Source organism: Pinus tabuliformis, chromosome 9 (genome assembly GCF_031772625.1).
Source record: "Pinus tabuliformis cultivar Carrire ecotype Pingquan chromosome 9, CPIR1, whole genome shotgun sequence".
In the NCBI taxonomy this organism is placed as follows: domain Eukaryota; kingdom Viridiplantae; phylum Streptophyta; class Pinopsida; order Pinales; family Pinaceae; genus Pinus; species Pinus tabuliformis.
Window position 1 is genome coordinate 1,623,939,588 of NC_142307.1, and position 576,716 is coordinate 1,624,516,303.

General features: G+C 38.7%; 5 protein-coding genes and 1 pseudogene across 6 annotated transcripts; 2 read left to right on the forward strand and 4 right to left on the reverse strand.

Annotated features, from left to right (window-relative positions):
- Nucleotides 1–46,984: 46,984 nt before the first annotated feature.
- Nucleotides 46,985–47,597, reverse strand: LOC149155029 (calmodulin-2/4-like). The gene is made up of 2 exons (XM_089439291.1): nt 47,500–47,597; nt 46,985–47,246 (listed from the first exon to the last, which is right to left on the reverse strand). The coding sequence occupies exons 1-2, from the start codon at nt 47,574–47,576 to the stop codon at nt 46,985–46,987; spliced, it is 339 nt and encodes a 112-aa protein (XP_089295417.1). The 5' UTR covers nt 47,577–47,597.
- A 31,202-nt stretch (nt 47,598–78,799) lies between these two features.
- Nucleotides 78,800–442,195, forward strand: LOC149155030 (short integuments 2, mitochondrial-like). Of its 2 annotated transcripts, none has more exons than XM_089443158.1 (8): nt 78,800–79,203; nt 79,458–79,586; nt 191,409–191,486; nt 276,306–276,447; nt 276,587–276,657; nt 276,966–277,062; nt 387,931–388,157; nt 441,523–442,195. In XM_089443158.1, the coding sequence occupies exons 1-8, from the start codon at nt 79,033–79,035 to the stop codon at nt 441,769–441,771; spliced, it is 1,164 nt and encodes a 387-aa protein (XP_089299284.1). In that variant the 5' UTR covers nt 78,800–79,032; the 3' UTR covers nt 441,772–442,195. The 2 variants fall into 2 exon arrangements, with proteins under 2 accessions (XP_089299284.1, XP_089299285.1); XM_089443159.1 differs by having other exon boundaries at nt 79,458–79,562.
- LOC149155031 (uncharacterized) lies at nt 79,719–109,112 on the forward strand. Its single transcript, XM_089439406.1, has 4 exons — nt 79,719–79,790; nt 100,631–100,734; nt 108,391–108,578; nt 108,700–109,112. Exons 1-4 carry the CDS (start codon nt 79,719–79,721, stop codon nt 109,110–109,112), a joined length of 777 nt encoding a protein of 258 aa, XP_089295532.1.
- On the reverse strand, nt 247,839–250,013 carry LOC149155032 (uncharacterized). The gene is made up of 3 exons (XM_089439409.1): nt 249,901–250,013; nt 248,874–249,774; nt 247,839–248,693 (listed from the first exon to the last, which is right to left on the reverse strand). Exons 1-3 carry the CDS (start codon nt 250,011–250,013, stop codon nt 247,839–247,841), a joined length of 1,869 nt encoding a protein of 622 aa, XP_089295535.1.
- A 50,980-nt stretch (nt 442,196–493,175) lies between the features above and the next one.
- On the reverse strand, nt 493,176–514,663 carry LOC149155033 (uncharacterized). Its single transcript, XM_089443199.1, has 15 exons — nt 514,084–514,663; nt 509,837–509,920; nt 509,554–509,625; nt 509,293–509,364; nt 508,885–509,181; nt 506,254–506,364; nt 505,986–506,099; nt 505,727–505,855; nt 505,526–505,594; nt 500,997–501,103; nt 495,137–495,220; nt 494,934–495,030; nt 494,366–494,485; nt 494,076–494,260; nt 493,176–493,990 (listed from the first exon to the last, which is right to left on the reverse strand). The coding sequence occupies exons 1-15, from the start codon at nt 514,210–514,212 to the stop codon at nt 493,612–493,614; spliced, it is 2,049 nt and encodes a 682-aa protein (XP_089299325.1). The 5' UTR covers nt 514,213–514,663; the 3' UTR covers nt 493,176–493,611.
- Nucleotides 514,664–547,451: 32,788 nt separating this feature from the next.
- On the reverse strand, nt 547,452–551,111 carry LOC149155034 (dynamin-related protein 5A pseudogene; annotated as a pseudogene).
- Between the last annotated feature and the right edge of the window lie 25,605 nt (nt 551,112–576,716).

Consider the following 576,716-nt stretch of genomic DNA (forward strand, 5'->3'; position numbering starts at 1 on the left):
TAGGGAGTACATATCTATTCCAATAAAGGAATGTACTCATTCCTATGGAAGGAATGTACCTAAGCTCCCTCTTGGCTTAGGAATTTACAATTTTCTTCCAATTAAGAAACTTGTTTCTGGGCTCCCTTTTAATTAGGGACCTACAACAGCTCCTCAAGTGGAGATGATGGAACAACCAATTGCTTGAAGAAATCCTCTTCTCAATGTCATGAATTTCTTTTCATTATCTAGGAATCTTCATGTTTTGGAATTCTACATAGGTCACCAACCATCCATCACTTTCATCCATGTCATCATCAGAAAGTGATCTATCTACCCATATATGACCTTCCTTCATGCCATGTTTACTTAAGGATCTTTTATCTTACTACATGTGCATTGGTGGTGGAAGAAATCCATAGATCTTCCCTAGGCATCCTTGCATAAACCCATCCATATATTTGTAAAAATAAAGGAATGAACATTAGAATCAAAATTACCTTTGTGATGGTCTTTCATCATTACATATTCTAGTTTGCATCAACATCCTGCATACATATCGACAAGTCTCCCAAAGATATATATATTTTCAAGTGTCTCTTTCTTTTCCAGACTTCATCAGTCTTCATATCTTCCATGGAGATATCCTAGTCAAATATTCCAATCAAATTTCCTCAATTGTAATCAACTAGCTCATACTTCATATAAGGACATATTATGTTGATTTCATCTAGTGAACGTGTGACACATGCATTCCTTCATCCATTTGAGGGAGGAGATACTTTCTTTTGATCATGCTCTTAAGATAGAGCATTGGTCCATGCTACCTGCAACCATATGAAATGAATCTTCAATATATGTTGTAAGCATACATACCTCATTTTCCTTTGGGTCATCCAGGCTTCCTGCAACAACTTCCTTGATTGAAAGATCTTTAATCCCTTGATTTTATTCACTTTTATGTCATCATACCATCATCCCATGAATTTCACAAGTTTGAAATTCTTGATGAAACACTTGTTTCCACTCATGATTGGTGAACCTTTCAATGAAGATTCCATAAGATAATCTTGGGAGTTTAAATTATCCCCATCAAGAGATGTTTCCATTTGACAAATGTATGATGAACCTTGTACTAGATGACCTTGCCACTTGTGTTTTCAATGAGATCCCAAGGGTTATATCCTTGAATTCCATAGATGTTGGGTTGTGTTATATTCTTTCCACGACTAGCCCACGTAGTTAACCGGGGGGTTAGAAGGGGGGCAAAGCCCCCCTTCATTGTGCCGATTGCATAACGGGGGGAGTCACAGGGGGTTTGAGGGGTGCAGGTAACCCCACTCTATGGGATCCAGGGCAACGCCTTGGAAAATTTTGTTTTTGGACTCTATATTAGGTTGGGCGGACCTACCTATGGTTTTGTGCATGATTTTTCGCCCATGGGTTTGGACATGATGGTTTTCGGTCCATGGTTTTGGATGTGATGGTTTTCGGTCCATGGCATTGGATGCTTCGACATGTATAAATATGTATTGTAACATTGAAAGGAACATAATGAAAAATCAAGCTGGTAGTCCCTGTTTAGGGATCCAGGGGAAAATCTCTCTGTATATGTGTTCTATGTGTTATGCTATTTCATTGTTTATTTTCTGTGTTCTAGAATCGTATGCAGGTAATTTCTGTACAACGTTAAAACCTACATTTGGTATCAGAGTTGTTTTGGCTTTAAGGGGAGACCTTTATTGCCGAGGGATTTTACTCGGGCCTGTGGTAGACCCCGTTCAGTGGGAGATCTGCAGGATAGATTCTAGTGGTGAAAGAAGATGGCGAGCAGTGGAAATATAGAGATCGATAAATTTAATGTTCTGAGTTGTGGAAACTCAAGATGGAAGATTTGTTAGTGGATAAAGATCAGCGGATCGTGATAGATCCAGGTACTAAACCAATGGGAGTGTCTGATGAAGAATGGAAGAAGTTAGATCGGAAGGAAAAGAGCACAATACGATTGTGTGTCTCAAATTCAATATTGCTGAATGTATTAGGGGAAGCTACGACGAAGGCTTTGTGGGACAAGTTAGGGACTTTGTACCAATCTAAGTCTCTGGTGAATAAACTATTCCGATGGAAAAAGCTGTATAATCTGAGGATGAAAGATGGAGACTCGGTGACAGAGCATCTGAATGCATTTAATACTGTGGTAGGTCAGTTATCTCTGTTGATATCAAAATTTCAAATGAATATAAGTGCATTAGTTTGTTGTGTTCTCTACCAGATTCGTGGGATATTCTAGTCATTGCAATAGGTAGCAATGCAACTGCCTTGCAGTTTGATGAAATAGTCTCATCCTTGCTGATGGAGGAGATGAGACGGAAAAATATAGAGAGCCAGAATGGTGATGCCTTGTCTGTACAAGGATGGTCCCAGAATAGAAACAAAAATAAGTCATCGAGTGGGAGATCTAAATCTAGAGGGAGATCGAAATCTCCAGGAAAACCTGTAAAGGTGGTGTGCTGGAAATGCGGAAAGGAAGGGCACTACAAAAGGGACTGTAAATCTAAAGCTCCTAATAAAGGAAAGGGATCTGATGATGCTCCTTCTGTAGAGGCAAAAACCACCTCAGATGAAGGTGGGGATGTGTACTTGGCTTCTTCAAGTACACAGGTAGATCATGAGGCATAGTTGATTGACTCAGGTGCATACTTTCACTTCACTCCCCATAGAGAGTGGTTCTGTGAGTATGAGAAATATGATGGTGGTGATGTCTTATTGGGGGATGATAGGAAGGCTAGAATCGTTGGCCGCGGAAAAGTAAAGTTGAAGTTGCAAGGTGGAAGGGTTAGAACACTTCCGGGTGTTCTGCATATTCCTGCATTGGCCAGAAATTTGATTTCTATAAGCAAGTTGGATGATGTAGGTGTAAAAATAGTGTTCAAGAAGGATACCTGCAAGATGGTTCAGGGAGCACTGGTATTGATGCAGGGAGTTCGGATTGGAACTCTGTACAAGCTGCAAGGTAGCACTGTCGTTGATGGGTGCAATAGTTTTGTGGTTCCTGAAAGTGGAGTAGAAACTCTAGTGGTCTCTGGAGAGAAGACCATGTTGTGGCATCAAAGGCTTGGACATACTAGAGAGAAGGGCCTTCGAATACTTCATGGTAAAGGTATGGTAGAAGGTATGAGTAATAGCTCTCTGGATTTTGATTTCTCTAAAAATTGTGTATATGGAAAGCAAAATCGGGTGAGTTTCCCCTGTAGTGGTAAGAGGGCGAAACAAATATTAGAGCTTGTGCACAGTGATGTGTTTGGACCTGTGAAGGTTCCATCACTGGGTAATTCTGTGTACTATGTATCATTTATAGATGACTTCTCAAGGAATGCATGGATATATTTCCTTAATAAGAAATCTGAAGTCTTTGACAGGTTTAAAGAATTTAAGGCTCTGGTGGAAAACCAGACAGAGAAGAAGATAAAGGTGTTGAGGACAGATAACGGTGGAGAGTTTTGCAGTAAGGAATTTGAAGAATTCTATAAGAAGTGTGGTATAGCACGATAGAGGACTACTCCATACACACCTGAGCAAAATGGAGTTACAAAAAGAATGAAGAAGACGTTGATGGAAAGGGCAAGAAGCATGCTCAGTGGTGTCAGGTTAGGACAGGAATTCTGGGTAGAGGCAGTGGAGACAACATGTTACCTAGTCAATAGATCACCTTCATCAGCGTTGGAGGATAAGACTCCATGAGAGGTATGGACTGGTAAGAAACCCTCTCTTTCACATCTGAGGGTATTTGGATGTGATGCATATGTACACGTTCCAAAGGAGAAATGAACCGAGTTGGATAGTAAATCTGAAAAGCGCATCTTTATTGGGTATAAGGATGGTTTAAAGGGTTATAAGCTTTGGAACCTAGTAATAAGGAAGGTTGTGTACAACCAATATATGGTGTTCAGAGAGGTGAAAAATGTTTTTAAACATGAAGTCCAAACAAAGGAACCTGAGAAGATAGAGTTTGAGCTTAAGGAAGAAGAATCAGACTCTACAACAGAGGAGTAATCAGAAGATGAAGTGCCACAAACTCCGGGTGTGAGAAGATCATTTCGAGAAAGAAGGCAGCTAGAAAGGTATAGTCCATTTGCTTTCTGTTCAAATTTTGCTTTATCTATTACTGACGATGATCCTAGAATTGTGAAGGAAGCAGTAGATTCAAAGGATGACAAACTCTGGAAAGAGGCCATGGTTGACGAAATGGCATCTTTGCACAAAAATGAGGCTTGGGATTTGGTGGAGTTGTCGGATGGAAGGAAACCCATTGGAAGCAAATGGGTGTTCAAGAAGAAGACAAATGCAGAAGGAAAGGTGGAGAAATACAAAGCTCGGTTGGTAGGAAAAGGTTATTCCCAAGTGTTGGGAATTGATTTTGGTGATACTTTTTCTCCTGTTGCCAAGGTAACTTCTATTAGATTACTTTTATCTGTTGCTGCTGCTTTTGATTTTGAGGTAGAACAGATGGATGTGAAGAAAACATTTCTTCACGGGGATCTAGAAGAGGAAATCTACATGAAGCAACCCGAAGGCTTTGTGGTGAAGGGTAAGAAAGAACTGGTATGCAAGTTAAAGAAGTCTCTGTATGGGTTAAAATAGTCACCAAGGATGTGCTATCAGAAATTTGATACATTTACATGGGGACTTGGCTTCACCATAAGCAAAGAAGATCACTGTGTGTATTTTAAATTAATTGGTGACTGTGTTATTTATCTGATCTCGTATGTGGATGATATGTTGTTGGTTGGAAATAACAAAGAAATTATCTAGGATTTGAAGACACATTTGTCCTCCAAATTCGACATGAAAGATCTTGGTGCTGCAAACTATATTTTGGGCATGGAAATTAAAAGAGATCGAACAAAGAGGAAGCTCTAGTTAAACCAAAGGAAGTATGTCGAGACAATATTAGAGAGGTTTAATATGCAGGATAGTAAAACAGTGAAGGTTCCTATTCCTGTAGGTGTAAAGTTATCTGTTGAACAATGTCCCAAGACACAAGAAGAGGAAGAGGACATGTCACGTGTTCCATATGCAAGTGCAGTCAGTAGCCTGATGTATGCGATGGTCTGTACTAGACCATACATTGCACATGCAGTGTGAGTATTGAGCAGGTTTATGTCAAAACCAGGGAAGGAGCACTGGACAACAGTGAAGTAGGTTTTCAGGTATTTGTGTAGCAGTAGTGATTACGGTTTGTGCTACCAAGGAAGACCAGGATTGGATAGAGTGTTGGATATTCGTGGCTTTGTTGATGCAGATTGGGCTGGAGATCTGGATCAAAGAAGATCTACAAGTGGGTACGTGTTTAACCTATTTGGTGGTGCAGTCAGTTAGATGAGTAAGAAACAATTTGTAGTGGAACTATCAACTTTAGAGGTGAAATACATGGCAGCCACTCATGCAAGCAACGAAGCAATTTGGTTGCAGAGATTGTGTTCAAATATGGGGTTAGTACAAGGAGCTATAAGGATAGACTGTGACAGCCAAAGTGCAATTTTCTTGGCAAAGAACCCTGCATATCATTCAAAGACAAAGCACATTGATGTTTAGTATCACTTTGTGAGGGATATGATAGAAGACAAAAAGGTATTGCTGGTAAAGGTGGAAACTTTGAAGAATACTTCAGATGCATTGACAAAATCTGTGAGCTCTAAGAAGTTCTCTTGGTGTAGAGAAATAATGGGCGTTGCAGGGCTAGATAAATGACTAATCTCTCTTGTGATCCCCTGTGGAAATAAAACAACAAGTGGGAGAATGTTGGGTTGTGTCATATTCTTTCCACGACTAGCCCATGTAGTTAACCGGGGGGTTAGAAAAGAGGTAGAGCCCCCCCTCGTTGCATCGATTGCATAGCGGGGGGAGTCACAAGGGGTTTGAGGGGTGCAGGTAACCCCACTCTATGGGGTCTGGGGCATCGCCCCGATTTTTTTTTTTTGGATCCTATATTAGGTTGGGCGGACCTACCTATGGTTTTGTGCATGATTTTTCGCACATGGGTTTGGACACGATGGTTTTCGGTCCATGGTTTTGGACGTGATGGTTTTCGGTCCATGGTATTGGATGCTTCAACATGTATAAATATGTATTGTAACATTGAAGGGAACATAATGAAAAATCAAGCTGGCATTCCCAGTTTTGGGATCCAGGGGGAAATCTCTGTGTATATGTGTTTTATGTGTTATGTTCTCGCATTGTTTATCTTCTGTGTTCTAGAATCATATGCAGGTAATTTCTGTACAGGGTTAAAACCTACATTTGGTATCAGAGTTGTTTTGGCTTCAAGGGGATGCCTTTGTTGCTGAGGGGTTTCACTCGGGCCTGTGGTAGACCCTGTTCAGTGGGAGATCTACAGGATCGATTCTATACGGGGTTAAAACCTATAATAGATTCTAACTGTATTTCATGCTTCTCTATGATGATATCCCAAGCTATTTCTTTCAATGCATATATGATTCCTTGATGTATCCCACTATTTTACTTAGTGAATCATGATAGCCATATCTTATAATAGAATACTTAGGAACTTGAAAAGAACTTAGGTGAGAAATACTATCGCAGTCATAGTAGAGATCTCTTACTTCCTTTATCTTGGACTTCTTCTTTTTAGCTTCCTCCACTTCTTCGATGATATGAGATTCTTCTCTCCCATTTCTAATTGGTTATTGGTTGTCTTCCTTGACCCTTTTCGCACTTCTTAAAACTGCATATGATCATTGAATTACTTGCTCTGAAATGAGGACATACTGCCTTATATATAGTTGTTGTAGCCTCATAATAAGCTGACTTGACATGATTGTGAGCCGACATGTCCATTTTAGAGATTATATTATCCTTTTGAAGTCAACATGTCTATTTGAGAGATTATATTATCCTTTTGAAGACGACTTGAAGGAGATGACTTTGTCTTGGTCTTGGAGGGATTTCTAACATATTTAGGGACTTATATAAATATATAACATGCCCAAGAAGGGTTCTTCATACATTATATAGACTCAAATTGACTTTAATGACTAGATGAAAATTCCTAAAGGCTTGCAATGGGAGCCATCACTAAAATAAAAATAAAAAAATTGCTCATGAAGCCCATGAGACAAGCATTACAATAATAATTTTATTTTTCTTATTTTCATCAATTACATAAAATCATATTTCCACATGTCATTATGAAGACCAAACGTAGTTACATTTTTAAACACTCCCTCTTAACTAAGAAGGTATTCATAATGGTAATTGGTCATTCTCAAACTAAAGAATTTCTAATAAGAAGAGTCGGATTGGTAAACCATTTGTTTATCATCATATCAACCAACATTGTCACATAGAAATGCCTTGAATAACAACTCTATCTCTCCATGAGATTTGAGCACAATGCTAGTGAGACCAATGATGTATAGAAACCCTCATCGTTATCTCTCTCAGAACATACCCCACCTAGGTTCTTAGGGTGTGTTCCACCAGGACTATTCTTATCTTGGATTCTCGATCCTCAAAGAATATCGGTCCTCAATGACTACTCTTGTTTCCGATTCCCTAACACATCCTCAAATAACATCAGATGCCAGATGCTTACCCAATCCTCCATTCTGTCTTCCCAATTGAATACAAGAATGATGTGTTTATTTCTCCCTCTTAATCATGGAGGACATATCTATTCCAATAAAGAAATGTACTCATTCCTACGGAAGGAATGTACCTAAGCCCCCTCTTGGCTTAGGAATTTCCAAGTTTCTTCCAATTAAGGAACTTGTTTGGGCTCTTAATTAGGGATATACAACAGCTCCTCAGGTGGAGATGATGGGACAACCAACTTCTTGAAGAACTCCTCTTCCCAATGTCATGAATTTATTTTCGTTATCTAGGATTCTTCATGTTTTAGACTTCTACATAGGGCATCGACTATCCATTACTTTCATCCATGAGGCATCCATGTCATCATCAAAAAGTGATCCATCAGTCCATATATGGCCTTCCTTCATGCCATGTTGCTTTCTTCATGCCATGTTTACTTAAGGATATTTCATCCTACTACATGTGCATTGGTGGTGGAACACATCCATAGATCTTCCCTTGGCACCCCTGCACAAACCCATCTAGATATTTGTAAAAATAAAGGAATCACCATTAAAATCAAAATTACCTTTGTGATGGTCTTTCATTATGACATATTCTAGTTTGCATTAGCATCCTGAATACATATCGACGCATCTCCCAAAGATATATATATTGTCAAGGGTATCTTTCTTTTTTTGGACTTCATCAGAGTCTTCATATCTTCAATGGAGATATCCTAGTCAAATCTTCTTGGTCTTTCGATTATTGATTGCCTTTACCATGGTTACATATTCCATGATAGCTTCCTTCCTTTCTTCACACATTTCATTCCCATGAGCTTCCAACCATAGTTCCTCAATTGTAGTCAACCACCTCATACTTCATATGAGGACATATTATGTTGATTTCATCTAGTGAATGTGTGACCCATGCATTCTTGCATCCATTTGAGGGAGGATATCTTTTTTTATTTATCATGATATCAAGATAGAGCATTGGTACATGTTACCTACAACCATATCACATGACCCTTCAATATAGATTGTAATCATACATACCTCATTTTCCTTTGGGTCATCCAGACTTCCTGCAACAACTTCCTTGATTAAAAGAGCTTCAATCCCTTAATCTACTTCACTTATATGTCATCATACCATCATCCCATGAATTCCACAAGTTTGAAATTCTTGATGAAACACATGCTTCCACTCATGATCGACGAACATTTCCATGAAGATTCCATCAGAGAATATTGAGAGTCTAAAGTATCCCCATCAATAGATGTTTCCATTTGACAAATGTACGATGAACCTTGTCCTAGATGACCTTTCCACTTGTGTTTTCAATGATATCCCAAGAACTATATCCTTGACTTCCATAGATGGTAATTATATTTCATGCTTCTCTATGATGATGTCCCAAGCTCTTTCTTTCAATTCTTCTATGATGCCTTGATGTATCCCGTTATTTTACTTAGTGAATCATGATAGCCATATCTTACAATAGAATACTTAGGAACTTGAAAAGAACTTAGATGAGAAATACATCCAAGTCATAGTAGAGATCTCTTACTTCCTCTATCTTTGACTTCTTCTTTTGAGCTTCCTCCACTTCTTTGATGATATATGCTTCCTCTCTTCCTCTTTTGTTATTGTCTTTCTTGATATTAGGACAATATTTTTTATTGTGTCCATATTCTTGACACCCATAGCATTGGATCTTAACCATGTTCCTTTTTCTTTTTTCCCGAGAATTAGACTTCCCAAGTTTTCCTTTTCTTCTTGTCATTGTAGCATAAGCTTGATTTTGCTCACCTATTCCCACATCATATTTGGCCTTTAGTCTAGATTATTCAATCTTGCACAAAGACAATAGATCTTGGAATGGAGTAACTTATTTCTTCCCATAAATACTTGAATTAAAGTTACCCCACTCCTCTAGTAGTGAATTTAATACAACTGTAGTCATTTCTCTGTCAGACATGACTTCTCCTAGATCTTATAGTTGATCTCGGATCTCACATATCCTCATAAAGTATGAGGTTATTCCTTCTTCCGTTAACATCTTCAGCTTGTAGATTTCTTGTCTTAAAGAGATGACTTCTCCAACAGTGCTTACAAAATACAACTCTACCGGTTTGTCATAGATTTATTTTGAAGTTTCGAGATTAGATACATATGGGATGAGGGGATCCTTGATGGATTCTATGAGAATCCTTTGATCCCTAACTTCCCCTTTCATATACTTGAGAATAATTTGAGCCTCTTCATTTCTTGGTTTAGTGACAAAACCTTTGACATGTTCCATAACCTCATTTTCAATGAGATTCAGATTTTTGCTCTTCTTCCATGCAATATAGTTTGAAGCCCCAACCAATTTGTTTCTTTCCTCGCAAAAAGACATTTTGATGGATATAGGTGTGGACATAAATATACTTAATTGATAGGATGATCCTTCTACTTGTTGCTTCCTTGATGTTGATGATGATATAAAGGATAGAAAACTTATCCTCGATGAAGGTAGTTTTCTTCAAGAATGATCCTTGATCCCACAAAGATTGAGATGACACCACCTTTTGATCTATCTTCCACTGGATGAATAGTCTTCAAAACACTTTAAACTGAATATATGTATGGTTTTGGCCTTCTCCCTCGTGATGGTGATCCCAATACTTCTTTGATCTAGGGTTATGATGCTTCCTTTAACTTCAAGACGATCTTCACTTTTATACCTTCCTTGATATTTGATCCTTGAGTGTCCCTTGATAAGATGCCCTTCCTTGACTTAGTCACCTTAGCTCTGATACCATGTTGAGAAATCTAGAGCATAGAGATTATGTAATTTTTCTTCTATTAGTAACTGCTTGTGAGTGATTTTTACTTCTTCAAATTAAGATCTTATTTTACTTAGGTTATTAGTGTTCTTCTTCATCAAACAACTACTAATGCATAAACCCTAAAGAGATAAGAGACATTGAATATAGGCTATCATTCGGGACTAAAAAATATCACTCTTTGAGAGGAAAACCTAAACAAATTCTTCTTCTTATATGTTGTGCCCCTCTCTAGTTGAGTGACAGTGATGCGAAATTAACATTTATTTAGCCCTAATGCCCACACATTATTCTTTGAGGACCTCAGGTTGAGGATCCGGACACATGACTCTATTATTAGTGGTTGTGATGTTTATGTATGTTCTCCATTGATATTATGATGAAGATAACATTAATGGTTATGTATGTTATCTATTGGTATTATGATGATTGTAGCATTAATGGTTATGCATGTTCTCCATTGATATTATGATGATTGTATCATAAATGGTTATGTTTGGTTTCTATTGATTTTATGATGATGATGACAGTAAAGGATATGTATGCTCTCTATTGATATCATGATGATGATAGATTTGATGGATAGGTATGTTTTCTATTGATGTTACGATGTTGATAGCTTTGATGGATATGTATGTTTCCATTGATGTTATGATGATGATAGCCATGATGGATGTGTCCCGTATGTTACCTATTTGCATTAGTTCTGGTTCACAATGAACAATGATTCGAATGACTAGGTGATGTTGATGATGTTATTATGACAATGGCTAACATCGAGAAACCTTGTTACTGATTTTTATTGAGTATGGCAGGAAATCACCAGAGGCACTCGCATATGACGAGTTGAAGACACCTGGTTTGATGAAAAAATTTTATTTTGTCTTTGAAATTCTAAGTCAATTTCGAAACCTGCTATATATGTTTATCTATATTCTGATGATGTGTTAGTGGTTGCAAGCACATATTAGTTTCTGAATGACTCACATATGGGTGATGGGGTTGTACAATTGGATGGAACTGCATGGGAGGGGTGGGACAGTGTCCCCGATCTCACCCACTAGCACTCCCGCTGTGACTTGGGCTGGAAAGGTTGAAACACCTTCGCCTTGAAGATCACGATGTCATGGGGGAAGGTCCCAAGGTTGGGTCGCTCATGAGGATTTTACTCGGGGGTGTGCAGCAAGGTGGATTCCTTGATCCCTGACACCATTAGTCTCACTATAGCAGGAAACATAAGAGATGATAATGGTCTCTATCGTTGCACCTATACTTCCCCTCATAGCCATTAAATGCTTGAAGGGCAAGTGGCGTGGCACCCTTGGAACTTCAAAGGAATTTCTTGAAGTGCACGACCAACTTGGAACTTTTGGCATCACAAATAAACTGTTAGGTGTGACACCCTTGGAACTTCAAGGGAAGTTCTTGAAGGGCATGACCAAACTTGGCACCCTTGGAATCATTAAAAATAAATAAATTAATAAATATAATCAAGATATGAAAACCAAGTAAATTCACATCAAGGGTAAATAATGTTAGAAACCGAGGTAATTAAATCAAGAATAAAATTTGGGTTAAGAGGATCATTGGAAGAAATAAAATATTTTACCTTAAAACTCTACCCTTCCCTTGTTGGAAAATACTAGGTAGATAATGTAATTTAACTAGGTAAAAAGGGGAAAGAGGGATATAAATGTAATGATAAATATTAATCCTAAAATAGTTAAACCTAATTAAGAGAAGAGGATGGTGAATTAAAATAACATTAATAAATTAAATTTTAGAGAAATTTAGAGAACCTCCATGTGGCAACAACAAACATAATAATATCCATCTAAGAGATAATTTGAGTTAAATCAGGGAGTAGATAGGGGATCAAATCTTGACTTATCAATTCACTTTAGTAATGAACACAAATTAAGGGAGTAAAAAGGGGGATCAAGAGACAACTAGGAGAATAAATAAGAATCTTGTTGAGGTGAGGAAAAATATTTTTTTAAAATTAAAATTTAAGTAAATAATTTTGGAGATCCTTGATGAGAGAATGACACGTGGGTGGGTGAATAATCAAACTATTGGATTATCAAAAATAATTAATTATGCATGAAATGCCAAGTGTCACCTATGAGGACTCCTATAAAATAAGGGGCAGGTCATGGGAGAAAGCACTTTTTCTTCACCCTATTGTTGGATGGATGAGACTATGTCAGAGTAGTGACTACAAGCTATAGTGAGTTTGGTGAGGTAGAGGACTTTAGAGAGGGGACTCTTGAGCCAAAGAGTGCTCTCCTCTACCAGCTAATACATTCCTCCATTGTACAACCCCATTGCAGCTCAGGAGTCCGTGGGGAAGGAGAGTACCCAAGGAGTAGGTTGGGAGGTCAACCGGTGGGTCATTGCATTCGAATTAAGCACGTCGACATTCACACTTGGAGGCGACCGACAAAAAAGGAGAGAAAATAGCGGCAAGTCAAGTTTGAATCTCATCTCCTGGTGAACGGTACCTATGTTGTTATAATATTCTTTTGTATGAATTCATTATGGTTTTAGTTAATAACATGTAAATTAGATGATATGTTCAATAAAGTGAAATTCATGAAAGTTTTATATAATGCTTAATATTTTTTGAGTTACCAATGCTATTTTCTTATGGTTGTCTTTTTGGTATTTAATATATATATATATATATATATATATATATATATATGTGTGTGTGTGTATATGTATATATATATAGATATATAGGGTTGGTCCCTACATTATAGAGATTCCAATTGACGAATACCAAGACCAAGACCAAGACCCTTGACCTATTTGCCTCTCCAAGACACAAGTTCCCTTCCACTACTCTTTGTGCCCAAGTCAATACTAGTCAATCTTTTGCTTCTTCCTTCTTTTCAACTACCCTTTAATATTGGCTTCCTTCTGCTTCAGATATGCACTCTATTTTGGCCCTAATTGTAGCAAGTGAGATGTATAATAACTAACTCCTACATCTTGTTACTTCTTCACTTAGAGGTGAGACTCTCTCACATATTTCATCTTAATGACTTTAGTTTCTATAAGTTACTTTTCCAACCTTGGATCCTCTAACAATACTCTCGGTTACCTCTGCAATAGATGATGCTTCCTTACTACACATGTGTGACAAAACATATCCCAAAACAATCTTGAAATAATTCGATCTTCTTCTCCCTTTACTCGTTGGTTATAGGTTGCCTTCCTTGACCATTTTTGCACTTCTTCAAACTGCACATGATCACCAAATTACTTACTTTGAAATGAGTATGTACTACCCTATATATTGTTGTTGTAGCCTCATAATAAGCCAACATGACATGATTGTGAGCCAACATGTCTATTTGAGAGATTATATTATCCTTTTGAAGCCAACTTGAAGGAGGTGACTTTGTCTTGGCCTTGGAGGATTTATAACTTATTTAAGGGCTTATATAAATATGTAACATGCCCAAGAAGGGTTCTTCATACATTACATAGACTCAAATTGACTTTTGTGACTAGATGAAAAATCCTGAAGGCTCATAATGGGAGCCATCACTAAAATAAAATTCCTTGCGCATGAAACCCATGAGACAAGCATTACAATAATAATTTTATTTTTCTTCTTTTCATCAATTACATAAAATCATATTTCCACATGTCATTACGAAGACCAAATCTAGTTACATTTTTAAACACTCCCTCTTAACTAGGGAAGTATTCATAATGGTACTTGGTCATTCTCAATCTGAAAAATTTCTCATAAGAATAGTCAGTTTGGTAACCCATCTATTTAGCATCATATCAACCATCATTGTCACATATCAAGGCCTTGACTAACAACTCTATATCTCTACTAGATCTGAGCACAATGTTGGCGAGACTAGTGATGTAAGACACCTTCATCATTCTCTCTCTTGGAACATACCCCACTCGGGTTCTCAGGGTTTGATCGACCAGGACTATTCTTATCTTGGATTTCCAGTCCTCAAAGAATATCAGTCCTCTACGACTACTCGTATTTGGGATTCCCCAACACATCCTCAAAGAGCATCAGATGCTAGATGATTATCCAATCCTCCATTTTGTCTTTCTAATTGAAGACAAGAATGGTGTTTCTATCTCTCCCTCTTAATTAGGGAGGGAATATCTATTCTAATAAAGGAATGTGCTCATTCACATGTGTTACAGGGAAAAGTGTCTATTTAGAACTGCTCTATCCCACTAAGGTGTGACAGCTGCCTTAGAAACAAACAGAGAAAAACTACTTTTGTATTTCCTTTATGAATTATAGACAGAGAGGAATAGAAAGAACCAACCTGTGTCTTGTGCTAATCCTTTGATCCAATTCCTCTCTTCTTTGATAGTCCCCAGCTACCTGCTCCCTTGCTTGCCCAGCTTCACAAAGTACCTGTAAGATCACAAAAGAAGAGCACTATACAAAGACAAGGATCTATATTCATAACCAACTTAGGATCAGATTTAAGTTAACCACACAAAATGTAACAAGCATCAATGATACAAAAGCATGGAGGAAAACTCAAATAGTTTTTATTGATAAGCAAGAAAAGATCCAGGAGGAGTTACAACCAGTGGTTCCGACCCAACATCAACCTCCCAGCAAATAAGTCCCTCTTCACCTCAAACAAAGCATAAATCACCCAACAATCTGATGTATGTCTCTCTAGAAACCAACAACAATTCCTTACAATATGCAAAATTCCAGCCTCTGGATTTCTGGGATGAGGGATCCATATATAGATATGTGTAAGGAGGATGAGTCAGCTTGTGATTTGATTAGTGTCCTCTCTCTGACAGTTCTTGCTTCCACTTGGAGACTGAGGGCCTCTTACTCATCTTTGGTCGAATTCAGTGAGGCAAGTGTCACAGGAGAAGATTCTGGAAGCTTCCATTGCCTCTCCACCTCGTGGAATGACACTGCCATTTGTCATTTCTCGCCCATCGCACCCTACAGAAGGGAGTTTTGAAATGCAACGCACCCTCACAGTGTATTTAGGTGCAATGCAACGCACTTAACCAGTGGAGCAGCTGAAATGATCCTGTTTTGACCAATTCTGAGCAGTTTCTGGTGGAGAACTTCTGGGAGAAGCTGTAATCTGTTGACCTTGTTCCTTTAGGGGTTAGAACAAAAATTTTAGGGACTTAGGAGCCCTTGGTTTATGGACATTTCATGCTTGGAGTTGTAAGGCACAAAAATGTCTATAACAGGTTCCCCCTAAAGTATGAGGTCGTTAACCTTTTGGTGTCGGGTGAAATGCTTTATTATGAGGATCCAAAGTTCTTTCAATGCTGGGAAGAGACCTATAATAAGATACAATACAATACATTATCTTCATACTATTTTCATGATCTAGCTGAGGCGGGCATTCCCATGCTCAACTTTATAAATTCATTTTCATGTACATAAGATAGACAATCGTCTGAATGTAGACTGATGATTCTGATAGAGCCATCATCCTTTTGGTAGGATGATTATTTGTGCTGCAATGATGTACATTTAATGTCTTTATTTCCCTGAATATATATCGCAGCCCGGATGGATGAAACTAGATCCGAGGTCTTCAATCTCGTCCGATCTTCACTCGAAGTACAAGTCGATCCATGTGAGAAATGTTTTGAAGTCGAACATGGAAAGACACCGCTTGATTACCAGTCAATGATGTAAACTGTTAACAAGCGCGAGAGGAATCACCAATAATGATAATGATCCTCAAGGTACTGCAGTACAATTCACGTGGTGTGAATAAAGGACTTGGCGTCGAACACCACGCAAAATCTTTCAGTCGAAGGCCATTGATGTAAACCTATCGCCGGAAGTGAGAAACTTGCCATTGAGGCATGCAAGCTTCAAAGTACTGAATGGGGTGTTCCTAGATCAACTTCTTGGATAATGAGCTGATGTCGACAAGAAGTGATCCATCACAGGAGGGCCTTAATGAATCCCACATCAATGACACGGAACGGAGCAAATGATTTTGATGGAGGTGAAAACGATATGATGATATAATGTTCAGGGTGGCAGTCATGAAAGAATGGAGTATAATGTATGGTAGTGGGTGAGACACAGGTGAATTCTCTGGATGACTTCTCTTGAACATATCGGCGACACTGATGTGATGGATTGGTAGCATTAACCCCAAATGTGGATGGTATGGCGTGACCATGGTGATGTGACCGGTGAATGAAACAACCCAACCCGACTCGGACACAGAGTGGAAGTGTCATGTTCAAGAGCGACTTGCTACCAACAAAGTTTCTTTGAGTTTTCTTCCCAATTTTTCCCCAGTCATTGCTGGCCAATACCTCTTTATTTTTGTCAAGCTTGAGGAGGATAACATATGCTTGTTCTATAATTTTCCCTTCGGGCAAACCCATCGCTATGTTTTAACGAGCCTAGCGATAGTGAAACTCGTTCTTGTCTAAAGACAAGTTTGTCGCTATTAATCTTTTTAACGAGTTTAACGACAAAGATAACTCGGTCCTTTTCAATTTTAGAGAGTCTGAAAAGGAACGTAAAGGTAACTCCAAAATTCCTTTTTCGTCATCTAATACCTTAAGTCCGAAAAAGTATAAAATAATACAGAAGGGATGAATTTTTGATAGTTTTAACGAGCCGAACAAAACAAGCGCTCGATCTTTTTGTGTAATAATCCCTCAAGTCCAAAAAGATTAAAATCTAGAGGAGGGATAACACTTCCTGTCCCTTTAACGAGCTGGAGAGGCCAATGGCTTGGCAATCTTTTCATATTTTACGAGTCAGTTGAAAAGAGCTTAAATGAGACTCGTCTTTTGAGGAACGAGTGATAAAACAGGTAGCAGCTGATTCCAGGTAAGGTTTGGAATTTTCCAATCACGGCAGTGTCACAAGGATGGCTAGTGAGATCACTCTTCGCAGTTGTTCCTCAAAATGGGTAAACAATCAAATGGAGGTGAATGATTGGCCAATGAAAAGTGGAGGTGACGGTGCAAACACGACCAAGGCTTTAACGGTTGAAGTACTACATTCACGATGATTATTTACCGGGGGATAGTTCATTTTTTAATGAGCTTAAACACGGGTGGAAACATTTGCTCATGTCTTATGTTTATTTTTTAACGAGCTTGAACTATGTGCTAAAACTGCTCGATTAGATGGTCTCATTTTGATTTTACCATAAATAGCTTTGTCCTTTCAAGGATTGTACTGTATTTTCAACTGCTTCATCAAACTAGTCAGAAATGAACAATATATGTTTGAAAATGAGTTAGAACACCAATATTTTACTTTGAACTGCGTAAAAGTAATGAAAAAGTGTTTTTTACCTCTCATTTTACCATTTCATTTGAACTTGGTTTGTTGGAGCTTTGGAGGTGCTTTTCCCCCTCGATTTTCATCAGCTGATTTCGGGAGATTCTGTGGACGATTCTCGGCGCCGTCTGGACCAGGTAGGAGCTAAACTTGAGCTCTTTCATTTCATGGTTTCCATTTTGCATTTTGAGGTTGATTCCTAGCTTTTCTAAGTCCCTAGGGTTTAAAGAACTCGTTCTGCCATCAACGCACCCTCAGTGTATCGAAACCTGCGTTGAATGTTGGCCTGTCTAAAGGCTATCTGACATTCAACGCACCTAGAACACTGCTGCAGGTGCGTTGGGCGCAAAAAGGGAATTTGATGCACAATTTTTTATGGAATTTTTGCCTGTTTCTCATCAAAATCAAGACCTAACTCCTCTCTTGTTTGTTTTTCAGAGATATTTGGAGTAAGATGACCATTACATGGCGAGAACGTGAGCATGAAGAAGAGGACATGCTTGCCCTACATGATCCAGTTACAGTGAACGCGTTGTGGAATTGTGGCTTGCTGAAGTTCTTCTGCATTTCTAGCATGAGACAGCAGATCAACTTACTGCAGTCTTTGCTCGATGCTTGGGATCCTACCAATCAAGTTTTCCAGATCAGGGGAAAATCCATCCCCTTGACTGTAGTAGACATCTATTTCTTGACTGGCTTGTCGAGGCGGGGTGCCCCCATTTCTTTGTCAGGTTCGGCCCGAGGAGGCGACTCTGTGAGAGATTATGTTCACCGGTACTGCAGAGAAGGATCTCAGTCGAGTAAAGACGGCAAGATCATCATTCGTGATGTCACTGACAGGTCCCACAAGACTATTCTGTTTACTTTTGGTAGGATGGCCGGTGGTGCGGCTCTTCATGTAGCCAACCGATCTTATATGCAGCATGCCTTGGAATGCCTCCAACCGAAGGTGTTCAACTGGTGCGACGCAGTACTTCTTGTGATGAAAGAACAGTTGACCAAGATAAAGAGCGGGAGGTTGAAGAACTTTGGGTATGGTTCTATTTTTACCGCCTTTGCCTCGGAGAAGATACCACTGATGCAGCCGCAGTACATTGCACTTGATTTACCTTCTCCTACTGAACCACGTATGCAGAGATGGGTTGACCATATGTCTAGGCATGCTGGCCAGTCTCAGATTTCATTTTCTGATACCTTCTTCAGGTGGTTTGATCGTCAGGAGATGGTTTATTCTGAGTATCCATACGCTGGCATGGACTTCCGGGGTGATCCAGATTTAGTACTGCCGGATGGCGAGCAGTGGGGTGCCATTGGTAAAATCTTTGACCATATTCCTGTTTATCGTTTTTTGTTTATAATTTCCTTGTGCTTTATTCTATCAAGACTTTAATCAAACTCATGTGTACATGCAGATGTTGGTCCTGTTCATCCAATAGTTCGCCTAAGAGTACCAGCTGCTGCCCCAGCAGGAGAGGCCGTCGGAAGGGCTATTCTTTGTGACCTTGATATGGCCGAGACTCTCACAGCATTACAGGAGCAGGTTGAGGGCCTCACTCTCGGTATTCCAGATGTGAGGATCGACGAACTACCTTTGCGGTTACAACGGCATACTACTGGTGTGCCCAGACGATGGACTCGTCTCTTACGCATGATCGTACAGGCTGTGACTTGCTATCACGAGCATCATTAGACTTGGGTGCCCCCTAGCATTTTGAGTTTTTGGGTCATTTGACCGATTTTGTCTTGGTTACAGAACATTATGCGTAAACCATAAACAGTTATATATATTTTTTATTTTCGGAGTTTTACTTTAGTTAAGTTACATGATCCAAATGCAAACATTGATGGTATATTTCTTTTTATAAATGTTGCAAATGTCTATCTAACACATAATTTGCTAATGAATCAGTTAATGTGTTTAAGTTTCTGGAAATATGTTGATATTGAATAAAATCAAATTGTCTTTCCAAAATCTTAACCCTTAGGAACATGCGATAAATATCTGGGTTTCGGACGGAATATATACCATTGAGTTGTAGTATTACGAGTTGTGAGTCTAGCCTGACAATTAGTCGGCGTATACCATGTGTGATGGCATCAAAGAGAAGTTCTATCAACGCGCTATATTCAGCGATGTTATTCGTTGATCGACCAATACATACACCTCTGAAACTTACTAACTCACAGCTTGGATCAAAAATGGCCCAGGCTGAGGAGGATAGGTTCCGCGAACTACGACTTGCTTCGTCGGCATATCCAACACATGACTCCAAGAGGTTTGACATCTGCAACAAATGTAAAAAGTGGATTACTTGACCAAAATAAACACTTTAGCAAAAACAAAAATATAATAAAAGCACACAGGTTACCATTACGCATAGTAACGCTTGAGGTACAACCCATTGCGAGGTTGCGCCAGCGGAATTCCGTCATAATCCATTAACTCGTAGGCTCCTTTTGCTAACACTCGTTTAACAATATAGGGACCCATCCATAAAGACTGAAATTTACCTGCTCCCAATTTATCGAATTCTTGGTCGTAAAGCAAGACCAAGTCACCTTCTGAGAAGACACGGGGTTTGACATTTTTGTCGAACTGTGCTTTGACTCGTTTCTTATGCGCTTCATTAGCCAAAGCGGCATCACGACGGGTTTCATCCAATTGGATTAATTCCAAGAAACGAGCTTCTTCTTCTGAAGTTCCGGGGAGGAGATTAATTGCGAGTTTGAGAGACGAGATTTCACACTAGATTGGTAAGACTGCTTCCAGGCCATATACCAGTTGGAAAGGTGTGAACCCGGTTGCATTCCTTACCGATGTTCGGTAAGCCCACAAAGCTGAGTACAGGATTAGGTGCCATTTTCTTTTGTGAACTCCAATCATCCTTTGCAGCATGCGTTTGAGGACCTTGTTGATTGCTTCAACTTGTCCGTTGGCTTGCAGATAATATGGAGTAGAGCTGTCGTGAGACAACCCTAGTTTGGCAGCTAATTCAACCATCATGTGATTGTGAAAATGCGATCCATGATCTGTGACTATAGCCTGTGGTACGCCGAATCTGGCGACTACATGATTGAAAAAGAAGAGGGCAACTGTTTCACCAGTATTATCTAATGTAGGAATCGCCACGGCCCATTTGGTAAAATAGTCAACTGCGACTATGATATACCCATGCCCCCGGTCGAGGTGGGGTTACATGTCATGAAATCGATGCCCCATTTGGCGAATGGCCCAACAACAACTATCGGTTGCAGAGGTGCGGGTGGTCTTCTGGTTTTGCTATCGAAAATTTGACAAGCATGGCAACTTCTGACTGCGGTTATGCAATCTTTGAACATTGTTGGCCAGAAGTATCCTGCTCGTAAGATTTTTTGCGCTGTAGCATATCCTGATTGATGCCCCCCACACGCGCCTGAATGACAATCATTCAGGAATTTTTCGGCCTCCTCATGCGCGAGGCACCTTCTCAGAATTGTATCGATACCGTGACGGTAAAGTGTATCACCGACGATCATGTAGTCTTTTTCTTGGTATCGAATACGTTTTTGTTCAGAGTGGGAGGTGTTTGGCCTGTATTTTTGAGTTTGGAGATAAATTATTATATCTCCATACCACTCATTGCTTGCAGATATCAGAAACAAACTTTCATCCACGATTGTTTCTTCTGATGTTTCATCGTTGGACAACGATGGGAAATCGTACAATAATTATGCGAAAACTAGAGCTTTCTTTGACTTGGATTTTACAAATTCCAGATCAAACTCTTGTAGGATTGCTATCCATTTTGAATATTTTCCCCCCAGCAACTGTCGCGACAGTATATAAGTCATGGGGTTACAATCTGACAGAATGGTAGTTTTCCGAAAGAGGATATAGTGTCGAAATCTCTGTATCGCTTGAACAGCTGCGAGTGCTAGCTTTTCAACGTAAGAATATTTGCTTTCTGTATCATTTAAGTTTTTGCTTAAATAATATATAGGATGTTCAATTCCATCGACTTCTTGAACTAAATCCATTGCGATGGTTGTATCTGCTGCAGCCAGATACAGGTTAAAATCTTTTTGATAATCAGGGGCGTACATTAATGATGCTTTCATTAGGGAATCTTTTAAAGCATCAAAAGAAGCTTGCGCAACCTGATCCCAGACAAAGGGCACCTCCTTTTTCAAAAGATGTGTATAACCTTTAGCAAGTTCGCTTTCCCTTGGAGTTTCTGAATCTGAAGCAAATTCGAAGGTGGAGGCAAATTTATGATTTCCTGGACCTTACATGGGTCGAGACGAATCTCGTCCTTCGAGACTACAAAGCCAAGTAAACGACCAGAACTGACGCAAAATACACATTTGTGTGGATTGAGTCGTATCTTGTAGTGTCGGCAACATAGAAATATCGCTCTTAAATGCTGTGGGTGATCAGTCCGCTTTCGCGAATGAGCTAGAAGGTCGTCGAGGTATGGTTGAATGATGTTTTTGATGTCATGGAAGGCATAATTCATTGCCCTCTGAAATGTCGCCCCCGCGTTCTTTAAACCAAAGGGTAATTTTCGATATGCGAATGTGTCCCACGGACAAATAAATGCAGTCTTTGACTGGTCTTGTGGGCGGATATTTATTTGATTATACCCGGAGAATCCATCCATGAATGAAAAAATTTCGCATCTGACGCATTCATCAATTATCTGGTCAATGAAGGGTGTAGGGTAGTTGTCCTTTGGACAAGCTTGATTTACATCCCTATAATCGACGCACACTCTAATTGTTCCTTGTTTTTTCATAACAGGGACAATATTCGATACCTAATCGGTTAGAGGAACCGGGTAGATGAAACCAGCATGGAGAAGTTTTTCAACTTCTGCCTTAATGGCAGCGACTTTCTTGGGGTGCACCTGCCGTAGTCGTTGTCGTACTAGTTTGACATTTGGATACATCTTAATTTCGTGTTCAGATACTCGAGTCAATGCCTGGCACTTCATCATATGACCAAGCAAAGACATCTCTGAATTCGCGAAAAAGGGCGTTATATATCTCTAGTTCTGAAGGAGAACAACATTTGCCGACATAAATATTCTCTACAACATCTGTTTTGGTCGAGATATTTATGGCGATAGTCTCTTCAATATTGGACAAGTTTCGCTCGGAATCCACCGTGTTTACAGTATTTGATAGGAATTAAAAAACTAAAGGATGATACAGGTCACCTTGATTATCTTCCCCACAGTCCGGAAGAAGGGAACGATGGTGGGAATCATTCCATGGTGTCCCTTCAATTACCATAGATTGGACAATTCCTTCGTCGGTGACATGCACTCGCGACCAAGGATCTGAAGGGGTACCATATTCTCTAGAACTATCTATCCAAACGCTTGATGAGCGTTGATTTGGGTTTGCCTCCCATGCTAGGAACATTGATTGCTACAATATTTCCGTTGGGCTTGGGGGCAAAACCACTGCATGATCCATGTCGATATCATTTTCTGAGATCTTTTTAGAAGATATCATGTTGCAGGTTCCTATCGACGCTACTTCCGCTAGATTGATTGGAGGTGGAAGAGCGAAAGTTCCCATTAGTATAGGATCTTTTAGTAGGCCTACTCTGATATTCTGAAGCGAATGGGGGTTTCCATGGATCATGGGAATGCTTCCAGTAACTTGAGAACCATTGGGGAGGAAGTTTTGTTGATCGACGATTGTAATCCCTCCTTGAAAGGGAAATGCAATCTTTCTAAAATAGGTCGACACAACAACTGCCATTGCATATATCCATGGTCTTCCTAGTAGGATGTTGTAATCAAGATTCCCATCAATGACTTCAACATCTATTTCTACCGTTTTCCCTCCTAGTTCAACTTTCAAGTTACTTAGGATACCATATGGGGTATATGTCCTTTTGTCGAATGCTTTCACTGTCGTCGAAGATCGCGACAAGGTTGAAGATCCTAAAGTTTTCCAGCAACTCATCGACATAATGCATGTAGATGCCCCCTCATCAATAATCGTTCGATGAACAGTTTTGTTGAGGACTTTCACTTGAACAAGGAAAGCTAGTTGAGTTGGTAATTGAGGATCGTATCCTTTATGATCGAAGGATACAAGATTGGAATCCTTTGGGTCAATCCCACCAATGGCCGATAATAAAGCCTGCCTTTGGGACGGGCAATTTTGTAGTACTTCAAGAGTCGACATAGCGGATGGCGATTGGGCCAAATCTTCCACTATGTTATAATGTTGTGCCGCTCTAGCGCGGGGATTAAATGTCGACTTGTGTACTACTCCCTTTGGCGGTTTTATCGTCAATTCAGGAATGGTGGGTGGCACAACTTCTGTCGAAGTCGTTGTCGAACTACTTGGTTGATCTTTATCCTTGTTGTTCGACAGCTGTGGATTCCCATAATCCTTGTTCCTTGTCGATATCAAAGCATCATTTTGATGTTTTGAAACCAACAAAATTAGCACTTGAGACGGGGAAGCATTTCCTCTTTCAACCAGATTTGTTCCTGGATTTGGAAACGGATCAGTTAACACTGCTGAGGTTTTCGAATTCTTAAAGAATTTTTTAACCTCAACTCTGTGTGGACAATTTGCGGTCCAATGATCTTCATCGCATATCAAGCATGGATTTTTTGGTTTCCTATCTCCAGGAGGGTTTGAAGGAGATTTTTCAGGTGATGATTCCTCATGTTTCTTCTTCTTCCCTTTGCCTTTCTTCTTGCTCCCTGGTTGTTTGGTTTCTTTGCCTTTATCTGTTGATACGGCATTTACTTCCGAAGCAAGAAGTTCATCTTTTGCATTTTGACCTGAAATCTTCCGGGCCTTTTTGGATGTAGCCTTTGTCGATTTCGTGTCTGTCGTGCCAATCACGCCATCGCTGGCATGAGAGTCATTGTTTGATTTAGGAGGAGGAGGAATTGAGAATTCCGGTCTAGGGGCGTCAGGTATTTTATCGTAGAGCGTGCCAGACTGAGTGTAAATCAAGTCCAGATATTGCGCACGAGCGATAACTTGCTCTTCTGTTACGACTCCCCCCTTTGCCACATCTTCCGTGATGGAAGGCAGTAATGACTTGATAAACCATTCAGCTAACAGTTGATCGGGGACATACGTTTTTACCATTCTACGACGACGTCGCCACTCATGTATATGATCAGATATGTGAGTGGCCGTTGTCTGTTTGAAATTGGTAAGAAGTTCTGTTCCCGTTTCATACCTTATCGGTAATTGAAAATGGGTTAAAAAGGTTGTGGCTAAGGCACTGAAGTTGTCGAACGAAGCTCTAGGCAATTTGATGTACCATTTTGCCGCCGGACCCGTTAACGTCCTCTGAAAGAGGCGAAGTCTTATCGAATCATAATTTAGGGTGTTCGAAGAACACCATAGATGAAAGGTCATCACGTGATTCGATGGATCTTCACCCGGATTTCCATTAAATTTAGGAATATATGATGGAATTTTATGCGGAATCGCTGGCCACCAAGGGGCGTAAGCAATTGGATCGTTTGTTAACCGATTTAAATCAGGTAACTCTAAAGTTGCCACAAAGGGTAACTGTTGGTTCAGGTTAGGTGAAGCATACCCAGGGTAAGATGGGATTGCCTGAGCAGTTGGTCTTTGCATACCGGCATAATGCATTTGCTGCTGGTATGTTTGGTAAGGTTGATGGACATGACCATTGTAAAATGGTTGATTTTGACTGTTTTGAATGTACGACTGTCCATCGTTAACAAAGATTTGCTGCTCAGAACCTTGGTATACTTGTTGGAATTGCGGTTGTTGGTATTGCACCAGCCATGGTTGTGAAGCCATGTGTTGTTGCCCGATACTAACAGTTTGACCAAGATGAGGGGTAATTATACCTATCTGAACCTGTGTCGCTCCACTAGTCGGCGATTGTTGTTGAGTCGCAGGGTCAAGGGGCTGTTGCATTACAACCTGAGAAACCTGAGGTTGGCATACAACAGGCAGCGCTTGAACTTGCGACACCATCACAATAGCTGGCTTAGTCGGGATATTCGACATAGGAACGCATTGTTGCATTGAGTACACAACTCTTGGTTGTTGAGGTAGTATAGGTACCCAACCACTTGAGGTAATTCCAATATAACCTGAATGTTGTTGTGAACTCCCGTATGGATATCCTCCCGGAGGGGATAATGAAAGGGTATACTGCCCCCCATACGACGGTAATCTAGAACTCAAGGGAATTGTTTGCCCTTGGGGACCGGACTGCCCAAATTGACCTCCAAATGGATCAATTTGTTGAGACTCAACATAAGAGTTTTCGGATATTATTCTGGATGAACAAACAGGAACGGACCATACCGTCAAAATAGCCCCTGAGTGGGCTCCTTCTAGCGGCTGAGAGCTAATCGGGACAGATGGTATACCGGCGAACATTGTCGGAGTGATAGCAGGGAGTTTTGTCGTCACTGTGTCAGACGACACAGTCCTAGATGTTGATGGTTGTTCAAACATTTGTAGTCTATCCAAAAGATTACCTAGTGATTCTACAGGAGCTTTCGCTGGTGGTAGACTAACTTCTGACGAAGAAGGATATAGAGTGATCCCTACTCCAAAGTGCGTTGGAGTACTTGTTTGAGGATCTTCTACAATTTCTTCTATTGCAATCAAACTAGGTGGAAGGGGAAGACCGTCAGGTCCGTAAAATATTTCTGGTGCCGAAGAAGGTGTGAAATTGGCAGCGACAGATGTTTGAAGAGTAAGACTCTCCGAACCGGTTGTAGATGGAACTGGTTCGGTAACACAAGTGTTTACTCTCAGACTAGGATCAGTATCACTATCCTTATGTGGCTGTTGAACTTCTTCTGTAGAGGCAGGGATTCCAGAAATGTTTGGAGTAACTGGAGTCTCTGATGTCTTTGGAACACATGTTCTAACTTCAATAGGAGATTTGGAACCGGTTAAACGAGTTTGCTTTGTCCGTACTGGTTTCGATTCCGGAGACAAAGATGGTTGACTCGTAAACCTCCGCGAACGACGGGGTTTCAATGGACTTTCTTCCACGATTGCGGATTACTCGATCAACTAAAATAAAGGGGAAGTATGTTTCCGAATTACATGAATTTTAGACGCTTTGACACAACTAGTTTTTTCAGTTTTTAAGAGTCGATAAAAACAAAAGATGACTCTAGTCACCTTCGATTTTTAATGAGCCTGAAGTGACAAGTGCTCAGACGGACCTTTTCCGTTAAGGAGTCTGAAAAGGAACGAAAGGGACTACTCTGGATATCTAGGTAGAGGGAGTATCAAACCAATCGCAAAACTGCAAAATACTTTTTACGGTACGACAGTCAATCTTCCCGAATGCTGTGTTCAGTGCATTGCAATCGATAGGGCGGCAGACACGGCTTCCTAAGGATAAAGGATTTAAGCCTATAGGGGTCTCCCAAAATATACTCGACGGTACGTGGGAGCACAAGTCCGTACTGGCACTTATCGTCTCAAAGTGGAGGAATCACCCAACCATCAGTGAGGACAACAGTTACCAGGCTTTACGACGCCGGAATACGTCTCTATCCTAGACCTCTAAATGTTGTGCGTTAAGTTCCAAAGCGTTGTTAGATTCATTGAATTTATTTTAAGTTGATCTTGTTTATGAAATTTGCCTTTCGGGTTCACCACGAGATGTAGATGTAATTCCTAAAATGCAATCTAAAGATGATAAACAAACTTTTATCTCTTTTGTGCAATGAAAATCCTAGCTACTAGGGGAAAAGAAAGACACAATCTTTTCTCAAAGAGAAAAGAGCACAACGTAAATGCACTTTCCTAAATCAAGCCAAACAGACTGTCTATATGCAAATGCACATGCATGTATTTGTTTTTCGACTTTCTTAGTATTGATGCTAAAAAGAAAGTTGATGTACAAATCTGAATTTCTTTTCAAGCGACAAATATAAACAAGCTCTTTTTCGAAATCGAAAAACAGAGATGATTACGACACCTTACGATTTTGAAATGAACACTTGTTCTTGACACTAGAAAATCACAAATTCAGACCAAAAGAAATAGTAACAGTATAATCGACCATCAACAGCAAATAAACTTTCTCCTATGATCGAAATCGACACTTACGACAGATTCAAATCAAAGGACGACAGTACGACTATTCTACTTTTGTAATGGAAAACTGTAAACGACTCAACAAACACATAAAAACATCTACAGTTCTTTTGTACAAAGGAGGCGGAATAACAGCAAGGAAAAGAGGCTTCAAACAGACATATACTGATCACAGGCAGCAAAATTCAGGGATAGAACTGGAAAAAATGAAGCACAGGAACCATAGCTGCACAGAGCTAGTCTGATCAGCGCACCTGTAACACAGAGAATCTGAAATGCAGCGCAGTTTGCCCCTTTGGGAAGTGCACTGAAATTCAGGATCTCTGAACAGTACCTACGTTGGGCCAGAAACGAGACTCTATCCGGGTTCTGGGTCACAGTTTGCAGTTCAGTCCTTGGTTTTTGGCCGAGTAAAAAGCAATCAGTAATGCAACAATCAGGGGTAGATCTAAGGAGGATCTAAGAGCTATCACAAGGGAAATCAGATAATCTGTGAATCAGCTGTTTAAATCATAAACAGATCCAGTGAATGGATTGAAGCAGCAGTTATCTACTTTGCATTTTTTATGGCAAATGCAATTCGAGAGCTACTTATAAGTTTATGAAACAAACAACAAAGAATGATACACAAACAAACTAATTAGACATTCCCCAGTGGAGTCGCCATTTTGTTACAGGGAAAAGTGTCCATTTAGAACTACTCTATCCCACTAAGGTGTGGCAGCTGCCTTAGAAACAAACAGAGAAAAACTACTTTTGTATTTCCTTTATGAATTATAGATAGAGAGGAATAGAAAGAACCAACGTGTGTCTTGCGCTAATCCTTTGATCCAATTCCTCTCTTCTTTGATAGTCCCCAGCTACCTGCTCCCTTGCTTGCCTAGCTTCACAAAGTACCAGTAAGATCACAGAAGAAGAGCACTATACAAAGACAAGGATCTATATTCATAAACAACTTAGGATCAGATTTAAGTTAACCACACAAAATGTAACAAGCATCAATGATACAAAAGCATGGAGGAAAACTCAAATAGTTTTTATTGATAAGCAAGAAAAGATCCAGGGGGAGTTACAACCAGTGGTTTTGACCCAGCATCAACCTCCCAGCAAAGAATCCCCTCTTCACCTCAAACAAAGCATAAATCACCCAACAATCTGATGTATGTCTCTAGAAACCAACAACAATTCCTTACAATATGCAAAATTCCAGCCTCTGGATCTCTGGGATGAGGGATCCATATATAGATATGTGTAAGGAGGATGAGTCAGCTTGTGATTTGATTAGTGTCCTCTCTCTGTCAGTTCTTGCTTCCACTTGGAGACTGAGGGCCTCTTACTCATCTTTGGTCGAATTCAGTGAGGCAAGTGTCACAGGAGAAGATTCTGGAAGCTTCCATTGCCTCTCCACCTCGTGGAATGACACTTCCATTTGTCATTTCTCGCCCATCGCACCCTACAGAAGGGAGTTTTGAAATGCAACGCACCCTCACAGTGTATTTAGGTGCAATGCAACGCACTTAGCCAGTGGAGCAGCTGAAATGATCCTGTTTTGACCAATTTTGAGCAGTTTCTGGTGGAGAACTTCTGGGAGAAGCTGTAATCTGTTGACCTTGTTCCTTTAGGGGTTAGAACAACACTTTTAGGGACTTAGGAGCCCTTGGTTTATGGACATTTCATGCTTGGAGTTGTAAGGCACAAAAATGTGTATAACAATATGAAAGGAATTTACCTAATCTCCCTCTTCGCTTAGGAATTTCCAAGTTTCTTCCAAGTAAGAAACTTGTTTCCAGGCTCCCTCTTAATTAGGGACCTAGAACAACTCCTCAGGTGGAGATGATGGGACAACCAATTGCTTCAAGAAATCCTCTTCCCAATGTCATGAATTTCTTTTTGTTGTCTATGAGTCTTCATGTTTGGGACTTTTACATAGGGCATCGGACATCCATCACTTTCATCCATGAGTTAGCCATGTCATCATCGAAAATTCATCAATCAATCCATATATGATCTTCCTTCTTGCCATGTTTACTTAAGGATCTTTCATTCTACTACATGTGCATTGGTGGTGGAAGACATCCATAGATCTTCCCTTGGCAGTTTGCATAAACCCATCTATATATTTGTAAAAATAAAGGAATGAACATTAAAATCAACATTATCTTTGCGATGGTCTTTCATCATGACATCTTCTAGTTTGCATCAACATCCTGCATACATATCAACACATCTCCCAAAGATATATATATTGTCAAGGGTCTCTTTCCTTTTCAGTCTTCATTAGAGACTTCATATCTTCCATGGTGATATTCTAGTCAAATCTTCTTGGTCTTTCAAATGTTAATTTCCTTTACCATAGTGCATATTCCATGATACCTTCCTCCCTTTCTTCACACATTTCATTCACAGGAGGTTCCAATCAAAGTTCCTGAATTGTAGTCAACCACCTCTTACTTCATACGAGGACATATTATGTTAATTTGATCCAGTGAATGTGTGACCCATGCATTCCTGCATCCCTTTGAGGGAGGAGATCCTTTCTTTTGATGATACTCTTAAGATAGAGTATTGGTCCATGTTACCTGCAACTATATGACATGACTCTTCAATATAGACTGTAAGCATACATACCTCATTTTCCTTTGGGTCATATAGGCTTCCTGGAACAACTTTCTTCATTGAAAGAGCTTCAATCCCTTGATCTACTTCACTTTTATGTCATCATACCATCATCCCATGAATTCCACAAGTTTGAAATTATTGATGAAACACTTGCTTCCACTCATGATCAATGAACCTTTCAATGAAGATTCCATCAGAGAAACTTGAGAGTCTAAAGTATCCCCATTAGCACATTTTTCCATTTAAAAGATGTATGATGAACCTTGTACTAGATGACCTTGCCACTTTTTTTCAATGAGATCCCAAGAGCTATATCCTTCACTTCCATAGATTCTAATTGTCTTTCATGCTTTCCTATGATGATGTCTCGAGCTCTTGGTTTCAAGGCTTCTATGATGCCTTGATGCATCCCATTATTTTACTCAGTGAATCATGATAGCCATATCTTGCAACAGAAGACTTAGGAACTTGAAAATAACTTAGATGAGGAAGACTATCTCAATCATAGTGGAGATATTTTACTTCCTCTATCTTGAAGTTATTATTGTAAGCTTCCTCCACTTCTTCGGTGATATGAGCTTCTTCTTTTCCCCTTTTGTTATTGTATTTCTTGATCTTAGGATAATCTCTTTTATAGTGTCCATATTCTTGACACCCATAGCATTGGATCTTAGCCATGTTCCTTTTCTTTTTCCGAGAATCAAACTTCCCAAATTTCTTCTTGTCATTATAGCATAAGCTTGATTTTGCTCACATGTTCCCACATCAGATTTGGCTTTTAGTCTAGATTCTTCAATCTTGCACAGTGACCATAGATCTTGGAATGGAGTGACTTTTTTCTTCCCATAAATACTTGAAGTAAAGTTGCCCCACTCCTCCAGTAGTGCATTTAATACAACTGTAGTAATTTCTCTATCAAACATGACCTCTCCCAGATCTTGTAGTTTATCCCATATCTCATATATCCTCATAAAGTATGAGGTTATTCCATCTTCCCTTGACATCTTCATCTTGTAGAGTTCTTTCCTTAATGAGATGACCTCTCCAGTAGTTCTTATGGAATACAACTCTACCAGTTTGTCATAGATTTATTTTGAAGTTTTGAGTTTAGATACATATGGGATGAGGGGATCCTTGATGGATTCTATGAGAATCCATTGAGACCTAACTTCCCCTTTCATAAAATTGGCAAGAGCTTGAACATCTTCCTTTCTTCGTTTAGTTATAAAACCTTTGACATGTTCCATAACCTCATTTTCAATGAGATTTAGATTTTTCCTTTTCTTCCATGCAATATAGTTTGAAGCACCAACCAATTTTTTGTTTTCCCTGCAAAAAGACATTTTGATGAATATAGATGTTGACATAAATATACTTACTTGATAGGATGCTCCTCCTTGCTACTTACTTGATCTAGCTTCCTTTGGATGAATAATCTTCAAAACACTTTAACTTGAGTAGATGTATGGTTTTGGCCTTCGCCCTCTTGATGATGATCCCAATACTTCTTTGATCTAGGGTTATGATGCTTCCTTTGAATTGAAGATTATATTCGCTTTGATTCCTTCCTTAAGATTTGATCCTTGAGTGTCTCTTGATAAGATGCCCTTCCTTGACTTAGTCACCTTAGATCTGATACCATGTTGAGAAATCTAGGGCATAGAGATTAAGTGATTTCTCTTCTATTAGTAACTACTTGTGAGTGAATTTTACTTCTTTATATTAGGATCTTATTTTACTTAGGTTATTAGTGTTCTTCTTCATCAAACAACTACCAATGCATAAACCATAAAGAGACAAGAGACATAGAATATAGGCTATCATCTAAGGCCAAAACCTCTCACTCTTTGAGAGGAAAACTTGAACAAATTCTTCTTCTTATAGAGATTCCAATTGACGAATACCGAGACCAATACCCTTGACCTGTTTTCTTCTCCAAGACCAAGACAAGAGTTCCCTTACATTGCTTTTCGTGCACAAGTCAATACTAGTCAAATTTCTTCTTCTTCCTTCTTTTCAGCTACCCTTCAATCTCAGCTTCCTTCTGCTTCATATCTACATTGTATTTCAGCCCTAATTGTAGCATGTGAGAAGTATAATAACTAACTTCTACACATTGTTACTTCCTCGCTTAGAGGGGAGACTCTCTCACATATTTCAGCTTGATGACTTCAACTTATATAAGTGGCTTTTCCAACCTTCGATCCTCCTGCAATACTCTCAATTACCTCTGCAATAGATGTTGCTTCCTTACTATGCATGTGTGACAAAACAGAGCCCAAAACAGTCCTGAAATAATTTGATTTTCTTCTCCCTTTACTCATTGGTTATAAGCTGCCTTCCTTGACCCTTTTTGCACTTCTTCAAACTGCAAATGATCACCAAACTACTTGCTCTGAAATGAGGATGTACTGCCCTTTATATAGTTGTTGTATCCTCATAATAAGCCGACATGAAATGATTGTGAGCGACATGACATGATTGTGAGACGACATGTCTATCTAAGAGATTATATTATCCTTTTGAAGCCGACTTGAAGGAGGTGACTTTGTCTTGGTCTTGGAGGGATTTCTAACTTATTTCAAGACTTATATAAATATGTAACATGCCCAAGAAGGGTCCTTCAAACATGACATAAACTCAAATTGATTTTTATGACTAGATGACTAATCCTAAAGGCTCATAATGGGAGCCATCACTAAAATAAAATTCCTTGCTCATGAAATCCATGAGACAAGCATTACAATAATAATTTTATTTTTCTTCTTTTCATCAATTACATAAAATCATATTTCCACATGTCATTATGAAGACCGAACCTTGTTACATTTTTCAAAAAGAAGCTTGCAACCATGTCTATTGGCTTAGGCACCTTCCAGTAGGTGTAGTGTGAGGTCACATGGGATAACGTTCATGCTTTAAACATTGTACAATAAATTTTAAACCCTTGACTTCCATGAAATATAGCTATTGTTGAGATCTTTAGGGTCTTTGAGATGGCTGAGGGTGGAGGCTTTTGGCTGCCTTAGATTAACTTTCATCTATACTCTGGATTCCCTGCCTATGGTGGAGTTTTCGTAACCAACAATATCGAGGTGGAGGAAAATCTTTGGAATCCCTAAGATAAGAAAGGGTGGAGATTTTCATCTCTAGAGTCCCTCATTGATTGTTTGATGGAGTGGAATTACCTCTGAAACCCCTATATAGGCCTACAACTAAGCATCAATGAGTAGAGTGGAGGTGAGACAAACCTTTCCTTGTTGTGTGCTCAGAATTAGTACAATCTCAATTCCCAGCATTGGGTGGAGTTTCTTAGCAACTTCAGGGTGGAGGCAAATCTCTGGAATCCCTGGGATAAGTGAGGGTGTATATTTTGATCTCTGGAGTCCCTCATTGACTATTGGGTGGAGGGGAATTACCTTTGGAACCCCTATACAAGCCTACAGTTGAACATTTATACGCAGGTTGGAGGTGAGATAAACCTCTAGAATCCATGGTCGGGTCATTGGGATGGGCTTCACAAGTTAGGGTTGGCAATTGCATTATTTGTACTCTGTCAATGATTGGGAGGAACATTATTAACCTTTTCTAAATGTCCATTATGAAGTATCCTATTCACTGAAATTTCTTGGATAATCACCATTTACCAGTATTAAAAGTTTGCAACAGTTCCTAGAAGGCATTATAGGAGGTGATCAACACCTTTAGGCACTATTACTGGCCTATATGCCAAAAGCACATCCATAAGCTAGACAGATTGCTCAACCCTAGGGTGATATTATCCTTATTGTTCTCATAGAAAGATTGTTAATGCAAAGTCTTAGGTCTTCCTAAGACTGGGCCACCAAGTACCATGAATGTCAGGAATGAACTAACCATGTTTTTTCCATGATTCCTAGCCATATACTAATGACTGTAGTTCACCATAATACTTTCCTTGGTATTATCTTATATGAGTTATGTGGACATTAGCTATGATTGTGTTCGATTATACATTTATCTTGGTGCTTCTCTATATCATTTCTTTTGTGAATATAGATGTTCCTTGTGCATATTCTATGTCGCCTTTAAGGTTTGCACAATGGTTAATCCACTTTGATGGTTCTAGCATTTATTTTGTCCTATTTATACATGCCTTCCCCAAGGAATGTGTAGTAATGTCTATTTTATTAATGTACGTCGTCATTAAGTATTGTGCAATTGATAAGTTTACTCATACCCTCTTTAAGGACGATACAATTTTTAGTATATGACATAGTCAAGGATCTCAATTAGTGGTTGTCACTACACTTTGGTTTCTTACACAGACAATAAGAGAAATCCTAGACCGTGTACATTTTTTGTAGCTTCAGATTGCATTATCATCCTTGAATAGTCATAACATTGTGCCATAACCTATGTACGCTTACTCAAGTATGATATTTTGGTTAATTGTTATGTGTTGTTTTGAAGTATTATTGTAGACTATTGATATTTAATAAATTTTTGTCTCATTTTAACATGGTGCTTGTCGTGTGTAGTTATTTGTGTTGTCATTAGAGCATGATGTCATATTAACACCCTATTACAAAGGGGTTGTCATTAAAAGGGGATATTATTAATTATTTATGGCTAAACTTGGTGTCATGCTTCATCACAAAGCATGAAGTAACATTAATTCATTACCAAGCAGAATGGATTTCTACAATAAAGTATGGTTGTGTGTTCTATTGGTTACAAGACGTTGTTTGCATTAGATTACTCATTTTGCATCTTTGTTTCTTTTGTGAATTTTTGTAGAGACATTGAAGATTCCTCAAATATGTACGAATGTATAGTAGTGAAGAAATGTTAACCCTTATCATAGTTTTGTTGTATTATGTACATTAACCTACCGTAAGACATGTTATTGGTTAAGTTACAACTTGTCTTATATATGACTTAACACATTCAATAATAATTGGTGGAAATCCTTTTTCTTGCCATAAAAACTACAAATGGATCTCTCTTTGCAATGGCATTATGCATGTTTTTCATAAGAGATGTGACTCCTTAAAGATGTTCTTTTAACATCTCCATCAGAAATCATATCTTTAAGGTATCATATGTAAAGTTTGTGGGCATACAGGTTTCAGTGAGAGTAGATGAACGGATACTTAGCCACATCCACGGTAATTATGCTAGCAACCCAATGTTGCAACGAACTAACCTTACCACTATTAAATAGTGGACATGGCTACACCATATGCAAATAAAGTCATTTTAACAATTTTGAGTGGTTATGGTATGAGAATAAACCTCATTTGGACTAGTATGATGGGTCATAATTCATATAAAAGATGGACCACCAGACCTATATAGTTACTAGTAAATGCACTTGAAGTCTGAATAGAAACCCATAGTATTATAGAAGAAGGTTGCCACATAGCCCTATCAGATCCAGAAAAGGGTTTCAAGGGCTAGGCCTAAGAGAATTAGTACACCTGCACAAAATTTATACACACTATGCCCAAAATATAATCCCTATAGGTTACAAAGCATACCATATATGGACTTGTGGCATAGGTCAATCTCCTTGTTTTGAGAACCTCTATGTTTAACATACGTAAGCAGGTGGAGAGTCATCATTACCTTTATGTTTAATATCTGTAGGTAGAAGAAAAGTCGTTAGTATGTAAAGAACACTCCACATAGTAAACATGGTCATCACCTTTTGTTATTCAATAACATTACCTATGGGGCAGGAAGGCACCCATGGTGCTTCACAACTAAGTATTTCCAGACTTAGAACCTTAACCATATAAGTTCCTTCAAAGAATGGTGTTACAGCGTGAGCACCCCAAGTACAGAGGGCTATGCCACTTATTATATTAAAAGAAAAGGAGAAAAATTTAGTAGTGAGATATGTTACAGTCATCTACCTGTATACACTGCTAATTGTATGCACCTCTCCATCTGGGTGGTGTACATCACCCTTCATTAAATACATTGGCTCTCATATTAATGTTGGGGCTCACATCACACATTAAAGCACCCTCCTTGAGGAAGCATCCAAATTTGTTGTTGTGCATGCAATACATAGTTTGTTTTTTGGTGGCACTTTCTTAATAAACTATAAATTTCATAAACCACGTGTAATTGTTCGTCAAAAACACCTTGCGTTACATTTATCTTTAGATATCCCCTTATTGTATAAGAAAAATATCATTGACTAATAATTGTATTTTTGGATTTTCAATAGAAGAAATGTAAATATATTTCTTCATTCGACTCATGTTTTATAAAGTGATTGGTTACATGTTTATTATTATGGAAAAAATTTCCATACTTCTAATAAATGTTTAGTATAATATTTGAACATATTAAATACCTTGTGTTACTAATATCATCGATGTAATGTTTAATATTTTTATAATTAAGATTCTAATGATGGGTGATTTGTCTACCATCTACTATTTCCCCCGACTATAATGTCAAATTAAAAAAATACTATTAAACAAGCACAACTCACAACTCAAAGAAAAGCATACTAAGCGTTGTAGCTAATTTTTTCAAGCTGGAAAAGAAAAAGCTCTTGAAACATCAACCGGAGAATGATTGACAAGAAAGTGTCACCTTTTTAATTGTGATGCCTTGAAGGAAGAATAATATTTCCATGGGAATTTGGGAGCGTATAAATGATGGAAAGACTTTGCAGTCGGAAAAATTAAAATTGTCCTCCATTTTATCGATTTATCCTCCTCCTACAACTGTCTTTATCGCATGTGATAAATGAACGTTGTTTTCTGTCATCCTGTCGGCACTAGTTAAAAGGTCTCGAGAGATTGAAACTCTCAGCTAGGGCAGCTTCGACAAGACAAATGTTGCAGTATATTCAAGGACAACGTTCGCATTGAATGAAGATATGAATTTGGAATTTGTGAGAAAGACATAAAGGGAAATTAGTAAATCTTCAAAACTTAAAATTATTGATCGAAATATGGCGTTAGAGCAGCATGAAGTCTCCTTGAATTGTTTAGTTGGTTGAACGTAACTCTAGCTACCATGTGCACATGGACCCACGATTTTTCCAAAAAGGTTGAAATTTCAAGGACGGTGACATGACTCTCCACTACATTTGCATCCATCTCGTTACGTTACATGATCTATAAGAGCAGGCAAGGGTCAAAATAATCACACGACACATAGACACAACGACAAATGGAGAGTGCAACTTATATATTTAGCCCAAAATTTGGTGATGGGCACAATGCTCTTTGTCCATGGAAGGTTAATGAATGTGAGTAAGTTTAGCGTATTTTCCGCCAACGCATTCCCATGCTCTTGTCGAAAGTCATAGGGATCATAGTGATGCTTTTCTTCAACCACCAACTCTCGGAGTTATCTTAAGCTCTGCCACTGAGAAAATGAAGACATCGCAGGCTCCTTAGATACATCGGCTTTTCGCTTAACCTTCTCCATTGCTTATTGGTGCTAATTTATATTATTAGGGCTAAAGGTTGATTAGCTTGAGTGCAATTCTTACATTTACATGCATATTGGGCTCGGCTTGAGTATCAACTTGGAGAGGCACTACAGCTAAAATGAAATCAACGACTCTTATTGTTCCCCATGGGAATCGACAGAAACTCGACAACATGAATTGAACGAAGTTTATGTCCAGCCAAGCCCCCACGTAAAGTGGTTTAGTCAAACTGCTCATTTATAGATCAACGGTCCAGAATTATTACGACAACACCACTTCTCTATTCCATAAACCATCAAGGGTGGTCCTAGGGTGGTTTATGGTTTCCAACAACCACACGTGATTTTGTCAACTCATGAATAAATACAATAAAGGCCTCGTGCATCATCAACTGCCACAGTGCCAAACTCATCTCCATCTCGGCTTTATGTAACATTTGGCAAAGTTGGGTTTATGACTGGAATTCTTATTAAATTTTGTCAACATTTTGTCGAAATTTGGGTTTATGATTGGAATTCTTATTAAATTTTGTCAACATTTTGTCGAAATCCAAAATGTATGGAGTAGTCTAACAAGGCAAAGGAATTGTCGATTTTCGTTCTCGCCTGGATAAGTGTCCAGCTCCGGCAATTAAGCGTCCACATAAGCGTCCAGCTCCGGCAATCAGTGATTCTGCCACCCTTCGACATTAATTGTGGTGGGATATCGTTGGACAGATCCAGATCTGGAAGTCCCGACGAACCTTGGTCACATCTTGCCATGGTGCGATGGGTTGTCTCGAGTTGGTGGCCGGTATTCAAATTCTTGCAAAACCGCACATGAGAACTACTTCCCCATTTGCCATCAAGCTCGGACATAGCTCAAACCGGGGGATTAAAACTCTTGCAATTAGAACTCTCAAACCAGGCGGACAACAAGTTATTCTAGGCGAGTAAAACCTAACTTTACATCCTCAGTTTCATGGATCAGTTTTCTGTAGCATAGAATTGTTAGATAGAGCAAGGAAACAAGCATAATCACCAAACAACTAATCAACCATCTCTGCAACAAACAATCAACTGACAACTAATCAACCATCTCTGCAACAAAGAATTTTCAGTTATTACAGCTAGCAGCACATACCTGAGTGTCATATCCTTCGAGGAGCTTTGTGATAAAAGAGTGTGCATTTGCAACTTTGGTTGCTTCCTCCATTTCCACCTGGGTTGCATCCTCTCTTCCCAATATCATGTTTTCCTTAATGCTTGTTGCAAACAATGCCGGTTCTTGACTCATAAGCCTTATCTGTTGCCTAAGCCATTTCAACTACAGAGTTTTGATGTTAAACCCATCAAGTAGCACTTGACCTTCATTCACAGAAATTAAAAACACAATACTTTTCAGAAGCAATTCATTAAACTAAATGCCTGAGCTTAGGGTATGAAAATGCCATGTAAAATCATGTATTGGATACCTTTAATGGGGTCATAGAAGCACTCGATCAGAGCAACTATAGTACTCTTTCCCGACCCACTTCGACCAACCATAGCTACAGTTTTTCCTACGGGAATGTTTAATGAGAAATGGCTGAGAACGGGCATCTCTGGTCTAGAAGGATATGCAAAACTCACATTTCACAGTTGGACATGGCCTGTGACTGTGGGCAGAGTAATTCCATCTAGGTAGTTTCGATCAATCTTGGGCCTGTGATCAATAGTTCGAAATATATTCATAGCAACAAATTTTTCCTTTGCAAATGTTGTCATGCCGGGAGTTGCTTGCCCCAATGCTTTGCAACAACATATTCAAATTATAAAATCACTTCCTACAAATCAAATTGTGGAGAAACAGGAGAAAACAGGGAATTGGGTATGCTACATACAATCCACCACTAAGGAGCTTGTAAAATAAAAAATTCAATTTTGTGTTCTATGCAACAGTTTTGATTGTTCACAGCGCAGATTTTGATTTTGAAAAAAATTGCAGAGTATGTTTCATGTTCTGGGAAATCTTGTAAGGTAGGGTCTTCCAGTGTAGGAGCTCCTTAGATGGTAAATTTGTACATTGAAAAACCAAAATAGGCTAAATCAAACAAACCATAAATTAAGAATAGGCAATGTTAATCTTCAGAGAATATAAAACTAAAAAAATTTACATATCATGCCTTTATGGCAAATTGACAACCTTTATATGATGAATAATGTTAAACACACATGGACAACAAGAATAATCTGAAAGATAAAACATGAGAGTGCAGTTTTTATTAACAAGAGATATACATTTATAGTACACTATGTCACTATTGGGTTCCACATCCCAAAGTCTCTTAGACTACTTTGTCTCTTCAGCTTCCACACTAACCCATTGAGGATTAGGTGTCCAACATTCCCCCCCTTAATCTGAAGGGTTATGTATGAGTCCAAGAAGATAGTTGTAATACAAAATGTGCAAAAATGCATGGCAGCACTAGGCTGAATGTGCTCTCTGAAATGTTGGTATAAAGGACGGTGGTTTAAGGATGACCACCAACACTGGAACGCTTAGTGCAGTTCCCGGAACTCTTCCAAAACTGACAAGAAACTGAAGTCTTCTGCTAGAGTAAGTGCTCCTACTGTTTTGAAGAGGGAAACCTTCAACCATGAAAGGGAGGTCTCACCCCGCATAAAAGGGAGAACTTCAACCTGAAAAGGGAAGTCTCAACCTACGATGGTTTAAGGATGACCAACAACTCTGGAATGCTTAATGCAATTCTTGGAACTCTTGCAAAACTAGCAAGAAGCTGGAGTCTTCTGCTAGAGGAAGTGTTCTCAATTTTGTTCCTAGAATTCTTCCGAAACTGGCAAGAAGCTGAAGTCTTCTGCTAGAGGAAGTGTCCTAGATTGCCAACTGAAGGCATGTTTTAAGGGTCTTGATATCAATAAAGAATCATTTCATCTTATTTCTGGGTTTATTTGCATTGCTTTATATTCTCATATAAGATCTATAATATTTCTGGTTTAGATCTACAACAATTGGTATCAGAGCACTTTCTTGGGCACAAAAGTGGAGATTATTTTTTATTTTTTGCAGGGTTTCGAGGGCGGCGACTTTGCAGGTCAGATATGTACATTTTGGTGCAAGATCTGTAAAATATAATTACATATCTGGGTTCTTTGTGCAAAAATAGTCGAATTCAAAAAATAAAATCAGTTGAATCGGAGTCCGGATGAAGGAGATATCACTGATCTAAAAATCAGTGGGGTTGCAGACAATTTTCAGGGCAACGATTTTACGGCGCAGATCTAGACGTCCTAGTACAAGATCTGCAAAATCTAATTGCATATCTGGATTCTTTTGGAAAAATTACTCAATTTCAAAAAAAAAATCAATCGAATCGGAGTCCGGATGAGGGAGATATCGCTGATTTAAAATCAGCTCTTTTTGCAGAAATTTTGGTGACGGTGGGAGAGTAGCAGCGCAGATCTGAAATTTCAAGTGCCTGGATCAAGATTTATACCACATGGGCAGATGCAGAATGATTGTTCCATTTCTAAGAATAGGTTATAATAGAGATTCTGAGCAATATTGACGAAACTGTGACAATTTCAAATTTTCGCCAAGTAAGTGAAATTTTTTCAAACCCTCTTCATGGAATATTTTACTGGAAAAGATGATAGCCCTACTATTGAAGAATTCATACAAAACCTAAAGAAAATATTTGAGGAGAGATGGAAGTTTATGGTACCACTTGGTTTGAAAGAAGAGGCCACCATATGGTGGAACTCACTGGGCATTATAGGCTTGTCCAAATTCTCGAACGAAGAAATGGAAAAACTCTTTATGGACAAATGGTCTCAGACTAAAAAACAAGATAAAGGGAAACATGTGGGGTTATTTCCTACTGGTATATCTTTATTGCAGGTTCATGGATTGATTCAGAAAGATAAGATCATTGTTTCTATAAATCCTAGTTGCAAGCATAATTTCATCCATGTTAATTTGGCAAAAAAATTGCAAGTTCCTGCCAAAAACATTAAAAACACACAGGTGGAGGATGAGGATGTTCAAGTGTATAAGGATTTGAAGATTTCTATGGATAAGTATGTGTTGCATGGTGATTTTTATACTTCAGAGATGGATAATATGGATGTTGTTTTGGGATATCCTTGGATGGAATCTGTGGGTACTATCAATATTAATGTGCAAAAGAAATTCCTGAAGCTCTGGTATAAAAAGAAGAAAATTACATTACAGGATATTTCCATCAATAAACAGGTAGAGTCCACGGAGGTTGACTCAGAAGATGTTCTAGGGACTGACATATCAAATGATGAGCAGTTAATGGTCGACAATCAAACACAAACAGAGGCTGAAGCCGAAAAGGTAACAGGTGCTGACACATATGATGAGGGTTCAGTGGTTGAAGTAATATTGGAAGATAAGGCACCACATCAGGCACCACAACATGCACCAGATAACAGTCAGGCTCCAGTAAGGGGTGAATTAAAGAAAAAGACATCATGGGTTAAAACTTCAACATATCATCACCCACATCACCCCGCAAGACAACCATCAAGATGGAAACCAAGTAGTCACATGACGGATAGGGAGGAGAGAAGATCCACCCACTACACATCAACACAGAAGAGCTGCCACAGTCAACTTCCATCTCAAGCGAGCGAGGCACCAGCGAGATCGAGGGTTCACCTTTATCTTGGATGACTAGATGCACGTGCATGGTATCAGTGGACTACTCTTTTGAGTAGATCTTATTATTTGTGTTCTTCTCATGTTTCGGGGACGAAACATGCTTAGGGGGGTGGAATGTTATATACCTAGGGGGGATAATATGGGGTACCAAGGGAGATACCCAAGGTAATAATGTAATAATGGGATGGGCCATAGTAATAAATAAGGTGGTTAACCCATATCATGTAAGGGACCACAAGTAGTTAATAATAATGTAATGGGCCCATGGTATTAGTTGATAGTATGAGGGAACCATGGTAATGATCCATGGTATTGTATGTATGAGGCCTATATAGAGGCTAGAGACTCCACATGGAGACAGAGAAGGATTATTGTATGAACAGGCATATGGCTTGTGGAGTGTTCTCATTCCTTAAGGAGTGAATGTATGGTGTCGCCCTACCTTAAGGGTTTGATCAATAAAGAAGCATTTCTATCTTATTATTCTTGGGTTATTTTCTATTATCATATATTTTGGATCAGATCTATAACAACATCTTTGTTTCTGGCTACAACTCTGAAACTGGTGTGGCAGGTTGTGGCTCAGGTTTGCTTGATGTGGCTTTGAAGCTTGTAGATGACCATCATTTCCCCCCCTGTCAGATACAAGGTGAGATGATGGAGAAAACTCAACTGCAAGACTGTTCAATACTCTAGAACAAGTTCTGACATGTGTTTGGAATATCTTCTTCGTTGTTGATGCCCATTGCCAAGAAGCGATCCATCCAAGATGAATCTTTGTTTTTGTAGGACGTTTGTTTCTGAAGCATCTGTGTGAAGAATGGCTAGTTTTATGACAATGCTTACATGGATGAAGATCAAAACAATGATCTTTCAGATGGCCAACTCAGTCACAGTGTTGGCATTTTATAATCTGTTGTTGTTGTTGTTGTGGAAGAGGAGCAAACTCTAGAACAGCTGGATGTGAGGTGTCATGAATGAATCCAGCACTCTGAAACTGAATGGGCTTTGAGTAGTCCGGAATATGAATGGACAAGTCCTTTTCATATCCAAGACCGGTTTTGTGCTTGTTGTGGACAAGCTGTTCCCAAGGTCTAATGATGGGATTGGGAAGTGCAGACTGAGTTTCTGTATCTGCATGTACAACTGCTACTTTATGGGAGTCTATTTCAATATTCTGAATAGAAATAGGTTCAGAATGATGACTCCTCTGTTTTAATTCTTCTTGCTGTAGCTGAGTTTCGAGCTGCAAAAATTCTATCTTCTCTTGTGCATTTTGCAGACAAATTCTAATGTCAGCCAGAGAGGATTTGTTGATTTTTACTGTGTCATTAGTAGTATACTTTATCAGAATTTTCAAAAACTCTAATACTTCATAAGCTTTCCCCATTTTCTCCAGTTCAAGAGTGCCAAGAAAAGTGCAGAATAATGACAACAATTTTAAGCACTTGAATTCTCTAGAAAGAAATATGTAGACACTTGCAGCAGGGTCAATATAAAACAATCTTGTGCCCTTTGAAATAATTCCCTTCCTCCTTAATTTAATGGCTTCATATTTCAAGTATTTGAAGGAAATGAACTGCTTGAAGGAGACATCATACGAAGACTGAAGTGAACTGCTAATACATTGGATGCATGCTGTAACAAAAACTTTTGCTGCAAAATTTTACTCCCAATGGGAGAAAATATAATTCTGATATGATTGGTCAGTAAATTCAACTGGACAGCAAATGTCAATACCCGAGACTACAAAATTGTACAACGTACTGAACTGAGGTATATATAGCGCTTAACATTTGCTAATATATAAATAAGCAATTACAACTGTACAAGAATTAACATGCTTATGTTTTCATCCAAACATAAAATGTTATCTAGCAACTCCCTTTGACTGCATTCAACATTTTCAACGCCAATTCAACGTAATACTCAAAAACTGATCAGTGTAAATGTATGTATGGAGCAGCATTAAAGATAATCAGCGTTAAAGATAATCAATCAAGAGCAATGCGGGTGTATATCAACAGTGTGCAAATGCGAGATGCATCTTTACATTTCATTAGGCGATATCATAATTCAATTGCAATCACTGGAATCAGGCGTATACTCTCCTCCTTCAGGTTTCGAACCCTCAACCTTTTATTGTCTGATACCAAAACCAGTGGTACAATTACAATGTCAGTTTGTACTGTAGTGGTCGGCCATTTTCTGGGTGTCCAGCTGATGACGGCTCAACGAAATCTAGAACAGGGGCAGCCTCACTGTCAAATGGAAGTCTTGATAGTATGGACACAGGAGCATATCCACCAAACAAAATTATATATATACCACCACCTTTTTATAATAAGATTTGACATTTAATGAAGGATGTAAACAATTGTACGTGTCATTCTTCAAAATATGTGCCACAACAACATGGAATTCTCACCACTAAACCATGAATTATTTCAGCCGCCTAAAAATTCGAGAGTTGATAAGTAAGATACCAAATAGTAATTGGGATTACCATTTACGACCCTTTAACTATCCCGCGCACGGGGATCCTGTAAGCGCATTGGTCATAGCACATGATATAATATTTGTTGTTTTTGTTGAAGGCAACGAATCGTATATTATTCCATTCGGCCGAAAGTTTCAAAGCATAGTTTATGGTCTTCAAAACACATTCAACACATCTCTCGCTTGATGGAGCCTTCATAAAGATAAATCTCGACCTTCAGCACTTCACCCACGTCCGCCATTTTTTTTTGAAGAATCACCACAAGAAACGAATGTCGGTAGCTTTTCTCAATGTCAATGCCAAACCATTGCCTTGGAGGATTTCAGATCAGAATCCCGGGAGCAGACTATCGATACGCAAGTCTGGAAATGGCGAATGGAAAATACCCAAATATGGTAACGACGACAGCATTCATTCTCTTGGTTGTTTCAGGAACTGCCAGTTCAAAAGAATGTTGTATTCATCTTCAATTACGTCGTCTGGTGGGCCCGAAAAGAAGGGAAGATCAAGCTATAGAGTTGTTGTTCATGCAAGTTCATTGAAGGAGGATATGTATGGAGTAGATGAATTAGAAGCAGGGCGTCGCAATCCAGAGCTTTCAGGAAACTATCGCCCAGTAACTAAGTTTAAGCCAAATCCCACAGTGCTGGAAGCCGAGGCTCGAATCTGTACCGGGCCTACTCAGACGAGACCCCTCAATGAACAACAAGCATTTAAGGTTCTTGACACCATCCTGCAATCAGCAAGAGGAGAGCTTAGAAATGAGGAAGCAGTTTCAGCGACACAACTTGGGGCATTCTTTGTTGGAATGACAATACGAGCTAATGCTTTCCCTGGAGCTACACAATGGAGTGAGGGAGAAACACGAGCAATGGGACTGTGACAGTGGATTGTGAGGGCCGAGGGAGCATTATTACCAACGTTCATACAATCCAGGCCAAGATAAACTCATAACTACGTCCGTTCGATTCTTCTGCTACAGCTTTGAAGTGCGCTCAATGCAAAAATGGGTATTGATTTGACATAGAGAGAATCAGGCAGAGCTGTCAGATACGTTAGGGTGGCAAGGAGAATTTTGGTGTGTCTGAGCAACAGAAGTCAGATAGATGTTGAGTAGAGTAGCTGGCAAAGGAACGCTAATGGAACACTGACAACACTGTAGGAGCAGGTATTCGATGGGAATACCAAGCGTTACTCATTATCACGCAGAGAGCAGATTATTATGACTGAACAGATTCAGAATGGCAGAGAGACGCCAAAAATGGCGCTGGAGAAATGACAGGCTGCAGCTAAAATTTAGCTGAGAAAATATTCATGAAATGATCTGCATATAAGGCCATAAAACAAATGGCTCAAATTAATTATGCAGGGCAAGAATACGCCTGCTTTGATACCATGTTAAACACACATGGACAACAAGAATAATCTGAAAGATAAATCATGAGAGTGCAATTTTTATTAACAAGAGATATATATTTATAGTACATTATGTGACCGTTGGGTTCAACATCCCAAGGTCTCTTGGGCTACTTTGTCTATTCAGCTTCCACACTAACCCATTGAGGATTAGGTGTCCAACAAATAAAATCATAGATGACCTTTGAACGCTAAGCTTTCAATTGATACCCAACTCATGAAAAAGGAACTGGAACTCCCTCCTTGAAGAACTCCAGGACCACATTTGAAGCTTTTGTAATATTCCTCATCTGAAAATATATTGTTTTTGTTTCCTTTTTGGAAAATGCATCAGATGTTTCATTCTTAAACAATGAAAGTACAAGAATTAACATTACTAAAATGATCATCACACAGGTAAATAATACACTACATTCCATACACCGATTATCATTCTTCCCCATGAAGATCATTTGAAATTTAGTGTTTATGTCCCTCGCAGTGCTAACCAATTGTGTTAAAGGAAAAAATAGAAAACGTTGTTGACCTTAAAAATGGAAATCACTAGGCCATCATTACTTTCAAAAATTCCTCATAGTTAATTTTTCCATCACCATCCACATCGGCCTCCTGAATCATCTCATCAACTTCTTCATTAGTGTGTTTTTCCCTTAAATTTGTCATGACATGGCGTAGCTCAGAGGAAGATATGAAACCATTTTGGTCCTTATCGAAAGCCCGGAATTTTGCCTTCAACTCTTCTTCAGAATCATTGTTCTTCACTTTCCGTGCCATGAGGTTTAGGAACTCGACAAAGTCAATGGTAACATTACCATTTTGAGAAATGGGAGGGGCTAGTTCCCAGAAGAAGAGATATTGGCCCTCCTTTTAGTACATATATATACATATCAGTCACATAGCTGACATTCGTCACATCCAATCCGTCACATCAACAGGAATACAATCGCAATGGTACAATATGGCTGCAGCGCAGCAACACAATGGAGGATCGAACGCGGGCGGGGTGCGAGTAAGCCGACTGCTCCGACCATTGAACGGTGCACTCATGTGCAATGGTACCATTACCATCTGCATCAACCTCATTTAACATATCTTGCAGCTCTGCTTCAGTTGGATTTTGACCCAAAGAATGCATCACTGTCCCAAGCTCCTTTGTTGTGATACATCGTATATTCACAGATCATTTAAATATCAAATCAGGCATTACCTACAAATCAATAAAAACCATATCCTTCAAGATTTCCAGTAACCGGCCATCAATGAGGCCTAAAGTTCCCCATGCTAGATAATTTGAAAACATCCTTCAACTAATGAGAACAACTTGGTATATTTCTTCCCAACCCAGGGATTTTTTCTTTACATATCCCATATATAGAGAAATTAAAGTAAAACAAGACAGAAATTTCCAAATCACCAAAACCAACCTTTCACAAATTCTGTGAAGGGATTAACAAGACACAAAGAACCAATATCATTAAAAATAAAGAAAACTATGAGAATTGCTTATACTGGCATAGGGGTAAACTCTCCTGACTCTTACCTCAAAAATGAATAAACTCTCAATGAAGATCTAGGTATCATAAAATGATGTAAACTTATAGCTTAAAAACAAGAATGCTCAATGAGACATTTAAAAGCTTCAGCAAACAACATTAGAAGTAACAACTTATATACTGACCATACAAACATCTACATAAATCTGTAGGGATATTCGTAAGCTTTGCTAGCTCTTCATTTTCCAGTAGGACACTTCACCACAAGCATGAGAAGCTTTAATGAAGGCACAAAATGCACGACCTTTTAAAATTCAAAACATGATAGATCTCTTAGGTAATTACACAACATGCTTTAGTTTAATATGAATATACACTTGAGGAAATCTTCAATTCCAAGACAAATAGCTGAAAGTTGTGGTTAAGTTGCGGGGAAAAATCATTAACATTCTAAATTCTCAAAACAAAGTACATACCAGATTGAACATTAATTTCAATTTTAGTTAGAATGTTGCAAAGAAAGAATTCTAAATCAGAGAAACTACTCAAATAATCAAAAGGTGTTGTGATGCTATCTTAAATTTCACTATATACCCCATAACGTCATCAGACAACATATATCGCACTAATTTATCTTTCTCAGCACGCATGAAATTTTTAAGACTGGCGCACTTAAGAAATCTTACTGTTTTGAAAATTATTCTTGCAAGCTCTTAAATGGAATTTCTAGCTCCACCTTATAACTACTAGTAGGAAATATGACATTGTAACAGTCATAGGGATACTTATATCTAACAATATCAAAAGCATTCAATTTGGTTCTGATACTCCAACAAAATTTGTCAGTCAGTCTTACATTGAATTTGTGAAAAAAATTATCTGCTTTTTTGAATTATATATGACTAAAAAACATGTTGAGTATTAAGAAATAGATAATTGTCTACTTGTTTAACATGAATTTATTGTTATCTTATTTTCCAGGTTTTTGAAGTGTAAAAAATGGTGCAAAAGTGGCGTTTATGCATTGAAGTGTCATGCTTTCCAAATCCAGGTCGAGCAGTTGTTAAATTTGTCCTTTACAATATGGAAACAAATCATTTATTTCATGGAAAGAGAGAAGTGCCTGGAATGACGACAAACAATGAGGCATATTACATTGCCCTTGTTGAAGGGCTAAAAGAGGCAAAACAACATGATGTCAATGATATTGAAGTCTTCACCAACTCGGAGTTGATATGTAATCAAATGAAAGGCATCTATCGGGTTCAAAAGGACAATTTAAAACTCCTTTATAAGGAAGCAATAAATTGGAGTTGTCAATTTCAATATTTTACCATCAATCGCTCTGCAAACATTGAAAAGATGTCCAGTGATATAATGTCCAGAGCATTTTTAAGCACATATGTAGATGTCAAATATGACATAGGATCACCATCCACTGCAACAGAAATCATTAATCACCATCAATATAGATCCCTAGTATGTGAATGGGTTGTTGTTATCATTTTTCTTGGGTCTATCATAACATGATTCTTTCACTAAAAAAGAACCTGTTAATGTTTTATTTTTCCCAACATGCAACGATTACGGTTTTTTGTATGGGAGACAAATTTATGGACAAATGTAATATATTTCATGTATATGGACAAATGTATTTTGAGAAGAGTAATTGGTTCATGATTTGTTCATGATTTTGTGATTATGATTCAAACATTATAGTGTTGTCTAATTGACTTCTATCTCTTTCCTTTTTTTCTTTTTCTTTTTTGAAAATGCCTCAAATAGGCGTACATGATCATGCACAATTATCAATTTACATTCATAAGTTGCACAAATTACAAATCTACTGCACTCCCAATTGGTACATATAGAAACTAAAAGCATTTATGATCTTCTACATATCACTAAACCTATAATCATGCCGTAGAATCTCACTAAGCTACATATTTTTGAATTTGTTTCACATCACACATCACATATTATATTTATTGGTGTTGTCACAAGTTATTTTGTTTTCATAGAAAATATTAAATACTATGGAGTGAGATAATGATTGGATCATTACTTTTATATTTTGTATTAAATAAGAATAAAGAGATTCAATAAACATGATGGAAAAGCAATAAGTTAATGATTGGCTTACTGCATGGTGCTTAATATTTACGGTATTAGAACAAATTGCAAGCCAACTTACTAAATACTATCAATTTGATTCGAGCTACTAACTTACTTTTGAAAAAAGCTCAGAGCAATTTTTTGCCTGTAGAGTTACTCTTTGTAGCTATGATGTAACTTACAATTATGTGCATATTTTTTTCGAATAAAAATTTACATTCTATGCATACAAAGTGAGCCCCTATGTTTGATGGCAAATCTTTCAAATCCAAATTCTAAGAAGGCTAGTGCATGTTACGTTTACACCATGCTCTTGCTTGAAAAACTATTATGCATGGGTAGTTGTGTTATATTATTTGCTGGAGCTTTTATGGCATAAATGTTGGCAGAGTTTTCGGAATGGGCAACACATATTTGTGATTTTTATCAGTATTCTTGGTTAAACATTCAATAAAAAGAGTATTGGAGTGTGACTCACTATTGTGTTTATTGTGAAGTATTGTATTAGCTCAAAGAGTTGTGATTTTTATTAGAACAAGCTGAAAGCCAACTTACTAAATACTATCAATTCGATTTAGGGTTAAATCCAATTAGGCCTTTCTTGCTATAGTTCTGAACAAACTGTAAAAACATTGTTGATTATTCATCATTGTGATGGAAAGGTCCATTATATATCTTTAGTGGGAGGCATCGAACTTATAGAAGTCATATTAGACCGTGTTGGCATTTTGCAATTCTATTATTGCATTGATTTTTTGGAAATGTCGACATCAGGGAACTTAGTAGCCTGCTACTTACGTTATGAAAACAACAGTTTTATCGGTATCCTAGACTATGGTTCAAGATATTGTTATAATTCATAGAATGTCTTGAGCCATGGTGTTTTTAACATAGCTCTTGAGAGCCTACTTGATAATTTGTCTACCATAAGTAATATCTAGATCTAGATATGCTTTCGAAACAACTAGAAACTCCTTAACTCGAAATATTTATGTTAGGGTCCAGTGCTTGAAATATATGTTTACTGATGACTGCAGAAAATGTCTATTATTCACAATCAAAATATGGTCAATAACTATGTTGGGTGTCAAGGAGTCAAGGATTTCATTGCCATTTGCAAAGTTCATTACGATATGTACGATATTTCTTATGGCCCAAGATTTCCATGCTACAGATTGAGGTATTGTTACCCAAGATCTCATTAGGTAATTTAAAGGCTAATCTAATGATGTTTTGAAGCCATCATATGCTTGTGTAAAATTTCAGTATCAGGGATCCAGTGTTGAAACATAGTTTGTAACTTTGTTAGGCCTATCATGGGTAAAATGGAAATTCATATCTGAGAGGTTGTTTGTATAAATGCAATGTTTCACTGAAAATTTTGGCACACCAATATGGCCTTTCATTTGAAATTTGGATGTGGCCTTGAAGCATACTAAAATCTTGGACTTTTATTATTCAGGATTTATGGATTCCAGTTTGTATATGCACGTTGGAATGATCTTTCGAAAAAGGAACAACCAGGCATTTGCAAGACAGACCTTAATGATTGAGGAAAGAATTCATCTGAAATTTATATATGAGAAAATGACAGAAATATTGCAACTTGGTCAGACAACACCTACACAATTAGAATGTACCCATAATATTGCTAGTAGAATGAAACTACAAAGTTCATATAAGTTGAGAAGGTGCTTCTCTGCTAAGGTGCACATACTCATTACCCAACGAAGTTTTGAATGGTAGTTTATGGGTTAAGGTTCGAAATCTTTCCATCAGAATGTCATCTCCAGTGAGTAATAATATAACACAACAACTACTTAGGTGAGGCTTCCAACAAAGTTCCCGTAATTTTGGATGGTGTGGGTGTCTTTCCTCCCATGTTCATTGTATGCCTGTTCTCATGTTGGAGAAACTCTACCACATTTCAGAAATCATACGAAGGCCATGAGAAAGTTGATAAGAATGCATTCCTGAGTGATCATCATGTAATTTATGAGATGGGAATTATGGGGTCGACATGGAATCCTTACAAGTGTTGAAATAATCGATGATCCATGTTGTTTGACAGCTAGATCAATGAAGTGTTGATGGTTTGAAGTGCACGAAAGATATGTTGAGGGGAACCGGTGGGAAGTGGTTTTGCCAAATCATCCATCTCTAGATCGACGACTACAATTTATCATGTTGGTACCCCTCTTCATTTCCAGAAACCACCAAAGGAAGTGCTGGAGGTGGTTCACAGTTTTCCAAAATCACAAGTGGTTTGCTGATGTACATAATGATGAAGTTGTTTTTAGTGCGATTTTTTAGAATTTCTGTTGTCGGAATCTGGTGAGGTGAAAACTTGATTTGTGTTATTTAAACTAGTTTTTTTTGCTGTATATATGAATTCAACACTGTTGGGAGATTTAAAGGGTGTATTCATTCTCCTACATCTATATGTCAATCTGGGCTCATAAACACGAGTTGTATTGCTCTTTCTAAATTCAGTTCTTGGTCAGAGTTCTAATGGTTTCCTTTATAAAATGATTTAGCTTAATCTAGTGCACAATTCATCAAATTCTAGTACGAAAAATCAATAATCAAATTTTAACTTTGAAACTCTTAATGAATTTGTACTTTAAAACTATTATGCTTAAATGAAATCCCAAGATTATTTACAAATCACGAGATATATTCTAAGCAAGAACTTCTAATTAAAACACTTTATCAAATAACTCAAATCCCATAAAAACCCTAAGAAACCCTAATTCTGTTACCTATGCTACTTTTGAATGAAAGGTTGCAAATTCTAATTTACTTCAAGCATGTTCTAAAGGCAAGTAGACTTGAAACTAAACTTTTCAAAGATAACTTTAAATATTTAGGACTCTATGATAAGCTTCACTCTTGGGCGCAACTCAGAAGAATTTCCAACTAAAAACCTATTTCAATCATCTTGCTTGTTTGACTAAGTACCATACAAATCTAAATCCTATGCCTGAAATTAAAAGGATACAATAACTTTCAATCTGCTATCAAACCCTAGCTTAACAAAATACAACCTATAAACTTGCATTCAACCATCATGAAAGGAAAACCTAACTAAATGAGATGCCAACTCTTCTTATCAAACCAATGAAAGCTTGTCTTCAAACTTGTGAACCTATGTCACTCCAAACCTATACTCTGTTTCAAAACAATAGAAATTTGAGCTAAAAGTAATCTTCTGCCTGATCTAATCAATCAAAGAGAGAAACAATCCTCCAGTAACTAACTATTCTTCAACTCTGTTCTGGAAATCAATTTTTAATGCTTAACACATGCTCTGCTTGTTTGCAAGTTATGAATGGAAAATAGAGAGTGGAATTAACTATCTCAGCAACTCAATTATCCCAAGGATTATTAGATTATCATTATAAAACCAAGTTCAATTGACAGTTCTGAGATTTTTATGTTAAGTTTCAATGATCTTATGAGATCGATCAGTCGATACTCCACACTGTGAATTCTAATTCTCTTGCTGCATAAACCTTACACACAACAGTCATTCAGTGTTCTTCGAGCTCAGATAGGTATTTGTAGTTGGGCTTTTATGGAGGAATTTATATGATCATTGTGTAATTCACTCAGAAAGGCATGCGTACATGCTTGTGATTTGGGTTATACCCACGATTGGGCAATGTTGTTGTGTAACAGAACTTCCGTGGAGATGTCAACCACTCACGGACTCGGCCCACTCACAACGGTGGATTATGCCAACAGAGCTGCGACAGGGTAATAAAACAAGGGATGGAACAATCACGCAGAGGTTATGAAATGCATTTTAGATCAGAAGCAAAGAACCGAGGCTATCAACATGATGGATCGAAGACAAAGTGAACAGAGGTCATTACATTCACCATTAATTCGTTTTGAAAACAGAGAGTGCCTATTTCTTGGTAAGTGAAAAGGGAAATCAAAGGAATGTATTTTTACTGAGATCAACCTGTAGTGAATGCTCAATCCAATCAACTGTAAATTCTAATTAATCTACCCATTTTCCATATAACCAAATCCAACCTTATGAAAACTAGCTCATTCAGAGACCAAAGCAAGATATGCCAAAATGCCAGAATGTTGTTACTCTAGAAACAAAATGGATTGAGATGCTCTGGAAATAAATTAACACAATTAGTCAAATGCTGGAAACTAGATTTAAATTCTTTTCAAAACAATTTAGAGAAATGAATTAAAACTTAAAGCAACAAATCAACTACTAGCTACAGGATTAAATTGCCCAGTGGTGGTGGGCCCTTGCCACTACTGGGTATGAAACTTACAGTAAGATGAAGAGGATCAGATAACTATATCAACCATTTACAAGCTCTTGCAATCACAACTTCTTCTTCAACGCAGAACCAAGGCAAAGATCATTTCCATTGATAAATCTCAGTAGAACAATAGTAAAACAAAAGAGTTTAGATTCCTGAGTATGTATGCATGTATCTCTCCTTTCCACATTGTTTTCTACAGGATTTATAATCCAGTTTACATATTACAATTAGTAAAAATCAAATCATGGAGATGCCAATCTGATTTCCATTCTAATCAAGGCTTAGCAACCAACAGTTTGCTATACAAGATCTAAATGATAAGACATAATTCTGTTTTGGAAGCTAAAAGTTGGTTATGCATAAGAAGCATCGATCTTCCTCGTTTAATTCGATGAGGTCACGTTGACCATCTTGCTCATCCTTAAGTGCAAATCTTCAAGTGTAATTTCCTAGAGTGCAATTCTAGATTGTTGCCTTAAGTACAGTTCCTTCTTTGAGTGCAAAATTCTCTTTTGATGCAGAAGTCCTGGGTCCCTATGAGAGAAATCTTCACATCTATCACCCATAATGATTAGTAAACAAACAAGCACACATTCAACTACCTAATATTGATCATCAAAATAGCTAAAACAACACCATTTGTAATGCTTTTACCTTGGATAGGAATTTGGTATAGTCCAGGGACAAAGAGGTCAAAATGACATGAAAAGAGTTCAACTGCAGATTAAAACAAGGTAAAAAGTAGTATGAAAATTGTATGAGTAGAGACAAAAATGGAGTCCAGCAAGCACCCTGAAAACCCTAGGGCACTTCGATTGTACAGAGATTACCCAACAAGCTTGTTATTTCAACTCGCATAATAACAACCAGTACACAAGTTTGAACTTACAATATTGCATCATTGTTTTATTAATTAAAAAATAGGAAATACAATGCAATTAGTTCAACACAGAAAATTCAACCTAATAGCTAGGAAACAGATTTACTAGACTTCCATCAAAACTGCAGATTCTAAGTGCATTAAACTACAAAGACATGCCTATGGAAAAAGTATGAACAAAAAGTACACACAGATATAAACTCTCAATTTTAAAAATAGGAAATACAATGTGATTAGCTCAACTCCTAATCACATTCAATCACTAAATGATTAACCATCTCCACCCTTTCTTTCTTCATGGAAGACGAATGGCTAGGCTTTACAAAAATAAAGACATCCCATGCACAAAGACTAACTTAGGGTACATAACCCCAACACTAAATCTGCTTAGGATAAAGTGCCTAACTTGCATGGGAGAGGTTGCCTAGAATAAAGCACCTTCTACCTAGGATAGTGCACTGTGATCTAAATCTGGAACCTATCTGTACTATGCGCTTTTCCTATAAATATAGATCTATGCCTAAAACAGAACTGATAAAAGCACTTCTAATTTTATAAAAGCTACCATATAAGTTTCTTTCTAAGTCTGGAAAATGCTATTAATTTAAAACAAGCATGAATACATACAACGACCATAAGATGCCTATTAACTGATCTGCCTCTTTAAATGTTGCTGCACCTTCACACAAACTGCAATCTGTTTATGGACCCAAACATTGTATGGATATGTTGAAGGTGCAGGCTATATGGATCTGTTGAACTGAAGTATTGTGCATTGTTGTTTTATTTATTGAACAAAAAAAGAAATACAATGCAACTAAACTTCTAAATGTGCTCACTGAATGATTAACCACCAACACCCCGCCTTTATTTTATAGAAGAAAATAGGCTAGGGTTTACAAAATAAAGACATTCCATATACAATGCTTAACTTAAAGTAACCCTAACAATAAATCTGCCTAGGATTTAAAGGGGACATTTTGTCAATAATATTACCAGTAATTACATAATTATATTGTGGCAAAGGATCAGGTTTCAATCTCTGGACCCATTGGTTATGGGCCACATTCTATGTTAAAGATTTACCAGATTGGTTCAAAAGCGGAAATATCGTGAAGGGAGCAGATTTCAAAGAATGAATAAATGTTTTCATCGGCATGTCTGAGGAACATAGATGGAATAGAGTGAACACTTGGAAGGATCTTCCGTATTAGCTTAAATTGGTTAATTAATAATTTAAAGTGGCTACCATTGGAATGATAAGTACAATGATTGCAACGGATCTGCTTTACTAACATAAAAAGGAAGATATCAAAATGGAGTGGAGTTGAACATCAAAAGTTTGGAAATATAACAGATTGCTAGAAGAGGGATGTATCAGAGTTTATGGCGAGGTGTTTCGACTGTCAACGAATGAAAGCAAAATGTAAAAATCCAGGTGGATTTTTATAGGCGATTACGATTCCATAATGGAAATGGGAGGTTATTTCCATGGATTTCATCACATGGTTGTCGAAGACAGTGAAGCAATATGATTCCATCATGGTCATTATGGACATGTTAACAAAGGTTGCACACTTCATTTCAGTGAAGTCTACATTCTCGACTAGCGACGTGGCACAAGTATTCATCAGATATGTGGTTAGACCTCATGGTGTTCCAAAGAAGATTGTGTCAAATAGGGATGCGAAGTTCACTTCCAAGTTTTGGAAGGATTTTTTTGTAGGTTTCGGCATAGAATTGGCCTTTAGTACAGCTTATCATTCGTAAATAGATGACCAGATAGAGAGGGTCAACATGATATTGGATGACATGTTGAAGATGTATGTGATGTATCAGCAGAGGAAGTGGGAAGAGTATCTACCTTTGGTAGAGTTCGCATACAACAACGGTTATTAGGAGTCACTTAGGATGAGTCCTTTTGAGGCATTGTATGGGCAGAATTGTAACACTCCTATCAATTAGAGTGATTCAGTTAGCAGGCTATTGATTGGACCAGATATGTTGGTGGACATGGAACATAAAATGCAGATGATCAAGAAGAATCTAAAGGTAGTGTGGGATAGGAAGAAGAGTTATGCAGATAGGAACATGTTGTTCAAGGAGTTCCAAGTTGGGGAACAGGTGTAGTTGCACATCAAACTGAAGAAAATCTCCTTGTGGATTGGATCATGTGCCAAGCTGGCACCACAGTTTTGTGGACCTTTCAGTATCATTGAGAGGATTGGGCTAGCAGCCTATCAACTTGCACTGCCTCTTACAGTGAAAGTCAGTGGTGTTTTCCATGTATCTTTGCTTAAGAAGTATCTTAAGGATGTTGTTCATGTGATTGACTGGTCTGTATTTCAGGTGGAACTAGATGGAGAATTTCAACCGGAGCCTCAATGTATATTGCAGAAAAAGGTGCCGATGTTCCAGAACCGAGCAAGTTAAAGTGAAATGGAAGCAATTTGGGCCCGATGAAGCTACATGGGATATGGAAGATCAAATGCAGGTTATGTATCCTTCCTTGTTTTCCGATTGAGGCAAAGCAAATTCGATATGGTGGTTTGGTATATGATTTGATATGGTGGTTTGGTATATGCTTTGATATGATGTTTTGATATGGTGTTTTGGTATATGCTTTGATATGGTGTTTTGGTATATGCTTAGATATGGTGTTTGGTATATGTTTTGATATATATATGATGTGGTATATGTTTTTTGTTATGTTCCGATATGTACATATGTATATGGAAGTAAATACCGCCATGAGCTATGTTATAAAGCTCCACTATGCAGTATGGGTGTTATGTCATTATGAGTATGTTTTCATGTTATTAGCTATCATGTGATTATGTTATCATGATGTTTGTTGGGTCTAAAATGCGGATGCAAATTAGAGTTTCATTTATTATCAATCCGGGTAAGTAAACTTCGAGGATCATCCAATATATATATGGACGTAGTGACAAACTAAACTAAGCTAGGTGAAGAAATGCCAAAACTCCCTAACAGGAGGTCTTTCATTGGGATCTCCAAGACCTATTTAGTCATTTAACAAAATGAAATCTAAAGACATTGTGACAAGTGTAGAAATATTAAAGCTCCCTTACACGACACTGTTCATTAATATCTCAATCATAAAAATCAGAAAGTTAAACTAATGAAATCAAACATTAAATAACAAATCAGATTCATTGAAAGAAACATTAATACTTTCTTATGAAAGGTCATTCGTTAATATTTCAAACATATGAACCTAATGAAATTTACAAACAAACATAAAATGAAAGCTTACCAAAACAAAAGTGTACTTGCTAGACAATGGGGGCCCTTCCAAGGATTCACAAGCACATCAAAAGAGAAGTCAAATGTAGAAGATCAAAGAAGCTCCATTTTATTTATCTTCAATTGCAAATTGCAATTACAAGTTCTACATTCCAAGAGGTTCTAAAATCTCCATTACAATGATTCCAAATTCTAACTTCTCATTACAAACTTATAAGATCCTAAGGTTCTAAATTCTAACTTCTCAATTCTAAATTCTAAATTCCAAAATTACAAATGAAGGAGATAACACTCCTATTTATACAAAAGTTATGATAACAAACTCATAAATGTGGATCCACTATTCCCTCTTCAGATCCACATATCTCTCAACCAATGGTGACACATAACCCTATCCTCCATGATCTTCTCCATGAGGTCCATAGTCTTATCCATGAGGTCCACGATCTCCTCAAATTCGAATTTGAACATAGAGTGCCACATAAGGGTGCCTTAGAAGCTTCCTTTGTACCTACACATGTCAGCAAACTCATTCTAATTTTTAGGTATAAGTATATGGATATTATTTTCTAAAGTTTAACCACAAATTCACTTAAAAATACTAAGAATTAATAATGTTTTGAAAAACACAATGGCAACCCATTTAATGATGAAAGTGAAGCTGATGTGGTGACATGGTCGTGGAATAGAGGTGAGAAAATGTGTGAATGGAGTGAAAGTGGATGTATTTTAAGGACAATTCTTAGGCCTAACAATGTTATGATGTCATGTGGGTTGACACTCAACAGGATGATCATTGTAAATGCCATAAGCAGTTGCGTTATAAAGCTCCACTATGTGGTATGTTATCATGTTGTAATGATGTTTTGCTTTTGAGCACGTCTTTCATTATAAATACTGCAATGAGTTGTGTTATAAAGCTCCATGAGCAGTATGTCTTCTTCCAATAGGTTGCTTAGGTATATGTGTGAATGAACACCGAGGACAATGTCCCCCAAGGGGGAGACAACCCCAGTGAAAATTCCATGTAATAAAAGTTAAAAACAATAACCACAGTTGATTGGGCACTTATTCCAAGCTGAATGTTGGGCAAGACATGCTAGGGTGTTCATTTGGTTGTTTATGGCTAAGGAAATTGGAAAAGGTGATGGCTAAAGATCTTGAAAGGAAAAATGGCATTTTTGGCACATTTATTTATGAAAATAATGGAAATTAGGAGAGAAGGGAGGTGAAAGGTCATAGGTTGCATTTGAGGAGGAAAATGAAGGAAAATAATGGAAAATGAAGAAAATAGAGGCCTCATTCATAAAAAGGCTTATGAGGATCAGTTGGTAACCTTTTTTTTCAGTTGAGTTTTGGATCTCTCTCATTATTCTCTCTCACTCTCATACTCTTGGACACTTAGAGTTTTCTTGGAGCATTTTGGCATTGGATCAAGAAAGGCAAAGAAGGCAAGAGGAAGCAAAGATCAAGCAGGGAAAGGCAGGATCAAGCAGATACAGTAGACTTCAATCCAGGTATCAACTTGCATGTGTATTTTCCTTTCTAGATTTGGCATGCATGGTATTGCATGTGGTTCTTTTCTATCATGGCACGGGTTTTGCCAGGTGTGACAATGTTTCATCCTATCCTTGCCATTTCCAGATAGCCATGGTGTGATGGGCTTCTCATTTTTTGGTTGGGCTGGATTATCGGATGGATTCGAAGCTGAGTGAGGTGGATCTCCGAAATAATAGAACACATGGCCTAGTAACCCTAGATCCAAACCATGGGTTGTTGTAAAGCTGGATTTTGTGTCGCCTCGGATGGCCTAAGAATCCTTGTCGGTGAATGATAGGATATACAATAAAGCCAAGAGGTGGTTTGCTCTCCCTTGAGCCTATTAATCCCGAGTTTGGGATATCCAGTAAAGCCTAGAGAGTGGGTCTCGGTTCAGGGCCTAGTGATTCAGGTTTGAATTGCGGTAAAGCATAAGAGACTAGGAGGCAAAAGAATTCATCATGATGTAGGTGGAAGAATCTGGTGGCATCCATGTTTGTTTGGCCTAGTGATCTGGTGGAGATCACAGTAAAGCCTGTTATGATGTGTTCATTGTGTTGGACTAGTGATCCGAGATGGATTATGGTAAATCCTAATTTTTATTGATGGGGGTGAGGTGGTTTAGCCTCGATATGCTCTGGTTGGTTCTTTCGGTTTGAGACCCACATCCATGCTTGGAATGTGAATGACTGAAGGGAGATTTGGCTCAACCATTCTATGGTTGGGTGGAATGTGGTAGTCCCATCTCTGGTTGGTTTATTGCATTCATTAATGAGAAATTCATTCCCTTGATTTCTATGTGTAAATGTATTGATGTATATGTGGATTTTGGCGGTTGATATGTTTATGGTAATTATGTTCCTATTATGTTGGTTATATGTATATTTTATGACAACTGCTATGTATGGCTCTCAACATGTTTTTACCTGTAAATGAATGGATAGTGCATCTATGGCCTAATAGATGATAATGCAAAAAATTACATGACGGAACAATGGTTCATAATGATTCTTAGAGATGTATGAGATCCCTACACTTAATTATGTTGTTTACACCTGTAGGTTACGTGTTGATGATATGTTTGACAAAATGCCTAGCATGTCTAGTAGGGGCCTGGTTATGGTCTTGTTCAACTTATTTCTTTTGCATCATTGTTTCCCTATATTTTTAATGATTTCAAGCTATCACTCCATTATGGGTAGTGGCCTGGGCTCTGCTCCTAAAAAAGTGGCTTAAATCTCGGGGTCGCTGGCACAAAACTGGCAATTTTGGTCCCTGGTCGCTAGAAGGCAAGCCTGTGAGAGCGACTTTAGGTTGTTGGTTGCTCCCTTGCCCATAGCATGAGAGCGACTATGGCCTAAGAGATCCAAAACAATAGTGGGACCCAGGGACAGCATGTCCAAGTGGTTGACTTGAAGGTTCTGTTGATGATGTTGGATGACTGTGTGTGATGTTCTATCAATTCTGCTTTCTTAAGGTCACATAGGAGGTCAAATATGATCATAGTAGCCTATCGTCTCATGTTTACCCCGATTGGCATGGTTACTTGGGTGGATGTGGGAAGAGGGTGTTGCAATTTTAGACAACCTCCCACCATGGGAGTTGAGGCAGATGTCGATGTCGAAGAGGAATATCCAAGCCCAAAGTAAGAAGCGGGAGACAATCCTCCAGGAAAAGAGAGCTTCGCCATTAGCAAGGGTTGATATTAGGGGGCTGATCCAGGTGGATATTAGTGGCCACCCACCTATTACTCTTGGACCCCCACTACTGTTTCTTTCACTTTTCCAATTTCCTTAATTATAACACAATTTACTATTTTTGGCGGTTTTTCACGTCTTGAACTTTTAGAGCTGTTCTTTTGGAAAATGGGCAAACATAGTTGTCCAATTGATGTTTGCAATTGAAAGTTGTAGCCCTCAGACAGATCTTTCTAATGAGGTATTGTGCGCATCAAACATAGATCGTATGCAAAAGTTATGACCCCAGGAAATTAATGTACCAATTTACCCAAACGGGACCAACAATTTTGGCGCTTCATCTCCTATGGTTAGGTTTTTTTATGTTTAGGGTTTTCCATTATTTCTCAATAATAAATAGGCCTTTGAGCCTCAATGTAACACAATTCAGAGGCATGTAGCCACCACATATTTTCTCAGAGATAAGCTACCATCACCCGATTTAGTTTATTTCTATTTTGTTTGTAAACATATTTCAGTTCTTTGATATTAATGAAATGAAGTGCTATTTCTGTTGCATCTCTATTTGTGGTTATACATGTATTTTGTTTAAGTTCAGATGAATGGTATTAGAGTGGTCTTCTCTTTCTTTTCTTTTCTTTGCATGTCCCCAATGAGGTCAGGGTATAAGGAGTTAGGGCTCGAACTGGTTGAACCCTTGCAAGACTAGCCTCGAAAATCCTAACGACCTCCCATGGCGGAAGAAAAGAAAGATGAGGGAGCAGGAGATCCTTTCAAAATATTGCTCGAAGAAGCCCTCGAGCGACAGAGGAATGTGATGATGGACAACTTTTCCTAGATCCTTCGGTGGCTACCCACAACTGACGTATCTTCTTCTGGTAACCACTCTGGGAACGCCACTCCCTTTAAGGTAGAAGTTAACTTTGACATCCCCATATTTGAAGGTCATATAGACGCAGATGCCATAGACAAATGGTTAAATATGATAGAAGGATATTTCTCGGTTCATGACTTTTCCAACCAGGGAAATATTATTTTTTCACTCCTCAGAGTCACCCCCCATGTCAAGGACTGGTGGAAAACCTACTACGAGAAGAGGGATGAGAGTGAACCCTCACTATTCTCAGTCGCACCTGCTTGGAAGTCATTTAAAGATGCCATCAAGGATCATTATTACCCTGTCAGGCGCTATGAAGATAAATACATAAAGTGGACAATGCTACGGCAGGGAAGGGACCAAGATGCGCTAGAGTTCAAAAATATTTTTCATACCCTTCGCACGAAGTTTGGTATCAAGGATTCTAAGCAGCATTTGGTACTCAAGTTCCATGGCTGTCTACACAAGTACATCCAGGACGAGATGGAATTTCTGGACATCTCCTAGCCCAATGCTGCCTATCGATACACTGTCAAGATCGAGCATAAATTTAAACAAAAGAAGTGAGACTTTGGATCTATGAATGTGAAGCAAGGTAAAGGTGCCACCAAGCCGCAAAATAAAGGAAAAATTCAAGGTGGGGTGACCCAGGACAACCCGTCAATGGCGCAAGAAAAGAAAAACACCATGAAGACAAAGAAGGACACAGGGAAATAGTGTGAGTTCCATAAGAGCCCCACTCACACACAAGTGAGTGTTGGGCCATGTAGTCACTGGTGGCCAAGATGAAGGCTTCCGAATCAGATGCTTGTTCTAAATCTAAGTTAGTACCCGACAAGGGGAATGACAATGGGAAGCAGATTATTAACGTTGATCCCAATGCCATCATTGCCACCACCAAGATCCAAAAGAATGAGCCTGAAGATCAAGAGGAGGGGGAGCACCTCTTCCACTCCCAGATGTGGGCGAAGGGTTATCCGTTGTAGTTCATTGTCGACAATAGGAGGCAAAAGAACCTTATTTAAGTAGAAGTTGTGAAGCGGCTGGCCCTATTGACCACAACACACCTATAGTTTTACACCATCGGGTGGCTTCACCAAGGGCGAGATCTTCACGTCAACCAACAGTGTCATTTTCCCTATAACATCAAGCCCTTCGTAGATGAGGTACTGTGTGATGTTGCTCCTATTGAAGTTTTTGATGTATTATTAGGACAACCATACTTGTGGAAGCAACATGTTGTGTATGAGTCTAGACCCCACATTGTTATTATTACTTTGGGAAATAAGTTGTACAGGATATCAGAGGTAGCATCGCCTATCACCATCTATTTGATCATTGCGAAGCAATGCAATAAGATAATTTCTCAGATTAGGAAATTTATTTTCCTTATGATTGCCCCTCAAGGCAAGAAGAATATTGTTGCCATGACCTCCAAACAGGGCTCCTCCGCACGATAGTAGCAGATGGACAAGGTCGTGGAGGAGTACAAAGATGTCTTCATGTCACCCATAGGGGTACCTCTACACTATTAGGTCAAGCAATCCATTGATCTGACCCCATGTGTGTTGCTACCCAATGGACCGATCTATTGATGCTCTATTATGAAGAACAATGAAATCAAAAGGTAGATTCAGGAGTTGTTGCAGAAAGGGAACATTAGGCCAAGTTCATCACCTTGTGGGAGCTCGATTGTGTTGATACAAAAGAAGGATGGGACTTGGAGACTCTATATTCAATATCGGGTGCTGAACAAGATCACTATCCAGAATAGGTAACCAATCACACAGATTGATGACCTTCTGGACCAACTCAAAGGGGGAAAATATTTTAGCAAGATTGGATTGAAATCTGGGTACCACCAGGTACCAATTGAAACCTCCGATGTATGGAAGACTACCTTAAAATCCATGGAGGGCCTTTTCAAATGGTTGGTCATGCCTTTTGGTTTGACGAATACCCCTGCAACCTTCATGAGGCTGATGGACAACATCTTACGACCCTTCACCAACTCCTTCGTGGTGGTGTATTTGGACAACATCGTGATCTTCAACCAGAGTTTGGAAGAGCACCTCCGCCATATTCGACAAGTCCTCCAAACTCTACGACAACATTAGTTGTGTGCCAATTTGGAGAAATGCAGTTTTGGTATGACCCAGGTTCAATATATATGGTACATCATTAATGAGCAGGGTGTGCATGTGGACCCAACCAAGAGGCAAGTCATTCGGGATTGGCCAGCCCCAACCACTCTAATGGAGCTCTGCAACTTTCTGGGTCTGGCCAATTTCTACCGCAGGTTGGTGTTGGGGTTCTTTCATATCACTTGGCCTTTGAGTCAAATCACCAAGGGTGGAGAAAAAGCAAAATTCTTTTGGTATGAATCCAAACACAAGGGGTTTTTTGAGTTGAAGCACTGCCTATGCTTTGCACCAGTGCTCACATTACCAAACCCGCAACAGCCATTTGTTGTTGAGACATATGCCTACAACCATTTGTGGTTGAGACATATGCCTCTGACTATGTTATTGGTGCAATTCTTACTCAACAGGGGCATCTAGTGGCATATCATAGTGAGACACTTTTAGACACAGTCTAAAAGTATCCCACCTATGACAAAGAGATGTATTCCATTGTGCAGGCCTGCCGATAATGGAAGCATTACATTATGGGTAAGGAAACAGTCATCCACACAGACCACTGACCCCTGTAGCTCATACAAACACAAGGGAAGTTGCACAACGATCACCATCAGAAATGGTCCACATACCTGCAACAGTTCCATTTGAACATGAAGTACAAGAAGGGTAGCACCAATAATGTTGCAGACTGGCTCAACCGACTGCCGGTCATGGAGTTGACCACTGTGCTTGACTCTTGTGGGCACGAAAATTCAAGGTGACCACATTTGTACAAAAGCGATCCAAAAGTTTGACAACACATATCAGACGCTCTTAGAAGGCAAGCAAGTTCCAAAATTTCACCTCAAGGATACATTGTTATGTCACTTGGGACACCTTTGTGTTCCTTCAAGCGAGCATACTAAGATTATTTGGGAGGCGCACTAAAGTCGGTTCGTTGGACACTTTGGAGTAGAGAAAACAATGGTAGTGTTGCAGAATTATTTTTATTGGCTCAAACTTCAACATGATGTTGGGAAGTACATCGGATTTTGCACTGCTTGCGCCATTGCCAAACCAGCCATCAAGAAGCAAGGCCTATATACTCCTCTGCTTACTCTTAGTCGACCTTGGGAACCCATCTCCATGGATTACATGTCGGACCTCAATTCTACTAAGCATGGCAATGACTAAGTTTTTGTGGTTGTTGATCGATTCTCTAAGACGACCATTCTAGCAGCCTGCAAGAAGAGTATCACCGCATAAGCCACTGCTAAGATCTTCTTTGAACGAGTATGGGTACACTTTGGGATCCCACAGTCCATTATCTCAGATCAGGACAACATGTTCCTAAGTACATTTTGGTTAAGTCTCTAGTCGACGATGGATACCATGCTCACTAAGTCCACGACTTTCCACCCCCAAACTAATGGCCAAACAGAGGTCATCAACAAGATGATCGTACACATTCTACGCATGTACAACTCGAAGCATCCACACACATGGGATGAAATCCTCCCCTATGTCCAGCACAACTACAATAGAGCTCTCTATGGCTCAACTGGCCCCTGCCCCTTTCAGGTGGGGTTGAGATTCCAGCTACTGTGTCCCAGTCCAAAGTTGACAAGGCTAACAACTTCATTAAGCGCATCCAACACATCCGCCAACAGGTCCATGATATATTAGGCAAAGCCAATACTAAATACAACCAACGTCAACATCAACATCGGGTGCCACACAAATTCCAGGTGGGCAACAAAGTTTAGCTACATTTGTAGAACGAATGCCTCACTGGGCCCCACCACAAGCTTCGCCCACTCCGATATGGGCCTTACACCATCTATAAGGTTGTAGGGGATAATGATTTCGAGCTCAACATTCCACCATTCCTTGTCTTGCACTCAGTGTTCAATGTGGACCACCTTCGACCATACTTTCCACCATTACTGGACACATCAGACATTGCAAAACAACTCACACCAACGGAGTTAAACCCAAACTGAATGGAACATGGACACATAGATCAAGAACACTCACTAGTAGAAGATCCAACTATATTAGATTGTCAAAGCTGGCCAACTCTTGCACCAAGGAAAGTCACTCACCAGGGACCAAGTTCAACAGAGGTTTCCCGATCTCATGGAGGAACTCAACAAATTGGGACAGAAAGGGGGAGGATTGATCTAGGTGGATATTAGTGGCTACCCGCCTGTTCCAGTTGGACCACCACCATTGTTTCTTTTAGTTTTTCAGTTTCCTTAATTATAACACAATTTACTATTTTTGGCATTTTTTCAAGTCCTGAACTTCTGAAGTCATTTTAAGGCCCTAATGACGTTTTTTGGGAAAACGGGCAAACATATGACTTTGATTAATGTTTATAGTCGAAAATTGTAGTCCTCAGATAGATATTTCTAATAAGGTATTATGCGGGTCAAATGGAGTTCGTATGCTAAAGTTATGACCCTGGGAAGTTGATGTACCAATTTACCCAAACGGGGCCCATAGTTTTGGCGCTTCATCTCCTAGGGTTAGGTTTTTGGATGTTTAGGGTTTTCCATTGTTTCTCAATAATAAATAGGCCTTTGAACCTCATTGTAACACAACTTAGAGGCATGTAGCCACCACATCTCTTCTTAGAGATAAGCTACCATCACCCGAGCTAGTTTATTTCCATTCTGTTTGTAAGCATATTTCAGTTCTTTGATATTAATGAAATGGAGTGTTATTTCTGATGCATCTCTATTTTTGGTTATATTTGTATTTTGTTGCATTCTTGTTTAAGTTGAGATCAGGGGAAGAGAGACCAGAGTAGATGGTTAGGGCCGAACCCTAACCACCGCAGGGGAGAGGCCGTAAAACTATGTTCGAGAAAAAAAATTCTAATCCACCCTCACCAGGTTTTTTTTTTTGTCAAGTGGTCTAATTTCTTGAGGCTTGACCTGTGGCTTGAAATACTGTAACCCATGGGCATCTAAGCTGTCAAAATTACTCCGGGATCACACCCGGTCTAGGCCACACCAACCCTTAACATGGCTGGATTTTTGCCCACAGAGTTTCAAACCGATGACCTTCACATTATGGAGTGACTTAACAATACCACCCATCACCGTCTATTCTACGCCCCATGAGTACCCTCATCAATTCTTTTTACTCGAATGTCAATTTCCTTTTTCCTTTTAACTCCTCACATCACAAATTATTTTTAAAATATGATGTAATAATATTTTTATTTTGCAAAATAATATATTATTATTAGTCCTTGCCGAAAACAAAGACTATAGAAATAGTTTCATCATTAGCTTTAGATTAATTATGCTTTGACTATAAATACTTACCTATTTGCTAATGTAAAGCACTAAATCTGTTTATATATATTTTGTGATATATTAAATTTTATTTTTGTATTATTGATGAAAATAATTTCATGCACTACTGTTCCTTGAATCCACAGGAATTTTCCCGCTGCGCTCCAAGATGGCTAGAGGAAAGGGAAGGGGGCTGAGCTTCAATGAGTTAAAGCGGCAAATTAGCCAATGGGATTTTCCATTAGGTTTTATGAAAGAGTGAAAATCTCCCTAAGCAATTAAAGGAACAACAAAAGTGGGGAGGGTGAGCCACGTAGGGACAACTGGCGTTGGAAGATGGTCAGAATGAACTAAGCCCAATTGACGTTTTAGACAAGAGAAAACCCAATAACAGACCCAACCCAACAAAATTGCAACAAAAGGACAAGAGAAAGAGCAAATTTGAAAAGAGCTTCGAAGTCGAGGGATAGGTACTTTTGAAAACTCAAAGAATTTGAATTGGCATGAACTCTTTCAAACATCAATTTCCTTCCAGCATTAGCACCTCCGTCCAAAGAGAGACAGGTTGGGAACACACATAGAGACAAAGGGGCCCCAATTTTAGCAGGAAGAACAAAAAAACCGACGTGAAGATCACTAGAATTTTCTACCAGGGCAACCACTTGTGAGTGTAAGGAGTATAATTCCCAACTCCCTTTCAAACCATACGTAAGTTTGAAAAGCTATCGAGCTCCTAATCTGTAACTGCCCGACCAAACTCTTTGCATAACATAGAACACCTAACACCTAGCAGTCTAAAGAGTGCACCAATTACACATACAAACTCGAAAAGCCGAGATCCTGCATACTGAGCACCTTTTCAACCTCCATGGATATAATCTCAAGGTTGAAGAAGTCAAATGCCATAGAAATTGTAGCAACCATGAATTCTATTAACTCGCACCCCTTGAAAATTTAATGGAGCTTGGTATGAGGATTGATAAATAAATGAGAAGCTCTCTTGTAGAGGCGATCGCCACATGCAAGGAGTAGAGGGGTGAGTGGCCTGCACGCACAATGTTAGCCACCTCATCCAAGGTGATAGGCCCACACCAAAAACCCAATGATTTGAATTCACCATATTGAGGGGGGGAAGGGGGACATATAAACGAAATATATATAGTCCTTCGAGAAATGGAGTTTTAAGTGCTCATACCCATACATTTTGTTGATGAAGCATAGAAAAGAGATTTGAATAGGACTTTTCATGGAATGGTTTTCCATAAAGGCTCTTCGTTGATGACTATCTTTCTAACTTCTAAGATGCATGCCTTATTCGCTTGCTCGTCAACATACTTGTTTTGAGATCTCAGTGTATGATAGAACACCTTGTTAGGGAAGGAATCAAGAATAGTGAGAAATATGTATTTAAGAAGACTCATATGATTGTTCGTAGTGAGAGAGCGAGTTTGAAGATATTGAATGGTGATGAAAAAATTTCCAAGGATTATTATGCTAGAAATTTCTCGATTTTTGGTCAATTAAGACCAAGGAGGAGCCTATACATTTCAACCATATTGTTCGTCCTTTTTCCAAGCCCCTAATAATACTTTACTTCTTGATGTTCTTCAGGATTTGAGAGAGTCTCTCCCCTCATGCCACCCCATTTATATATATTTATTATTAACATCATATATGATGCATAGTTATTTATCTTTTACCAATAATATAATTTTAGAGAAGCCATTGAGATTGAGAAACACCCTCGCAATTTGAACATAAATAATGGTTGGAAGATTACCATAAATAGGATTCCTACCCTTTCTTCTAATTTTGCTTCTTTCTTAATCCTTTCTCTTTCCCTTCCTCTTCTGCTTTTGGATTTTTTTTTTTTTTTTGGTTATTATCTTTCTACTTTACTCTTGTGGTATTATTAATATATTACTTATACATTTATATTCTCACACACAAAACGAGTATTTAGATTTTGTATTAAATGGCTATAGAATCTCGGCCAACACTATTTATAGTCAAAGTTTCCACACATCTTTCTCAAAAACCATACTAGTATTTCTTTGAGATCCTATTGTTGTGGGCATGCCTATTTATCCTATTCTATTGAGATTGAGTATAGATTCTATAAATACTTCCCTCGAGAAATATATATTTACAACACATCATGAAAATATTTTTTAATTTGCCCCAAAGGGGCTAGGATGCAAACCCGGATTTTCTTTCAGAGGTACCTAATAGTCTGCCTTGTCGACGAACTCACCTTCCTTCTTACTAAGCTCTACCTGCAATTTTAAGCTCGTCTCCTAAGCGATATGCTCCAACTCCTCCTCGGTGTCCCACTTAGCTAATTTCCCCAGTGTTCATCATTAGTGCCTCAGACTCTAAGCGAAGTAAACGACGCTCTGTTCTAGCACTCAACCACTCCACCTTGTGCTTTGTTGTCGTTGCATTGTCATTCTTCTCATCAACTTGTTTTCCATCATCTCTTACATTCCCAACAATTTTTTGAAGATTTTTTTCGATGCTTTCCTCCAACACTGGAGCTCATATGGTACCTCATTGCCCGCCATTTCTACCAATGCCCACCTCAGAACAAGAGTCTCCAACTTTTGAATAATTCCCTCAAGTCTATAACTACTCAACGAACTGATTTTATATCCTTCATTTGCTCTCTCGGGTAAATTCCTCGCTCTATCAACATAAATTCTTGGGGAGGGAGAGCTTACCATTTTTGTTTTCCCCGACTTCGAACTTTGTTTCGCATCAATGTACAATGATTATCAGGTCCTCTGCTCCCTCAAACGACACACTTGCAAGAGTCGTCGAGCTTTTATTCCCTACCAACTTTCTATGTCGTCACTCTAGATGTATGCTCGTCCTTGCATGTAATGCCCCAACTGGAGAACAACATTGAGTTTGCAGTGTCCTCTTGGGATTTCTTCCCGTTGACCCTTGTTATTTTTTCCCTTTAATTCTCTTATCGGCAAATCCGCCTTGATCGAGTTCTCGAGATTTTCCATTAAATGATTTGGATTATGGAATAGGTGCCCAACTCCTTTCTCTTCTCCGTTCTGCAATAATAACTCCCCTTGCTCCAGGCGCGTGCCATGGTTTGCCAGGTTGTCTGCCACTGCGTTGTGTTGTATCCATACATGGACTAGTTGGATATCCTCAAAGTGGTCCACTAGCTTGGTTATTCTCTGAACGATGGGAGGACAGCCATGTTGTGGTCGTGGGATGGCCTTCGAAACTTGTTGAATAACCAACAACGAATCTCCCACTATCATCAAACTTTTGAAGCCTCGCTCCTTTGCTAGCTCCAAGGCTTTCCATAATTCCCATAACTCCGTCTGGTTATTGATGGCTTGTCCGAGACCCTACGCGAAGGTAAATTCCAGGTGTTCGTCAGAGCTTAAGAATGCCCCTCCCGCTCCTGCTATATATATATATTCATAATTCCTTAACTATTCAGTAAAAATATTTTTATGTTTTATTGTCACTATTATTTATCATAACGAAATAATTTATTCCATATATATCTCAATATATATATTATTTTGGATACATTGATTTTATTTATTTATATATAAAAAATAATACTTCATATTCTACTTTGTTTTATGACTTATTACTTCTTCCCTTTTTTCACCCTTTTTTATATTTTTCTTAATTTAAGTTTATTTAATCAAAAAATTATTTTATTTTTTATATATTTTTATTATTTAATAATTTATTATTTTATTTTTATTAATTATAGGTGAACTGTTGGATTTTTTTACTTCTCTCATAAAATTAATGTTTAGAATTTTGGTTATCTTTGTTTGATAATTTTTTCATATTTGATCTCCTAACATTTATCTAACTTAATAGATATGGCAAGAGGGGGAAGGATTTTAATAAATCCCGATGGAATAACCGAAGTAAAGTTTCCATGGGGCCTATAAAGAAGACCTAACAATCAAGTTGAGATGTATGAGCTTCTTCAATGTTTACTCATTGCCAAAGACAACGGTATAGAAGAATTAATCATCTTAGGTACCTCTTTAATTACGATTCAATATTTTAATAGTGAAATAATCCAAAAGATATCTCTCTTGCTAGGATCCTCTAGAGAATCAAAAGTTTAATGGCATATCTCCACACTTGGAACTCTTATCATATTCTCAGAATCAATAATATGGAAGCTGATATGAAAGCGAACCAGGCTTGCTCTTTGGATGAATCTGAGCTCGAGATCAATGAGAAAAGGATCAAATGTTCGATTCCCTAATTGCACAAATGTCACTAAAAGAGTGGATCCTCCTTAGGCATTGTTGCTATTGGAAATTGGATATTGCAACAATTAATTTTAATTATTTGCCCCTTCCCATATATTCCCTTTCTTGATTATCCCCTGCTCCATGTAATTTTGGCTCACAATCCATTCAAACATTTGTGTGGATTAATGGTCTTGTGTTTTCTCTTCTAAAAGTGTCATGTTATATCAATTGCCATCATACAAGTGCATTTACTCCTCCTCGCATGCTCGAGACATCAGAGCTCACCTGCTTAAGCATTGGAATTACCCTTCATTCAATGTAACAATGCACCTTTTGGGACAATGCACAAAGAAAATTAATGTTATGAAGATGGAATTCATGTGGAATAATAAGGTTTGTAGATTTAAACTGGCAAGGTGCCTCTCTTTAGGGTCATTCCATTATGTGCTCCTCCCCCTAAGTGTATTGTCTCCCTAGACGGTTGCGAATTTGATTCTGGTTCGACTCCTAGTTTCAATTGTGGCATTAAGGCAGGTTCCCTTCTGGCATCTCTACGAAGAGCTCCAATTTAGGCTCTAATTGTTCATCTAGTTAATGTTGGGGTGGGTCAGGTATTCTTGCTCATGGGAATTCTGGCACTCTAGGCTTGCTGGTTCAGAGGCCAACCTAAAAAATCCAGGAAAAACATGCCCTGCGAGTCTCAATTTGATGTGAACCTCTTTTAAGAAAGGTATTTTTGATTTTCCAGTTTTCAACTCTGTTTTCCGCAATAAATTTGGGTTAAGACGATAATTCATCTAACCTAACATCTCTTTCCCCGCGTCTCTCACCTATTTATCTCTCAGCACTTGATCAAATTACATATCTCTGTCTCGAAGATGAACCACACTTGATGACTCGAAACGTCACCACAAAAACTTCAACATGAGTAATCCTGAAATAACAATACATAATTGTATAATATTAATAATTAAAAATGCATGAATATATTATGTTATAGTGATGGTCATACTTGATTTACAATTGATAATTACTTATACAAACAATAAAAAATAAAAAATAAAATAAATTGAATCTCATTTTACGTTTTTAATTTTAGAATGGTTAAATTTTCCTTTACAAATTTTATGAGTAAAAAATGTTTTTCTTATATATCTAACTATTCAAACCTCTTGAAGTGAGAGTAGCAGATGTCAAAACGAAGGTGAAAAAGACCACTAAAAACTTAAGAACATTGGGGCTCTGCAGGGGTTATATAACTCCAGTTGGTGGATTGGCGTTTTGGCTTCATTATATTTTCACCAGGCGAAAGAGTGTTCATTCACCGGGCAGAAGGTGACTTTGAAGGTTGTTATTTCCTTCCACAAAAAACTTTTCCTTTGTGGAAGCAGCTCCATACGCAGGTAATTTGAGAGAGCGCAGTTATACGCAGGTAATTTGAGAGAATGAGCATATTATTTGAGTCTTCGCACAACGTAGCACAAATCTCAATTCATAGCACAACACAACACAACAAAGGACTCTTCACTCCTGTTTCAGATCTTTAGGTTTGGAGAGTGGCCATGGAATTAAGGTTTAGGGTTTTACAAGTGGCCTCATCCCAAAATCGAAAACAATGGCAAGGAAATCTAAAATTTTGTGGAAAAAAATCACCGAGGCCAAGTCAAAATTGCTCTAGTAAATAAAACAGGGAAGTGGATTTGGGTAAATGCAAAACAATATCAGGGCATTTTAAAGCACAAACTTGCTCGCTTTAAATGGGAACAAAAAGGAAGAAAATAATCCCAAAAAAATAAAACAAGTAAGAGCAGCAAAAATAAAGAAGAGTCAACCATTCACAATCCCACATCTACACCTCTTACTTGGTCATTAGATCTCTATGTCCAGAAACTGATGAAGGCTAGGGAAAAGCTGGAAATTTTGGAAGCCAAAGAACATAAAAGGGGCCACAAAATTTCAAATATTGCAGTTGCAAATCGATGTTTAATGGAAGGTAATATGATTCTAAAAGAGAAAGTAACAATGTTGCAAGAGGCTTTAGAGATAGGAAAACAAGAATGGGAAAACATGAAGACAACATGGCAAACAATGAAAGAATCAATGGCAACAAACAAGGAAGTGATAGTTTCTGAAGCAACTCAGGTGGATACACAAATATCTCGGCAGGTAGTCATTTCTGAAAGAGAAGGCAAAAGAGAACAAGAAGACAAACATTCCAAAGGAAATCAAAATCAAAGCTAAGGACACTAATCATTACATAAGGATGGAGGAAAAAGAAGATGTAAGTCCTTATAGAGCATAGGAAAGAGAATACAAATACAAAAAAGATATGGAAACAAACTTTATTATCAAAGGAATAAGTGACTATGGAAAGAATGAAAGCACTCTCAATATGACAAGAGACTTTTTGAAAGATAAATTACAATGGTGAGGGAAAATTTGCCAAGCAAGGAGGGTTGGAAAGATATTTGAAGAGAAGCCTCAACCCATGAAAGTCATCATGGCAAGTGTGCCAGACAAACACTATCTCTTAAGCAAAAAGAAACTCTTGAAAGACTCACACTTCTTCTTAAATGAAGATCTAACTAGTAAACGACAAGAAGAGAGAAGGGAAGAAATGGAGAAAATTAGAGCAACAAGAAACGAAGGGAAAAGAGCATGGTTGTACAATGGTAAAGCAATTATTGCAATGTTTGGACCTCATGACAAAGCAGGGCAGCAAGTTGGTAGTAAAGAAAAAACAATTAATTTTATAATAGGGAGGAAAACAACTGGATCAACATGGATGAAAAGGGGTGAAGACTCAAATTTGAGTCTTGTGTGCCAAGCCGTGTAGCGATCAAATCCTACCCAGGTCTACCTAAGTCTAGTTTGTTGGAATTGTAGATGTTAGCCTTGCAGGAGGGGACCTGGGATGGGGCCTATTGTAGAAGGTAGAGACATAATTTGTCTCACAGACACTCATGAACATGATGGTTGTAAAACTCCTATTTTTGATGGTTATTTGAAATTAGTAGTTTGGAACGAGGCAACAGAAAATGTCAAAGGGTATCAAGGAATACTGGTTTTAATGAAAGAAAAAGAAGGTCGTTGCTTTCAATTAGTGAAAGAAGATACAAATAAACAATATTTATGGTTCAAAATAACAGAGAATGAGAACCACATAGAATTGCATCATGCTATTTTGCACCTCAAGTCTCAAAAACTTACAAAAATAAGGGGCTAGATAGTAAAGACCCATATTCAACTTTAAAGTAAGATATTATTGTATATTCTCACTAGGGAGAAGTTCTTTTAGTGCAATATTTCAATGCTAGAACAACAAATCAACAAGCTAGTATTTTTTGTTGCAAAAAGGATCACAGTCCTATCTAGCTCATTGAAGAGGAGAATCCCCAATGGTTGAAATGTTCAGAAGATGACAAAGTTAGCAACCATTTTAGAGAGGAGTTGCTCAAGTTGTGTGGTGCTTTCAACTTAATTATCTCCATTGGTCTAGATAGATGGAAAAGGTTTGGGAAGTTCACTTGCAACACATACAATGGGGCAAGTGTTGTTGACTACATTATTTGTTCACAAAGTTTAAGAGATGAAGTTAAGATTGGAGAGCATACGTGGGACTTAAAATCAAACCATAAACCAATTTATATAAAGCTATCTTGGTTAGAAGAAAGACAACATGGGCGGAAAACCCAATGTTCTCGACAATCAATATCAAGGGGCAAAATCCTTATAACACAAGAAAATTGCACTATCTTCAAAACAATGTTGGAGAGATCAATTCTAAAGGGGGATAGTGGTTCCCAAAGCTTTAATAGTCATGAATTAACAAATATAATTCAAAGTGCACTTGAGAAGTGCAAAAGAGAAAGAAAAAAAACAGGAAATTTGAATCAAATTGTTTTCCTATAAATGCTTGGTTTGAAGAGGAATCCAAAATGGCAAGGAAAACCTTGAAAAAGGCAAGTGAGGAGAAGATGAATGTAAAGTTATATAAACTTATTTTTAAAAGGAAAAAAGACGAGTTCAAGCAAATAAGGCGAGAAGAGTTAATATATCTAAGCAAGAGTAACCCAAAGCTTTTTTGGTAGGAACTTCAACCAAGGAAGAAGCAAATTGAAAATAATATTATAGCCAATCAATGGTTTGACTATGCAAGACAACTCTATGAGAAAGAATAAGAGGACGAGCTTCCTCCCAAGACCAACACAACTACAAAGCTTTTCACATTATAGGAAGCAGAGACAAAAACTAAGGAGTTGATAACAGGGGAGGCAAAGAACTTGGTTGAACTTCAAGCATAATATCTAAAGTGGGGAATGAACATTTTTGCACCGCACATGATGGAAATATTCAACAACGTCATTGAGTAAGGATTCCCAAGAGATTGGACAACTAGTCTAGGAATACCCCTTTTTAAAAGTGGAGACATTAATAATCCTTACAACTATAGAACCATTACGATCAATCATTTGTTTGCAAAGCTCTTCAGTGGCATGGTAGAAAATATAATCAGTGAGTGGGCGGAAGTAAAAGAAAAGAGGGCAAAAGGGCAAGCAGGTTTTAGGCTGAAACATTCTACAGTAGATCACAGTATCACGTTGAGACACATTATTGAAAAGGTTTTTTTTGGGGGGGGCGGGGGGAGGAGAAGAAGTATTTTGCTACTTTGTTGACTTCAAAAAGGCATTTGACACAGTCCCTAGAGGCAAGTTATGGAGTAAAATGGAAGAACTTGAAATTCCTTTGCATTATAGAGCTGTTGTCCATATGCTTTATGAAGAGGTGAAAGTTAAAGTTAGAACTTCAATAGACATTTCAGAAAGCTTTAGAAGTGACATCAGAGTCGAGCAAGGCTGCCCTTTATCCCCTACTCTTTTTGGTTTATATATTGATAAATTAGAAGAGTGGCTAAATTTGCAAGGTGGGGATGGTGTTCGGTTGGGGAAGTTTGTGATAAAGCTTCTTTTATATGTCGATGGCCTTGTATTGATTGCTAAATCGGCCTAGGGATTGTAGATGCATGTATATGCCCTTGAGCATTTTTGTAAAGCAGTGGGGATGCAAGTCAATACCAACAAGACAAAAATAATGATTTTCTCAAATAAACAGAAGCATAGCCAACATACATTCTTCTTTGAAGACAACATTCTTGAAGAAGTAAATGAATACAAGTACCTCATGATTGATTTCAACAATAAGCTTAATTGGGAGGACTGCAAAAAAAAAGAATTTCAGGAGGGTGGAAAGGCTTATATGCTCTACAAAATAGATGTAGAGAGGTAGAGTTATGGGATTGGAAAATGATTAAAGTGCTTTTTGGGCTTTTAGTTTGTCTAGTGATATTATATGGGTGTGAACTGTGGGCTAGCAGCATCACTGTCTCAAAATGGAAGCAAATTGAGACAATCAAAAAATGTTTGGTCATGAACAAGTTTAAAATATAAAGTTCGATTTTTTATGAGATAATGTTGAGTGAAACATGAGCAACTCCCATCAAAGCAATTGTTATGGTTCATCTCATAAGGTACCTACAAAGAATTGAGAAAATGGGAGAAGTTAGAAGGCTTAAAGTTATCTTCAATGAAGGAATGAGTGAAAGAAATAAATCATGGACGAGACAAAACAACAAATGGATGCAAAAATGGAATATTTACCTCAATGCATGTCCCACAAATAAAAAGGAGTTAAAGAGTTTTGTTATGGAGAAGTTTCGTAAGCCTATACGGGGAAAAGAGTCGGGTAGAAAGAAGAAGTACTATGTTCAAGAATTAAACCCTAGTTGTGATCTCCAACAAAAAGAGTACGTTGGAGCTAGCATTCCATGAAGAGCAAAGATTATTATTGCTCAATTAAGAACTAACTCGCATCAACTACCGTGCGAAACGGGCCAGTGGAAAAGACCTAAAGAAGCTTGGGAAGAACGAGGGTGTACTTTTTGCACTTATGGGGCAGTGGAATCAGAAAAAAACATTTCCTTTTAGAATGTGATGCTTTCAGAGACATCAAAGATAGTTACAACAATATGTTAATATTAGTTCCTTGACATTGTCTTTTCAATGAAGGAACTCTTCAAAGGTTGAGTAAGCTCATCATTAATTTGAGTAATAAAAAGATTGAATCACAAAAAAAAAGAAGAAACTAATGATCCCATAAACTATTTCTAATCTAGTAAACATTAAAATTCCATTCATATATTTTTTCAAATTTTTTATGCTACTATCATAACACCCTTCTTTTATCTTTAAATTTTATTTACTTAAATAATTAATTTAATGCCATTTCCACTCAATAATTTACTTTAAAAATAAATTGCTACCAAATCACTGATCAACGTATGGTATCCTCTCTGATTCGATCGATTCAATCTGAGCGATCTTTAAATTTTATTTGAAGTGTTTTAACGGCACTTAACCATTTACTTAAATAATTAATGCCATCTCCACTCAATAATTTACTTTAAAAATAAATTGCTGACCAAATCATTGGGCAACGTATGGTCTCCTCTCTGATTCGATCGATTCAATCTGAGCGGGCAAAAAAGAAATTTGTTTCGCAGGTTTCCCGAGCATTTGAAGAAAGTGAGAAAGTGGATTCCTTGTGCGGATGGCGGGTGTGGCCAAACATCTAACTAAATTTAAAACCATAAATTCCATACGAACGGAAAAGCAAAATAGGCCTTAAAATTGGAAAGGTCTTGGCAGGGTTTTAGGAAAGGAGAGGAATAGAGTTAGACCGCCAATGGTGATGGCGGGACTGGCAAAGCGTCTGGGAGAAAAAGCCTTCAATGACAGAGGAGAAGCAGTATTAGGAGCTATAAATAGTTTCTCAGGTGTTCAAGCAGCCGCTTTCCAGGCCATTCGAGAGCGAATCGACTTAGTTGATATGGTCCTCGACATCCGAGATGCCCGAGTACTCTTTACTCTCCGCATTACATCAGTGATTACATTCCATTATAATCGTTTCTACTTAGATCCTTAGATTTAACTTATACGATTCGGAATATGAATTTTATTACTAGCGAGAATTATTTTGTGATTTTTTTTGGAAATGAATCCAAATTTACAGTTTATTCAGGCAGCTCAAAGCCTAAAACGAGTTGTATGAATTATTAGGGAGGTACGCTTCACCATTATGTATAACATTGTTTGCTGTCCGTGGAACAGATTCCACTGAGTTCAGCAAATGCAAACCTGCAAGACATCATATCAAGAAAGAAGCGTCTGGTTCTTCTGAATAAAATGGACCTAGCGGATCGCAGTGTAATGCGTGTAAGCTATCTCCCCACTTCCATGGTTTCTGGCAATTTCAGCCCCTGTTGTGCATCAAACGTTTAATTTTTTATTTCTAAATGCAGCTTTGGACGTTGACGAAATGATTTATATTGATCTCATGACTCTCCCCTAATTAGAAGTTGCAACTATACTATGAAGATGTTTTCTGACAGTTCAGTCAATAAGAAAGCATTGAGCCGAGGAGTTAAAAGGCCTATTCTTAGAGTAAGGATTGAGAAAGTTGCCACAACTTTGATTTTTCCACACATAATGTAGATTAATCTTATCTCAGATTCATTAAGCAACTAGAAAGATTAAAAAGGGATAGAGATCCAAATCTCTTACGTGTTTAAAAGATCCCATGTTAAGATGGATTTTAAATAGGCAATTGCATAATTAAAATAAAATAAAATTGTCTAATAATATATGTTTTTGTTATATAATTTCCTTTCACATTATATAATCTTTATTTATTTCACAGAGAAATATATTCCTCCCTTTCCTTGTTTCCTAGATGGAGCAGGATAGTAACCACCAGCGAGAATACTGGTTGGTATCTCCAACGTCCTCAATGGAAGTTATCCGAAGACCTCTGAGAGTTTTCACACAGGAGCACCCAGCGGAGCATTTAGCAATGGAGCTAATCCTTGCGCCTATAATCTCTTTATATATGTATGTATTTATTTTATATTTTTTAACTTAGGGCTGATCATAGTTTTGAAAACTGGAACTGATTTTGAACTGGTTCACCTATCAAACCGAGTTTCCGACTAGAACAAGATCAAATTAGACTCACAGGATTCAATGAACCCATCTTTAAAAAAATACTTAAAATAATTATTTTTTAATAAAAAAGATTATTTTAAGATTTCAAACCATGATTCCAAACCATTAAAGACAAATAATGCAAAGTTTGTTAATCTATATACCATGTAAGGTGTATATATCAAAGTGGTATCTAGTGCAATACATATCATCAACAAAATACGTAATCAATGAGGCAGTAAATGATTTCTAGAATTCAAAAACAATGTTACAAGCTACTGTGCCACTGGCCTGCTTCAAATCACTAATCAACATGATCACTAATCACCACTACTAGACATGGGATCATCACCAAGAGCTACATAAAGTTTAAACATCATTTGGCTCAAAGACTGACTCAGACTCCTCTGCAACCTCAGTAGCAGCAGCCACAGCAAAACTAGGCTGATCCAGGTGGATATTGGTGGCCACCTGCCAAGTCCACCTGGACCCCCACCATTGTCTTTCTCAGCATTTTCAGTTTCCTTAATTGTAGCACAACTTACTATTTTTAGCAGTTTTTTGGGTCCTGAACTTCCAGAGCCGTTTTGAGGCCCTAAACGACGTTTTTTGGGAAATCCACCGCAGCGATTTTTCTGATAAAAATCGTCTTTTCCGTTGTAGTCCTCGGAGAGATTTTTCCAACGGGCTATCATGCACGTCAAACGGAGATCATATGCCAAAATTATGACCCCGGGAAGTTGATGTACCAATTTACCCCCAAACGGGGCCCACAGTTTGGCGTTTCATCTCCTAGGGTTAGGTTTTGGAATGTTAAGGGGTTTCCATTGTTTCTCAACAATAAATAGGCCTTCGAGCCTCATTGTAACACAGTTCAGAGGCATGTAGCCACCACATCTCTTCTCAGAGATAAGCTACCATCGCCCTAGCTGGTTTATTTCCATTTCTGGTTGTAAGCATATTTCAGTATTTTCCATTAATGAAATGAAGTATTATTTCCGCTGCATCTTTGTGTATATGGTTATCTCTGTAATTTGTTGCGTTCCTGTTTAAATTCGGATCAGTGGTATCAGAGCGGTCTGCTTTTTCTCTGTTTTTCTTTGCATGTCCCCAACAAGGTCGGGATATAAGGAGTTAGGGCTTGAACTTGTTGAACCTTTGCAAGACCAGCCTCGCAAATCCCGACGACCTCCCATGGCGGACGAGAAGAAAGACGAGGGGGCAGGAGATCCCATCAAAATCTTGCTCGAAGAAGCCCTCGAGCGACAACGGAACGCGATGATGGACAGCTTTGCCCAGATCCTTCAGCGGCTACCCAGAAGCAACGCATCGGCTTCCAGCAGCTACTCTGGAAATGCCACACCCTTTAAGGTACAAGTTAATTTTGAAATCCCCATATTCGAGGGTCAGATAGACGCAGATGCCGTAGATAAATGGTTAAATCTGCTAGAGGGTTATTTTTCTGTTCATGAATTTTCGAGTCGGGAAAAGATTGTTTTTGCTCTTCTCAAAGCAGCCCCCCACGTCAAGGACTGGTGGGAAACCTACTGCGAGCAGAAGGATGAAAGTACTGGCTCACTATTTTCAGCCGCACCCACCTGGGATTCGTTCCGGGATGCCATCAAGGAGCAGTACTACCCTGTCGGAAGCTATGAGGATGAATACATAAAGTGGACCACGCTGCGGCAGGGCAGGGACCAAGACGTGCCAGAGTTCACCAATCTTTTCCATACCCTTCGCACAAAGTTGGGTATCAAGGATTCGGAGCAACATTTGATACTCAAATACCGTGGCTGCCTGCACAAGTACATCCAGGAAGAAATACAATTCCTAAACATCCCCTCGCTCGGCGCAGCATACTGATATGTCGTCAAGGTCGAGCAGAAGTTTAAACAAAAGAAGCGAGACTTTGGATCTGCGAATCCAAAGCAGGGGAAAGGTGCCCCTAAACCTCAGAACAAAGGACAAAGCCAAGGCGGGACAGCCCAAGACAACCAGCCAAAGCCGCAAGCAAAGAACAGCGCCGCGAAGGCGAGAAAGGACACTGGAAAATGGTGCGAGTTCCATAAGAGCTCCACTCACAACACAAGTGAGTGTCGGGCCAAGCAGTCACTGGTGGCTGAGCTAAAGGTTTCAGAATCAGATGCATGTTCTGACTCTGAGTCAGAACCCGATAAGGGGTATGAAAAAGGGAAGCAGATCATTGATGCAGATCCCAGCGCCACTGTTGCTACCGCAAAGATCCAGAAAAATGAACCCGAAGATCCAGAGGAGGAGGAGCGTCTCTTCCACTCCCAGATGTGGGTAAAGGGCTTCCCGATACAGTTCATTGTTGATAGCGGGAGTCAAAAGAACCTCATTTCGGCAGAGGTCGTGAAGCGGTTGGGCTTACCGACCACAGCACATCCACAACCATACACCATTGGGTGGCTTCACCAAGGACGAGATCTTCGTGTAAGCCAACAATGTCGCCTTCCATACAACATCAAGCCCTTCACGGATGAGGTATTGTGTGACATTGCTCCCCTTGAAGTTTGTGATGTATTACTAGGACAACCATACTTGTGGAAGCGACATGCTGTGTATGAATCAAGGCCCCGTGCTGTTATTATTACATTGGGAAATAAGTTGTTCAGGATACCAGAGGTAGCACCACCTACCGCCATCTCTTTGATTACTGCAAAACAATGCAGTAAGATCATTTCCAAAACCAGGAAATTTGTTTTCCTGATGATACGCCCTCAAGGAAAGAAGAAGACAGTCGCCGCGGCCTCCAAACGGGGTCCCTCTGCACGACAACTACAGATGGACAAGGTTGTGGAGGAGTACGAGGACATCTTCACCTCCCCGGCAGGGGTTCCTCTGCACTGTCAAGTCAAGCACTCCATCGATCTGACCCCAGGTGCGCCGCTACCCAATGGACCAATTTATCGGCGCTCCGTTCTGGAGAACGATGAAATCAAGAGGCAGATTCAAGAGCTCCTGCAGAAAGGTCACATCCGTCCGAGTTCATCGCCCTGTGGGAGCCCGATCGTGTTGGTACAGAAGAAGGATGGGACGTGGAGACTCTGTATTGACTATCGAGCGCTGAACAAGATCACTGTCCGTAATAGGTACTCGATCCCGCGGATTGATGACCTCCTAGACCAACTAAAGGGGGCGAAATATTTCAGCAAGATCGATCTGAAGTCAGGATATCACCAGGTACCAATCGAACCCTCCGATGTGTGGAAGACTGCCTTCAAATCCAAGGAGGGCCTCTTCGAATGGTTGGTCATGCCTTTCGGATTGACGAATGCTCCTGCAACCTTTATGAGGCTAATGGATGACATCTTGCAGCCATTCACCAACTCCTTTGTAGTAGTATACTTGGATGATATTCTGATCTTCAGCCAGAGTTGGGAAGAGCACCTCCACCACATCCGACAGGTTCTCCAAACACTGCGGCAACACAAGCTATGTGCCAATTTGGAGAAATGCACTTTTGGCATGACCCAGGTTCAGTATCTGGGATACATCATTGATGAACAGGGGGTACATGTTGATCCGGCCAAGATCCAAGTCATTCGGGATTGGCCCTCTCCAACCACCCTAACAGAGCTCCGCAGCTTTCTAGGTCTTGCCAACTTCTACCGCAGGTTTGTGTTGGGGTTTTCTCATATTTCTTGGCCCTTGAGTCAAGTCACCAAGGGCGGGGCGAAGGCTAAATTCTTTTGGTCTGAATCTCAACAGAAGGCATTCAGGGAATTGAAGGATCGCCTCTGCACAGCACCAGTGCTCGCGTTACCAGATTTACAACAACCATTTGAGGTCGAGACAGATGCCTCTGACTATGCTATTGGGGCAGTCCTTATTCAACATGGACATCCAGTGGCATATCACAGTGAAACACTTTCAGACACAGTCCGGAAGTACCCCACTTATGATAAAGAGATGTATTCCATTGTACAGGCCTGCCGACAATGGAAGCATTACATTTTGGGGAAGGAAACAGTCATCCACACAGACCACCGACCTCTGCAGTTCATACAGACCCAAGGGAAATTGCAGAATGATCGCCATCAAAAGTGGTCTACATACCTGCAACAGTTTCACTTGAATATCAAATATAAAAAGTGTAGCACCAATAATGTTGCAGATTGCCTAAGTCGGCCACCGATCATGGCACTAACCACCGTGCTCAACTCTAGTGGGCACGAGACTGCTGATTGGCCACTTCTCTACAAAAGCGACCCAGAATTCGGCCACACATACCAGACACTCTTGGAGGGTCGGCATGTTGCAGATTTTCACCTCCAGGACGCCCTATTATGCCACCTCGGGCACCTTTGTGTTCCTTCAAGCGAGCGTGCCAAGATGATTTGGGAAGCACACTACAGTCGGGCCACTGGGCATTTCGGGGTCGAGAAAACAGTGGCAGTACTGCAAAATTATTTCTATTGGCCGAATCTTCGACAGGATGTTGGGAAGTACATCCGATCATGTACTGCCTGTGCCATTGCCAAACCGACCATTAAGAAGCACGGCCTCTATACCCCATTGCCTACCCCTAGTCGACCTTGGGAATCCATCTCCATGGATTACATGTCAGGCCTTCCTTCCACTAAGCATGGAAATGACTGTGTTTTTGTGGTCGTCGACAGGTTCTCGAAGATGGCCATTATGATGGCCTGCAGGAAGAATATCACAGCAGAAGCCACTGCTAAACTCTTCTTTGAACTAGTGTGGGTACACTTTGGGATCCCACAGTCTATCATATCAGATCGGGACAGTCGGTTTCTCAGCACATTTTGGTCCAGTCTCTGGTCAATGCTGGACACCAAACTCACGAAGTCCACAGCCTTCCATCCTCAAACTGATGGCCAGACAGAGGTTGTCAACAGGATGATTGTGCACATTCTGCGCATGTATAACTCAAAGCATCCACGCACATGGGACGAGAGCCTCCCCTATGTTCAACATAGCTACAACCAAGCTCTTCACAGCTCCACTGGCCATAGCTCTTTTCAGGTGGGTTTGGGATTCCAGCCACTATGCCCCATTGATGTGGCCATGCCCCTTGCAGCTACTCACATGAATTCAGCTCATGTCCAGTCCGAAACAGATAAGGCCACCAGCTTCATTGAGCGCATCCAACATATTCGCCAGCAGGTCCATGACATTCTTGAGAAATCAAATGCCAAGTACAAGCAACGACATGATCAACACCGGGTGCCACACAAGTTTCAGGTGGGCGACAAAGTCTGGTTGCATTTGCAAAAGGAACGCCTTACTGGAGCCTATCGGAAATTGAGACCACTCCGATATGGTCCTTACACCATTACTAAGGCTATGGGAGACAATGCATTTGAGCTCAGCATTCCCCCATTCCTTGGCCTGCACCCAGTGTTCAATGTGGACCACCTTCGGCCATACTTTCCACCATTGCTAGACACATCCGACATTGCAGAACAGCTCAAACCCACAGAATTAAATCCAGATTGCATGGAACAAGCTGCAACTGATCGAATCATGGACACACAGATCAAGAACACTCGCCAACAGAATATCCAACTGTATCGAGTTGTCAAAGCAGGCCAACTCCTTCAGCAGGGAAAGTGGCTCACCAGGGAACAAGTTCAGCAGAAGTTTCCTCATCTCATGGAGGAGCTCAACGCAATGGGGACCATTGCTTCCTAAGGGGGGAGGAATGATCCAGGTGGATATTGGTGGCCACCTGCCAAGTCCACCTGGACCCCCACCATTGTCTTTCTCAGCATTTTCAGTTTCCTTAATTGTAGCACAACTTACTATTTTTAGCAGTTTTTTGGGTCCTGAACTTCCAGAGCCGTTTTGAGGCCTTAAACGACGTTTTTTGGGAAATCCACCGCCAGTGATTTTTCTAATAAAAATTGTCTTTTCCGTTGTAGTCCTCGGAGAGATCTTTCCAACGGGCTATCATGCACGTCAAACGGAGATCATATGCCAAAGTTACGACCCCAGGAAGTTGATGTACCAATTTACCCCCAAACGGGGCCCACAGTTTGGCGTTTCATCTCCTAGGGTTAGGTTTTGGAATGTTAAGGGGTTTCCATTGTTTCTCAACAATAAATAGGCCTTCGAGCCTCATTGTAACACAGTTCAGAGGCATGTAGCCACCACATCTCTTCTCAGAGATAAGCTACCATCGCCCTAGCTGGTTTATTTCCATTTCTGGTTGTAAGCATATTTCAGTATTTTCCATTAATGAAATGAAGTATTATTTCCGCTGCATCTTTGTGTATATGGTTATCTCTGTAATTTGTTGCGTTCCTGTTTAAATTCGGATCATAGGTCTAGCAGAAGCATGAATTTCCTTAGAAAACACTCAAAACCACCCCCTACTACAGCCCATGGTTTCCTTAGAAACCACTCAAAAGCACTAACAACAGGTCCCACAATGTGGCACGTGGGATGGGGTGTGATGGGGCATCTTGGAGCTGACCAGTCCAGTTTATGTCGGAACTGACCGGTTCATGCTGGTTGGTACGTGCCAGTTTGGCACCTAACTGGTACCAACCAGACCATCAACCAGGTTTTTCTACTGGTTTGAAGTGGGCAGGGAGCTGACTGGCCAGTTTTTAAAACTATTGGGTTGATGTTCAAATATTTATTTGTTTATCATTAAGTTATTATTATTTTCAAATGCCATGTGCCAACTTGATGTTAAGCATGGGCATTACACATCTCACTCATACTGGGTTATAGAGTGCATTTCTTTGTGCAATGATGCAACATCGTAGCGATAGCAATTGTCCCTAAGACTCTAGTTGGTCCACCTTTATATAGTGATTTGAAATTTTCATTTTCCTATTGTATTCAAACGCATAACTTAGTTATACAAGTGCTGATATTCTGCCGATTCTCTTCACCAACTTGGATACTCGGCAGAAAATGAAAACTTACCTCTCTTCTCTATGCAGAATGAACTTTAAGGCTTATGGTCCCCGTGTAACCTGCGTTAGTGTCAGTCTTTCCAGCCTTCCTCCAGTGATCAAATATGCTCTTACAAAGTGATTTTGAAGTGTCAAGGTCAAATTTTGTCATTTCAGTGAGTCTTCAAGCAAAATTTGGTCACTAGGCATTAGGTCTAGGGTTTGCTTTCACTTCTTTCAAAATTGCCCAAATGTCGGTCCATGTCATCATTCTGCTGAGTCTATCATCATTCATAGGGTTGTCACTATCATGTCAGTGTCTAATGAGTCATTTTACATCTTGTTCATGCTTCAGTTGCGCCTAGGTAAGGTCATTTCCCTCTCCTAGGGTTTTGAAAGGCAATTTCTCTTGGACGGTCAAATCATCGGCAAAACTTGTATCCAGATGTTCATACACCTTCCCCTATCCTTAAAGTACCTTATCAAACACTTTCCATCACTGAGATCCCCCAAATTCCTCGTTTTTGCACAAACCCTAGTTTCTAGCTACAACTTGGCAATTTTCTAGGTTAGGCCTGTGTTTTGCCCTTTTGGACCCCTTCCCCTCGCTCAATCTCTGAGATTCCACTTTCCCCTGCTTCCTAACATCCCTCCCCACTCCCAAAAATTTCCCCAAGAATTTAGAAGCCCCTTATCTACTTCATTTCACTTCATTCCGGCAAAATCCCTTATTCCACACATCGGGATAAGTTTCACTCAAAAGATGTTTTAGAGAAATCAAAGATGAATTTTGGAAAATTGAGAGAGGTTTTTGTCCAAAACATGCCAAAGAAGAAAAACCTCCTTCACTTTTTGCACAGGTGTCATGGTTTGAGAGAAATGTCAAGAATACCGTTGCCTCAAGAGAATCAAAGACACCTCTGAAGTGACCTTGGGAAAATCAAGTTTTCTCCTAGCTTGGTTGGCCAAATGATTTGCTTGATGGGTAAAATGATAACTAGACACAAAGAGCTTTCCAATGAGCTATCATGAGCTCAATTTGGGGTTGAGGAAGGCATTCAAAAGTTGACTGCAACAACACTCTTCCTTGAGGCAGCCTCATTTGGCACTTTTTGACCAGTCTTGGGAGATTTGATTTTTGACAGGGCAAATGAACTCCAAATTGAAAAATTCCAGTTGGGTTGGAAAGTAGACTCAAAGACCTTTCCAACGAGCTATCCTGCACCTGATTCCGACACTGGGAAGGCCTCCAAAAGCCTCCTGCAAAAGCGCGCGACCTGTTGGGTGCGCGCGACCTATCAGGGGGTTCATCCAGTTGAAAAAATACACTGGCGCGACCTGTTGAGCGCGCGCGACCTATCAGCACCTGCGCGCGACCTGTTGGGAATTCATCTACAAAAATCGCCAGTAAACTCCCAAACGACCCCAAAATTCTTCAAGATTGCAGGTAGGCCTCTGATCATCAAAGTATTTTACTTGATAAAGAAAAATGAGCATGGGAAAGGTGTTTTAATGCCATCAAGTTGAAATGAGAGGTTCATGTATATTTGCCTTAAAAATGTCAAAATGCAAGTAGAGACCCGTCAATTTGGTACCCGTTGAGCGAGAGGCTATGCTTCTCCGGGTCAATGCTCATTTGGAGAGGTTGCTGGCCAAGGCTAGCCAAGATAAGGACTTGCTCAGGAACATGAAAAACCACTATTGGGCCCGAATGCACGTATGCAAGGCGAAAATGAAGGTGATTCAAGGGCGGTTGACCAAGGTACTAAAACGACGAAAAAGGCCCGATCCCCTCCACATCTTGGCTGAGGCTTCTTTGAAGGAGCATGATATTAAATGACCTCACTACAACACAAATTTCAAAAAATTTTGAGCATTTTTGGTCACTTATGAATTTTTGGGCAAAAATCAGGTTTTTCTCCTTGATAGGTCGCGCGCTATTCGATGGGCAACTTCATTTTGGGAAAACTCAGCATTTCTGGATTTGTCATGCAAAGTTACACCTGCTCAGCAATTACCAAGAGATTTCATCAAGTTTTGAGCCTCTAGAAGGTCAAAAAACATGCAAAAATTGACTTTCTGCCACCTTTTTGACAAACTGGGAGCAGTCTTGGGAGATTGAAATTTTGGAGGGGCAAATGGCCACCAAATTCAGAAATTCCAGTTGGGTTGGAAAGTAGACATCTAGACCTTTCCAACAAGCCCACGTTTGCCTCATTTGGACACCTGGAAGTGCCTCAAACAGAGCTCCAAAGAAGCGCGACCTATCAGGATTAGGGCGCGACCTATCAGGCAATTTTCATAATTTTTCACCTACAGCTCAGGAATTCGCCCAGCTTTGGCCAGTTTTGACTTGTGATGAGATTTTTCACCCTCTTTGATGTAATTAATGTATTTTCATGTTGATATGACACTTATTTACCTATTCTAGAAGATTCATTCATGAAATAGCAAACATTTAATGAATGAATTGGTTTCCTAGCTTATAGAGGCAAGTTGTTTTGACTGCCTAGATTTTAGTGTTCAGTTTAGAATTGGTTGAAACAGCTCCTAGAAGGATGAGCTCGACCCCTAGAGGCAAGGAAAGGTGCTAGCTTGCCTATATTATGTATTTTCTTAGTTATTTTCAGAGGTTGGACCCTTGAGGGAGAAAGCTCTATTGTATTATTCATTGTATCTCTGCAATTTTGGCAAAGGAAGAAAGACTAGGGTTTTGCAGTCCTTTTTGGGATTCCTGTGGTTACATGTATTGATGGTGTGCTTCTCTTTGTACTTGTAAGTGTGTTATGTGAAATCATCCTCTTTCTTTTTCTTCTGAAATTAGGCAAATGAAGTGTTAAAGTAGAATTCATGATTTCCATGCTCTGCTTTTAAATTTGCTTAATATCAATGTTTTCATCTGTTTAAGGAGAACTCAAGGTGATTGCTTGCTCTCCTTAGCTCCTCACTGGTCATTCCTACCCATTCACTTAATTTAAAGGCATCAATACAGTCTCCTACCTTGCCCCAAAGAACCCCCTGCAAAAACTGTGTCCAATCCCCGCACCCAAAATTTCTTTTCCCCGATTTTCCACCAAAATGTAAAAATTTCTGTTTTCCCACCCCGGTTTTCAGTTTCTCCTTATTTCTCCCATGTAGTTAAATGCCCATTCCCATAACCATACATTTAACAGACTGAAAAAAAAAATAAATATTGCTGAAAACACAAATTCTGGAAATTTTTCAGAATGCTGGAAATTGCAGAATTAAAAATCAGCAATTAAAAACAGCCATTAAAACACATTAAAACACTGATATTTTTGGTCAACTTGACCCTGGAAAAACCCCCTACAACTCTTGGGGAAAACCAGTTTGAGAGCTCTTCTTTATTTCTGAAATTTGTCTTTTTACAGTGAGAATTATTCAGCAAAAATTAGCAAGCAAATTTACAACTTATCTCCTTTCCCGTGCCTCACAGCAATCTGGAAATTACAGCAAACAGGACAGCAATAAATGCTGTACGACCTCCGTTTTGTGTGCAGAAAAATCAGCAAACTGCTCTTCGATTTTTGTGCAAAAATCTGCCTTTCACTATGTGCTGAATTAGCTGTACAAATCTGCTCAACTGCTGCCTTGGAATGTGTGCCAAGCTGCTGTCTCCTTCTCCTTCCTGCTCAGAAATCTCTCTTGCTCTCTTGCTCTCCTTCTCCCAATCTGCTCATGAAAGAATGAATGACCTTTTCCTCCTTTTCCTCCTTTAATATAACTCCAAGTGACTTTTGGGTGATCCAAGTGACTTTTGGGTGATCTCTAAATCCAATGGCTGAAATAGATTTAGATCAATGGTTGAGATTAAATGCTCATTTAAATCTCACTTTCTATTTTTTAATTCACCCCACTTTAATAAAGACCCACTTAGTCATTTATTTCCAAAGTCACTTTTCCTTTCTAATTTTTCATTGACTTTATAAAAGTCACTTTAAAATTAGACTTAATAACTTTATCACTTAAAGTCACTTTTAAATTAGATTTAACTTTATAAAATTATAAAGTCACTTTAGGAGAAAAATTAAATTCTTTTGGACACTTTTCCCTAGGCCAAAGATCAAAGCCTAAGGGAACCACCTGTCCTCCGGTACCAAATTTCAACACTCCCTCTTACCGAGGAAGGTGTTCCTCACCACACCCATCTTGTCTCTGAAGTAGACATGCTTGCCCCGTGGTAAGGCTTTGGTAAGGATATCTGCAACCTGCTCATCAGTGGAAATATACTCAAGCTTCACAGCTCCCTTCTGAACATAGTCTCTGATGAAATGATATCTGATCCCGATATGCTTTGACCTGTCATGAAATACTGGATTCTCCGTGAGTTTAATGCAACTCTGATTATCACAGTAAATCACTGAAGGTCTCAACGGCTGACCAAATAAGCCAAACAACATCTTGCGAAGCCAGATAGCCTCACAACTAGCTAGACTGGCTGCCATATACTCTGCTTCTGCTGAACTCAGTGCTACTGACTGCTGCTTCCGGCTGAACCATGACACTACTGCTGAACCCAACCCAAAACAACACCCTGAAGTGCTCTTCCTATCAGAAGCACAACCTGCCCAATCAGAATCAGTGTATCCTGCCAATCTCACTCCATCTCCCTGCCTGTAGTCCAGACCATAATCCACTGTCCCCTGCAAGTACCGCAAAATGTGTTTTGCAGCCACCCAGTGAACCTTCCTAGGCTCACACATAAACTGACTCATCGTGTTGACTGCAAAACAGATATCTGGTCTAGTGTTGACCAAATACATCAAGGAACCAATCAGCTGCCTGTACAATGTGGGATCCACCAACTCGGAATCCGAAGCATGAAGCTTCTTCCAGTTGGTGATCATCGGTGTCGACATGGGTCTACAATCCTCCATGTGGAATCTGCTAAGGATGTCCACAATATACTTCCCCTGCCCCAGGAAGAAATGCCCCTCCTCCTGCCACACCTCCAAACCCAAAAAGTAATGCATCAAGCCGATGTCCTTCATCTCAAACTCCGCCGCAAGATCTCTCTTGCAGTGCTCTATGAGTCTCTCTGCACCTGTAATGATCAAGTCATCCACATACAGCACCAGAATGAGAGGCTCCTCACCAATCACAATAAAGTAAAGGTTCGGATCTGCCTCACTCTTTGTGAAACCCATCCCCTGCAAGTATGCATCTATCCTGGAGTACCAAGCTCTGGGAGCTTGCTTCAGGCCATAAAGGGCCTTCTTCAATCTGCACACATGGGACTCCTTCCCATGCACCTCAAAGCCCTGTGGCTGCTCAATGTACACCTCCTCCTGTATGAAGCCATTGAGAAATGCGGTCTTCACATCCATCTGGTGGATCTTCCAACCCATCTCTGCTGCTATCGATATAATGGAGCGGATCGAAGTATATCGAGCCACGGGAGCGAAGGTCTCCTCATAATCAACTCCCTCTACCTGGGAGAACCCTCTAGCCACAAACCTCGCTTTGAATTTCTCAATGCTGCCATCTGCAGCATGCTTTACCTTGTAAAGCCATCTGGAAGTAACCACGGATTTGCCCTCAGGCCTCGGCACCACCTCCCAAACATCATTCTTCATGATAGAAGAATACTCCTCCTGCATGGCCTCTCTCCAGACCTGCTGGCTAGCTGCCTCCTCATAGCTAGAAGGCTCAGAGTCAAGGATGCTGGTAACCATCGCCATATAACTACAAAACCTCTCAGGTGGTCTACTCTCTCTGACCGGCCTCTTCGGCTCAGCAACAGATGTGGCATCTCTCAAGGTGTCCTGAAGCCACTTGGGCTTCCTCTTCCCTGAGCGCACTTCTTCCACCGGAGAATGAAACTCCTCCTCCTCATCATCATCAGTAGCCTGAACTCCTGACTGTCTGTCTGCTGTCCTCCTGCCTGCACCTGAACCTGTAGAAGCTGAGGTACCGTGTGAACTGTCCATCAGTGGACTCCCTAGTGAACTGCTCTGCATGCTGCCCGGAGCACCACCCCTCTGGCTCGATGAGCCACTGCTCACTGATGGACCTGACATCCTCATAGATGTACCTCCGGATCCTCCTGATCCCTGCCCACTGGATCCTTGCGACTGACTCAACTGCTGCTGAGGGTCTGGCTGATCCAGATACTCTAACTCCCGTGACCTCCTAAAGGCCCTGTCCTCCTCGAACTTCACATCCCGTCTGACAACAACTCTCCTCTGTGCAGGAATGTAAATCCGAAAGGCCTTTGAGGTCTCACTGTAGCCCACAAAGATACCCTTCTCTGCGGTGGGCTCTAGTTTGGTCCTCTTCTCTTTGGGTATATAGGAGTATGTAATGCATCCAAAGATGTGAAGATGACCAATATCAGGCTTCTTCCCAGAGAAAGCCTCCTCCGGAGTCATGTGCCCCAAAGCACGATGCGGACTCCTGTTCTGCAAGTAAACAGTTGTGTTGCAGGCCTCTGCCCACAAGAACAATGGCAACCCCTGATCATGTATCATGGCTTTGGCAGCCTCTATGATGGATCTGTTCTTCCTCTCCGCAACCCCGTTCTGCTGGGGGTTGTAAGGAACAGTGAACTCCCTCCTAATGCCTGCCTCCGCACAATAGTCAACAAACTCTCCAAGGGTGTACTCTCCTCCATTGTCCGACCTCAAGGACTTGATCTTTCGACCTGTCTGAGTCTCCACAAGAGCTCTGAACTCCTGAAACCGCTTGAAGACCTCACTCTTGGTCTTCAAAAAATAAATCCAGGTCCTCCTGGAGTGATCATCAATGAATAAAACATAGTACTCATATCCACTCAAGGAAACATGAGACATCCGACCGCTCACATCGGAATGAATCAAATCAAGTATCCCCGTCGCTCTGCTGTCACTGCTGGGAAAAGGGGATTTGGCAAACTTGCCCATCGCACAACCTCTGCAAGTATCAAAGTGATCAGTACTGAAATCTGGCACACCTGTAGTGATCTCCCGCAATGTCCTCAAGGCTCCATGATACATATGTCCCATCCTGCGGTGCCAAATCTCACACAGCTCAGAATTGCTAGCTCTGCTGTCGGTACTACTGCTCAATGCCAAAAGGGGCTGAAATGCAAACTTGTACACCTTTGCATGGCGTACACCTATCACTCTAGCTGAATCAGCTGGAGCGCCCCTGGGATACATCAACACTTGTCCTCCCCTGAACAGTACCTCATATCCTCTGTCCTCCAAAGCTGAGACGGATATGAGGTTCTTCCTCATCCCTGGCACATAAAGAACCTCTGACACTTTCAAGGGAGGTTTGGACTCCCTCTGAAATGTCACTGTCCCCACCCCGACTGCTCTAACAACTCTGTCATCACCGAGTACTACCTCAATATCAATACCACTCTCTGAAAGCTCTGAGAAGTACTCACGGACTCCTGTCATGTGACGTGAAGCCCCACTGTCCACATACCAGATACCTGTAGATGCTCCGCTAATCGAGGGAAAAGCATGCTCCCTCTGAACCTGTTTGGCAGGTGATCCTGCACTAGAGGACTCACATGTAGTGAACGCAAACTCTCGGTCAAAACGACCAACAAAGTCCTCAATCTCTGCTGAAGCTGCCACGTCCTGGTTCTTCCCCTTCTTCTTCTTCTTCTCCGGACACACAACTGCATAGTGTCCCATCTTTTGACAATTCCAACACTTCACCTTGGAATAGTCCTTCTGTGTGTTCCCCTGTTTACCTTTACCTTTGCCTTTGCCTCCACCACCGCTTGTGGAAGCCTGCTTCTTCCCTTTGCCTTTCTTGCCTCCTGCCACCAGTGCTACGTCCTCATCCTGCTCAACTGGCTTGGCTGCCCCAAGTTTCCCTTTCCTGATCTCTGTCTGAATACAATCATCCCAAAACCTCTCCCATGTGGGAAGGGTCTCACGTGCACAAACCCCATCAGCAAAGTTCAACCATGAACGGGGGAGGCCATTCACTGCAATCCGCACCAACTCAGTGGGTGGAATGGCCTCTCCAATCGCTGCCAACTCATCTCTCACATTAGTAATCTTTGTGAGATATCCAGCTGCACTATCATTACCCATCTTAATGTTCTTTAGCTTCTCCTTCAGGACCATCTTCCGGTTCTCATTGGTACTCTGGTAGAGATTGGACAATGCTGTCCACATCTCATGGGCATTGCTCTTTCCTCTCACATGAGGAATGCAATGGTCTTTGATTCCGTCTAGAATCAGCCTCTTACCCTTATTGTTCTTCTTTTTATACTCAGCCAACTGAGTAACATCAGTGGGCACAACAACAGGGTTCTGTGCGGTATGCACCATGATATCCCAGACTTCTGCCTCCTCAAAGATACTCTGCATTCTCTCCTTCCAAACGCTGTAATTTGTATGCCCATCCAACCTATCCTCCACCCTCAATCCCAATGACATCCTGCTGTCCTAAAACTGAAAAATAGCACTGTTGTAGTAAAGATAAAACTGCTGTTTATGAAAAAATCAGCTTGCTGGAATTTTCTGAGTGAAAAATCAGCAACTGCAATTTTTCCTTTTGCTGTCCCAAACTGCCCTTCAGCACTCAAGCTCTGATACCATGTAAAAATTTCTGTTTTCCCACACCGGTTTTCAGTTTCTCCTTATTTCTCCCATGTAGTTAAATGCCCATTCCCATAACCATACATTTAACAGACTGAAAAAAATAAATATTGCTGAAAACACAAATTCTGGAAATTTTTCAGAATGCTGGAAATTGCAGAATTAAAAATCAGCAATTAAAAACAACCATTAAAACACATTAAAACACTGATATTTTTGGTCAACTTGACCCTGGAAAAACCCCCTACAACTCTTGGGGAAAACCAGTTTGAGAGCTCTTCTTTATTTCTGAAATTTGTCTTTTTACAGTGAGAATTATTCAGCAAAAATCAGCAAGCAAATTTACAACTTATCTCCTTTCCCGTGCCTCACAGCAATCTGGAAATTACAGCAAACAGGACAGCAATAAATGCTGTACGACCTCCGTTTTGTGTGCAGAAAAATCAGCAAACTGCTCTTCGATTTTTGTGCAAAAATCTTCCTTTCACTATGTGCTGAATTAGCTGTACAAATCTGCTCAACTGCTGCCTTGGAATGTGTGCCAAGCTGCTGTCTCCTTCTCCTTCCTGCTCAGAAATCTCTCTTGCTCTCTTGCTCTCCTTCTCCCAATCTGCTCATGAAAGAATGAATGACCTTTTCCTCCTTTTCCTCCTTTAATATAACTCCAAGTGACTTTTGGGTGATCCAAGTGACTTTTGGGTGATCTCTAAATCCAATGGCTGAAATAGATTTAGATCAATGGTTGAGATTAAATGCTCATTTAAATCTCACTTTCTATTTTTTAATTCACCCCACTTTAATAAAGACCCACTTAGTCATTTATTTCCAAAGTCACTTTTCCTTTCTAATTTTTCATTGACTTTATAAAAGTCACTTTAAAATTAGACTTAATAACTTTATCACTTAAAGTCACTTTTAAATTAGATTTAACTTTATAAAATTATAAAGTCACTTTAGGAGAAAAATTAAATTCTTTTGGACACTTTTCCCTAGGCCAAAGATCAAAGCCTAAGGGAACCACCTGTCCTCCGGTACCAAATTTCAACAGTGGTGAAGAGTTCGGTATCAAAGCAGCAGTGAAGACCTTATTATCAAGGCAATGACGAAGATCTCGGTGGAAGAGGAATCCAAAAGAGGGTTGTCAAGAGAATGTGTGTCTTGAGCTTGGAGTGGCTACTAGGTCAAGGGTCTTGGTCTTGGTCTTGGTATTCGTCAATTGGAATCTCTATAAGAAGAATTTGTGCAGGTGGTTTTCCTCTCAAAGAGTGAGAGGTTTTAGCCCTGGCAAAGAGCCAACATCTTGTGTTCTTGTCTCTTTTGTTTTGGTAACTATTTGATGAAGTAAGAAAGCAAACAAGAGAAGATTGTGCTAATAAGAAAAAGTAAAAAGTACCTCACAAGTAGTTATCATCATGAGAAGAATCTTATTAACCTGATTGCCCTAGATTCTTCAACACGCATAACATGAGGTCAACATCATGGGCCAAAATATTTTAGCACCACATCAAGAGTCATTCAAGACATCCTACAAAGATAATATGAGACAGGGAATTCAAATCTATCAAAACACAAGTTAAAAATTTGCATACTTCTCAACTCATTGATCCTAAAACACCAAGCTCGTGGTAAAAGTAACAACAACCCCTAAAGGGTTAGAATCCTTCTCATACACCTCAAAATCTACAGCAATCGAAGCAACAACCTCATATGTTCGTCACACTTTTTTCAAGAGAAACCTCTAGTAACTAGAGCAAGAGTCTCATCAATGATAACATCCTGATCCTTTAGGTAATCAACACTTTGTCTGGCTTGGCCTATGATTTGAAACCATCTGTTTCTGAGTTTTTTATTGCAGACCCTGCACTAGATATTGTTGATTCAGCCCTGGCTGGGGAATCTTTAGATATTTCTACAATTACAGGTTGCACAAGATTCCCTTTGTGCATTGATTTTCCCAGTTTCCTCATCATTTCCAACCTCATGTTCTTTATTGCTAACATAACAAAACCCTTGTTCCCATGCCCATGCTCATGACTAGAAACCTTAATTCCATTGGTTGCTCCATTTTAATGACTATGAGATGTGAAGACTGAATCCTTGGAGGACATCACTCCTTCATTAACTTCCACATTCCTGGATTTTGGAGAATTTTTCTCTCTACAAAGAACTATTTCTTTGGCATTTTGGGCATTTGATAAAGCCACTGTATTCAGTGGTTCTGCACCATGTGACACTTCTTCAGAAACAGATCTAGGTACAACAGAGTCAGAACCTATGAGCAAGCTTTCAGAAATAGCCAGAGTTGCATCTCGTACAGAGATTTGTGTGTTGTCAACATTTGTAATGCTAGAATTAGTGTTGGCAAGTTGTGAAGTGGAAGGCAGTGCTTTTCTATTGATCTCTTCGTTGCCTCTTCCACTTGGTGCATGTCTTTTGCAGCGGATTGGGCACTCATAGTTTCTTCAAATCCTGCCTCAAACAACTTTGTTGTCATATTCTCCGCAGATGGTCTTCCTTCTTCCTTTTCACCATCTTCAATTGTTCTCTCCACAACTGTTCACATGTCATGGGGCATGTTCCCAATTCTGCCACCTGTCCTCTGTAGTGATTGTAAAACTTCCTAAAATTCTTGATCCATGGGTGCATCAAGAGATTCTTTGCATCTGGTCTCAACTTTGCATCCTTCCGGAACCACTGATGCAGAAAATCTATAATGTCAGGTGAAAATGCTCAGCTATGGGATGATGCCCATTCTCAGGTGCCATCCAATACCTGTGCAATGTAAATAGCCACAAGAGATTCAAGGAAATCCCCAAACTTGTTTGGTTTGCCGCTTGATAATGCTAGCGAGTGAACCATTTTCTACATGCTCAAGAATGATGTACAAGTGTGTTTTGGTAAGACCCCCTATACTTGACAATATTTTTGTGCTTCAGAAGATAAATATCTTGCATGATACTGTTAAGATCTTCTTGAGGAATATTCTTCAGCAACACCTACTTGATTGCAACAAAATCTCCATCTTCCGAGTCCAAACCCTTATAGACACACCCATAAGCTCCCTTTCTCTAATTCTCTTGGCTCGGGATTAGTCCCTGATAAATCTTGAGAAACAGATCCTTCACCTGTTGACTGCTCTTCAAATCGCATAGAATGTGGAACAACAAAATGGGAATTTGCAACAATGTTATCAGAACTGGCCAGTCTGACTGGTTGGAGGACAAAACCAGTTTGAACCGACACTCTGAACCGGAATAGACCGATTCGGTACCGAACCAATCTGTTCCAGTTCGACCGGTCCACAAAGGCCGCAGCTTGAGCATAGTTTTTTTATTTTTATTTTTTTCCCCTAATTTCTAACATACTTTAGGCCCCCTCACCCCCCCCCCGTTCCCCACCCTAAAGCTATTTAAACACCCCCACCCTCTCTATTTCACTCACACTATTCATTCGAGTCTCTTGCAATACTTGAGCTAAGTTCGATGAAGAGAATTCGGAGAGTTTTTTTGCAGATTTAAAGAGTTTATTGGAGTCTTGGAGAGTTGTTGGGTTGGCAGATTTTCGAGCTACTTCAAAGATTTTTTTCCCCAAAGATCTTTGGGTTTTCTTCAGTGGTTTTTGGAGCTGGTTGAAGAGTTTTTTTTAATTTTGTTGCTACATAGTTGATTTTATCCATAAAATTTAGAGGGTAAATCAAGGAAATTTTTGCCATTTATTTTTGTTCCATTTTTCTCCAAAAATCAATTCTTTTTTCCCAAAAAATTTAAAACCCCTGTGTTTTTATGCAGATTTGTAGGGGTTGCTCCAGAGCTAATTTGGGAGGATTTTGGCACTGATTTTCTTTAGAAAGTTAAGAGAGAAATTCAAAGTATTTTTTTCAACCATTAATATTATATTTTTCTTCAAAAATCTATTCTTTTTTCCCTAAAAATTTTAAAACCCTAGTAATTTTATGCAGAATTCAGACTTGTAATTTTTATTTGGAGAAAATAAAAATAAAAATAAAAATTGTGGTCGTTATTTTCTTCTATTTTTTTCTCAACAATTGTTGAAATTTGGAAGGTTATTTTGAGGGATTTCGTTGGCAAATTTATGAGGGAGATTTTGAAGTTGATTGAAGAGTTTATTTTCAAATTGGTTGGAGCTTCTTCTCTTCTCAAAATTTACAAATCTTCTCTAGGTATTTCATTTCCTCTATTCCTCTTTTATTTCTCTAAAAAAAATGCCATAGAATTCTAAAAACCCTAGGGATTTCTATGCATATTTTTCATTTCTTCCTCATGGTCCCCAAAAACAAGAATGATCCAGCGTGGGTTCATTGCTATTTAAATGAACAAGATATAAAAGTCTGCAACTATTGTGAGAAGAAAGTTAAGGGTGGGGGAATCCATAGAATTAAAGAACACCTAACACATTGGAGAGGGCAAGTAAAACATTGTGAAAATGTAATTGATGATCATAAAAAAAAGATGCAAAGTTTAATTGAAGCCTACAACGAAGAAAAGGGGGAAAACAGAAAAATAAAAAATATATAGGCAAAAGTCAAAAAGATGATGCTATGCTTAATGACCCTGATTTTGAAGAATATATGCCCATTTTTTAAGATTCCTCTAACTTCCCTACTAGAGTTGGAGAGGGTAGTTCAAGTGCTTTTAACTTGAAGAGAACAGTAACCCGTAAAGAGATTGACTCCTTTGTACCCCACACCACCCCTAGTTCTCAACCAACCCTTGATGCTAAATGGAAGAAGATAGAGAAGGAGGTTGCATATGAATGCATTGCTAGATGGTGGTATGATGCAGACATACCTTTTAATGTTACTAATTATGCATATTATCAGCCCATGATTGATGTTATAGCTTCATGTGGAGCAGGCTTCAAAGGCCCTAGCTTTCATGATATCAAGGGGGCACTTTTACAAAATGAGGTCCAAAGAATACAAGAGTACCTTACAAAGTTCAAGCAATCATGGACCAAAACAGGATGCACAATTATGTCTGATGGATGGACTAATGGTAGATCTTGCACCATACTAAATTTCTTAATTTCTTGTCCAAAAGGTACTATGTTTCTCAAATCTATTGATGCATCTGATCAGGTGAAGGATGCACAATTGCTATTTCGACTTTTGCATGAAGTAGTTATGAAAGTAGGGGTTGAAAATGTTGTACAAGTTATCACAGATAATGCCTCTAACTATGTTGCAGTGGAAAGATGTTGGAGGAAAAACACCCCACCATTTGGTGGTCTCCATGTGCAGCCCATTGTTTGGACCCCATGCTTGAGGATATTGGCAAAATTGAGTGGGTGAAGAAGTGTGTGGAAGATGCAAAAACCATAACCAGGCGCATCTACTACCACTCATGGGCTTTGAACCTTATGAGAAAGCACACAGGGGGTAAAGAGCTTGTTCGATCAGCGATCACACAATTTACAACCAACTTCCTTTCGCTGCAATCCCTTGCTCAACAAAAATCGAACTTGAGAAAGTTGTTTTCATGTGATGAATGGAATTCATCTCAATGGAGCAAAAAGGTTAAAGGGAAACAAATGGTTGACCAAGTATTTGACAAAAGATTTTGGTCAAAGGCAAAGGAGATTGTGCTATTTAGTGAGCCTCTTGTCTTAGTTTTGCGAATGGTGGATAGTGATAAACCTACCTTGGATTTTGTTTATGAGGCCATGGATCAGGCCAAGGAATAAATAAAGGCAACATATGGGGATAAAAGACAAAAGTACATTCCTCTATGGAGGATCATTGATGAAAGATTGTTAAAATTGGCAACTAGGGCCAAACTCCACCTTGGACAACTCATATGATGGAGATGATATTTTTATTGGATTCCTCTTTCCGAGAGGTGTAGGATTGATCTAAAGATCATCTCATTCTGACAAGTACAAATGGAATTATGAATTTATTTCTTCTATGGACAAATTGTCAAGGTCGGCCAAAAGTCAAATGTAGGCTCATAAAGCCCAACCGACGTGTCTCTTCACCCTCAACATTGTGTATATATAGAGGAGTCATTTTCCTCATTTGGTCACTCACTAATCACACATCTTTCTCTCTCTTCATCTGATTAGGTCGTACGAATTTCAAACAACCTGTCCTTCTCCACACGTGCGAAGAGTTGACTGGATATTTTTGTTCTCTGTGTTGACCGAGTTGCAACCAGTGTTGACCAAGCAGTGTTTGACTTCATTTGACTACGATTTTTGTGGGAGAATTTATGTTTGGGTAGGTCGCATATTCTGGCACAGAAACTGAGATTTTCTAGGCAATTTGACCAGCATTGACTACAGCGCTTTGACCGCAGAAGTTGAATGTGCGTTAACTAGGCTTGACTAGATTTTTCAAGACTGTTTTGGGCTGATTTGGACTATCTTTGGAGGCTGAGTTAACTAGGTTTGACCGAGCTGAATTGGAGGAGAATTTCTGTTGGTTTGACCAGTGTTGACTTTCTGATTAGGGCATCTTGTTGGCTGCAGTTTGACTTGGATAGTTTTGACAGTGTTTGGGCAAGTAATTTTGTATATTGTACTCTCTCTTTGCTAAACTTTTGAAGAATAATAAGAAGATTTGATCAAAGGGTTTTCCCCACATTGGGGTTTTTCCCTGGCATCCACCAAATATTGTGTCTTCTTGTCTTGGCTTGTCTTTTGCTTATTTTTCATGTTCTATATGCATTTACTATCAATGTTAATGTGATTGCTAATCTGGAAATTGATACTGGGCTAATAAGAAAAATTGAACTAAATTGCTCTAAAGCATAGAACATACCATCTAAAATTAACATGGTATCAGAGTTGAGGTGAACACAAAGCCCAAGCAAGAGTGAGAAAAGCAATCACTAAGATTTGTTTGACAAGGACAAGATTCAATGGCCTCCTCATCTTATTTCAAATCTGATGACAAGCTCAATGATAAGTCTGATTATCATGCGTGGAAGATGTCTCTTGATTTGACTTTGGAAGAGCATGATGTTATGGACTATGTGCAGGGAAAGATTACTAAACCTCCTTCAAATGCACCAGTTGCCGCTAAGACAAAGTACAAGAAAGGTGAAATCAAATTTAAGAATATCATCAAGGATTCTATTCATAAGCATTTAGTTGCTTACATCTCCAATTTGGGCACATCTAAGGAGATGTATGACAAGTTGGTTAGCATGTTCAAAGCTAGCAATGCAAACCAAGTCCTCTTTCTCAAGAACAAGGTGAAGAACATAAAGAAGGGAAGAGGAGAAAATATTCAATCCTACTTCATGAGGATTACCGAAATCAAAAATGATCTTCTATCTATTGGAGAAGTTATAGCTGACAGGGAGCCCACTCTCATTGCCCTTGGAGGTCTCCCTCGTGAATGGGATGTGCTCAACACTACTATCCTTAACAATGACCGAATCTCAGGGTTTGACAAATTGTTGACTAGATGTACTCAAGAAGAAAAAAGGATGATAGAGAGAGACATGTCTTCAAATAGGAATGATCCTACTGCATTCTCCACTCATGCTAAAAAGAACAATGCAAGTTCAAAGAAGCAATGTCAAGGAAGACTGGGATTCAAAGATGGAAAAAAGGGTAGATGCTTCATTTGTAACAGGTTTGGCCACTATGCTAAAGAGTGTCCTAATAGAATGGATACACCTCAAGATGATGATGACAACAACCACAAGAATTTCAAGGGCAAAAACAATCAAAGGAATGGCAGGTTCAACAACAAAGGAAAAAGGAATGCTCCCGCTACTCAACATGAAAATGGTTGACCTCCCAAAAAATCAAGAAACTCCAAGTATGATGAATCTAATGTTGTAGATAACAAGCAAAAAGAATTTTATCTTATATCTACCCTCTCTACTGCCTCTCTTCCGGATACCTTGGGAAATTGGTTGATTGATAGTGGTGCCTCAAGGCACTTCACTGGGTATAAGGAAGCTCTTTCAAATATGATAGAAATGATACAAATTTGGAAATCATTCTTGGATACAATGCCACCTATCCCGTGAAAGGAGTTGGGAATGTTACTCTTCAATTGAATCAAGGTAACACCATTCATCTACAAGAAGTACTATATGTACCCAATCTAAAGAAGAACCTGGTATCTATCTCGGCGATGGAAGACAAAGGATTCAAGGTGGCATTCATTGATGGAAAGGTACATGTTGGGAAAAGAAATTTCAAAAGAAGCATTTACTCTTGGATTCAAGGTTGACACCCTATATCAAGTTGGAGGAAGTCCATTGTTAGCTATATCTTGCGACGCATCTCTTCAATCCAAATTATGGCACCAGAGGTTTGCTCATCTACATTATAAGGCTCTACCCGATGCAGGGAAGATGGTGACAGGTATGCTCGAATTTAAAGTAGAACATGAAGGTGTTTGTCAAGGATGTGCCGAAGGAAAACATACAAGGGGACCATTCCCCTCAAGTAATAGCAAGACTACCGACATTTTGCAATTGGTTCATTCTTATCTATCTGGTATGTTACCTGTGACATCTTTGGGAGGATATTTATATTATATTATTTTTGTGGATGACTTCTCTCGCAAAACTTGGATTTATTTCTTGACAAAGAAGTACAAAGTGTTTACATCGTTCCGCTCTTTCAAAGCCTTGGTCGAAAATCAAATAGGGAAGAATATCAAAATATTGAGGACCGATAATGGAACCGAATATGAATCAAATGAGTTCAATGACTATTGTAGAGAAGTTGGCATTAAGAGGGAAACTACTACTGCATATACTTCCGAGCAAAATGGAGTTGCTGAAAGAAAGAATTGTTTCATTATAGAAACCATCCGTGCCATGCTTCATGATCAAAGCCTTCTGAAGTTCATATGGGGAAAAGTTGTCAACACTGTCGTGTATGTTCAAAATAGATGCCCTCATCAAGCATTGGACTCCAAAACTCTCGAAGAAGTTTTCCCCGGTAAGAAACCTGATGTTTCTCATTTTAGAATTTTTGGTAGCCCCATATATTTTCATGTGCCGAAAGAAAAGAGAAGCAAATTGGATGCATCTAGGAAGAAAGGAACATTTGTGGGCTACAGTGAAACTTCAAAAAGCATACAGAATCTATGTGCCTGGTTAAAGAGAAGTGGAAATAAGTCATGATGTCACCTTCAATGAAGATGTTGCCTTTGGGAAAATTAGGAACCTTCCTATTCCAAGGATGGACAAAGAATCAGATACAGGAAAATAGGGAGAACCGTAGGATGAGCCAATGCCCAATGTTGAAGAACCAATGGATCCCATTGATCCACCTCCCCATGAGTCCTCCTCCTCAAAAAGGAGACCCTCATGGCTTAGGGACACGCTCAAAGATGTTGAAAAACATATTGCACCAAGGGGGACATTTCGCGAAAGTAAGAAGTCGAATAGGTACAGAGGGTACTTAACTGCCATGAGCACCATTGTTCAAACTAAGCCTTGCACATTCGAAGAAGCTGTGAAGCACCAAGTTTGGAAGAATGCCATGAACGAAGAGTATGAGTCGATTATGAAGAATGATGTCTGGGATGTGGTCCCTAGACCCAAGGACAAATCTCTTGTCACCTCAAAATGGCTCTACAAGATCAAGCATGAAGCTGATAGAAGTGTTGAAAAGTTCAAAGCTAGGTTTGTTGCTCGAGGCTTCTCTCAAAAGGAAGGTGTGGACTATGATGAGATATTTGCACCAGTTGCCCAATATACCACCATCCATTCGATCATTGCCCTTGCTGCCTCACAGGGATGGAATTTACATCAAATGGATGTTAAGACCGCTTTCTTGCATGGCTCACTTAAGGAGGAAGTCTATGTTCAACAACCCGAGGGGTTCGAAGTTCAAGATCGGGAGACACGTGTATGCAGGTTGAAGAAAGCCCTCTATGGGTTGAAGCAAGCTCCTCGGGCTTGGTATGAGAGGATCGACAGTTATCTGATGAAGTTGGGTTTTACAAGAAGTGAAGTTGATCTGAACCTTTACTTTAAGGTTGAAAATGAGAGACCTCTCATCTTCGTACTTTATGTGGACGATCTCTTTCTGACAAGTGCAGACCCTCTTATTTATCAATGAAAGAGGGAGTTGGCTTCCGAATTCGAGATGAAGGACCTAGGATTGACGCACTACTTCCTAGGCTTGGAGTCTGGCAAAAGCCAGGTGAAATTTTCCTTTCCCAAGGAAAATACATAGTGAAGCTACTTGCAAATTTGGGATGGTGGATTGTAAGTCTGTGACTACTCCGATGGAACTTAACTTCAAGAAGTTATGCGGAAGTGTTGTTGGGCCCAAGTTGAGAAATCCTTCTGAGTATCGTCAACTCATGGGGGCCCTAATGTTCTTGGTGAACTCCCTTCCAGACATATGTTTTGTAGTGAATACATTGAGTCAATTCATGGTCGAGCCTCATCACATAAATTGGATTGCTTCCAAAAATCTCTTGAGATATCTCTAGGGTACAATCACCTATGGATTGAGATACACTACCAAAGGCTCCATTGTTATTATGATGTTGACTGGGCTGGCAGTGTGGTGGATCGCAAGAGCACATCGAGATGTTGCTTCTTACTAGGTTCTGCTTCGATATCCTGAATGAGCAGGAAGCAGAAATCGATTGCTTTGAGCACCGCCGAGGCCGAATATATTGCTACTAGTATGGCCTCCTATGAAGCTGTTTGGTTGAGGAAGCTCTTTAGTGAGTTGTTTGGGCATGTGCTGGATACCACCGTGATCTACTACGACAACCAAAGTGGGATTCGTCTTTTAGAGAATCACGTGTTTCATGACCACTCCAAGCATATTGATATCAGGTACCACTTTATTCGGGATATGGTATAGCAGGTAGCAATAAGGCTCCATCACATTCAAACTGATGAATAGGTCACATATATTCTTACGAAGCCCCTAGGGAAGGTCAAATTCTTAACCTTCCATGAACGACTTGGAGTCGTGGAGAGACCCTCTTATGAGGGTCCCGTTTGAGTTGGACTGGGAGCTCCGGGGGGCTTGGGGTGCTTCTTGGAGCAATAAGCAACAATAGGGTGAGTGGTCCACCTTCCCCTGTGATACCCCGTGATGGTCGATATATGCATAGGATGAGTGGTTCACCTTCTACTGCCGATACATCCTCCCCATGAAGTCCGGGACTCATGAGAAGTACCTCTCATCTGGCCAATGAGTGGGGAAATGAGAATAGGGACCATAGTACTACCGATGGACGCATCGTGTACTATCATATCCCTATGCTAGGATGTTTGATATTGATCTAGGATCAATGGAGATTGACTTCGAGTCAATGGAGAGTGGTATGATACACTCTCGATCATTTCTTCTTTATTATTTCTTCATGGTTCAGCAAAGCAGAGCAGAGCAGGGATGACAGAGATGGTACAAATTGTCAGATGATTTGACAGGAGGAGTTCATCCTAGTTGAGATGGAGTGTTAAAATTGGTAACTAGGACCAAACTCCACCTTGGACGACCCATATGATGGAGATGATATTTGTATTGGATTCCTCTTTTAGAGAGCTGTAGGATTGATCTAAAGATCATCTCATTCTGACAAGTACAAATGGAATTATGAATTTATTTCTTCTATGGACAAATTGTCAAGGTCGGCCAGAAGTCAAATGTAGGCTCATAAAGCCCAACAGACATGTCTCTTCACCCTCAATGTTGTGTATATATAAAGGAATCATTTTCCTCATTTGGTCACTCGCTGATCACACATATTTCTCTCTCTTCATCTAATTAGGTCGTACAAATTTCAGGGAGCCTGTTCTTCTCCACACGTGCGAAGAGTTGACTGGATATTTATGTTCTTTGTGTTGACCGAGATGCAGCCATCATTGACCGGGCAATGTTTGACTTCATTTGACTGTGATTTTTGCGAGAGAATTTATGTTTGGGTAGGCCACATATTCTAGCACAGAAACCAAGATTTTATGGGCAGTTTGACCAACATTTACTACAACCCTTTGACCGCAGAAGTTGCTTGTGCATTGAACAGGTTTGACCAGATTTTTCAGGACTGTTTTGGGCTGATTTGGACTATCTTTGGAGGCCTAGTTGACTGGGTTTGACCGAGCTGAATTGTAGGAGAATTTTTGTTGGTTTGACTAACGTTAACTTTCTAGTTAGGGCATCCTGTTGACTGCGGTTTGACTGGACAGTTTTGACAGTGTTTGGGAAAGTAAATTTTGTATATTGTACTCTCTCTACTGAAGTTTTGAAGAACAATAAAAAGATTTGATCAAAGGGTTTTCCCCACATTGGGGTTTTTCCCTGGCATTTGCCAAATATTGTGTCTTCTTGTCTTCTAATTATTGTTTATGTTCTATCTACATTTACTATCAACGTTAATGTGATTGCTAATCTGGAAATGGGCTAATAAGAAAAATTGAAGTAAATTGTTCTAAAGCATAAAACATGCCATTGTTATCTAAAATTAACAAAGATGGAACAAACAACTCCATAGACCTTTACATGCAGTTGGCTACTACTTAAATCCAAGGTATGTAATTTTGGATTTCAAAGATCATTGCTTATAAGTTATAAGTTTTAACTTTTAAATTTTGTTGAATTGATGAATATGTTTTTGTTTTCTAAATTTTGAAGGTACCATGACACTACAAATTTTGACGTTGATGGGGAGTTATTAGGGGGATTGTATAAATGCATTGAACGCATGGTCCCAGATTCCAAGACTCAAGATCAGACTCATAACAAACTCTTGAATTTCAACGAGAGTATCGGTACCTTTGGAGTTTCAATGGCTGTAAGAAATAGAGCAAAGAGTCCCACAGGTAAGAACTGTCAAAATTTGCAAATTCTTATATTACTCATTTCAATTTGCAATTGTTGAGTCCAAGTTTCAACTTTCAAATTCATTTGCTAATACTTTTTCTCCTTCCACCTTTTTTGCAGCTTATTGGTGGCAACAATTTGGTGGTGAATGCCCTCAGTTGCAAAAATTTGCAATTAGAATATTGAGCCAGACATGTAGTGCTTCACGATGTGAGCAAAATTGGAGTGTGTTTGAGTGTATACACACTAAGAAGAGGAACTGTTTGGAGCAAAAGCAGTTGAATGACATGGTTTTTGTTCAGTACAACCTTAGGTTGAGGCGCAACCAATTGCTGAATAAAACCCCTGAATCAAGCAACATTGTCTTGGCTGACTTTGATCCAACATCAGAATGGGTTGTGGAGAGTCAAGCACCAACATTTGACAATGAAGACCTTTCTTGGTTGGACTTGGACCCACCTCCACAAGATGCAAAGACAGATATATCAGAAACACCAGTAGCAGCTTCAAGGCCAGGGGAATCAAAGCCATAATCCCATTGCAGACTTGGATGCTGCTCATTCTTCAAATGAGGATGAGGAGGATGATGATGATTCTGATGATCATTGATATGTTGTAGTTGTAGCTTGTAGTATTGTAAGTTGTAATATAACACTATGATCTATCATGTTATTTTGGACTATAAAGGCCTTTTAGAGCCTGCTTCTTGATGTTTGTAACATTTTTGGTTCAGCGATGTTTTGCACTAAGTGTTATTTTGGTTATATGCACTATTACTTGCTATATAAATGAAAACTTTTGCATATTTGTATATAAATGGTTTGGATTCATATGAATGCACATGAATATATATGTTTTTTCTTTAAAATATGAATATTTTATGTGTTTTTGGTAAATCGGTTTTTTCCAGTTCCAATCCAGTTCTCGATTCACAAGGTTTTTCGGTTTCAATGACCAATTCGGTTCTGATAACATTGATTTTCAACAAAGCTCTAAGACTGTTCACCAAAATCATGAGGAACTGCGGGTGATCCTCCTCCCTCTAAAAGCAGAGATAGTTCAAACTTGCTATTAAATGTGCTCAGTTGCCTCATTCCCTCAATACAAACAGAAGATTCCCTTTGGATATTACTTGACTGTGCAAGGCGAGAACTGGATGCTTCTAGATCCACGATAGTTATTTTTCCAATCTAGCCAGCGATATCAAAAAGGCTATCATCCAAGACTCTACTTGACTCTCACAGATAATGACTCCTTGTTAATTTTAGATAATAATGGTATGTTCTATGCTTTAACACAATTTACTTCAATGTTCCTTATCAGCCCAATGACAATTTCCGATTATTTCGAATAGCAATCACATTAACTTAAACACATTGATAGTAAATGCAAATAGAACATAAAAACAAGTGCAGAAGACAAACCAGTACAAGAGGACACAAGATGTGGTGGATGCCAAGGAAAAACCGCAATGTGGGGAAACCCTTTGATCAAATCTTATTATTCTTCAATAGTTCAGCAGAGAGAGAGAGTACAAATATCAAATTAACTTGCCCAAAACAGTCTTGTCAAAATCAGCAGTCAACAACAGTCAACTGCAACCCTAACCAGAAAGTCAATGTTGGTCAAAGCAGCTCCAAAATGTCCTCCGAGCAGCTTAGTCAACAATAGATCAATTCGGCCTTCCAACAGGGTCAAAGTCAACCCACAACAGTTTGGTCAACCCAGTCAAAGGAGAGAGAAAACACAGTTGTAAATTCTGCAGTCAAACTGTCCCAAACTCCTTGAAAACTGTGCCAATAAATGCAGCCTTCAAAAATCAGATTTTTGCCCACAAAAGCGAAGTCAATGCTGGTCAAAAGTGCCCTAGTCAATGTTATTCTATTTTCCTGAAATTTTCGGCCAACAAACAAGTCCAGAAATTCGTCCTCCTGTCACACGTGCGAAGTAGAGAAGGCTACCTCCAAGCTGACGAACCAATCAAGAGAGGAGAGAGAGAGAGATATGTGATGAGATGAGTGATGTCCAAATGAAAAGAGAGGTCACTCCTATTTATACACTTCGTTCAGGGTGAGGAGACACATCTATTAGGGTTTTGAGCCTACATTAGACTGAGGCCGACCTTGACAATTTGTGCATGAGAGAGAATAAATTCAAAATTCCATTTCTGCTTGTCAAAATGAGATGATCTTTATATCAAAATTGGACCTCTAGAAAAGAGGAATCCAATACAATAATCATCTCCATCATATGAGTTGTCTTAAGGTGGAATTTGGCCCTAGTTGCCAATTTTAACACTCCCTCTCAACTAGTGAGAATTCCACCTACAATCTGTCATCATGCCATCCTGTCATCTTGTACCATCCTTGTCATCACTGCCCTGCTCTACTCTACTCTGTTGAACCATGAAGTAATAATGAAGATGAAGTGATCGAGAGTGAGTCATAAGATCATACCACTCTCCACTAACAAAAGTTAGTCCTTGATCCCAGATCAAGTTGTTGAACACCATGCATCCTAGTCATAGGGAGTACAACAATACACAATGCGTCCATCGGTAGCATTGTTTTAGATCCAGCCGGCTCAAAACCGACTCGGCCGAGTTGGTCCAAGCCAGAAGAAAAAAATAAATAAATGAATAAAAATTCAACCCGGCAAAAAAAACGGTTCGGTCGGCCAAGTCATGACTGACCTGGCCGAGTTATAGCATGACTCGGCCGAGTCAGTCATAACTCGGCCAACTCGTCTAGATCCGTAACTACTCGGCTGAGTCAATAAATGCAGCCAGTAAACCATAAAAACTTTTACATTGTTGTTATCCTTAATGTCATCGAGGCATTCATCGTCCAAGCAATTACCCCTACCTTGTTCACAATCTCCAATATCAACACTATGTTTTAGATCAACCAGATCACCATTGTTAACATGCTGAGGAGTAACTGTTGTGTTTGTAACTATTTGATAAATTATACCCACTGATTCATGATTTGAAAGATCCTTGTATTTTCCATCTACTTCATTGTACATATTTCCACAAGAATGCCTCCTTTCACTTATGTTGGCAAGAAATTTCTCTTCAGATACTCTTTCCATATTAGGAGTCCAAAACAATAATTCAGCATTCTGCTTTTCTGCTACCATCGTACTTGAATGAGGTATAAGACACCCTCCCATCTTAGGAGAGTCAATGCTGATAGCAACTTGTCTTTCAAGCCCTTTTTGTTTTCCTAACTCATTGCCAACAAAAGAAGTTAACGCATCTTTAATTGTCAAATACTCCCTGCACTCTTTACAAGGCATATTCCTGTAACATGAATCTTCATGTTGTCCAACAATGTTCAAAGATTCTGTGATGCCAGCAACTTTAAGTTTAGGGCTCATTTTAGGTACCAAATGAACATTGGCGTGGTTATTGGCATACTGACCTCCAACAGATGGACCAACTGCACATAAATCTTTTCGAGCTTCTGATTTGCTTTAGCCTGTGAGAGATTGATCAAGTACACTAGTATCACTTACGAACTTTTCAACAACAAAGCGAATCCGATGCTCTTCCAGCGAGCACCAGAAGCGCTTGTATTTGCAATACCATTTGGTACAAAGTCTAATAAGTTCCCTCCTTCCCAGTGCTAATGGTGCTTCTTCATTTCTCACAAGTAAGACAAGAGCGTGAAGGACATTTTTGGGGAATGCCTTAACGCTCTCTCTTGTAAATGACCGACACAGTAAAGTTTTGCACAACTCATCAACCTGGACTTCACTATTTTCCTTCAGCTCACTGCGTCTATCAAAAACTTTCGTAAGACCTTTGCTGCCTCATCAAGACATGTTGCATGCTTTGCAACAGATTGACTGTCCTTTCTACCATTTGCCTCAAACAAACTACTTGAAATCTTCTCACCATCACGAATTTGAGGATTGGAATTATTGTTCACACTGTCTTTCTGCTTAACAATTGATCCATATACACAATGTCTGGCATAATGTCCTTTGAATGTATTTACTATTGGACAATGCACTGGGTGCCATTTTGATATAATGGATATATTCATGAGCCTACTTTGATCATATGTTGTCTTCCATCTATATTCCAATGTTGTTTGTTTGGAAACATGAATGAAAATCTTTAAAATTATGTTTTTTTATAATAATAATAAAATATTTAATGTATTTTTTACAATGACCGAGTCATTGAAATCGAACCAGCCGAGTCGATACCGAGTTGGAATCCGAGTCAGAGTTTTAAAACATTGATCAGTAGTGCTATGGTCCCTAACCATCTTTTCCCAACTCATTGGCCAGATGAGAGGTACTTCCCATGAGTCTCGGACTCTATGGGTAAGATGTGTGTTGGGGCATTGACAGGAGAAGGTGAACCACTCATTCTATGCATATGTCAATCGTAGGGGAAGGTGAACCACTCACCCTACATGCATGTGTCCGAGTAAGGGAAGGTGAACCACTCACCCTACACACATGTCAACCATCATGGGGTATCACAATGGATGGTGAACCACTATCCTTGTACATAGCACACCACTAAGGGAAGGTGAACCACTGACCCTATGGTCGCCCATAGCTCCAAGAAGTACCCCAAGCCCCTAAGAGCTCCTAGAGCTCAGTGTTCAACTCATACGGGACCCTCATAGGAGGGTCATTCCACAACTCCAAGTCTCTCTCGGAAGGTTAAGAATTTGACCTTCCCCAACGGCTTCGTGAGAATGTCTGCGACCTGCTCATTTGTTCTAATGTGTTCGAGCCTTATTGCTCCCTGTTGTACCATATCCCGAATAAAGTGGTACCTAATTGCAATGTGCTTGGAGCGGTCGTGGAACACGAGATTCTCTGATAGGCGAATCCCACTCTAGTTGTCGCAGAGGATCACGATGGTATCTAGCATGTGCTCAAATATCTCATTGAAGACCTTCCTCAACCAAACAGCTTCACAACAGGCCATACTCACAGCAATGTATTCGCCCTCGGTCATGCTTAATGCAATTGATTTCTACTTCCTGCTCATCCAAGATATTGAAGCAAACCCCAAAGAGAAGTAGCATCCAGACGTGCTCTTACGATCCACCACACTACCAACCCAGTCAGCGTCTGAATATCCATGTAGTCTCAAGTTCCCAACAGTGTATCTCAGTCCATAGTGGATTGTGCCCCAGAGATATCTCAAGAGATTCTTAGCAGCAATCCAATGAATGTGATGAGGCTTGACCATAGATTGACTCAACGTGTTCACAACGAAGCATATGTCGGGACAGGAGTTGACCAAGATCATCAAATCCCCTACAATTTGACGATACTCGGAAGGTTTTGCTAATCTGGGCCCAGCAGCACTTCCACATAGTTTCTTAAAGTTGAGTTCCATCGGAGTAGTCACAGACTTGCAATCCACCATCCCACATCTCTCAAGTAGCTTTACAATGTATTTTCCTTGAGAAAGGAAAATCTCACCTGGGTTTTGCCAGACCTCCAACCCTAGGAAGTAGTGCATCAGTCCTAAGTCCTTCATCTCGAATTCAGAATTCAACTCCCTCTTGCATTGATGAATGAGAGGGTCATCACCTGTCAGAAAGAGATCATCCACAAAAAGGACCAAAATGAGAGGCTTGTCCTTTTCAACCTTGAAGTATAGGTTCAAGTCAACATCGCTCCTTGTAAATCCCAACTTCATAAGATAGCTATCAATCCTCTCATACCAACCCCTAGGGGCTTGCTTCAATCCATAAAGGGCTTTCTTCAACCTGCATACATGTGTCTCACGATCTTGAACTTCGAACCCCTCGGGTTTTTCCACGTAGACTTCCTCTTTAAGCAAACCATGCAAGAAGGCAGTTTTGACATCCATTTGGTGAAGGCTCCATCCTTGCGAGGTAGCAAGGGCCATGATCAAACGGATGGTGGTATATCGGGCAACCGGTGCAAATATCTCATCATAGCCTACTCCTTCCTTTTGAGAGAAGCCTCGTGCAACAAATTTGGCCTTAAACTTTTCAACACTCCCATCAGCTCTATGTTTGATCTTGTAGAGCCATTTTGAAGTGACCACTGACTTGTCCTTGGGTCTAGGAACCACATCCCAGACATCATTTTTCATGATAGACTCATACTCTTCGTTCATCTTATCCTTCCAAACTTGGTGTTTCATGGCTGCTTCGATTGTACAAGGCTCAAATTGTACATTGGTACTCATGGCAGCTAAGTACCCTTGGTACCTATTCGGCTTCTTACTTTCACGAAGTGTCCCCCTTGGTGGAATATGTTTCTCAGCATCTTCAAGAGTATCTTTGAGCCACAAAAGTCTTTTTCTTGAAGTAGAGGGCTCACTAGGAGATGGATCAATGGGATCCATCAAACCTTCCACATCGGGCATCGGTCCATCAGACGGAGGCTCATCCTGCTTTTCTGCAACAGCATCGCCATTGTCCTTCCTAGGGATAGGAAGTTCACGGACCTTCTTAAGAGCAGAATATTCATCGAAAGTGACATCATGATTTAATTCCACTTCTCTTTGACAAGGTACATAGATTCTATATGCCTTCAAAGTTTCACTGTAGCCCACAAACGTTCCTTTCTTCCCAGATGCATCTAGTTTGTTTCTTTTCTCTTTCGGCACATGAAAATATACAAGACAACTAAAAATTCTAAAATGAAAAACATCAGGTTTCTTACCGAAGAATACTTCTTTGGGTGTCTTGAAGTCCAAAGTTTGATGTGGGCATCTGTTTTGGACATACACAGCAGTGTTGGCAACTTCTCCCCATAAGAACTTCGGTAGACCTTGGTCATGAAGCATGGCACGGGTGGCTTCTATGATAGTTCGATTCTTCCTTTCGGCAACACCATTTTGTTCAGGAGTATATGCAGTAGTGGTCTCCCTCTTAATGCCAGCTTCTCTACAATAGTCTTTGAATTCATTTGACTCATATTCGGTCCCATTATCGATCCTCAATATTTTGATCTTCTTCCCTGTTTGATTCTCGACCAAGGCTTTGAAAGAGTGGAACCATTTGAACACTTCATCCTTCTTCTTTAAGAAATAGATCCATGTTTTGCGAGAGAAGTCATCCACAAAAATAGCATAGTACAAATATCCACCCAAAGATGTCACAGGCAACATACTTGATAGATCATAATGGACCAATTGAAGAATATCGGTGGTTTGAGTTTCACTTGAGGGGAATGGTCCCCTTGTATGTTTTCCAACTTCACATCCCTGACAAACACCTTCATGATCTAAGTTGAATTCAAGCATACTTGTGACCATCTTCCTTACATCAGGTAAGGCTTTGAAATGAAGGTGAGCAAATCTCTGGTGCCATAATTCGGATTGAAGAGAAGTATCACAAGTAATTGCTCCCAACAGACTTCCTCCAACCTGATAAAGACCTTCAACCCTGAATCCAAGAGTGAATGCATCTCTTAGGTTCCTTTGCCAAACACGAACTTTCCCATCAATGAATGTCACCTTAAAACCTTTATCTTCTATCGCAAAAATAGAGACCAAGTTCTTTTTCAAATCAGGTACATATAGCACTTCTTGTAAATGAAGAGTTTGACCTTGATTTAAGTGAAGAGTAACAATCCCAATTCCTTTCACGAGATAAGTGGCATTATCCCCAAGTATAATCTCCATATTAGTATTCTTTTCAATCAAGTTAGAGAGAGTTTCTTTGTACCCAGTGAAGTGCTTTGAGGCATCACTATCAATCAACCAATGATCCAATGTATCCGGAGGAGAGGCAGTGGTGAGGGCAGAAATAAGATAAAATTCTTTTTCTTTACAACATTAATTTCTTCATACTTGGAGTTTCTCGACTTCTTGGGAGGACAACCATTTCCATTTCGAGCAGTGGGAGCATTCCTCTTTCCTTTGTTGTTGAACCTATAGTTCCTTTGATTGCCATTGCCTTTATGGTTGTTGTTATTGTTGTCATCATCTCTCGGAGTATCCTTCTTATGAAGACACTCTCTAGCGAAGTGGTCAAACCTGTTACAATTAAAGCATCTTACTTTCCTTCCTTCTTTGAATCCCGGCTTGAACCCTTGACCTTGTCTTCTTGGACTAGCATTATTCTTCCTCTTAGTATGAGCGAAGAAGTCAGTAGGGTTATTTCCATTTGAGGGCTTGTCTCTTTCCATCATCCTTATTTCTTCTTGAGTGCATCTAGCCAACGATTCATCAAATCGTGGAATCCTATCATTGTTGAGGATGGTGGTGTTGAACACATCCCATTCTCTTGTAAGGCCTCCAAGTGCAATAAGAGTGAGCTCCCTGTCACCAATGACTTCTCCAGTAGATAGGAGATCATTCTTGATCTTGGTAATCCTCATGAAGTAGGATTGTATGGATTCTCCTCTATCCATCGTGATGTCTTTCAACTTGTTCTTGAGAAAGAGAACTTGATTTGCATTATTTACTTTGAACATCCCAACCAGCTTGTCATACATCTCCTTGAATGTTTCCAAATCAAAAATGTAGGCAACCAAAGGCTTGTGAATAGAATCAACAATAATTTTCTTAGCTTTAACCTCACCTTTCTCGTACTTTGTTTGTGCAGTCGCAGATGCATTTAAAGGAGGCTCCACTACTCTTCCTTTGACATAGTCTATGGCATCAATTTCTTCCAATGTCAGATCTAGAGACATCTTCCATGCATGATAGTCGGATTTGTCCTTAAGCTTGTCCTCGAATTTGAAGTAAGATGTAGTCGTCATTGGGACTAGTTCCAAGTCCTTGTCCAACAACTTCCCTTAGTGATTGCTTTTCCTCACTCTTGCTTGGGCTTTGTCTTCACCTGAGCTCTGATACCATGTTAATTTTAGATAACAATGGTATGTTCTATGCTTTAGCACAATTTACTTCAATGTTCCTTATCATCCCAATGACAATTTCCAATTATTTCCAGTAGCAATCACATTAACTTAAACACATTGATAGTAAATGTAGATAGAACATAAAAACAAGTGTAGAAGACAAGCCAAAACAAGAGGACACAAGATGTGGCGAATGCCAGGGAAAAACCCCAATGTGGGGAAACCCTTTGATCAAATCTTCTTATTATTCTTCGATAGTTCAGCGGAGAAAGAGAGTACAAATATCAAATTAACTTGCACAAAACAGTCTTGTCAAAATCAGCGGTCAACTGCAACCCTAACCAAAAAGTCAACGTTGGTCAAAGCAACTCCAAAATGTCCTCCAAGCAACTCGATCAACAATAGATCAATTCGGCCTTCCAAGAGGGTTAAAGTCCGCGCAAAATTGTTCAGTCAACCCAGTCAAAGGAGAGAGAAAACACAACTGTAAATTTTGCAGTCAATGCTGATCAAATTGTCCCAAACTCCTCAAAAATTTTGCCAATAAATGTGGCCTTCATAAATCGGATTTTTGCCCACAAAAACGAAGTCAACACTGGTCAAAAGTGCCCTAGTCAAAGTTGTTTTGTTTTCCTGAAATTTTTGGCCAGCAAACAAGTCCAAAAACTTGTCCTCCTGTCACACGTGCGAAGTAGAAAAGGTTGCCTCCTAGCTATACAAACCAATCAAGAGAGGAGAGAGAGATATGTGATGAGATGAGTGATGTCCAAATGAGGAGAGAGGTCACTCCTACTTGTACACTTCGTAGAGGGTGAGGAGACACATCTATTGGGCTTTTCAGTCTACATTAGACTAAAGCTCACCTTGACAATTTGTGCATGAGAGAGAATAAATTCAAAATTCCATTTTTCTTGTCAGAATGAGATGATCTTTATATCAAAATTGGACCTCTCGAAAAGAGAAATGCAATGCAATAATCATCTCCATCATATGAGTTGTGCTAAGGTGGAATTTGGCCCTAGTTGACAATTTTAACACTCTTGTTATGTGGGCAAGGATCAAAGGCCTGACCACTTCCAGTATCCTCCCATCTTCTAGAACGCAACAAAACATAATGGGTCATGAAGAAAATTGTCAGAAAATTTCTCCATGACAGATTGGTGGATAACAGTCTTGAAGGAAGAATTTTGGTGTGACGGCTATCCCGTAATGGGACCTTAAAGTTAAACATAGCCCAAGCATTTCCATTGATTGCTGAGAATCTTGAGTACTAAGCAGAGTGCAGCACATAACAACGACAATGCGCCCAAAGGAGTCACCTGGTATGTTAATCAATTAGGTTTTAATTGAGCAACAAGGTGTTTATTGATTGGCAGATTGCAGAGCAGAGGTTGTTTTATTGTTCCATTGACAAGTTGTAATTTGTTCCCGCCACTGGCACTCGCCTTGGCTTTACAAAATCCACAAGTAAATCCATCCTTACATGTCGTTAAAGAGCAAGGAGCAGGGAGATCGCAATCAGAATTGCAATGTGCACAAAAGCCACGGAGATCAATAATGGAAATAAAGCATTTGACATCATACAAAGTTAGAGACATGATGTTGATTGACACTTTGAGAACAAAGATTCATTTACCATCGCATTTCCATCCAATTTCTTTTGTGCAGGTTGTTAGCGCTTGAAATTTCACCTCAGGCTGAGAAAGGCAAACTTCAAGGCAACATCAAACCACTTAGCCTCGTAGCTAGCCCTACGGGGCAGGAGAGGGCTCTCTCCGGTTTATCTCGGGAAAGATCTTCAACGGGCGAGATAACCAATAAGGAAACACTGATTTTAGGCTAGTAAACTGATAAAAAGAGTTTGTTTTGGGATTTTTGGATTTTGTGTTGAAATTTGGTACCGGAGGACAGGTGGTTCCCTTAGGCTTTGATCTTTGGCCTAGGGAAAAGTGTCCAAAAGAATTTAATTTTTCTCCTAAAGTGACTTTATAATTTTATAAAGTTAAATCTAATTTAAAAGTGACTTTAAGTGATAAAGTTATTAAGTCTAATTTTAAAGTGACTTTTATAAAGTCAATGAAAAATTAGAAAGGAAAAGTGACTTTGGAAATAAATGACTAAGTGGGTCTTTATTAAAGTGGGGTGAATTAAAAAATAGAAAGTGAGATTTAAATGAGCATTTAATCTCAACCATTGATCTAAATCTATTTCAGCCATTGGATTTAGAGATCACCCAAAAGTCACTTGGATCACCCAAAAGTCACTTGGAGTTATATTAAAGGAGGAAAAGGAGGAAAAGGTCATTCATTCTTTCATGAGCAGATTGGGAGAAGGAGAGCAAGAGAGCAAGAGAGATTTCTGAGCAGGAAGGAGAAGGAGACAGCAGCTTGGCACACATTCCAAGGCAGCAGTTGAGCAGATTTGTACAGCTAATTCAGCACATAGTGAAAGGAAGATTTTTGCACAAAAATCGAAGAGCAGTTTGCTGATTTTTCTGCACACAAAACGGAGGTCGTACAGCATTTATTGCTGTCCTGTTTGCTGTAATTTCCAGATTGCTGTGAGGCACGGGAAAGGAGATAAGTTGTAAATTTGCTTGCTGATTTTTGCTGAATAATTCTCACTGTAAAAAGACAAATTTCAGAAATAAAGAAGAGCTCTCAAACTGGTTTTCCCCAAGAGTTGTAGGGGGTTTTTCCAGGGTCAAGTTGACCAAAAATATCAGTGTTTTAATGTGTTTTAATGGTTGTTTTTAATTGCTGATTTTTAATTCTGCAATTTCCAGCATTCTGAAAAATTTCCAGAATTTGTGTTTTCAGCAATATTTATTTTTTTCAGTCTGTTAAATGTATGGTTATGGGAATGGGCATTTAACTACATGGGAGAAATAAGGAGAAACTGAAAACCGGTGTGGGAAAACAGAAATTTTTACAACCACTGACTTGACATCGAGATCTTGTTACTTTGTAGGAGCACCGAGACTTCATGTTTAAACTGTGACATTACTGGATCCTTCTCTCTGTGGAAGCATCAAGATTCCTTCATCTAACCAGAGGTATCCTAACTTGTTTTATGCACTTAGACCACCTGAATAGAGATGTCCGAATTGTTCACTATTTTTGTCCTCCGAAATCATTGATAGAGACCACCGAATTTATGACTATAGTTTACTTCATGACATGGAGACATGACTACTACAGGAATATCAAACTGAGATCAATCTTCTTGTCTGCTGTCACTATGATCTCCTTTTAAGAAGGATCCGAATCCAAGCTTTATTGACTGTAATATAACACTGAAAATATCCCTTAATACAGAGATCTGAACGCTGTACTCTTCACTGAATTTATCCAAACTTGATGACTGTGATGCTCACCGAAATCTCAAAGATTGCGAAGTACTGTTACTGTAATTACCCACCGAAGTTGCAGAGGTATCCGAGTTCTGAACCTGTCCTTTTGCGAAAATCTTAGCTGGGTATTTATAGTAGTTTGTCCTCCATAAATGAATCGATGTGTCCAAGTGAATAGCTGTGTCTATTTGAGGTGAGCCGACATGAATGTTCCATACAGTTTGCAGGCCGACTTCAAGAGAGGACTGTGCTTGACTTTTTGGAGGGCTTTTCTAGACACTAGGTTGACTCATATACATTTTATATATGCTCAAGAAGAGATCTTCATACATGACATTGACTCTTTGACTCAATAATAAATCCTAAGGCTCTCAATGGGAGCCACAAACAAATAAAATTGCTTGCTCATGAAACCCATGAAGCAAGGCTTACAATAATAATTTTATTTTCTTCATTACATCATTTACAATAGTCATAATTACATGTCATTATGAAGACTAAACCTAGTTACATTTTACAACAATGCATAAAGTTTGCGTATCCGTTCCAACTTGGGGAGATGGTGATCTACCTTGACTCTTAACTAGTGTGAGCGCACTCAAAGCTACTTGAAAGAAAAAATGAAGCCTGTATTAGATGGAATTGAAGGTAGCTCAACTAGACATTGAGATTGTTTCCTCAAAATCTAGCAAGTCTTTTAAGGGGTGACCTACAAGGCAAAAACTAGACCATGGGACAACAATGAGGTAGGCAAAAATTCCTTGTAAAAGTACATGACAAAGCTAGTGAGTAGGAAAAGTGTTGGAACAACTAATTTTACATGCTCCCATTGTAAAACAACCTACACTAGTTCATATACTTATTATGCAATGTGATGAAAATACAATTGTATGAGTCAAAATTTGTGATCAAGTGCTAGCAAAAGATAGGGATAGTTACAAAATAATTCCCAGTCGCAATACTATTCCCTCATAGAAATAGAGGGTTGCTTTCTAAGGCAAAAAACCCTTAATTAACATAACTTCTATCGTCGGATCTTCCACCTAATGAACGGTTTAGATTGACTACAAAATTGCATTATTTTACAAGGCAATTTTCTCTAAAATTTCCTTTCGTGCTCGCTGCCCTCGAACCCCCCCAGGAGAGGCTCAAAGGCGACCCCCCTGCAACACTAGTGGGAGGGCAAGTCCCCCAACACTGATAGGGATCCAAACGCGACCAAAACAAGACCTTTGAATCAGGAAGATAATCAGACTCCACACCCAGCATGATGAGAACCGAGATGTTGTAACTTGTGGACCTATGGTTGATAAAGATTATAAATACTAGATGATTGATCTTATATGGTTTAATCCATGCTTTTATGCTTTTTATAACTAATTCAACATTCTACATGCTTTTGTTGACATATATGCATCAAAATATATAAAAATATATATTATATAAAAAACGCTCCCAAAATCACACTCGATGCGGAAGCTTCTGAAAATTGTCGCTCCTCGCTCCTACTTCATGCTTCTAAGCAACCTTGGGGTTGAAAATTAGATTAGGAGAGAGAAAAAGAGATTTATAGTAAAATTTGAAGGTGATCAACACAGTGACAAGGCCAGTGCATATTCCTTGGGATGATGGAGTCTATGGGAGTGAAAATATGATAAGCCTTGGTAAGGAGTAAGGGAATAATAAGGCCCTAGCATTCAAAATCCAAACTATTACTTTTGTGAGGGAACAAAATCACTTGGGAGAGCTAGTTTAAAGATGCACCAAGGGGATTGCCATTCACGTTCTATTAATGAGTAATGCATACAATGCCATCATTTAGATTCCATACTTTGATTCTCAACAATAACTAGCACAATAGAAATCCTAAATAATAAATCATTCCATACATTAGACACAAGAATAAAATTTATCAAATCCAAGGCACACTTACAAGATTGAACGAATATACAATTCTTTATTGCTCCAAAGTAACATCTCCGAGACCAATGAAATAGCTACAACTAGCAGAGTACACCATAGGGTCACATCTTCACAAGAAATCAAGAACGCTGAAATTCTCCAAGAGGGCTGAAATAGTCACAAGTGATGATGATCCAATACAAATGAGTCTCTCTATTTATATGAGGAGTATGACTAATAATTAGCCTACAAAAGCCCCTAAAACAAGTTTGATGATAAAAAGTACTTGGGTTACAAGCCAACCCATTAGCTTTATGAAAATATGCCCTAATTAGCCCACACGTGTGAGTCGTAAGCTCTCTAGGGTTGACGTCATCCAATGTAAGTGCTCCAAATGCCATGTCCAAGGGTGATGAGGTGTCCAAGATGGTGTAGAAGCATGTCAAGTCCATGATTTGAGGGTTGGCCCTCAAATTCACCTCATTGCCTCCTGTGGGGTCCCAAGAGCTAGGGGCACCACAAAGTGGCCTCCATGGGTCTCCAACTGCTAAAAGTGGCCTCCTCTGCTCCAATGTTAAGGGTTTCTTAGTTGCAACAAGCCCTCCCTAGTCTCTCAATGTGAGACCATGCTCATCTGGGCTCTGAATCAATTGTTGCCCATCAAATTGTGTCCAGGCTAGCCTTGGGGCATGTCGGATCTGACTGTGTCATCCTAATGGATCATCAAATCTCGGACAAAGTCAATCAACATTCTGGGTGCTCGAGTTGCTTTGGGATGTGTCATCCAATGATGCTGCTAGGAAGTCCAAGAGTCTCAATGCTTCACATGTTTGTGCCAATATACTTCTTTGGAAGGCCTAGCTACCTGTGGAGTAGGTGCCCAGGACCTGGGCTGCTAGACCACCTGACAAGAACAACAATGGATTCTATTGAAAGCAACCAATCATTAGAGACCAAGATCAATAATGCATCTAAGTGAACCAAACTTGAATGCTAAGGGCAGTCTAATACTTCAAACAAGGATCCCCTTTCAAAATCAGGGACCTGATCTCGCAAAGATGTTTTTGTTGGCAATGTTGGCATTGATGTCAAATGATCATGTCGTTAAGGATGCTTGATTCCATTAATTTGATTGTGCTGACTGATTATTTGAAGTTAAGGCTGATTTATGTTGATTGCTAGACCGCTATTGTTGCAAGATTGCTTGAAGTGCAAAGGCTGGTCATTGTTAAATGATTACTTGAAGTTAAGGCTGATTTATGTTGATGGCTAGATTTCTATTGTTGCAAAATTGCTTGAAGTGCAAAGGCTGATCACTGTTGAATACAAGTGGTTAACTATGCTGTTGGTTATCTTGATGTATGGCTTACAATTAAAATGAAAAATGGCACATGATATTTTGAGACATAAGCTGGAAAATGTATGTTTTTATTAAACAAAATCACTTGTACAACAATATAGTATATTACAAGTCATGAAACTCATGAATCTTCATGTTGTTGATGCTAAAGAAATTATAGGGGAATCCTCAAAGGCGTTAACATGTGGCTGGTACAAATCTGAAATATAACTAAAAATGCAGCTAATACAAATCTGAAAGGTCTTCAAGATTTGTCTTTTGCAATCATTGTTGCTGACGTATTATTTCAACTCTTCTTTATATTGCAAAATTTTGAATTTTAGATTTGGAAATAAAGACGCAATTTGTGAACAACTTTAGAAAACCAAGATACAATTCCTAATTTCGTATTCCTGCATAGAATACAAATAGTCAATAAGCTATGCTTATAAAAGATGCGTTGTTGAATGAGAATTAAGTTTTGGTGAGCTACGAAACTTTTATGAGAGTGTTCATGAGCAATATCCTTGTGAGGAGAAGAAGAGAAAAGTAGCAGAAGAGGAATATAATTGAAGAAGAGAAGCAGAGAAGATGAGCAACAAACATGAGGGCAGAAATTAATATCAGGTAACTAACAAACTTGATTTTGTATTGTGATTGGGAGATTGCAGTCTCCTTTCAAGTTGTAGCTTGATAAAGAACATGTTGTAGCCTGTTGAGGTAGGAGCCTATTGTGGGTTGTAACTAGCAGAAAATTTTGTGGGAGTTGAAGTTTCCTTTGAGGTAGCAACCTCCTGTAGGTTGGGTAGGAGCTTGCTTTCACATCACTTTCAACTAAAAATTCGTGGTTTTCTCTCTTTATGGGTTTCCACTTATATCTGGTGTCTTCATGTGTTGCTTGTTGAATGTCCCACTTGTGTGAATGCTCTTGAATTTTGAATATGTATATATGCAAATGTCTCTCTCTGGTAACTGCAAAAGAAACAATTAATAATTGAACATATACATAAGCCATTAGCTGCATAAGAAGATATTTGAAAAAGGAAATTAAGTTGAGCTAACCCCCCCAAGTAATTGCCAAGCATTTATCATTTTTCTCCTTAGGTCGGGGTGGCTAGAGGTCAACCCTATTAGGTGTTGAGAAATCTATAGGACAATGATTATAGTGATTTCTCTTTACTTGATCACTGCTTTTGATATCTTTTTACTTATTAGCTTTGTTACTTGTTATTATATGTGTGTATCATCAAACAACTACCAAAAATAAGAAGAACAAGAACACAGAATATAGGCTGCAAGCCAGGGCCAAAACCTCTCCACTTGAGAGGAAAACCCGCAAATCCCTTCTCTTCCTTATATATTCTTCAATTGACAAATTCCATGACTTGAAGACTGACTTCAGAACCCTTAAAGACCAAGACCAACCTCTCCGGATGATGTGCTAACCTTGATGCAGTCAAACTCAGTCAAATCTCTTCTAGTAGCACTTCTTAAGTTCTTCAACCTCCAGCTGCAGGATTTCGGCCTGCACTGTAGATTTGAAATTTCGGCCCCTCCAACAATTGTTGCTGCCACATATGTAAGTTTCGATCATCCTTCTGAGCCTTTCTTTGACCTTCGCTCAACTTTCCCTCACTTCTGGAGCTCGAGGATAAACCTTGGTGACCTTCGCTTGACCTACTTGTCTTCTTTTCTCCAAGATTGAACTTGTAGATAGAAACCTTAGACCTGTTGTAGAAACTCTAGTTCTCCTTAGCATGTGGTAGAGAGAAATAGCCCAAACAAAGATCCTCTTCGTCCTCTTCCTTCTTCTTCCTTCTTCTTTGCTAGAATGAGAGATGAGTGAATGTGTCTCAAGGAGGACAAGTTCCCTCCTATATATAGGCTCTTCAAGGTGGATGTGGCTCTTCCTTTTAGGCCGACTTGCCCTTGGAGGGTATCTGGACACTTTTTAAGACAAAAATAATTTTCTTTACAAGTTACAATGTGCCTGATGGGGTCTTCAACTTATGACAATGACTCTTTTGACTTCTTGACCTAGGACAAACCCTAGAAGCACTCAATGGGTGCTTGACCTATAAAATAAAAGACCTTGAGCATGAAACCCATGCTCCAAAAATAATAATAATAATTTTCTTTCATTTTACACTTTACAAGAATCAAAAGTACATTTCATCTTTATGAAGACCGAACCTACTTACACATTCCTCAACGCTCCCTCTTAATTATGGAGGTATTCATATATGGTACATGGACATTCTCAATCTAAAGAGATCTCATAAGAAGAGTTGGATTGGTAACCCATCTGTAATAGCATCATACCAACCAACATTGTCACATAGCAAGGCCTTGACTAACAACTCTATCTCTCCACAAGATCAGAGCACAATGCTGGCGAGACCAATGATTTATAGACACCATCATCATTGTCTCTCAAGGTACATACTCCACTCGGGTGTTCACAGAGTATGACCTTCTTTGGACTATTCTTATCTTGGATAGTTAGTCCTCAAAGAATATCGGTTTGTGACCGCTCTCATCTTGGATGCCCTACCACATCCTCAGAGAGTACTGATGCTGGATGCTTACCCAATCCTCCATTCTGTCTTCCCAAGTGAAGACAATAATGATTTGCCTATCTCTCCCTCTCAACTAGGGAGGATATATCAACTAAATCAAGCTTGTCTCTCAAATACACAAGCTTCTTATTAGGAAGAGATTTTGTCAATATGTCAGCTACTTGCTCATCAATGGAGATATACTGTAGTTGCAATACACCATCTTATAATAGAGTTCTGTTATCTAGTGACCTGTGGGGACTTCAATTTTGAATATATACAACTGTCTTCGTGGCTTCTTCCCACAAAAATTTCGGTAGATCTTGATCATGCAACATTGCTTTTACACTTTCTTCAATGGATCGGTTCTTTCGCTCTACAACTCCATTTTGTTCCGGATTATATGGGACTATCAACTCCCTCTTAATCCCAGACTCCTTACAGAAAGCTATAATTTCCTTGGATGTATACTCTCCTCCATTATCGGATCTTAGTATCTTGATTTTCCTTTTTGTAAGGTTTTCCACTTCAGCTTTGAATTCTTGAAATTTTGTAAATACTTCGTCCTTGGATTTCATCAAGTAAACCCAAGTTTTCCTTGAATGATCATCTATAAATGTGACATAATATAGATGACCTCCAAGTGATTTAGGAGTCATAGGACCACAAACATTGGAATGAATAAGATCCAAGATTTCTTTTGACCGTGAAGCACTGCTTCCAAATGGTCTCTTGGTATTCTTACCCAATGCACATCCTTTGCATACTCCTTCGTGATCTTCTTTCAATTCAGGGATTCCTTCTACTATAGAACTTAGAGTTGGAAGGATTTTGAAATGAAGATGGCCAAATCTTCTATGCCAGAGTTCACATGGGTTGATTTCAATGTGAACCAAATCTTGTGCAAGAACCTGTAAAGCCTTCCTTCATGAATACTAGTTAATCTAACATTCTCTATGTTTGAGTTCTTACTCCATACTACAACTCTTCCATCAATGAAAGCTACTCTATCACCCTTATCTTCTAAACTTGAAATAGAAAGTAAGTTCTTATGCAAACCTGGAACAAATAGGATGTTGTTGAGATGAATGTTGCTTCCATTTTCCAGCTCTATAGAGGTAGATCCAATTCCTCTTACAAGATAGCTCTTATTATCTCCAAGTTCCACTGGGTAAGAAGATTTTCCCTTTGATAATGTCTTCAATTGTTTGTGATGACTAGTCATGTGTCTAGATGCACCACTATTGATTATCTAAATGTTCTAGTCTTGGAATGTGCCAGTGAGTGCCGAGAAGAGTCCTTCATCCTTTATCTTGGTTCCTTCCTTCTTTGTAGTGAATAGAAGATTCCATGCTTCCTTGATGCCTTTCTTGAGATGGCTTGCTACCTTTGAACACTTCTTGAAGAGCTTCCTCAATGTAGTAGAGATCTTCATAATGCCCTTAGCCAACCTTAGCTTTGAAACCATGTTGAGAAATCTATAGGGCAATGATTATAGTGATTTCTCTTTACTTGATAACTGCTTGTGATGTCTTTTTACTTATTAGCTTTGTTACTTATTATTATATGTGTGTATCATCAAACAACTACCAAAAACAAGAAGAACAAGAACACATAATATAGGTTGCAAGCCAGGGCCAAAACCTCTCCACTTGAGAGGAAAACTGCAAATCTCTTCTCTTCCTTATAGATTCTTCAATTGACGAATTCCAAGACCTTAATACTAACTTCAAAACCCTCCAAGACCAAGACCAACCTCTCCGAATGATGTGCTAACCTTGATCCAGTCAAACCTAGTCAAATCTCTTCCAGTAACACTTCTTTGACCTCTAGCTGCAGAATTTCGGCCTCCACTGCAGATCTGAAATTTTGGCCCCCCCGCAGTTGCTGTTGCCACGTGTGTGAGCTTCGATCTGCCTTCTAAGCCTTTCTTTGACCTTTGCTTGCCTTTCCATCACTTCTGGAGCTTGAGGATAACCTCTGGTGATCTTCACTTGACCTACTTGTCTTCTTTTCTCGAAGATTGAACTTTTAGATAGAAACCCTAGATCATCTGCAGAAACCCTAGTTCTCCTTAGCACGTGAGAGAGAAATAACCCAAACAAAGATCCTCTTCGTCCTCTTCCTTCTTCACTACCTTCTTCTTCCTTCTTCTTTGCTAGAACGAGAGATGAGTGAATGTGTCTCAAGCAAGACGAGTTCCCTCCTATATATAGGCTCTTCAAGGTGGACGTGGCTCTTCCTTTTAGGCTGACTTGCCAACTGCAAGGCCGACTTGGTCTTAGAGGGTATTTGGACACTTTTTAAGTCAAAAATATTTTTCTTTACAAGTTACAATGTGCTCAATGGGGTCTTCAACTTATGACAATGATTCTTTTGACTTCTTGACCTAGAACAAACCTTAGAAGCACTCAATGTGTGCTTGACCTATAAAATAAAAGACCTTGAGCATGAAACCCATGCTCCAATAATAATAATAATAATAATTTTCTTTCATTTTACACTTTACAAGAATCATATTTACATTTCATCTTTATGAAGACCGAACCTAGTTCCACATTTTTCAACATTAGGTGCTTCTAGTCCCCAAGGGGAAGTAGCATTTCCTTGGTCCACCCTTCAATTGATAGGTGTTAGTGAATAATAATGATGGTAATGGAGGGGAGAAGACTTCATGGCCAAGTGCCATGGTCAAAGGGACTAGTTGATGGGGGTGTCCACATCCTAAGTGTATAGATGTGAGGAAGGAGCATTCATGGATGCATGAGTTACCAACTTGGCCTTTGTTTTTCCACCCCTCTTGTGCGCCTTTTACTTGTTTTTTTCCTTGTATTACTGCTTATAGCTCAAAGGTTAGAGCTTGCTTTGTATGATGTAGCAGTTTTATTACCCCTTTAAGATGAGTTAGTTTTTCGCTCATCAAGGTTGGGACACACAAGGATTGCTTCTTTTAATGTAACGGAGATATATGTGCTCAGGAACCGGGTGATGCCCATATAAAAGAGGTAGATCTCATGCTAGGAATTTGCCCATGTGCTAATCTTTATGTCTCGACCATCTTTTGTATCTTGAATTTTCTTTCCTTTATTTCATTGTGGCCATGATTTGATCTTTTGGTTTCTTTTAGCTGCATCGACCTCCTAGGGTAAAGTTTCATGGCTCTTGTTGAAGATTTAACTAGGTTCGGTCTTCATAATATATATACATATATATTTATCATTGATGTATTTATTATATTTTTGTCAGGCATGTTCTTCATGCTAGAGTTAAAAGAAAATTATTTTGATTAAAAGAAATTTTATTTATGTCATGTCCCATTTAGACATTTAAAAGAAAGATAATTTGAAATTTTATTATGAGTCATAAGTCGACAAGATGACCAAGTCAACCCTCCTTGGACAAGTTGGCCTAGTCCTCCAAGTGGCACCTATTCGACCCTCGTGGACAACTATATATAAGGGACAAGTTCGACTTACTTGGAACAATTTCACACATCATCACAACAAGTATCTTTTGTACCGAACGAAGGAGAAAGAGGCTGAGTCAAAGGAGAGAGAGGCAAGTCAAAACAAGGAAGAATCTATCATCGTTGACTGAATCTTTGACTTCTACCAGCTTGCACGTGTGAAGGATGAATTTCTATGGAAAGAAGCCAAAATTTTATGAGTTTGTTGCAAGCCAAAATTTGGCCCTATTTGCATTATATTATGAGTTTGACCAGATTTGAAGAAGTTTGATCAACATTGACTTTGACTTTTGGAGGAGACTTGGAGGAGGGTTTGACTTGGCATCTTGGTGGCAGTTTGGTATTGGTCTTGGTTTGGATATCTCATTTTGATATGATTCTATAAGGAAAGGATTGTTGGGTTTTCCCCTTGTGGGTGGTTCCTTGACCACCGACCTAATTTCTGGTGTCTCTTGGCTCATTGTGATCTCTATATTTTCTTGAAAGATTGAACAATTATATAATTTCTTGATGAAGAAGACATAAGAAGTAATAAGAAGACATCTATTTTTCACAAGTAATTATCAAGAAGAGGAATTAAGTGCTAGACTTCATTGTTACACTTGGTTTCTCAACATGGTATCAGAGCTAAGGTGAAGGAAGGAGGCTTGAAGATCACAATTTGTTGACATACTTGATTGAAGACGCCTTTGTAGCAGCTCTATCTCACTCCCAAATAAGTACTCTTCTATTCTCTATGTCTAATACATCCAATCAAATGGCATCTATCTGCAAGGAAGGCAACAAGCTTGAAGGAGCATCCAATTTTGAAGCTTGGAAAAAAAGGATTGATCTATTCCTGATAGAAAATGAAGTCATGCAATTTGTTGAAGGCAATGTTCCACTACTAGATAAAAACAACGCTCAAGAAGTGGCCAAATATAATAAGGGTGAAGGAAGATCACAAAGGATTCTCTTTGAATTTATCAAAGACCATCTCATTTCTTTTGTTTTATATTTTTATACATCTAAGGAAGTCTATGACATTTGGTGAAATTATACTCCAACACAAACGATCATAAGATATCTTTGAGGAATGAACATTATGGAACAAGGGTGACAAAAGTGTTAATTTTGGCAGCTAGGGAGAAATCCCCTAGTCCTCCCTCCTCTTTGAGCAAGCAAAGAAAATGAATATATATTTATTGAAAGGAATCAATTATGATCTCACATCAAGTCGGCCACAAATTCGTGAAGGGAAAACATTAATTTGAAATTAAATTCATGTTGGCTCACCTCTATGGATGCACCCTTTCACACGTTCAAACAACTATATATATATCCAATTGAGTTGATCTCCAAAAGCCACTTCGGATTGCTTTGTGATTTTCAGAGGGGTCTTAGGTCTTTTCTCTCTCTCTCTCTCTCGCATATCTAAGGCTCTATATCAGTCTCACATGGCTACAGGACCCACATTATAGCACAAGAATCTCGTTTTCTTTGTGGCTCAGACCTACCACTATTTTAGACTACTTATTGGCTATAGGATTTCTCACTACTACAGAAGCCTTGCATTCTGTCATATGTCTATCATTTTGCTACAAATCTATGCTTCTCGTGCTTTAGTACAAGATCATTCTCTTGCACTATTGCAGGACCTCTCTCGCTCTATTACAGGACTATACCTTCACTCCTATACTCTTGCAAGACCTACCTCTCTGTCTTCAGGACTATACTATGGCTACAGGACATTGCTCTTATGTCTACTCTCTCTATATGGATATATGTGATCTCGCATGGCATGGTATTTTTGCATAGTTCGTATGGCATAGTTTTATGGTATCTTTGCACTTTGCATGGTATTTTTGTACAATTTGTATGACACAGTTGTATGGTATGTTTGCACAGTTTGTATGGTATGTTTGCACAGTTCGTATGTTATAGTTGTATGGTATGTTTGCATAGTTCGTATGGCACAGTTGTATGGTATCTTTGCACTTCGTATGGCATAGTTAGTATAATATCTCTTGCATTGTTTGTATGGCATAATTGATACATAGTTCATGGCAATATATTCTCATATATGATCTCACTCTTATGGCATATACCTATGGCATATGATCTCATTGTATTAGCATAATCCCATGAACTCACATCTTAGTGATGAAACGATCTCACATTGGTATATGGTCTCACATCTCTTGACAGGTTCCTAATTGACTCACGGTATGGGCATCAATCTATTACATTGTTTCTCTGTGTTATTTGTATGATGGAATAATGGTACAATATATGCATTGAACAAGTGTGTTTAGTTTTTGTAAGGAAGAATGGGTAGTGATCAGTGTATATGGCTATAATCAGTGATGACTGTGATTAAGAAAGTGATCTATTGGAAAAATAAATATTAACTGTAATCATGTATATGGGGGGAACCTTGCACTTACAGTGTGATGATGTATATTGACAGTTGTGACAATGACCTTGCTCCTTGTTATATGATGACAGTGCTCCTTGATGATAGTAACATTGCTTGTGTCACATGATGACAGTGACCTCACTTATAATACAGTGACGAAATTTTTTTGGCAATGACAGTTTTCTATTGGATTGCCCCTTGGTGGCCTAGTGTGATTTCAGATGTCTCATAATATTGTCCTTGGTATCTCAGCTGAACAATTGATGAAAATCTAATAGAAGAAGAAGAAGAATTGAATTCCAAGTTTTCCCCCTTGTGGGGTTTTGCCTTGGTCTCCGACCAAACCTTGGTGTCTCTATTTGTGTATGCTTTTCTTCTAATGTTCCTTTTATTGTTCTACTGCATTGTTGTTGATATTGTTCTTTCTACATAATTGCTAATGATGTAATGATGTTATGGGATGAATGTGATACAAATGATCAAAAGTTGGTTTATGCAATTATCAAAAGCAAAGAACAATATAGCCCTAAAGAAAATTAACATCAACATAATCGGTTTTAGATTTGTCTACATCCAAGGAATTATATGACACTTTGGTGAAATTATACTCCATCAACACAACCGGTCATAAGATATCTTTGAGGAATCAACTTTATGGAACAAGGCTGACAAAAGATGATAACGTGGCTTCATATTTTATGAAGATATCAAAAATAAAAGGCCAACTTCAAGGGCTTGGGGAAACTATATCCGACTTTGAATTGATCACCTCTGTAATCAATGCTTAACTTGAAACTTCAGATGGTTTTGATGGAGGCATCTATGCTAGAAAGGAAACCCCTACTTTTGAAGAATTATGGGTTGCTTGTATTCTAGAAGAATCAAGGCTGGAGGCTAAAAGCAATACTCAACCTAATAATGAAGATTCTCAAGCTTTTGCAGCTAGATCAAGAAGGAAGTTTGGAAATAAGAAATTTGGATCTCAAAACTAAAATGTTGGTAACAAATCTCAAGGAAATAAGGATATGTCCAAAGTTCAATGCTATGGATGTTATGAATATGGACATTACTGTTGAAATTTGATGACTAAATTTTTTTTTCCAACAATCCCAACCCGGTTTTAATTTCACCTTATCACTCCCATTCAGTTAAATGCCCTTTCCCATAAACATACATTCAACATATAGAATTATGGGAATGAAATTTTCAGATTAAAACACATGGGATTGTCAACACATGCTGAAAATAAATATGGACATAACCAGACCAGCAACACACATAAAAATACACACAGATTTTTGGTCAACTTAGACCCAGGCAAAACCCTTCAATCTTCTCCGGGGAAAACCTGTTAGAGAGCTCTTCAAATGTATTTATCTTTCAAGTTCAGGAAAAATACATTTGCACACAAAACAAAACAACAAAATACAACTTAACTCTTCAGCCCAAAACTCATTGAAAACCGTGCCCACTTTGCCTCGATTTTCGTGCCCACTTGAAGCTGAAAATATTTACTGTCCGGATACGACTGTATAGATTGTACGAATTTCCGTGCTGCTGTACGAGCTGTACAGATTTATTTTTTCAAAAACTTCTCTCGAATGATGTGCAACTCACAACATTCAATGCTGTTCATACTGTACCTTCTGTTGTCTTCTAAACCTTGATTTCCATGCCCAACTTTGCCCAGAAATCACTCCTTCAGCATGCTATAACAAATTTCTCCTTTAGAACTTTTCTCCAACTCTCAGTCTCCTTTCTCCAATCTGCTCATGAAGAATGAATGCAGTCTCTCTTTTCTTTTCCCCCTTTTGTTTCCCTAAATGACTTTTAGGAAACCCTATGATCTAATGGCTCAGATTCATTTAGATCAAGGGATGAGAATAAATGTGCATTTAATTCTCATTTTATATTTTTTAACTCACCCATAAAATAAAGTACCCACATTGTATTTTATGTCTAAAGTCACTTTTCACTTTATAATTTAACATTGGCTTTACCACCTATAAAGTCACTTTCACTTTATAAAGTCACACTTAGGAAAATAATTATTTTGGACACTTTTCCCTAGGTAGAGACTAACCCATGGGAAACCACTTGTCCAAGGTACATTAAAAATCAACACTCCCTCTTATCGAAGAAAGTGTTTCTCACCACACCTATTTTGTCCTTGAAATGGACATGCTTGCCTCTTGGCAAGGACTTCGTGAGAACATCGGCCACTTGCTCATCTGTTGATATATACTCCAGCTTCATTGCCCCCTTTTGAATATAGTCCTTGATGAAATGATATCTGATGTCAATGTGTTTTGACCTGTCATGAAACATTGGATTCTTTGTGAGTTTAATGCAACTCTGATTATCACAGTGAATAATCGTCGATCTCAACTCCTGATCAAATAGGCCATACAACAACTTGCGAAGCCAAATGGTCTCACAACTAGCCTGGCTAGTAGCCATATACTCAGCCTCAGAAGAGCTCAAAGCAACTGAATTTTGCTTTCGACGAAACCACGATACAATTGCTGAACCCAATCTGAAGCAACACCCTGAAGTGCTTTTCTTGTCGGAAACACAACCTGCGCAATCTGAATATGTGTAACCTTCCAACCTCACTCCATCTTCCTGCCTATAGTCTTGACCATAATCAACAGTCCCCTGCACGTAGCAAAGAATGTGCTTTGCAACTACCCTATGCACCTTCCTGGGCTCAACCATGAACTGGCTAAGTGTGTTCACTGCAAAGAATATATCTGGCCTAGTGTTGACCAGATACATCAAGGATCCAATAAGCTGCCTATATAATGTGGGATCCACCAAACTAGAATCTGAAGCATGAAGCTTCTTCCAGTTGGCGATCATAGGTGTAGACATGGGTCTACAGTTTGCCATGTGAAATCTGCTCAACACATCCATAACATACTGCCCCTGCCCTAGAAAGATATGCCCCTCCTCCTGCCACACCTCAAGCCCCAAAAAGTAATGCATCAGCCCAATGTCCTTCATCTCGAACTCTATAGCAAGATCCTCCTCGCAACCACTAATCAGTCTCTCTGCCCCAGTAATGAACAAGTCATCAACATACAACACAAAAATGAGCGGATCATCCCCTACAACAATGTAGTATAGGTTTGGATCTGCATCACTCTTCATGAAACCCATCTGTTGCAAGTAAGTATCAATCCTCGAATGCCAAGCTATCGGAGCTTGCTTAAGTCCGTAGATTGCTCGCCTCAACCGACTTACATGGGTCTCTCGCCCAAGTACCTCAAAGCCCTATGGCTGCTCAACATACACCTCCTCCTCTATAACTTTGTTCAGAAATGTGGTCTTCATATCCATCTAATGGATCTGCCAACCCATTTCTGCAACAATAGAAATAAGGGACTAGATAGAAGTGTACCGAGCTATGGGAGCAAAGGTTTCATCATAGTCAACTCCCTCTATCTGTGAGAACCCTCTAGCCACAAACCTTGCCTTGAACTTCTCAATGCTTCCATCCACAACATGCTTGATCTTGTAGAGCCACCTGGAAGTCACAACTGACTTGCCCTCAAGCATAGGCACCACTTCCCAGGCATTGTTCTTAATGATAGAGGCATACTCCATCATAGCCTCTCGCCATACCTCCTGTTTGGCAGCCTCCTCATAGCTAGTAGGTTCAGAGTCAACAATGCTGGAAGCCTTGGCTACATAACTGCAAAACCGCTCAGGTGGCATTCTCACGATTCACCCTCTTCGGAGGACCAAGGGACTCTGTTGTCTTGAAGCCACTTGGGCCTCCTCTTCCCTGAAGAAGCTTCCCCATAGGGAACCTCATCCGCTGTCCCCAGTGTGGTGAACCCGAAGGTCTGCCAATTGACCCTGGTGTGTCTGTATCAACCCCTGTCCTCGAAGAACCTATAATGGCACCTGTGCCTGTGTCAGCTGAAGTGCCATGTGAACTTTGTACTAGTGGACTCCCTAAAGAAGTGCTCGGTGAACTCGCCACTGGTGCCCCAGATGTCACTGACACTGAAGTAACTCCTGTACTAGTCGATCCAAAACCCTGAGGTCCTGCTCCTTGTACCTGACCCTCCCTATTGAGGAGAAGTCTGTGAATCTCTCTCATCGTACTCCCATGATCTCCGCTAGGCCCTCTCCTCCTCAAACTTAACATCCCTCCTAATCACCACTTTCCGTTTAGAAGGAATGAAGATCCGATAGGCCTTCGAAGTCTCGCTGTAACCCATAAAGATACCCTTCCCTGCCATGGGTTCCATATTCGTCCTTTGCTCCTTGCGAATATAAGAATATGTGAGACATCCAAAGATACGAAGATGTGCCACATGAGGCTTCTCTCCAGTGGAAGCCTGCTTCGGAGTCATATTACCCAATACTCTGCAAGGACTCCTGTTCTGAAGATAAACAACAGTGTTGCAGGCCTCAGCCCACAAAAACAAAGGCAACCCTTGATCATGAATCATTGTCTAGCAGCCCCAACAATAACTTTGTTCGTCCTTTCAAACACCCCATTCTGCTGGAGGTTGTAAGGAACAATGAAATCTCTCCTAATGCACTCCTATGCACAGAATTCAGAAAACCCAACATCCGTGTACTCACCACCATTGTCTGACTTCAAGACCTGAATCTTCCTACTTGTCTGCTTTTCCACAAGAGATTTGAACTCTTTAAAGCGACTGAAGACCTCACCCTTGTTCTTCAAGAAATATATCCAAGTCCTCCTAGAGTAGTCATCAATGAATATAACGTAATACTCATAACCACCCAAAGACACATGAGACATACGACCACTAACATCAGTATGAGTCAAGTCTAGAATACCTGTATATCTGTTGTCGCTCGCTGGGAATGGTAACTTGGTGTACTTGCCCAAAGTAGACCCTCTGCAGACCTCATCATGCTCGACATTGAAATCAGGAACTCCAGTAGTGATCTCCCTCAGTACTCTCAAAGCTCCATGATGCATATGCGCCATTCTCTGGTGCCATAAGTCGCCCAAGTGTCTAATGCTAGTGGTACTAGTGTGAGTGCTACTAGATGTGCTACTCACCAATGCCCCTGCCGACTGAAAACTGAACCTGTATAGTTTCCTAGAGTGTACTCCAATCACTTTGGCCGAAGTGATAGAAGCTCCCCTGGGATGCATCAATACCTGCCCTCCTGAGAAAGTGATGTCAAACCCCTTCTCCTCCATAGCAGACACTGAAATCAAGTTCTTCTTCATCCCGAGAACATACAAAACATCCATGACCTTCAAAGGAGGCAAAGATTCCATCTCAAAGGTCACAGCCCCACACCAACAACTCTCACAGTGCAGTCATCTCCTAGTACAATCTCAATATCAAGTGCCCTCTCTGCAAGCTCTGAAAAGAACTCCGGTGCACCTGTCATATGGCGGGAAGCCCTGCTGTCTATTTACCACACATCGGATGATGCACTCCTACTAGATGTAGAAGTAATAAATGCAAAGTCTTGGTCAAACTGCGAAGGTGAAGGCTGAAGCAAACTGCTCGACCTTTGCTGAAGCTGTAGTACCCTTCTTCCCCTTGTTTTTCCTCTCAGGACACGTAGCAGCATCGTGTCCCATCTTATGACATGACCAACATTTGACTTTGGACATATCTGTATCTTTCTTCTTCTTCTTCTCCTTTCCCTTAGTCCCATCTGATGAGGCTCCTTTCTTGGCCTTCCCTTTTTTCTTTCCCCTGGCTGTCAAGGCTACATCCTCCTCATCTGCTATCTTCACCCCACCATTGCCAGTGTTTCATATCTCATGCTGCACACAATCATCCCAGAATCTGTCCCAATTGGGAAGATTCTCCCTAGAGGTAACATCTCCAAAGACCTCCCAAGACTTAGGAAGTCCCGCTACAACGATCTTGACTAACTCTGTGGGTGCAACTGTCTCACCAATAGCAGTCAAATCATCACGTACTTGTTTGACCCTGCCAAGATAATGAACTACACTTTCAACGTTTGTCATCCTGATGTTCTTCAATTGTTCTTTGAGTACCATCTTCCTGCTCTCATTGGTACTTTGATAGAGAGTGGTTAGAGCTGTCCACATCTGATATGCATATGTGTTTCCTCTCACCTGAGGAACCACATGATCCTTCACACTGTCCATCAAAATACTTTTTGCTTTTGCATTATTTTTTGTGAATTTAGCAAGTTCATTTGCAGCAGTGGGAGGTACAACCACTTGTCGCACTATGTCCCAATCTGCTGCCTCCTCAAACATTGTTTGAATTTTGTCCTTCCAAACGGCATAGTTGATATCCCATCCAGTGTGTTCTCTATCCTTAAGAACATGGCCATGACTGCTGTCCAAAATTTATAAAACCAAGAAAATGGAGAAATGAACTTTCCAGCACACCTTGCTGTCCCAAAAGTTTAGTCTGTTTGAAATTTCACGTTGCTGTCCAAGCTGAGTTCGCTGTCCAAAAATTTAGTTTGTTGGCCAAACCGTTGTTTGTTGTCCCAAACTATTGTCTGCTGTTCAAGCTGCAATTTTCAGCCTGTAGCTTTGATACCATGTTGAAATTTGATGACTAAAAAAAGTTTCCAACAACCCCAACCCGGTTTTAATTTCACTTTATCACTCCCATTCAGTTAAATGCCCTTTTCCATAAACATACATTCAACATATAGAATTTTGGAAATGAAATTTTCAGATTAAAACACATGGGACTGTTAACACATGCTGAAAATAAATATGGACATAAACAGACCAGCAACACACATAAAAATACACACAAATTTTTGGTCAACTTATACTCAGGTCAAGTGAAACCCCTTCAATCTTCTCCGGGGAAAACCTGTTAGAGAGCTTTTCAAATTTATTTATCTTTCAATTTCAGGAAAAATACACTCGCAAACAAAACAAAACAACAAAATACAACTTATCTCTTCAGCCCAAAACTCTTTGAAAACTGTGCCCACTTTTCCTCGATTTCCATGCCCATTTGAAGCTGAAAATATGTACTGTACGGATACGACTATACAGACTGTACTGCACGAACTATATGGATTTCCATACTGATGTACAGACTATACATTTTTTTGCAAAAACTGCTCTCGAACGATGTGCAACTCACAAGATTCAATGCTTTTCATACTGTACCTTTTGCTATCTTTTAAACCTTGATTTTCGTGCCCAACTTTGCCCAGAAATCACCCCTTCAACTTACTGTAACAAATTTCTCCTTCAAAACTTTTCTCCAGCTCTCAGTTTCCTTTCTCCAATCTACTCATGAAGAACGAATGCAGTCTCTTTTTTCTTTCCCCCCTTAGGTTTCCCTAAATGAATTTTGGGCAACCCTAAGATCTAATGGCTCAGATTCATTTAGATCAAGGGATGAGAATAAATGTGCATTTAATTCTCATTTTCTATTTTTTAACTCACCCATTAAATAAAGTATCCACATTGTACTTTATGTCTAAAGTCACGTTTCACTTTATAATTTAACATTAGCTTTACCATTTATAAAGTCACTCACTTTATAAAGTCACACTTAGGAAAATAATTATTTTGGACACTTTTCCTTAGGTAGAGACTAACCCATGGGAAACCACTTGTCCAAGGTACATTAAAATCAACAATTACAAGAGAGATTGTCCCAAGAACCCTAAGAACAATAAGAGGAAGGAAAGACATGAAGCATCAACAACTGAAGATGAAGAAGCTCCAAAGAAACCTAAGGACGAAAATAACAAGGATCTTTATTATTAAATTCAATGAATAATATGGCATGTGTACATAGCTCTATAATCTACTTTTGTACGAGGTTGGCAGTAAGGTTTGATTTCTATTTCTTGTTTAGAAGATAACAGATAGAATAATATTTATTGATGGCAAGACAACTATATGACCTATGGGGGATAACAAAGAAGACTATTGGGATTCGTGAAGGAAATTTGCATAAACTTGTATTTTTTTTTTTCAAGAAGATTGAAATTAAGAGGGAGCTCATAGTCATCTACAATGAAGTAGCTGAAATAAAGAATTTATTCATTGAAGTATGTTCCAAAGTTCTTATAAAGAGAAGCCTCCTTTACCGTTGTCTACATAGAATCCTTCACTTAAATCTAGAAAAAATATTCAGTTGCATATGAGAAGACCAAATATATTTCCACATAGTGTAGAAAGACTTATGTCTCCAAAATTTCATCATGAAGATGCAGAGGAAGGCAACATTTTTCTCTAAGAAGTAAGGACTGCAAGATTGCAGTTAAGACTTTGAAAGAGCAAAACAAAGAGAGAGTTGAGAATTCTATCTGTGAAATTCAATATCTAGCTTGCAACATGTTAGAGATTCTTCCAGCCAGAAAGAGTTGACATTCACTTCAAATTCCAATGAAGTTGATTCAAACTTATACATCAAAGAATGAGCCAGTGATACTACTATAATATATAGACGACGAACAATGCAGAACATTTCAGAAAGCAAACTTTTCTCAGAAGATAGGACATGACTTTGACAAGTAGATGAAAGAATTGGAAAGACATAACAAAGCATATTCCCACTGGAGGAGTAGGTAGTTTGAAGTATGCATTAAAGAAGTCAAGGCTTAGCATTAGATGGCATCATGGAAGCAAAACTTTAGAAGGTTCTCCTAGTAAAAGGAAGAAGTTCACAATAAGATACTTTCCTCAGTTGGAAAGGTTACTCCCGATTCTTGAAAGACATGAAAAAGGAGTCTCATGATTAAAGACAACCTCTTACTTTGGGATTGATTGAATGATTTAAGGAGGACTTGTGAGTTAAAGAAAAGTATTACCTTCAAAGAGAGCTGGAAGCAGAAGGATCTTGGATTGGTACACTTTACTTGAGGTCTGGCAGAAAATTAAGAGAAGCTTGTGATCAAGATCCTCTAGAAGTTTGGATGATGGATTATAGACCAATGGCAACATTGATTAACATAAATTGGAGAGTTCTAATATTGTTGATCCATCATTGTCACGATAACTGTTTGGTTCTATGATGCACTAATTTTGATTGGGCTGGCTATTAACGTGAAAAAGGTGCTAATAGTTTCCGCTTAAGATTATCCACGATTCCTTGAGTGAGTAGGAAACATAATTGTGTTGCATTGGACATTGCAAAAGATATGACAACTATGTAGTGAGTTTGGCTCCATTTGATGGACTATTTGGTGGCATGTTGGATTTGAATATGATACTTTGTATTGATCAAAGTTGTATGAAGATTGTCAGAGAACTCAAAAGGTCGAAGCACATTATGATTTGAGATATGATGCAGATAAGAGCCAAGTAGCTACAACAAATCTCCACGGATGAACATGTAGTTGATGTAAGGGAAGCTTGAGTACTTTCGAGACAAGCTTGGACTTGTGGATAACTCCTTCCAGATTGAGGAGTGAGGGTGGACACCTTGTTTCTCCCTGTGTCATGTATTGTGACTAATTAGGATTAACACCCTAAGTCAAGTACATGGACCTGGATAGGGAGAATGGTTGATTGGATAAGCATCATGGACTGATATTCTTGAGTCATGTACTGTGATTGATTAAGACTAACCGCCTAAGTCATGTACGTTGACCCAGTTTAAGAATTGCCTGGTGGACCAACATTTCCTTGTGTCAAGTACTGTGACACTGAATTAGGAAATGGTTCCATGGAGGACATACTTTGGTGAACCTAGGTGGAGTATGTGCCTCGAAGAGACAGTTGTGTGGTGTCCTTTTGAATGCCTCCCAACATTGTGCTGTGATGTAGTGGAGAGATAGAGCTTACTTGTCAAAGCCTTGGTAATTTGACAATGCTGGTCATGATGATGTTTATAAGGATGCTTATCAATCTGGATCCTTTCTTATGAGAATATTTCGACTTGAGAATGTCCTAATAAGTCATTATGAATACCTCCCTAGTTAAGAGGGATTGTTGAAGATGTAACTAGGTTCAGTCTTCATAAAATATATATGTTTATCATTGATGTATTTATTATATTGTTGTCAAGCATGTTCTTCATGGTAGAGTCAAAATAATTTTATTTTGAGTCAAAAGAAAATTTATTTATGTCATGTGCCATTTGGACATTTAAAAGAAAGAAAATTTGAATTTTTATTATGAATCATAAGTCCACAAGATGACCAAATCGAGCCTCCTTGGACAAGTCGGCCTAGTTGCCCAAGTGGCACTTATTCAACCCACGTGGACAGTTATATATAAGAGACAAGTTCGACCTACTTGGAACACTTTCACACATCATCACAACAAGTATCTTTTGCACCTAACGAAGAAGAAAGAGGCCGAGTCAAAGGAGAGAGGGAGAGACAAGCCAAAACAAGGAAGAATCTAGCATCGTTGATTGAATCTTTTGTTGAAGAAAGTGTAACTAGGTTCGGTATTTACAAATGTAACTTTGATCTTTGTACTTGTCAAGAAAAAGAAATATTATTTTTGTAAATTATAAGAATGAGTTTCTTGCTCATTCCATAGGTCTAGGAAAGTCAAAGAGTCAAAGACATGTAAAGAGCTCTTCTTGAGCATATGTGTAAATATATATACTAGTCTAAAAGGCCCTCCAAGACAAGCACAATCCTCCAAAGACAAGCACGAAGAAGTTTGCCAGCAAAACGATGAAGAAAGGCAGTCATGTCAGCCTCAAGATAAATATAAATGACAAGTCGGCTCACAAAGGAGACACAACACTTTCGGTGGACATGTCGGCTCAAATACAGGGACAAACTACTATATAAAGGAGCTTGCACCCTCGCATTTGGACAGTGAGATCCTCGCACTCCTCTCTGAAATCTTAGTCAAGTTCAGGGTTACAGAAATCTCGGAAAAAGGTCCAGGATAGTGTTTTGGTTAGGAGAAGGATCCCTTTGGTTTTTTGGATAAGGATGACTATTGTACATGTTAGCGCTCAAATCTGCCTCACGCTGAGGAAGGCAGAATCCAAGGCAACATCAAACCACTTAGCCTCGTAGCTAGCCCTACGGGGACAGGAGAGGGCTCTCTCCGGGTCTATCTCAGCAAAAGGTCTTTAAAGGGCTGAGATGACCAATAAAGAACACTGATTTTAGGCTAGTAAACTGATAGGGAAAGTTTGATTTTAAATTTTTAGGGTTTTGTTGGAAAACTGAGCACAACAATTTTGGGTGCGGGGATAAGACACAGTTTTTGCAGAGGTCTTTTTGGGGCAAGGTAGGAGATTGTCTTGATGCCTTTGAAATAAGTGAATGGATAGATATGACCGGTGAGGAGCTAAGGAGAGCAAGAAACCCTCGAGAGTTCTCCTTAAACAGATGAAAACATAGATATTAAGCAAACTTAAAGGCAGAGCACAGAAACCATGAATTCTACCTTAACACTTCATTTACTTAATTTGCAGAAGAGAGGAGTAGGAAAATGATACACATAACAAACTTACAAGTACATGAGAGAAGCACACCATCAACACAAATCACCACAGGAATCCCAAATAGTGCTGCAAAACCCTGGTCTTTCCTTTGCCAAAATTGCAGAGATACAATGTGTAATACAGTCTAAGCTTATCCCTCAAGAGTCCAACCTCTCCAACCTCTGAAAATGACTAAGAAAATACATAATATAGGCAAGCTAACACATTTCCTTGCCTCTAGGGGTCGAGCTCATCATCCTAGGAGCTGTTTCAACCAATTCTAAACTGAGCACTACAATATAGGCAATCAAAACAACTTGCCTCTATAAGCTAGGAAACCAATTCATTCATTAATTTTTTGTCATTTTATGAATGAATCTTCTAGAATAGGTAAAAAAGTGTCATGTCAACATAAAATTACATCAATTACATCAAGGAGGATGAAAAACCCCACCAAAATGTCAAAACTGGTCAAATGCTGCGTTTTCCTGAGCTGAAGGTGCAAAACTGGCAAATTTCCCAACGCGTAGCGCGCCATTTCTCAACGCGTAGTGCGCCTTTCAACCCACTTTTGGGGCACTTCCCGGCATCCAAATGAGGCACAAGTGGGCTTGTTGGAAAGGTTTGGATGTCTACTCTCCAGCCCAAGTGGAATTTCTCAATTTGGTGGCCATTTGCCCCTCCAAAATTGCAATCTCCCAAGACTGCTTCCTGTGTGTCCAAAAAGTGGCAGAAGGTCATTTTTTGCTTGTTTTTTGACCTTTTGGGGGCTCAAATCTCCATGAAATTTCTTGGCAGTGGCTGAGAAAGTGTATTTTGTCATGACAAATCCAAAAATGCTGAGTTTTCGTGAAATGGACCTCCCCAACTGGTAGCGCGCGGCGCGCTACGCGTTGAGGGCAAAAACCTGTTTTTGACACAAAAAATTCAAAATTGACCAAAATTGCTCCAAATTTCCTGAATTTTGAGGTGGAGGTGTATCATTGAGCACCATGCTCCTTCAAGGTGGCTTCAGCCAAAATCTAAAGTGGATCGGGCCTTTTCCTTCGTTTTAGTGCCTTGGCCAAGCGTGCTTTGAGTACCTTCATTTTTGCTTTGCACACATGCATGCGGGCCCAATAATGATTCTTCATGTGGCGGAGCATGTCTTTGTCCCTGTTTGCCTTGGCTATCAACCTCTCTAAATGAGTGTTCACTCGAATGAGCATAGACCCTTGCTCAATAGGTGTCAAATCACCGGGTCTCTTGCGAGCCAAATTCCGGTCTTCTCGGATCCTCCGCAACTCATCAAGAGTGTGTTCATCCTCTAATTGCTTGTTGCGCTGCTCTAAGTATGTAATTGTCCAATTTGCCATTTCCAACTTTTGCTGCAACAAGTCATTTTCAGCCCTTAGTTGCTGAATGATCTCCTTTGGCTCTAAGCTAGGAGAACTGATATCACGGTCAACAATATCTATGTCTGGATCACCTGATGGCCCCTCATCAATCTTGGGCTTCTTGCCTCTCTCTTGTACCTGTGCTGCTATCGAAAGCGAGGCCCCTTCCACCTGATGTGGAGATAACACTCGCTGTGCTGATGAAGAAGGCGAGACCCCTTCCACCTGATGTGGAGATAATACTCGCTGTGCAGATGCAAATAAGACCCTGTGGCCTCTCTGATATGTAACATATGGAGGAGCGCTGACATGCTCTGGCTCAGGAATGTCAAACTGATGTGAAGGCCCTCCCTCATCATGAACAATCTCGGGAGGTGGCTGTGGCACCATGAAGAAGTCGCGAGAAATGAAATCCTCCCAAGCAATACCCTGCTATGCCAACTGATGCATCACTATGATCTCGATCAATGCATAATGATAGATGCTTTTATGCTGATGTGCTGGGCTCTTCCTTTGTACTAAAGGCAAAACTGAGTACAAACCATGGACATGAAGCCTATCTGTGTTTTAACTGAGTTAGAGGAGGATTTGAATGCTTGTTGGCAAGTTTCTGGGTGAAAAACCCAACGCGTAGCGCACGTGCAAAATAACACTGAGAAAGGTTCCCTGATGCGTAGCGCGCCCTCCCTGACGCGTAGCGCGACTTTCAGATGCTATTTGGAGGCCTTCCCGGTGTCCAAATTGGGTGCAGGATAGCTCGTTGGAAAGGTCTTTGAGTCTACTTTCCAACCCAACTGGAATTTTTCAATTTGGAGTTCATTTGCCTTGTCAAAAATCAAATCTCCAAAGACTGGTCAAAATGTGCCAAATAAGGCTGCCTCAAGGTAGAGTGCTGTTGCAGTCAACTTTTGAATGCCTTCCTCAACTCCAAATTGAGCTCATGATAGCTCATTGGAAAGATATTTGTGTCTAGTTATCATTTGACTCATCAAGAAAGTCATTTGGCCAACCAAGCTAGGAGAAAACTTGATTTTACCAAGGTCACTTCAGAGGTGCCTTCAATTCTCCTGAGGCAACGATATTTTTCACATTTCTCTAAAACCATGACACCTGTGTAAAAAGTGAAGGAGGTTTTTCTTCTTTGGCATGTTGTGGGCAAAAACCTCTCTCAGTTTTCCCAAATTCATTTTTGATTGCTCTGAAACATCTTTTGAGTGAAACTTATCCCGATGTGTGAAACAAGGAATTTTGTGGAAATGATGCGAAATGAAGGGGATAAGGGGCTTCTAAATTCTTGGGGAAATTTTTGAAGTAGGGAGGGATGTTAGGAAGCAGGGGAAAGTGGAATCGCGGAGATCGAGTGAGGGGAAGGGGTCCAAAAAAGCAAAACACAGGCCTAGCCTAGAAAATTGCCAAGTTGTGGCAAGAAATTAGGGTTTGTGCAAAAATGAGGAATTTGGGGGATCTCAGTGATGGAAAGTGTTTGATAAGGTACATGAAAGATAGGGGAAGGTGTATGAACATCTGGATACAAGTTTTGCTAATGATTTGACCATCCAAGAGAAATTAGCTTTCAAAACCCTAGGAGAGGGAAATGACCTTGTCTAGGCGCAACTGAAGCATGAACAAGGTGTAAAATGACTCATTAGACACTGACATGATAATGACAACCCTATGAATGATGATAAACTTAGTAGAATGATGACATGGACCGACATTTGGACAACTTTAGAAGGAGTGAAAGCAAACCCTAGACCTAATGCCTAGTGACCAAATTTTGCTTGAAAACTCTTTGAGATGACAAAATTTGACCTGGACACTCTAAGGCCACTTTGTAAGAGCATATTTGATCACTGGAGGAAGGCTGGAAAGACTGACACTAACAGTACACACTCACATAATCTCACAGTTTCGGATAAGAAACTCAGTAATTTCACAGTGATATATATTCTTGGCATACCCATGACAAGTAAGATCTCGGTAAAGATTGCAATGCAATCATGATGAACATAGTTACATTCTCGGTCAAGGCGCAGTCATGATCCTAAGCTGGTCATGATCTCGGTAAAGGCTACGATAAGACAATCATGATCTCGGTGGATCAAAACGCAGCTCTCCAATACATATATCAACATGGAAGATCTAGTTGATGAAGACTTCGGTGAAGGGACAACAAAGATGTTGCAGCAGGAATGAAGTGATGCAATAGTGATGGCCTTGATGGTGCAACAATGAAGATGATCTGAATAGTGACAAAGAAGAAGATTGGTGTCTTGGTCTTGGAGTGGTCTAGTAGGTCAAGGATCATGGTGTTGGTATTCGTCAAGTAGAATCTCTATAAGAAGAATTTTGTGCGGGTTTTCCTCTCCAAGAGGGGGAGGTTTTGGCCCTGGCAGAAAACCAACATCTTGTGTTCTTGTCTTTTGTATTTTGGTAATTGTTTGATGAAGTAAGAATTGGACACACTAATGATGTCAAGATAAGATTGTGCTAACAAGCAAAAAGTTAAAATACCTCACAAATAGTTATCATGCTAAGAAGAATTACATTAACTACATTTGCCCTAGATTCTTCAACATGGTATCAGAGCTAAGGTGCTGAAGTCAAATGAAGGGCAGCAAAAGAGACATACAAGGATCTGCCTTCAATGACATCAAAGCAGGTTGAAAGGATTAAAGGAGCAAGTATACAACAAGAAGGTCTACAACAGTCATGGAGTATCAACTTTAGTAATTACAGTCATGCACTCAACTCATGCTTAGTTTGTTAGAGTATACCAGTGATCCTCACTTCTTGATCACTGAAATTTCTCTATGCCATAAAAATAGTCTCAGGTATACATATATATTGCAGAAGTAATCCAAGGAATACCTCTCACAATCCATGATTACATCACTGTCTTAGTATAGTTATTACATCAAGGCAGTTTCAGTGATGAGACAGTCTATCTATACAGTGCCACCCACAGTTTAGTTATGTTATTCATTGACAAGTTTGGGCTCTCAATACATTGCCTCTCTACACAATGCACATAGACATCACTGTGTAGTGCCATACCAATATACTTGTCACAGTCTCGAATTCTGTCTATGATTATGATCTCAATAGCATGGTGCTCGGATCAGAACATAGTATCACTAACATGTCAACAATATGTTGAAGTCAAAAGTACCTTAAAAATGAATTGGGAAGGTCATGAAGCAGTCTCGGTGATGTCAAGACCACTGATGTCATGGTGCTAGAAGGCCTCTAAGGAAGTTGTGATGAAAGGATACTAATGATGGGCAGCTCAAGCAAAAGAAGCATCAAGGTGAAGATCTCCTCTTCACACACCAAGTAAGTATCTTTCAATTTTATAATCAGATTTGGTTAAATGATTTCATGATTGCAAGGGAATTTATAAATCGGTTAGATAATCGAAATTCCTTGCATAGGATAAGGAGGATTGTCATAATCCTTATAGAAAAGAGAAATCATTGATATCTTTAACCTATTCTTGAAGATGAACCACAGAGGTTGGTTCGAAACGTCGATTCCAACAAACATGAATGCGATGACTGCGGAAGATAACACTACACAGAACACAGATCGCAGAAGCCTCAAATCATTAATCTTTAAAAAGGTCTACGAAGGTTAAGTATTGTTTGAATCCATCAAGAGATTCATAGGATTCATATAATATCACTCAAAAGTCCTCTCATACCTAAAGAGCAAAAGAGGAGACATAAAGAGAGATATATGAAATGCTAGATATACTCTCGGAAATTAAAGTAAAGAAGGTCACTTAGACCTACACAATAGTAAAGGTATCAAAGAATGAAGGAACAACTTCATGAGGATCTAGGAAAGATGATGAGAAGGTAGTCATCACTGATAAGCAAGGTAACAAATATCAATGAACAAAGAACGTTACCTTATTCAACAATTTGTGGTCTCTATGCTAGATAGAGAAAGACAAGTTGCAGTCTATAGTATTAAAGGATAAAAGAATTCAACCATGTGCAAAAAGGAAAAGCAAGGTTGGTCCTCAAGCAAAGACAAAAATAAGTATAGTGAAGATTCAATGCTATAGAAAGATTTTGGAAGCTCATATGATTGAAAGATGGAGGAAGCTAAAGAAAAGGGCCAAGGAAAGAGGGAGTATCAAATCTCTCCTATGAGTAAGATAGTATCCCTCACAAAAGGGTCCTATCATAAGCTCCTAAATCTTGTGTTATAAGATATGACAATGATAATAAGATGCATCATGGCATCATGGAAGCATTAGAAACAAGAGATCGTGACATCACCATGGGAATCATGAAGGGCAAATTCCATGGCAGACAAACATGTAGGATATATAGCTCTTGGGAACCTTAGTGGACATTGAAGAAAAGAAAGGAGTCACCTAAGGTTCATCACACACCAAGTCAAAAAGGAAAACATCTGCCAATTGGGGATATACAAGATCCTCAAAATTCTCTGATGGAATCCTCATCGTAGGGTTCACTAATCTAGAGAGGAAGCAAGTGTTTCAACAAGAACTCCAACTTATGGAATCCATGAGATAATGGTGTGATGACATGAAGCAGATCAAGGGATTGAAGATCTTTTCAATCAAGGAAGTTGTTGAAAGAAGCCTAAATGTCCTAAAGGTAAAATGAGGTATGTATGCTTGTATTTAATATTATAATGTCATGTCATATGGTTGCAGGTAACAATGGATCATTACTTCTATCTTGAGAAGCATGATCAAGAGAAAAAGGATCTTCTCCTATGAAAGAATGCAGGAAGGCATAAGTCACACTAGATGAAATCAACATAATATGTCCTCATATGAAGTATGAGGTAGTTGACTAAGAAACTCTGATTAAAAGCTCCGGGAAATGGAATGTGTGAGGAAGGAAGAGATCGTGAGATATGCAACCATGATGAAGGCAATCAACATCCAAAAGACCAAGAAGATTTGACTAGGAAATCTCCCAGAAAGATATAAAGACTGATGAAAGTTTGAAAAAGATGAAGACCCTTGACAATGGATATCCTTGGGAGATATGTCAATAAGTGTGCAAGATGTTGATACCTGCAAGAAGATGTCATGATGAAGAGCCATCTCGTAAGGTATGATTTAATTTAATATGATGTTTTGATTTCTTGAATAATATCTAGATGAGTTCATGTAGGGCTACTAGAACAAGACTTGTAAGTACAAGTACAACCAACATTCATGCGATGGATGGAAACTCCTGAAAGAAGCATGGAGAGAAAAGAAGTAGCCATATGAAGAAAGTTCCAGATATATGCCAAGAAGGCCACTTTCCATGAAGAAAGGAATGACATGACAGAATAGGAAGGAAAGTGATCGATGACTGTTGCCTTACAAGGAAGAAGCTCCACTAAATTTCATGACATCAAGGAGAGAAGTTGATCAAGCAGCGGAAGAACCTGCGAAGAAGACGTTGCTGATGTATAAAAGAGTCCTTAGCTAAGAGGGAGCTCTGACAGGTCCTTGATCAAGATGGAGTTTGAATTAGATCACCCCTGATTATAAAGGAGTGACAATTGTGTTCTTCCACTTCATGTGTCATGCACTAGACCAGGACTAACAGTCGTAAATCTAGATGAAGGCCATGAATGAAAATGTAGCCACATGATAGACACAACATTCTTGTCTTCACTTGAGAAGAAAGAATGGGGGGATTGGGTAATCATCTAGCATCCGATACTCTTTGAGGATGTGTAGGGCATCCAAGATAAGAGTAGGCAAGAGGACCGATATTCTTTGAGGGCAGGGAACCCAAGATAAGAATAGTCCTAGAAGGTCATACTCAATGAACACCTAGGTGGGTATGTACCTTGAGAGACAATGATGAAGGTGTCTGTAAATCATTGGTCTCTCCAGCATTGTAGCTCATGGTCTCATGGAGAGATGGAGTTGTTAGTCAAGGCCTCACACTATGACAATGCTGATTGATATGATGCTATACAGATGGGATTACCAATCCAATTCTTCTTAAGAGAAATTCTTCAGATTGAGAATAACCAAGTACCATTATAAATACCTCCCTAGTTAAGAGGGAGTGTTGAAGAAAGTGTAACTAGGTTTGGTATTTACAAATGTAACTTTGATCTTTGTACTTGTCAAGAAAAAAAATTATTTTTGTAAATTATAAGAATGAGTTTCTTTCTCATTAGGTCTAGGAAAGTCAAAGAGTCAAAGACATGTAAAGAGCTCTTCTTGAGCATATGTGTAAATATATATACTAGTCTAGAAAGCCCTCCAAGACAAGCACAATCCTCCAAAGACAAGCACGAAGAAGTTTGCCAACAAAACGATCAAGAAAGACAATCATGTCTGCCTCAAGATAAATATAAATGACAAGTCGGCTCACAAAGGAGACACAACACATTCGATGAACATGTCGGCTCAAATACAAGGACAAACTACTATATAAAGGAGCCTGCACCCTCGCATTTAGATAGTGATATCCTCGCACTCCTCTCTGAAATCTCGGTCAAGTTTAGGGTTACGGAAATCTCGAAAAAAGGTGCAGGATAATGTTCCGGTTAGGAGAAGGATCCCTCTGGTTTTTCGGATAAGGATGACTTCTATAAACACTCACATACTCTCACAGTTTTGGATAAGAAACTCAGTAATACCACAATGATATATATTCTCAGCATAGCCATGACAAGTAAGATCTCGGTAAAGATTGCAATGCAATCATGATGAACATAGTTACATTCTCGGTCAAGGTGCAGTCATGATCCTAACATGGTCATGATCTCGGTAAAGGCTACAATAAGATAGTCATGATCTTGGTGGATCAAAAGGAAGCTCTCCAATACATATCTCAACATGGAAGATCTAGTTGATGAATACTTCGGTGAAGGGACAACAAAGATGTTGCAACAGTAATGAAGTGATGCAGTAGTGATGGCCTCGATGGTGCAACAATGAAGATGATCTCAATAGTGACAAAGAAGAGGATTGGTGTCTTGGTCTTGGAGTGGCCTAGTAGGTCAAGGATCATGGTCTTGGTATTCGTCAAGTAGAATCTCTATAAGAAGAATTTTGTGTAGGTTTTCCTCTCCAAGAGGGAGAGGTTTTGGCCCTGGCAGAAAGCCAACATCTTGTGTTCTTGTCTCTTGTATTTTGGTAACTGTTTGATGAAGTAAGAAATGCACAGACTAATGATATCAAGATAAGGTTGTGCTAACAAGCAAAAAGTTAAAATACCTCACAAATAGTTATCGTGCTAAGAAGAATCACATTAACTACATTTGCCCTAGATTCTTCAACATCTTTGACTTCTACCAGCTCGCACGTGTGAAGGACGAATTTTTGTGGAAAGAAGTTGAAATATTCTGAGTTTGTTGCAGGCTCAAATTTTAGTTTAGGTTCAAAATTTTGAATTTGACCAGATTTGAAGAAGTTTGACCATGTTGACTTTGACTTTTGGAGGAGACTTGGCATCTTGGTGGCAGTATGGTATTGGTCTTGGCTTGGATATCTCTCATTTTGATCTAATCCTATAAGGAAAGGATTGTTGGGTTTCGCCTTGTGGGTTTTGCCCTGGCCACTAGCCTAAGTTCTGGTGTCTCTTCCCTCATTGTGATCTCTATATTTTCTTGAAAGATTGAACAACTGTATAATTGCTTGATGAAGAAGACATAAGAAGTAATAAGAAGACATCTAATTTTCATAAGTACTTGTCAAGAAGAGGAATTAAGTGTTAGACTTCATTACACTTGGTTTCTCAACAACCCTACATATCCTAGGTATGTGGAGATATGAGTGCCAAATCCCAATGTGTTGAGAAACGAAGTTGCTAGTAGATAATGATTGATTTCTCTTACTTGATAATTATTTGGGGATGTTTGTTGGCTTCTTATTAAATTTATATTCTCTTCATCAAGCAATTACCAAAACATAACAATCACAAAAAGACAAAGAACATAAGAAATCAGGCTCCAAGCTAGGGCAAAACCCCACAAGGGGGAGAACCCAAAAATCCTCATCTTATAGAATTAGATCAAAGTGAGATATCCAAGACCGAAGATCAAGACCAAGACTGCCACAAAGACCCAAGTCAACCCTCCTCCAAGTCTCCTCCAATCAATTCAATGTCAACAAAAGTCAACGCTCGTCGAATCTTTGAAATTTGGTCAACTCCTAAAATTTCGGCCCCTAAAGTTTTGCCCTTGTAACAACATCTGAAAAGCAATAGAAACTTCTCACATGTGAGCAAAATTAGGGCAGAAACAATGTGTCTTTTGAGTTCTCTCTCTTTTGATTGTCTTCTTTCTTCTTTGACTTTCGCTAATTTTTCTTGCTTTTGCACAAAAATCGATGTGTTGTCTTGGATGAATGAATGAGCTTCCAAGTGGTCGAGTTGACTTCTATATAGCTGTCTAGGAGGGTCTTGTGATGACATTTTGACTCAAATTAAAATTCTTTTTCTTTCAAAAGTCCAAACGGGACTTGATTTAAATATATTTCTTTTGACTCATAATAAATTCTCTTTTGACTCAATTGGCCCTATAAGCATGAAGAACATGCTTTGACTAAAATAAATAAATTTAAATATAATAATAATCAATGATAAAAAATTCATTTTATTACATTATGAAGACCGACACTAGTTACATTTTTGAACACTCCCTCTTAATGAGGGAGGTATTCATAATGATTCAATAGGAAAATCTCAAGTTGAAATGTTCATATGAGAAAGGACCTAGATTGATAAGCATCAATGATGGTTTTTCATCATCATAACTAGCATTTTAAAAATAGCAAGGCCTTGAATTTCAAGCTCTATCTCTCTAATAGTTCAGAGCACGACGCTGGGAGGCATAAATTTGGACACCACCGCCTCTCAAGAACATACCCCATTCGGATGTTCACTAGGTGTGTCCTTATATTTCCTAATCCTTGTCACAATACTTTGACACTAGGAAATATCGGTCCTCAGGATTATTCTTATCTTGGATTAATGTACTTGACTTATGGCAGTTAGTTCTGGTCAAAGCACAAATCCTCAAAGAATATCGGTCCTAGATGCTTATCCAATCCACCATTCTCCACGCTAGTGTCTTTACTAGGTTTACGACTGTTAGTCTTGGCCATAGTACATGACAAATGGATTATACGGTGTCCACCCTCACTCCCTCTCAACCAGGGAGGAGATCCTCACTCCTTATCAACCAGGGAGAAACAACCACAAGTTGAAGCTTGTCTCAAAATTACTCATCAATGGATCGACTACTTGTTCTTCCAGTGGAGATCTATTGTAGCTTCTCGGCTCCTATCTGCATTATACTCTTGAATCATAAAGTGCTTCGATCTTCTTGTTTCTCTAACAATCTTCATGCTGCTTTAAATCCAACATATTATCAAGTAGTTCATCACCACATCTTCAGCCATAGAATTTTGCTTCACGTTCTTCCAAGAAATCATAACAGTTTCCTCTTTCCAGCTGAGGTAAGTGAACTTCTTCCCTTCATGCTGCCATCTAATCAACTTCTTTGATGCTTACTTTAAATTGCTTTCTCCTTCTTTAATTATGTCTATTAGGATTCAAAGAAGACTTCGTGCTTTTATGCGTTCTTCCAATTCTTCCATCTGTTAGTCAAGTTTAGATAGCTCTTGTCTTGACTTGCAAGCTGTATTAGAAGAATATGAAAGAACAAAAGGCAAAGTACAAAGACAATAGCATTAGTAGTAATCAAGGAGATTTAGAGTACTTACTTTTAAGGAAAGTCAACTCCCTCTTAATCTTGGACCTATTCACCAACCTTGTTTTCACAATAGCATGATGTCATTAACATCAAGGGTTAGATCTACCTCCTACAGTGGAAACGATCAGAGAGGCTTTTGTTCCTAGGGTTCTTCTTAGTCCAAACTATCCTAGGGTTCTTCTTAGTCCAAACTATCCTAGGGTTTACAAACCCTAGATGCCAAAGCTTCTAGACCCGCCATTCAAAACTTGCAAATTCTACAAACATACTAGAGTTAGTTGCAAAACCCTAGAGATATTATTAACAAGCCTTCTATGCATGAGATTTCACTCCTTGATCATAAAACATAGTGTACATATGTCAGGAGATATTTTAAATGCTAACATGTCAAAGATCTCTACACAGGCCCTTCTATCTTATAAGAGATCATTAGATTATTATACTATAAGTGAACAAGGTTTTTGCGTACCTTCTTTAGTCTTACCTTATCCTTGCAGAGACAGGTCGGCTTTATCCTTTAATCTTACCTTAGTAAATCGTCCTTCTTTTATGTATTGGAAGGGAATCTTTGTAACATTGTTGCTTCTCATACTTGTGCCACAAAGATGATCCTTATATATGTTCTCTTTGCAATCCCTCATTGTTCAATGTGTTAGAGACATTGCTATCAGATTTTTATTGTCTATCTTCATACTTTGATACTAATCATAGAGATGAATCCTGGAGGTATTTGGTCTTCATGAGAGAGTACTATCTGGTCACAAGATGTCATAATTCTGTTCTTTTAGATACTACGTCCACTCGGATAACCCAACGGTATGTTTGTCATAATAAGATCGGATGTTACAGGAAGATGTGTTGCTATGTTAAGTGTTGCTACAATGAATTTTGGAAGATGTAATCTTTTAGATGCCTTAGAGAAATAGATCGAATTGTTACTTGTCTTAAAGACACACATAGATGTAGTTCAAAGATTGTTGTCCACAGAATTTCAGATGTCTTCCAGAGTCCACAGAATTTCAGATGTCTTCCATAGAATGTTACATATTTTGCTGTTCATTGTTCAGAGAGTTCTATCAAACCCCTCTTCTAATCTTTGAAATTTGATACTTCATCAAACTATTTAAACTTCAGAAAATTCAGATGCCTTGGATGAATCTTAGACAAGTATTGTCAATCTAGATGTCTTGAATTTCATAGGTATGAGGTCATAGTAGGCTCAATTTGTAAGGGCTGAGTTGATGTAAAGAACCATTTCTGAAACTATAAAGCTTTACTGAACTGGAAATATTGTAAGGAGTTTTTATAGAGCTATCTATTCTAAATAGAGTATGAAACTTTAAGAAAAATTTCTGTTCTAAATTTATGCAAAACTTCATATGACTAATTGCTTGATTCGATGATAAGTACTTACTTGGTCTGCTGCGGATGTCTGTTGCGGATGAAAATGTTTCAGAACTCCTCCAGTTCGCTCCCGTTTACCAAAAGACCGAAACCACCCAGCCAAACTGAGCAGAACCTCACTACTCAGTCCAGTAAGCTTCTCAGTTGAAGCAGACTGTTCCCCCGTGCCCAGAAACCTCAGAACAACCAGCTCTCCTTCCATTGGTAACTCAAGTTTACTTCTTTAGTATCCCCTTCGTTCTTCCTTCTTCTTTCCGATCCCCCTTCCCAAACTCTTCTTTCTGGTTTATAAACTATTTCTTGGCGGTGGCCGTCCTTCCTCCAGCACCCACCGCTTCATTTCCTCGTGACACCCTTCCCATGTCGTGTCATATACATTTCTTTTTTTAAAGGGTATATTGATTTTTGATTAACTTTCCTTTTGTCTGATTTTAATATAAAGGTTAGACTTATATTAAAATACTTTATCATTAGTTTATTTTTATTATTTTATTAATTGATTAATATAATTTATTTAGAGGTCGTTACACGGTTCTTCATAGTGTGCTGGGATCTCTCATAAAAATGTGTGTGGATGTGCTCCAATTATAGTCGACTTAGAGGTGAATAGATGCTTCTCCACATAGTTCTTGCATATCATAAGAAACAAGACTGAGCATAACTTTCCTTGAGCTCAGACTCCAAACAAAGAATGATGATAACAATTCGGATCATAAATAAGTATAAGCTTCAAACCTCCTTGAACATATGCTACAGACTTCAGATCAATATACGCTCTGTCACAGAATTTCAGATGTCTTCCATAGAATGTTACATATTTTGCTCTTCATTGTTCAGAGAGTTCTATAAAACCCCTCTTCTAATCTTTGAAATTTGATACTTCATCAAACTATTTAAACTTTAGAAAATTCGGATGCCTTGGATGAATCTTGGGCAAGTATTGTCAATCTAGATGTCTTGAATTTCATAGGTATGAGGTCATAGTAGGCTCAGTTCTTCATAGTATGCTAGGATCTCTCATAAAAATGTGTGTTGATGTGCTCCAATTATAGTTGACTTAGAGGTGAATAGATGCTTCTCCACATAGTTCTTGCATGTCATAAGAAACAAGACTGAGCATACCTTTCCTTGAGCTCAGATTCCAAACAAAGAATGATGATAACAATTCGGATCATAAATAAGTATAAGCTTCAAACCTCCTTGAACATATGCTACAGACTTCAGATCAACATAGGTTCTGTCACAGAGTATCTCCCTCAAAACAATATATCTCAGAGTATGTATGTATGCAACAAAATTCGCATAGTGGTGCCAGAAAAATAGGCCTCATGTATCTTCAAAAAATAGGCATCGGACTTTCTGATTGAGCATAGATTAAATATAATTTGTTTTTCATTCTTAACCTTCTATGTCTTGGATATGAAGTGCTTCAAATAAGTAAATTGTGTTGTGAACTTGGATGCCACAAAGAAGATTCAAATGCCAGTGTTATAGAAAGTTGGGGTGCCAAGAATAGTAGATGTTGTTGATTAATATCATCCTTAGTAACAGACTGTTATACCTCATATATATATATATATATATATAACAATCTTATCTTTTTTGCTTGAGCGAGTAGTCTCAGATATATGTTATTAAACTTCAAATCAGATCTTCGATATCTTTGAGGAGTGTTCTTCTTTGCATGTATATATTTCAGAGATACAAATTTCATGATTTTGCATGAAATAGACTTTCATTTTCTTGGTCTCAGAGAGGCATATTTGTCTTTTGATAACAAAGTCTCGGATTTATGTTTTCAGTCTCGGTCTTGACCCCTCTAGGACTCGACCTAGTTGTCATGTTTACAAACTTTCTTGAAGTAACTTCGAATTCAGATCATAATGGTTTCAGACCTCTTGGACAGATGCTTTGGACCATAGTCTCAAACTTGGATTTGGAGTATAGAGTACTTTGTAAATGAGGAGAAACTGTCAAGAATATCAATTTGGCTTCCAGGAATGTCCTTGAATGATGGCTACTACAATGATGATGATCTTCAAGTCTTCTTCTTTTGCTTTTGATAGAGAGAGAGATTACTGCTACAAGAGAGTCTTCAAATAAGCCAATGATTTGTGATCTTCAAGCTGCCTTCCTTTCACCCTAGCTCTGATACCATGTTGAGAAACCAAGATGCTAGTAGATAATGATTGATTTCTCTTACTTGATCATTACTTGTGAATGCTTGTTGTCTTCTTATTAAGTTTATATTCTCTTCATCAAGCAATTACCAAAACATAAAGATCACAAAGAGACAAAGAACACAAGAAATTGGGCTCCAAGTCAGGGCAAAACCCCATAAGGGGTAAAACCCAAAAATCCCCTTCTTATAGAATCAAATCAAAGTGAGATATCCAAGACCCAAGACCAAGACCAAGACTACTAAAATGACCCAAGTCAACCCTCCTCCAAGTCTCCTTGAATCAAGATAAAGTCAACAAAAGTCAACACTGGTCAAATATCTGAAATCTGGTCAACTCTTGAAATTTCAGCCCTATAACAACCTCTGGAAAACAATAGAAACTTCGCATGTGTGAGCAGAGTTAGGGCAGAAACAACACGCGTTCTCTCTCCTTTGACCGTCTTCTTTCTTCTTTGACTTCGTTGATTTTTCTTCTTGTTTTTGCACATAAATCAATGTGTTGTGTTGGATGAATGAATGAGCTTCCAAGTGGTACCCGAAGACAAGTTGTACCCAAAGAATGGGGTTGAGATATGGGCTTGTAATGTAAGATGGAATGTCTTAATTATGACATATGGAAAGATGGAACTATGCTATGTCAATCAAGGCTTCCCAAGTAGTGCCCCTCTTATACCCAAAGGGCCTGAAGGGAGGTCTCACTGGATTAGGATCAAAGATTAACCCCCCAAGTAAGGTGAGAGAACAAGATCACGGTTAAAGTATGTCAATCTTCTAGATCGCCCCATAATCCATACTAAATGCCCAAAAACAAACAAGTGTAAGCACCCGATTGCAAAATGACCAAAGTACCTTTTGAATGGCATCCCACCTTCGTCCAAGTGCTAATGTTGGATGGGTGAGAAGCAAATGGTTGATGCAAGTGGTGAAGATATGTGGCATATCATCAGCTAATGGTGGTTGGCAAGGGCCGCTGGCTGTCCAATGCAGGAGAATTTTTTTATGCTATGGGGTTATCCATTTTGGTGGGTATCATTTGGCTCCAACTTGAGGATACGAGCTCACCGTAGAGCGCATGATCGGGGAGTTCACGAGAACTCTAACAATCCTTGGGCTCTCAGAGTTGTAACTTGCACATTCTAATCAACTTGTTTGGGAGCATGTGCACTGGGTGTAGGGTATCACTATTCTTTTATACGAAGATATAAATCCATGCAGAAAATAAAATCTATACTAAATGCGATCTAATCTATAATGAAACATAATATGAGAATGCTAGACGTTAGAATGATCATACAATATGAAATGCAACGAACTACTATGCATATGCTAGTACACAATACATGACCAAGTATAGTCGTATAAACAATGCATCCAACATATCATTAGATCAATATCGCACCCCTTACCTCTATGATTAATCATGGAATAGAACAAGCGAGCATGACAATCATGATATCATCTATATCACAATGTTCACGTATTGAATCATAGGGACAGGAGGTGGGAAAATAAAATGACCATATATCATGAAGAGGAGCCATGGATGAAGAGGTAAAAGAGGAATCAGGCTTGCACCATCAGATCCTCTCTTGCAGCCTAAAAATGGATTAGTCAATGATCAATCTTAGGCACTTTCATTCAAGCGCTATCTTAGGCATACAACTGTCATTGATGTCCCTAGGGACATGCTACACGTGGCAAGAGGAAGAGGACGGTTGGAGGAGAATATCTCGACAACTAGGCTACTTGTTGCAGCGATGAAAATCAAAAGTGCCAACAAATGTTGGTTCATCAAGTTCAAAATTTATGCGACCTAAATATGGATGAGGGATGTTGATAGGAATATCTAAGGATGGTTCAAACACATCAATGATCATAGCTTCTTGATTATATGGAGTGTAAGACAAGACAAGGTCATTATTAACATCATCATCAATATCATAAATTGAATCGTTGTCAAAATGATGGCTACTCATATCCCACTTCTCTTCTATATGCAGGAAATCACAATTGTTAACCTCCAAAGAATTAATGGGATCACCCTTTCCAAGGTCTGCATGAAGTACATCATCAAACTCAAGATCCATGAAAAGGGTGGAGCTTGCCTCAACTTCACTTGCGAAAGTGTCATCTCCATCATGATCCTCACCATGTTCCCTTTTTGGCTTCAAGATCACTTTCAATGTGTTCATCTTGATGATCTAGAAAGGACTCTCCCTTTTGCTCATGGTATTCTTCTTCATCACAACCTTGATTTTTTTCATCAATAAAATGACTAGGATTCTCTTCAATATGATCTACTTGATAATCATGGGTGTGATGTTCTCTTTGGAATGGCAATGATCTACTTCAACTCATTGTTTTAAAAAACGACCGTTTCGATACCGAAACGGCTGAGTTGATCCGAGCCGATACCCTTAGCCATGACTCGGCCTTTGAAACGGTACGTTTGGCCGAGTCAGCCATGACTCGGCCGAGTCATCAACTCGGCCGTTTCCGTTATGACTCGGCTGAGTCACAAAAAGCTGGCCCAGAACACGTTAAACAACAATTTAATATTTTTTTAATGGATTTTTAAGGTGATTTCTGATTGGTTTGGACTCCAAGGTGTTATATGAATTTTCTAAATGTCATTTGGCGTCCATTTCCCCCTCCCAAACCCTATTTAACACATTCAAGTGCTCTCATTCCCTCACAGCAAGCTTATGCATTTGAGTGAGAGTCTTCTTTGAGAGTTAGTGAGCAGTTCTTGAGCTTGTTTTTGGAGCAGCAGTGAGGAGTATTGGAGGAACATTATAGCTGGAGTGAGGAGCTTCTTGGGCAGCCATTTGGAGCAGCATTGAGGAGCTGATTCTTGGAGCAAGCTTGAGGAGGCAGTTTGTGCCTGGAGGTATTTTTTTTCACCTCTATAAATCTATTTTTGCTTAGTAAATTTTAGGTGCATATCTAGAAAGCTTAGAGAGTGTTTTTTGTCAAATAAATGAACATTGAACCAATGTTTTTTTTTTTTTTCATTTTCAGATTGTTTGCTTTCATTTCCTTGTCAAAAAATGGCACCTAGAGCAAGAGATCCTGCTTGGGCATATGTTGAAATGGTTGATAGTCAAATGTAATGCAAATTTTGCCATAGGAAAAGTAAGGAAGGTCCTGGGGGCATTAATAGGCTGAAACAACACTTGGCAGGGATTAGAGGCCAAATTACCCCATGTACCTCACCAGAAATTGGGGAGATTAGGAAACATTTGTTGGCCAGCTTTGAGAAATTTAAAGAAGATAAGGCTAGGCAAAGAGACATACAGGCTGAAATTGGGAGGAAGAGGGAGATACAAAAAATGATGGCTACCAATCCCCATTATGATTTTGAGGGTTCTTCCTCTATCCCTCAAACTGATACATTCAACCCTTTCCGATATGTTCCTCCCTCTTTGGTTCTATTCAAGATAAGGGAAAGGGTAGAATGAAAAAGGGTGATGTGACTATCAAAAGTTATTTCACTCCTTCCTCTCCATCAGATGCACATGGTCCTGAAGTTAGTAAAACTCAAATGCAGCCCACTTTAGATGACCATTGGAAGAAAGAATTGAGGGCGACTGCTTGTGAGTACATAGCTAGATGGTGGTATGATGCTGATATCCCCTTTAATGCTGCTCGTTCACCATATTATGAGCCTATGTTTGATGCCATACATGCTGCTGGAAAAGGCTTCAAAGGCCCTACTATGCATGAGCTAAGGGGGTTTCGTTTGCAGAAAGAAATTCAATCCATTAATGAGTATTTGCAAGAGTTCAAGGACTCATGGGCAAGAACAGGGTGTACCATCATGTCAGATGGATGGACTGATCAAAGAAACCGTACCATCATAAACTTTCTTGTCTTCTGCCCACAGGGAACCATGTTTTTAAAATCAGTTGATGCATCTGATAAGGTAAAAGATGGCCACTTGTTGTTTCAGCTATTGGATCAGGTTGTTGAGGAGGTGGGGGTGGCTAATGTTGTTCAAATCATCACAGGTAATGCCTCTAACTATGTTCTTGCTGGTAAACTGTTAGAGGAAAAACACACGACCATCTTTTGGACCCCATGCGCTGCACATTGCATAGACCTCATGCTTGAGGATATTGGAAAATTAGATTGGGTCAAAAACACTATAGATCATGCCAAAAGCATAACAAAATTTATCTACAATCATACATTGATTTTGAGCCTCATGAGGAAACACACTGGGGGCAAGGATATTATTAGGCCTGCCATCACTAGATTTGCTACACATTTTTTGACATTGCAATCTATGCTTTCCCAACATAGAAGCTTGCAAAAGATGTTTTCCATCGATGAATGGAATCAAAGCAGTTGGTCTAACAAACCAGAAGGCAAAGAATTGAAAAGGAAAGTCTATGAAGAAACTTTTTGGAGAAAGGCAGCAGAGATTGTGAAGCTTGCTGAGCCACTAGTTAAGGTGTTGTGGTTGGTGGATGGGGAAAGGTTGGCTATGGGCTTCATTTATGAGGCTATGGATCAAGCAAAGGAGCAAATAAAGACGGTATACAAGGATAGAGTGGCAAAGTATGGGCCCATTTGGGCAATCATTGATGAAAGATGGAACAATCAACTCCATCGCCCTATACATGCAACTGGGTATTTTTTGAACCCACAGTATCATTATAAAGCTAAGGAGTCAGGAGCTTTGAGGGGGGAGGTCAGAGATGGACTAATTGATTGCATTGATCGCATGATCCCATTGGAGTCTGATCAGCTGGAGATTCACGAACAGGTCACAACCTTCAGCGATGCATCAGGTACCTTTGGGAAGAACCTAGCAAAGATTGCAAGAGAAGCAGATGAGCCAGGTAAACAAAAATTTCAATTTTCAAATTCTTAATAGTTTTACTTTTTTTTTTTTTTAAGTTTGTTAAATTGTTTATAATTTGAAAGTTAAATATAATTTGTAATTTTTTTGAGCTAACTCATTACACTACTATGTTTTTTGCAGCACAATGGTGGGAGGCCTTTGGTGGCCATTGTCCTGAATTGCAAAGGTTTGCAATTCGTATTTTGAGTCAAACTTGCAGTGCATCTGGGTGTGAGCGCAATTGGTCTGTCTTTGAGAGGATTCACACAAAGAAGAGAAACTGTTTGGATCAAAAACAGTTAAATGATCTAGTTTATGTCCAACACAACCTTCGGCTCAGATGAAACCATTTGCTGAACAAAAGACCTGATTCAGATCCCACTGTGTTGGAAGACATTGATCCAACATCAGATTGGGTAGTGGAGAGTCGTCCAGCAGAGTTTGATCCTGATGAGGATCTTGATTTAGATTTAGATTTCGAGACATCAGTTGAACTTGAATATGCTGTTCAACTTCAGCCTGTTCAGTTGAATGTAGATCCCAATCCACCAGCCTCAGTCTCACAGCCAGCAAGGACTCCAGTTGTAGGTGCTTCCTCTGCTCAACCACGATAGAAGCGTAGCCGCATATCTACTCTATCTCAGCTTGCATCTGCTGTAGTTGCACAGCCTGCTAGTGGTACCACTTCTACAGTTGCAGTTGGAGATGATGATGATGATGATGAGGAGCCATGGGGCCCCTTGTCTGACTCTGATGATGATGACCCAAAGATTGATCGACATGATCTTGGCTCCTCTGGCAGTAGCTACTAGCCAGTAGTACTAGTACTGGAGTCTGGTCATCGTCACAGTTTACTTTTGTTGTAGAGGCCATTTCTAGCCTCCTTGGTTATGTGTTTTTTGTTTTGAGTCTTTGATCATGTATGACAGTTGACTATGTATTGCCATTGGGTACCATTTTGATATAATGGATTGGTTCATAAGCCTACTTTGATCATATGTTGTCTTCCATCTATATTATAATGCTGTGTGTTTGGAAACATGAATGAAAATCTTTAAAATTATGTTTAAAATCTTTAAAATTATGTTTTTTTATGAAAAAAATAAATATTTAATGTATTTTTTACAACGACCGAGTCATTGAAATCGAGCCGGCTGAGTCATTACCGTTTCGGAGTCTGAGTTGGAGTCGATCCTCGGCCGAGTCGGAGTCAGAGTTTTAAAACTATGCTTCAACTTCCTCAACATAATTGAGCTCTTGGAGAGACATGGTCAAGTCTTGAATGACAACTTCAAAATGACACATTGGTCCTTAATAAATTCTTCAATGAATACTTTAATGGAAGGGATGATTTTTAGGTTTACAAGAACGTTTAATCCAGTCTCTTTGATCAACCCCAAAGGAATTAATAAAAAATGAACCTGAGAGCATCCTCATGAACCATGTTGATCTCAAAGTATACTTGATAAATTTGGCAACATGATCCATAATTGAAGAAGGATCACCATCGAATTTTGGGACATTTGTCATAGAACTTGTATCCCATCGATTTGGATATCTAGGAATATCCTTGACATCCAAAGCAGGGTACATCTCATGTAGATCCCAAGGAGCCATTGCCTTGAGTCTTGCATAGCAACCAAATGGGGGTCACCAGGGTGAATTTAAAATGCCTTAAAAGATGCTTGCTTCACCCTACAAGCATTGAAACTTTGAAGCTCATAAAAGAACTAGGGCGTCGGTCTTCCAATGGAGTCACCAAATGAGCAAATTTATCCTTGTCTACGGGATAAGCTCAATCAAGGGAAATGAAGCTGAGGATTTAGATTTCAAGAAGGTTGACTCAAATCCTTTCGGCAACAACGCCAAAAATGTTGCCTCAAAATCTTGTAGGTCTTGTAAGGGGTGACCCGCAAGGCAAAAACTAGACCAAGGGACAACAATGAGGTGTGGCCCACTGTCACCACAACCATTACCTCCTGCTCTTTTGTGGACTTTCACCATTAGGGAGGATTCCCTTTAGTTAGGTCACCTAAGGATATGTCAAGTTCAAGGATCAAGGTGACAAGAGAGGCTTATAAAGGACTACTCTTTCTAAGAACAAGGCTCATCAAGTGTAATAGTGCAATTCACACCCTTTAATAAGGCCAATTTAGGGCACAAATGTTAGAGGGCCTGAGAGGTAACACGCCAAATGGATTAACCTAGAATCAAGAGGCCAAGAAAAGGATTCCAAGCAATGAATATTAGCAACCAATGGAACAAGAAGCCTTCAACAAGCCCCAAGTTGAAGCCTAGGGCAAAACTAGAACTAATATAGGGCAATATTGACCTAGGGCGAAAGGATTTTGCTTTTGAAAAGGACGAATTAACCACTAAAAGGGGTTGATTTTGAGGCAACTAGCACCCCTAATGTTGAATCCTTCCACTAGCAAACAACTTCAACCCTAGCAAATTTCGTGCCCTAGCCCTAGCTAGCGGCTTGACCTTAAAGGGCCGAAAATCAAATTAGGAGATAGAAAAAGAGATTTATAATAAAATTTGAAGGTGATCAACAATGCGAGAAGTCTAGTTCCTAGTCCTTGGGATGATAGAGTCTATGGGAGTGAAAAGTATGCTACAACTTGGTAATGAGTAAGGGAATAATGAAGCCTTAGCATTCAAAACCCTAACTATTACATTTTCAAGGGAACAAAATCACTTGGGAGAGCTACTTTAAAGATACACCAAGGGGATTGCCATTCACATTCTATTAATGTGCAATGCATATAATGCCATCATCTAGATTCCATACATTGATTTTCAACAATAATTAGCACAATAAAAACCCTCGATAATAAATCATTCCATACATTAGACACAAGAATAAAATTTATCAAATCGAAGGAACACTTACAAGATAGAATGCGTGTACACTCCGTTATTGCTCCAAAGTAACATCTCCAAGGCCAAAGAAATAGTTGCAACTATTAAAGTACACCATAGGGTCACATCTCTAGAAGAAATCAAGAAGGTTGAAATTCTCCAAGAGGGCATAAATAGTCACAAGTGATGATGATCCAATACAAATGAGTCTCTCCCCTATTTATATGAGGATTATGACTAATAATTAGCCTACAGAAGCCCCTAAAACAAGTTTGATGATAAAAGGTACTTGGTTATAAGTCAACCCATTAGCTTTATGAAAATATGTCCTAGTTAGCCCACACTTATGAGCCTTAAGCTCTGTAGGGATGATGTCATCCAATGTAAGTGTTCCAAATGCCATGTCTAAGGGTGATGTGGTGTCCAAGATGGTGTAGAAGCACGTTAAGCTATAATTTGAGGGTTGGCCCTCAAATTCACCTCATGGCCTCCTGTGGGGTCCGAAGATCTAGCTGGGGCACTGTTACCACTCAAACTAGCAGGGGTCCTGGGAGGGGATCCTATAGAGCAACTACTAGGTCAAGGGACAACAATCGAGCAATAGCCCACTGTCACCTCAGCTAAAGCTCCTTGCTCTCTACAGACTTCCACTGATGGGAGGAGTCCCGGTATGAGAGGAATCACAAGAATGGATGGATTAATGATAAGATATGACGTGATTCTTAAAGCCTATTCACAAGTGAGGCTTAGATAAATAGCTTACTTGCTTGAAAAGCAAGGTGATGGGCTTTCTAAGAAGGTTTGAGAGGACACTTGAGCCTAGGTTTGGAGGATATGCCTTGATAAGGGGCTTCCTAGGCTTACGTATCCTTGTGGAGGAGTGGATTCTATGTAATTTTTGTGCAATTTGAATTGTAAGTTATGGGACCACAAAGAACCCAAGTGGGCCTAGACTAGGTCAAGGGTATGGAGTTGATCAATAAAGGAGGGGCTCGACCTAATTAGGGAAGAGAATAGGATCAAAGGAATAATTTTCTTTTGAGATTTAAATGTAATGATCCTAGTGAGGACACTAACCCAAATCAACCTAGGGAAAGAGATGGTCTTATAGCTAGGGCTTGCTATATCTCGGGATTCTACCATTGTATTGTGCTCAAACTTGGAGGACCCCTTGAGAAGACCCTAACACAGTTGTGGGTCAATTTTCAAGGTGTTTGGATTGCTACAAAAGATTTCACTTGATGCCCTAGGTGACCCTCTAGGGTTAGGCCTAGAATTGGGAGGAGTGAATAAAAGAAAGATAATTTGACCACCAAGGGGATGCGAGGATCAATGCCTTGCTTATGGGGCTTAATGGAGTCAAGATACACCTAGATCGAGGAATTTTGTGAGCTAAGGAGCCCTAATTGACCTTCATTAGCCTATTCATGGGCAACAACTAGGTTATTAGAGATTTATACTTCAAATTTTCCAAGGAGATGAATTTTCAAGGTCTTTCAACCTAAGAGGTGCCTCTAGGAACATTCACCCAATCCCTCAAAGAGCAACACATGCATTAAATCACTTATTCAAGGTCCTAGAAGAATTTCAAATTACTTTAACTCGTACAAGAATAATGATAACAATAACATGCATTAGACAAGTAAGGTAACAAGAATAGTGTTGAAAGTTCACTTACATGAGAGAGAGAGTATATCCATTCATTAACTTTGCATTAGAAAGAAGCTCCAAAGACGATAGTGAAAATCCAAACATCATAGTGCATCAAGAATACTCCAAAAAGTTCATCCCAACAATAAGTGCGAAAACCTCTTAAGAGATACTAATCCAATCCAAGTGATGATGAGAGGAATGAATAAGCCTCTCATCAATTTGTATCCTCTCTAAAGAGTTTGATTTGCCTAATTAGGCCTAATTAAGCCCCAAATAATAAAATAATGTGCAACAATAACATTCCTTGGTGACAAGCCCACCAAGATAACTCACAATGGAAAGATAAGCCTCTCCATGCCCCCCACTAGTCCATGGCCCAAAGTGTCCATTATAAGTAAACAAATTTAATCAACTACACTAATGAAAAGCCATACCTTTGGGGTTGGGAGGCTCGCCTTCAAACATACGATCATAACAAATGGGCGAGGGACCACATGGCTAGCTTAGGTGGCAGAGATAGTGGCACATTGAGCTATCTGGTGGCTGCAAGGGGCTGCTGGCTGCCGATTGAGGACCATCTGAGAAAAAAATTCTCCTATGATACCACCCACGGATGGTGGGTAACATCTGGCTCCAACTGGGACATGAGCTCTCGGAAGAGTGCACAAATGTGCTCGGACGGGAGGTCATGAGAGGACCAACAATCTCTTGGGATCATAGACCTGATACCTGCACATATCAATGGCCAAGCACACGGGGCAACATGTTTTTGTGGTGTCTTATGATCACCCATGCTTAGTATTAGGCCATAAAATCAACAAAAAAATAAAATTTATTCTAAATGCAGTTAGTCTATCTTGATAATATCATATGATGTTAGTTCTAATGAGAAAATTAACATGTAATGCATCCTACCTTAACCTGCATATGATACAATGTCAAGTGCCCTCAGGGTAATACTCTTTAAGCACCTGCCCATTCACAGGAAGAGGCATGAACTCTCCATCAAGAGTTTCTAAATGGTAAGAATTTATGCCTGCTATCCTGAAGGGGCCTATCCACATGTTATCCTATTTCTTATGCATGCTAGGATTCTTCCTTATTTCATCCACAAAAGCACCAGGTTACTGGGTTTAAAGGCCTTATTTCAGACGTGTTTGCCCAAAGCAACCTTCATTTTATCATGACTGCGGCCAAGCTGATCAAGGGGTTTCCTTCTATTTTCATCAACCTCAACAAGCTGGTCAATATGGACTTGAATAGTGTCTTGTTGGTCAGGGAAAACTTTTAGGCATTCAAGGGTGGGTAACTGGAGTTGGATAGGTAATTTGGCTTCAACATCGTAGACTAATTGAAATGGGCTAAATCCAGTTGATGCCTTTACAGTTGTTTGGTTAACCCATAGAGCATACTTAATTTTGCTATCCTAATTCCTTTTATTTTCCCCAACTGTTCGCTTGATTATCTTTACGAGGTTCTTATTGCTTGATTCAGCTTGGCCATTTCCTTGAGGGTAATAGTTAGATGAATGTGACAATATTATACCATATTTATTACACAGGGATGTCAAAGCCAAGGAATCAAATGCCTTAGCATTGTCAGTAACAATCTTGGTGGGAACACCGAACCTGGTAATAATTTTGTCCTCAAGGAAATCCATGACTACTTGGTCAGTTACTTTCTTAGTTGGTATGGCCTCAACCCATTTTGTGAAATAATCAGTGGCTATGAGAATCCATTTGTGCCCATGGCTAGAGTTATCCTTGAATTCACCAATGAAATCAAGGCCCCATTGTTGGAAGGGTGCATCTACAACAACATTTCTTAAAGGCATGACAGTAAGTTGTTTCCCAATAAATAATCGACACGATTGGTATTGTTTTACAAAGTTTAATGTATCAGCAAAGATGGTCGGCCAATAATAACCAACTCAGGATTTTGTGAGTGGTAGTCTTAGCAGCATAATGTCCTCCACAAAATCCAACGTGGAATTCTTCCATTAGTTTCTCAGATTCTTCCTTACTGACACATCAAAGGATCACTCCATCAGGACTCATCCAACCAAGGCCATCTTGGGTCAGACAAAACTTAGATGCTTTCAATCTTAGGGCTCTTCTTTTGTGATCAGTGAGGTGAGGGGGAGATGACAAGTTACATAAATAATAGATGATGTCCTTATACCAATCATCTCCTTCCAGTTCAATAGAGGTGGCACATACCTGCTCTTCTTCTCCTTCTTGAATGGCTTCATTATTATTTTCGGTCAACATCTCAGCCACGCTTTAACACTTGAGGATTTTCTTAGGACGGATATCAAGGTCATATTCATTTATTTTGGCTACCCACTTTCCCCTAGATCCAAGGCAATCAGTTTGTGCTAACACATCTCTCACAGCGAGGTAAGGGACATATGCATGTATCGTGTTGTATCCCACATATGCTCTAAAATACTTGAGGGACTTGAAAAGGGCGTAGGCTTGCTTTTCAGTGATAGTGTACCTTGTCTCAGCATCCAGAAGCGGTTTACTGATGAAGGCTATTGGTCTTTCTCTTCCTTTGTCATTCTTTTGCATGAGTATATCGATGATAGTATCTTTATAAGCAAATGAGTAAATAATGAAATCCTTGGCATAATCAGGGTTGGCTAGGATAGGGGCAGAAGCAATTCTTTCTTTGATTTCTTCGAAAGCACTATTCTTAGTATTGTCCCATATGTAGGGAGTATCTTTCTTCAAGAGGTTGTTTATGGGTTTGACGATTTCTGCAAAATTTGGTATGAACCTTCTTACAAAATTGATTTTACCAAAGAATGATCTTAAGGCCCCTTTGTCCTTTGGGGGAGGTATGTTCTTGATCACTTGGATTCTCTCAGGGTCAATGCTAATTCTGTCTTTGGATACCACATGCCCAAACAATTTCCCCTTATCGACCCCAAAGACAAACTTCTTGGAATTGAGGGATATGTTGTATTGCCCACATTTTTTGAATACCTTTCTCAAGTGCTTGCAATGATCCTTTCTTTCTTTGGAAGCCATAGTTAAATCATCTTGGTATATTTCCATGATCTTCCCATTGAGGTCTCTAAAGGCGAAATCCATGGTTGTTTGGAAGGTGGACCCGACATTGAGCAGACCAAATGGCATCCTAAGGTATGTGTAAGTTCCCCATGGTATGGTAAAGGTAGTTTTCAAATGATCTTCCTCATTTACAATAACTTGGTTGTACTTAGAAAAACCATAAAGAAATGACATCATTTGTGACCTAGTTATTCTTTGCAGGAGGTTTTCCATGTTTGGTAATGGGTAGTTGTCCTTTAGGCACACCTGGTTAAGATCCTTAAAATTGATACACATTCTAATGTTGCCAGTCTTTTTGCGGGTGATCATGGGGTTAGAAATCCAAGTTGAATGTCGTATGAGAGCAATAATTCTAGCGTCAACTATCTTTTGAAGTTCTTCTTTAACGAGGGGAGCAAGCTTGGGATTCAATCGTCTTAATTTTTGTCATACAAATTTGGCTCCTTCTTTGAGAGGGATGGTGTGTTGTATGATCTCAGGGCTATAGGCTTTCAGGTCATTGTAAGACCAAGCGAACACATCCTTGAATTCCCTTGATAGTTTTTCAAGTTCATCCTTTTCTTCTTTGGACGACCCTTTCCCAATTTTAACCATTTGAGGGGAGGTCTCAGATCCAAGGTTGAGGTCTATCTTATCAGATGAATCATGGGTGTCAGGCTCGGTTATGTTATGATCATCCCTATTGAAATCCTGCTTACTAATTAGATCTTCTTTCCTCTTGGATGGTTCTTCATGATTTTGGAAGAAGTTGTTTATCTCCTTGCCATTTTCAAATACAGGCCAATGGTCTTTATAGTCAAGAATAGAAGGTCTGTAAATGGTGTCAACCACACATCTCCCTAGCTTTAAAGTATCATTGTCAACTATCAAGGAGGTAGATGTTGCCACAGCTAGGGCATTGGCCACACAATTAAAGGATCGGGAAAGCGCTCGGAAGGAAACTCTTCGAAGCCTTTGATCATGTGAGTGATTCTTTCCCTATATGGTTTCAATCTCTCGTGTTTGGTGTTGAAGGTTCCTCCTATTTGTGAAACAACCAAGTCAGAGTCCCCTATTGTTAGCAAATGTTGAATTTTCCTTGTTTGTTCAGCCTCAAGTCCTAATAATAAGGCTTCATATTCAACGATATTGTTAGTACATGCAAATTGGAGTCTTAGGGCAATCATCAAATATTCTTTAGATGGAGAGATGATAACAATACCAACCCCGACACCCAACTTAGAATGGGCTCCATCAAAATACATTATCCAAATTCCTTGAGGAGGTGGGGCTCTAACAAACGCATTTTTAAAGATCCTCCATTCTCCTAGCTTGACATTTTCTTCCTTAAGGTCTTCGTCAAGATTTTCTGAAGAAGCAATCATGTGGGCAGAAAGTTCATGCCTAGGAATGGATGCGTAGGAGTTCTCACTCATAGGGAGATATACACTAGATTTTTCTTCGTTTATGGACATTCTCAGATTCTCAATTAGTTTCTTGGATATGATCATTCCCCATGCTGGATTCATCTCTACTATGACTATGTTTACAGTGAACCTTTTTTCAAGATATGTATGGAAAAATATTTCCTCCCCTTCCACTGCCCCAAGTACCTTGACTTCTTTGAAATTTAGGACCAATTTATTAGTGCATTCTTTAGAAAATTTTAGTCCAAGCTTTTTCATTATACTTAAGGGCATGATGTGAATAGGGCTTCCAGAATTCAAGATGCAATTCCTCAAGGTGTGACCATTGATACCTATGGTTATGTAAAAGGGGTCGTTCATATTTAAGGCTAACCTTAGGGGAAGACTCAAGGTAGCTTGATTTGGGGGTTTTTCTTTGTACCCTTTTGTTTTTCCCTTGTTAATTTTGGTAAATGTTTTCTCTTTAGAAGGGGGTGAGTCCTCACTTCTCATGGGAATGTTAGGGTCATCAATTTGCACTGTGTTAATGGATGTTTCTTTCACGGCTTGATTAAGGTCAAAGGTAATGTTTTGGGCTTGGAAAAGGTTAGTGGGCTTCTTGTTTCTAACATCCAAGGCCAATTTCCCAGTGAAAGCATTGAAGTATGCAGCTAGGGTCCCCTCATTTGGGGGGCTCAGCTCTTGGGGAATAGAATGGATCATCATGTTGAATCTTTGGTTGAATTTTGCAATGGATTCATTATTACCCTTTTTACTAGATAGGAGGCTTTTGTACAAATCGACCACATCCCTTTCATGAAACCATCTCTTCTTAAATGCCCTAGCAAAATCACCCCAGGAAGAAATGAAGGATGTTGGTAAGGACAAATACCATACTCGGGCATCCCCTTCAAGAGTCATGGTGAAGGAGATCATGCAAGTGCGTTCAGTATAGGATGGATCACATACCCGACATTCGAAATTTGAGAGATGCTCTTGGGGATCCTCTTTTTTGGTGAATTTTGGCCTATCTGGGTCTTCGGGGAGAGGACGAAGAAGGGCCGCAGGAACATTGGAAAAGTTAAAAGGAACGAAAAATTCGTGCTTATGCTTCCTTTTATTGAGTACCTTGTCAAAGAATGGAGTATGAGGTGTTTCATTATTTCTCCGTTTGTATGTTAACATTTCGAGATTCTCCATTCTAAGAAAGGTGTGGTGGAGTCGCCAAAGGAATATCTGTACTGTTGTTAGAGAATTAATTCCTCAATGATTCACTAGGAAGGTAGAACTACTTCCTCCCTGGCAACGACGCCAAAATGTTACCGCTCAAAATAGCAGGGGTCCTAGGAGGGGATCTTATAGAGCAACTACTAGGTCAAGGGGAAAAATGGAGTGATATCCCATTGTCACCTCAGCTAAAGCTCTCTGCTCTTTACAGACTTTCACCAATGTGAGGAGTCTTGGTATGAAAGGAATCATAAGAATGGATGGATTAATGATAAGATATGAGGTGATTCCTAAAGCCTATTCACAAGAGAGGCTCAGATAGATAGCTTACTTGCTTGAAAAGCAAGGTGATGGGCTCTCAAGGAAGGGACGAGAGGATAGTTGAGCCTAGGTTTGGTGGATATGCCTTGATAAGGGGCTTCCTAGGCTTAGGGATCCTTGTGGAGGAGTAGATTCTAAGTAATGTTTGTGCAAATTGAATTGTAAGTTATGGGACCACAAAGAACCCATGTGGGTCTAGACTAGGTCAAGGTTATGGAGTTGATCAATCAAGGAGGGGCTTGACCTAATTAGGGAAGAGAATAGGATCAAAGGACTAATTTTCTTTTGAGATTTAAATGCAATGATCCTAGTGAGGACACTAACCAAATCAACCTAGGGAAAGAGATGGTCTTATAGCTAGGGCTTGCTATATCTCGGGATTCCATCATCGGATTGTGCTCAAACTTGGAGGACCCCTTGAGAAGACCCTAACACAGTTGTTGACCAATTTTCAAGGTGTTTGGATGGCTACAAAAGATTTCGCTTGATGCCTTAGGTGACCCTCTAGGGTTAGGCCTAGAATTGGGAGGAGTGAAGAAAATAAAGATAAATTTGACCACCAAGGGGATGCGAGGATCAGTGCCTTGCTTATGGGGCTTAATGGATTCAAGATACACCTAGATCGAGGAATTTCGTGAGCTAAGGAGCCCTAATTGACCTTCATTAGCCTATTCATGGGCAACAACTAGGTTATTAGAGATTTATACTTCAAATTTTCCAAGGAGATGAATTTTCAAGGTCTTTCAACCTAAGAGGTGCCTCTAGGAACATTCACCCAATCCTCAAAGAGCAACACATGCATTAAATCACTTATTCAAGGTCCCAGAAGAATTTCACATTACTTTAACCCATACAAGAATAATGATAACAATAACATGCATTAGACAAGTAAGATAACAAGAATAGCATTAAAAGTTCACTTACATGAGAGAGAGAGTATATCCATTCATCAACTTTGCATTAGAAAGAAGCTCCAAAGACAATAGCGAAAATCCAAACATCATAGTGCATCAAGAATACTCCAAAAATTTCATCCCCACAACAAGTGTGAAAATTTCTCAAGAGATACTAATCCAATCCAAGTGATGATGAGAGGAATGAATGAGCTTCTCATTAATTTATATCCTCTCTAAAGAGTTCGATATGTCTAATTAGGCCTAATTAAGCCCCAAATAATAAAATAATGTGCAACAATAACATTCCTTGGTGACAAGCCCACCAAGATAGCTCAAAATAGAAAGATAAGCCTCTCAAGAGGGAAAAATAGTAAACATGATGAGTCGTTGGGCCATTGAGAAGGCCTAGTGGAGTCCAAAGTGTGCCAATGTGTGAGAATAAGCTCCAAACATAGTGAATAAGGGGTTGGCCCCTTGATATCCAAGCATGTCACATGTGGTGTCCCCAAGTGGGTGTGGGGGCAGAATGACATCTTCATGGGTCTCCAAGTGGATTGATAATGCATGTAAACCATCTGTAAGGGCTAAGATGATCACATAAGCCCTCCCTATTGTCTCCTGCGGTGAGACACATCCTCACCTGGAACCTGGAACATTTGCCAAGTGTATGGTGCAATGTGAAGCCAGATGAACATGGCGATCCAGGTACATCATCCTCATCCAAAAAGTTGGAACACGAGCAATCAAATGGTATTGGGGATCCACGAAGTGCTTTTTGCTATGGAGGCCCATGGCTGTCTATGCTCACCCTAAAAGTGCCAATGTGACCCTCTCAAGGGGTTGGACCTAGAGATTCATGAAGTGATTTTTGCTATGGTGGAGGCCCATGGCTCTCTACGCTCACCCTATAAGTGCCAATGTAAGCCTCTGGAGGGCTTGGACCCCGTATAGGGAGACCAAACCCCAAATGGAGACCCACCTGCAATCCTATATAAGATCCACCTTGCCCTCCAGTACAACAAATCATTAGAATAATCAAGTAAAAGAGTTTACAAATCATGGAATCAAATGGGCACTTCATAATGGCATGCCCTTCCATAATGGGCTTTGGCATGTACTAGTGTCTTCAAGCTTAATAAGGGGGTTAACCAAGGACCCTATTAGGTGGTTTCAACTTTCAACCTTTAAAGGGGATGACATGTCCATGGTACTTCCATCAAGCAGTAGGTGGCATGTGATATAAAGATGGAATGGAGTGGGGTCAAGGGAAAAGCTCCAAGCCACATGCCATGGTACAATGGTAGCTATAATAGGAGAAGCCCACACTTGGGTATATGAGTGTAGGAGGGAGCAATCGTGGTACATAAGTTACCCTGAGCTTTGTTTTTCCACCCTTCTTCATATGCCTTTTGCCTTTGATTGATTTTTCTTCATAATTGCTCGGGGCTCCAGGGAATGAGAGCATGATGTGTAGGATACAATAGTAGATGCCTCCTTTAAGATGGGGCGGTTCATCACCCACCAGGTTTTGGGACAATCATGGGTTCCTTAATGTGGAGGGAGTTCATCTAGGGCCCATAGGAACCAGGTTGATGGCCATAGATAAGGGGTAGAGCTTATGCTTGGCTTTTGCCCATGTGGTAAATGTGTATGTCTCAACCATGTTTTGCATTTTATGGTACAATTTCTTATTGAGAGTGGTCAAATATGATTTTTATGCTTATTCTTTTGTTTTTAGCTGGATCAACCTTTAGGGTTCTAGGCCCGACCCAAGGTGTGGACAAGGGGAGGGGGAGGCTAATTCCTTGTGGACCCAATGGATGCATGTCTACCTGGATGGGAAACATGATGAATGGGGTTGTAATGAGCAGAGGGGAGTGATGTATATGGTGTCAGGAAGCGGGACCACGCAACCAGAATCGAGATTTCCCATGTAGTGTCAACCTTGAAGCTAATAGCCAATAAAGGAGATCCCATTGGACTAGGATACAAGGCTAACCACCAAATCGGGCGGAGGAGACAAGAATACAAACATAGACCACTCTTTCTACTGATCCCCCCCCCCACTAATCCATGCCCCAAAGTGTCCATGATAAGTAAACAAAATTACTCAACTACACCAATGAAAAGCCATAGCTTCGGGGTCAAGAGGCCCACATTCAAACATACGATCATAACAGATGGGCAAGGGACCACATGGCGGGCTCAGGTGCCGGAGATAGTGGCACATCAAGCTATCTGGTAGCTGTAAGGGGTTGTTGGCTTTCGGTTGAGGACCATCTAGGAGAAAATATTTCTCCTATGATACCACCCACGGATGGTGGGTAACATGCACCACAAAGTGGCCTTCATGGGTCTCCAATTGCTAAAAGTGGCTTCCTCTGCTTTGACGTTAGGGGGTTCTTAGGTGCAACAAGCCGTCCCTAGTTTCTTAATGTGAGATCATCGTCATCTGGGCTTTGAATCAACTGTTTCCCATCAAGTTGTGTCAAGGCCAACCTAGGGGCATGCTCGGTCCAACTATTGTAGGAATTTACACGGTAAGTTCCTCAGATAAAACACCAAAGGACACCGCTCACAAACAGATCACATATCAATACCCCAGTATTCTTGACGTGGTTAAAACCCTTAAAGAGGGAAACAGTCCACAACCTGAGCCAACGTGACCACTTCAGGAAATTTATTAATAAAAGAAAGAAAATTTACGTAAGCTTCTCTCATGAACCATCACCCTACAAATGACCCTCCATGCTCTTTAAATATAGTTCATGGACCAATCGGGTGTTAAGCCATGGATCAAGTGTCGGTAATACCGAGGAGAGAATGAACTGTTGGATCACTTCATGTCTAGAACATATCGTGACCGTCAGATTGTAAGTTACAAAAGTACATAGTAAAGAAACACACTTTACCTAACTCTACACTAGACCAAGTTATACTTAACTATTTCCTATGTGTTGGAATATCCTAACATCCCCCCTTAAGAACAACTTGGGATAGGATTGAAGGATGTACAAATATGACATAATAGGAGAAGGAAGGAGGCATTAGAGCCTATCCCCCCTTAGTGACAACTTCCTGAACTCCAACCATAAATCGAAGTTTAGTAAACTTCGCCTCTGTGAGAGCCTTTGTAAAGATGTCCGCAACTTGATCATCGGTTGAACAATATTGCACTTCAAGAACATGGTCATGAATGAGCTTTCTGATGAATTGCATATGTAGTTCAATGTGTTTGCTGCGCTGATGTTGGACTGGATCTTTGCATAGTTGAATGGCACTTTGATTATCACACCAAAGTGTAGTCGGATGCTGCTGCTGAAAGCCAAACTCTGACAGGATCTGACGAAGCCACAGGGCTTCCTTACTAGCTTCTACAACGCCACGATACTCTGCTTTTTCTGAAGAAAGAGAAATGGCACTTTGTTTCTTGCAAGCCCATGTAATAGGTCCAGAACCAAGAGTGAAGACATAACTGCAGTAGACCTCCGATCATCAGGGTCACCAGGCCAATTGGAATCAGTGAAACCAACCGATAGAGGATATGCTTCTGCACTGTCATGAATCCCAAACTGAACTGTACCTCGAACATAACGAAGTATTCTTTTAGTTGCTTTCCAATGACTTTCATGTGGGTTTTGCATAAACCGAGCAATAAGGCCAGCAGTAAAGGAAAGGTCAGGACGAGTATGGGTCCGATACAAAAGTTTTCCTACAAGTTGACGGTATAAGGTAGCATCAACTTCAGGGGAAGTACAAGTGACTGAAAGTTTGGCTCTAGACTGAAAGGGAGAAGGGGTTGGCTTATAGTCTTCCATGTGAAAGTGACGTAGAAGATCACAGGCATACTTGGACTAGGAAAGGGAAATACCTTCCTTGGATTGCAAGACTTGAAGACCAAGAAAATAATGCAAGTGCCCTAAGTTTGTCATTTCAAACTACTTTTTAAGGTTGGACTTCACATGGTTTATAAGGTTGGGATCACTACCAGTAAGGATAAGATCATCAACATAAAGAACAAGAATGATAAGAGACTTACCCACTTTTTTGGTGTAGACAGTATTGTCAGAATGACACCTAGAAAAGCCAGTATCTAAAAGAAAGCTATCCATTTTGGCATACCAAGCTCGAGGGGCTTGTTGGAGACCAAAAAGGGATTTATTAAGCCGACATACAAGGCTGGAGTCTGGTTGTATAAAGCCAGGAGGTTGTTCCATATAGATTTCTTCATGCAAGTCCCCATGCAAAAAGGCAGATTTAACATCCATCTGATGGACTTCCCATTTGAAATAGGCAACAAGGGAAAGAACAAGGCAGATAGAGTTCATTTTGGCAATAGGGGAGAAGGTTTCAGTATAGTCAATGCCTTCAACTTGTGAAAAGCCCTTAACAACAAGATGAGCTTTATGTTTATCAACTTTTCCATCTGATCCATACTTGGTTATGTAAACCCATTTGCATCTAACAAGTTTTCGTCCCTTTGGAAGAGGAACAAGATCCCATGTATCATTTTCCAATAATGAACGATATTCTTCATTCATAGTTGTGTCCCAATCTGGATGGCCTGAAGCTTCTGCAAAGGTGTCAGGATCATAATTCGCTGGAGCTTGAGCCAGTAAAGAAGAGGCTCTATCAAACTGAGAACGAGTGCGACGCTGATCTGTAGGATCACTTGCAAGAGCACCTGCTGCATCCCAAGTAGCGTGGACCCATTTCGGAAGCTAAGGAGCTGAAGGAGGATACCGAGAAGGTGGGGAAGGATTGTCATCCTTGCTGTCATCATCTGAAGAAGAAATATTTTCAGAAGTAGAAGGGATAGAGAGATGTGGCACATTCGTCGAACTAGGCTCGTAGGCCGATATATTTTCAGCAAACTTTACATCTCTTCTAATGATAACATTTTTGGACTTAAGTGGAATAAGTCTATATCCTTTGACATTTTCAGAATATCCAACAAAAATACATTTTTCACTCTTAGGTTCTAAAGCTTTATGTTTCTCATTTGGAATATGGGCCCATGCTTCACTTCCAAAAACACGAAAGTGACTTACATCTGGTTTAATTGAGCTCCATGCTTCTTCTGGAGTGATTCTTTAAAACCTTAGTAGGAGTGTGATTTACTATTTAATTTGCACAGTTAATTGCTTCTGCCCAAAAATTAAGACTAAGTCTTTTAGATTGAAGCATACAATTAGCCATTTCCTTTAAGGTGCAATTTCTCCTTTCAGCTATACCATTTTGTTGTGGAGTATATGACACAATATGTTGCATTTGAATTCCATGCTCAGTGCAAAAGTTGATGAATTTGTTGTTAACATATTCTCTGCCATTATCAGATCGTAGCTTAAGAATTTGATGTCTAGATTGTTTCTCAACAAAGGCCTTAAAGTCCAAGAACATGTTAAATACTTCACTTTTGAGTTTTAAGAAGTATACCCAAGTGCGTCTGGAGAAATCATCAATGAAAGTTAAGAAATACTTGTAGCCAGAGAATGAAACAACTGGAAGTGGACCACATAAATCGCTATGCACAAGCTGTAAAGGGATTGAGGCATGCCAAGATGCACGCTTTTCAAAACTATCCCGATGATGTTTTTTGAGTACACATCCGGAACAAACACCATCTCTGCAAGATACCATAGGAAGACATGTCACCATATTTTATTTACATAGATTTTGAAGGGAGGGATAGTGTAACTGACCAAATTGCTCATGCCAAAGTTTGCTCACTTCATCATTATGAGTAACAAATACTGAGGGAAGAGTTCATGACCCAAAGTTGTTAAGCTTATACAACCTTGTAGAATCATCAGCAATGCTAGTAGCTAAAATCTGTCTAGGATCTCTTAGGTCCTTAATTACAACATCATGAGGTGAGAATTCAACGATTTTTCCTTCACCTGAATGAGTTATCTGATATACAGATAGGAGGTTGCAGGATAAGGTTGGAACACATAATACATCATTAAATTGACCATTGTCTAGATGAATAGTTCCAGTCCCAACAACATTAAGAGATCTATCATCACCAACATATATATTTTTGGTGTTACAATCATTTAAAGAAGAAAACATGGCTTTGTTTTTGGCCATGTGATAAGAAGCTCCAGAATCAATGAGCCACTCATGAGGATGAGAAGAAGAAGATGCATTTAGTGCATAACCAGACAGAGATGCTTGACAACCACATGCAAAAAGTGCAATTCCTGAAGATGAAGTTGAAGTTGAAGAGTGCTCCAAATGGATGTTATGCTTCTTCGTTGTTGCTTCCAAGGCTTCCATCTTCTTAAAGCATTTTGATTCTAAGTGGCCATCTCGATTACAAAAGTTGCAATGTCTATCAGTCTTCTTCCCTTTGTTATTATTTGCCTTATCATTTTGTTGAATTGATTTTTCATTTTGAGACTGAAATTGCTTAGGACCCTTGTTTGGTTTAGGACCATTCTTTTTAGAATATTGCTTCTTAGGATTTTTTGAATTTGGTTGTTGCTGGGCGGCTAAGGCTTTCCTAGAAGAGTTTCCAAGATTAAGAAGACCAAGATGTAAGAGTTTTTTTTGTTCTCTTATTAAAGAATCACAAAAAACATGAAAAGAAGGGGACTTGTAGTCTTGTCCTTGAGAAATAAATGCTTCTCTAGTAGAATGGAAGGTGGAAACAAACACAAAGTAGGCTGGTCCCAACTTAGTAAGAATGGAATAAATAAGGCTACCATCTTCTTTCTTAACCTTAACACCTTCTAAGAGAAGTCTAAGGGTCTTGAACTTGGACAAAAAACATTTAATGGAAGAAAAATTATTGGGGTCCAACGTAAGCAACTCATTTTCGAGTTGATGGGCTCTAATTTCATTTTTAATTCCAAAAACTTTAGTGAGCTGTTTCATTGCTTCATTAGGGGTATCAAGTTTTGCGATATGGAATCTAAGGTCTGGAGAAATAGACATCCCTATCAACCCATGTGCTTGATCTTGCTTATTTTCCCATTTGGCTGCCTTATCTTCATCTTTAGGTTTAGTTTCTTGGCCTGAGGCTATTCTGTAAAGACTTTTACTTCTAAGTAAATCCACAATGTAGGACCACCATTGGAAGTAGTTGGTGCTGTAAAGAATAACTTGGTATGGGCTTTCCATTTTAACAGAACTGAAGCTGTAGATGCTGAAACTAAGTGTTCCAATGGAAAGATCTTGAAAAATTAGGCTTATTAAAAAACGGCTCTGAAAACGACTTTCGGATGAAGAAGTTATGGTTTTTTGAAGAAAAGTTGTTGACGATGCCGACGAAGTGCGTGAATGTGTGGAAGTGAATGATAATGTTATATTTAAAGAAAATCCCCCCCTTTCCAAACTTAATCTAATTAGCTCACTTTTTTTTTTTTTTTTTTTAATTTTTTTTTATGTGACCCACTTTTATAAATAAGTGAAAGTCACTTTTACAATGATACTTTATGAGCTGTCCACTAAATTGTAACTTAAATAAAAGATAAAGAGACTTTAGAATTATAAGTGACTCACTTTTTATAATGGGTGAGAACACTTTTACATAAAGTAACTTTAAAACATAAGTTACATGTGCTTTTTGAAAAAGTAACTCAACAAAAAGAAAGATTTGAACTCAAGACCTCTATTTTCATAAAGTAACTTTGGACCAAGTGAGCTAGTTTAAAAGGTTAGTAGTTTTTGGAACATAAAAAACGGTTTTTATTTATTTATTTATTTTTATTTTTATTATAGTCACTGAAGCTTTGGGGTGTGTGTTTATTTGAAAAGCTCTTTTTTCCTACAAAACAAAAAACCACACAACCCAAAACGGACATACAAAAAAAACCAAACCTTACAGCTTGAAGTTAGCTTTTGCCAGAAATTAAATATTTTCCTCAATGTTTTTGATTTTCCGAGATCACACTAAGGCACAGCGGGAAAAAACATACGCATGAGAAAAATCCTTGCTTTCTGTTTTTGATTTGTCCAGATTGCACAGAGTCGCAGGGCAAAGAGCATACACAAAAATGAAAGGTATAGATTTGGTAATTAAAAAAATAGAGAGCTAAATAAACCGAAATAAACAGAGAGATGAATAACTAAAACTGCAAATAAAGACTGTATACCTCCAGATCTTAAAAATGACGTAGCTAGGGCTACTAGAAACCTTTTTGCGTGAAACGAAAGGGGTTCCTCACTGGAACAGATGCTTCTAACACAATAGAGTAGTCCTCTCGGCCTGAAAGCAGTCAGAAATAGTAGATCTAGGAAACAACAGTCGCATGCACTTGTACCGGCTTCGGATTTGGATCACCAATGGATGCGACCCTCAAATAGCTCTGATACCATGTAGGAATTTACAGGGTAAGTTCCTCAGATAGAACACCAAAGGACACCGCTCACAAACAAATCACATATCAATACACCAGTATTCTTGACATGGTTAAAACCTTTAAAGAGGGAAACAGTCCACGATCTGAGCCAACACGACCACTTCAGGCAATTTATTGATAAAAGAAAGAAAATTTACATAAGCTTCTCTCATGAACCGTCACCCTACAAATGACCCTCCATGCTCTTTAAATAGATATCATGGATCAATCAGGTGTTAAGCCACAGATCAAGTGTCGGTAATACCGAGGAGAGAATGAACCGTCGGATCACTTCATGTCTAGAACATATCGTGACCATCGGATTGTAAGCTATAAAAGTACATAGTAAAGAAACACACTTTACCTAACTCTACACTAGACCAAGTTATACTAAACTATTTCCTATGTGTCGGAATATCCTAACAACTATGTATCCTAATGAATCATCAAATCTGGTACAATGTTAACCAACGTCCTCGACATTGGAGGTATTTTGGGACATGTGCCATCCAATGGTGCTGCTTGGAAGCCTAAGAGTCTCAATGCTTCACCTATTTGTGCCAATATACTTCTTTGAAATGCTAGGTACCTGTGGAGTAGGTGTCTAGGACTTCGGCTGCTGGACCACCTTACAAGAACAACATGGATTCTAGTGCAAGCAACGAATCATCAGGGAGCAAGATCTATAATGCATCTAATTGAACCAAACTTGAATGCTAAAAGTAGTCTAATACTTCAAACAAGGATCCCATTTCAAAATCAGGAACCTGATCCCACAAAGATGTTTTCTCCCTAGGTAGGGGTGGCTAAAGGTTAACCTTATTAGGTGCTTCTAACCTCGAAGGGGAAGTAACATTTCCTTGGTCCACCCTTCAATTGAGAGGTGTTAGTGAATAATAATGATGGTAATGGAGGGGAGAAGATTTCATGGCCAAGTGTCATAGTCAAAGGGACCAACTGATGGGGGTGTCCACATCCTGAGTGTATAGATGTGAGGAGGGAGCATTTGTGGATGCACGAGTTACCATCTTAGCCTTTTTTTTCCACCCCTCATGTGCCTTTTACTTGATTTTTTCATTGTATCACTGCTTATAGGTCAAAGGTTAGAGCTTGCTTTGTATGATGTAGCAATTTTATTACCCCTTTAAGATGAATCATTTTATCGCTCATCGGGGTTGGGACATGCAAGGATTCCTCTTTTTGATGTAATGGAGCCATATGTGCTCAAGAATCAGGTGATGGCCAGATGAGTGAGGTAGAGCTCATGCTAGGCTTTTGCTCACATGCTAATCTTTATGTCCCAACCATCTTTTGCTCTTGATTTTTCATTCCTTTATTTCATTGTGGCCATGATTTGCCTTTTTGTTTCTTTTAGCCGCATAAACCTCCTAGGGAAAAGTTTCAGGGCCCTACCCAGACATGTGGACATATGAGTGCCAAATCCCAAAGAACCAATGACAAGTTGTACCTGAAGAATGGAGGTGAGATATGTGCTTGTAATGTAAGACAGAAGGTGTTAATTATGACATATGGGGAGATGGAACTACACTATCTCAATCAGGGCTTCCCATGTAGTGCCCCTCCTATACCTAAAGGGCCTTAAGCGAGGTCCCACTGGACTAATATTAAAGGTTAACCCCCCAAGTAAGGTGAGAGAACAAGATCACAGTCAGAGTTTGTCAATCTTCTAGATCAACCCATAATCCATACTAAATGCCCCAAAACAAACAATTATAAGCACCCTTTTGCAAAATGACCAAAGTACCTTCTGAATGGCAACGCACCTTTGTCCAAGTGCTAATGTTGGATGGGTGAGAAGCACAAGGCTGATGCAAGTGGCGAAGATATGTGGCATATCATTAGCTAATGAAGGTTGGCAGGGGCTACTACTTGTCCAATGTAGGAGAAAATTTTCTCCTAAGGTGTTATCCATTTTGGTGGATAACATAGATTATTGTGGATCTAGAGGAAAAGCTTGATGTAAAAGGTGATCTTAGGGTTTAGAAGCTCGAGTGGTGCAATCTAGAAATCTCATAGGAAGTTCTTGGAAATATCTCTTTTGATTGTAGAGTTAATATCATCCGTGTGGAGGAGGAGGTGGGGATGAACATTAAGGGAGATTGAATTAGGAAGGAGGTTGTTAATGGAAATGCCCACCACCTTGGAAAATATAGAAAACTAATAAGTTTGATAACTCGATTGGTTTGGGATACAAGTCTCTTAAAGGAGCAAAGCAATAAAAGGGGGTATCTATTGCTCCTTGAGCAATAGTTTGCCATCTATCATGCTATTTGAAGGTAGATGGTAGGCCTAAAGGCTGTGTATAGGTGAGGGGGGTATGCACCAAACTCTCCCTGTGCAACACACTGAGGAACATTCTATTTACACCAAATAAATCATTGAAACATGATAGTCTAGGCTCTCTTGGTGTGACACCACTCTAGATGACCAACGTTTTGGCTCCAATTCATAAGTTTGTATAAAATGACAAGCTTGGCAGGTGCATTAAAGAACATCTTAGATGGTATGTCTTTTAAATGAAGCTAGAATCATTGTCTCTCAAGCATTGCCATGAAAGCATACTTGTTACATATGCATGGCCTAGATGTAGGTTTCCGACAAAAGGTGGGACTTGTGAATTACACACCTACATGAGTTGAAAAGGTGGTAATCCCCACTGGTTACCTCGAAAGGGAAAATGATGCTTAGAGATGACCCATTTGGTTGTATTAAAAATCACGTTCTTAGGTTTCCCAAGGTTGACAATTAGTAGCTGAAGATTGTAGAATTGATTTCAAGCATCAGGTTGTCTCTGTGGGAAAAGTGATTGAGAAGAAAGAAAATAAAAACTGTAGTTGCATGTATTGGACAAAGGTTTATTGTTTTTCTTGTGTGTGTGTGTTAGAAGAAGTATTAGCCATTTTCTAGAGGATGAATGTTGGGGAAGATAGTGAGTTAGGAGTTTGTCCTTTGGAAATCTTTAGGAACTTCTTTGGAGGCCAATTGCAAGATGATTGGAGCCACGAAAGGGGTTATGTATCCTACAAGATTCTATAAAGAGATTACAAGAAATAGCTTAAATCAATAGTTGTTTATGGAAGATGAAATTTGGGTTTCCTTGTCTAGATTAGGCTCTAAAAACATGTTTTAGACCAATGACAATTAGTTGTATAAGAGGAGGATGTCTCCAAATTATTACTATTGGGAAAGTTATGTAGTTTACCTTAGTGGTATTCCTATTGGGTTGTGTCCCTTATAGGAAAAACTCAAGAATTGGACTATGTCTATTTTGGAGGCTAACATGATAGTTTAATTTCTTTTTGTACACATGAGAGTAACTTTTTATTATAAGGTTTCTAGAGAAACATAAAGATGTTATATTTTGATTATGGATTTGTTGAAGCTTCTAATTTTACGTAGTTAGAAACCCTCCATGCACTTTATCTGATTTAACCTACTTATTATTTTCTTTTAACAAGTTATTTATAAAGTAAATACTGAAAATAAACACCAGTGCATGCTCAACATATTACAAATCAACAACTAAAAGAAACAAGAACAAACACACTACATGGCACCATTATTTTTGGACCAATGTCCTCGGAAAAACCCAATGCGGGAAAACCGATGCAACTATCTAAGGGTTTTCTTATTAAGCAATATCAGAGTACAATCTGGGTGCCGAAACTGGCCTACCCAACAGAGAATTTCCTTAGCAGCTATACCTCACAGTTTGAGAGAAATCTCCTGGCTGGAACCTCGGAAAATCCTTCCGGCAGCTCATCAGCACAAAACTGCTCTGCAACCCTAGCTTCTGCCCAATTTGGACTATGTCAGCCCTTATCTGTCTCACGTTGGCCCTGCGTCGGCCTTTCTTGGCTTGCGTCAGCCCAGGAGGCCTTGCCTCAACTCTGGGAGCCTCTGCATCAGCTACGCTGGCTCCTCTGTTGCTCTGTGCAACACTTGGCTGCCTCTGCGTGAGCCCTTGTTGGCTCTGCGTCACTCTCTTTGGCTTCTGCGCTGTTCTCTCGACACAATCTCTGCCTTCTCTATTTCTCTGTACTCAATGCCCCTCAGCTGCTCTCCCGATCACTGATTCTATCTCTCTTAGCAAACCCCGCTCTAGAGAATAGAATGACTGATCACTCTGGTGTGTTCTCCAAGTGACCCTCAAGCCTCCTCTTATACTTTTCTTGTTGACATATCAATGGACGAGATTAAGTCCCTAATCAACGGCTAAGTTTAGATCTGGCTTGATCCATGTCTTTTGGACCACTCTAACACAGATTCATATTAATACATATTAATATTTTATTTTCCCTAAGTTTAGACTTAGGGACTCCATTAAAAATATTAATTATTTTAATATCTCCTGATCCATTTAGAATACGCCCAAACCCCTTCTGGGTATTGGAGATCTCATGTGCCCCAACCTCTCCACTAAATTTCATGGCTAGAGCACATCTGATGCTACCCCAAATCAACAGGATTGTATTCCTTGAAAATTCTAAGTCTCTCTATGAAATAGTGGGATGTAGCTTTCCCCCACCCGCTCTCCATCTAGTGCACTGGCTTTGATTAGATTGCCTTCAATTGGAGCTTTGGGAAGATATTTTTTAAAGCTAGGTTAATTGCAGATGTTTGGGAAAATATGTCAATGCATTGATCCTAACTTGGGAAGGAAAAATGTCATTCTACACAAGAATATGCATTGATGTGGATTGTAATGTTAAGATATTGCGCTTAGATACCATTCTTATAGAAGCATGGGGCTACTTATGAGAACAGGTCCTTGATTTTGTTAATGTTGCTTTTTGGTGTTGAGTTTGTCATAAATATAATTTTTCTCATTGAAATATGCCTTGTCCCACCCTCCCATACTAAGTGAAGAATGAGGTCGTTGGTTCTATGCTAGTGTCATTACAATTATCTGTCTGAAGTCTACACCAAAAATATCAATAGCCACACTTGGCAAACCCCACGCAGGGGAGGAGCATACCTGCCAAGATTTGAATTTGTTTCATTTTGACAATAACCACTTGAAGTTGCTGCTAGACCACAACTTGGTGGACAATTGTTATAATTACATTCATATGCAAAGAGCACATTTGAAGAATAAGACAAAGGATTAAAAATGCAAAAGTTGCCATTGCACAACCAGAAGTGTGTAAAATGCAGAGAATCAAAAAAATATATTAGAACTTGAAGGGGAAGGATTAAGGGAATCAAATAATTTTTTTAAGCCTAGAATCGATAAAGAGCTTACTATGCAATACAAGGTGATATGATTTTTTTGTGCTCAGAGGCGCTCTACAGTCTAATACGAGGTAGATGTTGTCCTGTAATGTTACATTTAAAACCTATAAAATAATACTTACATTAACAAATTAAAAATAGTATTAACCAAAAAGATCTATGTCAGCCTTAAATAAAATAATTTAATTTCCACCATGATTTTGCTTCAACTTTATATAAAGAGATAAAATATGAAAGTAAAAAAAAAATCACTTTTTAGTATGAGGGAGATATGTAATTCCTTTGCTACTTAATATGGAGTTGACAAATGGCATGTAAAAATAATATTATTGATATTACATGATGTGTAATTCATTCTATGTCTGGTTGACTTGTAATATTTGAAACAAAAATATATTAATAAGAAAAAAGTATTTTAGTGTTAGCCATAAATAAAATATTTCAATGTAAATATTTTTGTGGTCATTTGTTGGACATTAATAAAATTTTATATTATCTTATAGAGAAAAATAAAACATTTTTTTTTTTTTTTTAATATTTTTTCTTGCCATTGTGAGAGAGATGTGTAATATATTCAATTCTTAATATGCAGTTGATATGTAACATTTAAAAAACATTAACAATAAAAAAAAGTTTAATATGAGTTATAAATCAAATATTTCAATAGGCATGTTGAATAAAAGATTTTAACATCAAATATCTCAAATATTACAATATGCTTGTTGAATAAAATATTTTAACATCAAATATATATAGAGATAGAAAGAGCGAGAGAGTTCTTTTAATAACTTCTTTCTAATTCAAGGTATGAGAGATATTTGTAATTCCTTCAATGTTTAATATAGACTTGACATGTAACTTTTAAAAAAATAATTCAATGTATACATACATATATACAAAGAGAAGATAGATAGACAAACATGTAATATTTAAAGAAATATCAATAACGAAAATAATTCTATATACATACAAAGAGAGAGAGAGAGAGAGAGAGAATCCTATGGATATATGTTTTCTATTTTCGGATATGAGGGGGCATGTATTGACAATTTAATGTGGAAAATGTTAATTAGAAATAAAATATTTCAATGTCAACCATGTATATATATATATATATTTAAATTTTTTCCTCTTTGAGGAAAAAATCAACTTCTCTCTCAACCCGAGGGCTAGAGTGAGGTCGCTGGTACCAAGCCAGCCCATATGTATACTCACAGAAGGGTTTACAAGGCTCGAATCCAATACAATAATATTCATAGGCACAAAGCCATTAAAACAATATTTATCAAGGCACTATAGCTCATCATCTCTCTAACGGGGGTTTGAAATTGGGTGGGGAAGATAACAACCATTATGCCCAAGCACCCGAGATAACCCTAATTGACAATGTCAACCATGTATATACTATATAAAGCAAATGAAAATATTTTTTTTTCTTATAATTGAAACATTTTATTAGTGTGTTGCTCAAAACCAACATAGATTCATCTCAACTCCAAATCTATTGAGAGTCGAGAGGAATAAAATCTTTCAATGTGCAAACCTTTCCTCAAGTTTCACACTCAAAAAAATGTTTGCATCTTAAGAGATTTGATCCCTCTTGGCGCTTGGTAGATCCAGAGCTAAGATGGATCTATGCTGGTTTTATAACAATTAGCTTTTTAAAATGGATGATGCGGCTAGAGAAATATTGCCTCTTTTGGAATGAAAATGGATAAAATGACTTAAAAGAAATCATATATCATGGTTAAGGCTAATGTAAGTAGAATGGCAACAACCGATGGTCTCTAATCAATGGGATATAAATTCGTTATTCAAGGTTGTAGAATCAACTTGATCGAAATGGAATAGTCTCCTTATAACTCTTCAAAATCTTCAAAATGAAGGTAGTTTCATAGAACATAAGAGGGTAAGGTTTAAAGTGTTCATCTTATCTGTGTCACTGTAACCCTGAAATCTTTTGTAATAGAGGGTTATGCTTCTATAACCCTACAAGCTAAATGAGAAAGTTTGGTAAGTCTATCCCAAGCCCTTTATCTTGGAGAAAATGGATACTAGGAGGAGACTGGATGCTGTACATTCTTACTTATTGTGCTATTCCAACGTTTTGAGAACAAAACCTATAATTCTATCATGTTCTAAAGCTAATCCATGCTCATAATGAGGGTGTACCATTCTTACTTATTGTGCTCTTCCAATGTTTTGACAACAAAACCTATAATTCTATCATGTTCTAAAGCTAATCCATGCTCATAATGAGGGTGTACTTGGGCAAGTATCTTTGACTGCCTATAACATAACAAACGGACAAGAATAAATTTGTCCTAAAATGATGCCTATTATATCTAAGATATTTTGGGACTGTTTGTGAACTTCTTGTTGTTAACTACGAATAATCCTAAAACAAGATCTGTGAAACATGAATAAGCTGATATAACATATTTTCTCCATGGTTGAACTGTAAAATTCAATTAAGATAATTCATAGTATCATATGGATTTACATTTATACTTGGCTTTGGTATATATTTCTTTTGAGAGATGCATATGGTACTCCCTTCTCTGTTGTAATTTTCATGGAGTTGTTCTTCTAGGTCCTATTAATTATTGTTTTTGTCCTTCAAGGACACTAATACGATTCCAATTTCAACTTCAAGCTTTTTCACATGGATTGTGCTGTGTTTATAAAAGCAAGGAAAGTTCTTTAATTATAATTTTTTGTTTTTCCATTTTCATGTATTATGATATGATCATTTATATTGATGTGAAATGATCTGGTCACCTTGACTGCAACGTAATAACCCCTAGATAAATGCGGTTGAATAACTGTGATGTATATCTTTGCCAAAGAAGATATATATCAACTTTTTTCGTGCATGTCTTTATTACACGTTCAAATTTTTTTACGACTCTACATTTTATGATGTTTGCAACCAAATTGGCCTGGCCTTTTTGTTCATTTATAAACCCTTAGATTCCACTATCTTCATTTCAAAAAGATGCTCATCGTTTTGCAAAGATATGGGGTGTCTTTTTCCAACAATTGTTTGGAAATGTGCAGAATTGGACACAGCATTTTGAACAACGTAATGAATGCTGTTATTTCGCTAACGCTCACAACAAGGATGGTATGAAGAAGGTATATATTCACTTTTTCAATTGCCATCTATTTTCTTTTGTGTATATGTCTGGATATTCTCCTGATTAGAAAAGTTGTTAAACTTGAAATTCCAGTGCTTATTCTAGATGACTTAAAATGGTCATAGATGTCTTATCTTTTACTTCTGCAATAGTTCATAAACAATTGTTCTTGAATACCCTAATCATTCTCCTTTGCTTTTCCCTGTAAAAATATCACAACTTTATTCATTAAGAAGGAAATTACATTCTGTACGTGCTTATAGCATTGAAAAAATATTCAAAAAGATTCTGTAGGTGTCTCATTGATCACATACTGTGCCTATATATTCTTCTATAAACGAAATATTCCTATTCCAAAATTGTCAAAAATATCTTCTAGAAAGTCTGGCCCCTGGGTACTTATCTGATAAAAAATACCTCTAAACTGTCCATACCCTTCAGGTATTGATGCCCCACTGGTTCACATTCTACATCATAAATAAACATCCTTTTAATGCCCGCATCTGAAACAGATCTGTAGACTTCAAGTGCAAATATGAAAAAATAAAAGAACTGCTGAAGGACATCATGAAGAACAGAGAGAACTGCCTCTCAATCAAGGACAGGAGTGGAGATCTGCTGCAATATAGTGGCATCCTTGGACTCGTTTCATGAACATAAGCCAGCAGCCAGAAGGCCTTCTTTGAGAGCTTGTCTGGTTCCAATTCCCGAATTGAGCTATCTGAAAACATGTATAAATGAGATGTGATTAATAGGTAATTCTTCACTTCCTCAAAGATAGGATTTAAAACAAATCAGACATTCTAATCTGATCTGTCATCCATTTTATGACCACTTGAAATTCCCAAAAACCTGAAAATTCTCAACACTATTTTTGGCTGCAAGTTTTAAAAGGGTCTTCAGAGCAGAGAGTTCAGTAAAGTTGTTGTATCCCCCTCCTAAAACAGCTTTGAAGCAAATGAAATGAGTCTCATTATGAGAAAAGATGCCACTGGACCCACAAAGATGAGGGGTACCTTCACCATCAAAGTATCCCCAAGCCCCAGATCTGAAATTTGACTTTGAGGGAAAGGATTTGGATCAGTGTTGAAATAACTGAAAATAGCCTTGGCTTGAGCAGTGTTACAACACAAACTAGCACCTTTAGATCAAAGATCTGTTGACCACTAAAGTGTGCCCAAATATTTTTGAAGACTCCATGCCCAATGATGTATCAAAGGCTTCATGTACCATCAGAGATCATCATATCACCAGAGTTTTTCAACTCTACTTTTTCTCTTCATCTTTTTCTGTTGTACTCAGATTCCACAAACCCTGCAGAGATGATGTAAAGTAATACTAGTATGATGAAGTTGAGTCATGTAACAAACCTAGGTTGTTGGTATTATGATGTATGTATTGTACTTGATGGCAACCCACTTGTAGCAGAACAACTCTCTTGTATATGGTAACTAGATGAATCTACAGAAGAGATATCAGATGTGACAGAATGCATGACATGAGTGTTTTCAAACGTGATGAAATGCAGGGCAGCTTCAAGGAATTAGTTCAGAAAGCAACTCACTCAGATGACAGATCACAATACTGTTGGTTAACATCACAGAGTTACAGATCAGACTACTCAGAATGAAGAAAGAGAGGTATATGCAGGTTCACCATTGACCAAGCTGTGTATACACGCGGGTTCATTGTATACAAGTTGTGTATACGTACATAGGCACTTTCGCAAAAGGAAAAGCGTGTATACCTTGGAAAACTAAATGTTTGGTCTGAAGTATTTGGTCCATGGTATTTTGATCCATGGTATTGGGTCCGAGGTATTGACCCTAGGTATTTGGTCCAAGGTATTGGTCCTAAGTGGTTTTGGTCCATGGTATTGAGAAAGGTCTAAAACTATAAAAGGAGGAGAAGATCATTAGGCCATGGTGTGCAAATATCGAATATCTGATATAATGTGAGATCTAATATGCAGGTTATTGGCTTATGGTGTCGTGTTTGATATGAACCAAGGAAGAACCTTAGCACTTGATGAAGGATAAGATCTAATGATGTTTCAGGATCTTAAGGCTTGAAGTGAATTATCTTTATGTGGTTTGATCATGTATCTGAATAACTGGCGCATGTTGTAGTCTGTAAATATGATGATCTGGGTATGATTGAAGTCTGGAACTGTTGTTATGTTTAAATCATCTTTTATAGATCTGTACGCAGGTTCACTTTAGAAAAGGAGCGTATTCACGCTGGTTCTGCATATTAAAAACAGTGTATACATCATAAATTTGATTTGCAGATCTGTACGCTAGTTTGCTTTGAGGAAAGCACGTATGCACGCAGGTTCGACACATGAAAGTAGCGTACACCTTATAAAATATGTTTTAGTTGCTTCTGTTTGCTGTTGCAGTGTTCTGGGTTATTGCTTGGGTTTTGGTTACTATATTTTGGAGACAACATTCTGAATGATCAGAGTGATTGATTGATTCAGTTGTGGTTGGTTCAAAAGGAGATTGGTTGATGCAGAAATATTTGATGATTGAATGATTTTGTTGATGGATCCAGTCTGAAAATTTATGAAACGTGGTCCTTGGAAGAAAAGAGAAGGCGGTAGCCTTCTGTAGGCCTGCACCTACGTACTAATAAACATATCAGCTAGTACAAGAGCTAGGGGGTTGTAGCTTCCTTCCAGTAGAAGCTAGAGAACGAAAGAAGGTTGTAGCCTTCTCTAGGTAGAAGCCTGCGTACTGGTATAAGACTGCACCAGTACAAAAAAAATTGTAAACAGAATTATCTTATTAAAAGAAGACAGAGACGATTGCAACATGTGGTTTTCACCGACATTGAGTTTTCACCTTATATCTTGATGTTCATGTGTATTTCTTATGTGTGATGATCTGTTCTGTTTTTACTGCACCGGGTTACTGTTTATATGGTTATGATGCACTGATTAAAGATCAATATATAATAAATTAACTCAATCATAAGTTTGCTGGATATACGCTAGTTGCTCTAAACACAGTTGTGTGTACACACGAGTTCCCTTAACTGAAGTAGCGTATATAAATCTGAATATGGAAATGAAAAATTATTAGTTTGATAACACTGATTCACCCCCCCCTCAGTATTATTTCCAACAATTAGTATCAGAGCCAGGTCCTTCAGAAGAAGCTTGATCACTTGAAGGAAGATTCATCATCATGAGTAATCAAGAAAGTGGGGGATCCATCAGACCGCCAATCTTTGATGGGAGCAACTTCGTTTACTGGAAGGTAAGAACCACAACCTATCTTCAATCTCTTGGAACAAATGTCTGGGAAATCGTGGAAGGAGGATATATATTTCCATCAGCAATTCCTACAGATGCAACAGGTAAAAAGCAATGTGAAACCAATGCCAAGGTTGTCAATACATTATTGGGAAGTCTATCACAATCAGAGTTTGTCAAAGTTATGCAACTCAAATCAGCCAAAGAAATATGGGACAAAATCGTTCTAAGCTACGAAGGAGACTCTCAAGTAAAACGTGCTAAACTGCAAACTCTCAGAATTCAATATAAAACTCTTAAGATGCACTATGATGAAAGTGTAGCTAGTTACTTATTACATATAGATGATATTGTTAATTGCATGAAGAATTTGGGTGAAGAGATAAAAGAAGTTACCTTAGTTGAAAAAGTTTTAAGATCCTTATTTGCTAAATTCGAATCAAAAGTATCTGCCATAGAAGAAAAGCAGGATCTACAGACTATTACTATGACACAACTTCACGGAATCTTAACTGCCTTTGAGATGAGAAAAGGAGGTCCCTCAGATATGACAGAAGCCGCATTTAAAGCTTCAGCAAAAGGAAAAGAAGAACTCAATGAATCAGGACATATTTAAGAAGAAGAAGAGGAAGCGAACTTTGTCAAGGATTTTCAGCGGGGATTCAGAGGTAAACTACCTTTCAAATGTTTTGCCTGTGGTAGAGTCGGTCATTATGTTGCCAAATGTTCTCATAAAGATAAATATGATAAAGGGAAGGAAATTGCAAAATGGAATAGAAAACAAAGTGTAAGTAAAAAGAGCTACTATACTCATGAAGATAGCGATGGTTTATCAAATAGTGATGAAGATGAAAATAGTAGTGACTACAGACTTCTGATGGCTTATGAAGATGATGATTTTTTGGATGCTTTAGATGAAGATGACATTTATGAAGAAATCTCTAAACTCAAAATCTGTTTAGAAGAAAAGAATATGATTATAGATACCTTGACATACCAACTTGCAAGAGAAAAACACAATGAAAAACTAGAATGTGAAATTGTGGGTCTAAGAAAGGATTTTGAGAAAACAAAAGCTCTCGATCTTAGATTTGCTAAAGGATCAGAGTCCTTAAATGAAATTATCAAAGTGTAGCGCTTTCCTCTGATAAAGACAGGCCTTGGATATACTGAAGAAACATCTCAATCACAGAAGCCATCAACCTCCACTAAAAGCTATCGTGATGCAGCAAAGAGCAGTGAACAGTTCGACATTCGTCAGCAAAGGCATAAAACAAATCACTAGGTGAATCAGGCTCAATTTACTTCAAGGATGAACAGAAGCCACAATCAACCTCAGGTAAATCGTACTCAATTTGCTTCAAAGAATATCAATCAACAGGTTAGTAGGAAGAACTTCAACTACAATCAACATGTCAGTAGATTCAATAATCGCAGGAACTTCTTTAATGGTCAATGTTTCTCATGTCATAATTTTGGACACAAAGCTACTCAATGTGTTGATTACAAAACTATCATGACTAGAGAAGCACGAAATCAAAGGAATGTGACAGGGATTAAGAAAAGTTACTATAATAACTTTTCTCTTCTTGAAAATGAAATATAATGCTCAATTTGTAACAACTTTGGCCATGAAGAATCTGAATGCAGGAGTAAATTTCAGCAAATAAAAAGAGAAAACTCTATTAAATCCTAAAATATGGAGAAAGAAATAACCGCAAACAGAAAGATGTGGTATAGCCTTGTATGCAGAAGGAGAAGAAAACCAGTGGTACATCGACAGTGGATGCTCAAAACACATGACAGGTGACAGAGAAAAACTACACTCATATAATGCCTTAGAAAAGGAAAAGAGTGTCTCATTTGGAAATGACACTCCTGCTGTCATAAAAGGTAAAGGCTTTGTTTTCTTGAAAGAAAAAGTTAAAGTTGGGAATGTTATGTATGTTGATGTTTTAAAGCATAATCTGTTGAGTGTGAGTCAAAAGGTGATCAAGGAAATGAAGTAGTGTTTCGATCAAATGGATTTGTTGTTCGTGAGCTTGATACAGGCGAAACCGTGATTAAAGGGACAAGAAATCCGAACAACCTATACATACTCAAGGAAGGACAACAACAGTGCTATCTAAGCAAAAATGATGAAAACTGGCTATGGCACAGAAGATTGGGACATCTAAGCTTTTCTCAAATAAGAAAAGCATGCAGATTCCACGCTGTTCGTGATCTTCCAAATATCAACATTCCTAAAAATACTATATGCAAATCATGTCAATTTGGTAAGCAAATCAGATCTCAATTCATCGAAAATGAAGGGTCAGCTAGTAAGCCTCTTGAACTTGTTCATACTGATTTATGTGGTCCATCAAGGAAAAAGTCACTTGGTGGAGAATAATACTTTATATTGTTCATTGATGATTTTTCCAAAATGTGTTGGATAGGTCTTATAAAGCATAAAGATGAAGCATTTGAAAAGTTCAAAGCCTTCAAAGCTTTGGTTGAAAATGAATCAGATCGCAAAATCAAATGCCTAGATCTGATTGAGGAGGGGAATTTACCTCAGACGAATTCTTTGACTTTTGTGAACAACATGGAATAAAAAGGCATTTCTCCACCGCAAGGACTCCTCAACAAAATGGAGTGGTAGAAAAGATGAACATAACTATTCAACAAATGGTTCATGCTATGCTAGATGAATCTGGAACTCCTGCAACCTTCTAGGGTGAAACTGCATTGGCTGCCGTCACTATTCTCAATCAAACAAATGTTCGGGTAAACAACACTCAAACTCCACATGAACTTTGGTATGGTAAGACTCCTACTGTAAAATATTTCAAAGTTTTTTGAAGCAAATGTTACATCAAAAGGTCTGATGAAAAACTTGGTAAGTTTGAACCCAGAGCAGATGAAGGTATTCTTCTTGGCTACTCTTCCCGAAGTAAAGGATATAAATGTTACAATAAAAGACTTGGGAAAATTATTGAAAGTATTGATGTTGTGGTTGATGAAGCATGCAAGAATCCAAAATAGATAAAAACCGAAAATTATGACAATGAAGAAGATAAGGATCATTTTCCCACATCAAATCACACTGATTCTGAAGAAGAAACCAATGAAGCACCAGAAGAAGAGATAACGATAGAAGAAAAGACTCCGTCCAGGTATGTTTAGAAAAATCATCCAGAAGCTCAAATCTTAGGAGAAAATGGGGCAGGTGTGCAAACTAGAAGAACCATGTCCGAAGCTTCAAGCTATATAGCATTACTATTTTCCACTAAACCTCAAAATGTAAATGAAGCATGCAGAGATGAATGTTGGGTCAAGGCCATGAATGAAGAACTTGAGCAAATTGAAAAGAATAATACTTGGGAATTAGTTCCTAGACCTCATGATAAGAATATCATAGGAACTAAATGGATATTCAAAAACAAGCTGAACAAAAATGGAGAAGTTATTAGAAAGAAGGCCAGACTTGTTTGTAAAGGATATGCTCAACAAAAAGGTATAGACTTTGAAGAAACTTTTGCACCTGTTGCTAGACTTGAAGCCATCAGAATGTTTCTTGCTCTTTCTAGTTTTCAGAAATTCGAAGTATACCAAATGGATGTAAAATCTGCCTTTTTTAATGGAGACTTAGAAGAAGAAGTCTATATTGAACAACCAGAAGGATTCATTCTTGGAAATGATGCAAAACTTGTATGCAAATTCAGGAAAGCTTTCTATGGTCTAAAACAGGGTCCAAGGGCATGGTATTACCGTCTTGACAAATATCTCCACCAACAGGGTTTTTCAAAGGGGTCAGGAGATAACAATCTATATACAAAGATGGACACTGATGAATTGCTAATAATTGTTGTGTATGTTGATGATATCATTTTTGGTAGCAATGAAGAATCCATGAGTAAGAATTTTGCTTCAGTAATGCAGCAAGAATTTGAAATGTCCTTGCTTGGTGAGCTTACCTACTTTCTTGGTCTACAAGCTCAACAAAATAAAGATGGTATTTTTCTCTCACAAACCAAATATCTCAAACAAATCTTGAAAAAGTACGACATGGAAGATTCTAAACCAGTATGCACTCCAATGGTAACAGGATGTAGTCTCAGCTCAAATGATGAATCTGCAGCGGTACATCAACCAACTTATAGATCCATGATTGACAGTGTGCTTTATCTAACAGGTACCTTACCAGACATCATGCATGCAGTGGGAATAGCTAGAAGATTCCAAGCAAATCCAAGGGAATCTCATCTTCAGGCAGTCAAAAGGATCTTTAAATATCTTCAAGGAACACAGAGCTTTGGTTTATGGTATCCTAGAGATACCGATCTTACACTTCATGCATATACAGATGCAGATTGGGCAGGAAGCATTGATTACAGAAAAAGCACTAGTGGTGGTGCATTCTATATGGGTTCCAGGTTAGTGTCTTGGTTCAGCAAGAAACAAAGCTCAATTGCATTATCTACAGTTGAAGCAGAATACGTGGCTGCTGCATCTTGTTGCACACAATTACTTTGGATGATGCAAACCTTGCAAGATATTCAGATCACATGTACTCCACCAATCTCCATTCTATGTGATAATACAAGTGCCATCAGTATTTCAAAGAATCCAGTAATGCACTCCAAGACCAAGCACATACCCATCAAATATCATTTCCTATGTGAACAAGTGCTGGAACAAAAAGTCAAATTGGAGTATGTTCCCTCCAAAGAACAGGTTGCTGATATATTCACTAAACCACTGCCCAGAGAGACATTTGAATATCTCAGACAAAAGCTGGGAGTAGTTTCTGCATCATCCTGTTGTTAAATCCTATTTTTTAGAGAAAGGTGGTTATACGCAAGTCTCATGATGTGTAGTCACGTACATACGCGAGTTTCTGTGGACACAATCGCGTATATGTTGGTTTGAAGAAAAACAGTGGGCTAGACTCAAGAAAAAGGGGGTTTGCTATGGTTCTGTCAATTATCTGCTCTATTTGATGATGATTTCAATCTGCTGTTATATTGGTCCTCATAATGTTGTTGATCACTTGATGTATATTTGATTGATGATGATGCTTTGATATCTCTTACTGACATATGCAATGATCAGATCTAACAGTGAACAGGTGGCACAGGTTCAGGGGGAGAACATGGTTGATGATATTTTGGGAACTAATGATGGACATATACAGGTTGTTGGTTCGGATGCTATTGACAGATGTTGTTGATGATAGTTGCTGATGACTATCATGGTCTTGTTTAAGACATTTTGTCTCTGTTATAAATGTCATGTATATCATTCAATGTAAAGGTCATATCAAGACTCATGATGTAATAATTAGTCTCTGTCTATTGTAGTCTTTTGATGAGTCCCTTTTGGTCATATGATGTAATTTGTACCCCCACTATGCATGGGAAGGATGATGTAATATTTCAGTCATGTATAAACAATTGGTATATCCCCACTTGGTTGGGTGGATGAGTCAAATTTGGTATATCCCCACTTGGTTAGGAGATGGATGCATGTATGAGTCATTGATGATAGGAAGTTCATTTGTGATGTATGTATAGAGTCATGTTCTTTTAGAACATCTTTTTGCAAACTTTGCTTATGCTCAGGGGGAGCATGAACTCGATCATGGGAGCTCAATCAGCACTACAACAACCATTGACCAAGACTCATGATGTAATAATTAGTCTCTGCCTGTTGTAGTCTTTTGATGAGTCCCTTTTGGTCATATGATGTAATTTGTACCCCCACTATGCATGGGAAGGATGATGTAATATTTCAGTCATGTATAAACAATTGGTATATCCCCACTTGGTTGGGTGGATGAGTCAAATTTGGTATATCCCCACTTGGTTAGGAGATGGATGCATGTATGAGTCATTGATGATAGGAAGGTCATTTGTGATGTATGTATAGAGTCATGTTCTTCTTTTAGAACATCTTTTTGCAGACTTTGCTTATGCTCAGGGGGAGCATGAACTCGATCATGGGAGCTCAATCAGCACTACAGCATATCAGAGAATTCAACACTTAGGGGGAGCATGACCCTTTGCCCTTGATGTCAAAGGGGGAGAGTGACTTGGTGTGGTTATTTTCATCAAGTCCAATGGGGGAGATTGTTGGCATTATGATGTATGTATTGTACTTGATGGAAACCCACTTGTAGCAGAACAACTCTCTTGTATATGGTAACTAGATGAATCTACAGAAGAGATATCAGATGTGACAGAATGCATGACATGAGTGTTTTCAAATGTGATGAAATGTAGGGCAGCTTCAAGGAATCAGTTCAGAAAGCAGCTCACTCAGATGACAGATTACATTACAGCTGGTTAACAACACAGAGTTACAGATCAAACTACTCAGAATGAAGAAAGAGAGGTATACGCATGTTCACCATTGACCAAGCCGCGTATACACGTGGGTTCATTGTATACAAGTCGCGTATACGTACGCACACACTTTCACAAAAGGAAAAGCGCGTATACCTTGGAAAACTAAATGTTTGGTCTGAAGTATTTGGTCCATGGTATTTTGATCCATGGTATTGGGTCCGAGGTATTAACCCCAGGTATTTGGTCCAAGGTATTGGTCCTAAGTGGTTTTGGTCCATGGTATTGAGAAAGGTCTAAAACTATAAAAGGAGGAAAAGATCATTAGGCCATGGTGTGAAAATATCGAATATCTGATATAGTGTGAGATCTAATATGCAGGTTATTGGCTTATGGTGTTGTGTTTGATTTGAACCAAGGAAGAACCTTAGTACTTGATGAAGGATAAGATCTAATGATGTTTCAAGATCTTAAGGCTTGAAGTGAATTATCTTTATGTGGTTTGATCATGTATCTGAATAACTGGCGCATGTTGTAGTCTGTAAATATGATGATCTGGGTATGATTGAAGTCTGGAACTGTTGTTATGTTTAAATCATCTTTTACAGATCTGTACGCAAGTTCACTTTAGAAAAGGAGCGTATACACGCTGGTTCTACATATTAAAAACAACGTATACATCATAAATTTGATTTGCAGATCTATATGCTAATTCGCTTTGAGGAAAGCGCGTATGCACGTAGGTTCGACACATGGAAGTAGCGTACACCTTATAAAATATGTTTTAGTTGCTTCTATTTGCTGTTGCAGTGTTCTGGGTTATTGCTTGGGTTCTGGTTACTATATTCTGGAGACAACATTCTGAATGATCAGAGTGATTGATTGATTCGGTTGTGGTTGGTCCAAAAGGAGATTGGTTGATGCAGAAATATTTGATGATTGAATGATGTTGTTGATGGATCTAGTTTGAAAATTTATGAAATGTGGTCCTTGGAAGAAAAGAGAAGGTGGTATCCTTTTGTAGGCCCGCACCTACGTATTAGTAAACATTTAAGCTAGCACAAGAGCTAGGGGGTTGTAGCTTCCTTCCAGTAGAAGCTGGAGAACAAGAGAAGGTTGTAGCCTTCTGCAGGTAGAACCCTGCGTACTGGTATAAGAATGCATCAGTACAAAAAAAATTGTAAACAAAATTCTCTTTTAAAAGAAGGCAGAGACGATTGCAGCATGTGGTTTTCACCCACATTGGGTTTCCACCTTATATCTTGGTGTTTATGTGTGTTTGTTACGTGTGATGATCTGTTTTGTTTTTATTGCACCTGGTGACTGTTTATATGGTTCTGATGCATTGATTAAAGATCAATATATAATGAATTAACTGAATCATAAGTTTGTTGGATATACGCTAGTTGCTCTAAACACAGTTGCGTGTACACGCGAGTTCCCTTAACTGAAGTAGCGTATATAAATCTGAATATGGAAATGAAAAATTATTACTTTGATAATATTGATTCACTCCCCTCTCTCAGTTTTTTTTCCAACATAGGTAACTTGGGACCTTGTCATCAAGTGAATTTACTCTTGGAGATTTTTTACACTTTGTTAATTATTATATCTTTACGGGGACTTAATAATTAATTGAGTTTTTTCCTCCAAGCATAACCCCAAAGCTGGAGTACGGCTTGAAGGCGAGGCCTTGGGTGAGTCCTAGTGTCTAGAGTCATTGTATATTACCATACTAGATCACTCGTAAAATTTCGTGGAATTTGATTAGGTCTAGGGGTCATTTTTTAATTTCCCGCAAGGCGGAATTTTGAATAAAATTTGAATGTATAATGTAATAAGTGATGTCTAGAGAAGTTGTATGGCGTATGTTTGCTCAAAATTATACTTCTTACTCTCAAATTTCTACTATGACACACTTTGAGGGGTAAAAAATAAGGTGTAGACCCTGAAAACCCACTTTTTCTAAGTTTAATGGAAAATGTGGCAATAAATTAAGCCAACAATTAAATAAATTGGAGAAAATAAATATCAACACATGTTAAATGATGTGGAAAATCATCAAGGCTTTGAAGCCAAGTTATAAATGATGTGGACCAAGAATCAAGGAGAAACATGTGACAAAAAAAGGGAAATCAAATTTCCTTGAGGGGACCACGAGTTTCACACAAGCAAATCACATTCTTTTAGGAGGATGAGTCGAGTTAAGAAGGTAACTCACCCATTGGTGGGCTTTGACTTGGAGTTCCACAAGAGATGAGTGGAGAGTGTCTCCTATCACTCCATCTGAGGGAAAGTAGGCTGCCTTAGCATCTGAGGCAAAGTAGGAGAAGCGGAAGAAGAAAGATCTCTCCAAGATCAAGTGCTTCCACTGTGGGTAGCTGGGTTATTATGCGACTTAGTGTCCAAGGAAGAGGAGTAAGGGAGAGTCTTCCAAGACTGAGGCAGCGACAACACGGGCAGAGAAGGAAGTTTTAACATACGATGACTGTGCCATGAGTGCACATGTGCCACTTAAGAGGAAGTTGGGAGACATCGAGGTGTAGTCAGGAGGACTACAGGGGATGAGGGGCAGGATCCTCGAGGTAACCAGCCTCTTGGATTAGACCTTGCTACGGGAGCCCCGAAGAGGAGTAGCAGGACTGGCCGACTTAGGTAGAGATGGATGCGGATGGAGCGACAAAGAGAGCTACAGTGCAGGAGTCCCGAGACAACGCAAGGCTAGCAGGCTGCAGTAGTGCGAGAGGCACAGGAGTGTTGCACCAGTGTAGGATGGCACAGAGGTGTGCAATGGTGCGAGATGCAGGGAGTTGTTGCAGCAGCGTAGAGGTCAGAGAGGGAGCACTTGTCAGCGGCAGAGGGAGCTTCAACATCAGTGGGTGTCTCTAGCCCCACAGAGAGGTCAGATGGAGGATCAGTTACTTACTTCTCAATAACTGAGTTGTAGTGCAACAGTGGGTAGCATGATGCAACATGATGAGAGGAGGTGCAGTGCGGATGCAGTGTTGGGAGAAAGGACCAACAATAGCACGGATGCAGAGGGAGTTGTCGTACAGATGCAACAGTGGCAGTGGCAGAACCATGGGCAGCAGTACAGGATACAACAGTGCAGAGGATGGTGGGCAGGAAGGCCTAGCATCAGCACAAGTACCGATGCCAGATGATCAGAGTAATACTCAGTGAAGAGTATTGCTAGAACACAGTCCTCGCTAAGAGGGAGTGTTGATTTCGTCTAGCATCAGATGTGCTCTAGCCATGAAATTTGGTGGAGAGGTTGGGGCACATGAGATCTCCAATACCCAGAAAGGGTTTGGGCAGATTCTAAACAGATCAGGAGATATTAAAATAATTAATATTTTTTGGAGTCCCTAAGTCTACACTTGGGGAAAATAAAATATTAATGTGTATTAATATAAATCTATGTTAGAATGGTCCAAAAGACATGGATCAAGCCATATCTAATCTTAGTTGTTGATAAGGGACTTAATCTCGGCCGTTGAGATGTCACCAGGAAAAGTATAAGAGGAGGCTTGACGGTCACTTGGAGAACACACCAGATGATCAGTCATTTCATTCTCTAGAGTGGGGTTTGCTAAGAGAGATAGAATCAGTGATCGGGAGAGCAACTGAGGGGCACTGAGTACAGAGAGACAGAGAGGCAGAGATAGTGTCCGGATAGCAGCAGAGCAACCAGGGAGAGAGACGCAGGAGCAGCCAGTGCTCACGCAAAGGCAGCTAAGTGCTGCACAGAGCACCAGAGGGGCCAACGTAGCTGACGCAGAGGCTCAGAGCGCTAACACAAGGCCTCTTGGGGCTGACGCAAGCCAAGATAGGTTGACGCAGGGCCAACGTTGGGCTAGGAGAGGCTGACGCAGTCCAAATATGGCATACACTGGGGTTTCAGGGGCAGATTGGTGCTGAGTAGCTACCAGAAGGATTATCTGGGGTTTCAGGAAGTAGATTTGTCTGAAACGGAGAGGTATTACTGGTAAGGAAATTCTCTGTTGGGTAGGCCAATTTTGGCACCCAGGTTGTACTCTGATATTGCTTAATAAGAAATCCTCAGATAGTTGCATCGATTTTCCTGCATTGGGTTTTTCCGGGGACATTAGTTAAAAAATAATGATGTCATATGGTGTGTTTGTTCTTGTTTCTTTATAGTTTTTGATCTGTAATATGTTGAGCATGCACTAGTGTTTATTTTCAGTATTTACGTTGTAAATAACTTATTAAGAAAAATAACAAGTAGGTAGGAATAAATGAGATAAAGTGCATGGATGGTTTCTAACTAAGTAAACTTAGTAACTTCAACATGGTATCAGAGCGTGATTGCAGATCATAGGAGGACTAAAAGATCAGCCGAGTGGAGTAGTAGCAGTAGAAAACAATTGTCCTGAGGTGATAGAAGTTGTTTCTAGCAGTGCAGGAGCCAAGGAGTGTGACGCAAAGCCAACCAAGGCCACGCAGAGGAAGTCGGAAGCTATGCAGAGCCTCAGAGGCTAGAATTGCTGACGTAGAGGGCCAGAGGGCTGATGCAGGGCATCGCAGGGCTGACGCAGACCCATCCAGGCTGACGCAGAGCCAGCGTGAGACAGAGGGTCGCTGACGCAATTCACAGAGAAGGAGTTGCTGGGATCTAGAAGATTGCAGGAATATTGCAGAGTGGAGCTGGTGACGTACTGTAGTCAGAACAGTACTTGACAGAGCAAGGACAAAGGAGTTGTTATCGAGGGTTTCAAGCCGAGGAACCCGGAGCAGCAGTGCAGTTGCACAAGACGATCAGAGTAGGGGGCATCTTGACAAGTGGCAGAAGGATTTCCAGGAGGGAAATCAGGACTCAAAGGGAGTCCAGAAGAGAACTTCCAGATGGGAAGTAGAGACTCAAAGGAGTCGAACAGAGAACTTCCAGGAGGGAAGTAGAGGAGCGTCATGGCACTCCACTGAGTAAAAGACCAGGATAGACTAGATGGAGCATCGAATTCGTGGTTTGGAAGGCCAGAATCTTATCCGTGCTTGACAGGAATCGTGTCAAGAACTTCGCCTTGAAGGTAATAACTATCCCAGTCGACCCCAGTGATAATGATAGGTACGAGGACGCGATGGCGAAGGCCAAGAGCATCATCCTTGATGGGGTCAAGGATCATGTAGTACCACACGTAGTGATTCCAGGATGATGATGATCGTGTTGATATGCCACCCCCACCCCCATCTGGTCCCTTGGTTCCTAGGTTCCATGGTTCAACACCAACAGCAGGGGTTCTTCTTCATCAGTTACGGTGCCACTGCCACAACTTCCACGGGCACCATCTTCTTCATTGCCACCACGTGGAGGCTCGCCACCACGTGGAGGCCCGCCGCCACGTTCTCTTCGTGGTGGAAGGAGGAGAAATTAGTAGATATATTCACAATTTACTACTTTTGTCATAGATTACTCATTAGACTTGTAGGCTTGTGAATTTGAATTTTGAACCTTTTTTGTCCCGGCGGTGACCAAGTGACATATTTTGTAAACATTATTATTTGAATTTTGGACATGACAAATGTTGACAGTTGCTCACTTGCTAGATAAATCATAATATGCTCTATGTTTTATAATATGCTTAAATGTTTTATGTTTTATAATATGCTTAAAAATTTGATGTATGTTTGTAATCGCTAGAATACATATGGTTGATGTACATACTAGTAACTACAATGGAATCATGGATGCCATATCTATCTTGATTTATGCAAAAATATGCATGTTTTCATGTCTTCTACAACTAATTTGGTATTTGGGATGTTTGTTTTGAGTATAAATGCAAAAAATATAAATAAATAAATAAATAAATAAATATATATATATATATATATATATATAGCAGACGCTTCGTTTCCTAGATTTTTGGAAAATGACGCTTCCACGTCCCTGCTTTCAAAAAACGTCCCCGCTTCGTCCCCGCTTCGTGCAACATTGGTCCCTCTGCCCAGGATACTCTGGACAAATACTTCCCAGTCTTCTGAGACATCATTCAGGGTTGCCCTCACCATAAGCTCCTGATCTGGTGTCGCCCCTATAGCAGTCAACTGGTCTCGGATCTCATTCAGTCCTTCGAGGAAGGTGTCAATTGATTGTCTCTTCTTCATCTGATATGACCTCATCTGATTCTCAAGTAGCATCCTTCTCTGCACAGAAGTATGCTGGTACAACTTCTTGAGAGCCTCCCACATCTCAAATGCCGTTACCTTCTCGGCTATGTGTGGTACTACATGATCTTTGACCCCGTCAAGGATGATGCTCTTGGCCCTCGCCATCGCCTCCTCGTACCTGTCATTATCACTGGGGTCGATTGGGACAACTATTACCTTCAAGGCGAATTTCTTGACACGATTCCTGTCAAGCACGAATAAGATTTTGGCCTTCCAGACCACGAAGTTCGATGCTCCGTCCAGTCTATCCTGGTCTCACTCTGTGTAGTGCCATGATGCTCCTCTATTTCCCTCCTGGAATTTCTCTGTTCAACTCCTATGAGTCTCTACTTCCCGCTTGGAAGTTCTCTTCTAGACTCTATCTGAGTCCTGATTTCCCTCCTGGAAATCCTTCTGCTACTTGTCGAGATGCTCCCTACTCTCATCGTCTTGTGCAACTGCATTGCTGATCCGGGTTCCTTGGCTAGAATTCGTCAGTAACAACTCTTTTGGGCCAGCTTTGTCAGGTACTATTCTGACTACAGTACTTCACCAGCTCCACTCTGCAATATTCCTGCAGCCTTCTAGATCCCAACAATTGCCTCTCTGTGAACTGCGTCAGCCCCCCTCTGCCTCACGCTGGCTCTGCGTCACCTTAGATGGGTCTGCGTCAGCGTTGGGATGCCCTGCATCAGCTCTCTGGTCCTTTGCGTCAACAATTCTGGCCTCTCTGAGGCTCTGCGCAGCTCCTGACTTCTTCTAGGTGGCCTTGGCTGGCTTTGCGTCACACTCCTTGGCTTTTGCGCTGCTAGAAACAACTTTTGTCACCTCGGGACAGTTGTTTTCTACTGCTATTGCTCTGCTCAACTGATGTCTTTTAGTCCTCCTGTGATCTGCAATCACGCTCTGATATCATGTTGAAGTTTCTAAGTTTAGTTAATTAGAAACCCTCCATAAACTTTATCTGATTTATTCCTACCTACTTGTTATTTTCCTTAACAAGTTATTTACAATGTAAATACTGAAAATAAACACTAGTGCATGCTCAACATATTACAGATCAGCAACTAAAAAAAACAAGAACAAACACACCATATGACACCATTATTTTTGGACTAATGTCCCCGGAAAAACCCAATGCGGGAAAATCGGTGCAACTATCTGAGGGTTTTCTTATTAAGCAATATTAGAGTACAATTTGGGTGCTGAAACTAGCCTACCCAACAGAGAATTTTCTTAGCAATAATACCTTTCCGTTTCAGATAAATCTACTGGCTGAAACCCCGGATAATCCTTCCGACAGCTACTCAGCACCAATCTGCCCCTGAAACTCCAGCGTCTGCCCAATCTGGACTGCATCAGCCTCTCCTAGCCCGGCGCTGGCCCTGCGTCAACCTATCTTGGCATGCGTCAGCCCCAGGAGGCCCTGCTTCAACTCTTTGAGCCTCTGTGTCAACTACGCTGGCTCCTCTGGTGCTTTGCACAACACTTAACTGCCTCTGCGTGGCCCTGCGTGAGCACTGGCTGCTCTGGCGTCTCTCTCTGGCTGCTCTGCTTCTATCTTGGCACTATCTCCACCTCTCTGTCTTTCTGTACTCAATGCCCCTCAGCTGCTCTCTTGATCACAAATTCTATCTCCCTTAGCAAACCCCGCTCTAGAGAATAGAATGACTGATCATCTGGTGTGTTCTCCAAGTGACCCTCAAGCCTCCTCTTATACTTTTCCTGTTGACATCTCAACGGTCGAGATTGAGTCCCTAATCGATAGCTAAGATTAGATCTGGCTTGATCCATGTCTTTTGGACCATTCTAATACAAATTCATATTAATACACATTAATATTTTATTTTCCCTAAGTTTAGACTTAGGGACTCCAAAATATATTAATTATTTTAATATCTCCTGATCTGCTTAGAATTTGCCCAAACCCTTTTTGGGTATTGGAGATCTCATGTGCCCCAACCTCTCTACCAAATTTCGTGGCTAGAGCACATCCGATGCTACCCCAAATCAACATATAATAGAGCCATTGGCTCTCACTATATATCCATTGTTATGAGTTATTGTGCTTGGGAAAACTTTGCTCTTATGTACACTTGTTCTCAATTGCAATAAAAGACTTTGGGGTTCATTCATGAGTGTTGTTCCATTGGAGTATGAATGATTGACTCACTATTGGTGTAATTTCTTTTGCTCATGCTTTTGATTTATTATTTCCATGTGCTTTTGTAGATTTATTATGTAAAACTATCTTGCATTGGCAATTGAGTTAAGAGTATGCTTTAGGTGTAGAAATCTCTAGCTATTTTCGAATAAATTTCTAGAGTTTTTTTATCATTGCATTTGCTAAATCTATATGGGACTAATGTTGGATTGAAGTTTTGTAGAGAATTTTTTTGTTGGATCAAATATCAAATGTGAGGGGAAGTTTTTGGAGAGACCAACCCACTCTTTACAGATTCTCCAAGGAGTTCTCATTGGTTTTTTGAATTCCATAGTTTATCTTATGAAGTGATTTTCTTTGGCATAACTTGTACAGAAGCAAATACTTCAAAGTTTTAATCTTTTTAAAATTTGTGCTTTCATCGATTTATTTAGCTATTTAAGAGCATTTTCCAAACTAGGCAAGTGATGGGGTTCACTCTCATCACTTGATTTGGTTTTGTATATTATTTTGTATCATACTTACATGTTCTTTTACACTAATTTTGTCTTAGTTTTGCAGCTCATAGTTGGAGTTTTGACAACAAGTGCCTTGAGGAAAGACTATTGAATTCTAACTAGTTTTCTTGTAGGACCTCTCAAGGAAATTCACAATTTATTTCAAGGAGACAGTGGACACTAGAAGGAGCTGCAAATAAGGATAGGCCATGGGCCTTTGTGGAGATTGTAATTTTCAAATTTTAGCAAGTCTTCATTGGCCTTTGAGGTTGCTATTGTTGGAGGGATATTATAGCTATTTCTTGCTCTAAATTTTGTACTATTTCCCTTCATCTTTTGGGCAGCCCTCTACGAGGTTTTAACTCAATTGTAATATCATAATAAAATATCTTTTTTTTTTTTTAAATATCTTGTTGGAGTTTGGGTTTTACCCAAGGCATCCTTTCTCCTCTTTTAGAAAGAGGATTTTGTGTGGATGGATTAATTTTGCATCTTTTCTAACTTTCTTTTTTAGCTCATTTTGCATGCTTTAAAATTAACACAACTTCACCATCACATTTCATTTTCTAAGTTAAATTTTGCTACAAGTTTCCTGGATGCTTTGCATTTCATTCTTGCTTTGAAGTACAAGTTGATATTTTACTTTAAAGCAACTCATTTTTTACATGCAAGTATTTGGAGTTATGTGGAAAGTTTAATTTAGCTGCTTAACAATTTACTTTCTTTGGGATATGATTGCCTCACTATAGGCTCATATCTTGCTCATTTATTTTCCAAGCATATTAACCAAGCAAACATTCACTTTTCTTTAGCTTCATCTCATTTCCCATTGCTATGAGTTTATGGTTTGTAACATTTACTTGAAACAATTTACAATTCCATTTGCTTACGAAGCTTATGTTTATGTGTCTTAAACAATTTTGAAGTTATATCATGGTGAGCACTTTCATTTACTTGAGACAATTCCTCTTTTTCAAAGCAACCTTACTTACATGACTTTAATTCATTTTCAAGCCAATTTCCTTTTCCAGTTGAAGTAACATTTGCAATTTACTTCGAGCACTATCTCATTTCCATTATATTGAAGCATTGCAAATATCTTTAGGGAAAACTTACTTGCATAACATTTAGGCGTTTTAGCATAGTTTGCATGTTAACTCAATTAACCTCCAAGGATAAGCTTTGTTGATAGACATCATAAGGAAAAGAATTTCTTGGAAAATTCTTCTAATTGGTACGAAGTAAGATAAAAAGTGTGTAACCTTGTAGTTATGAAGGTGGCTTGTCCCCTTGTAGGAATGAAGACATATGGTAGCTAGTAAGACTTAGGGGAAGGGTATCGTTAACGACACCATCGTGTCCTCAACCCCTCTTTCTTACAGTCACCCCAATTTTTACCCTTTGGCAAGAGTTCAAGAGGAAGATCTCTCACTTAGTGTAGGCATTTAGCTTAAAATTAACCAAGATAATAGCATCTAACCATAGTTAAGTGCTTTCATATTAATTCACTTTACTTTTCAAGCTATTTTATTTGCAATCCATTTATATAATTGTCATGATGAAGATGTTTTGAATTGATTATTTTGTAATATATCATTTGGGCAAGTACCATATCTTGCATTTTGCAAATGAAGTTTTAGCTTATTTCATTTTTGAGGTGTGTTTTATATTTCTTCTTTACATGCTTTAGAATCGTGAATGGTTATACTTTGAAAGCATTTATATAAAAGTAATTTTATATCTTGCAAGTGATATCATCTTCTTTTAACATCTATTTGATTGACAAGGTCTCTTGTTTTTCACTTTGAAACATTTCATTTCTAGAGTAAGCATTATTTATTTTGAAGCAATATTGAAGGCACTAGTTTTATATTCTCATCTTTTATCTATGTGTTGATGATTATTGAAGTATATTTCATTTCATATTGCTCATTATATTTGCTCATAATCGCAAGTAATCCAAATTGACCTTTAACTTCTCCTAGAAATCTCACATCACTTTTTAACTTAGCTTTTCATTTAGGGACCACCCTCTTTAGCTTACCTAGGAGAGAGCTTAAACAAAGAGAGTTGGGAAAGGTGACAACGCCATTTATTAATTTTGCCAACAACCACAACTTGTGGGGTTAAGGGCTTTTCTCACTAACTTAGGTGTGTGTGTGAGGCGGCAACAAGTCCAAAGATAGGGCACTAGCCTTCTGGAACTAGTAGGTTGGCCATTGTCGCCTCAATAGCTCTCCTTTGCACTTTAGGGTAGGGCAAATTGAATCCTGACCAATGGGGGCTTGCCTATGCGTTACCAAGTTTAATGTGTATGTAGTGGAGGTTTGAAGAAGCTTAGCAACATGAACCAAAAAAGGTAAAATTGGGATTAAGTTTTGTGGTTGGGGAATGATGGATGAAAAATAGACTAGTGCCTTGTTTGGGCAATGGAGTTATGTGAGAAATTTTAGAGGGCAGTTCTAAAGGAAAATTAAGTGATAGCAAGCAATCAAGTGGTATGGAGTCTGGACAACTACTTGGTGACTCACCCAACTTTGTAGCTTAATTTACAAGTTTGATGGTGGAGATGATCTATTAAAGGTCCTATATTCAGAGCAAATTACGAAGGTGTTCCCTAGCAAAGATTGTCTACACACACCTAGTCAAATGATATAGAATGTGTAATGTTGTGATCTTGAAGGTAAATAGCACAAAATGGAATGAGATAAGGAGGAAACCATTATCCTAGCCCTTTCCAATGTAGCATATATGCTTCTGTGATCCAAATGGATCCGAGAGAACTCTCTAAGTCTTCATAAACCCCTTTAAAATCATGCCTGAGGCCCATAATCCTTTAAAAGATTGAAATTATCTCAAAAGGGTTACCTGTAGCATGGCGGAGAAAACCCTTCAGAATGAAGAAAAAAACTGTTGGGAGGCCCAAAACCCGTGAAAACAGAGTAAACAGAGCTATCGACGCTTTAACACAACGTTAAATCAAAGCCGTCGGATCTGGCCGATCAACGGCCTAGATCCGATCGGCGGATCGCAATTGGCGGTAACCTTCAGCAGAGATCGACAGGATCTACTCAAGAACTGCAATGGCGAACAACTATATCAACGCTTAACACATATATATGGCGACGATGATTGGCGAAGTTAATATGGACCGTCGATCAAGCGCGCAGATCGACGACCCATATTACATCGTAGGATCGCTATCGGGGGATTGCAGAAGCGCTTACAAACGGCCCGAGGGTTATTGCGATGAGCGATTGCGATATATCGCATCGCCGCATCGCATCGGAACTGTGTAGAGGAGCGATTACAATCGGGGGGGTCATGTGCGATATGCGATATCATGTCGGAACATGGAGCGGGGCCGATATCAATACACCATGCGACAGTCGGACCCGATAGCATTATAAAGGAAATTTGATATAATTTCAAGTCTGTAACAGAGCCATTTTTAATGTATTTTCGCGATTTTCGTTGTATTTCCAAAACACAAAGGGACAAAGCCTTCCGATATGCGATAGTGACTTGTGGACGGACCCGATAGGGGAATGAATCATATTTAAGGACTTTTAAAGTCCGATATATTGAGTTTTGGCGGACTTTCTCTGTTAAAACACATTTTCCCTGTGTTTAACAGAGCGCGACTATTTCAGGAGTTTCAGAGGCCTGCGACACTATGGCGTTACAAAATGGGTGGCCACCTCCTCTCTAGGTGTTAAACAATGATTCTATCACGCTGAGAGAGGGATTTGAAGCGGACAGAGGTCGGGGAGATCGAGAGACAGGAACATGAAACGAACAGGCAGCGCATTTTTGGCTATAAAGCTACAAACAGAGAGCACAGCAGGGGAGGCAATGTTGCAAGCAAGTGCGAGATAGAGTGAGGACAGAGATTGAGAGCTGTGAGGGAGTCGGTGTACTCATAGGAAGCTTGAGGGATTCAAGTGAAGCTCTTGTAATTGCATCTGTTGTGTGTGAGGCTCAAACTGAGCTCACTATTGTAAAAACTCTGTTTGAAGACTTAATAGAGAGACCACCATTGAAGGCTGGACCAGGAGATGTAGCCCAGGAGTATTGGGTGAACTCCTTATTAAATCTGTTGTGTTTTTATGTGTTTGTCTATTATAGTCTTTAACTACTTCAAAGTCTATGTATTTCGCAATCTGATTGATCCATTGCACAAAATAACATAGGCACATCCATGCACATGAGTCTGTAATACCTTATTAATTGTCTTAGATCTCATTTTCAGATCAAGTGGTGTCAGAGTTTTAGGTTCCTAAGGTTAGACAAGCTTGTGCTAGATTGGTGAGTGATAACTAGGTCAAAGCTTAAATTAGGAGAAGGAGAACTAGTTGAAACTAACCTAGAAATTGGTAGAGTCTATCCTAAGAGGAAAATGATAGAAGAAATTCCCTTGGAATCAGACTCTCAGTTTATGGATAGTTTCATGACCATGAGAGCCATGGTAGAAGAAATGTATAGAGAATTTAAGAAAGGTCGAAGTGAAGATTCTTCCACTTCCAAACAAGACAAAGGAACCGAAGAATCTCTTATAGATGGCCATTCTGAAGGCGAAGGGAAAGGAAAAGAGGTTCCTCTGCCCACACCTCCTGATAGCCCTGAAAATAAAAAGAAGAAAACATCTTTGATTAAATTAGATGTTAAATTTGATTTTCCAATATATGATGGAGAATTAAATGCAGAGAAGTTAGATAACTGGATTAGGCAGATTGATGTGTATTGCAGGGTGCAAAGTATTGACTCAGACAGTCAAATTCAGCTGGTCAGCCTACGCCTTGGAGGAATTGCCTTGGTATGGTGGGAAGGCAGGATAGAAGCTGACTTGAAGAAGCATGGTAAAATTCTTTCTCTCTAGAGTGAATTTGTTTCTGCAATTAATAAACAATTCTATCCACTAGAAAATATGCAGCAAGCTATGATGAGTTGGCAAACTCTTCACCAATTAAAAGGGCAAAGTGTACAAAGCTACACCCAAGAGTTTAGAAAAAGAGCTTTGATTCTAGGCATTTCTTTAGACTCACCTGAAACTTTGCTGAAGTATATAGGTGGTCTACATAGTTATTTGAGACACACCATTCGCATGTTTAACCCTACTAGCATAAATGAGGTATCTATTCAAGCTACTCATCTAGAGGCTAGAGGCAAGAATGTGAACCCAGAGATTGGGGGGTCATCAAAACACACTGCAAGCAAAAACAAGGAAAAGAGGAAGCAGAAATGGAAAGAGAGGAAGGCCAATGCTGTATAAAAGGCCAAACCTTCATGCACTCACTGCAAGAAGGATGGACATGATGATGAACATTGTTGGTCTTTGCATTCAGAGCTGAAACCCAAGAAGTTCGATGGCAAGAAGAAGGCTGCTGCTGCTATTCAGAGAGATTTGGGGTCAGACTCAGGTGATGAAACAACCATCACAACCACAAGTATACAAGGTAAAAATTCTGAAGCATCTACTAGTAATTCTGCCCAAACTATTGATAATGAAGATAATGAGATGAGAAGACATGAACTTTTTCATATTAGAGTTATTTCCAAGCATCAAAAGATTGATACTTTGTTTGATAGTGGCTCACAAGTAAACTTAATTTCTTAAACAATTGTGAAGAAGCTGGGATTACTAACCACACCTCACAAGAAACCATATCCATTAGGTTGGTTATGTGATAAAGTAAAGCTACAAGTGACTAGACAATGTAAACTTAGGTTTGCCATTGGTTCAACATTTGTAGATGAGGTTGAGTTGGATGTAATTCCCTTTGATATATGTGGAATTGTTTTAGGAAGTCCTTACTTGTATGATAGAAAAGCCATCTTCTATAGAGCTAAAAAATAAGTATCAACTTGTTAAAGATGGAATAGAATATATTGTAAGAGCTCACAAACTCAAATATAATTATACTCTCATAAACTCAGGGTAGATGAAAAGGATCATAAATTCATGCAAACAATTTTTACTGATGGTTGTAAAGGAAAAGAAACCTGAAAAAACCAATGTATTTGAGGGCTGCGATGCTAAACAAAAGGCTGATTTAGAAAGAGTTGTTTCCGAATATGATATCTTATTTCAAGAACCTAAAGGTCTGCCACCAAAAAGGGAAATTGTACATGATATTAATTTGTAGCAAGATGCTCCATTGCCTAACATTGGAATGTACAGGTTATTCGCTTTAGAGAATGCAGAAATCAAGAAACAGTCACAGGAGCTGCTCGAGAAAGGGTTCATAAGACCAATCACATCACCATGCGGATCCCCAATAGTGTTGGTGAGAAAGAAGGCCGGTTCACGGAGGATGTGCATTGATTACAGGGCACTGAATAAAATAACGATCAAAAATCGTTATCCCCTTCCTCACATTGATGATCTATTGGATCAACTGAAAGAGGCTGTTTACTTTTCCAAGTTGGACCTACGTAGTGGTTACCATCAGGTCAGAGTAGCAGAGCAAGATGCATGGAAGACTGCTTTCAAAACAAAGCAAGGGCTGTATGAATGGCTAGTTATGCCTTTTGGCTTAACTAATGCTCCTTCCACTTTCATGAGAGTAATGAATGATGTATTCAGGCCTTTTATTGATGATTTTGTAATTGTATATCTAGATGACATTCTTGTATTAGTAAAACATGGGAAGAACATTTGAAGCATGTAAAGTAGACTCTAGATGTTTTGAAAAAAGAAAATCTTTATGTTAAATTATCAAAGTGTGAATTTGGTAAAACGTTTTTGAATTATTTGGGTCATATTGTAGGGGGTGGTGAACGGAAGATAGATCCCTCTAAGGTTGCAGTCATTGTGAACTGGCCTAAACCCAAGTCTGCTACAGAAGTTAAAAACTTCCTAGGTGCAGCACAATATTGGAGAAAGTTTATTGCTAACTTTTCCTTAATTGCAGCTCCCTTATATGCTTTGACAGGGTTGAACAAGGTGTTTCAGTGGGGAGGCAAACAGCAGAAAGCCTTCGACACCTTGAAAGAAAAAATTAGTACAGCACCAGTACTAGCATTGCCAAATCTTCAACAACCATTTGAGATCGAAACATATGCCAGTGATTATGCCATGGGAGCAGTGTTGATGCAACATGGTAAACCCATATGCTACCATTTTGAGACTTTTAATTCTGCAATAGTTAATTATCCTACATATGATAAAGAATTGTATGCATTAGTTCATAGTGTGAAGAAGTGGAAACATTACTTAATGGGCAAAGAAACAATAATACATATTGATCATCAGCCACTTTAATACTTGCACTGACAAACTAAATTGTAGCAATCGAGACACTATAGGTGGATGTGTTTCCTACAACAATTTCATGTAGTCATTAGATATAAAAAGGGCATACACAATAAAGTTGCAAATATGTTGTCCAGACCAATCATAAATGCATCTACTATACTTAAGCATAACTCAGTAATGCATGAAAGCTACATTGAACAATATGCCCAAGATATAGACTTTAAAGATGTATATGCAGCTTTAAGTAAAGGCAAAAAGGTAGAAGAATTGGATTACTATGTTAAGGACCGACTCTTCTATCATTTGGGAAAGCTATGCATTCCACAAACAGAGAGAATTAACATAATTAGGGAGGCACATACTTCTCTGATATCTGGTCATTTTGGGGTAAGTAAAACAATTGCACAACTGCAAAGATACTGCTATTGGCCAAAAATGCATGAAATAGTTTCTAGATATGTAAGAGGGTGTACCATGTGTGCTAAAATCAAGCCCAACAATAGAAAACTAGGCTTGTACACTCCACTGTCAGTTCCTTCCCGTCCTTGGGAAAGTGTTTGCATGGACTTTGTTGGGGGATTTCCAAAATCTAGAAAGGGACATGACTATTTATATGTTATTGTGGACAGGTTCAGCAAAATGTGTATTTTAATACCCTGTAATAAGCAGATTACAACTGAACAAACAACGAAACTGTTCTTTCAGCATGTCTGGGTGCATTTTGGGTTACCCACTTCCATAGTATCTGATCGAGATTCCCGATTTGTTGGGAAGTTTTGGTCAAGTCTGTGGGAATTGATGGACACCAGACTGAAGAAGAGCACAACCTTTCATCCACAAACAGATGGCCAAACAGAGGTAGTCAATCGAACATTGATCCAGTTGCTCAGGGGTTATTGCAGCAAGCATCCCAAGCTTTGGGATGAACACTTATGTTATGTGCAACATGCTTACAACTGTGCTAAACATTCTTCTACATAGAAATCTCCTTTTGAGACCTGTTTTGATTTCATACCAAGGTCTCCCTTGGATTTTGTCTTTGAAAAAGACATAGCAGTTGCTGGACACAGTGATGTGGACAAAGCAACCAGATTCATTGAACAAATCCAAGAAATTCACCAGGCAGTGCAGGAACAACTGGAAAAGAGCCAAGCCAAATACAAGGCAAGGCATGATAAAGACCAGGTGGAGCACAGCTTCCAAGTTGGCGATCAAGTCTGGGAAGGAAAGAAGCTAAAGCCAATAAGGTATGGGCCTTTTAAGATACTTGAGAAAATTGGTGAGAATGCTTTCTGCCTTGATCTGCCAGCATACATGCACATCTATTCAGTAGTAAATGTAGAAAATTTAAGACTGTTTGAACCTTCATTAATTGAAGATTGTGAAGAGCAAAGTCAATTGCCTTCCATTGATGATCTGTTGCCTGAATACCTCAATGAGCTACAGGAAGATATAGTTCTGGACAAGAAGGTGAGAACTAAGTGCAGAGGGGATATCGAGTACCTAAGGATTGGACTCAAAGGTTCAAAATCAAGCAGTGCAAAATGGATAGAACTTGGGCAAGTGAGGCAGCTGTATCCTCACTTAAGCGATGCTTGAAAACCAACTTTTGGTGGTCCAAAAGCCTTTTTCAGTGGGAAGGCGTGATCTAAATGGATCCGAGAGAACTCTCTAAGTCTTCATAAACCCCTTTAAAATTCATGCCTGAGGCCCAAAATCCTTTAAAAGATTGAAATTATCGCAAAAGGGATACCCATAGCATGGCGGAGAAAACCCTTTAGAATGAAGAAAAACACTGTCGGGAGGCCCAAAACCTGTGAAAACAGAGTAAACAGTGCTATCGGCGCTTTGACACAACGTTAAATCAGAGCCGTCGGATCTGGCCGATCAACGACCCAGATCCGATCAGCGGATTGCAATCGGCGGTAACCTTCGGCAGAGATCGGCGGGATCTACTCAAGAATTGCGATGGCAAACAACGATATCGGCGCTTAACACATATATATGGCGACGACGATTGGTGGAGTTAATATGGATCGTCGATCAAGCGCGCAGATTGACGGCCCGTATTACATCGCAGGATCGCTATCAGGGGATTGCAGAAGCGCTTACAAACGGCTCGAGGGTTATTGCGATATATCGCATCGCCGCATCGCATCGGAACTGTGTAAAGGAACGATTACAATCAACAGGGGTCATGTGCGATATGCGATATCGCGTCGGAACATGGAGTGGGGCTGATATCAATACACCATGTGACAGCTGGACCCGATAGCATTATAAAGGAAATTTGATATAATTTCAAGTCCGTAACAGAGCCATTTTTAATGTATTTTCGCGATTTTCGTTGTATTTCCAAAACACAAAGGGACGGAGCCTTCTGATATGCAATAGCGACTTGTGGACGGACTCGATAGGGGAATGAATCATATTTAAGGACTTTTAAAGTCCGATATATTGATTTTTGGCAGACTTTCTCTGTTAAAACACATTTTCCCTGTGTTTAACAGAGCGCGGCTGTTTCAAGAGTTTCAGAGGCCCATGGCACTATGGCGTTACAGAATGGGTGGCCACCTCCTCTCTAGGCATTAAACAATGATTGTATCACGTTGAGAGAGGGATTCGAAGCGGACAGAGGCCGGGGAGACTGAGAGACAAGAACATGAAACGAACAGGCAACGCATTTTTGGCTATAAAGCCACAGATAGAGAGCACAGCAGGGGAGGCAGTGTTGCAAGCAAGTGCGAGACAGAGTGAGGACAAAGATTGAGAGCTGTGAGGGAGTCTGTGTACTCAGAGGAAGCTTGAGGGATTCAAGTGAAGCTCTTGTAATTGCATCTGTTGTGTGTGAGGCTCAAACTAAGCTCACTATTGTAAAAACTCTGTTTGAGGACTTAATAGAGAGGCCACCACTGAATGCTGGACCAGGAGATGTAGCCCAGGAGTATTGGGTGAACTCCTTATTAAATCTGCTGTGTTTTTATGTGTTTGTCTATTATAGTCTTTAACTGCTTCAAAGTCTATGTATTTTGCAATCTGATCGATCCATTGCACAAAATAACATAGGCACATCCATGCACATGAGTCTGTAATACCTTATTAATTGTCTTAGATCTCATTTTCAGATCATTCTGCATGGCCTTCAATTTGCTTTGTTTTCTATACACCTACTAAATAAGCTTCAAATTGTAGTGCCTAAAACATGGATTCCTCATATAAGAAATTACATAGACACGATTCTATTACTTAGGCAAAATGAAGACAAAAATACTCCAATAGCTTATAGCTTCTTTTATTTACTCCATAAATTCCCTTAACATCAATAGTATTATATTGCTCATGGAATTTCCATGAATTCATTTTTACATACAACTCTTCAATATGAGAGATCAAATATGAATCAACAAAATGTGTCTTCATACTTTACCAAATGATGTGGGATGTCTTTCCTAATGATAGGGGTTTGGACAACAGTGTTGAGTGTGCATTGGCCAACTTGGATCTTAATGAGTCAGTGCTAGGGTCTGTCAATTTCGATGATGGTGATACTGTTGAGGGGTCATCCTCCACACCAACAGATGCAGAGATGACATTGGATACAAAGGAGGAGGATGCAAAGCAGAGGAGGGTAGTTGTGACCATGGTAGTGATGCTGAAGTTGATGATGATGAGTGATGAGTGATGAGTCAGGACCCATGAGCTACCTACCACTTTGTACTTGTAGTTGTTTTGTATTTTCTATTTCTATTTGCAATTGGCATTGCTACTACCTATGTAACACATTTTGATTTTGATGACTTAATGAGAAAACTGCAGTTCTTGTCTTTCTCCTATTGTATTATTGATGAATCTGTCACAATTGTATTTGTATGCATAATATGACTTTGTAAAACTTACAAATATTAAATTTACAATGTAGAATCCAGATCTATGTTTGAATTTGTATCGTGAATGAGAATTTGTGTAAGAAATATCTAATTTTTAATATATATATATATATATATATTAATAAAATAATATATAAAGTGTCCTACATGTCCTGTTCCAGGGGGTCAACGTGCTCGTGTCGGACACTCAATTTTTCGTGTCTTGCGTGTCCGTGTCAGGTGACTTAGCTTTTGATGTGCCTTGGATTGGAAGTGTTATTGAGGATGCATGACATATCCACAACTTTGTACAAAATCATACTAATGCCCTCACAGTCTACAAGGAGTACACCCATCTATCATTGTTGAAGATTGCAAATACACGGGTTGCCTCTTCATTCTTCATGCTAAAGAGGTTGAGGGAGGACAAGGCCGCCCTTGGGGGCTAGTTATTTTAGAGTTTTGGCCTTTTTGGAGAAAGACAAATCAAGTAGCCTCAAAAAGAGTGAAGGGCACAGTGTTAGATGATGCTTGGTGGGAGAGGGTAGATCTCACTATTAAGATCATGGACCCTATCATTGCTTTTGCTATGATTTGCAGATATAGACCAACCCATCCTGGGGGAGTTTTATGAGGAATGGGATTCCACGATTGAGTCCGTGACGACCATTATTTTACAGAGTGAGTGCCCTGAGTATGAGATATCATGAGAAGCCTTAGTCACCACCATACATGATATTCTTGTCAGCAGGTGGGACAAGAATTGCACAACTTTGCATTGTTTGGCCCACTCATTGAATCTAAAATACTACAACCATGATTGGTTGAATGGTGGACCTTCCCGCAGATTCCTTCGTCACATGGATTGTGAAATTTCATAGGGGAGGGAGGATGTATTGAGGCAGATATTTCAGGATAGAACATCCTTTGGTGAGGTGGAGGATGCCTTTGCAGAGTTTTCCACTAGCACTAGGCGATTTGCAAGCTATGATGTGATTAGAGACAAGGGGGCTAATAAGCCCTATTCTTGGTGGGCAACTCATGGTGCAACATGCTCTCCTCTACAACAATTAGCCATGAGGCTCCTCTCTTTGCTTACTTCATCCTCTTGTTGTGAGAGGAATTGGAGCACATATGGGATTTTGAATAGTGTGAAGAAGAGCGGGCTTGAGTAATCTAGGGCAGAGACAATAGTGTATGTGCACACCAACCTTCGTCGTATTTACAGGTAGAGGGATGAGTGGTTGAAGGGAATGACAAAGATGTGGGATGTCTTTCCTGATGATATCGGTTTTGTTCAACAATGTTGAGTTGGCATTGGCCAACTTGGATCTTAATGAGTCAGTGCTAGAGCCCGTCACTTTTGATGATGGTGATACTCTTGAGGGGTCATCCTCCACACTAGTAGATGCAGAGATTACATTGGATACAAAGGAGGAGGATGCAGAGGAGAGTAGTGGTGACCATGGCAGTGATGCTGATTTTGATGATGATGATTGATGAGCTACCTACTACCTTGTAGTTGTTTTTTATTTGCTATTTCTATTTTCCATTGACATTGTTGGTCAGGAGTCCTTAGGACTTAGTACCTATGTAAGAAATTTTGATTTTGACGACTTAATGAGAAAACTATTGTTTCGTGTCTTTCTCCTATTGGATCATTGATGAATTTGTCACAATTGTATTTGTATGCATACTGTTACAACTTACAAATTTTCAATGTAGACTCTAGATCTATGTCCGAATTTGTATCATGCATGAGAATTTGTGTAATATGAAATCATTGAAATATCTATTTAGTATTATATATATATATATATATGTTTTAATATAATAATATATAATGTGTTTTAAATAATGAATCCATTCAGGTGAGGAGAATTTTTTAGATAATAGAGGAATAACTTGTTTATAGAGTTTATCTAACCCAACGTTTCGAAATTCAGACTTCCAAGTGAGTCCATCCTCAGGGTATATGCCAATAGATTAAGAGGAGATTAATGATATATCATAGAGCGAATATTGAGTGTATTAATATAGTTGATGAAGAGGATTAATATAAGAGATTTAGTCGGCTAGGGTTATTAGTTATCTTGAATTACATAATCTAAATAGTTTATTAATATATTAATAGAGTTGAGATTTAGAACATTAGGGATATAATTAAAAAAGGGGACTATATTATAAGTGATATTTTAATATTACTGTCTACTATAGTATATTGGTTTAATATAAATTTTAGGGTTAATTAGTTATGTTTCATTTTCCATTTATTTGAATTATGAATCTTATTACAATATTTAGTTTTAAATCCATGGATATCTTATAAGATTATAATTAATAATATATAATTAGTATGTAATTTTTTTTTCTTTAAGCTTCCTTGTATTGACGTATATAAGGAGATTATTAGATTAATTCAATTAAATTGTTTAATTGAAAAAGGGAATACAATTATAAGGGATTTAATTAAAAATGGGGATTTTATTATAAGTGGTATTTTAATTAGATTTGATATTACTAACCAATCTAATATATTGATTTAATATCAAATCTAATTAAAATACCACTTATAATAATCTCCTTGTATACCTCAATACAAGGAAGCTTAAAGATTTTTTTTTTGTACATACTAATTGTATATTATTAATTATAATCTTATAAGATATCCATGGATTTAAAACTAAATATTGTAATAAGATTCATAATTCAAGTATATGGAAAATGAAACATAACTAGTTAACCCTAAAATTTATATTAAGCCAATATACTATAGTAGACAGTAATATTAAAATATCACTTATAATATAATCCGCTTTTTTAATTATATCCCTAATGTTCTAAACCTCAACTCTATTAATATATTAATAAACTATTTAGATTATGTAATTCAAGGTAACTAATAACCCTGGCCGACTAAATCTCTTATATTAATCCTCTTCATAAACTATATTTATACACTCAAGATTAGCTCTATGATATATCATTAATCTCCTCTTAATCTATTGGCGTATCCCTTAAGGATGGACTCACTTGGTAGTTCGAAACGTTGGGTTAGATAAACTCTATAAACAAGTTATTCCTCTATTATCTAAAAATATATAATGTGTCCTATGTGTCTTGTTTCGGGGGTCTACGTGCCCCTTGTCGGAAATTGAATTTGCGTGTCCCATGTTAGGCGACTTAGTCTATAGAAGATCCTATACCCAAAGCAAATTACAAATGCACCCTATCAAAGACTATTTGCAAACACACCTATTACATGATATATAATGTGTAATGTTGTGATCTTGAGGTAAATAACACAAAAGTGAATGACAAAAGAGGGAGGAAACCATTACCCTAACCCTTTCCAATGTTGCACATATGCTTCTCTATGGCCATTGATATGCCTTTGTCATCCATACACTTGACAAAACTACTCCAATAGCCTAGAGCTTCTTTTATTTACACTAGAAGTTCCCCTAACATCAATAGTATTATTTTGCAAGTGAAATTCCCATGGAGCCATTTTTGCATACAAATTTTCAATATGAGAGATCAACTCTGAAAACAAAACCGATAAAATGTATATTCATACTTTACCAAAAATATAACACAATGAAGTGGCTAAGGTGAACTTGATGCCTTCAATTGTCGCTTTCTTCACCCAATAGAGAAAGGGCTTCTTTCCTCGATATAGTCGCCAAGATGAGAAAGATATTCAACATAAACCAAGATGTAGCTGATCTACAAGATCAAGGAAATGAACTTTGTCTCTGGAAATGGCGCCAAAATACTTGTGCGGATTCTTCAACATGGAAGTGACCAAAACAAGTTCTAATAACCTTCTCAAGGATTGCTGTGTATGGTTGACCATGTCCTGATTTGCTCTAAGTGCCAACAAAAATTCAAGATTTTAGTTTCTTTTGGCCATGTGTCATTCTTGGAAAGAGGAGAGCCCAACCTATTTTCAAAATTTTCTATTGATTTGAAAGGATACTTGCTCAAAGCTGGTTAAATAACAAAAGGAACATTTCATCCCAATAGGAATCCAAGGCACATGTTGGTCTTCACACCTGGGATGGACTTGGTTAGGCACATCTATTGAGGACCTTTGCACATGGACACACATTTGGGACAACACACATGTGGACAAGGGTGCACTTGCCGCTTTTGTAGCCATCGAATGGTCAAACCCTCATTCAAGGGAGGTGCCGCCAACTACTTGATCCTATCTTTGGAAAGTTGCCATAACTAACTCCTATTTTATTCATTATTGACCTGGTTGTTGGAGTTAGTTAAATGTGAGCCTTTTTAAGAATTGTTTACTAGCTATTTTATTGTAACCTCCTAGAGAACATTGTGGATCTTAACAAACTATTTCTACTTTTAGTAATAGGTTTGTTAGAGATAATTATTTTATCATTATTCGTAGGGGAACTAATGGATCAAGAAACAATTCATTGTTTATTGTATGAGGGAGATAGAGATCAAATCTATATAAGGATTTGCTTTTTCCATTTGCAACTTGGATTGGATTTCAGGGATTAATGGAAGAACTTGTGACCAAGTGAGCTCCAAACGTTGGAGGATTTTGTGTCTCCTAGATGTAAGTGTTGCTTTCATTTATGTCAATTTTATATGTGTGGATATATGTTCTAGGGCACCATTGGAGCTTATGTTTTGTAGGATTATGAATGAGAAGCAATAACAAGATCATAAAGAGGTGGTGTTTCCCATTGGAAAGGATTGGTTGAGGTTTAGGTTTCTTCCCTCTACCTCATCTTCCTTTTGTGTCATTTACCTTCAAGATAAGCATGTTTTGCACTCTAAACCTTTTGATTAGGTGTGTTTGTAGATTATCCTTGGTAGGAGCCACCTTCATTCTTGTTTGAGTTGTGGATCTAGATAGGCTTTCTCTCTCATAACTTTGTAAGATTTAACCACCAAACTTAAGAGTTAAGTAGTTCACATCGCGTGATTGTTTACTTTCCTTTAAATCATTCGTTGAACCAAGTTAAGGAGCTGTATTGTAAACCATATGGTTGTTTACAACCCTTGATTTGCCCATTTGAATTTCTTAAGTGACTCCTTTTCATTCATCACACGAAACCCATTTCATTTATTGTTTTTTCCTTTTCACTGTTGCAATGTTCTCTTTACTCCCACTCATTACTACATGAAGTGAGTCTACTAATAGGGAAACCCCCCTTAGCTAGGAACCTTTTCATTAGTCTAAAGTGCAGGGGAGAGTTGGTAAGGTGACAAGGGTCAACCTCCTAAGTTCCACAAGGCTAGTACCTTATCTTTGGCCTTTGATCATGTTAGGCAAATATATGAATATGAAGAGGACAACATCCAACAATTATCATAGTACTGAATCATAATTCAAGAGCATGCTACCATCTCCCAAGCATCAAGGTATAAACATGAAAAATAAAACGTCCACGATAGAACCCACCATAATTCTATAAAATGGGTAGAAGATATTTCAAATTAGTGGTGATTCACTTTTTGCTATTACTCATGTTGTAAATTTCTTAAAATCTACTTCAAAGATCAATTTAATACATGAGGATGTATTGATGAAACTTTTTGTATACTCTTTGGAAGAAGAACAAAGGGATTGGGTTAGATATTGTAGAGGCTCAAGAGGCATATCTTTCACTATAGGTTTCTTTGAACTCTTCCTCAAATGTTGGGGTCCTAGATCTCAAAGGTATGAGGATAGTTTTTGGGATCTTATAGTAGCCATGCTGAAGGAGGAAGAAACATTCAAAACATCCATGCATGAAGACCAAGAGTTTGAAGAATACGATGATGAAGAATATCAAGGGCCATATCTTGATTGATCCAGGTGGATATTGGTGGCCACCTGCCAGGTCCACCTGGACCCCCACCATTGTCTTTCTCAGCATTTTCAGTTTCCTTAATTGTAGCACAATTTACTATTTTTAGCAGTTTTTCGGGTCCTGAACTTCCGGAGCCGTTTTGAGGCCCTAAACGACGTTTTTTTGGAATTCTGGGGCGACCGAGCCTTATGTTGCCTCCCAAAATGGTAGTACTCGGATAGATCTTTCTAACGAGCTATCGTACGCGTCAAACGGAGATCGTATGCCAAAGTTACGACCCCGGGAAATTGATGTACCAATTTACCCAAACGGGGCCCACAATTTGGCGTTTCATCTTCTAGGGTTAGGTTTCGGTATGTGAAGGGTTTTCCATTGTTTCTCAACAATAAATAGGCCTTCGAGCCTCATTGTAATACAATTCAGAACAGTTCAGAGGCATGTAGCCATCACATCTCTTCTCAGAGATAAGCTACCATCACCCTAGCTAGTTTATTGCCATTTCTGTTTGTAAGCATATGTCAGTATTTTCCATTAATGAAATGAAGTATTATTTCCGCTGCATCTTTGTGTATATGGTTATCTCTATAATTTGTTGCGTTCCTGCTTAAATCTGGATCAGTGGTATCAGAGCGGTCTGCTTTTTCTCTGTTTTTCTTTGCATGTCCCCAACAAGGTCGGGATATAAGGAGTTAGGGCTTGAACTGGTTGAACCTTTGCAAGACCAGCCTCGCAAATCCCGACGGCCTCCCATGGCGGACGAGAAGAAAGACGAGGGGGCAGGAGATCCCATCAAAATCTTGCGCGAAGAAGCGCTCGAGCGACAACGGAACGCGATGATGGACAGCTTTGCGCAGATCCTTCAGCGGCTACCCAGAAGCGGCGCATCGGCTTTCAGCAGCTCCTCTGGAAACGCCACACCCTTTAAGGTACAAGTTAATTTTGAAATCCCCATATTCGAGGGTCAGATAGACGCCGATGCCGTAGATAAATGGTTAAATCTGCTAGAGGGTTATTTTTCTGTTCATGAATTTTCGAGTCGGGAAAAGATTGTTTTTGCTCTTCTCAAAGCAGCCCCCCACGTCAAGGACTGGTGGGAAACCTACTGCGAGGAGAAGGATGAAAGTACTGGCTCACTATTTTCAGCCGCACCCACCTGGGATTCGTTCCGGGATGCCATCAAGGAGCAGTACTACCCTGTCGGAAGCTATGAGGATGAATACATAAAGTGGACCACGCTGCGGCAGGGAAGGGACCAAGATGTGCCGGAGTTCACCAATCTTTTCCATACCAATGTTGCACGAAGTGGGAGCGAAGCGGAAGCGCGGAGCGCGGAAGCGTCATTTTCCAAAAATCTAGGAAGCGAAGCGTCCGCGGAAGCGTCTGCTATATATATATATTTTTTTATATTTTTTTGCATTTATACTCAAAAAAAACATCCCAAATACCAAATTAATTGTAGAAGACATGAAAACATGCATATTTTTGCATAAATCAAGATAGATATGGCATCCATGATTCCATTGTAGTTACTAGTATGTACAACAATCATCTATATTCTAGCTATTACAAACATACATCAGTATCAATTTGATACTGCTTGATGCCTATAAAATTTCATAGGACAAGCTCAAGCAAGAGAAGGAATGCAATCACAAGGAAAGTTATCAAGTTTCTATCAAGCAAGGGACTGTTAGAATTCAAGTTTGGGAATATGTCAGAGCTGGGCTCAATTGCTCATGAAGGCCACAAATCAAATTTGAAAATGCAAACCATGATTGCAAAGTCCTCCTTCAGCATTTAATGGAAGCAGCCAACAAAGAGGCTTGGAGAGCTAATTCAAGACTATTTAGGGCAGCATCTCACTTGCTAGATCAGGCCACAAGTCAAGAAGTATTGATGCTTTTTCTGTGCTATTTTGTGGAGGGTTTGTCTCTGTTTACAAGGCTGCAGGAAGGTGCTGCTACAGCTGTATGAGGAGGAGGATTTGAGAGCGCCAAGAGGCCTAGAAGGGACCTACTGCCCTAGCTGCAGTCATCTCAAGCAACAGCACAGGTAAAGGGGGGTGGTTCCTTGTCATCGAAGGAGATTCTCATTCTTCTCTAGGCCACAAAGAAGGGTTGTTTCTACAGCAGCTTGGGGGGTCTGTTTTGAGGGGGTGAAGGCCTAGTTAAGGTCCTCTACCCAGGCCACATTCATCCTGAGGATCAGTGCAGTTATAACCAAGTATATTTTCATGTATATGAAGACCTAGACCTTGCTGTAGCAAAACCGTGAATTGTAGGAGGCTTGAGGAGGAACCTTAAGCCCCACCAGCAGTACATTGAATACCTAGTAGATCAGCATAGGTGGAAGCATAGTTGGACATAAGATCACAGTGATTTGAAGCAAGGTAAGGGCAACAAACTACATTAGCAAGAATTGCAGACTTTACAAGGAAGTCTCTCAGATCTACTCTCACAGTGTATTGATAATTTGATACTGCACCTCTGGAATAATTGGACGTTCGTTATATGGCTATGCTCTTGCTCCTGGTATGATTTACCAATAGTGTCATATGATCATTGGCATATGCTTCAGTATGATTCTTTGCATTATGACATTTGTTCATGACATCAATTCAATATGGACATGTCACTTGCTTCAGTCATATATATGTTATCGTTTCTCATATAGATCAATATTGGTATGGCTTCCCAATATTGGCAATGATGGGTATAAACCTATAAGCAGAGACTTCTTCATTCTTATATGCACTTAGCATTATGTATGGATATCACTGCTCAAATAGCTTGAGTATGGTATTGCTATGTTCTAATTACAGCAGTATATGCATGACCTCAACTTCAACAGTTGTATATATTTATGTGTGTGTGTGTGTATCAATCTCACAAATATGTATGGCATCCCTATGTATGATGGTACAGTATATGAATATATAGAAGTGCATCCATCAATTCAGTAGATGATTGCGCTTCCGGTTGCGCCACGCAACCCGCCCTTTTTCAATGTATATTCATTGAGTTGACATTGTATTCAGAGCAGTAAGACCGTATATTCAGGCTACAATGCTCAAGTTATATGGTATTAGGAATCCTATATGAGAATGATGTCATATTGGTGGGTTGCGTCCAGGTTGCGTCCAGGTTGCGTCAAGGTTGCGTCCAGGTTGCGTCAAGGTTGCGTCCAGGTTGCGTCAAGGTTGCGTCCAGGGATGCGCGATTCCGGGGGGCCGCAACCTCAAATGGCAGGAATCGTTTTTTTAACCTGGAATCGCGCCACCTCAAAAACGGATCCGCGCTTCCACTGGGGATTCCGGATCGATTCGCTCCGATCCGCGATTCTGCCTTTGGATCCGGGGGGGGGGGCGATTCCTGCAACACTGTTCCATACCCTTCGCACAAAGTTGGGTATCAAGGATTCGGAGCAACATTTGATACTCAAATACCGTGGCTGCCTGCACAAGTACATCCAGGAAGAAATACAGTTCCTAAACATCCCCTCGCTCGGCGCAGCATACCGGTATGCCGTCAAAGTCGAGCAGAAGTTTAAACAAAAGAAGCGAGACTTTGGATCTGCGAATCCAAAGCAGGGGAAAGGTGCCCCTAAACCACAGAACAAAGGACAAAGCCAAGGCGGGACAGCCCAAGACAACCAGCTGAAGCTGCAAGCAAAGAGCAACGCCCCGAAGCCGAGAAAGGACACTGGAAAATGGTGCGAGTTCCATAAGAGCTCCACTCACAACACAAGTGAGTGTCGGGCCAAACAGTCACTGGTGGCTGAGCTAAAGGTTTCAGAATCAGATGCATGTTCCGACTCTGAGTCAGAACCCGATAAGGGGTATGAAAAAGGGAAGTAGATCATTGATGCGGATCCCAGCGCCACTGTTGCTACCGTAAAGATCCAGAAAAATGAACCCGAAGATCCAGAGGAGGAGGAGCGTCTCTTCCACTCCCAGATGTGGGTCAAGGGCTCCCTGATACAGTTCATTGTTGATAGCGGGAGTCAAAAGAACCTCATTTCGGCAGAGGTCGTGAAGCGGTTGGGCTTACCGACCACAGCACATCCACAACCATACACCATTGGGTGGCTTTACCAAGGGCGAGATCTTCGCGTGAGCCAGCAGTGTCGCCTTCCATACAACATCAAGCCCTTCACGGATGAGGTATTGTGTGACATTGCTCCCCTTGAAGTTTGTGATGTATTACTAGGACAACCATACTTGTGGAAGTGACATGCTGTGTATGAATCAAGGCCCCGTGCTGTTATTATTACATTGGGAAATAAGTTGTTCAGGATACCAGAGGTACCACCACCTGCCGCCATCTCTTTGATTACTGCAAAACAATGCAGTAAGATCATTTCCAAAACCAGGAAATTTGTTTTCCTGATGATACGCCCTCAAGGGAAGAAGAAGACAGTGGCCGCGGCCTCCAAACGAGGTCCCTCTGCACGGCAGCTACAAATGGACAAGATTGTGGAGGAGTACAAAGACATCTTCACCTCCCCGGCAGGGGTTCCTCTGCACTGTCAAGTCAAGCACTCCATTGATCTGACCCCAGGTGCGCCGCTACCCAATGGACCAATTTATCGGCGCTCCGTTCTGGAGAACAATGAAATCAAGAGGCAGATTCAGGAGCTCCTACAGAAAGGTCACATCCATCCGAGTTCTTCGCCCTGTGGGAGCCCGATAGTGTTGGTACAGAAGAAGGATGGGACGTGGAGACTCTGTATTGACTATCGGGCGCTGAACAAGATCACTGTCCGTAATAGGTACCCAATCCCGCGGATTGATGACCTCCTAGACCAACTAAAGGGGGCGAAATATTTCAGCAAGATCGATCTGAAGTCAGGATATCACCAGGTACCAATTGAACCTTCAGATGTGTGGAAGATGTAAAAATTTCTGTTTTCCCACCCCGGTTTTCAGTTTCTCCTTATTTCTCCCATGTAGTTAAATGCCCATTCCCATAACCATACATTCAACAGACTGAAAAAAATAAATATTGCTGAAAACACAAATTCTGGAAATTTTTCAGAATGCTGGAAATTGCAGAATTAAAAATCAGCAATTAAAAACAGCCATTAAAACACATTAAAATACTGATATTTTTGGTCAACTTGACCCTGGAAAAACCCCCTACAACTCTTGGGGAAAACCAGTTTGAGAGCTCTTCTTTATTTCTGAAATTTGTCTTTTTACAGTGAGAATTATTCAGCAAAAATCAGCAAGCAAATTTACAACTTATCTCCTTTCCCGTGCCTCACAGCAATCTGGAAATTACAGCAAACAGGACAGCAATAAATGCTGTACGACCTCCGTTTTGTGTGCAGAAAAATCAGCAAACTGCTCCTCGATTTTTGTGCAAAAATCTGCCTTTCACTATGTGCTGAATTAGCTGTTCAAATCTGCTCAACTGCTGCCTTGGAATGTGTGCCAAGCTGCTGTCTCCTTCTCCTTCCTGCTCAGAAATCTCTCTTGCTTTCTTGCTCTCCTTCTCCCAATCTGCTCATGAAAGAATGAATGACCTTTTCCTCCTTTTCCTCCTTTAATATAACTCCAAGTGACTTTTGGGTGATCCAAGTGACTTTTGGGTGATCTCTAAATCCAATGGCTGAAATAGATTTAGATCAATGGTTGAGATTAAATGCTCATTTAAATCTCACTTTCTATTTTTTAATTCACCCCACTTTAATAAAGACCCACTTAGTCATTTATTTCCAAAGTCACTTTTCCTTTCTAATTTTTCATTGACTTTATAAAAGTCACTTTAAAATTAGACTTAATAACTTTATCACTTAAAGTCACTTTTAAATTAGATTTAACTTTATAAAATTATAAAGTCACTTTAGGAGAAAAATTAAATTCTTTTGGACACTTTTCCCTAGGCCAAAGATCAAAGCCTAAGGGAACCACCTGTCCTCCGGTACCAAATTTCAACAGAAGACTGCCTTCAAATCCAAGGAGGGCCTCTTCGAATGGTTGGTCATGCCTTTCGGATTGACGAATGCTCCTGCAACCTTTATGAGGCTAATGGATGACATCTTGCGGCCATTCACCAACTCCTTTGTAGTAGTATACTTGGATGACATTCTGATCTTCAGCCAGAGTTGGGAAGAGCACCTCCACCACATCCGACAGGTTCTCCAAACACTGCGGCAACACAAGCTATGTGCCAATTTGGAGAAATGCACTTTTGGCATGACCGAGGTCCAGTATCTGGGATACATCATTGATGAACAGGGGGTGCATGTCGATCCAGCCAAGGTCCAAGTCATTCGGGATTGGCCCTCTCCAACCACTCTAACAGAGCTCCGCAGCTTTCTAGGTCTTGCCAACTTCTACCGCAGGTTTGTGTTGGGATTTTCTCATATTTCTTGGCCCTTGAGTCAAGTCACCATGGGCGGGGCGAAAGCAAAATTCTTTTGGTCTGAATCTCAACAGAAGGCATTCAGGGAGTTGAAGGATCGCCTCTGCACGGCACCAGTGCTCGCGTTACCAGATTTACAACAACCATTTGAGGTCGAGACAGATGCCTCTGACTATGCTATTGGGGCAGTCCTTACTCAACATGGACATCCAGTGGCATATCACAGTGAAACACTTTCAGACACAGTCCGGAAGTACCCCACTTATGATAAAGAGATGTATTCCATTGTACAGGCCTGCCGACAATGGAAGCATTACATTTTGGGGAAGGAAACGGTCATCCACACAGACCACCGACCTCTGCAATTCATACAGACCCAAGGGAAATTGCAGAATGATCGCCATCAGAAGTGGTCTACATACCTGCAACAGTTTCACTTGAATATCAAGTATAAAAAGGGCAGCACCAATAATGTTGCAGATTGCCTCAGTCGACCACCGATCATGGCGCTAACCACCGTGCTCAACTCTTGCGGGCACGAGACTTCTGATTGGCCACTTCTCTACAAAAGCGACCCAGAATTCGGCCACACATACCAGACACTCTTGGAGGGTCGGCAGGTTGCAGATTTTCACCTCCAGGATGCCCTATTATGCCACCTCGGTCACCTTTGTGTTCCTTCAAGCGAGCGTGCCAAGATGATTTGGGAAGCACACTACAGTCGGGCTGCTGGGCATTTCGGGGTCGAGAAAACAGTGGCAGTACTGCAAAACTATTTCTATTGGCCGAATCTTCGACAGGATGTTGGGAAGTACATCCAATCATGTACTGCCTGTGCCATTGCCAAACCGACCCTTAAGAAGCAAGGCCTCTATACCCCGTTGCCTACCCCTAGTCGACCTTGGGAATCCATCTCCATGGATTACATGTCAGGCCTTCCTTCCACTAAGCATGGAAATGACTGTGTTTTTGTGGTCGTCGACAGGTTCTCAAAGATGGCCATTATGATGGCCTGCAAGAAGAATATCACAGCAGAAGCCACTGCTAAACTCTTCTTTGAACGAGTGTGGGTGCACTTTGGGATCCCACAGTCTATCATCTCAGATCGGGACAGTCGGTTTCTCAGCACATTTTGGTCCAGTCTCTGGTCAATGCTGGACACCAAACTCACGAAGTCCACAGCCTTCCATCCTCAAACTGATGGCCAGACAGAGGTTGTCAACAGGATGATTGTGCACATTCTGCGCATGTATAACTCAAAGCATCCACGCACATGGGACGAGAGCCTCCCCTATGTTCAGCACAGCTACAACCGAGCTCTTCACAGCTCCACTGGCCATAGCCCTTTTCAGGTGGGTTTAGGATTCCAGCCACTATGCCCCATTGATGTGGCCATGCCACTTGCAGCTACTCACATGAATTCAGCTCATGTCCAGTCCGAAACAGATAAGGCCACCAGCTTCATTGAGCGCATCCAACATATTCGCCAGCAGGTCCATGACATTCTTGAGAAATCAAATGCCAAGTACAAGCAGCGACATGATCAACACCGGGTGCCACACAAGTTTCAGGTGGGCGACAAAGTCTGGTTGCATTTGCAAAAGGAACGCCTTACTGGAGCCTATCGGAAATTGAGACCACTTCGATATGGTCCTTACACCATTACTAAGGCTATGGGAGACAATGCATTTGAGCTCAGCATTCCCCCATTCCTTGGCCTGCACCCAGTGTTCAATGTGGACCGCCTTCGGCCATACTTTCCACCATTGCTAGACACATTCGACATTGCAGAACAGCTCAAACCCACAGAATTAAATCCAGATTGCATGGAACAAGCTGCAACTGATCGGATCATGGACACACAGATCAAGAACACTCGCCAACAGCATATCCAACTGTATCGAGTTGTCAAAGTAGGCCAACTCCTTCAGCAGGGCAAGTGGCTCACCAGGGAACAAGTTCAGCAGAGGTTTCCTCATCTCATGGAGGAGCTCAACGCAATGGGGACCATTGCTTCCTAAGGGGGGAGGAATGATCCAGGTGGATATTGGTGGCCACCTGCCAGGTCCACCTGGACCCCCACCATTGTCTTTCTCAGCATTTTCAGTTTCCTTAATTGTAGCACAGTTTACTATTTTTAGCAGTTTTTCGGGTCCTGAACTTCCGGAGCCGTTTTGAGGCCCTAAACGACGTTTTTTTGGAATTCTGGGGCAATCGAGCCCTATGTTGCCTCCCAAAGTGGTAGTACTCGGATAGATCTTTCTAACGAGCTATCGTACACGTCAAACGGAGATCGTATGCCAAAGTTACGACCCCGGGAAATTGATGTACCAATTTACCCAAACGGGGCCCACAATTTGGCGTTTCATCTTCTAGGGTTAGGTTTCGGTATGTGAAGGGTTTTCCATTGTTTCTCAACAATAAATAGGCCTTCGAGCCTCATTGTAATACAGTTCAGAACAGTTCAGAGGCATGTAGCCATCACATCTCTTCTCAGAGATAAGCTACCATCGCCCTAGCTAGTTTATTGTCATTTCTGTTTGTAAGCATATGTCAGTATTTTCCATTAATGAAATGAAGTATTATTTCCGCTGCATCTTTGTGTATATGGTTATCTCTGTAATTTGTTGCGTTCCTGCTTAAATCTGGATCATTGATCTTATGCATGAAGATTTGATGAAGATGTTGAAGATCAAGCTCAAAGTTCTTTTGAAGGCCAAAGACATGAAGATGGAAATGAAGAAGCATGTATCTTCATTGACATTTCTCAAGAGGCAACTCTAGAGGATCAAGCACATGTTGAAGATGAAGAACATGAAGAGGCATGCTTTTTTACTCACATTATCATTTCATGAAGAATAAGTTTGGGCAGTGTTGCGGGGGAGCGCCCCCCCCCCTGATCCCGCTCCCAATCCGCGCTCTAGGCGGGAGTGACTCGGGAGCAGGTCTGGAGCGCGCTCACGAAATCGCTCTCGAAAAGGGAGCGATTTCGGGTGCGCGCTCCTTAAAAAAATTTCGCTCCTTGCCTTTCGGGAGCATTTTGTGTTTTTTGCAATTTTTTTTTGTAGTAATGTTCGAAATGCAATTTTTTTGAAAGAAACAAATAATTTTTGAGTGGGGTAGCTTAATGATCAAGTCTATGTCCCTAGTATTGATATGCTATTCATGGTAATGTTAAATTCTTAAAGTAAAAGTGACATTCTCCTTAATCTTCATTTTGAGAGTGGTTCCGGCCTCATTGGATTTCATATGGGGAAAGTAGAATTTTAGATTTCATTCAAAATCCAGCAGAATTATCAATTTTTCAGGATTTTAGGATTGGGGGATTGCAATGTTTCCATTGAATTTTGTCATGTATTAGGGTATGGAGCTCGTATTTAATCAAGAGCACCAATCCCTCTATGTACCTTGATGTTAGTGACATTGGTTGTCGAACTCCTCTATCATGACCCTCCTAAAAATGTACGCATTACTCAAACAAAATCTTGACTTGACATGCTATGCTTTTTCTATCTTATGTTAATGCTTAGAGGGTGATATTAATGACAAAGATCCGTATACAGATACAGAGGTAATGAGAAAGATACCTCTGGATATTAATGCTTAGAGGGTGATATTAATGACAAAGATCCTGATTTTCCAACAAGACTAAAAAGTTAGAAATTTCTCGTGGTGGCAAGAGGCCCAAGCATAAGAAATAGATAATAGATTTACTTCTCTTTTCTAGTTTCTAGTAGTTTTTATAACTATTGACTCTTTCATATTTATTACAATTTAAGTTTGAAGTTGTCAATTATAACTCATTAGTAATGAATTATGAATATGTTGTTTCATGAAAGTTGAAAGTTGTTTCATTTCATTTCATTTTATAACATTTCATTTTATGTTAGATATTATTTGTTGTAATGGTTACACTTAGCTGACAAGTACAACTTTGGTGATCAATGATGATAAATGTTATATATTGAATTTTGAAAGCTTGAAACTTTAAGATTGATGAATCATGAGACTCAATATGTTGTATGTTACTATGTTACTAACTTGTGGACGTGGTTGATGAAGATTATAACTTCTAGATGATTGTTGTTATATGGTTCAATCTATGTTTTTTTATGTTTTTATATCTAATTCATTATTCTACATGTTTTTGTTGACATATATGTATCAAAATATAAAAAATATAAATAATATATATATTATATAAAAAACGCTCCGAGATTCGCTCCCAAACCGGGAGCTTCTGAAAATGTCGCTCCCACTCCCCGCTTTTGCTCCCGCTCCCAAGTAACACTGAGTTTGGGTAAGATGTGATTTTATTCAAATTTTTGAAGTTTATGATACATCTGTTAAGAGATTTGAAAATAATTTATATTCAAATATGTTTGCTTCTCAAATTAATGAAGACACGTGCAACAAAGAAAACGATATGCGGTTTCAAAAATTTCATCATAATTTCGATAGAGGTTCTTGGAAATTTTTAGGAGATCCAATTTATGCTACATCTAGAGAAGTGCGTGCGTATTTTTTGTTGAAAAATGTAGCGAAGGTCTTTTTCTTGACTTGTGACTTAGTCAAGAAAGACCACAAACAATTCTCCTTTTGGCTAGTCCGAGTTCTTGAAAAAGGACGAGTTTTACTCATGCACAGAGTTGGAGAGGCAGTTAAGTTGATGTCGAAGTGTGAGTTTAGATTTGGAAAAAGAAGAATTGTGAGCTTCAGTTCTAATTGAGGCTAGGACGAGTTAGAAGATTCAATTAGACTCAGTTAACAAATCAATCACAAGATTGAGTTTTAAATTTAAACTTGCTAGTTATAGTTGAGTTGAAAAGCTTAAAAGGAGGATGAAGGCACCTTGGTAATTCATTCTTGTATGCATAGGTTGTGTGTGTGAGAGCATATTGCTAACAGAGTGTGTATGGAGAAGCTTATACGCAGTTTTGAGAGGAGAATTTCCTTGTGTTGCGCGCTAGGATTTAGGGGCTCAGGTTTGGGCTTGGAAATAGGGGTTTCCAACGCGAAGGAATAGGTGCTAGATCGCGCAAGGAAAGAGGAGTTTGATAAGAGGTTCTTGTAGGGTGTTTAAGCTAAGGACTAGCAGCTAGAACACTTGTGTTTTTCTATTGAAACAATTTGTAAAGAAATCTGTTTGCTCATAAATTTTCTCAATAAAATCTACAACAAGTAGAGGGTTTTCCCAGTTTGGTTCCCTAGAAAAATTTATTGTCTCTTATGTACTTGTGTCCTTATCTCTGTGTTTAATTCTGCTACTTCTATTATTGAGAGATTTTGTGTTTTGGTGAAAAGAAAAGTAGTTTCAGATTGTTCATTCAAGCAGCTAGTAGAATTTCAAGAAAATTCTACATGGTATCAGAACGTAGATCTGTATAAAGACCAACACCAAGTTGATTAATAGATCCAAGGCAATTAATCATATGTGAGATTGTGCATAAGGTTGTGGTTTATTCATGTGACTAAGGCTGAGCTATTTTAGTGCATCAGGGAGAGACGAGTCCCTTAAAGTAGCTAAAATGTGCGTTGGTTGAGTGTTGGTTTAAGGGTCGAATTTCCTCATTGTGATGCACAGATCTAAAGGGTCCAAGATTGGGGTAAACATAAAGTTGTAGGGTTTGTAATGGCCACTGGTTAGGGCCGTCCTAAGGTGACCACAGAGAATACTAATAGGGCTGAGGAGGAGCAGACATACAATTGCACAGAAGGTGTCTCTAGTGGATGATTGCAGGGACGTGTGGAGGGATGTTTTGCGTGTTTTTGGACAACAAATAGTGGTCCTAAGTTATAGTGGAAACACATGAGGATTCATTGTTATGGGGTCTGCTAGAAGATGCCCTAAGTATAGAGAACAAGTGGGCAAACTTGTTACTGTTAGTGGGTAGCTTGATTGTGGTGCCTTAGTATTGTGAACGAGCAGGCTTCTGACAGTTAAGAGGGCATTTTTTTTGAAGAGCATAGCTGATCATATTTGTGGAGGACAGAGATCAGTTTGTGGAGGAGAGCTCTCTGGGTAAGCAGAATGGCGTTCCAAGGGTTGAGATCAGACCACTGTTTAGAGGGAGCCTCTAACTTCGTTCCATGGAAAGGGAGGATCATGATAGTATTGGAGGATAATGGGGTGGGAGAGTTTGTCAAGAACGCTATACCACCACCACAAGATCCCCAACAATTGACCCAACATACTAAGAATGATATCAAGGCAAGGAGGATTATTCTAGAAGGGGTCAAAGATCATATAGTTCCTCATATCCATGAGAAGAAGACAACTTTTGAGATGTTCAAAACTATTTTAGATCTATATCAGAGTACCAATGATACCAGGAAGCTTGCTCTTAAGGAGAAGCTAAGGAGTATCCGGATGAGCGCTGGAGAGCCCATCGTCACATATTTGTCAAGGTTCACTCAGGTGCGAGATGCACTGGGTGGTGTGGGTGGGACTGTACTAGTGCATGGCCTTGTGAGTTTTGCTCTTCTAGGACTTCACAAGTCTTGGTATGGTTTCCAAGATGCAGTAAGCGACAAAGAAAATTTTCCCAGTTGGGAAAGGCTATGGACTGACTGTGTTCAAGAAGAGATCCGGAGAGGGACCAAAGGTAGTAGATTGATGAAGACATTGGACAAGGAGAACTTTGCCTTGGTAGGCAAGAGAAGTAAGGCTGAGAGAAAGGAGGGCCAAGCAGTGGCCTAGTCTAGTTAGAAAGGCAAGAAGAAGGATCTAAGCAAGTTCAAGTCCTTCCATTGCCATGAGTTTGGACACTATGCCACTAAGTGTCCTAAGCAAAAGGAGTCCAGTAAGGATCATGTAGTTGCATCAATGGAGGTTGATGCATTTTCTTCCCAATTCGAGAAATATTTCTCATTGATTGCTTGCATGCCAAGCTAAGTAGATAGCAACGTATGGTATATTCATTCAAGAGCTTCCTTCTACACGACCAAGAATAAGAAGTATTTCAGCCACCTGAAGGAGAAGGACATGCAGTTTCAAATTGAGCTAGGAGATGATGGCATGTATGCAACTAGTGGAGTTGGCACTGTCAATTTTCAGAGGGAGTTAGGTAATCCTCTTCATCTCAGAGATGTCCTCTATGTTCCAGGATTAAAGCAGAATCTTGTTTTGGTAGCTACCCTTGAGGACAAGGGTTATGATGTCATCTTCAGTAGAGGTAAGGCTTACCTCCAACACTTAGCTTTTGGATGTAAGAAGCAGATAGGTGTAAGGAAGAAGAATCTCTACAAGTTCCAAGTAGAGATAGGTGCAACCTTGAGCAGCAAGGCAGGGAGAGCTCAGAGTAGAGAAGTGATGATTGAGGAGAGCAGAACTTAGAGGGAGCCCTTACAGCAAGAGAAAATTAGAATACCTAAGAAGAAGCTACTCAAGATGGAGCCTCAGCTAGTATCTCAGTTTGAGTCTAAGCTAGTTGGCAGTTGGGCCGACTAGCAGGATGATGAGGACCAGAGCCCAAGGCAAGTGGAGGTAGCCACTCAGTCGATGACTCCCAGTATAGGGAGATTTTGAGCCAAGTGGGTAGAGGATTTGCTTAACGGAGACCGAGAGAGAGTTGGATCTTCTAATATCTCCTTTAGCTAGAGGAAGCAACCACAATGGTACACAGGGTACATCGCACTTATGACTGAAGTGATGGACTCACAGAGCATGGTTGGAAAGAACAAGTCTTCAAATCAGATTCCACAGAAGAAAGCAGGGAAGTCTTCTAGTTCAGAGGGAGCAACTGCAACAGTGGAGAACGTGGTAGTAAAGGAGACAGATCCAGGTGAACGAAGTTCTTCCAAAAGCACCTTCCTTGCTAAGAGGGAGTGTTGAAAAGTATAGTGAAGAAGGCCTTCTTCTTCACTTGTGCCTTAGTCAAGAAAGACTGCAAACAATTCTTCTTTTGGCTAGTACGAGTTCTTGGAAAAGGATGAGTTAGTTTGACTCATGCGCAGAGTTGGAGATGCAGTTAAGTCAATCTCCATGTGTGAGTTTAGATTTGGAGAAAGAGGAATTGTGAGCTTCAGTTCTAATTGAGGATAGGACAAGTTACAAGAGTCAGTTAGACTCAGTTAACAAATCAATCACAAGAATGAGTTCTAAATTTAAACTTGCTAGTTATAGCTGAGTCGAAAAGCTTAAAAGGAGGACGAAGGCACCCTGGTAATTCATTCTTGTATGCACAGGTTGTGTGTGTGAGAGCATCTTGCTAGTAGAGCGTGTAAGAAGCAGCCTATACACAATTTTGAGAGAAGAGAATTTCCTTGTGTTGTGCGGTAAATCTTATCCCCTTGACCTAACCTCGGGTCAAACTTGGTCTCGTGTGGTCCCATATCTTATCAAAGTCAACTCTTCAAAAACCACTTGGGAAACCGAGTTCCACTAGGATTTTAGGGTTTAGGAAGCTTCATTGCAAGTCACATTCCCTAAGCCAATCCCTCAAATCCCTATTCTGCTATCCTAGAGAACCTTGCACCTTACTTAAGAAGCAAGCAAGTTCCACTCTTGAGTCTCTCCTTGGAAAGGGTCATCGAGATCACTTCACATCCATCTTAGTTGATCTATCCTTCATAAGTGATTCTCTATATATCGGGTCTCCTCCCATTGGTGAAAGTCCATAAAGAGTAGGAAGTTTTAGCTGTGGTGACAGTGGGCTTTAGCTTCATTGTTGCTCTTGACCTAGCAAGTCCCTCTCTAGGACCCCTGCTAATTTGAGTGGTAACAGGATTCAGGGGCTTCTTCTTGTGTTATGACTAAAAAGGTAATGGAGCAACTAAATTTGAGGTTTTCTAGGCCCTACCACAACATTTGTGCCATGGATTCTAATAGAATTGAAGTATGTGGTTTAATCAAATATCTCTAAGTCCACTTGGCAGCATACCCAGATATTATGATCACCATGGACATTGTGGTGATTGATGTATCTGATGCATGGGGGATGCTTCTATTAAGGAAGTGGGCGATTGATTTGGGTGGTAGATTACAAATGAATTTGACATATGGCACCATTCCTAAATGGTTAGACTAGACAGAGAATTAGAAAGGAAGTTTCATGTAGAGGACCCTAAGAAGCCAAACAATGAGATCATCTATGAATCAGATGAGATGGGAAACTATGCTATATTGTCAATCTTCTCGATTCCCATGAATGACGAAGATAAGCAAGTGACGACTAGCAAGGTGTCACACATGAACTTTGATGGAGCTTGCTCTAAAATCAAAACCACCCCTCTTCCACATATTCTTGGTTCTCCCTATGATGCACCATCAAAAAAGGCCCTAGGTCTGGATTTGTCTATTCGACCTTTCGTAACAGTTCTAGTTTTATGAGAGGACCTAGATTTAGGTAACAATTCTAGTTTTATGAGAGGACCTAGATTTAGGTAACAATTCTAGTATGGCAACAGATTGAGCGACATTATCTCAGGGGGCACATGTTGGTCATTAAAAATAGCTTTGTTTCTTGCTAACCATATTCCCCAATAAATGAGCAGAGGCAAAACTTTGAAATCTTTAATTTCTCTCGTGGAACACCACTAATACCAGATTTGTAGAAGGTCCCCTTCTTCCCTGACATAAAAGACTTGATCCTTAAGGAAATAATTTTTGCAATAATCTTATAAATGTAGTTACTTAAAGAGATGGATCTAAAGTCCTCAAAAGAGGATTGTTTGTCTTTCTCAGGGCTTAAGGCTAGAAAATTTGTGTTAAAAGCACTCAAAACCTTCCTCACATGCCTTGATTCCTCAACAACTCTGAGCAAAACTTCTTCCAAAAGTTCAAAAAATCTTAGAAAAGATCCTATTGTCCACCCATTAGGTCTAGAACCTAGGACTCTTGTCCTTTTGAAATGAGTGAAGGACATTTTGCGATTCTTCCCTAGTTACTTCCTCTGTCAGGTTTGCATTAGATTGCTCATCAACAACACTAGGGAAGAAGGAAATCATCTTGACAATTTCAGCTATGCTAGTTTTGGCTTCCTATTGATACATCCCTTCAAATTGTGCAACCACTAAATCAACTATTTCCTTAAAAATGGGAGCTATAAAACCATCTTTCTTCATATAAGATGTCCACCTTTGATTTGCAAATTGATGAAGGCATTTCAAATTCTCATCAGCCTTGGCAAGCCACAAGGTTTTGCTTTTTAGTCTTCAATGAGCTTTCTTATCTGCTAGTAGTTGCCTTTTTTTTGGCTCTAGTTTCTCTAGAAGGGTTTTACATTTCTCTCACTACATCTTATTAAATTCTTTTCATGAAATTCTGAAATTTTGAGGTCAGATGGGACTAAATCCTCATCATCTTTCTTCTTCTTGGCATAAGTCCATGAATACAAAGTTTTTTTGACTTGCCTAAGATTCGCTATAAATTGTATACTAGTTGACTTCCCTAATTTCTCATCATAATGTTTCTACACAAAATAAAATGTATTTATAAACTTTTCATTCCCAAGCCATTCAAAGTTAAAATTGAAGGGACAAGGAGGCTTTTCGTCACCCTTTGCATGTTGGAAAAATATTGAAAAATGGTCCAAGCCCCACTTGAATCAACCCAAGTTTTGAATCAAGCCTAGTCATATAAAGAGGGTTGAATGATTTGTTGCCCCTCATATTGTATTAGGTCCCTCTTTGTGATTTTCATCACGTTGATGCAGGTTTGTTGCTGGTGTTTTAAGTGTCTCTGGTTGCAAGAGTCTTCCTGGTTGGATTATTGTGCTTGCTGCTTGGTGGTCTTCTCACATTTGTTTGCCTTTTTGATCACCACTTGGTTGCACCTATGGATGGTTTTGGAGCATGCTATCTTATTATGGTGTGTTTTGGTATATATGCTTATCTTGGATATAGATGATAGTTCTAGCCCAATAAGTTGTTAGATGATGGCGTTTGTAATTAGATGTTTTGTGATGTTGTTGAGGTTTCTAATGACTTGCTGTGTTGATGTATGGTGTTGGTCTCACCACGAGGGGGTGTTTTACATGGTTTTCGTGTTGAATAAGTGATGGGGAACATGTTTGATGATTGGATGGGTTAGCACTTTGTTATGTTCCCTTCTCTTATGTTGTTGCTATGGCGGAATGATTCATGTTGCCTTGTGGGATTTTCCTAGGTGATATGTTGATTTTTAAAGTACCTTGGACAAGTGGTTTCCTATGGGTTAGTCTTTACCTAGGGAAAAGTGTCCAAAATAATTCTTTTCCTAAGCGTGACTTTATAAATGGTAAAGTAAATGTTAAATTATAAAGTGAAAAGTGACTTTAAACATAAAATACAATGTGGGTACTTTATTTAATGGGTGAGTTAAAAAATAGAAAGTGAGAATTAAATGCACATTTATTCTCATTTCTTGATCTAAATGAATCTGAGCCATTAGATCTTAGGGTTGCCCAAAAGTCATTTAGGGAAAGAAAAGGGGGAAAAGAAAAGAGAGTCTGCATTCATTCTTCATGGGCAGATTGGAGAAAGGAGATTGAGAGTTGGAGAAAAGTTATGAAGGAGGAATTTGTTGCAGCAAGTTGAAAGAGTGGTTTTTGGGCAAAGATGGGCATGAAAATTGAGGCGTAGAAGACAACAGAAGGTACAGTACGAACAACATTTTAATGCTGTGAGCTGCAGGCCATTCGTATTCGCACAGTGCATATTTTCAACTTCAAGTGGGCACAGTTTTCAAGGAGTTTTGGGTTGAAGAGATAAGTTGTATTTTGTTGTTTTGTTTTGTCTGCAAATGTATTTTTCCTGAACTTGAAAGATAAATTAATTTGAAGAGCTCTCTAACAGATTATCCTCAGAGAAGATTGAAGGGGTTTTGCCCAGGTCTAAGTTGACCAAAAATCTGTGTGTATTTTTATGTGTGTTGTTGGTCTGTTTATGTCCATATTTATTTTCAGCATGTATTGATAGTCCCATGTGTTTTAATCTGAAAATTTCATTTCCAGAATTTTATATGTTGAATGTATGTTTAAGGGAAAGGGCATTTTACTGAATGGGAGTGATAAGGTGAAATTAAAACTGGGTTGGGATTGCAGGAAACTTTTTATTCATCAAATTTCAACATGGTATCAAAGCTACAGGCTGAAAATTGCAGTTTGAACAACAAACAATTGTTTGGGACAACAAACAGTGGTTTGGACAACAAACTAAATTTTTGGACAGCAAATTCAGTTTGGACAACAAACTGATATTTTAGGACAGCAAGGTGAAATTTCACACACACTGAACTTTTCGGACAACAAGGTGTGCTGGAAAGTTCACTTCTCCATTTTCTTGGTTTTGTAAATTTTGGACAGCAGTCATGGCCATGTTCTCAAGGATAGAGGACAAACTGGATGGGATATCCAACTATGCCGTTTGGAAGGACAAGATTCAGACAATGTTTGAGGAGGCAATAGTTTGGGACATAGTGCGACAAGTGGTTGTACCTCCTATTGCTGCAGATGAACTTGTTGAATTCACAAAAAATAATGCAAAGGCAAAAAGGATTTTGATGGACAGTCTAAAGGATCATGTGGTTCCTCAGGTGAGAGGAAACACATGCATATTAGATGTGGACAACTCTAACCACTCTCTATCAGAGTACCAATGAGCACAGGAAGATAGTACTCAAAGAACAATTGAAGAACATTAGGATGACAAAGGCTGAAAGTGTAGTTCATTATCTTAGCCATAGTTTTCAAAACCGTTTAAAAAAACCGGTTACCGGTGCAATCGGCCGGTTAGCAAGGCCGCCGGTCTAAATCGGGCAAAAAACCCGGTTGGAAAGGCCCTTTCGCCCATTTTTTGCCCTAACCGGTGAAAAAAAACTGGCTAGTTTTAGGCACGCCCACCGTAAAGTTAAAAAAGCATATTTTTGACTGTGTTTCAGGGGTTTTGGGGGGAAACTAAGGGTGTTTCAACCCTAACAATGTTGACAATTAATGGTAATGTTAAATTCTTAAAGTAAAAGTGACATTTCCTTTAATTTTCATTTTCATCATTTTACTTAAATTTTTAACATTACCATGAAATGACTCAGGATGTTTGAGAGTGGTTTCGACCTCATTGGATTTCATATGGAGAAACTAGAATTTTAGATTTCACTCAAAATTCAGTAGACTTAATGGTTTTCAGGATTTCATGGTTTGGGGGTAAACAATAAATGCAATCGAAGCTCCAAATGAAGAGAAAAACTCCTGATCTATATCCCATTGTGTTGGACGATATTGATCCAACACCAGAATGGGTGGAGGAGACTGAAGAACCTGTGTTTGAGACTGATTTTGATATCGACATGGCTTTAGCGGGGGATGATGTAGATTATGTGGTGGCATCAATACTAGGATCAGTAGCGGCATCAAGGAAGGCAAAGAACCAATGGAGGCACTAGTCATGCAAGTCGACAAACTCGTGCTTCCATTAGGTCCACTTCTATTGTCATTGGTGGCATTGATACTGAGGTTGCAGATCAGGCTGAGGCATACTCAGACTCTAAACTAGATGATGTCTATGTAGCTCCTGATGATGATCCTGTGTCTAGTAGTGGTGATGAACTTGATGATTGATCATGTGTACACTGTAGACTTGTAGTAGGCCAATGGCCTCATAGCTTGCAACATTGTTTTTGGACTTTATAGGCCATTTAGAGCCTCATTTCTTATGTATTTTGCTATTTTGTCGATGATATGTATTGCACTCGGTGCCATTTTGATATATTCACCTTTACATGGTATATAAATGAACAAAATTTGCATATTTTGTCTCTATTGGCTTGGAATCATGGTTTTACATCTTAAAAATAGTTTTGTTTCATTAAAAATTAATTATTTAATGTATTATTCTAAGTTACCAGAAAACGGATACGGGTACGGGGTTTGAAACGGATACGGCAAATTTTCAAAAAATATGGATACGATACGGCAGGAAACGACACATAATAAATATATAAAAATTTAAAATATATATATATATCTGTATATTAAAAATAAAAAATTCATATTACCATTCATATTTCAGAATCTAAATTATCATCTATGATCTATCATGATTCATGATTCATCATCATCAATTCAAGTTTCAACTTTCAACATATGCCATATGGCATAAACATTCAACATTGCCATCATCATTAACGATTATTATAACATTCATGATTCAAGTTTCAAGTTTCAACATATCATCAGACATCAAGTTTTTGTTTCAAATTTCAAACATCAAGTTATCAACATGACAAGTTACACAAACACCATCATTACCAAAATTAATAATGCATACTAATTACTACATACTATGAAAGTACAAAATGAACTATGACTGGCAGTCTAGTATCATAATATCATTACTCATAATTCATATGGTTGTTCAAAAGTTTAAAAGTTAAAAAAACACCATCATAAATTACAAATTTTACATATCATCAAATATGTCTTCATTCATGCCACTATAATGTTCCACTTCCACATCCTCTCTAGAAGTGGCACTGGGAACATTGCTTCCATGTCCACTTGAAGATGCACCTATTCCCACTCCCAGTGATGGCTCCGAATCAAACAAACTCATGTGAGACATGGCATTCAATGTCATATCCAAGTCAGGCAACTCTGGTTCCACGTCCCATAATTTGGTGGGCCCAAATTTTTATTCATCTCTCTTGTGTGACAGAAGGCGAAGGTTTGAATGAATATACACTAGTTCCTCAGCCTTCTTAGAGCCCAATCTATTTCGCTTCACTGAATGGATGAAGCCGTATGTACTCCAGTTCCTTTCTGCTGAAGAAGAACTAGCAACCTGTGACAAGACCTTGATGGCCAATTTTTGGATATGTGGAAGTGCCCCACCATAGAAGTTCCACCACTCAATTGGACTTAATCTGCTCTTGTCCCGCATACACTCAATATCACAACCCCAACCCTCCGATCCCACAAAATGAGAAAACTGTGCACGAATCCGAAGCCCAATTTCAGGATCTACAAAAAGCTTTCTAAAAGCATTTTTAAATCCTTCTGCGACTTCTGGGTCTTTGTTTGGTGCGCTTCTTTCTGGATCACGTAGCAACTCTGCAGCATAATATTTTGGATTCAGTGCATAGGCTAAAAGGTGCAATGGAGTGGTCATCTTGTTCCACCTTTTGGTCAATATATCTTTTACTTCTCTGTAAAAGATTTCATCTGGGTCATTCTCCTTGGCATTTATAACCAACCTTATCTTCTCTATCATGGAATCAATGCCCTCATACACCTCTCCCAGATTAGGCATATCTGTGTCAAACATACGGAGCAAATCCACAATTGGCTTAGTAAATGCCAAGAGGTACTCCACCTTATCCCACCATTCATCATCAACAACCAACCGTTTCATTGCTTGTGCTCTATCAAATTGGGATTGCCTCCATTGATTCCAAAGAGAACTGCATACCATTGATTGTAATGCATCTTTCACCTGCATGAGCCTTGTTAAGACTATGATGTGAGAAGCAAATCGAGTCTCAGCAACCTGCAGGTGTCAAATTGCCAATGTTTCAAATTTCAATCAATTTGAAAATCAAAAATCATAATTTGATTGAATAACCTATTATGATTCACGAATCATGACATTTGAGAATCCAATTTAGATATTTGAATTTAGAGTCAAATATTTAATAAACTTTAAACTTTAAAGTTTAAGTATATGTACCTTAAGGAGCTCCAACTTAGCAAATTCCCTGTAGATGCCTTGGGACATGTGGTGGTTTGTGATAAAGGCTTGAATTTCTTTTGCCTCTTCAAATATTTTTCGAATCCACTCAATTTGCTTCCCCAACTTGCTCAACATGAGGTTCAATGAATGCACAGCACAAGGGGTCCAAAAAATGTGTTGATATTTGCCTTCAACAATTAGGCCTGCTGCTCTACACACCGTTGCATTGTCAGTTATTACCTGGACAACATTTTCAGGCCCCACCAATTCAATTGCTTCAATCAAGATGTTAGCAATGAATTGAGAATCTTTCACCTGCCCCTCACAATCCACTGCCTTCAAAAACATTGCCCCATGTGGGCTCTGAGCAATCACATTGATCAAAGGCCTATTTCTTTGATCTTTCCATCCATCAGAAATGATGGACACCCCTGAAATGAGCCAGGAATCACGAATGGGGGCTAATTTAGCCTCCAAATCTAACTTTTGAGCACTCAACAATGTGGTGCGTATCTTCTCATACCCAGGGCTCTTGTACCCTCTTGGGGCTTCATTCAAACATTTTACCATCTTTGCCCAGTAAGGAGATCGCACAAGGTTAAAGGGAAGGCCATTTGCATAAATGCATTGGGCTACAGCTGCATCTACTATCTCTCGAGCATCATTATTAAAACTCTTCTCAAGCGGTCCCAAATTTGACCGCTTTGACCCAACAATTCCATGAGAATAAAGTGGAGGCTTTGATGAAGATGCTCCCAACCTTGTTGAGTGTTTTAAATGGGAGGCAGGATTTGCTTCATTTGCTTTAGCATTTGCCTCTTCTTGTTCTCTCTGAAATTTTGCAATTTTTACATTGCTTAAACCATTTCCATCTTTCCCATTCTCTTTAGGTGGGCCACTACATATTCGAACCCCATTGTTTTTTAACCCAAGCAAATGTGCTTTAACCCGTGTGTATGACCCCTTAAACTCCTTTTTACACTCACTGCAAACCCATGCCAATGATCCACCTCCTTGGATCTACCCAACAATAGTGACATATTTCCAAAGTGGTGACTTTGGATCAACTTTCTGGGTTGTTTCAGTTTCCTGTGCGACTTCCTCTGCCTCATGAATGGCTGAACTTGAAGTTGCCATGAATGATGATGACATTCACTGAAGTCTGAAACTGAAAAAAGAAAATTGACAAATATCAGTCTTCAAGTTCAGAATCCAGATATGTATTTTACTATTTAAAAAAAATTATTTGGTCATTTCTGGATGCTAATAAAATTATGTCATCATTTATTTATAAAATTATATGCCTTTCTCTTTACTCTGTTCCATAATGACAGCGAACATTGAAGCAAGAAGTTAGAACACTGTTCTTAGAACAGCAGCCACTGTTGGGGAAACTCAACATGAAGATTCCATCGAATTGAAGAAATGATTGAGAGAATTCGTGGGATACTGTGATAAGTGATTCCATCATCAAACATTCTGAAATGGGTTTTTCAGTTCAACTTTTAATATTAACAATTTAATAAAAGGAAAATATGAGTAACAGGAAACATCAACATTAACTAAAAATATTTTTCGAGGGTTGGAAGGATCATATTTTTCTTGTCTGGAACTATATGTGAAGGATCTTGCATGGAACTGTGTAAAAGGAAGAAGCTGAGATAGTCCTGGAATTATGTGAAGCCTGAAGGGTAAAGCCTGAAACTCTATATGAACTCTTGAACGGATTGCTTTAGCAGTAGTGTCATTGAAATAGATATCAAGTACTGAGTCCTGACACTAAACTGTAATTCAGGGAGGGTCTGATAAGTAATTATGAATGCACATAATACTGTATTGTCTTTCACAAGTGCTGACTCCTGAGCTAAGAGGCCTCCATTGCATTATGTTTGTGGTACTGGTGCACTGGTTTTAATGATAACTATTTCTGAGCTTATTTTATAGGTAAACCGTAAAACTAAAGTTCTTCATTGAAGTGTATTTCTTGTGATGCATGTTATGTTTTTTTATTAGTCACTTTAATATTGCTCAAAGGAAATTTCCGGCAAAAGTAGTAGCTCAAGGAACACTTTTCATGGCTTTATTAGTAAGAAAGTTACGCTGAATTATTGAAATACTTTCATCAATGAGAGACTTCTTGAAGGGATTGTTGAGTTAGGTGAAGAACAACCTGTTCATTTATTGGTTGGAAAGAGTTTGATCATATACGTTTCAGGAAAGGTATAATTTCTGTGCAATAATCGATTGATGTGAAACTCACCTAATGATCCAAGTCTGTCAAGGCCAGGGCCTACATGAGGAATAACTGAGCAGTGAGAACCAGTATATAATATGTGTTTGTAAATTTACTATAGTCACTGACACGTATCTGATCATTTGCTATTGTTACCTTTTTGAGCTTAATGGGAGTACTCTCCCATCTCTTAGAGGGTTGTAAATTGTAATGCAAGGCATCATCATTATTTCACTTTGGAGTCATACGACACATCTATATCTGGAGTATTAATTTACTTTGGAGTCGTAGTACACATCTAGATCCGGATAGAGGACTATACATCCATGCAACAAACATCCATTATGAGAAACAATTTCAAGGATGTAAAACAAGCCTATGGATTTCCGTCATCAAGGGTGAACATATGCAAGCATTATGCAGAAGACAAAGTTTAAACATAGTGGCCAATACTGAGCAAAAACACAACGTCTGGCAGACTTTCAACTTTGATGCCTAAATACTGAGAAATTTGTCAGTAAGAAGGATATGCTAAATTTATTTAAACATTTTCATTCACGAGAAACTTCCTGAAGGGATTGTTGAGTTAGGTGAAGAACAACCATTTCGTTTGAAAAGAGTTTGAAACTTTGATGCCTAAGTGCCAAAAAGTTCAAGTCTGTTGTTAGACACCATGCACTATGCAAAGGTTTTTGAATCGGGCCATAGGATCGGGTCAAAATATGATGCATATAAATCCCAAACTTATTTTTATGAAAACCCAAGCAAAGCTATTAAAACAGTAAAACTGTGACTATGGATTCGACAGCAGAATTACCATGCCAGTAGTATGAATCGAACGATAAAATCATAAAAATTTAAAATAGACGCTGATCAGTGATAAGTTGTGTTACGTGTACCTTGTAGTTGTCCAACGATGCCGGCAGGAACTTCAAACTTCAGTGACCAGTCACTCCACGCAATGAAAACTGAAACTGAAAACTCTCAGCGGCGGCACTGGGCAGTGAACTCAGCGGCGACACTCACTCTTCATACTTGTCGTTTAGGGATTAGGTTAGGTAAGATAGTTATACTAGTGACTAGAATGAACATTGAATAATAAAACCGCGCCGTAAAGTGAAGTTCAAAACCTAAAATGCCAGATTTTGAAAATCTGTTCCCGGCGGGCAAGTGAAAGCGACTGAAACGTATTGAAATTTTTTAGATACGAATCACGATTTTGCAGATACGTTTTAAAAATTTCGAAATACGTTTTAAGTTTCTCTGAAACGTATCAATTTTTTTTAAACGGGAGGTTTTTTCCTTGAAAACGCCTGAAAAACGGCAAAAAAAAATTCGATACGTTTCCAAATCAACAAAAACGTTTTTCAGCCGTTTTTTTGCCGTTTCTGGGGTGAATACGTTTCTGATACGTAAAACGACGTTTTTGCTTGCCAGGGAGCCGTTTCCGGTATTATTTTAAAATCGGTTCATTTAGACCAAACCAGTCCCAGTTAGATCGGTTTTGGTCGGTAAACCGGTTCATTAGGTGGACCGGTCTGATCACCGGTTTCGGTTTTAAAATCTATGATCTTAGCAGGGTCAAACAGGTAAGTTATGATTTGACTGCTATTGGTGAGGCAGTTGCACCCACAAAATTAGTCAAGATAGCTGTAGCGGGACTTCCTAAGTCTTGGGAGGTCTTTGGAGATGCTGTTACCTCTCGGGAGAATCTTCCCAATTGGGACAGGTTCTGGGATGATTGTGTGCAACATGAGCTACGGAAGACTGGCAGTGGTGGGGTGAAGATAACAGATGAGGACGATGTAGCCTGTACAGCGAGGGGGAAGAACAAAGGGAAAGCCAAAAAAGGGGCCTCATCAGATGGGGCTAAGGGAAAGGAGAAGAAGAAGAATAAAGATACAAATATGTCCAAAGTCAAATGTTGGGCATGTCAGAAGATGCGATACTATGCTGCTACATGTCTTGAGAGGAAGAACAAGGGGAAGGAGGGTATTGCAGCTTCAGCAGAGGTGGAGCAGTTTGCTTCACAGCTTGCATTTATTACTTCTACATCTAGTAGGACTACGTCATCCGATGTGTGGTACATAGACATCGGGGCTTCCCGCCATATGACAGGTGCACGGGTGTTCTTTTCAGAGCTTGTGGAGAGGGTACTTGATATTTGAGATTGTACTAGGAGATGACTGCATTGTGAGAGTTGTCGGTGTGGGGACTGTGACCTTTTGAGAGAAAGTCTTTGCCTCCTTTGAATGTCATGGATGTTTTGTATGTTTCGGGGATGAAGAAGAACTGGATTTCAGTGTCTGCTATGGAGGAGAAGGGGTTTGACATCACCTTCTCAGGAGGGCAGGTATTGATGCATCCCATGGGAGCTTCCATCACTTCGGTGAAAGTGATTGGAGTCCACTCTGGGAAACTATACAAGTTCAGTTTTTAGTCGGCAGAAGCATTGGTGAGTAGCACATCTGGTAGCACTCACACTAGTACCACCAACAATAGAGACTTGTGTGAGTTATGGCACCAGAGGATGGCGCATATGCATCATGGAGATTTGAAAGTACTGAGGGAGATCACTACTGGAGTTCCTGATTTCAGTGTCGAGCATTATGAGGTCTGCAGAGGGTGTGATTTGGGCAAGTACACCAAATTACGATTCCCAGCGAGCGACAACAGAAATACAAGTATACTAGACTTGATTCATACTAATGTTAGTTGTCGTATGTCTCATGTGTCTTTGAGTGGTTATGAGATTATGTTATATTCATTGATGACTACTCTAGGAGGACTTTGATATATTTCCTGAAGACCAAGGGTGAGGTCTTCGGTCGCTTTAAAGAGTTCAAAGCACTTGTGGAAAAGCAGACAGGTAGGAAGATTCAGGTCTTAAGGTCAGACAATGGTGGTGAGTACACCGATGGTGGGTTTTCTAACTTTTGTGCACAGGAGGGCATTAGGAGAGAGTTCACGGTTCCTTACAACCCCCAACAGAATGGGGTGTCTGAAAGGAAGAACAAAGCTATTGTTGGGGTTGCTAGAGCGATGATTCATGATCAGGGGTTGCTTTTATTTTTGTGGGCTGAGGCCTGCAATACTGTTGTTTATCTCCAGAACAGGAATCCTCATAGAGTATTGGGGAATATGACTCCGAAGGAGGCTTTCACTGGAGAGAAGCCTCATGTGGGACATCTTCATATCCTTGGATGTCTCACATATTCTTATATCCCCAAGGAGCAGAGGATGAAGCTGGAACCCATGGTAGAGAAGGGTATCTTTATGGGTTACAACGAGACTTCGAAGGCCTGCCGGATCTTCATTCCTTCTAAATGGAGTGGTGAGTAGGAGGGATGTGAAGTTCGAGGAGGGAGATCACAAGAGTATGATGAGAGAGAGTCACAGACTTCTCCTTAGCAGGGAGGTCAGGTACAGGGAGCAGGACCTCAGGGTTCTGGATTGACTGGTACAGGAGGTACTTTAGTGTCAGTGACGTCTGGGGCACCAGTGGTGAGTTCCCCGAGCACTTCTTTAGGGAGTCCACTGGTACATAGTTCACGTGGCACTTCAGTTGACACAGGCACAGGTGCAAGTACAGGTTTTTCGAGGATAGGTGCTGGTATAGGCACACTAGGGTTAGTTGGGAGACCTTCATGTTCACCAGTTTGGGGGCAGAGGATGAGGTTCCCTATGGGGAAGCTTCTTCAGGGAAGAGGAGGCCCAAGTGGCTTCAAGACACCTTGAAGGAAGCGGAGTCCGTTGGTCCTCCGAAGAGGGTGAACAGGGAGAGTGTGCCACCTAAGCGGTTTTGCAATTATGTAGCCAAGGCTACCAACATTGTTGACTCTAAGCCTACTAGCTATGAGGAGGCTGCCAACCAGGAGGTATGGAGAGAGGCTATGGTGGAGGAGTATGCCTCTATCATTAAGAACAATGTCTGGGAAGTGGTGCCTAGGCCTGAGGGCAAGTCAATTGTGACTTCCAGGTGGCTCTACAAGATCAAGCATGCTGCGGATGGCAGCATTGAGAAGTTCAAGGCGAGGTTTGTGGCTAGAGGGTTCTCACAGATAGAGGGAGTTGACTATGATGAGACCTTCGCTCCCGTAGCTCGGTACACTTCTATCTGGTCCCTTATTTCTATTGCTGCAGAAATGGGTTGGCAGATCCATCAAATGGATGTGAAGACCACATTTTTGAACGGAGTTATAGAGGAGGAGGTGTATGTTGAGCAGCCACAGGGCTTTGAGGTACTTGGGCGGGAGACCCATGTATGTCGGTTGAGGCGAGCACTCTACGGACTTAAGCAAGCTCTGAGAGCTTGGTATTTGAGGATTGATACTTACTTGCAGCAGATGGGTTTCACGAAGAGTGATGCAGATCCGAACCTATACTACATTGTTGTATGGGATGATTGTCTCATTCTTGTGCTATATGTTGATGAGTTGTTCATTACTAGGGCAAAGATATTGATTAGTGTTTGCAAGGAAGATCTTGCTATGGAGTTCGAGATGAAGGACATTGGGCTGATGCATTACTTTTTGGGGCTTGAGGTGTGGCAGGAGGAGGGGCATATCTTTCTGGGGTAGGGGCAGTATGCTGTGGATGTGTTGAGGAGATTTCACATGGCAGACTGTAGACCCATGTCTACACCTATGGTCACCAACTGGAAGAAGCTTCTTGCTTCAGATTCTAGTTTTGGTGGATCCCACATTGTATAGGCAGTTTATTTGGTGCTTGATTTATCTGGTTAACACTAGGCCAAAGATATGCTTTACAGTGAATACACTTAGCCAGTTCATGGTTGAGCCCAGGATGGTGCACTAGGTAGCTGCAAAGCACATTCTTCGCTACGTTCAGGGGACTGTTGATTATGCTCTGGACTATAGGCGGGGAGATGGAGTGAGGTTGGCAGGTTACATAGATTCATATTGGGCAGGCTGTGCTTCTGATAGGAAAAACACTTCAGGATGTTGCTTCGGATTGGGTTCAACAGTTGTGTCGTGGTTCAGTTGAAAGCAAAAATCAGTCGCTTTGAGCTCTTCTGAGGTTGAGTATATGGTTTCTAGCTAGGCTAGTTGTAAGGCCATTTCGCTCCGCAAGTTGTTGTACGACCTATTTGATCAGGAGTTGAGATCGACGATTAGTCATTGTGATAAACAAAGTTGCATTAAAGTCACGGAGAATCCAGTGTCAGTCAAAACACATTGACATCAGATATCGTTTCATTAGGGACTATGTTCAAAAGGGGGTAGTGAAGCTGGAGTATATATCAACAAATGAGCAGGTGGCCGATGTTCTCATGAAGTCCTTGCCAAGAAGCGAGCATGCCCATTTCAGGGACAAGATGGGTGTGGTGAGAAACACTTTCCTCGGAAAGAGGGAGTGTTGATTTTTAAAGTACCTTGGACAAGTGGTTTCCCATTGGTTAGTATCTACCTAAGGAAAAATGTCCAAAATAATTCTTTTCCTAAGTGTCACTTTATAAAGTGAAAGTGACTTTATAAGTGGTAAAGTCAATGTTAAATTATAAATTGAAAAGTGACTTTAAACATAAAGTACAATGTGAGTACTTTATTTAATGGGTGAGTTAAAAAATAGAAAGTGAGAATTAAATGCACATTTATTCTCATCCCTTGATCTAAATGAATATGAGCCATTAGATCTTAGGGTTGCCCAAAAGTCATTTAGGGAAAGAAAAGGGGGAAAACAAAAGAGAGATTGCATTCATTCTTCATGAGCAGATTGGGGAAAGGAGGCTGAGAGCTGGAGAAAAGTTCTGAAGGAGGAATTTGTTGCAGCAAGCTGAAGGAGTGATTTTTGGGCAAAGAAGGGCATGAAAATCTAGGCATAGAAGACAACAGAAGGTACAATATGAACATCATTTTATTGTTGTGAGCTGCACACCATTCGAGAGGAGTTTTTGAATTTTTTTTTGTTTGAAAAAAATCCATACAGATCGTATAGTTGTACGGAAATCCTTACAGTATGTACAAAATCCGTGCAATACATTTCGTACAATCGTATCTGTACAATACATATTTTCAGCTTGATATGGGCAGGAAAATCGAGGCAAAGTGGGCACGGTTTTCAAGGAGTTATGGGTTGAAGAGATAAGTTGTATTTTGCTGTTTTGTTTTGTCTGCAAATGTATTTTTCTTGAACTTGAAAGATAAATAAATTTGAAGAGCTCTAAACAGGTTTTCCCTGAATAAGATTGAAGGGGTTTTCCCTGGGTCTAAGTTGAACAAAAATTTGTGTGTATTTTTATGTGTGTTGCTGGTCTGTTTATGTCCATATTTATTTTCAGCATGTGTTGACAGTTCCATGTGTTTTAATCTTAAAATTTCATTTCCAGAATTCTATATGTTGAATGTATGTTTATGGGAAAGGGCATTTAACTGAATGAGAGTGATAAGGTGAAATTAAAACCAGGCTGGGATTGTAGGAAACTCTTTAGTTATCAAATTTGAACATGATATAACTTAATGATGTGACATTTGCTTGATTCACCTAAGGGGAAATATGTATAATGATGTTGGTACCCTCATTGATGTGTTATTTCCTATGTTTGAGTTAGAGCGAGGGTTGCATGTGGGGGTGTTACTGCATATGACTTGATTGCGATCTACCTTTTTCCAAAGGTTGGATGATAATTTTTGATGTAACTATCCCTTAGTAGTGGTACACCTTAGGTTGGAATTTATGCTTTATTGTTATCATGGTTAGGTTTTGCTAGGGAGAACACCTTTAGTTTACAAGGTACAACACTTTATTAGATTGCACCCCTCATCAACATGCATCTTCATGGCGATTTAATTTGTTGGTGACTAATTGGAAGGGGCCTCTGGTTATATTTGAGCATTAACCTTTGTGCACAGATGTTGAGGTCGATTTAACTATTCAATGGTTAAATTAATCTGATCTATTGAGATTAAGGTTAATAGCTTGGGTGCCCTACTTCATTGGTTTCCTTTTCACGCTTGGAGGGGGAAGGTGGCACATTACATGCAATTACTTGGTTATTTTACTATATTTGGGCATATCCTTGGCAACTGTGGAGACAATTTTTGCTATTCTCGGAGGTGTATATTTATTTATTTCATGGAGTTTTGGCATGGTCAAAGCCCTAATTGGCCCTTATCTCCTTTTATTTGCTTGTTTGTGGCAGATCACTTACTATTTTGGGGATTAGCTACTCCATCTTGAACATTCATCCATGGAGTCTGTTGTATATTTGCATGTGGATTGGTTGCATGCATCTTGTGGACAACTTCATATTTTTGGAGGTTGGTTATGGAGCATTCTCCTAGGAGGAATATTTTATTGCTATATCTCTCACACTATATCAATGAGCCACTCTAATTTTATATTTTAGAAATGGGTAGTGTATTTGTTGAAGAAGACATTGTAGCTGCATATATAGAAGACATTGGTCATGAAGTATCCACCTTGTTTTTCCATGAGGACAAGATTAGTGTATCTTGTAATTGGGAGTTTGAGGGTTAGGTAAGAGAGAAGTGATAGGAGATTGTAGAGCATGGAGAAAATTGATAAAGAGCTCCCTTGTACATCAAATTCATGAAGGCTAATGAAGAAGTGAGGTTTTGATCTACTTTGTTATATGATTATGTACACACTTCTCAATTTTGTTGTTGATTATGTGTATAAAACCTCTTGCTATCATTATAATTTGAAGGCCTATTGATAATTCTTTTTCTCATTTCGGAATAAATCAATGTGAGGAGATTCTGCCTCTTGCTTTCCTTGCTGTTATAATTCTGTTTTATTTCCTTCATCTAATAAACTAATTATTGAAATGGAATTATAACTCTGCCTAATATGACCACACCTTCATATTTCTTTGATGAGTAGCACCCCTAGCTCTCCAAGATTAAGTTTTCACACATTAATTTCCAACAAAATCTTGGGTTGAATTGCATTAAATTAGTTCCTTTTACCTAAAGTATACACCTAAATGATGAACACATCAACAAGTTCTTTCATCCCAAAGGTTAATTGTGGCAAACTAGCCCTTTCTGCCATAAAACTATGCAAAGTAGTTGATTGTGATAAACTAGTTCCCTTAATTATGAAATGTTTCACGACTCCATTAGCCCATAGATTGATGGGCATTGGTCCCATATCAACCCATTTCCTTGTCCCTCTTCTTGCATTACATTTATTCCCATTTCCATTTTTCCATATGTCACAACCTATGATTTGTTATGACTTACTCATATCACCTATAGTCTCCAATACATAGCCTTAGCAATCCTACCTTTTAGGGAAGCCCCTTTGAGTTGGAAAAAAGGCAACCTAAAGAGAGAGGAAGAGCTACTAAGGTGATATTGGGTAGCCTTCCTGAGTTGCTCAAAACTAACCCCTTGATGCTTGGGACTTTACATCATTTGGTGGTGCTAGACTTTGTTGTAACAAGGGGCAAACATGTATCTAGGGGGATTTGAACCTTTGTGGGGGGCATAACAACACCCCTGCTTTACCAACCACAAGCAATTCTTGTTGACAAAATGGAATCATACAATGAAGTAGATCACTTTTTATTTCATACATTAGGCAGTTGTATTACTTAATTGGCCTAACTAGTATAATCTTTTTTTTTTTGAAGGAAAACCTTGTAGGATTCCCCCTTTTTGTTGAGAAATCTAGGGCATCAATATTAGGTGATTTCTCTATTAATGATAACTGCTTGTGAATGCTTTTTACTTCAGTAGATTAGGATCTTCTCTTTAGTTAGATTATTATAGTGTTCTTCTTCATCAAACAACTACCAAAGCATAAACAATAAAGAGACAAGCGACACAGAATGTAGGCTATTAACCTGGGCCAAAACCTCTCCCACTTGAGAGGAAAACCCAAACGGATTCTTCTTCTTATAGAGATTTCAATTGACAAATACCAAGACCAAGACCCTTGACCTATTTTCCTCTCCAAGACCAAGTCACAAACCTTCCTTGATGAGATCCTCCTTGAATCAAACTTATTGCTCTTTTCTCCTTCTTTGGTCAACGCAAGTCAAACTGTCTGCACTTCTGAAATTTCGGTCTCTTTCCACAGATCTGCATTCTGTACTTCTACAGTTTCACACGTGTGAGGAGTGAGAACGAACTTGGAGATGCCTTCCTTCCTTCGCTATTCTTGAGGACTCTTCTAGGTGAATTCGGCTAGTAGTGGAGCTGATGAGGAGACCCTTTTGGTGACCTTTTCTTGGACTGATATACTACTGTAGAAACCCTAGTTTTCTGCCACACGTGTGAAGATATTAGCCCAAAGACAATGCCAAACAACTCGATCTTCCTTTCCTTCTTCTCGCTGGTTATAAGGCTGCTTTCCTTGTGAACTTCGTACTTCTTTTCTCACTTCAGACCTTGATCGAAATTCTTGCTTCTGAAATGAGGCCGCGCTGCCTATTTATAGTGGTTGCCCATGAAAATAAGCCAACATGAGTTGTATGTGAGCCGACATGTCCTTTGATGTAGATCCTTTACTCCATCTTGAAGCCGACTTGATGGAGGTGTTTGAGCTTGGTCTTGGAGGGCCTTTTTATTCTTTTAATGACTCATACAAATTTGTAACATGCCCAAGAAGGGTCCTTCATAATTGACATTGACTCAATTTGAATTTATGACCAATCCTTAGGGCTCACAATGGGAGCCTTACCTAAAAATAAAATTCCTTTCTCATGAAACCCATGAGACAAACATTACAATAATAATTTTATTTTTCTTCTTTGCATCAATTACATAAAATCACAATTACACATGTCATTATGAAGACCGAACCTAGTTACACTTTTCAACACTCCCTCTTAACTAGGGAGGTATTCATTATCTATACAAAGTACTTAGACATTCTCAATTTGAAGAATTCTCATAGGAAGAGTCGCATTGGTAACCCATCTGTTTAGCATCATGTCAACCAGCATTGTCACATAGCAAGGCCTTGACTAACAACTCTATATCTCCACAAGATCTGAGCTCAATGCTGGTGAGATCAATGATGTATAGACACCCTCAACATTGTCTCTCTCAGAACATACCCCATCCAGGTTCTTAAGGTGTGTTACACCAGGACTATTCTTATCTTGGATTCCCAGTCCTCAAAGAATATTGGTCCTCTACGACTACTTTTCTCTTGGATGCCCTAACTCATCCTCAAAGAGCATCAGATACCAGATGTTTACCCAATCCTCCATTCTGTCTTCCCAAGTGAAGACAAGAATGATTTGTCTTTCTGTCCCTCTTAATTAGGGAGGACATACCTATTCCAATGAAGGAATGAACTCATTCCTATGGAAGGAATGTACCTAAGCTCCCTCTTGTCTTAGGAATTTTTCTTCTAAGTCTCTACCAAGTAAGAAACTTGTTTCCAGGCTCCCTCTTAATTAGGTACCTACAATAGCTCCTTAGGTGGAGATGATGGGACAATTGCTTGAAGAACTCGTCCTCACGAAGTCACAAACTTCTCTTCTTTATTAAGGAGTTTTCGTGTTTTGGGACTTTTTCGCAGGGCACAAACCATCCATTACTTTCATTCATGAGTCAGTCATGTCATTATTCCTTTTATCGGAAAGTGATCCATCAGTTCCTATCTAGCTTCCTTCATGTCATGTTGCTTTCTTCATGCCGTGATTCCTCAAAGATCTTTCATCCTACTTCATGGACATCATGGGTGGAAGATATCCATAGATCTTCCCTTGGCAACCCTGCATAAGCCCATCCAGATATCATTCAAAAATAAAGGAATGAACATTAAATCAAAATTACCTTTGTGATGGTCTTTCATCATGACATCTTCTAGTTTGCATCAGCATCCTGCATACATATTGACACATCTCCAAAATATATATATTGTCAAGGGTCTCTTTCTTTTTCAGACTTCATCAAAGTCTTCATATCTTTCATGGAGATATCCTAGTCAAATCTCTCAGTCCTTGGATGTTGATTGCCTTTTCCATAGTTGCATATTTCATGATCTCTTCCTTTCTTTCTTCACACATTTTTCTTCCCAGGAACTTTTAATCATAGTTCCTCCAATTACTGTCAACCACCTCATATTCCATATGAGGACATATTATGTTGATTTCATCCAGACAATGTGTGACCCATGCCTTCCTACATCCTTTCAAAGGAGGAGATCCTTTCTTTTGATTATGCTCTCGAGATAGAGCATTTATCCATGCTACCTGCAACCATATGACATGACTCTATAATATCGAATACAAGCATACATACCTCATTTTCCTTTAGGTCATCTTAGACTTCCTTTCAACAACTTCCTTGATTGAAAGAACTTCAATCCCTTGATTTGCTTCACCTCTTTTGTCATCATACCATCATCCCATGAATTCCACAAGTTGGAATTCTTGATGAAACCCTTGCTTCCTTTTGATTGGTGAACCTTCCGACGAAGATTCCAATAGAGGATCTTGAGTATCCTCATCCAACAAATGTTTCCTTTTGACTGATGTATGATGAGCTTTGTACTAGATGATTTTTCCATAAGTACCACTTATGTTTCTAATGAGGTTTCCAAGAGCTATATCTTCCCATGGGTGACTGCCATAGACTTCAACTATCTTTCATGCTTCTCTATGATGATGTCATGAGCTTTTGCTTTTAATGCTTGTATGATGCTATGATGCATCTGTGAAAATTTATGAATCTAACAAGTCAGAAATCCTACTGCAGTAAACTGATTTGCATTACCTACTTGTGTTCTTCATTTTAACAAGTTATTTTCAGAAATATTTAGAAAATATTAATGCAAATACACTACATCCTACACTAATATACAGATCAGGCATTGAAAAATAAATGAGACAATCACACAAAGGACACACTTAGTTTTGGACTAAACGTCCCCGAAAATACCCAATTCAGGAAAACCAGTGCAGCAGCTCTGAGGGTTTTCTATCAAACCAGTGACAGAGAAATACAATCGCGGAAAACCTAAGTGAGTTTTACCTCACTTCACCCGACAGATTTCAGCTGATCCGACAACAAAATTGGCTTGCCCCGACTACAACTGCGCTGCCCCTTCGCGGTAATTGCATGGGCCTGTGTGGAGTTCTCTGAGGCTTTGCGTTAGCTCTTCTACCCATTGCGTTAGCTTTCCCCACTGTTCTGGTAGTTCCCGACAGTTCCAAATTTCTGTGTGGAAGGCAACTTTCTCCTTTGCGTTGGCCCTTTTGGCTCGGTGTCAAGGTTGCGTGGGCCCAAATTGGCCCAACATCAGCTCTCCTGGCTACTGCGCTGCCTCCACAAGCTTCTCACTGCCTCTCTGTCAGTATTCCCGAACTATCCCTGCCCCTCAGTTGCAAGATCTCCCCAGTCAATTTTCCTCTTGGGAACTTTTCAACTCAGAAAATCGATTTCCTCAATCTCTCTATGTGTGTTGTCAAATTGACCCCAAGCCTTCCTTTATACTTTTCCTATTGAGAAATCAACGACTGTGATCTAATCTCTAATCAACGAATAAGATTAAATTAGACTTGATCCTCGTCTCTTAGAAGCTTCTCACCCATATTTTCATTAATACCCATTAATATTTTAATTTTCCTAAGTTTAGACTTAGGAACCCCATTAAAAATATTAATTATTTTAATAAAATACAATCTGGGTGGAATTTCACCAAATGATTTTTGGGTCTTGGATATCTCATGTGTTCTAGCCCCTCCACAAAATTTCGGAGCTAGAGCACATCTGATGCTACCCAAAAATCAACACTCCCTCTTAGCGAGGAATGTGCTCTAGCAATACTTCCCAGCAGAAGTATCACATTGATCCATGACATCGGTCCTCTGTGCTGCTGATGCTTGGCCTGCTGCCCTTCATCCACTGCGCTGCTGCAATCTGTACTGTTGCCCATGACACTGCCACTGTCACTGTTGCATCTATATTGCAGCTCCCTCTCAATATGCTGCATCATGCTGCCCCTAACACTGCCACTACTAACAGCTGCACTGCAACTCAGTTGCTAAGAAGTAAGCAACTGAATAGTCAGCCAAAAGTTGACATGCTCATCAGTTTGGATGCCCCTAGATTCTAAAGCTACCTTTGTTGCTAATATGTGCTGACCCTCTGATGCTACTGCGCTACTTTTGTATCTGCTTTGTGCCTCCCGCACTGTTGCAACACTCTACTGTGCTGCGTTAGACTTTGGCAATCTAGCTTTGCCACTGTTGCTCCATCATCCCTTGCACCAACTGACTCCCATCATTCTGCTACAGTCGTTAGGGGCTCTTGTAGCCGTATGTGATCCAAGAGTTTGGGTACCTCAAGGATCCTGTTCCCTTTATTGTAGTCCTCCCGACTACAACTCAATATCTCCCCACGTCTTCTCTAGAGGTGCACGAGCACTCATGGCGCAATCATCATTGTCTTCTTTGTTAGCTTTCGCTGGAGCAGCCTTTGAGTTAGACTTCTCTTCTTTGCCCTTGTTCCGAGGGCACTGTGTGGCGAAATGACCCATTTCTCCACATATGAAGCATCCGACTTTAGATGTGCCCTTCTTCTTCCGTTTCTGCTGCCCTTGCTGTCCCGTTGATGCGAGAGCTACATCCTCCTCTTCCTCCTTCTTGATTCTGATCCCTTTGCTGCTGCTTCCCGCCTTGGTCAATCGTTTGATCTCTTCTTGTTGAAGAGATGCCACATCTCCTCCCAACTGGGAAGAGAAGCCTTGCCCAAGATGCTTTGGACAAAGGTTTCCCAGTGTTCAGTGATTGATTTCAAGGCAGTCCTGATCATGAATTCAGCATCTGGTGTAGACCCTACGGAAGCTAGCTGGTCTCGGATCCTTTGCAACTTAAGAAGGAAAGGATTGATTTCTTCTCCCTTTTGCATCTGAAACTGTCTCAACTGACTCTCAAGCAACATCTTCCACTGAACGAAAGTTCCCTCGTACAAAGTGGTCAAGGCCTCCCACATTTCCCTTGCTATGTCTTTCTCAGCAATATGTGGGATCACATGATCCTTGACCCTGTCCAAGATCATGCACTTCGCTTTCGCCTGAGCCTCCTCGTACTTCTTGAGAGGATCAACACCGACTGGAACAACAACCGTCCTCAAGGCATAATCCTTGATGTGATTTTTATCCAAACCTGCCAGGATCCTGGCCTTCCAGATGACGAAGTTGGATGCTCCATCCAACCTGTCTTGATCCCTCAGTCCATTAACGACCATCTCTGCTCAAATGAATGTCGAACTAGTTCTCTTCTCCCTCTTTCATTGCTGCCCCAACAAAACTTGTATCTGGATTTCTTTGGCGCTAGAAATCCTCTAAGGAACAAGCTCCCTCTGAATTTCGATTTCTTTCACGGAAATCCTTCTTCCAACAATTGTCGAACCACCCCTCCCTGATCTATCTTTGCTACTACTCAACACTGGATCTAGATTCCTTGGCAAGAAATCTTCTGAGGAACTAATTCCTTCTACCTTGCTTCAGCCCCACTAGGTACTGTTCTGCACCAACAGAATCAACACCCCACCAACAATTCCAGATAAAATTTGCACTGCACCTCTAGCCACGACAACTGGAAAAACAAGACTCAACAGTCTCTGTGTTGCCCTCTGCAGCAACAACGTCACCCAATCAGGCTGACATAGGCTCCGTGTGAGTCTCCCTTGGTGACTGCATCACCCCTCCTCTGCTCTCTTGGCCTGAAACTGCGTTGTCACTCGGGACAACTGTCTTCACGCACATATTTTCCTCTGTCCTTTCACTGATGGCTTTAGTCCTCCTTGATCTACAATCACTCTGAAATCCTACTGTAGTACACTGATTGTATTACCTACTTGTGTTCATTTTAACAAGTTATTTTCGAAAATATTCAGAAAATATTAATGCAAATACACCTACACCAATATACAGATCAAGTACTGAAAAATAAATGAGACAATCACACAAAGGACACTTATTTTTGGACTAAACGTCCCCAGAAATACCCAATGCAGGAAAATCGGTGCAACAGCTCTGAGGGTTTTCTATTATTACGCAGTAGTTTTGAATACAAATGCTGGTTGCCCTCCCGACAAACTAGTGACAGAGAAATACAATAGCAAAACGAGCTAGCCTCGTCTACAACTGCGTTGCCCCTTCGCAATAATTGCGCGGGCTTGTGTGTAGCTCTTTGAGGCTCCGCATCAACTCTTCTGCCCACTGCGTTAGCTTTCCCGACTGTTTCGGCAGTTCTAGGTTTCTGTGTGGAAGGCAACATTCTCCTCTGCGCGGGCCCTTCTAGCTCTGCGTCAAGGCTGTGTGGGCCCAAACTGGCCCAGCGTAAGCTCTCCTGGCTACTGCGCTGCCTCCACAAGCTTCTCTCCGCCTCTCTGTCAGTATTCCCAAACTATCCCTGCCCCTCAGTTGCAAGGTCTCCCCAATTGATTTTCCTCCTGAGAACTTCTCACCTCAGAAAATCGATTTCCTCAATCTCTTTGTGCGTGTTCTCCAATTGACCCCAAGTCTTACTTTATACTTTTCCTGTTGAGAAATCAACGACCGTGATCTAATCTCTAATCAATAGCTAAGATTAAATTAGATTTGATCCTAGTCTCTTAGAAGCTTCTCACCCATATTTACATTAACACCTATTAATATTTAAATTTTCCTAAGTTTAGACTTTGGAACCCCATTAAAAATATTAATTATTTTAATAAAATAAAATCCGGGTGGAATTTCACCAAACGATTTCTGGGCCTTGGATATCTCATGTGTTCTAGTCCCTCCACAAAATTTCGGAGCTAGAGCACATTCGATGCTACCCAAAAATCAACAACATCCTATCATTTTCCTTAGTGATAGCCATATCTTGAAAATAGGAACTTGAAAAGAACTAGGTGAGGAAGACTATCTCAATCATAGTAGAGATCTCCTACTTCCTCTTTCTTGGACTTCTTCTTTTTAGCTTCCTCCACTTCTTCGGTGATATGGGCTTCTTCTCTACCTCTTTTGTTATTGTCCTTCTTGAGCTTAGGACAATCTCTTTTGTAATGCCCATATTCTTGACATCCATAGCATTGAATCTTAGCCATGTTCCTTCTCTTATTCTGAGAGCCAAATTTCCTAGACTTTCCTCTTCTCTTTGTCATAGTAGCATATGCTTGATTTTGCTCACTGGATCCCACATCAGTTTTAGCCTTCAGCCTGGTTTCTTCAATCTTACATAATGACCATAGATCTTGGAATGGAGTAGCTTCTTTCTTCCCATAGATGCTTGAAGTAAAGTTACCCTATTCCTTTGGTAGTGCATTTATTACTACAGTGGTCATCACCTTGTCAGACATTACTTCTCCCAGGTCTTGAAGTTGATCCCTTATCTCAGATATCCTCATAAAGTATGAGGCTATTCCTTATTCTTTTGATATCTTTAACTTGTAGAGTTCTTGCCTTAGATAACTTCTCCTGCATTGCTTACATAAAACAACTCTACCAATTTGTCATATATTTCTTTTGAGGTGTCGAGTTTAGATACATATGGAATGAGGGGATCCTTGATGAATTCTATGATCCTTTGAGCCCTCATGTCCCCTTTCATAAACTTTGCAAGTGCTTGAGCATCTTCTTTTGTTGTTTTGATGATAGATCCTTTGACATGATCCATAAGCTCATTTTCAATGAGATTTAGATCTATCCTCTTCTTCCATGCAAGATAGTTTGAAGCCCCAACCAATTTGTCGCTTTCCTTGCAAAAATACATTCTGAAAGATTCAAAACTTACTTGTGAAAATGCTTGTTCCACTTGCTACCTCCTTGAATTTGATGATAATATAGATGATAGAGAACTTCTCCTTGATGAGGATAGGTCTCCTCAAGAGTGATCCTTGAATTCACAAAGAAGGAGATCACTTTAGATCCTTTGATGGAGATGCCCTTGTTGGTGATGATCAATGATGACTTTTTGATGCTTCTTGGATGACCTTCTATAATGGTAAGGTCCTTGATTCAACGAGAGGAAACTACCTTAGAACTTCTGAAGATGATGACAACTTCCTTGATCTTGCTTCTCTAGAAAGAAACTTAATGTATAAGTCCTTCAACTTGAGTAGGGTCTTTGTGGTCTCTTGAGATGTCTTGAGGATTCCAAGACTTCTTGCTGGTGTAAACTTTCTTCTTCGATCTAGTGTTTTGACACTTCTTTGTAGATCTTGGCTCCAAGATGATCTTCTAGATTTGCTTTGTGTAATGCCCCTTTTTCTGGTGTTCGTTATGACATGGATAGGATGGACTTTCAGAGTTGGGGGCAGAGAGGTCACATGTGCAGGTTGGTGTCATCAGCAGGTCCAGGGGCTCTTGGAGGGGTTTTGAGAAGTTTTTATGTGGTTCGATGGCATTCGCTTGGCATATTCATCATCATGAGCAGTTCTGCACATCTTATTTTTGGTTTCGTGACTTTCTACTAATTCTCGTAAAACAATGCTATTATTGGGCATAACCTAATTAATGATGCTCAAGGTGGCATTCCAAGAGGAATATTTGACAGAATACCTTAGTGTAATAGCTCGTTGGAAATGGAATGAAAAGATCTACAATATGGGACGATGAGAAGTGATTTCTAGTGGCCGGAGAGAGTATGTTGGACAATTTACCATTTTCGTTGATAAAAAATGGCTTTAATTAGTTATTTAATTAAGGAAAAATATTTAATTGGAGGAAAAGGCACAAAAGTGACTTAAGTGAAATAAAATTAAATTTAAAAGTCACTTAAGATAAAGTCAATGGAGGAGCTTCTAGAATAATAATAAAATAATAAAATAAGATGCTTCTAGAGGCTTAGAGATCTATCCATTAGATCTATAAAAGCGGAAGGGGAGGTCATTTGGAGATACCTTGGATTTGTGTATTGTCTTTGTAGTGAGGTTTCGAGAACCCAGTTCTCTACTTGAACAATAGCCTCGGGATGGAAACCCTCGAGTGATTCAGTGAGAGTGGGCGAACACCCATCTCTTCCCTTGTTGGATCCATTCAGTGTTCATAGGTTGCAGTTTATTGATTTTCAGTTTGTTTTGGAGGCCAATTGTTACATTATTGTAGATCTATTTGGGGCCATCATCTCAACCATATTCTTGCTCTTGTACTAGCTTATTTACATATTAATAAAATAAAGCTGAGATCTTCTACATGTTTATATTGTCTATTATTCAGTTGTAGATTCTATTTCCCGTTTTTGCCATAAATTTTGCGGTTTAATTTGTGCAAATTGTGTATGGTATTGATGACTTAAATTTTTGAAGCTATTTTCTACAAATTTCAAAAATACCCCAAATTGGGACATTACAGTGGTATCAGAGCTGGTTTTCCTGCCAGCCTGAGGGTTTTAATTGCAGATTATTTGAGGGTTTATATTGGAGGTGCTGAAAGGAAATTATTTCCAGATGAAGCGAGATTAAATTCTTCTATTAGTCGAACCTGTGATTTTGTTGTAGTAAAATATGTTTTGTTGGAGAAACAAGCTATTAATGTTTATGGATTAAAATTGTGTAAGGCTCGAATTGGGCAATTTAACCAGAGAATTTATTCTAAACCCGTAACTATATAATTTTAACCAAATAGTATAAATTCCTAATTTTGAAACTTTAACTACACAATACTACTTTTGAAATTTACCGGAAATCAAAATATACCTAAATTACTAATTTAATTGCATATACTTACCTATATATCCCATTTGAAGACGCTTCCGAGTTGTCGTTGCTCCCTCTGCGGCTACCAAACCAACCCTTTCCTCCCAGCCTATCTGGGATCAACCTAGCTGGTTCCTAGATTCAAAAGACTTCAAAATTGAAGAATACTGGCCCCCGTGCCCAAAACCCCAAGAACAGTCCTCAAATCCCGATCTCACGGCGAACTCAACCCACTGATTCCCTTTTCACTGTGGTTCTGCCTCTATTACGCTCACTGTTTCCACAGAAAAATTATCCCCTTTCTTCTCCCCCCATTCTTGTATATAATCCCTCTTGGTGGTCACCGCTTTTTCCATGATTTGTCAATGGATACTTCCACCACATTCCATGGTGACAACTCAAATCCTCTCCGTTGTGTGTTGTCTAACTTCCCAAATAGTGTCATGTTGACATGTGTGCTTGAGTTTAATTTTATGATATGGGTTTACTTATATGGTATGGTGTTAGTGTATTATTACATAATGCTCTTTGCCCATGGCATATACTGATATGGGGTATGTTTTGTTATTTAATATATTTATTGTCATAATTTATATATATTTAATATTGATATAATTTGTAATGTATATAACCCATATTCATTATATTTATAATCGGCTTTAGATTTTAGATTTATTTTTAGAACTAACTTTATTTTATAGTTTAAATTTATATAAAATTGAGATTATATTGAATTCAGAATATTGTTTATTTTTTATGACGTAATGAGCAGTATGTGTAGTCATGAGTAATGATGTAATTCCTAAACATATGAGTGTTGTATTATTGAATATTTTAAATCAAATAGTATGTATACTAGTGTAGCTATCATATGCATGCCTCGTATACATGCTAATATCCTTATTTTGTCTGCAATTCAAGATGGGTCATTACAAATTGTTAATCTATTTGCCGGAGGATAATTGTTGCAGGTGCGTCAAAATAAATAAATTTGTTGGACCGGATTTATTGCAGGGCTGAAGTTATTCGGTTAGGCCGAATTCATTTTGCTAGTTCGAATTTATCTTTCTGGACCGAGATTATTTTGCTAGGCCAAATTTATCTTGTAGGGCCAAAATTATTCTACTGTGTTGAATTTCTCTTGATGGGCTGAAATTATTTGTTGGGTTGAGTTTATTTGTTGGAACCCAATTTATTTTCCCAAGCCTAGTTTATTTGCGAGAGTCAGATTTATCTATTGGGGCTGAGTTTATTTGTTGGGCCTAGTTTATCTGTCATAGCCTAGTTTATTTTTCAGAGGTTTTGCAAGAGATTTATCTCATTTAAGCCAATGATTTTGCAGTGAATTTGTTGGACTAAAGTGTAGGAGCATTGTGGTACAAATTTATCTTATTTGGAGTAAGTAGTGTGCAGAGTTGGGCGGAGTAGGAAGCTTGCACTAAATTGGGGCTTTCTGTATCTTCTGGAATCTACCCAAAAAAATTCTGGGTTTTATGAGAGGAGTTCGTGGTTAAAATTTCAGAATTTTCTGGGTAGTATTCGGGCTGTAAATCGGTATTCCTTCAGCAGTTCGTTTTATTGGTAAATTGGGAAATTCACACCACTTGGTGGGTTTGATCTCGGTTTAGATTCAAGCCAAACCATTTATGGGTTTTTATGAGTTTGGTGTGTGGAGCTCCGGGTTAAATTTTCAGAATTTTTGGATTAGTATTGAGGGAAAAAACACCAGTTCATCTTCAACAACAACAACATAATTTCTGGGCAGTGTGAAATAATTATTTGGGTTATTTTGTTGGGCCAAATTTATCTTGTTGTACTGAATTTCTCTTGCAGGGCCGAAATTATTCTGGGATGAATTCATCTTGTTGTGCGGAAATTATTTTGCTAGAGCCCAATTTATTTACTGGAGCCTAGTTTATTTATTGGGGCCCAATTTATTTGCTATAGCCTAATTTATCTGTTAGAGCTAGATTTATCTATTGGGGCAGGGTATTGTTGTGAGCAGTGTGAGGTTGTATGTGTTGGCTGAATGATTATATTGGTATGTTATAGTAGCCCTGCACTGCTATGTGCGTTGTATAGTCATAGTCTGAGTATGTTGATTATTGATGCCATGTAAAGTTGAGTAGAGGTTGAGTCAAATTCTGTACAACATTGTCACTCTTGCTGCAAAATGATGGGATTTGAGGAGACTTTTGAAAATCTCAAAAAAACCTTTAATGACTTTGAAAGAAGTTGGTACTAGCTACAGTTTGAAAAATCACTTGCACTAGGTGCTTGGAGTTGCAATGCTTCCTTGGATCAAAGAGAAAAACCGAACAACAAACCCTTTTCAAAGGGGATACATGCCATCCTACAACTGGAGCAAATAAGGGATTTGCAGAAAGAGCTAGAGGTAGGGAATTGACTCTTTGCACTTATCTGATTTGAAGAACCTAATGATGACCGCAAAAACTTTCCTTGAGGGCAAGCAATCTTGGGGAGGGAGGATTTGTAATGTCCCTTTTTTTATTGTTCCTTATGACATGGATAGGATGGACTTTCAGAGTTGGGGGCAGACAGGTCACAGGTGCAGGTTGGTGCCATCAACGGGCCTAGGGGCTCTTGGTGGGGTTTTGAGGAGTTTTTATGGGGTCCCATGGCATTCACTTGGCATATTCATCATCATGAGTAGTTCTGCACATCTTGTTTTTGGTTCCGTGACTTTTTGATAATTCCCGTAAAATGGGGTTATTATTAGGGCCTTGGGAATAACTGAATTAATTACGCTCAAGGTGGCATTCCGAGAGGAATATTTGATAGAACACCTTAGTGTAATAGCCCGTTGGAACCAGAATGAAAATATCTATGAGATGGGATGTTGAGAAGTGATTTCTAGTGGCCGAAGAGAGTATGGTGGGAAATTTACCATTTTCCTTGATTAAAAATGGTTTTAATTAGTTATTTAATTAAGGAAAAATAATTAATTGGAGGAAAAGGCGCAAAAGTGACTTAAGTGAAATAAAATTAAATTAAAAAGTCATTCAAGATAAAGTTAATGGAGGAGCTTCTAGAATAATAATAAAATAATAAAATAAGATGCTTGTAGAGGCTTGGAGATCTATCCATCATATCTATAAAAGAGAAAGGGGAGATCATTTGGAGACATCTTGGATTTTTGTATTGTCTTTGTGGTGAGGTTTTAAGAACCCGATTCTCTACTTCAGCAGTAGCTCCACAACAGAAACCCTTGGGTGATTCAGTGAGAGTGGGCGAGCACCCATCTCTTCCCTTGGTGGATCCATTCAGGGTTCATATGTTGCAGTATATTGATTTTCAGTTTGTTTTGGAGGCCAATTGTGCCATTATTGTAGATATATTTGGGGCCATCATCTCATCCATATTCCTGCTTGTGTACTATCTTATTTACACATTAATAAGATAAGGTTGATATCTTCTGCATGTTTATATTGTCTATTATTTAGTTCCAAATTATATTTCCCGTTTTTGTCGTAAATTTTGTGGTTTGATTTGTGCAAATTGTTTATGGTATTGACGGCTTAAATTTCTGAAGCTATTTTCTACAAATTTCAAGAAAACCCCAAATTGTTCCATTTGGGACACTATGATGCCTTTCTCGAGATTTGATCCTTGAGCGTCCCATGATAAGATGCCCTTCCTTGACTTTGTCACCTTAGCTCTGATACCATGTTGAGAAATCTAGGGCATCAAGATTAGGTGATTTCTCTATTAATGATAACTGCTTGTGAATGATTTTTACTTCAATAGATTAGGATCTTCTCTTTAGTTAGATTATTATAGTGTTCTTTTTCATCAAACAACTACCAAAACATAAACAATAAAGAGACAAGAGACACAAAATGTAGGCTATTAGGCAGGGCCAAAACCTCTCCCACTTGAGAGGAAAACCCAAACGAATTCTTCTTCTTATAGAGACTTCAATTGACGAATACCAAGACCAAGACCCTTGGCCTATTTGTCTCTCCAAGACCAAGTCACAAACCTTCCTTAATGAGATCATCCTTGAATCAAACTTATTGCTCTTTCCTCCTCCTTTGGTCAACGCAAGTCAAACTATTTGCATTTCTGAAATTTTGGTCTCTTTCCATAGATCTGCAGTCCATACTTCTGCAGTTTCACACGTGTGAGGAGTGAGAACGAACTTGGAGATGCCTTCCTTCCTTCGCTATTCTTGAGGACTCTTCTAGGTGAATTCAGCTAGTAGTGGAGCTGATGAGGAGACCCTTTTGGTGATCATTTGGACTGATATACAACTGCAGAAACCCTAGTTTTCTGCAAAACGTGTGAAGATATTAGCCCAAGGACAATGCCAAACAACTTGATCTTCCTTTCCTTCTTCTCGCTGGTTATAGGGCTACTTTCCTTGTGAACTTTGCACTTCTTTTCTCACTTCAGACCTTGACCGAAATGTTGAGAAATCTAGGGCATTAGTATTATTTGATTTGTTTTCTTTGGTGACTGCTTGTGAATGCTTTTTACTTGACTAGATTAGATTCTTCTTTACGTTAGATTCTTAGTGTTCTTCATCGGACAATAACCAATACAAGAACATAAATAGACAAGAGACACAACATGTAAGTGATGAGCCAGGGCCAAAACCTGTCACTTGTTCAAAGGAAAACCCGCACAAATTCTTCTTATAGAGATTCCAATTGACGAATACCAAGACCAAGACCCTTGACCTAGTAGCCTCTCCAAGACCAAGACACAAGTCTTCTTGATAGTCAGCCTTCTTCGATTCTCTTCCACTTCGATCTTCTTCATGTCTATGGTTCCCCATGTGATAATACCGAGACCTTGTCATATGCTAGTGATCACCTTCCTGGGTTAACATCGAATCCTCTTTGCTGTAGGACAGAGATTATACCGAGATCATCACTGTGGTATCTATGTCCTTGACCAACCTGTAATCTTCTTATTGAGGTATCGAAACTCTCCTTTTGAATTACTGTCCCTGTGTTTGGTCCTTAATCTTCTTCGCTGTACCTTCATTCCTTCTCCGAACTGTCTGCACTTTGTCACTGTAATCAAAGAGATCCGAACTGTAATCTAAACTACATTTCGTTGTCACCCATCCGAGATCACAGAGATGTGCATCAAAACTTCTTTCTGCTCTCACCCATCTGAGATCACAGAGGTATGCGAGAATCTGACTGTGATTTGCCATTGAACTTTTCACTGTGATTGCCCACCGAAACTACATAAGAAATCTGAACTGTCTTCTCCACCGAAAGACCCAGATCTGCGAAGTTCATTCACTGTTATTACCCACCGAAATTGCAGAGCTATCCGAGTTTCTTCTGTCCTTATGCGAAGATCCGAGCTGGGTATTTATAGTAGTTTGTCCATAAATAAGCTGAATTGTATACATGAAGAGACGTGTCTTATTTGTGAGCTGACTTGTGTTATTTAATTCATCTTGCAGGCCAACTTAAAGAGGAGATCCGTGCTTGTCTTTTGGAGGGCTATTTTGACAGTCCTATAAACTAAAATACTTTTGACATATCTTCATACGTGACATTGACTCTTTGAGAAATCCTAAAGCTCTCAATGCGAGCCATCTAGAAATAAAAACTCTTGATCATGAAACCCATGAAGCAAGGCATAAAAATAATTTTATTCTTTTTATTTCATCATTTACAAAGATCATAATTACATGTCATTATGAAGACCGAACCTAGTTACATGTTACAACACGAAATTGTTGGTTCTGAAATGAGGCCGAGCTGCCTATTTATAGTGGTTTCCCTTGAAAATAAGCCTACATGAGTTGTATTTGAGCCGACACGTCCTTTGATGTGGATCCTTTACTCTAACTTGAAGCCGACTTAATGGAGGTGTTTGAGCTTGGTCTTGGAGGGCCTTTTTATTCTTTTAATGACTCATACAAACTTGTAACATGCCCAAGAAGGGTCCTTCATACATGACATTGACTCAATTTGACTTTATGACCAATCCTAAGGGCTCACAATGGGAGCCTTACCTAAAAATAAAATTCCTTGCTCATGAAACCCATAAGACAAACATTACAATAATGATTTTATTTTTTCTTTGCATCAATTACATAAAATCACAATTACACATGTCATTATGAATATTGAACCTAGTTACACTTCTCAACACTTTTTCAAGGTTATTTGGATGGAGGGAGGCTCAATGACCACCCACAAAAGCTGCTGGTAACCCTAAGGGACTTGACCAGATTTGAAACTGTGATCTATGGCTTCCCTTTTGGTAGCATGCCTTGGGCAGATGGTTCAACTGATTGAGCTAACCCTTGGGACTACCTAACTACTATCACTTAATTTTAATGACACTGGATTGATCAATAGCTGGTCGCTTAACATAATGTGATTTTTATTACATATTAATGTTACTTTATTAAACTTTGATTCCCTGGCTCAAATGATCATCATTTAAGTTTGTACTAGTGAGTGCAGTGAGGCCCATCAATAATTTTATTGTCAGCATCATTTCATATTGACCCAAAAATTACAGGGACAGATTTTGAAGGAATTCTTATTAAGGATTTTCTGCATGCAGCTACTGCACTATTTGCAAGCACAGCTGAATGAAGTCAGCTCAAAGAAACCTGCAGTACTTGTAATGACTGTTGGAATACCGAATATTGGAAAGTCAGCTCTCATCAACTCCCTGCATCAGATTGCTCGTACACGTTTCCCAGGTATTTTTATGTTATTTTTTGCTTATATGATTGAATTATTAGTCTGTTTTATATCACAGGACCTGATATTTTCGTTCAACAACTTTTATTTATATCCTTGAATACTTCATTTGCTGTTTATGATGATGTTCTTTTGTAGCGCTGGAGAAGCTGAAACGGGCAACTATTGGTCCTTTGCCATGTGTTACAGAAGATATTAAGGGTTTCAAGGTCTGGCATTATTAGGTGATGAATATTAAGATGAGGGTTGTTCATTCCACTGCTTATTTGATGTTACCAGATCAAATGAAGCTGCTATTTTGAATGCTTGTTGTTCCCTACTTATTCTTAGTCAGCGTGTCTCTTTTAAGATTTCTTGTTGGTTCTCGTGTCACTTTTTTTATGGTTATTTTTGGTCATCAGATCTAGATGTTCAGAAAAACAAAATGGAAGTAGGCAAGGATCACTTGGGTCTTTACTGAATTCTGAGACTAATGAAAGGCTATCAAGGAAGATGAACAGTTAATTTTGTCTTGCAGATTGGACACCACCCTAGCATATTTGTTTTGGATACACCAGGAGTTCCAGCTCGTTCATTTCCTGATGTTGAGACAGGATTAAAGCTGGCCTTGACAGGTGCTTTTTGGTACCAAGTTGCATATTTGCTACTGTGCCTTCTCATACTATGCCTAAAATTCTATTCTGCAGTGTGTTTGTTTTTGTGCATTGCATGTCTTCCTGGATGGTTGAAACTTTAGAGTACATGTCATATTTACTTGTTTTATGCTTATATGATTTCATGGGAATCTCTGTGTATGCTTTCTTCAATTTTGTGCATCACTTACTATGATGGGGTTTATATTTTCAGCTACTTTATTAGAATTGATGTGTTAGTAAGCATCTAGGTCAGTATATCAATTTTCCATTCTGCCACAAATTGGTTTGAGAGCAGTTAGAGATTTGGATGAAAGATAGAAAAAGGAGTCCCATCCAGGTGACAGATTTGAGTTTTTTGGGGGAGGAGGTTTGGCAAGTGGTTGGTTTGGGTTAACTTGAGAAAATACACACATACACAAGTACAAAATCATGGTAAGGAATTTCCATATTAATATTTCGCTTTAGACCCATGAGAATGGAGAGTTGATTAATGATAAGTGTGTGATGCATTTCTTATTCATGTGATAAACATAAATACATCAATTCATGACCCTTGGCTTCATCTTCCAGGAGGTCACTTGGACTCCTCATGACTCTTTGCACTCTCTTGAGACTTTTTATCTCTCTCAATTGAATAATCCAAATTCACATAATCCCTAAGGATTATGTTTTCAACTTCCACTCCCTGCCTGCCAATTCGAAGGGGTGTATGTTAGTCCAAGAAGAGAGCTAAATTATGGAGGTGGATAGTAGCCAGTGGCTGAATATGCTCTTTGTGAAATTTCCTTAAATTGCAGCAATTGGAAATTTATTCTTCTAGCTGATTAATTATGCAGTTTATTTGTTACGACAAATAACGAATAAATCACATTGCAATTCTTCACAATAAAATTACGCTGCGGAAAAATAAACTGGAACTGAGAAAATAGATGCGCACACAATAAAAATGACACCAATATTTTTGGACAAAAGTCCCCGGGAAAACCTAACTAGGAAAAATGGTGCAAGAGATGAGGGTTTATTTTATTATACAACAACAAAATCTGAGTACAATATTTGGATGCCCAAACTGGCAATCCTCCAGCAAAATAATCTGGCCAAAATATTAGGGAGACAATTTGTCTCACTCGATAACTAATCTCGCTCCAAAATCTAGCTCTGTTTGGGCCACTCGAACCCCCTGCATCAGCCTTTGCGTTGCCTCTACGTAGGCTCTACTCACACTGCCTGTGTAGTTACTTTGATTCTGTCATTCTGTGTGACTCAACCTCTGGAGATGACTCGCTTGGCCTTCTAGAACCTCTTTCGGCCACTAGCACTTGAATCAACCTCCTCTCCAGCCAAATCAAACTGCCCTCTGAAGCCTTCTGCGCAGGCCCTGTGCAGCCTCATTGAGAAATAATGTGACCCTCTTGCTGCTAACTCTTCGACACTGGAACTTCACTGGAAATCACTGCTGTTGCTCCCTTAATCACTAATGCTCAGGCTCAAACTCTCTCTTGCTGAATCTCTACAATTGGATAGCTTGATTTGTCCTAGACTCACTCTCCCTCTCACTCGATCTGCTCTTATAATCTCTCGTTGAATCACCAACGACCATGATTAAATCATTATCAACGGCTAAGATCATATTAGACTTGATCCGTGTGAGTCTCTAGAGCTTTCTCGATCTTTCCTTAATTAATTACTATTAATTAACCAACTTTTCGAAGCTAGACTTAGGAAAAATTTAAATGATGGTTAATTAATTTAATTAAGGCATTTCGCAAGCTTATCTCTCGAAACCTCTTATGGATTTTGAAGATCTCGTGTTCCTTAAGTCTCTTAGACACCAACTGAGACTAGAACACTTGTCCGATGCTACAAAAACCAACACTCTTTGAATATGGTGGTTTAAGGAAGACGAAAAACCAAATGGTGTAAAAGAAGCTGAAGTCTTCTATTGGTGGTGGTTTAAGACTTACCACCAACCTTGAAACTTGGCTTGAAGCAATTCCTAGAACAATTTTGAATCTTGCTAGAAATTGATGTCGTCTATGAATGGAAGTGCTCTTTGATGGTGGTTTAAAGATGACCACAAATTATTGCCTAGCAAAAGCAATAAGTCTTCTACTAAGTGGTGGTTTAAGGAGGACCAAAACTAAATAGTGCTCATGGAACATGAGTCAATCTCTGGCTACAACTCTGACTCTAGCTTTGGTTGACTTTGGCTTTAGGCTCGGGCTGTGTCTCAGTCTCGCTTGATATTACTTCGAAACAAGTAATCGACTATCGATTCCCACCTTGTTAGACACTGGATGAGAGTTTAAATTCTCTCCACTGCAAGATGTGTCAATACTTGAGAATGAATTCTATAATATGACCGATACATCTTCTTGGATGTTGATGACCATTTCCAAGAAGCCATACATCCAAGGTGAATCTTTGCTCTTGCAGGGTTCTTGTTTCTAGAACATACGCCTGAATAATGATTATGTTTTCCACAATGTTCACAAAGATGAAGATCAAAACACCGATACTTCATGTGGCCAACTTGATAACAATGTTGGCATTTGAGAATTTGATGTAGATGTGGAATAGATGAAGATGAGCTTTCTTGAAAGAACCCAACGCTCTAGAACTGGATTGATTTGGAATAGTTTGCAATGTGAAAGGTCACTTCCTTTTCATACCCAAGATTGGTTTTGTGCTTGTTGTTGATGACTTCTTCCCATGGTCTAATGATGGGCTTGGGAAGTGCAAGCAGAACTTCTTCATCTTCATTTGAGTTTTCCCTTGAAGTGGTCATCGATATGATCATTTGTCGAACGTTGATGGGAATCTTTCTCAAACTCAAGCAGAGAATTGTTCTGAATGAAAATTAGTTCAGAATGTTGATTCCTTTGTTGTAACTACTCTTGTTAGAGTTTTCATTTGAACTAGTGAAACTCGATTTTGTCTTGTGCATCTTGTAAACAGATTTGAACATCGATGAGAGTGGCTTTGTTCATTTTTACCATTGTCGTCAACAATAGAGAGTATTAAAGTATTCAATAACTCTAATACTTCACCAATTCAACTCAACAAACAAAGGGTGTCGACTTCTACCAAAAATGCACCTGTAAACTTATCAAGCTCAACAAACAAAGGGTGTTGGCTTCTACTAAAAATTCACCTGTAAACTTATCAAGCTCAACAAACAAAGGTTGTTTGCTTCTACCAAAAATGCACCTGTAAACTTATAAAAAGACTATCTGTGAAGAAGAGATAATAGTTGCTTGTCAATCAAGCATTCATTTATTTGGATGCTCCATGTTTTCAAAGATAGATTCAACATAAGATAAAGATACATAATAATCACGTGGAAACAAAAAATTCACAAGAGAATAAAGTTGGCCGTATTTTATGATACTTATGCTTCTAAGCTTTTCTCCTCCTAGTGAGATATCACAGTGTATTCTTCCAATGCTAGATACTGTTAATTTTAGATAACAATGGTATGTTTTATGCTTGCAATTGTTACTTCAATGTCTTATTATTAGCCCAATGACAATTCCACTTTAATTTTCAATAGCAATCACATAAACCATTAATTCACATTGACAATAACTGTGAATAGAACATAAACAATAAATGCAGAAGACAAGTCAAGACAAGAGTGTTGAGAAATCTAGGGCATCAAGATTAGGAGATTTATCTATTAATGATAACTGCTTGTGAATGCTTTTTACTTCAATAGATTAGGATCTTCTTTTTACTTAGATTATTATAGTGTTATTCTTCATCAAACAGTTACCAAAGCATAAACAAAAAAGAGACAAGAGACACAAAATATAGGCGATCAGCCAGGGCCAAAACCTCTCCCACTTGAGAGGAAAAACCCAAACAAATTCTTCTTCTTATAGAGACTTCAATTGACGAATACCAAGACCAAGACCTAGACCCTTGACACAACGACCTCTCCAAGACCAAGTCACAAGCCTTCTTGTTTGATTTCTTCCTTGAGTCAATGATGGTCAAACTTCCTTCCCTCCTTCACTATCTTGACTCTTCTATGAATTTCGGTTCCTTGATTTCGCTTTGCAATTCTCGGCCCTACTTCTGAAGTCCTAGCTGTAGCATATGAGGGAGATAAACACCTTGATTCCCTTCACTTTAGATGGAGGTTCTTTCTCCTTTAACTCGGCTAGAGAATCACCTTGTTCTTCTCCAAAAATTGTCTTCACAATATGACTGTGGTATCTCGTTCTTCTTGCAGTAGGTAGCAACAGATTCTCGCACATGTGGAGTGTACTAGATGAAAAACAGACCCAAAAACAATACCAAAGACTTTGCTCTTACTTTCCTTCTCTTCGCTAGTTATGAGGCTCTTCACTTAGTGATTTTCACACTTATTACTTCAGACCTGCTTATCCCACTTGCTTGTTTACAAATGAAGGCCGAGCTACCTATTTATTGTGAATCATCCATCAAAATAAGTTGACTTGATTTGTAGGTGAGCTGAATTATCATTCTAGAAGATTCCTTAGGCCAACATGAAGAGGAGCTTATGACAAGGCCTTGGAGGGCTAATAAATTTTCTTTTACATTGGATTGCATGTCCAAAATGGGTCTTCAAACTTTGACATTGACTCTATGAACTTTATGACTTGATGACCATCTGAAAATTTCTAAATAGAAATCCTATTGCAATGATTAATATTATTTCTTCTACTTATTACCTCAGAAATAAGTTATCTATTGTATTCTTACGACAAATATCGAAACATATTCTACTGCAGCCTTCACAATTTAAACATTGCAGAAAGTAAATGTAAGTAAAATGCTGGCACACATACAATCACAATGACACAATTATTTTTGGACAATTGTCCCCTGAAAAACCCAATGCGGGAAAACTGATGCTGCAAATGAGGGTTTTATTATTGTTTAGCAAAAATCATCATGTACAAATTACACCCAGCAGTATAGAACAAGGCTTTCTGAGAAAAAATTACAGACATTCCTGAACAAGTATATGACCCGAGAGAGAAGTTCCTCCACCCTCTGCGTCTTTCTGGCTTGCCCAATGTCCCTTTCTCTGGCTTGGCTTGCGCAATGCCCGTGTCACTCAAGTCAGCGCCAATTTGCCCAGCGTCAATCTCCTCTGAATAGGCTTACAAGCAATTTTCTAAGCCATATGGCTTTGCATGTAGTTGTGCTGCCTGCCATATATTCTGCTTCTGCTGAACTCAGTGCTACCGATTCCTGCTTCATGCTGCACCAAGATATCATCCCTGATCCAACATTGAACCAGTACCCTAAGGTACTTTTTCAGTCTACTGAATTACCTACCCAATCTGCATCGGTAAACCCATTCAAGCTAATATCCTCCCCTCTAGAGTACTCCAACCCATATCCGATTGTTCCATGTACATACATAAGTATGTATCTTGATGTTGCCCAATGCACCCTTTTTGGTTCCACCATGAACTGACTAAGAGTGTTGACAACAAAACAAATGTCTGGCATAGTGTTGACTAATACATAAGCGACCCAATGAGTTGTTTGTACAAGGTGGGATCTATTTCTTTGTCCTCTAATGCATCTATTTTCTTCCAGTTGGTGATCATGGTAGTAGCCATGGGTCGACAATCCTGCATTTTGAATCTCTTCAAAATCTCTGTAGCATACCTTCCTTGTCCAAGGAAGATCTCCCCATTCTTTTGCCAAACTTCCAACCCCAGAAAATAATGCATCAATCCCAAGTCCTTCATGTCAAATTCGGCTTCAAGATTCTTCTTGCAGTCCTGGATGAGCCTAGATGACCCAGTTAGGAATAGGTCATCTACATATAGTACTAGAATAAGTGGCTCATTCTCTACCAGCAAATAATAGAGATTGGGATCAAAATCACTCTTGACAAATATCAACTGTTGCAAGTAACTATCAATTCGAACATACCATGCTTTGGTGAATCTCCCATCCCATTTGAGCTGCTAGGGATATAATAGATCTGATAGAGGTGTATCGAGCAACTGGGGCGAAGGTCTCTTCATAGTCTATTCCTTCTTTCTGAGCATACCCCTTTGCTACGAACCTTGCCTTGTACTTCTCTATGCTGCCGTCTGCAGCATACTTGATCTTGTAGATCCATCGTGATCCTACAACTGATCTATTTTCTGGTCTAGGTACTACTTCCCAGACATCATTTGTCATGATGGAGTTGTATTCTTCCACCATGGCATCCACCCATACTTGGTGTTGAACAACTTCCTGAAAGCTAGAGGGTTCTTCAACCTGAGCTACCAATGCTTGGTATCTATCTAGTTGTCTATGTTGCCTCTTCTCGGCTCTAGGAGCTCCAACAAACTCCTCTGTGTCCCTCAGTGTCTGCCGCACTTCTCTGCTCGTTCTACCACTGGTGGTGGGAGGCTCAACCAACTCTTCCTCCTGATCCTGTCGTTTCGTCCATTGAGAAGCATCTGCATTTCCTCCCTCTGAGGAGATACTGGTGCTGGTCACTATACTCGACCTAGGTGTATGCTCTCCTGCCTATCCTTCTTGCTGCCCCTGCTGCTCTTAGACTAACAAAACATCTCTTGACTGATCTTTCGTAGGCATTTCATGAGATTTCCTGAAAACTCTATCTTCCATGAACTTTGCATCCCATCTTACTACAATCTTCTTGTTGCTAGGAATGTAGATTCTATATGCCTTTGAGGTCTCGCTGTATCCTACGAGATACCCCTTCTCTGCAGTCTGATCCAGTTTGCTGCGCTTCTCGTTTGGAATGTGGCAATAAGCCACGCTTCCAAATATCCTGAGATGATTGACTTCCGACTTCTTCCCTATGAACACTCCTTTGGGCGTTCTCTTCCCCAATGCTCTATGAGGAGTTCTATTCTGGATATATATTGTCGTGTTGCAAGCTTCTGCCCATAGATACTTAGGTAGATCCTGATCATACAACATGGCTTTGGCTGCCCCAACAATAGTTCAGTTCTTCTGTTCTGCCACTCCATTCTACTTCGGATTATATGGAGTTGTCCACTCTCTTTTGATAACCTCCTTTGCATAGAAATTTGTGAAATCTTTATCTGTATATTCTCCACCATTATCTAAACACATATATTTTTCCCTGTCATATTTTCAACAAGAGCCTTAAACTCTCGGAAGCGATCAAAGACCTCATCCTTGGTCTTTAAGAAATAGATCCAGGTTTTTTTGGAGTGATCATCGATAAAAGTGAACGCATTCGCCACCACTAAGAGCCCTTGTGGACATAGGACCGCAGATATCTGAGTGTATTAATCCTAATACATCCTTTGCTCTATTGTTACTTCTGGAAAATGTTGCTTTAGTGTACTTTCCTAGCACACATCCTCTGCACAAGTCATCATGTTCACTACTTAGGACTGGTACCCTTATAACAGTCTCTCTGAGAATCCTCAGTGCTCAGTGCCCCATTTGCCTGTGCCATAATTCATTTCGCTCCTTCTCACCATTATAGTTGCTACCTATCTGTGCCATTAGTGATTCGAGCTGCAACATATACAACTTATTGCTTCGAACCCAATTTTCTTTTTCTTCTTCTAGCTTGGATGCTTAACGTATACTTTCTTCCTGATAAAGTATACATCATATCCATTGTCCTGTAACTGGGACACTGAAATTAAATTCATTTGTAAACTTGGCACATGCAGAACATTGGTGGCTTGGATGTTGGTCCCTGCTTCTGTTTGAAAAGCTATGGTGCCTCTCCCTACTGGGGTACATTTCGTTTTTTTTCCCATAGTTATTTGGAAGTCCATTTGTTCTTCTTGATAGCTCGATAAATGTTCTCGTACTCTAGTCATATGAGCTGAAGCCCCACTATCAATGTACCAAACATCTGCTGATGCTGAATTAGCTAGGCATTATAAATTTTGTATTTGAGAAGATAAAGGTATAAGGGGTTGATCTATTATGCTCGAGCATACACTTATTCGAGTTCGAGGTGCTTTCTTCATTATCTATTGGTATTATGAGTCGAAACATGGTTAGAGCACTTATGTGTCGCCAATAGCGAATTCTTCATCTAATCTAGTAGATAAATCTGATACACTTTGAGTATCCATATTGTGCCAATTTCTGACACTAACCTATCCCAACAACTGCTGTAGGAAAAACTGCGTCGCACCTGAGATAATCCTCCTTGTTGAATCTTCTGTTGTGTTGTTCCTTCTACCACTAATAAATTTCGATTGGAAAAGACTTACCTTTCTGTCGGCTCACTTAGAGAGAGTTTTCCCACGAAATCCAATCTCCTTGGTTTGCACTGCGCAATCCTCTGGGAGATTCGAATTTCTGCCCTTTTAGGAATTTCAAATTCCCTTCTCTTCTCAGCGCTGGATCCTCTGACTTCTCTCTTCTACTTCCCTGTTGCTATGATACCCTGTGGAAATTTCTAAATAGAAATCTTGCTATAGTGATTAATATTATTTCTTCTACTTATTACCTCAGAAATAAGTTATCTATTGTATTCTTACGGAAAATATTGAAACATATTCTACTACAGCCTTCACAATTAAAACATTGTAGAAAACAAATGTAAGTAAAATGTTGGCACACATACAATCACAATGACACAATTATTTTTGGCCAATTGTCCTCGAAAAAACCCAATGCAGGAAAACTGGTGCAGCAGGCGAGGGTTTTATTATTCTTCAGCAAAAATCATCATGTACAAATTACACCCAACAGTATAGAACAAGGCTTTCTGAGAAAAATTTACAGATGTTCCTGAACAAGTATCTGACCTGAGAGAGAAGTTCCTCCACCCTCTGCGTCTTTTTGGGTTGCCCAACGTCACTTTCTTTGGCGTCTGGACTGGCCTACGCAATGCCTGCGTCACTCAAGTCAGCACTTCCTCTCCCAGTGTCAATCTGCCGAATGAAGCCCCTTTTACAACTCTGTGTCTTTGTCCCTGTCTCCCTGACTGATGCTGAACCCTCTCTGTCTCTCCTCCACCCGCAAATCTCCCTCTGAATCGATTTTCTCTTGTCGAACTTCGACCAGTGAGAAAATCAATTTTACTTGGGCAACTGAGTATCTGCTTGGTGTGTTTTCCAAATGACCCTCAAGCCCCTTCTTATATCTTCCTATTGGATAACCAACGACCTAGATTAAATCTGAATCAAAGGCTTAGACTGTTTGGCTTGATTCATGTCTTTTTCTAGAAGTTTCACCGATGATTAGATTAATACTCATTAATATTTTAATTTTCCTAAATTTAGAGTTAGGAACCCCATTAAAAATATTAATTATTTTAATAAGATCACTTTTGGGTGGAATTTCCCAAAACGCTTTTTGGGTTCTTTGGAATACATGTGCCCAAGCCTCCCTGCAAAATTTGAGGCCTAGAGCACATTCGATGTTACCTCAAATCAATAGACCAAACCTAATAGCTCACAATGGGAGCCTTAGCTAAAAATAAAATTCCTTTCTCATGAAACCCATGAGACAAGCATTATAAAAAATAATTTTATTTTTCTTCTTTACCTCAATTATATAAAATCATAATTACACGTCATTATGAAGACCGAACCTATTTATACTTTTCAACACTCCCTCTTAACTAGGGAGGTATTCATAGTCCATATAAGGTACTTGGACATTCTCAATCTAAAGAATTCTCATAAGAAGAGTCAAATTTGTAACCCACTTGTTTAGCATCATATCAACTAGCATTGTCACATAGCAAGGCCTTGACTAACAAATCTATCTCTCCACAAGATCAAATCTCAATGCTGGCGAGACCAATGATGTATAGACACCCTCATCATTGTCTCTCTCGGAACATACCCTACCCGGGTTCTCTTAGAGTATGTTCCACCAAGACTATTCTTATCTTGGATTCCCAATCCTCAAAGAATATCGGTCCTCTACGACTACTCTTATCTTGGATGCCCTAACTCATCCTCAAAGAGCATCGAATGCTAGGTGTTTACCCAATCCTCCATTCTGTCTTCCCAAGTGAAGACAAAAATGATGTGTCTATCTCTTCCTCTCAACATACGTAGGACATACTTATTCCAATGAAGGAATGTACTCATTCCTATGGAAGGAATGTACCTAAGCTCCCTCTTGGCTTAGGAATTTGCTTCCAAGTTTCTACCAAGTTAGAAACTTGTTTCCAGGCTCCCTCTTAATTAGGGACCTACAACAACTCTTTAGGTGGAGATGATGGGACAACCAACTGCTTGAAGAACTCCTCCTCATGATGTCATGAACTTCTTTTCTTTATTTAGGAGTCTTCATGTTTTGGGACTTCTTCGTAGTGCACAAACCATCCATCACTTTCATCTATGATGCAGTCATGTCATTATTCCTTTCATCGGAACACAATCCATCAATTCTTATCTGGCCTTCCTTCATGCCATGCTGCCTTCCTCATGCCATGTTTCCTTAAGGATCTTTCATCCTACTACATGGACATCAATGGTGGAAGATATTCTTAGCTCTTTCCTTGGAAGCCTTGCATAAGCGCATCTAAATATCATTTAGAAATAAGGAATGAACATTAAATCAAAGTTACCTTCGTGATGGTTATTCATCATGACATCTTCTAGTTCGCATCAGCATCCCACATATACATTGACATAGCTCAAAAAGATATATACTGTCAAGGGTCTCTTTCTTTTTCAGACTTCATTAGAGTCTTCATATCATTCATGGAGATATACTAGTCATATCTCTCAGTCCTCGGATGTTGATTGCCTTTTCCATAGTTCATATTTCATGATCTCTTCCTGTCTTTCTTCACACATTTCTTTCTAGGAACTTTCAGTCATAGTTCCTCCAATTTTTTCAACCACCTCATATTTCATATGAGGACATATTATGTTGATTTCATTTAGACAACGTGTGACCCATGCCTTCCTGCACTCTTTCAAGGGAGGAGATCCTTTCTTTTGATCATGCTCTCGAAATAGAGCATTGATCCATGTTACCTGCAACCATATGACATGACTCTATAATATCGAATACAAGCATACATACCTCATTTTCTTTTATGTCATCTTTTCTTTAGCAACTTCCTTGATTGAAAGAATTTCAATCCCTTGATCTGCTTAACTTCTTTTGCCATCATACCATCACCCTATGAATTCCCATAAGATGGAATTCTTGATGAAACTATTGCTTTCTTTTGATTGGTGAACCAATGAAGTTTCCAATAGAGGATCTTGAGTATCCTCATCCAACAAATGTTCCCTTTTTGACTGATGTATGATGACTTTTGTGCTAGATTGCTTTTTCTTCTTTTTCCCATCAGTGCCACTTATGCTTCTAGTGAGGTTCCCAAGAGCTATATCCTTCCATGGATTTCTTATTTCAGCCATTTTTCATGCTTCTCTATGATGATGTCACGAGCTCTTGATTTTAATGGTTCTATGATGCCATGATGCATCCTATCATTTTCCTTAGAGATTCATAATAGCCATATCTTACAACAGAAAAGTTGAAAGTAGGAACTAGAAAAGAGCTAGGCAAGGAAGACTATCTCAATCATAGTAGAGATCTTTTACTTCCTCTTTCTTGGACTTCCTCCTTTCAAGTTCCTCCACTTCTTCGGTGATATGGGCTTCTTCTCTACCTCTTTTGTTATCCCACATCAATTTTAGCCTTTCTTCAATCTTGCATAGTTTCCATATATCCTGGAATGGAGTAGCTTCTTTCTTCCCATAAATGCTTGAAGTAAAGTTACCCCATTCCTTTGGTAGTGCATTTAGTACTACAGTGGTCATCTCCTTGTCAGACATTATTTCACCCAGATCTTGATGTTGATCCCTTATTTAAGATATCCTCATAAAGTATGAGGCTATTCCTTCTTCTTTCGATATCTTTAACTTGTAGAGTTGTTGCATTAAAGGATAAATTCTCCTGCAGTAGTTACAGAGAACAACTCTACCAATTTGTCATATATTTCTTTTGAGGTGTTGAGTTTAGATACATATGGAATGAGGGGATCCTTGATGTATTCTATGAGAATCCTTTGAGCCCTCACTTCCCCTTTCATAAACTTTGCAAGTGCTTGAGCATCTTCTTTCGCTGGTTTGGTGATAGATCCTTTGACATGATCCATAACCTCATTTTCAATGAGATTCAGATTTGTCCTCTTCTTCCATGCAAGATAGTTTGAGGCCCCAACCAAGTTGTTGCTTTCCTTGTGAGAAGACATTTTGACAGATTCAAACATAAATATACTTACTTGTGAAGATGCGTCTTCCACTTGCTGCCTCCTTGAATTTTGATGATAATATAGATGATAAAGAACTTCTCCTTGATGAGATATATCTCTTCAAGAGTGATCCTTGACTTCACAAAAAAGGAGATCACTTCAGATCCTTTGATGGAGATGTCCTTGTTGATGATGATCAATGGTGACTTCTTGATGCTTCTTGGATGATCTTCTACAATGGTCAGGTCCTTGCTTTAATGAGAGGAAATTGCCATAGAACTTCTGAAGATGATGACAACGTCCTTCATCTTGCTTCTCTAGTAAGAAACTTGATTTTTAAGTCCTTCAACTTGAGTAGGGTCTTTGTGGTCTCTTGAGATGACTTGAGGATTCCAAGAATTCTTGCTGGTGTAGACTTTCTTCTTCGATCTAGGGTTTTGACACTTCTTGACTTCACTTTGATATCCTTCGAGATTTGATCCTTGATTGCTTGTGTGTCTCTTGATGAGATGCCCTTCCTTGACTTTGTCACCTTAGCTCTGATACCATGTTGAGAAATCTAGCGCATCAAGATTAGGTGATTTTTCTATTAATGATAACTGCTTGTGAATGCTTTTTACTTCAATAGATTTTGATCTTCTCTCTACTTAGATTATTATAGTGTTCTTCTTCATCAAATAGTTACCAAAGCATAAACAATAAAGAGACAAGAGACACAGAATATAGGCAATCAGCCAGGGTCAAAACCTCTCTCACTTGAGAGGAAAAACCCAAACAAATTCTTCTTCTTATAGATACTTCAATTGACGAATACCGAGACCAAGGCTTAGACCCTTGACACAACGACCTCTCGAAGACCAAGTCACAGGGCTTCTTGTTTGGTTTCTTCCTTGAGTCAATGATGGTGAAACTTCCTTCCCTCCTTCACTATCTTGGATCTTTTATGAATTTCGGTTCCTTGATTCTGCTCTGCAATTCTCGGCCCTACTTCTGAACTCCTAGCTGTAGCATATGAGGGAGATAAACACCTTGATTCCCTTCACTTTAGATGGAGTTTCTTTCTCCTTAAACTCGACTAGAGAATCACCTTGCTCTTCTCCAAAATTTGTCTTCACAATGACTATGGTATCTCGTTCTTCCTACAGTAGGTAGCAATAGATTCTCGCACATGTGGAGTGTACTTAACCCAAAAATAGACCCAAAAACAATACCAAAGACTTCGCTCTTACTTTCCTTATCTTCGCTAGTTATGAGGCTCTTCACTTAGTAATTTTTGCTCTTCTTGCTTCAGACTTGCTTATCCGAATTGCTTGTTTACAAATGAAGGTCGAGCTGCCTATTTATAGTGATTCGTCCATCAAAATAAGTCGACTTGAGTTGTAGGTGAGCCGACTTGTCATTCTAGAAGCATCCTTAGGCCAACACGAAGAGGAGCTTGTGACAAGGTCTTGGAGGGCTAATAAATTTTCTTTTACAATGGATTACATGCCCAAATGGGTCTTCAAACTTTGACATTGACTCTATGAACTATATGACTTGATGAGAAAACCTAATAGCTCACAATGAGAGCCTTAACTAAAAATAAAATTCCTTGCTCATGAAACCCATGAGACAAGCATTACAATTTTTTTTTTTATATTTTTCTTCTTTATATCAATTACATAAAATCATAATTACACGTCATCATGAAAACCGAACCTAGTTATACTTTTCAACAAAGAGAACATCAATATTTGGCTAAAGCTAGGAAAAACACCCAGAGGGAGAAAACCCTTAATCAATCCTTCTTCTTATCAAATATGAAATGTTCAGCAGAGAGAGAATGCCAACATAGTACATTGATGAAAGTCAAAGTCAATGTGACTTGATTTTTGCAAAATATCCAAACCAATGTCCAACTGATCAGCTTGATGAAGGTCTACAGTTCTGTAAAGTCAACGACAATTAGCTTACCCTAACCAATCAACAGTCAACGATCAAATTTTTCCTTTTGGAGCTCGGTCAACAATCCTTCTATTCGACATCAATTGTTGGTTAAATAGGAGTCAAACAATCCCAAATTTCTGCGGTCTGTTGACCACTGAATTGTACCTATTTTTTTTTTTGAAGACTCCATGCTCGATGATGTATCAAAGGCTTCATGTACCATTAGATTTCACTATATCATCAAAGTTTTTTAACTCCATTTTTTCTTCTCATCTTCTTCTAATGTTGTACTCATATTCCACAAACCCTGCGGGGATGATGTAAAGTGATGCTAGTGTGATGAGTTGAGGGATGTAACAGGCTTAGGTAACTTGGGACCTTTTCATCAAGTGAGTTTACTCTGGGAGGTTGTTTTACTTGGTTAATTATCAAGTTCTCGAGGACTTAATAATTAATTGAGATTCTTCTTCCATGCATAGTCTCAAATCCATAGCGCGGCATGATAGTGAGGCCTTGAGTGAGTCCTAGTGTCTAGAGCCATTGTATATTACCATACTAGATCACTCGTAAAATTTTGTGGAATTTGAATAGGTCTAGCGATCAGTTTTTTAATTTTTTAATTTTCTCGCAGGGCGGAAGTTTGAATAAAATTTGAATGTAAATTGTAATAAGTATAGTCTAGAGAAGTTGTATGGGGTATGTGTGCTCAAAATTACATCTCTCCTCACCAACTTTTTACTAAGACATACTTTGAGGGGTAAAAAATAAGTTCTAGACCCTGAAAACCAACTTTTCTTAAGTCTAATGGAAAATGTGGGAATAAATTAGTCCAGAAATTAAATAAATGGAGAGAAATAAATAACTCCATGTGAGAAAATGACATGGAGATGATTTGACACCTGACACCATCAAAACATTTATTACATGGGAAAATCAATTTTCTTGCTACAAAATGTGAGTTCGATTTGCTGATTGGGAAAATCGATTTTGTTGGAGTTAATGCACATGAGGGAATATTTGGATGGATTTTTGATTGAGATTTTGGTGGAGGCTTGTGTCCAACACAACTCCACTCCTTTTACACTTCGCATCATCATGATCAACAGGTTCCCCAAGGAAGGTCTACGCATTTCCTCAAGGAGTTCCAACGCATGGCACATTGGGAACATCAATTCGATGTGGCACTTCATGGCTTGATGGTTGGGGAGTTAACTCCCTCGTGTTGCACATTTGACATCTCTTGGTCTCACACATGGAATTTCGACTTGCTTGATGAAGATTTGGATGGCCAACTCAAGGAATTCGATTTGAGTTAAGCTCCACACTTGTCATCTCATCTCTCCACTTGAAATTCAATTTCTCTTCTTGAGATCTTCTCCATCACCACTTGTCACTTAGATCTCTAATTGGGATTTGCTCCCAAATTTCTATTGAAGTGAGCATTGGGCTCTCACTATGTATTCATGTTATGAGCTATTAGGCTTGAGGAAACTTTTCCTTTTTGTATTTGCAATTAGCTAATAAAATCAAATACATTGGGGCAATTTTGGTGGTGTTCTCTTGGCATTTTGAGGTGATTTTCTTCCATGCTATTGTTATTATGCTTAAACTTTCTTGCATATTTGAATGTTGTTAGCTTATATTTGCCATCTAGTTTGGATTGATATGTGCAAACTATTTTGCACATATCCTTGATTTAGAGTAGTGTAACAACCCATCTCAAATCACGAACAACATGGCAATATTAGCATGCATGTGGGGCATGCATATGATAGCTACATATGCATGCATCATATACATTGCACTAGTATATGTATATATATATATATACATCGACTATATATCAACTATTCATGGAGAATGTCTAAATATAAGATAAATGAATTAATTATCAAAGGTGTAAATTAAATACCTAATTCTCGTAAATAGAAGAAATATACAATCAGTAAGAAATATAGTTGAGTTTATTCATATGTTTACATATATAACCCAAAATGTGTACTAATAAAACTAAACCCATAAACCTTATGATTAAACTTGATATTTTATAAGACATAAAATAATATGTAATATTTAAATCATCATGGTTTTATACTATTTAAATTAAAGTACCATCTGTCATAAATTAAAGTGACACCATCCGATGTGTGAAGATCTGATTCTATTAAAGGCAAATATCTTGACAAAGCGGTCACCGCCTAACAAAATCTTATCCTTTCATAAAGGCGGTGAACTGATGCGTAGAGAGGGAGGAACCTCTGCTATAAAAGGGGGGGTGTTCTATGTCTCAAGGAGGAACAAGGTTGTATTGACTGTGAGTGGAAAAACTGGAAAAACTGAACCGGGGGCTGTTGAAGGAAGGAGAGTGTTGTTGAAGGAAGAAGCTTATAATTCGGAACTATTGAGCCTTACCTGTTTGAAGTCTCTGGGCACGGGGGAACGGTATGCTTCGGTTGAGAGGCATACTGGATTGAGTATCCAGGTATACTCGGTTCGGCTGGGTGGTTTGGTCATTCGGTAATGAGAGAAGTTCTGCAGCATCCTCATCGCAACAGCCGTAGCAGATCAGGTAAGTACTCCATCAAATCAATTAATACAGTTTCACAGTTTCAGCAATCTTTACAGTTTCACAGTTCAGTAATGGCCCTTAACTTAGTACGGCCATTACATATGGTATCAGAGCTGGTTCAACTTTCGGACCTGTTAAGTTTATTAAAAGATTTAAATTTATCAAAATAAGGTGGTGGTAAAGCCATTTAAATCATGCATTCAATAATAAATCTGACTGAAACTGTCTGTTAGCACTCTGCAAAACGTTAGGTAACCAGAAACTGTTGAGGCCTTTACAGATGAACAGAAAAGTACTCCATCTTCTGTTTTGAAAGAATATTTTGAAGAAATGGATGCAACTCAATCCACTGATATAACACCAGAAGTTGTTGAAAACTTTGTTGCTGAGCAGCAAAAAAGAAAAAAAGAAAAAAACACCAACACAACACCAGAAGCTGTCGAGACCTCTGCTGATGAACAACAGAGTATTTCATCATTAGTGTTGAATGAAAATAGTGAGGAAACAGATATAGTTGAAGCCACTGTTACCGCACTAGAAGCTGTTGAGAACTTTGACACAAATGACAATGAAATGGTCACAAAAGAAACAATGGAAGTGATAGAGCCATATAAAGAAATCAATATGACTCTTATCACCATTGTAACAACAGGGGCAGGTGTTGAAAACCGAAAAAAAAAACAATGAAAATGTATATGCTGATCAACAACAAAGTGTTTCATCTCCGGTTTTGGAAGAAAACAGTGAAGAAACAATCACAACTCAAGCCACTGATACAGCCTCAGAAGCTCTTGAAACCCTTGGTGATGAACAGCACAAATTTTCATCTTTTGCTCTAAAGGAATGTGAAGAGACAGACACAACAGAAGCCACTGATACAGAACCAGAAACTGCTGATACTTCTAATAATGAACGGAAAAGTATTCATCTTCAATTTTGAAAGAAAAACTGCTGATACTTCTAATAATGAACGGAAAAGTATTCATCTTCAATTTTGAAAGAAAATTATGAAGAGACAGACATAGCTCAAGCTAGTGATACAGCAGCAGAAGTTATTGAGAACTTTTATAGAAATGAAAATGCACTGGTAGAAAAAGAAACAATGTTGATGAAGGAGCCACATAAAGAATTCAACATGACTGCAATCACAAAGCAAAGGACATGATTAGAGATAATCATCAGGATTCAGAAGCAATATTCACTTGTATAAACACAAACTCACTTCTCAACTCAAATTGATGGCAGTATAACCACTATTTAATAGTCCTAATGTCAGTGTTTTAAGTAATCCATAAAAAAATTCAGTTACCACAATGCTTCAGATCCACCCTCAGCATCTAAAAAGCTAATCTTTCTTCAAATTTTGTAATAACCAAATGGTACACTTAGCATCAACATTTGCAACTTATAAATTATTCTCCATTGAGTGATCTATGAGACCTCTATCATTTGGATTTCATCTCGAAGTCATTTTTTTTACTAGTTTGCACAACAGGGAGTGCTATTCAGAAACAGATTGTTCAAAATGCTTCAGACTTATCCTCAGGATCCAGAAGGTCGATCTTTCTTCAAATTTTGTAATGACCAAAAGTAAGGTTAGCGACAATGTTTGCGGCTTATAAAATATTATACTTTAAGTGGTCATTTGAATTTCATCCAAAAGACATTTTCTATTAGTCTGCACAACATAGAATGTTGTCCAGAATCAGTTAGTTCTCTGGTTAATTCTTCAATTACAAGAATTTCAAACCGATTCATCAATACTATTCATAACCCATCTCGGCTTCTATGATGTACTCGACCTACCAAGGAGATTCAGCGTCCTAATAACCCCAAACTCCCGAAGCACAATTCGACCCCCAGCAGCTAAAGACAGGCTCAAATTATTCTTACCGACCAGTGTACCCGGCCTCAGAAAAATACCCAAATTGGCCCTCAGGAAAATCACAAAATAAACTCCTATTCGATCATCTGGGAGATGTTATATCTCGGCCTATGTGGAAGGAATCCTTTGTTTGACGGTGGAGAGAATATCAGCTTGCAGGACAGTAAACAGACAGCGACAACCTGAGGGGATAATAGACGGTTTTGGGGACAGCGTAAATAACATGTCTGCCGGAGAGCAATTATACATTAAAGGTTCGCAAAAGCCAGTAGCCACGTTGCTCACACACCGTTTCTAAACATCTGACGCGTCGAAACTCATTTCTTAGGGGGCGTCGGTGGCAAACGATGATATTAATTGCTTAAACCTTCGACGTATGTTAACCACCGGCGGATAAAGGAGTATGCGGTGGTGTAACGGTGGAACGCTCTCGGGCCTTCACCGATAGAAATCGGGCGTTATATAAACAGCTGTAAATTGGGATTCGAGTACAAGTTACAAAGATATATATACAGAGTATGTTCGCAATGATATAAGAGAGAAGGGAGGGATCCGCGTGAAACATTCGTTCGTTCTGTAACTGCTAGTCGTGACGGTGGTCACGGCCTGGAATGCGTGTATTAAAAGGATTGCCTGCATACGAAACCTCCAGCTCCTTTTCTCTTAAAAGTGTTGTTTTGTATACGTTGCGGTTCACATTGAGGCTCGCATGGTTCGTATTTACTCTGTGGAACGCTTTACTTTTGAGGCTCGCTCTATACTCTATATTCAGAACACAGTACCCTCGATGACTATGATCTATGATCTATGATCGCAAATAGAGACAAAGTAAGGTATAGAGACGAGGCCGCAATTTGGGGCAACCTCGGAGTTGCAAAGGAGCTGAAACCGAGTCCCAATAATACCTGAGGGTTGAATTGACTTCTGGTCACGTATTCAATTGACTGGGAATTTTTCATTGCAGCGATTGGGTGCATACAAATATATGATTTTATTGTATGGCTGAATTGTTGATATGCAGAGGGCAGATTTGATAGCTCGAGTCAGACAGTTTAAGAATTGATCTGAGTAGAATTACTATGCACTGTAGTAAAAAAAATCCGAGGTTTCTCAGATAGATCAGGATCATCGACATATATTTTGATGGGGCGTTACGTCCTTGTTGTGATAGTCAAGACCTGTGAGAATTCAAAAAATGGGACTTTGTATCACAACTGTTCGAATCTGGTCATGTGGTTTTGCTACATCATGTCGTGAATCTGCAACCCCGCGGGATCGACCCAGGTTCTGCGGTACCCAACGTATTGTATATTATAATAATTTTCCTGCGGTACCCATGTGTTGTATATTATAATAATTTGCTAACCTTTGTTTTGTTCCATGTTTCGACGGTGGTTATGTTATTCACGTTATCTCGTATGGGTGTCGGAAAAGTAATAATATGGTATTATATTATGAATTTTCTTTTTTTTCTTACAATCATAATATCATTCTCATAACATAAGAATCATTCTCATAAGAACCTCGGGTGGTGAGAGTTCAAATTATGGGACGAGCCATTACAGAAAAAGGGTTGACTTCTAATTGTAAGGGATGAATCCGGATCTGCTTTATTGGGCCGAAACTAAGGTTATTGTAGCAAAACTCCTTCAGTTTAAATTCACAACAAGCTAGGCTCCATAGAGAGCAAAAAGATAGTTCAGCTTTCGAGAGTAAGACAACTCCAAAGAATAGTTGTAGTGTCAATCATTTCTGCTTGATGCCCCGGAAACTGAGTAAGCATACAACCTTTACAGGAATCTGAAGCAGTCCAGTCTCAGGGAATAAATCTGAAACTAACTGGGCTTGGTTCTCCAATTTCAAGTTTACCAAAGGATATGAAGTCAAATATCCAGGAAAAGTCTGTGGAATATAGTGCAAACGTAGAAGGCAATGACATTAACAATTTTCCTGGTCGTGAAGATAAAGCTTCTGAAGGAGCAAATGTGACAGATGCTGACACTACAAGGCAACAAGAAATGGTTGATAGCAAGTCTAACAGTGAAGGTTTCAGTGTGCATCAATGAAGAAGTGCTCCAAAATGCACACACGAAGACAAAGACTGAAGAAAATAGTTCTCATTTAGAATCTTATGGTGTTGATCCTCAAACAGGAGTTAAGTTAGAGCCTATGACAGAATTAGATACCCGTAAAGTGGATTCTAATATTGAGCAAGTTGGTGGGAATTCCACACTGGGTAAGAAGATACAAGACATGCAAGAGAACCCTTTGAGAAATGGAGTGCAAGAGAAATCAACTGAAGACAATGAAAGCATTGATAATCAATATCAGCAACAAAAGACCGAAAGTTCAGATGGAAGTGGAGTGCATGCAGATGAACAGGACAAAGGGAAGGAAAACACTGTGGAAATGGATATAATTGAGCCCTCATATATTATCTTAGATACACAAATTGCTTCTGATGAATTGATAAAAGAAAGTAGTTTGCAGAAGAGTCTTCTTCAGGAAGTTGAACAAGAGACAGAACAAGCAGAGGATTTATCAAAATTTGATCAAAGAACTGATTGTCAATGCACTTAGGCTAGAAGTCAGTAGAAAATTGGGGATATCCCATATCAAGGCATTGCAGCTTGATCTGGAGGAAGACTTGTCAAAAGTGGCTGATACAGTTGCATTAGCAGTAAAGCAAGATAGTCAGAGGTCTGGTAAAGCAAGGCCACATGAAACAGAAAATCTCAAAGACCTGAAAAATTGTGCAGAGAATGAAAGAACTTTGCAACCAGTTTTCTTTATGGTCACAGGGGAGAAGGATTTGTTCGATGCTGGAAATGATGTGGACCAGTCAGTGCCTCGTTCTGAATATAAAACAGGCAAAGCAAAAGGAATTTTGAGTAGAAAAGAGATTGGATATAAGTTTGATGATCCGAGAGAGACTTACAAACAACAGGAACCAATGCATGATGAAAAGCACCAAAATAAACATGCCAGAAGTATTGAGAAAAACAAGGAATTGATGGTCGAGCCATGGTGGGAGCAATGACAGCTGCGTTTGGTGCAACAGCAGCACTTGCAAGCCACAAGATGAAGCAAAATGGCTTGTTTAAAGGGACTGAGCATGTTGAAGCTTCTATTGACTCTGGCCTTGACTGCAGAAATGGAGGCCAACTAGAGGACACTAATAGGAGTGTTGACAATACTATTGACACTGATGCAAACTGGCCTTTCCTGCCGATAATGATATGGACTCCTTGATGCTGTGAATTCCTTGATAATATGGACTTCCTGATGATGATAATATGGACGAGATTAACTCCTTGAAGAGTTGAACGAAAAGGAGTTGACGTATTCTCTAGAGATAAGTACTTTCTTGAATATTTTGATATTATGCTTTTAATTATTATTAGTCTCTTGTAATTGTAAATTTTGCTTGGATGAATTCGTTTTATTATTATTTATGCTCCAGTAACAAACCAGTGGTAATGATGGTTATATTCTTACAAACTTCTAGATATTCATTTTGTTTAGTCATCCTCCTTTATAATTACTAGGGGACTCACTCCTCAAACTGTCTTCTTCTATCTTGCATAGAAACCACAAGTTGTTGAATGGTTAGAATCTGCTCTTGCCTTTTATAATCAATGGTGCTCTGTAATGATATATTCTTCACTGTTGGATTGATGCAATTTAGGATCATCTTTAACAATTGTTTGAAGGCTAGTTCTGTTGTTACATGCCTACCTCATGCATGAGCAGAACCATCGCATAAACCTTAAACCTCACACATTCTACTGCTGGTGCATTTGATTACAGTTAATACAGTCTTTTGTTATTGGCTCCTGTAGTTATTGTTCGGGACATTTCAATCTCTAAGATATTTTGCTGAGATGTGATGATAATTCTACTCTACTACAACCTAGTAGATATTCCTCCTTGATAAGTGAGTTTGTATAAAGTTCTTCTATGAGACCTTTCTTCAATTTCGTATGAAAACTTCTGTAGATGTCTTCATAATAGTTTTTACCTCAAAAAATATATATATACTGTGGACAAATAACATTCAATGAGGTCTCTAAAGAGTCACATATAATATCTTCCTTACTCAAAATTACCCCAGCTGTTATACATAATTTAGCCATATTATTATCAATACCACAGTAAAAGATGTAGGATTCCCTCCTGTATATTCTCTTAGTTTCTAATAAATTTCTGAGTTTTGTGTGAAGGTTACAGTGATCCCTTTTTTTTTTCACATCAGTTGTTATCTGTTAGCTGTAGGTAAACAGTTTTCCACTATACTTCCAGTTAAATGATAACAGTACCAGCCAATTGAGCTCAAGCGGTTTTATATACCATTCACAATTATTCAACCAGGAATACACTACTATTAAACACCGTGTGATGAGGAACTAACTAAGAATTGCAACAGTCATTAACTCATTTATATAGAGGCATAAAAAAATAGCTGGTATAATGCATAGAACTTAAGTTCGGACCCTGGAATGTGCGCTGGCAAAAGATCTGGAAACAGTAGTTCACTTGGCATGAATATCAAGTCCTTGGTAGTAAAACAGTCAAAAGGATCGGATACTACGCAACATTCAAACCTAATGTAGCAATAAGATAAGTGATGAATACAACCTGAGCAAAGGTTCCATGAGCATAAATTCAACCCATAGGGCCAAGGTATTGAAAGAGTACTACCATTTAAACATAGAGCAATGTTCGGTGTATTATTGTTAAAGGAAATGTTGAGTTCAAAATATGTTCCCCAAATATGTTGCATACAATTTATATATAAAAGAACACAACAAATAACAGTATTGTTAAAAAGAAGGAATTAAGATTGTCCTCGCTAATGACTGTCCATATGATGCATTTTGTTACCAAGTAAGACAATAACCCAGTTAAGTTGTTACTGAGCAAACACATAGAGATCAATGAAAGTTTGGAATATAACGATATGTGCTCGTAAGATCAATATCAAGTGTCAGTTAGCAATTTAAAGTCATGAGTTTTATGCACAAGCAATACACGAAAGAATGATTATATTGTAAATATGAAAGCTAATGACATGAATAGATTATGGCAAGGTATGTTATACTTTAAATGACATGTATGAAATATACATAAGCTAGGTGTTTTTTTTTTTTTTGAAAATATTAATGCACATGTTATAAATGCATGGACAAGTGTTTATGATTGCAGATAAAATCCGTTACCAAATGACCACGTGATGACAGAAACTTCAGAACAATTAAGGCTCAAAGAGATTCCATGATAGGGTATTAACCCTGATTCTACTGGGAGGGGTGGAGGTGTTGCCCACCGTTTATCCTCTAAAAACCTGGGGTCATGGGAGGATTGTGCGAGTCACGCTCCCCTAGACGTGTGATGATGATTGCCGGATGCCTACTGGGAAATCAGGTCGATATAGTCGACGCTGCCATCCTTAGAGTTTATGCATGGTTAGGTCAGTATAGCTGACGCCATGGCATACTCCAGTAGAGGACGGATAGGATGGGAGCGGAAGAGATTAGGAAGGATAGGATGATTTTAGAATAGCTTGGGAACCTGGTTTGGGCAAGGCATGACCATTAAAATTAGAAATCTATCAGCGTTCAAAATCTCAAATTTTAAAGTGTCCTCTCGATCATAAATGAAAATTCAATCACATAATGCAATCCTTACATACTCTAAAGGAATTATCAATATACTTTATAAACCCTTAACTTCGGGACGAAGTTCTTTTGAAGGAGGGGTGTATGTAACAACCCATCTCAAATCACGAACAACATGGCAATATTAGCACGCATGTGAGGCATGCATATGATAGCTACATATGCATGCATCATATACATTGCACTAGTATATATATATATACATCGACTATATATCAACTATTCATGGAGAATGTCTAAATATAAGATAAATGAATTAATTATCAAAGGTGTAAATTAAATACCTAATTCTCGTAAATAGAAGAAATATACAATCAGTAAGAAATATAGTTGAGTTTATTCATATGTTTACATATATAACCCAAAATGTGTACTAATAAAACTAAACCCATAAACCTTATGATTAAACTTGATATTTTATAAAGACATAAAATAATATGTAATATTTAAATCATCATGGTTTTATACTATTTAAATTAAAGTACCATCTGTCATAAATTAAAGTGACACCATCCGATGTGTGAAGATCTGATTCTATTAAAGGCAAATATCTTGACAAAGCGGTCACTGCCTAACAAAATCTTATCCTTTCATAAAGGCGGTGAACTGATGCGTAGAGAGGGAGGAACCTCTGCTATAAGAGGGAGGGTGTTCTATGTCTCAAGGAGAAACAAGGGGGTATTGACTGTGAGTGGAAAAACTGGAAAAACTGAACTGGGGGCTGTTGAAGGAAGAAGGAGAGTGTTGTTGAAGGAAGAAGCTTATAATTCAGAACTATTGAGCCTTACTTGTTTGAAGTCTCTGGGCACGGGGGAACGGTATGCTTCGGTTGAGAGGCATACTGGATTGAGTATCCAGGTATACTCGGTTCGGCTGGGTGGTTTGGTCATTCGGTAACGAGAGAAGTTCTGCAGCATCCTCATCGCAACAGCCGTAGCAGATCAGGTAAGTACTCCATCAAATCAATTAATACAGTTTCACAGTTTCAGCAATCTTTATAGTTTCACAGTTCAGTAATGGCCCTTAACTTAGTACGGCCATTACAAGTAGCATTCTAAGAGTGAACTTGCCAATTTATTTTTGGAGGAATATTTGGTCTATTTCATCCATTGTGTGCTCTAATTCTTTTGCATGCTAATATTTATTTCAAGTGTGTTGGAAGAAATCTATTTGAATTTGTGTTTAGGAGTCTATTTGGGCATGGGAGAAGTCTCCCATAGATCAACTCATTCCCGGATTCAAGGTTGCTCAAGACTCACCATTTTTCACTTCAAAGTTTCATCTAAAGTGGAGAAAGAGGGAGGTTTTTCTTTCCCATTATCTACTTGAATCATTATTCATTTATGTTGAAATTTGGTACGGGAGGACAGGTGGTTCCCTAAGGCTTTTATCTTTGGCCTAGGGAAAAGTGTCCAAAATAATTTAATTTTTCTCCTAAAGTGATTTTATAATTTTTATAAAGTCAAATCTAATTTAAAAGTGACTTTAAGTGATAAAGTTTCTAAAGTCTAATTTTAAAATGACTTTAATAAAGTCAATGTAAAATTAGAAAGGAAAAGTGACTTTGGAAATAAATGACTAAGTGGGTCTTTATTAAAGTGGAGTGAATTAAAAAATAGAAAGTGAGATTTAAATGAGCATTTAATCTCAGCTCTAGATCTCAATCTATTTCAGCCATTGGATTTAGGGATTCCCCAAAAGTCACTTAGGGTTAGATTAAAGGAGGGAAATGAGGAAAAGGTCATTCATTCTTTCATGAGCAGATTGAGAGAAGGAGAGCAAGAGAGCAAGGGAGATTTTTGGACAGTGAGGAGGAGGCAGCAGCTTGGCACACATTCCAAGGCAGCGTTTCAGCAAGTCCGTACAGCTAAGTTAACACACAGTGAAAGGTAAGTTTTGGGCACGATTTTCTAGAAAGGCCGTACAACAGTTTTGGTTCAGATTCCAAGGAGGCCGTACAACAAGTGGCTGTACCTTGGCACACTTTTCTAGGCAGGAATCTGTACAGCCATACAACTGTTTTCTGCACATAAATCGAGGAAAACTGTACAACAACATTTATGGCAGCATGCACGCTTTTCTAGGTAGTCTGTACAACAGCATGTAAGGCTGAAATTTGGGCACAAAAATTCAAGGAGGCCGTACAACATTTATTGCTGTTCTGTTTTGCCGTTTGCAAGTTTTTCCAGTTGGCTGTGAGGCACGGAAAACGAGATAAGTTGTAAAAGTTTGCTTGCTGATTTTTGCTGAATATTTATCTTATTGTAAAAGCATTTTCCAGAAATAAGGAGCTTTCGAACTGGTTTCCCCAAGAGTTGTAGGGGGTTTTTCCAGGGTCACCTTGACAAAAAATCATTGTGTTTAATTGTGTTAAATGGCTATTTGTATGTGCTGATATTTATTTCTGCATTTTCCAACATTCTGTTATATTTCCAGAATTTGTGTTTGTAGCAAAATTTATTTCCTTGTTGAATGTATGGATATGGGAAAGAGCATTTAATTATTTTGGAGAAATAAGGTGAAACTAAAAACCGAGGTGGGAAATGAGAAATTTTTACATGGTATCAGAGCTTGAGTGCTGAAGTGCAGCTTGGGATAGCAAGGAGGAAAATTACAGCCTGCTGATTTTTCACTCAGAAAATTCCAGCAAGTTGATTTTTCACAAACAACAGTTTTATCTTTACTATAGCAGTGCTATTTTTCAGTTTTAGGACAACAGGATGTCATTGGGATTGAGGGTGGAGGATAGGTTGGATGGGCATACCAATTATAGCGTTTGGAAGGAGAGAATGCAGAGTATGTTTGAGGAGGTAGAAGTCTGGGACATCATGGTGCATACCACACATAACCCTATTGTTGTGCCTACTGATGCTACTCAGTTGGCTGCTTATAATAGAAAGAACAACAAGGGTAAGATACTAATTGTAGACGGAGTCAAAGACCATTGCATTCCTCATGTGAGAGGAAAGAGAAATGCCCATGAGATGTGGACAACATTGTCCAATCTCTACCAGAGTACCAATGAGAACCGGAAAATGGTCCTGAAGGAAAAGCTGAAGACCATTAAGATGGGTAATGATAGTGCAGCTGGATATCTCACAAAGATTACTAATGTGAGAGATGAGTTGGCAACAGTTGGAGAGGTCATTCCACCCACTGAGTTGGTGCGGATTGTAGTGAATGGCCTCCCCCGTTCATGGATGAAGTTTGCTAATGGAGTTTGTGCACGTGAGACCCTTCCCACATGGGAGAGGTTTTGGGATGATTGCATTCAGACAGAGATCAGGAAAGGTCAGCTTGGGGCAACCAAGCCAGTTGAGCAGGATGAGGATGTAGCACTGTTGGCAGGAGGCAAGAAAGGCAAAGGGAAGAAGCAGGCTTCCACAAGCAATGGTGGGGGCAAAGGCAAAGGTAAAGGTAAACAGGGTAACACACAGAAGGACTATTCCAAGGTGAAGTGTTGGAATTGTCAAAAGATGGGACACTATGCAGTTGTGTGTCCGGAGAAGAAGAAGAAGGGGAAGAACCAGAGCTTGGCAGCTTCAGCAGAGGTTGAGGACTTTGCAGATCGTTTTGACCGGGAGTTTGGGTTCACTGCGTGTGAGTCCTCTAGTGCAGGATCACCTGCCACACAGGTTCAGAGGGAGCATGCTTTTCCCTCGATTAACGGAGCATCTTCGGGTATCTGGTATGTGGACAGTGGGGCTTCACGTCACATGACAGGAGTCCGTGAGTACTTCTCAGAGCTTTCAGAGAGTGGCACTGATATAGAGGTAGTACTCGGTGATGACAGAGTTGTTAGAGCAGTCGATGTGGGGACACTGACATTTTAGAGGGAGTCCAAACCTCCCTTGAAGGTGTCAGATGTTCTTTATGTGGCAGGGATGAGGAAGAACCTCATATCTGTCTCAGCTTTGGAGGACAGAGGATATAAGGTACTGTTCAGGGGAGGACAGGTGTTGATGTATCCCAGGGGCACTCCAGCTGATTCAGCTAGAGTGATAGGTGTACGCCATGCAAAGGTGTACAAGTTTGCATTCCAGCCCCTTTTGGCATTGAGCAGTAGTACCGATAGCAGAGCTAGCAATTCTGAGCTGTGTGAGATTTGGCACCGTAGGATGGGGCATATGTATCATGGAGCCTTGAGGACCTTGCGGGAGATCACTACAGGTGTGCCAGATTTCAGTACTGATCACTTTGATACTTGCAGAGGATGTGCGATGGGCAAGTTTGCCAAATCCCCTTTTCCCAGCAGTGACAGCAGAGCGACTGAGATACTTGATTTGATTCATTCTGATGTGAGCGGTCAGATGTCTCATGTTTCCTTGAGTGGATATGAGTACTATGTTTTATTCATTGATGATCACTCCAGGAGGACCTGGATTTATTTCTTGAAGACCAAGAGTGAGGTCTTCAAGCGGTTTCAGGAGTTTAGAGTTCTTTTGGAGACACAGACAGGTCGGAAGATAAAGTCCCTGAGGTCGAACAATGGGGAAGAGTACACCCTTGGAGAGTTTGTTGACTATTGTGCGGAGGCAGGCATTAGGAGGGAGTTCACTGTTCCTGACAACCCTCAGCAGAACGGGGTTGCGGAGAGGAAGAACAGATCCATCAGAGGGGCTGCCAAAGCCATGTTACATGATCAGGGGTTGCCATTGTTCTTGTGGGTAGAGGCCTGCAACACATCTGTTTATTTGCAGAACAAGAGTCCGCATCATGCATTGGAGCACATGACTCCGGAGGAGGCTTTTTCTCGGAAGAAGCCTGATATTGGTCATCTTCGTATCTTTGGGTGCATTACATACTCCTACATACCCAAGGAGAAGAGGACCAAACTAGAGCCCACTGCAGAGAAGGGTATCTTTGTGGGCTACAGTGAGACCTCAAAGGCCTTTCGGATTTACATTCCTGCACAGAGGAAAGTTATTGTCAGGCGGGATGTGAAGTTCGAGGAGGACAGGGCCTTTAGGAGGTCACGGGAGTTAGAATATCTGGATCAGCCAGACCCTCAACAGCAGTTGAGTCAGTCGCAGGGATCTAGTGGGCAGGGATCAGGAGGATCCGGAGGTACATCTATGAGGATGTCAGGTCCGTCAGTGAGCAGTGGCTCGTCGAGCCAGAGGGGTGGTGCTCCGGGCAGCATGTAGAGCAGTCCACAGAGCAGTTCACTAGGGAGTCCACTGATGGACAGTTCACACGGTACCTCAGCTTCTACAGGTTCAGGTGCAAGCAGGAGGACAACAGACAGACAGTCAGGAGTTCAGGCTCCTGATGATGATGAGGAGGAGGAGTTTCATTCTCCAATGGGAGAAGTACGCTCAGGGAAGAGGAAGCCCAAGTGGCTTCAGGACACCTTGAGAGATGCCACATTTGTTGCTGAGCCTAAGAGGCCGGTCAGAGAGAGTAGACCACCTGAGAGGTTTTGTAGCTATATGGCAATGGCTACTAGCATCCTTGACTCTGAGCCTTCTAGCTATGAGGAGGCAGCTAGTCAGCAGGTCTGGAGAGAGGCCATGCTGGAGGAGTATTCTTCTATCATGAAGAATGATGTTTGGGAGGTGGTGCCAAGGCTTGAGGGAAAATCTGTGGTTACTTCCAGATGGCTTTACAAGGTAAAACATGTTGCATATGGTAGCATTGAGAAATTCAAAGCGAGGTTTGTGGCTAGAGGGTTCTCCTAGGTAGAGGGTGTTGATTATGAGGAGACCTTCGCTCCCATGGCTCGATATACTTCGATCCGCTCCATTATATCGATAACAACAGAGATGGGTTGGAAGATCCACCAGATGGATGTGAAGACTGCATTTCTCAATGGCTTCATACAGGAGGAGGTGTACATTGAGCAACCACAGGGCTTTGAGGTGCATGGGAAGGAGTCCCATGTGTGCAGATTGAAGAAGGCCCTTTATGGCCTGAAGCAAGCTCCTAGAGCTTGGTACTCCAAGATAGATACATACTTGCAGGGGATGGGTTTCACAAAGAGTGAGGCAGATCCGAACCTTTACTATATTGTGATAGGTGAGGAGCCTCTCATTCTGGTGCTGTATGTGGATGACTTGGTCATTACAGGTGCAGAGAGACTCATAGAGCACTACAAGAGAGATCTTGCGGCGGAGTTTGAAATGAAGGACATCAACTTGATGCATTACTTTTTGGGTTTGGAGGTGTGGCAGGTGGAGGGGCTCTTCTTCCTGGGGCAGGGGAAGTATATTGTGGACATCCCTGGCAGATTCCACATGGAGGATAGTAAACCCATGTCGACACCGATGATCACCAACTGGAAGAAGCTTCATGCTTCGGATTCCGAGTTGGTGGATCCCACATTATACAGACAACTGATTGGTTCCTTGATGTATTTGGTCAACACTAGCCCAGATATTTGTTTTGCAGTCAACTCGACGAGTCAGTTTATGTGTGAGCCTAGGAAGGTTCACTGGGTGGCTGCAAAACACATTTTGCGGTACTTGCAGGGGACAGTGGATTATGGTCTGGACTACAGGCCGGGGGATGGAGTGAGATTGGCAGGTTATACTGATTCTGATTGGGCAGGTTGTGCTTCTGATAGGAAGAGCACTTCAGGGTGTTGTTTTGGGTTGGGTTCGGTAGTAGTGTCATGGTTCAGCCAGATGCAGCAGTCAGTAGCATTGAGTTCAGCGGAAGCAGAGTATATGGCAACCAGTCTACCTAGTTGTGAGGCCATCTGGCTTCGCAAGATGTTGTTTGGCTTATTTGGTCAGCCGTTGAGACCTTCAGTGATTTACTGTGATGATCAGAGTTGCATTAAACTCACGGAGAATCCAGTATTTCATGACAGGTCAAAGCATATCGGGATCAAATATCATTTCATCAGAGACTGTTCAGAAGGGAGCTGTGAAGCTTGCGTATATTCCCACTGATGAGCAAGTTGCAGATATTCTTACCAAAGCCTTAGCACGGGGCAAGCATGTCTACTTTAGAGACAAGATGGGTGTGGTGAGGAACACCTTCCTCGGTAAGAGGGAGTGTTGAAATTTGGTACCGGAGGATAGGTGGTTCCCTAAGGCTTTGATCTTTGGCCTAGGGAAAAGTGTCCAAAAGAATTTAATTTTTCTCTTAAAGTGACTTTATAATTTTTATAAAGTCAAATCTAATTTAAAAGTGACTTTAAGTGATAAAGTTACTAAAGTCTAATTTTAAAGTGACTTTAATAAAGTCAATGTAAAATTGGAAAGGAAGTGACTTTGGAAATAAATGACTAAGTGGGTCTTTATTAAAGTGGGGTGAATGAAAAAATAGAAAGTGAGATTTAAATGAGCATTTAATTTCTTCCCTGGATCTCAATCTATTTCAACCATTGGATTTAGGGATTCCCCAAAAGTCACTTAGGGTTAGATTAAAGGAGGGAAATGAGGAAAAGGTCATTCATTCTTTCATGAGCAGATTGAGAGAAGGAGAGCAAGAGAGCAAGGGAGATTTCTGGACAGTGAGGAGAAGGAGACAACAACTTGGCACACATTCCAAGGCAGCATTTCAGCAAGTCCGTACAGCTGAGTTAGCACATAGTGAAAGGCAGGTTTTGGGCACGATTTTCTAGAAAGGCCGTACATCAGTTTTGGTTCAGATTTCAAGGAGGCTGTATAGCAAGTTAGCACAAAAATCGAGGAGCAGAAAATCTGAAGTTTGCTAGCACATTTTTCAAGGGAGGCCGTACAGCAAGTGGCTGTACCTTGGCACGCTTTTCTAGGCAAAAATTCGTACAATCGTACTGTTGTTTTTTGCACTGAAATAGAGGAAAACTGTACAACAGCATTTATAGCAGCATGCACGTTTTCTAGGCAGTCCGTACAGCAGCATTTAAGGCTGAAATTTGGGCACAAAAAATCAAGGAGGCCGTACAACATTTATTGTTGTTCTGTTTTGCTGTTTGCAAGTTTTTCCAGTTGGCTGTGAGGCAAGGAAAACGAGATAAGTTGTAAAAGTTTGCTTGCTGATTTTTGCTGAATATTTCTCTTACTGTAAAGGCATTTTTCCAGAAATAAGGAGCTTTCGAACTGGTTTTCCCCAAGAGTTGTAGGGGTTTTTTCCAGGGTCACCTTGACAAAAAATCACTGTGTTTAAATGTGTTAAATGGCTGTTTGTATGTGCTGATATTTATTTCTGCATTTTCCAGCATTCTGTTATATTTCCAGAATTTGTGTTTTCAACAAAATTTATTTTCTTGTTGTTGAATGTATGGATATGGGAAAGGGCATTTAACTATTTTGGAGAAATAAGGTGAAACTGAAAACCGGGGTGGGAAATGAGAAATTTCTACAATTTATAGGTTTCTTTTGATCTAAAATTTTCAAGGTTACATAAGCTAATTAAGATCAATTTTCCAAGCTAAACAAGTACGGGGGTTCACTCCCATCACTTGGTTTGGTTTCTTGTATATTAGTATGTATTATATTTTGTTTCCTTTGCATGTTCTCTCCACTAACAATCTCTTTTGTTTTGCAGCCCATAGTTGGAGCTTTTGGCAACAAGAGTCTTGAGGAGAAATTTTGGAAACTTTCTAACTAATGTTTGCATGACCTTTCACTCATTTGGAGATCAATTTCAAGGAGTTCATGAGCATTAGGGGGCAACTGCAAATTAGCTAGGCCGTGGGCCTTTGGGGCTGATTTAGTCCTTGTAATTTTCAGATTTTGAGAAAATTCCATTGGCCATTGTGGTTGCTAATTTTGGAAGGAGTCTCTAGCTTCCAAAGCTTTTATTTTGTAAAGTTTCTTCTTCATCTTTTGGGCAGCCTTCTGAAAGACATTCTCCTCATTGTAACATCTAATAAAATTCCTATTTTCTTGCGGGAGCGTGGGATTTTACCCATGACATCCCTCTTCATTTAGAGGGAGAACTTTGTGGGTGGATTGACTTGCATCTTCTTAGCTTTCCTACTTAGTTCATTTGCATGCTTAATCGAGAATTAATACAACTTCACATCACATTTCATTTGCTAATTAAGTTTTCTATTTAAATTCTTGCATGCTTAAGTTTCAAAATTGACAATTTGCTTCTTGAGCATTTTCATTTATGTGCAAGCCCTTTAGTTTTGTTGACAAGCTTTGATTTATTCCATTTGCACTCAACTTGTTTAATTATTTCATAACTATTTGGATATATGCTTCATTATTGTGTCAACTTATGCTACATGTTTTGGTGATTATTGGAGCATTACATTTCACTTAAAGCGATTTCCCTGTCTCATTTCATTTAACTTGTCTACTTTCAATCAATTGATGAAGCACATGCAACGCTTGTGAGCTAATTTCCATTTTATTTCTCCAATTGAAATCATTATTGCAATTTGTTAATTTTAGATAACAATGGTATGTTCTATGCTTAAGAGAAATTTACTTCAATTTTCTTATTAGCCCAATATCAATTTCCAAATTAGCAATCACATTAACATGACAGTAAATGCAGATAGAACATAAATAAAACAGTAGAAGACAAGCCAAGACAAGAGGACACAAGATATGGCGCCAAGCATGGACAAACCCCAATGTGGGGAAACCCTTTGATCAATTCTTCTTATTATTCTTCAAAAGTTTAGTAGAGAGAAAGAGTACAATATGTAATATTCACTTTCCCAATCAAAGTGAAATCTAGTCAAACAGCAGCCATAGGAAGCCCTAACCAGAAAGTCAATGCTAGTCAATAGGGCATAATTTGGCCTCCAAAACAACTTGGTCAAACCCAGTCAAGTCGGCCTCCAACAATCCTCTGAATCAACCCAAAACAGTCCCGAAAATCACAGTCAAACTTGGTCAACGCAGAATTCAACCCTAGGGTCAATTCTTTGCAGTCAACGTTGGTGAAACAATACAGAATGCCTTGATTTCTGAGCCCAGAAATGTGGCTCACCCAAATAGAAATTTCTCTCACAAAAACACAGTCAAACAGGTCAACGTTGATTAAAACCATTCTTGAAATCCGGTCAATGCTGGTCAACGCCCAAAATAGAAAATGACTATCTTCTTCTTCGCATTTGTGGAGAGGATACCCAGAAATTCGTACCCAATCATGTAAGGAGAGAGATGTGTGAGAAGTGAAGTGAGCAAATGAGGAAGAGGCACCTTCTATTTATATGCAAACGTGGAGGATGAATAGACGTGACCGTTGGGCTTCTGAGCCTACATTAGTTTGCTGACTGACCTTGACAATTTGTCCATAATAGAAATAAGTTTATAATTCCATTTATACATGTCAAAATGCGATGATTTTTAGATCAATCCTACACCTCTCGGAGAGAGGAATCCAATAAAAATATCAGCTGCATCATATGAGCTGTCCAAGGTGGAGTTTGGTCCTAGTTGTCAAATTTAACACAACTTATGTTGAACACTATCTCATTGTTCTTATCTTGAAGCATTGCAATCAACATTTCTTTTGGGAAATACTTACATGCATCTCATTTAGGCATATTAGCATAACTTGCATTTCTAATTAATTTTACCTCCAAGCATAAGCTTAGTTGAATACAAATAATAGGGCCAAGATTTTCTTTGAAAAGTTCTTCCGACTGGTACGAAGTAAGGTAAAGTGTGACTCTACAATTATGAAGGTGATATTGTCCCCTTGTAGGAACAACGATACATATGGCTTATAAGGATTAGGGAAGGGTATAATTAACGAAGACAAGAGCTTCTTCAACCCCTCTTCCTTGCAGTCACCCCAATCTTTACCCTTTGGTAAGAGGTTGAAAGGAAATTCTCTCACCTAGAATAGGCATTTAGTTTAAAAACTTACCAAGATAATTGCATCTCACCTTAGCTAAGTGCATATCATTCTAACTCATTTATTTTTTTAAAGCATTTTCCAATTTACTTGCATGTTTATTCATTTCACGAGCTTGATAAATGATCTCATGTCTTATTGATGAAATCATTTTTGTTGTTGAAGTATCTCATTTAGCAAGTATGACTTTTTCCTTTGCAAGTGATATTTGGGATTCATCTAATTTCATATTTTGCAAGTCATTTTCTTCCAAATTGCTACAATACATGCTTATGATTATGAATGATAACATCTTTATTTAAGCATTTCTTTAAAGTGCAATTTGTATCTCAAAATTGATATCTAACATTGATTTGTTTTGCAGGATTAATTGTCATCACCTTTTAAGTTTCCATCTTGATCAAGCATTATTGTCATTTATCTTGAGCAACTATTTATTTCAAGCACTGGTCTATGATTATTTATCTTTAAGTGGAATATTTGAATATTTCTCATTTATGTTTATTTACTTCCTCATATATTTGGAAACAAGTTATTTTTGACAAGCCTTCCTCTAACCTTAGTCTCCTAGAAACTCATATAATTTCATTTAACTTTTCATTATGGACCACCCCACTTAGCTTGCCTAGGAGAGGGCTTTAACAGAGAGTTGGGAATAGGTGACAAGCCCATCTCTTAGGTTTGCCACCAAGCCACACTTTGTGGGGTTAAGGACTTTTCGCACACTAACTTAGGTGTGTGTGCTAGGCGACATCAACACGATCAAAGGAAAGAGAACGCACTAGTCATTTGTGGTCATATCTATGGTCAAAGAATGTGGTCAATGCAGGTCAAACAACTTCAATCACCTCGGTTTTTGTGCTAGATAATATGGCCTAGAGAGACAGAGACACCATAGAAAAATCGAACCAAAATTCTGCCCAAAACACCCCAAGTCAATGTTGGTCAAAGTTGCTGCTAGAGAAAGTCAACGCCTGTGTGGATGATAGAGCTTGCCTTAGAGGGTGTACGAACCAATTAGAAGATGAGAGAGAATGTGTTGTGAATGAATGTGCTAAATGAGGTGAACATGAGGCTATATTTATAGTGGTTGGTGTGGGTGAAGAGACATGTCTTTTCATTGAGAGGGTCGACATGAATAGGGGTAGACCTGAGTCGACATGAAAAAGAAGCATTTGGAGGAAGACAAAAATTCCAGAATTCCCAATGACGAATGATGCCATCAAGAGCTCTTCAAGGGTGAAGTGTGTCATCAAGAGGAGCCTTCCAAATGAGGGAATTGATCCCTAGTTGCCATCTTTAACACTCCCCTTCAACTAGGGAGTAATTCTACCTGTCAACGTCCATCCATAGCTATGCTATCAAGATCATCATGCACTATCTCTGCATCTCGTCTCATCTTTGTTGAAGTTTGATATCATGATCAATAAGAAGGATATATAGAGAGTGAGTCACAAGATATTACCACTCTCTTCCCATTGAAGAAAGTCATCCCACATAACCAAGGGTAGAACCCTAATAAGACATGATCCTGAGCGATCAATTTGTTGAACATCATGCATTGAAGACATAGGGAGTATGACTGTACACGATGCGTCCATCTGTAGTGCTATGGTCCCTAACAACTTTCCCAACTCATTGGCCAAATGAGAGGTACTTCCCAAGAGTCCCAAACTACAAGGGTAGGATGTGTGTTGGGGCATCCGCGGGAGAAGGTGAACCACACACCCTGCTTATATGTCATAGGAGAAGGTGAACTTCTCATCTTTTGTGTTGTCGCTTAAATTGAATGGGCATGGTGTGACAACAACTCAGGTCAGGGGCTGTCACTCTGATCCTCGACCTCTCCATTCTAGCTGTCTCCCAACAATATGTTATGGGGGGTAGTCCCTATGGAATATGAAGATGCAAGACTCATTAGCAACCAACAAGTCTGGGAGACACGATTGAATGACCTAGCCACTTGGTTGATTTTAGGAAGTTAAAGGATTATATTGAATTATTTATGAGACCAAGCCTTATGGAGTCAACTACTTGCTTTAGATCAATTGAAAACCAGGTCACCGGATGAACAACCGTTGCTTAAATGCTTAGCTATCCTATATGAGATGCAAACCTTATGATCTAGGCGAGATGCAAGAATCTTGATTGATTTTAATTATATGCCTAGCTAAGTGTGTCCTTTTATCCTTATCTGTTTTGAGGCTAGTCTCAAAAGTAAGTGGTAGGGAGAAGTCAAGGTGAAGCAAGCAAAGACTTGGTTAACGATACCTCTCCTTGAAATCTAACATACCTGGTGCCTCCGAAGCTGCAGAGACTATGGCCCAGACAATTGCAAGGTCACCGTTTTAACCACTAGTGAGGGTCTAGCGTTCGCAAGTAAGAGATGAAGGGTGTTCCTATCTTTCTATCAACCAAGCTTATGCTTGAAGGTAAATTAATAAATGGAAATCTAAGCCTAGAATGCAATGCAAGATGATTTGAGTGTTCTTGAGTTAAGATTGTTTATTGACTTGAAGTACTTAGTTATGATTATCTTATGACAAAGAGTACTTATCAATGAATAAGAAACAATTTTAAGCACAAGGAGTGCTCTTTTACTAGTTCCTACAAGATGCAAAGATAACCAAGAATTGCTCAATTATAACCACAAGATATATGCTCCAAAGATTCACAATAGATATCAACAATAATGACAATAATGGAAAGAAAGAGAGATTAGAGCACTTGATACCAAGAACAATTAACCAAGATTCTTATTAACACTTATATGAAGTTACACAAGAATGAGAAAGATGTCAACAAAAATTTGCTCACAATTTAGATTTTCTCTTAAACACAATTAGCAATTAACCAATAATCACAATGTCAATTAGATTCCAAAACAATTAGATCTCCAATGTGACAATATTAACCATTCGAGATGATATTAGATCTTTGAGATTAATGTGTCAAGTGAGTGAGCTTATTATGTGAAAAATTGAAACTATTGTTCCGTGTAGTTAAGCTAGGTAGGGATGTGTCCTGTATGTTCAGTCCATTGGATTTACCCAAGAGGCCCACCTATCAATACCACTAATGCCATGAGTCTTTCAATACCAAGAGTCTTTTTCAATTGCTTACGAACTGAAGGAAACAACAGGAACCACCACCTATGTATGGTTCCTACCTAGGAGGTGCAAAATCAACATGACCTACCGCACTCATTGACTCGGGTCGGGGGACCTCCCACTCGTCTAGAGAGTCCCATAGAGAAGAGGCCCTAGTGTGGTAAGCCCTAATAGAGGCCCTATAATTTGTTTTTCTGGTAAAACTTATGCAACTCACAAGAGACAACAGTGTGTTAGTGTTCTTATTAGCAATGAGATACTTCAATTGTCAAATCACTTTTAGAAAACTTAATGTAAATGGTGTAGACAATGTAAACAATCCCTTCCACAATGAGCAATTATTATCAATAGAGCATAAACAAGTGAAAACCTTTATGTGGATTATGTTCCAATGGCACACAATGAGCAACAATCAATCCTTTAGGAAAAGAGTAAACAAGTTATGACAGCAGTGAGTTAACCAATGCCAAATATGTCAAAACAGTACCAAAATTACCACTTCCTCTTGAGTTAGATGACAACTCTTGAGATAGGATGCAAACAATGAAAATATGTCATTGCATGAATGCTTATACCACTGTTATATTTTCAGACCTTATTATGCTTATGACAGTCATCAAAATCTATGAAATTTGCCCAACAATGAATGCCCAATAGATGTAGTTAAATTATTTGTGTGTTAGGCATCTTACTGAGTTATTTTTATGCCACTTAAATGAACCTTTTGATACTGTAAACAAAAGATCAGAGCCTAGAGGGCTGTAAATAACACAGTGAGGGTTTGAGAGTTAGAAGAGGCAAACCAATGGATGTTTTGACTAGCTTGATGACTAGTCTCCTTGCCTAAAATTCCTCCAATGGAATAGCCACCTGAAACCACAAAATTTAGCCCAATGTCTCTACGAAAATCAAGTATTAGCTCAAAACGTTCAGAGATAACCGACTATAATGGTTGAATATGGCAAAGAGGGCTGAAATGAGGGCATTGATGGAGGGAAAAGGCCTTATAGGCCTGCGCTAGGGCAGAGGAAGGCCCAATAAGGGCTGCGGCTCCAAGGGAGGAGTCTCTAACGCTCACAGTATGCCATAGAAGGGCTGCCCTCTAGCCTAAGGGAAGGCTGAGGGGCAAAGGAGGGTAGACGGAGGAGAGGGAGGCCGAGATAGGACTGCGACCAAGGGAAAGGAGGCAGTGGAGGAGGGATAGGGGCTCACGGAGGCGACTGGAGGCCAGCCGAGGGCTGGAGGAAGGCCCTAAGTGTTGCGACCCAGGCTTAAATCCCTTAGAAGGGGTGGCACAAGGCCTAATAGGCCTGCGGCTAAGGGGAACAACCCCTAGAAGGATGACGACAAGGGGATAGAGGCCCACAACAAGGATTCCAAGGCTAGTTTAGGCCTACGACTCAACCATAAAGGGAAGGAGGGTTGCGACTAAGGTTAGGAGGCTCAACGCTGGGCCTAGAAACCCTAAAAATTTCTTCAAACCCCTGCAAATTTTAATTTCACTTCAAATCTTCAAATATCACCCAAATTCTCAGCAAAATTCTGAATGTTGACCCTACAAATCTAATGGAGACTAGATCTTACCTTCAAGGGCCTAGATCTAGCTCAAAACCCCATCAAAATCCTCTTGATTGGCTTGAAGCTCACCTACACAAATGAAAATGAAATTTTCCCAAAACCCCAATATATGCAAAATTCAAAAATAAAACCTCAAACCCAAATAGCTGCAAAACAAGGGTTAGAAAAATATTTTACAAAATATTCACAAGATATTTACAAGGGTTGTAAAAATATTTTTTTGAGAAAAATAATTTTTAAAATAATGACAATGGCTCAATGTATTTCAAAAAATAGAGTATTAGCCACAACCTTAGCGATTTAAGAAAATCATATAAATTTTCTGGAGCCCAAACAAGGTCAGCCCGTGCCCACAGTGTGTGAACTTGGAGCCCAAGGGCTGATGTACTTACAAATATCTATATATTTCTTCAAGCAAACTTGTTAGACATATGGTGAATCAAATCACCTAAGATAGACCCAAAATATACTAATAGAATGCTCTTATCACTGACAAATGTAATAACAAGCTTATATAAAAAATTCTAGCACAATATAGGAAAGCACATAGCTAGGATGTACCAAAAATCAATGAGACATAAATCATGTACTGAACCCAAAAGTTTTTTATTATGATATTCAAATGTTTCCAGTAGAACAGTGGCTCAACACCAGCGTTACACAATTACATCAGTATAGAACCCATCATTACTTGAGAAGCAAAATAATTTCTAATTTATAGTTAAATCCTCCAAGTGGAAAATAACAATTAGTTGGCTTGATCCCCGTCAAAGTAATCTCGTCCGTTGATAAATATTTGATTATCTTTTAATTTATGTCATCGAAAATATTTATTTTTGTGGAAATTTCGAATTTCTCATAAAACCCATTTTTTATTAATCCAAAAATCAAATTTTTAGATTAATTTCCTCAAAATTTTGACTTTGACTTAGCCACCAATGTGTAAGGGCCTAATTTTTCTTAAAAAATCCATTTTTTCCTTGGTGGGGGACCTCAAAAAATCAATTGGCCCACGAATTTTTTGGTCATTTTCCACTTGGAGAAATTAATTTCTCTAAAATTAGTTTCTTGACTCAAAATTAATTAATTTTCTGGCTTGGGATTTTATTTTATTTTTGCCAGAAAAATTAATTAATTGACACAAGAGGGGATTAATTATTTTTTCCACCCTCAAATACTGTAGCCATGGTGTCTGATTGCGAATGTCATGCGTTAAAATAATTTTTACATTAGATTTTACAAATTCAACCCTCAAAGGGGGAATACCCATTTGTCCCCAAGATGGTCCTCAGCTGGCAGCCAACAGCCCCTTGCAACCACCAACTAGCTCATTGTGCCATTTCTCTGCTACTTGAGCCAACCACGTGGTTCCTCACCCATCTGTCGTGATCGTACGTTTGAAGTTGGGCCTCCCGAACCTAAAGGTATGCCTTGTCATTTGGTAATTAAGTATTGTAGTTTGCTTATCATGGACACTTCTGGGCATGGATTAATGGGGGGATTCGACGAAAAGAATGGGTTAGATCTATGCTCTCGTCCCCTAGTCCCCTTTTGGATGTTAACCTTGGATTCTAGTCCCGTGGGATCTCTTTTACTGACCATTTGTCTTTAGGGATGGTATTTCACGAGAAACCCTGATTTTGGTTGCGCGGTCTTGCTTCCCCATCTACATATATTACCCCCTTTCCACTCATTATTACCCCATTCATCATTTCTCCCACCTCGGTCCACATTCCTCCACTGGTTCCACACAGTGCTAGTTCTCCCCTTCTTTGCCCACACCTTGGGTCTGGCCTACAATGATGCCTCGGAGGTTGATGCAGCTAAAAAGAAAAAGTAAAAGCATAATTGGCCATATTCAACAAGAAAATGTACCACAAAATTCAAAAGATGGCCGGGACAAATACATTTAGCACGTGGGCAAAAGCCAATACATGAGCTCTACCTCATCATTCTGGCCATCAACTTGGTTCCTATAGGTCTATGAGCCTCCTTCATCATATAGGAACCCATGATTGCGCCAACCCCTGGTGGGCAATGGACCACCCTACCTTAAAAGGGGGTATCCATTGCTACATCTCACACATCATGCTCTTGCCCCTTGAGCCCCGAGCAGTTAATTAAAGAAAAATCATGAAAAGGAAAAATACATATAAAAAAGGGTGGAAAAATCAAGGTCGAGGCACCTCATGTACCACGATTGCTCGCCCCTATACATTGAATACCCAAGTATGGGCTTCCCTTTTATTAGCTACCCTTTTACCCCAACATGTGGCCCAGGGCTGCCCCTTCTCATCCCCTACTTCATTCACCTCTCTATCACATACCACCATCTTTAAAGGACGTACCTTGAACCTATTAGAAACCATCTAATAGGATACTTGGTTAACCCATTTGGAGTTTGGAGACATTAGCACATGCCAAAGCCCATTATGGAAGGGCATGCCATTATGAAGTCCCCACTTGTGGTCCATGGTTGGTAAGCTCTTTTACTTGGTTTCTCTAATGACTTGTTGTACTGGAAGGCTGGGGAACGCATTGGATCTTATGCAGGATTGCAGATGGTCTCCATCTTGGGTTTGGTCTCCCTATACGGGGTCCTAACCCACTAGAGGGCTATATTGGCACATGTAGGGTGTGCATTGAGAGCCATGGACCTCCACAACAATAGACAACACTCCATGGATCCCCAAGGATGTTAAGAGATTGTTCGAGATTCACTTATTGGATGAGGAAGATGCACTTGGTTCACCTTTGCCCAACCATCCCCACAGATGTTCCATGCACTTGGTAGCTGACCCAGGACTTGTAGGATGCGTGGCATTACCTACGCCATCATCGAAGCCCTTACAGATGATATACAGGCATATTTGGCTCATTTGGAGACCTGTGAGGTTATTATTGTGCCCCCACACCCACTGCGAGCACCACAAGTTTATTGTCTAGAGAACAAGGGGCCACCTCCTTGTCCATCACTTTTGAGTGTCCTATTAATCATTATGGCACCTGTGGACCTCATTAGGCCTCTTGGAGGGCCCTACGACATGTACTATTTATCATTTGACTTCTTAAGAGGCTAATTATTTCATTTGTGAGCTAGTTTGGTGGGTTTGTCACCAAAAGTTAGGTTATTAGCACATTATTTTATTTTTGGGGCTTATGTAGGCCTATGAGACTAATTCAAACTCCTCATTAGTGTATAAATACAGATGAGTTCATTTGTTGATCATCACTTTCGATTGGATCTTTGTTCTTTTTAAAGAATTTCACACTTTTTCTTAGAGGATGAATTTTGATGCTTGGATTTGGTTTATCTTATCTTGGAGCTTCTCTACTATCAAATTGTTGATAGTTGGATATGTTCTTTTACATGTAACTACAAGATTTTAATGCTATTCTTATTTTACTTTGTCATATACATTTGATTGGGAATTTCGCTATTTTTAGGGCTAATTGCTACATGCATTTACTGCTTAAATTGTGGAATTTTGTCTCTATATAGCATCTCTCAATGTATGAGCCATGTAATTTTGAATGAAATTTCCTAGGGATAATTCTATGACTGAACTCATCTTGATAAGCCATCACCTTTTGCAAGTTGATGTATAAAGTTGTAAGGTTGCTTCCCCTTGATCTAGAAGATAAGGGAAGTAGTCTTAAGGCCTCCTTGACCAAGAAAAGAGGTCCTCATTCATATTTATCCTAGATTCCATTCTCCCAATACTGAGGCAGTGATCTACCAAGAGGCGGTCACTCAAAAATCAATTCCTTTCATCTTCTTTTGGTCTAGCCAAGTTGGGTCACCTAGGGCATCACTTTCCCGATGAAGTAGCCATCCAAAAAGTTCGATCTCCTAGCCCCTCTTGTGCTAGTGTGTCCTCATGGCCTCTTCCAATTTTGAAGCCATTCTGACAGTGGAGTTATGAGATAACCCAAGCCCTAGCTCCGAGATCAAACTTTGCCCTAGTGTTCCCAAGGCTAGTGCTTCATAGCATCAATTTGATACTTTTAAGTGAAAATTCTTGCTTTGATCCTTTCCCCCACCTTTTCTGGCTTAAGAAGATCATTGGTTGCTAAATTCTTCCCCCTTAACCTAGGCTGGGTCCACTTGGTCCCGTGTGGTCCCACACCTTTGAAAAGTCAAATCTTCAAGAACTATTCGGGAAGTCAAGTTCAATAAGGATTTTAAGATTGGGAAACTCCTTTACAAGGCCTATTCCTCTAACCTAACCCTGAAATCCTCACCTCCTTATCCTAGAAATCTTTGTACCTTGCTTGAAGAGCAAGTAAGCTCCATTCTTTACCCCCTTCTAGGAAAATGATCATTAAGGTCACTTTACATCCATTTGTTGATTCATCCTTCATAAGTGACTTCCATATATCGGGTCTCCTCCCATCAATGAAAGTTCGTAAAGAGTAGGGAGTCTTAGCTGAGGTGATAGTGAGCTAAGTCTGCATTGTTTCCCTTGGCCTGGCAGTTGTCCCCTTTAGGAATCCCCTTTAGGCCCCTTGCTAGTTTGAGCGGTAACATTTTGGCGCTGTTACCAGGGAGGAAGGTCTACCTCCATAGTGAATCATTGAGGACATCTATAAAGAATTTTTTTGGCAACTCCACTCATTGTCCAAATCCCCAGTTTACTTGAAGGCGACAACATTCCTCCTTTAACTAGGGTTGCTGCAAAAATGGGGGAGCGAACTCCATCACTTGTTATAACGCTCTTTTCCTTGAATTTGAAAAGGTCAGTGATCCATCTCCCAAAATGCCATCTAGTTCTACTATTGACTCAAAACAAGATCAACCCTAGATAACCAAGAGTGAAAGGCACTTGGTTAGTGTCTTTGCCCCTTTGAAATTGAGTGATGATTCCAAACCACTACCTAAAAAATATAACCGATGGTTACCCAAGTTCAAAGGGGATGCTTCTTGCACTGCCCATGGTTTTATTGAATAATTCTATTAGCAAATGTCCCCTAGAATGATCTTTGATGAGGATAGGGTCATGACGCTTTTTGCTCTATCACTTGAGGGACAAGCAAGAGATTGGTACCTTAGCCTTCCCTCGACATACATACAAGGCTTTGATGACTTTGAAGACCTATTCATGAAGAGGTGGTCATGCAATGCCCAAGGGACCTTTAACATTGAAAAAGTCTAACAAATAACCAAGGAAGGGAAGATGTACGAGAGTTCAATAAAAAATTTGACAGGGTAGTCAAAGATATACCTGATCATTTGAAGCCATCTGAAGCCAATATTCTTGATAAATTCATTAAAGTGGTGGGTGGCCACTTCACCTATGTGTTAAGGGATAAGAAACCTTCCACTTTGTCTGAAGCTAAAGAGATAGCAATGGAAGTTGAAGAAAACATACGAATCTCAAAGGTAGATATCAATGACCACCCTATAGCTAGAGCTAAGGTCAAGAAGGAGAAGTCCTGTTGGACACCTAATCCTCTATGGGTTGGTATGGAATGTGAACAGCCACCGGAGTCCAAGAGACCACTTGGAATATGAATCCAAGGGTCACATCAATGTACTATAAATGTATATCATGTCAATAATATATGCAACTCAATGCTTATCTTCCACATTAGCTGTTTATATTCCATGTATGTTTGACATGGTATGAGAGCTGGATGGTCAGACCTGGCCCTCTGCAACTTAGATTTTCCATTCTAAAACCTTTGTCAGCTATATTTGAGTTGGGTTCTCTCCTTACAACTTGCCATCTCTGCCCATTCTCCCGAAATAACAAAAAATGGGTGTTCTCCCTCATATTCGGATATGTCACCTATCTCTGCACCTCATTATAACCAGTTAGTGAGCAAAGCGATGATTATGTCTCAGATTCTGTGTCACATCCCTGAACAATCTATTGGAATTGTGCATTCTTTTGTGAAGTCATCAAGGTAGGGCTGTTAGGCTGGAGCTTAAAAAAAAAAAAAAACGCTTGTGTACGAGGATATGACTCGCTTTAAAGATTGCTATGATTGATGGCATAAATTTGCAGGGTACTCTCGCTTTCGCTTCCGTGGGCCGAGCACATTATGCCTTCGACATATACACACTCCCTCTCCAATCTCTGCAACTCTCCATCAATTTGGAGGACAAAAAAAAATGCTTGTGTATGAGGATATGACTCGCTTTAAATATTGCTATGATTGATGGCAGAAATTTGTAAGGTACTCTCGCTTTCGCTTCCGTGGGCCGAGCACATTATGCCTTCGACATATACACACTCCCTCTCCAATCTATGCAATTCTCAACCAATTTGGAGGACACTCTCGCTTTCGCTTCTGTGGGTTGTGTGAGAAGGTTATGCAAGAAGTACCCAACGTCCTAGTTGCTGCCATTGTTTTCGTTGTGGTTATGGACACTGGGATCTTCTTGCCACTCCGTCGTTGTTGAGGTGCGATCGGTGGTGACACTAAATATGTTGCTATGGTTTTAGCCAAAGGTATAGAGTGCGACATTGCTTTGCTATCAGTTGTGAGTGAAGGGTTTTGGAAAGGGACTAAGCCTCTTTCCTTTGGACGTCTGCCATGTATTCAGGATGCAGTCACTGTTTTAGGTTATCCACTAGGAGGAGATACAATTTCAGTTACTAAGGGTGTAGTTTCACGTATTGAGGTGACATGATATGCACATGGAGCTACTGATCTGTTTGGTATCCAAATTGACGCAACAATAAATCCTAGAAAAAGTGGAGGGCACTCTAGCGACGGATGGAGAGTCTGTGAATCACAACGGGCAATACCTACAAGGCCCCGAGATCCAGACGCTTATGCACAAGCTTAACATAAATACTACATCGACGCCTATGGAAAGCGTCCTGGCGTTCGTGAATGAGAATGGAAGAAGCTGAGTAGTAGAACAAATGGGGATTTCAACAGGTGATTACATTATTTTCAAAGCATCCATTACCCTTCATCGACATTATCTCTCCACTATGCAGGGCTGCTTTCCAAGGACAATGTTCCAGAACCCATTTCTTTGAGGCCTTAGGGGTTAAAGATATACCATTTGGTGAGAACGCCTTATCACTGTCTGCAGAAGCAACTTTTGTGTCTGAAGCTCAGATGTTTGAAGGAGATGTTTCAAGATGTCCTGCATCTGTTGAATCAAATAATCTTTGAGAAAGAAGATGGATAAGCTGATATTCTTCAACAGACTACAGATGGAGTACAATGCTCACTCTCAAAAGTACAATATTTAATTCTCCAAACTCGGATTGTGTAATCATTTGAACAAGTTGCAATCTTACAAAAATCAATTGGACACCAGTCCACAATAGTTACTCAGTGTCAAATTTGGTATCAAATTCTTCTTTTGCGACTTTTATTGCAACGATTTTTGTTCGGGTATCATAAAAATATTGGTTGAATATTTTGAAATTTTATACAATTTACCAAAACAAAAAGACGATTCCAATACCTTCTCTTTGTGCTTTTGGTTGATGCAACTCATGGGGGTTGACACAACTGAAACTTAAAATTGGTATATCTTGGAGGGCCTTGCTAATGCACTTGAGACAGATTTATATTGAAAACAGTGATTAGGTGTCATTTTCTATCTTTGAGGCCTTTAATTTTTGTTGAGATAATGGCGAAAATTGATAATATGTTAGAGTTACTAAGCACTCTAATGTTGTCCAATGTTCATATCATAGTCCAAATTAGTAAAGAAACTCTCATATATTCGAACGTGTCTGCAAGATGCACAAGAAAAGATAGATTTTTTGTAGCTTGAATCTCTACTACAGCAACAGGAGCTACAATAACGTAGTCATGATTTCGAACTCGTTTTTGTTCCGAATAATCCCATTTTCGAGTCCAAAGTTCACTGTAATCAGCAACCGGAAATTGTTCAGATCACTGAACCTAGTACAAGAGCAGATTTGCATGCAGACGTAGAAATTCAGCATACACTTCCCAAGCCAATCATCAGACCTTGGGGAGAGCTTGTCAACAAAAAGCACAAAACAAGTCTTGGATATGATAAGGAGGTGTCCTTTCATATTTTAGACTATTCCAAGCCCATTCAATTTCAAAGTGCTAGATTTCTTCATGACAGTTCACCTTCAGCTGTTTTAGATTCTATTCTTCTTCCACATCAACAACAATAGAATGTTAAATGCCAAAATTCTGACTGAGTTGGCCATGTGAAAGATCACTGTTTTGATCTTCATCCATGTGAGCATTGTCATAAAACCACTCATTCTTCAAACAGATGCTTCAAAAACAAGCCTCCTGCAAGAACAAAGATTCATCTTTGAGGGATTGCTTCTTGGCAATGGGCTTCAACAGCCAAGAAGATATTTCAGTCATATGTCAAAACTTGTTTTAGAGTATTGAACAATCTTGTAGTTGAGTTTTCTCCATCATCACCTTGTATCTCACAGGGGGGAAGTGATGGTCATCTACAAGCTTCAAAGCCACAACAAGCGAGCCTAAGCCACAACTTGCCATGCCAGATTTAGAGTTGTAGCCAAAGACAAAGATGCCCCTGAGCCTGAGCATGCCTTCAGTTGGTGATCAACCTTAAACCATCTATGCGGGGTTGAGACATCTCTTCAAAGATTTGGGGACACTTCTTCTAGCAGAAGACTTCAGCTTCTTGCCAATTTTGGAAGAGTTCCAGGAATTTCATTAAGCATTCGAGAGTCGGTCGTCATCCTTAAACCACTGCAGTTGTAGACCTCCCTTTTTCAGGTTGAAGGTCTCCCTCTCCAAAGCATTAGGGACACTTCCTCTTGCAAAAGATTTCAACTTCTCGCCAGACTTGGAAGAGTTCCGAGAACTGCACTAAGCGTTCTAGTGTTGGTGGTCATCCTTAAACCACCCCTTTATACCAACATTTCAGAGAGCACATTCAACCTAGAGCTGCCATGCATTTTTGCACATTTTGTATTACAACTCTCTTCTTGGAATCATACATACCATTGTTTTAAGATCCGACCGGCTCGGAACCGACTCGGTCGAGTTGGTCTGAGCTAGAAAAAAAAATTCAACTCGGCAGAAAATTCGGTTCGGTCAGCCGAGTTATGACTGACCCGGCCGAGTCATAGCATGACTAGGCCGAGTCAGTCATAACTCAGCCGACTCGGCCAAATCTGTAACTACTCGGTTGGGTAGCTGACAGTGCCCAGTGAACCATAAAAACACACCCTTTTTTATTTATTTTTAATTTTTCTAAGTGTGGGGGACTCCAAAGGGGTTTATGAATAAGTTTGCTGGTCTTTGGGGTCCATTCCCCTCTCCCAATCCCTAGTATTTGATCATATTGCCCTACTAAGGCTATGCTATTCATGGTAATGTTAAATTCTTAAAGTAAAAGTGACATTCTCCTTAATCTTCATTTTCATCCTTTTACTTAAATTTTTAACATTACCATGAAATGATTCAGGATGTTTGAGAGTGGTTCTAGCCTTTTTGGATTTCATATGGAGAAAGTAGAATTTTAGATTTCATTCAAAATCCAGCAGACTTATCGGTTTTAAAAGATTTCAAGATTGGGGGATTGCAATTATTCCATTGAATTTTGTCATGTATTAGGGTATGGAACTCGTATTTAATCAAGAGCACCAATCCCTCTATGTACCTTGATGTTAGTGACATTGGTTGTCGAACTCCTCCGGGATTCGCTCCCAAACAGGGAGCTTCCGAAAATGTCGTTCCCGCTCCCGTTTTCGCTCCCGCTTCCCGCTTTCGCTCTTGCTCCCAAGTAACACTGAGCCAGATGATGTTGGCAACTCTAGCAGTAGCCAGTAGTACTGGTCACATACTTTTGTTGTAGAGGCCATTTCTAGCCTCCTTGGTTATGTGTTTTTGTTTTGATCTCTATATCATCATCGTGTATGTAATATGTATTAGACAGTGCACTGGGTGCCATTTTAATATAATGGATATATTCATGAGCCTACTTTGATCATATGTTGTCTTCTATCTATATTCTAATGCTGTGTGTTTGGAAACATGAATGAAAATCTTTAAAATTATGTGTTTTTATACAAAATAAATATTTAATGTATTTTTTATAATGACCGAGTCATTGAAATCGAGCCAACCGAGTCGATATCGAGTTGGAGTCGGAGTCGGAGTCGACCCTCGACTGAGTCAGAGTTTTAAAACATTGATACATACCCCTTCGGATTATGGGGGGGAATGTTGGACACCTAATCCTCTATGAGTTGGTGTGGAATGTGAACAGCCACTGGAGTCCAAGAGACCACTTGGAATATGAATCCAAGGGTCACATCAATGTACTATAAATGTATATCATGTCAATAATATATGCAACTCAATGCTTATCTTCCACATTAGTTGTTTACATTCCATGTATGTTTGACAAATCCAAGGATCAACATGAGGAAACTCTCCTTGCCATCCTCAAGAGAATGGACAAGTTCACCGAAGAAGCCAATGCACGTGACAAGGTTATCATAAACAAAATCACTGCCTTGGAAAGAGCCCAAAAATATAGCTACATCCCAAAAGGAAAACCTTTTCCCAAAAAGAGAAGTGAATAAGATAGGCCAAGCTCTTATCAATTCCCAAACACTTTGGCCCCAACCAATGCTGTTGAGCCAGACCCATCATCTGAGGATGAGGAAATTGAGGGGGAAGAGAGTGAGGATGAACAAACTGGTGAGCAGGCTAACCTTGTGGAGTCTGACATTTCCAACATTTTGCTAGGAGGGTCATATACACATCCTCCCATTAGTGAGGTCACCCTTAAAGAGGAAAAGGAAGAATCCATTCTTAACTTTGATAGCAAGGGAAGGTTCAAAGGGGTCCAATACTCACAAAAAGAAAATAACAAAGACCCCGCAACTTCTAAGGAACCATCTAAAGAAGATCCATTACCTAAGAAAGCCCCTCCCAAAGAATCTCTCCCTGAAATTCCTCCCAAGAAGGATCCCCCAACAAAAGCCAATCCGAAAAAGGATCCTCCAAGAAAGGAAAACATCAAGAAGAAGGAAAAAGGGAAAGAGGTTAAACTTGACATCGACATAGGAGCTACCGTAGGAAGAATGACTATACCTATTCCTTTGAAAGAAATTGCTAAAATTCTTAAGCAACAACAACAAAACAAGAATCCCTGGGAATTCAGGAAAAAGAATTACCTAAAAAATTGCAAAACATCCATATTCCTGATCGAAACCCTGGGCATGAACCATTCTTGCTCACTTTGGCTATCAATGACCTCTTCTTACACAATTGTATGTTAGACTCAGGGGCTTCCACAAATATCATGCCTTTAAAAGTTATGAAGCAATTGGGTCTCAACATCACTCGACTGTACAAAAAGGTGTGTGGTTTTAACTCCAAACCTATGGAAGTGGAGGGTCTCATCAAGGATCTTAAGGTTTATTTGGCTAGGAATCCTGATATATCCCTCCTCATGGATGTTATTGTCGTTTATATTCCTAACATGTGGGGGATGCTGTTATCTAGGAAATGGGGGGCTACTGTTGGGGGTCATGTTCAAATGGACTTATCATATGCCACCATTCTGCAATTTGATGGCACCCGTTTTATCCTTTATAGGGAACCTACCTACTTACCTCATGTGATCAAGCCTGGACCATACTACGGAACATGTGAAATCGAAAAGCCTTCTCCTATTCTCCTGACTCAAGAAGTTTGTTTTCTCAAGCAGCCAATCTCTAAAGTGAGCAAAAGGTGGAAGACTAAAAAAAAATAAGGCTAGGGACTCAGTCTTGGTTGATAGAGATCCAATACCTGTCAGGATTCATGGAAAGGTTGGGGAGGATTATGATTACATTGCCAAACTTAACGACGAACTTTGGCCCAAACTGATCTAATTAAGTCGTATCACTTCTTTCCCTGAGACTTGATATTGTATCACATGGATGGTAGAGTAGGATGCATTGCATGATGATTTTTGTATCAGAACTAACGTCATATGATATTTGTCATGGTAGAGTAGGTGCATCTAAATTAAATTTTTTTTTTTGGCCTAACATTTTGTAAGATTCCTAGTGAAAATTTACAGTAAATATGCAAAGAAAACATAGACAAAAGCCATAAAACAGTAAGCACACAATCAGACCAAGAAACTGCACCAAAAACTGCGTTGTCGAACCATTTTATTGATAAATAAAGGGTGTACAATATGGTGCTGGAAGCAATGCACTTGGTCTTGTTCATGGCAAGCTAGCAAAGCCCCAAGTGATATATGAGTCACGCCTCTCCAATTTGCTACTGCGTTGCTCTAGCTCAGTAAGCACATAATCAGACCAAGAAACTGCACCAAAAACTGCGTTGTCGAGCCATTTTATTGATAAATAAAGGGTGTACAATATGGTGCTGGAAGCAATGCACCTGATCTTGTTCAAGGCAAGCTAGCAAAGCCCCAAGTGATAGATGAGTCACGCCTCTCCAATTTGCTACTGCGTTGCTCTAGCTCTGCGCTGGAGATGCCCAGGAATATGCAGCTAGATGAATAGGACTGCTGCTAGGGCCCTCTCCGGTGCTCAAAAAATTCTGGGAAATTAATGGCGACCTCTCCATCAAATACTTAGAATAACCCATGAAGGATTTGGCCAATGGTTGACCTCGGAAATTTGGCCCTATTTTCCCTCAATGGTTCAATTGTTGGGTGATTCGACCTGCCTGTAAATCCTGCTGCAAATGGCCTCCAAGATTGTTGCAATCCTCACCAAAATACTTCCCTAGCCTTCTCCCCAATTTTCAACCTTAACTACACCTCACTCCTCAACCTCTCGGAATCCCTCCACCATGAACTGTGCAATCCTTGTGTTGTTGTAGCTGAATTTCTCACTGAAATCAGACTCACTGCTGTTGTTACAAACTTTGGATGATTGGATATATTCTTATACATGTCTCAATTGCTGGGAGCTGCCGAATTTCTCATGTCTTGGAGCTTCTTGAATGGCAAATTTTGGATGGTTGGATATATTCTTATACATGTAAGTACAACTTAATGTTATTCTTTCTTTCTACTTTTGTCACATACATTGTTGCTGGGATTTCGCTATACTAGGGCTAATTTGTTGCATCTATTTATGCGAAGTTGTGGAAATTTTGTTTCTAGATAGTGAATGCTTCATGTATGGGCCATGTATAATGAATGAATGTTCCTAGGGATGTTTCATTACTAAAATTCATCTTGATATGCCATCTATTTTGCAAACGAGGTATAAAGTCTTTGAAGTTGCTTTTGTTGCTTCCTTAATGCTAAGCGGAGTTGTCTTTGAGGTCTCCTTGACCTCAAAAATCCAGAAGTCCATAGTCGTAATTCTACTTGACTCCAATCTCCCCAAAGGATTAAGCACTAGTCCACCATAAGGTGATCACCTTAAACCTTATTTCTTCTCGTCTCTCTTCTTTTCTAGGCCTAGCCCATTAGGTCTCCTAGGACATCATTTATTTCGCAAACCATCCACTCAAAAAATTTGATCTCTTGGCATCCTTTGTGTTGGTGTGTCTCCTAGGTGCCCTCCAATTTTGAAGGAATTTTGACAGTGGGATTTTGAGATACCTCAAGCCCTAGCCTCGAGATTGAATCTTGCCCTTGGTTTCCTTAGGCTAGAAACCTCATTGGGATCCTCACATTGGCTTGCATTGAAAATTCTTTCTCTGGTCCCTTTCTCCCTCTGAAATAGGTCAAACATAGCATTGGTGGCTAAACTCTACCCCCTTGAGCTAACCCCGGGTCCACTTGGTCCCACATGGTCCCATATATTATTAAGGTTAATTCTTCAAGGATCACTAGGAATCCAAGCTTTCACAAGAATTTCAAGGCCTAGGAACTTCAATTATAATACATATCCTAAACCTAAACCTTAAAATTCTCCTTAAGCCCTTTCTTGAGAGCTTTCAAGCTTGCCTTCCAAAGCAAGCAAGCCACATATTTGAACCTGTTGTGAATAGGCTTCCAGGATCATCCCTCACCCTATCATTCATCCATCCATTTCGTGATCCGTTATCATAATGGGTCTCCTCCCATCGGTGAAAGTTCAGCAAGAGTAGGGAGCCTTAGCTGAGGTGACAATGGGCTACTGCTCCATTGTTGCCCTTGGCCTAGTGGTAGTCCTTCAAGGATCCCCTTTTAGGACCCTTGCTAGTTTGAGCAGTAACAGGTCCCTCCTTAAGAAGTCTCATTCCCAAAACCTAGCCCCTAATACCCTCTTGGCCCTTCTTAGAGAGCCTTATATCTTGCCTCTTGGGCAAACAAGCCATATATTGAGCCTCTCTTGTGAATAGGTCCCTTCAGGAATCACTCTTTTCCCTTTATTGACCCATTTATCTAGGTGATTCTCTTACTACCGGGTCTCCTCCCATCGGTGAAAGTCCTTGAAGAGTAGGGAGCTTTAGTTGAGGTGACAGTGGGCTATTGCTCCATTGTTGCCCTTGACTTGGCAGTTGCCCCTCAAGGATCCCCTTCTAGGACCCCTGCTAGTTTGAGCGGTAACATTTTGGCGTCGTTGTCGGGGACACGAGACGTGTGTCTTGTTCCCCATACGACATATTGACATATCATTATTAGCAACTCCATTAGAAGAACAAAGCCCTAGTTCTTCATTGAACTTTAAGGCCGATGCTTGTAGGGTGAATCATGCATATTTTTAGGCATCTTTAAATTCACCTTGGCGACTCCTACATAATTTACATGTATATCTCAAATAGGTTGTCTTTCTTTGATGATTTTCCTGCTTTGGACATTGCTAGCGTCCTTGGCCACCCTAATCATGTCACAGGAAGGATGGTACGTGGGGTGCTTGTGTTTGATGGTGATCCACTCTCTACAATTGACCATGTAGAAAGATTTAATGCACATGCTTCAAAAGAGAAAGTGGTTCACCAGGATGTGCTTATGTTGTTGTTCATGGGATCTCTTGGTGGTCATAACCAATGTTTTAAAACTCCAACTCCGACTCTGACTCGGCCGAGGGTCGACTCCGACTTCGACTCCGACTCGGTATCAACTCGGCCGGCTCGATTTCAATGACTCGGTCATTGTAAAAAATACATTAAATATTTATTTTTTATAAAAACACATAATTTTAAAGATTTTCATTCATGTTTCCAAACATACAGCATTAGAATATAGATAGAAGACAACATATGATCAAAGTAGGCTCATGAATATATCCATTATATCAAAATGGCACCCAATGCATTGTCCAATACATACACGATGATGATATAGAGATCAAAACAAAAACACATAACCAAGGAGGCTATAAATGGCCTCTACAACAAAAGTCTGTGACCAATACTACTGGCTACTGCTAGAGTTGCCAACATCATCTGGCTCAGTGTTACTTGGAAGTTGGGAGCAGGAGCGCAAGTGGGGAGCGAGAGCGAAAACGGGAGCGGGAGCGACATTTTCAGAAGCTCCTGGTTTGGGAGCGAATCCCAGAGGAGTTCGACAACCAATGTCACTAACATCAAGGTACATAGAGGGATTGGTGCTCTTGATTAAATACGAGTTCCATACCCTAATACATGACAAAATTCAATGGAAACATTGCAATCCTCCAATCCTGAAATCCTGAAAAACTGATAAGTCTGCTGGATTTTGAATGAAATCTAAAATTCTACTTTCTCCATATGAAATCCAATGAGGCCGAAACCACTCTCAAACATCCTGAGTCATTTCATGGTAATGTTAAAAATTTAAGTAAAAGGATGAAAATGAAGATTAAGGAGAATGTCACTTTTACTTTAAGAATTTAACATTACCATGAAATTTGAATAGCATATCAATAGTAGAGAGCATTTGAGTGTGTTAAATAGGGTTTGGGAGGGGGAAATGGACCCCAAATAACATTTAACTAATTCATAAAACACATTGGAGTTCAAACCAATCAACAAACACTTCAAAATTTCATTAAAAAAATGTCAAATCGCTGTTTTGATGGGGTTACAGGCCATTGGTTATGACTCGGCCGAGTCAATACAGAAACGGCCGAGTTGGCCGAGTCAGCCATGACTCGGACGAGTCATTGAATGACTCGGCCGAGTCATGGCTGACTCGGCCAGTCGAACCATTCCAAGGGCCGGGTCACAACAGAGGGTAATGGCTCGGATCAACCCGACCGTTTCGGTATTGAAACGGCCGTTTCTTAAAACAATGGTCATAACTCATGGTTGCATGATCATGAACCTAAGAGCATCTCATCTATTGAGGAGTTCCTCGATGGATTTCTTAGACACTTTCAAGTATACCCTGCATTAAGCATCCAAGAGGAAGCCTTCATTGAGCATCATCGAGACATTGAGAATCTAAGTAACGAGCAGGTAGACGAGTCATCGTTGGGTCCACACAATGAAAAAGATGATTCTAACAACATCTGTGTAGGAAAGAATGAATCTGTGGAAAGTGAAGTTGAGAATAACCTTACCTTTCTCAAGGATAGTACTCTTGATGATTCTCCTTTTGAGAACCTTGAGGAAGGTGATCCCATTAGCCCCTTGGAAAATTACATTGGAAATTATTTCCATATTGAAAAGGAAAAATGGGAATTTGTTGGTCCTCAATTTCACTGTGCTCCCATTTATCACACCGACAAGGAGGATGAGGTTGAAAGTGGTCCTCCCTTTCTCTTGGGCATTGTTTATGATGACATATCCATCGATACCCTTGGAAAGGAGAATTATCATTTTCCCTTGCATAAAAGGGAGCAATTGGAGATGATTGATTCTCCTTTTTGGGAAAACCCTATCTTTGATACTAACAATAATAGGATTGATAAGGCCCTTTCTCATACCTAACTTCCTTATGATTTCGGGAGTATATTCAAATCGCTCGAGCCTCTAGAGTTGGATTTTCAGGAAAAGGATCCCGTTGAGACTTCACCTTCCCCTTTGCTCTTTTCTATTGTTCATCATCGTGAGTCTTCATCAAGTGATTCCCTCACCCCTTGTGATATGATCTCAAGTGACTGTGAGCCCTTTCCCCCTTCCAAGTATAGTGTCAAGGAAGAGCCCCTCATTGATTATACTTTACCTCCTTGGACACACCCTTAGGGTTTTGATCACTCCATGACCTCCCTTCTCAAATGTGACCATCACCTTGAGCAACCTATTTGTTGCACTCCTTCTTTCTTTCACCCTTCATTCCCCTCTCATCACAACGTTGGGGCAACTACAAAGCACAATATTATGAGTAACCATCGTGTACTTAGAGGGAAGGCTTTGCATTTCTAGATTGACTCGTGTTCCTTCTCTTAGGGATTCTTCTACCTCATATGGAAACCATATTTTCCCACTTCTCGCCCACATCATCCTCCATATGTTTGGGCTGCATTCGCTTTGGGATTTGTTGCATGAGTAATCATATAGACATACATATGTATATTGATTTGATGATATGTTGGTTGCATTGGCTTTATGATTACACTTAATATTAGCTTCGTCGTATGCATGGTAGGGTAGGATGCATTGCATGCTCATTTTCTCATTGGAACTAAAAATCTTTTGTCTATTGTCTCTATCTTTTTGCATTGTTGTATGGTGTTGTTTACTGGTTTTACTATTTGATACTAAATGATAATAATTTTGTTGAAGATTAACCAATGCTTTGAAAAAGATTAATAAAGTGCTAATTGCTAAGAAGCATTGATTCACCTCCTTCTTAGTATATCCAACACACTTTGCATCAGAAAACTTGAGGTACATGAATTGTTCAAATTAATATTTGAGGTGAAGGTGGTGGTTGTTCAATTACATTGTTATATCATTTAGAGGCAGTTTTGAAGTTTTTGAAGAAGTTTGATTTTCCATTGTATATTTGAAACACACATTAGCAAAAAGGGTTTCATTGACTATCTTTGTAAGTGGGCCAATGTCGCTAGTTCGAGAGCACACACATTATTTCTCTATTTTTATATTCCCAACAAGGTAGGAGAGTGAAGTCTCCTTCAGGTTGGAGCCTGAAAATACTTCAGGGTGGCAGGGTGGTGCTAGGGCAAGTTGGAGTGTGCAAGGTGTTGAAGCATCCTTTGAGTTGGAGCTAATAAAACTAGGGCGTTGGAACATCCTTCCAATTGGAGCTGTTAAAACTAGGGTGTAGGAGCATCCTTTCAGGAGTTGAAGCTTCCTGATAAATTGAATGTTTTTCTAGAGTACTAGTAAGTTGGAGCTCCCCTTTCAATTGGAGTTGATTTTTTTTTGTACTCATAAATTATTAGAAAAATGTTCGGTGGTTTTTCTGTCAGAAGGGTTTCCATCGAAAAATCTATTGTATATTTCTCTTGTGATGTGTTGATGATTATTGTTCTATTGTTCATGCTCTAAAAATAACTAATTGTAAGTGAAATGTTGATTCATCCCCCTCTCAGTGTTTCCAACAATTGGCATCAGATTAGTTTCCTTCACAAGTAGTCTAACCACTGGATGGTAGATCATGGATTACACAAAGAACAAAGTCTAGTATTTCATGGACAAAACTATGCACTTTGGAGTGGAAGGATTAAAGCATATGTACCAACACAAGGATATGATGTTTGGCACTCTGTAATGACTAGATACAGAGAACTCTCTACTCCTCCAACAGATGATGCAAGTAAAAAGCTTTATGATAGTGATGCTAAAGTAATGCATCACACATTTGTAAAAGAAATTTGGGATAAACTCCAAAATATTTATGAAGGGGTCAAAAAGGTCAATGAGGCCAAGCTTCAGACTTTCAAAGGACAGTTTGAGCAACTAAGAATGAATGTAGATAAAAATATTGTAGTTGTCTTCTCCAAGTTGATGAAGTAGTAAACGCCATGCAAGGATTAGGAGAACCAATGGAAAATAAGGTAATTGTCTGAAAGGTACTAAGATCACTCCCGATGGGATTTGATGCTAAAGTCTCAGTGCTAGAAGAAAGATCGGACTTAGAAAGTGTCAACATGGACGAGCTACATGGGATACTTACAACCTACGAAATGAGAATAGAATAGGAGAACCCATCCAAAAGAGAAGCAACCTTTACAACATCTATGAAAAGAGGGAAAAACAAGCAACAATCAAAGCCAAGCTCCAATTGCAGTTGTAGCAAGTTTCGGATGAAGAAATAGCCAATTTTGTGAGAAAGTTGAGGAGAGGAACCGATAAGTATAAGGTAATCTCCCCTTGAAATGATTCAATTGCGGTGAAATTGGTCATTTCTCTTCAAAATATCTTTATGCAAAATGTTCAGATGACAAAGAAGAAGCTCCTAAGAAAGTAAAGAAAAATTAGAAAAGATACAAGAAAGAAAGTAAAAAGAAAGTGTTCAAGAAAAGTCTCTACTCAAAAGAAGACAGTTCCTCATTTGACAAAGAAAGTGACAGTGACAACAGTAGCGACAATGACAAAAGAATGGTGTTCGAGTTGAGTGAACTAAAGAAACATGCTAACAGTCTCAACAAGAAGATTGAAGAATCAGAGAAGATTATCATCAATCTAAAAGTATAATTAGAGGAGGCCAAGATTGAAGAAACACTCGAAAGGGAATTGGAAGAAAGCTCCCAAACAAAGGAGAGTTTGGAAGTAGAAATAATCACATTACAAAAGGAAGCATAAAAGAGGAGTATCCAACATAATTTTGTAAGCAACACCAAAGTGTTGGATGAAACTATCAATAGTCAAAGGTCATGCAATGACAAATCATGATTAGGATATAAATCCACCTTTGTTAAAGGTTCAAGCTCCATGACGAAAAAAAATAAGTCGAACAAAAGAGTTATGCAGATATCATCAAGGACTCTATCAAGGAGGAATGCATGCCCATTTAGAAGATGAAAAATCAACAACCTGCAATAAAGAAAGCTCAAGAGGAATGTCTCTGGAAAAATGCATCACATAGAAGACCTCCCACCCTCAGGTATCAAACTATCTTCCTTGGTGTGTCTTATTCTTGCAATAATTTTGGGCACAAGGCTATGGATTGTAAAACTTATTCTAAGAACATAAGCAACATTGGAAGCAACTCTAGGAATGATTATCATAGAAAATCTCAAGAAATGTACAACAAGAATTATAATAGGTTTGGATCCTCAAGTGATGAAGTAGAGTGCTACAAATGCAATAATTTTGGACATGTAGGAAAATATTGTAGAATGAGCACTACTCCAAGGGAACCAAAGCATGAGTCAAATGTTCCTCCAAAAGAACTTTCAAGAGTCTACAAGAAGAAGTATGAACGTTGTGCGATTGCTCTAAAAGCCCAAAGCAAGAAAATTATATGGTATGTCGATAGTGGTTGCTCAACACACATGATAAGGGATAAAAACAAATTTGTATCTCTGCAGAAAGAAAACAATGGTACAATCTCATTTGGAAATGATGGTTCAACTAAGGTTATAGGAAAGGGTACTGTTAAGCTTGGAAGCAAGAATGCCATGGCAGTAGACATTTTGCTCATTGAAAATATGAACCATAACCTACTAAGTGTGAGTCAAATGTGTGATCAAGGACACACTTTTGTTTGACTTAAAAATGCGAAATAAGATGGGAAAAAATAGGCAGATTAGTGGCGATCGCAAATGATACATACACTCTAGATGAGATTGGAAAAGGATGTTTTGTGGCTAAAGAGGATGAGAGTTGACTTTGGCACAAAAAGATGGGACACATAAACTTTGATAACCTTGTCAAAATCAATAAAAAGGAAGTTGTAAGAGAAATGCCAAAAATTTCAAACCGGCAAGTACCATGTGCAAACACTTTAGGCATGAAAAACAGACAAGGGTTGAATTCAAAACCAAGGAACATTTCACTTCAAAACCATTAGAGTTGGTTCATACTATGTGATCCCATGAGAACCAAAGGATTGGAAGGTGAACAATACTTCATGTTATTTATCGATGATTATACCATAATGACAACATTTAGTTTTTTGAAGAAAAATTCAGAAGAATTTGAATGTTTCAGAATCTACAAAGAGATGGTTGAGAACGAAACTGGTATGAGAATCAAGTGTTTAAGATCCGATAATGAAGGAGAATTTACCATCAAATAATTCCAACACTTCTGTGAAGAACAAGGGATAAAAATACAATTCTCGGCAGCTAGGACACCACAACAAAATGGAGTCGTTGAAAGGAAAAATAGAACGGTAGAAGAAATAGCTAGGACCATGTTGAATGATTCCAAACTAAGTGATGTCTTTTGGGTTCAAGCAATGGAGACAACCGTGCACATTTAGAATGGAGGAATGCTAAGAAGCAACAATAACGAGACCCCATTGAATTATGGGAGGTGAGACCAACAAACATCAAGTATTTCAAAATCTTCGGAAGCAAATACTACATAAAGAGGAAAGACAAGATGATTGGAAAATTTGACTCTTCGGTAGATGAAGGTATATTTGTTGGGCACTCACACAAAGGCAAGGCATACAAATGTTATAATTTGAGACTCAGCAAGATAGTTAAAAGAATCAATGCAACATTTGATGAAGTTCGTGGACAAAAGGCCAGGCAAGGGGACTCATCTTCAAAGGAACAAGAAACAAAAGAACTAGAACAAGAAGGAAGAATAAAAGAAGAAAAACAATCAAGCAAAGAGTCATCTGTCAACCAGAAAGAAGCAAAAGATAGCTAGCAATCACCTTCTAAAACTCCTAAACGATGGTACCAGAAGAATCATCCATTAGAACAAATCATCAGTGATATGAATGTAGGAATAGGAACCGGAAGAAGTTGGAAAATACACATGCCAGAACAAGGGCATCTTGCAATTTTATCCACAGTTAAGCCTAGCAGCTTTGAAGAAGCCAACCATGATGAGCATTGGATCAAAGCCATGGAAGAAGAACTAGATCAAATCAAAAAGAATAAAACATGGGAATTGGTTCCAAGACCTAGGGACAAAAATGTCATTGGCACAAAATGGGTCTTCAAGAACAAGCTGAATGAAGATGGACAAGTGACCAAGAACAAAGCAAGATTGGTATGTAAAGGATATGCACAGGTTGAAGGAATAGATTTCGAAGAGACGTTTGCCCCTGTTTCCAGGATGGAAGCTATCAAGATGTTCTTGGCTTGTGCTTGTTCAAGAAAGATTAAGGTTTATCAGATGGATGTAAAATCAACTTGTCTAATTGGAGAATTGGAAGAAGAAGTTTACATAGAGCAACCTGAACGATTCCAACATACAGAAAAGAAAGAGTGTATGCAAATTGAAGAAAAACTTGTATGGTCTCAAACAAGCTCCTAGAGCCTAGTATGCACATCTGGATAAGTACTTGCAACAACAAGGTTTCAAGAAAGGAAGTGTCATTAGCAACTTATACATAAAGATTAAACAAGACAACTTGACTCTCATTGAAGTATATGTGGATGACATCATCTTTGGCAGCGATGATGATAGGCTAAGTAAGAAATTTGCCAACAATATGCAGAGTGATTTTGAGATGTCCTTGGTGAGTTGACATTCTTGGGACTCCCATATCTCAAGAAGATGATGGAATATTCATCTATGTAACCATTTACATTAAGGAAATGCTAAAGAGGTTCAAAATGGAAGATTGTAAACTAGTTAGCACTCCCATGGTGATCGGTTGCAAATTGAGCAAGGACGATGAGTCCAAGGAAGCGTTGTATAGATTGATGATTGGCAGCCTATTGTATGTGACAACTTCAAGACCATATGTGATGCAAGAAGTTGGATATGTGGAATGATTCCAAGCAACACAAAAAGATGTTGAAAAGTGTAACTAGGTTCGGTCTACATAATGACACGTAATTGTGATTTTTATGTAAGAGATGTAAAGAAGAAAAATAAAATCATTGTATTGCTTGCATCATGGGTTTCATGAGCAAGAGATTTTGTTTTAGTTAAGGCTCCCATTAAGAGCCCTTAGGGATATTGTCATAAAATTCTAAAGAGTCCTTGTCATGTAATGAAGATATGTTACACATTGTAAAGAGTCACACTTGTCTATGTAAAGTCATCCTCCAAGACCTTATCACTAGCCCTCTTCAAGTCAACCTACAACAAAGGGAGAAAAATCTTGAAGATGATGTTGGGCCTCCTCCAAGAGATCATGTCGGCCTAACTGCCATGGACTAACGCCTATATATACTAGTGTTCGTACTCATTTGGGAACAAGTAATTTGGTCAAGCAAGTCTACAAAAAAGTGTGAGAAACATACTAAAAGGAGCCTTTATCTCAGCGAAGCAAGAAGGAAGGAGAGTGAAGTTCACTGTGGACTGTTTTGGGGTAGTATATCCTCCCACGTGCGAAGGCAGCAGATCCGAAGGTGCCAGAAGAAGGTCGAAGGTTTGCAGTGTTGAAGAATCTAGGGCAAAGTAGTGTGGTGTGATTCTTCGTCACTTAATAACAATTTGTGGAGTCTTTTTGCTTTTCTTGTTAGCTTATTCTTCTTCTTCTTATTATTAGTGCATGTGTGTACATCATCAAACTACTACCAAAACATAAAAACAAGAACACAAGATGTTGGCTCTCTGCTAGGGCCAAAACCTCTCTACTCTTGAGAGGAAAACCCTTTAGTGAATTTCTCTTATTGAAGCTTCTATTGATCAATGCCAAACCCTAGATCCCTAACTAAGAGATCCCCCAAGCACAAATCAAGTCTCCACTCCTTTCTGCACCATATACCCAGACACTTCTTTCGGCACTTCTTCTGGCACTTTATTTCCCGGCTCTTTGTCCTTCTTATTCCGGCACTTCGTTCTTCTTTCAACTTGTTAGTAACCTTGTTGTACTTGCTCTAGAGAAGATGCCTTTAATGAGACCCTTTTCATATGTTGATTATTTTCTCGTCTTCACCAATCAATGAACTTGTAGGACTGCAATAGGAGGGTTGTTATGACAGTAGGGACAACCTCTTTACCTTCGCACGTGTGATTGTTTTTCTCTATGGTGTGGACCTCCTTTTTCGTTTGTGAGAGCACCTTCTACGCTTGAGTGAGGGGCCTCATAGGCCTGCTTAGATTTCCCAACCAAAGATATTATGTGACTGTAAATATAGTGTTGTTGTGACTACAGGAAGAGGTCTATTTCTCGCACATGTGACTGTTTTCTACCCTAGAAAACAGTCCCTTCAACTTCGGTCTAGTCTCTTCCTTGTACGCTACATTAGAGGCTCCTTCTCTTGTCCTTTTACTACCCTTTTACTTATTTCTGTTCTGTGCTAATTTCAAAGATGAATTATGCTTTCTTGGAGGGTGAAATGACTCTTATATATAGGAGTCTGCACCTTCTTTTAGGTCGACTAGTCAACTGTATTTAGGCCGACTTGTCAACTTCATTTAGGCCGACTTGGGGACTGCTTTTATGCTTCAAATTTCTTCTTTTAGGGATGTCGTTTCTTGGAGGATGCTTGTGACTTTTCTTGGAGGTATTCTCTTGACCATGATATATATACATGTAAAGTATAACATGCCCTTAAGGTCTTCAACTTATTCTTTTGACTATTTGACTCACCTATAACACTTTAAATAATGCTAGACCTATTTCAATGAGCAAGAAACTCATTGACATATATTATAAAAATAATATTTCTTTTCTTATAAATACAAATATCAAAAGTGCATTTATGAAGTACAAACCTAGTTACACTTTCCTTCAACACTCCCTCTTCACTAGGGAGGTATTCATACAATATTACAAGGTGTTTGGCTAATATCAATCTTGAAGAATTCTCATAAGAGAAACTGGACTAGCAATCCATTTGTTATAGCATCATATTCATCAACATTGTCATAGTGCAAGGCCTTGAATAACAACTCCATCTCTTTACGAGACCATGAGCTACAATGTTGGTGAGACCAAAGATTTATAGACACCTTCATCATTGTTTCTCAAGGTACATACCCACCAGGGTGTTCTCCGAGTATGGCCTTTTAGGACTATTCTTATCTTGGATTCGCAGCCCTCAAAGAATATCGGTCCTCTTGCCTACTCTTGTCTTGGATTCCCTATACATCCTCAAAGAGTATCGGATGACAAATGATTACCTAATCCTCCCATTCTTTCTTCCCAAGTGAAGACAAGAATTTAGTGTCTATCTTGTGTCTACATTTCCATTCATGGCCTTTATCTAGACTTACGGCTATTAGTCCTGGTCTAGCGCATGACCCATAAATGGAAAACACAAATGTCACTCCTTTGTAATTAGGGGTGATCCAAAACTCCCTCTTAATCAAGGACCTGTCAGAGCTCCCTCTTAACTGGGGACTCTTTCGTTCATCAACAGCTTCTTCTTCGTGGATCCTTCAGCTGCTTGATCTCCTTCCTTTCTTGATGTCATGAAGTCTTTGTTCGGTCTTCTTCTAGGTAGGGCACCATCCATCAGTCACTTTTCTTCTTGGTTTGTCATGTCATTGCTTCGTGGAAAGTGACTATCAGGTTTTTCTTGTCATCTTGGCTACTCCTTTGTCATCTTGTCCATGCTTCGAAATACTCTTCTCATGGATGCTTCATAGTACTTACTTGATTACATGTTTTTGACCTAGTAGCCCATCATGACTTTATCCTGATATTGTTTCAACATTGCCTTTTCTTTTGTTGGATGGCTTCTTCATCACGACATCTCTATAGAGTAGAATCAATTATCTGCACCTTTATATCTCCAAGGCATTCATAGGTGTCAAGGGTCCTTTCTTTCTTTATCAGAGTTGTCTTGCCTTCTTTCAGGAGATATCTTCAAAGTATCTTGTCAGATATTGATTCTCGGTTATCATGGTGTTCTTCACATGCTTGATCTCTTTCTTCATTTGCTTCTTCTCAGATAGATAGGTCAATCGTCTAATGCTTCTTGTGAGAGCATTCCTTCATTGCTTGCTTTCTAGACTTGTCAACATTTCTTCGTGCTTCTTAGTCAACGATATTATGCTCCTTGTATGGGAATATTCTTTTGTTGACCTTCATTGCATTGTGGTACATGCCTTCGAGCATGTTCTTGGTGAAAGAGATTATTTCATGCTTGATCATGTTAGAGAACTATACCCATGACTTAACAACATACAAATGATAACATGACTTAAAATTTGATGCATACATACCTCATCTTGATTCTCCTTTGATCATCCTTTGCTGTGGCCCTTCTTGCTTCATCTTAGCTTGCCTGCATATCATTCTTTTCTTGAAACCCATGAATGAGATTCCCAAATGAGACATCTGCTTTGGTCCATGAACCTTCTTTTGAAGATTCCATCATAGGATCTTAAAGATCCTTGCCTTGCAAATGTTTCCTTTCTTTTGATGATGTAGGTTATCTAAGATTCTTATCATGATCAATTTTGTTTCATCATGTATGAAGTCCTATACAAGGTATGCTTCTTCTACATGAATATCTTGAGCTATATCTGCCATGCTCCTATATTCTAAAAGATATTTCTACTTATGCATTTTTGTTCTTATCATAAATGCTACATCTACATTAGTATCTAGAACTCTGTGTACATCATGCTGCTAGATTCCAGAGGATGTTTCTAGTCATGCAATATTAATTTATTCCTACATGCTCCTATCTACTCAAAACTTTGAAAGAAGTCTAGAATTAAAGAGTTTGACCTAGTCATAGTAGAGATCCGGAGGATCTTCCTTCTTTTGGTTATTTCCTTCTTCTTTCATCTCTTGAGTTATGTGAGTTTCTTCCCTCTTTCTTTTGTTGTTTTTGTCCTTATTAAGCTTAGGACAATTCCTTTTGTAGTGTCCATATTCTTGGCATCCAAAGCATTGGATCTTGGACATGTCTTTGATGTTTGTTCTTCATGGACCAAACTTGCCAAATTTACCCTTTCTTTTGGCCATGGTAGCAAATGGTTTCTCCTTTGATCCCACATCTTCTTTTGCCTTAAGTCTGGTTTCCTATGTTGTGCACAAAGACCACATTTCACTAAGAGTGGTTGCTTCCTTCTTGGCAAATATGCTAGATGTGAAGTTTCCCCACTCCTCAAGTAGAGCATTGAGTACTACAGTTGTCATCTCTCTGTCAGACATGACTTCCCCAAGCTCTTGAAGTTGATCTCTAATTTCAGAGATTTTCATGAAATAGGGAGCTATTCCTTCTTTTTTTATCTTCATCTTGTATAATTCATTCCTCAGAGATATTACTTCTCTGGTTTGCATACCAAGAATAGCTTTACTAGCTTGGTCATAAATTTCTTTTGATGTCCCAAACTTGGATACATAAGGAATGAGAGAGTCTTTGATTGATTCTATCAGAATCCTTTGAGCTCTTTTCTCATCTTTATTGTACTTGGCTAAGGCTTGAATCCGTTCCTTAGCAGGGATAGTGGTATTCCCTTTCACATGCTCTAGGAGTTCATTCTCCTTGAGTAGTAGATCAATCCTCTTCTTCCATGCAAGAAAGTTATTGGTACCTACCAGTTTATTACTTTCCTTGCAAAAAGAAATTGATGTATATTCAGAAGGGGACATGTACTTACTTATAGATTTTGAGATGTAATGGATTTGCTTCCTCCTTGAAGGCTTGATGGCTTGTCTTCCCTGGATCTTGATGTTCTTCAAGTTGCCTTCTTCAAGTGGACTTGCTTGGTGATGAGGTTTGCTTGAAGACTTGTAGCTTGATGTAGGTCCTGCTTCAATCTGCAATTCTCTGTAGGTGCCTTTATGTAAGGCTCTTTCTCCTAGCTTTGTAGACCTCCTCGATGATTGATGGATTGAATACCCTTCTTGTCCTTGAAGTGATTGAGACTTCTAGGCTTGATGCTTCAACCTTGTAGATTCTTCTCCTTTATGAGTGTTCTCGAGTTTCCCTTTCCTTGATGTGTCACCTGACCTCTGATACCATGTTGAAGAATCTAAGGAAAGTAGTGTAGTGTGATTCTTCGTTACTTGATAACAATTTGTGGAGTCTTTTTACTTTTCTTGTTAGCATATTCTTCTTTTTCTTCTTATTAGTGCATATGTGTGTACTTCATTAAACTGCTACCAAAACATAAAAACAAGAATACAAGATGCTGGTTCTCTGCCAGGGCCAAAACCTCTCTACTCTTGAGAGGAAAACCCTTTAGTGAATTTCTCTTATTGAAGCTTCTATTGATCAATGCCAAACCCTAGACCCCTGACTAAGAGATCCTCCAAGCACAAGTCAAGTCTCCACTCCTTTTTGCACCATATACCCTGACACTTCTTCCAGCACTTCTTCTGGCACTTTGTTTCCCAGCTCTTCGTCCATCTTATTCCGGCACTTCGTTCTTCTTTCAACTTGTTAGTAACCTTGTTGTACTTGCTCTAGAGAAGATGCCTTTAATGAGACCCTTTTCATATGTTGATTATTTTCTCGTCTTCACCAATTAATGAACTTGTAGGACTGCACTAGGAGGGTTATTATGACAGCAAGGACAACCTCTTTACCTTCGCACGTGTGACTATTTTTCTCTATGTTGTAGACCTCCTCCTCCGTTTTGTGAGAGCACCTTCTATGCTTGAGTGAGGGGCCGCATAGGCTTGCTTAGATTGCCCAACCAAAGATATTATGTGACTGTAAATATAGTGTTGTTGTGACCGCAGGTAGAGGTTTGTTTCTTGCACGCGTGACTGTTTTCTACCCTAGAAAACAGTCCCTTCAACTTCGGTCTAGTCTCTTCCTTGTACGTTGCACTAGAGGCTCCTTCTCTTGTCCTTTTATTACCCTTTTACTTATTTCCGTTCTGCGCTAATTTTAGAGATGAATTACGCTTTCTTGGACAGTGAAATGACTCTTATATAGGAGTTTGCACCTTCTTTTAGGCCGATTAGTCAACTGTATTTAGGCTGACTTGTCAACTTCATTTAGGCCGACTTGGGGTCTACTTTTATGCTTTGGATTTCTTTTTTCAGGGATGTTGTTGCTTGGAGGATGCTTGTGACTTTGCTTGGAGGTATTCTCTTGACCATGATACATATACATATAAGGTATAACATGCCCTTAAGGTCTTCAACTTATTCTTTTGACTATTTGACTCACCTATAGCACTTTAAATAGCGCTAGACCAATTTCAATGAGCAAGAAACTCATTGACATATATTATAAAAATAATATTTCTTTTCTTGAATAAATACAAATATCAAAAGTGCATTTATGAAGACCGAACCTAGTTACATTTTCCTTCAACGTGCAGCTATATTAGAAACCGGAGTGATTTTCTTTTGAAATTGGACGAGGTGCGATCGAAAATGGTCGCTGCTCCTACAACCGACTCATCCGCAGCAAAAAGTGATCTGATCCATAAGCTTCCAGCCCTAGCCACGAAGCTGCATCAGATCAGCAAAAGAGGGAAGGAAGGTTATGCTCGAACAGCATCTTGCTGCCCCAACGATGGAAAAGAGAAGAACAAATCGGAAAAAGCAGATCTGGAATGCAAGAAGGGCAACCCGAGAGACCTGACGAGCATAGGCCGAGCGGGTAGCAAGAACCGGGCGTATACAATGGGAAGAGCGAGGGTTTATGCAGATAATTGTTCTGCGTTTGTCCAAATCCGTGAACGAAGGGGATTCGATGAAACAGAAGAGATCGATGTAGCCCATAAGGGCAGGGATCTGTATGTACGCGACTCTAGGGCGTAGGAGCAGATCAATCGCTGGGGAAACCGACACCATGCCCTAGATCAAAAGCCACCTGAAAATGCATGGGAACTGAAATGGGTCCTCCCCTCCCAACGAGGAATATTTGACATACATGGGCCCAGATCGACCTCCCTTACCTCGAGAAGGTGTAATAATCACAGATCTGCCACTAATCAAATGGATTTGGCACTAAACAGAGAGAACAGACCACAACAAGCTCAGTTGTGGAGGCATACACGCACAAGGGCTCCTTCCCGCGTTGGATCACAGTCCCAGATCGTAGATCTGATATAGGGACACGCTCCTGTCACGATAAATTTGGAAGTATCTGCTCCTGAAGTGCCCAAGGATAAACAAAGCACCCTCTTTATCAGATCCATGGAAGGGAATACAATATGTATCAGGATAGGGAGCTGGGAGGAGATAAAAACACTCAAACAGAGGATACAAGAAAGGATAGGCATCCCACCGTGCAAACAACTCCTGATCTACACAGGAAAAGTACTGCAGGAGGAGCACAAACTAAACAAATACGGTATAGGCAACGACTCAACCATCTACCTCAACACAAGACTCCGCGGAGGATTTCCAGGCACGAGCTCAAAAGGACTTGTCTCCTTCAAAGACGTAGTGAAAGGGAAGAAGGAATCGCAAGCACAAACAGAACTGCAAGCTACAATCCCTGGAGCCTACATCGTCGAGCAGACAACACAGAACCCTGCAATAACAATTGTTGTACCTGAGGTAAATGAAATACATGATGATTATTTATCTAAAGCAGTGATATGCAGGTTCAATGGGTTTTGGCCCAAGCCGAAAGCCCTTCGTCAATGGACTTATTCCATATGGACAGCAAATTGCGATATCCATTTATGTTCAAAAGGATTTTTCATTGTCAAATTTGATACAGAAAACGACAAAGAATATGCATTGAACGAGGGACCATGGTTCTAGGGTAATGCTGGACTATTTATGACACCTTGGTTCCCGGAATTCGACCCCAACACTATGGTAGTTTCCAAAATGTCGTGTGGGTAAAACTATACAATCTACCCCTGCACTTTTGGCACATCAAAGTATTAGCAGGCATTGGCAACGCATTGGGGAAATTCTTAAAAATAGACAGTGAACGCCTCTCCAAGGATATCTATACATTTGCTAGGATCTGTGTGGAGGTGGACCTCAGCCAGGGATTACCAGACCACATCCTCGTACTCCACAACGAAAAGCAATGGGCTCAGCCGCTTGATTATGAAAACACAGCCTTTAGATGCCGCATATGTCGTCAAACTGGCCATCTACAAAGTATGTGCCCTCAAAACAAAAAATACAAGAAAAGAAGACAGCCACCAAAGTCGAAAGGATGGCAGTTTACAGCCACAGATGACATAGGAGACAAAGAAAACACAGAAGATATCAACATATTTCAAGAAGCAGAATATCCAAGAAATAATCCAAAACACAGCCCACAGAATGATGAAAAACAGATGGGCTCTTCAATAGTGAAAACCAATTCCCTGCAGCAAAGTGAGAAACTCATCCCAGGACAAGAAATTGGAGGCAACAAGCGAGCACACTCTACAGAAAGCTCAGATTCTGAAAAAGAAATTCCGACTATCACAAACGAAGCACACATGGCAATTGTAACAGCCACACCCAACAATGAAGGTTGGCAAAAAGTGGAAAAAAAGAAAGGTAGGAAAGCATAGATAGTTAGTAAATCATATTAATTCCTGAAGCACAGGACAAGTTTTGATAAAGCATATGCTGATTCAGCATCTACAATATGTAATTTTACTCAATATGAATAAAATTGCGATTTTTCAAACAAACAAAAAAAACATGCAGCTATATTAAGGTGATCTTGGTTGGGTAGAAGACCTTGCTGGATGGAGCCAAGAAGAAGCACAATAAGTCTCTCTCTAAAGGAGACTATTCAAGGAAGCGAAAAGAATCTAGGATTTTTGTGGTAGGGTTGCATACCTTCAAGAAGAGACCGAGATTGTCAAGGAAGCCGAGAAGGGAAAAAGGAAGAGCAATGTTGGAAAGGAGGCTAGTGACTTGGTCTTGGGAGGACTCTAGTGTCAAGGGTGTTTGTGATGGTCTTGGTGTTCGTCAATTGAAGATATATAAGAAGAATTTCGTTCGGGTTTTCCTCTCAAAGAGTGAGAGGTTTTGGTCCTGGCTGACAAGCCTATATATTGTGTCTCTTGTCTCTTTATTTGTTCATGATATGGTAGTTGCCTTGATGGAAAGAACACAATAATAATTACAAGAAAGAGAAGATCATAATCAAGAAGCAAAAGTCTATCACAAGCAACTATCATAAGTAGGGAAATCACCTAACTATTGATGGCCTAGATCTCTCAACATGGTATCAGAGATAAGGTGCTAAATTCAAGAAGGGGCGTCTAATCAAGAAGACACACAAAGGTCGAGTTTCAAGGATCAAATGAAGACAAAAGATATCAAGCAAGAGATCAAGATCTTCATCCCTAGATCGAAGAAATCATCATCAAGGAGGAAGCAAAAAGAAAGGATCGAAACCCTAGAAGCATTTCTGAATTCATTATTCATCCATCTCTGAAGGAGTGGAAGCTCTTCAAAAGACTAAGGAAGACTAGACCAAAGAACATTGTCATAATCTTCAAGAAGGTTTGTAAAACAAGCTCTCTCTCATCACTCTTTCAAGGAATAATCTTCTACTATCTACATCAACATCAAGGAGGAAGCAAGTGGAAGAAGCAACATTTACTCAAGTAAGTATATGACTCCATTTGAAACTACTAAAATGTCTTTTTGCAAGGAAAGCAACAAACTAGTTGGGGCTTCAAACTTCCTTGCATGGAAGAAAAGAACAGACCTAAAACTCATTGAGAATGAAGTCATGGATCACATCAAGGGGTCAATAACCCAACCTCCCAAATAAGATACTCAAACACTTGCTAAATACATGAAGGGGAAGTGATGGCCCAGAGGATTCTCATAGAATCCATCAAAGACTCTCATCCCATATGTATCAAAATTAAACATTTCAAAAGCAAGATATGACAAATTGGTAGAGTTTTTTTTCCATAAGTACAGCAGGAGAAGTTATCTCTCTAAGGCAAGAACTCTACAAATTGAATATCTCAAGAGAAGAAGGAATAACCTCATATTTTATGAGGATTTCAGAAATAAGAGATCAACTTCAAGATCTGGGTGAAATAATGTCTGACAAAGAAATGACCACTGTAGTATTAAATGCACTACCGAAGGAATGGGGCAACTTCACTTCAAGTATTTATGGGAAGAAAGAAGCCACCCCTTTCCAAGATCTATGGTCATTATGCAAAATCGAAGAAACCATACTAAAGGCAAAAACTAATGTGGGATCAAATGAGCAGAATCAAGCATATGTTGCTATGTCAAAAGGAAAGGGAAAATTTGGAAAATTTGGTCCTCAAAAGAAAAGGAAGAACATGGCTAAGGTGCAGTGCTATGGATGTCAAGAATATGGGCACTATAGAAGAGACTGTCCTAAATTTAAAAGGGACAATAACAAGAGAAACAAGGCAGAAGCCCATATTACCAAAGAAGTGGAATAACTTAAAATGAAGAGGCCTAAGAAGGAGGAAGTAAGAGATCTTTGCTATGACTCAGATGATCTCCTTCAAATATTCTTTTGTTGTGTAAATTAATAGCCCTAAATTCGAAACTTAAGAGGGTTTAACAATAATTTGTTCATAAAATACTGGAATATGTAATTTAAATACATAATTTAAACAATTTATCTAATGAATACCAACCTGTCTGCTCTGCTGCAAATCTTGTTCTGGCTGCTTACCAAAATGGCCAAAACCTCCCTGCCGAACTGGGTACAACCTAGGTACTCAGTCTCAGAATGCTTTTCAATCGAAGGAAACTGATCCCCCATGCCCAAAAACTCCAGTACAATCAAGACTCCTTCCTATTTGTACCTATGTGTTAAAATTGTTCTCCTTCCTCCTCCCTGATTATTCTTCCTTTGCCTTCTTAAATAGAATTTCCCCCTGCCTCCAAGCGGTGATTTCTCATGTTCGAGGTTCCTCTAGAGAGGGATAAGGGATAAGCTCAAATTTATAGATTGAGCCAGCATACGTCACTTGAATCAGTGGTTGATAGCAATCCCTTCTTTATAAAATATCTGCTTTATTTGAATTTATGTTTAAAACTCCATGTCACTTTATATTATGATTATATATAATGGATTCTTTTTAGTTAGTTTAGTTGATATATCATAATTTCTCTTCTTCTTTTTTTACCTTATAACTTTATAATAATATTTTTCTATAATTCCTTTGTATATTTTATATAATTTGTATTTATTCAATTTATTTTTGTATTAGATATATTATATCCTTTGTATTTTGTATAGTTATATATGTATGGTGATGGTACATACATTTCACTCATTGTATTTAGTATTTTGTCAGTTATGTATTCACTTAGAATTTACCATAATTAATTCATTTATCTTTCGCTTGGTAATTTCATAATAAGTTAATATGTATATTAGCGCAGTACATTCAATGCGTGCATATGTAGCTATCATATGTACACATCGTATGAATGCTAATAATCATGTTTTATCTGTAATTCGAGATGGTCATTACAGTTAATTATAAGTAGGAAGCTTTGTAAATAAGACATGATGCATCATATTAAAGAATGGCATCATGGTAGAAGCATTAAGAGCTCATGATATAGGTAACATGAAAAATGTCTATAGCTATGTAGACCTCATTAAAAGATACTTATGAAGAAGAAATAAGTCATCTAGGGTTGAAGAAAGTGTAACTAGGTTCGATCTTCATAATGACATGGAATTATGGCTGATGTAAAATGTAATAAAGAGAACACAATATATTTATTGTATTCCTTGCATCATGGGTTTCATGAGAAAGAAGTGTTATTCATAGGTGAAAGACTTCTTCTTGATGTCTTTAGGATTTGTCATGATGAATAAAAATCATTGTAATATTTATAAAGTCATGTTATATTTGGAAGAAGCCCTCCAAATGACAAACACCATCCTTTTCATCACGTCGGCCTGCAAATGAATTAAAAAGACAGTCATGTCGGCTTGCATAAATGACACATCTCCTCGCTGGTTCAAGTCGACTTAATATGGAGGACAGAATACTATTTATACCCAACTAGGGTTTGCGCAAAACAAAGGTACAGAGAACTTAGATCATCTATACAGGAAGCTCATAATTTCAGATGGTACAGCAAGCTCAAAATTTCGAATGGTACAAGAAGCTTAGATTTTCGGATGGGTACAAGTCTAAGATCTTCGAATACACACCTCTGAAATTTCGGATGCCTCTGCACCTTCATAGGTAATCACAGTAAGTTACAGTCTCGACATAGGTGTGATAATAAAGACCATGATGCAGGGAGAAAAACACAGTCACAATCTTAGTTGTGATGATATTGATCTCGGTGATCCAACAATGACACATTCAGTTTGATATACATTCAAAATGCAGTTATGATCTCAGCATAGATATTGATGGAGACATTAGTTACAAGGGTATGATCTCGGTGAAGGTGCAACTATGGTGGAACAATCATGATCTCAAGTGGATCTAGGTGCAACTCTCATTCATATATATACATATCTCAATATGGAGATATCGTTGAAGACCTCGGTGAAGGTGCAGTAATGGTGTTGAAGCAGTAATGAAGATCTCGGTGGTGCAGTAGTGATGGCCTCTATGGTGCAGCAAAGATGATGATCTCAACAGTGACAAAGAAGAGGATTGGTGTCTTGGTCTTGAAGTGGCTTAATAGGTCAAGGGTCATGGTCTTGGTATTCATCCATTGGAATCTCTATAAGAAGAATTTCATGCAGGTTTTCTTCTCAAAGAGTGAAAGGTTTTGGTCCTGGCAGAAAGCCAACATTGTGTGTTCTTGTCTCTTTTGTTTATGGTAACTATTTGATGAGCTAAGCAGACACACTCTAATAATAAGGAAAGATTCTACTATTAAGAAAAGTTAAAAGAACCTCACAAATAGTTATCATGAGAAGAAGAATCTTACAAACTCCATTTGCCCTAGATTCTTCAACATGGTTTCAGAGTTATGGTTGCAGTCTAAGGAAGGGCAGAAAAGAGACTTACAAAGATCTGTCTTCGAGGACATCAAAGCAAGTTGGAAGGTTTGAAGGAGCAAGTCTACAACAGTACATGGAATATCAACTTCAGTGATTACATTCATGCACTCAACTCATGTTCAGTTTGATGGAATATATCAGTACCATTCCTGGGATCCTCACTTCTTGATCACTGAACCTTCTCTATGAAATAAATTACAATCTTGGAATATATGGCAGAATTGATCCAAGGAGTGCCTCTCACAATCCATATTATACCACTGTCTCAATATAGTCACTGCAAGAAGGCAGTTTCGGTGATAAGACAGTCTCTCTATACAGTGCCTCTCTACACAAAGACATCACTGTCTTGATACAATGTCATAACAAAATACTTGTCACAGTCTCGGATCTTAAACAACATGATGCTCAGATCAAAACATAAGCCTCTCTATATCACTATCATGGTTTGGATAATGCTCGATGTAGGTGTTTGCTGATGCACTCCAAGGAATACTGAGTGTGATAAAGTCCACTTGTGGGAACACTAGCATGTCAACAATGTGCTCAAATACCTTAAAGATGAATTGGGAGTCAAGATGATCCCAAGATCATAAAGCAGTCTTGGTGACGTCAAGATCACAAATGTCATGATGCTAGAAGGTCTCCAAAGAAGTTTTGGTAAAAGGATACTAGTGGTTCATGATGGGAAGCTCAAGCAAAAGAAGCATCAAGGTGAAGATCTCCTCTTCACATGCCAAGTAAGTATCTTCCATGTTTTTGGTTTAATAACTTTGTTTTGCAAGGAAATAGAAATATTGGAGGATAGCCATAGTCCTCATGAAAAAGGTCCTTGCATAAAATAAGGAGGATTGTCATAATCCTCATAGAAAAGAGAAATCATTGATGTCTATGGAAAGGTCTCTGAAGGTCAAACAGTACTTGAATGTATCAAGAGAGTCATAGCAATCATATGAAATCACTCAAAGGTCCTCACATGCTAAAAGAGGACACATAAAGAGAGATATATGAAATTCTAGAAGATATATTCTCTGAAATTGTAGTAAAGAAGGTCACATCACTTAGACCTACACAAAAGCTTGGTCCTCAAGCAAAGAAAGATAGAATAAGTATAGCTAAGACTCAATGCTATAGAAAGATTTTAGTAGCTCATAACACTGAAAGATGGAGGAAGCTGAAGAAAAGGGCTAAGGAAAGAGGGAGTAACAAATCTCTCCTATGAGTAAGATAGTATCCCTCACAAAAAGGGTCCTATCATGAGCTCCTAAATCTTATGCTATAAGGTATGATGATGATAGTGAGATGCATCATGGCATCATGGAAGCATTAGAAACAAGAACTCGTGACATCACCATGGGAATCATGAACGACAAAATCCATGCCAGACAAACATGTAGGATATAGCTCTTGGAAACCTCGGTAAACATTGAAGGAAAGGAAGAAGTCATCTTGGATAAGTTTCATCATACATCAAAAAGGAAACATCTGCTAGTTGGGGATATACAAGATCCTTAAAATTCTCTAATGGAAACCTCATCATAGGGTTCACTAATCTAGAGAGGAAGCAAGTGTTTCAACAAGAACTCCAACTTATGAAACCCATAAGATGATGATGTGATGACAAGAAGCAGATCAAGGGATTGAAGAACTTTTCAATCAAGGAAGCTACTGGAAGAAGCCTCGATGACCTGAAGGTAAAATAAGGTATGTATGCTTGTGTTTAATATTATAATGTCATGTCATATGGTTGCAGGTAACATGGATCATTGCTTATATCTTGAGAAGAATGATCAAGAGAAAAATGATCTCCTCTGAAAGGATGCAGGAAGGCATAAGTCACACTAGATGAAATCAACATAATATGTCCTCATATGAAGTATGAGGTGATTGACTACAATGAAGAAACTCTGATTGAAAGCTACTGGGAATGGAATGTGTGAGGAAGGAAGAGATCGTGAGATATGCAACCATGATGAAGGAAATCAACATCCAAAAGACCAAGAAGATTTGACTAGGAAATCTCCCGAAAAGATATGAAGACTATGATGAAATTCTGAAAAAGATGAAGACCCTTGACAATGGATATCTTTGGGAGATGTGTTAATATGTGTGCAAGATACTGATACCTACAAGATGTCATGATGAAGAGCCATCTCGTAAGGTATGATTTAATTTAATATGATGTTTTGATTTATTGAATAATATCTGGATAATGTAGGACTACTTAAACAAGAGTTGTAAATACAAGTACAACTAGCATTCATGTGGTGGATGGAAGAAGCATGATGAGAAAGAAGTAGTCATATAACAAAGGTTCTAGATATGAAGAAGGCCACTTTCCATGAAGAAAGGAATGACATTATGAACTAAGGAGGAAAGTGATCGATGGTTTTTTCCCTACAAGGAAGAAGCTCAACTAAATTTCATGACATCAAGGAGAGAAGTTGATCAAGCAGCTGAAGGACCCACGAAGAAAGAAGTTGTTGATGTATAGAAGAGTCCCTAGCTAAGAGGGAGCTCTGACAGGTCCCTGATCAAGAGGGAGCTTGGATTGGATCACCCTTGATTAAAAAGGAGTGACAATTGTGTTTTTCTATTTCATGTGTCATGCACTAGACCAGGACTAACATCTGTGAGTCTAGGTGAAGGCCATGAAGAGAAATGAAGACACATGATATCTTCCCTAGTTGAGAGGGAGAGATAGACACAACATTCTTGTCTTCACTTTGGAAGAAATAATGGAGGATTGGGTAATCATCTGGCATCCAATGCTCTTTGAGGATGTGTAGGGCATCCAAGACAAGAGTAGGCAAGAGGACCGATATTCTTTGAGGGTTGGGAACCCAAGATAAGAATAGTCCTAGAAGGTCATACTCAGTGAACACTTGGGTAGGTATGTACCTTGAGAGACAATGATAAAGGTGTCTATAGTCATTGGTCTCACCAACATTGTGCTCTAATCTGATGAGAGATAGAGCTGTCAGTCAAGGCCTTGTTGTGGAAACAATGTTGGTTATTATGATGCTATACAGATGGGTTACCAATCTGATTCTTCTTATGAGAAATTCTTCAGATTGAGAATGACCAAGTACCATTATGAATACCTCCCCAGTTAAGAGGGAGTGTTGAAGAAAGTGTAACTAGGTTTGGTCTTCATAATGACATGTAATTATGACTAATGTAAAATGTAATAAAGAGAACAAAATATATTTATTGTATTCCTTGCATCATGGGTTTCATGAGCAAGAAGTGTTATTCATAGGTCAAAGACTTCTTCTTGATGTCTTTAGGATTTGTCATAATGAATAAAAGTCATTGTAATATTTATAAAGTCATGTTATACTTGGAAGAAGCCCTCCAAATGACAAGCACAATCCTCTTCATCACGTCGGCCTGCAAATGAATTAAAAAGACAGTCATGTTGGCTTGCATAAATGACACATCTCTTCGCTGGTTCAAGTCGGCTTAATATGGAGGACATACTACTATTTATACCCAGCTAGGGTCTGCGCAAAACAGAGGTATAGAGAACTCGGATCACCTATAATTTCGGATGGTACAGGAAGCTCGTAATTTCGGATGGTACAGGAAGCTCAAAATTTCGGATGGTACAGGAAGCTTAGATTTTTGGATGGGTACAGGTCTAAGATCTTCGAATATACACCTTTGAAATTTCGGATGCCTCTGCATCTTCGTAGGTAATCACAGTAAGTTACAGTCTCGACATAGGTGTGATAATAAAGACCTTGATGCAGGGAGAAAAATGCAGTCACATTCTCAGTTGTGATGATATTGATCTTGGTGATCCAATAGTGATGGGTACAAGTCTAAGATCTTCGAATACACACATCTGAAATTTCGGATGCCTTTGCACCTCGTAGGTAATCACAGTAAGTTACAGTCTCGACATAGGTGTGATAATAAAGGCCTTGATGCAGGGAAAAAAACGCAGTCACATTCTCAGTTGTGATGATATTAATCTCGGTGATGCAACAATGACACATTCAGTTTTGATATACATTCAAAATGCAATTATGATCTCAGCATAGATATTGATGGAAACATTAGTAACAAGGGTATGATCTCGATGAAGGTGCAACTATGGTGGAACAGTGATGATCTCAAGAGGATCTAGGCGCGACTCTCTTTCATATATATACATATCTCAATATGGAGATATCATTGAAAACCTCGGTGAAGGTGCAATAATGGTGTTGAAGCTGTAATGAAGATCTCGGTGGTGCAGTAGTGATGGCCTCTATGGTGCACCAAAGATGATGATCGCAACAGTGATAAAGAAGAGGATTGGTGTCTTGGTCTTGAAGTCGCTTAGTAGGTCAAGGGTCATGGTCTTGGTATTCATCAATTGGAATCCCTATAAGAAGAATTTCGTGTTGAAGTTTCTAAGTTTACTTAGTTTAGAAACCCTTCATGCACTTTTTCTGATTTATTCCTACCTACTTGTTATTTTTCTTTAACAAGTTATTTACAAAGTAAATACTGAAAATAAACACCAGTGCATGCTAAACATATTACATATTAGCAACTAAAAGAAACAAGAACAAACACACCACATGACACCATTATTTTTGGACCAATGTCCCCGGAAAAACCCAATGCAGGAAAACCGGTGCAACTATCTGAGGGTTTTCTTATTAAGCAATATTAGAGTACAATCTGGGTGTCGAAACTAGCCTACCCAACAGAGAATTTCCTTAGCAGCTATACCTCACAGTTTGAGAGAAATCTCCTGGCTGAAACCCCGGAAAATCCTTCTGGCAGCTCCTCAGCACAAAACTGCTCTGCAACCCCAGTGTCTGCCCAATCTGGATTGCGTCAACCCCTCTCTGTCTCACATTGGCCCTGCGTCAGCCCCAGGAGGCCCTGCGTAAGCTTTCTGGGCCTCTGTGTTAGACACGTTGGCCTCTCTGGTGCTCTGCACTACACTTGGCTGGCTCTGCGTGGCCCTGCGTGAGCCCTTCTTGACTCTGCGTCACTCTCCTTGGCTGTTGCGCTGCTCTCCCGGTACAATCTTTGCCTTCTCTGTTTCTCTGTACTCAATGCCCCTTAGCTGCTCTCCTGATCACTGATTCTATCTCTCTTAGCAAACCCCGCTCTAGAGAATAGAATGATTGATCACTCTAGTGTGTTCTCCAAGTGACCCTCAAGCCTCCTCTTATACTTTTCCTGTTGACATCTCAACAGCTGAGATTAAGTCCCTAATCAACAGCTAAGATTAAATCTGGCTTGAACCATGTCTTTTGGACCACTCTAACACAGATTCCTATTAATACACATTAATATTTTATTTTCCCTAAATTTAGACTTAGGAACTCCATTAAAAATATTAGTTATTTTAATATCTCCCGATTTGTTTAGAATCTGCCCAAACCCTTTTTGGGTATTGGAGATCTCATGTTCCCCAACCTCTCCTCAAAATTTCGTGGCTAGAGCACATCTGATGCTACCCCAAATCAACATTTCATGTTGGTTTTCCTCTCAAAGAGTGAGATGTTTTGGCCCTAGTAGAAAGCCAACATCGTGTGTTCTTGTCTCTTTTGTTTTTGGTAACTATTTGATGAACTAAGAAGACACAATATAATAATAAGGAAAGATTGTACTATTAAGAAAAGTTAAAAGAACCTCACAAATAGTTATCATGAGAAGAAGAATCTTACAAACTCCATTTGCCCTAGATTCTTCAACATCTAGGACAAGGCTCATCATACATAACATCTGTAGGATAGGATATGCTAGATCCTCCAGATTCTCTAATGGAATCTTCATTGTAAGGTTCACCAATCATGAGGAGAGACAAGTGTTTCATCAAGAATTCTAGACTTGTAAAATTCATGGGATGATGGCATAACAGGGAAGCAGGTCAATGAAATGAGGCTCCTTCATTCAAAGGAAGCGATGATGGCATAACAGGGAAGCAGGTCAATGAAATGAGGCTCCTTCATTCAGAGGAAGCTGCTGCAGGAAGTCTGAGGAAAGATGTATGTATGCTCACAAGAGATATGGTTGTAGACATCATGAATCAATGTTATATCTTGAGAAGCATGATTAGAGAAAGGATCTCCTCCCAGGATGCAGGAATGCACTTTTCACATATTTACTAGATGAAATCAACATAATATGTCCTCATATGGAAGACGAATTAACTAACTACAATTGAGGAACTCTAATTGGAAGAGATCGTGGAATAAGCAACAATGGTAAATGTAGTCAACATCTGAGAGACCAAGAAGATTTGAATATGGTATCTCCCAAAAAGATATGAAGACTCTGATGGAAGTCTGGAAAAGATAGAGACCCTTGACAATACATATATTTAGGAGATGTGTCAACATGTACGTTGGATGCTAATGTCTTTAGGAAGATGTCATGATGAAAAACCATCACAAAGGTAATTATGGTTTAAGTGTTCATTGCCTATTTATGAACTAGTATCTGGATGGGCTTATGCAGTTCTACCAAAGGGAAGAACTATGGATATCTTCCAAGATAACCATGTAGAAGGATGCAAGATCATTCCGAAGAAGAAAGCATGATGAAGGTAGCATAACATGAAGCAATGCTACATATAGACTGATAGATCACTTTTTGATGAGAGGAATGATGACATGATTGACTCATGGATGAAAGTGATGGATGGTCCGTGCCCTATGAAGAAGTCCCCAAAAGATAAAAACACTAAGACAAAGAAATTCATGACATCGAAGGAAGCAAATCTTCAAGCAGTTGGTCATCCCATCATCTCTACGTGAGGAGCTGTTGTAGGTCCCTATGTAGAAGGGAGCTTCAAAAACAAATTTCTTACTTGGAAGAAACTTGGAAATTCCGAAGCCAAGAAGGAGCTTAGGTACATTCCTTCTTTGGGAATGAGTACATTCCTTTATTGTAATTGATATGTCCTCCCTAATTGAGAGTGAGAGATAGACACATTATTCTTGTCTTCACTTGGGAAGACAAAATAGAGGATTGGGTAATCATTTGGCATCCGATACTCTTTGAGGATGAGATAGGGCATCCGAGATAAGAGGAGTCGTGGAGGACCAATATTCTTTGAAGGTTGGGGAGCCCAAAATAAGAATAGTCCTCATGGAGCACACCATGAGAACCCGAGTGGGGTATGTTCTGAGAGAGACAATGATGAGAGTGTCTATAAATCATTGGTCTCGCCAGCATTGAGCTCAGATCTTGTGGAGAAATAGAGTTGTTAGTCAAAGCCTTGTTATATAACAATGTTGGTTAGTATGATGCTAAACAAATGGATTACCAATATGATTCTTTTTATGATAAATCCTTCAAAATGAGAATAACCAAGTACCTATATGAATACCTCCCTAGTTGTTAAAATTGGCGACTAGGGCCAAACTCCATGTGGGTCACCTCATTTATGGTAGCTGATATTTTTCCTAGATTCCTCGTGTCGAGAGGTGTAGGATTGATCTAAAGATCATCCGATTTCGACAAATATTTATGGAGATATGAATTTATTTGTATTTACTTGACAAATTGTCAAGGTCGGCCAGCAATTAAATGTGTGGCACACATGCCCAGTGAATCATATAAATACAAGAGAGGTTGATTCATTTTCTCATCATCTCATCTCACTCATTCTTCTCTCTCTCTCCTTAGCTTTGGTATTCAAGGAGCAGCTCACACGTGGGAAGGAGGATGCATTAGGGCAAGGAGGACGCTAAAAGGAGGGCGTAGAAGCCGCTGAAGGTCTCTTTGACCTGCGTTGACCAAGCGTTGACTCATCAAGGGTGTGGTTTTGGTGTGGCTGCCTCTCCTAGGTAGGTCGCAGATTTTGGCACAAAAATCGAGGCAATCCGTCCACAGGTTTGACTAGCGTTGACTATCCTAGTTTTGGGCAGCAGGTTGACTTCAGTCAACAGCAGTTTGACTGTGTTTTGGGGTTGTTCAAGGGTTGTTGCTTCAGGCTGTTTGAGGGCTAGTTGATCGGAAATTGACCAAGCATATTAGAGGTCAATTTCAACTCATTTGACCAAGTTTGACTTTGTTGATCTAGGGTTTGTTGTTGCTGATATAAAATTATAAAATTTTGATTTTGTACTATTTCTCTCTTTTGAACTATTGAAGATAAAAGAAGATTTGATCAAAGGGTTTCCTCGCATTGGGGTTTGTCCCTGGCTAGCCGCCACATCTTGTGTCTCTTGTCTTGGCTTGTTTCTGTTGATCGTTTAATTTTCTATCTGCACTTTACTTAATGTATATGTGATTGCTAATCTGTGGCTAATAAGAAGAAAAGAAGTAAACTGCTCTAAGCATAGAACATACAATAATTTAACACGGTATCAGAGCTGAGGTGAAGACAAAGCCCAAGCAAGAGCAAGAGCAAGAGCAATCACCAAGAGAAGGTTGGCAAGGCTATCCTAAAAACTTCATGGGGTCCACAACACTCTTTCCCACCGAAGACAAGCTTCGTGAGAAGTCTGACTATCATGGATGGAAGATGTCTCTCGATCTAACTTTAGAAGATCAGGAAGTGTTGGACCATGTGAGAGGCAATACTGTTGCGCCTCCATCAAATGCATCCGCTGCTGCCAAAATCAAGTGGTCCAAGGGAGAAGTCAAAGCAAGGGAGATCATTTGGGACTCTATCGACAAGCGCCTGGTCGCCTATGTTTCCTAGCTAACAACCTCCCAGGAAATCTACGATACACTGGTGAGTTTAGTTAAAGTTAATGATGCAAATCAAGTTATGTTCCTTAGAAATATGCTGAAGGAAATTAAGAAGGGCAAAGATGAGAGTATGCAAGCATATTTCTTAAGGATCACCGAGATCAAGAATGATCTCCTATCTATTGGGGTAGTAGTTCCTGACAGGGAAATGACTATCACAACTCTTGGAGGACGGCCCCCTGAATGTTATATATTCAGGACTACTCTTCTCAACAATAATGTCATCCCAGGATTTGAGGAATTGATGGCTAGATGTATTCAAGAAGGGACAAGGATGGAAGAGCAAGAAATGCCTGCACTTAAAGGCCATCCCTCTGCCTTTTCTTCTCATGCTAAAAGAAGAAACAATTCTCGGGCTAAATCCAAAGGAAAGGGTGGAAGAAAAGGTCGATGTTACAATTGCAACAAAATGGGCCACTATGCGAGGGAGTGCCCTGATAAAAGGGACTCACACCATGACGATGACCAAAATCACTCTCAAGGCAATCAAAGGAATGGTAGGTCCAATGGCAGAGGTAAAAGAAATGTTGGAAATCAAGAGGACAACCCTTCAAGAAGGCAAGAAACTCCAGGTATGAACCTAATGTTGTTAACAATAAGCAAGATATATTGTCTACCAGCGGCCCTCTCTACTACTACTCCCCTAGACTCGCTGGGAAATTGGCTTATTGATAGTGGTGCCTCAAGGCACTTCACTGGCTATAAAGAAGCTCTCTCCAATCTGATAGAAAAGGAGACCAACCTAGAAATTGTTCTTGGGAACAACGCAAAATATCGTGTGAAAGTCATAAGAAGTGTCACTCTTCAATTGAATCAGGGTAATACAATTCATTTGCAAGAAGTCCTATATGTACCTAATCTCAAAAAGAACCTGGTGCCCGTTTCAGCAATGGAGGAGCTACAAGGTAACCTTCATTCATGGCAAGGTATGTGTATGGAAAAAAAAAATTAAGGAAGCTTTCACTCTTGGGTTTCGAGTCGATTCATTATATCAGGTCAGAGGAAGTCCGGTGGGTGTCATGTCTTGTGACACATCACTTCAGTCCGAACTATGGCATTGGATGTTTGCTCACCTTCATTATAAAGCTCTACCCAATGCAAGACAAATGGTGTCAGGGATGCCCAAGTTCCAAGTAGAGCAAGAAGGTGTATGTCCTAGATGTGCCAAAGGGAACCTCAAAAGGGGACCATTCCTGTTATGAAACCAGCTCAAGAAAAGGTAGAAAAGATAGATCAATGCCTTAGAATTCAGCGTCTTCGAGGGGGCAACCTCCTTTACATTACATAAATGAACAATTCTTGGATGATACAAATGAAAAGACATCCTTTCTATATATAGGAGTCTAAGGGGTCATAACATAATTAGAGCCGACATAACAATAATAATGTAAGGGCACAATAATAACAATAGTGGGCTTCTATGGGGCACAATAGTACCAATATGGGCACTACATGGGTACATCAATATAATAAGTGGGTTGTACTAATAACAATAAGGGGTTACACTAGTAGTATAGGGGCCTAACAATTCCCCTCAAGCCAAAGCAAGACCTCCGATATATTGTAGTTGGTTCACTCAAACATATCTGGTATGATGCCTGTGAACTCTTTGGGAGGATATTTATTTTACCTCACTTTTACAGATGATTATTCTCTCAAGACCTGGGTATACTTCTTGAAAAAGAAGGATGAACTATTCACTTGATTTCATCACTTCAAAGCCTTGATCGAGAATCAAACCGAAAAGAAGATCAAGATCTTAAGGACTGATAATGGGACTGAGTATGAATCCAATGAGTTCCATGACTTTTGCAAAAAGGTTGGCATTAAGAGGGAGACTACAACACCATACACTCCTGAGCAAAATGGTGTGGCGGAAAGGAAGAATCATATGATTGTGGAAGTTGTCCATACTATGCTCCATGATCAAAGACTTCCAAAGTTTCTATGGGCCGAAGCTGCAAATATCGTCGTATATGTGCAAAACCGATGCCCTCATCAAGCATTAGGTTCCAAGACTCCTGAAGAGATGTTCACTGGTAAGAAACTTGACGTATCTCATTTTAGAATTTTTGGAAGTCCGGTATATTTTCATGTGCCAAAGGAGAAGAGGAATAAATTGGGTGCATCTAGAAAGAAAGGAATCTTTGTGGGCTATAGAGAAAACACTAAGGGCTATAGAATCTATGTGGCTGGTTAAGGGGAAATCGATATTAGCCATGATGTCACCTTTGATGAAGATATGGCTCTTAGCAAAGTTAACAATCTTCCTACTCAAAGGGGATCTAAAGAAGCTGACACCAGGGAACCAAAGGAAAAGGAAGATGAGACGATGCCCAATGTGGAAGAACCTATGGATCCTATTGATCCCCCTCCGCAAGAGCCTTCCTCTTCTAGGAAGAGGCCTTCATGGCTTAGGGGGACACTTGATGATGCTGAAGGGCACAGTGCACCCAGGGAAACCTTCCGAGAAAGTAAGAAGCTGACTAGGTATCAGGGATACTTGACTATCATGAGCACGATCATCAAAAATGAACCTTCGTCATTCGCAGAAGCTGTCAAGCATCAAGTATGGAAGGATGCTATGACTGATGAATATGAGTCCATCATGAAAAACGATGTCTGGGATGTGGTCCCCAAACCCCAAGACAAAGCAATTGTCACTTCGAAATGGCTTTACAAGATAAAGCGTGCAGTTGATGGAAGTGCGGAAAAGTATAAGGCTCGTTTTGTCGCTCGTGGCTTCTCTTAAAAGGAAGGTATAGAGTATGACGAGATATTTGCACTTGTTGCTCGATATACCACCATCCGCTCGATCATAGCCCTTGCTACTTCGCAAGGATGGAACCTGCATCAGATGGATGTCAAGACCGCGTTCTTTCATGGTTCGATCAAAGAGGAGGTTTATGTGGAGCAACCCGAAGAATTTGAGATTCATGATCGAGAGTCTCATGTGTGCAGGTTGAAGAAGGCCCTCTATGGGCTGAAGCAAGCACCCCGAGCGTGGTATGAGAGAATCGATAGCTACTTGATGAAGTTGGGATTCACTAGGAGTGAAGTTGATTCTAACCTTTACTTTAAGGTTGAAGATGACAATCCTCTCATACTGGTGTTGTACGTTGACGACCTCTTTCTAACAGGTGCAGGCCCTCTCATTCACAAATGTAAGAGGGAGTTGGCTTCTGAATTTGAGATGAAGGACCTAGGACTAATGCACTATTTCCTAGGACTAGAAGTCTGGCAGAAGCCAAGGGAGATTTTCCTATCTCAAATAAAATATGTGGTGAAGATATTGGAGAGATTCGATGTGGTGGACTACAAGCCTATGACTACCCCGATGGAGCTTGACTTCAAGAAGTTAAGAGATAGTGCTGCTGGACCCGTTTTAAGAAATGCTACTGAGTATCATCAACTCATCGGAGCATTGATGTTCTTGGTGAACTCTCGTCTGAATATATGTTTTGCAGTCAACACGTTGAGTCAACATATGGTTGAGCCTCACCACTCACATTGGATTGGTGCCAAGAATGTGTTGAGATATCTTCATGGCACAATCACTCATGGGTTGAGAATCGAGATACACTGCCAGAGATGCGACACTACATGGATATACAAATGTTAATTGGGCATGCAGTGTGGTGGACTGAAAGAGCACTTCTAGGTGTTGTTTCTCTTTGGGATCTGTCTTGATATCCTAGATGAGCAAGAAGCAGAAGTCAGTGGCTTTGAGCACTATCAAGGCAAAGTACATTGCTGCTAGTATGGCCTCTTGTGAGGCGGTTTGGTTGCGAAAGATCTTTAGTGATTTGTTTGGATTGACAATGGATACCATCGTGATCCTGTGTGACAACCAGAGTGGGATTCGTTTATCAGAGAATCTCGTATTTCATGATCGCTCCAAGCATATTGATAATAGGTACCACTATATTCGGGATATGGTGCAACGAGTAGCAATAAGGCTCCAACATATCGGTACAGATGAACAGGTGGCCAACATTTTGATGAAGCCCCTAGGAAAGGTCAAATTCTTGACTTTCTGAGAACGACTTGGTTTCATTCAGAGACCCTCATATGAGGGTCGAGTATGATATATTGAGCTCTGGGAGCTCCAGGGGGGCACGGGGTACTTCTTGGAGCGACGTGCGACCATAGGGCGACTCACCATCCCCTAGTGGTGCACTATGTACAGGGTGAAAGGTTCAACCTTCCCCTGTGACACCCTGTGGCGACTATGGAACATGATGATTAGTTCTCCTGTGGGCCAGGATGATTAGTTCTCCTTGGCAATTGTGGAATAGGATGGTTAGTTCTCCTGTGGGCCAAGATGATTAGTTCTCTGTGGCGACTGTGGAACAGGATGATTAGTTCTCTTGTGGGCCAGGATGATTAGTTCTCCTATGGCGACTGTTGGACAGGATGATTTGTTCTCCTGTGGACAGGATGATTAGTTCTCATGTCGAGGCATCCTACCCATGCAGTGTAGGACTCATGGGAAGTACCTCTCATTTGATCAATGAGTAGGGAAATGGGGTTAGGGACCATTAGTAGTACTATTGATAGATGCATCGTTGTATCTACTATACTCCCTATGCTAGGATGACCTCCATTGATCTGGGATCAATGATACTGATCTAGGATCAGTGAGAGTGGTATGACACAATCTGAGACTGACTTCGGGTCAATGGAGGATGGTATGATACATCCTCGATCATTTCTTCTTCTTCATAGTTCAAGCAGAGCAAAGCAAGGCCAAGCAGTGCATTTGATGGCTGGGATAGTAGCAACAATCAGACGGATTGTAGATGGAGTTCTCCCTAGTTGAGAGGGAGTGTTAAAATTGGAAATTAGGGCCAAACTCCATGTGGGTCACCTCATTTATGGCAACTGATATTTTTCCTAGATTCCTCTTGTCGAGAGGTGTAGGATTGATCTAAAGATCATCCGATTCCGACAATTATTTATGGAGATATGAATTTATTTGTATTTACTTGACAAATTGTCAAGTTCGGCCAGCAATTAAATGTGTGGCACATATGCCCAGTGAATCATATAAATACAAGAGAGGTTGATTCATTTTCTCATCATCTCATCTCACTCATTCTTCTGTCTCTCTCCTTAGCTTTGGGTTATACAAGGAGCAGCTCACACGTGGGAAAGAAGAGGACGCATTAAGGCAAGGAGGACACTGAAAGGAAGATGCAGAAGCTGCTGAAGGTCTCTTTGACCTACATTGACCAAGCATTGACTCATCAAGGGTACAGTTTTGGTGTGGCTACCTCTCCTAGGCAGGCCGCAGATTTTGGCACAAAAATCGAGGCAATCCGTCCACAGGTTTGACCGGTGTTGACTGCCCTAGTTTTGGGCAGCAAGTTGACTTCAGTCAACAGCAATTTAACTGTGTTTTTGGGGCTATTCAAGGGTTGTTTCTTCAGGCTGTTCGAGGGCTAGTTGATCTGAAATTGACCAAGCATATTGGAGGTCAATTTCAACTTGTTTGACCAAGTTTGACTTTGCTGATCTAGGGTTGGCTGCTGCTGATATAAAATTACAGAATTCTGATTTTGTACTATTTCTCTCTACTGAACTATTGAAGATAAAAGAAGATTTGATCAAAGGGTTTCCCCACATTGGGGTTTGTCCCTGGCTAGCCGCCACATCTTGTGTCTCTTGTCTTCGCTTGTTTTCTGTTGATCGTTTAATGTTCTATCTACACTTTACTTAATGTATATGTGATTGCTAATCTGTGGCTAATAAGAAGAAAAGAAACAAATTGCTCTAAGCATAGAACATACCATAATTTAACACTAGTTGATAGGGAGTGTTGAAGAGTGTAACTAGGTTCGGTCTTCATAATGACATGTGATTGTGATTTTTATGTAAGAGATGTAAAGAAGAAAAATAAAATTATTGTATTGCTTGCATCATGGGTTTCATGAGCAAGAGATTTTATTTTAGTTAAGGTTCCCATTGAGAGCCCTTAGAAATATTGTCATAAAAGTCTAAAGAGTCTTTGTCATGTAATGAAGACATGTTACACATTGTAAAGAGTCACACTTGTCTATGTAAAGTCATCCTCCAAGACCTTGTCACTAGCCCTCTTTAAGTCGGCCTACGACGAAGGGAGAAAAATCTAGAAGATGATTTCGTCCCTTGAGGAAATCATGTCGACCTAACTGCCATGGACTAACACCTATATATACTAGTGCTCGTCCTCATTTGGGAACAAGTAATTCGATCAAGCAAGTCTAGGAAGAAGTGTGAGAGACATGCTAAAAGGAGCCTCTATCTCAGCAAAGCAAGAAGGAAGGAGAGTGAAGTTCGTTTTGGATTGTTTTGGGGTAGTATATCCTCCCACGTGCGAAGGCAAAATATCCAAAGGTGCCAGAAGAAGGTCGAAGGTTTGCAGCTATATTGAGGTGATCTTGGTTGGGTAGAAGACCTCGCTAGAAGGAGTCGAGAAGATGCACAATAAGTCTCTCTCTAAAGGAGACTATTCAAGGAAGCGAAAAGAGTCCAGGGTTTCTGTGGTAGGGTTGCATACCTTCAAGAAGAGATCGAAATTCTCAAGGAAGTTGAGAAGGGGAAGAGGAAGCGCAGTGTTGGAAAGGAGGCTAGTGACTTGGTCTTGGGAGGACTCTAGTGTCAAGGGTCTTTGTCATGGTCTTGGTGTTCGTCAATTGAAGATCTATAAGAATAATTTCATTTGGGTTTTCCTCTCAAAGAGAGAGGTTTTGGCCCTGGCTAACAGGCCTATATACTGTGCCTCTTGTCTCTTTATTTGTTCATGATATGGTAATTGTCTTGATGAAAAGAACAAATAATAATTACAAGAAAGAGAAGATCATAATCAAGAAGCAAAAGTCTATCATAAGCAACTATCATAAGTAGAGAAATCACCTAACTATTGATGCCCTAGATTCCTCAACAAAAGAAACCTTATGATGAGCCACAATTGTTGGTTCAAAATGCGTTGGCCCAAAATTTTTCTTCTGTGATTTCTACTGAAAGACTTTTCTTAATTCATTATGGATCACAGAAGCTTGAATACAGAAAAAAGAGTCCCATGTTGTAGCAGTAAGAAGGATCTTCAGGCACCTTAAAAGAACAATAAATTTTGGACTATGGTATCCAAAGGGGAATGAGTTGATCTTGACAACTTATACAGATGCAAATTGGGTAGTTGAGCAACCTTCTATTTGGGTGATTATCTTGTTTCATGGGTAAACAAGAAGTAGTCTTCAGTCTCCTTGTCCAAAGACGAAGCAAAATATATCATGGCAACAACTTGTTGTACTGAGGTTCACTGGATGAAGCAAACTCTGTTGGATTTCCAAGTGAAATTTGATGAGCCCATTCCGATATTTTGTGTCAATACCTGTGCCATAAGTCTCTCCAAGAATCTTGTAATGCACTCAAAGACAAAACACATTCCTATTAAATACCACTTTCTTCAAGAACAGGTTGCAGAGAAGAATATCAAGGTAGAGTACATTGGGACAAAGGAACAAATAACTAACATCTTCATCAAGCCTCTACCACAAGAGACGTTTGAGTATCTTTGGCAGAAGCTTGGGATTCTACCAGGTTCACATCGATATGCATTGCATCAAGCCAAACAAATAGTAGGAGAAAGGCATGCTACAGGAAGAGAGAAGAAGGTATCTTGTTAGGGGGAGTCACCCTTTGCCATTGATGTCAAAGGGGGAGAGAAATAAGAAGAAGAAGGTTAGAGGCATGAAGTCAGGGGGAGCAGCGATTGCAAGGGGAATAGGTGTGTTGCCATCAATGACAAAGGGGGAGATTGTCGAAAATTGGTTGTCATTGATGTCATCCCAAGCAGCAGCCAAAAGAAGCCCCGCTTTCAATGACAAAAATGACAAGGAAGATCAAGGTTCTTGGGCTCAAGATCATCTTCATTTGATGATCTTTGTCGTGCTAATTCCAATGGCAAGTGGCACGTCACATAACTCCTCATGGTTGAGGAGATATGCTCGATCAAAGTTTATGCCCTAAACGTATGTTCAAAGTCCCCAAAATGAGAAGATATGGCAGCTCAACAATTGGCTAAATATTTGTTGAACTCATGAGACCAAGAAGAATTATTATTGAAGGACTTAATTAAATATTTTTTGAGGTCAAACTTGGTTGCAAAAGAGGATTTAATCAAGGGCATATTAACTAATATTTAAAGGTTAAGTTGGCCCTAATGTATGTTGGGTTTTTTGGCTCCAAAATTTCATTTTTCAAAATTCAAATTTGAATATCCAAGTCAGCTTCCCTCCTTTTGAACAGGTCAGCTCCATTAGAATCCCCTCCTTCATCACTATTAATAGAGGCTCGATTTCTCCACAAAGGTATGCATTAAAACAATATCATCTATGATTGTTCCCTATGAAATTTGCGGCCTTGGGTAGTCAAGTCTACTTGAACTAGAAGGTCGACGTTATGGAGAAGGTTTTCACTTTATTTGTTTCCTTGATTGAGGATTTTTTTGCTTGAATTTCTGTGGTTAGTTTGGATTCTCCTGAGGTCTACTTGGCCCCTTTTGGCAGACATCTATGATAACTTCTGAGGCACAAAAAATTTGGGCTCTCTCTTATTCTGTGTTGAGAAATCAAGTGCACTAGAGATTAAGCTTGATTTCTCTTTCTTGATAATTAATTTTGTATGTTAAATATCTTCTTATTATTTCTTATGTGTTCTTCATCAAGCAATTATACAAATGTTCCGTCTTTCAAGAAAAACAAAGACACAAGAGACACCAAAATTAGGTTCCGAGCCAGGGCAAATCCCCATAAGGGGGAAACCTAACAATCCTTTTGTTATAGAATTAGATCAAAATGAGTTATCCAAGACCAAGTCCGCCACATAGATTCCAAGTCAAACCTTCCTCAAAGTCTCCTCCAATAATCAAAGTCAACGCAGGTCAAACTGCTCCAATTCTGGTCAACAATCTGTTATTCGTACCTGCAATAGAGAGGGCCAAAATTCGGCCTGTAGTGCCTTAGAAATTTTAGCCTCTCCTCAAAGAATCAGTCCTCACACGTGCAAGCATCAGTAGTCGAAAATTCAGTCGACCAATAGGAATATTTGGTCTTCTATTTCTCCTTTTATTAGGCTTCTTCTTTCCTTCGTTGATTTAGAAAGACGCTTCTTTTGTGTACTTGAATGAACTCCCAAGTGGTTCGAACTACCCTCTTATATGTAGTTTTCCAAGAGGTCGAATAGGTGTCTCTTGGAGAACTGAGCTGACTTGTTCCAAGGAAGGTCGACTTGAAGATCTTGTGGGCTTACGACACAACAAAAAATTCAAATTTCATTTTCTTACAAATGTCCAAATGGGGCATGACTCAAATACATTTTCTTTGACTCGTAATAAATCCTTCTTCGATTTTTTTTACTCTCTAAACATGAAGAACATTCTTTGACCAAAAATAATAATAAAGAATATAATAAATACATCAATGATAAATTTATATTACATTATGAAGCCTGACTATAGTTACAACTTCAACACTCCCTCTTAACTGGGGAGGTATTCATAATGACTCAACAGGATAATCTCAAGTTGAAATATTCATATAAGAAAGGATCCAAATTGATAAGCATCAATGATGATAGCATCATCATAACCAACATTGTCAAACTACCAAGGCCTTGACATGTACGCTCTATCTCTCCCCTAGATCAGTGCACAATGTTGGGAGGCATTAATTTGGACAGCACCGCCTCTCAAGGCACATACCCCACCTAGGTGTTCCAAATGTATGACCTCATATGGCCATTTCCTAATCCCAAGGAGAAGTTCATCCTCTGGACCATTATTTACCAAGTTCATGTATCCGACTTAGGTTGTTAATCCTAATCAACCATAATACATGACTCAAGAATGTATGTCTCTGATGCTTATCCAATCCACCATTCTCCCTACCCATGTTCATGCACTAGACTTACGGCGCTTAGTCCTAGCCATAGTACATGACACATGCAGAACACGATGTCCATCCTCACTCCCTCTCAACTACGGAGGAGATATCCACAAGCCTAAGCTTGTCTAAAAAATACTCATCCGTTTCCATGAAAAGGAACTTCATCAATGCATCAACTACTTGTTCGTCACTGGAGATATATTTGTAGCTTCACAACTCCATCAAGTCACAAATCATAAAGCGCTTCAACCTTCCTGGATTTCTGACAATCTTCAAATAACTTTTATCGGTACAAGATATCATAATTGAATCTAGCATATCATCAAATAGATCATTGAACATTTTATGGAGCCAAACTGCTACACAACTGATTTTACCAACTGCCACATCTTTTGCCTCCATAGTGCAACAAAATTCTGCTTCATACTCCAGATTCCAACCATCAGTAGTATCTCTACTCATTATTCGCACTGTCGACCCAAGTGATGTGTGTATATCATATTATCAACTTCTACTTCCAGCTTCCTCTAAAGTCAATATGTCTTCATGAGTCCTTCCTTTCCCAAAGTATGAGGTCTTCTTTAATCATGAGGCTTCTTCAGGGATGACTCTGCTAACTGAGGCAATCGTCTTAACATGAACTTCTTTCTCTTACTGGGAGAACCTTCAAACTACTCTTTCTTTTTGTAATCACGTTCTTCCATCTTTGAGCTTTGCTACATCCTTTCATCTGTTTTCAAGTCTTGGGAAGTTCTTATTATTGACCTGCAAGCTTTATTAGAAGGCTAAGAAAGAACAAATACAAAGACAAAAGCAATAGTAGTAATCAAGATGCGGTATACTTATCTTGAAGAAAGTTAGCTCCCTCTTAATCTTGGACCTTTTCACCAACCTTGACTTCACATCAACATGATGTTATTTTTGTCATTATCAAGAGCTAGGGTTTATATTAACAATGGAAATGATTAGTCCTAGGGTTTCATTCTGAGGGTTTCTCTTATTTGTACATTAGCTAGGGTTTACAAAACCGAGATGCTTTATCTTAAAACTTGCCATTTTCCATATTTGCAAGTTCTACTAGCATAATAAAGAGTTAGCTACAAAACCCTAAAAAAGTTATTTGACAAACCTTCTATAAGATGGAGTTCATTTCATTCCTTAACTACAAAAGCTAGTCTTAATATGCAAGGAAAAGATTCAAATGCTAAAATATCAACGATCTCTTAATATGTCGATATAGACCCTATTATAGTATGTCCTATTTAAGAGAGCATAACATCATTAGCTTACTCTACATATTAACCATTACCTTTATTAAATGCAATATAATTGACATAAGTTATCAGTTGCAATTATACGTACCTCTTCGACCTTACGTATCCATCCTTGCAAAGATCTGGATCATTGTCCTTTCTTCAATTGACATGTATCATCTTCCTTCAACCATCAAACTAGGATGCAAACCATAAAGATTTATTTGGATTGTTCACAATGTTCTTTGTTTAGGTTTACATACGTCACTTATAGAGAATGCTTAGTCTCCATATTTTTTAGTCCCTTTTAGTTATATACCTATTAGACTTCAATGTGTCAAACAAGTTGGCTTTATTGATGTAATTAGTCCTTTTATGTATAGGAAGGAAATCTTTGTAGTATGGTTGCTTCACATATTTGTGCCATAGGGATGGGCTTCATATATCTTCAGATTTCTTTTCACAGTCTTTCCTACAAGGAGATATCACACTGGATCTTTAGTCTTGTCATTACACTAATAATTTGACTCCCTCTTAAGAAGATACGATCCTTATGATCAGAGGTGGACCTTAGTAATTTGGTCCTTTTCCATAGAGTCTACACGGAGTTTCGACCTTTTATTTTCTGTGATATTCCTACTTAGTATTTTACTAAGTAAATATCAATTTTGTTCATTTTTGGTTTATTGCACAGATGCACTTAGGAAAGGTGGGCTTAGAGGACCCACATTTGACTTTTGGCTTGAGATACACTCAAACATTAGAGCTAGAGGGAAAAATTGCAGCTTTGGTGGAGCGTGGGGGCCACCACATGAGATTTTTGGCCCACATGGGAAGTACGCTCTCATTGGAGCAGATTTGGTGTGGGAAGTTCGATGTGGGCCCACATGGGCATTTTGGAGGCATCTTGACAAAAGGAGGAAGAGACACTCATTTGCTCATTCATTCATCATTTGCAAAATTGTCTATGACAAGAGCACGCTTGAGTTGAAGCCAAGTTTGCAAGTGTTGTTTAGCACACGAGTGTCTCCGAGCAGAGATCTCAACCCTTGCTTCGGTGGACTTCAAGTGCCAGCCCAAGGAGGGAGTTTCACCTTGCCTTTTTGCACTACCAGCAGGGGGGTCGATTACTTGGGAGAGGAGCAGCTCCGGGAGGTAGAGGAGTGAGTTGTGATTGGGGCTGAAACTTGGAGTGAAGGTCGAGGAAGCATTTTGAGGAGTATTGCAGCCATTTTGGAGGCCTTTTGCAGCATATTTTACAGGTGGGTCGAATCACCCAACAGTTGAGTCATTGAGGGGAAATAGGGCTGAATTTCCAAAGTCAAAGCATAGGCCAAATGCTTCATGGGTTATTCTAGGTATTTGGTGGAGAGGTCGGGATTAATTTCCCAGAATTTTCTGAGCACTAGATGTTGAAGGAAATGTAACTATGTTCGGTCTTCATAAATATACTTTTGATATTTGCATTTATTCAAGAAAAGAAATATTATTTTTATAATATATGTCAATGAGTTTCTTGCTCATTGAAATAGGTCTAGCACATGTTAAAGTGTTATAGGTGAGTCAAAGAGTCAAAAGAATTATGTTGAAGACCTTAAGTGCATGTTACACTAGGTATACTTATGTATTAGAGTCAAAGAAGACACCTCCAAGCAAAGTCAAGTCTCCTCCAAGCATGTGACACCACCAAAGAAGCAATCTGAGCTATATATGTCAAGTCAGCCTAAAGGAGGGACAGTCCTCTATATATAGAGGTTGTCCACTCCATCAAAACATCAAACATTCATCTCTAAAATCAGCAAAGGGTGGAAGCCGAGAAAAGGGTGAACGAAGGACAAAGAAAGGGTCTCCAAGTGCAATGAAGAAGAAGGGTACACAACCGAGCTAAAGATGATCGTTTATAGGGCAAGCTGCAGTCACACGTGCGAAGATAAAGAGGGTATCTCTATTGTCATAGCAACCCTCCACCACAGTCACACATATCTCATTGGTTGGGCTAGAAAAGTAGGCCTATAAGGCCTCTCACTCAAGCGAAAAGGAAGCACACTCAAGCGAAGAAGAAAAGAGGACCTCCACATAAGAATCTTGAAGGAATCCCCTCACACGTGCGAAGAAATAGTGATACACTGTTGTCATATCAGACCTGCATCTACATCTCAAGAAGGGGCTCGGTTGGAGGAAGGATAAAGTACTCTTCATATGTAAAGGAATCTACCAAGGAATAAAGAGGAATATCTCTTATAGAAGATACCTAACAAGGACTACCATCAGTTGCCGAAAGGACCAAGTGTCGGAGAACAAAGTGCAGAAAGGAGGAAGGACTTGACTTGTGCTTGGAGGATATTCTTGTCAAGGGTCTAGGGTTTGGCATTGATCAATAAGAGAAATTTACCAAAGGGTTTTCCTCTCAAGAGAAGAGAGGTTTTGGCCCTGGCAGAGACCCAACATCTTGTGGGTAGCAATTTGATGAAGTACATACACATGCATTAATAAGAAGAAGAAGAAGATTAAGCTAACAAGAAAAAGTAAAAAGACTTAACAAGTTGTTATCAAGTCAAGAAGAATCACACTACACCTAATTGCCCTTGATGCTTCAACACCGGAGAGGGCCATAGCAGCAAATCCATTTAGCCAACAACGTATTTTTGGGCATCTTCAGCGTAGAGCTTGAGCAACAGATTAGAGGAGGGTGTCTTATTTGTCATTTGGGGCACTGCAAGCCCAAGTGCATTCATACCAGCACCTTATTAGACACCCATTTTTATTAATAAAAAGAGCTCAGTAACGCAGTTTTGGTGCAATTTTACGATCTAATTGTTTGTCATTGTTTTATGGTGTTTTTTTTTATGTTTGCTTTGCATATTTAACGTTAATTTTCCTTAGGGATATTATAGTGGTATTAGAGCTCATAGACTTGGCATAGCCTATGGGAGAAATGCAGACTATGACATCGGAGGGTAGCCAAAATGTGACATACCCAAGGCAAAGGTATAGAAGCAGAGAGAGGCAGTTGCAGATTACTCCTAACCCTATGACAACAAAGCCTAAGGTCAAAGAAGCAAACATGGGGGACAATGATGGAGACAAAAGGAGTGAGGAGACACTCATTTGCTCATTCATTCATCATTTGCAAAATTGTCTATGACAAGAGCATGCTTGAGCTGAAGCCAAGTCTACAAATGTTGTTTATCACACGAGTGTCTCCGAGCGGAGATCTCATCCCTTGCTTCGGTGGACTTCGAGTGCTAGCCCAAGGAGGGAGCTTCACCTTTCCTTTTCGCACTACCAGCAAGAGGGTCGATTACCTGGGAAAGGAGCAACTACAGCAGCGCATGGGATTGCACAGTTCTTTGTGGAAGCACTCTAAGATGTAGAGGAGTGAGTTGTGGTTGGGGTTGAAACTTGGAGTGAAGGCTGGGGAAGCATTTTGAGAAGTATTGTAGCCATATTAGAGGTCTTTTGCAGCATATTTTACAGGTGGGTCAAATCCCTAGCAGTTGAGCCATTAAGGGGAAATAGGGCCCAATTTCCAAAGTCAAGCATAGGCCAAATCCTTTGTGGGTTATTCTAGTTATTTGGTGGAGAGGCTGGGATTAATTTCCCAGAATTTTCTAAGCACCGGAGAGGACCATTGCAGCAGATCCATTCAGCCAACAACTTATTTCTAAGCATCTTCAGTGTAGAGCTTGATTAGCATAGCAGCAAATCAGAGGAGGGTATCTTATTTGTCATTTGGGGCTTTGCTAGCTTGCCTTGAGTAAGTCCAAGTGCATTCATTCCAGCACCTTATTGTACACTTGTTTTTATTATTAAAAAGAGCTCAACAACGCAGTTTTGGTGCAATTTTACGATCTGATTGTTTGTCATTGTTTTATGGTGTTTTTGTCTATGTTTGCTTTGCATATTACTGTTAATTTCCCTTTGGGATATTACATTTTCAGAAAAGATTCATAGATTTTCCTACCCCTTCCAGGTTCTACAAAGATTTGGTATAGATGAATGTTGGCCTTTCCAAGGGATATGTCACAAATAGCTTGTTTCACAGACTTTGATAATCATACTTTGCACCTTACTACAGACGTTTACTTCCGATTAGCCTCCCAATTTTGCTGAGCGAATTCGGTCTCCAAAAGTAGTCTTATTTTCTATTTCAGATCAGAGTTCGAATAGGTGTCTCGTGGAGGACTGAGCCGATTTGTTCCAAGGAAGGTCGACTTGAAGATCTTGTGGGCTTACGACACAACACAATTCAAATTTCATTTCCTTACAAATGTCCAAATGGGACATGACTCAAATACATTTTCTTTGATTCATAATAAATTCCTTTGTCTCTCTAAGCATGAAAAGCATGTTTTTACCAAAATAATAATAATGAATATAATAAATACATCAATGATAAATTTATATTACATTATGAAGACCGACTCTAGTTACAACCTCAACATTTTATGGCATCACTGTGGCATAGATTTTCAGTCTCTTGATCAGTTCCATGGCAAATATATTTTCGGCCTCTTGATCAGTTTTGTGGCACATATATTTTCGGCCTCTTGGATCAGTTATGTGGCCCAAGATTTTTGGCCTCTTGGATTAGTTCTGTGGCACAAGATTTTTGGCCTCTTGGATCAGTTTGTGGCACAGGATTTTCGACCTCTTGGATTATTCTGTGGCATAAGATTTTCGACCTCTTGGATCAGTGTGTGGCACAAAACTTTCAGTCTTTTCAATCAGTTTTGTGACACAACTTTCCGCCCTTAGAGCAGGAGAAATGGCATAACTCGGATCTTTGAGGTCTACACAAGATGGTTTTAATGTCTCTGTAATTTGGGCATTCAAATCTCCTGAGGTATAAATTTTGAAGTAGTCTTGAAGCTTGGATGGAGACAAAATTTGTTTCACTCAAGGTTTATTCAAGGGCTATTCTTAGTTGTTAGTTCAAAAGGTTTAGCTAGGGCTCGTTTGAAATATGTCCCCTGAGGTTCCTTGATGACGAAGTGTAGCAGATTTGTGGGACAATTTTACTGAAGTTGCTTGTGATAAGACTAGCAAACCTAATTCGAGTTGAAGAAGTCTTTCACTGAATTACAAAGGCATACCTTAGGGTCTGGAATCTGAGACATAATTTTGAAGGTTGTTGTATGGAGTCTGGACATACCCTGAGATTATTCATCAAATTTGCTACTTGTGACCTATTACTGTCAACGTGAAATGCATCATTGGAAGTTCAGTCCTATGTATCACATTTATGAGCATTAAAGGTTGATCCTTATTAAGGGTTTCTTTGGGTCATCTTCTGTGTTTGACTAGTTGAAGTAAGGCTCCTTGAAGGCCTAGCTGAAAGTATAAAAGTCATAACTTATTATTCATTAAGAGGCTTCATCACAATAGAGGAAATTGTGTGTTGGAATCAGAGGCACAATATTGGCAACTAGATAAGGGTAGAGAAGGTAAGGGTCGGATCAATGGCGGAAGAATTCATCTTCAGGCGTATCCCTAGGAATCAATGACTCACTTGACATCAACAGATTTAAAGGGCACCTTCAGGTACAGCAGTGGCACACTTTGCATCAGAAAACTTGAGGTACATGAATTTTTCAGATTAATAATTGAGGTGAAGGTTGTTGTTGTTCAATTACATTGTTATATCATTTAGAGGTAGTGTTGAAGTATTTGAAGAAGTTTGATTTTCCATTGTATATCTGAAGCACACATTAGCAGAAAGGGTTTCATTGAATATCTTTGTAAGTGGGTCATTGTCCTTGGTACGGGAGCCCACAAATTATTTCTCTTTTTTATATTTTCAGGGTGGTTGGGTGGTGCAAGGCAAGAGAGTGAAGTCTCCTTTAGGTTGGAGCCTGAAAATACTTTAGGGTGGCAGGGTGGTGCTAGGGCAAGTTGGAGCTTGCAGGGTGTTGAATCATCTTTTCAATTGGAACTGATAAAACTAGGGCATCAGAGCATCCTTCTAGTTCGAGTTGGTAAAACCAGGTTGTAGGAGCACCCTTTCAAGAGTTGGAGCTTCCTGAAAAATTGAAATTTGAATGCTTTTCTAGAGTACAAGGAAGTTGGAGCTGAAAATGTTTTTGTACTCATAAATTATTAGAAAAGCATTTGGTGGGTTTTCTCCCGTAAGGGTTTCCACCTAAAAAATTGTTGTGTACTACTCTTGTGATGTGTTGATGATTATTGTTCTATTGTTCATGCTCTAAAATTAACTAATTGTAAGCGAAAGACTAATTCATCCCCTCTCAATATTTCCAAGAAAGTCTTGTCACCCATCCATGCTTAATTAAAATTGAAAAAACATGAAATACATTAATGACAATTTTGTATCGCAAATTGTTGGGAAACATTTGGGGGGGCAAATATTTTGTAGCTATTTCTATACCATTTATGTATTAAAAACATTTGCTTCACAGAAATGGTTTAAAAAAATGGGGTTTCAGTTCATTGGTTCTTTGCTTTACATGATACTTGCATGAATGATGTTTGCTGAAATGATTAAAATGCACAAACTTCATTTTTATTTTAGTGCTAATTCTAACCTTGTAACCTGGAGGAAGTTTGTACTCAATAAAACATTTGAGTTATTATTAATTAGATTGTGCCTTTTTTATTTGTCATAAGATTGTAAATGATGTTGACCAAAAGAAGACATTCCTACCAACATTATTAGGCACTCCCTCTCTGCCCCAACTAGACTGGAGTTATGAGTCGTCCTTGATAGTTGTAGGGAGACCAAATATTGGGACTTGTTACCGCTCAAACTAGCAGAGGTCCTACGAGGGGATCTTATAAAGCAACTATTAGATTAAGGGGCAACAACAGAGCAATAGCCCACTGTCACCTCAGTTAAGGCTCCCTGCACTTTACGAACTTTCATCGATGGGAGGAGGAAATTTGAATGCTTTTCTAGAGTACAAGGAAGTTGGAGCTGAAAATGTTTTTGTACTCATAAATTATTGGAAAAGTGTTTGGTGGGTTTTCTCCCGGAAAGGTTTCCACCTAAAAAATTGTTGTGTACTACTCTTGTGATGTGTTGATGATTATTGTTCTATTTTTCATGCTTTAAAATTGACTAATTGTAAGCGAAACACTAATTCATCCCCTCTCAATATTTCCAAGAAAGTCTTGTCACCCATCCATGCTTAATTAAAATTGAAAAAACATGAAATACATTAATGACAATTTTGTATAGCAAATTGTTGGGAAACATTTGGGGGGGCAAATATTTTGTAGCTATTTCTATACCATTTATGTATTAAAAACATTTGCTTCGCAGAAATGGTTTCAAAAAATGGGGTTTCAGTTCATTGGTTCTTTGCTTTACATGATACTTACATGAATGATGTTTGTTGAGATGATTAAAATGCACAAACTTCATGTTTATTTCAGTGCTAATTCTAAGCTTGTAACCTGGAGGAAGTTTGTATTCAATAAAGCAATTGAGTTATTATTAATTAGATTGTGCCTTTTTTATTTGTCATAAGATTGTAAATGATGTTGACCAAAAGAAGACATTCCTACCAACATTATTAGGCACTCCCTCTCTGCCCCAACTAGACTAGAGTTACGAGTCATCCTTGATAGTTGTAGGGAGACCGAATATTGGGACTTGTTACCGCTCAAACTAGCAGGGGTCCTAGGAGGGGATCTTATAGAGCAACTGTTAGATTAAGGGGCAACAACAGAGTGATAGCCCACTGTCACCTGAGTTAAGGCTCCCTGTGCTTTACGAACTTTCACCGATGGGAGGAGACCTGGTATAAGGGAATCACAAGAATGAATATGTCAATGAAAGGATAAAGGGTGATTCCCAAGGCCTATTCACAAGAGAGACTCAATTATATTGCTTTTTTGCTTGAAAGCAAGGTGATATGCTCTCTAGGAGGCTTAAAAGGATTCTTGAGGCTAGGGTTTGAGAATATATCTTGTCAAGAGGGTTCCTATACCCAAAAATCCTTATGGAGAATTGGCCTTTATGTGATCTTTGTGAAATTAGAGTTGTAAAGTTGCAGGACCACACACGACCAAGTGGACCCAAATCAGGTCAAGGGTATGGAGTCGATTGACCAAAGAGGGCCTTGAGCTAATTAAGAAAGAGAATAGGATCAAAGGACTAATTTTCTTTTGAAATTTGAATGCAATGATCCAAATGAGGACACAAACCTAGATCAACCTATTGAGAGAAATGATCCTCGAGCTAGAGCTTGTGATATCTCAAGATTCCACCGTCTGATTAGGCTCAAATATGGAGGACCCCTTGAGAAGACCCCAATGCAGTTGTGGACCAATTTTCAAGGTGTTTGGATGGCTACAAAAGATTTCGCTTGATGCCCTAGGTGACCCTCTAGGGTTAGGCCTAAAATTGGAAAAGTGAATAAAAGAGAGGTAAATTTTACCACCAAAGGGACACGAGGATCAATGCCTTATTGCTCAGGCTTAATGGGGTTAAAATACACATAGATCAAAAAAAATTGTGATCTAAGGAGGCTTAATTGATCTTTGCTAGCCTCTCCAATGGCAACAACTAGGTCAATAGGGATTTATACTTCAAATTTGCCAAAGAGATGAAGTTACGAGGCCTTTCAACCTAAAAGGTGCCTCTAGGAACATTCACCCAATCCCTCAAAAAGAAACACATTCATTAAATCACTTATTCAAGGTCCCAAAAGAATTTTGCATTACATTAACCCATATAAGAATAATGATAACATTATATGTGCATTTGTCAAGTAAGATAACAAGAATAGCCTTAAAAATTTGACTTACATGAGAGAGTGAGTATATTCCTTCATCCACTTTGCATTAGAAGGAAGCTCCAAAGACAACAGCGAAAATCCAAACATCATAGTGCATCAAGAAACTCCAAAAAGTTTATCCCAGCAAAAAGTGTGAAAATCTCTCAAGAGATACCAATCCAATCAAAGTGATGATGAGAGAAATGAATCATCCTCTCATCTATTTATACAATCCAATAGGGGATTCAAAGAGCCTAATTTGTCTTATTTAGCCCCAAATAATAAAATAATGTGCAAATCATAACATTCCTTGGTGACAAGCCCACCAAGGTAGCTTAACAATACAAAGAACAACCTCTCAAGAGAGCAAAATAATGAAAATGATTAGTCATTGCGCCTTTGAGGAGGCTTGATGGAGTCCAAATGTGCCAAGTTGAGTGAAAAGGCTCCCAACATAGTGAACAGTGGTTGGCCCCTTATTTTCCAAGCAAGTCACATGTGGTGCTCCCAAGTGGGTGTGGGGGCACATTGACATCCTCATGGGTCTCCAAGTGGATAAATAATGCCTGTAAACCATCTGTAAGGGCTAGGATGATGACACAAGTCCTCCCTTTGTCTCCTGTAGTGAGACACATCCTCATCTGGACCCTAGAACATCTGCCAAGTGTATGGTGCAAGTGTGGAGTCGATTGCGCATGGTGAACCAGGGGCATCATCCTCATCCAAAAGGTGGAACACAAGCAATCACTTAATGGTGTTGGGGATCCATGAAGTATTTTCTGCTATGGTGGAGGCCCATGGCTCTCAACGCTCACCCTACAAGTGCCAATGTGGCCCTCTGGAGGGATTGGACCTTGTATAGGGAGACTAAATCCCAAATGGAGACCCACTTGCAATCCTGCATAAGATCCAATGTGTCCCCTTTCCCTCCAATACAACAAATCATTACAAGAATCAAGTAAAAGAGATTACAAAACATGGAATTAGTGGGGTACTTCATGGTGGCATGGCCTTCCATAGTGGGCTTTGGCATGTACAAGTGTCTCCAAGCTTAATAAGGGGGTTTAAACAAGGACCATATTAGGTGATTTCAGCGTTTAAAGGGGGTGACATGTTCATGGTACATTCATCAGGTGGTAGGTGGCAAGTGATATAGTGATGGAATGGAGTAGGGATCAGGGGAATGCTTCAAGCCACATGTCATGGTACAAGGGTAGCTATGACGAGGGAAGCCCACACTTGGGTATATGAGTGTAGGAGGGAGAAAATCGTGGTATATGAGTTACCTCGACCTTTGCTTTTCCACCCTTCTTCATATGCTTTTTGCGATTGATTGATTTTTCTTCATAACTGCTCGGGACTCCAGGGGATTAGAGCCTGATGTGTAGGATATAGCAGTAGGTACCCCCTTTTAAGGTGGGGCATTTCATTAGCCACTAGGGGTTGGGACAATCATGTGTTCCTTAATGTGGAAGGGGCTCATCTAGGGCCCATAGGAACCAGGGCGTTGGCCATGGATAAGGGGTAGAGCTCATTTTTGGCTTTTGCCCATGTGCTAAATTTGTATGTCCCGACCATTTTTTGCATTTTGTGGTACATTTCCTGTTGAGAGTGGCCAAATTGTGTTTTTTTCTTTTCTTTTTCGCTGCATCAACCTCCAGGGCATTGTTCCAGGCCCGACCCATGGTGTGGACAAGGGGAGGGGGATGCTAATTGAATGTGGACCCAGTGGACACATGTGGACTCGAATGGGAAAAATGAGTGGAAGGGAGTGATGTATATGGTGTCAGTAAACGGGACCATGCAACCAAAATTGAGATTTCCCATGAAGTGCCAACCCTGAAGCTAATGGCCAGTAAAGGAGATCCCAAGGGACTAGAATACAAAGCTAACCACCAAATCGAGCAGAGGAGACAAGAGTACAAACCTAAACCTAACCCACTCTTTCCGCCGAATCCCCCCACTAATCCATTCCCAAAAGTGTGCATGAAAAGTAAAGAAGATTACTCAACTATACCAATGAAAAGCCATACCTTCGCGGTCTGGAGGCCCACCTTCAAACATATGATCATAACAGATGAGCGAGGGATCACATGGTCGGCTCAGGTAGCAGAGATAATGGCACATCGAGCTATATGATGGTTGTAAGGGGTTGTTGGCTGCCAGCTGAGGGCCATTTAGGAGAAAAAATTTCTCCTATGCATACTATCCACAGGTAGTGGGTAACATTTGGCTCCAACTGGGACATGAGCTCTCAGAAGGATACACGAAAGAACTCAAACGAGAGCTCATGAGAAGCCCAACAATCCCTTGGTACTGCATACCTATTACCTGCACACATCAAAGATCAAACACACAGGGAAACATGTTTTTGTGGTCTTATGATCTCCCATGCTTAGTATTAAGCCATAAAATCAATAAGAAAGTAAAATCATTTTTCATGCAATTTTAATCTAAATGCAGCTAATCTATGATGATAATATTATATGATGTTAGTTCTAATGAGAAAATCAACATGCAATGCATCCTACCATAACGTGCATGTTACATCACCAAAACACTAAGTGTAATCATAGGCCCAATGCAACCAACATATCATCCAATCAATATGAAAACAACTGCCTTTCTACTTACTCATGCAACATATCCAAAGGCAGGGTTAGGAATGACAACATGGAAGGTCACAAGGGCAGGAGGCGGGAAAATGAAATGACCGCGCATGGAGTACTACGGGGGAAGAGGGAGCTAAGGGATGCAATCTATTCCACATGATCCTCTCTTCCAACCAAAAGATGGAGATATCAACAATTAATCTCCTAAACCTCCGATGGATAGCAACCTCAGGCATATCATCCCCATTATGGTCCCCATCATTAATATCATGCTTTATGACCACCATAAGTTCATGACGAGGAGGAAAGGAAAATCGATGACAAGGGGAGACACAACAAGCAGATTGCCCATGATAATCATATTTACAATCCTGGAGATGTGAGGGGGAAGGAGGGATACATCTAATGCATAATTCTTCCTTAGCATCTTCTTTCCGATGAAAAATCCTTTCTTCAATAGAAAAAGGTTGCTCCCTTTAATGAGGATGAATTGTTGCTTCTTTAGCTAATCTTCTTCTAGGGCAAGGAGATGTTGCTTGCTTTTTTATAACCTTGAAGATGACAATGCCTTCTTGCCTTCAATATGCTTTGCCTTCTTTTGTAGTGTAGATCAAGACTGCTTCTAGGGTTTCATCCTTTTCCAAGATGATGTGATCTTTGTTTTTGAGGTCCTTTGAGCTATATTGCTTTGTAGACATCTTGATGAGAGTCTTGGTGGCCTTTTGATGATGATTGTGGAGACAAAAGATCTTGTTGTTGTAGACTGCTTCTTTGATCTAGGGCTTGATCCTTAAATGTAGATCTTGATCCCTTTTCTTTGATATCCTTCAACCTGCTTTGATATCCTTCTTGAAGCTTGATCCTTGAATGTCTCTTTGTTGCCCTTCCTTTGACTTCAGCACCTTAGCTCTGATACCATGTTGAAGAATCTAGGGCAAATTAGGTTAATAAGATTCTTCTCGCCATGATAACTATTTGTGAGGTATTTTTAACTTTTCTTATTAGCACAATCTTCGCTTGTTATTATTAGAGTGTGTCTTCTTAGTTCATCAAATAGTTACCAAAACAAAGAGACAAGAACACAAGATGTTGGCTTTCTGCCAAGGCCAAAACCTCTCACTCTTTGAGAGGAAAACCCGCACAAAATTCTTCTTATAGAGATTCCAATTGACAAATACCAAGACCATGACCCTTGACCTATTTAGCCACTCCAAGACCAAGATACCAATCCTCTTCTTCATCATTGCTAAGATCATCATCACTACTACAACACTGAGGCCATCACTACTGCACCACCGCGATCTTCATTACTTCTACAACACCATTGTTGCACCTTCACCGAGATCTTCAACATAACAACGAGATCTCCATATACATGAATGAGAGTTGCACTTAGATCCACCAAGATCATGATTGTTTCACCATAGCTTCACTTTGTTGCACTGAGATCATTGTTGCATCATTGCTACACCACTGAGATCTTCATTAGGATCATGACCTTGAAACTACATCTTCATTATGACTGAGATCACTATGTTGAGGTCATGACTGTGTTCATGAGACAGAGTGCATTTCTGTGGGATCACTGGAATCCTTCTCATCATAATTATGTCGAGACTGTGACTGTATCTAGAGAGTAGGTCGAGACAAAGAGTGTCACTTCAAGACCCTCCTCTTCACAAGTATGTCGAGACTGTAATGTTGCTTCAGTGATGACTGTGATCACTGAGATTGGGAGGAGGCTGAAACTATATCAAGACAGTGAGGAGGCCGAAAATATAGTGGATAGACTTCTGAAATCCATCTTGTAACTGCACTCCGAAACATTAGAAGTATCTGAGTTCTCTAGACTGTACTCATTGTAATTTTCCTTGAGATTTCAGAGGCATTTGAGATCCTAAACCTCATCCGAAGTTGCAAAGATGTTTGAATTGTATGCTCCTGTAATGAAGATCTCACACGCCTATTTATAGTGGTTAGTCATGCATATAAGCCGATATGAGAGTATGAAATGTTGTGTCTCCTTATTTGAGCCAACGTGACTGCTTTTTACATTGTTTGGAGGTCGACTTCATCAAAAGGGATTGTGCTTGTCTTTGGAGGGCTTTTAGACTTTTCTATAGACTTGTATACATTACACATAGGCTCAAGAAGAGCATGACATTGACTCTTTGACTTAAAATAAATCCTAAGGCTCTCAATGGGAGCCACTAACAAATAAACCTCTTGCTCATGAAACCCATGCAACAAGGCCTACAAAAATAATTTATTTCTTTTTTTTCATCCTTTACAAAGATCATATCATTGTGAAGACCGAACCTAGTTACACTTTCTTCAACATGGACAAGGGGAGGGGGAGGCTAACGCTATGTGGACCTAGTGGACACATGTGGAGCCGGATGGGAAGAATGATCAATGGAGTTAAAATGAGCAGAAGGGAGTGATGTATATGGTGTCGGGAAACGGGACCACACAACCAAAATCGGGATTTCCCATGAAGTGCCAACCCAAGGGACTAGGATACAATGCTAACCACCAAATCGAGTGAAGGAACAAGAGTACAAACCTAATCTACTCTTTCCGCCAAATCCCCCCCACCAATCCATGCCCAAAAGTGTCCATGAAAAGTAACGAAAATTACTCAATATACCAATGAAAAACCATACCTTGAAGGTCGGGAGGCCCACCTTCAAACATATGATCATAACAGATGGGCAGGGACCACATGGCTAGCTCAGGTGGCAGAGATAATGGCACATCCTATGCATACTACCCACAGGTAGTGGGTGACAAGACTAGCACCCACTGTTGCAGTGGATTCTCTTGTTTCCATTCTTTTCCAACTGTCATCAGTGATCAATATGAATGGTATAACCAACAACTTGCAAATCCAAGGTTCATGTATGCAAAAGCTCTCCCCTTAGTGACGATATTAGAAAGTGTGGGAGCTCTCCGAGTAAAAGCACATCCAGAAGATAAAAAGAGGATGTGGAAACAAGATCCCTTTTATTTCAAAAATGATGCTTATATAGCCCAAGCTAGTAGTTGCTTTAGAAGAATTCCTATTCAAGGCAAGTGCTTTCATCTAAATTAACGTGTGGAATGTGCATGGGTTGCAAAAGCATGCAAACCTCTTAATATATTAGGAACTGGGATGTGTATGGTAGAGTTGCTTGTTACTTGTCACATATACGGTATGCCATTCCCCCCTTGTTTACTTTGGCAATCTTGTGCCTTTATTTTATTATCATGCATATGTGCTTTTACCCTTTCATTTCAACGTTACAATATAGCCAATGTATGCTTTAGCCATATTTACCTTCAAACAATGGGCCCTTTCTACTTAAGATCCTGACTACTCGAATACATGATTCATACATTAATAATATAATATTTGAATAGGTCATTAGTGCAAACTAGGGGTGTGAAAATGGGGTATTACAAACTAGGTCACCGGCGCAAGGTAATATAAACTAGTTCATTGAAACTAGGTACTTGTAATCTGGTTGCTATAGTAGATATGAAGTATTGACATGTTACATGATAAAATTTGGTGTAGAATGATGTCAAAAGGCTTACATTTTCATAAAAATGGTGATTAGGATAACTTGAGATGAAGTCATTACATGCATAAAGGGTACGTGCACATTGAATGAGGGATGATGAGGAAATCTGCTCTCTACTTTCTCTACAAAGACTAGTGTATGTCGGCATGTATAGTTTGGCACCATATAGTACTGTACAAGTAAATAGAGGTACAGGATCATGTGGGCCCACTTGGATGTGGGCTCACTTTTCCACTTATCTTTTAAGATGGTTTCTTTTATATAAAGATTGCCTGTCTTTTCCTTGAATTAAGCTGTCTTTCAGCATATTTAAGATGCATATTGTTGCTCCTATCTTTAAAGTGATCTTCTTTTGCAGGGTTGTAATGGATCTCTTTTCTCTTCCGTTCGTGTTTGAAATATGTTTTTACTACCTCCAGTTACTCTTGCTTATTGTTGCTTCTATCTTTAAAGTGATCTTCTTATGCAGGGTTGTAATGGTTCTTTCTTCTCTTCCATTCCTGTTTGAAATGTGTTTTTACTACCTCCAGTTACTCTTCATTTTTATATTTTATGATCGGAATCTATTTTCTGCCCCTCCTTTCAATATTTGAGATATCTTGGTAAACTTCTGAAGTGCTGTTGTGTTATAGTATTTGTGCAAACCTTTTTGATATTTTCTTGAATTATTGTACAAATGATTTTAGTTCATGGATTTGCAGGAGCTCTAGAAGATGCTATTGTCGGTGAAGATTGTCTCGTTAAATATTTGCTATCAATATTAAACAAACGTGCTGCTCCTCTGCAATGGAAGAACTTAGATACTGAAGTCTCTGAAGAGTTTTCAGAAACTTTACCAGAGGATAGCAAAGATGGTGAATCTAATCTCTCCAAAGCAGAGCTAAAGAAGAGGAAGAAAGAAAGACGTCGCTTTTCAGACCATACACAGGCAAATACAAATCTTACCAATTAATTTATATTTTTGCAATCAAATGAAGAGACATATTTATGCTTAAATTTTCCTAGTAGGAATTGCCTGAGTTAATTTGTTATTTCTTTACTCTTAAATTTTAATATCTGTCCTGCTATTAAAGTGAATGTCTATATGAGAAGAGTGACAATATAAAAATATCAGCTGATGATGGAGAAGGTGAATTTGAAGGAACTCTATTTGGAACGAGAACTCTTTGCAATATTACATAAGATGGATTGGGACTTTAGGTGACTATTGCCCACCAAAAATGGGTAACCCGAGGAGAAATTTTTTCTCCCTTTTGGTCAACTAGCCAGCCAGCAGCCCTATGATGATCCACAGATAGGTTTAGTTCAGAGCTCTCCACCTATGGTCCGGTTAGTGCTCTCTCCCGTCTAGCATACTTCATGAAGGAAGGTGGGTCATCTATCACAAGGTACACTAGCCATTTCTGTAATCATGTGCTTTCATTTATTGTTTGGGGCATAATATTGTGGATCACGGGTCAAGCTGGATGACTAAACACCCTTGATCATATCCTTGTTCTCATACTTCACCTGAGAGATTATCCTTTTCATGTGGTCCAGTGTGACCTAACTTGAGGCCCTTTTCTTCCATTGTTAGGACGGACACTAGTAGGAGGCATTGACTGATATAGAGTGCTCAAGCTAATCTATGATTCCCACTTTCCATCTTTACCTTATATTCAGTTCCATTTTGTGTTGATTGTCATTGGGACTCTCACCCTATATCTTCATCTCTGAGTCAGGGCTCACAAAAGTTTGTCCATTTTTCCTCGACACTTAAGAATCAGGTTTGAGTCTAAAATCATGATCACAAACACACTCAAATGCCACAACACTACTACTTTGCACAGTGGAATAACAAATAGCAGTGAATCAATCAGTCCACAAGACAAATTTTAACCCGCAACTTGTTAAATGACAAACTTTAATTCAACAATTTTAGGGCTCCTGTACCAGGGATTATGGCCCTTACATACAACCATGATACAAGACACAACTAGGGCTTGGTGTTAACAACTATGACCATCAGTCTTTCCCTGAATAAAGTACACATGACCTATTTGCTAAGGGTGCACACTACAGTCCTTTCAGTCCACATACCTTGAACACATCTGGCAGGTACTTTCCCTCTTCTACTGATCACTGCAACTTCTGCAACTTCAGAAAGCTTGCATCTCCAGCTGTCCAATCTGCCACTATCACCCCTCCCACTACTTCAAGAGCGATTGAACATAGGCTCATCAAACTGCCCTCTAGGAGCCCTCTTGCTCCACCAAGATGTTTGCTCATTGGGACTTCACCAATGCTTCCCTCTAGCACTTATATGGCTGCTCCATCACCACTGCTCTTAGGGACTTTGTCAAACTGCCCTCTTATCAGTGAGATGCCTCCTGTCATTCACTTAACTAGGGCACACAAATCTGCCTCCTAACAGTCCATTAGCTCCTCCAGTGAACACTGTACATGAGGTATTTATGATGCCCACTTGTCAACGTCCTAGCTGCTCCAGAATCCTGCTCCTAGGGCACAACAGATCTTCCCTCATACAATCCATTATGCTGACAGATCTAGGGTTTGATACTCGGCCCACACTTCTGCTATTTGCCTCCTCAAATATGACAGAACTTAGGGCTTTTCCTAGAAGCCCACACAACAATGGATCCTTACACAAATCACTGTAACTTAGGGCTACTAGTCTGTTGTTCAATGCCTATGAACAGACCTCTTCAAAACCCTTCTTTCCACACAGTCCATCAACCCTCTTCTCTGTTCAATCTCCTTTGCTTTAATTCACCCTTGAGCATATTTTGGCCTCACTAAGGATCAGAACATACATAGAACCTGTGTACACATCAGCGGCCCTAATCACACCAGCAATCTAACCTCTCCTATAGGGTCTCGACCTTTCCCTTCGGAACTGAACTAAAGCACAACAAACTCGGACTTCTTGAATAGAGATACATGGGCTGTGACATCACTGGAATAGCCCTAACTAGGGCACAATGCCTACTGTCCTAAACCCTTTAAAGCAGTCCTTCCAGCCAACGCTTTTCCTCCACAAATTTGCCCACATACTTCTTGTTGACCACTACGTGTCAACTCCCCATAGCAAGTACACCCCTTTTTCTTCGCAAAAGGGATAGTGCTTGATTGACATGTTCGTGCCATTCGACAGTCATTGTCGACTTGATCATACTATGTTGTAAACCCAGTCTGCATGTGTGAATTGTAAATAATCTTAGCAGATATGAGTCATATATGTAAATTGCCTAGGTGGACCTAATTTTCTAGTGATAATCTATGTTTCGGAAGGTTTTTTGTCTCACCGATCCATGATCGGCAGAGTTTTCCTTCAGCCTAAACCCAAAGCCGGAATGAATTTTGTCATTAGAATCTTAGAGGAATCCTAGTGTGTTGATCTGCTAGATTATAGTTGTGTCGCAGAACTTGGTGGTTTATGAGGGTCTATGTCAAATGGGTTTTTCCCCTTGGGATGTAAAGTTGTAAAAGTCATGATGTAAAGTGTCTTGAGGGTTAGAAAATGTTTTAATCCCCTCATAAGTCCTAGGTCCTAGGTGATTTTTCCAAAGGCTAAGTTCGAGGATCCATTTAAAAATAAATTTAAAAATAAAAAATTGAAAAAATAAAAAACAATAAAAAATTAAAGATATAAATAATTAAAAAAATAATAAAAAATAAAATACAAAATAAAAATAAAAATTAAATTAAATTAAAAAATAATAATAATAAGAATAAAAAAAAAAATAATAAAAAAATAATAATAATAATAATAATTAAAAAAGAAATAATAAAATAATAATATTTTTGAGTAAATAAATACAGAATTTCAATTTTTAATGCATTAAAAAATTCGACGGATGAGATTAAGAGATATCTTGATCCTCATCGATGGTCGAGATCATTTTGACGTGGATCACTCGAACTAGCTGTTGGGAATTTTTCCTTTAAATAGGGTGCCAGGGGTCATTTGAGATCGTTCGATCTGTGAGTCTTGTGCTAAAGAAAGCTCTCTTGTAAACTTTTTTGGTGCAAATAAAGAAAGACTTTGGGGTTGAAATCTTGCTGGTGTTACTCTCATGAAAGTGTTGTGAGCTATTTCATTTTCTGCATAATTTTATTTTCAGCCATTAGTAATAGCTTGATGTAGAGTATTGTTGAACACGGGTATCTTGTTCACTTACTAGGGTTTGAATGGTATTAGAATTTCTGAAATAATGGCAAGTATCTCCATTACATCTGGGTTCTAGTATTGTTTTTTCTTTCTTTATTGATGGTTGAAGTGAGCTGTGCAGGAAACCCTTATCGAGAAAGTCAGTGGGCGTTTGGGGAAGTTCTCGGCTGAACCAGCCAACTCCCGCAAGCATTTTCTTGCAGAGCCCAGCCAGTTTCGATCGTGCGTTTATCATTTAAGTTTATTTTATGAATCCATGAGAGTTTTTTTTTTTCTAAAGTATCTCATAGTAAATCTGATAATCTAAAAATATTATGGAGGGTTATTGACAAATCTGGCTATTGCAAAGCCACAAAGTTGTAAATTTTGTAGCTGGTTTTTTTTAGGGTTTTATTTTTTGCATGTATTCTGGGTGTTTTTCTTTTCCATTTACAGGTTGCAAGGTTTTCTGAAGACCTTCGAGGGTTTGATCAGCTCCCGCTATTATTCAGGGTTTTATCATGTTGCAGGTGTAATTGTGTCTCAGGGACATTTTGAATTTTTTTTTTAAAAGCAAAGTTGTGTTCCAGCCTCTCCATACCTGTTGCTCTATCAACTGCTGCTATCATTTACGCTGGCCATTCCAGCTTCCACGCATATCTCACATTTTTTTTAAAACACCGCACACATATCCCTCTGTCGTCACTGTTCTCATCAGCTCCCTAGTTATCTGCATACTGCCTCACCAATCCGTCCAGCCTTCCAACTTTGCTGCGTTCAGCTCCACGTGGCCTTGGGAACTCGTGAGAACCTGCAAGCAAAAAAAAAAAGGAAAAACACGTAGCTCCTTCCACGCTTCTCCTCACACTGCATACCTGCACGCATTGAAACATAACAAGCCGCATTCTCCAATCCGTCCAGGCCTGCGTTCCTCGCTGCAATAACCATTCCGCTGTCCACTACGTCCATCATCGAGCTGCGATCTCCTCCGTTTGCCTTGATTGATTTCTTCAACTTTCGTCGGCAAGCCTGCAGAACGAAATACCAATTCGAATTTTTCTTTTTAAGGGTTGTATTTGTGAAATATAGTTTAACTTTCTTGTTTTCTTAGTTAGCCCTTCGATTTTGTTTAGTTTTAACGTGTTAATTTTTCCAGTATGCGTTTCATTTAGTTTTATATCCATACGTTAGGTTTATTTAGTGTTGTTTTATTTTAAAAGTTTGGTTCATTTTAGTCTTACGTTATGATTTCAATAAAAAATTAAAAAATAAAAAGCTCTTATAGATTAGAATATTTAGATTTAGTTTTTGTTATAGTTTAATTAAATTTTATTTTATTTAAAAAAAAATTAAAAAGAATTCTTTTTTTAGGATTTTAATTATTTTCTGGCTTTAGATTTAATAAATTTTTATTTTAGTCTTAGAGTTAGGTTTAAGATTTAAGTTATTTTCTTTAGTTTAGTTTAGTTTAGAATAAATTTGAGTTTTATTTTTAGAGGTTAGTTTTGTTTTACTTTATAAAAATAATAATAATAATAATAAATAAAATAAAAAGCATAAAAGGTAATTTTATTATTTTGTCCTATAGTTTGGAATTTTCTTTATATTTAAAGTTTCATCATTAGTTAGCTTAGTCTTGTTTTATTTGAAAAATATAAAAAATATTTTGGGAAATTTCTTTCAGTCTTGGCTCAAGAATTTGGTATATTTTATGTTTTCTGCTGAGGCTAAAGTTTTGATGTGGGAAAAATATTTATGTGGTTAAATATGCTTAAATGTTCATTTGAAGATTAACTACATGAATGTGATCTCTGGTTAGCACTTTACGCGGTTGTTTAAAGCACTTTGTCTTTCGAAATTTTAACTGTTGGAGTATCATTAAGCCGTTAAGCATTTGATAAAAGTTAATCTTTGTTTGAGTTATTTGATGGTAAACGATTGTTGATGAATCCATATTTCTGCAGCATTTGATAAATAATCGTTTAGTCATTTATTTCATAAGGCACTGGTCTATTTATTTAATAAAATCAATTAAGTGCTTGTTTCCTTTCGTGTCTCCCAACCCAACTGGTTCACAGTTGGTCATCCACTTTCCTATAGGGTCTACCCCCCTTAGCCGCGGGAGACAGGCTTAAACGGAGAGATCGGGGATCAGGGTGACAGCCCCCGGTCTGAGCATTGTCGTGACAATCTGTGCGACAACACTTCTCATCATGACCGCCCAGCTTATCCACATTTATACGCACCTTTGTCCATACTAGGTAGCACACTTCAACCCTTACTGGATTCCTGAACGATTCACGTGACACAGGTATACTGCACCCCTCAAAACAGTGACAAGACAAGGTTCTTTGTCACTTTCCTTGGGGTCTTGACCCTCTCTAGCAAACACAGGAAACCTGGGTGGAATATCATAGCCCTCTAACAGACCTTGAGGGCATATTTATTTCGTTGACAGTTCATGCATAGAAGAGCCTTGATCTAGGGCATGGATCATAGTGAGAATAGCCTCCGAACAGACCTACATAAGGGCAGAAACATGCTAAGGGTTTCGTCCTCCTCTTGGGCAAACTCAGTCATCATCAAAACAGAAGATCAACCATCCCATGCTCAAGAATTTGGCCCTCCTTTAGGCTTGCGACATCTTGAGGTACTCACACTTCACTTAGGGCAGATATCACATGAGGAAGACTCTCTTGGATGATCAAATGCCTTCCATCACTTTTCTACTTATAGTTTTCTATGAGGGTAAATGTTAGCCCTCAAGGGGTGTCTCTTAAGCCCAAGTCGACTTGAACTTTCTAGACAAACCCCAACTAACATTAGGAAATTAATTTCTTTCATTTGATTTCACCACATCATCAAACCCTTAGGTGCTCCTTAGCCCTCTAAGGGTGCCCCACTTGTTTTAGATGATCAAACAATTAAATTCATCGCTTGGTTTTGTGCCCACTACTTGGGTACAAAACCCACTACTTGGGTACATCACCCACAAAACCCTTGTTGGTAAACTTCTCCCAAACCTAGTGCCCTAGGGTTGTGGGAGTACCTCCCGAGCTACCCAAATCAACAAAGTTGACCTAAGAGGTTGATACAGCTGAAAGAAATATAAAAGCATATGAAGTCACAAAGGAAAGAAAATGAAAAATGCAAAATGTGGTTGAGACGTGTAACAAGTGCATGGGAAAAAGCCTAGCATGAGCTCTACCCCCCTCGTTAGCCATCACCTAGTTCCTAAGCATTTCATGCTCTATCTAAATAGAGGAATTTATGATTGTCCCAACTTCGATGAGCAATAAATTGCTAAATGTTTAAGGGGTAATGGAAAAGCATGTTCTTGTTTGTAGCTCGGGTAGGTATTTCTACACAGGTCTAAGTATCTAGGCATGAAAGAAGTCACTCACAGATCTCGTTAGAACATGTTGAATTTGTAACTATGGTCGGTGTTCATAATGTACTTTTGGTCACTTGATGTAATGATATTTATCATTGTAAAGCATATTTATAAATGCTTGAGTCAAAGGAAAAATTATTTTGAGTCGAAGCCCCATTGTGACTTTTAAAAGATGTAAATTTGAATTTTAAAATGAATTTTTTGGCTCCAAAAATGACAAGTCGGCTTCCCTCCAAGTAAGTCAGTCTTGGCCAAGAGACACATCCATTCACCCTAGGCAAACTACTATATAAAGGCAACTCAAGCTCCTCATTTGGGCAATTCACATTCCTTTCTCATGACTGTTTCTGGGCAAGTGAGCAAAGGACAAAGAAGGACGAAGAAGGCCGAATTTTCTCTCTCCTATCTCTCTCTAGCAACTCGCACGTGTGAAGGAATCTCTTTCTCTGTGATTCGCATTTTATGGGGCAACTGTTGTAAGGGAGCTGAAATTTTCTGGGTTACTAGGGCAACTGGTTCAGGGCTGAAATTCTCAGGAAACTAGGATTGCAGGAAGGTCGAAATTCTGGAAGTGTAGGATCAAGAGCAAAGTGCAGGATCAGTTTGGGTGACTTGACTTGGAGGAGAAGACTAGGTTTGACCATAGGTCTAGGTGTATCTCTCATTGAACAAGAAGAATTTCTCTATTGAAAAGGTTGTTGGGTTTCTCCACGGTTTTTCCCCGTTGTGGGTTTTCCCAAGGTAAATCTTGTCTCTCTTTTGTGCATTGTGATTTCTATTGCTCCATTGTTCTTAATTGTTGAATTTCTGAAATACAATTATTAAATTATATATTGGAACAAGTTAAAAAGAAGATCTACTTCAAAAGTAATTATCAGAATTTTAGAAATATTTTGCTAACCCTAATTGCACTAGAAAATCAACAGAACACTGGCTCAAATGTGAGCATGTTGCTAATGTAATGTAGCCAAAGTTTAACTACAATTTCTGAGTAACTATTTACTCAGGAATTTGTTGATTTGGGGTAGCATCGGATGTGCTCTAGCCACGAAAATTGGTGGAGAGACTATAGCACATGAGATCTCCAAGACCCAGAAATGGTTTGGGCAGAATATAACCAGTTTGAGAGATATTAAAATAATTAATATTTTTAATGGAGTTCCTAAGTCTAAGCTTAGGAAAAATAAAATATTAATGTGAATTAATAGAAAACTGAGTTAGAATGGTCCAAAAGTCATGGATCAAGCCAAATCTAATCTTAGCCGTTGATTAGAGATTTAATCTTGGTCATTGATGGACTAACGAGAAAATTATAAGAGGAGGCTTGAGGGTCAATTGGAGAACACACCGAAAGAGATCAAGACCTCGATTTTCTGGGGCAGGGTTTGCTAAGGAAATTGAGTGAGTGATTAGAGTTGCAGCTGAGGGGCAGTGAATACATAGCAGAGAGGCAGAGTTAGTACCGGAAGGATCAGCACAGAAGCCGGGAGGGGTTGACGCAGAGCCAGCAAGAGGCCACGCAGAGGCAGCCAGGAGCTGTGCAGAGCCAGAGAGGGTCAACGTGTGAGACACAGAGGCTCCAGAGGCTGACGCAGAACCCCAAGAGGCTGACGCAGGCCCTAGAGGCAGCGCTGGGAGATTTTTGTGGGACAGATTGGAGCTGGAGAGCTAGATAGGGTGATGCAGTCCCTATCAGGGTGACGCAGAGCAGCAGAAGCTGTATTGTTGCTATGGGATTGTTCATCCAGTGATTTAGCCGAAATATCTGTCTTTGACTAAGAGGTACTACTACCGAGGGCATTCTCTATTGGGTGAGCCATTTCTGGCACCCAGGTTGTATTCTGAAATTGCATAATAATAAAACCCTCTGAATAGTTTTACCGATTTTCCCGCATTGGGTTTTTTCGAGGACATTCGTCCAAAAACAATGGTGTCACTTGTGTGCTTGTTTCTTTCAGTTGATGATCTGTATGTGTTTATACTGTACTTGTATTTATTTTCAATATTTACATGGTAAATAACTTGTTAATTAAATGAACAAGTAGGAAGAAATAAATCAGATAGTACAGGAAGAATTTCTAACAGTTAGACATAGAAATTCCAACAAAATCAGTGTTTTAATTCTGATTTAACAAACAAACTTAGGAAAAACACATAATTATTATGTTGGCTAATTTAGCTAAAGAAACTTAAGAAAAATAAACTAATTTACTTTAGTGATTATGTTTTAATCTCAAGTGAGGTGAGATCTAATCTCAATCATTAATCTCAAGTGAGGTGAGATCTAATCTCAACCATCAATCACTTTGGAGATTAAGGTTAAGAATTTAGCTTAATGTAAAGTTATAAAAGCAAGGCTAAGGAGAGGAGAAGACACACCATAAAGCGACACTAGCCTTTGAGAGAGAGTTTTTCTCAATTGAGGAATGTAATACTCTAGTGTGTTGGGTCTGAGGACGTGTAGAAGGGAAGTATTTGAGATCTAGGTCAACCAAGGAGATTGAGGACTGATCTTGAGCCTAATCTACTGGATTAGATTTGGAGCATCTTGTATTTTTTATTTTCTCAATTGGGCCATTATCTTAGTACAAGCATCTAAGTAAATTCAAATTTAATGAACTATTAATTGAGAAGAATTTGTTTGTCATTGTGATTGAGATTGGTTATGTGTAATTTTGCTTCCACTAATTGTGTTAAGAACTTAACTATGCTTTCATTCAGTAGATTTGCAATTGCTATGTCAATGCATGTCGGGTGCTAGGTTCAAGGAAAAATTAACATGGTATTGGAGCGACAAAATCTGAAAATTGATCTCTGAATCATGCAGGAAGCCAGGTTTGTATAGGGATCACTAGGGCCAAGTTTGACCTTGATCTTATGAGATGGAAATAAATTTTGCAAGGGTTGAGATCCTACGACAAATGAAGAAAAATATTTTCGGGGCACCATGCAACAATTGAAACATAAAGGTTAAAGTTAAACAAAAAAAAGGAAGGGTGGAAACAAGCTTGAGTGGGTCGTTAGACCCACCCAATCCCCAGTTGCTGAGGGTTGACAGAAGTAAGGAACCTCAGGCTGAAAAGAAATAGTTGTTGGGGAGAGGGAGGCAAGCCCGAGTTAGCCACAACGGACTAGAGACAAACAAAATGTTGATTCCAAAGGTCGAGGGCAGATGCCATAGTTGTGGGTTAGTGGATCAGAACATGGTGATGTAAGTAGGCCTGACAAGGAAGCCTTGAAAGTGATGCGACAATGCAGGGATGCCTACGAGCAACAATTTGGAGGTGACGCAGATGAGGACATGCCACAAGTGACCGAGGCTCAAAAGGTGGTAGATGTGGCGATAGTAATAGGCCCTCAAGGACAAGGCTGGTTGATGTGAAAATTTCAAATATGAAATTCTACTGCAGTAACTGATTTATTTCTCCTACTTATTTTCCACAATAAGTTATTTACAAAACCCTTTAGTAAACATCAAAGTAAATTCTACTACAGTTGTCACATAATAGCATAGAGAAAAGAACAATGAAATACAAGCACAAGAATCAATCACATCAACACAGTTATTTTTGGACAATAGTCCCCGAAAAAATCCAATGCGAGAAAACCAGTGCAGCAGATGAGGGTTTATTTATTATTCTTCAACAACAATCTCTTTACAAGGAATGATTTGCAGAACATAGAGAAACCTCTGAGAAAACACTTAAGATATTTTTCCTCCACCCTTTGGAGAAGATGTAATCTCGGGCTCAGAGCTCAAAGGGAAGGATGATTATGGTGGATCAATTTCAGGAGGACCAGAAGTAGTTCCCAAAGTCCCTGATTCAGTAGTTTGTGTCTTCTTATACTTCTGACGACGGCCAAGAGTTGCCTCTGGTGGAAGAGGAGGCTTATTTTGCATTCTACCCGAAAGACAGGGGATAGGTGTATGTTCTTCCACGTTGGATTAATAAATTTTAACAATTAACACAAGAATAATCAAAAAGAGGGTAAACTAGGCATAAAGTTTTACCAAGCAATCGTGAACTACAATATACACCTTGGAGAACCAAGGAATTAACGTACATGCAGGCAATCTCCCTAAATGGTGTATTCGATGTATCATGGTATATAAAGCGGTCGACTCGATTACTTATGGTGGACTTCCAAAATATACTCGACGATACGTGGATGTGCAGTCTGTAGTAGTGTTGTCTAATGCGTAACCGTTCAATGAGAGCGTTCCCATATACTTATCATGCGTAGAGCACCATCTAATATACCCAAAGGTATGCGGAGAACGATCAAATACACTTACATACGTGGAACGGGATATCACCCCCAGGATACAATGCTAGCAAACAATGACAGCTCCTATATTTAACGACGCTAGAACACGTCTCTAGCCTAGACCTCTAAGTGTTTGCATTATTGTTACAAATGCTCCTTAGGTTGATTCAGTAAATTTTAATGTTTATCTTCAATTAAGTTTTAGTTTTGGGGCTCACCGCAAGTTTCACTTGAATTCCCAAAGATGCAAGCTAGCATGAAGAAATGAAATCTTTCACTTTCAATGAAAATCTATCTAAAGGAGGGAAGAGACAAAGAGTATGCAGCATACAAAATGCAACAAACAATATGCTAAGTGTAATTCCCTTTTAATGCAATTGTTCCAATACTGATGCACACACAAAACCCTATATGCCAATGCAAAGAGATTTTTCTTTTCAATTCCACTTAATTTTCAAATATGATGAAAACTAAGATGCACATCTAATCACTGATAAAAGCAAACTTTTTAGAACGATGACTAAAACACCAATTCATTCAAGCACTCAATGATCAAACAAATCAGTTTGTTAATGACCTAATGATAAGAACAAAGGAAAATCTAAACAAATCCTTATAAAAGGCACTCAAAACCAAAAGCAAACCAAACGAAGGCTTCTGAGAGACCACAAGACACTTAGGGACTCAAGGAAGAGCAGCTGGAACAAAGTTGGACAGAGAGCAAATTAGAGAAAAGCAAATTTGTGCATGAACAGGGACCAACGCAGGTGCTAAAGGGGCACCAGTGCTCTACAACGCAGGCATAGAGAAGGCTCAGGAGCGTTGCAACGCTCTGTCACTAGACCAGAGGGAGCGTTGATTAGGGGATGCAAGGTTCTGACACAAAAATTTCAATTGAAACTCAATGAAAGGTCTTCCTAGGTCTATTCTTGACTGAGTAAGACAATGAAGGTCTAAAGAAGAGATAAAATAAGCACTAAGTGTTGAGAAATCTAGGGCATCAATGGTTACGTGATTTCTCTGCTTATGATAACTACTTGTGATAGACTTTTGAATCTTAATTAGAATCTTCTCTTTTCTTGTACTTATTATTGTGTTCTTTTCATCAAGACAATTACCATATCATGAACAAATAGAGAGACAAGAGACACAGATATGTAGGCTTGTTAGCCAAGGCCAAAACCTCTCACTCTTTGAGAGGAAAACCCAAATGAAATTCTTCTTATAGATCTTCAATTGACGAACACCAAGACCATGACAGTGACCCTTGACACTGGAGTCCTCCCAAGACCAAGTCACTAGCCTCTTTCTGACACTGCTTCTTCTTCTTCCTCTTCTCGACTTCCTAAGAAACTCGGTCTCCTTCTTCTCGGCTTCCTTGAGAATCTAGGTTTCCTTGAGGTCTCAAGAGAGAGACCTAATACACTGCTACTCGACTCTCTCTAGCAAGATCTTTTACCCAAACAAGATCACTCTAACATGGCTGCAAGTTCTTCGATCTTCTTTTTGGCACCTTCTTATCTTCTGGCTTTGCACTTGGGAGGATATACCACCCAAAACAATTCTCTACAAACTTCGCTTCCTTTTCTTCTTGCTTCATTGAGATAGAGACTTCTAGGAGTATGTTTTTCGCACATCTTTTAGACTTTCTTGACCGAAATTGATATGCTTCCAAGTGAGGCCAGCTACTTGTATATATACGCGTTTGCTCATCTCCTTTAGGCCAACATGATCTCAGGAATAGGCCGACTTTTCCTTGGAGAGAGGCTGACATCATCTTCTTGATTCTTCCTTCTTTGTAGGTCGATTTGAAGAGGGCTAGTGACAAGGTCTTGGAGGATGACTTTACATAGACAAGTGTGACTCTTTACAATGTGTAACATGTCTTCATTACATGGCAATGACTCTTTATACTTTTATGACTAGATGACAGAATTCCTAAATGCCCTCAATGGGAGCCTATACTAAAAATAAAATCTCTTGCTCATGAAACCCATGATGCAAGCATTACAATAATTTTATTTTTCTTCTTTACATCTCTTACATAAAATCATAATTACATGTCATTATGAAGACCGAACCTAGTTACACTTTACAACACTCCCTCTTAACTTGGGAGGTATTCATAATGGTACTTGGTCATTCTCAATCTGAAGAATTTCTCATTAGAAGAATCGAATTGGTAACCCATTTGTTTAGCATCATATCAACTAGCATTGTCAAATAGCAAGGCCTTGACTAATAGCTCTATCTCTCCACGAGATCCGAGCACAATGCTGGCGAGACCTAATGATTTATAGACACCCTCATCATCATTGTCTCTCTCAGAACATACCCCACCTGGGTTCTCAGGGTGTGTTCCATGAGGACTATTCTTATCTTGGGCTCCCCAAACCTTAAGGAATATTGGTCCTCCACGACTCCTCTTATTTTAGATGCCCTATCACATCATCAAAGAGTATCAGATGCCAAATGATTACCCAATCCTCTATTCTGTCTTTCCAAGTGAAGACAAGAATAATGTGTCTATCTCTCCCTCTCAATTAGGGAGGACAAATTTACTCATACCTAAGCTCCTTCTTGGCTTAGGAATTTCCAAGTAAGTAAGAAACTTGCTTCCAGGCTCCCTCTTAATTAGGGACCTTCAGCAGCTCCTCAAGTGGAGAGGATGGGACAACTAGCTGCTAGAAGAACTTCTTCCTTCGATGTCATGTATTTCCCTTTGTTCAAGAGTCTTCTTGCTTTGGGAACTTCTTCATAGGGCACAGACCATCTATCACTTTCATCCATGAGTTAGTTAGGTCATCATCCCTCTCATCAGAAAGTGAACTATTGGTCTACATCTGGTATTGCTTCATGTTATGCTACCTTCATCATGCTTTCCTTTCCTGAAGGTCTTTCATCTTTCAATGTGGTTATCTAGGAAGATTTCCATAGTTCTTCCCTTTGGTAGTCTTGCATAAGCCCATCCAAATACTAGTTCATAAATAAGTAATGAACACTTAAATCATAATTACCTTTGTGAAGGCTTTTCACCATGACATCTTCCTGTAGGCATCAACATCCTGCATACATGTTGACACATCTCCAAAGATATGAATTGTCAAGGGTCTCCATCTTTTTCAGACTTCCATCAGTCTTCATATTTTTTTGGGAGATATCATAGTCAAATCTTTTGTTCCTTTTGGATGTTGACTGCCTTTACCATTGTTGCATAATTCACGATCTCTTCCTTCCTTTCTTCACACATTTCATTCCCAGGAGCTTCAAAGTTTCTCTATTGTGGTCAACCACCTCATACACCATATGAGGACATATTATGTTGATTTCATCTAGTAAATATGTGACCCATGCATTCCTGCATCCCTTTGAGGGAGGAGATCCTTTCTTTGATCATGCCTCTTAAGATAGAGCAGTGATCTATGTTGTCTGCAACCATAAGACATGACTTCCATAATATATATACATACCTCATTTTTCCTTTGAGTCATTCAGTCTTCCTACAGTAGCTTCCTTTGAAGGAGCTTCATCCCCTTGATCTACTTCATTGTTATGTCAGCATACCATCATACCTTGAATTCCACAAGTTTGGAACTCTTGATGAAACACTTGCTTCCCCTCATGATCGATGAACCTTACAATGAAGATTCTATCAGAGAATCTTGAGGATCTTGCAGATGTTATCTTTAGACTGATGTATGATGAGTCTGTCCTAGATGACCTCTTCCTTTTTCATAATTATCTTTCAATGAGATTTTCAAGAGCTATATCCTATATAGGTATAGATTTTTTATTTTTTTTATCCCAGACATTTTACATGTTACCTATATCATGAGTTCTTAATTCTTTTACCATGATGCCATTCTCTAATATGATGCATCCTATCTTATTTATAAAGTTTCCTACCTATATAAAAGAAGGAGATCATCTCATTCATGTTGATTTGGGGTCGCATCGGATGTGCTCTAAGCTTCAAATTTTGCAGGGAGGCTTGGACACATGCATTCCAAAGAACCCAAAAACCATTTTGGGAAATTCCACCCATAGACGATTATATTAAAATAATCAATATTTTTAATGGGGTTCCTAAGTCTAAACTTAGGAAAATTAAAATATTAATGGGTATTAATCTAATTGTGGGTGAATCTTCTAAATAAAGACGGAGATCAAGTCAAAACAATCTGAGTCTTTGATTAGGAGTTAATCTAGGTTGTTGGTTATCCAACAAGAAGATATAAGGGGCTTGAGGGTCATTTGGAAAACACACCAGGCAGATATTCAGTTGCCCAAGAAAATCGATTTTCTCACTAGTCGAAGTTCGGCAAGAGAAAATCAATTCAGAGGAAGAGTTGCAGATGGAGGAGAGATAGAGAGGGTTCAACATCAGTCAAAGAGACAGGGACGAAGACGTAGAGCAATAGAAGGGGAAACGCTAGGCAGATTGACGCTGGGAGAGGCAGCGTTGGCTTGAGTGACCCAAACATTGTGCAGGCCAATCCAGAGGCCAGAGAAAGTGACGTTGGGCCAGCCAGAGAGACGCAAAGGGTGGAGGAACTTCTCTCTCAGGTCAAATACTTGTTTAGGAACGTTTGTAAATTTTTCTCATAAAGCCTTACTGCTAGGTGTAATTTGTACATGAAGATTTTTGTTGAAGAATAATAAAACCCTCATCTACTGCATTGATTTTCCCGCATTGGGTTTTTTCGGGGATAGTTGCCCAAAACTCTCATTGTGATTGTATTTGTGCCAGCATTTTACTTACATTTACTCTCTGCAATGTTTTAATTGTGAAGGCTGCAATAGAATATATTTCGATATTTTTCGTAAGAATACAGTAGATAACTTATTTATGAGGTAATAAGTAGAAGAAGTAATATTAATCACTGCAATAGGATTTCTATTTAGAAATTTCCACATGGTGTCAGAGCTACAGGGAAGCAGAAGAGAGAAGGCAAAGGATACAACACTGAGAATAGAAGGGAATTCGAAATTCCTGCAAAGGCAAAAATTCAAATCTCCCAAAGGATTGCGCAGTTCAAACCAAGGAGATTGGATTTCGTGGAAAAATTCTCTGAGTGAGCCGACAGAGAGGTAAGTCTTTTCAATCGAAATTTATTAGTGGTAGAAGGGATAATGCAGCAAAAGATTCAGCAAGGAGGATTATCTCAAGTGGGACGTAGTTTTTCCTATAGCAGTTGCTGGGATAGGTTAGCGTCAGAAATTGGCACAATATAGATACTCAAAGTGTCTCAGATTTATCTACCAGATTAGATGAAGAATTCGCATGCCTAGCTAATACAACATCAGCGGATGTTTGGTACATTGATTCCAAAATGACTTCCATCTTCAGCTCATATGACTAGAGTATGAGAACATTTCTCGAGCTATCAAGAAGAACAAATGGACTTCCAAATAACTATGGGAAACATAACAAAATGTACTCCAATAGGGAGAGGTACCATAGCTTTTCAAACGGAAGCAGCGATCAACATCCGAGCCACCAGTGTTTTGCATGTGCCAGGATTAGGAATGAATTTAATTTTAGTGTCCCAGTTACAGGACAAGGGATATGATGTATGCTTCATCGAGAAGAAATTATACGTTAAGCATCCAAGCTGGAAGAAGAAAGAGCAAATTGGGGTTCAAAGCAACAAGTTGTATAGATTGTAGCTCAAATCGCCAATGGCACTGACAGGCAGCAAATATAATGGTGAGAAGGAGCGAAATGAATTATGGCATAGGCAAATGGGGCACTTACACCATGGAACACTAAGGATGCTCAGAGACACTGTTACAGGGGTACTAGTCCTTAGTAGTGAACATGATGACTTGTGCAAAGGATGTGTTCTAGGAAAGTACGCTAAAGCAACTTTTTCCATAAGTAAAAATAGAGCAGAGTGTGTATTAGGATTAATACACTTGGATATCTGTGGTCCTATGTCCACTAGGACTCTTAGTGGTGGTGAATACTTCGTCACTTTTATCGATGATCACTCTAGAAAAACCTGGATCTATTTCTTAAAGACCAAGGATGAGGTCTTTGATCGTTTCCAAGAGTTTAAGGCTCTTGTTGAAAATATGACAAGGAAAAAGATAAAGGTATTGCGTTCAGATAATGGTGGAGAATATACAGACAAAGATTTCACAGATTTCTATGCAAAGGAGGGCATCAAAAGAGAGTGGACAGCTCCATATAATCCGGAGCAGAATGGAGTGGCAGAACAAAAGAATCGAACTATTGTTGGGGCAGCCAAAGCCATGTTGTATGATCAGGATCTACCTAAGTATCTATGGGTAGAAGCTTGCAACACGACAGTATATATCCAAAATAGAACTCCTCATAAAGCATTGGGGAAGAGAAAGCTCGAAGGATTGTTCACAGGGAAGAAGCCGAAAGTCAGTCATCTCAGGATATTCGAAAGCATGGCTTATTGCCACATTCCAGACAAGAAGCGCAGCAAACTGGATTAGACTGCAGAGAAGGGGTATCTCGTAGGATACAATGAGACCTCAAAGGCATATAGAATCTACATTCTTGGCAGTAGGAAGATTGTAGTACGACAGGATGTAAAATTCATGGAAGACAGAGCTTTCAGGAAATCTCGTGAAATGTCTACAGAAGATCAATCAAGAGATGTTTCGTTAGTCCAAGAGTAGCAAGGGCAGCAAGAAGGACAGGCAAGAGAGCATACACCTGGATCAAGTACAGTGACCAACACCAGTATCCCCTAAGAGGGAGGAAATGTGGATGCTTCTCAATAGACGGAATGACAAGATCAGGAGGAAGAGTTGGTTGAACCTCCCACCACCAGTGGTAGAACGAGCAAAGAAGTGCGGCAAACACTGAGGGACGTAGAGGAGTTTGTTGGAGCTCCTAGAGCCCAGAAGAGGCAGCGTAGACAACCAGATAGATACCAAGCATTGGTAGCTCAGGTTGAAGAACCCTCTAGTTTTCAGGAAGTTGTTCAATACCAAGTATGGGTGGATGCCATGGTGGAAGAGTACAACTCCATCATGACGAATGATGTCTGGGAAGTAGTACCTAGACCAGAAAATTGATCAGTTGTAGGATCAAGATGGATCTACAAGATCAAGTATGTTGTAGACGACAGCATAAAGAAGTACAAGGCAAGGTTCGTAGCAAGGGGGTATGCTCAAAAAGAAGGAATAGACTATGAAGAGACTTTCACCCCAGTTGCTTGATACACCTCTATCAGATTTGTTATATCCCTAGCAGCTCAAATGGGAAGGGAGATTCACCAGATGGATGTCAAGAAAGCATTCTTGAGCGAAGTGATAGAAGAGGAGGTGTATATAAAACAGCGCGAAGGCTTCTAAACTCATGACAAGAAATCTCATGTTTGCAGCTTGAAGAAAGCCTTGTACGAACTCAAGCAGGCACCCAGAGCATGGTATGGTCGGATTGATAGTTACTTGCAGCAGTTGGGATTTGTCAAGAGTGACGTTGATCCCAATCTCTACTATTTACTGGTAGAGAATGAGCCACTTATTTTGGTACTATATGTAGATGACCTATTCCTAACTGAGTCATCTAGGCTCATCCAGGACTGCAAGAAGAATCTTAAACCCGAATTCGACATCAAGGACTTGGGATTGATGCATTATTTTCTGGGGTTGGAAGTTTGGCAGAAGAATGGAGAGATCTTCCTAGGACAAGGAAGGTATGCTACTTCTGAAGAGATTCATAATGCAGGATTGCCGACCCATGGCTACTCCCATGATCACCAACTGGAAGAAAATAGATCATCAGAGGACAAAGAAGTTAGATCCCACCTTGTACAAGCATCTCATTGGGTCGTTTATGTATCTGGTCAACACTAGGCCAAACACTTGTTTTGCTATCAACACTCTTAGTCAGTTCATGGTGTAACCAAAAAGGGTGCATTGGGCAGCAGCAAGACACATACATAGGTATGTACGTGGAACAGTCGGATATGGGTTGAAGTACTCTAGAGGGGAGGACATCAATTTGAATGGGTTCACCGATGCAGATTGGGCAGGTAATTCAGTAGACCGAAAATTTACCACAAGGTACTGCTTCAATGTTGGATCAGGGATGATATCTTCGTGCAGCAGGAAGCAAAAATCGGTAGCACTGAGTTCAGCAGAAGCAGAATATATGGTAGCCATCACAGATACGTGTGAAGCCATATGGCTCAAAAAATTGCTTGTGAACCTATTCAGAAAAACGATGGAAGCAACCAAGATTTACTGCGGTAATTAGAGTTGCATCAAACTCTATGAGAATCCAATATTTCATGATTGGTCGAAACATATAGATACCCGTTGTCACTTTATCAGAGACTGTGTTCAGCGTGGGGCAGTACAGCTACAGTGTGTTCCCACAGGAGAGCAGGTGGCTGATATACTCACAAAGGCTCTCGGAAGAGCTAAGCTCACTCATTCAGAGAGTAGTTGGGTATGATTGAAAATTTGTTTCAGTAGCAGTAGCAGTTTGCAGTGCAGAGACAGTTGGCAGTGCCAGCAGTAGCACAGATGCAGAGGGAGTTGTAGTACAGATGTAGCATTGGCAGTGGCAGTGGCAATGTCAAACGCAGCAGCAGCGCAGTAGTTGGTGGACAGCATGTCAGACATCAACAGCGTAGAGGACGATGCTTCTGAGTCGGAGCAGTATGCAACAACAGTATATTGTTAGAGCACATTCTTCACTAAGAGGGAGTGTTGATTTGGGGTAACATCAGATGTGCTCCAATCCTCAAATTTTGCAGGGAGGCTTGGACACATGCATTCCAAAGAACCTAGAAACTGTTTTGGGAAATTCCACCCAGAGACGATTATATTAAAATAATTAATATTTTTAATGGGGTTCCTAAGTCTAAACTTAGGAAAATTAAAATATTAATGGGTATTAATCTAATTGTGGGTGATTCTTCTAGATAAAGACGAAGATCAAGTCAAAACGATCTGAGCCTTTGATTAGGAGTTAATCTAGGTTGTTGGTTATCCAACAATAAGATATAAGAAGGGGCTTGAGGGTTATTTGGAAAACACACCAAGAAGATACTCAGTTGCCCAAGAAAATCGATTCAGAGGGAGAGTTGCAGGTGTAGGAGAGACAAAGAAGGTTCAGCATCAGTCAAAGAGACAGGGACAAAGACGCAGAGTAGTAGAAGGGATAGCGCTGGGCAGATTGACTCTGGGAGAGGCAGCACTGGCTTGAGTGACGTAGGCATTGCGCATGTCAGTCGAGAGGCTAGAGAAAGTGACGTTGGGCAAGCGAGAGAGATGCAGAGGGTGGAGGAACTCTCTCGGGTCAGATACTTGTTCAGGAAAGTCTGTAAATTTTTCTTAGAAAGCCTTACTACTGGGTGTAATTTGTACATGAAGATTTTTGCTGAAGAATAATAAAACCCTCATTTGTTGCACCAATTTTTATGCATTAGGTTGTTTTGGTGACAATTGTCCAAAAATAACTGTCATTGTGATTGTATTTGTGCCAGCATTTTACTTACATTTATTTTTTGCAATGTTTTAATTGTGAAGGTTGTTGTAGAATATATTTTTGATTTGGGGTAGCATCGGATGTGCTCTAGCCACGAAATTTGGTGGAGAAGTTGGGGCACATGAGATCTCCAATACCCAGAAAGGGTTTGGGCAGATTCTAAACAGATCAAGAGATATTAAAATAATTAATATCTTAATGGAGTCCCTAAGTCTAAACTTAGGGAAAATAAAATATTAACGTGTATTAATATAAATCTGTGTTAGAATGGTCCAAAAGACATGGATCAAGCCAGATCTAATCTTAGTCGTTGATTAGAGACTTAATCTCGGCCGTTGAGATGTCAATAGGAAAAGTATAAGAGGAGGCTTGAGGGTCACTTGGAGAGTACACCAGAGTGATCAGTCATTCTATTCTCTAGAGCGGGGTTTGCTAAGAGAGATAGAATTAGTGATCGGAGAGTAGCTGAGGGGCACTGAGTACAGAGAGATAGAGAGGCAGAGATAGTGTCGAGAGAGCAGCCAGAGAGAGTGACGCAGGGCCACCCAAAGGCAACCAAGTGTTTCGCAAAGCACCAGAGAAGCCAGCGTAGCTAACGTAGGCCAATATAGGCTGACACAAGGCCAACGTTGGGCTAGGAGAGGTTGACGTAGTCCAAATTGAGCAGACACTGGGGTTTCTAGGGCAGATTGGTGCTGAGTAGCTGCTGGAAGGATTATCCGAGGTTTCAGCCAGTACATTTGTCAGAAACTAAGAGGCATTACTGCCAAGGGAATTCTTTGTTGGGTAGGCCAGTTTCAGCACCCAGATTGTACTCTGATATTGCTTAATAAGAAAACCCTCAGATAGCTACAACAGTTTTCTCGCATTAGGTTTTTCCGGGGACATTAGTCCAAAAATAATGGTGTGTTTGTTCTTATTTCTTTTAGTTGTTGATCTCTAATATGTTGAGCATGCACTAGTGTTTATTTTCAGTATTTACATTGTAAATAACTTGTTAAAGAAAAAATAACAAGTAGGTAGGAATAAATCAAATAAAATGCATGGAGGGTTTCTAACTAAGTAAATTTAGAAACTTAAACATATATTTCGATATTTGTCGTAAGAATACAGTAGATAACTTATTTTTGAGGTAATAAGTAGAAGAAATAATATTAATCACTGCATTAGGATTTCTATTTAGAAATTTCCACAAGTCATAGTAGAGATCTCTTACTTCCTCCTTCTTCAGCTTCTTTGTTTCAGGTTCTTCCGCTTCTTTGGTAATATGAACTTCTTCCTTGTTTTTATTGTTCCTTTTAATTTTAGGGCAATCTCTTCTATAATGCCCATATTCTTGACAGCCAAAGCATACCACCTTAGCCATATTCTTCCTTTTCTTTTGAGGACCAAATTTTCCAAATTTCCCTTTTCCTTTTGACATAGCAGCATATGCTTGATTCTGTTCATTTGATCCCACATCAGTTTTTGCCTTCAATCTGGTTTCTTCGATTTTGCATAATGACCATAGATCTTGGAAAGGGGTGGCTTATTTCTTCCCATAAATACTTGAAGTGAAGTTGCCCCATTCCTCTGGTAGTGCATTCAATACTACAGTGGTCATTTCTTTGTCGGACATTATTTCACCCAAATCCTGAAGTTGATCTCTTATTTTTGAAATCCTCATAAAGTATGAGGCTATTCCTTCGTCTTTTGAGATCTTCAATTTGTAGAGTTCTTGCCTTAGAGAGATAACTTCTCCTGCAGTACTTATGGAAAATAACTCTACCAGTTTGTCATATATTGCTTTTGATGTGTCTAATTTTGATACATATGGGATGAGAGAGTCCTTGATGGATTCTATGAGAATTCTTTGGGCCCTCACTTCCCCTTTCATGTATTTAGCATGTGCTTGAGTATCTTCTTTGGAAGGTTGGGTTATAGATCCCTTGATGTGATCCATGACTTCATTCTCAATGAGGTTTAGGTCTGTTCTTTTCTTCCATGCAAGGAAATTTGAAGCCCCAACTAGTTTGTTGCTTTCCTTGCAAAAGGACATTTTGGTAGTTTCAAAAGAAGTCATATACTTACTTGAGTTAATGTTGCTTCTTCCGCTTGCTTCCTCCTTGATCTCGATGTTGATGTAGCTTGTAGAAGATTATTCCTCGAAAGAATGATGAGAGACAACTTGCTTTACGAACCCTTTTGAAGATGAAGACAATATTCTTCGATCTAGCCTTCCTTAGTCTTTGAAAAGCTTCTTAGATGATGGATGAGTGATGATTTCAGAAATGCTTCTAGGGTTTTGGTCTTTCTTTCTGCTTCCTCCTTGATGATGATTCTAAGACTCTTGCTAAAGTAGATTTTTTCAGTCTAGGGTTTCGGAAGATCTTGATCTCTCGCTTGGTATTCTTTGTCTTGCTTTGATCCTTGAAACTCGATCTTTGTGTGTCTTCTTGATTAGATGCCCCTTCTTGACTTTAGCACCTTAGCTTTGATACCATGTTGAGAAATCTAGGGCATCAATGGTTAAGTGATTTCTTTGCTTATGATAATTGCTTGTGATAGACTTTTGAATCTTAATTAGAATCTTCTTTTTTCTTGTACTTATTATTGTGTTCTTTTCATCAAGACAATTACCATATCATGAACAAATAGAGAGACAAGAGACACAGTATGTAGGCTTGTTAGCCAGGGCCAAAGCCTCTCACTCTTTGAGAGAAAAACCCAAACGAAATTCTTCTTATAGATCTTCAATTGACGAACACCAAGACCATGACAATGACCCTTGACACTAGAGTCCTCCCAAGACCAATTCACTAACCTCTTTCTAACACTGCTTCTTCTTCTTCTTCCTCTTCTTGACTTCCTTGAAAAACTCGGTCTCCTTCTTCTCGGCTTCCTTGAGAATCTAGGTTTCCTTGAGGTCTCAAGAGGGATACCTAATACACTGCTACTCGACTCTTTCTAGCAAGATCTTTTACCCAAATAAGATTACTCTAACGTGGCTGCAAGTTCTCCAACCTTCTTTCTGGCACCTTTGTATCTTTTGGCTTCGCACGTGGGAGGGTATACTACACAAAACAGTCCTCTACAAACTTTGCTTCCTTTTCTTCTTGCTTCACTGAGATAGAGACTTCTAGGAGTATGTTTTTCACACTTCTTTCTAGATTTCTTGACCGAAATTTATATGCTTCCGAGTGAGGTTGAGTACTTGTATATATACACATTTGCTCATGTCCTTTAGGTCGACATGATCTCAGGAATAGGCCGATTTTTCCTTGGAGAGAGGCCAACATCATCTTCTTGATTCTTCCTTCTTTGTAGGTCGATTTGAAGAGGGCTAGTGACAAGGTCTTGGAGGATGAATTTACATAGGCAAGTGTGACTCTTTACAATGTGTAACATGTCTTCATTACATGGCAATGACTACTTATATTTTTATGACTAGATGACAAAATTCCTAACGGCTCCCAATCGGAGCCTATACTAAAAATAAAATCTCTTGCTCATGAAACCCATGATGCAAGCATTACAATGATTTTATTTTTCTTCTTTACATCTCTTACATAAAATCATAGTTACATGTCATTATGAAGACCAAACCTAGCTACACTTTACAACACTAAGAACAAGGAAACCACCAAGGGAATACACCGATCCCCAGTATGTTCGCTAATTTCTTATATGGAATCTAAGATTGCAGACAGAAGTATCTTCCCTAGACTTGATGACCTAGTCTAGAACAACAAAAGGCAAAGAAACCAATGTTTTCTTTAAAGTAAATGGACAACGAGATGAAGCCTACCTAGAATCCGTCGTAAACCTCGTTCCTCTCTTAGCTTGTATGCTCCAATCCTAGCTCTGATCACTATAATTAGAACCTGCACAATCAAACAACACAAGCCAAAGATCTACGACATCTATGTAGCATCATCCAATCACTTCATTCAATAGATCAACATGGTATTGAAATACATGAAATCATAACATCACATATAGGAAAACAATGAACTCTTTGTATTAATAGAAATGGAGAGAGTTACAACCAAATATAGGAGTTGATCTTGTAGAAGAGCTCCTCCAAGTTGACTTGTCCTTCCTTGTCACAAAGTGTATCTCTATGTCACCCTAATGCATGGAATAATGACTCACAACAACAGCATGAGGGTAGAATCTATCTCCAAAAGCTAACCCCTAGCTTGTGGATGACAGTAAATATATAGGAGAGGATGGTAGTTTAGGAATTCTTATCCATTTACCAATCTAGGCTTGAGATCCACTCTTGATGGGAGGATGAGCTCAAGGGATAAGGGGTGAAATCTCCAAGGTAGGATAGGATAGGATTCGAGACTTTCATCCAAGGTAAATGGTTAGAACAACCACTAGAAGCCTCTAGAAAAGGAAGCTTTGGGGTTTTTTTATTTTTCCTGAATTTCTAAAATCAACATACCCCCAGCAAGGAGCAACCTATTGGTGATCAACGCAAGTCCAGAGAAGGTCAACCTGCTGGTGAATGCAGTTTCCTAATGCAATAGGGTGCATTGGGCCTTAAATGACTTAAATGAAGTAGTTAAAGGCAGAAATTCAGGGATTAGGGAGAGTCATGCTTAGGGCTTTGTGCAAAGGTGATGAAAAGGGGTAAAAGGATGTTGTTTGATCTAGTTAACAAGCCTATTGACTAGATTTAACAAAATGGCCTATAACACACTTGATGCCTCTAGCGTTGCAGAGACTGTGGATCTGATGACTGCAAGGTCACTGTGTTAACCACATAAGAAGGTCTATGTCCTTCATGTTGATGAAAGAAAGGGGTCCCTAAGACATGTTTTTCAACCAAGCTTATGCTTGGAGGTGAATTTTCATTAGAGATGCAAGCTATACTAATATGCCTAAATGAAATGCAAGTAAGTTTGTTAGTGCTTATAAAAGGAAATGCCTCAAGTAAATGGAAATATGCTCAATGAGATAACTTAGATAATTGCTCAATATTGTACAAGAAACAAGAACATAAGCTTCATAAGATTGTAAGTTAGTCAAAGTAAGTGCTTTAAAAAATGATATATCAATGATCAACCAACTAAAGCAATGAAATGAGATGAAACTTCAAAGTATGATATGTTTGCAAAGTGAGCAAATAACCGATGAGCCTATAGTGAGGCAAACATGAGGCAAATTGTCAAATTAACTAAATCAAATTTTTCCACATGAATTGAGATGCTTGCGTATAATGAAATAAGTTGCTCTAAAGTAAAATCCCAAGTTGTACTTAAAAGCAAAATTTCAAATGCAAGGCATAAAATGGAAATTAGTAGCAAAATCAAATTTAGAAAGTTAGATTGTGATGGTGAGATTGTGTTAATTCGTAAGGGATGCAAAATGAAAACTAAGAAAACAATACAAGATCAATCCACCCACATGTTTCTCCTTCTAAATAAGGAGAAAATGATGTCTTGAGTGAAACCCAAGCTCCCACAAGAAAAGCTAAGCTTTTTTATTAGATTGTTACAAAGATGAGAAACCTTCCAAAGGGTCTCAACTAAAACTTCAAGAGGAATCTTTTACAACATATGAGGTTTTTCAAGCACTAGATTTCCTTCTTGAAACTTGAAATTAGAAACTAAGATAAGTATAATAAGAATGCTCGCAAAATTGAAAATGTTAGGTGTCTCTTGGTATCCCAAAGATTAGCCTCCAATGGTGGATGAAAGCTTGTACAAGAAAAGGAGGTGGTCTTCTTTGTCTAGGGCCTTGCCAAGTGAGAGATTATCTTCAAATGTCCACGACCTAGCTAAATGGCAGCCCTCTTCAAATACCCACAGCCTCCTAGAAGATGAACTTTGAAGCCTTGAGAGGTCCCACAAGAAAATAGTAGAGTTTTCCTGAAGTCTCTTGCTATCAACACTCCAACAAATAATGTACAAGAAACCAAATCAAGTGATGGGAGTGAACCCCATCACTTGCTTTAGCTTAGAAAATGCTCTCAAGTAACTAATATAAAATCAATGAAGCACTATTTGAAAAGATTTAAAATATGAAAAGTTCGTTTGTATACAAGCTATGTCCAAATGAATTCCTGCAAGAACACTTCTTTGTAAAATGAATTATGAAAATACAAATAACAAATGAGAGTTCATTTGAAAATGTTTCAAGAGTGGGTTGGTTTCTCAAAAACTTCCCTTCATGTTTGATCCAACAAAAATAATTCTTCTACAATACTCCAATCACACATTAGTTCATATAGATTTAGATAAGCAAACAATGAATTGAAACTTCTAGAACTTCCAACATTTAAAGCCTACTTCCATATCAAATGTAATGCAAGATAGCTTTGCACTAGCAAGTCTACAAGAATATATGGAAAATAAAATAACTCAAAACATAAATAGAAGAGATTATACCAATAGCTCACAATGCACCATGCTCCAAAGGAAGAACACCCATAAATAGACCCCCCAAGTGTTTTTATTGCAATTCTTGAAAAGTGTACAAAGTAGCAGTGCTTCTGCAAGCACAATAGCTAGTAAACAAATGATACAAAATGAGAGCTCAAATTTCATTTTGAATTTTGGAAGCCCAATTCGCATCATGTCTTTGAGTGTAATGAGGAGGCTTGGACTCAAGATTTCTAGGGAATGCACTAATAAACTGATCTGGAACTATGACGAGTTCAAGGTGCACAAGATAGTAGGAGAAAAAGTTTTCTTTCGTACTCATCTCGAAAAGGAATTTACCATGAACATAGTCATAGTAGAGATGAATCCTACATGGGGGGTGATTGTCTCCAAGCAATTAGTCGAGGAGTTGAACAAGTCCATTAGTGAGGATAAATCCACCATATACCTCTTGATGAGTGAAAACTCTTATGCATCCATTCCTAGGCATGAACTTTTTTCCCCATGATAGCTTCTTCCCAAAACCATGATGAAAACCTAAAGGAAGAACACAATGAGCTCAGGGAATGGAGGATTTCCAAGAAAGAACATGTTAAAACTTTACCCCAACAAGGAATTTGGGTCATGTATTTCGATGGAGCTTGTTCTAAAGCAGGGTTGGAGTTGGTATTGTCATTCTCTCCCCTTCTGAGGAATATTGGATGTTTGCCCTAAGACTCCAATTTGTATGTACCAACTATATAGCTGAATACAAAGATCTGTTATTAGGTTTTGAAGCTGCCCAAGAAAAGAAGATCCAACGACTACTAATCATAGGTGACTTTGATTTGGTCGTTTCACAAATAAGAGGGACCTTTAACACCAAGCATTAGAGGCTCATACCATATAGGGAAAGGATTGTTCACATGATAAAGGGTTTCGAAGAAGTTTCCTTCTGGGTTGTTAACTGATGCTTGAACCAGCTGGCTAATACCCTAGTTGTGGCAGCATCTACCTCTTCCATACTTGACAATGACACTTTAAAGCTAGGGAGATGTGTGGTTGATACTATCTACAGAACTTCGATTCCTGATTATGAAGACCATTGGCCCATTTTTGAAGATGACAAAGACATAGATAACTTCCTTCAAAATCATGAAGAACCCCTCAAGAGAACGAAAGACATAATCAACGAACAACACTTTGATAGGGATGATCATAGCATAACCAAGCCCGATAGTCATGATTCACCTGATACAATGGACCTAAACCTTAGATCCACATCTTCTCCTCAAATAATCAAGATTGGAAAAATTTTGTCTAAGAAGAAAGGGATGAGCTCGAGAAATTGCTTAGAGAGTTCAAGGATGTGTTCGCTTGGTCCTATGATGATCTCAAGGCCTATAGCCCTGAGGTTATTCAACATACCATCCCTCTCAAGGAAGGGGTAAAACCCGTTAAGCAAAAGTTAAGACGAATAAACCCCAAGATTGCCCCCTTGGTTAAGGAAGAGCTCCAGAAAATGGTTGATGCTGGAATTATCGCTCCCATACGACATTCGTCTTGTATTTCCAACCTTGTGATCACTCACAAAAAGACTGGGAATATTAGAATGTGCATTGATTTTAGGAATCTTAACCAAGGGTGCCTAAAAAATATCATCCGTTACACAACATGGAAAATCTATTGCAAAGGATAATTGGGTCATAGATGATGTCATTTTTTGGATGGGTTTTCTTGATACAATCAAGTCATTGTAAAGGTGGAAGATCGTTTGAAAACCGCCTTCACCACACCATAGGGAACTTACATGTACCTTAGGATTGATCTGCAAATGAAGATCTTAGATTACTTTTAAGGTATTACAGACTCGTGTGCATGGATTTGCCTATATTACTTAGTGCAACGGATCGATAAGATTGCAAATAATATAGACAATTGAGCAGTTAGAGAAACATAATAGACAAACACATATAAACATAGCAAGTTTAATATGGAGTTCATTGAAAACTCTTGGGCTATGTCTCCTGGTCCAGCCTTTAGTGGTGACCTCTCTATTATGTCTTCAAGAGCAGAGTTTTACAAAATGTGAGCTCGAATTGAGTCTCAAAAGAACAGATACAAAACAACAGGAGTTTTTCTTGAATCCCTCAAGCCTCTATGAGTACATAGACTCTTTCTCTCACTCTCTGTCTTTGTCTTCTCTCTTGTTAAAATTGGCAACCAAGGCAAAACTTCATGTGGGTCATCTTATTCATGGCTAATAATATTTTTATTAGATTCCTCTCGTCGATAGGTGTAGGATTGATATAAAGATCATCCAATTCCGATAAGTATTCATGGAGATATGAATTTATTTTGATTATGGAATTATTATCAAGCGACCTACAACTCATGTAGGCTCAGAAGCCCAACAGTCGCATCTATTCACCCACCAAGGTTGTGTATAAATATAAGAGGACTTTTCCTCATTTGGACTCACTCATCTCATCACATCTCTCTCTCTACTGCGCAGATATGAGTCTCTTCTCTACTGCGCTGAAATGGGTCTCTCTCTCTCACATATGTGAAGCCGGAAGCTGTTTGAAGCTGCAACTGCAGAAGTAAAGATTGACTTGTGTGGCCTAGAATATCTCCTCTTTGGAACTGCATTGTAGGTTCATTTGAACCTCCTTTGAAAGCCGCAAATTTTGGTGGTGGAATGAAGTCAATCCGACGAACGGTTTGCAAGATATCAACTGCCCTAGTTTGAAGCCAGAAACTGCTGCAACTGCAAAAGTAAAGATTGACTTGCGTGGCCTAGAAGATCTCCTCTTTGGAACTGCGTTGTAGGTTCATCTGAACCTCCTTTGAAAGCCGCAACTTTTGGTGGTGGAATGAAGTCAATCCGACGAACGGTTTGCAAGATATCGACTGCCCTAGTTTGAAGCTGGAAACTACTGAAACTGAAGTTGCAACTGCAGAAGTAAAGATTGACTTGCGTAGCCTAGAAGATCTCCTCATCTGAATTGTGCTGTAGGTTCATCTGAACCTCCTCTGGAAGCCGAAACTTTTGGTGGTGGAATGAAGTCAATCCGACTGTCGGTTTGTGAGATATGGTCTGCCCTAGTTTGATAATGAAGCCGCTAATGCTGATGCTACTGATCTAGGGTTTGCTACTGCTGATATGAATCAGATTTATTGTACTATTTCTCTCTGGTGAATTATTGAAGATAAAAGAAGATTTGCTCAAAGGGTTTCCCCACACCTTGTGGGGTTTGTCCCTAGCTAGCCGCCACATCTTTTGTCTCTTGTCTTGGCTTGTTTTCTGTCGATCGTTTAATGTTCTATCTACACTTTACTTTATGTACATGTGATTGCTAATCGGTGGAATATAATAAGAAAAAGAAGTAAACTGTTATAAGCATAGAACATACCATAACTTAACATGGTATTAGAGCTGAGGTGAAGACAAAGCTCGAGCAAGAGCAAGAGCAATCATTGAAGAGAAGATTGGCAAGGCTATCCTAAAAGAACTATGGGGTCCTCAACACTCTTTCCTGTCGAAGACAAGCTCCGTGAGAAAGCTGACTATCACGGATGGAAGATGTCTATCGATCTAACCCTTGAAGATCAAGGAGTACTAGACCATGTAAGAGGCAATATTGTTGAGCCTTTATCAAATGCATCTGCTGCTGCCTGGATCAAATGGAAAAATGGAGAAGTCAAAACAAAGAAAATCATCTGGGACTCTATCGACAAGCGCTTGGTGGCCTACATCTCTGATCTAGACACCTCCAAGGAAATCTACGACAGACTGGTGAGTTTATTTAAAGTTAATGATGCAAATCAAGTTTTGTTTCTTAGAAATAAGTTGAGGGAAATCAAGAAGGGTAAAGATGAAAGTATGCAAGCATACTTCTTAAGAATCACCGAGATCAAGAACGATCTCCTACCTATTGGGGAAACCATTACTGACAGAGAAATGGCACTCACAACTCTCGGAGGATTACCATTTGAATGGTATGTGTTCAGGACTACTCTTCTGAACAATAATGTAATTTCTAGTTTCGAGGAATTAATGGCTAGATGCATTCAAGAACAAACAAGGGTAGAAGTGCAAGAAATGCCCATGCCTAAAGGTCCTCCTGCTGCCTTTTCTTCTCATGCAAAGAGAAGAAAGGACTCACACCGGGAGGATGATCAAAATCCCTCTGATGGCAAATCAAAGGAATGACAAATTCAACAGCAAAGATAAGAGGAGAGTTGGAGATTGAGGAAGAGGACAACCATTCAAGAAGGCTAGAAATTCCAGGATGTATTAAATGCACCTGACCTCAAAAGAAACCTAGTGTCCATCTTGGCAATGGAAGACAGAGGCTACAAGGTAACCTTCAGCAATGGCAAGGTATGTATATGGAAAAATAATGATAAAGATTCCTTTACTCTTGGGTTTAGTGTTGATTCATTATATCAGGTCGATGGAAGTCCGCTAGGTGTCATGTCTTGTGACACAACTCTTTAGTCCGAACTTTGGCATCGGAGGTTTTCCCACCTTCATTACAAAGCTCTACCCGATGTAAGACAGATGGTAACAGGGATGCCCGAATTCCAAGTAGAGAAAGAAGGTGTATGTCCGGGATGTGCCAAAGGAAAGCTCAAAAGGGGACCATTCCCCTCGAGCCAAAGCAAGACCTTCAATATATTACTGTTGGTTCACTCAGGCATACCTGAGGTTGGCATTAAGAGGGAGACTACTACACCACATACTCCTTAACAGAATGGTGTGGTGGGAAGTAAGGTATAGACTATGATATTTGCACCTGTTGCCAGATATACGACCATCCGCTCGATCATAGCCCTTGCCGCTTCACAAGGATGGAACCTACATCAGATGGATGTCAAGACTGCGTTCTTGCATGGCTCGATCAAAGAAGAGGTCTACGTGGAGCAACCCGAAGGATTTGAGATTTATGATCGAAAATCTCATGTATGCAGGTTGAAGAAAGCTCTCTATGGGCTGAAGCAAGCACCCCGAGCATGGTATGAGAGGATCGATAGCTACTTGATGAAGTTGGGATTCACTAGGAGTGAAGCCGATCCTAACCTTTACTTTAAGGTTGAAGATGAAAAGCCTATCATACTGGTGTTGCATGTGGATGACCTCTTTCTACAGGTGCAAACCCTCTCATTCACAAATGTAAGAGGGAGATGGCTTCTGAATTTGAAATGAAGGACCAAGGACTTGAAGTGTGGCAGAAGCCAAGGGAAATTTTCCTATCTCAAGGAAAATATGTGGTAAAGATATTGGAAAGATTCGGTATGATGGACTGCAAGCCTGTGACTACCTCGAGGATCTTAACTTTTAGAAGTTATATGGTAGTGATGTCGGACCAGACTTGGGAAATGCCTCTGAGTTTCAAAAACTCATTCGCATTGATGTTCTTGGTGAACCTCCGTCCGAACATATGTTTTGCAGTTAGCATTGTGAGCTCATATTTGGTTGAGCCTCACTGGATTGATGCCAAGAATCTTCTGAGATGTCTTCAGGACACAATCTCTCATGGATTAAGATACACTGCCGGAGATGTGAGACTACTTGGATATACTGATGTTGATTAGGCAGGCAGTGTGGTGGACCGTAAGAGCACTTCCGAGTGTTGTTTCACCTTGGGATCTGCTTCGATATCCTGGATGAGTAGGAAGTAGAAGTCGGTGACTTTGAGCACCGCTGAAGCAGGATATACTGTTGCTAGCATGACCTCGTGTGAGGCAGTCTGGTTGCGAAAGCTCTTCAGTAAGTTGTTTGGATTTACATTGGATACCATTGTGATTCTCTATAACAACCAGAGGTGGGATTCGATTATTGAGGAATCCCGTATTCGTCGATTGCTCCAGCAGATAGACATCATCTGGGATATGGTAAGTTGATGAGCAAGGAGGCTCCATCGCATTAAGATGATGTACAGGTTGATACACCTTGTCAAAGCCTTGAGGAAAGATCTAATTTGTGATTTTCCCAAACGACTTGGAGTCATCAAGAAACCCTTATACAAGGGTCCTGCATTGAGCTCTGGGAGCTCTGAGGGCTTGTGGTTCTTACTGGAGCAACATACGACCACAAGGTGACGCACCCTCCCCTGGTGGTGCGCACTGGAACAAGATGATTCGCTCTCTTGTGGAACAAGATGATTCGCTCTCTTGTGGGACAAGATGATTCGCTCTCTTGTGGAACAGGATGATTCGCTCTCCTGTGTAGCAGGATGATTAGTTCTCCTATGAGGCCTGGATTGATGTGTTCTCCATGGCAATTGTAGCAAGATTGATGTGTTCTCCTGTGAGGCCTGGATTGATGTGTTCTCCATGGCAATTGTAGCAGGATTGATGTGTTCTCCTGTGAGGCCTGGATTGATGTGTTCTCCATGGCAATTGTAGCAGGATTGATGTGTTCTCCTGTGAGGCCTGGATTGATGTGTTCTCCATGGCAATTGTAGCAGGATTGATATGTTCTCCTGTGAGGACAGGATTGATTAGTTCTCCTGTCGAGGCATCCTACCCATGCAGTCTGGGACTCATGGGAAGTACCTCTCATATGATCAATGAGCAGGGAAATGAAGTTAGGGACCATAGTAGTACCGATGGACGCATCGTTGTAACTACCGTACTCCCTATGCTAGGATGACCTCCATTGATCTGGGATCAATGATACTGGTCTGGGACCAGTGGTAGGAGTTGTACTATACTATGACGCTGACTTCAGGTCGGTTGAGACTGGTCTGGGATCAGTGGTACATACTCTGAGACTGAATTTGAGTCATTGGAGGATGATATTGGTCTGGGACCATTGGAGTTGTACTCACTATGACGCTGACTTTGGGTTGGTTGAGACTAGTCTGGGACCAGTGGTACATACTCTGAGACTGACTTTGAGTCAGTATGATACATCTTCGATCATTTCTTCTTCTTCATAATTCGGACAAAAGCAGAGTAGAACATAACAATGCAAGAGCAGAGCAGAACAGAACAAATCAGTACAGATCAGTGCAGGGCAGAACAAGACAAAGCAGATGTTGGGTCCCTATAATACTAGTAATTACCCCATTACTATTGTAGTTATACCCCTTATTTATATTGTTGTGCCCCTATTACCCCCATATTGTTATTTCTGTGCCCCATAGAATCCCTCTATTGTTATTTTTGTGGCTTTATATTATTATTGTTAGGTCGGCTGGATTATATTATGACTCCTTAGACTCCTATATATAGAAAGGAGGTTGTCATTTGTATCATCCAATAATTGTTCATGTATGTAATGTAAAGGAGGTTGCCCCCTCGAAGAGGCTGAATTCTAAGGCGTGGATCTCTCTTTTCTATCTTTTTGTGAGCTGGTTTCATAACAGCAGAACAGGCAAAATAGAGCAGAGCAGGGCAAGGGTCAAGCTGTACAAGGCAGTGCATTTGATGGATGAATAGTAATGACCGATAGACAGATTGCAGATGAAGTTCTCCATGGTTGAGAGGGAGTGTTAAAATTGGCAACCAGGGCAAAACTTCATGTGGGTCATCTTATTCATGGCTAATAATATTTTTATTAGATTCCTCTCATCGAGAGGTGTAGGATTGATATAAAGATCATCCAATTCCGATAAGTATTCATGGAGATATGAATTTATTTTGATTATGGAATTATTATCAAGCCGACCTACAACTCATGTAGGCTCAGAAGCCCAACAGTCGCATCTATTCACCCACCAACGTTGTGTATAAATACAAGAGGACTTTTCCTCATTTGGATTCACTCATCTCATCACATCTCTCTCTCTACTGCATAGATATGAGTCTCTTCTCTACTGCGCTGAAATGGGTCTCTCTCTCTCACACATGTGAAGCCGGAAGCTGTTTGAAGCTGCAACTGTAGAAGTAAAGATTGACTTGCGTGGCCTAGAATATCTCCTCTTTGGAACTGCGTTGTAGGTTCATCTGAACCTCCTTTGAAAGCCGCAACTTTTGGTGGTGGAATGAAGTCAATCCGACGAACGGTTTGCAAGATATCGACTGCCCTAGTTTGAAGCCAGAAACTGCTGCAACTGCAGAAGTAAAGATTGACTTGTGTGGCCTAAAAGATCTCCTCTTTGGAACTGCGTTGTAGGTTCATCTGAACCTCCTTTGAAAGCCGCAACTTTTGGTGGTGGAATGAAGTCAATCCGACGAACGGTTTGCAAGATATCGACTGCCCTAGTTTGAAGCCGGAACCTGCTGAAACTGAAGCTGCAACTGCAGAAGTAAAGATTGACTTGCGTGGCCTAGAAGATCTCCTCATCTGAACTGCGCTGTAGGTTCATCTGAACCTCCTCTGGAAGCCGAAACTTTTGGTGGTGGAATGAAGTCAATCCGACTGTCGGTTTGTGAGATATGGTCTGCCCTAGTTTGATAATGAAGTCGCTAATGTTGATGCTACTGATCTAGGGTTTGCTACTGCTGATATGAATCAGATTTATTGTACTATTTCTCTCTGGTGAATTATTGAAGATAAAAGAAGATTTGATCAAAGGGTTTCCCCACACCTTGTGGGGTTTGTCCCTGGCTAGCCGCCACATCTTTTGTCTCTTGTCTTGGCTTGTTTTTTGTCGATCGGTTTAATGTTCTATCTGCACTTTACTTTATGTACATGTGATTGCTAATCGATGGAATATAATAAGAAAAAGAAGTAAACTGTTATAAGCATAGAACATACCATAACTTAACATCTCTGTCTCAGCACTGCTTGTCTTTGTCTTCTGTCTTCTGTGGCTTTTAAACAAATCTGCGTTGTTTGTTCATTTCCTCTTCTGGGCTCTCTGGCTCCCGGCCTCTGTCCGCTCAAATCCCCCTCTGAGCGTTAGCAATCATTGCTAAACGCCTTCAAGGACTGTGGCCACCTGTTCTGTAACGGAAGGGACCATCGCGCCTTTGAAATCCCAAAAATGGTCATTCTCTGTTTACACAGAGAAATACTCTAAAACACGGGAAAATCCGCCAATCTGCCATTTATCGAACTTCAAAGATCATTAATTCTGCCCTATATTCCATCGGGTCCGCCTTTAAATCGCTATCGCAAACCGCATAGGCGCGTGTTCTTTTGTATTTGGGTTTATTGTTAAAAATCTCAAATACAAAGAAAATCCTGACAAATGGCTCATATCGGACTTGAAATGTTATATATTCGCATCTATAAGTTCCATCAGGTCCGGATATATATCGCATCGGGCGCATTTCATTTATTTAACAAGAATGCGAAATACATAGAAAAACCATGTTTCCAGATCTCAAAATATATCAAATATCACCCATAACCCAGTCGGGTCCGGCTATCGCAAGTCGCCTTTGTTATCGGCCCCGCTCCTTTGTATTACTCCAATGTAATATTGCGATGCGATTATATCGCAAAGTCTTCGGGCCATTGGTAAGTGCTTCTTTGTATTGTCCCAATGCGATATTGTGAGTTAACTTGGGCCGTCAATCTGTGCGCTTGATCGACAGTCTTTGTTGGCTCGCGCTGATCGTTGTGGCAACAGTCATATGATAGCCTCCGCCTGCCTTCGTCGATTGCGATATGCCGATCGAATCTGGACCATTGATCGGCCAGATCTGACGGCTTTTGTGCATTGCTGTCCATGCCTTCAATAACTCTGTTTTTGGCCATTTCTTCATGTTTTTCTCTCCCAATAGTGTTTTCCACCTTTTGTAAGGTTTTTCCTTATGCGATAGCTTTTGATTTTGAAGACTTAGAGGGTGTTTTGGATCCATTTTGGATCACGCTTTCCCACTGAAAAAGCTTTTGGACCACCAAAAGTTGGTTTTTAAGCATCAATCAAGTGAGGATACAGCTTCCTCGCTTGTCCAATTTCTATCCATCGTGCACTACTTGGTTTTGAACCATTGAGTCTGTTTCTGAGGTACTCAACATCCCCTCTGTGCGTAGTTCTCACTTCCCTGTCCAGAACTGTATCTTCCTGCAACTCATTGAGATATTCAGGCAACAGATCATCAATAGAAGGCAACTGACTTTGCTCTTCGGGATCTTTAATCAATAAAGGTTCAAACAGTCTCAAGTTTTCTGCATTAACCATTGAATAGATGTGCAAGTAAGCTAGCAAATCAAGGCGAAAAGCGTTTTCACCAATTTTCTCAAGTATCTTGAAAGGCCCATACCTTGTTGGCTTTAGCTTCTTACCTTCACCTTGCATTCTGTCTTTGCTGATGTACAGCCAGACTTGATCACCAACTTGGAAGCTATGCTCAATTCGATGCTTGTCATACCTTCCCTTGTACTTGGCCTGGCTTCTTTCCAGCTGTTCCTGTACTGCCTGGTGAATTTCTTGGATCTGTTCAATGAACTTGGTTCCTTTGTCCACATCACTGTGTCCATCAACTGCTATGTCTTTTCCAAAGACAAAATCCAAGGTAGACCTCGGTGTAAAACCGAAACAAGTCTCAAAAGGAAATCTCTGTGTAGAAGAGTGCTTGGCACGGTTGTAAGCATGTTGCACATAACACAAATGTTCATCCCAAAGCTTGGGATGCTTGCTGTAATAGCCCCTGAGCAACTAGATCATTGTCCTGTTGACCACCTCTGTTTGGCCATCTGTTTGTGGATGAAAGGTTGTGCTCTTCTTCAGTTTGGTGTCCATCAATTCCCACAGACTTGACCAAAACTTCCCAACAAATCGGGAATCTCGATCAGATACAATGGAAGTGGGTAACCCAAAATGAACCCATACATGCTGAAAGAACAACTTCGTTGTTTGTTCAGCTGTAATCTGCTTGTTACAAGGTATTAAAATACACATTTTGCTGAACCTGTCCACAATAACATATAAATAGTCATGACCTTTTCTAGATTTTGGCAATCCCCCAACAAAGTCCATGGAAACACTTTCCCAAGGATGAGAAGGAACTGGAAGTGGGGTGTACAAGCCTAATTTTCTATTATTGGGCTTGCTTCTAGCACACATTGTACACCCTTTTATAGCAGTGTTCCACGGGGACATGTCCCCCAGGGCCGGGTGCACACACCCCTTGCACCCGGTATGGGAAGTCTCTTGGGGGTGTGTTTCCCCACGCACCCTTTTTGGGGAGTCTCAGGGAGACGCAAGGGGATGCGTTTCCCTAGTGTGGGAGTCTAGACTCCCCAAAAAGGGTGCTTCTGGGCGTCCCCCTTCAGTGTGGGAGTCTAGACTCCCCAAAAAGGGTGTGCCTGGGCATCCCCCTTCAAAAAGGGTGCTTCTAGGTGTCCCCCTTTAAATTTGTCTAATAAGAATTAAAAATCAAAACCATTAAAAAAAAAAATTAAACTAAAATTAAAACTAAATAACTAAAACTTAAAAGTCTAAAAACAAAAAAAAATTAAAACTAAATAACTAAAACTTAAAAGTCTAAACCTAAAAATCATGAAAGGCAAAACTTAAAAGCTCATTTCATTTCAACGCAAAGTCATTTCCATTTCCACGCAGAGGCATTTCCATTTCCACGCAGAGCTGAAAGCATGAACAGTGAACATGCCCAGCCAACCTCCCTGTCGCTGTCGCTGAACTGAGACTTTAAGCCAATCACATTGCATTGCTCCAGCCCGTTGTTTGCCTGAATGTTGAGTCGCTGCGACTGAGAGATGTTGAGCCAAGTCATTGCCGCTGAGAGACGATGAACCAAGACAGAGTGTTGCGTCACCTTGCAGGCTTGTTGTTGGCAGTTGCTCCAGCCACTGTTAGTTTGACCACGACTTCCAGCCGCAGCCCAACATCCTCAGACCTCCTTTGCCGTCAACCCTCTGTGCCTGACGCTGTGCGGCTCCACCTCCAGGTAGACAGTGGAGACTGAAGCTTGAAATTTGAACTGTGTTACTGTTGTAGTTTAAAAAAAGAATTGTTGTAACAGTGAACATACAGCCTGCTGTAATTTTTTATTTTTATTTTTTAAATTTGATATCATTTGTTTAAACTTTAATTATAATGTTTTAAATTTTAATAATTTTTAAATATAAACTTTAATGAAAACTTCAAAACGCTTCAAAACACAGCCACTCGAATTTAATTTTTATTTTTTGTTTATGTTTTTGTTTTTAATTTACATTTAATTCTACTATATTTGCATTGTAAATTTTAATTTACATGATGAGATTTTTTTTTTTTAAACTCTCCCTGCAGGGCAGAAAAACAAAAAAAAAAATTGCAAAATAAATTAAAACAGCAACACAACAAGCTGCAAGCCTGCAAGTGTAAAATCATTGATTACAACATGAGCAGCCACAATGACACTGATAGTGATAGTGATTATGATGTTCAAACAAAAAGTCCTCTTGGATCTGAAATCCCATCAACAATGAATGAAACCCATGGTAGCAGTGCAACGAGTGTTTCTCCCAGTGCAACTGCAACTGCAACCCGTCAAAGGCATTGGCAGAATATGCAAAAGGGACGTTTAATCTAAGCAAACCTCTTTATTTATATGTTACCAAAATGGCTGACTCTTCAACTCAACCAAAACCAGGAAAACAAAGAGGTGGGACGCGCCATTGGAAATGCAATGTTTGTGGTCATTCTTGAGTTGGGAGTTATAGTCGGATCAAGATGCATCTTTTGGGTGTAGGTGGCAAAGGGGTTCATATATGTTCAACATTAACCATATTGCAAAAATCAGAGCTCTTGAGGATGCAAATGGCAGCGGATGCAAAGGGCAACTTCTCAAGTAAAAATGTCATGGCCCAAGCTCACCAAAGTATTGATGAAGCCACAAGCTCCAAAAGAAAAATAAAAGATATGCCTCCACCATCTGCTATTGGGACTATGGTTTCTCGTTCTTGTGCAGTGGGACCAACTCTTACAAGGATGTATGGTAAGTTGAACCGTAATGATACAGATGATGCCATTGGAAAATTTCTTTTTGCCAATGGCATTCCTTTCCATGTTAGTCGTTCTCCTTACTACAAGGAGATGGTCAAGGCAATTGCAGCAGCAGGACCCTCATATGTGCCCCCGGGTGAACATAAGTTGAGGACAGTGATATTAGAAAAGCAAGTGGCCAATATTAATGTGCAAAAGGAAAATATGAGGCAGACATGGGTGAGGGAAGGTTGTTCTATCATTATGGATGGGTGGACAGACATTGCCAAACATCCACTTATCAACATCATAGTTACTTGCCGAGAGGGGCCTTTCTTTCTTAGAACTATTGATTGTTCTGGAAAGCGCAAAGATGCAGCTTTCCAATTTGAGCTTCTTCGTGATGCTATAGAGGAGGTTGGATCTACAAATGTTGTACAGGTTGTGACAGATGCAGCAGCAGTGTGTAGATCAGCGGGATTAATGATTCAAAGTAAATACAGGCATATTTTCTGGACCCCTTGTTGTGTGCATGCGCTCAATAATGCATTGAAAGACATTGGCAAAATTGAGTGGGTATCTAACTTGGTGACAGCTGCAAGAAATGTGCAGATGTTTATTTGCAATCACCATACCTCTTTAGCCATGTACAGGTCTCATGCGAGGAAGGAATTCCTCAAGCCTACTAATACCAGATATGCTAGTTATTTTCTTTTATTAGAGAGGATGTTGGAGGTGCAGTCAACATTGCAGGCCATGGTTGTAACTCCAGATGGACAGAATCCAAGACAAAGGAAGGAAAGAAAATCAGGATTCAGATATTGGATAATGATTGGTGGACAGATTGTGGTTATTTGGTGTCACTTTTACATCCTGTAGTTGAGGTCATTCGCTACACTGACACAAATTCTCCTACTCTTGGAGAAATATATGAGACTTTTGATACTATGTTGGATCAAGTAAGGGTGGCCATTCGTGAGAAAGATCCTTCCTTAGAGTTCTATATGACCCAAATTCGACCCATTATACAGCGTAGGTGGGATCAAATGAATACAGCTTTGCACATGGCAGCATATGCACTCAACCCAAAATGGTATGTGGCAGGGTCTGGTAGAATTCTTCCCATTGAAGATCCAGAGGTCAAAAAGGGATTCCGAGCTACCATTACAAAGATGTATAGTTCAGAAGAAGGGAGAACAATTAGGAGATAATGGATGCAATTTGCAAGTCTCAATGGTCCCTTCAACAAGCATGATGCAAGGGAAGATCGCAACGATTTAGGCCAGACTGACCCCATTGGTTGGTGGACCATGCATGGGGATGATGCTCCAGAGATCCAACAACTTGCTATTCGCTTATTGTCTCAGATTACTAGTTCCTCTGCAGCAGAGAGGAATTGGTCCACATATAGCTTCATCCACTCTATCAAGAGGAATAGACTTTCCTCTAGGAGGGCAGAGAAGCTAGTTGCAGTGCACAGTTCTCTACATCTTGCACATAGTAAGACACCAGAGTATCGAAAGGGACCGGCAACACGATGGGATGTGGATCCAGAGGATAGTGCATAAATAAATGACAAGGATGGACCAAATGAGCTGCGACATGGTTTGGTTGGAGTTTCATTGGTTACTCAAGAGAGTGACTCTGACTCGGATACTAACATTCCCATTGATGGTCCTGATGACTTCATGCAGCAGATGGATGTAGAGGACCAATCATTGAGATTGAGTCCTTGATGCTGATTTATCATTTTATTTTCAGTGCTCACTATCCATTTTTGAGTTGCGACACTAGATATTGATGACTTGACTCTTCACTCTTAACTATTTCTGAGTTTGAACCTTGAAACTTTGAGTTATATAAATTTAGTGTTCAAACTTTGAAAATATACTAGTATGTTTTGCTTTCAATTTAGATTCTAGAATGATGAATGATGAATTTAGTTTTTAAATCAATGTAGATTGTAGAATGATGAACCATTGAATGATGAATGATATCGATCAATGTATTTGAATATTTTATTATTGATTTTTATTTTTGTTTTTCGAATCTCATGGTATGTATGAATAATAATTAATTCAATAATGAGACTTGAGTATGTCATATGAATGATGTATGTATCAAAATGAATGATGAGGATGGATCAATGATTCAACTATCTATTTAATATTTTTATGCTTTCATTATTGAACAGTGAACAATGAATATGAACTTGAATTATATATATATATATACCTCGATGTCTCCCCGCACCCTCGAAATTTCCATAAAATTTGAGGGTACTCCCACACGTCCCCTCTGTGCGTCTCCCCGCACCGGAGTCTTGGTGGAACATTGTTTTATATATCTAGAAATTGTTTCATGCATTCTTGGCCAATAACAGAGCCTTTGCAGTTGTGCAATTGTTTTACTTTCACCAAAATGACCTAATATAAGAGAAGTATGTGCTTCTCTGATTATGTTAACTCTTTCAGTTTGTGGAATGCATAGCTTTCCCAAATGATACAAGAGTTGGTCCTTAACATAATAATCCAATTCTTCTACTTGTTTGCCATGACTTAAAGTTGCATATACATCTTTAAAATCTACATCTTGAGCATATTGTTCAGTGTAGCTTTCATGCATTACTGAGTTATGCTTAAGTATTGTAGATGCATTTATTCTTGGTCTAGATAACATATCTGCAACCTTATTGTGTATGCCCTTCTTATATCTGATGACAAGATGAAATTGTTGTAGAAAGCCCATCCACCTATAGTGTCTTGATTGCTGCAATTTAGTTTGTGAGTGCAAATACTGAAGTGGTTGATGATCTGTTTGGATGATTGTTTCTTAGCCCATTAAGTAATGTTTCCACTTTTTCACTCTGTACTAATGCATACAATTCTTTATCATATGTGGGATAATTAACTACTGCAGAATTAAATGTCTCAGAATGATAGCATATGGGTTTATCGTGTTGCATCAACACTGCTCCCATGGCATAGTCGCTGGCATCTATTTCAATCTCAAATGGACGTTGAAGATCTAGCAGTGCTAGTACTGGTGTTGTACTAATTTTTTTTCTTTTAAGGTGTCGAAGGTTTTTTGTTGTTTGCCTCCCCAATGAAACACCTTGTTCAATCCTGTTAAAGCATGTAAGGGGGCTACAATCAAGGAAAAGTCAGCAATAAATTTTCTCCAATATTGTGTTGCTCCTAGGAAACTCCTAACTTCTATAGCAGATTTGGGTTTAGGCCAGTTCACAATGACTTCGACCTTAAAGGGATCTATCTTCAATTCACCATCCCCTATAATATGACCCAAATAATTTAAAGACGTTTTGTCGAATTCACATTTTGACAATTTCACATAGAGATTTTCTTTTTTCAAAACATCTAAAGTTTGCTTTACATGTTTCAAATGTTCTTCCCATGTTTTACTGAAAACAAGAATGTCATCTAAATATACAATTACAAAATCATTAAAGTGGCAGGAGCATTAGTTAAGCCAAAAGGCATAACCAGCCATTCATACAGCCCTTGCTTTGTTTTGAAAGTAGTCTTCCATGCATCTTGTTCTACTACTCTGACCTAATGATAACCACTACGCAAGTCCAACTTGGAAAAGTAAATTGCTTCTTTCAGCTGATCTAATGGATCGTCAATGCGAGGAAGAGGATAACGATTCTTGATCGTTATTTTATTCAGTGCTCTGTAATCAATGCACATCCTCCACGAACCATCTTTCTTTCTCACCAACACTATTGGAGATCCACATGGTGATGTGCTTGGTCTTATGAACCCTTTATCGAGCAGCTCCTGTACCTGCTTCTTGATTTCTGCATTATCTAAAGCGGATAACCTGTACATTCCGATGTTAGGCAATGGAGCATCTTGCTGCAAATGAATATCATGTACTATTCCCTTTTGGGTGGTAGACCTTTAGGTTCCTGAAATAGGATATCATATTCTGAAACAACTTTAACTAAATCATCTTTTTGTTTAGCATCACAGCCTTCAAATACGTTGGTTTTATCAGGGTTTTTTTCCTTTACAACCATCAGTAAAAATTGCTTGCATGAATTTACAATTATTTTCATCTGCCATGAGTTTATGAGAGAATAGTTATTTTTGAGTTTATGAGCTCTTACAATATATTCTATTCCATCTTTAGTGAGTTGATACTTATTTTCAGCTCTATAGAATATGGTTTTTTAAAACAATACCACATATATCCAAGGGAACTATATCTAACTCAACCTCATCTACAAATGTTGACCCAAATGCAAACCTAAGTTTACATTGTTTAGTCACTTGTAGCTTTGTTTTATCACATACCCAACCTAATGGATATGGCTTCTTGTGAAGTGTGGTTAGTAATCCCAACTTCTTTACAATTGTTCAGAAATCAAGTTTACTTGTGATCCACTCTCAAATAAAGTGTCAATCTTTTGGTGCTTGGAAATAACTCTAATATGAAAAAGCTCATGCCTTTTCCTCTCATTATCTTCATTATCAATAGATTGTGCAGAATTACTTGTAGATGCTTCAGAATTTTTACCTTTTATACCTATGGCGTGACTGTTGTTTCATCACCTGAGTCTGATCCCAAATCTTTTTGAATAGCAGCAACAGTCTTCTTCTTCTTACCGCCGAACTTCTTGGGTTTCAGCTCCGGATGCAAAGACCAGCAGTGTTCATCATGTCCATCCTTTTTGCAGTGAGTGCATGAAGGTCTATCTTTTTGTACAGTGTTTGCCTTCCTCTCTTTCCATCTCAGCTTCTTATTTTCCTTGTTTTTGCTTGCAAAAGGTTTTGATGATCCCCCAATCTCTGGGTTCACATTCTTGCCTCTAGCCTCTAGATGTGTAGCCTGAACTAATACATCATCTAGGTAGTGGGGTTAAACATTAGAATTGTGTGTTTCAAATAGCTATGTAGACCACCTATATACTTCAACAAAGTTTCAAGTGAGTCTAGAGAAATGCCTAGAGTTAAAGCTCTTTTTCTAAATTCCTAGGTGTAGCTTTGTACACTTTGGCCCTTTAATTGGCGAAGAGTTTGCCAACTCATCGTTGCTTGCTACATATAAGTTAGAGGATAGAACTGTTTTTTAATGGCAGAAACAAATTCATTCCAGGTAGAAAGAATTTTACCATGCTTCTTCAAATCAGCTTGTGTCCTGCCTTCCCACCACACTAGTGCAGTTCCTCCAAGGCGAAGGCTAGCCAGCTGAATTTTTCTCCTTTCTGAATCAATGTTCTAATCCCTGCAATACACATCAATCTGTGTAATCCAGTTATCTAGCTTTTTTGCATTTAATTCTCCATCATAGATTGGCAAATCAAACTTTACATCTAATTTAATCAAATATGTTTTCTTCTTTTTCTTTTCAGGGCTAGAAGGAGGTGTTAGTGGAGGAGATGATGGAGGAGGCTCTTCCCCTTTCCCTTTGCCCTCTAGATGGGCATCTAGAGAAGGTTCCTCTACTCCTTTGCCTTGTTTGGGTGTTGAGGTGCTTTCACCTCGACCCTTCTTGAATTCTCGATACATCTCTTCCACCATGGCTCTCATGGTCATGAAACTGTCCATGAACTGAGATTCTGATTCCAATGGGACTTCTCCGGCCATTCTCCTCTGAGAGTAGACTCTTCCAATCTCTGGATTAGCCTCAACAAGTTCTCCTTCTCCTAGTTTGAGCTTTGACCTAGTTAGCATTCAACAATCCAGCACAAGCTTGTCTAACCTTAGCAAACCTAAAGCTTTGATACCACTTGATCTGAAAATGAAGATCTTAGATTACTTTTAAGGTATTACAGACTCATGTGCATGGATTTGCCTATGTTACTTAATGCAACGGATCGATAAGATTGCAAATAATATAGACAATTGAGCAGTTAGAGAAACATAATAGACAAACACACATAAACACAGCAAAATTAATATGGAGTTCACCCAAAACTCTTGGGCTACGTCTCCTGGTCCAGCCTTCAGTGATGACCTCTCTATTATGTCTTCAAGAGCAGAGTTTTACAAAATGTGAGCTCGAATTGAGTCTCAACACAACAGATACAAAACAGCAGGAGTTTTGCTTGAATCCCTCAAGCCTCTCTGAGTACACAGACTCTTTCTCTCACTCTCTGTCTCTGTGTTCTCTCTGTCTCAGCACTGCTTGTCTCTGTCTTCTGTCTTTTGTGGTTTTTAATCCAATCGGCGTTGTCTTTTCATTTCCTCTTCTGGGCTCTCTGGCTCCCGGCCTTTGTTCGCTCAAATCCCCCTCTGAGCATTAGCAATCATTGCTAAACGCCTTCAGGGACGGTGGCCACCTATTCTGTAACGGAAGGGACCATCGCGCCTTTGAAATCCCAAAAATGGTCGTTCTCTATTTACACAGAGAAATACTCTAAAACACGGGAAAATCCGCCAATCTGTCATTTATCGGACTTCAAAATTCATTAATTTTGCCCTATATTCCATCGAGTCGGCCTTTAAATCGTTATCGCAAGCCTCATAGGCACAAGTTCCTTTGTATTTGGGTTTATTGTTAAAAATCCCAAATACAAAGAAAATCCCGACAAATGGCTCATATCGGACTTGAAATGTTATATATTCGCATCTATAAGTTCCATCGGGTCCGGATATATATCGCATCGGGCGCATTTTGTTTATTTAACAAGAATGTGAAATACATAGAAAAACCCTGTTTCCAGATCTCAAAATATATCAAATATCACCCATAACCCCGTCGGGTCCGGCTATCGCAAGTCACCCTTGTTATCGGCCCCGCTCCTTTGTATTACTCTGATGCAATATTGCGATGCGATTATATCGCAATCGCATATCGCAAAGTCCCCGGGCCATTGGTAAGCGCTCCTTTGTATTGTGTCGACACGATATTGCGAGTTAACTTGGGTTGTCGATCTACGCGCTTGATCGATGGTCCTCGTTGGCTCGCGCTGATCGCTGTTGCAATAGTCATATGATAGCCTTTGATAGCCTTCGCCTGCCTTCGCCGGTTGCGATATGTCGATCGGATCTGGATCGTTGATCGACCAGATCTGATGGCTCATGTGCTTCGTTGTCCATGCCTCTGATAACTCTGTTTTTGGCCATTTCTTCATGTTTTTCTCTCCTGATAGTGTTTTCCGCCTTTTGTAAGGTTTTTCCTTATGCGATAGTTTTTTATTTTGAAGACTTAGAGGGTGTTTTGGACCCATTTTGGATCAAGGATGCCTTTTGGTTTACTCAATGTCAGATCTACTTTTCAAAGGGCCATGGATTTCACTTTCAGGGACTTCATTGGGAAAATCATGGAGATATACCAAGATGATCTTACTGTCGCTTCCAAAGAAAGAAAAGACCATTGCAAACACTTGAGGAAGGTATTTGAGAAATGTAGACAATACAACATATCCCTCAATCCAAAAAAATCTATCTTTGATGTCGACAAAGGTAAATTGCTTGGGCATGTGGTGTCTAAGGATGGGATTAGCATCGACCCTGAATGAATCCAAGTAATCAAAGATATCCCTCCCCCAAAGGACCAAGGTGCCCTTAGATCTTTCTTCGGAAAAATCAATTTTGTAAGAAGATTCATACCCAATTTCACTAAGATCATGAAACCCATGAATGACCTCTTAAAGAAAGGCACTCCCTACATATGGGATCATGCGAAGAATAGTGCTTTTGAAGAAATTAAAGAAAGAATCGCCTCTGCCCCTATCCTTGCCAGTCCTGATTATGCCAAGGATTTCATTATTTATTCATTCGCCTCTGAAGACACTATTGTTGGCATACTCATGCAAAAGGATGATGAAGGAAGAGAGAGACCCATAGCATTTATGAGTAAACCACTTCGAGATGTTGAGACAAGATACACAATCATTGAAAAGCAAGCTTATGCCCTTGTCAAGTCTCTCAAGTATTTTAGAACATATGTAGGATACAAGATATGTGCATATGTCCCTTACCCCATCGTAAGAGATGTGTTATTATAGACTGACTTCCTTGGGTATAGAGGGAAGTGGGTGACCAAAATCCAAGAATATGACCTTGATATTCGTCCCAAGAAAATGATCAAAGGTCAAGGCTTGGTTGAGATGTTGACTGAAAATAATTACAAAGCCATTAAAGAAGGGGAAAAGGAGCAAGTATGTGTCACCTTTGTTGAACTTGAAGGTGACGATTGGTATAAGGACATCATTTACTACTTGCGCAATCTGTTGCCCCCCCCAACCTTACTGATCACAAAAGGAGAGCCATGAGATTGAAGGCATCTAAGTTCTATTTGACCCAAGATGGCCTGAGTTGGATGAGCCCTAATGGAGTAATCCTCTAATGCATTAGTAGGGAAGAATCTGAAAAACTAATAAAAGAATTCCATGCTAGGTTTTGTGGAGGACATTACGCCGCTAGAAGCACTACTCACAAGATCCTGAGGGTTGGCTACTATTGGTCGACCATTTTTGCTAACACATTGAACATTGTAAAAAGATGCCAACCATGGCAATTGTTTGCTAGAAAACAACAACTCGTTTCCATGCCTTTAAGAAATGTTGTTGTGGATGCGCCCTTCCAACAATGGGGCTTGGATTTCATTGGTGAATTCAAGGATAACTCAAGCCATGGGTATAGGTGGATTCTCACAACTACTAACTATTTCACCAAATGGGTTGAGGATATGCCATCTAAGAAAGCAACTGATCAGGTAGTTATGGACTTCCTTGAGGACAAAATTATTACCAGGTTTGATGTCTCCGCCAAAATTGTTACTAACAATGCTAAGGTGTTTGACTCCGTGGCTTTAACATCCCTGTGTACTAAATATAGTATAATATTGTCGCATTTGTCTAACTATTATCCTCAAGGAAATGGCCAAGTTGAGTCGAGCAATAAGAACCTTGTAAAGATAATCAGGTGAACTATTGCGGAACACAAAAGGGATTGGGATAGCAAGATTGAGTACGCTTTATGGGTTGATCGAACAACTGTGAAGGAATCAACTAGGTTTAGTCCATTTCAATTGGTCTATGGTTCTGGGGCCAAATTGCCTATCCAACTCTAGTTGCCAACCCTAGAATGCCTAAAAGATTTCCTCGACCAGCAAGATGCCATACAAGCTCATATTGACCAAATTATTGAGGCCGGTGAAAATAGAAGGAAAGCCCTTGGTCGCAGTCACGATAAAATGAAAGTTTCTTTTGATAAACATGTTCGAAATAAAGCCTTCAAACTCGATGACCTTGTGCTTTTGTGGGATAAAAGGAGGGAGAATCCTGGCATTCATAAGAAATGGGATAACTTGTGGATAGGCCCATACAAGATAGTTGATATAGCAGGAATGAACTCTTACCATCTGGAGACTCTCGAGGGGGAGTCCATTCCTCTCCTTGTGAATGGGCAACTCCTTAAAGAGTACTACCCTAAAGGCACTTGACATGGTATTATATGCATGTTAGAGTAGGATGCATTGCATGCTCATTTCCTCATTAGAACTAACATCATGTGATATTTTCATGATAGATTAGTTGCATTTAGATTAAACTTGCATTTTTATGTTCTTGTTGATTTTATGGTCTAATACTAAAGCATGAGTGATCATAAGACACCACAAAAACATGTTGCCCCATGTGCTTGGTCTTTGATATGTGCTGGTAACAGGTCTATGGTACCAAGAGATTGTTGGTGTTCTCATGACCTCCCATTCAAATAGCTTCACGCACCTCCCCGAGAGCTCATGTCCCAGTTGGAACCGGATGTTACCCACCACCTATGAGTAGTGTATATGAGAGAAAACTTTTCTCATAGATGGTCCTCAGTCAGCAGCCAGCAGCCACTAGATAGCTCGATGTGCCATTATCTCGGCCACCTGAGCCAACCATGTGGTCCTTTGCCCACTTGTTATGATTGTATGTTTGAAGGTGGGCCTCCTGAACTAGAAGGTATGACTTTTCATTGGTATAGTTGAGTAATTTTTCTTACTTGTCATGGGAAATTTGGGCCATGGATTGGTGGGGGGATTCGGCGGAAGGAGTGGGCTAGGTATGTACTCTTGTCTCCACTGCCCGATTTCGTGGTTAACCTTGTATCCTAATCCCATGGGATCTCCTTTAGTGGCCATTAGCTTTAGGGTTGGCACTACATGGGAAATCCCAATTTTGGTTGGATGGTCCCGCTTCTCGACACCACACCATATACATCACTCCCTTCGACTCATTTTAGCCCCATTCATGTCTTTTCCCATCCAAGTCCACATGTGTCCACTGGGTCCACATATGGTTAGCCTTCCCCCTGCCCTTGTCCACGCCTTGGGTCAGGCCTGGAACGATGCCCAAAGGTTGATGTAGCTAAAAGAAAAGAAAAAGCATAGTTTGGCCACTCTCAACAGGAAATGTACCACAAAATGCAAAAGATGGTCGGGACATACAAATTTAGCACGTGGGCAAAAGCCAAACATGAGCTTTACCCCTTATCCATGGCTACCACCTTGGTTCCTATGGGCCCTAGATGAGCCCCCTCCATCATAAAGGAACCCATGATTGTTCCAACCCCTGGTGGGTGATGAATTGCCCCATCTTTAGGGGGTATCTATTGCTATATACCACACAACATGCTCTCATCCCTTGGAGCCCTGAGCAATTATGAAGAAAAATCAATCAAAGGCAAAAGGCATATGAAGAAGGGTGGAAAAACAAAGGTCAAGGTAACTCATGTACCACGATTTTCTCTCTCCCACACTCGTATACCCAGATGTGGGCTTCCCTTTATCATAGCTACCCTTACACCACAACATGTGGTCTAGATGATTCCCCTGATCCCCACTCTGTTCCATCACTTTATCATTTGCCACCTACCACTTGAGGGATGTACCTTGGACATGTCACCCCCTTTAAAGGATGAAACCACCTAATAGGGTCCTTGGTTAACCCCTTACTGAGCCCGGAGACATTTGTACATGCCAAAACCCGCTATGGAAGGGCATGCCACCATGAAGTACCCCATTGATTCCATGACCTGTAAGATCTTTTACTTAATTATTCTAATGATTTGTTGTATTGGAAGGTAAGGGGACGCATTGGATCTTATGCAGGATTGCAGGTGGGTCCCCATTTGGGTCTTGGTCTCCCTATACGGTGTCCTAGCCTTATAGAGGGCCACATTGGCACTTGTAGGGTGAGCGTTGAGACCCATCGGCCTCCACCATAGCAGAGGGTACTTCATGGACCCCCAGTACCACTCATTGATTGCTCGTGTTCCACCTTTTGGATGAGGATGATGCACCTGGTTCACCATGCCCAGTCGGCTCTGTACTTGCACCATACATTGGGCAGATGTTCCAAGGTCTAGAGGATGTCTCTTGTTGCAGAGGGAGGGCTTACATCATCATCCTAGCCCTTACAAATGGTCTACAGGCACTTTCGATCCACTTGGAGACCCATGAGGATGTCCTTGTGCCCCCACACCCACTTGGGAGCACCACAAGTTCTTGCTTGGAAAACAAGGGGCCAACCCCTTGTCTACTATGTTGGGAGTCCATTTTCACATCATGGCACCCCTTGGACTTCATTAGGCTTCTTCAAAGGCCCAACGACTCATTATGTTGATCATTCTGCCCTCTTGAGAGGCTTATCTTTATGTTATTGAGCTATTTGGTGGGCTTGTCACCAAAAGTATTGTTATTATGCACATTATTTTATTTTAGGGGCATTATTAGTCCAAATTAGGCCATTCGAATTCATTAGAGATTGTATAAATAGATGAGAGGTGATTCATTCTCTCATCATCACTTGGATTTGGGTCTTAGTAGCTTCTTGAGAATTTCACATTCCCTTTTGGAGGAGGATTTTGGATGTTATGGATGAATTTTGATGTTTGGATATCTCTCTCTTGTCTTGGAGCTTCATTATTGGCATAATTTGGTGATTGGATATACTCTTTTACACATGTAAGTAATATTTTCATGTCTATTCTTGTTATTTGCTTTAATACATGAATGTTGTTGGGATTTTCACTATACTAGGTCTGAAATTTACTACTTTTCTTATGCGAAATTGTGGAAATTTAATCTTTTGTAATGTTGCATCATCTCATGTATCATGTATGAAAGAGTGAATGTTCCTAGAGATTGTTTCTATTGAACACATCTTGATAAGTCATAAATTATTGCAAATTGAAGTATAAATTCTTCTAGCAGTTGTTCTCATGCCCTAATTGCCATGCGAAGTTGTCTAGAAGGCTCCTTGATTGGGTGTAGTTCCTCTAAATCATAAATTTCATCTTGACTCCATCTTCCCCAAAGGATAAGGCACTAATCCTTCCATAGGTGATCATTTTCAAAGAGAATTTCTCTCACCTTCCCCCCTTTTTCTAGGCCTAGCCTCCATAGGTCACCTAGGGCATCACTTTTCTCACGATTTAGCCATCAAAAGAATTTGATCCCTTTCCCACAACTGCGTTGGTGTATCCTCTAGCAGCCCTCCAAATTTCACAAAATTTTGACAGTGGGATCTTGAGGTATTTCAAGCCCTAACTCGAAGATCAATTTTTGCCCATGGTTTCCCATTGGCTAGTGACCTCATGGAGATCATAGCATTAAATCATCAAAAGAAGATTCTTTCTTTGATCCTCTTCCCTTCCCTAATTAGGTCAAGTATATACTTGGTTGACCAACTCCATACCCTTGACCTAATTTTGGGTCCACTTGACCCTTTGTGGTTCCACAACCTTTTGACTCCAATTCCACAAAGATCACTTAGAAGCCAAGCATTCATAGGGCCTTTTGAGTCTAGGGGCTTCCTTGATAAGATATATTCTCAAACCCTAACCTCAAAGACCCTCTTAGCCCTTCCTAGAGAGCCTATCACCTTGCTTCTAAAGCAAGTAACCCATCTCATTGAGTCTCTCTTGTGAATAGGCCTAGGAATCACCATATATTCTCGAGATTCCATCATATCAGGTCTCTCACATCGGTGAAAGTCTATAAAGAGCAAAGAGCCTTAGTTGAGGTGACAGTGGGCTATTGCTCCATCATTTCCATTGACCTAGTAGTTGCTCTATAGGATCCCCTACTAATTTGAGCAATAACAGTGACCATGACAATGATGCTGCTTTTGATGATGATAATTGATGAGCTACCTACTACCTTGTAGTAGTTTTGTATTTGCCGTTGCAATTGCTACTTACCTATGTAACACATTTTCATTTTGATGACTTAAAGAGAAAACTGCAGTTTCTTGCCTTTCTCCTAATGGATCATTGATGAATCTGTCACAATTGTATTTGTATGCATAATGTTACATTTTACAACTTACAAATTTTAAATGTAGAATCTAGATCTATGTTTGAATTTGTATCATGAATAAGAATTTGTGTAAGAAATATATATATATATATGTAACATGTCCTGCGTATCCTATTGTGGGGGGTCTACATGTCCCCATGTCAGGTAACTTTGGTCCCACAGCAAATGCATGATTTCTGTATTTTGCATTAATGTGCACATTTATGAATATTAACAAGGTGTCATGTAAGTTATTTTACACAGCTCAATGCAGGACTATTGGAACTGCTAAACATCATTAGTGCTATATTGAAGTATCCATGTGTCAGATTGGTGAATGCCATTATAAATCGTATGGGTGACCTTAAGTAATCTAGCATTTACAAAAGCTGGTATTTGTTCAAAAGTAGCTAATCCACGTGCATATGCATTTTCATTTTCATTTACAGGTTAGCAGACCTGGGTGTATGAATGTGAAAAGAATTTTGCTTCATATGTAAATTACTATTCTTGAAGACAACTGAATCTCTGATTTCTGTTTTGCTAGGATAATGTTGTATTTGATGTTCGTAGAGCCCTCTATAAGACATTTGCAGCATTTGAAAATGATCTAGAAAAGGAAGATGGCCTCGAAAATCTAATAAATACCCAACTTGCTGCCTTACAAAGGGCTTTCAGAATATCCGATGACAGTGAAAGAAGGAAAACTACTAGGAAGGTATTGAACCTTTATAGAATTGGGCGACTTGGTCATTACACATTAGATACAGTACCTGAAAATTTTCCATCAACATAAGGTCGTTTATATGATCATGAGATGTATCATTATCAAAGGTATCAATCTATTATTTACTGACTTACTCTGACCAGACAGACAAGAAATACGGCAGTGCTATTGTAGAATGAAGAAAGCTGAGTATTAGAGCTTATTGTCACCAAGTATACTGTACTACGGCAATTCACAGGCAAAATTTTAGTAGATTCTCTGATAAAATATCATTGTTCATTGCATACAATTGTTAGGGGGAATCTGTGTCTGTCAGCATTGTACTGTATTGCACCAATGTAAGAATATAATTTATGTCCTGTTGTGGTGGGCATCTCATCTGGAGACTATCATTAGATGTGGAGAATGTAACAGACTGACTTAGGTTATACCAACAGGTGTTCCAAAAAGTTGATGTATAGTGTAAATGGATCTAGCTTTGGCGTTGCGATTAGCATTCTTAAAGTACTTGGTAATAGAAGTTACTAATAGAATTCAGTCTGCTCCTATGGGTCAAGAGGTTAATAGGCTGTCTAAAGGGGTTTATTGTAAAATATCATGAAGTCTTTTGACCATTTTTTGTAACCTTCAGCACTCCGTTTTATAAAGATTCCAAACAAAATTTGGACATAGATTGATGGTGTCAGTTGAAGCAGATAATAAGTTCGGCATGTTAATTGGAGGCTCTGCAAAGGGGGATATTTATTTCGATTTGTAGAGGCTAAGCCCTGCTGCTTGCTATTTGTGACCTTATCATGGCCATTTCAAAATTATCTTAGGTCGAAGCATGAATATTATAAATGGGGAAAATTAGAAAATGTCAAGGTCGAAGCATGAATATATAACTTGTCCAGAAATTTTCTCTATCTAAAAAAAGAAGAAAGGAAAAGCTTAATGATCCGTTTGAATTGTAATAGTTTGATGCCTGCATTTTGTGCTTTAGGATGTAAGTGCGCTGCAGCTATTATCTGGCAATTTTCTCTATCTGAAAAAAGGAAGGGACAAGCTTAATGATCCGTTTGAATTGTAATAGTTTGATGCCTGCATTTTGTGCTTCAGGATGTAAGTGCACTGCAGCTATTATCTGGCTGTGGGATGATAAGTATTAAGGTGTTAAGAACCTAGTTCTTTTATAGATGACAGAACTAAGCTGCATGCATTGGGTCTTATTGGAAGCATACACGATATCTGAATGTTTAAATAGCCAAATGAAATGGGTGCTTCTTATTGCCTTTTTCCTCTCCTTTTGTCATGATAGAGTTTGTCCCTACAACATAGTATGGAGTCTACCTTGCCTTTTTCTTCTCCTTTTGTCATGATAGAGTTTTGTCCCTACAACATAGTACAGGGCCTATCCATTTAGGTTCACCCTTATATCAGGCTTTTGATTTTGATCATTCTTTACTTTGTCTTGAATAGATTTTCTAAGCACTCAATTGTTATTTTGTATTGTATTACTTGAAATTTTATTAACATACTTTGGTCACTCAAAGAGCACTAATATAGCTTTTTTCATTTCATTTTTCCAATCATAAATAAAAGTAAGGTTCTTGTTCCATTTTACATTCCAATAATGATTTAAACCTACCATATTAACACATGTAAGGCAAATGGTCTTAACCATCTAAGTTGGACACGTCTTTTTAGTATTCCCCACTTATAGATATGCTCATTCATGTACTTGAACAGTGAACTAAATAATTATTAAGTGATATATCAATTTTTACTTTTTTTTAATAAAACAATATTTTGAATATTAATATAAGAAATGTTCATATTTGGCATTTCATAAAAAGAGAGTGGAAGCAACCACAACAAGCTAATTCGAAACAAAGTAATACTTACTACAAAAATTGGTCAAGATCATACCAAATCCAAAACTGCCTCTTGGGCATACAATAATGCAAAAAGCAATGTAGGTGGGAGAAAGCCATAAATAAAAATAGAGTTGAGTTTCTCTCAAATAACCAAAAGCACAAACATCAATAATCTAGGTTGATGCAATGTGACTTGCTTAAGGTGTTTGTAACATCCTTGGGAGTGGGTTTCCAATCATCATTCATTGGCTGTAGTTTTGGGATGCTAGGCCCCCAGTCTTCATCACTCAATCTCCTAGAAGTTTCTTTTAAAAAAAGTGGAATGGGCAAACCACAAAAGCTTACCATTATGTTATTGCAACACAAGGTGCCCATTGTGGTATCCTTCTCTCCTATCATAAACATTACAACCTACTTTGCGGTTTGGGATTGCATAACATCGCTAAGAGTCCTATAATAGGTTAAGGGTTGGAGAGTCAATGTGTAACCCCTTGTTCATTGTGTTAGTAGCAACCAACCCTTGCACCCCTATTCCAAAAAAAATCCTTATAAAGATGGTACAGGTGCACCACTTTCAATTATATCATTTAAACTTGCAAAATGAAGTGCTCATACAAATTGACACATATTAAAGAGTTGGAGAATTTTTTCATACATTATGCATTTATTAAAAATGCCATCATTTTGTTTCTTCAAAATGGGAAAGGGAAGTCCAATTCTTATTAGTTCCCACCATATTCAAGGCCACAAGAACCATCATCAAATCTCTATGTTTTTATGTTTCCATTATAATTAATGTGTCATGAGAGACCATCATGATTATGCACCAACCCTTAAATAAATCATATGATAATAGAGAACATAAAGTTCTAATAATTATTAGTAGAATAATATGTTTTTAACATGATAGTATAATTCAATGTATGCAATAAGCACCTTCATGATTTCCTTACATATGCTAAACATATAAATATTGCAACTCTAATTGTTATGTGAAAGGGCCTATAATTTGCTTCTTTGTAGTGTTCAATATAACTTTCATATGCATTGTATGTGTGACTGCAACCAATAACTCATTTATGCAAACCTTGTTTCTTTCATGTCAATTAAGCAATTTACCATGGTCACTACTCTCAAGTAAATCCAAAATAAATCCCTATAGCAAATGATGGTAGTAAGAGAAATGGACCTATATTGCATATATGAGTCTTTTGCTAAGCCTCCTATATTTTATGGATTAGAGATTCAAAGAGACTACCTTGGATGAGGCCAACTTACGCATGTATTGAGAGCTTAGATGATCTTGTTCCAATGGATGATTAAGTGCATGGTGCTAGAAGTCAATTGTAACTAAGATTTGATTGTGTTCACATAAGTAGGAAGCTCTCTTTTGGTTTACCACTTGGATAGGGTTCAAGCTCTTGGAATTTCAATTTCTAAATGAGAGAGTTCACCTTATATGGTTTTTGCTAAGGAGATTGCTCTACATCTTTCTCAAGGTACTTTAAAGAAATGATGTTAATGTTTTAAGATGCGCACTATGTCCTTTGTGGGCCCAATGGCATGTTTGTGTGTGTGTGTGTGTTTTAACTAAAAGAGTCAACTATTGGCATTGATTGAATACAGAAATAAAAAGGGTGAATTAGTGGTGTTCCTTAAAGAAATGGCATTAGCTCACATATCCATACTATTTCGATAAAGAGTTAGTTCTGCTTATATGCTCAAGTTCAAACCTTTAGAGGTTCTTTGGCCATGTTGTGGGTTGTGGCCTTGTGGGCTCAATAGGGTATGCATGTGTAATTGGAAGAGATGGCTCTTGGCCTTGGTTGAAGGTAGTAGTACAAAGGGAGATTTGATGTTGTTCCTTTAAGGGATGGCATTGACCTACGTGGTCCTACTATATTAATAATGTCATATCTCTACTCATATACTCATGTTCAAACCTTGGGGAGGTCATTTAACCAACCTATGGGTTGTAGCCTATGTATCCCTAGCATGGTGTTAGTGTGTGTGTCATTTGAAGTGCCAACTCTTGGCATCCGCCGAAGGTAACAATACAAAAAGGGTGAATTAGCATTGTTCTTTTAAGAAATGGTGTTGGCTCATTTGACCGCATTGCTTTAGTAAGGGCATAGCTCTACTCATATACTTTTGAAACCAAGGATGTCTTTCGACCAAGTTGTGAGTTATGGCCTTTGTGGACCCAATAATTGGAAGTGTCAACTCCTAGCCTTGATTGGTGATACAAATGGTGAATTGGTATTGTTCCTTTATGGGAGGGTGTCGCCATATGTGGTCATACTACTTTGATAAAGACATAATTCTATTCATACTTATATTCAAACCTAGGGAGGTATTTCGGCCAAATTGTGGCCTATCACCGCTGTGGGCCTAGTGGGTTGTTAGTGTATGTGTAACTAGAAGAGCCAACTCTTGGCCTCAAGCACACACTTATGTAAGTTGAGATAATAAGATACAACACATTAGGGTTATGATTAATGTAATTAAATTAACACAGTGCCATTGTTATGTGATAGTCCATGACATTCTACTTGTCACGTAGCTTATGTAAACCATGAACAAATTGCAATGCATCAATGTTATGATTAGTGCAATTAATGTGACATAGGGCCCCCATTGTGCCATAGTCCACCACACTCTACTAGACATGTAGTGCACAACAAAAATCAACACTGTTTAGGCAAGCACACTTCAAAATTCAGTCCCCATGTCAATATGCCAAAACCCATGCCACATTATAGTTTCAAGTAATCTAGGTGCATGATATATTGATATTTGAAATTAAATTGTGGGCCCCCTTCTTCAATGATCTCATCTTCCAATATGATTCTTAGTGAGCATGCTTCCACATTGTGGGTATTGGATGGCATTGAGATAAATGCTTTTGTAACCATGGTAATTTTTTCATTACATTGTTGATAATGAATTCATTTAGATGTATTCACATTCCATATTTTTTTTTACTTAAATGTAGCTTATAGTCATATTTTCCTCTCATTGGTGTCGAAATACAAAACTTGTCTTCTAGGAGTCACGTTTTCATTATATTATATCAACCTTAGGTCGTAAGGAAATCACACTTGCATCAAAAATTACATCGTGTTGTGGGAAAGGTATGTTTAGTTGACCCACATTGTGTCATGTTAGCATGAAAGTCGCATTGTGTTAGCTTCAAATTTATGATGTAAGGTACAATTGACATAATCTGGGATGAGCTCTTTGTTATAAATTTTAAAATTTATAACATAAATAAGAATCACCTCTAAATAGATAAGTGAGATGAATAGTTATGGAATGTGGTGGCATTAGACTTATAGACTTTCATCTTTTTCACCACCACCACATCCCTTGTAAATGTGTTTTCACTACATGGAAATAGGGTTTAACAGAGTTCCTTCTCCCTTTTTCTGCTCTATCAAGGGTGGCAAAAAAAGGTTTTTGCAAAAAAAAACTATTTTCATGTGCACTAATTGTCTAAGTGAACCTATGCAAAACAATGTAATGATGCATAGAAATCAATTGCCCACTGTGGTTCTAAAAAATTGTTTTCATGTGCACCAATTATCTAAGTGAATCTATACAAAACAATGTAATGATGCATAGAAATCAACATCCCATTATGATTCTAAAAAAATCACCTTGACCAATTTTCTTATTTTGCCATTCTTCAATGCTTTCCTCCCTCAAAGCATTGATACTTATTTTCATTATACCCTTGCCTCAAAGTTTATCTCTTTCGAATTGTCAAATTTGGTCCCCATTCTCCATTTGCAACAAATTAGAAATCAACTTTAAAAAAACCTTCCAATCATTTTTTGCACTTCCACAACCATGCCTTGAATTGCATTAAAAAAAAACCTTCCAATCATTTTTTGCACGTCCACAACCATGCCTTAAATTTCATTAAAACAAACCTCCCAAGCATTTTTTGCACTTCCACAACCATGCCACTACTGCAAAAAGAAATTGGGTAATCTTCTTGGTTATATCATCCTTCAAATTTTTATGGTCATTTTTTTTGCTTTTAGTGTTAATTTGTTAACAATTTTCATGCATTGTAGTTAGTGCATGCACAAGATGCACCCTTGTGGTGCATTTCTTTCTTAGGGAATGTGTTGCAATGAACTAGCACATCAAGCACTGAAAGTTGTGTTGCAAATAAAGAACCAAGCATGATGTGTCCAATAAAAGTAAACAATAAGAGCTATAATAGTGCAATCAATTTGAATGGAAATGCACACTTCTTGGTGTGCCAATGTTAGTGTGTTATACCCTACATTGGCATTGATGAATCCAATAGTTCTTAATGTGGCACGAAAACTAGCCATGTTTAATGTGGATTTGCAAGTGTGTTTATGCTATTGAGATACATTGTTGTGCAAGAAATGTACCTTCCCACATGTCATTATTGTAGGAGAGAGTGTACTATAAGAAAATTATTAAGTATGAGAAAAGTGTTTTTAGAACAACTTGCTTTTGTGTATTAACATTTATTGAGTAAAAGAATTAAAAAGATTAAAATGAATAGTTCATATCAAAGTGTGATGCCTAGCTCTAGTTTGGTGGAAACTAGGGTGTTGATGGATATGTATTGTATATTGATTTTGGCTATGGTTCTTTTGTATTTTAGATGTATTAGTTTGGCTATTTGATATTGCATGTATTTCATATTATGAATAAGGTTTCTTGATATAGTTTGACATTCTTATGGATGTTTAACTAACATTATCAATGTTAAATTGATATTGTGGAAAATTTATTGCTAACATAGAGGTTTTCCATTAAATCAACATTACATTGTAATTTGTTCACTAGAGGGGGGTTTCAGTGATAGGAATGTTGAATGCATAAATAATATTTGAGTTTGTTCCCAAGACATAGGAATGTTAGATATGGGTTTCCTCATGGAAAAATAAGACACGTGTTTTTTTATACAAAGGTGGCATGAAGACTTTTTAAACAACTATTTTTTCCATGTAAATACAAATATATAACTAGCTAACTTACCAAACAAATAAAAACTTGTAACTTGTACCCTTGCCTCAAAGTTTATCTCTTTCGAATTGTCAAATGTGGTCCCCATTCTCCATTTGCAACAAATTAGAAATCAACTTTAAAAAAACCTTCCAATCATTTTTTGCACTTCCACAACCATGCCTTGAATTGCATTAAAACAAAACCTTCCAATCATTTTTTGCACGTCCACAACCATGCCTTAAATTTCATTAAAACAAACCTCCCAAGCATTTTTTGCACTTCCACAACCATGCCACTACTGCAAAAAGAAATTGGGTAATCTTCTTGGTTATATCATCCTTCAAATTTTTATGGTCATTTTTTTTGCTTTTAGTGTTAATTTGTTAACAATTTTCATGCATTGTAGTTAGTGCATGCACAAGATGCACCATTGTGGTGCATTTCTTTCTTAGGGAATGTGTTGCAATGAACTAGCACATCAAGCACTGAAAGTTGTGTTGCAAATAAAGAACCAAGCATGATGTGTCCAATAAAAGTAAACAATAAGAGCTATAATAGTGCAATCAATTTGAATGGAAATGCACACTTCTTGGTGTGCCAATGTTAGTGTGTTATACCCTACATTGGCATTGATGAATCCAATAGTTCTTAATGTGGCACGAAAACTAGCCATGTTTAATGTGGATTTGCAAGTGTGTTTATGCCATTGAGATACATTGTTGTGCAAGAAATGTACCTTTCCACATGTCATTATTGTAGGAGAGAGTGTACTATAAGAAAATTATTAAGTATGAGAAAAGTGTTTTTAGAACAACTTGCTTTTGTGTATTAACATTTATTGAGTAAAAGAATTAAAAAGATTAAAATGAATAGTTCATATCAAAGTGTGATGCCTAGCTCTAGTTTGGTGGAAACTAGGGTGTTGATGGATATGTATTGTATATTGATTTTGGCTATGGTTCTTTTGTATTTTAGATGTATTAGTTTGGCTATTTGATATTGCATGTATTTCATATTATGAATAAGGTTTCTTGATAGAGTTTGACATTCTTATGGATGTTTAACTAACATTATCAATGTTAAATTGATATTATGGAAAATTTATTGCTAACATAGAGGTTTTCCATTAAATCAACATTACATTGTAATTTGTTCACTAGAGGGGGGTGTCAATGATAGGAATGTTGAATGCATAAATAATATTTGAGTTTGTTCCCAAGACATAGGAATGTTAGATATGGGTTTCCTCATGGAAAAATAAGACACGTGTTTTTTTATACGAAGGTGGCATGCAGACTTTTTAAACAACTATTTTTTCCATGTAAATACAAATATATAACTAGCTGACTTACCAAACAAATAAAAACTTGTAACTTGTACCCTTGCCTCAAAGTTTCTCTTTCGAATTGTCAAATTTGGTCCCCATTCTCCATTTGCAACAAATTAGAAATCAACTTTAAAAAAACCTTCCAATCATTTTTTGCACTTCCACAACCATGCCTTGAATTGCATTAAAACAAAACCTTCCAATCATTTTTTGCACGTCCACAACCATGCCTTAAATTTCATTAAAACAAACCTCCCAAGAATTTTTTGCACTTCCACAACCATGCCACTACTGCAAAAAGAAATTGGGTAATCTTCTTGGTTATATCATCCTTCAAATTTTTATGGTCATTTTTTTTGCTTTTAGTGTTAATTTGCTAACAATTTTCATGCATTGTAGTTAGTGCATGCACAAGATTCACCATTGTGGTGCATTTCTTTCTTAGGGAATGTGTTGCAATGAACTAGCACATCAAGCACTGAAAGTTGTGTTGCAAATAAAGAACCAAGCATGATGTGTCCAATAAAAGTAAACAATAAGAGCTATAATAGTGCAATCAATTTGAATGGAAATGCACACTTCTTGGTGTGCCAATGTTAGTGTGTTATACCCTACATTGGCATTGATGAATCCAATAGTTCTTAATGTGGCACGAAAACTAGCCATGTTTAATGTGGATTTGCAAGTGTGTTTATGCTATTGAGATACATTGTTGTGCAAGAAATGTACCTTCCCACATGTCATTATTGTAGGAGAGAGTGTACTATAAGAAAATTATTAAGTATGAGAAAAGTGTTTTTAGAACAACTTGCTTTTGTGTATTAACATTTATTGAGTAAAAGAATTAAAAAGATTAAAATGAATAGTTCATATCAAAGTGTGATGCCTAGCTCTAGTTTGGTGGAAACTAGGGTGTTGATGGATATGTATTGTATATTGATTTTGGCTATGGTTCTTTTGTATTTTAGATGTATTAGTTTGGCTATTTGATATTGCATGTATTTCATATTATGAATAAGGTTTCTTGATAGAGTTTGACATTCTTATGGATGTTTAACTAACATTATCAATGTTAAATTGATATTATGGAAAATTTATTGCTAACATAGAGGTTTTCCATTAAATCAACATTACATTGTAATTTGTTCACTAGAGGGGGTGTCAATGATAGGAATGTTGAATGCATAAATAATATTTGAGTTTGTTCCCAAGACATAGGAATGTTAGATATGGGTTTCCTCATGGAAAAATAAGACACGTGTTTTTTTATACGAAGGTGGCATGCAGACTTTTTAAACAACTATTTTTTCCATGTAAATACAAATATATAACTAGCTAACTTACCAAACAAATAAAAACTTGTAACTTGTACCCTTGCCTCAAAGTTTATCTCTTTCGAATTGTCAAATTTGGTCCCCATTCTCCATTTGCAACAAATTAGGAATCAACTTTAAAAAAACCTTCCAATCATTTTTTGCACTTCCACAACCATGCCTTGAATTGCATTAAAACAAAACCTTCCAATCATTTTTTGCACGTCCACAACCATGCCTTAAATTTCATTAAAACAAACCTCCCAAGCATTTTTTGCACTTCCACAACCATGCCACCACTGCAAAAATAAATTGGGTAATCTTATTGGTTATATCATCCTTCAAATTTTTATGGTCATTTTTTTTGCTTTTAGTGTTAATTTGTTAACAATTTTCATGCATTGTAGTTAGTGCATGCACAAGATGCACCATTGTGGTGCATTTCTTTCTTAGGGAATGTGTTGCAATGAACTAGCACATCAAGCACTGAAAGTTGTGTTGCAAATAAAGAACCAAGCATGATGTGTCCAATAAAAGTAAACAATAAGAGCTATAATAGTGCAATCAATTTGAATGGAAATGCACACTTCTTGGTGTGCCAATGTTAGTGTGTTATACCCTACATTGGCATTGATGAATCCAATAGTTCTTAATGTGGCACAAAAACTAGCCATGTTTAATGTGGATTTGCAAGTGTGTTTATGCTATTGAGATACATTGTTGTGCAAGAAATGTACCTTCCCACATGTCATTATTGTAGGAGAGAGTGTACTATAAGAAAATTATTAAGTATGAGAAAAGTGTTTTTAGAACAACTTGCTTTTGTGTATTAATATTTATTGAGTAAAAGAATTAAAAAGATTAAAATGAATAGTTCATATCAAAGTGTGATGCCTAGCTCTAGTTTGGTGGAAACTAGGGTTTTGATGGATATGTATTGTATATTGATTTTGGCTATGGTTCTTTTGTATTTTAGATGTATTAGTTTGGCTATTTGATATTGCATGTATTTCATATTATGAATAAGGTTTCTTGATATAGTTTGACATTCTTATGGATGTTTAACTAACATTATCAATGTTAAATTGATATTATGGAAAATTTATTGCTAACATAGAGGTTTTCCATTAAATCAACATTACATTGTAATTTGTTCACTAGAGGGGGGTGTCAATGATAGGAATGTTGAATGCATAAATAATATTTGAGTTTGTTCCCAAGACATAGGAATGTTAGATATGGTTTCCTCATGGAAAAATAAGACACGTGTTTTTTTATACGAAGGTGGCATGCAGACTTTTAAAACAACTATTTTTTCCATGTAAATACAAATATATAACTAGCTAACTTACCAAAAAAATAAAAACTTGTAACATGTCAATTTTAATATATCATGCTTCTATTTAATTTGTACATACAGTATTGCACTTTCAATATAAATTTTATAATTAATGTTCTAGTGTTAGAAAGACATAATGAATACATTTAAAATAAAAATTACAATATTGTATGATGAATAATTAATTATGAATAACACTTCTCAATAAAATAATAATTAACAATGGATGACTAATCAATCACCATTAACATGAAAATTTCTAATAACTTTGCATTGAGAATATAAATGCATTAATTATATAGGATTGTAATTAAATACTTTTTTTTTGCTAAGACAAGAGTGAATTGTTAGAAAATTATGTATTACAGAGCAATGGAACACATAAAATATTGCAGAAATATAAACACAAAAAACGCATAAGACAAGAGAGACACAGATATACGTGGTTCACCCAGTTTGGGCTACGTCCACCCCGAACAGCTAGTCCTTCCTTTCTATTATCCAGCAAAATGAAGAGACACAACCTACAGCAGATCCGCTGTAATATCCTCTGTTTTCTCTCACAATCTCGCCTCTCTATTTTTCGCTCAGAGAATACACATCATTTTACAGCCTCAAATACAATGCCCTCATACAAAGAGAGGAGGTTGCCTTCTAGGGAAAAAAACCCTAAACTAAACATAAGTTCTAATGTCAGATCATCCACCTAATGAACGGCTAGATTGACTAGAAATTACTATACTTTGACAATGCAATTTTACATCTATTTTTGGCTTCGGGGAACCGCTGGCCCCCGGACCCCCCAGCCGGGGGGGATCGGCCCCCCTGCACACCCCCCCCCCCCCCCCCCGGCGTGGAGGGGTGTACAAACTTCCTAGGGTATACATCCGGCTAAAACAAAGACCTCTGAACAATCATGCTCCACACACAACAATCTCCCACTTGGAGAATGATTATAGCAACTCCACCGCTGCTTCATTTGCTGGACAATGACTCCTCTTTGGACCTGATTGTTTCTCATCTTCATCGTCATCCTTGAAGGCCAATTGAAACTGAGCATATTCTCAGTTTCTCCCTGGTTACAACTTTTGTTAGCATATCTGCAGGATTTTGGCTAGTGTGTATCTTTTCCAGCTTCAACTCTCCATCTCCCAACACTGATCGTATGAAATGGTACTTGAGCTATATGTGTTTAGTCCTGGAATGAAATGTTGAGTTCTTTTCAAGATGAATGGCACTTTGGCTATCATTGTATAACGTGCTCATATCATGCTCCTAACCCAATTCACCCATAAACCTTTGTAACCAAGTCATTTCTTTACTAGCCTCTGTAGCAACAACATACTCTGCTTCTGTTGTTGAAAGTTCAACAACACTTTGGATTTTTGAAACCCAACTGATAGTTGTTCCACCAACAGTAAATACATATCATGTAGTGCTCCTCCTGTTATCTCTATCACCTGCCATATCTGCATCAACATATCCCTGTAGAGAAATGTTAGAAACACCAAAGCATAATGCTTGATTTGTGGTACCTTTCAAATATTTGAGAATCCATTTCACTGCCATCCAATGTTCCTTTCTTGGATTGTTCATGTACCTGCTTACAACTCCCACTGCATGTGCAATATCAGGCCTTGTGCAGACCATTGCATACATTAAGCTTCCAATTGTTGATTCATATGAAACTTTAGACATATAATCCATGTCTTCTTGGGTTTTTGGGCACATTTCCTTACTAAGTTTGAAATGGCTAGCAAAAGGTGTACTAACTCGTTTTGCATTGTGCATATTAAATATTTTTAACACCTTTTGTATGTACTCATTCTGAGACAATGTTAATTTGCGATTTTTCTTGTCTCTAGTGATTCTCATACCAAGGATTTGTTTTGCAGCTCCCAAATCTTTCATTTCAAATGAATTTACCAATTTTCTTTTGAGCACATTTATTTCCTGCATGTTAGACCCTGCAACAAGCATGTCATCTACATATAATAACAATATAATATAGTTGCCATCATTTTGTTTTTGCAGATAAACACGATGATCAGAGTGACATCTAGTATAACCTTGTTCAGACATAAACTTGTCAAATTTTAGATATCACTGCCTTGGAACTTGTTTTAAGCCATACAAGCTCTTCTTCAACCTGCACACTAGTTTCTCCTTCCCTTTCACCTCATATCCTTGTGGCTGCTGCATATATATCTCTTCCTCCAAATCCCCATGGAGAAAGGTTGTCTTTACATCTAATTGCTCAAGATGCAAATCTTCAGCCGCTACTAGACTTAGAATAGTTTTGATTGAAGTAATTTTAACAATAGGAGAAAATATTTCATCAAAATCAATACCTTTCTTCTGTGCAAACCCCTTCACCACAAGTCTAGCTTTGTACCTCTGTTTTCCTCCATCTTCTTCCTTCAACCTGTAAACCCATTTATTCTGCAATGTAGTTTTACCTGCAAGCAACCTGACTAAGTCCCAAGTCTGGTTATGCATTAAGGAGTCCATCTCTTCTTCCATGGCTAGCTCCCACTTCTTCCTGCTTTCAACCTGCATTGCTTCTTCATAACATTCGGGTTCACCAGAATCAGTCAACAATAAATAATATAATGAAGGAGAGTATCATTCAGGGGGTCTACTTATCCTGGTAGATCTTCTAACACCACTTTCAGGTGTTTGGGGTGCCTGTTGCTGTTGTGGTGGCTGATGTTGTTGTGGTTGTTGATTATTATTATTTTCAGGCACCTTTACTTTTTCAGTGATTTTGTCAAGAACTGCATATTCCTTGTTTTCTTTTTCTTGCTTCTTTTCCTGCAACTGATTCTTATACAAGACCTTTTCATTGAACATTACATCTCTGCTCCTAATGATTTTGTGATTTTCATAATCATATAAACGATAACCAAAATCATTAACACCATATCCAATAAAGGTACATTTTTTTTACTTTGCCTCAAGCTTTGTTCTATTTTCTTTATCAATATGGACAAAGGCCTCACAACCAAAAGGCTTTAAAAAGGAGTAGTTTACCTTTTTACTTGTCCATGCTTCCTCTGGAACACCACCATCCAAGGAACTTGAAGGCCCTCTGTTTATTAGATAAACAGCAGTATCTACAGCATTTTCCCAAAACTATAAAGGCAATCCTACATGCAATCTCATGCACCTTGCACGTTCCATGATTGTTTTGTTCATCCTTTCTGACACACCATTTTCTTGTGGTGTTCTTGGAACTGTCTTCTCTCTGCGAATTCCATGCTCTAAACAGTACCTATCAAACTCTTTGCTGCAATATTCACCTCCATTGTCTGATCTGAGACACTTCAATTTCTTTCCTGTCTCAATCTCAACCAAAGCTTTCCATTTCTTGAAAGTATCAAATACATCAGATTTATTCTTAATACAATAAATCCAAGTTTTTCTAATTGCATCATCAATGAAAGTAACATAATAACGAGAGCCATTGAGAGATGGTACCTGAGCAGGTCCCCATACATCTGTATGCACAAGCTCTAATTTTTCGCTCTTCTTTTCTTTCCCAACTCTGAGAAATCTGACTCTTTTCTGTTTTCCATAAATGCAATTCTCACAGAAGTCCAAATCAACATTCTTCAAACCCGGCAACAAATTCCTTGAGTGAAGAATTTTCATCCCCTTTTCACTCATGTGTCTGAGCCTATGATGCCATAATGCTGCATCTGCTCCTTTGGAAGTTAAATCATTTACAGAGTTAGAAATACCATTGCATAAATACAATGTACCAACCTTTTCACCTTTTGCTATTACCAGGGCTCCTTTGGTGACCTTCCAAGCTTTATCTGTGAAAGTTGTCACACAACTTTCACTACCTAACTGCCCTGTGGAAATCCGATTTTTCTTCAGATCTGGAACATGCCTTACCTCCTTTAGTAGCCATTAGTTTCCATTCTGTTGTTTTACAAGAACCTTACCCATTCCAACAATTTTACGGGGTTTATCATCACCCAAACGAACTTGTCCAAAATCTCCTTGAACATAGTCATGAAAGTATTTCTTATCAAGTGTGGCATGGAATGAGGCCCTTGAATCTACCACCCAGGAATCAGTAATATTTTCGGAAGAAATAATCAAAGCATCTTGTAACACCTCACCTGTCACATTTGCTTCATGATTATTTTCTTGTTGTGCATCTCCTTCTTTTCCCTTTCGAGATATACAGTCTTTCTTTAGGTGTCCTTTCTTTCCGCATTTCCAGCACACTATCCCCGATCTAGACTTGGATCTGCCTTTCCTTGATTTACTGCGATATCCTAAGCTCTTTCCTCTTTCCATTTTTCTTCCCCTAGACTCTGCACTCAAAGCATTACCCGATGTCTCACCGGAGCTTTTCTGTCGCATTTCCTCGCTAAGGATAGCACCGACAACATCATCAAACTTTAAAGTACTAGATCCAGAGACAGAGTTACTAATGGCCATTACTAAACCATTCCAACTTTCTGGCAATGAGCACAAGAATAACAGAGCTCTAACTTCATCTTCAGAATTTACCCCTACAAAACTTAACTGACTTGTAACTTTATTAAAATCATTTAAATGATCTGCAACAGATCCACCTTCCAACATCTTCATATTAAATAACCGTTTCATAAGAAATACCTTGTTTGAGGCCAAGGGTTTTTCATATAGTTTTGACAACGCCTGAATCAAACCCTTTTTTGTTGTTTCCTTCGAAATGTTGAAGGTGACTGACGCAGCGAGGCACAATCGTATTGTTCCGAGTGCCTTTCTATCGAGAAGGTTCCATTCTTCATTTGTCATAGCCGTCGGCTTCTTTATTTTTCCGCTCAATGGTAGGTACAAATCTTTTTGATACAGATAATCTTCCATCGGCATCTTCCATAACGAGAAGTTTTGACCGTTAAATTTCTCGACCCTAAACTTACCATCTTCCGCCATTGCTCTCACTCGAACGAGGAACCCTTCTTTCCTGCGAGTTTATCAGCCAAATAGACCTTTGGCTCTGATATCAATTGTTAGAAAATTATGTATTACGGAGCAATGGAACACATAAAATATTGCAGAAATATAAACACAAAAAACGCATAAGACAAGAGAGACATTGATATACGTGGTTCACCCAGTTTGGGCTACGTCCACCCCAAACAACTAGTCCTTCCTTTCTATTATCCAGCAAAATGAAGAGACACAACCTACAGTAGATCCGTTGTAATATCCTCTGTTTTATCTCACAGTCTCGCCTCTCTGTTTTTCACTCAGAGAATACACATCTATTTTACAGCCTCAAATACAATGCCCTCATACAAAGATAGGGGGTTGCCTTCTAGGGAAAAAAACCCTAAACTAAACATAAGTTCTACCGTCAGATCATCCACCTAATGAATGGCCAGATTGACTAGAAATTACTATACTTTTACGAGGCAATTTTACATCTATTTTTGGCTTCGGGGGTGCTGCCCCCGAGCCCCCCCCCGGGGGGACCGCTGGCCCCCGGACCCCCGCGGGGGGTAGAAGTCCTCCCCGCGTGGAGGGGTGTACAAACTTCCTAGGGTATACATCCCGCTGAAACAAAGACCTCTAAACAATCATGCTCCACACACAACACGAATCCTTCTATTCATTTAAAAAAGGGAGAAATAGTGTACAAAAGGCGACCGGCGGTGAGTCCCACTAATATGACAGGCCTACTCTAATTCATGGTCACCAAACAACAAAGTGGACCCAAGGACGCAGACCCGCCAAAACAAACTAACAGTCCAAAACAAACCATTAGATCAGAAGCGGGAGATCCAGCGGATGAAAAGAAAATCGAGTAGCCAACATGCACACCATTTAATAAGTAAATTGGACTCGATAAACCCAATAGATCATAATCTATACTCTTATCGGGTCCATTTTTTACTTATCCTTCGATCACTTTAACCATGCAAAATGCACCATCTGTGCGCGATCCCGGAGAGGTCTAACAAACAGCTTGAAACATAACCACTGCTGTGGACCCACCAACTTGCACGCTAAATCCTGGCCATAGATTATCCTCGCTAGATTCGACGGTTACGGATCATATAGCGCGGACTAAGAGCACCGATAATTAGCGATGAAGGCGATATTTCCACCCCACCCTTAGCCACGTGTCTCGTGGTGAGTGGAATCGCTCCCAAATGAGAAAAACCGCTTCCCGCTTGATGAGCATGCGATATACCAGAAACCACCACAAGGGTAGTAAAGTTGTTTACAGAAAGAAAAGCTGAGGTTTTGTGATTGCCGAGAAAATCCGGGTTCCAGCGCATGGGCCAAGGAGAGATGAATATCCCTCCATTCTGTCGTCCCCCAGAGGCATCTGATTTTCCATTACCTAAGTTAATGAGGCCAACATAGACCTGCATCCTAAAAAGGATCTCACTTATGTCAAAACATTTCATCATGAAACCTGAAAAACTCGACCCCGTCACTATGGCTGTGTCAGCAAAAATTGTCTGTTGATTTTCTTGATGTTGTTTTCAATCGTTGAAGGCCTTGGATGCACATCCCTCCTTCAACCTGTCATCTGTTATCTCCTCCCACTAGCAGCATAAATCGATATGCTTATTTCGTACCCCCTCATTGGCAAGCCAGTGCGCGACTTTGTTGGCTTCCCTACGAACATGCACCAACCTGAGGGTTCTCAGCATTCTTAGGTGCGCTTGGATTCTTTGGTAGACTTGCAGAAGCCTCCAATGTTCTGAGATTTTCTCCGGAGCAGCACCAGCATTTATCCTCTTCACTGAGTTAATGACTAATTCTAAATCAGCCTTAATGATGACATTTTGAATGTCGTACTTGAGCAGTATTTCCAGGCATGATTCCATCACCATGAGCTCCGCCATGTTGTTAGTTGCTTTGCTTAGATAACTGTGGAAGATGAATTGTATGTTTCCTTCCTCATCCCTCAATACTCCTCCATAACCAGCTTCTCCTGAAATCCCTTTGAAGCCCCGTCTATGTTAAATTTTAAAAAACCATGAGAAGGGGGTTGCCAAGAAGACTTTTCTGTTGAGATTTTCTTGATAATCTACATAGAACCCTGAGGGGGAATACCCTTGACCTCTAACTTCTCTAATATTATAACCTTTCTTTTTCCAATGGGTTTACCTATAGCTGCTCCTCCCAGGATATACACAATTTCTTTGAGTTGTTTAATGACTAGTTTGAGGATGTTGTTCATCGAGCTCGCTTTCTCCTTGAAAATCCTATTGTTGCGCTCCTTCTAGACATTCCAGATTAAGAATCCTGGGGTCAGCATCCAGGCAGAGTTTATGATCTCATTATCCAAAAAAAATTCCTCCAATTCTTCAAAGTAGTGATGATGTCATTAACATCTCTGTCTGTCTGCTCAAAGACTTCTCCAACCCAATTCCAAAGTGTTGTGGTGAAAGTGCATCTATTCAGGAGATGATTTATAGTTTCTTCCTATTGTCTGCATAAGTGACATCTTGAAGGGCCGACAAAGCCTCTTTTTTTAAGATTGTCCCATGTCAGAATCTTTCCCTGGTGAACCAGCCACTTGAACAGTTTGACTTTCATCCAATGGGGATTTTCCCATATTTCTTTCCACGTCTTATCTGTGTTTGAAAGATTAAACCCTGCATCTATCCTTTTGGCTTCCTTGAGATTGAAGAGACCTACCTTGTTCTTTCCCCATCTTAGTTGATCATCTAAGTTTGAGTTTAAGATTTGTCTCTTGTCTAAAAGACTTTTAAGGGCTATAGCTTGAGTATGCAGCATGCCCATTTCTTTGTAATCTAGAAGTTTCCAAGTTCTCCATTTCTCATTGTTCCTTGATTGGTCCCAATAGTCACTTACCTACCTTAAACCTTTGTTGATGGTATCAGTGTGAATGTCTGCTAATTCTTCACTTCGGAGATTGTCCTCCTGCTGCCAATTATCCTCCCAGAACCAAGCCAGGTTTCCATTTCTGATCTCCCAGAAACTGTGATTTTGGACTAGGTCCCTATTCTCCCATGCCCTATTCCAAATTGAATAACCTTTTACTTGTCATGTCATTCTGATTAGATTCTTTTCCTGCCATTCACTAGCATATTTTTGCTTCCACATTTTTACCCAGGGGGCTTGTATTTCTTTTAGCCATCTCCACCAGATTTTGGCTCCAAGAACTCTATTGAGAATTCCTGGGTCATGCAAACCCAAGCCACCATGGGACTTAGGTTTGCACACTCTGTCTCATGCCACAAGGGCCCATTTCTTCTTTTCTTCACCTTTTCCCTAGCGAAAGTCTCTTTGAATGTTTCTTATGTTAGTAACTACACCAGTTGGTGTTGGGATGGCAAATAGCATATAGATAGGGATACTTTGGAGGATAGTCTTAGTGAGAACCAGTCTCCCTACTAGATTTAGCGCTCTGTTTTTCCATTTGCTAATCTTGTCTTTGAGCTTATTAAGAAAAAGTTCCCAGATATCTTTGTGAAGCAGTTTGTTAGTGAGAGGAACTCCCAAGTACTTCGTAGGCAGTGACTCCCTTTGAAAGCCCAAAATTTTGGAAATATTTCTTTGAATTAAAATATCTGTATTGAAAAAGAAAATCTTTGATTTAGTAAGACTAACCTCTATGCTCGTTGCCTTAGAAAACTCACTCAGAATCTGTTTGAATGCTTTGGCTTCCTTGACAGTGGGTGTGCCTTGAAGCATGGTATCATCCACAAATTGCTGATGTGTCACCGTGTCCCCATCTTGAGTGAGTCTCAGACCCTGAATTCTCCCTTCCTCCTTCACAGCTCTGATATCTCTCCCTAACCCTTCCATCATTAGAATGAAAAGGAAAGGAGAAAGTGGATCTCCTTGCCTGAGACCTCTAGAAGGCTTAAAGGTTCTTGAAGGAGTGCCATTGAGAAGAATTGAACAGCTGGCAGTGGTAACTAGCGCCATAACCCATTTAATCCAATTGTGATCAAAGCCATAGGCTTTTAATATTGCTCTTATGTACGCCCAACTAAGCTTGTCATAGGCCTTTGCTATGTCCAGCTGCATAATCATTCCTGCCTGTTTGTTGGTGATGAGTGAATGAACCATTTCATGAGCTTGAATTATATTATCTAGAATTTGTCTGCCTTCCACATAGCCTATTTTCTCCTCTGACACCAGGGTTGGGAGGAGAGGTTTGAGCCGGTTGGCAATGACTTTGGATATAATTTTGTATATCACATTGCATAATGCTATAGGTCTAAATCTGCCTGGAGAGGTGGCCTTTGTTGAGTGCCTTTAAGACTGTCTTAAATCTTCGAGAGTCTTCCACTACCTCCAGGATGTCCTGTTTTACTATCCTCCAACAGGCTTTGAAAAAGTCTACATTAAAGCCATCCGGGCCTGGTGCTTTCCCATTTTGCATCTCTTTCACGACTTCCTCTATTTCTTCCTCAGTTACTGGTCTGTTGAGGTTGAAATTATCTTCTCTAGTGACCAATTTAGGGATGTACTGAGTAAATCTTTCTGTGGACTGATATCTGTCTTCTGAGGTTTCCTCAGCAATTTTCTGAAAATGCTGGAGTAGAACCTTTTCCATCTCCTCATGAGTGTTTCTCTCTATTCCATGTTGGTCTGTAAGTTTCACTATTTTGTTGTTGTTTCTGTGAGCTATGGTGGATCTGTGAAAGAATTTGGTGTTTCTTTCCCCTTCTTTAATCCATTGTACTCTGGATTTCTGTCTCCAGAATATTTCCTCTTGAAGGCATCTGTTGTCCCACTCCTGTTGGAGTGACTCTGCCATCTCTTTCCTTTCTTCTGTATAGCCTTCAGTGATAAGAATCTGGTTTATTTCCTTTAGTTTCTTTCCCACATCCTCCTTAGCTTTGAAGATGTTACCAAATTCTTTTTTATTCCACTCTTTCAGTCTACCTTTAATGTGTTTGAGCCTGCTGTGTAGAAGAAACATTTTTGTACCTTGAAGGTGAAGCTCTTCCTTCCACCATTCTTCAATGTTGGTGAGGAAATCTGAATGTGTGAGCCAGGCGTTCTCAAACCTGAAGGGGGTGTTCCTTGGTTTGCCAAAGAGGGAAGCTTCCAATTGGATAGGCCAGTGATCTGAACCTCCAAAAGGTAGAATGTGTGCAGTAATGTTGTCTCCCCGAAGAAGAAGTTCCTCTAAAACTATAAATTTGTCCAATTTTGAGGCTACTTGGGTAGGTCCCCCTCTTTTGTTATTCCAAGTGAATATTCCATTGCTTGTTTCCATATCAACTAATTTCATATTGGTCATGAAGTTTTGGAAGGCAACTGAGTCTCTGCCAAGTGTTCTAGTTCCTCCTTTCTTCTCCATGAGTGATTTTGTTATGTTAAAATCACCTCCAAGAATCCAAGGTAGAGTTGGGTATCTCTTCTTCATATCTTTGAGTGTTGTGAGGAGTCGAAGTTTGTCCTCCATTGGCTCCAGACCATAAACATTGGTGATCATGTAACATTGTCTGTCACCCACCAGTTGGAAAATCAGTGAAAGGTGATGTCTAGATGCCTCTGCATCAATCACACCAAACTTCTGTGGATCCCATAGAGTGAGAATTCCACCAGTAGATTTATTTGCTTTGACTTCCAGGTATTCATATTTATTTAACCATTTGTTGTGTTTTTCGCAGATCCTCTCCACAGAGCATTTTGTTTCCTGTATGAATACTATGTTAGGTTTTTCCTCTTTGATTCTTTTCCCTAGATTCCTCTGTTTCCTTCTGCTCCCGAGTCCTCTAATGTTCCAGGTTGTGAATTTTCATTGAGGTGGGGTTTTAAAGGAGTAACTGGACAATTCTTTCATCCTTCCTGAGTCAATCATGAGTTTTCCACACTCCAGTAATAGTTCTTTCTGTCTTTTTCTTCCCCTCCTCTTGCTTGGATTCTTTGTTAGTTTTCCTGTTATTAATCCTATTGAGGAAGTCCCTTTGTTTTCCTGGTTATCATGTCCTCTTTTGACTCCTACAGTTGTTTGGTTTGACTTGTTCAGGAATATTTGTTGAACCTTGTCCACATCCCCCTGAGGGATGGAGTCTATTCCCAGGTTTCCTCCCTGTTCTAGAAACTTTTCCAGCTCTACGTTTTGCCTTTCTAGGATCTCCTGTAAATCTTGATCCTTTGTACCACTTTCACTTTAAGTCATTTCCTGGTCTTTTTCTATTTCCATGGTGCTCAAAGGGTCCGTCGTGTGTTCATTATGTTCCTGAGTGTACTCCATGCTGGTCTCTTTTTCTTTCCCTCTTGCTGTTTGATTCTTTGTATTCTCCTTGTCCCCTCCATTAGCTTCTTTTTCTCCTAAAATCTCAAAATTGTTGTAACTTTTTGTTTTGTCATTCACATTAGTGTTCTTTTGTGTCTTCCTTCCTCCTCCTTTTCCTTTTCCTCCTACTTTAGTGAAGCCTGTTTGGTCTTTTCCTTTGTTGGTATTTAGGTTTTCCTCCCTTCTATTGAGAGGACAATCTCTGGATAGATGCCCATGCTCATGACATTTGTGACATCTGAATGGGATATGTTCATAGTCAACTGTTTGAACCCATTCCTCGTCATAGACTTCTAGAATGGCCTCATTTGGAAGGGCTCCTGATAGGTCCATCTCCACACATATACGAGCATAGGACGTATATTTTCCCCTTAGAGTTGCCTCTGAAATTTTTAAGAAATGACCTAATTTATTGCCTAGAGCTTTTAAAGACTCTAGCATCCAGTAATCTAAAGGTAAGGAGTATAGTCGAATCCATACCGGTACTGAAGTGAAGGTTTCTCGTTTTGGCACAAAGTTCGTCGTCCATGGCCGCATATAGAGACCAGCAGTTGCAAAGAAGTATGGCCCTCCTTCAAAAAATTTGTCTGTCTTCCATGTTCGTAAACACCACAGTGAAAAACCTTTGGATCCAAGATGTATATTTAACTCCCCCTTTGGTTTCTAGTTGTATTTTATCCAAGTGTACAACGCTTTCTCCGATGGCCAGATGCCCATAAATTTGCATATGATGGCATAGTTAGTCATGTGATCCCTGTGCGTTTGCAAAGTTGGATCGTTCAAAATAACCCGAGGTTTAGTAGTGGTCTTGGGTTTGCAGGGCCCCATCTTAGCTCTGTTCTCTGATCCTTGACCTCTGTCTTCCTCTTTCTCCTCCTGACAGTCTTCTTCGTGGGCCCCTTGATCTGCATTGGTTTTGCTGCCTTCCTTCTTTTGAGTTTCTACGTTTTTTGTCTTGCCCTCCAAGGGCTATGGAGGTTTGTTCTTTTTCCCTCCTCTTCCTCTGTTTTCTACCATATTACTATAGGAGGGAGTGGAGCTCCATCCTCCCTATGTCTCCATGGATGCTTGGTACCCTCGATCACTTGCTGCGTTTAACCCTAGTACCAGAGTTGCGTCGGTTTTCCCTTGATTTTTGCAATTTCCGATTGTAATTAAATACATTGTATTAGTTATTGTTGAAATTTGGTACAGCTTCAGGATGAATTTCCCAATCAAAAATCTAGTTACCCCAAAGAGAAGCCTAGCTACACTAAAGAGAATCCATCTTGCCCCAAAAGAGAATTCAAATTGATAAAAGGAAATTATTTTTTTTGTATAATTTTGATGCTCCTTTCATTATTATTTGTTGTGACAAATTATTTGGGCAAACAATCATTAAGGCATGTGTTAAATATATTTAAATATTATTGAGAACAAATCAAGTGAGTCTTCATCAAGTCGGCTTCACTTAATGAGGGGTCATGTTGGCACACAAAGACACCCTTGGATCCTCCAATGCCTAATATAAATAAGGTACCTTGGAGTTCATTCAAACACACACAACATCACATCTCATTCTCTTGATATAAAGTGTGTATTGTCTCTACAAGCCGCAGATGCAATAGTATATGGTCTTTTTGTGAAGGGAAAGGGGTCGAGTTTTTGGAGAAATCTTCATTGGTTGTAGGAGACTTCTTGTGCCCTAGTTAGGGTTATATACAAGCTCATTATCACTATAATTTATGTCCCTAAACTTGTGGAACATCGCTCAAGTTTAGTATGATGCAAATCTTGAGATCAAGAGATTAAAGGTTTGGCAATGAAAACCCAAGTGGAGCTCAAGAGGATGTTTTCTTCTAAAGATGACATTGACATATGGTTGATGATGTGGTGCCTCATGGCCAAAAGTAGGCAAGATCAAGAGGGAGTTGATAGCTTCCTTCAATCCTCAATCAAGATAAGTACTTTCAAAGCTTATGTTATTTCTTTGTGACATTGTTCTTGTTTTGATTTATCTTCTCAGACTATTATTTATTCTTCCTACATGAGTAATTGGCTTTGGAACATAAAATCAATTTCACACATACAGAGTTAATTACTCCTTCAAAATAAACTTCCCATTCCTTCAAAAAAGTAACTTACAAGGAACCCTTAGAAAAAACAGCACCGCATGGTTAACGAAATCACCCTGAACTAAGCAAACAATCTACTGAGAGAGTATGGCTTATGGTATGGTTGTATATTTTGTACAATATATTGCACTAACACATGTACGGCCTATCCATACAATTGTATAGATCCATATGAATATATGGAATTATTCCATATAATTATATGAAACTTCTTGTTACCCAAAAACACTTCTTTCTTGTTTGCCTGCGCTCTCTCTCTCTCATGCACGCTTTCTCAACTTGCTCACCTACCCAACTACACAATTGTGTGTGTGTGTCCTCTATCTTGACCTATCTTTATACTTTAGTTAAGACCAAAACCCTTATCTATTTTTGAGTTTACTCATAGTCTAAGTCAGGCATGTATGAGCTACACTTTTTTAGGTTTAAAGTTGAATATAAAATTTCCAGTTTTTTTACTAAAGTGATATACAAAAAAGAACTATTTTTTTTAATTACTTTTCAAACTATCTTGAATTACTTCTCGCGTGTTCACACTAAACCTAACCTATGTAGAAATTGTTGTCTAACCTATAATTCTCAACAAGGATCGTATTCTCAAAGTGCTCTATTCCCCTATAGATAATCAAGTTGCAAATATTTTCACAATTTGTTATAGAATTGAAGTTTTCCATAATTCTTAGGGATTTGTGAAGTTGTCATTAAATGAGGATAGGCTCTAATGCCTCCTTCCTTCTCCTATGTCACCTTTGTAAATCCCCTAATCATATAGTTGTTCTCAAGAAAGGGATGTTAGAACATTTAGACACTTAAGAGTTCATTAATATTGACTTAGTCTAATGTGTCATTATGTAAAGTGTGATCCTTTAGTGTGTGTTTGTATTTATTTAACCCAATAATCACACTTTGTATTCTAGAGATAAAGTGATATAATGATTCATATTCTCATTAATTCCAAAAGTTATTGCTATAAACAAAGTTTCTAGACATAAAGTGATTTAATGATTCACTCATTAATTCCAATAGTTATTTATAAACAAAGTTTCCAATCAAACAAGAAGTATTTCCTCAAAACGAAATCTCTAGCCAAAAAGCCATGAAAAAACAACCCGAAAATGAAAAGTGTTGATACTGCGTCTAACACTTGTTTTCAAAGAAAATTTTCAACATTTTTTAAAAATGACAGTAAAAACCAAATTTTTCTATGCAAAAAACACCCTAAAAACGAGACGTTGAAATAATGTGTTTTTTTGTAAATTTTCAACATTTTTTAGCAATGGCGTCAAAGATAAAATATCATGACTCCGAAAAACTTTAAAATTCCAACGATTTCAAACATGACATTAAAGATAAAATATTACATCTCAGAAAACCCTTAAAATTCCAACAATTAAGAAAAATTAGAACGATAGACAAAACCACGAAACGTGTCAGACAACACAACAAAAGGTTACCTCGAGAAACACCTTCTGCCTCATTTCACCTCGAGGAAATATCCTGATTTCCTTACATCATATGAACCCAACAAATAGCTCCATCACAACCTTCTAGTCTTTCAAGTTCTGGGGGTAAACCTTACCATGATGTGTCCTCCGGAGGCCGGGCTCGTCTCCTTCTATTAATCATAGGACCACACCACCACCAGAGTAGTGAAGTAAAGCCTGATCCAGACCAGATCCTTTATTAGATTCCTTCCGCTGACTCTTAGCACAGCCATAGAGACTTGTACCAAAAAGAACCTCTATTCTTAAACACGTACCTGCTAATTACCGTGCTCCTACTACGATATCCAAATGAGATTATATCGAGGTTTGGGGTTCAACAATCCTTGAGATTAAACATCGACTATGCTCCTTGGATCATGGGTGAAGAACATGACGAAGCTATACAAGGAGTTAAGTGGTTATAAGGAACTTCAAGACATTCATTATAGCTATTCCTGGACTGGACGAAGGCCAAAAGAGAAATCATTTTGGTTGGTGGGAAGGCCTTTAATGGTAGGAAGATAGAAATGTCGGGATTGAGGGAAGGGTTGGATAGCGGGCAGGATGCTATTTATAAATCAACGGCTTACCCTCGGGTCAAGGTAGGAAACCACTAAGTTAGCTTGCAATATATTACTTAGCTGACATAGATCTCACTACTGCAAACACACGCAAAATATATATATATATATATATATATATATAGCATAGATAATACAATATCTAAAGTATATGCACCTGGGCATGTTATTAGATAACTTCATTTTTTTTTAGCTTAAGTGCCTTGTTAGAGGTCTGCCTTTTCCTTCATCAATACTTCATATCAAACTATTTAGATAAATGAAATTAACCTTCTTTATTTTCCTAACTACTCTATAACATATATGACTTAGCTTCATATGTACTTAGGACTAGCTCCACCTTTGTCCTACCTCCTATAATTTGGTTTTGATTGGTTTTATGCTATCTCTATCTTTTTGGTTTATCTCATCACTAAGTACCTTTAACCGCGTGGCATGACCCACTACAAGGAACCAAACATGTAGCAAAGGCAAATTGAAATGGATAGACATGAACAACTACACGGCCCTCCTAGGTTTTATCCACACAAACCAAGGATACACCATCGCCCTAAAGACAACAGTTGATCACAATGCCTCTGGGAGGGGGAGATTTGAGCCACTTTAAGCCATTATCTTTTTTAGTTCAAGTTATCTCCAAGATCCATATTTTCGATGCAGCAGATTGCTTGTTGCAACATCATCCAGCTCGAATCTCTTTAGAATCATGGATCTCCCTTATCTATATAATAAGAGTTGAGCTTCAAATTCTAGCCAGTTGAACCAGCTATCTTAAATAAGAATCGAATAGGAACTAAGATTGGGAATTGGAATCTATATTCGTCACCTACTTTCTATTATTCAAAAGGGCCAGTGCCTATATAGAATGCAATAGGTAATATGACCATTGCAAGGTTGATTGTAAGTCTTAGCTAGTACTACCAAAGAATGAGTAGTAGTCGGCCTATTGAGTGAAGTGACTAGAAGCGAAAGGATGGGATAGAGGGGCCACCAATGTCGCAAGGGGTGATTGGTCAGACACCAATGAAACCTAAAACAAGGGCTAAAATGGGGATTAAAGAACACAACTTTGCTTCAATGACTCAACCATATGGTTTAGCAACTTGGGCTCGACTTATTAGTTGGTAAGTAAATAAAAAATTATATCAAAAACATAAAAACATGTAAAAAAACAAAATTAACTTATAAAAGATAAAAATTAAGAAAACGTTTTTCTAAAATACATATATATATATATATATTAAAAAAAAACATTTAAATAAATTAAACATTATTAAAATAATAAATACTTAAATTAAATTAAAAGATAAAAATTAGTTGGTAAGTAAATAAAAAATTATATCAAAAATTACATGTTTTTATGCTTTTATGTTTGATTATAATCAAACATAAAAACATGTAAAAAAACAAAATTAACTTATAAAAGATAAAAATTAAGAAAACGTTTTTCTAAAATACATATATATATATATATATATATATATATATATTAAAAAAAAACATTTAAATAAATTAAACATTATTAAAATAATAAATACTTAAATTAAATTAAAAGAAAAAGTTTTAAAATATACCATTAAAAAAAAAATTAAACAAGCCTAGCCCATGGCCCCTCGGGCGCTGAGTGTGGGTCGGTCGATTCTAGGAACGATTGAAAAAAAAAACATTTATAACAACAAGAACAAAAAACAACCCGCCCGAGGGGTCGCAGGCTAGGGCGAGGCGGTTGCATGCAGCGCCCTCTGCCCTGGCTCATGGCCCCTTGAGCGCCTAGGCAGGTTGTTTTTTGATTTTGTGGCTAATTCCCCCCTCCCAGGCACCCGAGGGGCCACGGGCCAAGGCGGGGTGGTTTTGCACGCAACCCCCCACCATGGCCTGCAACCCCTCAGGCGCTTGGGCGAGGGGTGGGCAATGGGTTTGGTTTTCTTTTTTATTTATTTATTTTTTTAATTGTTTTTTTTAATGTTTTTTATTTATTTTTTATGTTTTTTTGTAAGTTTGGATGGACTACATGATCATCATGTCATATATATCACCCTAATGGAGGCGGGGAATTGAACTAGTGAGTTCAAGGAGTGACTTAATAGAGCACCCAATCACCATTTATCCAAGACCCCGTGGATATTATTTTAATTCTTTTTTAATGTTTTTTTATTAAATTTTTTTTTTTTTTTGGGCTTATATTCACTTTAAAAAAATGTATGTTTTAATTTCTTTCTTTTTTTTAACTTGAAATTTTGTTTGAATCATTTTTTTTTTTTGCCAAAAAAAACAAATTTCATCATTTTTTGATATAATTTTCATAAGAATTGTTATTTTTCCAAAAAAAATTAGTCAAATTGTTCATAAAAAAAAAAAAATTATTTACATGTTATTTTAGTGAAAATGTCCAAAAATATGTTTTTTTTTTAATTATATCTATATGCACAATGTGTATTTTTGTCGTGTTTAAAATTATATTTTTTAGTGACAATTATTTTATATGTATTGGAGCATTAATTAACAATATATAGATATATAAAAAAATCTTAACTTTTCATTATTTTTTTAAACTTTGCAACAAAAACATCAAAAGCAAAAAACAAAAAATACAAGTTTGGACGACCCTTACAACGTAAACCTCTTAGGACAAAAAAATATGGTTAAATAGTCAAACATTTAAAAAAACATCTGCATATTAAGACAATAATAATAATAATAATATTATTATTAAATTGTTAAAAATATGCCTACAAAAAAAAAATTATGTTTTTCAAAGTCTACATGAAAATCACCAACATTTTAAAAAAAATATTCATACCTAATATATCAAAAAATTTAAAATGTCAAAAAAAAGGGTTGATGTTGCTTCAACATTTTTCAAATGGCATGAAAATCACACATTAAAAAATAATAATAATAATAATTAAATTGTCAAAAATATGCCTACCAAAAAAAAATTATGTTTTTCAAAGTCTACATGAAAATCACCAACATTTTTAAAAATATATATTCATACTTAATATATCAAACAATTTAAAGTGTCAAAAAAGGGTTGATGTTGCTTCAACATTTTTCAAATGGCATGAAAATCACACATTTAAAAAAAATTGTGCATATGAAAATTTAAAGTCTCAAAAATATGCTCCAAAAAAACAAGGTGTATTTTGAATAAACACTTTTCAAAATCGGCTACCTCTGAAAAGTGAGAACTCGGTTCAGTACCTATTTGATAGGAAACTTTCTTTATAGATCAACGCCGAATTGGTCCATGATCTCTCTTTAAAAAGCATGGAGGCTTATTTATATATAATCAATTGTAAGTCACTACGTAAATTATTTTTCTTTTAAATTAATATATTTTCTCAAGTGGTCGTGTTAATTGGGATTGTACATTGTTTACCTCTTTGAATATATTAACCATGTAATACATTGGTGCACTAATCTTTGATTTGTTTTAGTGAGTAGTTACCTTAAGGTATTTGACCTATGTGAATACACAATGCAAAGCACATTGCCAAGAACTCATTTGAAATGGTTAACATTTATCTTCACTTCTCAATTTCATTTGTAATAACAAAAACCTTAGATCGTAAAACCAATATCTTTCATTTATATACTTCCTTACTATCTTGGATTTTCCCCTCGATTCATGCGCTACCTTCATTATTTTAATATTCCCTTAATTATTGGTCATGAGCACAAATGACCATTTGTGTTTAATCTTGTCATCCCTCATCTCCTAAGCAACTCCATAATCTCTATTAAATGCATATGACATTTCCATGTGATCTCCAAACAATCCTCACGAGAAACAATGAGCAAAAGGCATCAAATTAGGGTTTTACATTTCATCTTTGGGATGAATGGCACACTATGATTGGATAATGTTGTTGTGGATATCCTTTTCATTGAATTCTTTGTATTTATAACTTTCCAATGAACTCTCAGACACCTCGTTTGGCCAATGGCAACTTGAGATGTGGCCAATGGGTAATAATCTTAATTTATGTCACTGTAGTTTTACTACATGATAATTTTACAACCCAAATAGTGCACCCATGCCAAGTCACCATTTGAATCAAATCGACCCTTCCTCTTGTCACCAAAGCCATGTGGCATTCTAAAGTGAACATAACACTTATCTATGAAGGATAGTTCTATAAATTCTCATTAGCCCAATCCATTCTCAAAATCACATTCGAAGGATAGTTCCAACTACTCTTTTAATGTCCCCGATGTCCCTGACAACCAGTCAGGCAACATTATTTAGACCAGTATTGCTCAAGAATAACTAAATTAATTGTAGAATCCTAAATAGTCAAATATGTCATAGTCTTTATCTTGTTCTTAGCAAATAACATTTATAAGATGTAGTACTACATGTCATATAAGCAATTCATAGCCATAGCAGAAATAATAAAACATACACAAAAAATGTACAAACAATTGTGCAATAACCAATCCAAAGCACCATATAAATTTAACCAATTTTCCAACATAATAGCCAGAATACCTGCATTGGGGTTTTAACATAAAATCATAGCTTAAACAAGGCATACAAATAAATGTGTGGTACGAAAGACATGGCTTAGCATATTACCAATTAGCTACAAGCATTTAAGCACAAAGCCATCAATAAACACATGATTAACAGTACTAACGCCATATGAATAAAATGCATGGCGGAAAACTCATAAACTCAAGCCTCGGCCAGGGTTTGCATTCGTATATATTTCACATAAATAAATCCATGGCATTCAAATATGACAATTTCCTCAAAATAGGGTTTTTAACTGAAATGCATAATGTATGTAAAAGTTACATAGAAAGAGGTCATGGGACATGGTACTTATCTGTATTGAAGAGCCAATTGGTTGTGGGATCTCCACGTAACACCCAGCCATAGACTTGGTTGTCCATAAGCTCAACCACCGAGTCACCCCTAAGTTGGGACAACAACTCCAAAGGCAAAGTAACTGAAAGTATCCACACATCCATGGCCAAGGTGTCAACCCAAGAGTCACATTGTTCCGAGCTCCAGGCACCCCCCAGGCTAATTTCCAAGGTGCCAACCCAACAGTCATGCTGCTCCAGGGCTCCAGGCATCCTCCATGCCATAAATTTACATTGATTTCCCACTAGAACTCCATGGCCACCAAGCCATAAATAAGATCAACAAACCCTCGAAGAACCAAGCTCTCGGAGCCAGCATTGGGTCTCACATCATAAACATGATGCATCCGTACAGCACGGTTAACTTAATAACTGTGCCTTGGCCAGTCCAAAGTCCAACCCCGTGACTCATAGGCCATCAGTCAGCCTCAGGGTCCACCCTAGAACTCACTAACTAATTCCCCTCCAGCCATCCATGGTTGAGTGCATGAATTTGCAAGGAAACATAGCCTTTTATGACTGCATGGCCTTAACTAGTCAAGTGGCACTCATTGGAGTCATGTGGGCCCCAGGGCGTACTTTTCACAAAAAGAACATAAGCATTACCTTTTCGTCTTGAGTTGTGCCCCCATACTCTTTCCGTGGAGTGGGCTCCACAGTTAACCTTATTTTATTATTATTATTATATTTTGTTACAGTAATTATAATTCAAGCTCTAAGACCTCCCAAGCACACTAGCCCCACACTATATTTAACTTTGTTACATGAGCACATTGACCTCATAATATCATTCTCACTGACCAGCCTAAATAATAATATTTAATTACATTATGAATGACAGTGATATTACATTCCTCCCCCCTTATTTTATGCATTGTCCTCAGTGCATGATATATCCACAATCTAATTTTGTTGATGAAAAATGACTTGAGCTCCCCCTTTGTAGTTGCAAGTCAATGTCCTTATACACGATTTCATCCTAGAGAATCCTCCACAAGTTTGGTGCAAACCACACACCAGCAAGACCTAGAGGTCCATGCCCCATGTTGTTGAACATGCACTTTCAGCACCACCAACATTACACCTAGAGGACATCAAAAATAGAATTAACATTAGCAAAAAAAATTAACCTTGATTTATATACACATGTTCTTAATTTTCAGAAAGGATAACATCCCTAACATGCACACAAACTTTCAACTAAATATGCAACATAATTTGCAATTTTCCTATAATGTGGCAATGATAAAAATTCATGCCATGTTAGCATTGTTGTGTCTCAACCAAGTAGCAGTGTTCCCACATGCCAACATTGTATACCATCAATGTATACAATTTCTATATGTACTCCTGGATATAACCACCTTTCAATCTTAGTTAATACTATTGTTACATATGATTCCTACATGCAATTAACAGTGAACCTGCTCAACTGACATAATTGTAGTAGATATTTTCCTATCACCCAATTTCCAAAATATCTACAATCTGTTAAAACCATTTCAAGCTTCTCTTTGCTCTAATTCTTGGCATTTTTCCTCTCCAAATCCTTATTAAGTTGGTAATTTTCTTCATGGTGGTGATTAATCAAAGCTTGAACTTCTAGTCAAACTTTAATCAAATATGTTGCCAAATCTATTCCAAAACTTGTTATGACCTATGACATGACCCTACCACAGCCTGTCATTAATTTTGTCATACACTTGCTTGGTTCTATGACCTGTCAAGACATGTTTGAAGGTTTTTCATAATCTACATACAAAACCTGTCATGGCCATGTCAAAGGTCTTTCTTAACCTCTAACATATTTTTTACCATCCCATGATAATATCAATCATAACCATGTATAACTTATTGTAACACTTGTTACAAAACCTGTTGTTGACCTACAACAACATGTGACTAGTTCATCAGCTATAACATGTGTATATGTTATACCCCTATCACCTACCTATGAGATCATGTGACATCTGGGTAGTACCTATGATTAATCAGCCACAAGGCCTATTAAACCAATACAAACATGTTATAATTCGTTAAGGCCTCGTCATCCTCCTGCAACAAAATCTGCCTACGTTCACCACATAAGGCAACTACATTCAATTCAGGGTAGCCCCACTATTTGTCATTTCTGTATGCAATTTATGTAATGTTTTGTCACAATCTTGTATATGAACTTGCTTCGCATCCATGTTGTTGCTTTTTCAATACTTGTCTTGTGTCAATGCACAACTTTACTTAATTTACCGCATAACACCAAATTGCATTCTGATGGGTACATTTACCAGAACCAATCTTAATTTTTGTGACAATTAACAATAATTCACTATCCATGAAACCAATAATAGATACACAAATATTCATTTCATACAAATTCAATTCATATATCATACATCCCAATATACAAGAATAATCTATGTAGTTGAATTGATACGTATCTTGTAAGAGTCGATAGAATGTTCACTCCATGGCTATTTGAGTCATAAACCAAAGCCACCAAGGATCTCGGAGAAACCGAGCTCTAAAACCAAGATGCATTGTTTAGTGTGATTAATTGAATAATCGCACCTCAGTCGATTACAGAGCCCAACCCCGGGACTCACCAACTACTCAGCCAGATCTAGAGTCCAAGCTTGGGGACTCCCTAGCTGATCAGTCTCCAAGACTGAATAACTTAGTAATTGAATGATCTACTGAATCACTCACTTCCTTGAGACGCTCTAGGGTCTTAGCACATACCTACAATATTGAGTAAATAGACAAGCATTTATAGTCATGTTTATACAAAAAGTATGGTATTCCTAAGAATTCCAATTCATAATTTATGCACATATATATACATAATATAATATTAGGTAGCCAACACTTATCTGCAAGAGTTTATATGATTTTAGCTTCATGGGCATCTACTTGCCCATTGTTGGGTACATAGTACCCAACAAAGGCTAGGGTACCAAATCCCTAACGGCCTCCAAACTGCCACTTCTTTGAGCCTCCAGTTACCCTTCAGACCTTTGAATATTTCTCTTTGCATTCCATGCACACTAGATCATCCTCTCTAGTTGCACTTGTCCTTCCAAGTTCAAGCATCCAATTCACTAACTAACAGTCCCTCGGGTGATCCATTTTTCCAAGGCCTTCATGAGATTCAAGAGCGCATACCAAAAAAGAATTTGATGCATATGGTTTTTGTCCTTAGCAGAGGCATGATCAACAACACAACAACCATAATCAGCTTCCAAACATATATTACGTTGATACTACAACAAACTATTATCAAACATCACACAATCATCAAACATATGCTCATAGACCATGCACATATGTGCATATACAACACGTAAATCTATATCTGTATATATACCATATTCCATTTCTAGGTTCGTCATCATTTTCTATTAGTCATTAACTTTCCATTGATTATTTACTTGCCAAATTCAGATACCCGAGCGGAAGATTTCGCCCTCCAGAAGTTGGGCCTACTAAACATGATTTTCACTACTCATATTTCTTGTAACTTTTGTTGTAATTCCTAAGAAAAGTATGCATATATTTTTATTAACCTATAATTGGTCCCTCTATTCTTCATTGGTGCCCAACTACACCAATAATAACACCTTACCATGGTTTAAGTTAAAAGCAAAACATAATCATCTGTGGAACCCCACATATCCATGTTATCACAATATGACAATATATGTTTATTTTTTAAATAAATAATAGACAAGGCCTACTACTCGCATCCCCGCGTCGCAACGAACCCACACATCAAATATTATACCCTCATTGTAATATGTATGAACATAACCTTATACGACACGATTGGCGCCCACCATCACAATCTATTAGTGCATATGGGTCCTTTCCCTACATATATGCCTCACATAAAAAACGAGCCCACATAAAATTTATGATGTGTGTATGTGTGTACTACATAGATTGTAATGTTCCCCACTCTGCAGACAACTTCTCTGTAAGAGAATTATTAGAGATTTATATTTTGAAGCATTTTAAGCTTACTTAAATCCAAAGATGAATCTCTCCAGAAAAAATCAAATTGTTGAGGTCAATTCCAGTGAGCATGCCATTGTTGCATACAATTCCATACCACAATGTTGGACAATCATTCAAATCCACTAATTTTTCATTTCAAGAGTTAAGTATATAACCAAAAAGGAGCCTTCTGGACTCCTTTCGTGAATTCAAGAAGTGCCAATGCATCCTTAAAAAGTGTTTGGGTTGTAACAAATCCAATGAAAGAGCAAGATTTGTTATTGTTAGGAGTGTAACAAACTTCATTCTAATTATTTCCTCACATACCAAAGGCATCTTTGCTTCCAAAACCCTGCAAAATGAGCTTCTTGTTTAAGCCATGAGGAATTCAATGCAATGAAGCTCTTTGTTCATCTTTTCCAAATAATGCACTGGATGCTTCAAGGTAATGCTAATCATCACTATGGAATGTGCACCACATACATCAAAGTAATCTAGCACCACAACTCATCAAAAATTTCAGCGCAACCTAGCCAAAACTAGGAAGTGATTCCCTTTTGGACCTATGGATTGGCTCAACAAATTGTCCCTGGGATATAGATAGCATAAGATATGCTAGCTAGGTCTCCATGTAAATTGGCTAGAACATCATTATAGACAATCACAAGAACATTAACCGAGCCCAACACTTACTTTACGTGCTCTGGATCATTTTCCAAGCCAAACTCTTCATGCAAGCATCTGGGCTAGACACCCTGATTTCAAAATACCACGATACTTACCCACTGAAATGGACTACATGCACTGGCCCAAATCCATCCTAATCGTGGATCTATTACACGTTGAGAGGTATATAAGAAAACAGTCGATGTGCCTATATCAATCTTTTTGCACTATTGAGTAAGTACATTACCTAACTAGGGAAAAGGAAAACTTACAGAAATCGATGTACAACTACCTTCTTGAATATTTCAAATGTTTGAAATTCTTTGGCGCTTAAATGGGCATTGGGTTGTCTTTCTTCAATCACATTTGCATTGGCTAAAGCATAAACCTTACCCCACTGATGACACATTCCTACACAAAAAATCCTTCTCTTACGAGTCCAAAACCAAAATATATATCTTTAAAAACCTTAAATAAAACCCATTTCAAGCACATCTTTACAATAAATCCCTTTTTTTTCCTTTTTTAGGTTTTTTTAAATAACATTGAAATTCCATTATTTCACAAGCTTTGGCCATGAAAATCTCAGTACTTGGGGTTGATCAAATACCCGAGTATAAGTCGGCCACAAAGCGCTTGGATCATGTGCTTTGAAGCCTTAAATAAAACTCATTTAAACTACATTTCTTGAACTTGAAAATCACTTCATATTCTTCAACATTTGTCTGTTTTAACAACCTCCCTTGACAACGCAAATATTCCAGTTGACCAAATATTATTTGAAGTACATGTCGTGAGCTTCAAAATATATACTTTCTTCGGAATTTATCCATTCCAAGATGCAAATCTTTTAAAAGATCAAATATCACTTGCAGCACATCGTTGTAGCTCGTGAATATCTACTCTGACTTGCAACACAGTTTTGTAGCTAATAACTATTCTGAATCCTTAATGAAACTCATTTATATGGAAGGTTCTAAAAATTAAAGCAGATCCAAACTCTTTAAAAAAATTCAATTCCAATAGCTTCCCCGTGCAAATCTTTTAGGTGGTGAAAACCACTTACAGCACGGCTCAGTGTTCACTTTGTCTTTACTGAAAATTTCGTAAAAATAAATAGTTTATGGGATTTTGGATAAATTGTAAAATTACAGTTTAATTTTTTATTTTTATCAGAGTAATATATTAGACATAATAAAATTCAAATTTGTGATTTCAATAAATTTTTATACTAAAGGTCTCCCTTATGGTCGAGCCTGGTTACGCATCCTTAACAGTCCAGTACCTAAAGGTCCTCTCCTTAACAGTCGAGCCTGCTTACGCATCCTTATGGTCGAATACCTAAAGGTCTTATGGTCGAGCACCTAAAGGTCCTTTAAAACGAAATTCCACTCTCGATGCATGCCTCTGGAAAACTACCGCAACATAAACTGGCTGGCATATAAGCAAGCCTAAGAAAAGGACAAGACCAAAAAATTTTATTTTAGAAAAATTATACCAAAAAAAACTTTCAAAAAATCTAACTCACTAAAAACAACTCCGTAACTTTATATTAAAAATTCTACACTGGTGAGATAGTGAGATAAGCTGTGGTTTCTCTCAGCTGTATCGGATTGATCGTAAGCAGTTTTTAGGGAACTTCTCTTCGTTCGATACCGAATAGAGTGATGCCACGTCGATTCTAGAGTGGGCCACCTCAACCCATCGGATCGCTGGACTCCATTAACCTGCTTGGATCGCTGCATCTAATACGTTGCCCCCATTGTCGATCTCCTTGCAGCTCGATCAAAGACTCTCGGCAATGGAGTCTACATCCTCTACATGGCCTGTGGTTCCCCCTAATGATATCTCTCAGTGTCGTGGCCTCCAACCTGCACTCTGGGGGCGGCTTACAATTCCTGGTTCATCATTCTACCACGGCGTCAACTTCATAGCCCGTTCCGCAGCCTGTAGCTCGACGTCACCCCTGTGGTAATGGTCTGTGACCTTAAAATTGTTCCCGCATCCTCCGATGGCAGCGACACCGTTTTGCACAGTGAATCACGGGTTGTCTCCTGGTGCTCTCTTTCCTCATCGTGGTTTTTATATTATATATATATATATATATATAATATTTAATATATTTATTTATTGAGTGAGGAGGTTCATTTTACCGTTGAGTATAAATACTTTTGTTTTGTCATCATTAAAGTTGATTTTTTTGTCATTAAATTGAAATTTTACTCATATAAATAAAATAAATAAAAAAATTTACTAAACAATTAAATAATATGACTTTATAAAAAAATTTGCACATTAAAAATTAAAATTAATTTAAGATTCTATATTATATATAAATTTAATTGACTTTATAAAAAAAATTGCACATAAAAAACTAAAAAAAATTGCACATAAAAAACTAAAACCCTTTAAGGTCATATTATTTTAAGATTCTATATTATATATATAAATTTGTGTGTACATTTCAATTAATTAAAATATTCCTCATTCAGCTTTCTTTATAAAATTTATGTCTATGTCTATCTGACCTGCACTAATTTTGCCCATATATAAATGTATATAAATATAACTATTATATTCATATATGTATATAACTCAATGGCCTAAATTTAACGATTTCTTCATAAGATGAAACAAGATTTACTTCATGTGCAAGGATTTGATTTTTGTAATTTCTTAAATTTTAACTTAAGTAAATGTAAATACTACTAAATGTTTTTTTTGTTGGCATTTGTTCTATAAAAAAAATATCAAGATTTTTGTTATTTCCGCTATCTGTTTTTTTCTCAAATAGTTACGATCAATATGTAATTTTTGGCCAGTCCAGAGTCAGTTTTGAAATTGGGTTTTGATACCATTTGTAATGCTTCTTAGATCTCTGACACCTAGTCAAGCAAGATTATTTAGACCAATACTGCTCAATAATAGTTAAATTAATTGTGAAAGCATAAATAGTCAAATTTTGCAGAGTCGCAACACTATTTAGACCAATACTGTTCAATAATAATTAAATTAATTGTGGAAGCATAAATAGTCAAGTTTGGCATAATCTTTATCATGTTCCTAGCAAATACCATTTATAAAATGTAGTACTACATGTAATAAGTAACCGTTTTTTTAAGTAATTCGATTTTCAAAAGTGATTCATAATACACATTTTTTAAACATATTTTGGACACTTCAAATATTATTATGTATCAATTATAAACATTTTTTTAAAATGTTAGTGATTTTCATATTGATTTTGAAAAGTGTTAATGCAAAATCAACCTTTTTTAGAAAGCTTATTTTTAACACTTTAAATTTTCTGATGTAGATAATTTAAATGTTGATTATTTAACCATTTTTTGAGTTGTCTTATTCTTCTTCTTGTTTTACGTCCTAAGTTGTTTGTTTTTTAAGGATTTTGCAAATATGTGCTTTTTTGTTTTTCTTTGCAATATTTTTTATAATGAAATTTTAAATTTTTTTGCAAGTTTAAAACAAAATTATAACATTAATATTTTGAGGTTAAGATTTTTTATATATTTATATTTTTATATATTTATATATCGTTAATTAATACTTCAATGCACATAAAATAATTGTCATAGAAATAATAATTTTAAACAGTGAACAAAAAAATATACATTTTGCAAATAGATATAATTAAAAAAATGTATTTGATTCACTAAAAATGACATGTTAAATAAAATATTTTTATATAAAAATAGAATAAAATGAATTGGAAAAAAAATCCAAAAAAAATAATTCTAATAAAATTTTAAGTAAAAATAACAAAAAAAAATGTTAAAAAAATATAAAACATACCATTAAAATAAAAGATAAATATGTAAATAAAAGCAAAAATTAAAACACATATATTTAAAAAAATGAAAATAAAATAAAAACATAAAAATTAAAAAAAACATGAAAACAATTTTTTTGAAAAAAAAAACCATTACAAAAAATAAATTGAAAAAGAAAACCATTAAAATAAAACTAAAAAACAACATTGAAAAAAAAATGATTTAAAATAAATTTTTAAAATATAAAATAAAATAAAAAATCATGGGTTGGGGCAAATTCAATTCTGGGAATCATATTTGCCTCGGCCAAGTTGCAGCTCTACCCCACCTGAACAAATCTAATTCCCGGAATCGGATTTGCCCCACCCAAGCCACGGGCCTAGCCTAGGTGAGGGGAGTTTCATGCAACATCGTTGCTCAGGGACGATGTGGTTGCAAGCCTGGGCGGGGGAGAGCTACACACACCGTGCCCCGCCCAAGGACCATGGGGCCCCAATTTTTACTTTATTTTTTAATATTTTTGTTTTAAATTTCGAATTTTTTTAATGATTTTTTTAATTGTTTTAATTTGATTTTTTTTAATTTTCTTGATTTTTTATTTTTATTTTAATGTTTTTTAAAGTTGTTTTAAATATTTTTTTATTTTACTTTAATATATTATTCATTTATTTTAATATTTTATTTTTTTCAATTATGCAATGTATTATTATTATTATTATTATTTAATATATTTTTTTTTCTTTTATTTTTATTTAATTTTGGTTTATTTTTTTGTCTTTTATTTGTAGTTAATTTTGGTTTTTTACATTTTATTATATTTGATTTTTGTTTTTTTTTTTTGCCTTTTTTATTATATTTGATTTTTGTTTTTTTGGTCCTTTTATATATTTTTTATATTTGTTTTGTTTTTTTATATGTTTTAATATATTTTTTTATTTACTTATTATTATTTTTACGTTCTTTTTCTTTTTCTTTTGTGTTATTATTTTTTAAACTTTGTGTTTTGTTTTGTTTTTTTTCAATGTTTCAATTTTTGTTTTCTTTTGTATTTTCATTTTTTTTCTACAAAGTTTGTGTTAATCTTCCACTAACAAAGCAAACCCGCTATGTGTCTATTTGATAGTTGAGTTTAAAGTTTTCATTATAATGGTTTGAATCTACCCCCACAATGTGTCAATTTCATGGTTGGTCTTTTTCATTACAATGAATCAAGTTCATTTACGCTACGCTACGAGTCAATTTGATAGTTGATTTTTAAATTTTTGTTGCAGCATGTCAAGGTTTCTTATGCTAAAATTTTAAAATCATTAAACTTTTAGCATTTAAAAAGCAAATTATTCTTGGTATAATGATTATTTTATTCAGGTGTTCATTTTTTAGATTTTTAGTCGTAAAATTTTTCCATAATGTCATGGCTGAAATATGTTGAAAGCTTAAGGTTTTATGTAGTTATGATCTTTAGTTTGAATTTCATGGTTGAAAATTTGTCAAAATTTTAAGGTTTTTCCAAGTCATGATATTTTCTCTTTAACGCCATGGTTGGAAATTGTTGAAATTTTAAAGTTTTTCAAAGACATGATAATTTATCTTTAATGTCATATCTGAAAATCGTTGGAATCTTAAGGTTTTTCGGAGTCATAATATTTTATTTTTTAACGTTCGCTAAAAAATGTTGAAAATTTATCTTGAAAAAAAAATGTTATTCCAGCATCAACACTTTTCGTTTTCAGAATATTTTTTTGCACAAAAAAAATTGGTTTTTATTGGCTTTTATTGCCATTTTTAAAAAAATGTTGAAAATTTACCTCAAATTTAATATATATATATATATTATTCTAGCATCCACATTTTTTGTTTTTAGGTCGTTTTTCATGTTTTTTTTGGTGTTTTGGCTAGAGTTCTCGTTTTGAGTTTAAAATTCTAGTTTGATCATTTACATTGTTATATCCATAGCAGAAATAATAAAACATACACGGCAAATGTACAAATAGTTGTGTAATTCCTAACCCATAGCACCATACGCAATATAATTTAATTGATTTGCCAATATAATAGCCAGAATCCCTGCACTGGGGTTTTAACATAAAATCATAAATTGAACAAGGCATACAAATACATGTATAGTATGAAATAAATTGCTCAACAGATTACCAATTAGCTACAAGCATTTAAACACAGATCCATCAATACACGTGTGATTAACAGTGCTAATGACATATGAATAAAATGCACAATGGAATACTCATAAGCTCAAACCCTAGCTAGGGTTTATAGTCATATATATTTCACAGAAATAAATCCATGGCATTCAAATACGGCAATTTCCTCAAATTAGGGTTTTTAACTAAAATGCATAATGTACATAAAAATTACACATAAAGATGTCATGTGATAGGGTTCTAATTTGTATTAAAGAGTTGACTCGTTATAGGCTCTCCACATTCCACCTAGCCATAGATATGGTTGTTCATAAGCTCAACCATCGTGTCACCCCTGACCTGGGACGGCAATTCCAAAGGCAACAGTAACCAAAAGTATCCACACATCCATAGCCAAGGTGCCAACCCATCAATCACACTACTCCAGGGCTCCAAGGACCCTCCAAGCTAATTTCTAAGGTGCCAACCCAACAATCATGCTACTCCAAGGCTCCAGGCATCCTCCAGACCATAAACTGACATTGATTTCCCACCATAATTCCATGTCTGTTAAGCCATAGATAGGGTCAACAAACCCTCCGAGCACCAAGCTCCCAAAGCCAGCATTGGGGTTCACATCATAAATAGTATGCATCCATGCGGCATGGTTAACTTTAACCGTGCCTTGATCGGTCCAAAGTCCAACCCCATGACTCATAGGTTATTAGTCAGTCTCAGAGTCCACCCTTAACTCCCTAATTAATTCCCCCTCCAGCGATCCCTGGTTTAGTACATGAATTTGCAAGTAAACATAACCTTTTTATAATTACATGGTCTTAACTAGCCAAGTGGCACTCATTAGAGCTTTGTGGACCCCAGGGCGCACTTTTCACCAAAAGAACACAAGTGTTTCCTTTTCCTCTGGAGTTGCGCCCCCTTACTCTTTCTATGGAGTGGGCTCCGAGGTAGTCTTATTTTATTATTATTATCATATTTTAATACAGTATGTACAATTCAAACTATGAGGCCTCACAACCTTCACAAAATTATAAAATATCCAGGAACGTTGGCCCCACAATATATTTAACTTCGTTACATGGGCACGTCGACCTCATAATATCATTCTAGCTCACCATCGTAAATAAAAATATTTAATTATAGTATAAATGGCAGGGGTATTACAACTACCTTCAACTCAGCAAGGGTACTACAACTCCCTTCAACTCAACCATTTCTCGAGATGGTATTCTATAAGTGTGGACCCTTTTAATAGTCTTGGAATGTTCTCCCATGCTTTGCTTTAGGTGTGAACAAGTTTCTACTTTATTTTGTTTTAGTTTATTAGGATTCATTGAAGACAAATTAAGCACTCTGTGCAAATTTCTCTCTTTACACATTTTTTTTCAATCCTATCCCTTTGGTGGCAATGTCAGTGATGGGAGAGTGAAAGTGTGCATTAGAGGAAATTTCAGCTTAAAAGTGGCTTCCCAAAGAAAATTGATAAAATAATAGTTAAAATAATAAAATAAATTTGTAAATTTTAGAGGGAAAAGAAGAAAACTATTTTTTATTGTATTTTTGTTTATCTCCTTATAGGTTTACCCAAATTTCAAATGTAGACACACATTGGATGCGGAATTAAATTCCACATCCAACAAATACCCATTATGCATACTTTGAAAAGACCCACATTAATAATAAAAATGAAATTTACATTAAAAAAAAAAACGTGCTCACATGTTTTTTTAATGTATCTTCAATTTTTATCAATGTGTTCACACATGTTTTAATGTATTTTCAATTTTTATCAATGTGTTCTCATGTTTTTTTAATGTATCTTCAATTTTTATCAATGTGAGTCTTTTCAGAAGTATGCATAATGGGTACTCATAGGATGTGCAATTTAATTCCGCATCCAATGAGTGTTTACACTTGAGACTTGAATAAACCTATAAGGAGATCAACCAAAAACACAATTTAAGAAAAAAGACAAAAAAAAATGTTTTAATTTTTTCCCTCCAAAATATTTATATGTATTTCTTTTTACATTTAAAATATTTTTTTTGGCTTACATGGAAATTACATGAAATTTCATGGGCATTTTTAGGCTGAAATTTCCTCTAATGCATGTGCACACCAATACAAATGCATATCTCACAACACCACCAACCACACTCTTGGAGGTTGAGATATGCATGTAACAAAAACACACCTCCACCTATAACGCAATGCATGATGGGCACAAACAAATGCACATCTCACACCCCAACCATCAAGCCTCTCAAGGGGTGAGATGGGCATATAAACAAATGCACACCCTACTCAAGGGGTGAAACGTACACGTAACATAACTACAAACCTAACAATACATACATGTGCATTTCCACACCAACACAAAATGTATGTCACACACCCACCATCCACACTAGTAGAAAGTGAGATGTGCATGTAACATACATCGAGGGTGAGGTGTGCACATAACATTATCCCTATGTAATTGTGTTACATACACATCTAACCCCCTAGAAGGGTGTCTGTATGGGTGGAGGTGTGTATTTGTGCAGCTACACTACACAAAGCTATAGATCGCATTTGTGGTACATGCACACCTCAACCCCTCTTATGGAGGTGTAAGTAAGGCCTTTTGATTTCCTATGGTAAGCTTAAGCGTTTTACCTTGATATATGCTCAACAACAATGGCAAGAGATGAAGGCTCCACAACTTAGGCACTCAATGCACTTCATTCCATGAACAAGGCAAGATGCATTGCATGGGATAGGTATTCACCTAAGTGGAATATGTGGTTATGAGAGGTGTTTGTTGCAAGTTCAGTGAACTGCTAGAGTTGCCATCATCAAGTGCCAAAGCCTTGGTGAAAGGTCCTCAAAGAAGTCATTAGAAGTTGAAGATGAGTGGAGGTAGTGTTGTGACGTGGTTGCAAGTAGGCAATGAGTAGAGTTGGGGTGGTTCATTGGGTGGAATGCTACAACAAATCAAACATGGTGAGATGCCATAGTTGAGTGCATCTTGAATGTGCATTTAGCGAAAGCATTTGGTGGTTGCAACAGTTGCACGCTATATAGCTTGTAAGATGAAGACAAGTATGTGAAGTGTGACTTTCCACCAAGTGGCATGGCTACCTTTTTTGGACCAACAAAAGAACAATGTAACATTTTGTGGATCCCTGAACAAGTTGACAAAAGAGGCAAGTGGAAAACTTGATCCTATGGTGGAAATGAATCTGGAGTAGGCATTCAAGTGGGCAATGATCAATGGTGGAAGTTTGCAAGGGAGTTGAATGACAAACGCAGACTTGGTGCATTGCAAGGTAAAGCATTGAAATGAAGAGGACGACATTCAAAGTAAACAATAAGGTTGTTCATTGAAGGCTCACTCACTTGAATGTAACCAAGAATGCACCAAGTAGGGTTGCAAGTGTTGCAAGGGTAATTCTACAAAAGTGTGGCCACAAGTTCAGAAGTGACTTGTGTTATTTGTATGTACGTAGAGTCATCGAGGTTGGTAAGACTTACCATTATAAAGACTTGATGGCATCATCTTCCAATAACAATTTACATCATTTGCTTAGGCATTACTCATATGTTGATATCTTATAGTTGAATTGCTATTTAAATGGTTGAGTTTAGATCCTTGGCTTACGCAGTGCTTATACGTTGACATGCTACAGTAAATTGCTATTTAAATAGTTAAGTGACATAGCTCAACCTATGAGGGTTGCCAAGACCAAGACCAAAACCAAGCTTCTTGCTTTGGAGAAGATAGTGGAATTGTAGGTTGAAGCAACTAAAGGCAATTTGAACAAGTGGACAAATGCATCACTAACACAAGTCTTTAGAACAGAGATTAACCCAACTTTGCCAAACCTAAAGCGACACCATTGTTAATTATAATAAGACAAGAATTTTGTGTTCAAACATAGCAATGTTGTCAATGAACCTAGATTAAAGGTTTAATATAGTGGAGGACCCATTGAATTGTGTAGTAATGAAGGTGTGCAACCAAGAAAACTAAATCAAAGGTCATTTCTAGTGGAAGTGGATTGGCCACCCCCATGAGAATTAAGATTAAGGCATCATAACTTTATGATGGCTTGTGATGCAATGTCATTGGGGAACTTTTATTGGGATGTTGACAAGTGCTTGGAGTAGAGGAGCAATAACTCTGATGAAACCAAGATGAATGCTACTATGATGTTTTTCATGGATGAAACAAAGTTCTAGAGGAGAAATAGAGGGAGGACTTGGTAAGTAGGAGAGGCATCGTGAAGATTGAGAATTGTCCAAAGATGAAAGAAACTTTGACAGATTAGTTTTCACCAAAAATCAAAAATTGATTGCAAGGACTATGTCGACATCTCTAGGCACTTGGGCAAGGTTTGTCTTCAAGTCTAATTCTCGATATCAAAGTTGTCGTTGATGAGGACTATTATAGAAAACAAGTAGATCAACCTTAAGCCAAGAGTATGACAAAGCTTAGAAGTAGGTGAGGACAATATATGAGAGGAGCAACATAGAAAACTTGAAAAGAAAGGCAAGGGAAAGCCTAATCCCTCTAGACACGCTAGCAACATGGAGCTTAAGCACACAAATGGTGATAAGTACAACATTGGTGGTACGGTTGTTATTTGTTAGACGTGTGTTGAGGAGCATTATGCTAAGAATTTTCCATTGAATATGAGAGTGAGTGCAAACCAATGATAAATGGGTGTGTTGCAAGTTTTGGGCACCCTAGGAATGGTAAGTCTAAGGCAAGTCAACAACAACAACTATACCAAGATTAGGTTCATTCAAGTAAAATTGAATGGTAAGTTGATTGTGGCAATGATTCTCAATGGTGCAACATGCAACTAAAGTGGTTTTTACCATTGACTAGCAATTAGAACCCTTGTAGTGCACGTTCAAAGCAATAAACTCGATTGCCAACAAGGTCGTTGATTTGACTAAAGTCAACTTGCAGCGTGGTCATTGGAGTGGAACTATTAGTTTCACAGTGGTTCCAATGGACAAATTTAAGTTATTCTTGGGCATGAGTTTGTGATGATGGTGCAAGGGTCACCAATGCCTCGTGTTGATAGTTTGATGATTTTTGATGATCCCAAACTTCATGTCCTTCCAACACTGAGAATGTCAATGGGGATGAGATGATTGCAGGAATCACTACCATGAGCACAATTGCAAGGACCCATCATGTGTAGTGCAACCTTATAGAAAGGAAGATGGAGGTTTGAAGGAGGCTAAGAAAACTTTGGATGGAGGTCATGGGAAACCTTTAGTGGAGTATGGCACATTCAAAACATTGGAGAAAAGGCTTACTATGTTGGAAGTCATAGTAAACACCGCAATTTGTATGATATCCAAAGTAGCATATGCTTGTTTGGAAAAAAAAGGTAATGTTGACCTAGGTAGAAGAGAGAATGCATTAGAGCAAATACATGGAACTTTCGACCAATTCTCTTTGAACTTGGTAGGCAATGAGAACAAAGAGGAAGATGACACCATGTCTTAGTATGAGAAAGTTGATAGGGAAACAACATGTTCATTGGAGGAACTTGGGCATGTATAATGTTAAGGAGTCCTAGAGATTATAAAACTCTTCGTTGAATGTGAATATGAGATCAATGCAACATACTGCTCTCAATGTATTTAAGCAAGAGATATGGAGTTTTCGAACACGTCTCATCTCACTTGGGTAATGCTAGAGAACGTGATGGACTCCCAAGAAGGGATAATTTCCAACATTGTTATACACAATGGCACTATGGCAACTTGCCAAGCTCTTTTCACTAAACAAATTTGAAAACAACTCACTACTTGGGGAAGATTTTTGAGAGCAAAGGCACATGTGTGTGCCCACTTTGGTGTGGAGTTGATCACAAATGCAAGAAGCACTTGCCTTTATTGAAACAAATAGAGGATCTAGAGCAACGAATGGTAGAACCAAGCACAAGACAATTGCTTTTGCGGCACACGATTGTGTACTCCAAGAGATTTGGGAAAGAGTTGGACTATTTATTACTTTTTCAAAAGCACAAGGTTCCAAAATGCGTTGAGACATGGGCTATTAAAATCGAAGGTAGCTGCAAAAAGATTTAGCAGTGTGAAGAAGTTGAAGAGTTCAATAGCAAATGGATGATGAGTCTAAGCAACATAGTCAACATGGGCATAGAGATTTATGGATGTGTCGTTAAGGTAACAAAATACTAAAGTGAGGGAGGATGAGAGGCTTTTTATTTTCCCATGGAAAAGTTAGACGCCTTACCCTAATCCACTCTCAAAGGCAATGACAAGGTGGAATAAAGCCACCTACAACTTCGGCACTCAACACATTTAGCCACATGAACAAATCAAGACACATCACATGATCAAGATGCATCACATGCGCAAGGCACTCACTTAGAGTGAAACAAGTGGTGTCAAGGTGTGTTTGTTGGAGGTTTAATGGACCACTAAAGTTGTAATGGAATAGTGTTAAAGCCTTGGTGAAAAGCATGTTAGAGTTAGACAAAGAAGACATCAAATATCGAAGACAAGTGAAGTCAAAGGCAACAACGAGACATGGTCGCAAGTTATAAGCAATGAGCAAAGAAAGGGCAACTCACTAGGTGGCATGCCATAGTGAAGTTTGCATCATCAGACCCATTCGTTGAGCATATCTTGGATGAGCATTTTGTAATTGTTGGGCACTCCAATCCTCTTATGAAGAAGGCAAAGTACATTATGCCCTACCACCAAGTGGCATGGCCTCATTCTTGGATTGACTAGTATAAGAGTGCAATGTTTTGTAGAATCCTAAACATTTGGACAAGTTTTAGTGTTACAAGCAACACGAGTTCATGGAAAAAGAGGAATGTTGCTAACAAGTTGTCATTTATAAAAGAGCAACCCATCTATTGGATAAGATAGGAAGTTGGCACAAAATTATTTTTATAGGATGCCTATATTGAAGGCACATTGCAAGAAGTGTAGTCCTAACAATACGTGGTCATGTTGTAAGGAGATGCCTTAATTGTTTTGGACATGAAAACATCACACAAGTTGCAAGGTGGATGACTTGGGCATTGAAGTGTAGCACACAACTCTGCCTTCAGAAATAGTTATAACTGACACCCTCATCATGGGAGCAATCAAGGTCAGAGGTCCACATGGAGACATGAAAGGTTGATGACTTGGAGAGTTGAGTCATTCAAGAAAAAGAATGCAAAGGATTGAAGTGCATATCACTAAATTTAGAGTGAACATGATCATGCAACTTTGGCACTATTCAAGAAACTAAAGGGTCCAAACATAGCATATGAAGAAAGGAATGGAAAATTTAATCCTTATGCAAAACTAAAGTTAGATAAGTCTTGAAGTGGAGAGCATTGAGTGGTGGAAGTCTACAACAAAGGTAGACAACCAAGGCAAAGTTGGCACATCATAACGCAGAGCATTTCAACAAAGACACAAGCATTCTACATGAACAAGAAGCTCACTCATTGAAGACTCACTCATTTGAAGAAATGAACATGGCAATAGCCAAGCTTGCAAGTGTTGTGAAATGTTATAGTAAAGTGGCTAGAAGTTTATTAGTGACTTGCGCTATTCACATGTATGTAGAGTCTTGACAATTGGCTAGACTCATCTTTGTAAACACTTGGTTGTATCATTTTCTAATAAAAGTTTAGGTGTTTTGTGCACTGCCCATGGGTTGATGTGTGATGGTTGCATTGTCATTTAAATGGTGGAGTGTTGAACATTGATTAATTAAGATGTTTTGGAAGGCATGGTTGTTCACAACCTTACAAATTTGTTTGGTTGTATCGCGACTAACTAAACTTAGGCAACTTAGGGTTGGGTCCTATATGAAAACCTAGTTGTGTTGCAATCAACCTAGGGTGACCAAATCATTAAAGACTATTGTAAACTAGTGTCACATATCTCAAAGTTACACAATGAAAAATAATATAGAAGATTGTAGGGTCGTGATAGTGTGCATTTGTCATGCACACCTCATCCATGGGAGGGTGATACGTGTAAGGGATGTGTCTTTTTGCAATGTCAAAGGGTTGGTTATATGGGAACGTAATTTACATTGTGCAATACAACTCAACTGCACACACTACCACCCTTTGTGTTGCATAACACCACAAATGCACACCTCACATTGGACCGCCCTTTGTGATGCACACAACACAAATTCACACTTTGCCCACAACACCACAAATGTGCAATTTGTTTTTGCCCTTGCCCCACAACACCACTAATGCACACCTTCCCATCTAAGGTTTGTTGTGCATTTGTGGTGTTGTGGGCCCCATTGCCACTTAAACACACATTGTGATGCACAACAACAAAAATTCACACCTCACCTACATCTCAACAAATGCACATCTTCCCTTGCCTAAAACACCACAAATGCATAACTCACCCTAGACAAGCAAAGTGTGCATTTGGTTTTGCGGTGAGATGTGAATTTGTGTTTGATGCACAAGGTGGTCTAGGCAAGGTGTGTATTTGCATCGTAGGCAAAGTGTGAATTAGTGTTGTTGCGGACAACGTGTGAAGTGTACATTTGTGGTGTCATGGGCGAAGTGTGCATTTTAGTATTGCGGACCCTATACCACCTTTTGTGATACACAACATCACAAATGCACACGTCACTCAAGTGAGTAAGCTATGCATTTGTGGTTTTGTGATAGGTGTGAAGTTGTGGTTGATGCACATGGTGATCTAGGGCAAGGTGTGCATTTGCATTTCAGAGAAGTGTGAATTAATGTTGTGCATTACAAAGGGCGGTCCAAGGTGCGGCATTTGTGGTATATTGTGGGCCCTGTACTAGTGTTATGATGCACAACACCACAAACACACACCTCACCCTAGTGGGCAAGCTTTGCATTTGTGTTGTGCTACCTTCCCTAAGAGGGTGGGGGCCAAGAGTGGAGTGCATGTGTAATGTCAATGTGCATCTACCCCTAAAATGGTTATGCAACACAAATATATATCTTCCAAAGTAATAACAAATAAATACACTCGAACAAACTCTTACGAATGATCCATTAAAATGCATTCAAAACATCGACCATCTAACAAAATTTTATTCAAAACATCATTGAAAGAAAAAACAATTTAGTAACTCAATGCCATTGGTTAAAGCAACAAAATTAGCAGCTTCTATGCCATTGATTGATCGATCTGAATGATCTGAATTTTATGTATAAGTTCATCTTAAAAAGCAAAGGCCCTTTTCTTAGGATCCTTACCTTTCGCCTTGGTTTTTTTACAAGCAAAGAATATACAAAGAGATTTGTAAGATCTTAATCCAATATATACGTTCCCATATATTATAAAACTAAACCATCAAACTATATAAATGAAAGCAACAAACAGCAAGGAAACCGGTCTTATAACACAGGAGATCAAAACCCCAAGCAGGTGTGGATGAGCCCAGATGTAAAATCCTGGGTGACTTTGGTGGTACGGATATGACCCTCATAGAACAGCAGGTTTACGCACCTCTTAGGAGGGCAGCTTATGCCAAAGAAATTTTAGAAATAAATTTCTCTCTCATATATATATATAATGAAAAAAAAAATAAAGATAAAATATATGTGATCTCATCTCGAATTTCTTAACTACCAAGGGGCAAAACAAATCGAGCCGTAAACTTCTTGAACCTCAATGCTAAATCAATGCTATTTACTTTAACATCAGTCGAACAAACATGACACTATCTCCACTACGTAAAAAAACTACAAAATAAAATCACGCACATCTTATTATTTTATTTTCTGAGATGGATCAAAAATATATAATGAAAACAAGCACTCAAACTTCAGCGTCATTGAAAAAGGGTCGACGAATGTCCTCTCGTGGAGACTATTTTACACTCTTCTCCTGCAAGCATCAACATGCTACAAACTCACAAGGAGCTGTCTAGGCCCCCCGCTATAAATTACATTACCCATCGTGGACCTTAAAAGGTCCCCACAACCTGCTACACATTTTTTATAGCAGGATGGCATAAAACAATATAATGCCATACAAATAATGCTGACCAAAGAACTGACTTATGCACTGAGAACTACTTACAGTTAAAAACAGGATTTTACACTTTCGGTGCATAAATATAGATCTTTGGAGCACCAATGACCAAAATTATCTGACCTGTCAAACCATCCAAATCCTATCACAAATCGTCATTGATATTTGCTAGAAGTCTGGCTGGCATATTTTTTACACGGGCCGGCATGTCAGATGTTAACACCGATGAGACGGGCAACTTTGAAGGCATTCTGGATTCTGTATGTTTTGGGGTAATCGACATCTTGTTCATAGAAAATTCAAACGAGTCAAAATCTTCATCCTCACTTTGGCCTTCTGGGAATCCTTTATTTGATCCACTGTTTCCTTCATCGTCAGAAGTAAAATCTTCCGAATAAGTATACCTCTCTAACTCATCATCCGAAGACTCGGCACCTTCTTCAACAATCATAGTGTCTTCAAAATCATCATCCTCAACTGGAGTCTGAACCATTGACCAAAAAGTAAAATTTGGTCTGATAAATCTGAAAATAAGTGTCTCACAGTTAGAAAAAAAATATTAGTAACTACTATTCACATTCAATATCAAGAAAAAGACATTAAAAATACCTGTCTGAGCGTTTCAGTAAATATGGGTCAAATGGAAAGAACATGTCGAGTCTCTCAACACCCCCAAAGGCCTTGGATTCCTCTGTTTCAATTATGTTCTTTGAACTTGTGAAGCCTAAAACGTCAAATAGATGAACTGCTTTAACCTGCCTTAGAAATTCTTCTACGACTGATGGCAAACAAATCTGTCAAGCACAAAATGTCTTTGGTAATAGATCCCACTGAAAATCTACTCTGGATCAAGGACTAAACAACATGTATCTTCAGTTCACTATTCTTTATTCACATACCTTTAAAGGATTCAACTTGTGCTCAATAATCTTTTTCAGTGGTAACTTCTCTAACAGTAATCTCTGTTCAGGATCATCTATAAGCGACTTCATTCGGAAGCAAAGTACATACATAACAGCCTGAAATTCAAGTTCCACAAAACCCAGAATATCAAGCATTAGGGACAGTTAATCAAGTCAATCCCATGTACAACTGGAAACCTTGAAGCAATCAAATATGACTGGAAAACAACATGTCTTCTATGATTTGAAATAATTTATAGTAGTACATCTAAAAAATATCAAACCAGCATATCATAAAAATAATTTCTCCAAAGATGATCTCATATGTTAAACATCATAACATATTTCCCTACTGTAACAACACTCCACGGACATATTTGATTTGAATCATGCTGGTAAAATCAATTTTGACCACATTTATATTTCTAGGCTCCCTGCTCTGTAACTTACCTTGCCATGAACTAGTTTTCAATTAAGCTACTTTTCTGATTATACGACAAAATGCAATTTACCTTGTTTTCGATTAGTTACTTTTCTGACTATACAACAACAAAATGAGATTTACCTGACATGCTGAATAGAATACCCCATGCACTCCTGGATTCACAGGCTTCCTCTCCTCGTTATGATTATACGAGTATTGCAAGCACCAATCCACCAACCTGAAAGAATTGCATATCTACATGGAATTAAAAACTCATATATGACAATACGGATATATAAAAGATAAAACAAACAAACAAACAAACAAAACTACAGTTTACAAACCTTCTTAATGATGCAGAAACAACAGATAAAGGTAGGTATTTAGCACGAGACAAATAACTAGATAGGTAAGCAGCTGCAGTCATCCTGCAAAAGAAAAGCAAAAATTGTAGAATGTTTAAAATGATAGAAGACTGCATATAATGAAAAGTAACAACTATTTAACCAGCAAGATCAGAGTCTGGACACAGTAATAAAGGTCATATAGCCCATTGACATCTATCTGAACCTCACCGTAATTTACATCAGGTTTAACTATAACTACATATGGAATGTACGAAATATTGAAGCAGCAAAGATAACAGTCAGTAAAAGTAACATAGCCGACTGACACTGATGAATTACAAAAATATCCAAGACAAATTTACACTAGGTTTTACAACCCTAAAATAAAACAGATGGAGGGGCCAACAGAATTAAATAAGAACAATTCGCTTAAACTTGAGAAGATTCCCTGTAGTCGGTAGCAACCTCATCCTAAAATAATACGCTAGTATGAGGTTGCTATGATTACATAGACTGAGCAAGAATAAAAGACTAACATTTCTCTCCAAATTCGTACACAATTGTGAAAAAAATGTTACTGGTTTTAAATAATAATTTACAGCACAATGACATTAAAAGCCCAGCTTCCATACAAATCGATAAAATGGCAAGAACCTTTTAACTAGACCTAGGATTATGCAGGAGCATCAAGACGATTTTGACAATACCCCATTATAGAGTTATAGAGCAGACGAATCCAGTTCAGAGATGAACTGCAGCATGTATTGGTGGAGGCCGAGCAATGATGAGGTGTGTTTGAGGACAGTCCTTCTGTGCATTTCTTCCTTGGATAATTGAGTGGTTGAAATGCATATTGAAAATCCCAATGCACATATTAAAGGATGACAAGCATAATAAACATTTGGCATATATATTTGGGTATCAACATTTGTTCTTTCTACTTGGCATGCAATTGTTTACCATTGTCAAAAGGTCAAGTCACGTTTTTATATGAGCATGTGGGGTAAGGTAGAGCAAATGTCTGAATATCTGATGAGAGCAAATTGAAGTTATCCAGATATGAGAACACCTGGAACCTGTCTCAAGATTCACCAAACTTCAACCGTGAGGTTCGAAATCCAGCAAACCTATAAAAAAAATTAAAGTTCAGCGAACGTCATCGAACCTCATGGTCGTTGACCAAGTCTACAGCTCCAGCTTATAACCTTGTGTCACAGCTCAAGCTCGTAATCTATCCTTGCAGTTTCCAAGTCCATGATAACATTTTTGATGTTTACTAATACTGATTTCTTACTATTTTAAGTTATATTTCATTTTAAAGTTAATATAGAAAATATATATAGAGACAAACCTAATGTTGAGCCTCATTCAAACCTCATCAAAACTTTCAAATTTGAACTGAACCTAATCATTATTGAACCCGAACTCGAACCCAAACCGTGTGACTTAGCCTAGAACCATTGCAAAAGACAGATTGGTATAGCTTCAACAGGTGTAAGTAACAGAAAGCATAAACAGATCAGGGAGCTTCATAATCAAGGACAAGGCCTGAGAGCATGTGTAAAGCTGCCATGGCATTTGGCCTGACAGCATGAAGTTGTGGCCTTGGGTTGGCAAAATTTGCTTATAGAGGTAGATTAATAAAAATAGCTGTGTCATAATCAGTGTTATAAAAACCAGCCGGTTTGAACTGGTAACCAGTCAAACCAGCCAGTTCATTAGCCGACCGGGTCAAACCGGCAGAAAAACCATGTTTAACCCACCTCTTGGCCAAAAAATCACATAAACCGGTGCTAACCGGCCGGTTTATGGTCAATCCGGCCAGTTCACTGCCAACGCCGCAGAGGACCCACACAACGCAGTTTAGGAAAGTTCCAGGGTCTTTTGGAGGGAAAATAAGGGTTGTTTCCCTCCAAAAACACCCTCTCCAAGCCTTTAAAAGGTGTTCACCCCCCTCATTTGTTTCACACATCTCATTTGGAGTTTTTGTGAGTTTGATTGGGAGCTTGGAGAGTGTTGAGTTTTTGCTGGAGTAGTGGAACAACAGAGAGTTTGAACTAAGTAGTAGTCATCATGCCTCCAAAAGCCAATGATACTGCATGGGCTCATTGTGATATGATTGATGGCAAAAGGATCTGCAAATATTGCCAAAAATCTATTGGATGGGGTATTAAGTTATTAACAAGTTCAAACAACATTTGGCTGGGATAGGAGGCCATGTAAAGCCATGTGGAGCACCAAATGAATTAATAGATTAGGGCAGAATACCTTCAGAAGTTTGAGACTCAAGACACTGAACCAATAGAGAAGTTTATGACTCAAGCAGTTGCAAAGTTTGGGAGTCGAGACTCAACCAACTGAATTTGATCATGATGACTCATGAGAAGTTTCAAGTGATAATGCTGATCACTATTATCATATATGTAGACTTGTAGTAGGCCAGTGGCCCCATAGTTTGTAGACTTTTTTTTTGCACTCTAGAGGCCATTTAGAGCCTAATTGATTATATATTTTGTTGTTGATATTAATATATATTGCACTCAGTGCCATTTTGATATATTCACCTTTACATGGTATATATATGAACAAACTTTGCATATTTTGTGTCTGTTGGTTTGGAGTCATGGTTTTAAATCTTAAAAATGGTTTTTTCATTAAAAATTAATTATTTAATGTATTTTTTAAAAGACCGGTTCATTTAGACCTGACCAGTCCCGGTTTGAAACCCGGTTTATTAGGTGGACCAGTCTGGTCACCTGTTCCGGTTTCTAAAACTATGGTCATAATAGAGGTCAGGACAGTGTAGAATGCTGTGGAGTGCCAATGCACACATATGTAAATAGCGTATTTGCAAGCATGTGTCTTCAAAAAATGACTAATTATAATTTATTGTGTGTTTTATCAACCTCCAGATATAAGTTAAATCTCTGTGCAGTAACCTATGTGTACATTCAATTTGAATATATACAGGTACCAAATAATTGTGAGTTATGATACATATGCCTTGACATGCCTCAAAGACTGAAAGCTATTGTGTGAAGAATATTTTGGCTTGTATGAGGATCTTGTTGCGCTCACCTGAAATTGCAGGTTTATTATTTTATAACAGCGTGAGTCTGTGTAATGCTGTTCAGAAATTGTGTAAAAGTAGGCTGCAATGATGCATATATTCCAATTGTGGAAGTCATTGGAGAAAATTGTTGCAGATATGGATTTTGTTGGAGTTTGAATTGGCTGTGCACTCCCAACAATGTAGCCATGGCCTCCATCATACGATATGAGTTGCAACTTGCAACCAATAGCCTGATTTTCCAAATGATTCTACATGTCAAAATCCCAGAATCACAAAATAAATTATTGTGTTAGGTATGCACAGAATTTGTGATGCTGAATTAGTATTGCTAAGATGTTCTTGGATTTCACAAATTGCATCAACGGAAGCAATAAAAGAGGACTCTAATAAGGATTACATTCTGGTCAGCATGACCAGTTTGATTTGGATTAGACAAACCAACTGTGTTAGGGTGATGGTGACCCAACCTTGATTCTTTCACAATGGGCTAGTATGAAACCCATATCTCATTAAAAAAACTTAGAAATATTTTGTAATGTCTGATTCTGCCATATTTAGTCATATTTCCCGGAGGTTCATTATCCAATACATACACCAATCATGAGCTCAGGTTTACATTTGCTAAAGATACATAACAAGAGGTGTTACACCTTGCTCCAATGTACAAGGGGCACAAAAGTAAAACAGAAAGAAAAAGAAATGGGCAATGAATCTATGCAATTCTGGACCATTTTTTGTTTTTCAGTTCACCATATAGAAATAAATGTCCTGCTGTGTTCCTATTCTCCTCAAGATACTTCCCAAAGTCCAGATCCACTAGCGGGCAAACTTAGATCAACAAAAGGAGATTTAGGCCAAAATCTTTCAGTTGTAAAATTTTAAGAATGCTAAAGAGTTGGCTAAAGCTGGCAACACAGGAATGCAAATCAACTCTACCAACCCATGGTTGAATATTGTTATCCTAGAACACTGCAGGCACAAAATCATCAAGAGCTTTTGATCTAGACTTGTTTACACATGCACCAGAACGCCTAGCCGTTCTTCAACAGGAGAACACCATAAGCAAGTAGAGTGCACTACCCTAGGAATGAAAATAGACATTAGCTCCAGCATGCAAACGTTTTAACCTATGTAACTATAAATTACATTAGTAAGTCCATACTGCTATGCACAAACCCAAATAGTTAATGTGCATTTTGAGATGATTTACTTCTGAACCAAATCAAAATTTAATGTTTCAGACTTGTTTACACATGCCATAATTAGCCCTTCTTCAAAGGGGAGCACCATAACTGATTCAAGTGCACTACCCTAGGAATGAACGTACCTTAGCTCCAGCATCCTGAGTGCACATTTTGCAGAAGTTTTAACCCATTGAATTTATGATTAAAGTTTTCAATAAAGTGGAATTGAGTTTAGCAAATCTGCCCTGAAATACAAAATCCCAAATAGTTAATGTGAACTTTAGAGATGATTTACTTTTTCAGAATCCTGACAACAGAAAGAAAAGTTAAATGTTCCTTTGTTAATGGGAGTGAGGGTAGGTGCAGCTGCAGGGATGCCATTTTTGAAAGTAGGTTTCGTCAAGGCCTATGGATGCACCTCTCGAATATAAATATCAAATATGTAAGCACTTAAAAACAGAACTGACAGTGTAAAACAGTAAAACTTATTATCAATATATTAAATGTCATAATTCATTTGCACTCAATAATTATAAATGATATAGAGTTGTGAGTCAAAATTGTATATTAAATTCAAAATATCAATAGTTGCAGAAAGATTTAAAACTTTCAAAGTTTGAATCATACAAAATATACTCAAAGATAATAGCCCTAAATCAGTGCTGCCAATCACTGTCACATGGTTCGGGTTCAAGTTCGAATTCGACAATGATTAAGTTTGATTCGAATTAGAATTCCCAGTAACGTTTGAATGAGGTTTGCCATTAAATTCGACTATACTCAATTGACAAAAACATATATAGTTTTAAAATGTTTGAATTAGAAAATTTAAATAATAATAATAATAATAACAAAAACAAGAATAGTAATCTAATATAAGGTAACAACCTAATCAGATGCCAAATTGATATGAGACACCCCTATGAAATGTACATACCCTGCTTCCCTCCAGATTCAACCTTGTGACCTCCAGAAAGGACATATTCTTAACCGTTAGTCCCACTCAAACAACATTTCAAATAAAGTTATAGACAGATCCCACCCACCCACATAGTCTAACAAATCTAAGTTGTATTCTTACTCTTAGACCTTGTTGAGTCTCATGCAAAGGATAGTATTTGAAAAGTGTTATATCATTGGTTCATCCAATCCACATAGGTTACTTTATCATACCCATTTTCTACAGATGAATTATTTATATACATAACCATACTTTATAACCAAACAGAAAAAACACCACAAATGCAGAAAGACATGTAATTCTGTTACTCTATTCTCAAATTATGGCAGAAAATATATGGTTCAAGTACTGTATGGAAAAATTTAAATTTGAATTAACAATTACAAAGCTATATGGATATATTCCACAAACAATATAATACAATAAAATGTTCCACAACACTAATGCAAATATTTGAGGTCGAAAAATTCCGTAAGAGACTTTAAAAAAATAAGACTTGACTTTTAATTTTTGTGTTGAGCAAATAAAAATTGAATATTTTATAAAATTTAAAAAAATGAATAGTATACTACATTATAAATAAGTTTATTAACCCCAAAATGTCACTAAATGCAAGAATGGCTCTCAGATTTACTATACCTTGTATTCCGTGGGCGAGATTTATTGACAAAAATATCACACAGCATTGAAGCAAAGTTTGCACCGCATGTCTTTGGAGCCAGAGAGCATAGATAGAAGACAAGAAACTGCATCCAATGTTGTATGGAAAAAACTAGTCAAACCAGTGAACAATACCAACCTAATATTAAGACATAAAAGTAATACAGCAATAAATAGGCATGTATTTTGCTTGTAAGAGAACCCAACTCTTGTATATGCAATACCAATTATTCCAATTACCGTTCAATCAATCAAACTAAAAAAAAGCATCACCGTTGTCCCATTTATTTTAGACTGGCTGATTTGCATATGAAGAATTTGAAGATAATAAAAAACACGAATGATTTTCAGGATAACGATAAAGCTGGCAAGACACAGGAGGCCACCTAAATAGAAATGCGATGAACTGGAAAACAAAGAATTGACAGCTAAATTTTTCAAGATTGTGTCCCCCAACGAATGGGAAAACACATATTCCATGAACTACAGTACATCCACTGCATAGTACAAACAGCTATTATACGCTGTAGAAAAATGTGTCCCCAAGGACAATGAGCTTGTACCTGGATGTCGACAAACAATACAGATTGATCAAATCTGCACGACTCTACTTTCTGGCCAAAGCTAAATATAATGGATAGGACATTAAGATTAAGCCATGTCAAGTTTGGTATCATTTCTCCAAGCTCTGCCCTATTTCACACTCGGAAATTCAATCAGGAAAATAGTCTACAAGTAAATTGAGAATGACTTGCCACCTTAACATCAACCCGATACAATTATAGAAAAAACTCAATGTTATTCAAAGTGCTGAGTGACACGTCCCTGGTGTGCAGCTCAATTGGCAATCGACGTGATATGAGGTATTGTGTAAACTAAGAGATCCCAAGGATCAAATCCCCTGGAAGTAACCCGGTCTACGGAGAGAACAGGTTGTAGGCCCCAGAGGTATAGTGGTAGTGATCAGAATAGTCTACAAGTAAATTGACAATGACTTTCCACCTTAACATTAACCCGATACAATTATAGAAAAAACTCAATGTTATTCAAAGTGCTGAGTGACACGTCCCCGGTGTGCAGCTCAGTTGGCAATCGACATGATATGAGGTATTGTGTAAACCAAGAGATCCAAGGTTCAGATCCCCCAGAAGTAACCTGGTCTACGGAGAGTAGAACAGGTTGTAAGCCCCAAACATATAGTGGTAGTGATCAGAATAAACGCCATGTCATGCGAGTATGTTAAAATTGGCAACTAGGGCCAAACTCCACATGGGTCATCTTATTTATGACAGCTGATATTTTTCTTGGATTCCTCTCTCCAAAAGGTGTAGGATTGATCTAAAGATCATCCGATTCTGACATGTACAAATGAAGTTATGAATTTATTTTGATTATGGTCAAATTGTCAAGGTCGGCCAGCAAACTTATGTAGGCTTAGAAGCCCAACAGTCACGTCTATTCATCCTCAACGTTGCATATAAATAGAAGGTGACTTAGCCTCCTTTGGACACACTCATCTTCACACTTCTTTCTCTCTCTCTCTCTCTCTCTCTCTCTCTCTCTCCTCATTGATTGAGTATGGATTTCTGGGCCTCTCTCTCTCCACACATCCGAAATTTCAGGAGAGCTAAATTTCAGGAGACCGAATTTCTGGACTGTTTGACCAAGTGTTGACCAGAGTTGACTGCAGCTAAGGCTGACCATAGGTGGGTTGTTTGACCAGAATTTGACTAGGCTGACTTTGACTGTTTTGAGGGCTGTTTTATCTTGCTATTTGGAGGCCGAAGTTGACTAAAGTTGACCGATTTGCTGAGGGTCAAATCTGCCCTGTTGACCAGTGTTGACTTTTCTGGTTAGGCCTCTTTTGCTGCTGTTATAAACTATCAGATTTGTGAATTGTACTATCTCTCGATACTGAACTATTGAAGACTAGAAGAAGATTTGATAAAGGGTTTACCCACATTGGCGTTTGTCCCTGAATAGTGCCACATCTTGTGTCCTCTTGTCTTGGCTTGTCTTCTACTATTTATGTTTATGTTCTATCCACATTTTACTGTCATGTTGATGTGATTGCTAATCTGAAAATTGATACTGGGCTAACAAAGAATTTGAAGTAACATTGCTCTAAAGCATAGAACATACAATTGTTGCCTAAAATTAATAGAGTATGAGCCCAACCCAGTTGCTGATTCCTCTAGTTACAGAAAAAGTGCTGAGTAACACAATTTTTTGCAGCTCACTATTCTATAAAACTAGCACATAGCCCTCTAAATGCAGGTCTGATGTGCACCTTTAGTTCACATTTGTCTCCAATACTTGACACATTTACCATTTGTGTGAACTCGGGATATGCATCCTCAAGCTTTACAATCTCAAGTGGCATATCACACGTGTGTTTAAATAGGTTTGTGCTTGTTTCAATAGTCACTGGACCTAATGCAACATCTGGATTCATTGTACCACTAGATTCTATGCACAAACGCACCAAGAGTTTATGAATCACTCCCCACTTCCAACTGGGCTGTAGAATACACCTCACTTCTCCTGGTGTGATGAAATAGATAACAAAAATCTTTGCAGATGAAAATTCAACCACAAGCTTGCAATTGTTCAATATCAAGAAAGAAAATTAGCTATGTTGCATGGGTTCGCGAACCCGAGGGTGGGGTTCTCGAACCCGTCCCAGATTCTCGTCCCCAAGTACCAGATTCGGGTATGAGTGCTTCTGAGAAGAACCCATAAGAACCGGGTTCTTCTATGAAGAATTGGGTTCTCCATTAAAAAACAATTGGGTTCTTTTGTCTTGACGGGTATGGAGAACCCCAATGATGGGTACCTGGAACCCCAAAATCGGGTTCTTTGGGGTTCATTTTAGTTTTTATTTTTAGGTTTTTAATTATTTTAATGGGCCTCCCCTAGTATTCCAAGTAGCTAGAGGAATTGGAGTACTTATGCCTTTATCCATTCAGTTAAGAGAAATACGTTGGGCTCAAAGAAGGCAAAAAACTTAGTGTACATTCATAGCACACTTCGTCTCATATCTCGAAAAGACCCTGGGTACAAGGAGGGTCCTTTCAAGAGATGGGACCAATACACAATGTGAATGTTGAATGTTCAATGATGTGCATGTTTAAATCTTTAAAATTTAAAACATAAATATTTTAGTTTTCTCGTTTAAAGTTAAAAAAATATACAAATTCATATATATTATAATTTATAAAATATAACATTTATATATTATATATAAATTATAATACACCCCTGAAGAACCCATTTTGAATGTAGTATGACAATGGACATATATCATGATTCTTATTAATATGTAAACTCCAATTTGCACTTGATATCAAACTAGAAATTTTGAGATTTCAATGTGAATGTTGATGTTCAATGATGTGCATGTTTAAATCTTTAAAGTTTAAAACATAAATATTTTAGTTTTCTTGTTTAAAGTTGAAAATCTATACAAATTCATATATATTATAATTTATAAAATATAATATTTATATATTATATATATAAATTATAATATACCCCTGAAGAACCCATGCACCCCTGTTTCAAAAAAATACGTACTCATCCCCGTCCCCGTCCCACGTTTCTTGGCAACATAGAAAATTAGGATCTCCAATGCTACTGAAAACAAAATTAGCAGCCCAAAAAAATAGAAAGCACCAGTGGTCCGTTGTCTGTGTGTATGGTATTCAGTACCATCAATTCTAACAGAGCTTTCTATGTAGTAGTAGTAATGAAAAATGCCCCTGCAAACCAAAGCTTGTGATCAACTGTTGAAAGTAAAGACACGTTAAGCTGCATTCTTACAAAATGCTATAAGAGGCTGATTTCTTACAACTGTTCACTATATTTACTGGACCTTAGATAAAGCCTCCCTCCTCTAAATGGTGGTTTTACTTCTACAGACCTCTATTTTGCATGTCCCTTATACCTAGATATTCCATGTAGAAATTTCAGAATCCAGATAGGGCTCTCCAGTGACTTTAAAAATTTCAAAAAAATTTAATCACTGAGTAAGATACTATGCTCCAAGCATCTATTCCATCCATATGAAGGATTTTTTCACAAAACAGAGCTAAAACTAGAGAAAAAAAAAAAGACAAGATAGTTGCAATGCCAGAGACTATTCAAATGCTTAGAATAAGAAACATGTCACAGATATCATATTAATCATCGTTTCAGACACCTTTAACACACTGTTATTTTGCAAGTGCCTTGCTGAGTAGAATAGGTTAAAAATATTACAAAAGCTTGATTTGCTCAGAAAGAAGAATTCTGCAACTCAATTGCATGCAAAACATAAATCCCACTTTGATGGAAAACCACTATTCAAATTGTTAAGGTTTTCATTGCATGATTACAAGGCATGCCATTCGATGTAAAAATCTTTTAACAGCTAATACATTTATGATTTTATGAAGTATCTGGCACAAGAAAGCTTCATTGAAGCATTCCATATACTCCTTGAAAACCAAACATTTTTGACATATTACCTGAGTAAACTTAGACTTGTGAGTATTCAAAATAGTTGATTGAAATGAGTGCATGAGTGTATCATAGACCTATTCACAAAAACAGTGGAATAAGTTAGATGTCAAGAAAAAAACAGATCAATTATGCATGTTTTTGAAAAACCACCAACTTTAGTTGACCGACAATACAGTTCAAGCTGACCAAATAAATAATAATTTCACCTGTGGCAGGCGACCCTCATCAGCACATAATTTCAGATGTTCTAAAGTCATTTCCATTAATACATCCATCTTATCTGCAACACCCCCCAGACTCTGCATAGAAGAAGGTTTTGGCAATTCAACATTTGCCTAAAACCCAAAACAAACAAATGCGATTAGAGAAAACTTGTGCAAAATCAGAAGAATTACATCTGCGCTGGTACATGCAAGCCAGTTACTGTAATTCAAAGTAATTATAGGGAAACACTACAAGTTATACCTCGCTACCAGGCTTCCCAGGTTCTTCATTTTCTTCATCATCTTCCATTTCCATGTCAAATATGTACACCTTGCTTGAGTCTTCATGTAAAATGTGTTCCCATTTTATTTCAACCTGGATTGCAAATACAATAATAAGGGCATTTTGACAAAACTTCTTACAACAATGATTCGAAAATCTAGAATTTACTTACTAAAAACCAAAATTTTAGAAAGAAGAAATATCAACAATGCACATTGGTTTTCTGTTAAAAATGATCCTCACTTACATCAATTTCAATAAGCCTGTCCACCACTGCCATAAGTAATCTACTACCAATAATTTCCCCAACAGCACTGCTCTCCACTCTAAGCATGTTCTCAACATACAAGGCATTCCACTGAAAAACATAAGACAAATAACACAAATAAGAGCTTAATATTCCCCTCATTCAAGGCAAATTACATAAATCACAGCGAGTTCTTTTGGAAGAACCAGCAAATTTTTAACATCTGAACTGATAATAAATACTATTCCTGAGGCATGCTCATGGTTACAATTTAAAATTTAAAAAGATGCCAAAGTAGATCTCAAACATTAACAAATTGTTATGGCACATAAACAACTGCCTTGGATAGATTTTCAACTAACTCACTTTCTCGGTTATCACTCCCCAAACTATCAATCCTGATTTGTGACATCACTGATAACCATAATTTCCCTCTGAGAACATGGCCAAAAGACATGTCAAACTGCAGAATGGACTTTTCTTTTTTTCACTTCACAACCTAGAAACATTGCCTCATAATTTGTCACGCTCCAGACACTTTGAGATTGATTTATTACAAATGTTGTACATTCTCTTAGCATGTATGTGGAGAATGGAATAACTAATGTTTAATATTTACATATTTGAATTCAAAGGTGAACAATAGGGATGAATGTGATTAATTGTTGCCATCTTGAAGCATCCTACTACATATAAGTTTATAACAAAGAATCCTAGCCATCATCCTCTATAGAGAGAAAACTCTGCTCTCGAACTCAAGTATCAAGATACAACATGTTTATAGATAGCAAATGAGTAGCAGCTTGCTATGTTTATCTGTATAAAAATTTCCTGTGTCAGAGGCAGGTTTCTGATAACTAACAGTGTGTTTACACAAATGTAATTCAAGCAGAGTCACACAATGGAGGAGAAATGAGACAATACCCACTGCATCAGATTACCGGCTAAAGTAATTTTTTAAGTAGCCCGATGCTTTCTAATGTAAAGAAATAGCTAATAGACTCACAACATAAAGTAGCTTCAAGGAAAAAAGCAGTTTCCAACAAATTCGGAAAATCCACCGACTATTTCCCTGGGTTCCATTGCCCTGAGGTTGCTAGTGAGCTTAAAAAGGATACCGACTTAAGAGTTACCAAGTGGTTTGTTTTAAAGCTGTTAAAAAGGTGGCAGTAATATTGTTAAATTTCAGACCATGGTAAGCAGATTCTGCACTCAGATAAATTAACCTAAACCCAACCATATCTCATGCATGCATGCACCCTATACCTCTCCTACAAATCTGCAGCTCGCCTCCCAAAGAAACCTAGTGCTGTACCATCATCAACTCCCCATCATGCTGTTCACAGGAACCAAGATAAGATGAATCTGATGAAGTATATCACTGTGGTGCCATGCTGAGGGAGATACTAACAAAGCAATCAGGTCAAAATAACAAATTTTACATATAAAAGGATCAAGGATAGATCTCTTCTCAATGGCATAAAAGATGACAGCTTCAAAAGTTTTGTGAGAAAATACAACGAGTGTGAACCAGTCAAACTTTAAATTTAAGGAAAATTCCAAAACACTGCTTTGCAGATGCAGGTCAATAATATCAACCAGTTTCTTCTATCATGCTCAAAGGAGAACCTTTTAAATGTCAAATCCAAGTGCAAATCTAAAGGGAAAGAAGCAAAATATCAGAAGTAAATATTAAGTCCAACTGTAATGATAAGTGGAAAATATTCAAATTACCAAAAACAATAGATATATTATATATGTTCACAAATTCACCATTCCCGATGGACATATATCAAAGAACTAATTTATAATCTAAGTTATGAAGTTTATTTCACATAATAGATCAGATGCAGCTAGAACAACCCGCCATTGCTTCCAAACAAAAAGTCGGTAGACATTGCCCACGCATCAAGGACCACCTTCTCAACATCACATAACAGGTAAATCCGCATTATGTTTAGAATTTAGGTCAATCACCTTAAATTATGTATACAGCAAAGAAATAATGATCAATCAAGCATATACAACAAAGATAAAAACTATGAACACATCAAACAAAAGAAAGTATTTATGCATAAGCAAACAATGTGTATTGCATGATGAGAAAGACAACTAGATGGAAGATTCAAAACTATAAAAAAAAATAATGAAAACCCATCACATAAAGAAAAAAATGGTTGTAAGAAAAAATTATAAATAGAAGATAATATCAGCTGCAACCTGCTTTACCAAAATTTATAAATAAAGATAATACCAGCTGCAACCTGCTTTACCAATCATGCATACTCTTGACCTGAATATCTGGAAGTAGCAATTGTAAGGTTCAACCATTCAACTGATACTGTGCATCAGACGTTACTCTTGGTAACAATCAAAAATAAATAAAAAGCATCAATAAACAGTTATTATAGTACGAAAACAATGACAATGACAAAATGGAAGACATCAAAGTTCAACTTGTCTCTGAGAACCAACGCTTTTGAAGGACAACATTTTCCAAGGCAGAGAAATTCAAGACAGTCCTTTGAACAATGACATTAGTATAGTTTAGAGTCTACAGAGCATTACCACAATCAATAATCAATATGCATTTTGAAGTATGATTCAAACACATTAAATTAATATACTCACGTCTTTATGAATAACTCTGTGTGGCATCCTTCGAATAATTATTGGTTGCAACCTTAATGAAGCAGTTGGCACAAGCTCTGCAATTTGTTGTATTGCCAAATGCACTTGGTCCAGAATTTCACTTTTCCTTGCTAGCTGTTCTGTTTTCTTCTGGAGGAGTTGGTCTGCAGTTAGCCCACCTAAAATCAAGCGCCTGGTAAGGGAATCCATGAAGAGTGGTAATCCACATGAAGGCGGAAGAAAATTCTTGACAAGCATGTCTAAGCACCTATCCACTAATCCTCCATTTGATGTCACCTGCATTGCTATCAATAATAAGTTGATCTGTAGCCCAAAGCAAAGTCATCCTTATCGTCAAGGAAAGTTGTGCAATGGATATTGACAATTCATCAATATTACGTGACATACCAAATTGATGATAACTTCCACTAACCCATCTGCTACATCCAAACTGAAATTCCAAAAGCTCATACCAAGCACCTGGCATATATTATTAAAATATATACAGAACAGTTAGCACCACCTTCTTAAGAACATGATCTGAATCACCAATTCTTATATTCATAAGACAGCCAACCTAGCCCTTCTACACCCTTAAAATACAAATTCAACATTCCAGGATTGCCACCTTTCTATTTGATGGAACAATTGCATGCAGTCGTAACTTACAAAACTAAGAAGAGAACCATGGTGGTGTTCATTAATAGAGGAGACTGACTGAGAAAGGGCCTTCAATGTCATCTGTCAACCAACACAATGTAAAATATTCAGAAACAACTGCAGCACAGTACATCAGTTCCAATTATATGCACTGAAATTACTCCTAGATTCAAAATTATTTGGATACATAAAATTAACCAAGCAAGAAAACAAAAACAAAAAAAAAACTAAACAACTTGCAAAAGGGCGGCCAGTGACAAACAAAACTTGTGTAACATTCTGAAATGCATACCACAAAAGCTGCTTCCTGAGAAGGATCCCCAGCTTCAATATTATTAAGGTCTTGAAGGAGTTGATTATAACATGTTGCATCCCCCTGCAACTAGAAATGTTAATATGAAAGCACAGATGTGAACAATAAAGCTTTTAGTGTGTGTGAGCTCAAACATTTAGCTACAATGGGTTGATTAGACTATACAAATGTCGTAGGTAGAAATTAGAATAACAGCAAAACCTCATTCAGTTACTTTGTCAACTTAAATTTCAAAAACAAGCACAAGTCAATCATCAACCTTTTAACATACAAACCATAAGTCTAACCTCAGCAAAAAAACTTGGTAAGTTAAGGTCATATAAAATTGTTTTCCCAGCCTTTGCAGTTTGGTCTGCAGCACAACACATTTGACAACCAGAGAGCTTTGGAAGATGATCACAGTCCAACGTCCAGATGTACAAAATTATACAAAACGCTTGCACATAACTTAATATGTTTTACTCCCTTGCCCCTCTCTAATGTTGAGACACACAACCGTAAGCACAAAGCTAGTCAATGAGAATGGAAGAATCAAAGAGATGGATACTTGCTAAGGAATACATGAAAGTAATCGGTTGACCTAGTTACTATTTGATTCAAAAATATCCATGGTAGCCATATTCAAAATGATGTAGACTGCACTCAGATAAAAGATTGATGGTGGCAACTTGATGTATTTGTGACTGCAAACATCCTACTTTATCCACTTTAAAAGAACCTTTCAAAGTTCTATACTTAACATGCAGAAGGAAAAATAGGAAGAGCAACTCTAATATATTACCTATTTAACAGATTACAATAGAATCATATATAGTAGAAATGGCATTATACTGGGGAGACATTCACAGATGCACTGCCTGAAAAATGGTAAATTGCACATTAAAAGAAAAAAAAATTGTAAAATGGCTCTACGCATGCGCAGCTGTCAAAATAGTGCATCTTCTTAGGTTAAGAAAAATGAGCAATAATTGAACCTTCCACCACGTGAAACCCATTGTTAATGTCCAGATTGAACCACCAAAAATCTTACTAGCCAACTGTCCCTTCAACTTGGTCAAACCACTATGGAAATTGAATCAATAACTCAACAGACTGTAGGAAAAATCTCACAAGCCAACTCTCCCTTCACTTGGGTCCAAATCACTATGCAAATTCGCCCGATAACTTAATAGACTGTAAGAGAAATCTCAAAAGCCAGCTGTCCCTTCACTTAGGTCAAAATCAAAGTGGAAATTGAACCAGTCACTTGCGAGAATAGACTGCAAGGGTAGTATGCATAATTTTTATGTGACATATCAACTCTAAGCAAATGCATTCCAGGGAAAACAGGACTTAAGACCAAACCCCAACAGTATCCACCTAGTAATCCCAATCAGTGTTTTACGAAACGGCCGGGTTGACTCCGAAACGGCCGTTTCGATCCGGGTCATTAAAAAAAATTGCAACCCGGCCCTATGACTCGGCTCGGTGACCGGGTCAGCTATGACCCGGCCGAGTCAGCCAATGACTCGGCCGGGTCATAGCTGACCCGGTCAACCCGGCCGGGTCACGACAAAAAACGGCCGTACCGTTTCCAAACCGCTGGGCAGCGTTTTAACATGAAAAAAATTAACTTTTTGCTGATTTTTGGCTGATTTGGTTAGGGTTTGTGGACATGAAAAGGTTTATGTGATTAGTTAAATGCATTTGGGGTCCATTTCCCCCTCCCACCATTTGGGCACCACTTCTACAGTTGCAGTTGGAGACGATGATGATGAGGAGGAGTCATGGGGCCCCTTGTCTGGCTCTGCCTCTGATGATGATGATCCAGAGATTGGTCGAGATGATCTTGGCTCCTCTGGCAGTAGCCAGTAGCTACTAGCCTCCTTGGTTATTTGTATTTTGTTTTGACTCTTGAGTCTTTGATCATGTATGACAGACTACAGTTGACTATGTATTTACTATTGCCATTGGGTACACCGTACCATTTTGATATAATGGATTGGTTCATGAGCCTACTTTGATCATATGTTGTCTTCCATGTATATTATAATGTTGTGTGTTTCGAAACTTGAATGAAAATATTTAAAATTATGTTTAAACTATTTAAAATTATGTTTTTTTATAAAAAAAATAAATATTTAATGTATTTTTTACAACGACCGAGTCATTGAAATCGAGCCGGCCGAGTCATTGCCGTTTCCGTTTCCGTTTCCGAGTCGATCCTCGGCCGAGTCCGAATCCGAGTCCGTTTTGTAAAACATTGATCCCAATGCTCCCAATAATTCTCCCAATTCTGTGTTATAAACTTATACGATATCGAACCATCATAAAGGCAATTTAAAAGCTCAATTGGCAACAGTGTGTAGCTTACTAATAACAAGTGTTTGCCCGTATCCAAAAAAGGTGGCCAAAGACAGAAGTCTGAAACCCGAGAAACACTTTCTTTTATAGAATATTAAAAAGGTTGAGGAATTATCCAATCCATTAACTCTAATGATTATTCTCCAATGTGTACTATTAATCATTATTGCATATAGCTATTTTATATATCAACACCCATTCGTGAGAACAAGGGCGAGCAATAAGCACCATGCAGAATACTGCCTGGAACCTTGCAAATGTGTATAGTTCTACCTGCGGTGTATGTCACATCAAGGTTTCTGCCTGATGTATATCACTGTATTATGTATATCACTTCCCAAAACAAGCCCCTTTTGACATACAGCACCCCTAATTTGAACTTATCATCGTAGTAGCAGAAACAAGTCGTATCAGGCCTCCACACACATAAAAAGATATTTCCAGCCAAAAAATGCTGGAAATTACTATTTATAAAGGTTAAGCTCGCTAACCAAAACACACTTGAAGAGAGTTCGATTTCCCTTGCATGTGCGTTATCCCTGAGGAGAAATTTCAACTGCCAGTGGCCTCCTACTGTTGGAGATTTGAAGCCCCAGAATTCCTGATAAAAGATACGGTTGTGCTTTTTTTTAATTGTTATTTAGGTTTCTGCGTTGTTATTTACAATTGTTCCAATTATTTGATCTCTTTATATTTCCTCAAATCTCAATTTCATAGAATGTGCAATGTGTATTATTATTCAAATCAATTAAATCAGGTAACAAACGGATATAAAATAATGGTTACAGACTTTTCGAGAAAAGTAAATAAATATGCTTTATTTGAAATTGACTTTTTAAGACCATTTTTCCTAAATTATACCGAATCCGAATCCGAACTCGTCTATAGTGATTATGCTTACCATAAGACAAATGGTACATAAGAGAGTCATGGTAGCCAAAAATTAAAACCCAACCAAAATTAGATATCCAATGTCGCAGCGTTCTACATTTGCATGCTCCAATCCGACACATCAATAAGAATTGACAGCAAGAACGAAAAATAGCAATCGCAAGCATGCCTGTGAAACGGAGGTGATAGCAGAAAGTCACATCAAGGTTCCAGGCAGAAAATTTGCCTGGTGCATATCGCTTCCAGAAAACAGGACCCTTTTGTCATATAGACGTCCTTAATTTGAATTTACCATCGTAGTGTAAGAACTCGGCCGAGTCAGACCTCCCCATATGGAGAAAAGCATTTCCAGCCAAAAAAATTGCTCGAGATTGTTATTTATAGAGGTTAAGCTCACTGACCAAAACACACTTGAATCAAGTTCGATGTGTCTGACTTGTGCGTTATAAATGAGGAGAAATTTCCACTACTAGTGCCTGCTGTTGTTGGAGATTTGAAACGAGAATTCTTGGAAAGAGATATGTGTGTTTTTATTTGGAAGTCTTATTTAGGTTGCTGTCTTTTTATTTCCGCCACTCCTATTAAATAATTTACAAATGTTACAATTATTCGATCTCTTCCTATTTCCTCAAATCTCAATATAATATTATGTGCAGTGAGTATTATTATTCAATTCAATTAAAATTGAGAACAAATAGGCAAAATATTGTTTACATGCTTTTAGTCAGGATGTCTACTCCTGGTTTTCCATTGAAATTGACTTTTTAGTACCATTTTTTTCCTAGTTGTACAGAACCCGAATCCGAACTCGCATATGGTGATTGCACTTACCACGAAACAAATGGGTACAGAAAAGAATCAGAATCGCCAAATACTAAAACCCAACCAAAATTAAAAATCCAAAGACACAGCATTCTACATTTGCACTCTCCAGTGAGACTCGTCAATAAGAATCGACAGCAAGAACAGAATAATCACCATCACATGCATACCTGTGAGACGGAGATTAGAGCCTGGCGTATCCACAATCTGGCAACAGAAAGCACCTCTTTGTCAGTTGCAGTGCTCGTGCCCATCCCTGTCAATCGATTAACGTCCGGGGCTTCGACCTGCATACCCATCAAATGGCGGCGGCAATAACTATTGAAATTGCTTCTAAATTATTGGGGATTAGCGGCTAGAACCGCAAATTTGCTACTGTTCTACCGCTCTATATTTTTTAATTGCCGAATTTCTTCGAGCCCGAGATGAAAAATCCCTTCAAACACCTACTAGATTGGACCGTGAATATGTCAATCTAGAAAACTGATGTTAAAACGCAATGGAGTTTTAGCGCGTTGCTTGAAGTCATTCAATGGAACTAATGTCGGCTGGCAAGCTATCAGGGAGAAGAAATTGACGGTGCCGAGTTTGGTGCAACGCAGTAAGAGGAAACGAGGGCATGCCAAGGCGGCCAAGGTTTCAAACCCTAAAACCCTAGGGTTTTCACCGTGCCGCCTCTTTTGCTTTCGATTGCAGTTATTTTGAGGTCTCATGCACTATTTTTCAGGCAGTCCCTGTCCAGTCAACGCGTCGTCTGAATATAGAACGATTTGAATGTTCTTTTAAATATTTTTTATCTATAAAAAATTGAAAGAATATATGGAACGGTGGATATTGATGGTTAAAATTTTGCAATTTAAGCATGACAAAGGTTTTTAGAAGATTGATTTTATTTATATAGTGAAAAGAAATTATAATTTTGAAAATATTATAACTGAATATATATATATATAATATTTCAACTATTTTTTATTAGAGTTTATTATATAATTTTTCTATTTTTAAGTTGCGGTTATTTTGACTTTGTTAAAATTAGTAATTGTTTCTAAAAGTGCAAAAGTATATCAAAGGAATAGAAAATTTGAGAAAATTATTTTAAAAACTAAATTATTAAATATGAAAATTCTTATATAAAGATCGATATTTTCAACTATATTTAAAAAAAAAAAATGTTGAAAATCTTTTATTACATTTAAAAGTAAGATGACATGGTATACTTTGATAGTTGTCACTAATTTGCTCTATTCTTTAGTTTTATTTACATAGCTCGACAACATGTTAGTTTGATTGGAAAATTGATTTTCAAGCATATACATTGAGTTTTCATCTAGAGTCATTCATTTTTAGGGTTGTTTTTATACTTTGATAATGTTTCCTCAACTTCAATCAATCTAGGTAATTTCATCTCCATGACATTCATTTTAAAAAAGGTTAGGGGCAATTGCTAGTTTAATAAAGGTGAAGGACAACCAGTCTCTTGGTGAATCATTGTGTAGAGATGATTAAATTCCAAAGAAGTTAAGCACATCATCAAGTCATGATGAAATGAAGGCGTATGGAAGATTTTTCCCAATATGTTAGCTAAAAATCTCAAGTATTTTTACATATCACTGAAATGAGGTCTGAAAAAACATCTTTGCTCCATTAACAAGATGTATATAGATATCCATACTTCTACAAATACGAAAGTCAATTTAGAACACGAATCATTGTGTAGAGTTGATTAAATGCCAAAGAAGTTAAGCACTTCACCAAGTCGCGATGAAACAAAGGCGTACGAAAGCTCTTTCCCAATATTTTAACCGAAAATTTCATGTAGTTTTACATATTGAAATGAGGTCCCAAAAACATCTTTGCTCCATTGACAAGACGTATATAGATATCCAAACTTCTACACATACGAAACTCAATTTAGAAAATTCAGTACAATTTTTCAATATGGTTGGGAATGGAACATGAGTGTCTCCATGACTATAAATTTGTTCGCTCTATGGAAAAATATCTAAATTCATGGGTATAACCTTCAAAACTTTGGTAGAAAACAACGCAAAGGTGTATCTCTTTGTTCTTCTCGTGCACGTGGGTTACTGTCATGGAGGCAGACGATATGAATCGTTCGTCTTCCTTCTGGGAGGATGAAGAGAATCACGAAGTTGGGTCCTCTCTTTTAATCTTAATCCACTGAACAGGCAATGCTTGCCCATCCGTCCCTATGCAAACAATGGAGTGTACTACTGATTTTCTTCTTTGCAATATCAATTTCTGGTTATGTAGGGTTTTCATTTTTTGGTTGTCTAATGTCAAACAGTGTCATTTGAGCTGGGATATATACAAGAAACCTTGTCTTTCATGATGCAGACTCAGTCTGCCTTTGTTTCACACATAATAATATTATTCATTGATGCTTCAAACATTGCAGAGATTTTATTCTTATATGTTATTGAAAGAGAAAAAGATTGAAAGAATAGAGAAATGTGATATATATTGCATCTAAGTGTGAGGAGAACTAGTCCTGCATCACCCATGAGAAGGACTTTGTTCTTTGGATGGGAACAATAGTTGTCCACTCTGAAGATAAGGTTTCTGCTTGGATCGTACACAGTGAAGCCATTACAGTTGAACACCAAAGATTTATTCCAAACTATTATGGCGCGATGGAATCCTTATAGAACTTATCGTCGATTACAACACACCTTGCGAGTTCTCGGTTTTTGGGTGTATCTTGAAGATCATTTTTTATGAGAATATGGAACAACAGAGCAAGAGAGCAAGGCAAGCTAAGGATGAAGGAAATAATAATAGGCTAGAGAGGAAATCGGGCTGCTAAAGTCATTTCCAAAAATTTGGGAATCGGGAGATCTTGCACATGGTAAAAAATGATTCAATAGAGGAGGACAAAAACTGAAGGATCTGATTGGCCAAATTTGCCAAGGAAAAGCTCACAGAGGAACACCTTTGATGTAATTAGTGCACTCAATTTTTCCATAAGTCCTTAGTTTAAATATCGAATGTAAAAAAATAGATGTTTTCCCCAAAGATTGATTACTAAAAGTATAATTTTAATTACTAAAAAGTATATTTTTGAAAAAATTATAATTAAATTATAATGATAATATAAAAAAAAGTAGCCCATGGGGCTTTGGATTGACAGTGAATGAGTGCACTATTAAGGCAGTCTTTGCGATAGGTCACTGGTTCAAATCCACCATGGGTGCTTACCAACCAAAAAAAAGAAAAAAATTAATATAAAAAAAGTATAGTTTAACTTAGAGATGAAATGGGTTTTTATGATACAATTTCAATTTTTTTAATCAAAAAATTAAAGATATAATTTTAAACAAGGTTATGATTTTTTGTTATTTAAAATATAAAATCTTCACTTAATTAATAAATAAAAAATACCCTTAAAAACAATTCATTGTTAATTAAACTATGTGATAAAAAAATAAAATTCAAATTATAAAATAGTTAAGTTGCTCTCTAAAATCGATGTTAATTAAAATGTGTGATAAAAAAATAAAATTCAAATTATAAAATAGTTAAGTTGCTCTCTAAAATCGATATTTGGATACCATTTATAAGGGAGATCTTTGGTTTTGGTGTTTCACTGTATGATCTCTTCTACTTTTACTTCATTGTTAATTAAACTATGTGATAAAAAAATAAAATTCAATTTATAAAATAGTTAAGTTGCTCTCTAAACTCGATATTTGGATATCATTTATAAGGTAGATCTTTGGTTTTAGTGTTTTAATGTATGATCTCTTCTACTTCTACTTTTAAATTATAGTTATTTTCACATCGTTAAAATTAGTGCACTCTATTTTTTTATTAAGTTAAATTTAGTTTAATATGAAATTATATGGATCGTGATTCAATAAACCTCGGCGGCGGTGATTTTCTGAGCTAGGGTTACAGACTTACAGAGTTGGTTCTCCATGGAGGGTCGTAAAGGAGGGGGCTTCACTCCCTCCTATAAGCAGGCAGTGGCCAGCAAAGGTAAAACACCAGTAGAAAAGGATAGAGGTCCTTCTGATGTAAGGCAAAAAAACAGGGAAGAGGAGCAGGATGGCTCTAAAACCAAGGAGAACTACAACACTAAAGACAACGAGGAAGTGGACAAGGAACATGAAACAAGAGGCAAAGCGCATAAGGGACCATGCAAGCCCAAAACTACAATCACGCCTAGAGTGGTGCTGAATGATCTTGCTCTGCAGGCACATAGGGACCACATGCAGACATATGCAATCATTTGCAAATTCATGGGCTTATGGCCCACTGAAAAAGCTTTACAAACATGGATTAAATACCACTGGAAACCAAAAGGAAGCATAGAACTACATCTGGGGTCAAAAGGATTCTTCATTGTAGTCTTGCAAATATTGAAGACAAGGACAGAGTGTTTGAAGGAGGGCCCTACTTTTATGCAGTCGCAGGGCTGTATATGCAACTTTGGGTGATGAATTTTGTCCCAGAACGTGAAACTTTTACCTCGGTCCCTGTTTGGGTAAGACTCTACTCTCTACCTTCGGATTATTGGCAACTGGAATCCTTAACTACCATAGGAAATAAACTAGGGCATTTTGTTAAAGCCTCTGAGGCCACCAGAAAAGGAAAATACACGTCCTTTGCAAGGATATGTGTGGAGATGGATCTTTCTGGAGCTCTGTCGGATGAGGTAATATTGGAAGTGTTTGATGAGGAATGGGTGCAAACAGTGGATTATGAACACATCCCTTTCAGATGTCGTAAATGCCATGAGCATGGGCACCTATTCAGAGATTGTCCTCTCAGTAAAACAGACAACAAAAGTAAAACTAACACCACGAAAGACACTGAAAGCTTTCATAAGGTGGTTCAGAAAGGAAAAGGGAGCAAAAGGGGACCAAAGCTACCTCATACAGAAAAGTGTTACACTAAAAAATGTCACCATGACCACTTACAGTTAGTATGGCTCAAATCAACAGTCATGCTACCCTCTTAGGCAAGTCTTATGCCTCTGCTATCCATCTCAAACTCAAAGAAGAGAGAAAGTCTTGTAAAAAATGTGTTTATTTCTGGGGTCGCAGGTTCTCTCTAGCCTTACCTGCGGGGACGCTCACCATGTTCACAAAAGTTGCGTCCATGGACGCTCTGTATGTTAAGGGACAGGTGCGTCCTTCTGTAAAAGGCAAAATGCGCGAGTTTCATCTTTAAAAAGTTACTTGTGGTTACTTCTAGAACCTTCTAGAGGTCGGTTTGATGAAATGGATGCGCCTCCAGTTGGTTCATGTATCTTAATTAAGGGGGAACTTATCCCATCAATAAGGGAGCTATCCCACCCAAAGAGGGGGATTATCCCATTGATAGTGGACCTGAATAACCTCTTTACAGCACTATAAATAAAGACATTGAGCCAGAGGGAGGGGAGGTTGAAAGCTATAGATTTCTAAGGGTAAATGCTGCAGGAATTAGGACTCCCATTTAGAAGCTTGTGAGGAGAGATTGTCATCTTTACTTGTTCTATTTGGAAGTGGGTGAGCTTTGTCAAAGTAGAGGAAGACTCTTGTGGACCCTGGAAGGAGCTTGCACAACACCAAGGCTCAGGTTGTAATGGTTCCTTTTGATTACCTTTAATGCAAATTGGTCCATTCTTCTCAATAGCTTGTTGTTAATGGGTTATTTCATGTACTCCTTGGTCTATGTGTTGAATATGCTTTGTTTTATGTTATAATCAGGTGCTATTTAATTGTTTGACTGTTGGTGATTGCAGGTTTTGGAGAAAAGGAGCTCATCCAGATCAAGAAAGCTTGGACTTCTACAACAGCGTTTGGACAAAGGTAAGAACGAAACACTTGATTTCTCATATCATAATGTATGTTTAGAGAAGGATAGCTCCAGTTTGTTTTGTTTGTCATTAGAATGTCTTAGACTTCTAGGAAGGTCAGTTGTGTCCGCACCCTTGACTGATTCCGTGTGACAAATTGGCGACTCCGCTGGGGATAGATTCCATTGATGAGAAGAGTCTTTTCTTTTGTATGAACTTTGCTTTGAGAAAATTGGTTTATTTTTCTGGTTTTGGCTCTGTGACCTTGTCTCTGGGTGGGTTAGCTTAGGATTAGTTTTATTTTGGGTTTTCTTGAGTTTTTCAGTAGGACGCACCCTCTGAGTGCTGCACAGTGCGTCCCTGGACGCACTGTCGCTGTGTGCACAGTGCGGGCCCGCACCTGTTCTAACGGGTTGCCTGCGTCCCCTGCTAAAATTTGAAAAAATTCCATTTTTTGCTCTTAGATTTTGTTTTTTCTTAGTTTTTTCTGCCCAGATTCATTAGTCTCTTGCCATAAATCTTCACCTAAGCTTGTTTCATTGGCATTCCTGCTTTAGCTTTCATCAATTGGGTGTTTTGAGTCTCTTTTTTGAGAAATTCTTGATTTGTTTTCCTTTGGTCATTACTTAGAGGTTTCTCTCAGTCTTTTCACAATTTTGCATCTTTTTGCTTGTGTTTTTGCAAAAAAAATTCCGGGCTAAATTGTGTATGAGTGTTAATCGCCTTTGAGTATTTTTATTTTTTAATCTTTGGAACTCTCACCCAATTTTCTCGACTTGCACTTGATTGGTTCTTAGATCACATTAGAATCATCTTGTGTTTGAGAATTCTCTTGCATAGATCACATTTGCATAATTAGAATTCTCATTTTCAGAATATTAATGAAAAATGTGCATAGATTACATTTGCATACTTTTCAAGTGAATTGTGCATAGATTACAATTGCATAGTTTACATTCTGAAAAAATCCATTGTAGATTTAGATCAGCTTTCTTTGATTTGAATTTACACAGAAATAAAAAAAATGGTTTGGAATTGATTTGCATTAGTTCTTCTTGATGAAATTAGTGCATTAGAGAATTTGTTATATTTTCTCTTAGTGATCAATTTTTTGCATTGTTGGAAGTGAATGGAAACTCTCTCCTTACTTTAGTTAGGATTCATCGAATTGAAACGATTACATTATCATATTCGATTGCATTCAATTGAGTCGGGTCATAACACCATTGGTTTCATCTCCATTTATCCATTTGAGTAATAACAGCCTTAATAACACAGCGCTTAATTAAAATTCATCTAGTAATTTTTACATTTCTAGGGCTCTGAAGCACCAACATAGCTTAGGCTAGTGTCTTGGAGTAGGTGAGTACTTAACTCTCCAAGACAGTAAAACCAAACAAGTAGTCGATCTTGTGATAGAATCAAATCCAATTGTTACATTTACACTCTGGGAAAGCTCCTCTTAAAGGAGAAGCACGAGCTCGTGTCCGAACCAGTGAGGGGATCATTCCCCCCTCGTTGGGAACGACGCCAGACAGTACGTATTACAAACGGTAAACCTCAGATTAACCATTGTCGAGGAGCCAGGGGTCACTTATCGGTAAACCTTGGATTACTATCAAGGAGCCGGTAAGGGGATTGAGCTTGCTACTCTGCCCTTGCGTGCTGTCGGAGTTTAGACTGTTCCCCCAGGTGTACTTGTGGCCGTTGGTAACCTTAGTGAACATAATCTTTAGGATTCTACCCAAGGTGACGGTGGAGGGAAGGTCCCACTGTACCTGGAGCAGACGTCGGCTATACTCACTTGGATTTTCTGGGGGGTTCACTTCACTCGAGACGGTTAAAGTGGAGGAACTTGGTCCAGTCTATTCATTAAGCAGGTTGTCGGCGTAACTGTTCCACCCGCCATTTCTGTACTGAATCCAGCGAGGTTGGGCTTCATCACCAACTAGCGTTTTTGGTCTGGAAGAATACTGTTTGTGTGTGGTTTGACTCCTAGATTTGATAGCGCGTGTTAATTTGTTTGTTTTTACTTTTAGAGACCATAGGTGTGAATTGTGAATTTTAATTGTTAGGTGTGAATTGTGAATTGTTAATTTTAGTTTTAAATTGTTATTAAAATTCACCGAAGTTGAATATAATGGCAAATGTTCCGGAATTTATCAACCTAGGAACCCCTCCTAATGAGAATCCTAGCACTTTTCCTTACTTTGGAAATGTCGGTCCTCCTTACATGGCTACTTTGTCATTACCTGGATTTACAATAGGATTACCGATATGGTTATTTTCAACTTCGTTGGCCCAAAGTACTCCAATTGTTCCACCTCAATCGAATGCTTCACCTCAACAGAGTTCACCATCTCAACATCACCAACCTTCTGTTGACCCTTTACCTTCTTCGCCTAATTTTTCTTCCTCCATTTCTTCCTCTTCACCTGGTAAAAGCCTTGATGCTAGTAACCAGGAGGCTAAGAAGAAGAAGAAAGGGAAGAAGAAGAAGAAGAAGAAGAAGCGGGATAAGAAAGAAGTCAACCAACCAACCGTGGCTGTAAGTGTTAGTGGTGTTGAGGAAAATTCCGACATGCACCGTAAACCCAAATACCCTTGCAGGCTTTGTAAGGGTGACCACTTCCTTGTCAATTGTCCTGGTATTCCAAAGGTCTTGGAAGTATGGTCAGAAAAAACTCATCAACTTTCCGTTGATCCATCAACCAGTGATAGTCAGGTTCCTGGGAAAAAGGGTAAAGTTAGGTTTCCTTGTAAGTTATGCAAAGGGAGTCATCAAACTCACATTTGCCCTCACATGGATGAAGCCTCAACATTGTTGGAAAAACTTATTGTTCCACAGCAAGAATTTCCAACTGGTTACCGTAAACTTTCTCCCAACCTACCGTCAACTGACGGAGTGGTCGATTCAAATTCACATTCGGTCGATCACACTCTCCCATTGGAGAGTGAAACTCATGTCACTCAGGTTAATGATCAATTAGTTGATCAAGTGGTCGATTCAATATCACATTCGGTCGATCCCACTTTCCCTTTAGAGAGTGAACTTCATACCGCTCAGGTTCTTCTTGTTACATCAGATTCTTCTATGCCGGGGGGGATTTCACCTGTTTCCATAGAACCCCCTCCAAGTACTGAGGTCTTTTCCTTTGATTGGAATAGACTGACAGAACCTCGTCTTCCTTCTTCCATCCCTTTCCAAATCATTGTCAAGGCTGGTGGTAGGGAAATACATCGTACTCAGGTAGATGAGGGTGCTTCTGTTAGTATTTTATCCTCAACTGTTTGGAAAGCTTTGGGTTCCCCTCAGCTTGCGCCTATTACGCAGAATCTGAAAGCTTTTAACAGAACAATTAGTGAACCTTTAGGGATCCTTCCTAAGTTTTCTATTACCTTGGAAGGTAAAACTGTTTGTGTTGATCTTATGGTAGTTCGAGGTCCCTTGGATTTCAATTTACTCCTTGGGGGAGACTATGTTTATGCAATGAAAGCTGTCGTATCGACACTCTTTCGCGTGATGTCTTTCCCTCACAATGGCAGTATTGTGACTGTAGACCAGCTTTCGTTCCCTAGTCTTTTTTCAACTACCAATAATATGACACCCCTAAATGTTCCTGATTCTAAAGTGGTATCTACCCTGCCACGGGTTAATTATGTGGCAACCGGTCCCATGATTTCAGTTACCGATGTAAGTGAGCCTCTCATTGTTTGCTCATCTTCCTTTGATTTAGCTCCGGTAATTGACATGGAAAACTCTATGGGATTACTTGAACACGATGTTCTTATCCCTTTTGAGTCCCTTGACATGTGTTCCTTCCCAAGAAGTATTCTTCCTTCGGATGAAGACCTCTTGGACGCCATGATCAAGGTGTGTCCATTGACATGTCTTTCCTCCAATTGGAAGCCATGATCAATGTTACGAGGATAGTTTGTTCCTCTCTCAACCTCGTTAAAAAATGAAACTGGATGGTACGAGGAAAGTTCCTATTACTGAGTCAACCTCGTTAAAAAATGAATCAGGATTCCGAGGAAAGTTCCTTTTACTGTGTCAACCTCGTTAAAAAATGAATCAGGTGTGAGGAAAGTTCCTTTTACTGTGTCAACCTCGTTAAAAAATGAATCAGTGAGTGTGAGGAAAGTTCCTTTTACTGTGTCAACCTCGTTAAAAAATGAATCAGTGTGTACGAGGATAGTTTTTTCCTGTATCAACCTCGTTAAAAAATGAAATAGGCTAGCATGAGGACAGTTCTTTTACTAAGTCAACCTCATTAAAAAATGAATCAGCTAGATTTTAGGATATGTAGGTAGATTGTAGAAAGTAGGGTTTTGAGGACAGTTCCTGTTACTGAGTCAACCTCATTAAAAAATGAATCAGGTTTGAGGATAGTTCCTGTTACTGAGTCAACCTCGTTAAAAAATGAATCAGGTATGAGGATAGTTCTTTTCTTGTGTCAACCTCTTTAAAAATGAAACAACTCCCTTTTCAAGTTAAATATTGAAAGTAAACCTTCATTTCATCCAGCCGGTTGAATGCAATGAAGCCTGGGGGGCATGTACCTCATTTCGCATCATTATGCTGGGGGCATGCGAACTTTTTGAGCATAGTTCCTTGTCTTGTGTCAAGCTCGTTAAAAAATGAAACAAGGGTAGGTTAAGTAGGTAGATTGTAGAAAGTAGTCATGAGCATAGTTCCTTGTCTTGTGTCAAGCTCATTAAAAAATGAATCAAGGATTTTAGAGCATAGTTCATTGTCTTGTGTCAAGCTCGTTAAAAAATGAATCAAGGTTTTTAGAGTAGAGTTTTTGTTAGGTAGATTGTAGAGAGTAGTTATGAGCATAGTTCCTTGTCTTGTGTCAAGCTCACTAAAAAATGAGACAACTCCCACGAGTCTTTCCAAGATCTTGAAAGTAAAGCTTCATTCCATCCACCTCATTAAATGCAATGAAGCTTGGGGGGCATGTACCTCGTTTTGCGTCATTACGCTGGGGGCATGCGAACTTATAACAAGCATAGTTTTTCGTTTCAAGCTTGTGTAAACATGAAACTGAATTCGAGCATAGTTCTTTTCCTGTGTCAAGCTCGTTAAAAAATGAAACAAATCCTCCTCTACTTGAGTCGAGAGATTGACTAGATCTCATAGATGTTAAGTATTTAGGTTAGTTATTTCAGTTTTTGCATAATTTTCTTATAGTTTAGGTCGGGTCTTTCAAATGATCTCGTTCTTGAACCTTCATTTCATCCAACTGGTTGAATGAAATGAAGCAGGGGGGCATGCACTCTAGCAGTTATGCTTAGGGGGCATCAAGCACAGTTTTCTCTCTGTTTCAAGCTTGTATAAAAATAAAACTACTTTGAAGCATAGTTTTTCTCTGTTTCAAGCTTTTGTAAAAATGAAACCTATCTCGAGTCAATTTTAGTTATTTTCAAGACTCGTTAAACTCATGAAAATACCGAGATTATTTTGCTATTTTTCATTCTCGTAAAACAAATGAAAATGCCGAGTTCTTTCCGTCTTTTCCTGCTCGTAAATTAAATTGAAAGTCGGCCATATGAGTACATTTTTTATCATTTTTTCGAACTCATTAAAATTTATGAAAAAGTGAAAACTATGAGTACATTTTTATCATTTTTTCGAACTCGTTAAAACTTACGAAAAAATGAAACCTCAGAGTCATCTTTTAAGCCCTTTTCTGACTCCTAAAATATGAAAAGATTGCCGAGCGTTTCTTTTACACTCGTTAAAACGGAATTAAAAGACGGTCCCCTTTTAGCTCTTTTCTGACCGTAAAATCAGGAAAAGATTGCCGGGTTTTTGTCGTTTCAAACTCGATAAGGAAATAAAACGACGTGTCCTTGATCACTTTTTACTTTTCAGGTCGACGACACTATTATGAAAGTACTCCTTGGTCGCAAGATCAAGCGGTTCCCCCAGGTATTATTTTATACTTTTTCGGGCTTGAGGGACACAAATTTACGAAAAAGTTCAACGTGGAGTTTCCTTAAGTTTTTCAGACTCTCTAAAATTGAAAAACGCCGAGTTTCTCCTATACTGGGCTCGTTAAACTTTTACAGTAGAGGACCTGTTCAATTACAAACAGGAACGAACCACTCCTTCCTAGGGTTCGAATTTAAACTAGGTTGGACTCGTCCGAAGGATGAGCTTACAATTAAGCATATGTTATCCTCCTCAATCTTGTTAAAAATAAAGAGGTACTTGCCAGAAATGGTGGGGGAAAAGAGAGAAGAATGAGCCTATTTGTTACCTTTTGTCTCAAAAGAAACTTTATTACTGCTCTTGAACATGACACTTTTCATTCACCTGGGTTGGGAAATCTTTTACCTCACAGTTGACCAAACCACTTTGAAAGTCTTTAACCTGGTTCCGGGGATTAACTTTGAGTTATTCGTCACCAAGCCATCTGTCGTGTCGTTATGTGTTCAAGAGGTCTGCAAGCAAAACTTTCATCTGCAAAAATACTTGTCATCCATTTGACCATCCCTGAGTCAGTCCTTACAGCAACATTTCTTCAACTTGAACAATGATTTCGTGTTGCAGGCTTGCCTGCAACGAGTCGCTTTCTATCGACATCGACACATTATCTAGAAAGATGACTTAGGAATCGACAGTACCTTGAAGTCTGCATGCATCAATGGCAGGTTTCTCGCCTTTGACGTCAGTTTACATCATTGACTTTCGATCAAAGGATTCCGTGAAGTGTTCGACATCAAAACATCTATTCACATTTCACGGATTGTGCTTGGTACTTTGAGAACCATTGACATTACTGGTGGTCTCTCTCACGCTTGTTAACAGTTCACATCATCGACTGGTAATCAAGTGGTTTCTAACATGTTCGACATCAAATCATTTAATCACATGGTTAGAATCGTACCAATTCGGGAAGTAGAAGTGAAGACCCTGGATCTAGTTTCTACCATCCAGGCTGCGAGGAGTTTTGTATTCATTGTCTATGTAGACTAATCATAAACAGATGGCTGCGTCCATACTGCGTCTACAAAAGTCTATAAAAATGATGTACTGCAAGATCATTCCTGTATCAGAATAGTTAGTCCATTAGTTAAAGTTTTGAATCTGAGTATGGGAATGCCTACCTCAGTGATGATATAATCTTATACATGTATTTTGTGTTGAAAATTGCAGGTTCCAACCAGGTCATCCACAAGACAATCCTTGAAATGATAAAGCGCTTCACCCTTCCTAGAATTACAAAACCCTAATCTATTCCAGGCTTCGCACTTTAGGGGGCAATCTATTACACTAAAAAATGTCACCATGACCACTTACAATTAGTATGGCTCAAATCAACAGTCATGCTACCCTCTCAGGCAAGTCTTATGCCTCTGCTATCCATCTCAAACTCAAAGAAGAGAGAAAGTCTTGTAAAAAATGTGTTTATCTCTGGGGTCGCAGGTTCTCTCTAGCCTTACCTGCGGGGACGCTCACCATGTTCACAAAAGTTGCGTCCATGGACGCTCTGTATGTTAAGGGACAGGTGCGTCCTTCTGTAAAAGGCAAAATGCGCGAGTTTCATCTTTAAAAAGTTACTTGTGGTTACTTCTAGAACCTTCTAGAGGTCGGTTTGATGAAATGGATGCGCCTCCAGTTGGTTCATGTATCTCTATTAAGGGGGAACTTATCCCATCAATAAGGGAGCTATCCCACCCAAAGAGGGGGATTATCCCATTGATAGTGGACCTGAATAACCTCTTTACAGCACTATAAATAAAGACATTGAGCCAGAGGGAGGGGAGGTTGAAAGCTATAGATTTCTAAGGGTAAATGCTGCAGGAATTAGGACTCCCATTTAGAAGCTTGTGAGGAGAGATTGTCATCTTTACTTGTTCTATTTGGAAGTGGGTGAGCTTTGTCAAAGTAGAGGAAGACTCTTGTGGACCCTGGAAGGAGCTTGCACAACACCAAGGCTCAGGTTGTAATGGTTCCTTTTGATTACCTTTAATGCAAATTGGTCCATTCTTCTCAATAGCTTGTTGTTAATGGGTTATTTCATGTACTCCTTGGTCTATGTGTTGAATATGCTTTGTTTTATGTTATAATCAGGTGCTATTTAATTGTTTGACTGTTGGTGATTGCAGGTTTTGGAGAAAAGGAGGAGCTCATCCAGATCAACAAAGCTTGGACTTCTACAACAGCGTTTGGACAAAGGTAAGAACGAAACACTTGATTTCTCATATCATAATGTATGTTTAGAGAAGGATAGCTCCAGTTTGTTTTGTTTGTCATTAGAATGTCTTAGACTTCTAGGAAGGTCAGTTGTGTCCGCACCCTTGACTGATTCCGTGTGACAAAAAGCAACAGGCCAGTCAAAACAGATTTCAAGCCCTAGAAGAGGAAGAAGTAATAATGAAAGCAGATCAAGATAAGGGAGGCAGTCCAGTGGAGGAAGAGAATGAAGAAAATGTTGAGCAAACACAAAACAGGAATAAACAGAAAGAAGATATGATGAGTGACACAGAACTGGAGATGGACCAGGAAATGACCTAGAGTGAGATGGAAATGGAGGATCACGAACTACAAGAAATTCTTGAGAAAGAGAATCTAGATCTAGAAGGATTCTTGAAACAAGGAACTAGAGAGGGAGTGGATTCGTTACCCCCAGCGAAGTTCCATAGAGTTCAACAGCTGTTCATCTGGAAAACTCAAAACAGGGAGTCAGAAAAGCAAGGGAAAAATGAAAGACAGGGTAACGAAGGTGTGAAAGCTATGAAAACCACACCAGGATTAGCACCCAGAATCCCAGGAAAGAAAAGGGTTCGAGAAAAGCAAAATGAGTTGTTGATGGAATGTGGAAAGCTAATGATAGACTCAGATAAGATGAAAGATCTTTCTAGTTACTCCTTTACAAATCTTTAATAATGAAGTTCACTTCTTGGAATATAAGAGGTCTAGGGAGTAAAAGAAAGCAAAGATTACTTAGTAATAGAATGAAACAAGCAGCCCCGGAAGTGATATTCATTCAGGAAACTAAATGTTCCATTCAAAAAATTAAGGAGATTCATAGAAAATGGCTCAATAGATTTGAGTTTCTGGAAGTCAAAGCAGAGAATACTGCAGGAGGAATTCTCACACTTTGGAACCCCGAAAAAATTGACATTATAGATGTGGAAGCATCCAAAGATTATCTTTCGGTGATCATTCAACCAGTGGGAGATAAGGAAATTTACCTGGTCACTTATGCGTATGGCCCCCAAAGTATGGATGATAAACTCAAGCTTCTAGATTCCCTGTAGGAGCTTAGGGAACGACATGCAAGAATCCCTTGGATCTTAGGGGGTGATTTCAACATGATCAAATCGTTGTCTGAAAAAAAAGGAGGCACCAGAATTCTAAACAAAGACTCTTGTGCTTTCCAAACCTTCATAGATAATATGAAGCTCGTGGATATTGTTATGAATAATGGTACTTTTACTTGGAACAATAAAAGAGGAGGAGAGTCTCAGGTGGCCTCCAAATTAGATAGATTCATAATCTCAGAAGATCTTATGATCAAGGACAAGGACATAGTTGCAAGCGTTCTTCCCTTTGGAGGCTCGGATCACTGGCCGGTGCAACTGGATATTCAGGGCATTGGCAAACCTAGGAATAGACCTTTTAGATTTGAAAACATCTGGCTCTCCCACCCAGATTTCAACAACAACATAGCCATCTGGTGGGCAGAATACTTGAATATTCAGGGCACAACAATGTTCCTTCTTCAAAAAACACTCAAACGTATCAAACTCCGGCTCAAGGAGTGGAATAAGAAGGAATATGGCAATATTTTTGAAGCAAAAAAAACAATTGAAGAAAAAATGAAGGAACTCAACCAAATCCTTATTTTGGAGGGTTTTGATAAAGAGAGAAATGATCAGGCAGCTAAGTATCATCAAGATTGGGAGAACTTATGTAAACAGGCAGAGATTTTTTGGAAGCAAAAATCCAGAGTGCAATGGCTAAAAGAAGGAGAACGCAACACTAGATTTTTCCATAGATCCACTATGGAAAACAGAGCTCACAACAAGATTTCTTCAATCAAGGACAAGGGAGGTAACCTGCTCAACTCTCATGAAGAAATAGAAGCAGTGCTGGTTCAACACTTTCGTGGTATCACACAGGAAACCTGTTCAAATAGAGAACAATCCATCAGGGTTATTTCTAGACATATACCTAAGCTGGTTTCCAGAGAGGACAATATCAACCTCAATAGACCAGTGTCTGAAGAGGAGGTTAATGAGGTCCTAAAAGAAATGCAAAATGGTAAGGCACCAGGTCTGGATGGATTTAATGTAGACTTTTTTAAAGCTTGCTGGAATATAGTAAAATAAGACATTCTGAACGTTGTGGAAGACTCCAGAAGGGATAAAACCATTTTGAAAGCTCTTAATACCACCTTTATCTCCCTGATCCCTAAACAGGATTTGGCTCAAACTCCTGATAGGTTCAGACCCATTGCCTTATGTAATGTTGTCTACAAGATTATTTCCAAAGTGGTGGCCAATAGACTCAAACCCCTTCTTCCTACCCTGGTGTCGGCTGAACAATATGGCTATGTGGAAGGTAGACAAATCCTTGACAACATCATTCAAGCTCATGAGGTGGTGCATTCTTTGACAATCAATAAGAAAGCAAGAATGATCATGCAACTGAACATAGCCAAAGCTTATGACAAGCTGAATTAGACATATATCAGAAAAGTTCTCACCACTTTTGGGTTTGATCATAACTGGATCAGATGGGTTATGGCTCTAGTTACTTCTCCCAATTTTTCAATTCTTGTTAATGGCTCTCCCTCATAGACTTTTACTCCTTCAAGAGGCCTAAGGCAGGGAGATCCACTCTCTCCCTTTCTCTTTATACTCATGATGGAAGGGTTGGGTCGAGTGATCAGGCATGCTAAAGTAGTTGGTAAGGTCAAAGGTCTCCAACTTTCTAAAGATGGTCGGGTCTTAACACATCAACAATTTGTTGATGATACCATGTTGCAGGGCATCCCCACGGTCAAAGAAGCTCTAGCCTATAAGCAAATCCTGAGAGACTTTGCCATGGCTTCAAGTATGGAAGTAAATCTAGCAAAATCTAAGATTTTTTTCTTTAATACTCACATTGTTATTCAGAGAAATATATCCAGAATTTTGGGCTTTCAAAGGGAGCTCCTCCCTTCAAAGTATTAGGAAGTTCCACTTACGGCCAAACCTTTACACAAGAGCATCTGGGAGCCAATGATTAACAAATTGCAAGATAAAATCAGGAAATGGACTAGTAGATCCCTAAATTTGGCTGGCAGGTTAGTGTTAACCAAGGCTGTCCTACAATCAATCCCTATCTTTATGCTATCTGCTCTCCCAGCACCACAAAGTGCCCTGCATCAACTCAGAACCATTCAAAGAGACTTCCTTTGGGGAAAGGGAGAAGAATGTAAGAAATGGGCCTTAGTAGCCTGGGAAAAAAACTGCAAACCTAAGAGCTTCAGTGGGTTGGGATTGGATGATCCTGAGATTCTAAGCAAGGTTTTAGGAGCCAAATTATGGTGGTGATGGGTTAAAGAACCAGAAGCTCAGTGGGCAACAATTTGGAAAGAAAAATATGCCAACACTTGGCAAAACAATGATCTAATAAGAATGTCAGGACACATAAAGGGCTCACACATTTGGAATAAGGCCTGGGATAATCGAGGCTTAGTCCAAGGAAACAACTTCGAGGAAATCAGAGAAGGTAACCTAGGCCTTTTCTTGGAGGATAGATGGCAACAAGAACCTATTTTGTTAAAAGAAAACCTAAAGGATCTCAAGGAAGAAACAGATAGCAAAGGGTTTTCTAAAGTAAAAGACTTTTGGGATCAAACCAATAGTGATGGAAAATGGAGAACTTGGAGGAATTTTGATTTTAGAGATAACAACCCCCTGAAGGCTAAAGCAGAAACTCTATAGGAAATGTTGGATCATAGGAAGATTCTGAAATCAGAGGGCCCAGACCAGCTAAGATGGGGCAACAACAATAAGGGTGCTTTTAATGTCAAGGAAGAAAAATTCATTCTCCTAGACCTTAACTCTCAAGCTCCAGATAAGATTTGGGAAAACCTATGGAGACACTAAGGGTGGATGAAAATTAAACTATTCATGTGGATGGTCTAGCATAGGAAAATTCTGACCTAGGATAATATTAGGAAGAGGGGCATTCTAGGGCCCTCCAGATGTCAGCTCTGTGAAGCTCAAGAGGAAACCATGGAGCACCTCCTCAACAATTGCATTTTTATCTCTACTCTGTGGGATTCTTTTGCCTACATTTTCCATCGGACGGATAGGGACACAAGGAACATATTCAATACCCTAAACAATTGGAGAAGAAACTTCTCAGATAACGAAGTTCTTGGCACAACATGGACCATCTTTCCAAGCTTCATTATTTGGAATGTCTGGAAAGAAAGGAATAACACAATCTTCAAGAATGAAAAGAGGACATCCTAGTGCATCTTAGAGTTGATCTTGAAACAGCTCAAGGAAACGGTTGGCACCATTGTGAGAAATCTCCTTAAGAACCCTCCCTCTGCTACTGTTCTGAGAATTCTCTGTGAGTTGGGTTTGCAGGGTCTTACTCCTCAGGGTCTGGATAGAAATGTTATCTCTCTGAAGTCTGAGAAAGATATCTGGCATCCTCCCCCCAAGGGCTTTTTGAAATTCAACATAGATGGGGCTTCAAAAGGCAACCCGGGCACCTCTGGTTATGGAGGTGTGTTAAGGGATGAGAATGGAAGTGTCCTTTTCATCTTCCACTGTCATTTGGGAAAAGCCACTAATAACATGGTGGAATTGATGGCTATGGAGCAATGTTTAGATTTCCTGGATCAGGAAAACTGACAAAACGTGATAGTTGAAGCTGACTCTGAGCTTATCATCAAATCGGTCAAGAAAATCAGCTGGGGAACAAGGCCAGAAAAAGTCTCAAAGAACTGGAGGCTGATCCAGGGCTTTGAATGGATTCAGCAGCACCTCCAGAGCCTTCGTACAGTAAGCTTTAACCATGTTCGAAGATCGGCGAATAAATTGGCGGATCTTCTAGCCAATCAAGGTGTGATCAGCACAGAGAACAGAGTAGCGTTAAAATGGCATGAGCTGCCTCAGAGTAAGTTAAAGAAGATTTGGCAGGAACAAGTAGAAGATGACAAATTGGTGTTTCAAAGTAGAGCTATGGTCTCAGAATCAAGTTGATTCGAGCAACACAAGTGGTAGCCAGTCGGCTGACTCTGGTTCTTCTCCGACTGGCATTTGGGCTTTTTGGTGGGAGTTTCCTCTTTCATCAGTTGGGGAAGAAATGGCGCTTCAAAAGACACTCCCAGCGACCGCATTACCAGGAGCTTTACGACCGGAATCGACAAACCGGTTGGGGGGTGGTATTCTGGCGATCGCAAGCCTCGCAGGCGGTAAACGGTATTTTAGTTTTTGCAACGATTCCATACAGAGGGTTACACGTGGCGGTGTGGCCGGTTTGAATACCACCCTCATCGCTCACTAATGTTCGGCGATTTTGATGGATGCAATATGATCCTAGGCCGTTCGATCTATTGAAGTGGATCGACGGATGGGATTGATCAAGCTAGTTGGTGATCGGGTTGGTTAAGTGTCATGCTTCTTTTCATCGCGATATTGTCCTCTGTCGTCGGATTGGGTCCGATGGCTCAATGGTGAAGATTAATGGGACGGGTTGGTTGGTTGGTGGGAAGCGCGTAAACCCTTTAGTTTTGGCAGGATGCTTTTGGACAAGGTTAGCTCTGCTTTCCCGTGGGTTGGTGGGGCCTTTTGTTCTAAATATCTGTTATGTCCGCAGATGGCTTTTTCTTGTTTAGCTTTTACATGTTTTCAGGCTAATTTTTTGGGGTAGAGGCTTCGGCCCCGGCCTGCTCTCGGTTTGTTCGGTGGGTCTCTCCCTTGGCCCACTTCTCTTTGTGTATTGATGTAGGTTTTGTAAATTATTGATAGAAAAGAAGGTCCTACTCTTGCTTCAACAAAAAAAAAATATGCAATTATATGACCTCTTCTACTTTTACTTTAAAATGAGTGCACTCTATTATTTTTTTATTAAGTTTTTTTAAGTTAATATTTAGTTTAATATACAATTATTTGAATTTTGGGATATTTTTTGAAATTTAATTAAAATTTTAAAAATATATATAATAAATATTAATTATTAAAATTCTATATTTTATATATATAAATATTTGAAAATGTAATTTTAATAATAATAAAAATATAACTAAAAATTTTGCAATCAAATTTTTAGTAATAATTAAAAAAAAAAAAAATTATAAAAAGTGATATATCACAACTTAGTCTTGTCACTCAAATTAGAAATTATACTCTCCAAAAAATTGCATATAAGATATTTCAAAAAGATGAAAATCTGAAAAGGGGGTGTGTTAATGATGATGCAACAAGTTTTTGACATACTATATTGATCCAAATTGGATCCTAAAATACTCTAAGTTTTCATGAACTCTATAAAATTCATGCCAAAGTTTCAAAGTCTTGTAAAGATCAAGCTTATCAGAGATAACTTCGTAACAGTTGCAATTTGTGATCAGCGGAGCAATGAGGACCCTCGGTCAAGCGCGCAGACCGCTGGCCCATGGTAACGCGTGTTGCCACAAATTAGCAAAGCCAAGAGTCAATTCAATAAACGGGGGTAGTTTTTGATATGCGGTTAGCGACAAGGAAAAGCCCCAAGCAGCCGGACTCGAAATAATTGTAAATTGCGGAAAAGTATCGTTCTGATTCCGTCAGAAGCGGGGTCCCCACAAAAGCCGGCAGAATATCAAAAGGGTTTCGAGCTGTAAGCGGTTTCAACCGAGTCCCGCCCGATGCCACACAATGGGTGCCATGCGTCCGGCTACAGAGAGAGAAAATCGTTCACATCGGACGGGTAAACATCATGTTACTTACCCACCCAATATGAACAATGACCTTAGGATCTGGGCCCCCCAGATCAACGACGAAGATGTGTTCCGATGGATGACCAAACCTGACGAGGTAAACAGACAGAGTTGTATAGGATTTGAAGTCCGATGTGGACGATGCGTTGGCAGAAGATCGTGTTCGCGGGCATTCTTGGAGTTAACGGAATAAACGGTCGTTTTGAAAACGTCCAAGAGAATTGACACTCAGTTCGTTATGAAATAGGTGGCCACCTCCCTGTGAGGCGTTATATAGTGATGATTACGCAGAACAGAGGGATTCAAACGGACAGAGGCAGGGGAACCAGAAAGCCAGGAAGCGGAAACGAACAGCCAAAAAGCAGATTGGCTTTAAAACCATGAATTGACAGGGAAAGCAGTAAGCAAGTTAAAGAAAGCAGTAAAAGCAGTAAGCAAGTTAAGAAAGCTAAGAGCAGAGAACAGAGAGAAGAAGTCGAGTTGACCTGCAGAAGCAAAGGAAGCATCAAGACAGTGTCAGAGAGAGTCAAAGAGTCTGTGTACTCCAAAAAGGACTTGAGAGGTTCAAGTGAACTCCTCTATATATGCCTGTCATGTATTGAGTCTCAGATTGGACTCATACTATTGTGACCAATAGAGGTTGAGAATCAGTAAGGAGAGTTTGTGTACTCCAGAGACTTGGGGAATCCAAGTACAATCTTGCTGATTTCTATCTGTTGAGTGAGACTCAAATTGAGCTCATTGTTGTAAACACTCTGCTTTGAAAACATAATAGAGAGGTCACCATTGAAGGCTGGACCTGGAGACTTAGCCCAGGAGTATTAGGTGAACTCCTTATTAAACTTGTTGTGTTTATATGGTTTGCCTGTTGTGTTTTTTTTAACTGCTTCAGTGTCTGTGTATTTTTCAATCTTACCGATCTGTTGCCTAAAATAACATAGACACATGTATGCACATGAGTCTGCAATACCTTATTAATCGTCTTAGATCAATTTTGGATCATATATTGTCTAATTGTTTTTCAAAATTAAACATTACAAGTTGCATTAGTCAATGTTAAACCAATAGAATAGTCTTTAAGTGTGACTTTTTGGAAAGTTTTTTTATTTATTTTTTGATCTAATTGGTCTTGATTCTAGCAGGGATTTCGATCTAATTTGTCTAGATTCCAACAGGGATTCATTGAAATCACAAGTTTGACAGATGAACTTTTCACAATCGAAGTGCCCCATGGGTTTTTGAGGGTGTTGAATCAATATATGCAGTCAAAAAACAAGTTTAAAAAACACAAATAAAGATTTGGCCTCATTTTTTTCATCAGATTCCGGCCAGAAATCAGGTGAAAACTCTAAAAAGTCACACTTAAAGGTTACTCTAACCAATAGTAGTAAGAAAGCAAATTGATTGCTATAGTGTTACCTTCGCATAATAAATTTATATTTGAAGTGCAACTATTAATTGTCTACTTAGAGACAAGGACTTGCATAAATTGTGGTGGGTAGTAACCACTAGTAAGTTTGCACATTTAAATTTTTATTCCTACTAAAAGTGTTGAGGAACACATAATTTATTTACATATTAATTTGATACATTTTTTTATTCAAAGACTTGCTTAAATTATGGTGGGCAGTAACTAATGGCAAATATGGTATTTGTGAGCATGAATTATTAAAATAAAAATGGGTGGTTTTCGTGCAAAGCTTAACAATAAAAAATCACTACACAAATATCTAAAATCATGGCATGAATATTGCAACTATTGAAATGGAATTTGTATTGCGTAAAGGTTGCAATAAGACCTTCAAGTTATGATCCAATCAAATGTTTAAAAAATAGTTTTTAATAAATAATAAAAAATAGCCCCAATGGGGGTGTTATGACAACATTCAATGGGTTTTATGGACTTGATGAACACTCCCACCACCTTCCCCTGTGCATGTACCACCTCATAGTGAATTAATGGGACCTCACCTCCCAAGGAGGGTGGCATAGGCCCTTGGCACGTTTTATGTTTCATTTCTTGCATGAATAGGGTTTACTCCACCGTGCTCTTCTTCTTGGGTCACTGGTTAGCACTTTACCGCTCCTTCGATACCTCCTCTTGATGTTTCCTGTACCTGCCATGCATTTGGATTCTTATCTAGTTGCTTGAATGTAGTTCCCTTCACCTACCTTATTGGTTTTCCCTCCTCCCCTTGCGGCTTTTTCCGACAACAAAGGCATTGCCCCAAGCTCATTGCCAGTGCAACTTGCCTAACATGGTATTATGGTTACTTTCTTTCATAACCACCTCTTGCAACGTCCCTCCCAACTCTATCGAGGTCTTTGTAACATCTTGTTGCCTTAAACAGCCAAGAATTGTCAATGAGCTCGTTGTCGGCGTGGAGGTGGTGGTCAAGGTGCTTCAGGAGGCTCTCGAGCATGATTGCGTGGCAAATCCTTGACCTGCAGCTACCATGAACATACACCATTGGATATTCAAGAGGAAATTTGTCTCATGGAAGCGGAGATTTAATAAGAACGACAATTTACTTTCGACTCAGAAGTCGTAATTGATGTAACCTCTTGGGTTCTTGATACAGGGAATTCCAAAGGTTGTCAAAATCATTATCTTCATACAGTGGACCTATATTGGCATGTTAAGCTATTACTAGGAAAGATTATGGTAGACAAGAGACAAACTCAGGTCAACCTCATGCACAGACTAGATGAGCTTGAGGATCTTATGCTAGATTTGGAAGGAGGACTTGCTAGGCTTGACATGGGATCGTTTCCTAACTCTCTAGTTCCACCACCATGCAAGATTGAGGAACAATCCATCAACCTTAACACATCATTGTCCTCATGATGCTCAAGTTCCTTATATTTTATAATTTCAGTTTTTGCTCCTTATACTTGCATCTAGAGCGTTGATAAGTTATTTTTAGTGTTTAGCAAATAGAACAAAAATTATATCTCTCATATAAATATTTAATATTTTCAATACAAAATCAACTTAAAAAATAAATATTTATTTTTCAAAATTAAACATTATCTTAAACAAATCATTACCAGGTTATCACCACATTTTTACTCAACCAAAGTCTTACTCTGGAAAAGACTAATAAAGAAATTTTTGTAATAAGATACATATGCTATAAATGTAAGTGAAAATGTTTTAAAATGTTGGAGGATTATAAATTCTATTAAGAGTTTTTTAAATTCTATTTAGAGTTTGCTCCAAAAATCTTTTTACAATGAACAACGGTAGAAACCTCAACGCTCTCAAGTTTCCTAAAAATTATAGGAGAAAATTTGCTATGTCAAAGTTTTAAAGTAGTTATTTATTTTAGCAGAAAATTTGTTACGTGAAAATTTTAAAGCACTTATTTATTAAAAGTTTACGCAGTGTTTAAGGTTTGTCATCCTCATTATGGGTAAGAGTTTATCGAGATAAATTTAGATTCATTTTTCAATGCATCTTATTGCGTGCAGACCACTATTTTCGAGGATCCTCGAAGGAACAACATCATGGTTTGACCTTTTTTTTATCGAAAACCTAAAGAGCATACATGTCGAGCATCTTCTAGGCAAGATCATCGAGTATTTTTTAATCCTTTGGGTTTAGGGAAGTCTCAATTTTAAGAATAAAGTGTTTTTTTTAATAAGTCATTGCCAATAGAAAAAGGAGTTCCCCATATTCCTGCACGAAACTTACCGCTACGGAACACACGTTCCTACATCGACTGGATGCAATGTCGATGCGTTACATACGATGATTCACAATTCGACGATTATATGCCATTCATAGCCCATAAGCACAGTCATAGCCAGTTATAGCTAGTAGTCAGAGCTGTAGCCAGTAGTCATAGCCAGTCATAGCCGATCATAGTCGATCATAGCTGCTGATAATAGCTGCCGATCATTGCTACTAGTACTTTCCAGTCATAGCTCTAGTCATTGCCAGTATCATTGACACTAGGTCATTGGTCATAGCAGCTAGTCAGTGCCAGTATCATTTAAGCCTTAAGGTCTTCGACAGTCTCATTGATTGCTGGAAGCTCTAGTCATTGCCAGTAGTCATAGACAGTCATAGCTATATTAGTAATTATATTGAGAGGTGTATAGGAATACGGAAAAGAGGAGTTCAGGAATTTGGAAGGCAATAAGCAAGTAAAATATATGGACAACGAAATGTAAGTGAAATTTGAGTTTCTATATATCTTAACGAATGTAGTAGGAGGTTAAATTTAAGAAGAAAAATGCACTAACATAACTGTCCCAGAACAATGAGAATCCTTGTAGGTACATGCTAGAGGAGTTCAATTTCTTTGGGTTTTTTTAAAATGACATGAAAGAAAAAAAACATCACAAAGCAATTGCACTTTCTTGCTAGGTATTCCCTCTTAAGGGTTTCTTAGGGAAAAAACGTGTGTCTATTGTGGATGGTGTGTGTATTTTTTTCTATTTTCTATTTCCTATTTCTCTCAATTAATCAAGTAGAAAATCAACTAACTAAAAAATTTGGAATATGAAAAATTAACAGTGCATAGTTCAATGATTTTTTCAAATTTGACAAACGATTCCAATGGAATATCTATAACAATTTATAGATCATATTCAACATTTTTCATGCAAAGGCTCAAACACAATGGTTGAGGTTTTAGTTTTATAGACCTACCTTCATTTTGCAAGCAAGTGGAGTATATCCAAATTAGAGGTCATGGATGACTCTAAATTGGTGATAGATTAGACATGCAAAAATGTTGTATTAGATAATGTATGTCTTGCCCCCCTTCTTTAGGAAATCTAATTTTTTCTTCTATTGTTTTCAATGGTACTCTTAATTATAGCCTAGCCTTTTTGGTTTCTATGAGTATTAGGATAGCTAGTAGATGAAAATCATGGAGTTTCATTTCTAATTATGATTATTTGCAACTTGTCATTTTTTGTATCTCTTTGATGTGCAAATGTTTCTCAAATCTTTCTTGAAACAATTTGTTAAGCATCGACTTTTGTTATCATTATGGAAATGCTTTTGTTTTGTAAAAAAAATGGTGAATATAATGTCATAATTATAGTAGTTATTTGGACTTTTAGGGAAGTGACTCTTTAGATGTTGAATTTTGATAGTAACATGTGTGTGTGTGTGTGTATATATATATATATATATATATATATATATATATATATATATATATATATATATATACTGTTTCTGTATTTAGTATTCAAAATGAACAAGATTAATTTCTACATTATCATCTTTCCAAAGTAAATTTTACACCACTCTAAATCTCCAATATTAAACACTATGTATTGATATATGGAAATCTTATATTTAATGTAAATATAAAAAAATAAAATATGATATTATTAATATTTTTCAAAAAAAAAAATCAAATTCTAAAAATTATGAAATATTAAATTTCATAAAATTATAAATAAATTTTGATGCATCAAAAACATTATTTAAAAATAAATAAATGAAAGATCTCAAACTTTTGTGATCCATATTGTAGATAAATGTCTTTCGGATTAATCACATCATTAGGATTTGGTTGACGTTTTGAACCAACTAATGTGGTTCATCCTCAATACAAGGTGAGAAAATCATACAATATTAAAGAATAAATAGCAGGGATGCAGGGATGACCCTAAGCTATGATGCATCCCTGCTATTTATTCTTTAAGATTGTATGATTTTCTCACCTTGTCGTGAGGATGAACCACATTAGTTGGTTCGAAACGTCGACCAAATCATAATGGTGTGATTAATCTGAAAGACATTTATCTATAAATAAATGATATTTATATAAACATTTTTCTATGTAATATAAAAATAATATTCAAATATTACACAACCAAAAGGAAAAAATATATTATAAGTTATATGATATATAATAAAAACATTTATAATGTGCTATTCTAGTTGAGAAGACGAGAAAGATTAATTTTCACATTCTCGTCTTTCCAAATTAGATTTTGCCACCTCTCAATTCATTTTTTTCTACAACTTGGAGAGTTTTTCCATTCTTCCCGTCAATCTCCCCAAAAATGGACATTGTACTATCCTCAACAATCCAAATTTAGGCATTGTTTTGTCATCTCACACATCTAGGGGTCCCACTATATTCTCTACCTTCTCACACTCCAATAGCTCCAACCCCTCCAACATTGGAAAGCTGCCACTCCCGACCTCTAACTCCCTTAGCTCATTGCACCCCATATTTTAATGTCCCTTAAATTAGATAGTTTCTCTAATACCAATATTTTCAATAATGGACAAGTCTTTATGTACAAATGTTGAAGTTTGAGTCTCAATCCGTCATTGAACACACTAGAGGGTCCCTCTATAATGTCAAAGGGTATAATCTGTACATGAAGATACAATGCACATGTACTGGTTTTATCTTGATAATAAAAGCAGCGTTTTTTTCCTCTGGAAAAAAAATTTGTTAAATAAATAGAAAAACAAGGCTACAATTATTACCTTTCATTTCTTGACATTTTTCCATGAACAACTCCCCAACTTTACATTCAATCATAGCATTAACGGTGGAAAACAACTAGTCATCTACACAATTTCCAATTCCATCATAAATGCAATTCACAACAGCAAGAAGGAACAAAGGAAAACAACAGGCTCCATCGCACTTAATTCATCAACTTCCCATTCAATCATACATGCAACCCACACCGACAAGAATGAGCAAGGGAAAGCAACATATTAATTACTCGTTTTCCACTTCATCTAATTCCTTGCCCCTACATCCCATCACAGACAACTATTACAGCAAACAATAATCAATGTTAGAGAACAACAAAAGACCATCAAAGCAACATTGATCTTGAAAGGATTTACTGACCAAAAGGGAGAGAGGATGCAGTAGAGTTAAAAGCACATAATTCTACCTTATTTTTAATCAAAAGAAGCATAGTAAGTGATAACAGTGAACTTGAATTAACTGTACAAGGAAAAACAAAGCTAAAATTTGCAATCTGAATCCATCTCATTGATTAGCCTTTTCTTTTCAAAAAATCTGTTGCACACACTATAATTCTCAATTAGTCCAAAAGAGAACAACACAGTCTGAAGGACTCCAAGGTTGTCATCTAACAAAGCACACAATATATAACTAGTTATCTATGGTATTTACAATAAAGACCCTATCACTGAACTCTGTCAAGCCCTCGCCCATGATCTCTTTGCAATCTAACTAAAGCAATCTTCATAGAATCATTCCAATGCAAGTGGGTTGTAACACTTAACAAAGCACACAAATGCATGACCAATAATAATATTTCTCATAAAGATTTAATTGCTCTGATTCCTAGGGCCATCATGCCATGATCCCTACACAAGAAACATTATACTACCAAACAATTTCAATGAACACAATTCACATGTTTGCAACAGAAATTATAGACACAAATAACATCCAAGCACCTCTCTTCAGAAAAACCAACATTGATTATATAGAAACATTGAAAGCTATACAATAATATATAAAGCCACACTTCAAGTTGCATATTGACATATTGAGTTTTATCAAACTCATAGTTCAGTCAAATAAAACTACCAAAGTCTTTAGAGTTCACCCAACCTAAACGGCAATGTAGCAACAAGTTCCACAAAACAGGACAGATGTCATTTGGTGGATGAAAATAGATTCATCCCAAACCATAATACTAAAGTAGCCAATATAAGCACTGCAGAGACATCGAGAGAAAATGTCTCTCTCGTAATCTTAAAAAGGATTTTACACTTCATCCCTCCAGATTTCAAAAGTAAATAGCTCCTGAATTGCTCAACTGGAATTTTGATGATTCTGACCTTCAATAAGTCCATTTCCCTTGTTGAAAGAGCTAGATCTATATGCTCTAGAGATGTTCAGTGATAGATTTCAGTCTACATAATGTCTCATCAAACCATAAGCCTATTTTTGGTCCCAAGCATTTCAACTCCTAATAAAACAACACAACAGACATTGTTCTAATTTTAATTATCTCCCTGTTAATTTCCTTCTAGATATACATGACCTGCTTCTTGACCTGTGCATACCAATGTCACAAAGTCCAAGTCCCTCTCCCTTCAGTCCACCAAAGACTTAGTACCAACAATGAATTTCCAAGCCCACTTAAGAAGATGTATGATAAGCTGAGCAACATTGTTGCTGACTGGTTGGGCAAGCCTTGATGCCCAAGATAAATAAGGAAGTCTAAGAACGAAAAAAGAAACATAATCTACTTCATTCGTTGGCTACTCCACGTCCCTCCATCTGGACCTATGTCAACCCCCACAGTGACTTGGGAGCAGGTCATGCTCCACATCTAGTTCTTGTTTTTACATTTCTCCATGGCCCTGGGAGCTGCAAGCCATTAAAGTAAGTCAGCTTGAAGTTTTTAGATCCAGAACTATAAGTTCATTACATGGATGAAATTGATCAAAAGAAATATTTGCTCAAATATCTAGGCCAATTGCTTTAGAACCCTTCATGATATGTAACCTCTTGCAAGAGTTAGTGAACATCCTGCAGTGAGTATTCCATATTAGCAATTTGTTTTGTTGAAAACATTGTCTGAGCCACAAAGAAGGCATTGACATTCTAGGAATAGAAAAAATGACAACAGTAAGATTAATTGTCGGGGAAAAAATTAAAATGTGAGAATGGCCTAGACATTCTTTTGACATTCGATATATGATTGACATGGTCTATGTGATATGTAACATGAAATTGGACAGAACTTGGATGGAGCATATATTAAAGTTCTCATTGGTTTCCAAATTATACCAGGTCATAATTTCCTGATATTTTTTTCTCATAGTTTATATATATAGACCTGATGTTTCATTATTGATATATCGTTGCATCATGAGATGGTCCTACTATTTTTGCTTAATTTCATATATAGCTGGAAATATATGACTTTGTTGATGAGTTCATCCTGTTTTGTACAGTATCCCATGTGGTGGAGAGATGACGACCAAATATTAGATTCTCTCTCTTGTAGAATCTGTAATGTATACCACAACCTTTTTCGCCAGCAGGACAATGAACTAAACAAGCTCCATCACAATAGTTGTAATCATTGGCCCGTTCCCACCAAACCCACCTAGAAGTTTTGTTCTACAATCCTTTTTTTAATGTAAATTTATTTGTTAATCCCTGCCAAATGCCATCTATTTGATAAATAACTAAATAACTCACCGTTGTCAAATAACAACAATGATGCCTTGTCTCCCATGTGATGCATTAAATAAACTGAAGTTGTTAGGGGGACAACATGATATTTCAATCACTATGATCCCTTGTCTGGTCTTGCTCATATCTTTATCAACTCAACCCTGATTCTCACTTCCATTGGATATCAGGTCTTGCCCATTTCTTTATCAATTTTACTCCTGATCCTCACTGCCATTAGATATCAGGTCTTTGCCAATTTCTTTATCAACTACCTTGATGATTGATCCTCACTGCCAATGGATATCAGATCTTATTACAACCATGTTCCACGGTTGTGCAAAAATCTTGTTAGCCTGGGAACTTTTGATGATGTATATCATTGCAATGGTAGAGCAGCAGTTAGTGTTGGTGTTGTATCTGCTCAGGAGCATGTTCACAATTGCAAAACTAAACAAAATATACAAAAGTTGACAAACACTAGAGACAATTTTTTCTTACAAACAAAACCATCTCCACAGAGCATCTGCAGTCCTAAAAAGTTATACAATAGATGAAAACCAAATCAATCCAGATCAAGCAAACTCAAATGCTAGTGGAGACATGCCATTGTCTGTGCCGAAGAAACCTTTTTTCCATCTTGGATCTTCATTTGGAAAATGACACGAAGGAATTAGAAGACTTATCTCTAATTGAAACTTCTTTACCTTCAAGAAATTCCTGCAAATCTAAGCTCTTAGAAGAGGCAGATTTGACAAATCCTCATGAGCCATGTTACAATGCATCTTCTAACAACATTTTAATGCAATCATCTACACAACCAATCTCGGTTGTCAGAAACATGAGCCCCTACGATTTCTTCTTGATATTCTCTATTGATCTATATAGATATAGATATAGATATTGCATAGAAATTTAGAAGGTAGTTAGTGTCGTCTTCCACTATTTTGGAGGGCCATTCTACCAAGAGGCAGAAGAATCTCCAACAAGGATTAAGCATAAATTAATTTTGAAATGAAGCTTCCTTGCATTATCCTAGTAAATTTGTCTTCAAAACAGAGGTTTTATTTATCGGCTTCTTTGGTTTAATTTTAAGTTTTCACCCTTTTCTTAGTTGCAATATGTTATCTCAAAAGTGGGGACTATTTTTGGCAATGTGATTAAACGAATAGGATTAACTGAGTGGAAAGAAAATAGATGGAAGATCTATCATGGACATGTACAAAAAAAAAATATTAACCAATAAATCTATTAGTCAATTATTGTTTGTGATTTTTAGTGTATTAAATTTTGTAGGTTACAGTTGAGGGCTACCCAATGGAAGTGTTCATGTTCAAAAGTGTTGTGAAGTTGGGAACTAGTGCAAGAGAGATTGAATAAACAAATTATACAAAAAATAAATATCAAGTGAGTATGTGTGTGTGTGGCGGGGGGTGGGGTGTGGTAGGGTTAAGCTAAAAAATTATATTGTAACAGTCTAACTATACTCTTAATGATATATAAGAACAAGCACCAACATCTTGTGATGTGCAAAAATGTTGAAATTCATCTTGTGTTGTACAAAAATGACAAAATTCTTTAAATGGAAAGTTTATATGGAAATGGCTAAATATGATCTTTGTAGATTGAACTAGAATACTGAGGTCATTTTGTGCATGGATATCTTAATGAGGTGGGAAGTTGTGTACGTCTTTTAAGTTTTAGTCCAACTAATTAATTTTTCTCCATGTTTAGGTTATACTTATCACCTTATGGGAAGTTCAGCACAACTTCTCAACAAGCAGAACTGCTTCATTCACATAGAATATTTGTGCATTAAGAAATTCCCAGTAAATACTAGAGAGGCTTTATGTTGTGAGTTTCCCAATGCAAACAACACAAGTTGAATGCTCATTGAAGCATGGGAAATATATAACAAGCAGCATGCATATATGTTTGTGGGGAAAGAAACTTTTTTGATACTTGGAATAGACTCAAACAAATAACGACAGATTGAAATACATAATACAATATGAACAAAACAAGATTGAAGAAACAAGTAATAGATGGAACATATAAAGAGATAAAATGTTTGTTAAGCTTCAAGGTTGACCAATCTAAGCCTTAAGGTACCCTCTAAAGCAACATTGTCTCTAAGACTCATAGAAAGACTGCTTAATGAGCCAAGAAAGCATACGCTTTAACACAAGCACATAAAGAAGAGAATTGTAAATGTGTAGAACATATCAACTACACTCCAAAGCCTAACAAGGACAATAGGAAGATGGACTCATGATAACTTTCATACTTTGCTCTAAAACATGAACATAACAAATGCCATGGTCTAGCAGTAGCAAAGTCTCATAATAAGATGTATGTCTCATACTAAGATGTTTGTGATGACCTCTTGCTCTGTCTCATAATAAGATGTTTGTCTCATACTAAGACCTCTGTGTTGACCTCTTGTGAACATGTGAGATGCTTAATTTATTTTGTATAAGATGGTTGAAATCCCACCATGGTGATTAATTATCTCTAGAAAGGTTTATTCTATAGGTTAACTAACCTTAAGCAAGGTAAAACAACAGGTATTCATTCAAATAGATTGCAATCTACTAAGGTGTCTTCACATGAATGCCATGCACAACAACATCTCTGGATGGATTTTGTTAAAGGCTTCCTGATCTTGAATCAAAACCTTGATGAATCTGCATCATAAATTATGTATGAGATGGTATAAAGTCACTGTAAAAGCGGCACATCACTACTAACATGCTCTTTCATAGAAATATAGATACAAGCTCTAGTCGCAACTACTATGGTAAGATAAAGTATTAGGACTAGAGAAAATCAAGTTTTAGGAGATCAAATTTCAGCTCATGATCTCCTGCTCAAGCCTCACAAGATTACGATACTTGCAGACAAATGAAAGAAGAATGATTACAAATTACATTGCTATTAAATATCAACATAATTTAACATTGATAGGTAAGGGAAAATCAATCAAACTCATGTGAGATCTCTAGAGTTTTTCTCTTAGAGATACAAGGTTGCTTGTGACAGATTTGACTTCACTGGTGGAAGAGGCATATTACTCTAGTCTTTGCTACCTCTGGCAGATTGGCAAGCATTGTTGCAAAGATGATATTGACTATATTTAAATTATGTAAAATATGTTTCACGGCAAAGCATACATGATACATGTATTCGAGAGATTATAATTTTGATAATCTACTAAGACCACATGAACATACAACACACTGATAGGTTGGTAGGAAAAATAACACATTATAAATTACGTAAAAGAAGATATCAAGTCCATGGAAAGAACCACCAGAGAGTCTGGACTCCATTGAGTCAACCATTGAAGTCAAAACTACATAGAACATGTATTACCTTGAACAAAGGTTGTTTCACTTCAGCATCCAGAACTTCTGAAATGTAACTGCATGTCTATGTTGGGTCTAAACCACTCTAGAACCTTACACAGCTTTTATACCCTGCATAGAATTCGAGTCAGCATTCCAAATGTTAAGATCATTACAAAAAACTAGTGTCAGTGACTTGGAAAATTCCACCTACTGTTTATTCGAACAATGCGTCTTCCCTTTCTCAATCCCAAGTTCCAACAACCTTCCAACTCAAAGTGCACGAGCAAGATTCCTAAATTCATTCAAGCAAGATTGCAAAGTCTTCAAACACTTTTGCATGACTTGGCGTTCATTCCTAAGAAGGTCCACAACACCAGGTGCAACAAACATATCCATAAACGTTTCATCAGTCACAGTAAATAGCTCCACTCTCAGTGCCACTATTAATTTGTCTCGACAAGGAGTCAGGAAGCCAACATTCAGAGTGGATGGCACACATGTTCTATGAGGGCTTCACGGATACTCCCAAAATGTTGGGCAGCTAAAGAACAAACTTTAGTCTATGCTGATGAAGAGTTGTTGTTCCCAAATAACACATTCGATTTGGAATGTTTAGGCTCCTTGTTTTGACCTACACGAGAATTAGATACCAATGGAATTTGCCTCTTCCGCCCTCCCAATTCAGCTCTAATACACCCACTAGCAATTCCATATTCCCTTTTCTTTGATGCACCGATCTCACTACTTGGTTGATCCAGCGAAGGTGTCTCAGGGACAGTCATTTGACTTTCTCTAAGTGGATCTCTTGAATCAGTCCCTCTGTTTGGTGTTGCTTGTAGGTGCCCCGACGAAGCAACATTCTCATGTCCCTCATCCAATCTATCTTCTTGGGGAAATCCTAGATCTTCATAAAGGTCCATAAACATTGGAGTAGACAATTGTACCTGTATTCTCTTGTTGATGCTCCAAATCCAAAAAATCCATTTCCCGTGTTGTATTCTGGCCTATAAACCTGAGAAGAAGGACTTGTCACTGAGTCCAAATGATGCCTCACAAGCTCCTTGCATTTATTTGTAAAATTTTGGATGAATTGGTCACAGGCCTGCCTCAAAGTAGCATGAAAAGCAATATAGCCTCCAACCCCGGCAGTGGTGCTTCTCTCACAATCAGAAGAGTCTTCAATTCTTGTGCGCTCAATTGCAAGTTCAAATTAAAAAACAACAACAATTGTACGCGTCAAAGTAGGATCAACTGCACGAATTGTGTCCAACCAAAGTGAAGAGAACCACTCCACACTAATCTATTGAAGGAATAGAAGAAAATTGTGGGTGGGTGTTGCTAATGCCTTTACCATAGCTAAAATATCATCCAGTGTACTTTCTGGTTCACCCTTCTTTTCCTTGAGAACGAATCCAGGGGTATCAATGATTGTCAAATTTGGGTAGTAGGCATACTCTGCCCGCATCACAATAGGCTTCGCAGAGACTGCATCTCGAATTTTCTGTGGATTTTCTTCAAATGATCCTATGTTCTTCTTTTGATGGAATCAGCAAAAGCAGAAGACAATGCAATTGGAGCTTCATAGTCATCAGAATCCTCATCCTGAAACCAACAACGAGGTTCTACAACAGAAGGGTCGTGCACCATTTGCAGCATCAACGACCTTTGTGTTCCCATTTCGACTTCTCTAACATTGAATATAAAGCCCAGTAGAGCTTCTAGTAGAGAACTTTTTACATCAGACTGGCCATCGAGAACAACGATCTCAGGAATTAGGGTCTTCTCACCAAATGTCATAGCGCTAGCTTGCAGCTGATTGTAGGCTTCGAATCGAGATCAAACATCCGACGATGCATAGAAGTTGTCAACATATCTACTCTGTTGAGATTGCGAGTTAGATTCTTGCCTCCGGCTTTAGCTGGGTGTCGTCATGGATGCCTTTGTCCTGGGTGCGTTGTGCTAATGAATTGAATCTCTCAGCTCAACTGAAAAAATGTGAGGGGATCAAAGCTTTTTCGCCAAGAGATCTTCAACTGGAAACTCCTGTAGCTCCAGGGATTGTTCCACGTGTTGTAAATGGATTGGAGCAAGGACGACGAAAATAAGACTCACTGATTGGTTGGGGTCAACAGTGTTTGCGGACCCCAACCCTGTAGTGAAAATGCCTTTTGGCTTAAATATTGATTAATTGAATTTTTTTTTTTGAAATATAATTTTTTTAATAGATAAAAGTTTTAGTTATTTTTATATAAATTATATGGGTTAAAAATATGTAAGTTTAAAGTTAAGAATATGTGTTTTCTTATAAAAGGTTACATTCAAAGTTTATAGATTTTCACATAATTCTAACTGTGAAATCTTTAATTATTTAGAAATAGATTTCTTATTTTACAAATAAAAAAGTCTAATACATTTTTTTCTTCCTTTTATTTTTATTTTTTTAACTGTGGTTTACGGTCACTGAGTGACTGCTACATCCGCAGGCAATAATCCAGGCAGATCCACCTGAAGGGATCTACCTTCCAGCCTAATACGTTAGGGACCATGAGCAAGAATCCGGGCAAATCCACCTGAAGTGATCTACATGCCGACCTAATATGTCAGCCCTAACCCCAAGGGCGTCGTGGAGATTTGACCCCGTGATCTCCCAATTAGCGAGGTACTTAGCAACAACCAACTAAGCTATCCCTTGGGGCTCAATATACACCAATTTGATATTTAGCAATAACTTTAAAATTAAATTATTAATATATTTTTATTTAAATTAAAAAAATTAAAATCAATATTAACATTGTTTAAATATATCTTCCACATTTAAAGTTATCACAATTATATTTTTATCTATTTATTTTACATATTATAAAAATTAGATTATCTTTATAAATCATCATTTCTTAATATCACCTAAGTGTTAAAAATATATAAATTTAAATTATTTATACAAAATACATTGAGAAATCTAAAAGAATAAAACAAAAATAAATAAAAATTCTTGCAAGTTGTGTTTTTTTTTTAAGGATAAGATTTATATTAAAGATGTGCCTCGACACAGTGCTTACTTTGGAAAATTTATAAAATCTTCATCATCTTGCAAGTCCACAAGACTAAGGATTGTTGATAGCATACTAACTTGACACCAAACTATAACAAATTGCAAATTATAGTTTAGTCTAAAAAACCTAGAAATTAGTCTTGAAAATAATAGAAATTTTGGTAAGATTATGACAAAATCAGACAGAATTTTTTGAAAATTTGGGTTATAGTTGTCAAACTTCAGGATTTGGGGTGCCCCAAGGTTCTTGATGGTGTTGAATCTATTTCCACCATAAAAAAATGATTCAAACATGTCAACATTCTGATTTTTTTAAAAATTTGTTTACCAAATTTTGGCAAGAAAACAATCATCTAGGCAAATTTGTGGTGTAAGTAGACAAAGCATTAAATTATTCCTAAAATTGTAGATACGACAAAATCTACCCAACTAAAAACATAATTTACATGGCAACGTATTTCAAAGTCACCATAATTTCTCGCTTGCAGCTAGTTGTTAAGATCCAATAGTTGCTCATCATGGGTTATGGTTGCACTTAGACAATGGACATCATATAATCATTTATCTTGAAATTGAAGACCATTAAATCAACATTAGGGGAGAGCCTTCTATTGTTGTGCAGGGACCAGTACTAGTTATAGTACTGGTCCCACACATCCATCAAAAAATCATCATAAACCATCAAAAAGATGCACATAAATAGTTTATATTAAGTTATATAAGTTATTAAATTATGTCCAAAATGGGCCCATATATTGATTGGACCAACAACTATCAAACACCAAGCCTTAACATCACAAGTTGACAAGACATAATGTCCCAAGTACCTCCAGCTCTAAATTACCAATTAAGTCAAAATGCACTACAAAACATTCCATTGAATTCTATCCAAGAGTACACCTATCCCATCAAACAATCACCCACTGATTTCCACTGGAGCAACACATCCCATTGCTCAGTAATACCTGCACAAGAATAGGTGAAATGTGTGTCAACCATATCTACATGTGTGTTTAACCATTCAACCTATTGAAGACAATAAATGACATCATTCAATTTAGGAATTAGTTCAGAGGATGCAATAAATGATACCAACCCTTTCAATTCAAGTATTAGCCTTTTCAATTCAAGAATTAAACACAGGAAAGCACAAGGATCAACCATGAAATATTATCAACCATTTGATCATGTACAAATCAATCCAGAACACACATTTGAATTTGGGAGATGGCAATCCATGACAATCTTCCCTACCAATTAAATTCTAGATCAAAAAAATATAAAACATCAACTCTTTCTTTTTAAGAAACGGGTAGCATTTTCATTATATAAACTGGAAAAGGGCCAGGTCCCAAACAAAATTAAGGAGTATTCTCTCTATAATATTCATCATTTTACATTGATGTAGGACCTTCTTGCTACCAACTTTATTTACATAAAGGCTTTGTACATAACTATAACTATAAACTCTCCAAAAAACTCCATAGTATTTTATACTTCGACATAACATAAATATAACATTAAAACGAAAATCTTTCAGCTACTATCGGGGTCGATTTCTTCTCCCGAAGGCTCATCCGTTGTCTTTGTCCATTCTTCAGCACCATCCCCTCTAGAATCTTGGCCCTGCTCAACAGCAGCTACTACAACACCATAATCGATGGGGATAATGGCTTCCCCGAACCCAAAAACTTCCTTTAGAACCCTGACTGTAGCAGTTTCCACTTTTATTTCAATGTTTTCCACCTTCTGTTGCACACTCAGCACGTCAATGCACAAACCTTCCATTGTCTTCTGCAACAACTCCATATCTTTGCCCAATCCAGATAACTGTGCGTAAAGAACTGCCATGTTTTCATTTATCTCCTTCATAGTTTCCTTAATCACAAGCTTACACGAACTGTCTACCAAATTCTCGATGCCTCCACCACTGCCATTACCTGACCCTGTGCCTCTACCACTGCCGTCACTTGCAAAGGTCATCTTTGCAACAATCTGACTCTGAATAATCACTATCCTTTGGTTAACCAACCACAACAATTTGCAATATATAATGGCCTGGTGAACCCCGACATTCTTCCCGGTCTTATCCTTCATAAATGCTAATCGATTCAAAATCATTTCAAAGTAGCTACCCTCCATTTCCTCCACTGCCATAATTAACCAGGAATGATTTGCAATGGTATTAGCCTCCCTTGCGGATGTAACTATATTGCAACTCCTAGTGAGTAACCAAAACCTCGATGCCCACCTGTCCTTGCACATGACCTTAACTCATTACCTACCATCCCAACTCCCAAAGCACTTCAAGGGACCATTGGGGAAATAACCATCTTTACTGCCAACTTAATACTCTGAAGACCCATACCCCAACAATACAACATCGGCCTAGAGTTATTAATACAATTCAGAGTATATGACACATTTTAATGACTTGATTGATACTTAACATACCTTGCTCCAGTGCCACCCCAACGTTGGCTTGACCATCCGCCAAGTGGTTGTTGGCCCGCAACACATGGAACAAATCCACCTTTTCAATTTTTTTTAATAAATATATAATCTTGACCATGATTGAGGAGGTTTCATCTTCAAGAAGGTTCTCATTCTCAGAGAGCTTCACACATTTTTGTATAATCATCATAGAGTCGCCAACTATAGTCAATATTTTGATATTGTTAGCCACACTGATATTCAGGCCATACCAAAGAGAAAGGGCTTCAACTTGATTATTTGTCGCAATGCCAAGTCCCCATGCAAACTTATTTTTGTTTTTCTTCGAAGTTAACAATTACCATTCCTGTTCCAGCATCCCTGGGGTTGCCTTTCAAAGCTCCGTCAAAATACAATTGGCTCTTCCCGATTTTACTTTGTCATTCAACAAATTATTTCCCTTTCAGTCTGATATAGAAGGACGAAGGTGCATAAGGCTTTGATAGTGGAGCTTTGAGGTTGGAAGAGGAGATCCCGAGCCACTCTTTTTCAGATCTATATGACTCCTTCATATCCGAAGAATTGAAACCCCTGGAAGATATAACCTCAAAGAGCAGTGCCATTCCTTTGATTATTGCGGTTTCAGAATTATGGCGCTTATTCTGAAAAATAGCCTGATTATGGCATAGCCATATTAACCAACACAGGTATTTGGGTATTGCCATCTAACAATGCCTTAACAGAGAGTTTGGGGAACAAGGGAATTTATGTTTCCATTGAATAAACATCTCACTCCAGTCTTCCGCTAATTGGGGGGAAGAAGCCAAAGGCGCTGAAGCATAGTTCCAGGTATCCATGGTAAAGGGACATTGGCAAAATAAATGCTTGATAGTTTCCTTTGTGTTACCACATAACACACATCAGGAGGGGTTGTTGATTTTCCTCTTCTTTTAATTCTCTACCATAACGATTTTCTCATGGACCAATTCCCAGTAGAATATATTTATCTTAGGTAGTCCATCATTGTTCCAAAATTTTCACCATAATTTAGAGGGGAGGGAGGAGGAGGGTTTCTTTATTAAGAGAGCATAGCCTTCTTTAACATAATATTCATTGGTTTTTACCTCCCATCTAGGTGTGACTATCTAGTTTGCTTGTGATAATTTGAACAAACCCTTTTAGGTTTTCAAGCAAAAGGTGCTATTGCAAGAGGAGGTGATTGGGCAATTCCAAAGGCAACCACCCACCCCACAAACCCTGATCATCCCAACACGAGACATCCTCTATGTAAGAGAACCCAGGCACCACCAACCAATCTGAAAGAGATGGTTCAATTCCCGTCAAGCAATCTGATCCAAGAGAATGTGTTTCCCATTCCCAGGTTTCCATCCAAGGTGGTTCAAAATGAGAAATGATGAGGCTTTGCATAGTATCCAATTTTTTTATCCTTTCCCTTCGCATGATTCATCTTCTGGTCTAGTGAGGCAATTTTTGTTAAAGTATTTCCTTATAAAGGAAATTTTCCACCACTCATTGGAATCTGAGAGGAGCCTCCAAACCAATTTAGCCCCCAGCGCCAGATTCATTAGTTCAGGATCCTTGATTGCTAATCCTCCCATGTTCTTAGGCTGCTTAACCAAATTCCATTTAACAAGATAGAATTTGTGATCGTTGCTATAGCGAGACCTCGAAGGCACACATAATCTACATTCCTATCAATAGGAAGATTGTAGTAAGAAGGGATGTAAAGTTCATGGAGGATAGAACCTTTAGGGAATCTCGAGAGATGATAGTAGAAGGTCAGTGAGTGGATGTTCCATTAGTTCTTTAGCAGCAGGGGCAGCAAGGAGGACAAGTAGGAGGATAGACACTTGGATCAAGCACAGTGACCAGCACCAGTATTTCCTCAAAAGTAGGAAATCTATGCAGTTCTCAGCAAATGGAACAACAAGAACAAGAGAGGGACTTGATTGAGCCTCCCACCACCAGTGGTAAAACCAACAGGGAAGTATGGCAGACGCTGAGGGATGCAAAGGGGTTTGTCGGAGCTTGTAGAACCGAGAAGAGGCATCGTAGACAACCTGACAAATACCAAACCTTGGAAGCACAAGTTGAAGAACCCTTCAGCTTTCAAGAAGTTGTACAACACCAAGTTTGGGTGGATGCCATGGTAGAAGAGTATAAGTCTATCATGATGAATGATGTCTGGGAAGTGGTACCTAGATCAGAGGATATATCATTTGTAGGATCAAGGTGGATCTACAAGATCAACTACGTTGCAGATGGAAGTATAGAGAGGGGTACACACAAAAGGAAGGAATAGACTACAAGGAGACCTTCGCCCTACTAGCCAGATATACCTCTATCAGATATGTTATATCCCTAACAGCTCAAATGGGATGAGAGATTCACCAGATGGATGTCAAGACAACATTCTTGAACGGGGTGATAGAAGAAGAGGTGTATATAGAACAACCCGAAGGCTTCGAAACTCATGAAAAGAGAACTCATGAATGTAGGTTAAAGAAAACCATGTATGGGCTCAGGCAGGCACCCAGAGCATGATATGGTTAGATTGATAGTTACTTGCAGTAGTTGGGATTCGTCAAGAGTGATGTTGATCCCAATATATACTATCTAATGGTGGAGAATGAGCCACTTATTCTGGTATTATATGTGGATGACTTGTTTCTAACGAGGTCATCTAGGCTCATAAAGGATTGCAAGAAGAATATTGAAGTAGAATTTGACATGAAGGATATGGGATTGATGCAAGGCCAGTCGCAGTACAGATGCAACATTTGTGCAGTAGATAATGGTGTCAGACATCAAAAACACAGAGGTAGACCTCCCAACACTGCCTCTTAAACTCTTGGCAGATAGACACTTGTACAAATTTTACAATGATGCTTTTACAATGACTCTGTACAATGATACTTTTACAATGATTGTATGCAGTGCTTCCCACTTGAAGACTTCATGTGGTGAACTTCTTGCTGTTGTTCTGCACCTTTATTTCTGCTCTTGTCATGCTACCCTTTCTCATTATTCAGAACATTAGATTATGCATTGAGTCTTCTCTTGATGAATATATAATACCTGCAAAAAGTCTTCAAAGAAATACCCATGACATGATAATATCAAAACTTACCTCATCCCGCGGAACATATGTCAGTGCTAAACAAAAGCAACAAATTAGAATACAAAGACACTAATTTAATTAAGAGATGAACATGCATATACAGAAGATACTTACCTGTAGCTTACCTCTGCTGCATCATTTTTCTGCACCTTGCTCTTTGTTGCCTTAGAAAGTCTGGTCCTTTGCACCCCTTGACAACACTTGATCTAGTTTTTCTTGCCTTCTAGGAGCATGATATTTAATCTGATGTATCTCTGCGATTTCATATCCCCAACATGTGATCTTCAGTCCTGTAGAAGCCCTTTGAGTCTTCTTTTCAATGCCATAGTTCTGACCCGATTTGGACTCTTCAAGGCAAAGTTATGCCCAATCTCTCACAATGACCTAATTATGGACTAGTTCAGTAGAGTGAACTTGTACGACGTACCACATGTCACTGTTTCCTCCTTTGGCTCTGAAATTTATACACAAAAAACTACAGTCCATGCACTATCCACCACTTTTTACAGAATTCCAATCCTCTTATCTGAGATATAGTTATGACGATTTTCCCAAGGTCACTTCTCTGAGATGAAATTCGGCAACATGCAAAAACCCTAACTTCCACAAATCATATATCCAAAAATATAGCGAACCAAGATCTGAAATTCAGTCACAATGTTTATCAAGATTGCGAATCAAATGGGTTTTAATTTCAGAATCTAAGGCTTTGCATAAATGAAGTTATTGTGAAAATTCCACGATCGCTACATTTGGAGGATATATGAGATTTCTTTTTATAGAGTTGAGAGGGGCTTCTATAGAGAATGTTGGAGGGATTTTAGGAGCTTAAAAAATTATTAATTATTGACTATTCAATGGCCAAAACCAATTATGAGTGCCATTCCACAACCCCATATCGTTTTAGCCCACTAACTGGGGTTACTAACTGCAAACATGAATATCTCTCAAACCGTGAAGAATTACTTGGCATGCCATATATCAAAGAAAACATCTCGACCAGTAGAATATATCTAGAAGATCCTTGACTCAAAATAGAGTAAGTTGTCAAGTCAAATTCCCTTGCAAGATCAAGGTAGCCCCTGGTGCTGCTTGGGTTGACATCAATGACAACCTCAGATCATCTTTAGATCAACAATCTCCCCCTTTGACATTGATGGCAACACAAGTAATCCCCTTGCGATCAGGGCACCTCTTCCTACTGCCTTCTCTCCCCCTTTGACATAAATGGAAAAGGATAACTCCCCTGACACACAACCATCCAGTGGACCTGTACACACTTCCACTCCCCTTTATTTTCTGAATAAGGAAAATCTAATGAGAACTTGGGAGAATCCAAAGCTTCTGGAGAAGATATTCAAATGCTTCACGAGGTAAATGTTTAGTGAATATATCAACGATGTGTTCTTTTGTACCAACATATTCAAGTTTGATATTCTTTTCAGCTACTTGTTCTCTAACAAAATGATATTTTATTGGAATGTGTTTTGTTTTCGAATGCATGACAAGATTCTTGGAGATGCTGATGGCACTGGTGTTATCACATAAGATGGGAATAGGCTCACTAAATTGTACTTGAATATCTTGCAAAGTTTGTTTCATCCAAAGGACTTGAGTACAACAAGCTACTGCTGCAACGTATTTTTCATCCGTTGCGGATAACGAGATTGAGGTTTGATTTTTTCTCAACCATGATACGAGACAACCACCTAGATAGAATGTTGCTCCACTAGTACTCTTACGATCATCAATGCTTCCTGCCCAATCTGCATCTGTAAAGGCTTGAATAATGAGATTGTTGCCCTTGGGATACCAAACACCATATTATATTGTGCCCTTTAGATATCGAAGAATTCTCTTGACGACAATAATATTTGATTCTTTTGGTGCTGCTTGGAATCTTGCTACTTGTCCAACTGCTTGCATAACATATGGTTGGGAGGCTATTACATATAGAAGACTACCAATCATAGATCTGTACAACCTCTGATCCACATCCTTAGATGAGTCGTCTATGCTCAATTTGCAACCTGTTACCATTAGAGTAAGGACGGGTTTGCAATCTTCCATTTTGAATTTCTTGAGAATTTCCTTGATGTACTTGGCTTGACATATAAATATTCCTTTCTCTTGCTAAGATATTTGAAGCCCTAAGAAGTATGTCAACTCACCAAGTAAAGACATCTCAAACTCACTTTGCATCTTTGTAGCAAAGTTCTTACTTAGTTGATCATCATTTCTACCAAAGATTATATCATCCACATATACCTCAACGATTGTTAAATTATCCTTATCTATTTGTACGTAAAGATTGCTATCAACAATACCTTTCTTGAACCCTTGTTAACGTAGATATCTGTCAAGACGAGTATACCATGCTCTGGGAGCCTGCTTGAGACCATACAGAGCCGTCTTTAAATGCAAACATAGTCTTCTTTTTTTGATAGTAGAAAATCTTCAGGTTGTTCAATGTAAGCATCTTCTTCTAATTCTCCATTCAGAAATGCTAACTTAACATCCATTTGGTAGACTTTTATTTTTCTTGAGCATGCATAGGCGAGAAACATCCAAATGGCTTCCATTCTGGCAACTAGTGGAAATGTTTCATCAAAATCAATTCCTTCACTTGTGCATAGCCTTTGCAAACCAATCTTGCTTTGTTTCTGGTAACCTATCCATCTTCATTCAATTTGTTCCTGAATACCCATTTAGTCCCAATGACATTTTGACTTTTTGGTCGTAGAACTAAGTCCCGGGTGTTATTCTTCTCGATTTGATCCAATTCTTCATTCATAGATGCTACCCAATGTTCATTCTAGCTGGCTTCCTCAAAACTACTAGGCTCAAAGGTTTCTAGAAAAGCAATGTGAGCTTGTTATGATGAATGAAGATGTCGACCTTTTCTTGTTCCAATTCCTTCATTTATGTCACCAATGATTTGATTTGATGGATGGTTCTTTTGAATCCATTCTTTTGTTCTCTTTAGAGGAGCTTCTTGTTGTTGTTCATGTATATCTTGTTTATCACTATTTACTTCTCCCTGGTTGACAGTTGCTTCTTGTTCTAGAATTTTCTCTGTACCTTTTTCAGCCTCTGTCTCAATCTTCAAAGATTCTAGATCCTCATCATTATTCGTTAGAACACTATCTTTGTCAAATGTAACATTTATGCTCTCCACTATTTGTTTTCGTCTTAGATTATAGCATTTATAAGCATTTCTTTTGCGCGAGTAACCAACAAAGACACATTCATCAACACGCGATTCAAACTTACCCAACTTTTAATCTTCTCATTTGATATAAAATTTGCTTCCGAAGGTTCTGAAATATTTTACATTAGCCGATTTTCCTTTCCATAATTATTTTGGGGACTTATTGCAATTATTTCTGAGAAGACTTCTGTTGATAATGAAGACTGTCATATCAATTGTTTGAACCCAAAATTTTTCATCCAATTTTGAGTCCTTCAACATTTTTCTAACCATTTCCTATACAGTTATGTTCTTTCTTTCATCAACTCCATTTTGTTGAGGTGTTCATGTTGTTGAAAATTGTAATTTTATTCCATTTTCGTCACAGTATTGCTGAAATAATTTGGAAGTGAATTCTCAGCCATTATCTGATCTTAGACACTTTATTTTTAAATCAGTTTCATTTTCGACCAACTCCTTGTAGATCTTAAAGCACCCAAATGCTTCAGATTTTTTCTTTAGGAAACCGACGGTTGTCATCATGGTATAGTCATCTATCGTTAACATGAAATATAATTCTCCATCTAAGCCTTTTGTTCCCATAGGACCACATAGATCAGTATGTATCAATTCCAATGGATGTGATGAAAAGTGTTCTTTTGTTTTAAATCCGCATTTTGTCTGCTTGCCGTGCCGACATGCCTCACATAGTGTGTTGGAAGGTTTTGAGATTTTCAACATTTCTCGTACTGCTTCCTTTTTGCTTATCCTGACAAGATTGTCAAAGTTTATGTGACCCATTCGTTTGTGCCATAACCAGCTTTCATCTTCTTTAGCTAGTAGACATGCTTTAGTTGCTTCATCCAGAACATATATGTCGTTTGGAGCTCGACTTGTAGCCACAATTTTACCATACATGCCTTTCCCAATTTCACATTTTGTGGAGTTGAATAACATTGTGTGTCCTTGATCACACATTTTCCAACACTGAGCAGATTGTGATTGATGTTTTCAAACAATAGAACATTCTTGGCTAGAGCATCTTTGCTTCTGAGACTGACGGTACCCGATCCTATAACATTTGAAGATCCATCATTTCCAAAAGACACAGTTCCATCCTTCTTCTCTTTCAAAGATACACATTTCTTTCTATCTCTAGTCATATGCGTTGAGAAACCACTATCAACATACCACACATCTTTGTTGTTTTGAGCCTTGAGAGCTAGAGCACAATTATCAGTTTTCTTCTTCTTCCATGTTCACTCGTTTTGTGGCTTCGAAGATTCTTCTGGAGGATTTTCAAGTCTGCAGTCTTTGGCTATGTGTCCAAAGTTTTGACATTTGTAACGTTCAATATTACTTCTTAAATGTTCAAATCTATTGATGTTTTCTTGAGCCCTGGGAGGTTCATATTTGACAGATCTCCTGGAATTGTATTGGTTCCTAAGGTATGTGCGACATTCTACAACTTTATGACCAAATTTTCCACATGAATAACAATAGCCATGAAAAATATGTCGGTACCTAGATGGAAATATTCATCGAGGAATTATCTTCCAAGGTTGTTCTTGCGAATCTTGTCCAATGAAGTCTACATTCCTGTCAAATCTCATAGGTTCATTGTATTTTGTTGTAGAAGGTCCTACTTCTTCTTTGTAACCAAGGCCAATTTTGTCGTTGTAAGATCATTGATTGTTGATGATTTCTTCCAATGCCCTTGAGCTGTTGGCATAGTTTTGGACAATTTTTCCCTTCTTCACTTCCTTACGCAACAAGATTGCTTCGGCTTCTAATTCTTCCCTTTCTCGGTTGCTTTCTTCCAACTTCTTTTGAAGCAACTCTTCGATACATTTGTGTTCTTCAACTTCAATTTTGAGACCTTGAACTTGTTATTTAAGAGTGTTGGAATGGATCTTCTCAGCCTTGAGCTCTTTTATAAGCTTGATTGCCTCCTTAGAAAATTATTCTATGGTCAACCCTTCTTCTTCGTTGTTTGATACCTCTTGTTTATTTTGCTTGGCCATAAACAATACTCTCTCATTGGTTTCTTCTTCACTGTCACTATCTTCATCGAATGATGAGCTATATTCTTTAGAGAGAAAGTTCCTTTTGAATCCTTTCTTCTTGCCTTGCTTGTTGGTTTTATTAAAGCCTTTCTTTCCTTTGAGTGTCCATCACTTCCGTTCAGACATTTTGCTGCGAAATGCCCAACCTCACCACAACCGAAACATATCAATGGAAGTTTACCTTTGAATTTTCCCTTACCATTTTTTAGTTTTCTCGTAAAGTAAGCATATTCTCCATTTGAAAAATCTTCTTCATCGTCTTCCTTTTCTTCACACTTGCAGGTGCAGGTCTTTGCCTTTGAAGGTTGTTTGTCCTTATTGGTTTTCTTAGATGCAACGAACGTAGTTTCTAGATGTGAAGTACCCTCTTCTTCATCAAGTCTCATTTCATATGCTATGAGAACTCCATGTAATTCCTCTTTGCTGAGTTTGTCTAGATTTGCACTGTATTCTAAGACCAATACCTTTGGGTTGAATCTTCCTGGTAACGTTCTAAGAATCTTTCGTATAATAGTCTTCTCATCAACAGGCTCTCCCAATCCTTCCAGAGTGTTGGTTATTTCATCAACGTGTTGGAAGTATGCAACAATGTTGTCATCTTCTTTCATTCTGAGTTGCTCAAATTTTTCTCTGTAGATTTGAAGCTTTGCTTCTTTGACATTTGAGTCACCTGCATATATATTCTCAAGCTTGTCCCATACATTTTTGGCGGTTTTACAACCCAACACCTTATGATAAGCAGATTCAATAAGTCCATTGATAATAATATTCTTTGCTTTTGCATCATTTACCAAATTCTTCTTACCTTGTTCATCCGTGGTTGGTGTAAAGCCATTTTGAACAGTGTCCCATACTTCGTAACCTTGTGCCAAGAGATAGACCTCCATTCTTCCTTTCTAGAGTGCATAATTATTTTCATTGAATAGAGGTACACCATTCTTGGTATGCTCCATGATCTCCTTCCAGTTGTTAAACTGTTATTGAAGGAACCAAGCTCTAATACCAATTGTTGGAAAATACTGAGGGGGGGGGGGGGGGGGGGTGGGTGAATCAATATTCCTTAGCAATTAGCACTTTTAAATATTTTCAGAGCATTAGTTAATATTCAATTATTATTAATGTTTATGTAGTAATAACAGTAAATAAAAGAACACAGGAGGCACAAAAATTTTAGGTGGAAAACCCCTCCGGGTCAAAAACCACTGAACGCTTTTCTAATAATTCTTTAATCTTCAACTCCAATTGAAAAGAAAGCTCCAACTTCCTAGAATCTAGAAAAACATTCTTCTCCGGCTCCCACTGGATGGACACTCCAACGCCCGAGATTCTTCAATAGTCAACTGAACGGATGCCCCAACACCCAATGAGCTACAACTCACCCTAGCACCACCCTACCACCCTGAACTTTTCACAAGATTGAACCTATTGGTGACTTCATGCACCAGCCTAGCACCACCCTACCACCATATAGAAGAATAAAAGAAGAATTGGCTCCCGTACCAAGGAAAATGGTCCACTTTACAATGATATAGAATGATGTAGAAGAAGAAGACACACTAGACCATAACCCCAACTATGACACAACCACCTAATGATGATCCTAGACCTCCTGACATTGCCTCTTCAACTCTTGGCAGATAGACACTTGTACAAATTTTACAATGACTCTGTATAATGATACTTTTACAATGATTGTATGCAGTGCTTCCCACTTGAAGACTTCATGTGGTGAACTTCTTGCTGTTGTTCTGCACCTTGATTGCTGCTCTTGTCATGCTACCCTTTCTCATTCTTCAGAACATTAGATTATGCATTGAGTCTTCTCTTGATGAATATATAATACCTGCAAAAAGTATTCAAAGAAATACCCATGACATGATAATAGCAAAACTTACCTCATCCTGCATAACATATGTCACTGCTAAACAAAAACAAAAAATTAGAATACGAATAAACTAATGCAATTAAGATGAACATGCATATATAGAAGATACTTACATGTATCTTACCTTTGCTACATCATTTTGCTGCACCTTGCTCTTTTCTTCCCTAGAAAATCTGGTTGTTTGCACCCCTTGACAACACTTGATCTAGTTTTTCTTGCCTTCTAGGAGCACGATATTTAATATGATGTATCTTTGCGATTTCAGATCCCCAACATGTGATCTTCAGTCCTATAGAAGCCCTCTAAGTCTTCTTTCCAATGCCACAGGTCTGACTTGATTTGGACTCTTCAAGGCAAAGTTATGCCCAATCTCTCACAATGACCTAACTATGGACTAGTTCAGTAGAGCGAACTTGTACGACGGACCACGTGTCACTGTTTATGCCCTCGGCTCTGAAATTGATATAAAAAAAACTATAGTCAGTGCAATATCCACCGCTTTTTACAAAATTCCAATCCTCTTCTCTGAGAGAGAGTTATGACGATTTACCCAAGGTCACTTCTTTGAGATGAAATTCGGCAGCCTGCAAAAAGCCTAACTTCCACAGATCATATATCCAAAAATATAGTGAACCAAGATATGAAATTCAGCCATGACATTCATCAGGATTGCGAATAAAATGGGTTTTAATTTCGGATTCTAAGACTTCGCATAAATGAAGTTATAGCGAAAATTCCACGATCACTACATTTGGAGGATATATGAGATTTCTTTTTATAGAGTTGAGAGGGGCTTCTGTAGAGAATGTTGGAGGGATTTTAGGAGCTTAAAAAATTATTAATTATTGACTATTCAATGACAAAAACCAATTATGAGTTCCATTTGACAACCCCATAGGGTTTTAGCCCACTAACTGGGGTTACTAACTTTAAACATGAATATCTCTCAAACCATGAAGAATTACCTGGCGTGTCATATATCAATGGAAACATCTTGACGAGTAGAATCTATCTAGAAGATCCTTGACTCGAAATAGAGTAAGTTGTCAAGTCAAAATTCCCTTTCAAGATCAAGGTATCCCCTAGTGCTGCTTGGGTTGACATCAATGACAACCTCAAATCATCTTTAGATCAACAATTATGAGGTGTTATCAACTCTCTCCTAATGCCTTCCTTTGTACGCAACTCCTTGAAGGCATTGGAGACATATTCTCCACCATTGTCACTTCTCACTGCCTTGATCTTCTTCCCTGTCTGGTTTTCAACTAAGGCCTTAAACTCCAAGAACTTGGTTAAAACCTCATCTTTCTTTGTCATCAAATAAATCCAAGTTTTACTAGAATAATAATCAATGAAAGTACCATAATACCTATATCTCATAAGAGAAGGAATGGAGAAGGGTCCACAAACATCTGAATGTACCAACTCCAAAATAAATTTGGTTCTGTTATCTCATCCCTGAAAAGAAATCTCGACATACTTGCCAAGCGTGCATCCCTTGCACACTCCATTCTTGTCAAAGTTGCATGTTAGTAATCAAGTGGATATTGGCTAAAGAATCTTCATACCGCCATGATGCAAGTGTCCCATGCGCCTGTGCCAAAGTTCTCTAATATCTCTACTCTACTCACCATTTACCTTGTTGTTCAACGTTGCGCAAGTCTCCACCTACAACCTATAAGTTTTCTTCATCCTCACACCTATTTGCTTCATTGATCCAAAAGTTAGATGAGTGAGGTGTGTGTTACCTCTGTTGAAGATGACATCATATCCCTTGTTCTCAAGGGTATCAACTGAAACCAATTTCTTCTTCAGCCCTGGAACATAGAGAACATCCCTAAGATGGAGAAATCTCCCAAACTCTCTCTCAAAGCTGACAGTGCCAATATCTTGGTTGCATACTTGCCACTATCTCAAAGCTCGATATGCACCTACAAACCCTTCTCCTCTAGCTGGTTGAAGTACTTCCTGTTCCCAGTCATATGGAAAGAGGATCCTGAGCCAATATACCATGTGCTACTCCCTACTGAGTTTGGCATGCAAGCTATCAATAATAAACCCTTCTCAAACTGAGAGGAAAACCCATCTACCTTAGCCGATGCAACTACATGCTCCTTATTCGACCCCTTCTTCTTTCGGTTAGGAAAATTATTAGCATAGTGTCCAAAATCATGGCAATGGAAGCATTTGATCTTACTTAGATCCTTCTTCTTCTTGTCACCCTTTTGACTGGACTTTCCCTTCCCTTTTCCTTTCTTTCCCTTCGGTTTTCCTACAAGAGAAAAATTCTCCTTGTCCTAGGTGTTGACTGATCTCCCTTCTAAGGTTCCTCTTCGGATCTCTTCCTATATGCAGTCAATCCAAAACCTTTCCCAATTAAGAAATTTTTCTCTGCCACTAACAACATCCTAGAACCCTTTCCAAGACTTGTGAAGTCCAAGTAAGGCAAAAATTACAAGGTCATGATAAGATACAACTACTCCCACACCACCTAGTTCATCTCGAACTCGAGTGAATCTAGTAAGATATGTGGTAATGGACTCACTTTGTTTCATCCCGATACTCCTTAGCTTCTCCTTAAGAGCAAGCTTCCTAGTATCACAATTCACTAGTACTTTGATATAGCTTCAAGATGGTATTTTACATCTCATAAGTTGTCTTCTTCTCATGGATATGAGGCACTATATGATTTTACCCCTTCTAGAATAATACTCATAGCCTTGACATAATTCTTAGTATGTTGGTCCAATTGTTGGGGACCTTGAGGCACTAGAACAACCTTCTTCACAAATTATCCCACACCATTATCCTCCAACACTATAATAATCCTCCCTTTCCAAGAGATGAAGTTCGATGCTCCCTCTATACAATGATCAACTCTCATTCCTTGGTACGCCATGCTGCCTATCCAAGGAATTGGTCTTGAAACACTGATGTATGTTCTCAAATAATAAACTGATTTCCTTCGTACTAGTGTTTATTCTGTTCACTGCTCTAATACCATGTAGGAAATCCACAAAATTCTAGTGTTCCACGAGGACACACCCCCCAGCGTAGGGGATGCGCTTCCTCGCTACCCCATGCTCCTGAGATGGGGAAACTTAAGGGGAAACGTTTCCCTACGTCCCTTTTTTTTGCAGAAACTCAGGGAAATTATGGGGGGGCTTTTTCTCGTGACGAAAAAGATCCCCTGGCGTCCCCCTGTTGAAGGAAATGTAACTAGGTTAGGTCTTCATAAAGGTACTTTTTTTATTTGTATTTATTCAAGAAAATAAATATTATTTGTATAATATATGTCAATGAGTTTCTTTCTCATTGAAATAGGTCTATCACATATTAAAGTGCTATAGGTGAGTCAAAGAGTCACAAGAAAATGTTGAAGACCTTAAGGGCATTACACCATGTATATTTATATATTAGATTCAAGAGAATACATCCAAGCAAAGTCAACAAGTCCTCTCCATGCAACAACGTCCTCCAAGAGAAGCAAAACAAAGAAAATAATAAAGAAATAGTCAAGTCGGCATAAGGACAGCAAGTCGGCCTAAAGGAGGGACAATACTCTATATATAGAGGTTGTCCACTCCCTCTCAAATGTCATCAATCAAGCTCTAAAATCAGCGAAGGTAGAATCCGAAGAAAGTGAAGGTTGACGACAAGTCTAAGGGTCTCCAAGACAAAGAAAGATAGGAAGAAGAATACCGAAGTATAGAGGAATGTTTCTAAAGCTAGAAATAGTCACACGTGTGAAGAAAAGGAAGGCAAGTCTGCGACATAACAACAACTAGAAAACAGTTCATGAATCATCACTATTTGGGTGAGAAATCAAGCCTACAAGGCCTCCCAAGTCTAGCGAAGGAGTCTCTCTCTCTAGCGAAGGAAAAGAGCCCTAATTCTCTAGGGTTCCTACCACGCGTGGAAAAACTAGGGCTGTTGTTCAATTACATTAGTTTGCAAACCTATCTCAAGAAGAACCTCAGAAGGGTGTCTTCATAAGTGGAGCTCATCTCTAAGTAAAGAAGAAGCATATCCCATTAGAAAGGACTATCTCTAGACAAATATCGAAGAAGGAGGACCAAGTGTTGGGAAGCAAAGTGCTAGAAGGAGGAAGTCTATGTGCCAGGAACAAAGTGTTGAATAGAGGAAGGACTTGAATTTTCTTGGAGGACATTCTATTCAAGGGTCTAGGGTTTGGCATAGATCAATAACAAGCATCAATAAGAGAAACATACCAAAGGGTTTTCCGCTCTAAGAGAGAGAGGTTTTGGCCCTGGCAGAGAGCCAACAATTGTGTTCTTGTATTTATGTTTTTGGTAGTAGTTTGATGAAACACACACACTAATAATAAGAAGAATATCAAGCTAAGATAATTTTCAAAGTGCTTCACAAATTGTTATCAAGATAAAAAAGAATCACACTATACCTAATTTCCCTAGATTCTTCAACATGGTATCATAGCTAAGGTGACACATCAAGGAAAGGGAAACTCAAGAACACTCATCAAGGAAAGGCATCTACAAGGTTGAAGCATCAAGCCAAAACTACTCAAGGAAAAGAAGGCCTACCATCTATCATTCATCAAGGAAGACCACATAGCAGGAAGAAGATCCTTACACAAAGGCACCTACAAAAAAGAGCAGATCAAATAGGGACCTACATCATCTACAAGTTACCAAGCAATCTCATCATCAAGCAAGTCCACTTGGAGAAGGCAACTTGAAGAACATCAAGATCCTAAGAAGGCAAGCCATCAATTCTTAATGGAGAAAGAAAATACACTACATCTAAAAATCTATCAAGTAAGTATATGTCCCCTTTTGAATATAAATCAATGTCTTTTTTCAAGGAAAGCAACAAATTGGTAGCTACTGAAAACTTTCTTGCATGGAAGAAGATGAATGATTTACTTCTCAAGGAGAATGAACTTCTAGAACATATCAAAGGGAATATCGCTGTCCCTGCTAAGGAACAAACTCAATCCTTAGCCAAGAATAATAAGGATGAGACAAAAGCTCAAAGGATTCTTATAGAATCTATCAAGGACTCTCTCATTCCTTATGTCTCCAAATTTGAAACATCAAAAGAAATTTATGATATATCTAAGAAATAAATTGTACAATATAAAGATAACAAATGAAGGAATAGCTACCTACTTCATGAAAATATCTGAGATGAGGGACCAACTTCAAGAGCTAGGGGAAGTCATGTCTCACAAAGAAATGACAACTGTAGTACTCAATGCTCTACCTGAGGATTTGGGCAATTTCACATCTAACATATATGCCACGAAGGAAGCAACCACACTCAGTGAAATGTGGTCTCTATGCAAGACATAGGAAACCAAAATTAAAGAAAAGGAAGATGTGGGATCAAAGGAGCAAGCATTTTCTACCATGGCCAAGAGAAAGAGAAAATTTGGAAAATTTGGTCCACGAAGAACAAACAACAAAGACATGTCCAAATTCCAATGCTATGGATGCCAAGAATATGGAAACTACAAAAGGAATTGTCCTAAGCTTAAGAAGGACAACAACAACAAAAGAAAGAGGGAAGAAGCTTACATGACTCAAGAGGGGAAAGAAGAAGAAAAGAAAGAAGATCCTCTAGATCTCTAATATGACCAAGTCAAATTCTTTACTTCAAGTCTTCTTTCAAAATTTTGAGTAGGATAGGAGCATGTAGGAATAGAATAAAATTGCATAGTTAGAAACATCTTCTAGAATCTAGAACATGAAGTACATGGAGTTCTAGATACTCATGTAGAAAGAGCATTTATAAACGAGAACGAAATGAATGGTTAGAAATATCTTCTAGAATATAGGAGCATGATGGACATAGCTCAAGATATTCATGTAGAAGGAGCATGCCTAAAATAATATCTCATTCACTATGAAAGAAAATTGATCATGACTAAGAATCTTAGAAGACCTCCATCATCAAAAGGAAAGAAACATGTGTAGGGTAAGGGTCTTCAAGATCCTTTGATGGAATCTTCAAAAGAAGATTCATGAATAAGAAGAAAATGTCTCATTGGGGAGTCCCATTCATGGGATTCAAGAAAAGGATGATATGCAGGCAAGCTAAGATGAATCAAGAAGGGCCACACCAAGGACAACCAAATGAACCTAAGATGATCAAAGGAGAACCAAGATGAGGTATGTATGCATCAAATTTTAGTCATGTTATCATTTGCATATTATTGAGTCATGTGAATAGTTCAATAGCATGATCAAGTAGGAAATAATCTCTTTCACCAATGACATGCCCAAAGGCATGTACCACAATGCAATGAAGGTCAACAAAATAAAATACCCACATAAGGAGTATAAGATTGATGACTAAGAAGCAAGTAAAGAAGAAATGCTAACTAGTGCTAGAAACAAGCAATAAAGAAGTGCTCTCGCAAGGAGCAGAAAGTGGTTGGCCAATCTATCCAAGAAGAAGCAAATGAAGAAAGAGATCAAGCATGTGAAGAACACCATGATCACCAAGAATAACTATCTGAAACGATATTTTGAAGACATCTCCCGAAAGAAGGCATGACAACTCTGACAAAGGAAGAAAAAGATCAACCTTACACCCATGAAGGCCTTGGAGATATGAAAGGTGAAAATAATTGATTCTACTCTACAAAGATGTCATGATGAAGAAGCTATCTAGCAAAAATTAATTTTGAAACAATAACAGGATGAAGTCATGAAGGGCTACTTGACCGAAGCATGGGAATAAGCAAGTTCAACGAAGTATTCATGAGAAGAGTATTCTGAAGCATGGACAAGATAACAAAGGAGTAGAAAGATGACAAGAGATCCTGATATATAACAAGAAGACCACATTCCACAAAGGAAGCAATGACATGAAAAACTAGGAAGGAAAGTGATCGATGGATGGTGCTCTAACAAAAGGAAGTTCGAACTAAGACTTCATGACATCGAAAGAAGGAAGGAGATCAAGCAGTTGAATGACCCATAAAGAAGAAGTTGCTGATGAATGAAAGAGTCCCTAGTTAAGAGGGAGCTATGACAGGTTCCTGATCAAGAGGGAGTTTTTGATCACCCTTGTGTAGGTTTTAACCCCGTACGTAAATTACCTGCATACGAATTCTAAAACACAGAAAATATATAGTGCGAGAGCACAACACATAAAACACATATACAAAGAGATTTTCCCCTGGATCCCAAAACCGGACTACCAACTTTCATCCTCAAGTTATGCAGCTTTTTCTGCGGGAACAGTTTATTCACCAGAGACTTAGATTGGTACAAAGTCCCTAACTTGTCCCACAAAGCCTTTGTTGTAGCTTCCCCTGATACATTTAGCAATACTGAATCTGAGACACACAATCGTATTGTGCTCTTTGCCTTCCGATCCAACTTCTTCCATTCTTCATCGGACACTCCCGTTGGTTTAGTACCAGGATCTACCGCAATCCACTGATCTTTATCCACCAACAGATCCTCCATCTTGAGTTTCCACAACTTAAAACTCTAATGTAGGTTTTAACCCCATACAGAAATTACCTGCATACGAATTCTAAAACACAAAAAATAAATAGTGCTAGAGCAGAACACATAAAACACATATACAAAGAGATTTTCCCCTCGATCCCAAAACCGGGACTACCAGCTTGATTTTTCATTATGTTCCTTTCAATGTTATAATACATATTTATACATGCCGAAGCATCCAATACCATGGACCGAAAACCATCGCATCCAAAAAACATGTGCGAAAATTATGCACAAAACCATAGGTGGGTCCGCCCAACCTAACATAGGGTCGAAAACCAAAATTTTTTGGGGCACTTCCCCGAACCCAATAAAGTGTGGTTATGGGTGCCCCTCAAACCCCCTGTTAACTATGTGGAAAGAATATAACACAACCCAACAAACCCAACATTCTCCCACTTGTTGTTTTCTTTCCACAGGGGGCCACAAGAGAGTTTAGTCATTTTTCTAGCCCTGAAATGCCCACTGTTTCTCTACACCAAGAGAACTTCTCAGAGCTCGCAGATTTTGTCAATACATCTACAACATTCTTCAAAGTGTCCACCTTTACCAGCAACACCTTTTTGTCTTCTATCATATCCCTCACGAAGTGATACTGAACATCAATGTGCTTTGTCTTTGAATGATATGCGGGGTTCTTTGCCAAGGAAATTGCACTTTGGCTATCACATTCTATACTTATAGCTTCCTGTACTAACCCCATACTTGAACACAATCTCTGCAACCAAACTGCTTCCTTGCTTGCATGAGTGGCTGCCATGTATTCTGCCTCTGTAGTTGACAGTGCCACTACAGATTGTTTCTTACTCATCCAACTGACTGCACCTCCAAATAGGTTAAACACATACCCACTTGTAGATCTTCTCTGATCCAGATCTCTAGCCCAGTCTACATCAACAAAGCCATGAATATCCAACACTTTGTCCAATCCTGGTCTTCCTTGGTAGCACAAACCATAATCACTAGTGCCACACAAATACCTGAAAACCCGCTTCACTGCTGTCCAGTGCTCCTTCCCTGGTATTGAAATAAACCTGCTCAGTACTCCCACTGCATGTGCAATGTCTGGTCTAGTACATACCATTGCATACATCAGGCTACCAATTGCACTTGCATATGGAACACGGGACATGTCCTCTTCCTCTTCTTGTGTCTTGGGACACTGTTCAACAGATAACCTCACACCTATAGGAATAGGAACCTTCACTGGTTTACTATCCTACATATTAAATCTTTGCAATATTGTCTCGACATACTTCCTCTGGTTTAACCAGAGCTTCCTCTTTGCCCGATTTCTTTTAATTTCCATGCCCAAAATATAGTTTGCAGCACCAAGATCTTTCATGTCGAATTTGGAGGACAATTGGGTCTTCAAATCCTGGATAACTTCTTTGTCATTTCCAACCAACAACATATCAGCCACATACAAGACCAGATAAATAACATGGTCACCAATTAATTTAAAATACACACAATGATCTGCTTTGCTTCTGGTGAAGCCAAGTCCCCGTATAAATGTATCAAATTTCTGATACCACATCCTTGGTGACTGTTTTAACCCATATAGAGACTTCTTTAACTTACATACCAATTCTTTCTTGCCCTTCACCGCACAGCCTTCAGGTTGCTTCATGTAGATCTCCTCTTCGAGATCCCCATGAAGAAACGTTGTCTTCACATCCATCTGTTCTACCTCAAAATCAAAAGCAGCAGCAACAGATAAAAGTAAGCTAATAGAAGTTACCTTGGCAACAGGAGAAAAAATATCACCAAAATCAATTCCCAACACCTAGGAATAACCTTTTGCTACCAACCGAGCTTTGTATTTCTCCACTTTTCCTTCTGCATTTGTCTTCTTTTTGAACACCCATTTTCTGCCGGAAACTCCACCAGATCCAAAGCCTCATTTTTGTGCAAAGATGCCATTTCATCAACCATGGCCTCTTTCCAGAGTTTTCCATCCTCTGAATCCATTGTTTGCTTCACAGTTCTGGGATCATCATCAGTAACAGACAAAGCAAAATTTGAACAGAAAGCAAATGGACTATACCTTTATGGCTGCCTTCTTTCTCGAACTGATCTTCTCACAACCGAGTTTGTGGCTCTTCATCTTCTGATTCCTCCTCTGTTGTAGAGTCTGATCCTTCCTCCTTTAGCTCAAACTCTATCTTCTCAGGTTCCTTTGGTTGGACTTCATGTTTAATAACATCTTTCACCTCTCTGAACACCACATCTCGGATGTAGATAACCTTATTTGTTACTGGATTCCAAAGCTTATAACCCTTTAAACCATCCTTATACCCAATAAAGATGCACTTTTCAGATTTACTATCCAACTTTGTTCTTTTCTCCTTTGGAACATGTACATATGCATCACATCCAAATACCCGCAGATGTGAAAGAGAGGGTTTATTACCAGTCCATACCTCTTGTGGAGTCTTATCCTCCAACGCTGATGAAGGTGACCTGTTGATCAGGTACCATGCAGTATCCACCGCCTCTGCCCAGAATTCCTGTCCTAACCCGGCACCACTGAGCATGCTTCTTGCCCTTTCCATCAACGTCTTGTTCATTCTTTCTGCAACTCTATTTTGCTGAGGTGTATATGGAGTAGTCTTCTGCCATGGTATACCACACTTCTTGCGGAATTCTTCAAATTCCTTACTGCAAAGCTCTCCACCATTATTTGTTCTCAACACCTTTATCTTCTTCTCTGTCTGGTTTTCCACTAGAGCCTTAAATTCTTTAAAACTATCAAAGACTTCAAATTTCTTCTTAAGGAAATATATCCATGTATTCCTTGAGAAGTCATCTATAAATGATACATAGTACACAGACTTACCCAATGATGGAACCTTCACAGGTCCAAACACATCACTGTACACAAGCTCTAATATATGTTTCGCCCTCTTACCACCAGAGGAGAAACTCACCCGATTCTCTTTCCCGTATACACAATTTTCACAGAAATCAAAATCCAGAGAGTTATTACTCATACTTTCTACCATACCTTTACCATGAAGTATTCAAAGGCCCTTCTCTCCAATATGTCCAAGCCTTTGATGCCACAACATGGTCTTTTCTCCAGAGACCACTAGATTTTCTGCTCCACTTTCAGGAACCACGAAACTGTTGCACCCATCAACAACAGTGCTACCTTGCAGCTTGTACAGAGTTCCAATCTGAACTTCTCGCATCAATACTAGCGCTCCCCGAACCATTTTGCAGGTATCATTCTCGAACACTATTTTTACACCTGCATCATCCATCTTACTAACAGAAATCAGATTTCTGGATAATGCAGGAATATGCAGAACACCTGGAAGTGTTCTAACCCTTACACCTTGCAGTTTCAACTTTACTTTTCCAATGTCTACTTGAGACACTTGGGACAAAAGGCTTTCCTCAAAGCATCTAAGAATTCGTTAACCAAAAGAGAGCTTAAAGAACGGATTCCTAGTGTCCATCTTCCGTATGTTCAGGGGACCACGGATAAGATTGCAAGGGTTCTTAAGAAGCATAATGTCCCCGCAACTTTTAGACCTCTCAACACCATTCGTAAATCCCTCAGATCTGTAAAGGATCCCATCGACCCTAAGGACATGAAAGGGGTTTATATTATTCCTTGTTCTTGTGGGACCCCCTATATTGGTGAGACTGGTCGCTCCATTAATCAAAGGATTAGTGAGCACGCAACTGACCTCAAACATATGAGAATTAAGTCTTCCGCTTTAGCAGAGCATGTGGAGAAAACCAATCATCATGTCTACATCGAGGAGGCTAGTGTGATTGCTAGAGTGTCGCAATTCCATCACCGGAAATTTAGGGAAGCCTTGGAGACTGAAAAAAGACCGAACAATCTCAATAGAGAGGATGGCTGGAAGATCAGTAGTTGCTGGATCCCAGCCCTCTCCTCCTAGTCGTTTTCTTTCTTTTCCACCCTTATTTCATCGATATATTAATTTTTTATATGGTAATTTATTTATTTATTTATATTTGACTATTAATTTAAACTTAATTTATCTTCAAAAATTAATTTATATCTATTTTAATTAATTAATTTAAACTATTAATTAATTTTAATATGGTAAAGTTATTATTATTATTATTATTATTTATTTATTTATTTTTAATCAATTTATACTTAATTTACATAAAGTAAATTTTAAAATTAATCTATTGTAATATACTATTTTTTATTTTTATTTTTATTTTCTTTTTTAATTTTTAATTTTTTTTTACCTTGAATTAATTTTTATATTTTCAACCCTTGAGTTCTCTAAAAAAAATTTGACGAATATTTATATTACTAACTAATATTTTTATCCAACAATTTAAAATTAGTTTTATTAATTTAATATATTTGAAATTATTTATGTATTTATTATTATTATTATTAATTTTACTTTATTAATATATTTGAAATTAATTTATTTTATGTTTTACTTATTATATTATATTAATTTATTCTATATTAATAACGGATATATATATATATATATATATATTAATTAAATAAATACCCCTTATCATAGTCAAACTAGCCGTTATAACTAACTAATATTTTTATTTAACAGTTCTAAATTAATTTGATTCTTATTCTTGTTAATTGTATATTTGAAATTATTATTATTTAATGATTTACTAATTTTACCTATTCTAGTATAGGTTTCTAACATTTTTTAAATTAATTTAGGTTTATTAATATATTTAAAATTAATTGATTTTATGATTTACTTATTATATTAATTTATTAATATTAATAACTGAAATTTCTTTTATATAAATAAAATAAATAAATAATATAAATTAATATAATACCCCTTATCATGGTCAAACTAGTCGTTATGAGGTCAAATCTAGCTGTTGTCTTTTTAGCTGTTACCTTATCGAGTAATCTGAGTCAGTGGATATTCTGCCCTATCTATTTAAAGTGCATAGCCAGATCTGCTCATTCAACTTGTCCTGACGATAAACCACACTGGTTGGTTCGAAACGCGTCGACAACATTTTTTCCATGTGCTTTTCACCGAAGAATTCTTCAAAAATTTGATATGGATCACATAAGTCTCAATTCAATAAAAGGAGGATATGCCGGCAAGCTAAGATGAAGCAAGAAGGGTGATGCAGGATCATTCAACCCAATAATGTCATTGTATTTTAGTAGACATAGGGGTATTGTGTTTTCAAGGGAGTTGATCTCCTAAGTGTGAATTAATGTAATTGTTTAGGCTTTTTGTGTGATTATAATGAGAATAGGATTTAATTCAATATAGTGAGGCATATTTGTAAATGTTCTAGAATGTAGGAGAACATGAGGGAATTAGGATAATTGAGAGATGAGAGGATTTGAGAATTAATTGTATTACTCAGATTAGGAGTTAGTTCATGATTATATGGATTAAAAAGGATCCTTAGGGATGAGGAAGAGATTTTAGGATTTTGTTGAAGAATCTATGGATCTAAATTAGGAATTGGTTTTAGAATCCCCTTGTATAAGTGTAAGCCTAAAAGGCAAAGATAGATGTTAGATAGGTTAGATCGGTGAGATAGGTTGATTATAAGCCCATGGGCAGAGTGCGAAAAGAGGCCACAAATCATAAGAATCAGGCCAGAGAGAGACAAAGAATCTCATTCTGTAATCGTTGTTTATATTTATATAATACAGAGGTTTATTCTGAAACTGTATAATGTGTGTGTTTTGAGTATTAAATGGTGTTTTATGAGTGAATCAGAATTCTGTATAATATATGTGTGCAGGCAGAGTTCTATAGAATATGCAGAGTTAAAGAACGAGACAAAGGTTCGTAATGGATCTTTGAATCCATTCGAAGGATCAAGTAAAGTCCAAGAGGACAGTGATCAAAGGAGCATGCGAAGTTAAGCTCAGGAGAGAGTGCGCAACAGAATAGCGAAAGGACGGGAACCATTGAAGAAACCTGAAACCACAGAGTAGACATTGAAGAAATGAAGTAAAGTGAAAGTAAAGGGACGAATGAAGAAGCAAGTCGTCTATGGATGGGAACCGTTGGATCTTAGAGATCGACGGATGAGGTTGAAGGAATTGGGCGGCGAAGATTAAATCGCATAGGATTGAGTTAAGGAATGAACGGTGGAGATTAATTGGAAGCGCTAGCAGAAGAAGAATCTGGAGAAGTCGTCGCAGCCGTAAATTAATACGAAGATTTACGGTCATCGGCGCTAACAAGCTTAGGTGTTATTCGCGAAGGAAGGCGGATTTATAAACAAAGGCGGATTA

Bases quoted from the DNA above. Each gene is read 5' to 3' on its own strand.
- LOC149155030 (XM_089443158.1), top strand. From the start codon at position 79,033: ATGGTGATGGCGGGACTGGCAAAGCGTCTGGGAGAAAAAGCCTTCAAT. The intron at 191,487-276,305 runs GTATATATTCAC...TTCTGCATGCAG, and splicing joins ACAAGGATGGTATGAAGAAG to CTACTGCACTATTTGCAAGC. The intron at 388,158-441,522 runs GCAAATACAAAT...CTGTTTTGCTAG, and splicing joins GCTTTTCAGACCATACACAG to GATAATGTTGTATTTGATGT.
- LOC149155033 (XM_089443199.1), bottom strand. From the start codon at position 514,212: ATGGGTATGCAGGTCGAAGCCCCGGACGTTAATCGATTGACAGGGATG. The intron at 509,182-509,292 runs GTATGTCACGTA...ATAGCAATGCAG, and splicing joins TGGAAGTTATCATCAATTTG to GTGACATCAAATGGAGGATT. The intron at 505,595-505,726 runs GTGAAATTATTA...TTTTGTGAATAG, and splicing joins ATGAGGGTCGCCTGCCACAG to GTCTATGATACACTCATGCA.
- LOC149155029 (XM_089439291.1), bottom strand. From the start codon at position 47,576: ATGCATTCTTTGGGTCAAAATCCAACTGAAGCAGAGCTGCAAGATATG. The intron at 47,247-47,499 runs TACCATTGCACA...AAATGGTAATGT, and splicing joins GTTGATGCAGATGGTAATGG to TACCATTGACTTTGTCGAGT.
- LOC149155032 (XM_089439409.1), bottom strand. From the start codon at position 250,013: ATGGCAACTTCAAGTTCAGCCATTCATGAGGCAGAGGAAGTCGCACAG. The intron at 249,775-249,900 runs GTAGATCCAAGG...TCGAATATGTAG, and splicing joins AAATATGTCACTATTGTTGG to TGGCCCACCTAAAGAGAATG. The intron at 248,694-248,873 runs GTACATATACTT...TGACACCTGCAG, and splicing joins CTAAGTTGGAGCTCCTTAAG to GTTGCTGAGACTCGATTTGC.
- LOC149155031 (XM_089439406.1), top strand. From the start codon at position 79,719: ATGAAGATGTTTTCTGACAGTTCAGTCAATAAGAAAGCATTGAGCCGA. The intron at 79,791-100,630 runs GTAAGGATTGAG...GCATATTATCAG, and splicing joins TTAAAAGGCCTATTCTTAGA to CCCATGATTGATGTTATAGC. The intron at 100,735-108,390 runs GTACCTTACAAA...TAAATTTTGAAG, and splicing joins GAGGTCCAAAGAATACAAGA to GTACCATGACACTACAAATT.